At 38.3% G+C, this 487,793-nt stretch overlaps 66 protein-coding genes and 2 long non-coding RNA genes across 120 annotated transcripts; 39 read left to right on the top strand and 29 right to left on the bottom strand.

The window, feature by feature from the left end:
* Positions 1–1,428: 1,428 nt before the first annotated feature.
* Positions 1,429–2,457, top strand: LOC110851270. The gene is made up of 3 exons (XR_002548031.2): positions 1,429–1,584; positions 1,814–1,934; positions 2,024–2,457. It is a non-coding gene; the product is annotated as an uncharacterized LOC110851270 (long non-coding RNA).
* Positions 2,458–4,658: 2,201 nt separating this feature from the next.
* On the top strand, positions 4,659–11,254 carry LOC110850592 (transcription factor AP-4). 3 transcript variants are annotated; one of them, XM_022098018.2, is made up of 6 exons: positions 4,659–4,900; positions 6,383–6,666; positions 6,792–6,987; positions 7,089–7,308; positions 7,387–7,455; positions 7,570–11,254. In XM_022098018.2, exons 2-6 carry the CDS (start codon positions 6,535–6,537, stop codon positions 8,063–8,065), a joined length of 1,113 nt encoding a protein of 370 aa, XP_021953710.1. In that variant the 5' UTR covers positions 4,659–4,900; positions 6,383–6,534; the 3' UTR covers positions 8,066–11,254. The 3 variants fall into 3 exon arrangements, with proteins under 3 accessions (XP_021953710.1, XP_021953711.1, XP_021953712.1); XM_022098019.2 differs by lacking the exon at positions 4,659–4,900 and adding an exon at positions 5,357–5,635; XM_022098020.2 differs by lacking the exon at positions 4,659–4,900 and adding an exon at positions 5,724–6,183.
* A 53-nt stretch (positions 11,255–11,307) lies between these two features.
* LOC110850591 (circadian locomoter output cycles protein kaput) lies at positions 11,308–16,244 on the bottom strand. Of its 2 annotated transcripts, none has more exons than XM_035852834.1 (12): positions 16,112–16,244; positions 13,921–14,041; positions 13,648–13,850; positions 13,484–13,581; positions 13,317–13,406; positions 13,011–13,236; positions 12,725–12,940; positions 12,548–12,652; positions 12,329–12,476; positions 12,091–12,256; positions 11,729–12,029; positions 11,308–11,664 (listed from the first exon to the last, which is right to left on the bottom strand). In XM_035852834.1, the coding sequence occupies exons 2-12, from the start codon at positions 13,971–13,973 to the stop codon at positions 11,474–11,476; spliced, it is 1,797 nt and encodes a 598-aa protein (XP_035708727.1). In that variant the 5' UTR covers positions 13,974–14,041; positions 16,112–16,244; the 3' UTR covers positions 11,308–11,473. The 2 variants fall into 2 exon arrangements, with proteins under 2 accessions (XP_035708727.1, XP_021953709.1); XM_022098017.2 differs by lacking the exon at positions 16,112–16,244 and adding an exon at positions 15,001–15,605.
* A 67-nt stretch (positions 16,245–16,311) lies between these two features.
* Positions 16,312–18,388, top strand: LOC110851344 (ubiquitin-conjugating enzyme E2-22 kDa). 4 transcript variants are annotated; one of them, XM_035852836.1, is made up of 5 exons: positions 16,312–16,729; positions 17,017–17,067; positions 17,254–17,489; positions 17,587–17,750; positions 17,837–18,388. In XM_035852836.1, the coding sequence occupies exons 1-5, from the start codon at positions 16,685–16,687 to the stop codon at positions 17,971–17,973; spliced, it is 633 nt and encodes a 210-aa protein (XP_035708729.1). In that variant the 5' UTR covers positions 16,312–16,684; the 3' UTR covers positions 17,974–18,388. The 4 variants fall into 4 exon arrangements, with proteins under 4 accessions (XP_035708729.1, XP_035708728.1, XP_035708730.1 ...); XM_035852835.1 differs by having other exon boundaries at positions 16,312–16,747; XM_035852837.1 differs by lacking the exon at positions 17,017–17,067 and having other exon boundaries at positions 16,314–16,729.
* An 826-nt stretch (positions 18,389–19,214) lies between these two features.
* Positions 19,215–35,501, top strand: LOC110850649 (PHD finger protein rhinoceros). 4 transcript variants are annotated; one of them, XM_035852833.1, is made up of 20 exons: positions 19,215–19,378; positions 20,309–20,394; positions 20,479–20,699; positions 20,781–20,980; positions 21,084–21,142; positions 21,220–21,473; positions 21,570–21,687; positions 21,802–21,971; positions 22,062–22,235; positions 22,331–22,461; positions 22,568–22,688; positions 22,834–22,956; positions 23,096–23,182; positions 23,303–23,618; positions 23,816–25,096; positions 25,459–25,712; positions 26,248–30,265; positions 30,389–31,645; positions 31,746–32,935; positions 33,717–35,501. In XM_035852833.1, the coding sequence occupies exons 2-19, from the start codon at positions 20,349–20,351 to the stop codon at positions 32,201–32,203; spliced, it is 9,288 nt and encodes a 3,095-aa protein (XP_035708726.1). In that variant the 5' UTR covers positions 19,215–19,378; positions 20,309–20,348; the 3' UTR covers positions 32,204–32,935; positions 33,717–35,501. The 4 variants fall into 4 exon arrangements, with proteins under 4 accessions (XP_035708726.1, XP_035708725.1, XP_035708724.1 ...); XM_035852832.1 differs by having other exon boundaries at positions 31,746–32,992; XM_035852831.1 differs by having other exon boundaries at positions 31,746–32,992; positions 33,672–35,501.
* Positions 35,502–36,180: 679 nt separating this feature from the next.
* On the top strand, positions 36,181–39,706 carry LOC110851374 (palmitoyltransferase Hip14). Its single transcript, XM_022099121.2, has 8 exons — positions 36,181–37,086; positions 37,149–37,558; positions 37,638–37,935; positions 38,019–38,219; positions 38,318–38,479; positions 38,560–38,678; positions 38,735–38,993; positions 39,080–39,706. The coding sequence occupies exons 1-8, from the start codon at positions 36,925–36,927 to the stop codon at positions 39,356–39,358; spliced, it is 1,890 nt and encodes a 629-aa protein (XP_021954813.1). The 5' UTR covers positions 36,181–36,924; the 3' UTR covers positions 39,359–39,706.
* Positions 39,707–41,010: 1,304 nt separating this feature from the next.
* Positions 41,011–46,039, top strand: LOC110851215 (polycomb protein Sfmbt). The gene is made up of 12 exons (XM_022098903.2): positions 41,011–41,598; positions 41,726–41,861; positions 41,945–42,075; positions 42,161–42,391; positions 42,478–42,601; positions 42,701–42,835; positions 42,904–43,021; positions 43,094–43,215; positions 43,285–43,730; positions 43,817–44,145; positions 44,243–44,594; positions 44,718–46,039. The coding sequence occupies exons 2-12, from the start codon at positions 41,828–41,830 to the stop codon at positions 44,871–44,873; spliced, it is 2,178 nt and encodes a 725-aa protein (XP_021954595.1). The 5' UTR covers positions 41,011–41,598; positions 41,726–41,827; the 3' UTR covers positions 44,874–46,039.
* Positions 46,040–46,754: 715 nt separating this feature from the next.
* LOC110850945 (ras-related protein Rab-21) lies at positions 46,755–49,631 on the bottom strand. Of its 3 annotated transcripts, none has more exons than XM_022098557.2 (5): positions 49,487–49,631; positions 48,235–48,510; positions 47,360–47,527; positions 47,158–47,276; positions 46,755–47,078 (listed from the first exon to the last, which is right to left on the bottom strand). In XM_022098557.2, the coding sequence occupies exons 2-5, from the start codon at positions 48,436–48,438 to the stop codon at positions 46,871–46,873; spliced, it is 699 nt and encodes a 232-aa protein (XP_021954249.1). In that variant the 5' UTR covers positions 48,439–48,510; positions 49,487–49,631; the 3' UTR covers positions 46,755–46,870. The 3 variants fall into 3 exon arrangements, with proteins under 3 accessions (XP_021954249.1, XP_021954246.1, XP_021954247.1); XM_022098554.2 differs by lacking the exon at positions 49,487–49,631 and adding an exon at positions 48,987–49,364; XM_022098555.2 differs by lacking the exon at positions 49,487–49,631 and adding an exon at positions 48,629–48,775.
* A 2,383-nt stretch (positions 49,632–52,014) lies between these two features.
* On the top strand, positions 52,015–57,347 carry LOC110851214 (alpha-1,3-mannosyl-glycoprotein 4-beta-N-acetylglucosaminyltransferase B). 2 transcript variants are annotated; one of them, XM_022098902.2, is made up of 13 exons: positions 52,015–52,348; positions 53,617–53,954; positions 54,038–54,322; positions 54,402–54,582; positions 54,659–54,798; positions 54,867–54,916; positions 54,996–55,116; positions 55,289–55,419; positions 55,500–55,607; positions 55,679–55,872; positions 56,353–56,489; positions 56,562–56,677; positions 56,742–57,347. In XM_022098902.2, the coding sequence occupies exons 2-13, from the start codon at positions 53,870–53,872 to the stop codon at positions 56,760–56,762; spliced, it is 1,569 nt and encodes a 522-aa protein (XP_021954594.1). In that variant the 5' UTR covers positions 52,015–52,348; positions 53,617–53,869; the 3' UTR covers positions 56,763–57,347. The 2 variants fall into 2 exon arrangements, with proteins under 2 accessions (XP_021954594.1, XP_035708846.1); XM_035852953.1 differs by lacking the exon at positions 52,015–52,348 and adding an exon at positions 53,100–53,240.
* Positions 57,348–57,353: 6 nt separating this feature from the next.
* Positions 57,354–60,319, bottom strand: LOC110851212 (protein SPT2 homolog). Its single transcript, XM_022098899.2, has 5 exons — positions 59,606–60,319; positions 59,238–59,517; positions 57,976–59,142; positions 57,662–57,883; positions 57,354–57,574 (listed from the first exon to the last, which is right to left on the bottom strand). Exons 1-5 carry the CDS (start codon positions 59,678–59,680, stop codon positions 57,486–57,488), a joined length of 1,833 nt encoding a protein of 610 aa, XP_021954591.1. The 5' UTR covers positions 59,681–60,319; the 3' UTR covers positions 57,354–57,485.
* A 637-nt stretch (positions 60,320–60,956) lies between these two features.
* Positions 60,957–61,689, bottom strand: LOC118436037. The gene is made up of 2 exons (XR_004835148.1): positions 61,553–61,689; positions 60,957–61,164 (listed from the first exon to the last, which is right to left on the bottom strand). It is a non-coding gene; the product is annotated as an uncharacterized LOC118436037 (long non-coding RNA).
* On the top strand, positions 61,362–66,633 carry LOC110851211 (uncharacterized protein DDB_G0287625). Its single transcript, XM_022098898.2, has 6 exons — positions 61,362–63,311; positions 63,407–63,742; positions 63,840–65,716; positions 65,813–65,916; positions 65,986–66,114; positions 66,200–66,633. Exons 1-6 carry the CDS (start codon positions 61,831–61,833, stop codon positions 66,308–66,310), a joined length of 4,038 nt encoding a protein of 1,345 aa, XP_021954590.1. The 5' UTR covers positions 61,362–61,830; the 3' UTR covers positions 66,311–66,633.
* Positions 66,507–71,573, bottom strand: LOC110851057 (endoplasmic reticulum aminopeptidase 2). The gene is made up of 16 exons (XM_022098691.2): positions 71,108–71,573; positions 70,842–70,991; positions 70,577–70,762; positions 70,337–70,503; positions 70,114–70,253; positions 69,868–70,048; positions 69,575–69,800; positions 69,359–69,513; positions 69,043–69,291; positions 68,809–68,967; positions 68,501–68,732; positions 68,246–68,429; positions 67,953–68,174; positions 67,587–67,859; positions 67,282–67,504; positions 66,507–67,199 (listed from the first exon to the last, which is right to left on the bottom strand). The coding sequence occupies exons 1-16, from the start codon at positions 71,181–71,183 to the stop codon at positions 67,056–67,058; spliced, it is 2,967 nt and encodes a 988-aa protein (XP_021954383.2). The 5' UTR covers positions 71,184–71,573; the 3' UTR covers positions 66,507–67,055.
* Positions 71,574–72,412: 839 nt separating this feature from the next.
* Positions 72,413–87,448, bottom strand: LOC110851562 (F-actin-monooxygenase MICAL3). Of its 3 annotated transcripts, none has more exons than XM_022099405.2 (22): positions 86,958–87,448; positions 84,327–85,000; positions 84,136–84,237; positions 83,381–84,049; positions 83,017–83,274; positions 82,580–82,925; positions 82,250–82,500; positions 82,048–82,170; positions 81,887–81,974; positions 81,646–81,803; positions 81,249–81,470; positions 80,698–80,994; positions 80,386–80,607; positions 80,129–80,291; positions 79,857–80,032; positions 78,613–78,788; positions 78,454–78,527; positions 74,084–78,356; positions 73,895–74,007; positions 73,653–73,826; positions 73,469–73,577; positions 72,413–73,385 (listed from the first exon to the last, which is right to left on the bottom strand). In XM_022099405.2, the coding sequence occupies exons 2-22, from the start codon at positions 84,492–84,494 to the stop codon at positions 73,304–73,306; spliced, it is 8,244 nt and encodes a 2,747-aa protein (XP_021955097.1). In that variant the 5' UTR covers positions 84,495–85,000; positions 86,958–87,448; the 3' UTR covers positions 72,413–73,303. The 3 variants fall into 3 exon arrangements, with proteins under 3 accessions (XP_021955097.1, XP_021955098.1, XP_021955099.1); XM_022099406.2 differs by lacking the exon at positions 86,958–87,448 and adding an exon at positions 85,164–85,317; XM_022099407.2 differs by lacking the exon at positions 81,249–81,470.
* A 1,511-nt stretch (positions 87,449–88,959) lies between these two features.
* LOC110851244 (phenylalanine--tRNA ligase alpha subunit B) lies at positions 88,960–91,086 on the top strand. The gene is made up of 5 exons (XM_022098943.2): positions 88,960–89,285; positions 89,379–89,593; positions 89,667–89,945; positions 90,040–90,370; positions 90,452–91,086. Exons 1-5 carry the CDS (start codon positions 89,090–89,092, stop codon positions 90,928–90,930), a joined length of 1,500 nt encoding a protein of 499 aa, XP_021954635.1. The 5' UTR covers positions 88,960–89,089; the 3' UTR covers positions 90,931–91,086.
* Positions 91,087–91,536: 450 nt separating this feature from the next.
* LOC110850767 (5-hydroxyisourate hydrolase) lies at positions 91,537–94,488 on the top strand. 3 transcript variants are annotated; one of them, XM_035853025.1, is made up of 4 exons: positions 92,454–93,217; positions 93,316–93,782; positions 93,896–94,026; positions 94,173–94,488. In XM_035853025.1, the coding sequence occupies exons 2-4, from the start codon at positions 93,678–93,680 to the stop codon at positions 94,396–94,398; spliced, it is 462 nt and encodes a 153-aa protein (XP_035708918.1). In that variant the 5' UTR covers positions 92,454–93,217; positions 93,316–93,677; the 3' UTR covers positions 94,399–94,488. The 3 variants fall into 3 exon arrangements, with proteins under 3 accessions (XP_021954006.1, XP_035708918.1, XP_021954007.1); XM_022098314.2 differs by lacking the exons at positions 92,454–93,217; positions 93,316–93,782 and adding an exon at positions 91,537–91,811; XM_022098315.2 differs by having other exon boundaries at positions 92,454–93,782.
* On the bottom strand, positions 94,479–99,303 carry LOC110851056 (peroxidase). The gene is made up of 12 exons (XM_022098690.2): positions 98,810–99,303; positions 97,938–98,737; positions 97,294–97,367; positions 96,993–97,204; positions 96,811–96,933; positions 96,476–96,702; positions 96,174–96,407; positions 95,767–96,089; positions 95,541–95,697; positions 94,979–95,348; positions 94,785–94,893; positions 94,479–94,719 (listed from the first exon to the last, which is right to left on the bottom strand). The coding sequence occupies exons 1-12, from the start codon at positions 99,225–99,227 to the stop codon at positions 94,653–94,655; spliced, it is 3,114 nt and encodes a 1,037-aa protein (XP_021954382.1). The 5' UTR covers positions 99,228–99,303; the 3' UTR covers positions 94,479–94,652.
* Positions 99,304–99,633: 330 nt separating this feature from the next.
* LOC110850997 (ataxin-3) lies at positions 99,634–101,660 on the bottom strand. 3 transcript variants are annotated; one of them, XM_022098621.2, is made up of 6 exons: positions 101,519–101,660; positions 101,238–101,357; positions 100,968–101,132; positions 100,444–100,580; positions 100,219–100,373; positions 99,634–100,117 (listed from the first exon to the last, which is right to left on the bottom strand). In XM_022098621.2, exons 2-6 carry the CDS (start codon positions 101,307–101,309, stop codon positions 99,825–99,827), a joined length of 822 nt encoding a protein of 273 aa, XP_021954313.1. In that variant the 5' UTR covers positions 101,310–101,357; positions 101,519–101,660; the 3' UTR covers positions 99,634–99,824. The 3 variants fall into 3 exon arrangements, with proteins under 3 accessions (XP_021954313.1, XP_021954314.1, XP_035708784.1); XM_022098622.2 differs by having other exon boundaries at positions 101,458–101,600; XM_035852891.1 differs by lacking the exon at positions 101,519–101,660 and adding an exon at positions 101,422–101,440.
* Positions 101,648–105,523, top strand: LOC110850996 (WW domain-binding protein 4). 3 transcript variants are annotated; one of them, XM_022098619.2, is made up of 8 exons: positions 101,662–101,793; positions 101,893–102,046; positions 102,525–103,105; positions 103,297–103,517; positions 103,603–103,940; positions 104,013–104,147; positions 104,246–104,505; positions 104,600–105,523. In XM_022098619.2, the coding sequence occupies exons 5-8, from the start codon at positions 103,866–103,868 to the stop codon at positions 104,835–104,837; spliced, it is 708 nt and encodes a 235-aa protein (XP_021954311.1). In that variant the 5' UTR covers positions 101,662–101,793; positions 101,893–102,046; positions 102,525–103,105; positions 103,297–103,517; positions 103,603–103,865; the 3' UTR covers positions 104,838–105,523. The 3 variants fall into 3 exon arrangements, with proteins under 3 accessions (XP_021954310.1, XP_021954311.1, XP_021954312.1); XM_022098620.2 differs by lacking the exon at positions 102,525–103,105; XM_022098618.2 differs by lacking the exons at positions 104,013–104,147; positions 104,246–104,505; positions 104,600–105,523 and having other exon boundaries at positions 101,648–101,793; positions 103,603–103,851.
* Positions 105,524–111,468: 5,945 nt separating this feature from the next.
* Positions 111,469–126,280, top strand: LOC110851055 (excitatory amino acid transporter). Of its 2 annotated transcripts, none has more exons than XR_004835184.1 (12): positions 111,469–112,214; positions 122,047–122,204; positions 122,391–122,589; positions 122,716–122,923; positions 123,002–123,074; positions 123,221–123,456; positions 123,540–123,773; positions 123,872–124,066; positions 124,156–124,187; positions 124,269–124,371; positions 124,772–125,994; positions 126,083–126,280. XR_004835184.1 is itself a non-coding variant. In XM_035853212.1 (12 exons), exons 3-12 carry the CDS (start codon positions 122,130–122,132, stop codon positions 125,052–125,054), a joined length of 1,638 nt encoding a protein of 545 aa, XP_035709105.1. In that variant the 5' UTR covers positions 111,469–111,872; positions 112,166–112,214; positions 122,047–122,129; the 3' UTR covers positions 125,055–126,280. The 2 variants fall into 2 exon arrangements, 1 of the variants encoding a protein (XP_035709105.1); XM_035853212.1 differs by having other exon boundaries at positions 111,469–111,872; positions 112,166–112,214; positions 124,772–126,280.
* Positions 126,281–128,012: 1,732 nt separating this feature from the next.
* LOC110851123 (ras-like protein 2) lies at positions 128,013–134,178 on the bottom strand. The gene is made up of 4 exons (XM_022098763.2): positions 133,120–134,178; positions 130,808–130,895; positions 130,508–130,719; positions 128,013–130,396 (listed from the first exon to the last, which is right to left on the bottom strand). The coding sequence occupies exons 1-4, from the start codon at positions 133,210–133,212 to the stop codon at positions 130,205–130,207; spliced, it is 585 nt and encodes a 194-aa protein (XP_021954455.1). The 5' UTR covers positions 133,213–134,178; the 3' UTR covers positions 128,013–130,204.
* Positions 134,179–135,188: 1,010 nt separating this feature from the next.
* On the top strand, positions 135,189–149,930 carry LOC110851515 (mucin-12). 3 transcript variants are annotated; one of them, XM_035853032.1, is made up of 13 exons: positions 135,189–136,528; positions 138,526–138,623; positions 140,892–141,023; positions 141,307–141,342; positions 142,107–142,241; positions 142,370–142,486; positions 142,575–142,732; positions 142,850–143,944; positions 144,027–144,289; positions 144,612–144,790; positions 144,878–148,692; positions 148,771–148,894; positions 148,966–149,930. In XM_035853032.1, exons 1-13 carry the CDS (start codon positions 136,522–136,524, stop codon positions 149,296–149,298), a joined length of 6,492 nt encoding a protein of 2,163 aa, XP_035708925.1. In that variant the 5' UTR covers positions 135,189–136,521; the 3' UTR covers positions 149,299–149,930. The 3 variants fall into 3 exon arrangements, with proteins under 3 accessions (XP_035708925.1, XP_035708926.1, XP_021955015.1); XM_035853033.1 differs by lacking the exon at positions 141,307–141,342; XM_022099323.2 differs by lacking the exon at positions 138,526–138,623 and having other exon boundaries at positions 135,190–136,528.
* Positions 149,931–150,045: 115 nt separating this feature from the next.
* Positions 150,046–152,041, top strand: LOC110851054 (cAMP-dependent protein kinase catalytic subunit alpha). 2 transcript variants are annotated; one of them, XM_035853035.1, is made up of 3 exons: positions 150,046–150,320; positions 150,408–151,133; positions 151,196–152,041. In XM_035853035.1, the coding sequence occupies exons 2-3, from the start codon at positions 150,415–150,417 to the stop codon at positions 151,536–151,538; spliced, it is 1,062 nt and encodes a 353-aa protein (XP_035708928.1). In that variant the 5' UTR covers positions 150,046–150,320; positions 150,408–150,414; the 3' UTR covers positions 151,539–152,041. The 2 variants fall into 2 exon arrangements, with proteins under 2 accessions (XP_035708928.1, XP_021954380.1); XM_022098688.2 differs by having other exon boundaries at positions 150,046–151,133.
* LOC110851152 (sister chromatid cohesion protein PDS5 homolog A) lies at positions 151,777–158,664 on the bottom strand. 2 transcript variants are annotated; one of them, XM_022098809.2, is made up of 24 exons: positions 158,182–158,664; positions 157,899–158,083; positions 157,587–157,794; positions 157,428–157,487; positions 157,138–157,337; positions 156,937–157,042; positions 156,712–156,852; positions 156,325–156,623; positions 156,000–156,237; positions 155,794–155,907; positions 155,583–155,690; positions 155,366–155,507; positions 154,999–155,279; positions 154,814–154,921; positions 154,588–154,727; positions 154,366–154,489; positions 154,199–154,272; positions 153,810–154,068; positions 153,585–153,731; positions 153,363–153,502; positions 153,144–153,270; positions 153,020–153,055; positions 152,887–152,931; positions 151,777–152,773 (listed from the first exon to the last, which is right to left on the bottom strand). In XM_022098809.2, the coding sequence occupies exons 1-24, from the start codon at positions 158,518–158,520 to the stop codon at positions 152,078–152,080; spliced, it is 4,317 nt and encodes a 1,438-aa protein (XP_021954501.1). In that variant the 5' UTR covers positions 158,521–158,664; the 3' UTR covers positions 151,777–152,077. The 2 variants fall into 2 exon arrangements, with proteins under 2 accessions (XP_021954501.1, XP_021954503.1); XM_022098811.2 differs by having other exon boundaries at positions 153,020–153,052; positions 158,182–158,663.
* Positions 158,665–159,655: 991 nt separating this feature from the next.
* On the top strand, positions 159,656–163,807 carry LOC110851052 (angiotensin-converting enzyme). Its single transcript, XM_022098685.2, has 8 exons — positions 159,656–160,255; positions 160,755–160,935; positions 161,106–161,335; positions 161,427–161,612; positions 161,896–162,075; positions 162,254–162,501; positions 162,568–163,022; positions 163,097–163,807. The coding sequence occupies exons 1-8, from the start codon at positions 160,018–160,020 to the stop codon at positions 163,257–163,259; spliced, it is 1,881 nt and encodes a 626-aa protein (XP_021954377.2). The 5' UTR covers positions 159,656–160,017; the 3' UTR covers positions 163,260–163,807.
* On the bottom strand, positions 163,470–168,165 carry LOC110851419 (kinesin-like protein KIF18B). Its single transcript, XM_022099189.2, has 14 exons — positions 167,842–168,165; positions 167,479–167,711; positions 167,303–167,394; positions 167,053–167,212; positions 166,833–166,968; positions 166,539–166,754; positions 166,389–166,478; positions 166,232–166,307; positions 165,970–166,169; positions 165,715–165,891; positions 165,378–165,620; positions 165,117–165,311; positions 164,857–165,036; positions 163,470–164,749 (listed from the first exon to the last, which is right to left on the bottom strand). The coding sequence occupies exons 2-14, from the start codon at positions 167,697–167,699 to the stop codon at positions 164,372–164,374; spliced, it is 2,364 nt and encodes a 787-aa protein (XP_021954881.1). The 5' UTR covers positions 167,700–167,711; positions 167,842–168,165; the 3' UTR covers positions 163,470–164,371.
* Positions 168,166–168,332: 167 nt separating this feature from the next.
* Positions 168,333–171,905, top strand: LOC110850699 (histone-lysine N-methyltransferase SUV39H2). Of its 5 annotated transcripts, none has more exons than XM_022098214.2 (13): positions 168,333–168,616; positions 168,884–169,114; positions 169,183–169,380; positions 169,459–169,582; positions 169,662–169,989; positions 170,075–170,257; positions 170,359–170,509; positions 170,583–170,682; positions 170,748–170,783; positions 170,867–170,996; positions 171,076–171,304; positions 171,390–171,460; positions 171,571–171,905. In XM_022098214.2, the coding sequence occupies exons 2-13, from the start codon at positions 168,952–168,954 to the stop codon at positions 171,721–171,723; spliced, it is 1,866 nt and encodes a 621-aa protein (XP_021953906.1). In that variant the 5' UTR covers positions 168,333–168,616; positions 168,884–168,951; the 3' UTR covers positions 171,724–171,905. The 5 variants fall into 5 exon arrangements, with proteins under 5 accessions (XP_021953906.1, XP_021953909.1, XP_021953905.1 ...); XM_022098217.2 differs by having other exon boundaries at positions 168,880–169,114; positions 169,471–169,582; XM_022098213.2 differs by having other exon boundaries at positions 168,880–169,114.
* Positions 171,902–178,262, bottom strand: LOC110850697 (inhibitor of Bruton tyrosine kinase). Its single transcript, XM_022098211.2, has 15 exons — positions 177,978–178,262; positions 176,907–177,902; positions 176,701–176,826; positions 176,173–176,406; positions 175,863–176,066; positions 175,551–175,784; positions 175,297–175,436; positions 174,947–175,221; positions 174,761–174,880; positions 174,449–174,693; positions 173,856–174,365; positions 173,698–173,765; positions 173,370–173,615; positions 172,311–173,268; positions 171,902–172,234 (listed from the first exon to the last, which is right to left on the bottom strand). Exons 2-15 carry the CDS (start codon positions 177,120–177,122, stop codon positions 172,082–172,084), a joined length of 3,729 nt encoding a protein of 1,242 aa, XP_021953903.1. The 5' UTR covers positions 177,123–177,902; positions 177,978–178,262; the 3' UTR covers positions 171,902–172,081.
* Positions 178,263–185,466: 7,204 nt separating this feature from the next.
* LOC118436071 lies at positions 185,467–193,375 on the top strand. The gene is made up of 2 exons (XM_035853163.1): positions 185,467–186,193; positions 190,551–193,375. Exon 2 carries the CDS (start codon positions 190,567–190,569, stop codon positions 191,407–191,409), a length of 843 nt encoding a protein of 280 aa, XP_035709056.1. The 5' UTR covers positions 185,467–186,193; positions 190,551–190,566; the 3' UTR covers positions 191,410–193,375.
* Positions 193,376–193,939: 564 nt separating this feature from the next.
* On the top strand, positions 193,940–196,711 carry LOC110850717 (ubiquitin-conjugating enzyme E2-17 kDa). Its single transcript, XM_022098236.2, has 5 exons — positions 193,940–194,110; positions 195,003–195,083; positions 195,168–195,329; positions 195,397–195,439; positions 195,540–196,711. Exons 1-5 carry the CDS (start codon positions 194,067–194,069, stop codon positions 195,663–195,665), a joined length of 456 nt encoding a protein of 151 aa, XP_021953928.1. The 5' UTR covers positions 193,940–194,066; the 3' UTR covers positions 195,666–196,711.
* A 78-nt stretch (positions 196,712–196,789) lies between these two features.
* Positions 196,790–199,831, bottom strand: LOC110850716 (cytosolic non-specific dipeptidase). The gene is made up of 14 exons (XM_022098235.2): positions 199,671–199,831; positions 199,534–199,591; positions 199,419–199,461; positions 199,053–199,304; positions 198,915–198,979; positions 198,741–198,831; positions 198,592–198,672; positions 198,369–198,517; positions 198,097–198,295; positions 197,792–198,013; positions 197,688–197,717; positions 197,489–197,608; positions 197,058–197,159; positions 196,790–196,976 (listed from the first exon to the last, which is right to left on the bottom strand). The coding sequence occupies exons 2-14, from the start codon at positions 199,560–199,562 to the stop codon at positions 196,917–196,919; spliced, it is 1,443 nt and encodes a 480-aa protein (XP_021953927.1). The 5' UTR covers positions 199,563–199,591; positions 199,671–199,831; the 3' UTR covers positions 196,790–196,916.
* Positions 199,832–200,563: 732 nt separating this feature from the next.
* On the bottom strand, positions 200,564–205,651 carry LOC110850794 (staphylococcal nuclease domain-containing protein 1). The gene is made up of 14 exons (XM_022098358.2): positions 205,501–205,651; positions 205,151–205,291; positions 204,947–205,074; positions 204,560–204,857; positions 204,383–204,471; positions 204,170–204,251; positions 203,893–204,060; positions 202,795–203,819; positions 202,388–202,667; positions 202,217–202,304; positions 201,927–202,144; positions 201,775–201,855; positions 201,568–201,690; positions 200,564–201,493 (listed from the first exon to the last, which is right to left on the bottom strand). The coding sequence occupies exons 2-14, from the start codon at positions 205,214–205,216 to the stop codon at positions 201,377–201,379; spliced, it is 2,763 nt and encodes a 920-aa protein (XP_021954050.1). The 5' UTR covers positions 205,217–205,291; positions 205,501–205,651; the 3' UTR covers positions 200,564–201,376.
* A 9,844-nt stretch (positions 205,652–215,495) lies between these two features.
* Positions 215,496–220,828, top strand: LOC110851396 (serine-rich adhesin for platelets). The gene is made up of 3 exons (XM_022099157.2): positions 215,496–215,951; positions 216,027–219,521; positions 219,730–220,828. Exons 2-3 carry the CDS (start codon positions 216,107–216,109, stop codon positions 220,089–220,091), a joined length of 3,777 nt encoding a protein of 1,258 aa, XP_021954849.1. The 5' UTR covers positions 215,496–215,951; positions 216,027–216,106; the 3' UTR covers positions 220,092–220,828.
* A 7,366-nt stretch (positions 220,829–228,194) lies between these two features.
* On the top strand, positions 228,195–231,543 carry LOC110851306 (serine/arginine-rich splicing factor 3). 3 transcript variants are annotated; one of them, XM_022099031.2, is made up of 7 exons: positions 228,195–228,355; positions 228,454–228,657; positions 228,728–228,761; positions 228,851–228,897; positions 228,983–229,055; positions 230,746–230,877; positions 230,958–231,543. In XM_022099031.2, the coding sequence occupies exons 2-6, from the start codon at positions 228,483–228,485 to the stop codon at positions 230,858–230,860; spliced, it is 444 nt and encodes a 147-aa protein (XP_021954723.1). In that variant the 5' UTR covers positions 228,195–228,355; positions 228,454–228,482; the 3' UTR covers positions 230,861–230,877; positions 230,958–231,543. The 3 variants fall into 3 exon arrangements, with proteins under 3 accessions (XP_021954723.1, XP_035708855.1, XP_021954722.1); XM_022099030.2 differs by having other exon boundaries at positions 228,196–228,355; positions 230,746–230,897; XM_035852962.1 differs by lacking the exons at positions 230,746–230,877; positions 230,958–231,543 and adding an exon at positions 229,398–230,030.
* Positions 231,544–231,731: 188 nt separating this feature from the next.
* On the top strand, positions 231,732–242,548 carry LOC110851189 (probable ATP-dependent RNA helicase DHX35). The gene is made up of 12 exons (XM_022098858.2): positions 231,732–231,774; positions 231,843–231,970; positions 232,037–232,251; positions 238,965–239,147; positions 240,122–240,262; positions 240,447–240,618; positions 240,702–240,866; positions 240,943–241,089; positions 241,173–241,314; positions 241,392–241,984; positions 242,066–242,219; positions 242,300–242,548. The coding sequence occupies exons 2-12, from the start codon at positions 231,889–231,891 to the stop codon at positions 242,424–242,426; spliced, it is 2,121 nt and encodes a 706-aa protein (XP_021954550.1). The 5' UTR covers positions 231,732–231,774; positions 231,843–231,888; the 3' UTR covers positions 242,427–242,548.
* Positions 232,368–239,104, bottom strand: LOC110851188 (ceramide phosphoethanolamine synthase). Of its 2 annotated transcripts, none has more exons than XM_022098855.2 (2): positions 238,968–239,104; positions 232,368–234,327 (listed from the first exon to the last, which is right to left on the bottom strand). In XM_022098855.2, the coding sequence occupies exons 1-2, from the start codon at positions 239,009–239,011 to the stop codon at positions 233,013–233,015; spliced, it is 1,359 nt and encodes a 452-aa protein (XP_021954547.1). In that variant the 5' UTR covers positions 239,012–239,104; the 3' UTR covers positions 232,368–233,012. The 2 variants fall into 2 exon arrangements, with proteins under 2 accessions (XP_021954547.1, XP_021954548.1); XM_022098856.2 differs by lacking the exon at positions 238,968–239,104 and adding an exon at positions 234,556–235,416.
* Positions 242,549–242,806: 258 nt separating the features above from the next.
* On the top strand, positions 242,807–246,967 carry LOC110851049 (NFX1-type zinc finger-containing protein 1). Of its 2 annotated transcripts, XM_035853162.1 has the most exons (11): positions 242,807–243,028; positions 243,103–243,249; positions 243,342–243,520; positions 243,611–244,034; positions 244,133–244,483; positions 244,577–244,893; positions 244,988–245,102; positions 245,190–245,404; positions 245,475–245,841; positions 245,941–246,324; positions 246,407–246,967. In XM_035853162.1, exons 1-11 carry the CDS (start codon positions 242,936–242,938, stop codon positions 246,683–246,685), a joined length of 2,871 nt encoding a protein of 956 aa, XP_035709055.1. In that variant the 5' UTR covers positions 242,807–242,935; the 3' UTR covers positions 246,686–246,967. The 2 variants fall into 2 exon arrangements, with proteins under 2 accessions (XP_035709055.1, XP_021954371.2); XM_022098679.2 differs by lacking the exon at positions 242,807–243,028 and having other exon boundaries at positions 243,110–243,249; positions 243,655–244,034.
* Positions 246,968–247,095: 128 nt separating this feature from the next.
* On the top strand, positions 247,096–249,815 carry LOC110850869 (WD repeat-containing protein 46). The gene is made up of 8 exons (XM_022098464.2): positions 247,096–247,408; positions 247,506–247,760; positions 247,854–248,014; positions 248,086–248,311; positions 248,382–248,535; positions 248,609–248,750; positions 248,816–248,910; positions 248,998–249,815. Exons 1-8 carry the CDS (start codon positions 247,218–247,220, stop codon positions 249,295–249,297), a joined length of 1,524 nt encoding a protein of 507 aa, XP_021954156.1. The 5' UTR covers positions 247,096–247,217; the 3' UTR covers positions 249,298–249,815.
* A 201-nt stretch (positions 249,816–250,016) lies between these two features.
* LOC110851473 lies at positions 250,017–250,975 on the top strand. The gene is made up of 5 exons (XM_022099251.2): positions 250,017–250,215; positions 250,313–250,400; positions 250,473–250,555; positions 250,641–250,750; positions 250,828–250,975. Exons 1-5 carry the CDS (start codon positions 250,096–250,098, stop codon positions 250,898–250,900), a joined length of 474 nt encoding a protein of 157 aa, XP_021954943.1. The 5' UTR covers positions 250,017–250,095; the 3' UTR covers positions 250,901–250,975.
* LOC118436008 lies at positions 250,964–253,499 on the bottom strand. Of its 2 annotated transcripts, none has more exons than XM_035852729.1 (8): positions 253,300–253,499; positions 253,097–253,223; positions 252,773–252,891; positions 252,400–252,687; positions 252,148–252,321; positions 251,715–252,077; positions 251,360–251,632; positions 250,964–251,279 (listed from the first exon to the last, which is right to left on the bottom strand). In XM_035852729.1, exons 1-8 carry the CDS (start codon positions 253,328–253,330, stop codon positions 251,134–251,136), a joined length of 1,521 nt encoding a protein of 506 aa, XP_035708622.1. In that variant the 5' UTR covers positions 253,331–253,499; the 3' UTR covers positions 250,964–251,133. The 2 variants fall into 2 exon arrangements, with proteins under 2 accessions (XP_035708622.1, XP_035708623.1); XM_035852730.1 differs by lacking the exon at positions 250,964–251,279 and having other exon boundaries at positions 251,403–251,526; positions 251,598–251,632.
* A 139-nt stretch (positions 253,500–253,638) lies between these two features.
* Positions 253,639–260,474, bottom strand: LOC110851149. Its single transcript, XM_022098805.2, has 7 exons — positions 259,612–260,474; positions 259,137–259,365; positions 258,839–259,050; positions 257,811–258,609; positions 257,244–257,684; positions 257,067–257,147; positions 253,639–256,962 (listed from the first exon to the last, which is right to left on the bottom strand). The coding sequence occupies exons 2-7, from the start codon at positions 259,258–259,260 to the stop codon at positions 254,084–254,086; spliced, it is 4,536 nt and encodes a 1,511-aa protein (XP_021954497.1). The 5' UTR covers positions 259,261–259,365; positions 259,612–260,474; the 3' UTR covers positions 253,639–254,083.
* A 5,569-nt stretch (positions 260,475–266,043) lies between these two features.
* LOC110851047 (syntaxin-6) lies at positions 266,044–273,786 on the top strand. Its single transcript, XM_022098673.2, has 6 exons — positions 266,044–266,661; positions 267,654–267,897; positions 270,137–270,193; positions 271,507–271,631; positions 271,744–271,841; positions 272,081–273,786. The coding sequence occupies exons 1-6, from the start codon at positions 266,627–266,629 to the stop codon at positions 272,173–272,175; spliced, it is 654 nt and encodes a 217-aa protein (XP_021954365.1). The 5' UTR covers positions 266,044–266,626; the 3' UTR covers positions 272,176–273,786.
* Positions 273,787–277,592, bottom strand: LOC110850700 (selenocysteine-specific elongation factor). The gene is made up of 5 exons (XM_022098219.2): positions 277,066–277,592; positions 275,902–276,983; positions 275,273–275,764; positions 274,865–275,128; positions 273,787–274,768 (listed from the first exon to the last, which is right to left on the bottom strand). The coding sequence occupies exons 3-5, from the start codon at positions 275,699–275,701 to the stop codon at positions 273,842–273,844; spliced, it is 1,620 nt and encodes a 539-aa protein (XP_021953911.1). The 5' UTR covers positions 275,702–275,764; positions 275,902–276,983; positions 277,066–277,592; the 3' UTR covers positions 273,787–273,841.
* Positions 277,593–278,249: 657 nt separating this feature from the next.
* On the bottom strand, positions 278,250–279,359 carry LOC110851162 (putative carboxypeptidase RC0549). The gene has a single exon (XM_022098822.2). It carries the CDS (start codon positions 279,280–279,282, stop codon positions 278,332–278,334), a length of 951 nt encoding a protein of 316 aa, XP_021954514.1. The 5' UTR covers positions 279,283–279,359; the 3' UTR covers positions 278,250–278,331.
* A 4,125-nt stretch (positions 279,360–283,484) lies between these two features.
* LOC110850659 (WD repeat-containing protein 47) lies at positions 283,485–298,138 on the top strand. 2 transcript variants are annotated; one of them, XM_022098143.2, is made up of 6 exons: positions 283,485–284,250; positions 296,207–296,431; positions 296,502–296,793; positions 296,880–297,086; positions 297,263–297,383; positions 297,482–298,138. In XM_022098143.2, exons 1-6 carry the CDS (start codon positions 283,771–283,773, stop codon positions 297,663–297,665), a joined length of 1,509 nt encoding a protein of 502 aa, XP_021953835.1. In that variant the 5' UTR covers positions 283,485–283,770; the 3' UTR covers positions 297,666–298,138. The 2 variants fall into 2 exon arrangements, with proteins under 2 accessions (XP_021953835.1, XP_035709076.1); XM_035853183.1 differs by lacking the exon at positions 283,485–284,250 and adding an exon at positions 290,822–291,790.
* On the bottom strand, positions 298,097–300,442 carry LOC110850660. The gene is made up of 6 exons (XM_022098145.2): positions 300,302–300,442; positions 300,083–300,199; positions 299,120–300,004; positions 298,762–299,031; positions 298,630–298,686; positions 298,097–298,565 (listed from the first exon to the last, which is right to left on the bottom strand). Exons 3-6 carry the CDS (start codon positions 299,977–299,979, stop codon positions 298,322–298,324), a joined length of 1,431 nt encoding a protein of 476 aa, XP_021953837.1. The 5' UTR covers positions 299,980–300,004; positions 300,083–300,199; positions 300,302–300,442; the 3' UTR covers positions 298,097–298,321.
* Positions 300,443–300,464: 22 nt separating this feature from the next.
* Positions 300,465–303,225, top strand: LOC110850661 (galactosylgalactosylxylosylprotein 3-beta-glucuronosyltransferase I). 3 transcript variants are annotated; one of them, XM_022098146.2, is made up of 9 exons: positions 300,470–300,604; positions 300,826–300,889; positions 300,962–301,124; positions 301,197–301,294; positions 301,374–301,501; positions 301,577–301,736; positions 301,809–301,952; positions 302,014–302,310; positions 302,385–303,225. In XM_022098146.2, exons 3-9 carry the CDS (start codon positions 301,043–301,045, stop codon positions 302,484–302,486), a joined length of 1,011 nt encoding a protein of 336 aa, XP_021953838.1. In that variant the 5' UTR covers positions 300,470–300,604; positions 300,826–300,889; positions 300,962–301,042; the 3' UTR covers positions 302,487–303,225. The 3 variants fall into 3 exon arrangements, with proteins under 3 accessions (XP_021953839.1, XP_021953838.1, XP_035709077.1); XM_022098147.2 differs by lacking the exon at positions 300,826–300,889 and having other exon boundaries at positions 300,465–300,604; XM_035853184.1 differs by lacking the exon at positions 300,470–300,604 and having other exon boundaries at positions 300,639–300,889.
* Positions 303,226–303,502: 277 nt separating this feature from the next.
* LOC110850743 (probable phosphorylase b kinase regulatory subunit alpha) lies at positions 303,503–310,025 on the top strand. Of its 2 annotated transcripts, none has more exons than XM_022098281.2 (23): positions 303,503–303,912; positions 303,984–304,142; positions 304,245–304,544; positions 304,617–304,997; positions 305,067–305,219; positions 305,298–305,471; positions 305,563–305,640; positions 305,709–305,844; positions 305,925–306,034; positions 306,210–306,357; positions 307,066–307,138; positions 307,246–307,337; positions 307,402–307,605; positions 307,690–307,870; positions 307,947–308,083; positions 308,149–308,253; positions 308,328–308,608; positions 308,678–308,816; positions 308,892–308,959; positions 309,055–309,204; positions 309,281–309,334; positions 309,420–309,623; positions 309,697–310,025. In XM_022098281.2, exons 1-23 carry the CDS (start codon positions 303,775–303,777, stop codon positions 309,928–309,930), a joined length of 3,699 nt encoding a protein of 1,232 aa, XP_021953973.1. In that variant the 5' UTR covers positions 303,503–303,774; the 3' UTR covers positions 309,931–310,025. The 2 variants fall into 2 exon arrangements, with proteins under 2 accessions (XP_021953973.1, XP_021953972.1); XM_022098280.2 differs by lacking the exon at positions 306,210–306,357 and adding an exon at positions 306,556–306,706 and having other exon boundaries at positions 303,504–303,912.
* LOC110850744 (39S ribosomal protein L28, mitochondrial) lies at positions 310,021–311,530 on the bottom strand. The gene is made up of 5 exons (XM_022098282.2): positions 311,095–311,530; positions 310,752–311,010; positions 310,536–310,679; positions 310,305–310,465; positions 310,021–310,229 (listed from the first exon to the last, which is right to left on the bottom strand). Exons 1-5 carry the CDS (start codon positions 311,295–311,297, stop codon positions 310,172–310,174), a joined length of 825 nt encoding a protein of 274 aa, XP_021953974.1. The 5' UTR covers positions 311,298–311,530; the 3' UTR covers positions 310,021–310,171.
* A 19-nt stretch (positions 311,531–311,549) lies between these two features.
* LOC110851180 (beta-alanine-activating enzyme) lies at positions 311,550–316,923 on the top strand. Its single transcript, XM_022098846.2, has 9 exons — positions 311,550–311,729; positions 312,141–312,454; positions 312,552–313,042; positions 313,128–313,562; positions 313,661–314,740; positions 314,829–315,023; positions 315,119–315,282; positions 315,373–315,645; positions 315,724–316,923. The coding sequence occupies exons 2-9, from the start codon at positions 312,141–312,143 to the stop codon at positions 316,219–316,221; spliced, it is 3,450 nt and encodes a 1,149-aa protein (XP_021954538.1). The 5' UTR covers positions 311,550–311,729; the 3' UTR covers positions 316,222–316,923.
* A 632-nt stretch (positions 316,924–317,555) lies between these two features.
* Positions 317,556–338,741, top strand: LOC110850639 (probable phospholipid-transporting ATPase VD). Of its 5 annotated transcripts, none has more exons than XM_035852599.1 (27): positions 317,556–318,303; positions 326,421–327,334; positions 327,934–328,375; positions 330,263–330,467; positions 330,573–330,651; positions 330,737–330,813; positions 330,964–331,000; positions 331,095–331,360; positions 331,451–331,600; positions 331,689–331,802; positions 331,889–332,032; positions 332,247–332,312; positions 332,458–332,949; positions 333,012–333,090; positions 333,194–333,349; positions 333,434–333,516; positions 333,613–334,103; positions 334,202–334,559; positions 334,640–334,703; positions 334,813–334,872; positions 334,955–335,112; positions 335,191–335,266; positions 336,583–336,807; positions 337,420–337,448; positions 337,535–337,722; positions 337,811–337,945; positions 338,035–338,741. In XM_035852599.1, exons 2-27 carry the CDS (start codon positions 326,434–326,436, stop codon positions 338,129–338,131), a joined length of 5,172 nt encoding a protein of 1,723 aa, XP_035708492.1. In that variant the 5' UTR covers positions 317,556–318,303; positions 326,421–326,433; the 3' UTR covers positions 338,132–338,741. The 5 variants fall into 5 exon arrangements, with proteins under 5 accessions (XP_035708492.1, XP_021953805.2, XP_021953803.2 ...); XM_035852600.1 differs by lacking the exon at positions 317,556–318,303 and adding an exon at positions 319,921–320,479; XM_035852601.1 differs by lacking the exon at positions 317,556–318,303 and adding an exon at positions 326,324–326,342.
* A 6,489-nt stretch (positions 338,742–345,230) lies between these two features.
* On the top strand, positions 345,231–375,074 carry LOC118436112 (synaptotagmin-like protein 5). Its single transcript, XM_035853341.1, has 7 exons — positions 345,231–345,327; positions 364,315–366,806; positions 371,142–371,274; positions 371,949–372,158; positions 372,953–373,087; positions 373,258–373,377; positions 373,575–375,074. Exons 2-7 carry the CDS (start codon positions 364,819–364,821, stop codon positions 373,746–373,748), a joined length of 2,760 nt encoding a protein of 919 aa, XP_035709234.1. The 5' UTR covers positions 345,231–345,327; positions 364,315–364,818; the 3' UTR covers positions 373,749–375,074.
* A 546-nt stretch (positions 375,075–375,620) lies between these two features.
* On the top strand, positions 375,621–377,779 carry LOC110851103. Its single transcript, XM_022098740.2, has 5 exons — positions 375,621–375,918; positions 376,012–376,245; positions 376,330–376,373; positions 376,457–376,731; positions 376,813–377,779. Exons 1-5 carry the CDS (start codon positions 375,804–375,806, stop codon positions 377,690–377,692), a joined length of 1,548 nt encoding a protein of 515 aa, XP_021954432.1. The 5' UTR covers positions 375,621–375,803; the 3' UTR covers positions 377,693–377,779.
* Positions 377,780–377,786: 7 nt separating this feature from the next.
* LOC110851104 (dehydrogenase/reductase SDR family member on chromosome X) lies at positions 377,787–381,465 on the bottom strand. Of its 2 annotated transcripts, none has more exons than XM_035853338.1 (7): positions 381,325–381,465; positions 379,424–379,729; positions 379,219–379,326; positions 378,967–379,140; positions 378,678–378,885; positions 378,390–378,591; positions 377,787–378,309 (listed from the first exon to the last, which is right to left on the bottom strand). In XM_035853338.1, the coding sequence occupies exons 2-7, from the start codon at positions 379,578–379,580 to the stop codon at positions 378,088–378,090; spliced, it is 1,071 nt and encodes a 356-aa protein (XP_035709231.1). In that variant the 5' UTR covers positions 379,581–379,729; positions 381,325–381,465; the 3' UTR covers positions 377,787–378,087. The 2 variants fall into 2 exon arrangements, with proteins under 2 accessions (XP_035709231.1, XP_021954434.1); XM_022098742.2 differs by lacking the exon at positions 381,325–381,465 and adding an exon at positions 379,841–381,185.
* A 159-nt stretch (positions 381,466–381,624) lies between these two features.
* LOC110851379 (uncharacterized protein CG1161) lies at positions 381,625–383,917 on the top strand. 4 transcript variants are annotated; one of them, XM_022099131.2, is made up of 7 exons: positions 381,625–381,932; positions 382,024–382,264; positions 382,358–382,497; positions 382,584–382,704; positions 382,779–382,907; positions 382,979–383,197; positions 383,562–383,917. In XM_022099131.2, the coding sequence occupies exons 2-6, from the start codon at positions 382,175–382,177 to the stop codon at positions 383,177–383,179; spliced, it is 681 nt and encodes a 226-aa protein (XP_021954823.1). In that variant the 5' UTR covers positions 381,625–381,932; positions 382,024–382,174; the 3' UTR covers positions 383,180–383,197; positions 383,562–383,917. The 4 variants fall into 4 exon arrangements, with proteins under 4 accessions (XP_021954823.1, XP_021954822.1, XP_021954821.1 ...); XM_022099130.2 differs by having other exon boundaries at positions 383,571–383,662; XM_022099129.2 differs by lacking the exon at positions 383,562–383,917 and having other exon boundaries at positions 382,979–383,393.
* Positions 383,918–385,542: 1,625 nt separating this feature from the next.
* On the top strand, positions 385,543–389,117 carry LOC110851043 (carboxylesterase 5A). Its single transcript, XM_022098669.2, has 6 exons — positions 385,543–387,228; positions 387,316–387,511; positions 387,590–387,866; positions 387,937–388,101; positions 388,178–388,536; positions 388,600–389,117. The coding sequence occupies exons 1-6, from the start codon at positions 386,667–386,669 to the stop codon at positions 388,955–388,957; spliced, it is 1,917 nt and encodes a 638-aa protein (XP_021954361.1). The 5' UTR covers positions 385,543–386,666; the 3' UTR covers positions 388,958–389,117.
* A 54-nt stretch (positions 389,118–389,171) lies between these two features.
* LOC110851042 (elongation of very long chain fatty acids protein 4) lies at positions 389,172–392,241 on the bottom strand. Its single transcript, XM_022098668.2, has 6 exons — positions 391,671–392,241; positions 391,415–391,605; positions 391,263–391,340; positions 391,011–391,182; positions 390,808–390,929; positions 389,172–390,727 (listed from the first exon to the last, which is right to left on the bottom strand). Exons 1-6 carry the CDS (start codon positions 391,762–391,764, stop codon positions 390,152–390,154), a joined length of 1,233 nt encoding a protein of 410 aa, XP_021954360.1. The 5' UTR covers positions 391,765–392,241; the 3' UTR covers positions 389,172–390,151.
* Positions 392,242–392,658: 417 nt separating this feature from the next.
* LOC110851514 lies at positions 392,659–394,743 on the top strand. Its single transcript, XM_022099322.2, has 3 exons — positions 392,659–393,421; positions 393,714–394,154; positions 394,241–394,743. Exons 1-2 carry the CDS (start codon positions 393,177–393,179, stop codon positions 394,108–394,110), a joined length of 642 nt encoding a protein of 213 aa, XP_021955014.2. The 5' UTR covers positions 392,659–393,176; the 3' UTR covers positions 394,111–394,154; positions 394,241–394,743.
* A 407-nt stretch (positions 394,744–395,150) lies between these two features.
* On the top strand, positions 395,151–424,175 carry LOC110851164. Of its 2 annotated transcripts, XR_004835139.1 has the most exons (5): positions 395,151–396,200; positions 418,855–420,847; positions 420,978–421,089; positions 422,365–422,686; positions 422,854–424,175. XR_004835139.1 is itself a non-coding variant. In XM_035852925.1 (4 exons), exons 1-4 carry the CDS (start codon positions 395,670–395,672, stop codon positions 422,543–422,545), a joined length of 2,817 nt encoding a protein of 938 aa, XP_035708818.1. In that variant the 5' UTR covers positions 395,151–395,669; the 3' UTR covers positions 422,546–424,175. The 2 variants fall into 2 exon arrangements, 1 of the variants encoding a protein (XP_035708818.1); XM_035852925.1 differs by having other exon boundaries at positions 422,365–424,175.
* LOC118436030 lies at positions 402,502–406,347 on the bottom strand. The gene is made up of 5 exons (XM_035852926.1): positions 406,133–406,347; positions 403,068–403,128; positions 402,864–402,944; positions 402,744–402,776; positions 402,502–402,672 (listed from the first exon to the last, which is right to left on the bottom strand). Exons 1-5 carry the CDS (start codon positions 406,160–406,162, stop codon positions 402,572–402,574), a joined length of 306 nt encoding a protein of 101 aa, XP_035708819.1. The 5' UTR covers positions 406,163–406,347; the 3' UTR covers positions 402,502–402,571.
* A 103-nt stretch (positions 424,176–424,278) lies between the features above and the next one.
* LOC110851038 (E3 ubiquitin-protein ligase MYCBP2) lies at positions 424,279–458,212 on the bottom strand. The gene is made up of 59 exons (XM_022098664.2): positions 458,007–458,212; positions 457,624–457,828; positions 457,338–457,498; positions 457,177–457,252; positions 456,581–457,101; positions 456,365–456,500; positions 456,103–456,284; positions 455,630–456,016; positions 455,357–455,561; positions 454,935–455,273; positions 454,658–454,865; positions 454,431–454,585; positions 454,181–454,348; positions 453,902–454,107; positions 453,769–453,818; positions 453,533–453,696; positions 452,878–453,449; positions 452,573–452,799; positions 452,308–452,491; positions 452,065–452,233; positions 451,888–451,983; positions 451,540–451,808; positions 451,197–451,463; positions 450,917–451,123; positions 450,715–450,855; positions 450,463–450,641; positions 450,154–450,376; positions 449,907–450,082; positions 449,568–449,827; positions 449,272–449,478; positions 449,026–449,176; positions 433,668–433,788; positions 433,292–433,393; positions 432,964–433,224; positions 432,706–432,885; positions 432,156–432,619; positions 431,929–432,079; positions 431,737–431,866; positions 429,974–431,653; positions 429,813–429,891; positions 429,255–429,727; positions 428,949–429,169; positions 428,755–428,868; positions 428,467–428,681; positions 428,156–428,398; positions 427,990–428,080; positions 427,800–427,914; positions 427,383–427,720; positions 427,177–427,300; positions 426,941–427,101; positions 426,554–426,865; positions 426,255–426,467; positions 426,056–426,184; positions 425,720–425,974; positions 425,446–425,637; positions 425,252–425,359; positions 424,974–425,183; positions 424,630–424,897; positions 424,279–424,552 (listed from the first exon to the last, which is right to left on the bottom strand). The coding sequence occupies exons 2-59, from the start codon at positions 457,646–457,648 to the stop codon at positions 424,437–424,439; spliced, it is 13,377 nt and encodes a 4,458-aa protein (XP_021954356.2). The 5' UTR covers positions 457,649–457,828; positions 458,007–458,212; the 3' UTR covers positions 424,279–424,436.
* LOC110851037 lies at positions 438,177–448,883 on the top strand. Of its 3 annotated transcripts, none has more exons than XM_022098661.2 (4): positions 438,177–438,787; positions 441,435–442,501; positions 442,646–442,844; positions 446,020–448,883. In XM_022098661.2, the coding sequence occupies exons 2-4, from the start codon at positions 442,154–442,156 to the stop codon at positions 448,101–448,103; spliced, it is 2,631 nt and encodes an 876-aa protein (XP_021954353.1). In that variant the 5' UTR covers positions 438,177–438,787; positions 441,435–442,153; the 3' UTR covers positions 448,104–448,883. The 3 variants fall into 3 exon arrangements, with proteins under 3 accessions (XP_021954353.1, XP_021954354.1, XP_035708624.1); XM_022098662.2 differs by having other exon boundaries at positions 438,177–438,802; XM_035852731.1 differs by lacking the exon at positions 438,177–438,787 and adding an exon at positions 439,772–439,788.
* A 320-nt stretch (positions 458,213–458,532) lies between the features above and the next one.
* On the bottom strand, positions 458,533–459,698 carry LOC110851320. Its single transcript, XM_022099057.2, has 3 exons — positions 459,517–459,698; positions 459,037–459,203; positions 458,533–458,848 (listed from the first exon to the last, which is right to left on the bottom strand). Exons 1-3 carry the CDS (start codon positions 459,587–459,589, stop codon positions 458,786–458,788), a joined length of 303 nt encoding a protein of 100 aa, XP_021954749.1. The 5' UTR covers positions 459,590–459,698; the 3' UTR covers positions 458,533–458,785.
* Positions 459,699–461,117: 1,419 nt separating this feature from the next.
* LOC110851508 (branched-chain-amino-acid aminotransferase, cytosolic) lies at positions 461,118–466,874 on the top strand. 2 transcript variants are annotated; one of them, XM_022099313.2, is made up of 8 exons: positions 461,118–462,124; positions 463,799–463,928; positions 463,995–464,288; positions 464,358–464,588; positions 464,681–464,869; positions 464,939–465,053; positions 465,137–465,291; positions 465,362–466,874. In XM_022099313.2, exons 2-8 carry the CDS (start codon positions 463,872–463,874, stop codon positions 465,548–465,550), a joined length of 1,230 nt encoding a protein of 409 aa, XP_021955005.1. In that variant the 5' UTR covers positions 461,118–462,124; positions 463,799–463,871; the 3' UTR covers positions 465,551–466,874. The 2 variants fall into 2 exon arrangements, with proteins under 2 accessions (XP_021955005.1, XP_021955006.1); XM_022099314.2 differs by lacking the exon at positions 461,118–462,124 and adding an exon at positions 463,350–463,504.
* A 268-nt stretch (positions 466,875–467,142) lies between these two features.
* On the bottom strand, positions 467,143–475,191 carry LOC110851507 (cytoplasmic FMR1-interacting protein). Of its 2 annotated transcripts, XM_035852592.1 has the most exons (24): positions 474,948–475,191; positions 474,311–474,638; positions 473,843–474,204; positions 473,716–473,753; positions 473,351–473,643; positions 473,066–473,272; positions 472,589–472,998; positions 472,429–472,504; positions 472,303–472,357; positions 472,045–472,215; positions 471,884–471,966; positions 471,503–471,574; positions 470,712–470,785; positions 470,460–470,633; positions 470,154–470,382; positions 469,838–470,040; positions 469,687–469,756; positions 469,551–469,614; positions 469,214–469,288; positions 469,020–469,136; positions 468,739–468,942; positions 468,320–468,653; positions 468,096–468,243; positions 467,143–468,017 (listed from the first exon to the last, which is right to left on the bottom strand). In XM_035852592.1, the coding sequence occupies exons 2-24, from the start codon at positions 474,518–474,520 to the stop codon at positions 467,733–467,735; spliced, it is 3,954 nt and encodes a 1,317-aa protein (XP_035708485.1). In that variant the 5' UTR covers positions 474,521–474,638; positions 474,948–475,191; the 3' UTR covers positions 467,143–467,732. The 2 variants fall into 2 exon arrangements, with proteins under 2 accessions (XP_035708485.1, XP_021955004.1); XM_022099312.2 differs by lacking the exon at positions 471,503–471,574 and having other exon boundaries at positions 474,948–475,190.
* A 196-nt stretch (positions 475,192–475,387) lies between these two features.
* LOC110850858 (protein tumorous imaginal discs, mitochondrial) lies at positions 475,388–477,958 on the bottom strand. Of its 2 annotated transcripts, none has more exons than XM_022098447.2 (6): positions 477,419–477,958; positions 477,071–477,331; positions 476,688–476,988; positions 476,408–476,601; positions 476,097–476,304; positions 475,388–475,632 (listed from the first exon to the last, which is right to left on the bottom strand). In XM_022098447.2, the coding sequence occupies exons 1-6, from the start codon at positions 477,818–477,820 to the stop codon at positions 475,451–475,453; spliced, it is 1,548 nt and encodes a 515-aa protein (XP_021954139.1). In that variant the 5' UTR covers positions 477,821–477,958; the 3' UTR covers positions 475,388–475,450. The 2 variants fall into 2 exon arrangements, with proteins under 2 accessions (XP_021954139.1, XP_021954140.1); XM_022098448.2 differs by having other exon boundaries at positions 475,402–475,928.
* A 540-nt stretch (positions 477,959–478,498) lies between these two features.
* On the top strand, positions 478,499–481,678 carry LOC110851144 (protein lin-7 homolog C). Its single transcript, XM_022098797.2, has 5 exons — positions 478,499–478,920; positions 479,328–479,409; positions 479,959–480,103; positions 480,227–480,400; positions 480,481–481,678. Exons 1-5 carry the CDS (start codon positions 478,896–478,898, stop codon positions 480,631–480,633), a joined length of 579 nt encoding a protein of 192 aa, XP_021954489.1. The 5' UTR covers positions 478,499–478,895; the 3' UTR covers positions 480,634–481,678.
* On the bottom strand, positions 481,670–485,893 carry LOC110851143 (major facilitator superfamily domain-containing protein 8). Its single transcript, XM_022098796.2, has 12 exons — positions 485,677–485,893; positions 485,454–485,607; positions 484,855–485,098; positions 484,453–484,548; positions 484,095–484,112; positions 483,207–483,292; positions 482,977–483,115; positions 482,758–482,860; positions 482,657–482,679; positions 482,379–482,575; positions 482,007–482,273; positions 481,670–481,937 (listed from the first exon to the last, which is right to left on the bottom strand). Exons 1-12 carry the CDS (start codon positions 485,712–485,714, stop codon positions 481,743–481,745), a joined length of 1,560 nt encoding a protein of 519 aa, XP_021954488.1. The 5' UTR covers positions 485,715–485,893; the 3' UTR covers positions 481,670–481,742.
* Between the last annotated feature and the right edge of the window lie 1,900 nt (positions 485,894–487,793).

Genomic DNA, 487,793 nt, shown 5'->3' with positions numbered 1-487,793 from the left:
ATAATCGCATTTCTCAACCCACGCGAATTCTCAGCTCATGTTTTCTCACTGTATGTGTGGGGATAATCTTGTTCATTGTGTCTCCAATGCCACCCTGCCTGCCTGCCTGCCTGCTTTCCTCTGTTTCACTTTCTCCGAGTAATAACACGCATCATCAAAGCAGGAGGAAGATGAAGAAAAAAATACTCCTTGTGTTATAGTTTGGGTTCATCTTTCGCTAGAAATACGGCCTACGTGATCACCTATACGGGAATATAGCGTGCGAACGTACCTACCAAATATAATGTGCGAGATGGTTACGAAACTCGAATCTTTGGTCATAATTTCATTGCCAAGAAGGATCAAATCCTTCCAGTTCATTTAACTCCGTGACAGGATGCCTGTCACGGAAAAATCTTGAAACTAATCTTGAAAAAATTCAGAACCACTTTCACCTCACCTTCACCTACGTAATTAATACGCTTTCCATATGTATGCAAAATATTCGTGACAGCTAGATATAGTTGTCTTGCTGCATTTCATTTGAAATATCAGGATAATGCAAGTCATGTAGGGATTAAATGTAGGGATTAAATGACATTAAGAAATTCACAGAACCACCGAAGCCATAGGTTTACGTCTAAAATTAAATATCTATATCATTTTAGTAACAACGTCTTGTTCAATGTCCTTCTAAAATATAATCTGCTCAACAATTCACGTCGTCATCAAATTTTTGATTGGCTATAAAAAGTTAAGGGGTAAAGCAATTAAAATTCAACGAATAACAAATCGGATTCGATAGAGATAGTGATGAAGACATGAACAGGCTAAATTGTAAATTCCAATTTGCAACGTATGGAGGCCGGATGTCGTATCTGCATTTCGTTTTCTTTCAACCAGGTTAGCAGTCAAACAGTAATATAAAAACCTTGTTCATTAGAAACGCACAAAGGTCAAAGTCAAGTCATCTGCAATCTGGCATACCTGCCAACAATTCATTCTCATATTACACAATTTTTCTACTTCTTGAGTTCGGATTGACGACGTGCCAGTAAATATTCGTCTCGAATTACTCACACGAGTGAGATATTCACATCCAGCCATTGAATTGAGCCACTCAGACCAACTTTACAGGTTTCGCTTTGATGAGAAGAGGGGTGAAAGTGAAAGGATTAGACTTGGGATTATGCTCCTTACTCTTGCATAATGCACCAGAATAGATCAGAATAAAAACGCTAATATGGCCATTCAGCAAGTCGAGGTGTCAAAAACCTCTCAGATTCCGAGCTCATTGTCAGAAGAGAGGTGAAAGTTGGTACAGAGATTTTATGGAGAAAGTTATAAATGTGGGTGTATGAAATGTAATTGTCCCACCAGCACCACCTACCTAGCCGTTCGTGAGATAAGTAGTTATCGCTGTGGGGATGTAGATGTCGGGGGTGGGTTTCCATGACGGGGACGGAGTTGAGCTGGAGCTATTTGTTTCTCCACGCTTCGCTGTGAAACCGGCACGGATGGAAAAAACTCTTCACAATCCTCCTCCTGTCAATATTTCAACTTTTAATCAGACTTCAAACTTCTTCAAATCAGCTGTTTACGAAGGTAAGGTCTTATCAGGATAAAGAAGGTATTGTTGAATAGTGGTACAACTTGTAGTCTAGGTACTTGAATGGTACCATAAAATTGGTGATAGATTAGTTATTGTACCAACCAGGTGGTTTTTCGTTAATTTTGGATTCGTAAAAAAGATAAAGTATTAATAAAATTAGTTTCAGTTTTAAATTAGAGTGTAAATTAGAGAAATATTGACATCTTTTATAATATTTTATAGATTACTTGGAAAGGAGAGGACTAACTTCATCTGCAAAATTATTGTAACATCTACACGGTTCTCTAATACTTCGTTGACTTGATTATCTTTTCACTCTATTTCTATTTGTTTTGTCAAAATGGTAAGTTCATTAATTAAAAAGATTAAAATCTCATTGATTAATAATCAATGATTATTAGTTTTAATTTTCGTTATTTATATTTAATTCAGGCTGATGTTGAATCCATGCCGAGATATGTTTCTCCAGTCCATCCGGCCATCTTTCCTCACCTGACCATGATTTTGCTCGGGATCGGCGTCTTTTTCACGGCCTGGTTTTTTGTGTACGAGGTGACCGCAACAAAGAAGACGAGGGCCGTGATGAAAGAGCTCGTCATTTCTATCGTCGCCGCTACCTTTATGAGCTTTGGACTCCTCTTTCTCTTGTTATGGGTGGGAATTTATGTTTAGAAGATTTACTAGTAAACTCCAAGTATTGCTGACAGTTTGACGACGACCAAGGCGTCAAAATGTTAACAAATCACATATACCAAATTTACTATGATTAAGCTATAAAAGTTACAAGTCTGTTATCAACGTGCTGTTTGAAATTTAATTTTTTAATTTGGTGAAATAATAAAAGGGAATGATTCTAATTAGTATAATTGCAGATAGTGAATTTAACTTGATTCATGGTATAAAATTTTGCAATCTTGTATAAATAATTTTAGCAAAAAATATTACATGTCCAGCTCTGGTATACACACTTCAGATACATCTCCATTAAAATGCATTTCTTAAGATCTCCAGCTGGATGAGGATTAAGGTTTGGTTATAATTTTAATACAAATTCTCCTGTCAATTATAAGCAGCATCATATTAGATACCCCGTCAGTTCCGAGGTATACCACCAACATCAATAGTAATCTATCATAATCCGCATGTCATAATTGATGCACATTGGCTTTGTTGTTGTTAAACCTGTTACGAGTCTTAATTGACTTAGAGTTTACATTACAAATCCAAAAAGATTGGATCATGTGAAGTGTATCAATATTTATATTCCATCCCATCGACTTGTTGTGGATGCCTGAATTGAATGAACTCGTATTTCAAGGTCATGGAAAACCGCTTTTCAACACAACCAGCTATTAACAACTAAAATCAAGTATAACCAGGAGCCAGCAGTCTATATCCATCTATATGCACATGCATGCATAAGCAGTAACGCCAGTAACTGATGGCAACAAATAATTATTTAAACCTTGTCTGGCTGGCGTCGTTGTTTACTAGGATTACTACAAAACCAAAACTTGCAGAATCTCAACGTCCATGATTGCACTATTTTGAGTGTACATGCACCTATATCAATTTCTGCCTCATTTTTTATCGCCTGTGGGAGGGACGCCGGCTTTCCTTGCCGTCCATCCCTATAATTATTATTTATTTATCAATCTAATATTGTTATCACTATGTTGTATGAAACTACAAGCTTTTATCTTCACAATACAGTGAGATTTCTTCATGGAGTAAGAACATAGTAAAAACCACGACGTCTAAATGTATTATGGTGTAGAATACAAGTTTGCATGTAAATGAAACAGCTGCTAAGGCCAGCTCAGCTTTTGTTTTGTTTACCAACTTTACTACGACGCACATTGCTTGTTGCCAACTAAAAAGTGTGTCCTCTTATCCAGCCAATAGACACTGAACATGCAACAAATGTATACCCAAGTCATAGTACAGAGGGATATTTTACACTACGAGTCTATTATTATTTACTCAGTTGAATAAAATACCATCACCATTCACCACACACCATTTATTTTACCATGGATCACAGAAAGAACAAACTAAAACTGCATACAACAACATGATAAGAAAATACGCCACACACCACATAAGCATTATGCAAGCCAAGTGGTGGAGAAAGCTTATCATCATCAATGTTTGGCAATGCAAACACAAAGTTGTGGAAAAACAGCTTGCTTGCTAACCGCGTACACCGGTGTTTTATGATTTGGCCGGAAAATCATATTGGTAATATATTCCAATTAAAAATTTTGTTTTATCTAGAAATCGTCAGCCTACCAGAGCAAAAACAAAATCCAGCCAGACAGACAAAGATATAAAAACCATCCATGTGTAGCTTCCTATTAAAATTACGAGTAATAATAATAAGGGTCCCTGGAGGACGCTCTTGGTTATAAAGCTCCAAGGTTTCGATGCCACAGGGTTCATTATTTCCATTGTCCTTGAAGTGGGAGAGACAAGGTCATCCGCTCTCACGGCGCTTGTACCACTCTTGTTGCGGTTGGCTTTCGTAATGATGCCAGTATAGAAATTCCATTCCTTTACATCCAGGAGCCAAGGAAGAAGTGGTAGGTTTGCTAGGTAGGTGATGCGATGCCGAAGAAAGCGACCCTTGGCGGCGATGGGCGAACAATTGCGACGGAGGTGGTGATGATGGCGGAGAACGAGGCATGCGGCTAAGATACTAAAGGTGGTGGTGGCGATATATGTTGTAGTACTGCTAGTACTATTATACTACAACTGCTGCTTTTGATGGTGCATGCATGTTCTTCATATGCTTGGCTTGAAAACGCAACCTACATCGGAGTCAGTGCAGTCTTTGTGGAGTTGGACTTGTCTTGTTTGCAGCTGGGAAAATTCCCAAAAAGAATGCTATTAATGTTACCCATTACTTACCCATTAATATGCTGATCTTCTACATCATCCGTGTAACCTAATAATTACCAAGTTTTGGATAATTGTTACGTAACATTATTGTAAATTGACGCTGGGTGTGAAGTACCCAATTTTTTTAGACGCCCGGACGATCGCATCAGTTGTTTCATTCATCCAGCCAGCCTGCGAGCCTGCTGGCTGCTCTTCTCTCGTTTTTGTCTCCTCCACCACCATCAAGCGAGGAGCATAGAGCAGCCGACCCACCACCATCACCACCAGTCGTAGAGTGTATACTTCTCAGTTGGCCGCTTCACCATTCGTTCCCCTCCGCTTTTGCAGTGCTGTGACCGCATTTTTAGTGACAAACAGTGGTCATCAAGTTCAAAAAACGCATCGCAATCGAAACTCAAAGTTCTGAAGGTAAGAATTTGCCAAAACTGAGTCTTTTCTCCGTTTTTTGGAGGCACAGAAGGACCACACCGTGCCGCCACAGCACTGCTTCAGTATCCACATATGGTGTGGGGACAGGCGTGCTCGGCAGGGGGAGTGGATTTGATTTGCATTGAGGGGGAGGAAGTGGCTGTTGACCTGCTGTTGGCTGGGGGCTGGTGGGTGGTGGTAGTTTGGCGGAAGAAATCCGGGTCAGCTGGGCGTCCATGTCTATTTGTGCCTCCATACTACACCATATGAGCAAGCGGCTGATGCTGATCCACCACCACCACCACCACCACCAACAGCAGCGAGCGATGCATTGTAGCATCATCATCATCGGCTGGTATTCTAGATAGACCACCATCACCACCACCGCACTTTCTCTCCACCATTCTATTTGATTCTACTTACTACTTTTACGTCGGCTCCTCTTGGTGTGTCTTCTTCTGCTGGCTGGTGGTAGTAGTCGGTCTCTCTTTTTGCTAAGGTGACTCGTTGGTTGGTTGCTCACTGCTGTGTGTGTTCCGGGCCAAGCTCCTTATTATTTTTCTGCGCCGCCACATTTGTTATCGTTTTTGGAGGAGGGGGAGGAGACGGGTCGAATTGGGGGGTACGTGGTCACTGTGGTGACGACCTTTTTTCGGTGGTTGTATCATCTCCACCCACGAAATCGGTGGTGGAAGAGGCAGGCGAAATAACAGCTGGCTTCTTGTTGGGATATAGGTACGTAGGTATTTATATAGGTTGAGTGTGGTGGTGGTTTTATGTGTGTGGTTAAAATGAGAGATGCCAAGCCGGCGAGGCAAGTTGGTTGTTGGCTGCTGTTTGGTCGACCCAGCTGAGGCGAAAATGGGAGCATCGTAATAATAGTAGATTCAAGTAATCTTGGTTTGGTGGGTTGGAAATATTTGAAAAAAAAGTTTTGTGAAAGTGCTTAAGAGTAACGTGGCGAGTGTGATGGCAGGTCAATAATAGGCATCGACGAGTTGTTAGTGACACATAAAATAAAATTCGTCGTCTCCTCTACTAGTAATTTCAAGTTTGGGAAGAAGGCAATACGTGTGTATTATGTAGATGGGTTTCAAATTGAACAGATTGTAGATACGATTACTAGACGACATAGTTTAATCAAAATCGAATGATCTTATGACATATGGAGGTTTGATAATTGATTAAATATTAATAAGGTCTTTCAACACATTGCTTTGTGTGAAATTATAAATTATTGGGAGAAAGAGAGATCTTATCGGTTTTCTGGATTTAAGAACCAGGTGAAAAGGCAACTCAGAGAACTCATTTACTCATTCATCACTTCTTATTTCTTTTAGAAATTCATTAAATATCAAGAACAACACCTTGCGTTGATAAAATTTTCCATACCTAGAACAAAACATTGGGCATAGCATTGCCATTGATTCAATGAACAATATTAAGTACTCGTTCAAGTCTAAATTATTGTTTGAATTTTAGGACTCTTCCCAATTCTTAAATAAGTGACGACGACGTCCCTGCCTGAGTGCAGGGAGTTCAGGGGGTTTTATACCGGACGGAGTTTTTGGTCCTTGTGGACTTAATTTGCTAAAATTGAGGGCCTAGACGACCCACTGGGGGACGGCGAGGGTATGGAGCACGAGAAGCGGATGCGGCGAGAAATCGCCAATTCGAATGAAAGACGCCGCATGCAAAGTATAAACGCCGGCTTTGCAGGACTACGAAATCTCTTACCGAACCATGAAGGTGAAAAATTGAGCAAGGTACGTACATATTCATTTATCCATTCATACATACTGGTCACCCTTGATTTATTTAATTTATTAAAATAATAAAAATATGCAATAATTTACTTGAAATTAATTACGGATGATTTGTTTTAATTTAGGCGGCAATTTTACAACAAACGTCAGACTATATATTTCAGTTATTACAAGAAAAAAATAAAGTGGTGAGTTATAATAATCAGCTGAAACGAGCCGTGAATCAGAACGGAGGTGATGCAACGGTTGGAACTTATTCATCCCCTCAGTCCCCTGCAGTTGATGTACCAAGTGTAACGAAAAGACGGAAGACCATTGATGGTGAGCTATTACGTACTTGCTCGACTTGAAATTAATGAGTATCTCATCTTTGTATGTTAAATTTACACTAAACTGTATTTGTCTTTATATTTATTATCTAGGCGCACTAGAGTCTGCTGATGAAGGGATTGGGAGTATGTCTCCTGAACATAGTGTAACCAGCGACGAAGCACGGGCCGAAATGCTAGAGCTACGTCGGGAAACGTTAGAGTTACGCCACGCTCTAGAAAGAGAAAGAAGACACCGCATAGGATTGGAAGAACATATTGCTATCCTACAACAGCAACTGAATGCTTACTCGAGAAAGTTCGACAATGAGAGGTTTGCATCCAGACTTAATAATCTTTTTCATATTCTCAGTATTTGGCCAGTTAATAAAAATGTTAACTAATATTTCAGGATGCAATCATCAGAAGAGGTTGAATCTCTTCAAGGGACCAACCGGAACGCATACAAAGAGACAGCAAGGTGTGTACATACTATATTTGAATATGAAAATTTTCTTGTTATTAAAGCACTTAATAACTTATACGCAACATTATTTTTTAAATGATGATTTTTTTATTATTGCTATTTTTCCAGATGTTATACCATTAGAAATAATTTGGAGACTATAGTTGAAGCTATTCGACATCTGGAAGGAGATCATTTGTTTTCGGATGACCGCATAAATTTCACTCGTTCGTCCTCTCCTCCTTCTGCTTCTCCACGCGGAATGGACATTTCCATGTCGGCATCTGCATCGCCAAATTGTTCTCAAACCACAGTTGAGGTCCCCCTTGCGTTGACTGCTACGCTATCAACATCTTGTCAGGCCTCACCTATGGCGACTGCATATAGTGGTTCTTCTGGAGTGGCTCCAGGGACGATAAGTACGCCTACAGCTATAATAATGAAACAACAACACGTAGTTACACCTCCTGTTTCTCGTATTGTTGAAGTTGAGGATCAGCCAATAAATCTCGAGTTTAGGCCTGGTCTTTCACGTAGCCCATCACCATTCAATAACCAAACATCACCTTCAAGTTGTCAGCAACAACAACTCCGGCCCGGAGTAATTGTTGTGAAGCATTCATAAGTTTATACTATCTTAACAGCAGAGGCTGTTGAGTGTTCACGGTGACTTATTCTGTTATGTATTCTCTCTTTACTAATTACATATGCTTTCGTTATTGACTATATCGCGGTATTTGGTTAGACTTAGATTATAATCACTGCGTCAACATTTTATATTGCGTCTCTTTCTGACAGAGAATTCGGCGTACATATAGTAAGGTATGTAATAGTATGTAGTAGTGATACATATTGTGAGCATAGTAGATAGATACACACCCACCCAGTTTCAGTTCGATGATTAATTTTTGTATTTCCTAAACAAGAATTAGCAGTTACCCAACCAAAATAATTGGTTTCTTTTAAATAGATCGTTTCGTAACTTCGATTTGTTACAGCCACGCGTGGGTTTGAAAAACCCTGCAAACGCGCGAAGGAGTTTGCCGGGACTAGAGGGGGCCAGGACCTTTTCCATAAGGCCCGTGTTAAAATTTCAGGGATTTTGTCCCCCCGTTTGCCCCCCGGGATGAAACCAGACATCGCACCCACGCGTGAGCCACGTTTGTCGTTCTTTTGCAAAAAGACATGGAGTTACATATATGAAGTTGCTTTAAAACATCGTCGGTTCCTGTAGAGCTTAATAAATGATTGAGAGTTATGTTAATTAACCACCATGACGACCTGTAGCAAATGGAAAGCTTTAATGACCTGGATTGTGCTAATACAATCATTTTCGTACAGAATTTCTAATTCCCGAATGAAATCATCATATAGGATATTTTTTAGAGTTTCAATAATGAAGTTTGCAGCTACCATTTACGTATAACTAACTACTAAATTAGACATTTGCTGAACTGAGAAACTGACTTTGAACACTTTGGAGCTACAAATAGTAATATATGATTAATTACTTCTTATTCTCTGGCTGTTCCCAACCGAGCGAGTTACAAGTAAGAAATAGAAAGGCAAATTATTCTGTGACGATGAATACTACTTGCCTCTTTCTTTACGGTCATGTTAATAATGCTCTATTATGGTTTGAGCAGAAATTCTATTTTACTTTCACTTTGGTTAATTCATGGCCCTAGTCAATTTCCGTTACATAATCTTGTCCTATGAATTAGCACATCCATTTTTCATTTCTTACAAAAAAATGTAACAAAATTTATCTTTTCAACACTCCTGAAACTTTAAATCACACCGCAATATGTAACCTTATTTATGTACCTCTCTCGTGTTGGAGTGTTAAAAAGTTTCATATAATTTTGCGTGTAGGTTAAAAATTCTCTCTGATCCTGAACCCTTGAAATAATTTTGTTTATTATTTTTCAAAACATTTGAAAGAAACCCATTTTATTATTTCAAAATATTTTCAACTACTATTAACGCCATATAGCTATAAAAAAATAATAATCTATAAAAATGACAGAATTGGAGACTAGCTCAGAAATAGCCCTTTTCAAGTGACGCTTGAGGAGATAGATCTGATTTAACTACAAGTAAAGCCAGTTAATTATGTGTGGCTGCATTTATTATTTTGAAACAATCCATGTATTACGTTATATTCATTGTGTATAATTACATAATAGACACATAGATATATACATACATATATATTTACTATAATATGGTCTCTTTTCACAGCTTTCGTTGAAGTGAAATTTAATCACCTTGATTACTCTGCACCCCAAAATATTGGTTAGAATTAGCGGAAATGTTGTTTGGCGTGGAGTTATATTTCTTGTAGCCTGATGATGTTGATGATATGTCTTCCGTAAATAACATTGTTTGAATATCTAATTCCAAAAGCCACTGCCATATATAGACGACGCCGAATATCTACCGGTTCAAGTTACTTCCACCATCTAAAAAATAAGTATTAAATGCACTAAAACAAATGTAACTGCGGAAAGTGAATGTATGCAGCCACTGCAAACATATGATATGATGTCTTATCTATCTTGACGAAACGGATAAGTACACAGCATTGATTCCCTCAATCAAAATACAGAAACATTAATAATTAAATAGGATCAAGGCGGTATAGTATGATGATAGTATCGTTCAAAAAATGTTGTGAAAGTCGTTAAGATGATGCCTTTAAACCTCTATGCTGTAAAAACTGGACTGGAAACCTATGTAATAATAATATGTATTTAAAATCCCGTTCAGTTCCTTATTATGTGGTGGAACTGAAATTGATACAAGTAGCATTAATGGCATAGCGCTTGTTGGGTTGGCGAATAATAGTAATAATATTATTGGAACGAGTCGTCTAGATCTGGCCACACCCAGACCACACCCCAAATCTGTTTCTTTTTATGTACGTAAAGTGCGTGGATTTTTGAGGATGAGAGAAGCAGTACCTGTTCGACAGGAAATCTGAGGACTGATGAATTTTTACTTATTATGAGAAACTTATATTTATTTAATTTAAGGTTACATATATAATTTAGGTATCATGCCTCCTCATTCCTTATACGTTGAACCTGATTTATTGAAAAGTTGGAAAAGCCAAACCTACCTACCAAAAAATCCTTATACTTTGATGGTTTAATCATCTTTTTAACCCTGATTATTTCTTATGACAGCAAAATATATCATTTTTTGTCTTAAATAATAACACTGTTTGCTGTCAGGTCATGCAATTCGTACAATTTGTAAGAAAAATGTTTTCACATCACGATTTTATTATTCTTGATTTTTTTTCAGGGTAGTTGACAAGAATGGCGTAATTTAATAATATTCGTATGAATTTTATTATTAACCAATTTAGAAGTCTCTGCAAAATTCGGTATGATTCATATAATCTGCTGTTACTGCTGCTGAGTTTCAAATGTTAAAAAATATGATGCAAAAATGTTGTTAATTTAAAAATTCAGTAATAATCATATAGCAATGTCACACATAGACTCCTTAATAATTATCAGTTGAGTAGTTTTTAAATATGTAACTGAAAAAATGTTGAGCTAAGGAAAATATCATGGTTTTTGTTTCTTCGTATTATGACATTGTAGAAAAACAACACGTGTTTTGTGTTATCTGGTTTGCAAATATGACGAAACAAGTTAAGTATGATAAATGACGGGAAAGTATCATAAATATACCAATTACTGTTAAAAAACTGACCTTATTCATCCTCTGTCAGTTTCTTCTGTTTATGCATACTTACCCAGTAAGAGTTTAATAAATTTCCTATACAAATGACACAAATCTTGTGCAAGTGATATTTTTTGTTATTAAGTAATGACAATTTATTTACTCGTTGGTATCACAATAAGACTGAAAATTTCGAAATATACACAAATATGGGAATCATGAAAATTGTTTGAATCTAGCTCACATTTTCGGACGGCTATGTATGTAAATATACATGCACATATACTTGACCGGACTTAAATAACCAAGTGTATTTGCATATGTATGCATACATCTACGACAAACGTGTCACCACAGGCGGCTCGTCGTCACGGGTGGCGTCTGTCTGTTGGGAAGGGACACGGTCAGGAAGAAAGCCACACTGCGCAATAAGCAGTTCGGAAACGTGGCGTAGCTCGTCTTGTTGTTGTATGATTTGTCGCTGCAACTGTTCACGTTTCATGAGGAGCTGCTTCTGGAGATTATCTGTAAAATATAACTGACCTGTAATTTCACATAAATTTTATGAAGGAAGCATACTGAAATTTACCCGAATGCATAACTTTTTCTGAAACTTTCACCTCGTCATGAAAATGAGTATGAAGAACATGTCCAGGAGGAGCATGTCTTGGAATTGAAGTTTGTATAAACTTATCTTTGTTTGGGACATCATCGAGCGTGGTGAATGAAGAAACGGGAAAAAATTCCATCGGTTGGATGATTTGAGGATTATAATGTGACATTTGTGAGAGAGCTTTTTTTGGCATTGTTTCAGAACTCGTTAGTTTTACTATAACTGATGCTGGGGACTCTTGACGAGAACTTATTTGTACCCCAGCTTTCGATTGGTGCTGTCGGAAATAAATTTAAATTCGGTTATTAAATTCTTGTCTCTTTGTAGGAATATCTTACACTGGTATTCGATTTCTTAGGTTTCATCATGGGTTGTAATGCAGCAGGAAGGGACCTTTTGGTTTCTAATTTTTGACGCTTGCTAGGAAGCGGTGAAGAGTCGCCCAACTGGGGAGCTGACGAAAATGCATTGTCTCCACGAATATGTTTCATCACATCGGAATAACTGAAAAAATTAAGTATTTTTTATATGCAAGATGCTCTAAAAAATTCTATATGCTTAAGAATATCGCTCTACCTGCCAACCCGATGAGTGCATTCAATAAACTCTGGTTTACAGTTCCACTGATGATACGTTACATAATACTTTGTTTGTAACCAGATCCATTGTTGTCCTTTCGTCAGAAAACGGTAGAAACAAGAGATCCCGTCTCCTTTTTGCATTACTATCATAAAAGTTATACATAAGCTCTTCATTTAGATAAAAGTTTCGTTTCAATTTATCCTAAGCACATACACTGTTCATGACACAGGGCAACTTTCTCCACATCGTCAGCATGATAATAGTCGTACCCTGAAGTGCCTAACACTTCGAATGGTAAGTAACCAATTGACACTTCCGCTATAGATCATTGTAGAAAATCATTAAGCAAGAAGTTATTTAGTTAGTTTGTGTTACTAAATTCTTGGTCACCTCTGGGGTCCAAAAAGAGAAATTTCCACTCTAAAGAATGCTTTGAAGAAAACTCGTGATTTTCCGTGTCCACCACGACGGACATTTCTCGCACCAGGTTTGCATTAAGTAATCTCCCAGTGGCGACGAATATGTAGTTGGCACTATGGATTGAGTCATTGGATTCGGAAAACTCCTCCCCCTCATTTTTCTCAGAAGTCATGTCAGCATTCACGCCTTCAAGCCAGTAGTCATATTTAATTAAGGGTTAAGAGCAACCAAATTTCTAGAGATAAAAACTACTCACAATCTGCCAAAGTCCACCTTTTAAAGTAACCCATAAGTTTGACTAATTGACACTTATGATTTTCCTCCATGGATCCAAAGTCCCCAACACGAAAGTTTACGGTCAATGAAACACCCCCGTTATTTCGTGTTTTGTCATCGACGTTCCTACTGGAGAGGACATTTAGCAATTTTGCCTTCTCCTCGTCGCACACGTACTCGTATATTGAGCAGTTGACAAGGTCACTCTGTTAATAGCAATGCATTTGACCGTTTTGGGTATCATGTGCACCAAATGCAAGTGTGTATTTAGAATTGAATCACTCACGCTCAAGTATCCAAGTAGTGAAGTGACACTTTCCGACAAATATAATATCTTCCCATTGCTTGATAGGATAATGATAAACCCGTCCAAAGCCTGCGCGTTCAAAACATTGGTCATTTAATATATTTGTACAAGCTGTATAATTTCACTTGTCGGGCGTATTTACATACTTCCATCATGAGATGCGAAAATTCTTCGCTGGATAAAAAGGATGGTTTCCAATTCTCTTGCGTCTCCTCAACTTGAGACTGAGATTGGGCAGAACGTTCTATATATTTTAGAATAGAACGCAAATTATAACCAAATGATGACATTTGCATGCTGAATTCCATACCATTGTGAGTTTTGAGAAAGTTGATCGTAGCTATTAGAACGGTGGACTTGTCCAGTTTTCTCGTAGAGTTTGAAACCATGAAACACAGCTCGTTTACTAAGACGTTGAACTGATCCCTTCGCCTTTTTTCGGATAAATTCCTAGACTTTCTTTTCGTGTCGTCTCTCTCTTCGTCAATTTCTTCATCAATTGGATCCGTGTCTCTAATTGTAAGATTATTGTTTTTCATATTATCTTGAAAGTCATGTAAATAAACTGGAAATTTGAACTTACATAGAATTATGAGATGCTGTGGATTCGGAGTTTTTTGTGCTTGAATAACTCATGATGGTAAAGAATTTCAAGGCTTATAAGTGTTGTTACTAATCAGCTCTGTCGATTCAGTCGGCCAGATCTATGTACAAAATATGAATATGAAAAAATGTCGTCTTTGTGATGTGATGCATGTTGCACCTTAAGCACGGCAATAACTAATCTATATGATCTATGGTGTAATGACACTCAACAAATTATGGAATCCTGGCCTCTATAAAGTGTAGGTTGTAGAATACTGGAGATATTAAAAATATTAAAAATCTTGGGAATGAAAATGATATAGAATAGACTAGGGTGAAAGTCATCGATTCGGGATTGCTTAATAAGGAAAACAGAAGAACATAAACAACGTTTTACCAGAATATTATTTGCAGTCCAATTTTTTCCTGTTAAGTGCAATTCATTCATCTATTTTCTACTTCATACTTGCTTTGAGTGCATACTGTATATAAGCATGTAGTCCTTCTGTGCTTCATGCATTAATTTCACCGCATAGAGACATTAATGAGAAGAAATTAGATGTAAACTGATCAGTTAAATGTTTATAGCCAATAATGTGCAACCTGCTTTGACATGAATTAATGGAATTCGCTAGCAAAGACAAAGAGTAATGAAAGTGTTGAAATTAATTTTTAGTGCAACAGGTTCCAACTTTCAGAGCATGCCGCAAAAGACATCAATAAAGAATTAAGCAAATCTTACGCCAAAATTTATGGTACCCAAAGTATCACAAAAAATAACTCGTAAAAATACAATTATAAAAATAAAAATAGAACCAGGACACATATTGAGCAAAAATTAATTAAAATTAGGAAACATCTAGGTTCTCCAAGATTTAAATTGCTACATGAAATGCTAACTTATACTCCTTGTTCATTTATTCAATCCTATACACTTTACCAATCAATCAATCGCATTATTTAAAAAATCAAATAACTACGTATGTGTGCCAAATAATCCAACAATATCTATTTCTATAGTTCAACAACTAGATACACCAGTCCTAAAATGGATAAAATAAATTTCAGTATAACCAACCCAATGCGACAATTAGTTGTCTCCTTAAATGTTTTTGTTTTGGCGAATTATAAAATTATGGAATGTATATAACATCCAAAGTAGGCAGAAATTTTGCACGCCATTTCTGAAAATATTTAGATCCAACTCTCCAGCCAGGTATGTAACTACTGTGGTCCCAAGAATCACACAAACTTTCTCCGACTTTCTCCTTTCTGTTTCGGAGTCTCAACACAACCTCCTCTCATCAAAATGCCACCAATAATGTGGACTCCTTTCTCTCAACTATGAATCATTCCGGGGAGCTTACACCAGACGGCGAGATTGGAGTGGGAGAAAACCCTCCCACTTTCTCCAGAGAGAGATTGGATGGATCACCTCTAATAACCAGGGAGAAAGTCGTGCCGAGATTGAAAGGTAGGAGAAATGGAGGACAAATCCGCTCGTCAATAACTAAAGCACTTTCTCTCTTTGTATCCATGTCCATCTAAGACTTGCATTACTTTCAAAAATTAGACGAGTCTTCTGTTTTCATGAAAATTGATACACTTTTTCCCTTTATTACTGATTTATTTCATGTTTCGTAAAAATACATCAATGTGACGCAAGCCAAAGGGAAGTAAGCAGACGAAGAAACAGACATGAGACAAATGAGAGACGTGAGACAAATGAACAAATCCGCACTCTCGGGTTGCTCAACTTGTTCGGATAAAGATAGACCGAATTATATATATTTAATTTACAAGATCAACTAGAATGTGTCTCAGGTTTCGTAACTCTGCTTGCTTGACAAATACGTAATCTGAGCAAGGAAGACAAAAAGATCTTTTGATTCACGCATTTTGAACTCCAACTCGGTGCAGAAGACGGAGAACCCGTGCAGTAAAAAATATAATATTGGCTTATCATAATGATAATGATAATGCAGTAAATAATGCAACAAATCTAATTGAAAACAAATCTAATAATAATTGTCTCATTTTCTACATACGGCGTAATATTAGTTGTCTCATACAACAAAGCTGTCACTCATCCAGTGACCTTTTGTTCCACACAAACGTCACAGGTTTCCTTTTCTAATGTTGTCTTATTAATCTGTCGGGCTGCAAGATTGGTGGTGAAGGTTAGTTACCCGGTGTTATCATCCTCTCGACGAGTGAGATAGGGTTTTTGGACCAGTTTTCGAGACCCGGTCAGTGGCATGAGCGAAATCATAGAGCACGAACAGAAAATGAACCTCAAATCTTCTATCAAATGCCACCACCACTACGATCCCACCACCACCACCATCGTGAACTGCACTTTCCTCGTCCTCACTCTTTCAGTCTCATCTGTTCTCTCCTCTCATCCTCGTTCTCTCCACTGAGACGAAGATTTTCAGAATTTCTCAAAGTCCTCCTCCTTCTCTTCACAATTCCAAGGTTTCCGACCTTTTCGGAGGGAGGAAGTACCAAAATTGTTGAACATTTCCGAACCCAGGGAGTCCAGTCTAGTGGCCACGACTACGGTGCTGGACTGACGACCTTTTTCCACCTTTCCACCTTCCTCATTGTCTTTCATTCATCAGCCACCTAAGAAATATTATTGTTGGGCAGAGTTCAGAGAAATTGAAGTTCTCCGTACTGCAGTTCAAATCAGTTAGCTCTCTTTCCAAAGTGTCGACGAACATTCTTTTTTGAGAAATCAGACAGATTTTCAAAGGAGGATGTCGAATATCGCGTCGCAAAGGATCAAACGCGAGTTCAAGGAGGTCGTCAAGAGCGAGGAGGTAAGAAGGGGGTGGAAGTAGGGCAGAAAATATATTGTTTTGCTTTGGGAGTTTTTGCCATTTGTAATTTAGTTTGGGGCTTATATTTGATAAGGGGTGGTAGTATGTTTTGAAGAGTACGCCTCTCCTGACTTTTCCTGGAGAGGAGGTCATTTAGCTGGGTGGCCCGCTTTCACCACCCCCTTCCTAGACTCAAATGCGCATTATTTTACGATTTATCATGGAATAGCAATCCGTATGGAATGATGGATACCCAGTTTTATTTCCAGGGGTCTGGTCCCGAGGGAAGAAAAGACCCAAAAGAGGTGCACTTGGCACTAGTAAGACACTGAGCAGGGAAGAGGCATTGGTGGTGGTGGAGTGCCGGCAGCGGTGGTCGTAGATTAACATGGGTCAGATCGTCTAGTGGCTAGTCGTGTATATATACAAGATCGCTCATATATGACGATTTATGAACTATGCACAATTACAAGTTGAGCTTAATTCATCATTTTACATTTATTCAGGTTGCGAAATGTGCGATTCGTATTGATTTGGTGAATGACAGTTGGTCCGAGTTGCGAGGTCAGATTGCAGGACCGCCTGATACGCCCTATGAAGGGGGAAATTTCGAGTTGGAGATTGTGGTGCCGGAAACGTATCCATTCAATCCACCAAAGGTTCGATTTTTGACGCGAATTTGGCACCCCAACATTTCATCGGTCACAGGAGCAATTTGCCTTGATATTCTGAAAGATCAGTGGTAAGAAATATAGTAACGTATCAAGAATACAATTATTTTTAAGTTGACGACTTTGACTTTTGTTAATTTTTTTTAACTTGTAATATTGTCTCGTCAGGGCGGCTGCAATGACCTTACGTACTGTACTCCTTTCACTGCAAGCACTCTTGGCTGCAGCTGAACCTGATGACCCACAAGACGCTGTGGTTGCTCGACAATTTAAGGATCACCCAGCTGTATTTAAAATGACGGCTCAACACTGGTCAGCGATCTATGCTGGAGGTTAGTTAAATTCGCTACTTATACACGATATTCATTGACCAATAAAGTAACAACTAATAATTGCCATGTACACTTTATATTTCTAGGTCCTAACAGGAAGCCAGAGTATGAATCACGAGCTCGTCGTCTCGTTGACATGGGAGTAGAAACGAACACTGCGTACAGCGTCTTGTCGGCTCAAAATTGGGATCTTGAACGGGCTACTGAGTCAATTTTTGGATAGGCCCAGCAGAAATCTTAGCGCTATGTAACTTAATTTAAACTAATAACGAGAGCAGCAGCAACAACGGAATCGATTTCGCGAAACTTCGATTTTCAAAACAAAAAAAAATTATCAAAATACTTTTACATTACTAAAAACCGTCATTGGTGGCACGATTCAGTTTGAACATTAGTATTATGCCGTCATAATATTTTCTCTCGGAAAAAAATTCTTGTTTCTTTTTACAAAACTATTTATATTATGGATGGTCTCATTTGAAAAAAAGATATGGTATGGCAGGGCATTCGATATGCTACTTATTGTTAAGTATACTCGTGCGTGATGGAAAAAATAGATTGTGAAACAAATCATATATTATATACATAAAAATAAAAGAAATGTTACTACCCAGTTGTAGTAGTGTGGTGCTCCGTAATATTTTTAATTTATTTTATTTAAAAAAACTGAATCTGCATTGTAACATTACTTTCCATCATAAACCATAATATACCCAAGACCTAAGTAAATAATCCAATGTTCCTTCCAGGAGTGGGTGGTCTAACCCTGTTCAGGGCTGTGATTACAAAAAATATAACTTATACTTTATGAATGTTGTCACCCACATCCCACATCCGTCAGTATATAGTAGTGTCCTTTTACAGTGATGCAATAAAAAGTTCAAGTTCATAATACAAATACAATTATTGCATTCCAATCCAACGATACGGATTACATGCAATCTCGCAAAATACAACAAGCCACCATATTATTCGGAAATGGACATGATTTTAAAAGCAGTGGGTGCGGTTATCAACATTCATCGGATGAATTTCATCCCAAACACGTGCATTACCACCACCACCACCCAAACAACAACCCCACACACACCCATAAAGTCATCTATATATTATTTCGACACGCCGATTTGATCTCAGTCTGGGAGTGAGAAATCCTCTCCGTTGAGGACACATTCCTTCCGGGCATTTCTCCTTCTTCGGATCGGGTTGCTTCGACCTCAACCACCGACGTCACTTCACCAATGCCCACAACAATGCATGAGTCCTATATACAAAACTCGCCACTATGCTCCTGTCCTGCTCCTATAGGGCTAATGTAGTAGTAAAAAAATACCGTCTATAGTACTGGTCGGTCGGTCGGTGATGCATTTCTCTCTCTCGTGTGATGTGATTCCTGTTAATTTGGCATCATCCTTCCCTCTCAACGGCCCTCTTTACTGGATCGAACCACTCGACGACTTTCCCTCCTGGCCACAGATGGCGCTATCTTTGTTGTGTTGTAAGGATATACTTCTTTAAAATGTCGCTTAACTAAAGAACTCCAAAATGTAGCATTTCCCAAGTATTAATCCCAATTTGTTAAGGAACAGAGGATCCTTGACGAAGCACTATTAATGGACCAGTGACTGGTAAGTAGTTGGGGGCCTTAAAGGTTCCAAAATTCCTACAAATCGTTCCTCAAGCACGGAGAAATTGGGCAGTGTAATCCCTTCATATATAAAAGTTCCCTCTCTCACTCTCTCTAATACACTACAACGACTACCAAATTGGAAGGGCAGCCCCCCGTTAAAACCCCCCTGTCCACACGGGGTTATCGTCAAGAGGCCAAGGACGAGGTCGAGGAGGTCTTGTTGATCATTTCACGGTTTGGGACAACCTCTAAAGTGACAATTTAACAGATTTTAACCAAGGTGAAGGTGCTGCCCTCTGTAAATATTTCCTCTTTAAAGGTGCCAAAATATTGGGAAAAACAAGGAAATTAAAGTGTTGAGAGGGGTGCGACGTGAATTTTAGGCATCGAGAGGTGATGGGGTCGGCTAAGGAGTGAGTGGGGGGAAGGGGGGGCAGTGATAGTGGGTGAAAATCCATATTCCGCAGTTGCAAAAAAACGACGAGTATAATGTTGTGGGAATATAGTGTGTATAGTAGAATGGAATTTTGCAATTCTGAGGAAATATTGTTTATTTTAATGCATGTGACATGATGTGACGCAGTAATGAGATTGATATAAATTTCTAACTAAATACGTGGATGATAAAAATTACGTTTTGTGTAACTAAATACTACAGTTTACTAAACTAGATTTTGGATATTGAGAGAGAGAGAGAGAGAAAGATATTATATATATGTAATTCGACCAAATTGCACATGTGAACGTGCACATTTTTAGTTAAAGAAAAGTGAATATCAGTGATTGTTGATTAATCGATTAATTTGCTCAATTTCTTTTCTATGTTACACATGCTGTGTGTGTCATTGTGCATTTTTGGAGAGAAGAATTATCAATTGTTGGAAAAATGAAGAATTTGTTTCAAGTGTTATTATTATATTCTGTGTAGATGCTTACATGGCGGATGCTGTGAACTAATAAATGCCAGCATGTCACAGCGAACTAAAAAGTCTGGCAAAGTCGAGGATAGCAACGGTATGCATATTTTTTTTGAAATTGTACTTACTTCGCTGTGATAAATGTCTTTCTTAATGTTTGATTTATAATTTTAATCTATAGCCGCAGTTGGGAAACGTCGCCGTCGACGTCCCAGCGGCTCAGATGGAGGAGGAGCAGGAGGAGGTGGCGGTGGAGTGGGAGGGGAGGAGGATGCAGGGTCTAATTCTGGTGGAAATGGACCTTTTCCATCCTCCCTTGGAGGAATGTGGACCCCACGACATCTCAACGACCTCAAAGTTTCCTCAATTTACAATCGCAACTCCGCCGAAGCTCCTGCTGAAGTAAATAAATTTATTTACGTGAACAATATTATTATTCATGTTGAATTAGCACTAATGTTTTACTTTTGTTTGCGTGTGTAGTTGTACAGAAAAGATTTAATCAGCGCAATGAAGCTTGCTGACAGTGAGCCCCTTACCCCTGAAGAATATTGGTTAATTACCGACCCTTGGAAGCAGGAATGGGAAAAGGGAGTCCAAGTCCCCGTAAATCCCGAGTCCCTTCCTGAACCCGAAGTCGTAGTCATTTCGCCAGTGAACGAAAGAAGTCACGACTTCAGGCTGTGAGTATATTATTTAATATATACCATTGTTGTTATTTCGGGATGATTGACTATCATTGTTTAATATTAATTGTGGGTTCTCTGAATTATTTTTTGTTTACAGACCGAAAAAGAAATACATTCGTGTGACGCATGATGATTTCTTTAACCCCGATTACCATCGTAAGTAAACTTTTTTTTTATTGGAACCAATTTATCGAGTAAAGAAGTAAGAACATATACCGTTTGTGATTTTTTAGAATTAGTGTCAACGGCGGCTAGAGCGGAAAAGGTTTGCAGCTATGACTTGGATGATATTGATGCGTCCTGGTTAAGTTGCGCAAATTCCGATCGAGGAATGCAAAGCTTGCCTGTAATCTCGGAGTTCTTGATGGAACAAGTTATCGAGGAATTGGAGTTGCAGTGTTGGGAGCAAGTACAAACGATACTCAAAAGTCAGGAAGGACTAGGAATAGAATATGATGAAAATGTCATTTGTGATGTTTGTCGATCGGTAAGGAATTAATTAATTAATATTAAATTGATGAGATTGCCGTCGTATGTCGTACAACCTACGTGAAAAACTATAAATCAAAAATCATTATTCCAGCCCGAGTCTGAAGAAGGGAATGAGATGGTGTTTTGCGATTCATGCAACATCTGCGTTCATCAGGCTTGCTACGGTATCACAACTATCCCATCCGGATCCTGGCTGTGTCGAACGTGCAGTACGTATATATATTATAACCATATTGTCGCGTTTGTTAATTCTTTTACAACTTGATAGTTATTTTCAATGAATCAGTTTCATTTTTATTAATTTTATTTTTGTAATTTTACAGCACTCAGTATTCGTCCTCCTTGCGTTTTATGTCCCAACATGGGTGGCGCCATGAAGGCAACTAGGTCTGGTCAAAAATGGGCCCATGTGGCTTGCGCTATATGGATTCCAGAAGTTAGTATAGGTTCTGTCGAGAAAATGGAACCAATTACTAAAATATCAGCGATCCCTGTGAGAATATTTGATATTTCACTTTGTTTATTTATTTATTTATTTAAATGTATTTTATATATGGCTTTGTTTTACATTTTGTTTTTACAGCAAAGCCGTTGGTCTCTAATCTGTGTTATATGCAAGGACAAAGCTGGAGCTTGTATCCAGTGTTCTGTAAAGACATGCAAAACAGCGTATCATGTGACCTGTGCATTCAAGAATGGGTTAGAAATGAAACCCATAATTGTTGACGAAAATGCAGAAGACGGAATCAAATTAAGGGTATGCTACCACAATAGCATATCAACTTGTGTTAGTTGTGTACACTATTTTGTATATATGTTTGAAGTAATGTGTTGTTTTAAAATTATGCACAGAGCTACTGCCAAAAGCACAGTGTGAACCCAAAGAAAGACAAATCTCCTCAATCTGGCTCTGAAGAAGATTTAGAGAAGAAAAAGTTGAAGGCGATGACAGCCGAGGAACGAAATCAAGCTCGTGCCGAAAAGTAATATTATTGAAATCAAATCTACCACATATGTTTAATATAATCATTTCTTATGTAATCGTGATTAATTATTAATTCTGTTTGTTGCTCATATTTTTATCTATAGATTGCAATTGATCGAATCCGAGTTTTACAAATACGTCAGATTAAAGGATGTTGCACAAAATCTAGCTGTCGACATGGACATTGTTATGCTTGTCTTTAATTTCTGGAAGTTGAAACGCAAGGTGAGCTGAACATTCCTTTGAATTATAGTGTTATTATTATATGTTATTTATTTCTATTGTTGATTATTTGTTAATTTGATTGGCCTCTATCGAGTTTGCATTGTTCGTTCCAATTGTTTATACTTTTGTGGAATTTTTTTTACAGTCATTGAACAACCGGCCATTGGTACCACCCCGACCTGAAACAACACAGCTTTTAACTCAACAACAGGAACAAGATTTAGAGCAAATGAAAATGTTTGTTCAGTTACGCCAAGATCTGGAACGGGTAAGCAAACCTTTGCTCTGTTGCTACATAAAAAGTCATAAATGAAATCGACAAATTATCGATTCAAATTTCAATGGATGAATGAACCTTGGATTATTGTCAATAATAGTAGTAACAATAATAAATGTTTTGTGAATAGGTTCGCAATTTGTGCTACATGGTCAGCAGAAGGGAGAAACTCTCAAGAACATATTTTCGCCTCCGGGAACAGACTTTTCAAAAACAGGTTACTAATGAATTTTATAAAATATTTCCAATAACTGTTATTTAGCTCTATAGTGATACAAGTGATATATTTGACTTTTGAGAGTTTGGATACTGAGTTCGTGTATTCTTGTAATTGCAGGTTGCAATTCTTGGAGAAAAATCTATCGATTCGCTTAACCCAGAAGAAAAAAGTGCAATAGTAGCAGCAAATCGTGGAACATCAATATATGATCAGATATATTCGTCGTTCGAAAGTACCAATAATAATACACTGAAGGATTACGACACATTAGTCAGTTTAATAGCCGGTGAAGATAAAAAGGAAAAACTTGTGAATGGTGTGATAAAACCTAAAAAGTCCTCAGGCGGTGGACTTGGCAATATGATTAATAGTGCAAGTAGTAATCCCTTCAAAAAGCAATTTGTTAACGGTGCACGGAGGAAGAATCTCATTGGTAAGTATATTTTATAAATCTACACAAAAATGTATAGTTGAAAGTATAGTATGTGCAGTATCAATTCAATTCAATTTGTTAGTTGTCAATTTTTACCCATTCTTCACTTTTTAACAATTTTCATGGTCTTCGCTCTACCACATGGGCATAAGTTTCACTACAGTGTGGTCAATAACATTTTTTTCTAACTTTTACAGGTGAGTGCTCCAGTTTGAGTGAAAGTGAAGCCAGTGTTAGTGATGCCACGGTTAACAACGCCCTAAAGAAGAAATTGGGTAACAGCAGTACGGGTCGCAAGCCCCTGTCTTACTTATTCGACTCGGACTCGAGTGCTGATGAGGTCGCTCTAGCAGGCAAAGCTGGCACTACAACCAAGGATAATAAGAAACAAACCAAAGGGAAATCTCCCAATAATCCGCGTGGTCGTGGTCAGAAAGCGACAAAGAAATCCTCAACTTCAGATTCCGATGATCTAGAACTCCCTGTGCAAAAGGTTGTTGGCAATAATAACTTGAGCAAATCCGAGGGTCCCATCTACTCGGACAGTGACTCTGATGGATCTCTCAAAAAGCGTCCTGGATCTCCTGTGGCGACAAAAGCCGCAGTTAAAGAATTTACCAGGAAAAGCAATAAGAAAGAGTTGGGTGCTAAATCTTCTCTTGCCCAACAGAAGAAGACAGTTACCCCCAAACAAGGTAAACAAGGCCCCAAAGGTGGTAGGAAAAAGAAGGGTGCCGAGCAACAGCTCATCGTGCCACAACGAGAGGCAGCTAAAAAGGCAACGGAGAGCATTCGGACCGTAAAATCACGAAAGGATGGTCTTGTAGGAGACAACGCGTCCGGCCAGGACGGCTCTGTTGCCTCACCCGCAACATTCAACGACCGAGAAAGCGAGTCTTTTGAAAAGACGGCAATGGAAAAGTTCAAAGACATTGCTGCTGCCTCGGTTCAAGACAAAATCAAGAAAAGAAATGACAAATCTAAACCAACAGTAGCTGAGAATAGACGAGGAGCTAACAAGAAATCTGTTAAATCCGAAAGCGTCGGGGGCAACAAGGACGCTGAATCTACTATTCATGGACATTATGACGAGCTGCGGGATCAATACGAATTTGATGGTAGCAATGATTCAAAGAATGTGCCAAATTTTGTTCCCCAAAGACAAGCGGCGAAGAAGGCTGCCGAGCATATACGGAGTGGGCTCAGCAATATCGTTGCTGCTCGTCTTATCATTGAGGATGAAATGGAAGCCACGCGCAGGAAGGGCAAAGGAGATAGGACCACTCAGCCAAACAAAACTTCCTTGGACAGCAGCTCTCCTGGGCCACCACCGACAGGAACGACTGGAGGCAAGAAACAACCCAACAGGTCCAGGGGAAAGTCTCCATTTATTGATAAAGCTGTCGAAAACTCCTCTCTCCAGACTGGAGATTCTTCTTCTTCTAAACAAAGATCAAGAAAGCGAGTTCTCTCTAAAGGTATCACAACCAATTTCTACCAAAATATAACATACATTAACTGCGATCTTGGCATTATTATTTTTATGATTCCTGTGGATATGTAGTTGCTCATAATTGAATTTGGGTATTTTTTTTATTTTTTCCTATACCAAAAATTAGGTGGTACGTGCTTGCTTCTAATTCATTTCAGTCGAGAAGTAACCTGTGTACTGTTATGATGATGATAATGAATTTCCGAAAAGGGACTTGGCGTTTTGTATATCGTATCATCTCATGATCATAGCCAAATGCTAAAACAGGAGGACCTTCTTAGTTCTTTTACAGTCAGAAAGTTGAGAGTTGATGCAAATTTTAACTGTATTTATTGCTCTTTTTTGCAGAAGATAAGGGCACAGTCAAAACAGGACGGAAGGAGGCAGCAGCCGTAGCGACGAACAGCACGACTGCTGAAGTTTCCGCTTCCGATAGACACAGTGACTGGCCCTTTCTTATCAGGGGGACGGAGTCACAGTGTCGTCGAAGCAGGGAACGAAGCAGCTCATCCAGCTCGTCAAGTTCAAGCGGTTCATCAAGTTCATCGGGGTCCTCTTCCTCCAGCCGCTCCTCAACCTCGTCCTCACCTGCGATTACACAGGTAGTAATAGGAGTTTCATTCTTGTCCATATTTTTTAATTAAATAAATAATTCGCATCATGTGTATTTGATAATATATAAAACAAAAATGGATTTATTTAATAGTTAAACGACTCTGTTAATTTTTGGTGGAGGTGACATGATTTGATTTTTAGATTTGGCTTCCATTTTCTCTCAAAATTCTATTCTCGATTTTCATAAAACTTTTTGTGCTCTTATGCCAGTTTTGACTTTAATTTATCGATTGAACCAAAAATTGCTTTATGCATTCTGCTAGCAATGTTAGTGACCTCCTTATTTTATCGTGACCATCAGCGTTTGTCACCAGTTTTATAGTAAATTAGATAAGTAAGAGTAAAAAGTAGAAGCGAGAGAAAAACCCGAAAGGAAAATGAGAGGATAGGTAAGGAGAAAAGGTGGACGACTGTCATGAGTTTCTGCGCAGCAGGAGGTTCAGTTCTTGAAAGATTTTATTGGCATACATTTATTATCGATACAACTGTACCAATTCTCATTCTGTAAATTGTTAATTTCAGCCGACACCTGCGTCTGCGTCCCCCGATTCCATTACTACGACCCCCAGAAAGACATCACCCCCAATTAACACCAAACCGCTTTCCATCACCCCTTCTTCCACCATCACCACCACGTCTAGGTGTCCAAGTAAGAAGCTTAAAACTTCCGATCGGAGCCCAGACGGTGGATCCCGCAATGAGGTTGCTACGGGAAAGAAACCTGCCCCCAAAAGTCGTGGACCCGCAAAGGTTCGATCAGGGGGAGGTACAGTTGGCAATGCACACCAGAATTCGACAAAGCACGATGCACCAGCGAGTAGCACACGCTCAGATGATGATCCCCTCCGCGTCCGGCGGACAAAGACCAGTTCCCGTGGAAGCAGTAGTTCCAGTGATCGTGGTAGTCCCTCGCCACAACCATCGAGGAGTGCCAGAGTCACCCAGAAGAACAATAAACCTGCGCAAGCGAAAGGGAAACGAGGAAAGGGAGAATCATCAGCAGGGGGTAGAGAAAAGGACAAAAATTGCATTCCTCCGGCGACCCCAACAACACCATCAAAGTCGAATGCAAAGTCTAATCAAGCGAGAGCTGCGGCCAAGACCTTAAGTGGTCTGACGGCTACTTCTTCCTCCGCCTCCAAGGCGGCTGCCAACAAGGCTACTGCTTCTTCTATTAGCGTGAGCGGCACTCTAGAATTATCTTCCGACTCTGAAGAGGAATCATCAAAACCAACAACATTATCTCCTGACAAGAATAATTCTCACTCTCAACAAATTCCACTTTCCTCATCCAGCACGGACTCGAGAAATCTTAGAGCCACTGCAAGAGCAAAGAAGAAGAGTGGAGTCAGTAATCTGTCCGACTCTGACTCTGAACTTGCAGACGAGAAGGAAAACTCTTGCCGAGCTACAGTCGTTCCACCAAGCGTTAATGAATCTCCATCAACCAACACAAGAAATCGTACTCCCAAACAACAAGGGATTCCATCATCTGCTGGTTCCATACTTTCCCCACTTACACCCTCGTCTGAAAATAAGGAAAAGGATTCAAAATCCTCTGACGTGGAACCAGATGTTAAACGTGCTCGATTCGACTCTGGAGCAAGTGTTGGTGAAAATTCTACCACGATCACCGCTACTGGTGGCCATGCTAATAATAATCAGGTTCCAGTAGGTCCCAATTCGGGTTCACAATTATTTTCTGCCGCCGCCACAGCTGGAAGTCTCCTCTCAGCCAAATCTCTCTTTTCTCCACGAGCCGGTCACGAAAATGATCTCGTTGATTTTGACTCGGAATTATATGATCTTGCTCGAAGTGTGTCTGCCGACTATTCTCAAGTGGATGAAGAGGGTGGTGCGGCAGCTTCCTCGCTCCCATTCTTTGCCCAGTCCTTCCTCTCCCGTGAACAAACCGTGGAAGACTCTCCACAGGCGACTCTGAACCTGGTAGAAAAATTACGACTCCAACACGCCAGAAAGTCAGGGTATCCTCGGTCATCCATTGACGGATCAGACTTGAGTTTGTCAGAGGATCCACCAAAATCTCCCACTTCCAAACCCGGTAGCTCACTAGCCGACCCTTCTTCCACCTCGGTTCACGAGGATGAGAAAATTTGTGATGTTTCGAACCAAGAGAACCATCCTGAAATTAGTCCTGACCGAGACAAATTGATAGAAGGGGACGAGCGGTGGGTGCCACCGAGCAGTCGATCATCGTTAGATCACCATCATCATCATTATCCAGAACATCAACAACAAATATCTTCTTCCTCTCATTCTCCAGAGGGGAGGTCACGTCATCATCCCATCAAACCGCCACCTCCTCACATTGTCTCGGCAGAATTAGTTGATAATCGGTACAAATTGAGGCGAAGTGAAGATAATATTGCAAACTCCGACCAACAACAATATTCAGCATCCTCGTCATCTCGGCACCATTTACATCATGAAGATTTAGCTGCCGTTGTTCGTCAGCCTCTCTCGGAGCAAAAATCTTTAAGTGGTGATGCTCACAACAAACTTGGGGATTTGTCCGTGTCGCTGGCATCTCCGACAATGAGTCCGATGGCCTCACCTGTTGGAATGAAGCCGCAACAACATCCTGGTGGGGTTCTCTTCCCTCAACAAGTCTCCTCCTCTGCAGGATTTCCGACGACTACAGGTTCAGCAGCAGCAGGTCCCCACTCCTTGTCTAACTCTTCTTTCATGTATCCTCTCTCATCTACCGGTGCTTCAAGTGTGGCCGCCCACCAGCAAAATGTGGCTGTTCCTACTATTGACCCAAATAATCCTAGATCCTCCTCCTTTTTCCATCACCAAGCTCCTAATAATCAGCAACACCCACAAATATCATCATCTAGTCTTTCTCCAGGTTATCCCAGACAAAATTTTCCTGGTGCTCATCATATCATTCATGGAAAACAGCAACAACAACAGAGTGCAAATAAGGAATCTATTTCTTCCCCCACGACATCACCTCCTGTACCTCTAAACAACCAGAGAACTACAACTCCTACTTCTTCTTCCACTTCCACACCCTTCCTCGATGAGGATTCCATTGCTTCCGTGACCTCTGCAATGCCTCCACTAGCAAAACCCTCAATCGCCTCACCATCCATGATTCTTGCAGCCAACAATGTCAAAAATATTACACCACCTCCACCCCCACAGTCAACCGTGGCTCAGATCATTGAAAATGTGGTCAACAACCATGCCAATAACAATAGTACTTTGGCTGCCCACGAGTTGTTAAACGTCATGTTGGGGCTTAATGCCATTTCTTCCTGTTCTTCAAATAATCATATGATTCCAACTTCTGAAACATTCAAACCATCACCGTCCCTACTTGCAGCGGAAATTGTCCGCAACGAAATTGCTGAATCTGAAATGATGACGAGGAGAAAATCTTCTGTGCAGCCGGTGACCACTCCTCCAAACACATTTGCACCCGAAACGGCGGTTGAAGTCAACATGAAACCTGACGTATCTGCGGGAAAAAGTCCGCGTGGTCGTGGTAGACGAGCAACCACGCCTCGCAGAGGGTCCGCCAAGAATGAGAAAATCCTCACAAACTGTGAGACAAACGGTGTCAAACCAAAAGGACGGAACGAGAGGAAGGCAGCAACGACTGCAAATAACAATACTTCACCACAACCTCGAACAAAAGCACCCGCCGCCAGTCGAGGGAGAGGTCGTGGGAAGGGGAGAGGGAAAGGAATGGTCGCCACGAGGAAGGATCTCGCCGGAACGGTATATGATATTGACTTTGATGAGTTTGAAGAGAATGTGGATGAGAAAATGGACCTCAGAATGTTGAGAGAGCGAAGAAAATCGAGTGATTTGCACACGGATAGTAACAGAACCTGCAGATCGGAACACTCTCGAAGTCCTTCCGGTGAAAGTAGGTTGGGATCTTTGGAAATGACATCTCCAAAGTACAGAGACTTGGATTCTAATCAGCGACCTTTGTCAAATCTCAAAATTATGCACCAGTCCCAAGTCGTCATTGCAAATGAGAATACAGTTCCTATCCTTCAACCACATTCAACCCTTCCAGGGCCAGTGGATATGAGGACGTACAACATACCTGGTGGCGCTGGTGGTGGAAGTCTATTGGAAATTTCAGCAGAAAATCGAAACGAAAAGACGGACCATCCTCGTATTTCTATCTACTCGAGTGGAATGGACTCGAAAGGTTCTCTAATTAATGAAATTGACGATCTGGACGACACCCTTGACGCTTTCACCTCATCCTCATCAGCCCCAACGAAAGAGCAACCAATTTACCTAACTCTTGCCAAAGGCACACCTATACCTGCGCAACAACAACAATTTCCAAACTTTGGAATTATTGACCCTGCTCACATCCGGCGACAAGGTAGCGGTGGCGACAGCTTGACGGATGCTCATCATCAGCCGTCTATGCTGTTAGCAAGCAGAGAGTTGAACCAGCACTCAGGTGCGGAGTCGGAGTTGAGAAGCACAACCGACTTTTCCAGAAACCAACTCAAAGTCAAAATTAAGGGTCCATTCCTTGACGGTAAGTTCCAATAAGTTGCGTTGAAAGTTTAATATAGTAGGCTTGTGAGACAAAGTAATTTAATAAAAAAAACTTAACTAAAAGTGTGAAATTAATGAATTAATGAACCTTGGATTTTTTTAGCCAACTACGGATCACATTCCATGGGGGATTCTGGTGGTATTCCACACTATCAGAACTCTATGCACCATCCTGTCGGCCCCTCACAAATTGTTGTTCCTGCATCCAACACATCCAACTTACGAAGGATGCGGAAGAAAGAGTTGCTCCGGCAGTATTGGAATCAGGACATGAACATGGATGGTGGACCAAGTCATGATGCAGAAATGTCTCACAGTTCCATGGTGCATCGATCCATTATAACGATACCCAAAGCCGTGGCATCAATGGCTATAATTCCAACAAAGGATGACTATCGGGAAAGTCTGCCGAATGAGGATTTGAAAGACTTGCTTGCCACAAATCTAACCGGGCTACCCAACAACTATCCTGGCAAAGGGGGCACGACGGAGAAGAGGAAGCGTAATCGGGGCATTCGTGAAATGGCTGCCCTGGGTATTATAACCTGTGATACTCCGATTAGAGAAAGGCGTCGCGATCGACCAGACAACAACACATCAAACTTTTCCTCTGAAATGGGCAAGAAGCGTGCCAAGGCGAATAAGAAACCCATTCGAAGTACCTTCATCCCACCCACGCTCGTAGATTCGGACCACTCCAACAATGACAAGAAGGGAGGTAACAGTTCCAAAATTCCGGGTGGTTCATCATCTTCGTCAGCCTCCCTTTCGCAGAACACTACTTCTGCTGTGGTTACTGCAGTTAATCACCCCACCCCCAAACTGAAGATCAAGTTTGGAGACGTGTCCAGAGGTCCGACCGGTGCTTCCTCTACCTCTCTAATTTCAAACCATGCTCTAAGCGACTCTTCGGACAAAGAGGCTCCCAACAAGAAGGCAAAGGGCCGACCTCCTAAAAAACGTGGCATTTCTGACCTAACTCCCGCAGCCCCGCCCACGATGGAAGATTTGAAACGAGAGAGCATGAAATTCCGTGAGATGGTCATGCAAGACTTTGCAGTGGAAGAGAGAAAAGAAATCCTCCAACTTCATGGTACCAGAAGGCACAAGAAACACAAACGTAAAGGAGGGGCTGCGAGCAGTGAAACAGACGATGGTTCCAAACAACAAACTGCCTCCGAAGTGAAAGTGATTGCAGATGGGTCGACCAAACTCATCCTGCGCTTCGGCAAGTGTCGGGCAAATGTGGTGGGAGGGAATGGAGGAGATGTAACAAAATCTCGAGATGCGGACGAAATTTCAGAGAAAGATAACATGGAGGACGTGTGTGAAGGTGAAAATGATTCGGGTTTCACGGGGAGTAAGTACATTTTTTCTCAAAATGAACAAGGCCAAGTGCCATCAATTCACACTTCTTTTCGCTGGATTTTGACTGACGCAAAATATCATCTTTTTTACAGGTAGTGAAGGGAGTAGTGGGAGCATCATTGAGCTACCTTCCGGTGCTAGTAAAGAGAGATTATCCGCAGCAGCGGATGCAACTTCAATGTGTACCCCATTAGTTAAAATTGAGCCTCATACTTCTTCCAGTCTGAGTGTTCTTACTACTTCTACTACTACGACTACGACTTCTGATGCCAGTTTTGTTCCTCCTACAACTGCATTAACGACAGCAACATTGCTACCTGAAATACTAGGCCGCCCCAACAGCTTTTCTGAACTTTCCAAAGAATTACCACCTGATGTAAAACCTTTACCCGAGAGCTGTAGTTTCCAATCAGACAAAATTATGCCTATCCGCCTCAAACTGAGCAGGTGCTTTGAAGGGTATGCATTAAAAAATAAGCAGGAAAATTGCAACCCCGTTGACACTCCACCAGCCCCTGCAAAACAGTCTGATAGCTGTGAAGTTCGGTGACCATTTGCTGACAACCCCCCTTCCCCTGTCTTCTCGAAATCATTGCTATCTGTTACCTTAAAGGCTGCCCTCGTGTTTAATGATCTTCCCATATACAATTAACTGACCTCAACGTCCACTACTACACCTATTACTTAAGTTCTTCGTCACTTGGGTTTTTCATGCAACAAACAAATCTTGCAAACCTAAAGGATTTTCTTCTCATTTAATTTACTAGAAATCTGCTCTTCATCTCCAGTTACTGACTCTCATCGTTACGTCGTCAAACAAGCATGCCATCAGTTTGATACAAAATATCGCTAAATTAGTAGGGGATATAATAATGTGTAATGAAAATAGAGTACAAATTCCAGCACTTTACACATACTATGATTATACTATATCGTACTATCCAAGTCAAATAGCAATGTTTACGATTAACTGTGTAAACGAACAATTTTCTTTGCTGTGAATTCTGAATGTGAATTGATTTCCATTCAAAAGTTCTACCTCCTTGCTTCCTTTACGGAAATTTGTCATTTTTTCGTACTATATGTATGACTATAACTATGATTGACAGTACTTAGTTTTGTTTAGCACTATTTCTTGCCGGTAAGACGCAACCAAATTTCAGAATGAATGACTATAAGAATTTATATTCTTCACGTTTTGTTCACACGGTGCGGCAAATGAGCTTAACTTTCCTATGAAGGCCAATGCACCACTACATAGACGATCAGACCATTTTAATTAGTCAACATCACTCACTGCAGCTACTACTACACTGCACTAACAAGGGAACATACCGAGGTGTCCAACGAGTTAAGGGTCGACACCTATACCAAAATGACCACAATACATGACTTATTAAACAAACTGAAGGAATTTCCGTGTAAAATTCACTTTTCGTCAAGTTGTGACGATATTTGTGACGAGCGCAGAGCCATCGGGTTGCCAGCCGGAGAGGTCGGCCGCTGAACGATCAGGTCGACCACAGAGAAGCGTCGTCGTCTTCACGTCGTCTTCAGAGATTTTGAATTCTTTCAAATTTTGAAAACATCTTGAAATTTTGAAAAAAAATTTGAGAAAATTTTGAAAATTTGAGAAAATTTTGAAATTTTGAGAAAATTTTGAAAATTTGAGAAAATTTTAAAAATTTGAGAAAATTTTGAAATTTTGAAGAAATTTTTGAAATTTTGAAGAAATTTTTTCAAAATTTCAAGTGGTTTTCAAAATTTGATAGAATTTGAAATCTCTGAAGACGACGACGCTTCTTTATGTTTGACCTGATCGTTCAGCGGCCGATCTCTCCCACTGGCAACCCGATGGTCAAGCGCTCGTCACAAATATCGTCACAACGTGACGAAAAGTGAATTTTACACGGAAATTCCTTCAGTTTGTTTAATAAGTCATGCATTGTGGTGATTTTGGTATAGGTGTCGACCCTTAACTCGTTGGACACCTCGGTATGTTTCCTTGTAAGTTGCAGTCCTTTGAATATAAAATATCATTTTAAAATTTAATTATGACTCAGAAGAAGATAGTTTCATGTTAAGGATGTCGAACTATGTATTATTGAGTGGGCATGAAAGAATGTTTTACACAACACCTCTTACGAATCTGGCTACTGACAAATAATTGTATGATGCACTACATATTTCTCTATACTACATTTAGATTAGTTCTCTGTCTTTGGTCTCGCGTCTCCAGCTTGAACAATTTCCAACTGATTACTAACTACTGGGCAAGTTTACCATGTACTACTTACTACGTACAAATGAAGACGAGAACTTTTGTTGAAAAACTGATTTTTTCTGATGAAGTCACTGCAACATGCACGTGTCGCCACACACACAGCACGAAGACCCCCATTTGCTCCCACCTACAAGAAAAAGAAAACCCCATGCACTTTTACTACAAAGTAACGTACTTCATACTAAAGTGTTAAGTGATGCAACGCTATTGATTGTTAAAATAATATATTATGCGGTTTCTCATACGTGTCAAATAAGAAATACGTTTAGCGTTCTCACCTACTTGGACTAATTACAACTAATTGCTTGTATGATCTTCTTCTACGTGTAAGGTAAAAACAAGCAGTTTCTCCTCGTGAAATAAAATATTACTTGCTGGCAGCAAGTAGGTAGGTAGGTAGGCAGACAATTAAATAATGCAGGACAGCGCATAATACTAGGATTATTATACTTCAATTCTGGAACAAGTGGACACTACCAACTATTAAATGAAATGAACAATTGAAATTAAGAGAATGAATTACGATAGTATTTGCAATGTGTTTTAATTTCCACAATTTATAATTTTAATTATTTTGACGTTTATTATTATATTGATTCAAACCTTAAATCTAATTATGGCTAAATGTCTAAAATATTATATTCCACGTACGTAACCACGTATTTTTGAGTTTTAATTTTTGTGATATACCGTTATAGTTGTAAGTTTTTACATGTAAATATCACCGATATTGCGTTGTGTTTACCAAACCTTGTAAAAAATTAGACTTGACATGTAATACATAGGTTTTAAACTTTGACCTTTTACAAAGATATTATTAAAAATCGTGAAATCGAACAAGATATAGAGTAGTAAGTATTTAACAGTAACGTAAGTGAGTACATAATTATCGTGCATTTTCATGGATATACAACACTTAAGTCTTCAAAAATAATGGTACATACACACTTCATCATTCTAGGCGCACGATAATTAATTAATTTTAGATGTACGTCTACAACATAATAATAGTGCATAAACTTTTGATTTTTATTATTAAGATGTATAACATTAAGTGTAGTTTGATTGCTGTAAATATACATTATTACAACACACACCGATGAATATTGAATATGGGAGAATACGAATGTACGAAGTTGTAGGGACAAGAGAAATAAAGAAATTATCCATTATCCATGCATTATTATCATGTGATGATGATGATATATTAATGATATCAGCCATACTTATGTACTATCATAATAAAAGCTTGAGAATGAACGATTCCAAGCTGATAAGTGGTAGGGAGAAGGGAATCAGGAATTAAGGAGGAATAAAATGATAAGGGAATAGTAGATGATGCGTTCAGAAATTAGCATAATAAAATATTACTACTATTATTATTATTTGGAATGGCTTCAATATATATATGAACAAGATCGAAACGTGTATTCATCGCTAGATCGTTATTTGCATAATACTAATTATTTAACTACAATATTATGATTATTACTGTTATTATTATGACCCAATAGTTTCAATTAATAAATGTATAGACGACTCGTCAATAAACATGCAAACTTCAGCAGATTGATCCCAATTATTTCACCCATGTCGCTGTCACTACATACTTACGTCATGTAACGATTTCCGATACAGCATCATAATATAATATGAAAGGGCAAATTTTCCTTTGCATGCTAATTGTTATTGTGCGCAGATAATAAATCCTATCCATTTCACCTCAGTTTCTACAAAATGTCAGTTTCCTTCCAATCAATGTGATAGAGATATCTGAATTTCTCGTATTTCATACAGTTATCCATATCGCAAGTCTTATGAAACCCAAGCTTATACAATATATGCATAGGGAAAGTTTTGCATCAAAATATATAGGCTTTCCTGGCAAACAATTCTTATTTGAAAGTAAGTTAATACAAACTTTGAAAAGCAATGAAACAATTTAACAAAATATGAACACTATTGCGTGAATTGATGATGAGAGATGAGACGGTTGACGGTGAGTGAGATGAGACGAGGAAAATGAGACAGGCCAAATAAGTTGATGCTTCTACTCTACTATTCTCATCAAACTTGATCAAACCCAGGATGTGTTCCCCACAAGACTTTATTTTCATGTCCTCCATAACAGCCAAAAATTATCATTCTTATGAATCACTAGCACACATCTATTACTCACTACTACTTGCATGAATCATCAACCCGATCAGAGGGTGGATTCTGTATTGCAAGGTAAAATTTGTCACTGTTAGAAAAAAAAACTTGGAAAGGCTAATCTTTGGCCCAAGCACTAGAATCCAACGTCTGATAGGAACAGATCATTATCAACATTATTACCGCAGCAATATTACCACTATTACCGCATTAGCAACTTACTAATAGCGGATCGATACCTGTCTCAGGAGTGGAAAGTCATACTAATAACTGTCGGTGGCGGACGGGTTGAATCTCTGGATAGAAAATCCATGAAGTTGTTAGTTCATAGTTGAGTGAGTCTTATCGATATCCGCCCTCACAAGTCACAACTCGAAAACCACTTATCCTCTCACAATGTTGATAAGCCAAACAACTCTGTGATATGAACCTTCCTCTCACTTCGGCACTTCGACAACTCCAGCAACTTTCTTCCGTTTCACATCACAAAGATTTACTTTCCCCATAGACGACTCAACTTAATACACAAACACAAAACATTTTTTTTTCAACAACAATCGTAAGTAATAAGTAGTCAACCCGTCACATAGTCATTAGTAGTCATCGTCGTCGTCAGAGAGAAAGAGAGGAAATGACGGCTCCAGAGAGATAAGGAAAGATTAAGCAAACATAACCAATCAAATCAATCAAGCCAAGGCTTGCTTTCCACTTCTCATACTTTGCTTTTAGAAATTACTGAATGTACTAGTGACGAGCATTTACTAGATAGGAAAAATTCAGAAACAACATTTAGTCAACAGATAACACACAAAAATAAAACTCATCATATCATCATGACGAAGCTTGTCGAGTCCATGGACCGGGGTGATGTCGCTGGGAGTGATTTGAGCTCATCTGAATTTCTTTCGCCACAAAAAGCCGCTCTGGGACCAAACAACAATGGTCGAGGTGACTCCTCGGGCGTTCCAGAGTATGACATTGTGAAAGCGACTCAGGTAAGTAATAATCAAAAGTATTTTGATCGTAGGTTGAGGATTTTTTTACTGATTTTTCATAGTATGGAATTTACGCCCGTTGTGAACAATTACTGAACGAGGGGTTCGATGTGAACCAAAGGGACGCCGAGAATATCACCCTCCTTCACTGGGCAGCGATCAATTGTCGGATGGAAATCGTCAAGCTGTACATTCAACGGGGAGCAATTGTTGATTCCATTGGAGGAGAGTTAAATTCGTCCCCGCTTCACTGGGCGACGAGGCAGGGTCATCTGAACGTCGTGGTATATCTCATGCTCCACGGGGCCGACCCAACGCTACGGGATGGAGAAGGTTGTTCTGCTATTCATCTCGCATCACAATTTGGCTACACGTCCATTGTAGCTTACCTCCTAGCGAAGGGAATCAGTCCTGATATGCAGGATAGGAGTGGAATGACACCCATCATGTGGGCGGCATGTCGCACCCATTGGTACACAATTAATAATAATAAAATATTGGTATAACATTCTTGGAATTAGGGATAAACTAAACCTTGCTTTATATAATAGTGCGGATCCAGCCAGACTAATCTTAACTTTTGGTGCTAGCACCTCTATCCAAGACAGAATAAAGCAAAATACTGCGTTACACTGGGCCATCCAATCAAAAAATTCAACCGTATTTCTTCTCTTAGTTAATTCTAATGCTAGCCTAGATATTCCAAACGATACGGGAGAAACAGCTTTTAATATGCTCAAGCAGATGAAGCAATATGACTGGATATCGAAACGAGCTGTAGATAATGTCCTAAATAAAGCTGAGCGTAATGGGAAACGTAGTTGGTTCCATGACTATCACAAAGATGAGGTATATTTTTTATTGATACCATTTCATGCAATTTCAATTGGCATACGACTTTAAATATCATGTTGAACAAAATGAAATTATAGGATTTGAAGACCTGGGTTACCAGATCCTTACCATTCGTCGTGATTTACGCCTTAGGATTGATATTTTCTGCTAGTATTGAATTAGGGTGGAAGTTACTACTACTTTTCGCTGTATACTTAACATTCCGAGGAGTGGGAAAGGTTGTATGCGACGACAAATTTATGTCGATATTTCCTATTAGCGTTTATCTTGCAACAAAGGTACGTTATTTACTTTTCTCATACAAGTTATAATCTATAAAAATTAAAAAATACTATATGTGCAATATCTGAATTACAAATGTAATTTCTATTGCCAGTTTTGGATGTATGTCGTCTGGTTTTTCTATATTGCTCCGGAAATTCCTCTCTACGCAACAGTCGGCTTTGTCAGTTTGTCCACCCTTTTGTGGTATAATTTTTTAAGAGCCTGGCGAGGAGATCCTGGAGTAATCAAAATGTCTGCAGAAGAGCGTCATAAGGTAAATTATTAAATTTTAAATTGTTAATTGATAATATGACATACCAATTAATTATTGTTGTCGTCGCACTATACTTGCAGACCATTATTTCCTTGGCCGAGGAAGATGGATTTGATCCTAAACATTTTTGCACTACTTGTCTCGTTCGCAAGCCTCTGCGGTCCAAACACTGTTCAATTTGCAATAGATGCGTTGCTCGGTACGTCTTAAGATATATTTTTTTAAATTGTTATTTCATGTAACATATATTATCAGGTTTGATCATCATTGTCCATGGCTTTCTAATTGTGTGGGTTGGAAGAATCACAAATATTTTATCGGCTACCTACTTTCTCTCGTGATTATGTGCATTGCTTGCGTCGTTGGTTCCTTTATGTTGTGGAATAAAGTTCTCGGTGTGGACTGGACATTCATTGACGTAATGAGGTATCAACCTTGGGTCAACTTTATGATGGCACAAGCAGTGGTGCACGGAGGGTGGGTTCTAGTCCTCTTAATTTGTCAATTGTATCAGGTAAAAAAACTATATTAGGAGAGGAGAGGTGTTGTATATGATTTTCATCGGAATTGATCTTAATTCGCTGATTCATTGGCATTTAGATCCTGTGGCTCGGTCTGACAACAAATGAAAGGCTCAATTGGACTCGCTATTCATATTTTGGAGCAGGAAAAGGGAATCGAAATCATGGCCACAATCCTAAACTCTTTCATCGAGGAGTTGTACAAAATTTTGCAGATTTCTTTGAGATTGGCTTCATGCATCCAAAGAGAATAGATTGGATGAGAGCCTGGGTGCCACAACAAATGGATGAAGATGAACAATACTCAGACCGAGAACCATTTTTAAGAGATCATAGAGATAATTACCAGTATGTTTAGAGAATTTTGTCCTTGATACTACTACTACCACTGCTACTACTACTTCTTGTACAGCAACTACTGTATGCAGATATTTTCTAGTCCAATTTTGACACAAGAGATTTTATAACTTCCTATATTCCTTTATTTTTTTAGTCGTTTAAGAATAAGTTTAATATTACGTCGCCTTGTAATTTGACTTTGAACAAACTTGATTTATAATTTTCATTTCACGGTTTGTAATAAGTGTCTTATGTTCTCTGTACGCCGAATGATTATTCCTCAATCACTGCTGCTGCACTTATACTATGTAACCAACACTAATCACAAATGAGTACGTGAGATTAAATGTTTACACCTTTGCCATTATATTTGCATATTCTGTATTCTTAATTCAACCAAGAATAACAAAATTTACTCACCTCGTTTATCATACACAAATTTCAAAACACGCATATTCCCATTTCGTATTAAATCTAGATTATATAAAGATTATATCTTTTCATGGACAACGCGTGCACTTTCTTCATTGATTTACGATATGCTCAGCAACATTCTCAATATGGAAGTTAATTTGAGCCGGACTTTCACTGGCCGGATAAATCTTTGTTCGCGAAACAAAGAGCATTGATATGCATAATAAATAGGCGTTTTGCAAGGCCGAACTTTTAAAATTCTCATTCGATTTTATCATGTAAAGAGCGATTGTCAGTTATTCTTTTCATTCATATTGGAATATTTGTACATATGGTTATAAAATGTTGCATGCAAATTGTTGTACGACAAAAAGCCAATACAACATTCCGCATAAATTTTCCTTGCACGTTCACCAAGTGTGTTCCACGGCCATGGAGTATCTATAAATAATCCCGAGCACCTCGTCGTAATAAAGTAAGTGTGAAAGTATGGCAGTGAAAGTGCTCGTTAAAATATCATGGATCGATTACAAAATGATTTTATGCACAGAAGAATGACAACAACAGTACATGAGCCATAAGCTTTCCAACCATCATTGTTATGCTTTTACTTTTCTGTAAAGATAAAATTTTGTGACATATTTACATGGGCAAATTTATTTCTTTTGAGCGTTCATTTTGAGACAAATGAAAATTTTCATTAAACTTTGCTTAGTAAAATGATGGGAATAAAGGTTTCATTTTCGTTTCCTTCATTCATTCGGTTCATGGGGATAAATCTTTAATGCGATAAAGTGCTTAAATTGTGATGATAAGTCCCCACTAGGTCCTTGGGACCGTGCATAAAAGATGAAAATGGCGATAAGAATGACTACCAGAGGAAGATGATGATCAGATAAGATAATGAATCAAGCATTTGGCATTCATTCATTGCTGCATATGCTCAGCATTGATTTAGCCTCCACAAATGCGACAATTTTATGCTTGCATACATATTATGTGACATTTATAAATCCAAACCCATTCATCTCACTTCTGACGAGTACACTTAAAAGTTGCAATCACGGAGAAAGAACAAGTTGTGACTCACAACTTATGAGTCCGAGTCAAAGGTCATCAAAGTGATCCTTTCCGGATGGAAACGTGTAACATGGCGGCGTCGGAGTGAGTGGCTGGATACCGTTTTCCACCATCTTGCTCGAGTGGGTGAGAGTGAAGTGAGTACTAAATGCGACTACTCATCATTGCAGTTAGTGGTTTTAGTTGGGGAGAAGAAGGCACCAGCAGCAGGAGAAGGACCAACCAAGATAGTCCCAGACATTGGAAAAAGAAAGCAAGGAAGTAAAAACTAAAAGTGTTTCTATCTCCTCATGGGGGACCCTTCAGTCTTCTCGTACTTTTTTAGTCCCCTCTCATCATACCTAAAAGGCTGAGTAAAGGCGTACTCTAAGTAAAAACAGGACACGTAAACATTTGTTGAGATTGAGACAGATTTGTTTAGTGAGAGTACATATTTTGTGGACTTGGTTCGTAGTCTCCAGCAGCCAATTGGTTGTCCACAACCACCACCATGACTGCCGCACTTCTTCCAAATCTCCCAAACCAACCTCAAGCACAAGCTCTCTGCTCGCTCTCACTCCTCACGGATTCAAAAACTCCTTGTTGTGGAGGAAAATAGTTGCAGGACAGCTAATTTGCGAAGAGTAATTAGTTGGTATTCGACCCATCGGGAGATACTCCTTCTTGCCTCGGCTGTCATCACTTTTTTCGCAAAGAAGATAAAAGTTTGTTTCGTGCCGACCCACACAGACAGCTAGGACACGGTCGTCATCTCATCGGGGAAGTGTAAGTTGTCAACTTTGACCTTATTAAAAGGCCTAGTTAAAAAGTGTAGAATGTGGAAAACAGGAGTTCGGTGGTGAGGGTAGCATAAAAGTTATCGAGGTTTCAATGTGGTTTAATTTTAATTTAGAAATACTTTCATCGTCTCATCCGTCGGCGTCGTGGGTGTAATGCTATTGTACTCTCGATCATTGGAGAAAGTACTTTTTGACGGGAAAGTATTATAATCGAGATGTCTGCAAATAACAATTCAACGCCAAAGCAAGGTATTTATTTTATTTTTTGTGGTCGAAAATTAATTTTTAGTAAGAATATTTTTACTAATTTGATTTACATTTTAACTTTTTAGCGGTGTGTTGCTTCCACTGTGCAAAGCCGCTCTCCATTTCATCATTGTGTCAGGCTGGGACGAAAAGATTCTGTTCTCAAGAATGCTTAATGCTATCACTTAATGCAACCTCTTCATCCGGACAATCCAAGGTACAATTAAGATATGGCAAGCAATCTGCTTTTGGTTAATTGGCAGAGTTGTCGTAACTGAATTACATGTCAAATTTATTTTTAGCCGTCTACAAATGTGAAGCGACCTGCCACTTCGCCTCTCGTAAATGACCAGGATGGCGAATCTTCCCTATCCTCCATGGATGATGGTGCCCAGGCGTCCTCCAGCAATCACGTTGACACATACAAACCTCCCAAGAAGAAGAAGAAGAAGGGCGAAGAGGATGTGTATGACTGGACAGAGTTCCTTGGAAATCCTGGGCTCATTGCAGCCAGCGTAGTCCAAGTGAAACATGTATGAGATTTGTTATTATGTTGCTCATTTAAAATTGAATAAGTTATCACTAAGTTATCTACATTACTTGCGTGTACTTTCTCTAGACTCCATTGTCAAGGATGTGGGAAAATATTTCTGAAGGAATGAAGTTGGAGGTGGAAAATAAGGACGTGGATTGTAGGATTAGTGAAACTGCATTCTGGGTTGCGAGTGTAATACAGATTCAAGGTAAATAATAATACTATTACAAAATTTATCAGGTACAAAATACGGCCTCTTTGAAATGTTTTGTTGCATAAGTTAATTATAATATTATCATGATTGTAGGATACTATGTCCTTCTAAGATACGAAGGATTTGGGAACGATGGATCGGGAGATTTCTGGATTCATCTGTGTTCCGAAAGCATTCATAATGTTGGTTGGTGCGCAAATAAAGGGAAGCCACTGATTCCTCCTAAATGTAAGAATTTCCGCAGAGTTTGATTATTTGATTTTAAATTTTAAATACTCGGATTTTAAATTTATTAGCTATCGCAAAAAAGTTTACTGACTGGCGGAGTTTTTTGGTCCATCGTTTGACTGGAGCGAGAACACTGCCTGCCCATTTCTCTTCAAAGCTGGAAAGCGGATTAAAATCTGTGCAAAAGTTCGATTAACATTATGTATTTTAGTTGGCCGATGGTAGTATAGTGTGCTTAATTAATGCCAATAATTACAGAGTTGGGGACATGTTGGAGGTAGTAGACAAAAATAAAATAAGTCAGCTGAGTCTGGCGACAGTGACTCATGTGGTTGGTCGGCGGCTGCACGTGCAGTACTGGGATAATGGAGAAGGCGGAGGTACGTGACGATTAATAGTTGAGGTTTGAGATTTAAAATAAAGCCATCGTAAAATCACTGTGTTTGTAGGTTTTTGGTGTCACGAAGAGTCTCGACTAATTCATCCTTGCGGATGGGCCAAAACAATAGGCCATTTAATATCATGTCCTCCAACCTATAATCCTGATCCTCTGCCCACAACTCCATATGATGCAGACTTTGAGAATATGAATTTAAAAGCGGGTATGAAATTAGAGGCTATCGATCCGCTGAATTTATCAGCTATTTGCGCCGCAACTATTAAGAAAGTACTTCGACGAGGATACGTCATGGTCCGAATTGACTGCTACGACGATGATAGTTCCGGATTAGATTGGTTTTGCTATCACATTAGCTCGAACTCTGTATTTCCTTGTGGATTTTCGCGTACAAATGGAGTTGTTTTGACCCCACCAAATGGGTATGATAAAGCTACATTCGACTGGGACGAATATTTTAAACAAAATGACTGCACTGCTGCTCCAATTAAGCCAAAGGTAATAATTATTTGGTCCATATTTTTTTTATATTAGTCCCACTTATGCTGTGCCATGTTATTAATATATGCTTCTCTTTCCAACAGGAAAAGGTGTTACCACATGGTTTCAAAGAAGGAATGAAGATTGAGGCAGCTGACCTTATGGACCCTCGACTAATTTGTGTCGCTACAATTGGAAAGGTTGTGGGAAGATTATTGAAAATTCACTTTGACGGATGGGAAGATGAGTATGACCAATGGATGGATGCACGGTCTCCAGATATATATCCTATTGGCTGGTGCGACCTAGTAAAGTATCATTTGGAACCACCTAGACCCCCCATACACGTCCCAAAACAACAAAAAAAGACCAAGAAAGGCAAGAAAAAGAACACAGGCAAGGGTGGTGCGAAGCAGGTGCCTCCTGTTGCTAAGTGAGTACTTTATATTTGACTGAACTTAATAAAATAATTGCTTGTTTGAAAAGTTACAAACAATTAAATTACATTTTTCTTTTCAAACGCTCTAAAGGCCTAAAGTGGACACTAATACGAAAGTGGTAAACTCTTCCAATTCGTCGAGCACGCCAAAGATGTCGGCTCCAAGTACTGTTACCAGCAGCACATTCGCGTCTAAGCAAATACCTACGTCGAGTGCAGTAAAGCCAGAAGTGAAACCGAAAGCAGCCAACAATAATACAGGGACAACGTACAACGGAAACACTGAGAAAAAAGTTATCAATTCTTATGAAAAAGAAGTAGCAGTGATCGAAAAGCCCGGTTCAACGGAACCTTCGGATCCACAGGGTTGGAGTATTTTTGACGTTGCACAATTTCTGACTGCTCACGACTGTGCAGCATATTGTGAATACTTCACCAAAAATGTGAGAATGCAATTTGCAATAATGGAACTTTACAAAATCTGCAAAGCTGCACTATCCTACATTGCTTAATCGAATGAGAAAGCCCTCAAATGTGAAATACTTTTAATTATGCTTATTTTGCAGAATGTGGACGGGCCTAAACTGATGACCCTCACCAAGGATAACTTGATTGCCCTAACAGGCAAGGTTGGGCCATCCGTAAAAATTTACGAGTTAATTAGCCAGTTGAAGCGATCAACATCTGCAGCAAAAGCACGCAGCTCAGCCTTACAAAAATGAAGCATAACGTCGTGTCCTAGCTGTTCTGTGTCCAATGCATTGCGGCCTTCTTCTTTCATCATCCTAGTTATAGAGAAATATACAGAATATCACTAAAAATCTGAAAACGAGCACACGGGAGGGCGTAAAATATTTCTTTCCAGAGTAATTTACTTGTAACGAGTCTTGTTATGCTGTGGGAATAATGCTGTTTTAATAATTAATTTTATATAATGAACGATCCTGTAATACAATTAAAATTATTAGTGTTATTATTTTTTATTAGTAATATTATTTAAAAAAACGTATGAAATCATGCTCTTCAAGTTTTGTTGCATCTGTATGAGTACATGTAGGCTAGATTTTATAATACATAGTCAGTTCTTCTATTGATCACATGAAAGTTACCATTAGTAAAGAACCACCAGCGTTATGAACTGTGCGATAATTACAGAGATATCGGGACTGAGTAATTCAACAACTATTAAGTAATTAGATAAATGAACTAAGAAGTCCTCACCCAATAAAAACACAGAATCATTGTATACTCCACTTTCCATGCATTTTATAAGTAAACCGCGTTCTGATTTTGATTTATATTTATTTCTGATTTGTTATATATCCATATATATATCCATGTATGCATATACGTATAGATTGACTGAGTTTGTATCCTTTGTAAGACTTTGAACGTGTATTTGAACGCTTTTTAGGTTGTATGATAAATGTACCAAATCCATAATTTTTAATAACAATAATTTGTTATGGTTAAATTGACGAAGCAATGTCGGGCAAGATGAATCAAACCCATTCATCTCATCCCATTCCGTTGTAGTGCTATTAGATTATTTACTGTCTCGTACCAAGGATAACTCGATACCTCGGTGAATACTATTGATATGCATTTTGCTATATACCTGCATAGATATACCTGTATCAAAAACAGCCTGACCGAACTAGTTAAATAATTAAGTACGCCGATTGAAATGCTGTTTATGTGTCTATGTGTGCGAGTACAAATATGTGAATATAGTACTAATGTACTATGCAGCGTCTCCTTTATATGACGGTCATAATAGGTTGACCATAGTGTGAATTGTATACATGCACTATGTATTACTACCTACTCTTCCTATTAATTAAAAAAAAGTAAATATCAATAAACACTATATTACCTGAGATTTGGACCGAGTAGTAGAATAGAAAGTGTACATTCTTTTCATTGACCATTCTATTGCGTGTGAGGTGAAATTGCATAATTTTTTTGCATAACACCTTTCTCGTATAATGCCATTTTGCATACTTCCCAATTATGTAAATAGAAAGTTCACATGATGCTATTTAGTATAATTCGTAAATTGGGAAGGAATTAGCAAGAGGAAGCACTGTTATGCCTACATATGTATGAACCAAGTTGTTTCTCAAATGTCATTCTGTATTAGATGACCCTGAAACTAACCCATAATCGGCTATACTTCACGTATCGCAACACTAAGGGAACACATGGATGGAACACTAAGGGATAGGATAAGATAATAGCAATAAGAGCAAAGCAATAAGATAGATTTAAAAAATTAGCTTAATGCTAAATATGATAAAACAACTATTTCGGATCAGGAAAATCCAAAAAGTACCAAAATCGGGTACTGTCCAATAGACAAGGTCTCCTTCTTAGACGAGCGAGAAGAAAAGGCTACCGGAGAAACAAAATTATTTAGGAAATTTTATCATCCCTAAATGCTTACAAATCATAAAAACACTATGGGTATTCTGTTGGCACACTGGTCTTTGCATGCATAATTATGACCAATCGTTAGTTTTAAGTGGTAGTTATGCAATAAATTTTATGCCATAAGGGTATTATGCAAAAGTGTTTTATGCAATTTCACATGGAACCTTGTATTGCGAGTGGATAAGGTAGTCGGTTTTATTGACAACTAAAATTAACAGTTTGTGACGAGGCGCTTATAATACTTAAATAGGTACATATATAAATAGTTATTAGTTTATTTATTAGTTTATCCACAACAACCTTTGCTGGTAGGTCGTGGCGAGGGGGGTTGTTCTTGCTCGACTACGACCACATTCCTCCGACCTGTTTGTTTCCTCTCAGTTCCCAAACTTGAAGTTATCATTTGTTCAGTTAAATGCAGGAATAGCTCTTCAATATTATGGTTTAATTTGGCTGAGGTGTAGAAATGCGTTGCGCCAACCATAGCTGCGTATCTGCAAAATGGGACCAAATCACAATGACAAAATTACCCAAATGACCAACAAGATTTATGTGTAGGCTTTATAGTATTACGATTCTGCTTCTTCTGTGCTCACTGTCCTTTCTCTCTCCAGGTCTGATTTATTTCCAGCTATACAAAGGCAAATTTCGTTCCCCAGCATTTTCTTGAGCTCTTTCACCCAAATCTTCACCTGCATTGGCAAGAACCATTAACAAATATACATACACATCACTTATTTCCAGAAATTGCCGAAATATGAACATGGTGAAATACTTTTTCAAACGAATCCTTATCTGTAATATCATAAACTAGAATTGCTCCATTGGAATGGCGATAATAAATTGGTCCCAAGGCGTGAAATTTCTCCTGACCGGCAGTGTCCCAAATTGCCTGGGTCACGCGATTTCCAGAAACGTTTATCTTCTTTTGAAGGAAAGACGCCTGCAAAAGATGGTATCCAAAAATTGCATTATTCTAAAGAGAGGTTTGTGTACTATCAACTAACGGATCTCGATGCCCTTTGGATATGTTATAGTGTCCCATGAATTAACTAGAACTCCCAAATGGTTTGACGCCATGGCCACACTTGCGCCCGCTACACCCACTCAAACTTGCCGAAAAGACGGAGAAAGTAGCGCTTTCACTCATTCAAATCCACGCCAAAAATCCAATTTTGCTCGGATTTTGAAATTCCGTGTACCATTATACTCCCAGATAGTTGTTTTCTTATATCCAACACCAAACTAAACTTTGAAATTTTTAGTATTTGTAAGATTTAAAATTCTGAATGAGCATCGTTGTAGTAATAAACAACGCGAATTATACCTGCGTAATAATCACCAAAAAAGTTGAATTTGATATTGGATATAATAAAACAACTGTGGCGAAAGAAATTTCAAAATCCGACTAAAATTGGATTTTTGGCGTGGATTTGAGTGAGTGAAAGCTGGAGTGAAAGCGGTTTTTGGGCACCTTTGAGTGGGTGTAGCGGGCCCAAATGTGGCCATGGCATCAAACCACTTGGGGGTTCTTGTTCATCCATGGGACACTATAACATATCCAAAAGGCATCGAGATCCGTGAGTTGATAGTACACAAGACAATGTCCTCCTAAGATAAGCATTGGTCACGTGGTGTGCTTCAATTCACCTGAACAGTGGAAATGTGCCTCTCGTTGAATTTGTCTTCAACGTATCTGAGGACGAGGGAAGTTTTGCCGACGCAGCCCTCGCCGAGCAGGACGACTTTGAAGCTGAAGGACCGAGTTTGCTGTTGCTGCTGACCACCACCGGAGGCATCGTCCCCCTCGAAGGCACCACTCCTCTCGTCCCCACCTCCTCCCGCAGAATCCATGGTTATTCAATCACAGCCAGGAAAAGAGATCAAGTTGAACCAACTACTCCTTTGTTGGCGTAAATGCGAAACCTACAATGCGAGAACAATAGAATTATGTAAGATCAATCTCCAGGAGAAAGTAGTTTCGTGCGTAATGACAAATATATTTAAGTTTCTCAGAAAGAATGGTCTAAATTAAAATATTTACTCTAAATCGAGAAATTTTTGTTGCCGTAAATTTCTATCTATGCAGCTAGAAAGTAGTGAGACTCCAAAATTAAAGCATTTTTACAATTGGCTATTATTATTGTCACTACACGCTGAGTGGTAATTATTTCATTGCTTTAATAGGTAAATAAAAATACAGTAGTAGTGCCCGTAGTGAGTGAGTAATTTTAGCAGCACAGTTTTGCTCAGTAATTGTAAATAATTCTGTCTGGAAAATTATTGACGAATCGCTTAATAAATCTGACGTACTGACATGACGATGAATATTGAACTGAACAAATCGATACTACGTTACGAGGGCAGTTTTAGCTTTTTGCAATTTATTTGCGCATACATACCTGAGCGAGTTAATAATATGCGAACAGTAGTGAAAGTGGTATTATAATCCTACGATGCACATTGGTTTGTTAAAAACCAATGTGTGTACGTGTGGGTGTTAATATATGTCCAAATGTTGGACTAGTCCAACAAAAAGTGGTCTCTGAGTCATTCAATTTTTCACTGGGAAGAATAATAATGTCACGAAATTCACACTATTCAGATAACACCAACGTTATCTCAAATGTTGATTATTATTACTTAATAAGGCAAGTGTTTAGTACAATCGTGTGCGTGGGAGTCACACACAATTGCTTTCTCCAAACAAACTACGACTTTGACTAGAAAGAATGAGGATGAGAATAATAAGGCAACTTTTGAGCCAAATTCTTCATAATCGGCTGCAGTTGTTGTTTTGCTGAGGTGAAGATGAGATGAGATATGAACGAGTTTTTTTTTATCTAATAACACGTCTCACATGGATCTATTTAGAACATGGATGTGAATGAATGAATTATACCTGAATGAGACTGGTTATGTTCGGTTAGAATGAATGAATTGATAATTTTTGCACAGTGCAAATTTCACTCAAGCTTATCCTTAGCTGATGGTGAATTAGCCAAATTGCATGGGTTTCTTTCCATCCAGAATGACGAGGGAGGAATAAGCAGGGTGATAATAGATAAATCGTAAAACTTATATCGTCATGACCTTGTCTCCTATGTCAGCAGCAGATCATTACTGAAGATTCCGGATGAGTTACACAGTTCTCGCTTCATAATTCTTTTGTACCCTCGAATGCAACTGGATAGCAGATAGGCTTTTTTATGATCATTTTATTACTACTTCCAATCTCCCGTTCTTATAAAGACAATCGTCTGAGTCTTTTATGTAACTTGTTAATGTGCGTTCTGGTGGGATATGTAAATGGTAAAATTGGAGATGTGGGACTGAAATTTATACACCCTAATATACATTTGACTCCTATAAATGACGGTATTGGAATTTTAGAAGTGCGTAATAAATTGTCACTAATAATGTAACTTAGTGCTAAAGAGACATTACATAATATTTTCATGGTTATCTTCGTCGGGTAGTGACTAACATCCTGCGAATAAAACAACATAAAAGTCTAGCCCTTACAATTTATCGGTTAGCACTTAAGAATTTGTTGTTCTTCAGCTGTCTATGCTTGAGTCATAATGAGACAAATTGTCATAGACATGTTCAAATAATGAGAGAGAATCATTCGATAAATTGGAAATTGTATTAGTGTATTGCTCTACTCATGATAACATTCATTTATTGACAGAAATATATAAAATGCATTAGTAATATTATATTTTGTGTCAAATTTAAATCAGCATTCTCCAATTCAACGTCAGCACTATCGTCAACCTATAATCTAGAAGAATGAAATAGAATATTCATAGAAATCAGAAACGTTTCGTGTCATTGAACATGGAAAGAATGTGAATTTTATCTTTTAGCAGGACGGACCTGAAATGCGTGGATGAATGGAACCCGGTATTTATTGTGAATGACAATGAAATCCTTTCAGACTTGCATGCATGCATAAAATGTATATACATATGTTATATTAAATCCGTAGAATGTAGACCATTTTGTTTTATATTATGTCAACTCAGTAATTATTTATTGCCTTGAAATTAAGTATGTAAACTCAGTCATCCGAAAAATTAAGCATAAAAAATAATAATTTAATGTCAAAAGTTCCCAATTTAGATTTGCAAAAATACTACTTGTTAGCTAATTTCATGCACTTCATATATTCCAGGACGACAAGGACGTCGCATGTCCCAATTCATTATGCCACAATATACACATACATCTATACATAGTCATCAAATGAATTAATTAGCTTCGAGTCGTAAAACATAAAATTCGCACAGTTTTCTGCATATATGCTGCACACAACCTGCGGATACATTATTTATAATTTATAAACGTGCCCTGTCCTCGTCCTCCTACTTATAACTAAATACTACTACTCTGCATAAGTTAAATGCATAGGACAAACTTGTAGGTATTAAAACTGTGTCCAGAATAAAACCACATGCACAAATACGGACTCAAAAACGTGATACTTACAAGGGAACCTTAAGTACTGTCACATCTCGATTTCCTTTCGGATGGTCTTAATAGATAGGTAATTTAGTGTAACGAAAACTTTGTCATAGAACATGGGGTGTAAAATCACGCTTTTGGGAAAAATTTGGAGAAAGTTGCACCAAAACGTGTAATTTTTCCAATGCTTTCACCATATAGGACGTCCTATATATATATAGCATATATAGGCCTATTGGTGTATTCCATAATTATGGAGGGACCCCATAGGGTCCCTCCAAAATGAATTTTTTTCCATTTTCCAAAAAGATTAAAATCTCGAACTTGAACTAGGTATGGAAAAGTTATTTAGCTGAATATGTTAAAGGCTGGCGATACAAATTTCCAATTTTTTTGCAACTTGCAAACATAAATATAGCCAACAATTTTGAAAAATATGTAACATATATATGTAAGTAGATTATCATTGACACATTGACATTATATCTTTTTTCATTGTGAGTTTCAATGTTTGAAAATTTTCGCAAATTTTGTTGCAATAACAGAACAATTTATTTTTTGAAAACTTTCTTTCAATGCTTAAATAAAAGACGTTTAAATTTTGTGGAAATTTCAAAAAAACGTCGAAATTCAAATTTAGAAAATTTTGCAGATTTTCACAATTTGAAAAAATTGGCAAATGTTTGAATCGTTTTTTGCATATTGGTGATCAGCATGAAATTACGGACAGGTCTATAATTTATACTCTTCATTTCATAATTCCGAAAGCTGTTATATATGGTGAAAGCATTGGAAAAATTACACGTTTTAGTGTAACTTTCTCCAAATATCTCGCAAAAACGTAATTTTACACCCCATGTTCTATGACAAAGTTTTAGTTACACTAAATTATCTATCTATTAAGACCATCCGAAAGGAAATCGAGATGTGACAGTACTTAAGGTTCCCTTGTTAATACTTACTCCTTGCTGCTACAGCTGTAATAATTATAAAGCAAGAGCTATAAAATAACTAATAAGTATGACCACAAAATCTGACCTCCATTATCTAACCCACCGTTCCCACATTATTATTTTACTGCACGCAACACAATACGTACATGCATATTATGTACATAAGCACAACATTGTCGTTATATTCTCTTATCTCCGTCTGCCAACATTCATTCCCAAATAACAAAATCACTTCTGTATTAAACCCACGTCGAAGAAATATTTCGGGCGACATTCCATCAGTTAATCATCAATTGTCAAACTCATCTCATCTCAAGACTCCAACAACTTCACATGAAAAAGTAAGAGATACAGATTTCGTGTGTACTTTTGGCTGCTTCTTGTGCTCATGATTTCTATTAGTTAACACTCAACTGCTTCTATTTTAGACGATTCGTCAATGCATATCTTTCTCAGTCAGTTAAGAATTGCATGATTCATTATAATAAGTTTCATCGTGTTATTAGTTCATTCATTGAATATTTTTTATTACATCCTCTTCTAAGGAAAAGTTGTTTATGAGAAGAAATCTCTCAGAAACTCCTTTCATTTCACTTCCTTCGTCTTAATATCCCGTCACGATTTGTCTATACGAAATACGGAGCAATGAATCCTCATCGTAAGAGCTAAGTAAGCAAGAGGGTAGAAGTAGGAGTTGTATAATAAGTTGCAAATCTGTACTCCTTGAAGCAGATGTGCATGCTATAATTTTAATACCAGAGAGATAAGCGAGCTACATATACGTGTAATAATGGTACTTATTTCTAGGTGTAACTACGAGGGATTTGCAGTGTTCATTCATTATCGACGAGACCAGAAAGAGATTTATTAACACTTAACAACCTGACCGGAATATGTGGTGGAGATGGTGGTGGTGAAAACTCGAGATTGGATAAGAACATACCTCACCTAATAAATTTAATGGTCACATGCACGGCCAAAAAGTGATAATCTGTTATTCCGAGTGTCTTCGTGTTAATTTAGTTTGTGGTCTGGTCAGTAACGATCGAGTGGTCATCATTTTAGACCATTGCTTAAAGAATATAAAGTCTTGCACATAGTAACATCCGTCTTCTCAATTTTCCTTCCGATCGAAATTATTATTATTATTTCACTACGCACCGCAAAAGTATTTTACTTGGGAACATTGGACAAACACTTTCATTTTAGTCGGATATGTACACGTATTCTGAGGTAATTGAATAATTGATTGGGTTGATGGAATAATTGATTCTCGTTACGAGTGAGTTCCTTATTTGAACGATTTATAAGCTTTCACTCCGAGTAGATAAAAGACATGAAAGGGGTGGAATTACACAAAAGCAATAATAATCTAATTCTGATGATATGTGTAAGTACAACTAAAGTGGGGCAATTTAGATAGGAAAGATTCGCTGTATGTACAAATGTGTGTATAGAACCAACTCTACGATGACAGTTTAACTGAATGAGCTCTTAATGACTCGCACTTTGTTCTTGATAAGAAATATTATTTTGAAGTTTGCTAAATAAATATGCAATGCGACAATTTGACTCATGTATCGGATTTTGTTTCATTGATTGATTGCAGATGTGTTAATAATAGTAGACTGCCGATGGTCATAATCATGCACAATTCACTTCACGGCGCTACTCCTACGCCGACAGTATGTTGAGAAGGATATCAAGGGACAAGGACGTCAACACGTCAAAAGACTGCTGGACAACGACTGTTTTTTGTCCATGTATTATCATCCAGATTTTAAGTTTGTTGAAGAAAATCACCGTTACGGTCAATAGGAGTAGAAAATCTTTGACTTACCCTATGCACCTCTCAGCACAGAATGCAATTCAACGTTCGACTTGGTATCCTTGCAGTGATACTTTTATCCGCCCTCTTCATTCACCTATTCTGGCCAGCTAGTGAAGGTATGTATGCAAAAACGTCAAGTAGTGTGCCCTTCAAAGTCAAAGTTGGAAATTGAAAAAAAAACCTTATTGAATTTTTTCAGAAGAAGACGCCGAGACGAAACTTCTTCGGCACTTGGTGTCACTAGAAACGGACATCCAGCAGTATGAATCCATTTTGTCTTCAGTTAAGAAGGAGATTTTTATGTTAAAGGAAACCGGTGGTGACCAACATGGTCCATCTGCGTCCAGTCAGAGTCAAGGACTGGCTAAAATTTTCAATATGCGACGAATCAAAACGCACAATATTTACGATCCACTTCCACACCTTATGGATTACGAAGAGGCACTCATTCCAGCCTTGACCTTGGGAAAGGACAGGGAAGGAGGTCAGTTAGTTTAGTTAATGGTAAAATAAATTGTAAATCGTGTAATCAATAAGCCGATATTGGATTTTATAATGTTTAGTGTCCGTGGTGCTTGGTATTCCTACCGTGAAACGACCCACCCAGTCCTACCTGTTACCAACTCTTCAAAATTTGTTGAGCTCAATGAGCCCTGAAGAGAAAAACGATACCTTAATTATAATTTTTATTGCCGAGTTTGATGTTTCCTTCGTTGAGAGCACGGTCAACTCCATAATACGACAGTAAGCAGGAATATGTGCATATGCGTATAAGGTTTTCATGGTACATACATACCTTAATAATTTCATACTCCAACAGATTCAAAGATGATGTGGATTCTGGTCTCGTAGAAATAATTGCACCCTCTGCTAGTTTTTATCCTGATCTTAAGTCAATCAAAAGTACCTTGGGGGATTCGGATGAGAGGACGCGTTGGCGTACCAAGCAGAACTTGGACTGTAATATTTTTACTAAATTTTCTTAATCACTTTTATGACGTTGGAATTAACGAATTTCCATTTTGTAGACGCGTATTTAATGATGTATGCTAAAAACCGAGGAAAGTATTATGTTCAGGTAACACTGAATTGCTTTATTTTCTACGAAGTATTGTGTTCAATTAAATGTTATGTACATCATTTTGGTAAATGTTCAGCTGGAAGATGATGTTCTCAGTCGGCGTGGATTTATCACCACAATGAAAGATTTTGCCCTCAAGACTACGGTGAAAACGAGTGACTGGTTCATGCTCGATTTTTGCCAACTTGGATTCATTGGTAAATTAAACAATTATTCATTCATCGTTGTTTAAAAAATATTATTCATTCATTAAACGTATAATTGATCAAAATATAAATAATGTTAATGTCAACAATCAACACGGCGCACAAATGAGGTGCACGTAGTATTTTCTTTGTTCATTCATTGCTTTTATTGCCCATCTTGTAGGAAAGCTGTTTAGAGGTTCCGACCTGTGGAAATTAGTTGAATTTATACTTTTGTTCTTCAAAGATAAGCCTGGAGATTGGCTTTTGTCGCACTTTTTCAGCGTAAAGTACTGCAAACTTGACTATAATCACGTAAGGAAATATTAACTTTTAACTTTATTGAGCCAGCCTATTAGTTGATGACAATATGATAAATTTTTAATAAAATGCAGAAACGTTGCCTTCGAGAACTAGAACGACATTGGATCCATTTCAAGCCTTCTTTGTTCCAACACATTGGAATGATCTCTTCTCTTAATGGAAAAGTACAGAAATTAAAGGTTGGTATTTACGTATTTACAAACCTATAGATTTAAATGCACATGTTCTCAATGAAACATTCTCGAAATAGGATCGTCAATTTGGAAAGTTGGAACTTTTCACGAGACATGCAAATCCAACGGCTCGAGTAGAAACTAGTATTAAGCATTACGGGAGATTTTCTTTAGAGAAAGCGTACAAAGGAATGAATTTTTTCTGGGGATTGGCACCTCAAGCTGGTGACACGATCAAATTTATTTTTCCGTCACCACTTTGTCTGAAAAGGTAAGAAATGCCGATGTACATTAATTTTCATGATCATTTACATACATTCGCAAAAATGTTATCATTACTATTTTAACGTGGCATTGTATCACGTGTTTTTTGTTTGAATTGTTGTGTCTCAACTTTCCCTTCCTCTATGTATTCAAATGGCGATTTTGAAAAATGTTCACCGCCTTTCGTTTTTAACAATATGAAGATATTAATGCACCTAAAAATCGGTAATTTTTAGGCTTACATAGTTAGGAGATAAAAATTTTGATTTTTTTCTTCAATGAGGAAATATTTAAATTTTATTGATTATTTTTCATCTATTTTATATTTATCTTCTTGTTGAAGAAAAAATTTTTCAAAATCGCCATTTGAATACATGGAGGAAGGGAAAGTTGAGACACAACAATTCAAACAAAAAACCCCGCATCAGCCAGCATGCTATTCCGCCTTAAGCCACATATTCATATGCTTTCTCTCGTGTAACAATAGTTATAGGTTTGTGAGTGGAAATGCAGAGCATCCCTCGGATAAGTTACACAATGCAACGTTTGAAGTTCGAACAGTCTCCACTGCTGCACACGAACAAAAAAATTATGTCAAGTCAGAGGACGGATTTATTACTTTGGGTAATTTTTTTGAAAGATAATTGATTCGAGAGGTTTGACCTATTTAATAAACTTTGGAACTATTTTGTGCAGGTGACTTTGATGAGTTTGGAGTGTTGGATGGTCAGATAGAGCCTGAAATGTGTCCGATCTCCGCCGTCCGAATTACTTTACAAAACTCAAGTGACTTTTGGGTGATTCTCAGCGAGGTTGGTACTACAAATTTGTGTGCCTCTGCTATGACCACACTAATGTGACCTTATTTGTTTGTAGATATTTCTCGAAACGTCGTAACTACATACTGCATAAACAACGAGTGAAGCTTAACGAAATGCCAATATGTGATTATGCAACAGCGTCAATCAAACGCGAAAATTTATCGAACATTAAATGGTGCAAAACGTACTTGTGGATTTTATAGTTTTTTTCATTGATATAGAAAACCGATTCTAGTGTTGTTTATACTTAAAAAATATACAATATCCATACACTGGTTGAAAATATGAACTGAAATTATATTGACTTTAATTTTTGTAGGACATTTTTTGGTAACTTTCTCCGCACTCTGACAATGAATCAAATGAATGTGAAATTAGTAACAAAGAGTAGTGAAAGCTATATGTTTGTTATGCTCTCATGCAAAGCTACTTATATGAGGATCGATATATAAGACTTACAACTGAAATTGAACCACTAGTATTATTCCGACATTCCTTTTTTGTTGTAGTGGAAAAAGTATCTAATTTAATAGTTTGCTCTTCTAGTTTTTTAATAATTTAATAATACCACCGACAACTTAACTTTATGAGATGAGATGAGCTTTAAAAGTCTGTGAAATCAAACGCATAATACATAATAATAAATTATATAAATACGTCACTCCTGTGGTTTGGTTGTATATATTAATTTTTTTATTCTACTCGTATGAATATTGAGAGCGTTACATATTATGCGACGAGCGATTTGTCATAATTGTATTATTGCGATTGACAAGGACACATGTGCAAAATTAAATTTTTACTTTAGTTTTCTCTTTTTCAAAAACGCAGCTTTTCTCTTCTTTTCTTCTTCTTCCATCCTCATATCCTCCAAATCTTCGAGAACCCCTGTAAAAATCGATTAAGTATGAATTATCTATTGAAGGATCAATTACGATACCAAGTAATAATTGTTGACATCTCCAATTATCTTACCTAATCTTAAAGTACGTGCTTCTTCACGCATCTGTTGCTCCACACTGGACTCCATGCATTCATCATCACTTTCTTCATTTACATACTTTCTCTTATTGTAGCCAAACATTTGCCCAATCATGCTGCTAATATCTTCGGCTGGAACGTCAGAATCATCGATGAAATCATCCATCTCGGAATCATAATCCTCCTCCTCGTCGTCACTATCAATGACCTGCCTTCCTGCGAAACATTAAAACACGTACCCATTAATAAAATTACAAAATGATCAGTGAAATTAAATACACAATTAAATTAAATTTCTTGTTATCTACCTCGATGTGGTTTATCTTTTTTCTGAGAAGGTGGCATTTCTTGACGATAGCGGGGTGCTGACCTGTCCATATCCACAGGAGGTCGAGATCTAGGAGGAACCCTGTCTGGTGGTCTTTTAGAGAATGATGTGTTGGAAGGAGGAAGCATTTTGCCGTTGGGAGGAGGCTTGTGACGAACTTCCTCCTCAGCATATCGCTGTTTGGAATTATTCGAGAAATCTGAATGTTTCTTCGCGAGTAGGGGAGAAGAGGCATTACTTTTGCTGGAATATCCGTTTGGTTTGGCAGTTTTATTAGATGAGGAGTAAGAACTTGGGCCGTTTTCTTTTGAAAAGGATGACGTCGATGATGGTAATGAGGGTTTCTTAAAACCGTCTGATTGACCAGAAGGCTGAGAGGTAATGGTTGAGCTTAAAGTATTAGGTTTACGCTTGTTACGTTCTAAAGGCGGTTTATCCTTGGTATTTTTTACACCCGAGTTAGAGTATGAGGGTGGAGATGATTGCTGAGAAGACGACTTATTATTATTATTAATTTCACGTTTTGAACTATCGGCAACGATAGGGGTAGATTCTTGACTTTTGGAAGGTTTTTCTGCTGTAACTTTCGTAAATTTAGGAATGGCCTTCATTTTTGTAGACGACGACGACGACGATGCCTCTACCCCTTTCACAGGCACACTCTTGGCTGAGGTATCTTTTGGGAGACCAATACCGTTCCCTGCAAATATTTCCTGTACCCGATGTTTCAGCTTTTCTTCTTCAAGATATGCTTTTTTCTGTCGAGATGTCATGGGACGCCCAAATTCAAACCCATCCACTGGGTCCTTAGCTAGCTTCTTGAGAACAACAGGTTCTTTTGACTTTTCTTTCGCCAGGCGCATTAAATCTTCAAATGTGGGAGGGGGCGGAGCTGCAGCTTTCTTTGATTTAGCTTTTCCCTTTGCCGAACTATTTTCGAGATCAGTTGGAATATGACTGCCATTTAATTTAGACTCCTTCCCTGACGACGATGGCTTCTTCACTTGCTGAACTTTTTCAAATTTACTATAGCTAGGAGGGGCCTTCTTCGCATCGCTTTGGTATTTCTCCATCATCTTTTTATACATTTCGTTCGCGTATGTGGAAGTATAGCCGTAGTCGTCCTCATCGGGTTGGGTTTCTCCGGCTGAGACACAAATAAAATTAGTTTTTTAAATGATAAAAAATAACCACCCCAATCAAAGAAGTTCAAATTTTCAAGTCAACAGCTAACTTATGTACCTTGTTCATTACAGGCCTGACTTAGACAATCTTTAGCCTCAGCGAGGACCCCTTTATCCGCCGATTTGGTCATGTTAATCATTCTCTTGACACGATTCGTCGCTTTGCGATCTTGATTTCTTAGCTCTATCAGTGCTTTCTTTTTGATATCGGCCTCCTGCTTCTTGCGACGCTCCTCCTCCTCCTTCTTGGCTAAAAACTTTTGAACCCCGACTTTCAATTTGGCTTGCTTCGGATCCATCTTTTTCTCCTTGTTAAGCTGAGCTTTACGCTGTTCCAACTAAAGGATTATGAATCATGATTTGTAAATATTCACTATTCAAGAACATGATAATAATTACGTAAGAAAAAATTGTAGTGATCATTACCTCTCTCTGCTTGCTTTGAGAATTGGCTGCAGCAATGGACATCAAGTCCCTATACGAACCCACACTCCCAGACATGACGATGACCCTGACTCCTATCTTATATTGATCTTTTCGTTTCAATTACTAAACGTAGCTGCAGTTTAACTAAATAAACTACTGCAACTTATCACAGACTATATTCGGATTAGAAGTTTACCCGACCAAATAAATGCACAATTGGTCTCAACTAAAACTACGAGATAAAAACAGAATATATGCACCACAAGGTTAATTTTACAAATGTACAAACCCGTAACCTAATTCCCAACCTACTTCATTCCTGCCAAAGTTGAGTCTTAAATAACTAATTAAAATTTTGTAAATTATGACGATATTTTTTTTATAATTGCATTCACTACGATGCAAGTTGAAAAACTATATATATTTAATATTTATATAATGTGGCAAAAATATTAATTTCTAATTTCTATTCAGTTCTGTTCTTTCAAAATTTCGTATGTTCTCTTTTTGTGTGCTGACTGCACATGCGACTGCGAGTGAAAAACGTCTGTCGTGTTCCCTTTCCAATTTGGTTCTAACCCGTAAAGTAGTCAACACGGGACAGATAAGGTGTTATCCCCAAAGGATGAATATTATTATTGTGCAGTTACAGATTAATGTTATGCTAATGGATGATGCTAATATTATGGTGAGTGAAGTGAGTAGGAATTTTGTGAAGAAACCAACTAACCAACTTTCCCCTCTGACAGAGGCAACTTCACGCGAACATCTTGGTGGTTGCGTTCGTCCGACCACTGCTGTTTACATAGAATTGTATGAAATCATCAAACGTTATTTTATTCATTCATTCCTTGTAATTGCAAATTACAAAATAACTATTGTAATCGGTACTAAATATTCTCCATAGTGGACTAAAACCCTTGAAATGACAAGAAATATGTAAAACGTAAACATTTCACATTTCCGAAACGTTGCCAGGAATGTGATAAAGTCCTCGCCGGTATTATTGGTATATGCAAAAGGGTCAAGTAAATTTCTGTAAATATGAATTATACGGATAGCTTGATTAATCGGAAGTATGCGTGGGTTGTTGTCGGTTAAAAAAATGTTAAGATTAGAAGAGCCTTGAATTTAGGGGCCTGCACAAGAAAAGGTTTTATAAATTGGTTTTAAAAAAGAACATAAAATATTTTTTTATCTTTGTAGTTAATGGCACCAACTAAATGGAATGGTGAGATAATCGTGTCAAGTTATCATCTTCAGTTTTGCTTCAAGAACTACATTTTCTGGAATTATGGGGGAATTGTTAAGGTGCCTGGTATGCGAATTGTACATGTTAATCTCAACTTGATTGTCTGATTAATGCCAATGCATTTTTTATTTCAGAAAAGTATTGTATTGTGTTACTTATCATACAGGAGTGTCAAATTTCATTAGATCAGCAATTCCTTACTGATGTCATCATCACCATTGAAGTGAGGATGAGAACTATCATCAATCAACATACCGTCGTTTATTCTTCAACAGCTAGCCATTTCCAGCAGCATTTCAAAGGAGAACTGCAAATTAGGAGTTAACATTTTGAAAAGAAAATCATCTCCGACTTTGATAACCGAAGTGTGAAGTGGATGAAGGGTAATATCCAAAATACGCCGGAGAAACAAATGGGATGCTAAACATGGGTATTTACACCAGAGGGAGTGTATATGAGCAACTTTTGGTTGAAAAAAAGGAGAGACATCATCCTACTCACAGCTTTGGACGACGACTCTACGATCTATACACCAACGCTGTAACGAGTACTTTTAAACACACAAAAGTGTAATAGTAAGAAGGTCTTTTCAGGTGAGAGAACTCAACTACAGCTCACAATAATAGTACCATCATCATCACTACAACTATTACTAGATTGATTACTAGTAAAATCCAAATACTTCGTTTACTTACCTATGGTAACAATCTGACAGAGTTGTTAGAGAACAGTTTGGTGGTGTTGATCGGCATCTGCCATTTGGTAACTTACCATCATGGACTTTCCTGCACCATAAATTCAATTTGACTCCGAGGAAGCTGGTCGGCTCCCTACTTCTGGTGAAATGATGTGGACCCAGGGAAGAAACAATACAAGATAAATCGACATAGCGTTCTGCAACAAGTTTTTGTGATAAAAGTGACTCCTGTTGAGTGAGTGAGTGCATCGTCATCATCATCATATCGAAATTACTATGGACTTCACCTTCCAAATTGGGGGAGGGAGGTCGTCCTCCACTCCTGGAAAAAATAAGGGAACCCCCACCGGTTGTGATGGCATAGGAGGAGGCAATAATTCAGCCGCGGCGGCGGCGGCGGTGACGACGGCGGAAGAATATGACCCATCCCAACCGCTAGATTCTAGCGATGAGGAGGACTCTGTCCCCCAGAGGAGCCTCAACTTTGAAAAGAGTATTAATATTAACACGCGGCATCCACCACAACTACCAACACCTTTGGCTGCTACTAAAGATGTGGATAATCGTCATCCCCTTCCATCCCGACTACCAACAGCGCAGCCCCTTCCTCCTCCTCCCTCCTCTTCTTCCCGTAATAGTGGGACTAATAATGAGCCTGATATTGACCTAAGCTCCATACCCATGCCAAGTGATGAGTATCGGCGCCCCACGATCCAATTTTCAATACCCACGAGACACCGACTCATGTCCATCAGCACCAGCACCCTGATTAAGAGACAAAAGGGGGTTATGAGAAAACAGGACAAGAGTGGGGGAGGCCTCAATTATAATTCTGAAGTGTCAAAAGCATTCCACAAAGGAGACGGTCATGACTCTAGCGGTGATGCTAACGATCCAAATGATGATGATCAACCTAAGGTGTCACTCGTTCATGAAATATTTGGCTCTGATGATGAGGATGGTCCGCAAGAAGACGAGACTAGCAACCCTGCTGACGTAACGTCAGAAAGAGATGCCGTCAATAAGTTTGGTCACGAAGACACCATGATCATTGTTCCTCCTCCTGCTACTTGTTCTGAGATAACTCTGGAGGAGAATAAATGGAAAACTGTAGCAGAAACGGTGGAAAATCCGCTAAATGTGAACATCCCTAAATCCACGGCCCCATCATCGAACGACGATGACGACATCAGAAACGCAGTGACACCGCCATGGAACGAGGATGAGAACATGATAACAATTAAACCAGTCTCGGAGCTGTTGGAAGCTCCCGGAAATGAGAGTAGTTCACCCGAGGTTATTCAACCCGAAGAACCCGAAGAAGAAGAACAACATCTCACTGAATGCCTGGAAGATTCCTTGGGAAAGGAGAACAAGGAGATCATTCTGGAATGCGTGTCAGATTCGGATGACGACTTTGAAGTTACCTTTGTTGGAATTGGAAGAGCTAATTTGGCAGATTTGCGGCAGGGACGACTCGCGAGAAGGAATCATCGGCCAAAAAAGTCAACGTCTCCGTCTCCCTGTAATGGGTTTGAGGAAGGAGAGATAGTGGAGCTCGATAAGAGAAGGAAAAGAGAAAAGAAGAAGAAAAAATCTAAAAAGAGAAAGCGCTCCAAAGACTCGAGAGTCAGTTCTTCTAAAATGAATTCGGACAGATCGGCAGAGGATTCGGATAGAAAATCCTTCTCTGAAAGTGATAACAAAGAAGTCTCTTGGAGGAAACCAAAGCTCACTAACAAGACCAGAAATTATAGGTCACCTTATCCACAAAATGTTGAATTTGCTTGTGCAATTTTATGATTTTTGTTTGTTTAATTGACCTGAATATTTTATTTGTCCCTTCTTTCAGAAACGGAAAACGAGAATCTGAAGAGAAAGCTGACGCTGACCGAGGAGACCGTACCTTAAAGCGAGATGAGCCATCGCGAAGGAGGAGCAGAAGCCGATCTCTGAACAGATATTCATCCTCGTTTCATTCATCTTCAATGAAATCGAAATCATCTCGTCGGCGAAGCTCCATTTCTAATTCAAGACATCGATCCAGAAGTAAAAGTGGGTCGAGAAGTCCTATATCCAGACGAATCAATAATAGATCACGACGGCCCAAACGTACTAGAAGGGATGGCTCCTATCGCAGTCGAAGTAATGGTTCTAATCACTCGTCACCTTCTCACTCACGTTCCAGGTAAGATTTTATTCTACCTAATTTTGTGCTTATCAATCTTATACCTTTAAGTAGTACCACCATAGAATTTTAAAAATTTCATCAATGTTTTTTTTAGGTCGCTTTCGAAGAGGAGACCTAAACATCGCCATTCTCCTTCTCCCACGAAACGTCATCGTAATCGGTCAATCAGCGTGAGCTCGGTCCGGCCAGCGGAAAGTCCCAGACCCCGCAAAAGAAATCGCAGCGTGGAAGGTAACAAGCATGACAAATCTTCCGCAAAACTTTCTCCACCAGCGACCTCCCATGGCAGTAGGAAACTTTCAAAGTCAGACCCACCTCCTGTGGAGGAGACTAAAAAGAAAGTGAAGAAAGACAAAGTTGTCACAGAAGAGGTGACGGATAAAGAGAAGAAGAAAAAGAGAAAAAGACGAGAAAAATCCATTTCTCCAGTGAAAGCAATAGTGGCGGACGGTGACAGTATTGTTGTAAGTCTCAGCTTCCAGAAAGCAAAAGAAGAGCCACCAAAATCCTCAAAATCATCCTCTTCAACTTCTTCTGTAGCTCACAGTAATACTAATAATGCTAATAATAATAATCGTTCTAGTGAAACTGAAACACGTGGTGGTGGTAGTAGTGGCAGCAATAATACTAATAACACAGATACCTGCGACGAGATAGAAGCACCAATTGCAAACTATAAAGCAACACCAAGAAAAGGGACCATATTAATTAATTTAGACGCCTCTCCGAGTCGAGGAGAGAAGGACTTGAAATCTCCAGATGGTTCAAAATCAGAAGAAAATAAGTCTGATCGCGACCAGTCTAGTAAAAAGTCTCAGGAAGACAAGAAGAATGGTCAAGATCGACTCGAATCGGATTCTGAAACTATAAACTGTGTGGACCGACTCGATTTTGTTTCTTCTAGTCATGAAAATTCGGTGGATAATAATACTCACAGCAGCAGTGTGTCCTTGTTTTCAGTATCCACTCCCAAAAAATCATCAGAGTCGCCTTCTGACAAGGCTACCGCAAGTGCAAGTGCTTCCAGAAGTCCGTATAAATTCGGCGAGTTCTTTGTTTCTTCCACTGAATCCAAATCTATAAGTCCTGTCGTGGAGCCTAGCAGCCCTAAAAGTAATAAAGGAACTAGCGAACTTCCGGAATCTTCTTCCCTATCTCAAAAGTCAGCATCTCGGAACTCTCCTTTTCAAAGTTTCCGTTCTGTCACTCTTGCAAATGATACCGAGAGACTCGAGAAAGCGGCGGCGGCTAATAAATCTCCCTCTCCAGAAATCCTATCCTCTTCCACACCCCTTCGACAACCTTCCTCCACCCCGTCTTCCTCCACGTCTGCTACTATAAAACCTATGATTGGCAACATCCCTGGACTGTTTCCGTCAGGATTTTCATCCTCAGGCTTGATCTCCACGCCATCCGTCATTATCCCTGCACCTCCCAAAATTGTCCCCAACTCTACCCCCACAAGTCTGATCAACAACTTGGTGAGTGTTGCCAGTGCCTTGTACGCCCCCCTGTTGGCTGCCAAACAGCCCAATGCAGGGCCCAACATCAACTCTGGTTCTTCGAGACACAATCAATCCAACAACAATAGTATAAACCTTTCCTCGGTGAAACATGGTCGTCCAAACAACGGGATGGGTGGGGAGGGTGACTCTCCTTTCTCGCCAAATAGCAGTGATGGGGACGATTTGTTTGAGCCCCCAAGCCAAGGGGAAGGAAATCATGGCAAGGACCAAGGCATGTCAAATAACAAAAAGAACCCGGATCAATCTCATCGGTCGTCTGGCAATATTGGGGGAAACGCTGGCAATTCCGCAAAATACGATGGAGGGATGGACAAGCGGTCATTGTTTGACACATTATTCACTCCTTCTGGAGGCCAAAAGTCGTCTATCACAGTGTCTTCTAAATTGCATGGAGGAAAGATGAAAAAAGTTCCCCGTGATAATAAGCGATCGAAGCATAAAAGATGTAAGTCACACTATAATCATAAGAATGATACATATATACGTACTTTTATTATGCAATTTTCAAAATGTATGTACATGTTCCCCTCGTAATTTCCAGCATCCAAGCGCACAGAAGCAGATAAAAATGGGGAAATGGAAATGAATTCTCGATTAAACGAGGAAGTTCCAAATTCTGCCGTAGCTTTAAAAATTAACGAAAAGGTAAATATATGAATGTTATATTTGCTATTTTACTATGCAATTAATTAATGTTTATGCTTTTGTTTACAGTATCTCAAGAAATTAAACCGACAAGAAAGGGTAGTGGAAGAAGTCAAATTATCACTTAAGCCGCACTATGTTAAGAAACACATTACCAAGGAGGAATACAAAGATATTTTACGAAAGGCTGTGCCAAAAGTAAGCAATACATCACTTTATTGTACTATAAAGTGAACATGGTTGATGGTGTTTGTTGAAATGCAATATTTTTGTTTGCCACTAGATATGTCACAATAAGTCGGGAGAGATCAACCCTAACAAAATTAAAGAACTGGTAGAAGCCTATGTGAAAAAGTATAGAAAAACCCGTAAAGTAGATAGTAAAGCTGCATAATAAGCATAGGAATAATATAATTATATAATGACGTGGTCGTAAACCCTTATAATGAAATGACTCCATAGTTTCTGTTATATTATTATAGTGTTGTGAAAGAAACGAGACAATTTGGTCAATCGCAATCGTCCAAACCATTCTACTCCGCAAAATGAGGACTTAAAATTATGTTTTAATAAATGAATAGAACACAGAGTATTATTAAATAGGATATAATATTTTCGCTTGATGTAAACTCCTCAAACAAACTATTCTTACAACAATATGACCACGCAATAATAAACGTGAAAATGAGGAAATGCCACAATAATGGTGTACATCAGAAGTTAAAACACTTACTTGTTATTACTTGATATCGCGTTAAGAAATATATAGAGGAGTATAATTCGTTGTTTTTATGGTATACTTTCCACCTTGCAGAAACATTATTATCGTTTGATACATATATTTTGGACTAGATTATCATGTCTAGATTTGTCTAGAGTCTCTACACACAGAGAATTTGGCCCGTTTATAAATAGTTTTATAATTTTGAATTTTTGAAAGAGGGGCAGCTATGTCCTTTTGGATATGAATTTTAACAGTAGACGAGAAAATAATTTTTGAGTATAGGGTACAGCACAATTATACAATACATCTCACTGAATCGCCACAGGTCACATTCACAACGATCATTAGCATCCCAAATCAAAATCAATTTTCACACCATTGTCACGTCATATAAATACTTATTTAGTTTGGCAGCTTAACGCACATGGACTTGAAGCCACTTTTCAATGTCGTCTTCATTATTCTGTATCCAATGCATGTTGAGTCTAATTGTCTCCAAGCTCTGGTTCAGAGCACGAGTGCCGGATCCGACGTCCTTGTCGCTGAAGAAATCCGTCACCTTTAGAGGACGAAGTACATTATTGAAATAAATCAGTTTTTTGTATATACTTCTAAAGAGGAAAAATCACGCAAAAACCAACCTCTCTGTAATCAAACTCATTTGAAAAATGTCCCACGACTGCCGTAATTAAACTTCCCATTGTAAACGACCCTTCGCCAAACATGCTCTGGAAGGTGAACCAGTGTGCTCGGAGATGTCGCCAAGCCAGTAATCTTCCTGATGGATTGGCTGCAACGACGCCAAGGACGGTACGAACGTCCTGGGGTCGGACGACTTCTCGGTCAAGACATGCTTCTAGATATCTAATTTCAAAGGATCAGTATAATGCATACACTAATTGATCTGCCGGAATAAATAAAAGGTAAGTGACTCATTTGAACGTACTGTTGTAAAAGCCATGGATCCGCAGCCGATCCCATTGCTTTGAGTAAGATTTTCTTCTCGCTGGGAACCCGAGAAGAGTTATACTTGGACCAGCAATAGTCCCAACCAGTTACACCCCCATATTTTACCCCAGCAGAGTATACGACTTCTCGCAAATTGGGCGGAACTCGGACCCCTTTTTTCATCCAGTTGTCAAATCTTGCCATTGCTTCCTTTTCCGCATCCTTGTTTTCACAATGAATTGTTGTGGAGAGAACTTCACCTCGCAACAGTCTACATCGAAAAGGTATGGAATTATTAGTAAGGTGGAAGCTTTTTAAATCAGAGTAACACTAGAGAATTTTGTAATGTGTAAATAAGTAGTACTTGAATAGGTGAGTTCCAGAATCTGCCCATCCGACCTTCTTGTAAATTGGTTCCGTTAGTTTTTGTACGTATTGAATCAGAGGTCGGTGTGCCTTTCTCTCGTACAAAACTTTGCTCCAAGATCGGAAATGCTCTAGAGCTGTGGCCCATGGAACGTACTCTGTCTCTTTGATCAAATACTGGGACAATTCTAATGGAATATTTGCATCAACAAGTCCAGCCCTATGCACATGGTTCAATGAAATCGTGTCAATTATGCCACCATAAAAACTGGAAATGAATAATCTACATACTTGCAAAGGGTGAAAGCGTCGTCAATCAAACTCGCCCTGTCAGTTGGACTCAGAATGAATGGGTTTGTAAGCAATACTTTGACGAGGGAATCCCACAATTGTCCTTCATACTGAACTCGATAAAATCCAGTTTGATTAACATTGAATTTAATCCATTCTGCTCGGAAGGGCATGTTGAACTCGTCTGAAATTAATTAAAGTTCATCCGAGATTCAGATTACTGAATTAGTAGAACATGTTAAACAAATTTCTCACAGTCCGTCCTGTTCATCCAGACGAGTTGCATGCTTCTGGGCTTAAGATCGGTGACATAGGTGAGTGGAATGTACCACTTGTACCCAAACTGATTTTCTACGTGTTCTAGCTCTGTTTCGTTATCATATGCATTCAACAAGAATCGAGTTTGTGACGCCCGGATGGAATTATTCTCAATGTGGACGCGAATTAGAGGGTATCCCATTTGTAGGGTCCAAGTATCCATAATTGTCTAATTATATTTGAGATACACGGAATTCAAGTTCATCTACCTGCATTGATATAATTTCATAGGTTTAATTACATACCTTGACCTTCATTGAATCGTTTGCACTGCTGCTCAAAGCTGTCCATAAATCATCCGTGTCCGCATTGTCGAACTTATGCTCGTTCAAATAGTCCATCAACCCATGACGCATATTGCTCTGACCAAGAACAGACTCGAGCATGTAAAGGATCGCAGCTCCCTATTTTTGTCAAGTATTTATGCAACACAGATTCATCAGTAATAGATTCAGAAATACTTCAAAAAGTATTCTCACCTTGTTGAATGATATCGTGTCGAAAATGGCTTCTATTTCCCGAGGATCACGGACATCCACGGAGATGGGGTGACTGCTCGCAAGAGCGTCGAGTGCCAAAGCTGTCTGCGTCTTTTCCAAAACAAATTGTTCCATCATTTTCCAATCTGGCTGGATATGATCCACTCCCACGTACTCCACAAAACTGGCAAACCCTTCATTCAACCAAAGGTCATTCCACCACCGCATCGTCACAAGGTTTCCGAACCACTGAAATATTAATTTCGTCCAATCATGTCATATATTTGAATAATATACGATTTATGATAATGTGTACCTGATGTGCTAATTCATGGGCCACGACAACCGCTACCCATTGATGAGCAGCCGAACTGCTCTCATTTTTATCGTATAAAATTGAAGTTTCTCGGTACGTGATTAAGCCCCAGTTTTCCATCGCACCCGCACCAAAGTCGGGAATGGCAATTAAATCTGTCGGGACACAAATCTATTAACAATCGAGACAGAAAATGACGCTTATGAAAATACTCGCCTTGTTTTGGTAATGGATAAGCTACGCTGAAAAACTCGTCGTAATAGTCCATGAGTTGGACGGCAGTTTGAAGGGCAAATTGTGCTTGATTAAGAAGACCGTGTGGCGTATGGATGGATACTTCAACTTTTTTGCTCGTTTTGTTACTAATGCTCTCGTAGTCGCAGATGACAAATGCGACAAGATAAGTGCTCATCTCGACGGATTCTTCAAACTCGTCCCTCCACTAATTAAAATCAATTATTTCTGATTAACAAATAGACCTCAAAATCAAATCACTTTCGGCGTCTCACCAGTTCCATGTTATATCCGTAGTAAACTGTCTCAATCTTCTTGATGGGCATGTTGAACAACGATTTGTGAAATTGGTTACGAATAATGATCATTTTGAAGGCTGCTTTAAATTGTGGTTCATCAAAACAGGGGAAGGCAGACCGGGCGTAAGTTGGTTCAAAATGAGTGGTTGCTAAATATCTGCACGTGAAAGTATAATCTCTTATGAAAATTATGCCAAATTTTCTTTTTAATATGACGCTGACCTCCTTTCTCCCTGAGAATTTACATAACTACTGAGGTAGAATCCTTCCAGCTCCGTGCTAATGTTTGTGTGAAAACGGATTCCTAGTGAATAGTTCTTTCCAGGGATAAGAGCACTTTCGTCCTTCATTTCCAACGAAATCTGGAAGCGTGAGATATTAAGTTGTAGATAAAATTCAACTGTGTCCATTGATATCCTTTACACGTAAATGGGATATTATATACCATTTGAAATGGGCGATACTCCAGCAACTGAGAAATATTGAGAGGTTCTACACGATGACCGTCCTCGACCTCTTCCTTCACCCACTTGTCGATGATGGTGATGTTCCGACTGTGCAGAACAATCAGGCTCGTCTCCACCAACACCTCGAAACGTATCACCACCCATCCTGAAGAATAGCCAAGTAAAATTTTGTTTAGCTGTGACATTCCTTATAAGACATAGAGCGAAGTGGTACAAACCTGTAACATCTAAAGTGGTCAAGTTTGGGTGGATGGAGATTGTGTAGTGCGTTGGTTTGATGTCTGTGGGTAACCTGGGTTTCGTCCATGGAAAGAGTTCTCCAGACTCGGAAATAAAATCATGTTCGTCCGAACCTTCATCCGGATTTAGTGAAGGGTCCGATGGCCCAGTTAAGAAAGAACATCCTGAATGCAGTTAAACCATTAATGCTTTGCTTTCAATAATTTCCCAACCACATTTCCCCCTCCAATTTTAAGAACGTACCACTGAGAGGAGTCGCAAAGGCAATGATGACGGCGACAAAGAAAAGCGCAAAAAAGACGAGGAGAGCCACACCCACCGCCCGTTTTTGTGAGCACACGGCAATCCGATCCTGCTCGTAAAGAGTTCGTTTGTTTGCATTGGTTGATTCCCCTGCAAAAATAGGATTCAAAACGACACATGCAGATGAAACCATACACATATGTCAATATGCAATTGTATATTTATGTGCACAATAAGCATGAATTAGTTTAATTAGCTCTTCTTACCCGTGAGGAAAGCAACTTCATCAACGTCATGCTCGTTCATCCTAACGCTCATTCTTCTCGGCTTGATGGGTGACATTTAACGACGCCTGCACTTCTCATTTCTCCGTTAACCCAAAGCACTCCACGTTCTAAATAAATCTAGACTAGTACATATATATGTATTTAACATGCAAATGGGACACGATTTCTTATCCGTCCATTGTTTAATCCCTTAAACTCAAACTTGGTTAAATTATAACATTTTGAGTTTGATCCTGAATTTCACTGCAGAAATGAGCACAATAATATAAAATTGTTAATTTTTCATGAAAGGTCTCGATTTTTTATTTTTAAATACTTTTCAATAATACGGGTTGAAATCTATGTTGCTATTTTTTCAAAATCGTAAATTTGAGAATAAATTTTGTTCCGGATCTACTTCAGTGTTTACTCCGTCCGTAAACTGGAGAACTGATGTGATCTGTAGGGATCTGCCCGATTCTTTTTTATCGATCTGCATAGTAACGGGTAATCGTAGTAGAAGTGGTGGTGATAGCAGCTCAGTCCTTCGCTCGCATTATTACCCGCATTACTCACTTTCTCCGGCACTTTCTACGCTCAGGAAACATGATGGGCTTCTTGGACTCTAACGCAAGGGATGGGTTTAGATAGGAATTGTTCATAAGTTGAGTTTCATATTTTATATGACATTTGCATACATCTGCTGCTTGGGATTAGCAACAAGAAGATGAATCTGTGGAAAGTAGAGTTACTAATTTTTTTAGTGTGCTAATGGAATCGTCATGTAAGTCTGTCTGTGAAACGCTAGCGGACGGACCACTAAACTGATTTTGACAAACTCAAATATATAAAATACGTATCTCGACGAGACAGTTCGAAGGGAATGACCGGTTATATATCGAGGGGTTTTTCAGGACAATGCCGGAGTAGGGTTAAATGAAGCCCTTGTAGGTTTTTATACCTAAAAATGAATGCATTAAAATTAGAGAGATTGAGATGTATGCAATACTTCAGAAGTAATTGACAATATATTTATTTGAACTTTTTTGTTAAATTAAAAAGAATCTCATCATCAGCTACAAAATTGTTATTAAATGAAAATGAATAATTATTGTGTTAAATTTAAATGCATACCAATAATAATAATTATTATAATAATAAATATTAAATAATATGGCTAAAAGGTTTAGACGGATCAGTCAAGTTAAGTGACAACGCGCATATATTTCAGCGAGTCTCCCTGCACATTTATTGCTAATCTCAAAAAAACAAAGCTAATTATGAAGAACTGGTATTTCTTAATTATTTTTCTGTTTTTAAGCACAATTATTTGCGAGCGAGTTAAAGCGGAAGTGCATGGATCTGAATGTAATAGTTTCACTAGGCAAAAAAGTATCGATGAATTAATGAACTGAACTCGGTGGTGATTCTTTTTCACAATTTTATAATTTTAGTTCTATTTCAAAATCGGCTATGCATTAGTTCCGTTTGAACTATATTTTATATTGCGAATTTTATAAATTATCAAAACAAGGCACGCAATATTTTCCTTCAAATGCATATCATCGTGTTAAGACTGTTGTATACTCTTATCCATTACATGTGGATTTTACGATCAAAATGCAAACGGCAGCACTAAATATTAATGAAAATTGCGTTGTCTTATTGTCAGGCAGTTACTGCATATGCATGCAATGTACAAAAGCACAACTAATATTCTGTACACTATGTTGATTTACAAGAAAAACGTTTCATAATTTATAATCTACATATTTGAAAAAAATACTCCGGCGTAGTAGTAATAGTAATAAATAGCATTATCTATCAGATGCTCTGAGCTTGAATCTAAGCTGATGAGCAGAGGTACATTGTCCGGTAACTGCGATTCTCTTTGTTGTCTGTTCCTACTTTTTTTTACCACGTTGTGCATATTATTAGTATCATATTAAACTTATCACACCTTTATTTTTTTAAGTTTAACAACGCATTTTACTCCACAGATGCGGAATAAATAAATAAATAGTTTCATATTAAGTATAATTAATTAATTAAACCCAAAGCGGGAAATGCAAGTTTTTCTTTTCGATTCGACTTCATGTAAGATTAATTTACGATAAATTTTCAGATGTGACGGTGATACCTCGTCTCTGGGATTCAATTTTTAAAAGATTTGCGTTTGTGGTCTCACAATACAGTTCATACATCGGATTCCAACCTTGAATTTCCAGGAGAAATTGAAAATGCCGGATTTAAAGTTGTTACGTCTTCGGATGTATATCTATAAAGAGGAAAATAACCAGCAATCGTAAGAACTTGTCTGAATTTTGTAATCTGATCTAACATGTGTTAATTATTACTAACCGTTCCATATCAGAATGTATGGTGTCCAAAAGGCGAACGTGCTGGTCTTTCAGCCTACGTAGCTCATACATGATGTCATTCTCTCGCTGTGTATCATTCGGAGATTTGTCTGCATATATTAAAATACAATAATTAAAGTAAAATAATTAACTGCCAGTGAACTCAAGCAAAACTATCCACGTACCTGGGATGGATAATGAGACTTCTAACTGTTCCTCTAGCTGCTCTCTCCGAACCTCCAATTCCAGTTCTTGAGCTCTTACCAAGAGCTCCTTTTCGAAACGAGCCAGCTTGGTCTTGTCCCTGACAAGGGCAAACCATTCGTCCATGATTTCATCATCACTTCGGCCATTTTCATCTAAAAACAATAAAATATTTTAGGCAATTTTTTAAAACATATTAATAATTCACCACAGAAAAACTCACCAACTTCCTCTCCCCTTAATTTCTTTTCCATTATTACTCCTGCAGCCTCCAAAGACCTCTGATCCGTTTCGATGGATTCTAATTGGAGCTGAATTTCTTCAATTTCTCGAGCTCTAAGAAACCATCAAAACCATACAGTTAGACAAAAAACATATTTTGAGTAGTATACATAAATTAAGCGAAATATACCTGGTCATTGCTCTCTTGGAACGATCTGTCTCCTTTGCAGAAGATAAATTGGCCCGTCGTGACGACCCCGGAGCCATTATGGACAAATTTGACAAATTTCCTGCGCACTCGTCAACGTCTTTTTCGTCGTCCTGTTGTTTTTCTGCCTTGTATATGTTATTGGTAGGGCTGGAGGACAAGCGTTGAATTTGCAAATCTGGTTGAGAAAGATATGTTGTGAAATCAGTCTTTGATCTGCCCTCTGCAGACTGTCCCGATAAAGCAAGGGGCGAAACAACCACGGACTCCTTCGATTTGGACGAGTTTTTCTTGTCCTTATTCTGCAGCAGTTTTGGAGTTAGTTTAAAAAGAGAAAACTTGTCTTTCGTTGGAGACATGATGCTTGACGATGACGTTGACGTGGTTAAAGAAGTGTTGGGAGGAGATTTATCGTTGGTCGAAGTATTATTTTGGGTGGTGCGACTTGTGAAAAAGTCTGACACGGTTTGGATCAAGCTCCGTCGACGGTCCCGATCTTTTCCCTTTCTTCCTTTATTCATTCTCATGACAACGTCGTTACTCCTGCCACTCCCACTAATGTCGGGCACACTGGTTCTTCTGCTGCTTTCCGATAATGGGGAAGCATCAACCAAGGTATCGGAGCTGAAAGCCTTAGCCTTGTTGGATGATGACTTACTACTGGCATCAGAATTGTCTATAGAATGACGAGAATTTGGATGAACGTGGCTCTTTGAAGCGTTGAAATTTGGCAATGTCACTGGCGAGTGAGTCTTGCCATCAAAATCCGTCAAGGTATTTGACCTGGGCCTGATTTCGTTCCTGCCCCACCCTTGGGGCACCAAGGAAAAATCTTGGTCAGGAAGTTGGGTATGTTGGAACCTCATGGTCATCACGGAGGAGGGATGACTGCCCGTATGACCGTATCCTGAATCAGAGTAATCTTTGGAGGAGTCGGAGTAAACGCTTCGTGACTTTTCTGCCGTTCGTTGGCTTCCTAGCTGATCTTTTGATCGTAGTTTGAGGTGGAGACTAAGAAAGTCATCGCCGGGATCATTTGATGACTGAATCTGCTCCTCTCCTGGTCCATACGAAGACACGAGGAATGGATTGATTTTCGAAGATTGGCCCCCTCCTGCTCCTCCCACTAGGTTTGAAGGATGCTCATACCTTGGAGCACTTGTTTGATACATAGCTGCAGATGATGACTTGTTTTGTGTGGTGTTTGGCAGAATACCATTACTCTCATCGTCGTGGTGGACGGCAGTGTGGTTGTTTTTTGGTAAAAGATTAATGAGATTAGGCATTGATCTGCAAAAGAGAGGGTTTTGAGTTGTATAACTAGTTTCGTTGTTTTTTGAGGAATTAATTGATGGATAAGGCATGTCTGCAGGGATGGCGTGAGTCGGCGTGGGTGGCTCAGTTTTAGCCTGTGGTTGTTGTTGCTGGGAATTAGTTACAACATCAAATTTGGGTCGATTTCGAAATCTAGGTGAGGATGTAAATACTGGCTCATATGCAGAGTGAACTGCTTGAGTGGTCAACAATGCTTTTGCTGATTGAGATCCAGAAGAGTCGTCAGAATTGGAGTTGCTATTTGATTCTGCCATCGGCTTGTGAGGAATGTCATGACCGCTTGAGATGTCTGTTGAAGAGTTGTTATGATGGTGGTGAAGATTAGGTTTTGCGGTTCCTCTGGACGTGGATTCATTATTATCACAGTCTTCTGACGTTGTATTGTCGTCGTGATACTGTGATGTATCCGAACTTATGCGTGAGTCCGCTTCTTCATCACCCGATTTCTCTAGATTAAGTGAAGTTCCAGACGAGGAGCCTTTCGAATTCTTGCGAATGGTTTTGTCCGGACTTCGCTTAATTCTGCCTAGCACCATGGACCGAATCAGATCATTCTGTTTTACTCGTTCTTGACGGATCTCGTGTAGTTTTCTTGTCGTAGAAGGGGAGCCAGAAGAACGGTTGCTGTCGTCCGTTGATCCGGGAAGACTGGATAGGTCTTGTCCACCCTCTAAACTTGGAACTCCACTGTCCTCGTCAAACTGCACGGATGAGAATGCTACAATTACCTCGGGTTCAGAACCGAGGGGTTTTGTGGACGGGGTTGAATATGTCGAGTATAGATCTTTGTTTCTTAAATTAGTCGACACTCCTCGTGCTTTCCTATAGTCCAACGAATCTCGTGCACCAGAAAATGGAACAACTCTTTCCAATGAGGGAAGTTTATCCGTTGTGGTCGGCATGTGTTTCGAAGAGAAAATATCGTTATAAAATTTTACTTCCGAGATATTGTTTCGATTCTTTAAACAATTATTTAAACTGTCGGATAGCTCTGCGTCAGAAGTGGAATGATCTTGAGGATCTCTGGTGGACGTGGATGACCTCTCATCATCCTCGGAAGGTGAGGTAATGGGTGGACTTTGACTTTTTGGATGACACGTGGGCGCAAAAGTGTCCAGTGGAGGGGCAGAAATAGTGTTTTGTTGTATTTTCATCGCCCCTACTGGAGGAGGATTAATATCACGTATGCCAAACCCTATTTCATTGATGTCACGAAAATCGTCTGGACTGCTGCCACCATCAATGTCAACGAAATCTAATCCTTCAAGTTCAAAATTTGTTTTCGTGCGGGGAGAATCTTCTAGTTTTCCCACGGTTTGTCGTTGTTGGTGAATATCTTGCTTACATTTTTTGGTTAAGCTTCTTCTTCCTGTTAGTCGCTTCTTTGCCGAAGCAGCACGTTCTGCAGCAACGCTTTCATCTTTAACGTAGTCTGACATTTCCGTTTCCAAAAAAATTCCCGAATTTAAGGATGAATCCGATGAACTATGACCAGTGGGCGATTTATCCAAATGATCTTTCGTCCCAATTGGTGGAGGATCCATCGGTTTTGTCACGCCAAACTCGTCCTCAATTTCAACTCTGGGAGGCTCATGAACTACTCTGTGAGGAAGATCATCTTCATCCAAGTCGTCCAGGTCAGAGTAGGGTTCAGACCCAACTTCTGTATCACTTCCACTTCCCACTTCTTCATGCTCATTCCCAGGATCCGGAACATTTCTAGAAATCAGGTAGTCATTTGCATCTATCACCGTTTTGTTGGACCCTGTCTCGGAAGTGCTAAAAGACGGAGTATCTGAGGTCATAATTCCCGAAATTTCTTCCGCCATTAATTTATTATTTGAAACTTCGGACGAGGTGGTCATAACACTATTCGCGTCACATTTGCTAACTATGGATTCTGGAATTAAATCTTGTTTCTCTAGATCGTTCTTGCAATCCTGTGAATTACCACTGTGAAGCGAACTGATGATTAAGTTCGTCGTATCCTTCAGGGTTTTCTCTGTATCTCCAGTAGTTGGTTCATTTGGGCTGATTGGTTGGATGACGGTATTTCCATTATTTTGTTGCAGCGTTGCTACAAGATTTACGTCGGCAGCCGATGCCAATTTTTCGACAGCTTCAGATTGATTCAGATTCACTGATTGGCCAGAAACTAAATTTCGATTTAAAGGGATTGGTACAATCCCAGCCGCAGTGGTTTTGTTCTTCAACTTATCAGCACCGTCTAAAAAAGCTTGCATCGTAGCAGAAGGTTTAGAAGCAGGTTGGAGCAATTTCTGCTGCTCCGAGATCATGTCCAAAACACTTCGAAATTGGTTCTGTTGCTGAGGGTCGGCCTTTTTGGGGTTCGTCCCAACCGGCGGAATGCTACTCCCTTGGAGATATTTCTTTTTCAACTCTAGAGAAACTTTAGAAGCGAGTCGTTCAGGATTTGGTTCCCATTTTTTGGGTACACCAGTCACAACTGGAAGCTGTCTCTCGGGCCCTCCTTTCTTTACCAGTTCAACATTGTTATCGTAATACAAATCTCTGAATTTCTGAGTATGATGAGATCCCTTCTCTCGGTGTTCAGAGGGCTTTGGTTCTTTTGGGTGAACATGTTTCGCGTGGTTTATTAATCCAGTATCTACAAGTTTAGTGACCAACTGTTCTGGAGCATCTACTACGATTGTAGGAATACTTCCTGGTACACTATTTGGGGGATCTTCTGCAAATTCCGAGTCTGTTTCTATTTCCGTAGTACTACCACCACATTCCTCTTCTTCGTCCTCTTCATCTTCATCATATTCGTCGTCATCTTCCTCTTCTTCCTCTTCATTGTCAGACTCGTCACCAACTTCCCCGTTGTCATCTTCTGAAGCCACTTCTGTATCCGAGTCTGAACTTTCAGTTTCAGTCGGCTTGACTGGAACGGCACCTAATTATAAATATCATTTGGTATAACAATAATCATTGTTGTAAAAAATAATTATTGATCGTAATCGCGAGTTGCGGTTAAAGGTGGATGCATTTACCTTCTTTCTCTGCATCTGCCAGAGCAATATTCGGAGCATCATTGTTGCCCTCAGGAGTAACTTCTTCATCATCACTGCATTCAAAAATTACAAATCAAGCATTAAAATACATCCCATAATTTCGTCGTAGCATAGCATAGTTTAATTGCGTCCTAGCACCTTAAATCCGAAGCTTCATCAGACGTATTATCAGCGTTGGAAAGTCCAAAGTTTCTATCCGTCCATTCATCCTCGTCCATTTCATTAAGAAGTTCTTCCTCTGAAGCGAAGTCAACAGAGTTTTCAAACTCGACTCTCTCAGGAGTTGTACCCCTCTCATCCATTTCCGATAAAATCTTTGAAAACAATAAAATGTCAATACTTACACGATCTATTAAAATAATCATAAAAATGTATATTATTTTATAAATTCTCTAATAAGTAATTGGACTAGTAATGAAAGTAAGAAACAATAGGCACAGGTAATACGGGGTGTTTAAAACAGTAAAGTGTATTTAGGTGCAGATAGATAAGCATATACTACTAGACGAGAACACGGAAGGAAATATCGGAAATAAGTAACTCACCTAATAAGATAAGACCTAGCAGAAGCTTACAAACTACTACTGGATTCGTCAAACTAAAGAGAGAATCGGATTTGCAAGATGGGTGTGCAAAAGTTATAAATGTGTGTAGCATGACGTCTTTTAACAGGATTTTTGTAGTAGTAGTAATCATAATAATATATGTATTCTATTTTGCAGCACGCATAACAAATAAGTAAGAGAAAGATAATAGTAATATATAAAAAAACGTGATGAAATATGTCGTTACGACAAATTATAAACAGAAAGAGGACAACGGAAGGTTGCAAAGCATATAGTGAAGGCGAATGCATCTGGAGATATCGTAGCAGGAATGGGACCCAAAAGCTGCGTTCTTTATAGATGCTTGTAGAAGTTCCTGCAACCAAGACGTTTATCGGTAGTGCAGATTTGCAAAAGGAGCACTCTTTCGAGTGAATGAATAATATTTGTATGGAAAAAAGTGATGAATTATAAAATAAAACAAAGTTTGAAGAATAACAAGTTCCAGGCAAAAGTAAGGTCAATAATCAATCAATATCATTTTTTTCAGTCAATTCAGGCCATATCTACATAACTATAAAGGCAATTAAGGCACTACAAATCTGGTAACTGCAGCTTGAGAGAAAGTGAGAGAGTGAGAGAGACAGAGAGAGCTGCTCAGAGGCCAACAATAAGATTGTCTAACACGAAATCAGTCACTTCGGGAGGATTCACCAACAGAGAAATTACAAAAAATAAGAGGGTGAAGAGAACAAAGAAAATTGTTTCCACGCAGAAGTCATCATCAAGTGGATGAATTTTACAAAAGGGAAGCAGGCCACCGGAGTGGTGACTGACCTGCTGACTAGAAGGTCGATTTCCAAGCAAGTTGTGCACTTCTCCCCCATATTTATTGACATCTTCGACTCGACCGTTGTCAAACTTCTTCCAGCCGCACATTCGGATGGTTGTGTAATGTGGAGAGCAGTAGAATCTTTCGCCATAGCGTCCTTCCCGATCGAATACGTAATTTCCTATAGAACAAAATGCACACACAACAGAGTTGTATATATCGTTCCGAATAATCTTGATAATATTTATAGTGTGTAAATTGTCAAATAATTTGATACCAATGCGAAGAGACATATTGCAATATTCACAGCGAAAGCAATTTCTATGGAAAAATTTCCCTTCCGCTGTCATCCTCTCGACCACGTAGACTCGTTCTTTGCAAAAGTGACACAAGTCGACTCTTCCCTTTTTCGGCAACTCGAACGCCTGCCGAGTAGAAGCCTGAGAAATACATAGAGAGTTTATTTTTTCATTTACTTATTTAATTCACACCCCTACAGCCATACATGATATCAATTTATTATTGATGACTTACGGATTGCTTTGGTTGAGACGTTTCCCCCATGTTTGGCCTTTCCAGTTTATGGATGAGTTGTTCAGCCATGGCAGAGACTTTATTGCACCCTCGCTGTCCAATATCAAGAGCGTTCCCGTGTTTCAATTTGTTGCCAAGTTTTTTGAAAGTTTCGTCAAGAACTTGTTCAGGTTGTTGACTAGAAGTAGTTGCACCGTCCATCTTACGCTTCATTGCGTCTCGCTGTAACAATAAAAATTGCATAAGTACATATGTTTAACTTGCATAAGTATACGATAGCCTTGCATATGCTATCTTTAATTTCTAAAATACCTTGTCGTCATAGGCTTCTCGGGACCATCTTGGGACTTTATTTTCTCGATCTTTTTTGCTCGTTGAAACTGACTTGATTTCAGCCATTTTCTTTTCAATTAGTTGTACGTTCCAATCACTCTTTTCAATTTTACCAATTGCACGAATTAAGTCTTTGGGTTTCTGCTTTTCAATTGTTGTTCGGCCCTTAAATTTTGCTTCCAAGTCTTTCGCTAAGCCTGGAACCAGTTTTTCGCTGTCCGACTGGGTTTTGCTTTGGGTTAAACTTTTGCCGAAAACAGTTTTCGATTCTCGACCCTGTAATTAAAATAACGCAAATTAGTGAGGCACTAAAATAAGCATATCCACAAGGATTAAATTGTAAGTCAACTTTACACATAAATCACTCGGAGATTATTTCAAACCCGTTATTCATGCCACTCATTCTTTAAAATATGTTAGAATCAATTTTTTTAAGTAATAGACCTTCTTAAAACACATAAATCCTTGTTACTCAACGAAACAGCAGTTAGAAACATATCTGCAGAAAACTTAAAATTCTCAGCTCTCACTATTAATTTCTGCTCGAGAAATTTTTTCCGTTCTTCAAAGTCCGGGACAGTTTGACGATACAAATGTAACGTCACATCACGAAATTCAGTCTCTTCTTCCTCTTCTTCGTCTATGGAATCTGAGCTTTTATTCAGCTGCAGAAGTCTCATGCTCTTCATGAAACGCTCAACATCGAAGAGACGGTCCTGCAGTTTGCGACTTTCTTTCGAAACTATCTTGGCCTAAGTAATTGCACATATGTATATGCACAACATACATACATGATGAACAAATTTGATCTCACGTGCTGGCATATTTGAAATAGTACGTAAGTGTAAAAACATATTGAAACTATCGTAGTTTATTTGTGTTGTAGTTCTGTTAACTAATCAACCTTTCCTAGACTTGTTGGCTTACCGATAATGTGTGATTAGCACCAGGTCGGATCTCTCCAGAGCTCCCGGTAGTAATTCGAGCAGCGGCCCTTTCATCACTTCTACGCTTTTTGTGCTTCCGATATGGTTCACTACTATCACCGCCAGAGGAAAGCCTCCCTTTCCGCACAATTGTTTTATCTAGAAAAATTTTGTAAATAATGTTGGCTAACTTGCTCTAGTTGATCTTAAAGATTCGTCATTAATAGGTAAAACAAGCTTACGAGGAAAGTGGTGCTTTGCTGTCATAGCTATTCGAAGTAAATGGTCCGTATTGTGGTGTACATTTTCTTCCAATTCGTCACCACTCTCCTAAAAAAGTATAATTATGATTATGAACGTCATAATTTCAATCCCACTAACCAGCCCAGCAACAAGTACTTACCGATTTAAAATATTTTGTCTGTGGGATTTCTCCACGGAAAATTTCGTATATTTGAGACAGATAAGTAACAAGTGTTAAAAACTCGGATGAACCGAATTGCACAGAATCGTATCCGCTCATCGCCTATAAATATTGCAAAAGTGTTATACAAATATATGTATGACTAGTTCAAATAATATTTGCTAGTTCCAACATATCTTACATGTGGCAAACCGTATTCCTGATGCAAAATATCAAATGCTAATTGATTTCTAAATGCAGCCGTAGTGAGTGGATCCACATTTTCTTCGGATGGTAGTGGGAATTCGATGAGGTCAGGACGGAAGCGATGAATTACTGCACAAAGTACATCTCCTTGAACGAAGGCCTCTCGAACGTCAATAACTTCCAGATTGTAGCACACAACCTGCTCTCGCATCCAGCTTAGTAAAGAATCAATAGCGATCACGGAATCTATAAAATATGAAATTTACAAATGGGTAATATATTCGTTACTCTAATCTGCCAGTACAATTTAAATCAGTAAGTGTACCTCTTCTGCGTTTCTTGGGAGTCTTATCATCAAGTGCCGAATCAACTGTACCATCCGGAACGTCAGGTATCTTTTCATCAGCTTCGTATAATGATTTGACTTGAAATGGCATAACTAGTCGAAGATTCAAGTTTGGATATCTGGTGTGCGGATCTATCGTATAAGCCATGTGTTCTTTGTGTAAATTTTCCGGTGTGGTTTGTCCCAAAAGACGGTATATTGATTCCCTTTCCGCAACAACTTCTAACACAGACTTTACATCACTCGTCCAACTCCGAATCATCCAACACGCATCGAAAGAACTTAGGAAGCCTCGGGCACAACCACTGCCTGTCGGCCAGAAGGGCTAAATTACAGTAATATGGATGAGTAAGGGCATATTTACATTTAATAATATATAACTAATAAGTGTAGCTCCTGGAAAGTATTGAGATTACCTCGAGCAAACTATCACCAACAAGTGTCATCAACAGTTTATGCCCCTTCTTTTGCACCACGCGGCACGCATTTTCTGCAGCATACATTGCAGTAAAATCAAACATTCCGACATCCGGCTGTCCATAGTGGTTGACGGCAAACTCAATATCAGGTAGTTGGTATTCGGTGGCGAACGTGGCGGCTTCTAAGGCATACACCATGAGTGCATCGGTACTTATATTCTCATGGGATAAAAGTTTTGCAGTATCCGCATAGTCCTAATGACAGAAAAGAAAGAAACAACCAAAAATTACTTCCCAAACTCATCATCCATCTATTAAAGTATAGTGGAGAGTATGTAGAAGGATATTCCATTTTTCTTACATGCAGAAGAACACCCTTGTTGAGAAGACTCTGCTTCTTCGCAGTCATGACGAAATAATGCGTCTCATCCTTGTAGTATACAATATTCTCCAGGTCGATTCCAGTAGCTTCACACAAGTCTTGAAAGAACTTTTGATTAAAAATGTAACTAACACCACTAATTTCCTTCACCCGGGCTTCAGCCTCAGTATGCTTATTAATAAAGTTTGCAGTAATAGCAATGGCAAGTTTGGCTCGGAGTGCTTTTCTTTTAAATCCATCCAACGTGTTTCTGCGCCCATCTGCTCCGATAAGAACATCAAACGTGTAATGGGACACTGGATGATCGGAGGGCGAAATGTAAGCTCTCCAGCCTTCATGTTCAGTGGGTTCACGAAGCCCTTCGAACCCAACCCCTTCATGCACTTCGACCCCGAGGAGTAGAGCAACTTTGAGAAGAATGCATTGAATTTGACGAATGCTAATGTGATCGATTGAGCCTGCACAAAACTTGCCGTAGAACTTTTTTGCACCGAGAGCTTTCAAATCCGTTATTACGAAGGGCCACAGATGAAGCACATTATTTCTAGAAAATCGATCCCTCTTCTCTACCAGCACTACTTTTGCACCTAATAGTTGAGCTTCGATTGCAGCACGGAGTCCACAAGGACCAGCTCCGATAATGAGAACCTGAGAATACATGAATAAATTTCATTAGTATCTTGAATAGGATTCCAACAAATGAGGAATCCTATCGAAATTATTTAGTAGCTTGCCCGTGTTCCATAACAAGCTTTCCCTCTCCCATAGCACTTTTGAGCTGCCCGTTTTTCGAATTTTGACCACAACCCTTGAGCTCTCCAAGAACAAAGTTTAGCCTGAAACAAAAAAAATACATATATCACCAGTTAAGAATGTACATACAGTAGTGAGTAAATGAATGAATGAATTGTGTAGTATCACTTACTCGAAGTCTCGGATAGAAATCAGGAAAATGAGTTGGTTTCGTTCTCGTAACGGAACATAACTGCCGATACAGGTTCAAAATCCCCCTGAGTGTATTTGCACTACAAAACTTGTCAAATATATCTGACGCTAAGGCGGACTCTGGGGAAACCGTTCTTCGTGAGTCCATTTTGAATTCTTCTTTGTCTTACACGCTACTTCCTCGCTTTATTGTCTACCGTAAGTATATCTCCATTTCTCTTCTTCAGTCGGAGGAAATAATGAGAAATTTTGCATAGCTTAAATAATTTCATGAGCAAGAGACAGACACTAAGCTTTTATCTGTCTATTCTTCATCTGCAGCCTTTGAGAATGGATCGTTGTCGTCGTCGTTCGTCAACTTCAACTTCAATTAGCGTGAATATCATCATGTTCATGTTCATGATAACAAAAAACTGTTTAACTGTAGAGTAGCGAAATGTTCAGCAGATTCCAGATGGATGAGTAGTAGTCATCATCATTATCATATCCATTTCATAGCTTATCTTCTCGGGTAAACACTGGTCACTGTGACTCTTGCTGTTATCCTATCTCTGACTTATTGACAATTTAATTCCTCCCAAAGTTGGTTATCCTAACATACGTTGTTGAGATATATACTTCCGTCAACTCTTCCTCGCACGTTTCTGTTTGTACCTGAAGATAAATAAAAACAAAAAAGTTATCTTTTGTGTATATTTATGGAAAAAGGTTTCGAATGAATAATAATATTTAATATTCCATATGTCCATACAATCCTTCTCAACAATAAACAAGCGTAGGTATAATTCTCATACGCATTTATTTCCATGCTACTCACCCTTCCCAGGAACTAAATGCGATTTTAGATCTCGTTTTCTATTTGAATGACCCAATTAATGAACCAACAGCGTAAAGAATGAACATAAAAACGAACGTTCCATATCCACCAGTCAATCACTGGATTGACTCTCAACCAAACTCTGAGGATGGTGACACTTGTAAAATGAAGTAATCTCTTCTAAGAGTTCCTGCCTGGTATGTGAAATAATTGGAGAATTGCCAATTACGTGGGCAATTTTTCCAACTTGAGGGAATGACGTAGCTTTCCAAAGTATAAACTTACCAAACTAAAAGTAGAAGAGTGTAAAAAAGAATTTGACATGTTAAACCGTAAAATGATGATTGATATGCATGTGGATAAAATTATACAAGTTAGTGAGGTCAATATCGTCTTAAAATAAACGGATTTATACCGTCCCCACAGGACACAGGAGTAGACTCTAGAAAGCCTTGTGATATCTCACTTTAGTAGGTAAATGTTAACATTTGACATTTCCTGCATATCCAATGCCAACAGGAGAGAGATCATTTTATTACTTTTGGCTCCGAGGTTTGATATCTTATTATTATCTCTCTCTCTCATTGTCCACTAACATGCATAAGAAGGCAAACCAAAATCCAGACACTTCCAGCAGGTCGATGTACATATGTAATATGACCACACGGCTAAATGTTTATTACAAAAAAAGAGAAAGAAATATGACCGCTTCTTGGCTGAATTGGACAGAAAACTCGGATGCATAAAATAATGCATACGACGTACTCAGCCAATGCAGATATGTATATAACGTCGTACTAGATAACCGCACATTTAAACAGAAGGAGGAAAACAGGTTCATTTCTCTCTCATTCTATTTTCGTCCGTATGTCTCTTGATCATTTGTGCAGTTAAGCCCTTAATTGGACTCGGCTCTTTAAAAAAAAGTATGAATCGCATCGCACAATATGTAGCAAATTTGCAAAATACTAGAAAGAACATTAAAAGAACAATACACAAAACATAATATAGTTTTGTGAACCGCACATACATAACTACTTAGGTTCAGAGAACGATGCTGTTATTGTTCTTCTCCTTGGCTTATTCTGCTAATGAACATTGCACAGTTAAATTTCAAATTGCAGAGTCAAAATAACATTATTTTGACTGTGCAATTTGGCTTCGCATACTGCATTTCATTATATGTTATGCAACTACTCCGTACTGATTACTTTACTGCTGAGTGGTGACAATGATCTTTTCGTTCTTAATGGTCCGCAGTATTTTTTTAGAGGTAGCTGAACCATTCTCCCCCAGCCTGGCTGCAGTAATGGCCAAAAACACAAAAATACTATTCACAATAACACTGGAAAAGTACAATGACATTTGACATTTAAACGCGCAATCAAACTCAACACAAACGTTAATTGTCTCCAACGTAGACAGCAGGACGATGGATTTTTAAATGTCCATCAATTACTACTTAATTAACAATATGTATTCAACACAAATGCCAAATTGATGTTGCCAATTTTCAATTTTTTTTACCACACTAATTGAACTCACGCACTCTCCACACAATAACATTCGCGCACGTTTGATTGACAGTTAGAAATTTGCCGACATAATTAACCACCACGGCCCAAAACCTTATCAATTTCTTCACCTTAAACTCAACCTATTATTTCACAAACTGAAAACAGTCTTTGAAACATTAACTTTAACCAATTCAAATCAGGATGGTGCTTATAAAAAAGCACAGCAATATTTTGAATTTGCACCTCCCTCTTTTCAAAAACACGTTAAAAAACTTACACAATTCTTTCTCCTTACGACGACTACGTGAATAACCACCCCTTCGATGAAACCACCCCCAGTGGGGTCACTTTTATTAATTTTTTAAACTAGGAATATAGACTCAATCGGTGGTGTGGTGGTGGTGGTTTCTGCTGCTGATGATCTGATACTAGGGTGTATTTTGCTTATGTCTCGTCTTCCTTCGGCCTCTGAGAGCTGACTTTTATGTTCAATTCACTACTTTCCACTTTCTCATCTCGCCCAACACCTTTTTGCTGGTTGGAAATAAGACTCATCATCAATCCCTTAAATTTTATCTCCTCTTTTCTTCTGTTACGACAAGTTCTGTTATTATTATTATGCCCACACCACCAACCACACACACCCGTTTATGCTGCTCTTGTTGAGGATGATGTGATGATGAGCCTCATTTGCATCCACTTCTTCTCCAACTTAAATTCCCTTTATCTCTCGTGCAGTGGAAATGACGAGATGATGAGATGAGTGTGTTCATCATTCCTACAGAAGAGCTGATTGCAGTAAGTGGTATCATCATATCAAAGGATCTCACAAGCCAGCTACCAGCCAGCAGTGTGTGCTGTGTCGATTAATCGTCGCTCCACTCTGACCAACTAATAACTAGGCGTAGATGATGATGAAGAAGAATCAAGAAGATGAGGAGGATGACGGGTCACTGAATTCCAATCACAAAACAACAACTATTATGCATGCATATCAAGAATGGCAAGTATTTCGAAAATCAAATCAAGTGTGTGGTGGTATGACAAGTTGTATGTTTTTTCAAGATGCCAAAACTGTACTTTGGCAAGGTATAGGTTGATTTGATTTGATTTCCGGTGTGTTTCTTTGGGGGGCGGAAAAAACATAATGATTTCGGAGAAGGAAAGATTAAGATCGAGTAATCATTTTCATGTAGAAATGATGAAAAATGTGTGGGTGGGGTACAGGTTCTGTTTTATTGCGGTTTTTTTCTCTATACTATAAGCAAACCTTCCAAAGAGTGTGTATTATTTATAACGGCAGATTGCCAACATGGTTTAAATAAGGGTATGACAAGTGTTGATTTTTACGAGATGTCAACCGTCATCGTGGATAAAATCAAGTGGACGGAACTAAATGCACCTAGTAAAGACGGCTTGGAATCATAATCACTCAAGTCTTGATTGAAGATTGAATAGACTTGTGTGCGGCGTTGTAAAAATCATATGCCATTCTTGATGCAAATATATAAATAAACATTAACTGACTACGAGTGTGTACGTCGTATTCCTAATTTTTCAAACACTTTTGACACAAGGAGAGGTAGACTTAGCAGAAAAAAAAGTTGATGGTGTTTTTGAGGTTGAGAATAATGCGGTATGAAATGAAAACCACGACATCGGCACCGAAGAAACTACATTCATTTCATGAGAATGGATTCGAAATTGTTTGTGGACAGCCAGGTGTGGCTGGGCGGTGCAATTATTGTATTCTTTTATTCCCATGAAATATTTGCTAAAGAAGAAGAAGATGAAGAAGCAGTAGTAATAATAATATGCACCACATAATAAACATGTAAGTACCTTAAATTAGGACCCATACACTGTGGTGGTGTACGATCAGCTTGTAATTGGCTAATCTGAAAGGATAATAATTTTCAAAAGTGGGCCTCACCATTAGAATGGCTTCACTCAACTGAATCCAGGGTGTTGACGACTGCCGTTTCTTTGTAATCCTACTTGTGTCGTCCTTGGGAATTAGTCGCAAATTATTGCCGTGCTGTGTACCATTATCAGGGTGAAATCGGGATTGATATCATCAAAACCTTGATAAAATAATTATTCGAATTTTTCGCACCAATACCACAAATCATACTTTTCATACAATATTGCAGGGACAAAATGACCATATGAAATTATTTCTTCCTCCAAGTTTCATAATTTCATGAAAAATCGTATGAAACTGATATTTTTTACAATGAACTATGCGTCTCCTTTTGGCCAAGGAAACAGGAGCGGATTTTTTGAGGCCGGTGGAATGAGAGACAGGTGGAAGTTTTTTCGCGTGTAGCAATCTGGTCACATTTTTGCATCGTTTTTTTCTTCATAACGGTCCACGACCATCACCGTGTCGACTAAATACTACTCGCGATGGCTGCCAACCCCCTCATCGATAAGGTGTTGGAGTATCTGAGCCACACGGAGACGGTGGACACCCTTCAGTTGGCGACAGAGTGGGAGGAGGACCACCAACGGATCGTGGGGGCTGTGAAAAGTATTCAGAGTTCGGGTGATATCATTGAAGTGGAGCAACGTTCCGAAGTTAGAACAGAGCTAACTTTAGAAGGTATATACGTAGTATAGTTAATAAATTGGATTCTGATTAAATTGTCGATATTTACTAAATATTTAATTTGAAACATTTATGTTGTATCAATAGGGCGAGAATTTGTCTCCAAGGGGAGTCATGAGGCCATCCTATTTGCGGCCGTGCCTTCAGGGGGAGAGGGAATCTTGTTGCCCGACTTGATGAAGATCACAGGACCCAATGGAAAGATAGGGATGAGCAAAGCAATGCAAGCTGGGTGGATCAAGTCGGTCAAGGAAGGGAATTCCAACAGAGTGGTTAGATTGAAAGAGTCGATTGAAGATAAGGTGAAGAGTGATTTGGCCCTTAAGTCACATATCAGTTTGGTATTCTGATTTAATCAATTTAATTTATATATAGGTCCAAGAAACTCTAAGGAATGTAGCTGCAGGGACGACTGAGTTGGACAAGGCGACAATGGCAGAGTACAAAAAGAGGAAGCTGCTGGTTCAAAACACTGTCGTGTTCATGGTACTTCGAAAAGCGAGGGGATTTACAACGGTAATTGAGAAGCCTGAAACGGACCTCACTCCAGAAATGATTGCGAGCGGAGACTGGAAAACTAAGAATTTTAAAGCGTATAACTTTGATGCACTTGGGACACCAATTCCTGCTGGGCATCTGCATCCTTTGATGAAGGTACATTGAGAAACAACAAACTCGCATAATTTGTGACTAGTTTGTTTGGTAATTAATATATATATATATATTAATTAATTGATTATTCCTTTAGGTGCGTTCCGAATTTCGATCAGTCCTATTTGAAATGGGATTCAGTGAAATGCCAACCAATCGATTTGTTGAGAGTTCATTCTGGAATTTCGATGCGTTGTTCGTCCCCCAAAAACATCCAGCTCGTGATGCTCAGGATACATTCTTTGTCTCGCAACCTTCAACATGCAACTCTATTCCGGAAGATTACATGAATAGGGTAAAAGCCGCTCATGAGGGTGGAAGCTATGGTTCTTCAGGGTATGGATCAAATTGGAAGAAAGAAGAGGCATTAAAGAATGTGATGAGAACTCACACAACTGCCGTCAGTGCGAGAATGTTATACGAAATTGGTAATTAGAATCAATGATTTTTTTCTGCATCCCATAATTATCATTTTTTTAAATGAAAATTCTGTATTTTTTTCATTTTAGGTCAGAAGAAAGAGTTTGTGCCCACAAAGTTGTTCTCCATTGACCGAGTTTTTAGAAATGAGACCCTGGATGCGACACATTTAGCTGAATTTCATCAAGTGGAAGGAGTCGTGGCCGATAAAGGGATCAATCTAGGTCATCTGATTGGAATAATGAAAGAATTTTTCTCTCGTCTCGGAATAAAGAAGTTGCGTTTCAAACCAGCCTACAATCCATACACGGAACCTTCCATGGAAGTTTTTGCTTATCACGAGGGGCTCAAAAAGTGGGTGGAAGTAGGAAATTCTGGAATGTTCCGACCCGAAATGTTGTTACCAATGGGTCTCCCCGAAGATGTCAGAGTGATTGCTTGGGGGTTATCTCTCGAACGTCCAACTATGATTCGATATGGATATGATAACATTAGGGACTTAGTAGGACCAAAGGTGGATTTGGGGATGGTTTACAAAAGTCCAATTTGTCGACTTGATAAACAGTAAGTGTGTGTAAATTATCTAATTTTGGTGTTATAAAATTCCTTTGTTGCTGTCTGTTCACTATTTTCTACATAAACTATCCTCAAGTTTGCAGTGATTTAATAACTGATGTATTAACTAAAAGTTTTAATAAAAAAACGCATTGTTTTGTTGTACCTATCAGTTGTTGTTTGGAGTTATTTGATTTGCTTAACAATATTTTCCTACTTGCGTGAATTTTTCCATAATTCTTTTAATCATGCGCCATAATTAATTTACATATGTATATGGGCATTTCAATTTCCACTTGATTGCATAGCGTTGCATATGTACATTGCATCTGCTAATTAATCTGCATGGAAAAATGCCATCTGTACATACGTACATAACTGTGTCAAATCCTTGACCTTATCCTAAATACATTGGGGAAACTCCATGATTCAAGAAACACCACTTAAGATGATTGATAATGCACATGTACATTTACCTTGTATACAAGTTTTCTCGTCATCATCACGCTATACATAACATCTCCATATGTACATTACGTTGTGTACTAATCAACTAAGCTAACATTAACCATGTGAATCGCAGAAATCAGTAAAGTTGTTTCCAATGCTAGCTTGAGAGATGATCACTTTGGTTGAATTTACGTTGTCAGTTGTCACTTTCTTGATCACCAAGACTAAATACACAGGCTTTGTGGACACTCGTTCGGCTGTAGCTGTAATATCCAGAAGGACGAGAAGAGCGACGCATCGACAGAAGAAGAAGAAGCCAGCTTGATGAGTGCAAAGGCTCAAGTGCGCAACAGTGATAAAGCAAAAACGAGACTGCAAGTCATCGCGAATCATCTCGCCCTTCAGAATAACAAACATTCCGAGAAGTCCGAGGAAAAACAGCAAGTATGGCATTTTCAATTTTTACCATTTTTTTCACCGAGCTTACAAATAGAATTAAATTTAACTGGCAATGGTATCAAGTTTGTGACGTGTTTGGGGAATGAGTATTGAGGAATGTCGGAGGTATTTTATTTATAAGAACTCAATGGGTGTACACTTTTTTGAGCTAACAAACTCATAAATTATGTCAGAGGCACTACTATTGAATTCATTATTCATTGAGCACCTGTGCTATTATGTGCAATTTGCTAATGACAATAATCAATACATAAAAAGCACATACACTTTTTTATTGACTTGTTACGTCACCTCTTTTGGTCTATGTCAATCCTACTGTCAAATTACCCTTTTGAGTGAGATTTTTTGTTGCTGTTTACGAGCAGTTTAAGTTTAATGATTATATTATTATATGATAGGGTCGGGGTGCATATTTAAATTTGCTAATTTGGTTAGAAGTTTGGATCTTAAAATTGTTATGTATTTCTTCTGGATGATGCGATATACTTATCGTCGTTGAAGCTGCCAAAGGAGCCAAATCCATTTTGTGTCAATTGACATAAAATGGATTTGGCTCTTTTGGCAGCTTCAACGACGTTATATGATGTAAGATGTTGTTGTGTTGAACGATTGTTAGTGGGAACCCTGCATGAGTTCCCCATGGTTTCCATTCCACTAAAACCAATGTACATCCTGAACCCCCACCGGTCAATCAATTCTTCATCAATCATTTTGCTAACACAATACTCTCCCCAAAATAAGCGTGCCATTGACATGCGCCAAACTTTAAGTCAGTCGGACATGGCTATCAACGGATAGACGACAGAGCTTTTTAATAGTCGTAAAAAACTATTTAAAGTAATTTGTGGCGAGTGATAATTTTTTGTTTATTTGACCTTTCACCAATTAGTCTTGTGAACATCAAGTTTCAGTGAGTATGCAAATTGTTCATTTACATATGAGCATATGCATTTCTGCATGTGAGAAGCTCGTAAAAAAATACTACGGTTAAGGTCATCATTATTTCACTGGCATACAAAATACATATTTCAATAAAATGAATACAAAAATGCAACTTGACTGGATGACATAAAATATGCACAAATAATTAGAATTCGATTTCGCATAGGCAGACCGATATACTTATTATGTCCGTAGCTGCGTGCATATATACTTGGCTGAAATTTCGGAAAAGTCATACACAGAGTAAATCAAATTGGAAATTGGACGTAACGAGAGTGTAAATTGTTGAATGGACGTTGGCATTGAGAGGACGAAACGGCCAACAACAAATTATGGACATCCTCCTGCTTAGGCTTGAAAGTTTCAAGTTGAAACTCTTTGACAGCATCATCCATCCAGTGGCAGCAGAAAGGCTGACACGACATTTCCCATCATGCAGAAATCATGAGGTATGCAAATTTCTTGAGAATAGCATTTCAGCCAGTGTGTGGCCTTTTTATGGTGTTTATTTTTGCTGACGCTTTGATTCATTGCAAACTCTCGACAGCCCATTGCCACTTGCTGACAATTCCATGTTAATCGCCTCACAGAATTGCGAACTAACGAGACCTTGTAGTTCTCATTCTGAGGAGTGACGGAAGTATTGCTCTTTCCTCTGGTTTATTACGACTTCAGTGACTCAAGTAAATCATTCTTCGTAATTTTAACTGAGTTTTAAATCCCGAAATGCAAATTTAAACCGTTACGTAAATTGTTTTTTTTAAATTTAATGAACCTTATAACATTCCGGTAAAGTGAAAGTTGTATAAGAGGTCATTAACTCGACCAGTGAAAACAAGTTAGTGGAAAACAAAAACAAAAATAAACGGCCTCAAAATTGGGGAGCTAACTTGGAAAAGGTTTTGCATCATGTTTGCCCCAACGCTAACGTTGGTTAGTGTTTTAGTCCTTCTTTGCGTCAGTCTTGGGCATCTCGCATCCGTAACAGAGCCTGAAACGGATCAACTAAATAAAGTACATATTTATAACATTCTCACTCAAAATACTCGGAAACTTTCATTGTTTGTTCCGTGAAATTTGTGTTAACGGAAATGATGTTTAAGATAAATTGGTTTTCCTCTTGCTAGGAAAACATGGACAATGCGAATCCACTCACCTCCCATATTTTGGACACGTCCAGAGGACGCCCTGCAGCCGGAGTTCTCGTGAAGTTGTTCAAAAGGGGGGCGGACGGGAACTGGGTTTTTATTACGGAGCAGTAAGATTTTAATATTCACAATTCCACAACTTTTGCATGAAGCTTTTGTAGCTAAAAAATGTTAAATTTATCGAAAATCGTAGGAAAATAGCAAGCAATATGAAATTGTTTTGTTGTTGTGCTGACCAATTAACATTATTTTTTAGATCGACCAACAACGATGGACGAATTGGAAACCTAATATCTGGAGCTCAATTTACTCCAGCCATTTACAAGTTGAACTTTGACACAAAATCATATTTTACGAGCAAAGGAGAGAAGACATTTTATCCCTTTATCGACGTTATTTTCGAAATTGAGAAGCCTGAAGAGCACTATCACGTCCCTATTTTGCTTAATGCGTACGGTTTCTCGACATATCGTGGGAGTTAAATCGCTCCTTTAAAAATTATTTGCTCAGAACGAGAAAAAAATGTCAGTTGTTGAAATAAAACATCGAAATGCGTTTGTAATCTTTTTAAACCTGTGCTTCTTTTATTTTTCTATAAAAAATGCAAACATTCGGTCAATCTGCCTAGAGTGAGTGAGTGTTAAATAAAAAGTATTGTTTTAGTACAACAATAGATAAGTAAGTATAAAAGTGGTACTATTGCATAAAATTAATGTTACTACTACGTATGAATATACTAATCTCGCCATGCTCGAAGGTTCAGTCGTGGAATTGCAGGGCTTCCACAGGGAAGCATTGGATTGCTACATATATAGATTTTAATGAATTAAAAGTTAAGGTTATCTCAATGATATAAATGATAACTCACTATCGTCCATTAGGCAGATGGAACGCCAAAGGTTGTATGGATCGAATTTCATCCGTGTTATCACACAAAATCCGGCTCATACTGGTACTTCGAATCTCATGAAGTTGACCTATGCAAATTCAGTTTAATTGAAATCCAGTCATGCTTTACTTCCACAAAGTATTGTATCGTTGTTAATGATGGTTAACTATTACCTTTCGAGAATGAGCTGAATTGTCCACCATTATCATAAAAGTATTGATCTCCACGCTTCGAACGGACAAACTGGTCCCCAATAATGCAGGCGAACGTGGGACCAACAACTGCACCCGGAAGTGGTGTCTCGTGAAGTCCGCCCACGAAGAGGTCAATATCATCCACATTTCCGTAGATTCTTTCCAATTGTGGAATTTTCCGTGGATGGATGATCGGGGAAAGGTCGTCAAAATCTCTGGCTTTTCCAAGTCGACACAAATCTCTATACTCGTTATAACTTGGGAGTCCGTGGTCTCTTCCGCGTTGAATGTTCAATGCGGGGAGATCCATTCCTGGAGAGTTGGCCGTTTCAAAGAGGTGATCTCGTAGCTGAAAAGTATTCTTTTATTAGTGATAGTTCTAACTTACACATATGTATATGCATTAATATTAACATAACCGCTGGGCGTTTAGCTTTTTCGAAATAAATGTATGTAAAATGATTTCATGGAAAGAACAATAAAATAAATAATACATACTTAATATTAACACACTTAATATTATGACGATATGTAAATATACCTCAGTCGTGACAAAGTTATCAAATCGCTGTATCGGTTGAGTAAGAAGACCTTCCGTAAGAAAGTCTAGCACTCCAGGTTCCGGAAGAATGCTGGGATTGTTGAGAAAATCTCGAAGGACGAGTCTCCCGACATTTCCTCCTCCATTGGCCTGCAAGCTAAAAAGTATTGCATTGCAAAATTACATATGTAAATTAACTTTACTTCAATAAAACGCCATCTCTCACTTTAAAGTGCCCTGAACCAGTGAATGTCCCATTCGAAATGCGGCCGTGGTGAATGCGTTTGAAACTCTGGAATCCACGCCACTGTCATATCCCTTGTAGTATCCGTCGTACAGCGGAAGTATTCCAAACGTTTCCATGTAATTTCTCCCAATTATGAGAGGTAACCATTCATTGTACAAAATGTGCTGGTATTCCGCAATTACGATTCGCCTCGTCTCTTGATACAGGGTTTCGTCTTCCCAGTGTGGATTTACCTTCCCAAGCTCAAACGAAATGCGGTTATGTTCACGCAGAAAGATTGTTTGCACGGATGTCAAAGCGATCTGTCAATCAGTTTATATTTTTTAAATCTATTGCCCCGTTTCTGAGTAATATTTTCAATTTCTTGAAATAATTAAGTAGCTCACATTTTCATTAACTCGTTTGTCTCCGGCAATATAACAGTGACCATTTCCTTGAGCTGCCTGGGCGCAGTCTTTCTCCTCTTCTTGTCCACTCTCAGGTAAAAATTCCCGACCTCCGCTTCCACCATCCTGCGAAATTCGGAGACGACCTCCAGAAAATTCTCGAAGAGATTCAGCTGCTTCGAAAGTTGATCCGTAAATCTGGGACGCATCCAACCAGTGAGTTACTTGATTTAACTAGAAAATGCACAACGCAAATTTAAATTAAATAATACACTTGGGACAATAAATATGCAGATACGAACTTGATCCGCATGACCAAAGCTGCAATCTAAACGAGGAGCAGTCATGGACCTCACAAAATTCATGCAAGGCAGGCCTCTGTTGTTAAAATCGTTGGGAGGAATGTCAATGGGGAAACATGCCGGATGGGTCACGTCCGCCTGCATCGAACTACAACACTGAATCCCCGACATATCTGGAAACCTAATTATTGGAACATGACTGAGATCATGGTCTATAAATTGGCCAACTACAAGATCAAAAAACAAATAAAAGGACATCAAGATGTGGTCAAATCTATTGGTGGGATAGAGCATTATTAAGTAGTCGTTAGTATGACGTTTCAAATTTGACTCACATTGCATGAGCATGTGAGAGTATCGCAAGTCGGGAAGATTTGCATCCGGTATGATATTTAGCGTTATGAATCTTGCACTGGGTAGAGCTGTCCCATCTTTTCTGACCCGTGGCGCCCAGATTCCTTTGACCCCATTTACACTTATGAATCAATTACATTCTAAAATTAGTTAAGTTACTAACCATCTGCATAATCGGGTGGTAGCAGTCTGATCAGCGTGGAAGAACTTTGCCCCAATTTTGGAGACTTTGGATTGTTGCATGACCCATCGGCCGTTCTGTACTTGGAAACTCGGTCGCATTTTGGCTTGGTGGGACAAGTCTTCTCCAACACAGTCCCACCAAAGTCATACCCCTGCAAACCGATCCCAGCTTCAGCGTTTGTTAAAAAATATCTGAAAATTCCCGAGTCATTATCATCTCATTCCATTTCGAGACATTGATTAGATAAATGTTGCTAATTCTGACTTTTTTTTGCACTTACGAGTCTTGAATGTAACTGGTGGCTTTTAACGCGAAAAAATTTTCTCGAGCCGCATGAAGCATGGCTTGCGTTGTCTGAAACAAAATACTCATCACTTTCTGGTACTAATACATACAATAAACTACGACAATATGTAATACATGTAAAGTATGAAGCTCATTCTTGATCCGTCATTCAAAAAAACTTTTATAATCAGGCAGCAGCCGCACCTGGTTTAGCAAAATCAGCGTGTCATTTTCCTAATCAACCAAAACCAGAACGATTTCTCCTGTTTTATTATTATCATTCATTACATAGTTTGTCGCGTCTTTGCTAATGACGCATCTTGAAGTGCATACACTCAGTTCGTAGTACGTACCTATTAACCTTGAAACGTGTTTCCTTTGAGATAAACAATAAAACTACCCAAAAATATTTCATTAGCTTCATGAAATGACTACAAGTGTGGGCTCTTTGAAGTCGAAAGTCCATTTTTACGTTTTGCAGCTAATGACTTGTGACTGAGCGTTCGAGAATTTTAAACTGCGAAATACTTTGGCACGAATTCTTGTAAAAGAGGATGACAAAATCATGCATCGATGACATGGACATGCATCGGATGGTTGTTGATTAATTAACAAGTGAGTAAAGAAGAGACCAATAACCTGGAAAAACAGCAAATGTCCATGAGCTGCCGTTCCCTTTTCGACAATAATGTTCAGCTCGAGCAACTGGTTTTCAATGGAGCGATACCTCGCTTGGTACTCGTACCCCTTGGCGGCGGCTGTTTGGAGCGAGCTGTGGCTGATGTCGGGAACTGGGACTGTGTCAGTGGGGTAAGGGCTGAAGTGACGCCCAGCGTTGGGAGAGGTCAAGGGATAGCTTCCGTCGCAACACATCCCCTTTTCCTGCTTCCTCGGCTGGAAACAACAACGCTCCTTCGAACCCAAGTAGTCACTAGAGTAGGAGGCACAGTGGACAAAGATGTGACACTTTTCCACAACCTCGCAAAGCACGATGGTGATGGCATCTTCGGAAATGTCGATTTCAGGTATGACACCGCCGCCGCCGGAACCTCCATCCCCTCCTCCAGGTCTGTGTCCACCTCCCCCGCCTCCTACCCCTGGCCTAACCCCACCCCCTGCTCCTGGCCTAATTCCACCCCCTGCACCCGGTCTAATTCCACCCCCTGCGCCTGGTCTAATTCCACCACCTGGTTTGATTCCGATTCCACCACCCCCACCGCCTCCACCGCCCCCACTCGGTTTGTGCCCACCACTGCCCGGCTTGATTCCACCTTCACCACCGCCCCCAGGTAGGACATGATTGGGGACATAGCTTGAACCGTAGTTTGGCTTTTTTGGAGGAGAATGTCCACCGCCGCTACCTCCAACTGGATTATAACTTATTGGCCCACCTCCTCCATATTTGTTGACGGAAGGGTTGTAATGATGGTTTGGGGTTCCTGCAAAAAAAACATTCAATAATTCAAAAACTGTGCACATAATTAAGGCATGAAACAGGTTATCAACAGTACCTTTCTTATGGCCGTAACCCCAACCACCACCACCACTGTCACCCCCACCGTACGATCCCTCATATGAAAATGACCCACCTCCATCGTACTCCCCCCAAGAACCGCCCCCACCACCGCCATATCGTTTACGATAATTTCGACTTCCACTGTCGAAATTAATCTGCTGTTGAAACATGCCGGTCGTTGGATTGGTGACGGTGCCATTGTCAAAGACTTGCACCTCGTCACTTTTATGAACATGGGGTTGAGTTAGGAGGCTGGTCGTGGGGGGCAATTTCTGATAAATATTTTTATTTTCTATTGAAATGTTGAAATGGTCACTCTCCAGACTACTCGTTTTATGGACACACTCGCTACTTAACACCATCGCCGCAAGGGTTATGCGAAAAGTAGAACTGGCCAATTTTACAATTGTCATTTTAAGACTTAGAGAACAAGACTTTGAGAAATCAAAGAACTTTTAAACGGAAAGCCAGCATCTTTCTTGGGCAGGAGCAGATAACCAACTAAAATCGCATGATCATTCACAACCAATTAAGTATATGGGCATTGTTCCTTCCATGATGGGACTTCCATGATTTTCAGTACTGTGCATGTCTGTCGTAGAAGTAGAATCAACGAACCGTCACGTTTTTCTCTACGGTTGATTGGCTCCAATGTCGTTGCGACTTTATGTTTAATAAGCAATACTTTGAACTCCAGCCAGCATAGAACAGCTAGAGACAGTTATTCCTCCTCCTCCTCAGCAGCATGTCAAGTGTATGCGTAATTCAAGAATCAACCCCAAAAAATGAAATGAAAGTGTGAATAACTGCGCAAAGAGATTAATGGATTGAGCTCCTGTTATTTTTATTGTCCGAATAAAGATTTTACATTACCCTTCATATTACGGAATATACTGAAAGTTTGTATACAAAAACGGTAAACAAAATAGTCTTTACGGAAATAGTCTTGCTATATAGACATAAACCTTTTATAAGGCATTGGATGGTTTAGTTTGTGACTCGAGTAGTTTTTATTTGATAGAAGAATTAGGAGAATCACCGGATGATGCAGCTGCAGAAGATTTATTGAAGCGTTGAAGAAATTGTTCCCTCTGTTTGCGAATGTCTTCTGTAGAATTTTTTGGTTCTGCTGGCCCACCTCCCGGAAGTTCGAGCACCTCAGAGCGTGTAGAGCCAAGTCGATGTCCAGGAGTTTCCATCAATTCATCAATATACTTCCCATCTTGGTCTCGGCGTAAGGACTTGAATGCACTCTCAGCGTCACATTCTGGTAATTCACCAAACACCGTGAAAATTATGTAGCCTGAAAGTAGCATAAAGTTAGTAAATCTTGGTTATGTTTTGTTTTATTCTAATAACTCTTGAACAAAATTGAAGGATGATGTTTGTCATTAATGTGCATACCTTCTGCTTGCATAGTTTGAAGATAAATGGCGAGATAAGTGTCAGTCAATAATTCAGGTCGTTTTAGCATGGAGTTAACATTGACCCATTGCGGACCAAGGCGTCGAATGGCCAGCCAATGATCATCCATGTGACAAATAAAGAGCCGTTCCTGCCTGGAAAGATAATTAATTTAGTTATTAGTCCTTGGAAGCGAATTTGTGTATATTGTTTTATTATATTCACGTCGGATCTTTTCTCGCACAAACTGCACGCACATCATCAGATTTCCAGTTGATCATGTCCAAGTTAACATTCTTCAAGGCTTGTGTCAAAACTTGAATGCTGAAATAACCAGAGTCATCATAGTTTGAGGACGGTTTCTGCAAGTTAATAAAAATATTACATATTACTTAACGCTTTCCCTCAAGGAAGGTGCTACCCTCTTATAACAGGAATATGCTAAATGCTGTAGTAAAAGGCGATTTATTTTATTTTTTTGCAAAATGATGTTTGTGTACTGCGTGGGATAAATACTCCCCATAACCTTCTGTATTTTCTAAGTAATTGGTGTACACAAACATCATTTTGAATCTAAACATTAAAAAGGCGCACTTTGGCCTCAAAAAACCTTGCCTCTCCTTATCAAAAATTACGTTGCTGGTCCTCCGTCACTTACTGCAGGAGTGGAAGGAGAAAAAGGGCAGCGGCCTCCAAATCTTAAAACATACCTTGACAAGTACTCTTAAACAAAATTCCACTTTACTTACACGCATAAATTCCTGGTATTCCTTGGTTTTTGTTCCAAATTCTGCCATTCGTTTCCGCTCTTCTTCATCCAACGTTTGAGCAATAGTGGACAAATCGACGGCGTCAAACATTTGAGATTGCAATGCATTATTGAGACAATGTTGTCCGCACAGACGGCCTTCTTGCTATTATTAAACACGACAATAGTTAAATTACATGTTTCGACTAATTGTGAAATTATCAGGCACTATAATAATTTTATATAATTAAAAACAAAAGGAGTTTCGTACCTTTTCAAAAAATATTTTGTCAATCGCCTTATCCAAATTGGACTTCTGCTTTCTTCCCAGAGATTGACTCATTTTTCTGCTCTAGAAGGCACCTGGTTTCACTGGTTCTTAACTCCTCTCCTGTTTCAAAAAATTTAGACAAACGACAAATTGTAAGTATTTAATTTGTATTGCAATACTTAACTTGTCAAATCTATCAATAGCTAGTCGTATAATTTACTTCGGTTCAAAAGGCAGCAAGTTTAATGACTTAAATTGTGTTAATTAACCAATTTCCTTACTCTGTACTCGAATTTTGATGTCAATGTTCCTCCGAAAAGGACAAATTGACCAGAAAGTGGTCAAAAAAGCAGCAGAATGTACTAGACTGAAGAGGCCGATTGAATAAAAATGTGGATTTTTGAAAAGGGTGGACAAGTGAGACACGGGAACCACCGCCAACCTCTTCAGTCGGGTTTTTCTTACTTTCTGCTGCCGAACGACGACCACCTCGCCTCCGACTGGTGTCCTTTTTCCTAGGACCCCACCCACAGAAATCGTCCCCACTCCGGACAAGGTATCTCTTGGTCTCCATCTGATTGTTTTCCACTAAAATTAGTATGTCAGATTTGGTTTGAGTTGGATTAGTTGATTTAATGCGACGATTTTTTTTCAGGTTCTCCCGAAAAATTAACGTCTTTCAAAAAACTCAATTATTTTGTAAAGGTACAAACTCAATCGAAAGTATACATTCCTTTCTGCCCTCCTCTTGCGTGCTGACCGTCTTTCTGGCCTTGTAATAACCGGAACGATTTGTTTTTTGGCAACAGGTAAATGCATAAATAATGAATAATATATAACCTAGAAGTTTAAATTTATTGATTAGTAGAAGGTTTTGTTAGAGCTAATTTCATTCATGAATAGTTATTAGTTGTAAAATGAGAGAATTGTTTGTGGTAAACTTAAGATAACTTAGCGTTGTGTTTGTGTTGATAACTTCAAATGACTAGTATGATTAGTTAATATTTAGCATAATGTATTTAGCCGTAGTAATGACAAACTGATTTTGCATTTGGGTGTTATCTGCTGAATTTTGAAACGTTTAAAGAGTGTGTATGTACTGGGAGGAGTGTCCTGTTGATATTTCTTTATAACTGTTGAATGTACTATAGTTGTCTACCTGTTGTGTTTTCCTGCATTTCATTTTATTATTTGCGTTATCGTCCTTTCGTTGTTAACTTGAGCGTAACCGTTGCAACCATTTTTTGCTACCGTGAACTCTATGTGTGTCCTATATTTTCTGTGCAGAGTAACCTACTCGTCCGGAAAATATTGGGGTATTTTTACCCCCCACTCAATGAATAACGGAAAGAATAGTCTGGCCAGAAATCGATGGAGTTTACTGCAAGCAGCAATTATAAAGAAACGCATTCCGGAACCTAAAGACAATCCAGCATCGAAACGAATTTTTGAAAAATTCTCTGGTATCATCGACTGGACAGCGGATAGGGACACTGGGAAAATCTCGGTGGAAGTTAAGGTCGACAAAAACGACAATAATAGAATTGCAACATATCAAGCTTCCAACAAATTATCATCTTCCACAACAACGACCATAAACAATAGCAACAATATCAACACCAACTCTTCCTCCAAGCAAACCTCTCTCTTTTTACTAACCGTTTTTCGAAACAGTCAGTGCAGCACTTTAGATATCGGAGATCTTCGTGGGTATGATAAAACTGGGCGGATCTGCATTTGGCCAGCAGAACAAGTTTTAGCTTATTGGTGCTTGAAGAACTCGAATCGATTCGAAGGAAAAGTTGTGATTGAAATTGGAGGCGGATTTCATTGCTTGGCAGGGGTGGCTATTGCTAAATACATTCAAGGTATCATTTCTTGTCTTTCGAGTTTCTTTCTTCCTTCGTACGTCGATTATGCTTTTTGTCGAACAGGCTTAACAGCACTCCACTCCCAGTTACATTTTAAATAGTGTATCAGTTTATTACTGAAATAAGTGCTACTTGATAATTTAATTGACAATTATCAGTACTAACATATTTTGTATATTCATGTACAGCTAAAGAAGTCGTTTTGACGGACGGAGATCCTAGCAACGTTGAACAAATTTGGAAGGGTGTTCGCCACAACGTATTCACAACCAAGTTAGTGTCGGCGAATCTTTTGAATTGGGACGGATACGTGCCATCAAATTTAGACGGACGATTCGACCAGGTCATTGCAGCAGACGTTGTGTATGATTCTGGAATATTCGATTCACTCATTAAGACAGTTTCAAAGGTATCCAACGTACTAAAGTATAATACTTAATTACTTTCACTTGAGGAAATGACGAACCTATATAACTATATATTTTCTATTCTAGTTGTTGAAGGTTGGAGGAGAATTTATTCTGTTTAATCCAACTCGAGTTGAAAAGCTTGTTGATCTAATTGAAACAGCGAGGCGGAGTAGGTTGTTTCAGGATATACAAGTTTCGGAAGATTTTGACAATCATTTGACATCAGTCGTTGAAGTGCTGAAGAAGTCAGACTCCAGTTTCAACAGGGATTGGCACTATCCCTATCAAGTTATATTTTACAAGTAAAGAATACGAGATTAATTTAATTAATCTCAGCCTGCTCAACAATGGCAGACTATTGGAAGAGTATCGATAAAAAGTACTGCGATGTGTGTAAGTGTTGGCTCACCGACAACAAATCGGTAAGTATGATAACTTTGCGAATTGGTTGCCTAAAATAATCATGAACTAAATATTCTTATTATGAATTATAGAGCATAGCATTCCATGAAAATGGGAATCGACACAAAATGAACATCCAAAATCGCCTACGGGAGATTCAAAAAAAGAACAAAAATGAAATGAAAGTAGAGAAAAAGTTTGCAAAAGATATGAAAAAATTAGAGAAGGTGATAATTTACAGTTACTAATTTTTGTTATTATTACCAACTAAATTAATGTGAAATGTTTGGAAATCAATTATATATATGAATCCTTTCACTGACAGGCTGCGCTTGCTGCATCCCAAAAAGATATGGAAGATAATCCGGACATTTCAATGAAAATTCAAACATATGTCAACATGATGAAAGAAAGTGAGGACCCAGAACCAGAGGAAGGTCCCTCCACATCAAAGAAATCTCTTGAACCTACAATTTTACATCGCAGCGAAAAACAACAAAAGGCTGACGACGCTGCACTTGCCGATATGAATAAAATTGCAAAGGGCTACCATCGACTGGGGGGCTGGGAAGCAAGGAAACCTGGGTAATCCATAATAGCTATGAAATACATATTTCAATTTAAGCAATCATACTTTATACATATATACTAACGTTATGTGTGCTGACTTATTTTACAGTGCAATTGGCAATAATTTTCTCGAACTTCCAACAAAAAGTACAGCTTCTCCTGGTGCTTCACTTCATAAAACTGCAAAGCGTCAGGAAGAACAGCCAGTCAAATTTGGAGAGAAGACGGCAGGATCTCTTGAATCTTCGTCGTCACTTGTAAAATCTGAACCTGTCTCTGAGGTAGCTTTTAAGAAACGTAAACTCAACAAAGGCAGCGCTCGTCGACGAGATAATGAAGACGATTAACTTATAGTCGAATTCGATTGTAAAATTTACTCGAGGATAAGACCAACAATGTATACTATATATATTTACATATACGTTCATTAATGTATGAAATCTAAATTCTGTGTTAAAATCAAAATTTGAGAGTTTAAAAATTATTGTCTTCGAAGTTTCTTTCTATTACCTGTTTGTACTGTAAAGTTGGATTAATTGGTTTATTCTGCAATTGTATAGTTATAAGATGTAATTTTAACGGTAATTAAATTAAATAGCAGGAAACAAAGTTACCTGGCAGAGAGATTACTCATAACAGCGTCGTTAGAATAGAAGTTTAGATATTGACAATTACTTATTACAAAACTTTGTGACCAATCACTCACATCAACTCTTCTGCTAACCAAATCTCAATAGATCTTGTAGTACATATTTTTGTATAACACTTATCTCGTGTCGTTACGAGCAATGCAACGTTAGGGTTTATAGCAGTTTGTCCTGTTTGAGATTTCGGCTCAATGTTTTACTCGTATAGTATAAAGTTCACTAGACACTAGAAAATGTTTTACGAGATGGGAAAAATTTTAAAACTGTTGTGTGACAAATGTTTGGTTAAGTTCAAATCTACCAAATGCAAGTCAGGGTGCCACTGCAGTAGTTGTTCAGATTAAAAGACGTTAAAAATAAATAATAAATCATTTACAAATGGCAAACAACTAGTATGAAATATTTTATTCAAAAAATTTTGTTTCGGACATTTATTTTGAAAATATACATATTATCTCAGTCTGAAATTGTTTGCAAAATTATGAGATTTATGTATTACATGTCCTGTTGATTGAATCATGCACATCGATTAACTCGAAAACACAAAGTAAAATACAGTTTCCTACGTTTAGCAGGTAGTAGTTGACATCTGATGATGTCAGATAAATATTGATAAATAAATATATGTCTACATGTTATCAGTCAGTGCATAGTTCCCCTTCTCTTTTGGCGTTGAAATTAGCTTTCGCCCCGTGTTGTGCCACCAGTTCCTTCCTTCCGTTTTTCTCAGTCAGCCATCACTCTCTCTGCCAAGCGATGTCATTTACCCATTTCTCTCTCCTGGCCATTTGCAAATTACAACGCATCGTCCCGTAAAATCCGTTAGCGTGATGTGATGTGACCAGTAAAAGTGGAATCTAGCCCCAATACATGCATAATTGGCAGCCCGTGCTCATTATTCCATGTTGTGCGTAGCCAAACGGCAGAGTTTAGGATAATTTATTATGAAAAAGTGAGCTTTGATATGACGAGAGTGAAGCATTATTATGTCGAAAAGATTTTCATAATAATGGTCCCCGTCTCGATTTCCAGGAATCCATCATCTCGTAAAATCTCCGCTGTAATAATGTCTTATCAAAGAGAATATTAACTATTTTTTTGTTAGCGCATATTCCTGTAATATTCCAAGGATTTTTTTATCAAATCCAAGCAAAACATGGAACACTAATTGTGAAGGTTTCACAAAATGTTTCTAAGAAGGATATTAAATTTCCACGTTTGCATGTAGTTTGATCTCTAACAAGGCTATTAACTAAATGTCTCAATTTTTCAGAGGATGAAAAATGTATGCAAGACTCGGAAAAAGGGAGGAAGGGGGTTGAATGCTTTTATCCTGGAAATAATTTAATCCCCAATTATGAGTGGGATATGCTGGGACCAAGATTTCTTGGACGAATGAGACCAGGCTTTCTCTCTCCCATCTATACCTACGTATTAGTCATGGGTAGTTAGTTGCACACTTGTGGCTCTCCGTTTTTAGCAGCAGAGGAGGGTGTGAGAAAGTTGGGAATGTATGTACGAGGAAGCGAAATACAAGAAGCTTATTGTTAGCGGAATTACTTCGTTGCTGCCGAGTTTTTGGTGGAGTGAAAGTAAGTTGTTAGACGGGGGAAGAAGAAGAAGAAGAAGAGTACATAATGCCGTCAAGTCAAGTAATAAGTATATTGGAAGACATCATCATTGCCACTATGTACCAACTACTTTTTTGAGCCTTAAGCAGCTCGTCGTCGTCGTCCTCGACTGACAAGGAATCAGAGAACAAGTTTCTGTGAAGGGGTAAACATACCTCCCAATAAGTCTACCTACGACGTACGTATGTATGTACTTGTGAACTGTTCAACACTCAAATATCGATTACGGACTCTTGGCATCGAGACGTCCATCCGATGATATGTGGCTCTCAAGAGTGGGCTGATGCTTTAGCCCATGATTTAGATACGACGATCGAGTGAAGAATTTTTTTCGGTGTAACTCATTTTTAGGAAAGTGCATGTTCATGAACAAGTAGCAGAATATATAGGTCCGAGTAAAAAAACTAGTACCTACGTAGCAGTCTCACATTGTTACTTACTTATACAAAAGGCATGAAAATACTGGGGGAAATTCTGTTCTTAATAAACTAACGTAAATTGCATGATTGGGACTTCTTGAAAGAGTGGATGTGATTTTTGCCAAAGTCTCCATCCATCCATCCATCTTACCTTGGTTATCTTGCCAGCATCTTATCTCATGTATAGAAATATCTTACCTGGAAAGAAGTATAAGGGCGCACGGGAAGTAAAAGTCATCATGAATCATATCAGCATCCTAGCTGCCAACCAAGTGCTTCGTCTCATCCACTCCACTCGACAGTTTCTCGATAAAACAAGTTTCAGACGAAGGACCAAAATTTGAACTTGTTTAATTGTGCTATATGTACTTGTTTGCCAAACCGATTCTGATTCCTTCAACCTTGAGCGATACGATGATACGATGCTTCCCAGAATGAGAATTTCAAGCCTACCGAGAACTTTCTTCATCTCATCCCCAAGCTCGATTCAATTGCCTTTTATCATATTCACAAAAGGTTGGCAGCTATGGTAAGCAAGCAAGGAAAGCAATTGAACTTGTAGCTGCGTATTATTCATTGAATCTCAGGCAGTTCCACGAATTCGTCAAGGCTTTGCCTACCACGATCATCAAGCAAATATGTAACGCTGTGCGAATTTACTTTCTTCGAGTTTAGACCAATAAATGCCTAAAATTATGGAACCTTATCCGCTTCCACCGTATTCACGAATTCGTCTATAAATCTACTTATTTATATTTCACAATCCTGTTGAGTAAGCCGCATTGTTGATTTCATTTTCGGGAGCGTTTGATGTTGTTTGCTGACAGGATTTAAACAAAATTTGCGAAATATTATATCCCGCAGACTTATTTGAGATGTGGTCAGGCGGATGAAGGATAACTCGACCCTTTTTAATGGACAGACAGGCATGAAATGTTTGACAGAAAAGGGAACACGACCGACTGATTACGTTAATTCATCCATCTCATCCACCACTTTTAATGTAGGTGGATATACATGGTTATTAGTTTTAGTACTCGATGAAATAGCTCGTGCATAATAATTTTAATTCCTCTCTAGGTTGGACATTTACTACAAAGAATCACACATTTACAGCAGAATGTCAATTAAAATATTTTAAAAATCAATCATCTCTTGTCAGATTTATTAAATATCTTTTGTTTTTCTATAATATAATAACTTATCGTTAGATTGGTAAAAAATATTGATTGTGAAATGGCGAATTAGGGTTCAAAGTTCAAACTGTTACACTGGAAGTAATAAACAACATCATGGCGTCCACCGTTGCAGCAGTCACCTCGGCGATTTCGAGTGCGTGTCCTCAAGAATAGATTGTTTTTCAAGACTTTTTACTGCTAAACTTTATGCGTGGTAGATCTTTCCAGACGTTATTGGACTACTTAAGTTGGTTGTACTTTATGAAGGACCGATCAAATTACAGATCTTATACCTACTTGAAGCAAATAACACAAATTTTCGTCCTGTCCTTAATCATGTATTATCTTACCAGCAAGAAGAAAGACCTTGTTGAGAACAATGAAGCAATAATAATAGTTATATTATTAACTGTTTATTTGATCCCATTTCTATATAGGACAAAGTTCCTGGATAAACGCGATATTTTTTCCATTTCTCCCAAATAAGTTGCTTTTGTATTGTTGAGAAGAAACTAAATTATAAGTACAAAGAAATCACGTCCAAATTGTTTTTCCATGTTTCCTGCTTGTCAAAGTGAGGAAGTAAATTGCTGGGTCTCACGTAGACGATAGAATCTCTGTCGGTTTCCTATATATTCACAAAAGGGAAATGAATAATATATTATTTTCACGTCCACAATATTCTCCAGCATCATAATAATACCGCCGAGATGCATTGCTTATGATAAAAGGCAAAATTTGATTATTTGGTTTGGATTCCTTTTAAAAGTTGGGAGAAAGTCCCAGGATTCTGTTTTCATTGAAAAAATGCTACACAGACTGGTGATTAAGAGAGGTCTATGTTTTCACATACTTATTTCCTATATATGAAAAAGATTTGGTTGTCGATAAGGAAAATTCGGAAATATCACATCATTTTGCTCCATACAAGAGTAACTACCACGTCACCTTTTCAATTCTTCATTGTGCATTTGGCAGTTTTGTGATTTCATCTTGTAAAATAATTTTATATATTTCCAGCCCACGCTTCATCAAATCAGTTTCAGACTCTTTTGCAAATTTTTAATAACAATTTCCCCCTTCCTCCTTCTTAAATAGTTAGTTCCTTGTCTACCAGAAAGGAAAAGTGCATGAAAGTAACAAATCTGCTGAGTAAGTGAAAAACAGATCAGAGAAACTCAAAGGGAAAGTGGAGCATTTTTGTCAAACAGTATTCCAAAACTTATGAAGATTACTTCTTCCCGATATGCGAACCTTCTACGACGAGTTTCTCATTCATTTTCTGTATTACACAAGCCCATACTGTTGAGAGATATGGTTTCCTTCATCCCCTATTTCTTGCTGCTGGTGCTGCGGTGTCCACTTTCTCAGAATCTGGTTAATTTGCTTTCCTTGATCTACTTTGAACCTGTTTACCTGGAAGAAATCAAAAGGAGAGAAGAGTAAGTAAACCATTAATGGAATATTCACGAATAACATTCTGCTTAAGTCTTCTGTTGTGGAGTAACTTCTTGTCGGAAAGTTGCTTTAAAGTTTCCATTGAGCGAGTACAAGCATTTACCCGTTTTATAATGACCACCTTTAACGTCACCTCATTTCCTTCCACGTGTCGCGACAATGACGATAATCACCAAAAATAACCCAATTACAACGGCATAGGTTTCTCCCAAATTTGTACGTATGTGGTGAGCTGATTGTGGTTTTTTAACCTCACTCATTCACTCATCTTATTAGATTTGGCACCCCAAGGACGGAAAAGTATGGGCTATACACACATAAAACTAATTTTGTAAAAGTGGGCTTACTCTTGGAATGAGCTGCGTATATCAACAAAACGATTACTTTTTTAGTGTACCGAATTACTTGGAATTGGCCCTTGTCCTTACTTACGCCCACCCACCACTACAGAAGTAAATGAGTTGATAGCAACAGGAAAAAAGCTGCTTTCCTCCTCTCTTGTTAACCAGGAGCATCTTTTATCCTTCCTTCTCAATTGTGCTCCATTCCACTGGACGAAAATAGCAGTGGGGAAATAACTGGATTCTTGGACGTTTGATTCGGAAAAGATGAAGTCGCAAACAAGAGGCGAATGCGATTCAGCCATCAGCAGCCCCACTCGACGTGCTCTTCATCAAGGAAAGCATTGTGTGTTTTCCATGCCGTTTTCTTCGAGCACCACCACATCAACCAAGCAAGAAGTAAGTTGCTCTCTCATCATCTCAAATCTCAACAGACAACCAACCACCACGAGTCCAACTCCCTGAGGAGAAAGGAGAAGAAAACTCTCGTCGTCGTCTTTTGTGAATCTTTGAGATTGGAAACCCAACGACGAGAGGAGGACGACTCGTTCTTCGTCTTCTTCTTCTCAAATCGGGTCTTGATTTTGATGGTTGATTAACTCTGAAAACTCGGAGGGGAGCAAGTTCACTCCACCAACTATTATTTCAAACAATGCAACAGCACCACATCATCGGAAGAAGACCCATTGACACCTATTACTCTTAAACGACTCGAACAGTTTGAAAGTGCAAATATTCACACCGCGCAATTCTGAAGGACATCGCGTCAGACGGGTCGTCGTCGTTTTCAAATACTTTTGAATGTATTTAATTATTTTCCCAGTCAATTCTACTTCGCTTCCCACTAATTTCAGATGCTGGTGTTAATCAGTCAAATTATTGGCAACACCGTGTTCATTGCACTAGCAGAAAAAAATGTTGAGATATTAGACCTGAAGTATGGCAAACGCAATTTGCACTCTTTCCAACATAATGAATCAGAATGGAAGGGAAAATAAAATAAAAGGCTTTTTCGCTCAGTATCCATTGTGGCAAAACTTCGCTTCACTTTTGTCCTGGAAAAATTGATCTGAAATGGCGAATAAGTGAAATTCCAGCCACTAAAACTATGTATGCGGTTGAGGAATCTTTAATGGAGACTTTTTGAAAGCTTTGCGCCTCATGCATTATTGAGTATTGTAAACAAATAAAATAATAAAAAGCATAAAAAGCCTGTATCCACAGTTCGTAGGCATAATTACGACTTGACGAGTCGAATACCTGTGGGACGACCTATTTCCTCGCACTGTGTGGAGCGTGAAGATTGATATGAGTGAAAGTGGCGTGAATTTGAGCGAGGTGTGATCTCCTGGGCATGGTTTGCTGGTTGGTTGGCTGAGCAAAGGGAGTAAAAGTGATGGTCGAGGGAAAGTCGGCCTGCTTTCACCACCCAAAAAGCTGAGATTTGGAGGTTGGATGGAGTTGCTCAGCTCAAAGCTCAGCAGGAACAGTGCCCTTCTCCACCATCACCATTTTCCTCCTCGCAACCTATGTAGCCTGACGACGAGGAGGAAGACGGACCATTAACCATCTCGGCGACGACGACGACGTTGCAGCTCCAGCTTCTTCTTCAGCGTCTCAATTAACCAGAGTGGAATCTCTTCGTCGTCCCCTCGGAGGCAACCACATCACCCTCGTCGTCTCCCCATCCACCAACTGAACATCCCTCGTAGGCCAACTTTACTTACTTTGTTTCTCAACTTTCTCTCATTTTCCAACAACAATGTTAACTTATTTTGAACGACCCAATCAATCAAATCGTCTAAATTGAGTAAAATTTTAGTAGTCAAAGTACCTGAACTTTAAACAGTCTTTATTTTAAATTTGATACCCCTTTCTTGTCAACTATTGAGCAATTGTCCAAATTATCAATAAGCAAGATCCTCCAGAAGCTTTGTATTACTCACAACTGCGGGTCGTATTTTTTTGTATGAACAAAGAGAAAGTTGAGACTTTCACCAGTTACCACATCAGAACAAGAAGACTCATCGTCGTTCCCTCGAAAGCAACGGTAAGAAGTAATCTTGTTTTCATTGTTGCTTTGCACTTTGGCATTTTCAGGTTATCCTTAATATTCATTCGGCGAGGCATTGAGACTATGTTTACAAAGCACTAATTTGACTCGGAAAATTCGCTATTATTATGTTGCCAATTTTATGCGGAAGAGAAAGAGAACAATGTGACAATGCACACACATTGTCACAATGTATTTCTGGGAATTGAGGGCATTATGTATGTAGAAGGTGACATTATAGTAGTTACTCTGCATACATTAACGTACTATTACGATTTATATGAGTTCATTACATATATTGAAAGTCACTGTTTACATCTTTTTCAATTCTGATACCCAGTGATTCCCAACTCATTTATGCATGGAACAAATATGCTCGTGAACATGAAAGAGTCTCACATCATCCAATTATCATTGTGCCATGACTGTGGATTTATGACTATTACACGTACTACGAGACCCTTACCATGACCTTGTAATCCTTCCAGATGAGTAATAACACGATGATGATATGTCTAGTTACGTACCACAAAATTGTTTCCAAATTTGTTCCCAAAACTATTAATTTGAACATGGCTTTTAAATTACCACTTTCGTTTAGAATGTGATAAAAAGGTATCGTTTTTACCCCGAGCGAGGGCTCATTAGCGTTGCTGAAACCTGATTTTTTTCTCAAACCTCTCAACTCATCACAATATAAATGCTCAAGTGGAACAAAGAGTTATACACTTTCCGTCCCCTAGCGACTTTCAACCTTTTTTAATCAGATTGAAGTATCTGGAACAACGCCTAATGAGTTTTCTCACCCAGGAAATGGGTATGAGTAGACTTACTTTACCAACATCTCACCCATTTCATGTCAAGTACTTGGAACTGTTCATCTCCAGCCTGGGAGAGAGAACGTGGTGAAAGGTAAACTAAAGCAGGCGTGCAAATTCCCAATACACTCTGAGAAACATTATTAAAGTGGGAATGAAGAGGAGTAGATGTGTAGCTGGGGCTGAAAGCGATGGTTGTTTAACAAGTAATCTGGATAATAGACACGATGATGATGACTATGGCGACGACATGGCAAGTTGGTCGGAATCTGTACAAGTTTGAAGGTGAGTGGGCATCCGAATAATTGGCCTCTGTTTCATTAGCCAATTGATACAAAATTTGATTTTTTAAACTAGCAATTAAGTTCACAGGGAGCGATCGAGTTTAAAAGTTGCAATAAGAAGTAAGGTGTATAGATGCTTTGGTTGGAAGAAATCCTTCCTCGCGTGACAGTGAAAGATGATCTTTTTGTCGCTTTCCCCTTCAATTCCGGCTCCATTTCCTGTCCTTTGAAACGTCGTGAATTTGATCTTCCGCACATAACACCGCTATTACATTACGGCACATTTGCTTATTCATTTTCACTAATCTCAGACAACTCAAATTTGTGTTAGCTTAACTGAGCAGCAGCGAAGAAAGCGAGTCTGCCTAATATGCAAAGAAACACACTTTTGAGCTGAGACATTTTTGTAAAAATTCGGACCCGAACTTTCTTTTTCTCTTTTATGGAATGTGAATGAGATGCTTTATAAATCTTTGAATCTTATGCGGTACGTTGTATTCCTGCTTCATCGGCGTACTGGGAAAATTATTGGTCACGAATATGAGGCCACAATTTTATTTTGTTCAAATCCGATATAAATCCATATACATATGTAGATGTGTAGTATATATTATGCAGCAGAAATTTTTAGGTGAATTTTCCATTGGTTAATGGAGTTTGCAGCCACTTCACGCAAAATTATGATTTTCCTCTAAAATCCAACTTGATATTTTCGCCAGTATTCATACATAATTGAATTTATTATTGAGGAGGCTGTTACACTGGGTTGTTGCACTATCAGCAGAATTTGCTTACACAACTTAGTTTCCTGCATCCGTCTGGTAATGCATGTGGATATACGTATGAAAAGTCATATACATACTCATTATACCCCTAAATGCATAATTATTCGCCATTAAAAAACCGCCACCATGACTGGAAAATCGTTGTATGTATGCTACTCGAATAATGATGGGAGTTTCAGAACACGCAGTTTGATAATTCATGAGGCGTCAGAGAAACTTTTGTCACGAAGAAACGCTTAATTGTCACTGTGTAATCCATATACTCTACTGATTCATTTCTCATCTCATAATTATGGATTCTCACATAATTTGCTCAAAATCTTGGGGTGATAGAGTAGCCTTGTAAATTCTGGTAGGAAATTAACTTAGGATTATTGATCACATCAGGCAGGTCTTATTAGCAGCAGTTATACACCAATTAAGCTAAGTAAGAACACGATGTCTAAATAAACGTCCAACTCGTAGTATTTTTTGTCACTTTGTCCATGACACTAGCGTATTAAGCAGTAAAATAGGATTTTTCTACTATTTTTCAGCATTTGCATATGTGCTGTCCAAAAGCAACGCGTTCAGGGTAATGTGATACTACGTTAAAACCTGTACTGTACACCCTTACCGAGTAGGTTAGAAGATTATTAGTTTTAAAAATCTCGATCCAAGCCAAAATTTGAGAAACTTTGAGGGCAAGTTTAATACGTATTTGGCCTTCACTAAGGAATCAAGTCAACAATGAGCACGTGCAGTTTTGAGACTCGAAAGGATTGTGATAGTAAAAAAATGAGACAAATCTACTTCTCTTCATACATTTTTCTCTGTTCGTACAACACAATTTGTTTGCTACATCAAAGCATAAAACATGTATACATGTAGAAGAAAAGAAGAAAAAACGTGCAGTAAATTCTGACTTTCACTTTGCTCTCTAATTGCGAATATGCGTCTAGTCGTTGGATATCTGTCTCGTAAAAGCGTCCTGGTCTCTCTTGATATGGAGTAAATCCCCTCAAATGTGAAACAAATGAGGGTATGAAAATCAACGAAATAATGAGACAGATTAAAATAAGAGGCTCAAATGAAACTGAACAGAGCAAAACACACACATTTCATTAACACGAACGGGTATCATCTCTCACAGGCAGACGAACGAGGGTAACAATGCCGTTTGAAAATTGCTACTCTAAAAACAATCACCTTTAGTTGTACATGAAGTGGCAGTGGGAGCATCACATTTCAAGAAAAAGAAAGTGCATGCTAGTAAAATGGGCATTGTTGAAGAGGACATTTGGACGAAATGGTGTTTCGTGTGGGGCGAAGAAGCGATATAATCAACAGCCGTGGAAGAAGCAAACAGGTGCTTTCCATTCCAAATATTAGAGGCAGACCAACTTTTGGGAAATGTTTGAAATGTCGTCCGCCGTGATCGGAGATGCTTTCGTGTTGACGACTAAGACTAGTTTTCAGCACAATTCTTCTCATGATCCGGTTTTAGTTCGGCTGGTTGAACAAAGTCCCTAGAGACCGAAATCCTTCACTAACTCACTTCAAAGCCAATGTTGCAAGTAAACTGGAAACTCTCCGCGGAATTTGCTTTGTTCAGCTTTCACCTCAGAAAAAGATTTGCCGTACTTTATGCGGATCAGAGCAGGTAAACTCGAATCGATGTGTACATATTTATTATTATGCATAAATGAAGCGTTGAAATGTAGATGAAAAATGGTATGGGTAGTGTCCCTACCAGCCGTCTAGTACCAGGTTTTAAGCCAATTTGGCGTCTCGTACGGCTTTCACAAATACAAATGGTTAATAGGCTTTCTATTTGTGCATATTCTCAAAGATTTATTCCGGGACAATACACCACTCGTTCCACTCAACATACGAAATGTGAACATTAAATTTCCCTTACTTTCACCTGAATAGCATGGATCTCATTTAAGCTAGACAACCTTCAAGGGGATTAGTTTTAAAATGTGTTGCAAATATTTTAAATCGTATAAACTGATGCTGACGTGATTCCGATCAGCGTAATTCTACCACTCATTCCAGAATTGTGATAAGTAATTCAAATCCCTTTACGGTAAATGTTTCGCATCTAATGGCACCCCATTTACTTGGAGAAATTGGTCCGTTGGGGAAATTGAGACTGGCCGAACCCGAGTTGCACGTAGAAGTTTCCATGCTTTTCCGGTCGACTTTCTTGACTTTCTCTTCTTCTGTACACAAAGGTATTCCACACGACTTGCTCCATGTGCAGATAAGCATGTACAGACCACACAAAGATTTTTGTGATTGCAAAAATGCACTGTTCTTCCTCTCCGATTCAGCAAACAATGGAGGAAGAAGGGAAACATTGATGTGTTTTCTGGTAGATTACGAAATAAATTTGTTTTCTTTGTTAGTCAGAGATTTTCCTGGTCTCATTCTGACCGAACCTTACAAGCCAACTCTACAGACAAATAAACCCGTCACCAAGATTGACAAACTTACATGATTATAGAAATACCGTCAGCCTGAACTGTTTTAAGTTTCATTTGGGTTTGGTTTAAACTGGATTTGCTAAAATTCCTTTCATGTTGATTTAAATTGAATTCGAAATTGATTTACAACAAAGCTGGGAACGATATGTAATGTTAGGTCTGCAGTGTAACGAGACATCAAGGAAATGGAAAGGACACTTGTAGTTTACTAAATTTTGTTAGCGACACTAGTTTCCTTGTGACAACGACAAGAACAGAAAACTCTTTGATGAACAAGAAACATTAATCTGTTTAGTAAACATGCATGCTATGCAGACATACTGCACAAACACACACCTTTAGTTACGCAGGCCTGATGTCTGACATGTTTATGTAAATCGTAAAATAATTGGGATAACTTGATCCTTGTGTCGCCTATACACAATAAATGTATTTCGTTATTTACCTTATTTGTTGTAATGAGCAACAAGAATACGGAGAATTAGTTTGCTGGCAAACTAATTCTCCTTTTTCCTGTCACAATTTTGGCTATTCGGCACAAGCATTATTAATTCGATTTATGCAATTTTGTATCAAACCTGTTTAATCGATATTGTTACGTGAATTCCATTATGTGTCTGTTTGGCTTCATTATCCACATAGCAACTTCCTGTCCTCGGGTAGGAATACACATATGAGCAGGATGTCGATGTGCCAATTTGTATATCACCACCAGGTTTCTTCCATATTTCAATGCCTCCAGCGTCAAGGAGTCTTCATATATTATACGTATCGTGGGGAAATTGAGATTAGATTTCCAACTTGCGTTGACTGATCCAAATCTGATTGCAGTGAGGATGCACACAATGCGACGACCATTCTCATACCTGATCGACTTTGCCTTTGTACGAATGTATGTCGTCTTGGCAAAGGTTTCGATGTGCATGGTCTCGCTATGTGTACAAATTCGCCAAGACCTACATACAGCAGAAAGCAGTGTGGCAAAACGTGGCTGGATGTGTTTCAGCCTGTCGTGGCTGTTATTAAGTGTCCCAATTCATGAAAAGGGAAAAAGGAGGACAGAGAATAAGCCAAGCTTTCCATAAATTTCTGTGAGGACGCGACGGGCGGAGAGAGAGCGACGGTATCTTTGCGGCTGAGTTCACCCGAATCTTCGTCATAATGAACTGCCGCCACATCCTCCCCTTCTCCCCCCACTTATCTCCCCCGCCGGTCAATTCTTTCCTGGCCATTTCTCCCGTACGACGACAAGGACGATTATGACATTTCCTCCTCTTCCTATATTGTTCGGATGTTCGTAATGGGTCCCTTCCCTCTGGAGAGGAATACGCTGAAGGGTTAATATATTTATGTATAGGGTGCATTTCGATCATTTTGTGTTGTGTGCAAGATTGACGAATTGGGAGGAAGCGTTCGCAACAATCATACATGCGGAATTTCCAATGAGAATGTTTTCTAAGTATGGTCGGGTCTCGTAAAACTGTAGAAATCAGGAAACTGCGTATCTTATTAGCGATATATCGTACGATTTATCGTAAGAAATAGGATTAAGGATAGTAATTACGATGCGTTTCTGAGATGCGTGATCTGAGGACTTTTTTTAGTATGAAGATTTTGCGAGTAAAATTGCAGACCACGTGATATGAGATATATATGAACCGATTTGCTTAGAAACTGTATCGACACGATGTAATAAGTAATTTCCACCTTTGACCCTTTTGACTTTGATCTTCTGAATCTTACGGAGGAGGTTGGTTGCAGATACAGACATGTGGCGAACTGATTGAATCTCAGGACATTTACTTAAATATCGACAGTCAGTTTGTTCTTTAAGAGTTTTCAATATTCAATCTCAAACTTTCTCTTTTGAAAAATAAGTTGAAATTCTCTTTGTTAGATAAAATTCGCGTCTAAACTAAATTGCAGCATTTTAATTTGCCGTGTTGCATTGGTAAAGTTGCTCACAAGAAGAAGCACTACTGATCCCGAGACGGGCACATTGTTTGACTCAACGAGATAAAGAAACTTCTTTTCACTCTTTTGTGTTTTGATAGACTAGAAAAAAACTCAGTACAAAGATTTTGATTATGTAGTTAAATAGTTGGTTACGAAAGACTTTTGTACTTTGTTTGTTAGACCATTTTTTATTATTTTTCTCGTTATGGTGTCTTTAATTTTCTGCTGTCGCGTTTTCCTCAGACGACAAGTTTGTTTGCGACTTGTTGAAGAAGCGATATAATTAATTATTTCCTGGTCCTAGCTCATTTCGTTTCAATAATTGGTGTTCAACTGTTGAAAAGTAATAAATAATTTTTAAAGTTAATATCGTAGAAAAAATTAGTTACAAAGATACAATCATATTTTTCATATGAAAACCGTCTGCGTTCTAATAATTCACGGCGCTTAAGATTATTTGTATGAAAGTTATCAAAAAATAAGCAAAAAACTCGAACATACAGGGTATAGACTTATATAAACGTTTTACCATAATTTTACATGAGATTTTTCACATTTTCGATATTTCTTCGTTTTGCAAATAGGTACATTTTCAACTTGAATTCCATTGACATACTTATCAAGCATGCTATATGCACGACAAAAGTGCTACATCATTTGCAGCCTCAATTTGAGAATGATCATGTACACAAAATGGCCAGAATTGAATCGTCAGAGTGGAAATGGAGCTGAGGAATAAAAAAGTCTTTCAATTTTTTATTAAATAAACGTCCACGTACTCTTCCTGTTGAAGGCTCGAGAAGGACGAAATACTGAGCGCAACTGACTGTGCATGAGATTCGATTTAATTTTTGTTCATTGGCAGTAAAAAAAAAAGAGACATCCAAGGTGAATAAAATATGCCAGGCAGAAAAGCACGTTGGTTGACAGGCTCCGCCAGCCAGGCTAGAATTATATCACTTTTGCTATACTTTCTCCCAGTTGCCTAACCATGCATAAACCTGTCAATAATCTCTGCCTCGGTGGGTGCTCAAAATCTGCTTTCATCCCAGACTTGTAAATTTCCTACTTGTAAATACATATATTCCAGATCAGCTTTAATTACGAGATACCTGATTTCCTCACACTTTGACCCAAAGCCCTGTAGCTATTTATTTGATGCAGAGACGACACAATATTAATTCTCTTCTCTAATTAACTTCTCGAAAAGCGTCAACTGGAGAACACGTAAAAGACCCAGCGAGGGATTACTTATTTGCTGTTGAAACATTGAAGTAATTTTGTTGGACTGTGATAGCAGGAAATGTAATAAACATTTTATTTTGTACGCAGCAGTTGAGAGGAATGAACATTTAGGAAATGGTTTATTTCGCCGAGTACAAAAATAAGTACATAATTTGAATTCTTAATTATGAATAAAGTAAATATGTATTCTACAAAATGATGACTTTTGAAAACTCGGGTTTATTATCACTTTGCAAATATTTGGTTACAAATTGCAATAATTTCAATTTGTTTTTCTCTATTATCCTGCTGAGAATGTGTGCAGGCAAGAAATCTGACAGTCACATTTATACAATTTTGGCTCAAGTTTGATACAGAAGAAAATGGTCACCTTCTAGAAGCTAATTTCCTTTTTTCTCGTCTCTAATGTCGTCTTGCTTCAGAAACCCGATCTTTCTGTCCTCGCTCGCTTCAAGTAGAAGGACAGACGACGAGATAAATAATGAATTATTATTACATTTGTGGTCCATGTTGTGAGTGAGCGAACAAAAGAACAATATCCGCTTGATGTAGAAGCTGACTTTCTTTAAAAACATGTTTTTTTCCGTGAGCCTCCCCCTCCATATGCTTATGTATTTCTAATATTATGATGGAAAAGTATGAAAAATTTTTTCAAGGCCTTTTGCAACATGAGCAGATAACTCTTTTGATTTGTTAACTACGAATTTCTTTGAAGTTTCCATAAGCTATACATACGTAAGCAGAGTAAATTTTACTCAAATACTCATTATTTCCTCAGACGAACTTTCGCTTTCGGCGGATGTACGTAGAAGTAAGTAATCCCAGTTTTTTTTCATAAAATTAGAATTAAATACCTTATCCGTATACATACACTGACTGGACTGGGTAGAAGATGAATGAAATCGTGTATAACTGCTCTACCTTGAAGGGATGAAATGAAATTGAGTAAACTCCACAAACTTGCATATTTCTAATATTGCAATTGTATTTTCACGGGCTGGATAAATACGGCGAGTTTCAATGCAAACTGATGAAATGAACGACATGGAAGAGAGAGATTGACTTTGTACCGGATTGAACGTGAAGAACATGTTACACATACAGCAGCACCACGGTCGGAGTTTTGTCAAGGGGTAAAAGCCTGCAGAAGCTAACCTCGATTTTGCGTGAAAGTTGGTAGATTCATGTTTACTCAGCAAACAACTCTTTTAGCTCATGTTGGTTGCGGCCAAAGTGCAATATCTTTTCCAACTCAACTTTTGAAATGAGATGATGATGCGAGTCGACGGGCACAATTTGGCCATAGAAGAAATGTATGATGAACATCATCATACTCTCGTACAGACAGTTTTTTCAGCTGAGGGTTATATCACTCTGGGGGAAGTAACTTGTGACCACAATCCATCTTGTGTACACACGGCTGAAAATTGCTTTACAAGGACGTGTCATATTATACATTTTAATATACTTGGCCCAGGCTTAAAGAAAATAGACAACACTGGGTTGCTTAAAAAATTCAGGTTAAAAAGCCAGGAAATATTGGCAGGATGTTGTAAAACATTTTTGATCTATCAGGGTGTATGACTTTCTCCACTCGGAGTAACATATTATTTACATAAAGAACTCTATTTAGAGGAAAACTAATAACTTTTGTGATGATGAAGAGATTTGATAGTCTTTCATGTACATTGGAGTTCATCTACATAAATATCTGGGAAGCTTGAGATAATCTCTGATATATATGTTTTACAAGTCAAATACGTGTGTGTACCTTGCTTGACGGCATTCCACTACACGGATAAATCCTTCATTTACTTTGCACGCTTTATGTGGAATGAAAGCGACATAGTACATCGTACAGTAATGAATCATCATGTGCCTGTATCATTACTTACTAATATTCTATGCAGGCATAATACCCATGGCAAAAGTTGTGTATTTAGAATGTCAATGATTCCAGTATGTACTTGTTACTGAATGGCAGATACTTAATGCCGACCTATCATCTATTGGGACAAAATCCAAAAGTTTAAGAACTTGCCAAGAAATAAAGTAACAATACATTTTCTCTGGTAGGATCAGATTCAAAAGTTGTATTGTAATCTTCGTTAGAAATTCCACATTCGCAAAACATTGAGAAATAAAACTTGTCAAGTGTGAAGAAAGCATTGTTTCCATACTTGCACCAACTTTCTCCTCAACTCAACTTATCCGTTGTACTGATCGCATTGATAAGACCATTCCTCACGTGTTTAAATCGTTGATTACAGAAATGGGGGGATAGATCTCCACGGAGGGAAAAGTCTGGATGAACCACTTTTAGAAGTTGGGAGTCCAACTTAAAATTGCACAAATGTCTCAACCTCCTGAGACTTTGGAGCAGCTTCAGTACATCCGGTACACGACGAGACCACAACCATGCTCCGCGGTAAGTGAGACCACGAATTTTCAACTAAATATCATTGTCCATACATAACTTTAAGATGACATATTGAAAATATGAATGCAAAACTATGCATTGTTTTGCGCGAAAGTTTAAAGTTCCAACTTTCTCCAAATGTACGCACATGACTGTCAATTGGCCATAAATATTTACGATATTTGTCCCGATTAGACGTTAGGATGGATAAAGTCCAACCGTCTCCTGGTGTGCACAATTCTGGGGGTGATCATGGGCTTCGTTACGGGATGTTCGGGCCGAATCTTTTCACCCACCAAGACCTTTATCGAGCTCGTGATCTTCCCAGGAGAAATGTTGATGAGGATGCTAAAAATGTTGATCCTGCCTCTCATCATTTCCTCCTTGGTGACAGGTAAAGTCGACAGGATTTCGCAGTGTCTCTAACCAAATGCATTAAGCTTGACATGAAAAATCTATATTCAGCATGAAAATATTATGTGGCAGTGATGATAATGGTATTTTGTGTCGAATACAAAAGGAATGTCACAGCTGGATGCGAAGTCGTCAGGTCGGATGGGCAGTCGGGCTTTGGTGTATTACATCGTCACCACGGTCCTGGCAGCCATTGTTGGAATTGTTGTCGTCGTAAGTATCCATCCGGGCAACACGTCCATTAAGCAAACTAGGTTGTCGGAGACTTCGGCCATCCCTGTTTCAACGGTGGATGCACTTCTGGACATCGTCAGGTTAAGATCTCTATTGTTATTTATTTGTGAATCTCACCTTCCCCCATTAAGTTAACATGCCGAGTAATTCGTTCTTAGAAACACGTTTCCTGAAAATCTGGTGCAAGCTTGTTTCCAACAAGTGGCGACGGTCTACAAAGAAAAACCGATGGTGAGTCGCTTTTTACTACCCACTTTCCATTAAAAACTCCATTTGCATTGCATCATATGCACTGACAGCTTAAAACCTCAACCAACCTCGTGTTACGTGCCAACTTTTTATGTATTCTGTTGCGTAAAAACATGCATTAATTACAGCAACCACTGCATTTGACTGGAAACATTTCGGCAAATTTTACCGACGATGTTGTCCCCGTCGTTGAGTACGAGAAGAAGTTTGTCATGAAGGAGGGAACGAATGTGATGGGGATTATTGTCTTCTGTCTCGGATTTGGATTACTGCTGGGAGAGCTCGGCCAAGAGGGAAAAGTCATGACGGACTTTTTCAGCATTTTGAACGACGTTGTAATGAGAATGGTTGAGCTCATTATGTGGTGAGTGTTCACGTATGCGGCGTTGATGATGGCACGCCAAACTTCAAACTTGGGTCAATTACTCACCAACTTGTGTAAAATAGGTATTCTCCCATCGGAATTATGTCACTCATTGCTGGGAGAATTATGCAGATTGGAGACCTGAGCACCACCATGAGTCAACTTGGAATGTACATGATCACTGTCATTGTTGGTTTGGCGTTCCATGCGTTGATCACTTTGCCAACCATCTACTTCACTGTGACTCGCAAGAATCCATGGACCTTCTTTAAAGGCATGTTACAAGCTTGGATCACGGCTTTGGGAACTGCGAGCAGGTGAGAGTCAGTGAGGGAAAGATGAGATTCTGATGGTTAGAAATTGCGACTGAGTCAGCTCTTACAATAAAAAAACATGGTTTAAAAACTATATGTAGCTCAGCGACCTTGCCCATCACATTTCGCTGCTTGGAGGAAAACAACCACATTGATAAACGTGTCACAAGGTTCGTCATCCCGGTCGGTGCGACGGTGAACATGGATGGAACGGCATTGTACGAGGCTGTTGCTGCCATTTTCATTGCTCAGATGAACGGAGTCCAACTTGATCTCGGAGATATCATCACAGTCAGGTTCGTTAATTTGGGTTGCTTTACATTTCGTAAACAAGTTAACGTGTAACATATGGGATGAGACGTGCAAATTATTTCGCATAATGCAGCTTGACAGCAACATTGGCATCCATTGGGGCAGGTGAGACTTTTCGAGCGAGCAATAATTTGATGGTAGATAATAAAGTAAGAAGTTTATGGAGTAATAACTTTCGCTTTTTAGCTTCAATTCCGAGTGCTGCATTGATCACCATGCTCTTGGTCCTCTCGGCATTGAACTTACCGACGGAAGATGTTCCACTCTTGTTTACCGTGGATTGGTTACTGTGAGTGTTCTCTATAATTACAGACATAATGTGGAAATGCCGATTTTATGCATATGCCCAATTAAGCAATTGTACGTAGTAAAGGGAAATTAGCCTACTCCACTCAACGTCGTGTAGCTTTTGATGATGAATCAATCTTTAGATGAATTAAGTGAAACATAATTCCCTCGCTTTACAATTACAGCAATATTTTGAATGGAACATTAACTAAAGTCACAAATCTCAAGTGGTACACCTTTTTAAATATACATAACTTTTATCAACCAATATCGGGGTTGAAATGAGACCACATTATCCATATAATTCCCCTATGATGGATCATGCATTTGAATTACCTACACAAAATGCTTCTTGATTTATACTAATTTGATTCGCAATTTCTAATTTATTACGTATTCAGTGACCGATTGCGAACTTCCATCAATGTTTTGGGTGACGCATACGGAGCAGGAATCGTGTATCACCTCAGCAAGGATGAACTTGACCGCATGGATTCTGAACGCCGGTTGTCTACCATCTCATACCGGTCCCCCGACCCGGCTATTCCTTTGGACACCATTCTCAGCCAACGGCGACGGTCATCTATCCACAAGTTGGAAACTCGCAGTGTCATCTTGCCACCAATTGTCATTCCTGATCGTACCCGAAATGGTAATCTGAGCGGTTCTGAGACCCAAATCTAAACAAAACTTGCATAACGAAAACGATCAAATAGACGAAATTTTGGTTGTGTCTGCGTTTTTAAACAACCAACGCAGTCCAACCAACTGCAGGGTTTGTCGTCTCTCATAAGATCAATAACATGAAAACAACAACACTGCTCCTTTGAGTTGATTGATTTCTATTGAACGTATTTATGAGTTTGTGGACTTGAATTTTTAGCCTGCACAAGAGGGCTTTTTTATTATGATTTACACATTATTGGATTCACTCTGAGATGGATTTACTATGAGATCAAATTGATCTTGCGTCGCATATGGGGCGCAAAGAAACTTTGGAAAGTCAACACCATCGCTTGACCATGTCGTATCATTTATCTTGCGTTCTTTGGGCTTGTACTACGACGAGTCTTGTCAAAATATTTCGAAGAATGGTCAAATATGGGCACACAACTAAATATTTAGTATCTCGATGTTGTTGCTATGTACGTATTTATGTACTACATATGGAAAGAGAACATATTCTGCAACTTGTACATATTGAAAAAATCACATAATAATGTGATGTGGATTAGTATATCGTAGTAGCATCATAGTAGTTGTAGTCGTAGTAAGTAGTTGTAGTTACATTGACAATTTGTAGACCTGTAGATGTTAACAAGGTAATGATTGATTTTCTGTAGGTGGATGTTACTTTTTGCCCCTATTGTAGGATACATCGTAAGCCCTGTGTAGTTAGTACGTACATTTGTAGCTGATTTACAATTAGTAATTTACAAATCATATTCGTCATGAGATATTTCAATATTGTTCACAAAGTAGCAGTAACTTTGAGGATTGAGAAACAATATTATCAATAATACAGCAAAGACTAGCATTTATGAAATATAAATGAATAGAAACTGTATTACCTGAACAGGGTGCTTCAGTGCTTGACTGCATGTTAAGCCAGCGTCGTAAGTAGGTAATGAAAAGCGTGTAGATAAATGTACATACATAAGCGTATACAAAAAATATATTAATTTCAGGTAAAATACTTGATCTTATCATAGGTGTAACAAACATTACGAAATTTTACCCAGGAAAAATCACTCATTCCTTAATTGAAGAATAACAAGATAAGGCTAGACGTAGGAAATTATATTTAGCAAATAATAAGTATAAAACTGATGATAGTCAAATATATGTATTACTTACAAGGGACACTCACGACCTGTCGTTTGACTCCAGGGTACCCACTATGTTTTTTAGAATCTACTAGGACCCCAGATGAAGGATCCATTCATATTTCCGTGTAAAACTCATATTTGGCGCCATGGCGTGGCGCCAAATTCGCCAAATTTGATGGTTTTTCATTTTAAAACCGCCGTAACTTTTGAAATCCTGGACGGATTTTCAAAATTTTTGGCAAAAATCATGACAAGGAGTTCGAGTTTCGTATTCTATGAAATTTTTTCCAAAATTATCGCTTTTAACTTTTCGCAAAATTTCGAAATTTCGGGTTCGTCGAAAAAATGCTAAAAATATCTCAAAAATTAAAATTTTTTTATTTTTATTTGTTTCTCTAAAATTTCGACTTTTCTGATCATTTTAAGCATAAAATTTTAAAAATCCGACATAAACTGCAAAAGTTATGGGGGTTTGAAATTGGTCGAAAATGCAAATTTTTAAGTTTGGCGCCACGCCATGGCGCCAAATATGAGTTTTACACGGAAATATGAATGGATCCTTTATCTGGGGTCCTAGTAGATTCTAAAAAATATAGTGGGTACCCTGGACTCAAACGACAGGTCGTGAGTGTCCCTTGTTAGTATCACATAAGTATTAGCGGCACAGTAGCGTATAATTTAATTATTATATTTCTCAAGATTTGAAATCGGTAAGATTATTTTCTCGACTTTCCGAGCTGAACACGACAATATGCACTTGCACTCAATTATAAGAAAATTATGTCCGAGTGACAATATTACTTGTAATTGGAACATTGTATTAAATGTAATTTAGCCTAGATGAAATTATATATAGCACAAATTAGTAAAATTGTATTAAATCTTAATCCGTGTTCTATATAAAAACGTATTGCTTACAAAAATTATATATGTATGATGTAGCAGATGAATCTGGTGATATGGAAAAATATGGTGCGAAATTGTATGTCATGAAAAAATATATATGAAATGGAACTTGATGTCAAAAAATTATATATTAACGTTAATTAATAGTGAATTTATCAATTTAAGGGAAATTTGAAAATATGTGTGTATTATCAGTGTATATTTCCTATTTTGTTTCTTATCGTTAGATACGTAAATAATATATTTGGGCAGCATTAACAAGATCGGGTGTGCCATCTGTAGTTTGCGTCACCTTATGTTGATATTTTTAAATCGTATAACAACTAAAAAATTGAAATTTCATAAAAAAATTCTGTATGTCGTGCGTGTATTCTTAATGTCATATCTTATACAAAGTACATCCTATATCAAAAACCATATTAAAAAATATTAGTTTTGACTTGAAATTTTGAAGACCATTGGCTCTCCACCCATCCGATTAAAAGAAAAAATAAACCTGAAATTCTAATTGCCAACACAATTTATAATGTGATTCTAACCTCAACAATTAATTTGACAATAATTGTCGACGATAATATATGAAGAAAAATATTCAGTATCATCAAAATGATCCAAATTCTACATGATATGGGTTGAAAAAAATGTATTTGACAATTAAATTTACAAATTTGAAACAAAACCTCGAAAAACTATCAAAATTCAATCGACCCAAAATAAAATTATGAAACAAAAAACTAAAAACGTAGTTGAACTTTAGTATATTTTAGTTCATCACATCTCAATGTATAAAATGTAAAATGTTGTAACGTGGCGAATAAATTTTGATGTGTAGATTAGTAAAAAAAACATGAGTGTATATGCATTTTATTACTCCTTTCATCATAATAATTCCTTTGAAAAACCATGATCAGAAATTTATTAGAAGTTTTTATTATGTCAAACGAATTAAATTTTATAAAAATATGGACCCAGTCTAACAGTTACAACAACATAGGGTGAAAATTAATACATTGGCAGTTTTGTAGCATTAATATGCACAGTATAGTGATTATCCAAAAATTAACTGGAATAATTCATCTCTAACGCCTTGGCATCATTTCAAGGTAAATATTGTATATTATTATTATTAATTATTATTATTATTATAGTCTAAATATATATCCAACATATTAAAATGTCAAACAAGAGTAGGACACTTATTCGAGTTTTTTTTATACAACGACCAGCTTTTTTGGTAATAAGTGATTAGCTTGTTAAAACTTTGCCGTTTTCAGCGGACTAAAAAAAAGTCCTAAAATTGATTAATAAAAAAAGCAAAAACAATCCATGAATATCAATTATATTGCCGACTTGCATTATTAAAACGTATATACGAAGTATTTAGTACGACTCTGAATAAAATTGCAACAATGCAAATTAAAATGGTGAGTAACAATAGTGATGATTGGTCAATATATGTAAACAACAAGATTTAAAACAAGAGAGATTGTCTCAGTTACTAAATATAATAAATGTATGTGTATAGTTTGGTTGGATTGAACAATGAGTAGTAGTGCATGTTTTTAGTTTGTTTGAAATATTATAAAATTTGGTCACAATTATTTCCACGATCATTTGTTGATTGTCATCAACGACATCGTGTCATCGTTATCATGTAACTTATATAAAACAAGAAGTAATGGTAATAGGAAAGGCATCGTAAGCAATAAGTGACACATTACATATTATACATATTTAGTAGTAGTATTTAGTAGTACCTCTGATTTTGTACAGTGGATTGTGATGTATGAACAGTAGTGCGGATTGGAAAACACAACCTATTAGAGTGACAGCAAATAATTGATGACATTATCAATCATAATGCATTTAAGAATAATAAGTAATAGCAATAAGAACAAGGAATAATAATCCGATCCACGACATTGAAATGCGAAAAATTTAGCAATATTTTTTTTCATAGAAGAGTTGTTGCAGAACACGGGATTCATTTCTAACGTTATAATAAGTAATATGTATAAGAAGGCACTTTTGGTGGGTTCCGGGTTCCGATTTTGAAATTTACGAGTGATCGAGGGAGGAGTTTTTTTTGTAATAATTATTTACGTAGGAAGCACACCAAGGGAAGCGCTGATTTACTATTTAACGATACAATGCAAAATTTGGTATACATTGCGATTGTTTGGTAAGCGTACTAAATTGTTAGCGACTTACTCACTACTAGAATAATAATTGTATCGGTTTTCATTCATCGAATCCTTATGAATAATTATTTCTCTCTCACCACGGTTTAGACCTTGTGTAAAATACTAGTAGTTTTTAGTAGTAAATATTTAGGTATGTACTTGAATAGTACGTCCTCGTTGTCAGTAAACTTCTTTGAGGCAACGTTGTTGACAGATGGTTCTTTTCCTATAATTTAGTATATTTAGTACCATCCATTAATATTATTATTATTATTTCTTCTTCTTCTTCTTAGCATTATTATAGCATCAGTAATTGTTATAAGTGTGTTGGGTCAGTTGAGTGCATTTCTTGGTGCGACTGAAGGTCTAATACAATGGCTGACTTGAAGAATATCTGTCATATTGGCAAAACATGATCGTCTTTGTTGTGTTACGTACATTACCCGCACGCATATTATTGAAATTGGATATGTCGATTTTACACAGTTTCCTTCCCTTTCATCCTTCCTTCCTCTACTATAAAACGGAACAAGAACATGCTCATTTCATTATATAGATATATGCTGCCATTGAATGGAAAAAGTTGTGAATAATATTAATGAGAATCATTCGTATGTGGAAGATATACAATATTAATAATTGCACTGTGTTGCACTCGCTACCAGCTTGTGTGTAAAATAATTAAACTTCAATATATAGTAGTTAAAGTGGATAATAATTATGGACATTGTCCGAAATGACTCAAGACTTGTGTTCTGCTCATTACAAAATAATACGGTTAGCGCATAAATCTATGTATGTAGTACCACAACTCCTCTTGCAAAAAAAGTTACCGTAATGATCAAATATGACGCAGTGAAGTAATTTTGTAAGGATTTTCTGACAGGGTTGGACAATTAATTAATTATTTCCCCTTTTAAAACAGGATACATTTTTTATTCTTCTTTCGTTGTTGCTTCAGCAGGGGACGCTCCATTTGTTGAAATTGTCGGATAATTTGCACCAAAGTGTAAAATGCCTGGTCCACATTCATACGCAGTTTTGCGCTGCATTCGATCAGAGGAACGCGTAATTGACGAGCAAGGTTTTGTGCTTCTTCTCGGCTCACCTGTAAAACACAATTGCAAATTGGGTCAAAATTATGTTTTTCCAATTTTCGTTTAGATAGTGACACCGAAATTTTGGACATGTTTAAAAATAATTGTAATATGCTACTCACCGCTCGTTGCATTTCTAAGTCGGCCTTATTTGCAACGATAAGCATCGGGAATTCGTCCCTGTCTTTGACTCTCAGAATTTGTCGATGAAACTTTGATATTTCTTCGAAAGAAGAGCGTTCTGTGACGGAGAAGACGAGGAGAAAGCCTTCTCCAGACCGCATGTATTGTTCTCGCATCGCACTGAACTCTTCCTGCCCAGCAGTGTCCAGTACTATGGAAAACATCAAAATGGTAAATCAAATCGTGTCATTTCATTAAAATCACGTGGAAATATGAACCACAGAAGAGAAAGCACTCACTGTCCAGCTTAGCGGGTATATCGTCTATAACACATTGTTTCGTATAAGAGTCTTCAATCGTGGGGTCATAATCTTGGACAAAGTAGCTCTGAAAAATAATGACAAAAGAATTTATAAAAGCCGGATGCAGTTTTTTTAATAAAAATTAAGTGAGTATGAAGCAAATAACAATTTATCAAATAGTTTTATGAAATCGCATAATTTTTACAACATTTGGAGCAAATTCTACACTGTGCAGCGTGAGAAAAGTGCATTTTATGCACTAGTGAAAGCGTAGAGAATTGAATTACAGTTTGAATTGGAAGTAATTAATCTCATTCCCACTTTCCGAATGACGACAAGACACCTTGTCCGTCTGTCTACACGACTTTTGTCAACAAGTCAAGCTCCTGATATCAAATTAGACGAAATACATGAAATGTTTGCGTATGCTTGCAAATGTAATTTTCTGCATCATTATGATGCCTGTGCCATGCCTAGCAGTGGAAATAACTCAATTGCTTCAAGTCAGTGGTCCACAATTATTTGTATCATCATCGCAATAATGGATTTATTACAAGTTGGCATGCAGGCGGACGAAAGCAAAATCGCGATGTGGTTTTTATTATTAGTCCAAATGCTATTGCCATTACCATGAAATGAGAAACCTTGATGGAATGATTGTACTATTGTTTTAGTTCCTTCAGTTTCTTGGCTCTGATTTCATGTTTACATAGTTTCCAGCCTTAGATTGGCACTGTTCATTCCAACAAACAAGACAAATGGTGTCTACATCTAAGCAAGTAAGCTTTGACTGAGCCGTTCTCTGATCTGTAATCTTCTCGCAGGAAAAGAGGGAATTGGACATAACGAACAAACAAATTACGGCAATCCCATTTTCTACTCGGTCCGACCGACTGTGTGGAAAACCCGTAAGCAAAACTTTGCAACAATAGTGTAGTCCCAGCATAATAAGGCAATTCTCATATATGTCTTAATCCTGGAAATTGTCAATTTCAATTCACCCAGCATTGTGTACACACATGCATATTTACGTAAACACAAGTCATGGCGAGTAACAAACAACAGTTCACTATATACTTTGTTTCCACGCCATTAATGCCACGTCCATCCGGTGACTCATTTATGTATTAGTAATACTCTTTTGTCACATGGACGGATGAAACAAAGCTACAAAACGTCGACGACTAAACGGAATAATAAGAATAAATTGACATTGTAGAAAATGTCGCAATACTCTGAGCAATGAGATGCTACTGTCTGCTAGAAAGTGAAAAAAAATGTCCATCCCTTTACAAGAAGAAGAAGAAGCATTATTTTATTTTGTAAAAGTCTACTTGGTCTGCAAGCTCCTTTTTCCACGCAAACCTACGCACCCATAAAGAGAGACGAAGACGACGGTCTAGAAATGAGGGCAATGTCTTAAGAGGGCGTGCAACCTAAACTTGCACATGTTCACAGCACGACGACGACGACGTCGACGAAGGATTTTTATCTCCCTCTCCAAATCTTATTAGGCTGTCTTTCTTCTTATGCTGTCTCTGGTTTTTGGGTTGCCTATCTATCTATCGTACACTAACTTGCTGGACTTTTCTGCTGGAGTCAACTTCTGGAGAAATCGAATAAAAACGTCCCTTTTTAGGATTCGCCGAGACGATGAAATAGTGGTTATTAACGCAGATGGAATTTGGGTGGCGTGGAGAAGCAAGAATCATCAGTCGCCACTGCTACTGGGACATTTATTGATCAAATTTATACGAAAAATACGACATTTTTGCTGTTTTTGTGACTTGGACAAATTGCTATGCAGCAATTGCAGCATTTAGATATTTAAATATGCATTTATGACGATATGTATAGGAAAGTATTCAAAACTAGAGCTTCATTTGCTTAGCTGGAAGGACACAGGTAATCTTTTTTTGCAAATGGACTATATGCACATGCCACAGGGTCGTTCCTTCCTTTGTAGTTTCACAACGCTATAAAATGAAAATCCAGAAAAGGAATTATGGCATAGAAAACAAACTAATTTTATCACCGGCCGTGCGTTGTCGGAATGTCGCATAATTACTACTTATGCACTAAGAACACGCTTTCTGCCGGTATAAAACATACCGCGTGCCTAATTACCTCGTGTGGAATTGCTATCTCACTAATTTGCTCCTATTTATGTCGTGTATGCATAGCACGGCTTTCACTAACACACACAATGTCTAGCACAGTGTGTGCGTAGTTAAATATTATTAATGTCCATGTTTATGTACAGACAATGGAACAATATACGTATTTGGTATACAAAGTTAGACATTTACCTGAATGAACTGGATTGTGATGGCACTTTTTCCCACCCCTCCAGCCCCCACGACCACGATCTTGTGGTTATTCTGAAGTTGTCTGCTAGACATTTCTTTATCCGTCTGATTAACTACAATTAGTCTCTTTGCCACCCTTCTTAACAAGACATTCAACGATACAATAGTCCCAAAATCTTGCAACTTTAGTAAAATAAAATACTCCTTCTTCTTCGCCGGTTTGATTGAACACACTTTCTCTCGAACTTTCTCCTTCTTCTCGTCCCCACCAATTATTTCTTCACTGCTTTCTCATTAATCTCGACTAATAAATAATTTCCCGTACAGTGATGCCACTCTCTTTTTCTTTCTTCTTTCTTAATTAAAGTAGAAGCCACAATCTGGTCCAATACGAATTTGCTATATATACTTTATCTCTTCTTCTTCTTAATAAGTGGCTAAATAAAACCCACACCACCAGGGTCGTAATAACTTTATTTCTCTTTTTTCCGTGACGATGATGTCCATCCACCAGACGACTGAAGAAGAAGAAGGTGTCGTGATGACGATGTTGTTGGTGGGTTTCGCAGTGACTGATGCTATATAATAATTAGAAGAATCTCTTGTTCTTGGTCTTCTTCTAACGAGATGAATTTCTTGAGCGGTGGATGAGATGAGGGAGCTCGAGATGAATGTGGAGAGAAGAAGAAGAGACACCCACACCACTCTCACTAGCTCGCCAGCTCTGATTTCAGCCAACTAATAGTAAACCCGTAAGGAGAAGGTTGAAATGTGAATGATGATCTCGTTGTTCTGAACTCACGGAGGAATCCTAATGCTAATTGCCAAAAAGTCGAGCTAAACAAAAGTAAACGAAAAGAACGCGTGTCCAAGAAAAGAGAGGAGAGAATCCTCTATGCAGTTTGGGTTAGTTTTAGCTCTCTTGTAAAGTTTAGTTAAGTAAGATGAAGTACATACAAATATCTACAAAGTTTGTAGTACAAAAACCCTCGTCTCTTCTCTGCAGCTCGACACACACACACACTTGATGTTGTATTACAACTAAAAAAAAGTCTCCGTCTCATTCGTGTGTCTCGGTTGGAGGAGGATGGAACAAGTTGTTCAGTCTCACTTTGAACGTGAGGAAAGTAAATAGTATTAAACACTGTATGGATGAACGTGTGTATGTTACGTATACGCTAGAAAAGATAGGAATGGATGGATAATAATGGTCAGAATTATTCAGAATGAGACACGCACACAACACATATAAAAGTATACATGCACAAAGAGATGATGGTACATCCATACATCTTTGAGACACGATTTTGTACCTGGTTTACGCTAAAATTGGCAAGTCTCACATTTCCCGGGGGGAAAAAGGTGGAGAAAGTTGGCGAGAAAGCGTTACATTTTCCTTCCTCTTTTAATTTCTGGGGACGTTATTAATGGAACCTCCATCCTAGCTAGGTTCGGAATTGAATGTGGATCTGTTCCAAAGGGGGCGACCGCTTTGAGACGACCCAGGAGCACGGCAAACCTTTCTGAAATCATTTACGCTATGCATTGTGAGATGCATGAAGAACTCGCGTAAAGAGAGCAACGCAAAACTCTAAAACGCAACGCAAGAGCGGTATGTAGCTCTTTACAGGGTTCGCGATTGATTGCAAAAAAGCTAAATTTCAGGAAAATTACATTTCTGAAAATCATGAAAATGATGAAATTTCATAATGACCCCTGGGGGAACCTGGGGTATGCTAAGTTTTTCCTTTCTTTTTGTTCGGAAATTTCGCCCAAATATTTGTTTTCTACTCGGTGAAAGGTAGCAACCCAGCAGCCTGGTAACACGTTCTTCTTAAACATTCACTGCAGCTGTATATACGTCGATTCCATTCTCATTCTGTGATATTACGTACGTTCGTTGGTAGGTTGGCCTTGTTTCCCACCACGCTGGCAACTTTACACTGCGAGATCGAAAATGGTGGAGGGACGACGACGACGACTCATTCCTCGCTATCTCCAAACGCTTGGGCCTCTCGTCCTTTTAGTAAAAAGGTTCGTCGTTGTTGTTACTACACAGTACCAACCAGGTTTTTGGGCTACTACTACTCTTCTTGATGATATTATTATTGTGTAGGAAAGGAGAAGAGCTTTTTCATACTTTATAGCACTACGCTCTCAGTTGGTATAAGCAAGCCAAGTAATTTAACGACGGCCGAACCTCTCTCTCTCTGAGAGGATCTCCACCAGCGTATTCCAACAACCACCACGACTCAACTAAAACGCACTAATTGTCTTTAAACTGTGGGGATTTATTTGCGAATACAATTTTACCTCGGTTCCATAGATCTGGAGAGGATCCACCTTTAAAGGGACAGTGGTTTAAATTCGCTGCGAAATTCTGCCACGGAATAAGTACAAAAGCACATTTCTCTGGGCGAAAGCTCCCTCCAAGTGCTCCGATCGCAAAATAGGAGGGAACCACACGGACCGACCGAACGATTGGATTGTGAGATCCGATAACGATAATAAAAAAATAACACATTCCGAAATATTAAGAACAACAACAATTTAAACGAGAATGAGCATGGGTTTTTCCAAGACAGAGATATTATTAGCAGCAAAATTAACTTTACAAGTTCATCTTCAGGGCGGGTAATAATAAACAAAAAAACAATTGCCCTTCCCTCCTTTGCCGAGTAATAGGAATGGATAGTTATATAAAACATTAATAGAAATTAAATACCAGGATGACACCAAGGTCGCAACGTCACTTTAAAGTGTGAGACACAACTTTTGTTTGATAAATAATTAAAATGATGATGATGATGAATCCAGCAAGTTGAAATTGCATTCAAGGAACATTTCCCATAAAAGAACAATGTGTTCCACTGTGAGTATTTTAGGGTTGAATAATAAATAATAATCAATAAGAAGCCAATATTTATATATATAGTGTTTTCTGGGTTTTAATAACGAAACAAATATAAACGACAGTGCAAACTGATATCGGTGAAATTATATTGTTGAGAGTCACAAGTTCGCCATGTGGTGCCTTAATTTCTGAGATAGAAATTAAGCCAATATCACTTGTGGAGGATTATTACTGTTGAAATACTTGATCCATCCTATTAAATTAATATTTTCCCTGTGTGAGACTTATGTAAAGCGAACCAGGGATAAAGTGTTGTTGACTTTTTGTTAGTTTCCATTATTATTTACTTATTCCTGTTATGTTTGTTGTGATATTTAGTAGTTAATTTATTAGTTTACTTACTTAATATCGTCATCCATAAAGAAATAAATTGCTAGTTTCTGTTTCCTGGAAGTGAAAGCAACACGACTTTCTCTCTCTCTCGACGGGGTACGCGGATTGTCAGTCACTAAGAAAAATTGAAGCTTACTTTCATCGCTAACCAGGCGATGGACGGTAAGTAATTTAATTTCAGTTTAAAACAAAAACTTAATTTAATTCAATAAAAACATACTTTACTCACTGCTATTCGATATTCTTAAAAAAATATCTGCTTCTGCTTTAATATTTTCTGCATCTTGTTGTCTTTTGTATCATTAATTTTCCAGGCTTGCATGGATTCTTTCCTCACTTGCATGACATTAAAGAAACTGAAAGCATGTTTGTATAAGTAAATAAGCTTAAAACTAGCACTTAACTTACTACGAAAAAAGGATTAGTGGAAACTCAACCTTTTGTGAATTTCCAATCTTTGGAGTCATCATCATCATAACCCTCACGCTACGTTCATATTTTATCGCTCATACACACAACTAATATTATTATGCATCCTTCAAATTGTGTCACTTGGACTAATTTTTTTTATCTTATCTGTCTCCACTTCATTTTCATTTCATTTCATAGTTTATCGAGAAAAGCGTTCATACAACATCATCAGAATCGGTCATTTAAACTTTGATCATCATTTGCATTTTGATTTTTGTGACGGCTGATGATGATTAAATTGACATTCCACCGGATGGAGGGAACTTGATGATACTGATATCATTCAATTCAGGTTTTGTTGCAATGCAAATTTTTGTTGAATCGTAACGGGATGGAATCTAATATATGTATCTCCCGTTTCGATTTATATTTTTGCCTTTGTAATCATTTACTGGTTCGGTGTATTTTTACTGTTTTTTGAAGTTTTATCCCAATTTTTATTTAAATCTACCAGGAAGACATTTGAGTTTTGAGGAAGCTACATTAGAATTGAAGCGATTTCTAAACCGTAATAGACATTTGACTTTGATAAGTCTTGATTAAATCGGTTCACTTAAAAAACTAATTTATTTATTTAATTTTAGAACTCGAGCATAAATTAACACCTTTAATGTGGCAATTGATAAGTTATGTATGTTGTTAGAACAATACGATATTATAGCTTTATCCCTGATTACATGCAAATTGGCGTAGTGGTAGATAGATACTGTGGCAAATATACATACATAAATACAAGCATGTGCATTTACTGTTAATAATTTTGATATATGTATATGCAGCCGTAGCAGTGGTTAAATTTTATTTCGTATTTTTTAAATGTTCAGGCCAAAAGTACTTATTATATATTCGCTATTTGCTTGGTCAACAGTGTATGATCAAACATGGTGATCAATTCAATTCGCATCATTATTTTCATTTCAAGTTGCAAATTGCAATTTGCAATAATACATAACTATCAGTTTCTTGTTATATTTTTGGTGCAAAAAATTATTCTTAAATATTTCCACCACTTACTGTTACCACATTTAAATTTAAAAATTGTTGTTGATCAATATTTATTGCTAGCCTACCAACGCATCAAGCTTTGTCTGAGTTCAAATCATCTACGTACCAAAATTTATAATTTTCTCCCCAATTCTTTAATTTTTATGGATATATAGAACCCGTGAGAATAGCGTTCTTTTATTTTTGGGCATTTTTTTGGTAGCTGGATGATGGAATGCCAATGCCACTGGGGAGATTGTACGCTTGATCGTTGCTTTATCGTATCCCGACCTGATTTGTTTTTGACACGTTAAAAATTGTTAATATCTTGTTGTATAGCTCGTACATACACAGGTATTCCTTCTTAAGTTGATGTTGTTATTGACCAAATTTTATTTGGCGCATCGTTCCGCAGCAGAGGTACAATTATATTTTAGTTGTTTGAGTCCTTGAACGTAAAATTTTTTTGATTGTCGTCGTCGTCAGCAGCAGCAGCCGCAGTTATGTTTGAATAATATAGTTGAGTTAACGTCAGCAAAAAACCGAGTGGGGAGCGAGAGCGTTAGCAAACTATAAAATGCTCACAAACCTTTGATTGAATTTTACAGATGAGATTCAGAGCTGGATTTATTCCTAAATTTCCCATAAAATCTACAACAATTAGGAATTTAAATTCCTAATTAATAATCTGTTTTTCTTTAAAGGTGCTGGTCGTGTCGCATTTTCTTGGGAGATACCATGCATTGCGCACTTTTGTTCCTTGTTTCGTTTATATTTCGATCTTATAGATTTTGACATTGAGGTAAGAAAGTCCTTTCAAATTCGCCTTGTTTGTCTTCAATCAAGTCAAAAAATCTTGGGATCACGTCAGCATCAAAGACAGACATGAGTTTTTAGGAAAAAAAAGCTCGCATAAGATACCGAGGGCAAGTTCGCAATAGCAAAAAAAGGAAGAAAGGAGGATGAGAGTGCTGTGAATTGAAGGGTTATAAATAAGGAGAGAAAGGGAGAGATCACATTTACGGTTAGCAAAAGATATAGTAGTGACATATTTACGACCGTTTTTTAGTCGTAGCTTATTCTCATATATTTATCTATATATCTTGCAAACAATGGAGGTGGAGGAGGAGGAGAGTAAAGTAAAATAAAAGACAAAGGCATTCAGAGTCGAATTATATCCCAAACATTTGCACCCGTATTCCATTCAGGATTTTCATACACAATTAATTGTGATGTGTATTATATTATACAAAAAGTATCAAACAACAATACACAAAACAATATCCTACATACAAAGCAAAATTGTCGGATCGATATTTGTCCGGGCGTGTATTTTAGTCGATGTACATACATCCGCCCGTCTTCTTCCAGTTCTGCTGTATGGAAACTTTATTAAACTTATGTAATGAGGAGAGGACGGAATTAAAAACACTCATTGCGTAGACTTACTTGTGTATCGGGAGGGAAGGATGCGACATGTATTTTCATGTAAAACAAAAGAAATTAATTTTCAAAGAGGATTAAATCATGCAGAAAGGACAAATATTCAGCATTTTCACTCACTACTACTACTCTCTTTGTAGTTCAGTCAGTGGTGAGAATATTAGAATACGTGTGTATTTGTAGTCTCTAAATGGATCGTGTTCCATCTATTAGTATGAATAATTTAATAACAGCGAAACACAATGTCAGGAAAAACTAGAAATCCAGGGAAAATCAGGACAAGACTCAAATATGGGGGGAAGTGATACAAGTCGAGAGAGAAAGCACTTAATTACTTCCGAGCAGATTAAAATCTAATTTCTTATTTAAGTTATTAAATCCATAAAAGTTTTTCCTCTTAATTAGTTCCTCCTTTGTGCAAATAACAATTGAGAGGTGGTAGAGGCAGTGGTGGTGGTGGTGGTAGTGGTTTTATGAAAAGTAAAGCATTAGTTTACAGGCAGTAATAGTGGCGGAGACGACGACGTAAATCATATCTCTCTCAGACCTCTTCTTCTTCTTCGCCTACGACGAGGAGTCCACTTTTTCTTCCAGCTCGACTATTTTGCAATTTTGTGCTGTTAAACATGCAAAAGATTTGGCACTCTGCAGCCTCCTCCTCTGCGGGCGAACACACAGAGAGAGCGAGAGAGGCGAGGCGAATAATAAGGCGAAAGCATGCCAACGGCTTCTCTCCTCTCTCCGGTTATTCCTATAATTAGTTCAGAGTCACTACCACTACACGACGACCAAGAGAAGCACGTGCACGAACAAACTCATCTTTCTTTTTCCGCAGTCTTGTTCTGTTCATCTACGACGACTGGGAAGCTTAACTTCCGTTCAGCACGAACCTCTCTCTCTCTTTCCTCCTGTCAACCACTCTTTCCGCAATTCCTTCAGATAATATTGCGTGCCTACACACCACTCATTCAAACAACCGCAAAGATAGGCAACTTTTATGTACTTTTCGGTTGGACCTGCCAACCACTCCTCCTCCTCCTACTACATATTTTGAAGATGAATAAGATACCGAGTGGTAGGAAGAAGAGGTATCGCATTATGCAAAATGGAATGGCCAGGGCTCATGTTACCACCAACCCAGATTACTCCAGGGACTAATTAGAAGGTGTAAAGCTATAGTTGGATTGTTTTCTTGTTGTTGCCAAATAATACACACTTTCAAAGCGTGGGTCTACCTTAGGGGTATAATTAGTAGCGAAATCAATGAGCCTCTTCAGGCATTCGCACAACTTTACCACAAGAAGTTTTGCAACTGGGAAAGGATTCTGTTACGATGAGGGCACATAAGTCTTGTAGGAATAATTGGAACTTCTGTTCTAGGAGTTTTGGTTTCATCTTCTCTATAAAAATCAATCTTTTGAGAATGATACGTAGTAAATATTCCGTAAAAGAGTATGATTGCGAATCCCATGGAGAGAAAAAAAAGTTTGGCAACATTATTTTGGGTGGTGGATTTTATAGATTTGTATGGTCTGACGATCCGAATATTTGTGATGTAGTAAAAAAAACAAGAGTCCCACTTGGTGTGAGTAATTGATGAAAGGGTGTGAAATTTATGCACATGTAGGAGTTGGAAGAAGCCTTGCTCACGGATAGTGTAGAGGAAGTGGCAAGTTCGTTGCTGCAAGACTTGATAGTTCAACTTCTCAAGGGTTGCTTCAATTCCAAGCACGATGAAATCACAACATCCAACTATCAGGTAAATTATGTCTGATAAATTATATATTTAGTTGATATCTGAATATGCGTTTGAAATGAAGCCAGCCTTGGTTTTTTATGAGAATGGAGACTCATTAAAGGATGATGAGTTCCATTATCCGATCCATTTTTATCAAGTATTATTGCTAATGGACGATGTATGTAGTTGGTTATGGGAGAATTGGCAAGAGTATAAGTTGTCCGAATCTCGGTGTTCATTCCGTTGTCTGAAACGGAGGAGTAGTGGGCATTGGCTGCATTACGACGTTGTATTATTATTTCAGATGTACCTACGGAGACTCTTTCGCAAAAAATGCGAGGTAAGAGGATACCATCACCTAACATATACGATTCCTTCTTCCTTGGTTTGCCAATTTTTTATGATGTGATGATGATGATGATGAAATTATTCGTCATGAAATTTACCACAAATTATTTTTGAGTATCATAGTGTGTCAACCTACACGAAAATATAATGCAATATAAACAGGCCACGACGAGAAGCATGTTTATGTGTATCATATCTTGATGCATTCTTCTTGAGGTGGAAGGGAAGGAGATTTTTTATGATTGGATTTAATTAAACTTTTACTACACGTAGTGCTGATAGAAAGCAAAATTATATGCCGCACTTATTCTCACTTCTTCTGCCTAGATCTCATTCTCTATTACTGTGCTTTCACTTTTTTTTATTGATTATGTTGTAAATACCTAAATATACGATGGGATCATGAAATGTATTCTGCTGTCAACACGCAATAAGTCTCAAACAATAAGGGCAAACATTATTATTTTTGTTCGATTGTTTGTTGCAAGGGGCGATTTTTATAAAGTGCGTGGCTACTGGAATAAATGTTTACTAAAAAAATGAAATGACCTTGTAAATATTGGTTTGTACTCGTTTTGTTTGTTTTTATGATTAACAATTAATTAATACGGACCTCATTATCTGAAACTGAACTGAGTTAAAGATACGCGTAAAGAAACAACAAATTATTATTTTTTGAGCCTTTTTTTTGAGGGAATGAGAGTTGAGACGAAAATTAAATATGTTGTAAATCATGTCTATCACGCTGATTTACAGGAGGGCTCAACCAAGGACAATCCTTTTGAAACCGATGCAGCATTCCACTCTCTCCCCGTGAGCATAAAAGTAAAAATTTTGTACGACTTATGCGATTTCCGTTTGGACAATGAGGATGTACCTTTAAAATTGGAGGTAAGTTCAGCATGAAAGAATTTAACAGATTCATCGGAGGTCTCATTTTCCTTTGCACTAATTTATGATATTATCAGTCATGCCATAACTTCAGCAGAGATATTACATAGCATTTTCTTGTATTTCAGTCCTTGGAGTCCGATAGCTTACGCGTAGAACCCTTGGGTCGAGACAGTGGGGGAAGCACATACTGGTATTTTTACGGGACCCGGCTTTATAGGGAGGACTACGGGAGCGACAAATCGGTAATTTAGCAGTTCGACTCAATAATTCGATATGAGCGTGTTATTGAGCATTTAATGATTACATGTGTATTCATGTGAAACGACACAGGCAGCCGGACGAAAACGAGGGAGAAAGGAGCTCCACTGGGAAAAATCTTTGAGCAAATGGCAGGTCGTTTGCTACACTGAAGAAGATTGGCAAGTGTTAACACGCAAATTTAAAAACTGCAAATCTATCCACGAAAAGAATCTCCACCGCACTCTCAGGTATTAATAATAGTAATGCAGTTTTAACACTTTTGATACTGCATAACTGTGCTAATGGCTATGTAAAAAAAACTCACATTTAATAAATACCTAATTAACGATTATTCCTTCCTTTAGCTCTGACTTTCTCCCTGAACTTCCACGCCTATTTGCCGAAAAGGAGAGACTGCAACGGAAGCGGATGCTAGAGCAGCAACTCCGTCGCAGTGGAAGATCCGTGTTATCAGAACCAAACCAACACCATCATCACCAGCAGCAGCGAGAAGATATGCCCGTCCAACAATCTCACAAAAAAACTAAACACGCTTCTAGCGAGGGTGGTGGTGAGGAAGGGAGAGAAAGTGTTAGCGAATCGGGCGACATGGAAGAAGATGAGCTACGGCGACAAAGGGAAGAGCAGGAGAAAGCAGACCGGCTTCTGGCTGAGGAGATTGAGAGGGAAGAAAGGAAGGCACGACTTCACCTCCGAGAAAGAAGGGGTGGCGGAGTCCCACCCTCTCAACCAGTGTCATCCGTACCCACGAGGATATCAAATAATGACAAGTCCTCCTCCTCAAGATCTGGCAGTAGTTCTAATAGGAAGAAAAATATTCGAGGTAGTAGAAGTAGTTCAGCCACGAGTAAGTCTCCCAGCAAATCCCCGGCAAAGTCCACTCTTACCAAAAATGGAAGCAAAAAGAAGACGTCTCCTGAATCCAAGAGGACGACCAATAACTCTTTATCCACTATTCAAAGTGCAGTTTTGTCCAAAGGTGCTAAAAAATACAACAAGGAAGATGATGATAGTGACGATGGCAGAGGGGATGAAAGATCAGATGTGGAGGAGGATGACGATGACGACAACCCACGAGATCCGTCCAGTGATCGGGAAGAACCAGCAGAGGATGAGAAAGGAGATGAAGGGTCCACCTCTCGCTCCTCATCTCCAGCACCTGTTAAAAAATCGACCAAAAAGGTTTCCACGAAAGCGAAACAGAAAAGTAGTTCAACGGACAAGGAGAAACGGTCCAAGTCCAAAGACAAGCTGAAAGACAAGGACAGAAAAAAGAGAAAAATGAAGAAGGAAAAATCAAAGGATAAAGATAGGGATCGACAAAAGCAGGCGAGCAAGAGCAAACCCACCACTGAAAAGGCTTTATTCGATACTAATCACGCACCACCAATTCATTCCATGCTGGGAATGTCCAAAGCCAAAGTTAAAAGCAGTGTACTGTAAGTCCACCATTCCTCAGTTAATTTGTTCCCAATTTTGTAATACGATTGAAATCACTAAATCTCATTTATTTATTTTTAGGTTTTCACAAAGTGAAGAAGACGTTCAAATCGGGATGCATAAAGTGGTTGAATCAATAAAGAACCACGGAGACGCTTGGCCTTTTATGAATCCAGTTGATGAAGATTACGCTCCAAACTACTACAAAGCAATCTCTTCACCAATGGACCTTCAAACGATGGAGGACAAACTTGACAATCAAGAGTACGTCTCACTCGAAGAATTTATCGCAGACTTTCAGAGAATTGTGGACAACTGTATAAAATATAATGGACCTTCTAGCGGTACGGATCACTATTACCTAGTCCTATTATAGTCTGGATTTTAAAATATGGACTATTTTTCAAACTGCCAATTTCCCTTCTTAGCAAAAATTTTGCAAGAAACAGAAGAAGGGGTTTATACCTATAACGTGTATATTTCATAATTTAATTTCTTGGCTTTGAATTTTATAAAATCCAAGACTTGCTTACGAGCGTCCATTTTCAACTAAATACTCTTGGATGAATTTTTTAAATCGTAGTCCGTATTTGAAAATCCCGATCATAATTACTTAATGCAGCTAATTCCAATAATTTGTATTTATTTTTATCATCCATTTTCCAGAGTACACCGAAATGGCGGAAACATTACAGGATGCGTTTCATAAATCTGTCCAGCGATACATTGCCCCCGACGAATCTGACGATGAAGAAATCAGCATTGAATACAGCAACATGGGTTCAGAAAAGAAACGACCTCGAACTCACTCTACAAATAATAAAAAGGACGAGAAGTCTAGTGAGGTAGAAATTATTACAATTTTTTAATGTAGAAAGTAGATTTACTGAGATATCTTGCAACTTTTTAAAATTTCCTATTGATTACTTCAGCACAAGAAAGAAAATCAATCTTCAACCGATAAAAAACAGTCATCATCCAAATCTAAGCAGTCCAAATCATCGTCCTCAGAAAAGAAGAACAAAGTTGACAAAAAGTCCAAGAAACATAAACTAATGCGACATCACAGTCGAGATTCGGAAGCAATTGAAAATCTCGACACTGCCACGGCTGAGACCTTGAAGGATATTGACAAGTGGTTGGTGGAAACTCCTAAACCGACCGAGTACGTCAGTTCTGGAGCTGCTGCATTTGATAACCTCCGAAATCGAATTCTCGAAGATGACAATGATCGTGATAAACATTCTCCTCCCAAAAACTCCAGTCCTACTAATATAATCGGTCATAAACGGAAACTGGAGGAAAACTCTCCTACTGCTACGTCTCGGCCTCAACCGTTTGTTAAAAGCAAAGAAGCCAAGCGACGAGATTATAATGATGAAAAGGACGAAGACTTCACACCACCCAAGAAAATGCCAAAAAAATCAGATAAACCGAGTCCCAAGGACAAGTCAAAATCAGAAAAATCCAAACAGAAAAAGTCCATGACCACAACGGGAAATGTCAAATTAAAGAAAAATTCGGATAAGCAGAAGCATCATTCGTCATCGTCCAAAACGGGCAAGGATAAGCGATCATCCCAACATCACCACTCAAGCAAACATCAACGTCACAGTAGTGGTAGTGGTAGCAGCTCCAAGCAGCGTGACTCTACTTCTCCTCCTCCAGTTCGACCACCATATTCCAAGTCAAACGGTCCCAACAATAAAGTCAAGAAGAGGACTGACTCCATTATAAAAGATGACTATTCCTCCACCACCACTAGTCCTGGTGACAACAACAGTGTCACAGAGTCAAAACCATCGTTGAAACATTCAAAAAGTTTTGAAGATAAGAAACACAAATCCCCAGTTAAACGAACCAATAGCCTTTTCACAACTTTGAAGGGTCCCGGATCCATCAAGAAGTTGCAACCATTGAACAAGGGGAACAAGTTGAACTCGGTCGAGTCAAAATTCAACAAGATAGCCGGACAGTCTGACATTTTTGGAGGTAAAGGAACACCTTCGGGAGGTGGCGAAGTTAACTCTGAGAAGCTAGTTCGAGGAGATAATAATTCAGTGGGCGAGAAACCAGAGAAAAAGAAATGCCTTCTCCTCAACGATGCCCCCACTGACCGAAAGGGTGGACCTAAACTCAGCTTGGGCACCGTCCTCTCCACAGATGCCATTAAACTTGGAGGGTTTAAGAAGAATGAGTACGAAGACGACGAGGACGCGACTCCTCCCTCACAATATTCTACGTCTACCAGTGGAGCAGGGAAAGTAGAGTCGTCCAACAATGAAACAGCAGCAGCAACAACAGCAACAGGATCATCAGAGGTACCTGTCAAGGTGGAAGGGTCTAAAGCCAGTCCTCAAGGGTCATCTAAAGAGGAGGAGGACAAGGAAGAGAATGATGACGAGGAGGAAGAAACGGACAGGAAATTGGAGCCAAGCAAAGGGTTTAAGCCGGAAAAATGCATGCCAAACTTGTCAGCTTGGATAAAAGCGTTTGGTGGTCCAACGAAACCTGTTCCTGGATGTGTTGCCACTGCCCCAGTAAGCAACTCTCCTCACGGTAGAAAACCAGATAATGATCCCAAGAGCTTTAAGGTTATGGGGAGAGGTGTGGGCGAGTCAAACAACTCTTCGTCTTTTTCAAACAACGATTCTTACAAGAATGCTGGTCACCACAAGCATTCTCCAGTGCCTAAAGGTGTCAGAAAGCAGCAACAGCAACAACATGTGCTCCATCCTGAACAACCTCCTCACTGGAACTCAAACTCCTCAACTCACGCTCAACAGCAGCAACAACAACAACAGCATAAACCACCCGGTGAACCCCATCCTACAGTGCTGAATGAGCCGCAGCGTGAGCTATCCTCCTCATCAAACAAGACCCACAATAATCAACAACACAAGAAACATCATCGCCATCGTAAGATGAGTACGAGCAGTCTGTCCTCCCAAAGCGAGAGTGGCTCACCCCACCCCTTCAGCAATCAAGACGGACCAGGAGTTAATCCTCCTCGATGGGTTGACGAGCACTGGGCCCATTCGCAGTCTCAGTCCCCTTCCGCCTCGTCCCAAGTGAGTTCTCAGTCACCTGCAAACTCTCCCTTCTCCCCCGCCATCAATAGTCCGCCCCACACTCCACAAACTCCCCCCAGACCCGTGGGACCTGTCCGAGTTGGATTTTATCAGGATATCACATCCCAGCACTCTAGTCCCGAGAAGATCAATGAACCACATTCCAACTCCAACTCTAACGTAGCCTCTCCCTCCACTCCACCCACCCCGACGAACAATCATAGTACAAATGCCAGTCGAGGAGGAGGAGGAGGACGAGAAATGTCTTCGACTGGCAGTTCCAACAAAAATATTGGTGGTGGATTTGGACCCTACAATGCTCCCCAAATATATACTCCTCGCTATGCAGCCAGCACACCCTCTCCCAATGTGGGTCCAGGCTCCAATATGCAGTCACCATCCCCTGGAGGGATGACCAGTGTGGAGTCACCACCTGCTGGCCCCAACTCCCCACATTCACCCAACGTCCCAGAGTATCGACCACCCTCATACAGCCAGTCGTCAAATTCTCAGCATACTACTTCAGTTCTCAACATTTCTGCAACAACTATTCGCCCAGGTCCAAGTGTGGTTGTTCCGGCGCACTCTTCATCAGCAGCCCATCACAGGACGAGCTCTCTAATTCATCATGGAGGAAGTCACTCTCCTGCTCCTTCCATCCCTCCGTACCCACCTCCCACGAATCACTATGGCCATCCTTCCTCGGTCGGACAGCCCCACCCGGAAGCTGCCCACAGCACCCCTGCAATATCTCAAGCCCATCAGCCCGTAATGGCTCACATGAATCAAGTTCAAGCCCATTCACAAATGAGCCATCAACAGCATTACGAGCGATATCCGCCGCATAATTACCATCACCAGATGAACTCTCCATCTAGCATGCCTCCGTCGTCACTGCCCTCGTCGGCATCCAGTTACACCCAAAATTTGACGGCCGCTCATTCTCATTCTCAACGACCTAGTACAGCTCAACCTTCTCCGTACCCCTCAAATCCGTATGCGTCCAACCCTCGAAACATTAACATTCCTCCAAACGTGTACACCAATCCGATGAGTGCGGACTCAGCAATGAGCAGATTTTACAAATCGAGTGTGAGCAGTGGGGAACTCAGTCTTACTTCATCTGGTGGAGGACATTCATCATCTGCGGATCAACACACTACTTCCACTTCCAATAACTCATCATCGTCATCATCGTCCAGCTCACGGGGTCGAAATAGTCGTTCGAATGCAGCAGCAGCAGCCGCAGCTAATGAGCAGCAACAGCAAGAGATCCAAAGGAGGGAAACTGCTGCAAACTTGGAGGGAAAACTGGGTCATAGTGAACTGAATGGATTTGTCCAGTGGCCACATAATCTTGCCTCACTATCGCAAATCGTGAACAGCATCCCCAATCCGATGAATGCTGTCGGGATGGCGAATGCGTATCGTCAATACCAAGATCAACAAGCGATGGCAGAAAGTATGAGCAAGTATCAAAGAGCGGCTGACCCAAGCGGGTACAGTTCTGCAAGTGGCGTCTCCGGTGGAACCAAGACTGGGAATCCTCTCAACCCTCCAGCAGCTCATTCTCAACCGGCGGACAAACTGCCGTCCGACATCGACACTCCTGTCGTCACGAGTGTGACCAATAGTCGAAGACAAGGCTCTAAGGCAGAGTCCAAATCTTCATCCAGGTACATAAACCAGATATAAATACGTATTAGTTTTCTGATAAATCATGCCAGTAAATCAAAATTTCTTATATTTCTTAGATCTCAATCAAACTCCAAGAGCAGTGGTCAGGCGATGGTTGCTGCAAGTGCATTCAACTTTTCTTCCCTTTCCCCCGCAGATCTTGCCCTCTATCCTTCCAAGGACGAAGGATCACTCTATTCGGTAAATTACTAGCATTAGTACAATGAGGTACAACAGGGAAGCTGTGCTAGCTAACATGTTTCTTTTTACAGGCAAGTCCACCAAGTCTCGCACATCGTCCAGACCTGTACCCCTCGTCCACCTCATCTTTCCACACCTCATTCTCGCCCTCATCCCGCAGCACCGCCGGGGGTGTGCCCGCCCCGTCCATCTCTCCATATCAAATCCCCCCTTTCATAGGATCTCACCCATCCCCCTATCAATCTCAAAGCTCACAACCCTTCGCACACAGCCAACCACCCCGAGGACTTGTCGACCCGTACCAACAGTTCTTTCAGAGTTCTCCGCATGTAATGGGCTTATTGCCACCGACCGGTTATCCTTATCCGCATGGGCTTGGTTTCAACAGACCTGGATGGATCTAATAAAAAGGGTGCACAAAAATATATTTCGTTCAAATTTAATGACGACAACCACTTTTTGGTACTACTAACTAACCGTAGACTACATATTAAGTACTACCCTAAGTAACCGTAAGTCAGCAGGGGAACATGAATAATCTGTAATCTAGGATACTTTAAGCAATCAATCATTATATTAATTTCACGTACACACCGACACACACAATAATATTCAGTGGCAGCTTGACTTATTTAAAGCCGTTGAGTTTAATAAGACATTATCATCATCATTATCACTACTACTAATGTATACTTCCATTTTCACATTGTTCATGGAACTCGTAACTTTGACAAACAAACAACTGCATACTAAAGCTTTGATTATTATTAGTTTTTACCAGATAATAGGGGTATTCATTACGAAGTCGCATGTTCGCATCCCAACATAATTTCAAAAAAATTGCAAACTAAATACTAGCCTTAGAATGCGCAAGTTCGCCGATGAATTTTTTTGCGAACTTGCGAACTTCGTTTTTCTTGCTAACAATGCGAACTCGTCGTGAATACCCTTAATAATAATTCATGTTGTTCAAGAAAAACTGTCAGACAAAATCATGACGAGTAATTTCAATAAAATATGCAAGTAATTATTTCAACACCAAGTTGTATCACTTAATTATGTGCACAATTCATTTGATTTACTTCAAGTTTCATCGCCGACAGAGCAAAGATGGTGATGATTAATTTACTGCTAATGGTTTGTATGGTTTCACAAAAGTACAGCGATTCTTTGTCACTATGGATCATAATTTTTTGATTTTTATTACGAGTTGTCATGGGAACGTCATATGAGCATCTGCTGCTGACCTGAACTCAAATTCACACACAATTACGGCTCACTTCCAATTCGACAACAGTCAAGACATGACGTTTTAAAATAATTGCTAATTATTAAAATTTTACCATTTTCCAACCAGTAACTTTTATACAATTAAAAAGGACAACGAATCCTTGAACATCAGGTTATCAGTAAGTATTAATATCAGGTAAGTAAATAGCCATCTCATAATTATTTATACTTTTTAATTTGAACTTCTCCACGACCGAGTTTTCTAATTAAACGTTGCACCCAGATTCACAATGGGCAACACAAACTCTAAAGAAAGGATTGATTACACGTCTAATGACGAGGTGAAACGGTGGTTCAAACAGGCTCGCGTCGAGTTCAATGAGCGATGGGATAATCCAGCTTCTACACTCTCAAGTTTCGATAGATTCGACTACCTGAAAACTTTGGGGATCGGAGGATTCTGTTTCGTGATGCTCGCCAAGCGAAAGTCCACCGAGGAATTATTCGCCGTTAAAGTCATGGAAAAGGCAAAATTGTTTAGGTCTCATGCCATTGAACACACCATGGACGAGAAGAGGATTTTGGCCTGTGTGCGTTTCCCTTTCGTCATCAAGTTGACGTACCATTACAAGGACATGAAGAATCTTTATATGGCAATGGACTTTGTTCAAGGGGGTGACTTGTGGCTTCACCTCCGGAAGCGTGTTCGGTATTCGGAACCCCAGGCCAGGTTTTATGCTGGTCAGATTATCATGGCAGTCGCGTATCTGCACCAGATGGATATCATCCACAGGGATTTGAAGCCAGAGAATGTCATGATTTCGAGCGACGGATACCTGAAATTGTCTGACTTCGGCTTTGCTAAACGCGTCCAGGGTAGAACGTATACTTTGTGCGGTACCACAGACTACTTTGCACCGGAAGTCATCCTGGGCAAAGGATACGGCAAGGCCGTAGATTGGTGGGCAGTTGGGGTTCTAATATTTGAAATGACTGTCGGATATCCACCGTATGTTACAAATTATGTAGCAATGATCCCTTTTCATAATGATACTTAATTATTATTTACAGCTTCTCATCAAACTTGCCGATCAAGACGTGCGAAAAGATTGTCAGTGGAAAAATTAAATATCCGGCCACTCTTTCCTCTGATTTGAAGAATCTGATGCACAACTTAATCCAAGTCGACCTAAGCAAACGCTATGGAAATTTGAAAAATGGGATTTACGACATTAGATCTCATCCATGGTTCGCAACTCTGAACTGGATTGATTTGTTTAATAAGACTGTGGAAGCTCCGTACATCCCAAAGTTGAACGGAGCTGATGACACGAGTAGCTTTGATATCTTCATCGAGGAACCCATCGACGTGGGGACGTATGATGAATATCCCAAACAATTTGCTGACTTTTAACTATTGAAATATTGGAAAATTGTGATTATTATTAATGCCATCAAGGCCCATGTGTATAAATTTGTGTAAGCTTTTTAAATTATTCTGTGACGACATGGTTCAAAACTTATGCAAAATCAACAGTGAATTATGAAAAACGATTCTAGTAAAGGTGAAAATTTTATACAACGAATTGATTGATTTTGTTTTGTGTTTAATCATCATGCAAAAAAATACGTTTCAGATAAGTCGAAATTAGTCAAACTGTTGAAAATCATTTATTTATTGAGACTTAAATTGGATTAGACCAATATTTTGAGGGCACACAGAGTTTACGTTATATGAGAAATACAAAACGAGGAGTTGTCATTCTTTCTGAAATAATATTCTATTTTTAAAGTCCGGCATTTATGAATAATAGTTGATGTCAACTCGATATAGTCGTAGTAATGGTGGTAGTAGTAGAAAATTAACATAAATAAAGAAGAATAATGTAGGAAAAACTTTTTGTATAATGTTATATACACACAGATTAAACGACATGTGATGTATAACATTATTTATTTCTTAGCTAGCCTAGCTGATTTTCGTGGCGGAGTCGCGTCTGTCTCGGTGGTTGTGGTAGACTTTGAAGGAATTTCGCTAGAGTTGGCACGTTTGCTTGTATATTTTGTTGTTGGTGGTGGTGAAGCTAACGGCGTACTGACGGTGGGTGTTGCAGACTTTGTTGATGACGCATCGCTCTTTGGTGAAGCATTTGTACTGCCACCAACGGTCACGGCTTTTATGATCCGTCTACTTCGGGCGGTGGTGGTGGCAGCTGTCTCATTTTGATGATTTAAACTGTCATCGCTGTCAGGGATTGGGCTTGCACTTGCTACAGATAAGTTTCCTCGTTTTGTCACTGGTTTTAATTTTTCTGCCTTGGGTTTTGGGGAGGAGGATTCGCTATCGGCATCCGTGACATCAGGTTCCTTCGTACTTGTTCTACTACTACCCGTTGATTTCCCGTAACTATTACGTGAATCTGTGTCACTATCATTTCCACGTCCATTGGATTCCTTCTTAGGAGCAGTGGTAAGAGTGGTGCGGTTGTTTTTCATTCCGTCCAATTTTTCATCCACTGAAACAAGTTTCAGGGTGGACAATGATGCACTTGAACTTGATTTAGTTTCACTTTGGGCTTGTAACGAATTTGCTCCACTGGTGGCCTGACTTTCGTCATGTTCCTCATCATCCTCGTCACTTTCACCGTTCTAAAGTTTGAAAAGGATAATAAATCTTGCATTATTTTTTTTTAAAAATAATACTTGAACAGCATAAGAATCCAGATACATTGTTAACGATGTGAACAAAAATATATTCTTACCTTGATGCCAGGAATCTGTAAGCGAGTTTCACTAGCGTCATTCGGCTGAAAATCGAATATATAAAAATTGAGTATTAGTGACACGGTATCACGAAGTATCGAATTAGCTTATGTTATTGTTAAATGTATTTACCTGAGCATCGATGGAAACGTTGCCGTGTTCATCCTGCTTGAGTCAAGAAAAAGAATTTTACAGATTAGACTCTGTCGTCACATAATTAAGCTTTTTATAGTATATTCAACAATATGAAACTTACGACAAGGACAGCGTCTCGTTTTAATCTTTTGATAGGTTTCTTAGTTGAATTGTCCCAAGCAACAGATACAGTTACGCCAGCCTTTTTGGGGGCTGAATACTGCATGTCAGTAGGAAGGTATGTTCTCCTATTGTTTCAATTAGCATTTATTCACAATTCATGTATGTAAAGTGCAGACGACGAATAATTAAAAATAATCTGTATAAATGTACTACTTACGTATTTTGATAGAATGGATCGTCGTTACGTTTAAAATACATCGGAGGAATTCTTGGTTCCGAAGGATAGTCTTTCATCTCAAAACTAGTGGACCTCTGGAGAATTAGTCCCAGAGCAATATCGCAGCAGGCATACATTTTCTGTGAGATTACAACATTTATCTTCAGCAATTAAATAGATAACCCACACACGTAAAACTTAGTAAAGACAACTTTTTCTTACACAAAGAATTTCTTCGTTCTCTGGCTCTAGGGCATCTTTATGATTCTTCATCCTTTCAACCAACGTCTTGTAAAACCCAAACGAATAATTGTCATTCCTAACAATTAAAGGCTCCAGGATGAACCACAAGCACTCCTTAATCTCAGCCTGTATCACAAAATATTAAAACATCAATTAAACTAACCCTCAATAAAAAAGGTACTTGCATAGAAAGAATGTTCTTACCAATTCCTTGTGATCAGTATATGATGAAAATTTAGGGTTATGCGTTAACACAGGGACGGAAAACACAAGCATGTAATCAGGCATTATGTGAGGAAGCTGCTCTGCAGCTCGGTCAGATGCGGTCATCATTAGACTTTTTATGTACTCTCGTCGCTTCTCAATGTCTGTCATCATATACGATCGCACCATGGCCTTCTGTCTCTTATCTGTTTCGTAACCAGCAAGTGAGTAGTATCCCATAAAGTCAAGTGGCAAACACCTGCACAATTATGAAATTATGTAATTAGTTTCTATCCAAGTTTCTAATGATTGTAATTTCTTTATAAACTTATTTCAAACGTGACCAACAGTATAGCCAACAATAAAGGATAATATCATTAAATACTTACTTGTGTGGAATTCCACGAGAAAGACCTCGATGTAGTTTGTGTGCGAAACGATCCCGAACTTCTAGCACTTCGTCCTGTTTATTATCATAAAATTATGAAATTATGTATATGCTTGTAACTGGATAAGCGCTTGATTTACTCAAAATATAATTTATAAAAAAACTTACATTCATCAATTTGGCAAGAGAGCAAAATTGTGCTGCACTAAATTGATCACCGACTCCCTTTTGTTCGCAGATTTTGAGCATACAACACCCAGCCGTCAACCGAAGCCAGGCTTTTTCCGCATTACTGCAACAACAAATCAACCATATCGATCATATAAAATTATTTCTAAACGAACTTGCATTCCATTAATTAAACTCTAATTCGATTGTTTGATCCCATACCTGAATGGAACATTCAACACACTGATGAACCCACCCCCAGTTTCAACGAATGCAGCAAGCATTTTGAACGTCTTAAGGGCCGCTTTCATATCGCTTTTCAATCCCATTAACCATCTCACAGTTGTTTTCAGTCCGGCAATCTACCAAAGATAACAAATTCACAATTAATAAACTATTTACGCGGCTAAAAAGAAAATAAATTGCAATAATTTATTTATTTGCTTACCATGCATCGGGTAATCTCAGGTAGATCTTCCTCATCACACCAGCTCTCAGAATTTTTTAATTTGTCATCGTCAGTTCGACGTGGGGCGACCAGTAGCTCTTTTACAATCTGAAATTTAATGAAAATATTAAAACCAATGAGTTCATCAAAGCTTCACTCCCATCAATTGGTAAAAATGTACGAACCTTGGTGGAGATTATGGATTTCATGTCGTACTTGAATTCTTCTGGCATGAGTAGAGCAATATGTCCTAATGCAATAATAGCTGTTCGATAATTGTTATTGTCTGGATCCAAGTTTGCCCTGAGGGCTTCAACCACTTGACCAAAAATGTGGTTCCGAGCAGATTCGTTCATATTGATGTGGAGACAGCGAACAGCGTGTTTCCCATGTCTTGCACCTCCAGTCACAAGCATCGTTTGGCATTGCGGAACAAGAGTTCCCATTACATTTTGGTAAAATTGACCTAATAATTATAAAAATACATTTTTAAACAAGTTCCCAAATTATTTTATTTTAAAATGTTCAAAAGTCGTAAAAAGCTATACATACCCATTGGTTTTGATTTTCCAATACTAGTCAAAGCGGCCAACACTTTGGGTTGACCAACATCTCCAACAAATTCGAGGAGTTGAACCATCATGTTTAAGATCTCGGCGTCACAAAAGTGAAGGGGGAAAGCATACGATAAAATCTATACAAAACAAAATACAACACATAAAGAGTACATACCAAATCAAATTAAAGAAGGACTCAGGTCTTAACTTACGCAAACCAGGTTTAGTCCACGATCTATCGCAGTATGTTTATCCAATCCAACACCAGTCAGAACTTCTTTCTTTCCAGCAACGATTTCGTGCATGATGTTCATTAATTTCTATTATTGAGTAAGCAATTAAAAATTATTATACTTTGATCCCCATCAGAGTATATTTACATCTAGTTCACTAAAGATGAGGTTAAGTATTTGTTTTACATACCGAAATCGAATCTTTATCAATAATGACAGACGACGTCCTTTCAAGAAGCAATTTAATTGTATTGTAATACAAATTGGTCATTACTGGAGCTCCAAGTTTTTTAAGAACAAAATTCTGCAAGTAATCAAATAACATGATTGCAACTAATGATTACATAATTAATCTTTACCTGTCAACACTAGTCAAAACAAGTATCATTTACATACCGTGTGTTCAGTTCCCGTTTTACAATCTGTCGCAGGGTTGACAATTGTTTCCATTGTTCGAAACAGGTTCTTGTCATTTTTCAGATCTGTACTGAATTTGCATAGAAATTCAGAAGCCTTTACAGGGTCAGGGAGAAACTTCGTTAATTGAGATATGCGAATATTCAGCTGCCGGTCGTAGTCAACTTTAGACTCGTTGCGTATGCTATTAAGAAGTTCTTGAACGTGTCGACGAACTCTGTTAATATCAAGTTGTTTAAAGTTGAGTAGGAGTTGTGAGTATTGTTACAATGTTAATAACCAAGTATAAAACAAAAGGACTTACAATAACAAATTCTTTTGAACTTCGACAAATGCCTTGGATGCATTTGTGTCAATGGTACCGTAGAGGTACATTAATTTCATCATTCTGTCATATGGTTCCAGTTGGAACGGAACCAAGCAGGTATTCATCAGTCGTTCCACCAGGATCCTATCGTCCAAAGACTGCATGTAATAGACATGCAAAATCTTATCTTTGATCCAGTTAACTGCTCGCTTCGTTGCTTCAGGAACATATTCCGCATTCAGATGTTTCTTATAAATTAAGGCCAACCCTTGGACAGCCTCTCGGCGAATTTTAAACTATAAGTAAGAAATTAATTTTCAACTCATAAGTAAATATCAATAATGTCACTTTAAAAAATACCAAGCAGCCAATCAAAATAAATACCTTTTTGTCCAAAGTTCTTTCTTTCACATAATTTAGGAGATCTTCACTTTCGGATACAATATTGAAATCCAAACGAGCAGTTGCCACAATAGCTTTGACAACCTCAAATCGAACATTCTCCTCAGAGTCGTGCTGCCGCAACTAGAAACCATATCATTACAGATTATTATTATGCAATTCATAGTATGCAGTAGAAAATCATTTAACATTTTACTCGTTTAATACCTTGAGAGCTTCAACAATGTCTGATCGGACCTCTACATGGTTCAACAAGAAATGCATAGAATATTGCACACACTTGATCCGAATATTGACGCTGACATCATTGAATCTAAAAGTTATTATAAACCCAGATTTATAAAATGCATAGCTCAGCGAAGACTGTACTTGCACAGAATTAAATATTTACTGTTTAGGAATACTTACCTTCCAATAAAGGCTTGCCAAAGAGGCGTGTGATGAATTGCTAGCGTGGACTCCTTTTCTGAAAACATTCTTGCCAACAGCGAAACAGATCCCAGTCTCTCAGCCTCATCTGTGCTTTTCAACTTGTACTCTAACTGCGGAATGACCGAGAGCAAGATGCTCGGGCAGATGTGATTCAACTCGTAAATTAAATCGTAGACCTACAAAACAAACAGTTAACAATTAGCTATTCAAGATCACAATCAGCTTGCACATAAAAGTATTATGAAGGATAGTCAGTATCAAGTTACCTTGTAGGCTATAAACAAATTTACTTCATCCTTTCCACAAATAAGGACTTGGTTAAAAAACTAAAACAAGAGGAGTATTTATTATTTAGCATAAACCATAATAACACATAACATTCCCTAATGATGACATAAAAAATAAAATAATAATTTGTATCTCACGTTTTGAATGTAAGGCTCGAGTGTCTCTGAACATTTGATGATGAGCTCTTTAGCGAGGTTGTACGCATTTTTCTTTGATGTTTTTACAGGCTCCACGATATTACTTAATATTATATTTAGTAATTCGTTGGAGACGGAATCGCACTCTGACACCAAAGGGCACAAAACATCCAGCATGAAAGACTTCACCTTGCCCGAGTGTTCGTCACTGTAAACAAATAATTTTAAAACATGTAGAATTATCTTACACAGCTCGACCATCATCAAATTACACAATAATCACTGTAACCTGAATAAAAACAAATGACTCACTTTACAATGGAAAATATCAGTTCAAACAAGCTGCAAAATATTTCTTGAGCATCATCCAGTTCAAAACACATGTTAAATGATTTGACGTAAGCTAAGTTTTCCAACAAGTAAAAATATCGCTTAAAAGCAGCATCTTTAGGGTCTTTCAATCCTTCCAATTGAGAGATAAGGAATTTGAAGATAGTCTGAAACAAGGAATACAAAAAGCACGCATTAGCACATTTTCCACATTATTAACACAATCGTCCTTTCGAACATGTTATGTACGCCTTTCCCCTCTTACCTTAACTTGTTCAGTCTCCTTGTAAGGAGCTTCAGGTGCATAGATTCGCAGAATATCTGCAATACAACAGGCCACCAAGAGTCGGACGTCTTTACTCGCATGATGTAAAAATCCATCCTCCGCCAAGTGCAGGCAAACTGGAACATACTCGTCGTAAGCATTTTCCTCTTGTCCCATACTTTGAAATGCTGAGGCCAAGCTTTTGAGCCGCCGAATTAATTCGTCGGCGTGCATGTCCTCTTGAACATCCTTGCACCCTGAGGGATACAAGATGGACTCGGTCGAAGTGGACAAGATGTGCTTCTGCTGTCGAGTCGTACGACCACTCGACGACGACATGATGTCTAAGATGTCAATTAACTCTGTATATTTACTCCTTAATTGTTGTCACTGTATATTATTGCATTTTTGACAACACCGATTCAGTATTTATTTATCCTAGAATTTACTACTGGTAACTCCTGTTGGCTGTTGTGGTGAAACAACGTTGGGAGGGAGAAATCAAGTCTGAGCAAAGTCGGAGTCAGAGCATCCCGCCAGAGGGAGCCACCACCAACCACTCACTTTCATCCTCGCTCCTTGTCTCAATCGTCCAACAAAACCAACGAATATGACTGAGGAAATGAATAAAATCAAATATTTTGAAAAAGTGCCCATTACAAAAAAAATATTATTTTACAAAAAGTACTTTTGTTGTTGAGGATGGATTTGATGTATCTAAATAGGTGACAGGTGAAGTACGTGTCAACCAATTCGGGCGAATTGGTTGACACGTACGAGATACGAGTCCCATATGCCTGGCTGTGAAATAAGTGGGTGTATTTGTAGTATCAAGGAATAAAATAGATGAGATTGAGTCGAATGTAGGATGGATTCGGATAAAAGCTTCTTCATTTTATGGCCCATCACACGTAGGTAAAGTCACACATGTGGATCATCACTCCTCATCAATACACTTTCACCCTAATGAAAATGAAACATCTTTTCTCTAGCTGTCTCATCTCACCCTATTCTAAGTGTTCTGACTGATTGTTATTCTTGTAGTAACGAAAGTATCACTTGTGATTAAAAGTGAAATCAAATCAAGGGCGAAAGTATGCATTTTGTGCAACATTTTGAATTATGAGGGTCCTTTTTTATACTTTGACTGATGTATGTACATATGTGAGACTATGTTTTGAGATATAGGTTCCAATGACAATTGATTTCCCCTTTCTCCAGATAAAAAAGTATAACAAATGTAGAATTACAGAAGCATCTGTTCGTATATAGTAAAGCCAAGCCAGCATTTCTTAAATTGGTCCCCCGGACGGCATTATATTACCAAAATTACCATATGCGTCACTATTCTGAGATTGGAAGAAATGTCACGGCTGATACTGCTGGAGAATTATTTTCTTTTCGAAACAGCAGCAGCAGAATTGGTGGCCCAAGAAGGAAGAAGTTGGTGGCTTCATTAGTTAGGCAGTGACCGTCGTAGTGGAGACTGTTCGGTCGGATTAGTCGCCTTTACTTTCACTTTGCACTTCATTTGCTTGAGTGTCAACCCGTGTCGTCTCATTCCTCTCGCGATCCTCAACCCGACAACCAAAGCTTATTTTAGCACCACGCACCCCCACTGTTATCCTGTCGTCGTTGGGATTCTCACTCTTTGCAGATAAGTCTGTCTCAATATTGTCTCAATTAGTGCTACTGCTGTTCCTCTTCAAGTCTCAAATTTCCCCAATCTCAATCAGTTTTCTTGCTAATAACCTCATATTAGTGAAGTTTACCTTATACACAGTTAATGCTCAAGTTCACGTATAAATCGACTGATTAAAGCGAAATTAATGAACCATGGGAGAAAAGATGAGGGTTGGCAAAAAGAGTCCGAACGACTTATTTTGCACCTTAAGAATTCCATTTTTGTCAGTTTTGGCAATTCTTTTTGTCACTGGAAGCATCTCTGCATCGAGGATTCCGACCGACGTTGACCACCTTCTTGGAAAGTTTAACGACGAGCTGCGACTTTACCGACATTATGGAGCTGAACTGGCTTGGGATATGAGCATTAATATGACTCATGAGGTTTTGGGTATGCAATATATTTAATTTAGTTTATAGAAATCAATTGTTAAATAAGCTCGAATTCCATTTAAGTTTGCTTTTAGTGAGGTGTTTGTGATTGAAATAGATAAATCTAGTCTTATATGTCTCCTTGCACATGTCAAGTTAGATAGTTGTAATTTTTTGCTGCACTGACTCTCAAAACTAATGTCTCTTTTAGAAGATCAAACATCGTTACTAATAGTAAGCAATTTACTGCCCTTAACACATTCTTACAAATCACATTATTCATCAACTATAAAAGAGGTTGATCTATAATTCCAGTTTAAAACTGTTCTAATCTTTCCCCTCTCACCTCGGATCGGTGAATTCGAAAAGTTATGATCATTATGAATTGAGACTCAAAATGCCCCTCTCCATCCTTAAAATATTACTATTACAACCAACAAGTCAACGTTTACCAACTATATGAATATCTATTCAGGTGCATTATTTGTGTTTCATGTTCTGTAACAATTTTATATCAGATAAAAATGAGCAATTTACTATTCAACGCAACATCTGGACAAATGAATGGTGCTCTCAACTGATGAATCTGTACCGTTCCGATGTCGCCAGTTCAGAAAACCCATTGGAATGGACACTTGAACATCTTCGACAACTCTACCTGGTTTGCAGAGGTCCTCGCTTCACCTCGTATCAATTGAGGTAATGTACATTCATGAATATCCAAAGTTAACCTACATAAATGTACGTAGAAACGTACTCAAGTGAAAGTTCACACTTTCCATTCCGCTGATTAGAATGATACGACATCAGAAATGTATGAAGTGATAATGGCCACTTTTAATGCTTATCCACATATTTACTGGTTGCAGTAACGTTCTCGAAATTTTGAGCACAATGCAGAAGCTTTACAATAAAGAGGTCTGCATTAATGGGAAGTGCATGAGAATGGAGCCGGATCTCAACCGCATAATGGAATCGTCAAGGGATGAGAAAATGTTGAACAAAGTTTGGTCTCGATGGCATGGACAGATTGGGACGGAAGTGAAACCCTTGTACGTGTCCCTCGTTCACATGCTGAATCAGGGGGCGAGACAGGCAGGTGAGTCAAATTTTATGGCATCTGAACGAACCTGTTGTCCAATTCCTATTTGTTGCAAGTATCGTTTTCCCATGGCTGTTGTCTTTTGAAGGTCACTCAGATATAGGCGAATGTTGGCGAGAAGAGACTGAAATACCACATTTGAAAATGGTTGCGAGCAAACTGTACTCGGAAGTGAAACACTTGTACGAAATGCTTCACACCTTCGTCCGTTTCAAACTGGAACAATTTTACAAAATGGACTTTAATGGTGGACCCATACCTTCCCATTTGCTTGGTAAGTTATGCATACCGTACAAAATTCGAAGTATTTCGTCTCGACATAAATACTCGGCATACTCCAGGGACGCTGATTCCTCTTCATAAAGCATGGTTATTTTCATGTTATTGGATGTCTAGTCTATCTACGTATGAGCCTCCGTCATTCTTCGTTAATTTGATTTTATACATTATTTAAAAGTTAGCAAGCTTGAAATTGTATCAAAGTATTTAAATAGACTTCGCACAATAATTTACAAAATAACTACAAAACTAATCATGACAAATGAATCTGCCAATAGGAAACATGTACGCTCAAAATTGGCAAAGTTTGATTGACATCGTGTGGGAAGATGATGATGAGAAAAGTAATGAGAAAATGAGCAAGGAGGAAACCAATCCCCTGGTGAAAGCAATCCTTCCAAAAAATGCAACTGTGCTCGACATGGTGAAAGCAGCAGAGGATTTTTTCGTCTCAATGGGTAAACAGTTTGGCATAAACTTATTTACATAAAAACATATTTTTAAAAAGTTCAAAAAGTTTGGTCTAAAGTTTAATTAACTAATTACACACAAACAACTACAACTCAGCTTCCGCATTTAATGCAATTAATTATATGCACGTATGCCAAACCGAGTTTGTCATTTCATATTGTACAGGATTGCCAAAAATTCCTCCCTCATTTTGGAAAAACTCGTATTTCGAGGATCCCAAACCAACGGACGGAGAACAACCTAATGCTCGAAATTGCCACGGTTCGGCAGCCAACATGTTTGGTCTGCATGGTCCAGATTACAGGATGATGATGTGCGCCGAGGTGAAAGATGAGGATTTGGTCACATTTCAGCACGAAATTGGTCATATTGTGTACTTCATGGCATATTCAAACTTACCAACCATTTTTCAGGTACCAAATACTGTCCTATATTCATTTACACGTTGCATGCAGATACTAAAGTTTACTATTTTTAAGGACGGGGCAAATTCAGCATTCCAAGAGTCCGTTGGGGATTCCGTGACTTACGATCTCAAACCGACCTTCACATCGGAAAATAGCAAAATAAAGTCTTTGCTGAAAACAGGGCTGGCAAAATTGCCCCAAGTTGGATATGGCCTCGTGATGGACCTGTGGCGTTGGAACGTGTTTGAGAATGAGGACGCTGTGTCGCTGTGGAACCAAAACTGGTGGGACTTGCACCACGAATATCTCGGTGTAACAAAACCAGCAGGCTACAAGATCAGGGAAGACAATGTGATGGATGCGGCTGGGAAATTTCATATTATTGACAACATTCCATACATTCGATATTTCTTGGGCTCCTTTCTACAAGTCCAGTTTTATGAGGCGATGTGTACGGCTGCTGGATGGAAAAATGACATGCATGCTTGTCAGATACGGGGGTCGAAGGATGCGGGTCAACTATTGTGGTAAGTACTTAATACAAATTAAAATTAATAATTATCCCCAGTTCCATGCAGTAATTAATTACTAATAATTCCAGGAGAATGATGGGACGAGGGACGAGTAATCACTGGTCCACAACTTTGGAGGAGATGACCGGGTCGAAAGATATTGAGTCGGGAGCATTGCTAAGATATTTCAAGCCTCTTCAGCGCTGGCTGGAATCTCGAATTCGTCGACACGGTCTTTCTTTGGGCTGGTAGAAGTATGTATGCATGTACAAACGTGTACATATACTCTCATGCAAAAAGATACTCTGCAAAATTATTGCAAAATTATTACAAGACTTCAGAAAAGGTCACGATTATATTTTTGTGAATACTTTACAAATTTGTGGATGCTTTAAATTTGTGTTTCCAATTGATTAGAAGTAGAGAAAATTTCCATTCAGATCAGTGTATGTACTTTCATTGTTAATTATGTATTTTTTTATTAATCTCAGTAATGTGCTTGGTATTATTTAACTTAATTTATGTTGCGAGCTGTCTTACTAATTAAAAAAGTAATGCCGAAATAAGCAAAATAAGCATTGGCGTCGTGAAGAATTTCAGTTTAACTGGTTTATTATTAAGTAAGTATTATTAACTGGTTATTGTCGTATCAACTTGAAAATTTACATGGTGGTGAAAGGAAGAGCCTGTTTATGGAAACAATAAACCAGTTAAACTGAAATTCTCTGCTACTCCTATATTTACCCTGCTTATTGTATGCATAATCAACGTCATTGGTAAAAAAGGATGTATTACAAAATTATAATGTTAGGAATATTAACTAGAAAAGTTAATTAATATTATAATTTATCAAAGACGATCGCAAATTGTAAAAAGTATAGTAAAAACGCTAGAAAATGCACAGTATGAACACGGAACAACAAGGAAGAACGACCGGGTTAAGGATTAAATAAGAGTATCGGCTCAGTTTCATTAACATCTATGCACAAAATTGGTATACTTTTCCAATACAATTAATTTTATGACATTATTTCGAAACTTCAAGAGCAACAAGCAATTAATATTTCTCGGAATAAAAGTATTCTATTTAAATTTAACAATTGGATACTTAGGCGAAATACTTTGATTTTTTGGTAGACTTAACTTATAGTTAAGTATTCCCTATATAAAAATTGCACTTCATTTATATGTATGGTAAGATTGTAAAAGTTGTTGAAGTAACATAATTAAATATTTTGATCCCATTGCAATCTTGCTTGTAAAAAAATATTAATTCCAATGTTATTGTAAACGTGCAATAATTTCTAATGTAAACTTATGTTAAAAACCTTTTGGCTTGCTCTTTGAGTTTGAATCGCGTATTTTCATTCACCAAATTCCATGTCATGTGTAGACAACGTAATAGTCTCGTCAAGCCTAGTTCGCGTATCGTGTTGCGGTGTTGGATATCGCGTTCCGGTATTGGGTGTTGGATACATCAGCCTCGTTTCATTTAAACTCGTTCCTTGCTGTGATGATTTTATTAATGGATTTAATGCTTGCATTGTTATATGCGGTGGCATCATTGGGGCGTCCACCGAGATGTCCTCTGCAATAGCACTGCGTTTGAAAAAGATACCGTCTTCCAGTGCACTATCTGAGAGAATCATCTCTAGTGAACCCACTGACGATATTGGCATGTTCTCGTTGTTGTCCGATGTAGACCAATGGACAGTAGTTCCACACAAACTAGCGACAAATTTCTGAAAACATTGATACATACACAACATTACGTAAGTAACAATCGCATAGATGATATGATGATACGAAGCTAGAGTTAAATTGCCAAATCAGTTATTTTTATACTTACCTCGTAATCAGTATCCATTTTCTTTGTATTAGCCTTGTAATGTTTGCACATTAAATAGTGACAACTCATCATTTTTACAGCTTCAGCGAGTAAGGCTTCAGATTTCTTACATTCCTCGACTAAGTAGTTGGTTACTGATTTTCGAGTGTGACTCAGGGTAAAATACTTTTCACATTTCATCTAATTCATTAAATATTTTGTAAGCAATTTAATACGTTTCTTAATAAATCATTTTTTTCTTACTAATACAAAATAATTACCTTGGTATTTTGATATTCAAAATACTCTGGCGCAGTGAGAGGAACGGTACCGACCGTGTTTTCATACTCGATGCGAAACTGGTTAATTTGGTCGTTTATCTGAGAATTAACCATTTTTGATTGATCCCTTTTTGCCTCTGCTTGCTCAAGTTGCTGAGTAAAAGCCTCCACTTGTTTTTCCATCTTGCTAATATTCTGCACAAGGATCACATAAATTAGACCAGAAACTCACACAAAACGAAAACAGTATCAGCAACTTACACTGCCAGACTTGAGGTTTTGTATAGTTTGAATCCTACGTTCCTTAGTTTTAATTTTACTAAGGGTCACATAGTGGGTGGTGCTTGCAGCCGAAAGAGTTTTCATTACTTCAGTGCGTCTTGCAGCCAGCTCATTGATCGTCTGAACGACATTGGTCGGAATCGCCGTTTCCATATTAGAGGATGTTACAGACGTGACCGCAGGAACTGGGGCGATGATTGGAATTATAGGTTGAGGTGGGTTCTATGCATACATGATATTATTAGTAGGACCATTTTCATTTTGTATAAACTATTTGGTATTATAAAATTCTATAATAATGCGGTATTAGGCTTACCTTAATCTCTACAGTCTCGATATGTGATTCAGGAATTGGTTCACCTTTGCAGTAACACTTCTTGGATTTATATTCACTTAATTCTTTCTCCAGGATTTCTATCTTGTGGCTCATTTCATCAACCACTTTGGTGTATTGGGTCAGACAAGCAGACACTGACATTGTGTTTTTCTTCAACTATTAATAACAAGTTCAATTACTAAATTAATAACTACTGCCAGTAGATTTACGAAAAATTCTTAACATGTGCATTACCACAAATTTAATTCTTTTCGCCCTATCGGCATATTTGAGCGTGTTGTATGAGTCATCGTATGACAAGCTGGAAGGGGATATATTAGCAATCATAACTGTTTTACAGTTTCCTCCAAGTGAATCTTTTAGAATTCTTGTTAACTTGGAATCCCGGTATGGGATATGTTTCTTCCCATCGGAAAGGGCGTTTATGCAATTGCCTAAGCATAGAGAAAGATTAGCTACAACCATTTGGACCAAATGGCCAATTTTAGAAATGTACCAAGTGCGAGTAAAGACTTGTTAATTGAGGCCCCTTCTCGAAATCGTTGACCTTGGAAGCCAGTCGCAGTTCCTTTCTGCATAAAAATATCATTTTTGTAGTATTAATAAAATCTTGATACGTAAAGACGAGTAAAGAGACTTTGTCCTCGTCTTACTTCTGATCCAGCCAAGTCGACCATAACCAACTTTGCTGACTTGTATTTATTAGTCAATTCTGTGAATCTGCTCCTCAGCTTAATGAACACCTGAAATTTAAGTGCATAGTATAAAACATACAATTTCAACCTTGAATTTTGCGGATTTACCTGAAAAACTGCATGCGACCGAGAAGACTCCGCATTAAGGTCAGTGGGGTGTTGACTACGAACACTATTTCCTTGTGCAAGCAGGTTAAGCAGTGCTGTGGAGTCTTGAGGTTTGTGCACTGTTAAGTTAGCCACAACCACCCCATTTGTATCCTCTCTGAGTTGCAAATCTCCGGATGTTGTTTGAAGTAAATCCCGAACAGTCTCGTTATAAACCTAGAATAATATTATTCATGAATTCATTATATTGTACTTTCTACCTATTTTTATTATTTCAACATTTCATTTGCGTACCTCTAAATATGAAACCGTGACCTCTGTCTCATACTCGTCTACCATTTCCTCGAGTCGTCGATATAATTCCATCACGGTCTGGAAGGTTAATCCAGGGTTCACGAGTGACCCAATCATTGTATGAGTCTTTCCAGATCTAAAATAAATAAAACAAACGTAAAATTAGAGTGTTGTATGATTAAAGACATACTTTAGTTTTGCCGATTAACCAATCCCTTACCCAGTTGGACCATATGCAAATACGGAACAGTTAAATCCGCTCAACAGAGTGTCCAGCATGGGATTGATTACATCCCGAAAAATCTCCTCGTTGGTGGACTGTGGGCCGTACACATTGTCAAACGCAAATTTGATATTCTTATTTCTTTTCCCTTGTTGGTCTTTTAAAAAACAACATGCAAATTTCACATCAAACGATTTAAATCAATAATTTAATTAAGTACTAATACCAACTACAAAATATAACTTACAACTCTGTTTAACTCCCTTGTAGTAAAAGTCCGGATTATCATCAGGGGGGTCAAATAAAACCATGTTTGAATCAACAGCATGAACAATCGTTCTAAATTGAAAGAGTACTTCAATTAATATGCAATCGTTCAAAGCATTATAAAATGTGCGTTTTTTTATTGTTCATCAAACTTACTTCGCCTTGAGACAAGATTCTCTCGAGTTTTCTGGTCTGACTCTGATCACGACCTTCATATTTCCACGCTGCGTATTGGCCGAGTCCACGGAGGAGAGAGCCTTTGTCGCCTTGTTAAGTGCGAAGGATGTAAACCCCGTCTTCCCCAGGCCATGGCGGTGTAGGGTCGTCCGGTAAACGGGCATCGGCCGTTTCGGAGGAGACACTTTCTTCTTTCCCATTGCAAAGTCTATCTATTAACAAGAATAATAAACTATTAGCAATCACGGAAGTAAATACCACCTAAAATTACGGTGGATATGTGGAATTCGCAACAAGTGGTCTGAAGAAAGTCCCCACTTCTCTCAATCATCTTCCACTCACCTGTAGAATCTGTCAATCTTTCCAAGTACTACTGTTCTCCAGAACAAGAACAGGGACAAGGGAGAACGAAACAGGAACACTTCAAAATCAGGAAAAATGGCCAGTGTGTAGACTTGACTGGAGGAAAACAAAACTCAGGCAACGACTCATTGTTGCTGGTGGTGGTGGTTCTTTCTCCGAGTGAGCCGTTGGTTTTGTGGGCGGAGTTGCGGTTCTCGAAGCTGGCGGCGGTTGGTAGCAAGGATTCGATTGGCTTTCTCCGCTCATGTGGTCGCAATGGTCGATTCACTCCAAACCACCAGTTACATGAGCCGAATATGGATTAAATAACAATTGAAATGGTAATGTATCAAATAAATTAAGGTTAATTTATGTTTCCCAATTTTTATTCGACTCTTCTTACCTTCAGTAATTTTTAGAGGAGAGAGAATCAGTTTTCTCGATGGGGTAGAGAAATACGTCATTGGTGTGAACCGACCGTGGGAAGCAGCCACGATCCCGCTCAACTGGCCAAGAAGAACCTACTTCGCTTTTTTTCGGATTTTTGAGTCTGTCATAAAATTTTTGATTCGGTTTATAAAAAAAATTACTCATAGATTCAATTGAGCCGGAGTGGTTATCGATGTGACGACTGGATTTGGGGTGGACGGTGGAAATTACCTAGTTTGTAAATTGATTGCAAAGTGTTAAACTTGATAAGGGAAGAATAGGTGGTGGGTTTCTCACAGCAGAAAGAAACCTAACCTCCTCTTTTCCAGGACGAGTGATTTATACGGTGAGTATGTTCAAATTTTATCTAAATTCTAGAAAAATTATTCATTTGTAGTGAAAAACAAGCTTAACGAACAGCTTATTATGTTGGTCAGTACAAACATTTACATTGTATATCGTTGTTGAATATGCATTTGGACATTTGGGGATATTAGGAGTCATAATTTGGTCCTTGATTTCCCTGAATGCAAATTGTATTATGCAATGCAAAGATTTGGATTTATGGCTAAACGCATTTTCAACAACGAATATTTTTACTATGGGTAGGTAGGGTACACCCACGACGAAGGTGATTAGTTAGTTTGACATTTGGTTGTTGCAATTGGAAGAAGAACGAAGATGAATAATAACAACATATCAGGGAGACGAGATGGGCGTGACGCAGTTTGCTCTAACTGCCCTGTAAATTCCAACCCGGATGTCCGGCAGTCTCCTAGACGTAGACCTCTCTCACCGGATGAGAATCAGTCTGGTCACCAGCCAAGTCAATCATCATTGAGTGGTGAGCATAGTAAAATTGCTTTTGGGTGGGGTTGTTGTCATTTTTATAAGTTTGTACTTATGATACAGGTGGAGGGACAAGAGTCCTAGGAGATAGCAACACCACCTTTCAAGGGATTAAATGTATCTTGCCGATGCCCTGGTTCGACACGCTCAACGCGTATAATAAGGATCCGGATGCGGGAAACCCTATTCAACAATCTGAAAGAAGGCCAATTGCAGAAGAGGAATGTATATCAAGTGATGACGAAGTTGACTCTGATTCAGGTAGAGAGATAAATCGAAACATTCTAGAATTTGTTTTCCCACTGCCTTGGGTCGATACACTTAAATCATATAATGAAGATCCTGATGTAGCAAGGCCAATTCCACAAGAAGACATGCTAAGTTTTAACAACAAAGACGACACTGAGGAAATCAGCCACAGTGACTCGTCGGATAGCCCTCAAAACTCGTCTGAGCAGGAAGAGTATGTATCAATAACAAAAAATTCGTAGTCAATCTGAGTTGAGAGATTTTACAAGATGAGTTACGATCAATTATTACAGGACCGGATCACGAACCTCGTCCCCAATTCCAGAAGGGGAATACGAAGTGGAAGACATTGCGGATTTCGTGGACGGTCTATACGAAGTCAAATGGAAAGGCTATTCTGTTGAGGACAACACCTGGGAGCCCGTCACCAGCTTGCATGGATGCAATGATAAGCTTTTCGAATTTTACCTAAAAAGAAAGCGCGAACGGGAGTCTGCTAACTCACAGAAAGGGCGCAAAAAACTTAAACTAGAAGTGCCGCCAGACCCAAGGACGCTTGAAGTGATTCTTCAGGAATATTTTGACAAGAATGACTCCCACCCATCCGATGAAGACGTTCTTGTATGTTTTAATTGTTATTTTATTATACGATTACGAACAAATAGGTTTGGTGTCGAAATAAGACCTCTTTCGTAATTCATTGCAGAGTAAACATCAGCTTATTGAAAAAGGTGGTTGGAAGAAACGGTGGAGCGAAGAGAAGATGCGAAAATTCGTTGAGCAGGCCATGAACGGGAAACTGACTGAAACTCAAACTGAGGAGCTCCTATACCAAGCAACATTTTTCCTTGCTCAAATAGCAAGTCAAAAGATGCAAGCCGCGTTGAAGGTAAGTAGTGAGATAGATTATCAAAACACGACTTATTTTTTATTAACCATTATTTCTATGTATACAAAATGTTTATTAAAAATCCATCTTTAACAAAATAGGAGTGGACATCTATGGTTAATGGCATTTCCAAAGGATGTCCTATTATCTCTATTGAAAATAAAATCGATCTCGCCCATCCTCCAACAGACTTCACCTATATAAATAGTTATATAGCTGCCGAGGGCATTGAAATCCCACAAGACCCTCCTAGTATGCTAAACCTTTATTAAGTACTTTTTAATTTGGGGCTATGCATTGTAATTCATAATGTTTTTTTTTATAGCCGGGTGCTCTTGTGATAGTGACTGCCGGGGTTGTCCATCAACTTGTTGCCCGAAAATGGCAGGAGAATACCAAAAGGGTGGATATTACAAAAAAGGATTGTACGTAAAATTAAATCTCTATGCAATTCTTACATAAATGTTTGATAATTCGACGTGTTTTGCAGGGTAAAAGCTCCACTTGGCACTCCCATATACGAGTGGTAGGTTTGTTTAAGCTTTATTCGACTCTTCTTTGATTCTGCTATTCCAATTAAGTTTGTTACAATTTTGAATTTTTGAACAGCAATAACCGATGTACTTGCACGTCCAAATGCAGAAATCGCGTTGTCCAAGATGGTGTCAGCCCACTTCGTGGCAAAAAACTGTGCGTTTTTAAAACGCCAAATTGTGGATGGGGAGTGCGGACAGAGAAGGTAAGGAAAATACTTGTCTGTTTTTTTATTTTGTTGAGGTAGTTTGATCAATTAAGTTAAAATAATTTATACCATATAGCGTATTAGGAAAGGAGCATACGTCTGTCTTTATGCAGGCGAAGTAATCACCGACGAGATGGCAAACACCAGAGGCAAGACTTACGACCAAGAGGGGTCAACATACCTGTTCGATTTGGATTTTAACGAGACGGATTTAGACAACTGTCCGTACGTTATCGATGCGAAGATGTATGGGAATATATCCCATTTTTTCAACCACAGTTGTGACCCAAACTTATGTGTTTATGGTATGATGTTAAATATTCTTTGTAAATATTTTTTATTTCATCTCTCCTTCACCATGTACCTTATACACTATTCTTAAAAATTTAGGCGTTTGGTGCAACTGTTTGGACCCTAATCTCCCTATGTTGGCTTTATTCGCATGCAAGGATATCCCCGAGGTAAGAAAATAACTAGTCTTAAGATTTTTAATTTCATTAAAAGTTTCGACGTTTTATTAATTATATTATTGATTAAAATATTATTAAATTGCCTGTATAATCTTTTCCAGGGAACGGAGCTTACGTTCAATTACAAGAGCTCCCAACAAGCTACGAAAAAGGCAGAAAATCGAGATGATTTGGATGCAGGAAGCAGTTTACCGCTAATTAAGCAAACACTATGTCATTGTGGTAGCGACAACTGTCGAATTTACTTGTTTTAGCATTTTGTGTATACCACAGCGTTTTTTTTATATGCGTTAAACACTTAACCATTATTTATGAATACAGAGGTTGTTTTAAGGGGTTGTTAGGTATAGGGATACTTGCGATATGTATCTATTACGTCACCAAACCGAAATAACGAACATACCTATTATAAAATAAAGACATTGATGAAAGTTTATTTTAAGTTTCTGATCTCATGTTTATTTAATTCTTTTACATTGTTGTGCTTGTATTTTGCCAATGCTGATATTGCTGCTTGGAATAATTGACAATTCCTTGTTATAAATCTTCACGAAAAAATTATTATCTTTCAGGTGTATCATGGCTTGATATGCATGCAGCTGAGCTAACTAATTAACTATTACGATTAAAGGGCGAATGTTGAACCCAGGTGGGTGGAGCAAAGTTGGTAGAACATACTCTTTCTACCGAAATAATTTCAATTCCTTCCTCGACATCTGCACTGTGGTATCTGGCAGTTAGTTGATTGATGGCTTGATCTTCAATCTGCAGGTATGGGTAGAAGCGTACATAATTTAATAAAACAAACTCAAAACTAAAAATTTAATAATCGTAAACCCACCTGCATTAAATGCAATGCTTTCGTAGTGGCCCGTTCCCAATTTTGCTTCTTTTCCATTTCATCTTGCACAATCTCTTTAAATTCAACTTTTTTGCGAGTATCCTCAACTTTCCAAGGATTCTGAGGATCCCTGCTTGGCGGGTTTAGTGCTTCGGTGACCAACAAATTTGGATTAGAGGGCTGCTCAGAATTAGACACATTATTCAAATCTACACTTTTCCATTTGGTTTTCCTCTTTGCACCTCCTCCAGACTTATGGTTAAGGTTTGTTTGCTCAAGGGACGGACAACTCTTTCTTCCATTTGATGAAATTTCCAAAGAAATTGGGGACAGTGGGGCTTTCTGAAGAACAGTATCAGGTACACCGTTGGCTGATTTTTTTGGATAATTCACTATTTGCTTTGGTAGTGGCGACCAGACGTCAGACGACTTAGTGTCCAAGCTTGGAAACTCTGTGGGATTCAGCTTTTGACTATTCTTTAGAGTTTCTTGCGCTTCAGCTATCTTAAGGGTCAACATGGTTTGACTAGGATTCGGAAATTTAAGTTTTCGATGTAGTGGAAAAACTTGGACCTTATCGTCTTCCTTTGAGTGATGACAGGAGCTTGGTGATGCTAATTCTGAGGTAGTGGATGAGATGTTCAAATCTTGACTCAAATTTAGTAAATTTCCAGAGGTATTTAAATCAGTGGGATGCTCGCTTTCAGATGTTCGGGAACGTATTCGGGCTTTGTTTTTGCTAGATTTTATTTGAGGTCGCCGAACTTCGTCGTCATATTGCAATGCTTCAATTTCATTGGCTAGCTCTGGAGAAATATGAGCCATTGCTTGCTCAAAGTCAAGTTCGCTTGGAGCAGAGGATGGTCGTGTTATCCTTCTCGACGTCATTGATGGATGAACTTGTCGATAGTATACGGAAACATCCTTAACCAGGTCGAGAGGCAGTGGGTCCAATAGTCTACAAAAGTGACGGTAAATATTTGTAAATCTATTCGAGTATCACAATTGTGTATATAATTCCTCATTGAAAGAGCTGTATAAAGTATAAAAAGTACTAACCGTGTCTCCAAAACCAGAGGTAAATTCACAGCAATGAATTGCATGCAAGTTTCTTTAAGTTGCAAAGCATTACACCTGTCTGCCAAGTAAAGCATTGACGTAATATTTTTCAGGGACAAGATTTCTGCTAGCGCAGATTCCACCAGCGATCTCAAACGGTTCAGAAACAAGTTGTCACTCATGGCCAGGATTTCTGATAAAGCATCAAAGTCGTTTGGTGGAAGATTTGAAATGGTGTCTTCGTATCTTTTCACAAAAAATATACATGAAGGAATATTTATATGTACCAAAAATAAAAAAAGGATATTTGAGTTCGATTTTTACTCACATGTACTCCAGAAAAATTTCAACGCACTGCCCTGAGAACTGCATTTGAATCGGCTTTTGAGAAGAATGCTGTATAAATAGATAATACATGAATCAATTTACATCTTTAATATTGAAAACACTTAATATTGCTGATGCTATGTATGTTATTCAGCTTACTTCGAGCCATACGTTGGCAAACAGCATGGAGTAAAAATATTCTGATCTAGCCACAAGGACGCATTGATGGGCTGTGAAAACCTTCAAATCTTGACTTTGTAACGTAATATCGCACAAGTTTTCATGAACATTACGAATAAATCTTCTTGATGGGATTTCAAACGGACATTCAGAAGGTTTAAGGTTGACTACGTTCTCTATTATTGTAAATTTTCGGAGAACTTTGCACAAGTTTTCTAACTCTAAACGTCGAGCTGCTTCAATTGTAGATTTCATTACATCTAAAACACGAAAGTTTGCAAGTTTTTTCCCCATGGTTAATAAATCACATGTGTGAGAATATATAAATTGCAAAATTTGTCCAAAAACTTGATCATCCAAATCTTCTAAAGTTATGACTTTTGCTTCATTATCGACTTTGCGTTTTAACCTTGACACAATCATGCTATGTAGCTTTGGACAACCTGACGCTATAATAAACAAATGTGCTGCAAACCGTCGACTGCCAACCTAAAAAAAAATTTAATATATAAATCTGAACAAACTTTATCTTTGTCATTTATTAGTTTTATTATACATGAATGTACTTTTACCTTCAATATTACATCATGCAGGCCATCCTCTTCGCTCGCTTCATCTAAAACTTTCAGCATGTCCAAATGAAGGTGTGATGTGGAAATCATGGGTAGAGATGTCAATTGGGTTTTTGGCGATGACTGAATAATTGAAAAATTCTTCCCTTGTTCGTCACTGGTGATAAATAAAGCAGAGTACACATTCTTGATTTTCTGAATTTTCACATGTTCCAAAAATGACACTACAGATGATGGATCTTTGCCTATGTAAAAACATACAGCTTAATCTAGGTTTTCAACATAAGACATCAGCATTTAAATAACAATCACCTTTTTGAGGTCTCCGGCTACCCGTTGAGATTTGAAAGTCGGTAGTTTGCTGCGAATCTCGCTGACGTTGCCAACATGGTAAAGCGACATAGGATGGGTCGCTGAGAGGTTTCCACACACCTGCAATTACAATAGTTGGCTTATTTCTTCAGTGGAGTTGATAATAAATTTGGCTATTGGTATTACTTTTATAAGCTTCCCCGCAAGTAGTAATAAACACAAGACATGACTGGCTTAAACTAAAATCTGCAATGTCCAGAAAATTGTTGAATATCACTCGGCTAAATGTCCCAATCCCACACGATTGTCCAGTAACTTTAGCCCTCCATACAATTATTCGCCCCGTAGAGGTTAATAACAACACAACCAAATGTTCGTCATTATTTAATTTTGTCGACTTGTCAAAATGGGTATCACATAATGAACCACCAACAACTTGAAGTTTTACCACATCGAATTGTCTACAACAACAAAATTAGTTATGTATTAATTTATCGTCATGTCTGCAGAGTATTACTAGAAAATTTGACAATTACTTGGCATTAATTTTAATAACGTCAAATTTATGCAGGACATAAATTATGCCGGTACTGGCCCTCGCAACTGTGGCACAAGCAGATGCTGCAAAATGAGTAAATTTTGTGTCTCCTTCAGCATCCCAGGATATTTGGCTTATCTACAAATATTTAATATTACATAATAATAATAATTCTAAGATATTAGCACAAATCAGCATTTTCCATTTTAATTACATGAGTCAAGGAATGAAATCAATACTTATCGCATTTACCAATTTTGGTTCATATACAACAGGTCCTTTTTCTTGAGAGTGGCCTAACTGGCCACGGTTAAGTCCGCATGTGAATAATTTATGAGATGTGTAAAACACAGAGTGATAACGAGCACCAATTATTCCTTCAATACAAACTTTTCCTGGGAATTCGACCGTCTTTGGAACCAACAATTGCTTGATGGCTTCTTTCTGACCAGATATCCCAAATTCGTTGGATCCGCAAGAAAGTACCTAAATTTTTATTATTGTAAATTATTTTAGTTAGTTGCTCACATAGAAGTAGACAAAAATTGTATATAGTTAACGAACCCTGCCGTTCTCCATCAAAAATAGTGTATGGTCTTGTCCAACTGCAATCGAAATGCACTTAGCACTGGATCGAATTTGTAATTGTTCTACGTGAAGGACCGGCTTGTCATATCCGTTTCCAAGTATGCCTAGTCTTCCAGATCCACAAACAAATATTTCGCCCATTTGAGACAAAAAGACAGAATGATAGGTGGACATTGCAGCCTGAAAATAGGTCCAGCAAATAAAATTGATTTAAATTTATACGTTAAGCCATTCATGATACTCTACAAAAATTCGTTAAAAAATTATAGTTATATTCAGTTGATACCTTCATAATTTGAGTATTATGCTTTCGGAACACCTCCAATTGTTCTGGAACCAGTCGCTCCTGTTTATTAACGTTGCCTAACGTGTAATTATCATTCGTTCCCCACACAAGAAGTTCAGTCGGATCAGACTCAATTTTAGCATGAAATCCCCTTTGGAAATCCTTAATCTCCTTGTTACAAAGCTCAAATGCTGTCATTCCTTCATTGTCTTTCTGATGGATATCTGAACCAAACTGAACAAAAGTATTATTAGAAAATATTATCCCGGCCCAAAACTAGGATCGATATTATGCAATACAAAGCAAAAACTAAAGAAACCAATGCCATTCATGGCCTGCTGTTTATGTTGGCGAAACAGAACGTGATTTTTTAAATCTTTATAATTTTATGCCTGATGAAGAAACGGTGAGGAATTGAAAGCTTGCAAATTTTAAATAAAACCAATCCCCGAAACTAGCAGAAATGTCTTATTATAAAAACTACTGTTAATTTGCATACATTGCAAGCACAATTTAATGTACACGTACTTTAATCAAACTTCTAGCAGTGTGAATATTCCCATAATAGATGCTTCGATGTAGTGCAGTGTGACCTGATATTTTGTCCTTTTTATCAAGATTTGCACCAGCTCGTTTGATGAGCCATTCTAGAGCCTGTAACAGGTAACAGAAATTTACTGTTAAAAAATATTCCTCCCAATAAGCACATTCAGTTGTCAACTTATTTTCTCTACCTCAATGTTTCCGGTTGATGCAACCAGGTGTAACGCAGTTCGGCCAAATTCATCCTGAACTTGAGCATAGTTGGCACACTGCTTAATCCAGAGGGGAACGGCGTCTATTCCTCCTGATACGGATGCAATCCCGCAGATTTCTCGTCCATGTTGAATACTGTAACAATTGTCCAGACATTCCGGCTCATCGGAACTAGAACCCGCCTGCCCTGCCATTTTCGGAATTACTTTTCTCTATCCCTGTCCCCAATTACAAATGGTTACAAGAGGGGAGCACAATTTTTGAAACATAAATGACAAAAAAAATATATGTTGTTAATTAAATTATCATGATACTTAACGCTAAGTAAATATGTCACATATGTAAGTAATACATACATAATAAAGTAATTAGAATAACCCTGCTTCAAAAAATACAATTTGCTAATAATAACACATTTCCTATACAACTTAACTAACTACTTAACTTCGTATACAGACTTTTGAAATTTTAATTGTGTTTCCGCGTCCAAGGTCGTGATCAAGGCGAAGGGAATCTAACTAACCTAACCTAGTGCGCCATGGCGAAGAGATAACCACAACTAGAACGCCTTGCAGTACCACTTGTTGAGAGCGGAGGAGGAGGACTGACCAACAAATTTTGAAATGTTTGATACATTCATGGTAAAAGTGGAGAAAAGCTGATTGGTCGCCATTTTATAAATATCTGTTAAAATACAATGATTTCTACTAAAATTCACAACCTATAGCTTCACATGTACAATTCAATTGTAATATATGTATAAGTGGCTTATTTTCTAGGTTATTATCTTTACGATGAATACAATTGCTGAAAGGATTTATAACCTGATTCAAAATGAATGATAGATTATTCTCTTTTCCAATTACAACTGTATATATTCTAGTAAATCAGGAATTAAATTTAAATTTACAACTGTATCCACTCAATATCGATTACAGTTGCTTCACAGTTGCTTCAGTGATGTCTTCGTGTACCTTGTGAAGAACAAGACAAACTTTACTGATGCAATTCTAAAGCGAAATATATTTTCAATTCAATTCATCACTCACTTTTTTTGTCTCGTCTTGCAGAAAACTTATGATTGTTCAAAAACCACGGATGATGAGACACAATTATTAAATAATATTACGGCTACACTTCTTTGTACTGCTTCTGACTTGACTCGTCTTTGGTTTAAAAATGAGAATTTAGGATTTATATTGGTAAACTTGTATACAATTTGAGAGAATTATTTTATTTTGTGAGTGAAAGTATTCGTTTAGATTGTGATGGATTTGAATAATGACGTAATTTTAGAGCACGTCACCCCGTCTCATTCCACATCATCCAGTCGGACTCGGACAACTTGTATGATACAACTTGTATCGAATTGACTTTTTTCTATGAAGTTGTCATCATTATTGGGATGTCCAGTAACTCTTTACGTGCACATTTTAATGACAGAAACATAGGGATAAATAATAACGGGAAACTGATAATTTTATTCATGCAGAATCAGGATCTGCTGGAGAAAGTGGGTTCATACCTCACTGGTTGTCCATTCTCAACATTTTTTGTAATATCGAAGTGTATGAAAGAACTCCCGTATCTTAAAAGGAGAAATTAGCATTCTATCGATGTAGATGGGAAAATGTAACGCATTACATAAATAAATACATATGTAAATGATGCTGGATACACACAGTGTGACGATCAAATAAACGATTAGCATAATTCTAGGAAGTCGACGGCAAGATGATAATTTAATTGTCATATCACTTACGTATGTGGACAAAAGGTAATTTGAGTATAATTAAAAAATAAACATGAGACATGGCCTCGCGTTGAGACACTCTGAGACATGAGACACTCTGTTGGATTTTCGGAACACGTACATAATTAAGTCGAATTAAAGTTTTCTCCGAAACTACGTACTATTACCCTATATTACAAAATTGGAGTTATTTCGACCCTCCTCTTTTGACACAAAACCCCGAAGCTAGATATCTTATGGGAGAAAGCACCAACACACATCTGCACAGAATACGTATGTAATTACATGCTTGCGGTATTTCACTCGTGAGATATACGGCTCGTTCTGGTTATGGGAAAGGCAAAGAATAACAACTCATCTTATTCAACTGAATGCCTAATTTGACTCTGGAATCAGGATAAAATCATGCAAGCGTAATGACGACTCTTCAATAATTGTATTGTTGCATGCTTCTCAAACAACAAAGAATTAGAATTAGACCGTGTTAGATACGCCAAGAATAGTATGGACGAAGTCTTATTTCCACATTTTCGTAATGACGTCGACATTATTGCTTGTTCGCATTCTTTATAAATTGCATTTGCATGATGAACAGACCGGAAAAAGTATGTGTGTATTGTTTTCAAAATCATTTTTAGAAAGATAATTTTGAGAAATAAGTAAATTGAGTAAGTATAAGTTCATAAATGCATAAAGTTAAGGCAAGTAGTAAATATTTTTAAAGATCAAGGTTGTGTACTAGTGAAAGTCGAAAGTCTCTGTTTTCTTATGGCCAGCAAAACGAAATCAAATGAAATTTTTATAACTTTTAGATCTTCATCATAGCTAATTATCCACTAATGGTCCAAGTCTTCGTCCCTTAGGTTGGGAATGAACGAATCTTTTTTCGACCAACTGGCATCAATGCTTTGCAACGGTTTTCAGCATAGCGTGTGAATATTCTCGTTGGGTGCTGTTCAAATCCTCTAATCCTAAGATTTGTGGGTAGGTTAGGTAATTCCTGAATTAACAACTTTTCCACCGACCAGCCCTGACTTTCGACGAACTTTGGAACGCTTTAAATGGCGAGTGGAAAAAACGATGCAGGTTTGTGGCTAAGATAAGAACAAGGGCTATCATATCGAGCAAGTACCGCATCAAAAATACATCTAGGTGAGAAAAGTTCTAAAACATTTTTACGACGTGTGGAGGCACCCTCCGTATATTAGTAATTTACCGCTGGTTTAAGATATTACAGATTTTCCCTTTCATTAGAGGTGGCACCCAACTTTCACTCACTTTCTCTTTGATCCATTGTATGTGATGTAGTTTCTGCTGCTGTACTTATTTCCACTCTTTCTCCTACATGGCTGACTATAATCAAGATTGGTGCAAAATCTTGTTGAGCCTGCAATTCCTTCAAATTTGGCAGAAACGCAACAACTGAAACAATGTGGAACAATAAAAATGTATTTTTCTATTGTCCCATTCAAAAAGAATGCTTGGGATTACATACAAAGTCGGAACATCTACTCAGCGTGTGGGATGATAGCGAATTGTTTTTCTTATTCGGGAAACAATGCAGATTAAGGAAATACATTGAGAGAAAATAAATCCAATGAGCAGGACGTAAAAACACTGACGTCAGGAAAGAGAGGAAGTCGAGTCATGTTGAAAGATTCATAATCCTCTGTGCCGTTGAATTATGATTTCTTCAAAGCCAAAGTACAGCCGTAAAGTGACAACCCCCACGTACATAAGACATACTATGCAATGACATGTATGCACATACCACTAATGCGTGTCGTTGGTGTTTGGAAACTTGTCCACATAATAAACACTATCATCAATTTCATCAGAATTTAGAAGTTCAGCACCAAAAAATCATACCAAAGTTTGAACAACTTTCTCCCCTGGTCAATTATAAATCCAAGGTTTGTTGTATTCAAAAAGTTGAGAAATTTAGTCCAAACCAAGGTTTTCCAATGTATAACTAGAGATCGAAACCAAATGAGAGTGAGGACATTTCGACACAATATTATTATAACATCAGACATATGTATGTATAAATTGTAGACGTCTAAACCAAACCCTCAAGTTTCGTCTTTCGACAAAACCAATCGGCATTGAATTTCTGTAATCCTGGCACCGTTTCCATTGACACGGACGGAGATACTATTGCTCTCTGAATGTTATTATGTGGGCATTGTGGGCTACTTCAAATTGCAAAGCATTCACACGAAGAAAATGCTTTATTTCATTTCAGCTTCACTCGAATTGTTCAAAGTTCGTGTTGCAAAGGAAATGTTGAGTAATTCTTTAGCAGAAGCCTAAGTCACTCGTTAACAAATGACCATGACCAATGACCCAAGGAGCTTCCCACAACAGTTTTCATAAAGAGTGATGTGATTAAAACTGGATATTTCTGCTAGAAACGGACAATATCAATCTGCAGTGGTTAAATCCTTAATAATCCGAATAATTTGGGGGATTGTGAAGAACATTGACTTTGCTTTGTTTGATTCCCTTCATATTCCTCTCGTCTCGCCAAAAATTCAGCAATGTACAATAATGTTCATATGTATATGGTAGCGTTATTCTTCTGTAATGGGATTGATTTCGGATGGAGCAACCGGGGCAATGTGACAAGTATAAAAGTTTTGCTGAGTAAATTGAGGAGAAAATTGTTGTACAACTAACAAATCCTTCTCCAACTTTCTCCATAGTTTCAACTCACCCACTTTGGAGGAGAGAATCCCTAAAATCTGTCAAAACAAAACTGTCTCAACTAACCTTACATCATAGCAGGGAAGGAGTTGTATGTATGTATCTCCGTCGTCGTCCTCGTCGTCAGTCAGTTCTGGAGAATTTTTATGATCTCAAATTGTTTTTACATGTAGGCAAACCTGGATCAAAGGAGCAACACCGAGCGTGGATTTTATGTTTACTTTACGTCCACCTCAAAAACAAAGGGGTCTTGACAGTTGACGGTGGAAACGTAATTATTGTCGACTGCCGACCGTCTCTTACAGTTGTGTTTACAAATTTCTGAAAATTGTAAAAACGAGACATCGATTTTCGACAGGTTTGATGACATCAAATATCACTGAAAATATATGCATGACTTAGTAATCAGTCACTTCTATGTCAGACAACTTAAATCGTGTCAGCCTTTCACTGCACGATTTGTATTATTTCTTTCAGTTTTGCTTTGTAAATTCATGTCAGTCAGGAGTATTTCCCCCAAAAGTAACTTATTCATTGGAATAATAGAGCCTGTAGATTTTATCTTGTGGGAATTGATCAACTTTCTGCATCCCAAATCAGCAAATGATTCTTGTATTCGCTATTTTGAGGTGGTTTGGATGAATGCGGAGTCGAATAAAAAAACAAGGCACATATTATTTGCCCTTGGGACGGTCTGGCAATACTTTGTATACTTATTATTCTCACACGTTTTGCATGATTCATGCATGTGTAGGTATTTGGTTTGATGAGCAATGTTGTCCAAATTTCTTCTCAGTCCGCCAATTTCTATTATTAGCAGTGATTTGTGTTATTGATTGTACTATTGATCTCCTAGATAAAGATCTTGTCCACCCACTGTTGTTACTTGCACAAGAGAGATTTACATTTGAATGTAGTCAAATCTTACTTTATAATGAAGCCCACTTATTTAGTCCATTGAAAAAAATTGAATCAAACGTAACTTTTTCTCGGACCGATAACAAAAAACATGTTACGTACGTACAAACATGTATGTTATTCTGTGTAAAGAAAGGAGAAGGATCATTTTCAATTTGGACGTATTTTTTCAGCATGGTTGATTTCTCTTGTTCAATTGTTTCAGGATGTGCAAACATGGACAACACATTTCCTAGAACTGAATTCATACGTAGGTAGGTTCTTTTCATACTGCGTACATATGTCCAGTTAGGAGAGATGATGTGTATCACAAATATTGATGTAGATGTAATTTATGCACCTTTATTACATACATATCTTGATGGAGGAAGCATTTTGGCAAACAGGTGAATTTTAACAACTAATCTCTCCATCAGTCAATACAACTATTTCAGTCTTCCCCCTTAAATTTTGCTAATTCTGAGCATGTACCACACAACGCACATCCTCTGAATAAATCATCAAGACCAGAAGAATATTGAATTTCGGGTAATGTATTAACTTGTTAAACTAATGATGTACATATCTATGTGCGCACTTGGAAAGCTCGTGTGCAATGTCCAATTTACTCTTAAACAGTACTTATTGGGAGATTCCGGCATCTCATCGTTAGTGTAATGCCTTGATGACACAAGGATTATTAAAATTATGGTTACGTGCAAAGCATATTTACTTGAATCAATGTGATGATGCATTTCGTCCCTTTCTTTCAACAAGTTTAACCTTCCAGCCTCCCCCGGAAAAGTAGGGCGACTTTAAATTGACACAAGCAAGTAAAGTTTAAATTTAAGCTCATTTACGAGTTATGCAAAATTATTCAGACCAATTAGCTTTGAGTTCTATTTATTTCTTGATAATATTCTTTGGTTAACGAAAGCCCATCATGTCGAATTCGTATTCAATTTAAAGCATGATTCACTCAAACTTTCCACTTCAAAAGTCCACCTGTTATTCTGAAATGTGTTATTGATAAAAAACATTCGATTTCGAATATGTAGGAGAGAGGAACTGTTTTCGTTTAGGTTTCTAACTTTTCCCGAACCTGAGCCCTTCCCACGTCGAATTACACGTTCAGGTCGACAATTCTGGTGACCATGAACCAGGAAGTAATCATGCCATTCATGCTCCCTCTCGATGTCTAAATATTTCTCACTTTTTTTCTACTACGCATGAGATTCTTTAATTTTATTTTATTTCCGTTTTGTCTTCAACTATCTGAGAGAAAGTTGACCCTAACTTTTTCACAACTTTCACATGATTCACAATGCAAAGTTGGTAATTGAATGAAATATGTGTCTTGGAGTCGGCCATTTTTGTCTAGGGAGATATTTTTTGTGTTGAGGTTCCACCTATACATTTGTCGTATTAGAACTAAAGTAACACAAATTTACGATAATAGTGCAACGGTTACACAGCCCAAGGTGTGAAAAAGTTGTAACCCTGCAGCCATGGAAGAACATTATAACGAAAGTACTGAATGGAACTTGAAACACGAGAAAGTTGTAAAAAACTGAGATTTTTTAACATAAAAATTCATTCGTCAGCCAAAACACGGTCTTCAAGATTATAGAAACCATAAATAGGCACCTTCGACGCGTGGACGACGAAATATTTAGCCTTCTCAGAACATGCAAAATCTAAATCTAATTAGTCATCCCGTGTCAATATACTACGCATAAAAGAGACCTTTTCACCTACGTGTAAGCTCATTATCTCCAGTTCGTTCATGTGCATGGTTAGTTAAGCTGGAATTTGAAATCAATAAATGCTCAGTCTCTCCTCCCCTTTCAACACAGATTTGCAATAAGGAAAACGATGACTTGAAAAACTGGGCTTAAGTTATACAAGAGCTCGTTATAAAAGTAAGACATGTGTCTCTATTTTAATAAATACCTGGAAATGGTTATATATAAAACATTACTTGATTCACTCCATCTCCAAAAGTTCATTACCTTGATTACAATCCCGTTAATTAAAGTTTGAGTTAGGGAACAGTCTGGGCATCCTAGTGAGCGAGTTGACTTTTTCTCCTCGCCACTTACCAGTAATGTAAATGATTTTTGTCACTAAGACTTCTAATTTGCAGCTAATACAAAATGGATTGATTTCGTTTTGGTGGCAATAAATTCCCAAGTTTGTGCTTTACAATTGCCATGTTGCATAAATTCCATAATAAATCTCGGTGAAAAGTATTGGACTGAAACATGATATGAGTCTATGTTTCAGTTCAATACTTTTCTCTGAGATTTATTATGGAATTTATGCAACATGGCAATTGTAAAGCACAAACTTGGGAATTTATTGCCACCAAAACGAAATCAATCCATTTTGTATTAGCTGCAAATTAGAAGTTTTAGTCGAAATTTTTCTCCTTTTCTGGTTCGCGATGCCCCGTTTGGAGAGTGGGAACGGTCACTCTCAAAACCCAAAGCAACTTTTTACATGCAACTGCCTGCATTGTTTACATGAAAATCAGCTGCTCTCTTCGCCCCGCCCCCCCTCATTAGCAAAAAATCTCTCGGCACACAAGGAGACGCAACCGTCGTCTCTGTCTTTTAGTTATGAGATTTTTTCAACGTATATGCATTCTTAATCATCCTCATACCTCCTCCAACTTTCGTGTATCTAAATGCGAATCAAGTCTGGGAGTTAAATTAAGATCGCAATGAGGAGGAAGGATCAACAATTAAAAATAAAAATCAGCTTCCCCCACAGTTCTTCCCTCACTTGTTTTGACTTTTCTAATCTAAGATGAAGGCTACCGGCTTTGTCAGATAAGTTGTCATCGTAAAAATTGAGCCTGCCCTCTCGACACATGAACTTTGTGATCTTAATACAAATGTAAAAGCGTGTTTTCCATGCTCCTGGTATGTGCTCCTTGTATTTCTGCATATGCAAGTGTACAAAGAACGACTTTCTCTTTGGGGGAAAGTGCGACAAACATGCACCATTCTCCGGAAGAGAGCTTCCTCTCGTCTCACTTTCCATCTCAAGCAAAAAGTGGCTAGGAGAAAAATGTGAAAGCAATGGAAGCAACCACTGCCAACTAACTGCCCACCACCCGGTCGAAGGGATGGAGGATGCCATGGTCGACACAATGTCGTCAAAGATTTCGGGCTGGGTGGGATAATTTAGAACTTTGGGATGTTGGTGGTGAGTGAGTGGGCGCGTGTGAGACCATAAAAGAGGTGAGCAACAGGCCATTTCCTCCAGATCGCCGTCGTCAAAGACCAACCAACCTCCACCACCCCGAGACCGTAAGAGAACACAAAGCATAAACCAAGCACATACATTTTTTATCTTTCAATATTTCAATCTAAAAAATATATAATTACGTTTCACTCTCAGAAAGAGTAAGATAATTTGCAAGTCAAGTGTCAAATCAAGCCGTTAATTGTTGATTTGTAGTATTGTGGCAAAAGTATTCATTTCCAACAAAGCAATTCAGACATATCAGAATCGCCCCCAAAATCACATTGGCATATGCACTCCTGGTAAATTTTAGTTTACATAGGATCAGATTTCGAGATACAAGAGTAATCTTATACATAAATTGAAAAAATAACAAAATACACACACAGAGAAATCTTCGTCATTCCTCTCAATCCATTGCATAACCGAAATCTCGATACAAATTTTAAATTCGAAACAAATCTCCGTGTCTGAGCACTACGGAGAAATAAAGAGGTTTTCGAATTAATAATACCTAAATTCTATTTTCGCCTAAATCACAATTTCTCCTTCTGAAAATAATCAAGTGTCAAAAGCCCAACATTTATCCTCTCACTTTTCTTCCCTCTGTATAACAATATCTGGAGCAAAAATCGATCCCTTTCTCAACAGAACAAGGTATGATTTCTAATTCTGATTAATTATTACTTTCATACAGTCTTGTGCTACGCTTTCAATTATTAAATTCGCTTAAGACTGTGCAATAAACGACATGTTGACTTTGATTATAAAATATATATGCATATCAAAGAGGACCATATTTTCTTATGAGGTATTCCCCTTTCACGTATACCAAAAAAAGTGCCCATAGCATATTTTGTACAAAAAACGTAGTGAGTCAAAATCTCCATCCCACGCAACTTACCCTTTCCCATCAGAGTGATAAACATTCATTCATTCATTTAAAACCCACCCACGCAGGGTGCAGGCAGAGAAAGTGGTGGTGGATGGAATCCCTTCATCAATTGCATCCTGGTCTTTGCCCCAACCAAACTTGTGATGTGTGACAATTTCATGTTTAGTGTGACAACCGACACTCGCTGCCTGCACGATTAATTGTATCCGTAGGATACATATAAACTTGCAACATACTTTTTTAAACAAGTGCTGCAGAAACTTGAGACACGCATATTCGACATAGTAGCTTGGGGCCAAATGCTGCGTTAATACAAAGTCAAATCTTAATGAAACTCATGAAAAGAATTAAGATTTCTAATTCACAGTTTGTTTGAGACTAATGTGACTTCACTTTCACTCAATCATGGCGAGAATTGTACAAATTTCATTGTAAACTTTATGACATTCGAGTATAGTGATTAACTTTGGGAGTAACTTGGAAAATATTTCACATTCATCCTCCAGGTTTTACGAGTCCTTGGAGAAAGTGCGACACTTACTCAAAGTTGGGTATAGACTCGCCCCATTGTACACGTAATATGCAAAAAGATCCAGAACATTGCTTGATTAACATGAGTTCTCGTACTTGGTGTGACTTGTTTAAAGCACTTGTTTAGCATATGGGCAAGGACGGGAGTTGGTTGGGTTAGACAATCTCGACGGACAGGAAGGATTTCCTAATCTAAATGATGCATACGTTCTGTTCCCCGTTTATTGTTTCACTTATCTCATATAAGCCTAGTTCAGCGAATAATTTGCATAAGTAGGCCTGCTTCCTGTTGCATAATTCAAGTGCCTTCTTACAATGTTATTGAATATCATGCCAATTAACCAGCAAAATGCTTTTTCATGTCATTTAAACTAAACTACGTATTTATTCCATCCAACGTTTTTAACTTGAAAATGAGAAAATTAGTGGTATTTGTTTTCATGAATTGTAATATTAGTTTGGTTAGTATAACTTTCTCCCTGGTCAAACAACGTGTAGGATGACGAGGAGGGTAGGTCTATCAGCCAACAATAATGCGATGAGCTTATACGTTTGCCATCTTCTTCTTGTGTGTTTAAATTGTTATGTAGATTATTATTTTGCTTGATATTTGTAGTTGAAGTCCAAAAATATGTAAGTGACGCCTTTTTGCCTACTTCTCATGCGAAACTTTACTGTTAGATAATTTGCTTTGGGCACGTTCTCCTTGAACTTTGCTTTCTTATTGTTAGTGGGAAAGGTGAGGAGGATTGAATTGTCGTGTGTAAACAAAAAGATGAAATATTGAAATTGAAGTGTTCTTCTGTTTGCATGATGTTTATTACATCATTTTTGATCGATTTAAACATCACCTCTGGCCATTGGGCTATTTTTGAGATGGGATTGGCATTTGGCCATCCCACTCCTTTGACCATTTAAAAACAGGTGGAAATGTGAGCTGACGGAAGAACATGAAAAATTAAGACACCAATTCTCATTCATGCTGACAAATGTGATTTAATTATTTTGTCCCTTGAGCGACACCGACTCTGTTCTAGCTGAATTCACGTTTTTTCAAGTATGAAGTTGATGCTAAATTTAAAATTTGCGTCATCCTGGATAAAAGGTTTTCGTCACTTTGATACATACATAACAATGATTACATCACACTGCTGAAATCGTAAAAATGTATGACCTGGTGCTAGAACAGGAGAGCATAAGTACATATTTAATATAGTGCCAATACCTGGACGTTTAGGATAAAAGCCTATTTTCTTTGTCTTAAAATTAGCATACGATAACAGCCTTTTTCATAGGCGTGAAATTCTTTTGAGAAGGTGGAAGATATGTACTTACCACAATATGATAACATCATGCCGAGTTTCTCAACTCCTCTGAACTGATGGAAAAGTAGATAAGAATCGCAAGAACGCCTTGTTCTCATATCGTCACGAGCATTGCCTCATCAATTCTAACACTACATATTTGAGATTCAATTCCATTTTACAGTTTTCAAACCGTGTTGAATATGTGTCCTTCTATTTGTCCTCTGTTTCGATAAAGTATTGGATCCTTGTGAACATATGTAGAACAGTAGTTTCACAAAAAAATATCGGTCCGTCATCAAACGATGATATTAAACTTGATAGAGATCCATCTACATAGTGGGGTCATAAGTTCTAGTGAATGCATTTCCGGTAATAAATCCCAAAGTATTAGAGCTATCTGTTCGAAATTTTTATGGATTAAGAAGCTATTAATATTGTTTAGAAATCATAACTTCTTTGTCAAGATTTCGTCCACGGGCAATTAGACAAGACATAACTCGTGACGGCCACAGGTTGATCGTGGTACGCGCCAATTTTCGTGCCAAAAGTATTTCAGACTTTTCACCGTTGGCAAAAAATGTAATAGAAAAAAAGGCCAGATATTTGTTGTACAGAAGTCTGACATCCGTTTAAGTATGCGGAAGTCAATACGAAGTCATCACCGTGGTGTGCATGGGAGCAAGTTGGCTGGAGAAATGAAATCTCTGTTTTTTATCGCAAAGGGTACAAGTTGAAGCCAAGAATTATTTTCAGAGTGTCCTAGAGACAAACGTTAATAACCTGAACCCTGGACCCTCCGAAAATCGCCATTGGACCTTTCAACAAGACTCTGCTCATGCGCAAGGTGCAAAATTGTCCAAAACTGGCTTCAGACGAATTTTCATGACTTTTTTTCATCCGTAGAACGGTGCTCTGTATCTGCAGACCTTAATCCCCTAAATTATGACTGGTGGTCAAAATTATAGGTACAAGTATGCTCTAAATTTCACCCAAGTGTGGAAGGGCTGAGGTCGCACTTACTGAAGATCTGGCGCTTTTCCCAGGAAATCCGTGCGTGCCGCGATCGAGCAGTTTTCGCCACGACTTATGTCTTGTGTACAAGCCCGTGGAGGAAATTGTGAAAACGAAGTTATGATTTCTAAACAAGATTAATACCTTGTTCATCCACAAAAATTTCTATCAGATAGCTCTAATACTTTGGGCTTTATCACCGGAAATGCATTCACGGGAACATATGGTCGGACTATGTAGTCTTACATACGTACAGACAAGTAGTATATTTTTCCTGCTGTGAGTGAAATTCGATTTCTGCCCCAACTAAGAAAAGTTGTACACATTAGAACGTTTCATTCAAGGTTGTGTCATATGCACCGCAAATTTGAGTGTCGAACCTATAAAAACCACTTTGCAGACTCATCACTGCGATCAAAGGGAGGACAGACAAACGAGGGTTAAAAAGCAGGTTTGACGTGTGTTTTTGTTGGAAACAGATCTACGGTGAGACGGGATTGCATGTACGATGTATGTTCTATGAGAGAGGAACTTGGCACGCAGGAAAGTTGAGGGGTGGTGAAAGTGAAAGCAGAGCAGGAAGCCGAGTAATAAGAGTTTCTCAGGATTAAAAGATGACGACCATAACTGCACCGGGTTTCTGGTCTATGAATGCATTAGGAAACACGTACTTGTAATTAAAATTGTGATTTGTGTCCTCACTGATCCCACCGCAGTTTCTAATGCGAAGCCGCACCTAAAAAACTAGGCTTAAACTAATTTGCATGATTCACTTGCTTAAGCATTACTTTCTGATTTCATTTTTGATAGAGGCAATATGCACGGACTAAATACGAGACACTGTGGTTAAGAAGAAGATGAGTAGTTGGTGATTAGTCAGTGTAGACATCAAGACAAGTAATTGAGGGAGTAAAAATATAATACAAGTCTGGTGACACATGTCGGCTTGCATCACTAGTTTTTAGGTTGTATACAGTGCTGAGCTGTTTTACATTGTTGTCTGCACTTAACTATAACTAACCAAACCTCCTCATCTGACTATACAACTTGAGTATTGATATTACCAAAATTTATCAAATAAATGCACCAAATCGAACAGTATACATATGTAGATACACACAATCAGGGCTGCAGCTTGTAGCGTGGGTTGTGGTGAAAGTGCATGATTCTGTAATGATGAATCCTTGTTGCGATCTCAGAACGGAAGGAAAAGCATAATGGTTCTTACACAACCCATTTTGATCAATCAATCAATCTGTTCTCATTTCAGAGAGTAAGTTGAGACGATGATGAAGGGGAACGACAGCATCGGTATCGCAGTCTCCTTCCTGTCCCTGCTTCATGCCTTGATGGTACCCTTGGTCTTGGGTGCAGCAATTGGGAGTGGGCCCCCTCACCACCAGCAACATGTCGCCGTCGTAGACCACCAGACTCAAGTCCAACCCAGTTCTGTGGTGGAGGAGATGCGAATGGGGGTGGCTGTCGACCAAGTTGGTGGCGGCGCTCCTTTCCTGCATCATCCTACAACGCTGGGTGTTCGTCATGTCCGCTCCGTGGACCATCTGCAGCAGCAGCCGAACGAGGAGTCCCCAGAAGACATGAACACCAACAACAACATCATTCAATCAAATTCGGAGAGCGAAGAAGATGAGCCCGAAGCGGTCCATAAAGCCCAAAAGTCATTCGTCTCCACTCCTGACATCCCGTTTCCAGTTTCCCAGCAGCATAGATTCCGTATGCAAACTGCTCCTCGAGGACCTGCACTACACAAATGGCTGTTCCGTGGGATTGGTCAGTCCCCGTTTCCTCGAGGATTGAGACGAGATAGTCATTTTATTCGGTTTGGACGGAATTCAAACATGGATTTTGATAGCTTCAATTTGGCCACGGCCAACAATAATGGCAACAAGAAGAACAATTTCATTCGATTAGGTCGTGAAAATCCGAGACGGAACAACTTTATTCGACTCGGGAGGAGCGGTCTTTGGGCGAATAATGAAAGGTTTGGGTCAAAAATCGGATACTTTCCAGATTATTACTCACAGCTCTTTGGGGGAAATCCAAACATTTGGGACTTTGCTGCACAGCAACCAATTCCCTTCGACCCCAGTGATGTTTTGCAAGGCTGAGCATTTCTCCACCACCACCACCGCCGCTGACGTTATCTTAAACCACTGAAGGAACACCCACCGTAAACTCACCAACCCTTCATTTCCTTCCTTTTCCTTCCCTACGGCACCAGAAATATCTATCAAAATATATGTACATCAAGCAAAAAAACACATGCGTACCTAGTACCTATCTATCTATTTACCTCTGTCAATTGTATAATACCACACTTATTTATGTCTATATAAAGCCTATATTCCGGAACATGATAGGATTTTTAATTTTATTATTATGCAGTTAAAATAATCTAGTTGACATATAATGTTCTTATCTATAGTGCTGAACACTCCATCCTTCACTTGTCTCACCTTGCCTCATCACACTACACATATTTATCATAGGAAGAACTTGCTTTCGTACAATTCAGAGTTAGAAAAAGTTCGTAAAACAGAGACAGTTTTAAATCCTGAAGTGGTCAATATCAATTTTTCACCACAAATAGCATTTTGCACCGCTAACTTTTTCAACAATTGCTTGACTCCACATACCAAATAAGTAATTTGTTTCATACACGTAGCATGCATGCAATCATTTTAATTAAGGTTTTAAAAAGCACTTTAAACATAAGCAAGAAGTTACTTCTTCCCTCAAATTATGTAAGTTGGAATAAAATACAGCTAAATAATTATCCTGAATACGTTACTAGTATATGTTGTACACGGCATGACTGATTTGCATGGCTGTGTATGTCGTATAATGTATGTGAACCATCAAAAACCCAATTACTTTATTTAAAACTTTGTTTATTCAACTGCTATTTAAGCCCAATACTAGAGGAAACGAGATGGCCTTTTTGCAGGGATGTGGCTGGCATTCACCTACAAAATATCCATCGAATTAGAAAATTACTTATGTATGTATGTATGAAACTCTTCTGTATTTTACTGTTGAAACTGTTGTTGTACGGTTAATTGTATAATGTATTCTTCCAGTGTCCATGAAACAAACGAACATGAACTAACTATGTCAACTACATGTATGTACATACATGCAATATGTCGTATCGTGTAATAATAGTGATCACTGTGTATCTATATGTGTACACCACTTTCTCAATCAAATGAACTAAAACTCTCATGTTTTTTATTCATGGATAATGGATCGGATCTCGTCAACTTTCATGTCGTTACTTCTTCTAGAGAACAGAACAGAACATAGAACACAAGCGGATGAATAGAGAGAAAATTGCTTACTTATTGGGTTCCTTTTTCCATCGTGTGATTTTATTATTCAGAGAAACAGATATTAAATGTTGTAATACTGTCAAGTCAAAATGAGATTTAGTCATATTAATAACATTGAATATGAACATTTCAATATAGTAATTAGAAAACACTCGGAAGAGTTAAGTCTTAAAAATACGGCATTAGCTTACAACTTGAAAAAATGTTATTCTCTGTAGTATAATTGATTATTGGTAAAATTAAAATAATTGTGAAAAATGTAAAGCTAGTAATTTATTTGTTGAGGTGTTAAGTTTCGGTAGTCATTGTGTAAAACTGTAGTGATTAGAAGATATATAAACATGATTAATTAATTAAATTGTTAACTGACATCATATAAAAAATATCCTATATCATAGAAAAAACTAAAAGTTGCATCGCTTGTTTATTGGGATGTCATTATGATGCATATGAATAATAAGCATAGTTAGTAGTGAATAAAACTATCTGAAATATGGTAGTATTATATAGTTGATTATATTCTTTTGAGTTTTTGTCTACAATTCTTTAATTGTATTGAGTAAAAATATTAATTTACTTCAATCTTCAATTACTTATTTGTCAGCAAAATTTGCAATCTGAAACTTGTAAAAATATAAAAATGGAAATCAGAAAAATGTATTAACATACAAGGAATCTATTAGCTAAAAATTTTTCAGTTTAACAAATTTTGTGATTGGAATAAAATGTAATTTTCCTATTATCATTAAATAATCATTAATTCCCTCATTATTCAATTTATAATTTGAATAAAGTAGAGAAAGCATTCTCCTTGGATTACGTCATGAAACATTATTATGAACTTGGTTGCAGAAAGCTAAACTTTAATGACTAAACTTGTCAAAATGCATATGCATATTTTAACAATTTGATTAACTCTGTGCTACATACATTTTTAGCAGGGCTTAATTATGAATTGTCATGTCCAGATAGATAGATGTCTGTATTGGGATGGTTTATCCGATCGACTTGAAATTTTGTACACATTTAGACTGCAGAAAATGAAGATTGTCTGAAGAAGCTGAAATTTTGAAGGCTGAATAACCCATACATGGAGAAAGTCATACACAATAAATTTTTAGTCAAGAGAAACTGACAATCGTTTTCGAAAATAATAAATGGCAAGATCATGACTGGGCTAAATCAAGCCTATACGTTGCAAACGTTGCAATTATATTTCTGAAACGTATAGTTTTGCGAATTGTCATGGCAACGCGTCTCCTTGCGAGAAGAATTTCTCTGTTCACCTCGCACCGAATGTGGGAACCTCTCATTCGTCTTCTCATCTGCAATCTGTGATCATCGCTGCCTAGCTCGCTGCCTCGCATAAAATTAAAATTAATTCGATACGTTTATTATTTCGCTAAATTAATAACTACTCGCTGCACGAAAACATGTCGACACCTGCTCGTCGTCGTTTGATGCGTGATTTCAAAAGGTAACTGACTATTTAGTTGAATTTTTGAATTATATACATTCAGTGAGCAGCCAGCATTACTTGACCTAGTTCATGGGACAGGTCATTGGTGAAGACTGACAATCAAATGTGGGTCATCTACCCATGGTCTGAACCCAGACTCCTCGGGGTCTTCATTTACGCCATAGTTAAACTTAACAATGGTGCAAATAAGGAAGTGTTAGACCATGGCCAGTTGACCCACATTTTTATGTATGGTGAAAAGTGATGTAATTTTTTAGCTATGTATTTGAATGTATGTCCTTGACTTTAATTTTTCTCTCCTCCAAGTTGTTGGAGGAGTCGAATTTGTTTTATAATCAGAAATGTCCTTGATATTCATCGTATTGAAGTTCAAGTTTCTATATTTGTTGATTAAGTAGTGACATTAGCACTAACTAAAATGGTCACTCATTAGTGACGATGGGGAAACATATATCCTGTATAGGCGAACAATGAATTGAAACGTTGTTAGTATTTTTAATGGTGTTGTTCTTATCTTTGCTTATTTGTTTTCGGTTTTACGTATATGAAATCAAGTTACGGATGCATAGATCATGTATATTAGCGCGGATGTGATAAATATATTAAATTGTTTTGATTGAAATTAATGTTGAAAGAAGAAAGGTTCAAAAATAAGAAATACTATGAAACGATAAGTTAAGTACAGTACAATAAAATTACGGATTGTCATTCCACGGTTAGTATTGTCGCACAGTTCCTCGTGCCAATTTTTATAACCTATTAGCGATTCCGTATTAATTTCGTCAAAGTTCTCTTCGTTCTCTTAACATTTAAAATTATGCGAACTATCCACTATTATACTGTTATATCCATATGTTCTAAGTTAAGTGTCATGCTATTTGTAATTTAGACTGCAAGATGACCCACCATCGGGAGTCTCTGGTGCGCCTTCGGAAAACAACATTATGGTTTGGAATGCCATTATTTTCGGGTATGATGACGTGCTCCTAGATTTCAGAGTACCATGCAAATGATCAAAGCATTATGGTTTAGATTATGTTTTTTGTTCATATAGACCTCATGACACTCCATTTGAGGACGGAACTTTCAAGCTGACTGTTGAATTTACCGAAGAATACCCAAACAAGCCGCCTTCCGTGCGATTTCAATCCAAAATGTTTCATCCTAACGTTTACGCAGATGGTGGAATCTGTTTGGACATTTTACAAAATCGATGGTATTTATTCATTGATATCCCCAAACTCTAGGCTATAATATAAACATGAACTTTATCAATAAATTAGGTCTCCAACCTATGATGTTAGTGCGATTCTGACATCAATCCAGGTGAAGAAGCTGATATTATATTGCCAATTTATTATGTTTGTGAATTTGCATGGGACTGAAATCTTGACCTACTAATTTTGTATCATCGTTTTTGTGACAGTCACTTCTGAGCGATCCAAATCCAAATTCTCCGGCTAACAGCATGGCTGCCCAATTGTACAAGGAGAATCGTCGCGAGTACGAGAAGCGAGTGAAAGCATGCGTTGAACAGTCCTGGATAGATTAACGATATCTGAACTTTAATCTCATCACATCACCAATCAGTATCTCTGACTTTCCGTGAACGATTTTAGCATACCAAACCTCAATGATCGAAATTAATTGTCGTTATATAATTTGTCTAAACAAAAGCGAAGGTGCGTATACATAGCAGCTCTCAGTCCTGTGTTCTCTAAATCAAATGTTATGTTCTTGTATTTTATTAGTACTGAAGGGTCAGAACTGATTTGTAATAAATAAAATTGTAACAGTCACTGTATAGTAAAAACCTCCGCATTACATTGCAATTAAAAACATTTGTATAGATATATATATATAGTTTCATGACTCCTCTGCTAAAAATGACGTATTTCTCGTGCCTAATTGAAAATATTGTTAATAATTTCATTTGCTTTATATTATATATGCTCAAAGCTTTTTCAATAGTTCATGCCGGTATTATTATAGGATTTAGTTTTTGAAAGAGTGTAGTTTATAGATAGAACTCGCATGAGTTAGTATATGGCCTACTAATAGTGGATAGTTCGCATAGTTGTGGATGTTAAGAGAACGTTGTCTGCATGTCAGCGTGAAACAAGGAACAGTGCAACAATATTAACCCTATGCAATCCGTTGACACCGAGCAACGACGATCCGTTATTGTACTGTACTTAATTTATCGTTTTATAGTATTACTTATTTTTGAACATTTCTTCTTTTTCTCATTAATCTATATTCTGTCGTCTGTACAACTAGTTTTAGAAAATCTTTCAAAGGGTAGAGTTAGAAACAACAAATCTTTCCTCCAAGTCAGTGCAACCATTGCAGTTGATTTGTTTAAAACAATAAGTCCGAAATATACTGTGTTAATTTGAAACTGGGAATTACCTACTAGAAAATTGTTATGCACCAAAAAATAACAAACGTGCTGTAAATATAAGTCAAGATGTGAGTCGTGTTGCAGACGTCCCCTGCTCTACGGGATCGGTATCGCCTATTCATAATATTTCGAATCGAATGTAGAGCTCGTTTAATAAATAATAATATCGGATCGAATAAACGGTTTAAACATAATCTATTTTTCGTGCAGTTGTTCTTTTCGTTTTTAGACAAATAAGACACCTCAATTATGAGGTGTTTCTAAACACATCATTTTCTTATTGTTCCAATTTTTTATTATCACGTGAATAAAAATTTTTTCAGTTTATTTGTGATAAATAATGGTAGTTGCATTGCTCTTAGATTACGTGAAGTCATGGTTCTAGTTCTTGTTTTTCCATTACAAGTCTTTCTTGTCGAGCAAGGAGACTTCATGAAGATAGGCAGCAAACACCTTTGTCTGTAAGTGAAAATGAACATTCAACGTATATGAACAAATGCTCTGCAAGTTCAAACAATCATTAATATTAGTGGGACTTACTCCAAGAATGTAATTTCGCTTGCTAATTTTTTCATTTTGCGAATGCGCCCCGTCGTCAGATTGTCCCATGGGCAAAAGGAGCACGTTTCGACCAGTCAACTCCTAAGAAGGTTGGAATCGATTAGTGAATTACTGAACAAATAAATTCTAGCAAACAGAAAAGTAGCGGTGAAGCTACGACTATAGTTTTCCAAACATTCGACATCGGTATCATAAATATAATATGTAACTTTAAAAGTTCGATGACCTAAATGGGCAATTAATTCGTATGATATTATTTTTCTTCATATCTGCTCTCGATATCCGAAAACAAAACTTCAAAATATTGTATCGCTCAGAAGGAGTAGTGTAAACGGATAAAATCTTTGCATAAAGCAGCTACCTTTACTTATTATAGAATACCCATCAATCTAATTTGTGCTAACAATCACCTGGAATGTCAAGGTAATTGGAATCGATCCCCCTTCTCGTGTGTACTGGGGTTTCACTTTGTAGATCAATTCAGTGGCTTTAGCAGCAGCCTGGTAGTTTGGATGATTGTATTTTGCCATCTGAATAGAATATCAATGATCCCTTAGTATTTGCATAAATAAGTTTGTCAGGAAGAGATAACTTCTGATTCTGACTTACCCATGGTTTTCCCAAATGACCTGGTAGCACCTTAAAATGTCATTAGAATAAAACATTTTAGATATTAGATTACTATTAGATTGTTTCAAAGTATTCATACTTACAGTCATCTTGTTATTTGATCCACGCTCAGTCCATTTGTCATTCAAGTATTTGTTGATAAGTTTTTCAATTTCAACGGGATCCTGATTTGGAACCAGTCGAACAGAAAACTTTCCTATGACCTTGCGTGGGATAACAGTTTTGGACCCTGGGTCTGCAAAAGCACCCTCGATGCCATGGATGGACAGGGATGGATACCGCCAACGGTTCATCAGAGTGGCTTCCTTAGGGTGGAAAATAAAAATAAGTTATGTGTATTTGCATAGCTGCATAAGCATAGCTGTAAAAAAAATTGGCTGCATAATACCTTATTCCCAGGACATCTCAAACTACGTACACCAGCGTCCGATTTAAATTCGTTAGGGCAAAAGTCAACTTCTTGATACAACTTTTTTTCGTCCTCGTCCAAAGGAGCAACGCTATCCATAATACCAGGAATAAGGATTTGTCCCTTCTGATCAATAAGTTGGTTAAGCATCCAAATTAAGTCGGGCATCGCTTCTTCGCTGTAAATTCAGACAATGAGTTTATAATGCGTTGATTCTATCTGGTCGAAAAAAAATTGTAATAATCACTAACACAGCTCCACCAAACACTCCACTGTGAAGATCCTTGGTGCCACATTCAATTTCGACATGCATGTAGCAAAGGCCACGTAGACCATAGGTTAAGCAAGGCTTCTCAGTTCCTAACCAATAGTTATCAGAGATTGTGACCAAGTCCACACCCTAGTACCCAAAATTACTCATATTAGTATACCACTGATTTAATGTAGTGCTATCCAGCTAGAAATTACGCCTACCTTGAGGAAACCATTCTTCTCCTTCTCCAATAACTCTTCCAGACCTTCCGATCCACACTCTTCCATGCTTTCAAGAACCATCTACACAAAATGCAAACTTATTTATAAGCTTGCACAATCCAGTAGTTTTATCATCTTTCCAAACTAACCTTAATGTTCACAGGAACAGGAAGTCCATTTTTCTGGTAAGCCTCAATTGCATGCAACCATCCCAAAACAGGGCCCTTATCATCCGTAGATCTGTACCAAAGCAGAATAGTTATTGAAATTAACTACAACTTCGTCAGATTGATAAAGTATAAAAACCATGATAATGTACGTACCCTCGCCCATACAGATTTGGACCGTCTTCCGTCAACGTAAATGGTTCATAGCTCCAGCCATCGCTCTGAGATCAAAATATACATTAATTAGTCTTCTTGATTTCAAATTAGCACTCCTTGATGGCACTCCAAACTGACCATTTTTGCTGGTTGAACGTCCAAATGTCCATAAATCATGAGGGTCTTCTTGGCCGGATCGTTTCCAAGTGTGGCGAAAATGACCGGGGGGAGTGGAATTGAAGAGCCGTCCTCCATCTTTTGCATCCCAACGTCTCGAATCTCGTGGGTGAAGTTGAGCACCTTCAGCTTGCTCACCGCATATTCCACCATCCGCATGCACTCAGGTCTCGAGTCCTTCCAGGCCGAGACGTTCGCAATCTCCACGGCCCCCTTCAAATTCAATTACAAGTACGTAAAACACGTGATGATTTATCATAGGATAGTTGCATAATCCATTTGATCTATTATCTCATACTTATTTATGGATTTTTTGTTAAAATGTACCTTCAAATTGGCGATGAACGTCTTTTCATTGGCATCAATGTACCTGCAGTAACAAAATGTCACCATTGCTTTTACTTATCTAGAATGATTTCAAATTTCATATTGTTCTACTCACCCTAAAACTTTTGCCAAATCTCCAGACATCTTGATTTGTTTATTTAGCTTGAATTTCTCTGCAAACAACGGAAGCAATAGTTTGTATTGTTTTATACAAAAAGGGTTGAAAACTAGTTTTGCAATTCTTGGACTTACCAGTTAATGAGGAACTGAAATGTGGGCGGATTGTCGAATTGTTTGTGCAAGAAGAATGTGATGACGATGGAGGAATTTAGATATGACAAGTTTAGAACCAGCCGGTACGTGGAAGAACCTGTTGCCTCGACTCAATCCCAAATTCGACTGAATCTGGTGAACAAAGTTGTGATGTGAGATTCATACCCGTTTCAGTCCTTTTCGTTCATTATGATTGAGAATCTAAATTTGAGATATATTAGTGAACAAACTACATAGTCAAATAACAAATTGATGGTCAAACACCTCTTGATTCAAGTTGTTGTTAGTTTGCTTTGTAGTTATCTCCTGGTTCAGTTTAGACATGGATGGATCTCTCTGAGTTCCACTGAAATCGTGTTATCATTACATTACACTTACTTGAAAAGTGCATGCAGCTGTGAACAATGATACGAAGACGTGTCCATTAATTTTAAATGTATGTTCGATTATTGGTCAAACATTTACATCAGATAAAGGATTGAATATACTGCAGTCTGCAGAGTGTAATAAATAAGTGTGGCGACGAATGATGAATGGAAAGTTTTCATGAAATTGTTAAACCACGTTTTGTTAATAGATAAATTGCATTCCCTTATTCGTCCATCTTTGTCGATGTTTGAGTGGTTTTATGAATTGCATATCCCTTCGCATTTTTGATCATTGAATGATATATATAAAGTTCTACAAAATTTTTTATTCGGATGTGCCCAAGTCAAGTCTAATTAATTGAGGGGTGTCCAACTGCAATCGAATTTGACAAGTTTTGTTGGGTGGGTCTCTTATCATGTAGAGTAAATTAAATGCTTGTTACATAATAAGTTTTATAATGCTTGTTTCAATTGCATGACCAAAAGTTGAAAGTTGGGCAAATATTGTGTTCTTATTTGTATGTTTTTAATTACCAGTCTGTCATCAATAAATAAGTGTATGGGTTTCATACATGACAATTATGCACATAATTATACACCTAATATATTATATCAATTACTCACGATCAGACTCTTATCTGATTTATATTTATTGGAAATTAGTATATGATACGAATCATCACCAGCGCGTTTATCAAAGTCATTATTATTTATGAACAAAAAATATGAGTATATGATGATAGTACTCGTTCAAAAGAATTACATTTCGATATCAATTTACTCATATAGATAGCAAGGTCAATCAATTTACTAAATGTAGATTATACAGTAGGTTATGTTTTTTTGTGAACTTTATTACTCTAAAAACTCAGCACCGCTTAAATGCCGTAGAGAAGTACCTTTAACTGTATAGTAAATATTGCATATTAAAAATTTTTGTAACATATAAAAATTGGATTTTCCTTTCGAGAGGAAATTACAATAATAACAACATTTACGGCATCTAGTTACAGTTACTTGGAAAAAGGTAGTTAGGCACACGTGAGTCTTAGGCATCTTTCAGATATAGTTTTTTTAATTAACCTTGTACAATTGGAAGTCAATTTTTCTACCTGCCCTGTCGCACAGAACTTTTAGAGCTCGTATAATCATATTACAACTAAACATATATATGAACAAAACCTTAGGAAAAATTGACGACTCATAATCAAATAAGGTATGAAGGATGAGGCAGTTACATAATAATGAACTAGAAATAAACTTAAGTAACAATATGATGGATCTGGACGTTGTATAGTAAAACCTAACAGAAGCCTCTTAGTTACGATTGGACATTCCAAACTCGCGAGCATCGTCCTCAGTGATATCACCGTACTGCCAAATATTCAGATGTTTCATCTTGGCCTCACTTTCTGCAGTCTTGAAGTCTTTTACCTAGACAAATACAAATTAATTAATCAACTAACTAATCAATTATTATTACAGGATTCAAAAAATTAGAAACTTACAAGCTTCTGAAGGCGGCGCTCTTTTCTGTTTTCAACCATAAGAAGTCCTTCCTTTACCAAGTTTTGTGCTATATCGGCCTTTGACTCTTCCACCGCCAAAGAGACATATTCAATTCCTCCATTCTATTGACACAATAGATTTACAATGCAACAAATGGTGATAAAAATTGCTCATAATTTATTAGAGAGTTTGTTTATAAAACGTACCCTATACTCGATATTCAACAAAAGGTTCCCTTCTTGCGTATCGTGTTTGAGCGCATAAATTGCCTCTTGAGCATAATCAGGCTATAAATTCACAATTTAATTTAAAAATCAGATTAGTCACAAAAAATAAACCAAAGTCCAGCTAAACTTACATCAGACGGCAAAGATACAAATCCCAATGTATACTCTTTGGCAAAACCCTGATCAGAAGCTCCTGGCACGCTTGGGAGTACAGCGCACCTTGATGATTTGATTACTTCTCTGTTGCCATAATCAATATACAACACGTGAACCTGATCTTTCTCGACCTTTTCTATCTTGGCCCGATACCATTCGTTATCAGCACTGAAGCGTGCAACACAAAGGTCACCTGTATTAAAAATATTATTCTTATATTTTCAATTAATATTAAATGGACATAAACTAATTAATCTGACTTTACCTTTCTTTGGAGTGTAGGCACCAGTTAGTGGTGGTTTCTCTGCCAATTCTCTTCGGATATCACTAGTCAAAGCCTCCAACTTAGCACCCTAAAAGTATTTATAAAATTACATTAATTAATTAAACATGAAAATACTATCTCAACGACCCCGACGTTAAAATAAAAACTTACATGATCAGTGAATTGCACAAAAATATGCAATTCATTTGTTACTTCAGTGACGATGACTTTTTTGGGCTCGTATTTTCTCTCGGCCTTATCATCTTCTGGTTTTACGTCATCCTTGGTATCCTCATAATTCATCCAAATTTTTTCTCGCCTAGCTTTTGCATTATCTTCTGCAATCTGTAGGGGCCGGAAGTATGGAGTTTTTTCTGCAGAGAAGTGCACCGACGCTAGTCCTTCGTCTACCAGAGCTACGCTAAGATTCTTTCCTTCAATGAATATAAACCTGGTGAAATAAATAAATATTAATAGAAATCTCTAACAGAGCCTGATATCAAAGAGAGAAGAGAGAGGTCAGAGTTTGTATTCAAAACAAAGTGGATTGCAATAATTATAGATGAGATAACTCTTACCCAATAAAATTTCCAGCCTTATCAATAGAGTCTACTTCAATTTCAACTTCCCGTTGATGGCACACGTCCTTTGTAAAAGCCAACGCTTCATCGCCAAATGGCTCGGCCTCCATTGATGCGCTACCACCGGGAACAGTCCGACCCGCCCTCGGACAACTAATGCCAGCCAGAAGCAGTGTAATCAGTCGAGCCTCACGTGGGACATAAACACGCAACCTCGAACCAGAAGCAACGTACTCAACAACGGCTGGAAGTTTTCCAGCCCGTTGAAAGTAAGGGAGGAATTGCTTGGCTTTGGCAGCATCACCCGTGATATCAATTACGTGGTGCGTTGGAGTGTCTTTGCCGTGAAGTCCTTTAAGCGCCTTTTGAGCTTTGGCCTCAGCTGCCAATAGGGTGTCATAATCACTGGCTCTTTGGTCATCATCTTGGCGATACCGAATAACGGTGGCAAGACCTTTGGTTAGAAGGGCCTCTCCTATGTTCACTCCATCACTTTTGACAGTGCAGCCGATTTTTTCTGGAAAGTTATTCGACGTTGGCTGGATATAGTCGACAGATACTTGAACCTTTTTCCCAATCAACTTCTTTCGCATGTATTCACGAGCTTCGTACATGAAAGGGATATCATAGAGGGGGCGGAATCCTTTTGGACGGGCTTCCTTTGGAGCTGGTGCTTCTTTTGTCTGGCCTTCAGCAAGTTTTTCTTGAATTGTCTCTTGCCTTGGAGGACGAATGCTTGCCAAAAATACCTTTTTCAAAGTGCCGTCTTGAAGCTTAACAACTAAAGCGTCGGCATTGATACACTCGACAACAGTGCCAACAAAATCTTTGTCTTTTGGTTTAAGACTGTCCAAACCCGACGCTTGATTTGCTTGGTAGTCTTTCCATAGTCTTAATTTCTTTTCCTTCGCTACCTTTTCAGCCGTTCTCAATGGCTCAGCCCCTCCAGAAACGAAACCCATTGACCAATCGATGCAACGAGCAAATCCATCACGTAATAGAAGCTCGGCAATGTTGCCGTTCTATTAATAATATATATCATTAAAATTGCATTACTAGTAAATTTGCACTTATACGTTCAAATCAATTACTTACCGGGTGAATTACGGACCCTACAAAGCTTTGGTTATTAACGGACTCCAAGGCTACTTCTACGTCGGACTGGAGAAGACGAATTTCAGTAAAAAACTTGGCCTCTTCAGCAAACGCTTCCGTTGTTGAAGGATCTGGCTTTCCTTCAGAATCGACTTTGAAACCAGGGCACTACAAAGTCACAATAATGAATACTTATTTACTTTTATTTAAAGTCTATACATAGGATAATGCTTAGTAAAATATTTTTCAGTAAAACTTCAAGTTTTAATTAAGTTACCCTTATGCCAGAAATCATCACGGTAACGTAATGGAATGATGGGAGTAAGAGAACGCGAATCGTTGATCCATCACGAACATGTCTATATTAGAAAATTATTATTGAACTATGAGAAAATGAAAAATAAAGAAAAATCACTTTCACATTGACACAATATGGGTGATAGCATTGGCCAGACTCTTGCCTTTTCATGCCTTGTCATGTCTTACTTACTCAACAACGGCTTGCACAGGCTTTCTGCCAAATTTTTCTAGCAGACTTCTTGGATTTTCTAGTGACCAAGTAATGTTACGAACATGGCTCTAAAGAACAATTAATCAACTAATTAGTTTTAATTTATCTACATTTGTTAATTATTAATACTCATATTAATTCAATAACTATATTAACCTCTGGTGGATCAGGGCCCCATTTTCCCTTTCCAGCAGATTTGGCTGCCTCTTCGAGTTCTACAAGTGCAGAAACATCACTTTTCCCCTCCTTCCTAACAGTCGCCAATCCTGCCGAAATGATAGCCTCGGTTATGTTCTCCGCCGTATGGGCATCTCGACCAAGCAAGACTACTCCATACTCTCGCCCAGACGCAGGGACCTTGTAATCAATAGCAAACCAGACTTCTTTTCCAACCAACTTCTTCCTCATAAATTCACGAGCCTCCCAAGCCCAGGGTTCATCCTTTGAATCCTCACTAACCAATTAAATATTTAACCAATTTAAATCATTCTTTAAAAAACTCTAAATTCTACATCATATTAAATAAATTTGATTCAGCCATACATCTTCACATTGCCTCCTGGCCGACGAGCAAGTCTGGGTGCTGATATAGAAGACAAGTTAAGTTGCCTCTCTGGAGGTGGACCTCTTTTCGGGACTCCGCGAATGATGATTGAATCACCGGAAAGAACCTGAAGAGAGAGAAAAAAAGTTTATTTACATAATTACACTACCTTTAATAAAAATCCCATATCTCCTCTAACTTACCTGTTTAACAAATCCTTTCAAGTACTGCGGAACGGCAGGGATTATGGGTTGTGGTTGTACACTCATTGTGAAGTGATGGTGAGCGAGTGGAACAGACGATGAGAACAGACAGTGAGGAAGCCTTCAAAATTCAGCAAAAATCTGAACAAACGGAAAAAAGTTAATTAGTCACACTTTTTCTCAATAATATTCCTCCCCTCTTCTCCTCGTACTAATTAAGTGACATGTGGCGGTTGACCGGCGAGTGGCTACTTTTCTCTCTTTTTTCCACCACTTCCGCCTCCCTCCACTTTAGACGAGGAGGACCAAGACCAGGCAATTGTTGGGTGTGGGGGGTGTAGTTCTCTTACCTGTGTGAAGGGACCCTGAAGTGACCATATGTAGAGGTTGGCGAGAGAGATGGAGAGAGAGAACAAATGTGCGTGCCGACGAAGCAGGTTAGCGAATGACAGCAGCAGCAGCAGAGAGAGAGAGAGAGAAAAGACCAACATGCTTTCAATTGGGGTGAGTTGGATTCATGTTGGAAGAAAAAAATAGCTTCCTTCTCTCGAGAGATGTCCTTCTGCGGCCCAAAAGCGATAACTCACCAGCTCGAAATGTGAGACGAAATGGAACGAAGGAGAGGCCTTGCACATTAATTATTCAGTGTTAAATGGGGTGTAATTACTAAGTAATTTTCAGTATTTTGAGGTTATAGTGTAATTAAATGATGATATAACAAAGATGTAGGTAATTGCCTGCTAACGTAACTCAGTGATTAGTATAATTTGTAATATGGTGGAAGTAAAGGGAATTTAATTAAAGTCGATGAAAACCACGTTGATAACGCAGTTTTGTGAGGGAATGAATACAACATGGTTTCACTTTGCATTACGTTGAGGCCAATTATTGTATTGCATAAACTAAAAGTTGAGGCGGAACTGGTGTAAGGTTTGTGACAGGATTTACGTACTTGACTAAAATGTCTTTTGGCATGATGTTCTTGAGATCTGAAAAGTGGGGTGGACCGTGGACCCCCCTTTTATGAGACTGTTATCTCGATCAGTTGCTCAAAAAGCAAAGCATTATATGAATTATTGACCTGGATAGAGGCCTGTGATAGTGTGGAGACTGTTGAACTATTTTGAATTGCATAATTAATTACATTTAAGGAAATTATGAGGTGACCAGTATGGTTTAAAAACTGTTTACATTATATGAAAAATATTATCACATTGACATTTACTGGCTGGAAAAGGGTGTATTCCCCTGAACCTCCTTTAAATAGATACCCTAAACTACCAGCCTGATAAATATGAGACGAATTGAAAATAAACTTTACACACTGGTCAGTAGTAAATAAATTAAGATGTCTTTTTTATTAACCACCACAACCCAACTATTAGTCACTTCAAGACTTGAAGAAAGTAAGCACTCTCATCTGCATTGCGTTTATTGTGTTTTGGTGGCACGAATTGATATAAAAATGCAATAACATTTTATAATATCTGCTTTATTAAGGAATTCAAAGTAAGATTAGATTAGATTAAAGTCATTGAATTTTGTACGAGGTGTCTCCTCAGGGAAATGAAGACTACTCTTTTCAAGTAGTTAGTTAGTTGTGAAGCCTTGTTTTTCTTGGAACATTTGGCTATAATAACGATTGTAATATTGGAAGTCGAAGGGGCAATAAAGATAACAATTCTCAAGTCGAACCCGTTTTTTTGTTCCCAATTGCAGACTGAATAGACTTTCTTCACCTCGCCGTCGTCTCACCTTGTTGCCTTATTCATCTCTATTTTTCCATCCTCTTTCGATTACAGAGAAGAAAGAATGCAACGTATGCCAAACAGTCGGACGTGGTGGGGTTGAGGATGAGGTGGAAGAATCACAAATGAAATGAATGAACGAATGACAATGATTTCAAAGATGTTCCAGTTTATTTACACAAGAATGTTTGCTCATTGTTTATAAAATGTATGCATTCGTTCGACATCTTTTGTGATGTGTAAACGAATCTGTCTCGTGCTAGTATTTACGTTCGTCGATTCTCTGCATACTTCCAGGCGTCGTGCAAGACATTATTATTGACTAAATGAAGATGTATTTATTGTTTGGAAAAATTGTAATCAACTGAATTAAAAGATTCTAATGCTAAATGGACACTAATAAATGTGTATCAAGTAACAAATTAATGGATGATGTGAATCAGGTGAAAGAAGGGAATATCCAGATCGATTATATGATTCTAATATAAGACATGACTGTCAGACATGTCTCTGTCTAACGCGGTTGGACATCTTACACAAAAATATATCGCATATTGCAAGTAAAAATTTCTATGTGCTAAGCACCACACGAAAAAGTACCTAATTGTCACAAATAAATGCACCGACGACCAAACAACCCCAACTTTTATAAATCAGCGATCACGTTACATTTAGTCCCACCACAGACACTGACGATATCAGATTTACTTGTATGCAAAGGAATTAAATTGTTATGTTAACCTTTTCATTTTATTATGTCTTACTATAGAATCTTTTGAGGTTTGCATGTTAAATGAATGACCTGACCGCGGGTTATGTGCATTTATGGGTGATATTCTGAAGAGCGTGTGAGCGGAGCATATTTTACAATTATTTCGTCTCCATCTTTGGGTATTGTTGATTTAATTTGTAATTGAATTGGATATGCGTGTCTCATAAGTGGGTATTAGCCAAATAAATTTGTTACTTGTCCCATCCGACTCTTACATATATCTGCAATTCCTTAGGAAAACTTCAACTCCAGTTCCACCAAATTATCCACACCTGTCAAACTGTCACCAACCTTGATGGATTCGCCTGATGCCAATCAAAAACGAATGTTGTCCGTCCATCCCAATTCTCCACACGTTTAAATATTTCTCAAAAACCTTCTCAAAGTTTTTCACTGCTGACTGGAACAGTTAAATGATAAAGGTCGATGATGGTAATCGTTACTTGAAACCTTATTTAAGTCAAACCAAACGACCATTAGAAAAACTAAACGTAGACTAAACACAGAATTGTGACCATTCAAAATTAAGGGAATACCCGTGTGTAAAATGAACGCGTTATAAAAATATGACTTTGAGTAAATACGCATAAACATATATTATGACGGTTCATGTAAAGATCCAATTTCAATCGTTTTTGGATTTCATTCCAAGAGAGTCAAATAAAATTTAAAATGAGACATAAAACCCATAAAAATATTCAAATTGTATACAAAAACACCAAATAAGATCCATCCAAGAAATCTCTGCATGCGATCATGAAGTATTTATTACACCGATGGACATATTAAATATTATTATGCGGGCCGACGGAAAGTCAGACTTAATAATTTACAGCAGAATGAAGACGAGCTTAAATATGTTCACATATAACTTTTTTTAGCTCCTATTAATTTTTGAGCCTTTTAAGACGAATTTCTGATATATGTAAAACAGCTAAAGTTGTGTCCTAATGAAACTATACTTTTCTATTAAGGTTAAATGAAACAAGACAAAAAACACACAATGTTTCCCAACGAGAAACAAGTCTTTTTTTTCATTTACAGTTTACAAGAAAATGTACAAATTGTCCAAGCAAATCTCAAAGTGTTGCCTGTTTGAGAAATGACGACGATCACATAATACGCATAGGGACACACTTACGTACTCGTTGTTTTGTTGTTCAATCCGTGCATAAATATGTAAAATTTGTGCTGTTGGGATGAGATCGATCCTTAAAAAGGAGAACGAAAACAAGGGATGTGTTATTGGAAGAAAGTTTTATCTAAATGAATCTACTACCTGTGCCTAATTCTAATAGTGCTTGATCCCTGTTCTCAAGTACAAAGCAGACCCACACCCATGTTATTAGCTACACGATAATTTATTTTACGAACGGCATCGTGGTCGTCGTCGTCGTTGACTGTATCGTTTTCTCATTATCTCGAAACTGGACTTATCAAGTACATCTCACCTCTCTGCACCTATTAGCGTCGACCCACAGTCAACCCATCATCTCCAATCTCGTCCATATCTCATTTCCTCCCTGACGAATTGATTACTCGCCACTGGCTGAATGTCATTATTATTATTGTTGTTATTGTTGTTGCTATTATTCAATTCTTTGCCATTTACTTGCATATGAAGCGCATAGTGTGTTATCACTTAAGCGAATGTTGAATTTTAAAGGCCGTATAGGTATCTCTTAACACGAGGCATTAGAACCAGAGAAAATAGGCTTGCTAAGGGTTTTACCCCAAGAATTATTACTGCCATTTTGCAGATATGTATGTGCATTATATGCATATGTTGTAGGATATGGTCGAATAAGAAGGATCATGTGCGTGCAAAAGGGCAACAAGAAAACACTTGCCGTTCGACTTGTCTCGCATCTTAATAAGTTAATCATTTTGAGATTTAATTCTGGCAATGTCAATTAGTAAATGTTCTTTGCAGGCTTCTTTGCATTCTGCGAATAGGCCTTAACTGTAATAATGGCAATTGTGTGGAACGACTTCAACACTTTGGACATGTTCAGTTGGGACAATTTGCAAAGTGTATTGCGACAAATTGATTTGCTTACGAGTCTCATTATGCTTATGGATTTTATTCGAATTGATTTATTTCTATTTGGGTCAGCAAGCTTATATAAAGCTTATCAAACTTTAATTCTGTTTACATGTTAAACTGTTGCTAGCTTTGAACTGCTTAAATTAAGGTTTCCTGAGGAGAATTTTTTGTTTTTTAAAGACATGTATTTTTTCAGATTTATTTAATAAAAGTCGCTTGAATCCCACTCAAATGCAAAATCGAGATTTGATTATTCAAATGTACAACTCAACGCTAAGTTTGGATGGAATTAATGATGATGAACATTATATATGTATTTGGTTGCGGTTTTTTGCATGCATATGAACTCGAATAAAATAAAGTGGATTTGAGATTGGAGAGCGAGAGGAAAAGCCCCATTGAGAAGAACTGCTTAACAATAATAATAATGTGAATGGACCCTCCTCAGTGGCCAGATAAGTAATTTCCTTTTATATCCATATTATTATGAATTTGAAGACCAAGACCGTGTTGTGAATCTTATTACAGAGTTACAGACGGTGGTAAAAAGGGTTCCTCCCTTTCCTCACTAGCTTTTTGAAACCCAGTCGTCGTTGTGAAGTACAATAAATATCGTATGCACATATGTACATGCCAAATGGAGCGAGAAGACAGCGAGACGACGACGACGACGACATGGCAAATAATAATATCTATTGATGAGATGAACACCATAAACATAAATTTTACAAACTCGGACTTCCAACCGTCACCAATGATAAAATCCAATGGAAATTTAATAAACTTGGGCACAGTGTGCTCCTTCTTCTTAATCCTCTGATTTTGATTTGATTATCGACAATGGCCAATAAAGAAGGAACCAATGGAATTCTGGGGCCCACGCAAAATTTAAAACTACTCGTTAACTTATGCTAAACACTATCTCAATTTTTATCAAACAGCTACAGCTCTCAACTTCAAAACTGGGGAAACACCTTTTTGGTGAAAGTGAGGATGGCAAAATATTTAGGGATGGACAACAACCACGGAACCAATTTGACTCTAAAATGATGCAGAAAAACGTGAAATGACACAAGTAAGTCAAAAACTTATTGGTGCAAAGAGTTGCTAAAAATATATACAGGATTATTCCCCTATCCGACTTACACACGTATTTCGCCACTTGTCAAGTCGCCCATGAGAACTTTACCAATGAGGAAAAGTTGGTCCAGTTTATCACAAACTTCGCCACCCAATCCAATCCATCCTTTAACAACCTGAGAATTTGATGCTCAGAATAATAAAATAAACTCTGGCCATATTTGTAACATTTTCATGCAAATTCATTTACAAGGTATGTATTCATGAGCTTGGTGTGTTGGTAGCCGTAATGGCATAAGTTATTTATTGAGTTAGGCTTTCATATCCACTTTGATTGACTGCTACGTTTTAGTTTGTATGTATGTACATATGTTGCAATAATGTATGTAATAATGGTCTTCTAATTTAGCATTATGCATATCGAATAAATAAATTCACGGACTAGTGCTAGTAGTCAGTCACTTAAATAAGTAGCCCATTTAGTAGCTCACCAATCAATCAATTGAAAAGTTGATAGTCATTTAGGTCACTATTTAGAAGGGATAACATAACAATTCATCATTTTCACATGCAACAGAGGCGAATTATAATTAGTAGTCCTTCCTCGTAGTAGTCCTACACTAGTCACTAAAAGCCATACTAGTTCTTCTACATAAATAAAATAATACTAATACGAACAGTGCGAAACCTAAACTGCCAACTTTAATTTACGTTTTGCATTTTGGTTGCTTGATTATCTAAAAACTGTTAACCATCTTGCTTGCAATTTTTGCAAATCCTTCACAGATATGAAATATAACAAATGCAATACATACTTCCTCCAAGTTGTGCCACACTAATCTCCTAAAATGCAAAGACAACAAAAAAGTTTTCGGTTGGATAGGGATCGCCATAATTAAATCAAAACTCTTCACGTACATGCCTTTGTTGTGATTGATACATAATTTTGTAACTGTTTATTGTAATTCAACACTGTACGTTCACACGGAAAGTATAGAACTGACAATAATTCCCAACACAATATACATTTTTTTCTCTTATTTTATTACAAAAATAAATAATAGCAACACATTAGTGTCGTTTTAGGCAAGTCCCACAACATATTTTTCTGTTTGTGGTGGGAGGGATAAGTGTTCCGCAGTAAATAATGTTCTTCATTTTGATTGTCAACAGTTAAGGAAGAAGGCACTTCCATCCTTACATCACATATTCATCCATTCTTACATACACACTTCTTTAACTGGGGTGTTAATTGATTGGCACTTGAAGCCAACTTGTTGTTAGTTAAAATTGCATGAGTGCAAGCACACCACGCAGTACGCACAAACGGAATGATTGCGAGATGAAATTTCATACAAAGTAAAAGATACGCCGGATTGGAAAGTTGTCAACCCATCTCCATGAAACAACTTTTTTGAATTAACAATAAAAACATGGGACACAAAATACCAAAAACGTAGTTAAAAGTATATTTCAATATCCCAAAAAGCAGCAAAGTGTGCTGTTATACAACAATTGATTGGTCTCCTACTCACTCGTCGTCGTCGTCATTTCTTCTTACATATTCGTATTCGACCAGTCATTGGGACAATGGCAATAATAGCCCACTCACTCGCATAACTTCTCTCTCTTGAAAAGTGAAGCATGCTTGTGTTATGTTGTCAAAATCTGTCATTACTCGAGTACAAATAATTAAAAGTTGACCAAACCAAATTCAAGTCAAACTACGTACCACACAAGTTTATCCAAATAAAGATGAAAATTTTAATTGGAGTTTTGTCATCGTCCTCGTCGTCGTTGCCAATCTACCAGTTTTTTTTACTTTTAAAAGAAACAAACTCGACGAATCGGAAAAAATGTGAAATTGCATTTCATCTTTTAAACTGCTTACGATACACTTATTAGAGATCAATAAATGGGCAAAAGGAAGGAATAATTCGGTTCAAAAAGTTGTACATATGCTCGAAGGAGTAATATTATCAATATGTGTCGCCCACGCATGGCATCGCAATTCCAAAAAACTTTTACTCACATTTGGCAATAAATTGTACGTTGTCGGCCGATAAAGACAATCCCAGAGCAAACGGAACGATGATGATGATGATGACGATACGGATAGATTTACTAAAGTCGAAAGCATATGCGGATCCTCGGAGTTAGTGAGTTAATGATTAAGCCAGTGGTGCAATAGCAGTTTGCATTTTGGATCACGTTCTTCTTCTGAGAAATCTTATTCCGCTGGCTTCGTTTCCTTATGTAATACGTACACAAAAGAGAAGTAGGCGAGTAGTAGTAAGTAAGTAGTAAAAGTAGTAAACGTCTACTTACTACCATTTTTACAGAACTCTCCTCTTCTGGCTTCCCTAAAAATACATGTGTACGCAGAAGGTGAGAAAACTGGAAAGGAAGACGAGAATAGAACAATGTGTGTGAGAAGAAGGTTTACGTTGCATAATGGATGACAAAACATTATGGATTTGGTTGGAAAATGGAGGAGCCGGTTGCGAATATTATAACTAAAGTAGTTTCTTAATATTTCATTAAGATTAACTCCATGCGCGATTTATCCATGTTTGCAAAACCATTATGTTAATTGCTTAAAATTGATAAGTAATAATTAACTTTTCCTAGTTTAATTATTTTGAATTTTATAAATTTTTTACTCCACTCATCACATCGGCAATTACAAAGACAAGTAACGCACATCTCATTTTTTTCTCGACAACCTACCCAGATTGAGATATGCTTAATTCTACGTCAATCTCAATCCGCATAAAGCAACGTCTTCTGTCGTATCAAAAGGATCGACAAGGAAATTAGTGAATTTTATATGGTTTGACATAAAATGTTTCACATTTCATCCAGTTTCCTTCTCCTTTGAAGAAACGGCTCTGCGAAGGAATTAAGGCATATGCAATTATAGAGACAAACAATGCAAGGCGTACGCACCTCGATGCTCTTCCGATGATATGACTTTATAGCCTCGAGGTTATGGTTTAGTTTACATGACTCAATAATACTGCCAAGTGACTTACCATAATTTGATGGGTGGTGGAGAGAAGAAAATCATGTTTTAATTTTTTTTCGTCATGTCATCGAAACATCCATGTATATAAATGTTACAGGGCAAAAGCACTAATTATCCGTGTAGGTAAATACAAAATGGGTTTGTTATAGTTGTTTCAACACTTGCTGTATTTTCCCTAAAACCCAAATCGCTCCAAATTTCCTTAAAAGGAGTTCACCCTGTTCTACATGGACGACGACGAAGCTATGTGATCCTCGGGCGGGCATGAATGGGAAAGAACTAAAGAAGAAGAAGACGACGACGAATATTGCGTTCACGAAGCCAAAATTTTAGCCACACTTATTCCAAACTCTTTTACCGCACATCCGCATGGTCGCATTTTATTCTGCGCTTATAGAAGCTTATAGCTCGGTTTCAGCGTCACAATTTTGGCCAACCGAAAAAGCATGTTTCAAAGTGGATGCCAATTTCCAGCAGTGACTCCCCTGCAACCTGTCTTCCATTTATACTCTTCTGCTTCCGAATGACACTTGGGCTCCATACATCAAGCTGTGTGCCTAAAATAGGGATTTTGAGACTTGTTGAACCTCGGCTTCTTTCACAGCATGCAAATGTATGCATGTATGCGATGAAAATGCATCAAAAATTGCTGACTAACTTAGATTTAACGACCATCTAAATTGGACAATATTAAATACTAACTTGATACAGATCATCATTCCATCATTGGAATCATGCGATATTTAACTTCCGATAAAGTATCAACTTTTGGCCGGAATTAAAAGATGCGTGCAGCACAAGTCTTGGCTCCAACGCTGTACTTGAGGCGGATCAAAGAATGTGAATGTGGGCTTAAACGCTAACTTTGTACATATAAACCAGAAGATGAATATTGGCTGAAAAAGTTCTACTACTTGTACTGCGAGTAAAGAAAAGCTGCAAGTCCTTCCTACATACATAGCCAACTGAAAGGTGATACAATCTGAAAGAAAAATTCTGCAATCTTCTTCCACCACCAATCCAAAATAGACCCAGTTCGGTTTTCCGGCAGTGCTATGCACAAGTTTATAACGTCTCTTGCCTTATTTGGCGTGCAAATGATGCCATTTTGAATTTCTCACAATTTCTCTCTCGCTCAAAAATTATGTATGTGCATTGGAAATTGAAACATTGAACTTGTACGTGCAATTCTAGTTTGCACTAAATCTTCCTATAAATAGAGTAAGGACTTGTTGTTCCTCGCATGCTGTTCACACAAAGGTTATTATTAATTGCACATGCATATTTCCGTCAGGGACGGCGTATTCTTCTAGGAAAGCAAGCCTTTTTTCAGACCACTGCTGTCTCTGCAAGATTATAGGAAGTGAGTGGGGTGTCTCTCAAAGCTAAAAAAGACATAGTTCGTTAATGGCCATGACTGGAAGAAGAGTTGGAGTTGACATTAGAGGCGATGGGTGAAGAAAAGCTTGTGCGAAAAATTTGGCCATCCACTTTCGCCTCCAAGCTCTCTCCTCCCCCTAAAATGAGCTGGTTTGCCTCCTCCGTTGGATCATTTCTTTTCCAAGTCTGACTTTTGCAGACCAAAGTATACAGCTAAATAAAGACTAAAGAGACGGATATATTCTTTGCACATTCTCGTACTCGACGTGCTCCTACGGTTTAAATTCGCTCTTCATCGCCCAGCGAATTTTGCTCGTTTGGATGTCGTAGCCAAAACTGAACGCTTTCCTGTTGTAGCGTTCACCAAAGAAGATTCTCCGTCGTCGTCTCTTCTTCGTGTTGTTCACTATTATTTCTATATTCTGCTTATTTTCCGTTTTCACCTCTCTTCTCTTCTCCTTGCAGTAGGTACACACGGATTTGTTTTCCTTTCGTTGTACGTAAATTATTCCGTCTCTTCTTGTTCGTCTTCACTTTCTTTCTCGGCCATCAACTTGTTGCTCTTGCACTTGTGAAAATACTTGTAAATAATTCTGTCGACTGCTAAACCATAGCTTGAAACTTTTATAGCCGTTTTGATTCATAAAACTTGTTTATTTAGAGCAACTATGTAATCTTTAGTTTCGCTCATTACTCGATTTATCTAACGCCTACTGGATATTTTAATCTTCTCATTTGTTCGTTTGGTAAGAGGTTTGGTAATTTTTTTTCTATGAGGAATAAGTAAAATTTATAGTAATTTTAAAAAATAATTATTAAAGTCCTCTCCTCTCCTCTACGTTTCTTGTATTTTCAATAATCATGACGTCGTTCCAAGTTGATGAAGGCTGATCAATGAGGAATGGACAGAACCTTGAATCCTGTTAAGAAGAAAAAGCCAAGGGCCAAATTTGGCAGGAGAAAACAACGAAAACGGAAATTACTACATCGAGGCAGGAAGCCTGACTTTGTCCCATTGTTGGAACGAGGAGAAGAAGAAGAAGACGTGGATTCCTCCCAACAACAACAACGAGATCACCTCCACCAAGAAAACCAAGAAAGACTTGATGTGCACAATAATGGTGGTGATGATTCTTCTTCAACTACGACTTCGCGTCCACTAAAACCATCATCATCGTCATCAACATCGATGCTTGAAACTGTAGTGACCAGTAGATCTAAACGACTCCGTGCAGCAACATCAACACAAATCGCTTACACCGACAGAAAAACCCGCAGCACGTCCTCCTCATCTTCAAGTCAGATTACAAATCTGTTATTGTCCAACATTTTGGAAACATTTGGTGAGGAATCTTTTTCCGCAACGACAACAACAACCCCAGCGGATGAAAGGATTGTAATAAAGATTGGAGAGAACGCTTCCGAGATTCCAAGCATTCCAATAAGAAAAGTTCACTCGAATGGAGAAAGTCGTAAAGAGGGAAACGAGGACGACGGATACGACGACGAGACCAGCCAAGACCCCGCTTTTCTTCCGGAGACGAACGGTTGTGACGACACTTTTGAGAATGAGAACAGTATTGGTGACAACTTAGTGGTTGTCGCGAGGACTGACGACGAAAGTGGTGGTGGTGGTAATGGAACTCGAAGTGGAGATGTTATCGTAGAGAATAATAATAAATCCATGAAAAGTGAACTAAAGGAAGACGAGGAGGAGACTGACGAAGCCAGTATTATCCAGCCGTCAGTTGATCAAGGGGAGAAAGGTAAAGAGAAAATTACTGGACTGGACGTTAGAAATAAGCACGGGCCAGAGCACGTGTCACGGAAAAGAGTGACGAAAAACAACCAAAGCGAGTCCGGATTCAGGGTAAATACGGGAATTGTGTTGCAACAAAATGTTCCACATTCGGGTGGTCCACTTCTCGGGAAGGGTAGTGAATTTACCTCAAGTAGTGGCCAACATTTGCAAAAGTTTCCACCCCCCACTAAACTCGTGCATGGGGGCAGTGGAGGTGGTGGTGGTGGTAAAAAGTTAAAGTTGACCGACGACCGGAAACTTACCACCCTTGCTCCAATGTTGCTCATGAATAATTTGCCTTACATGGGCGAACTCACTTTCGACACTCGGCCGCGACGAGGGCGCAAACCCAAAAAGGCGGACATTTGTCACCTCATTTCCAAAAATTATGGAATTCATTTCCCCAACTCGTACACCAACACGCCGTACACGGGGCCCCCAGAGGTCGTTGCGACAACCTTGTCTGCTCAGAAGGGGGGTAGTCTCATGGGGAAAAGTGTTGGGTTACCTTCCAAATCAACAAGTGGCAAGCATTCCTTCAAGAAAAGTAAGGGATCGTCAGGAGTATCATCTTGCCCCCAAACTTGGAATATCGTCCCTTCCACACCACCAGCACTACTTCCACTCACTCCAACTGCTGGAAGTACTGCGTCTCGTCATAAATCTCGTCTTGCCTCGCCCTCCTCCTCCTCATTTTTAACCAGACCTCCTTCCTCGTCCAGCAAAAGCTCTGGGAATAAAAGTGGAAATACGAATGGAAAGTGTTTCGAATCTCAAAATAGCAATGCTGCACGATCGTCATATTACGGAACTCTTGGTGCTTTTGAAGAACCTCTAAATTTATGTGTTCGTGATGCAAGCAGCAGTTCTTTGAAAAGTTTTCAGTTGCAGAACCAATTTAATTTAAATTCTTTAAGTAGTAAAAACTGTTCGGAAATGATGAACCTCAAGTTACCTCTGCTAGCGTCCAACTTGTTTAGTGACTTTCAGCTAAAACCAGTATCCTGCTCTCCTGATAAAGGAACTCATGAAATTGTATCCTCCAGGAAAGGCAGCAAAGGGGTGGAAGTTGGCTCAAAAAAGTTCAAGAGCAATAATTCTAACGCGACGACAAACAGTTTTGTGAACATTGATGGTGGTATTGGTGGTGAAAATAATAATGCAATTCGTGATTCCGGTCTAGTCAATCAGCTTAACTTTCAATTGAATCTTGCCAAATGTGCTCAACTCTCTTCTTCGGAACCATCTTCGTCGTCTCCATTTCGAAATAAATCCTCTCGTGGAGACTCGTTTGGGTTTATCCTCCCAAATAATTCTGGGATTCCGCAAGTGCAGACGACAAAGTGTGGGAGTAAGAAGACACGCCGAATACGTGGAGGAGGATCGTCGTCGTCACACTTGGGTCTCAATAAACAGCAACAAATGGGTGGCGATGCCCCAATGACAGCAGAACCACCCTCAAGTGCGGGAGGTTCTCTATTTGGCCAGACGGATTCGGGGTCAAGTTCAGGCGCTCAAGTGTCGATATGCAAGTTCAAATTCACCGGAGGAGCGAAACCTTCCCTTCAAGAGAAGAAAATGTTGTCGGTCGACTCTGGAGGTAATTTCAGATTTTACACAGACAAGGATAAAGTCGGAGGATCGTCTACAGTCAAGTCAGCCAAGGCTCAAAGCATACTCTCGTCCTCCTCTACTTCCGGAGATGGAGAAAGTCGGACGGAGCGAGAAACAAATCAAGGATGTCACTACGCATATTCAGCTTTGCCAAAAAGTGCGAAATCCATGTCGGTGTGCATGCCTGTGAGACCATCTTCTCTAAAACCTTCATCCACGTCTCAACAAGTGGTCGTCGAATCATCGTCTGCAGGGTCTTCTTCGAAAATACCCTCCTCAACAGCAACCCATGGAATCTCGTCGTCCTCATCTTCTGCTGGCTTCAGTATTCAGCAACAACAACAGGGTAGCGGCATTACTCCTTCAGTTCAAGACCTAAACAACCTCCTGGATATTCATGGACGACTCGCATTTCCATCCTCGTCTTCCTCAATGTCTCAATTTCCCATCGGGGGAGAGGATGGCTATTCGAGTTCGCAATCTTCTGAATCTGGTGGTGGTGGTGGGGTACCAAGTGGGAGTCATGCCTCTCTCAATGGTGGGGGTGCCGCCACACCTTTCGAGCTAGATGCGTACAAGACGAGCCGGAAGTTGTTGCGTCTCAAGAGGAAACGGAGAACGAGGAAGAGTTTGATGAGAGAAAAGCTAGAGAAGACTTTCAAAGAGAAGGGCTTCCTCATCCAGACGCAACAACTCGAGTCTGCCGAAGGGGCCACGTACTGCAAGTTCCGACAGCTTCGGAAGTTTACACGATACTTGTTCCGCAGTTGGAGAGACTATTTACCCGACAACGTGAAGGATATTAATAACAGCAACAATTGTGGTAGTGGTGGTGGCCAGGTCCAAGATTCGTCTGGTGGTGCAAGTGGGTCTGTCAACCCGACTGCTACAACTACTTCAGGTAGCGTATTATTATTACTTAATGTGGATTTAACAAGTCTTAATTAATTTCCCGATATGGCACATCAACTTGATTCAACTACTGCATGTACACACAAGACTTTTTACCAGTGCATTTTATGTTCCTTCATTCATTTCTTGCGTAATGTTTTCTTGAGCTTTCACACATCTGTATTTAGGATTTTACTTTACTCGTTCTTATTCAACAGGAGAAGCTGAAGAGGACGGACCGGAAGATACAAGGATTGTTGACGCCGACGTGGATCTCAGCACCACTACGACCAACTCCCAACTCCACCCGTCCTCAGTTTTCTCTGACGACGATTGTGACGAGGACGAGGAGGACGAAGATGACGATGAAATGATGACAAACGAGCTGGTGCCCGAAGTGACACTTATCACACAGCCATCATCTCCCGCAACAATCCCGGATGACAACAATACCTCGTTTGACGATGGGAGTGACGACGAGGTGGACGTGGAGCAGATTGACGACAGGGTAGGAAGAGACTTTAGCAGTGACGACAATAACAACAACAATTCTCCTCCGACGTCTCCCTCTCATTCATAAAAGTACATTTAAGTATAATAGCGAAATATGCACGAGAAAAAGAACAATTTTGTCGCCATGTTATATATTTATGGATAAATAATGAGAATAATTTACCCAAAGATATCATCAAACCAACAATGACAATTGACAGCTCATAAATCACGCCCTTCTTGTGCCTCCGTGCGCGGTATCTTCCGTCATCATATTCATAATGACTGATCCCCTCGCAAGAGTTATCCAACAAAACGACATTTTATCCTCGGTATCATCCGTCGAAATCAGACATTCAAATAATGCAAATAGTACTTCATTTCATATTTCTTTCATGTGACAATGTTGTCGTCAATAGTTCATGGAGAGAGACCTAAGCAGCATCCGCATATCTGCCTCCCTCACTCTCAGAATCATTTATCTTGATTGGGCGAAGTGTAATTGGTACGAGGGAAAAAAATCATTTATACTCACACAGCGTGTTAAAATGAGCAATGAATCGTGTGACCAAACAACCAACGAATCGATACTTTACTCCTATTGTTGTGTTTGACAAGTCGATTTAAAACTCAAGTCAGTAAGTCACCCTGCCCCATGGGTTATTATATTATCAAATAAGTATAATAATAATAGTAGTGTTTAGTTAATAGTGAGTGCGTGCGTGGTGTATATTATTATTATCATCGTTAATCCTATTAAACAACAACAGCAAAAAGAGGACAAATAAAATATGAGACTTAACCCTTACAATTTTTCTGCCAATATTTACTGTACTTGATTTCATCATTACTTATCATCATACCGAAAAGAGCGACTATTATTTTATATGCAGAATTGGCAAAAGGATGACATATTGTTGCGTTGCATTCACACTTCTAAAGAAGGATCGCGACATAGGAGAAGGTCACCAAGTGTGTGTGTGTCTTGTCACGATATAATTGTCGGAGATAACGTGAATGCATATAATTAAAAAGTGATCCTGTGTGAGTTATGGATGGGAGTGGAGTCAAGTGAATATGTATTCTATTCTCTCAAAAGGATCACTTTTCAATCCTCTTTCTTCAATTATTTTTATTTTTATTATGAGTCTCAACATGCACGCTCGGAGAGATCTTCTTTTCCTCGCAGAAACATTAGGAAAGAAGAAGAATGACCACGACGAAGTTTTACGCCTAGATATTTGGTTGGTTATATGTAGAGAAGAGGATGGGATGTGTTATGCTTAGGTGGCTCAGTTCCTGTGGTCCTTGTGTGGGCCGAAAGAATCAATTAATCATAACCCAGTTGCTTACATTTCATTTTATATTTATTTCTCGTTAAGATTTTTGGTAAAATGTAATTGGATTCTTTGGGTGGGTATGGAATAAGTTTTTAAATTGGAAGCTGTTGTGCCAGCAGAAAATAGCAGCAGCAACAACGGCAGCTATTTTGAATATCATTTCTTTTCTTTCCACCGACAAGACCAGAGACCTGTCATGATCTAAATCACTAATTCACGTTGCAGCTCAGCTCATGCATACCACTTGGATTTATTTACATCCTTATTCCCTTTTGTAGGTTTTGCCTTCCGAGGACTTGGTTTACTAATGCTGATTCAATAAAACTTGGCTGAGCTTGTACAAGCTGGGCTTGGTCGTCATGTTCGACACAGCGTGGGGAAAGTGAGACAGATTTGGGAGAATATTCCTCATAAGGTGTCGGAAACAGGAGAGGATTTCGTGGTGCAATATGCATGTAAATGGATTGGATGGGAATAATGAGAGCTTTCATTTCACAAGATTCAAAGTTCTTGTAGAATCTGACTTGGGTGGTGGTGGGATAAGTGTGTATGTGTGTGGGACAGAATATTTAGGAGGAGGATTGAGACTGCGATGGAAGCAGTATTGACCAGCCTCGAGATTTATTCAGAGAGCTGTTGTAATTAACTGGAGGGAGAGATGAGACATTAGACAGGGCAGATTTGGCATTTAATGGGAATTAGGAAAGGGTGGGATAAGGACATTCATTGAGAAGGGAGAGAGATAAGTTTTAGTTTAGTCAAGATTTTTGTCCTTTGAAGGTAACAGCTCGTAGCCTGAATTGGTCAAAAGAAAACTCCACCCTTTACTTGACTGCTTACCTGGTCGTCGCTTGTGTGGTGGACGTAGTTGTTTTGTTGGGTGAAACCAAACCGGCCGTCCACATCAGCACAAAAGAAAATTGGAATTTGACTGTGCTCCACCTTTAAAACATACATATTTCTCAATATATCCCTTAAATAGGCATATATGTAACCCACTCGCTATTTTGAACGCAATTTACATTCACAATCCTTTCTTCAATCACCTTATCTCATTTGGCAGTTTAACTCAATGTGCAGTTTACGACCACAATTTAGCCATCACCTACCTCCGAGACGATGGAGTGCTCTCTCATCGCATTTATTTACATGCACCACACACACCCGCAAAAACTTTTATTCCTCTTAAATCTGCACAGCCCAATTTCAGCCCTTTTTTCAAAACTCATCATCAACTCCTCAACTTCTACTTTTGGTGGACAGCAGTTGCACAAAATGACATGATGTTGACTTTTTCTGTAGCATCGTTTCAACGGGTTTGACTGCATATGTACCATTGATCAATAACTCCATCCTTGTCATGAAGGAGGATAAAGCAGTATATTTCTATTTTATGCAGACTTTTGTCGATCGATCAATTAGTGCGTATTGGTCTCTCCTCGTAGATATCATTTTGCATCTTCACGTATGTACATTTGTATGTAGGAGCGTACATACGAGGAAATATGGAGCATACCACTTTGGAGATAAAAAGCAAACGTGCCTCTAATAATAATTAAATCAAGATTTATGGTATATGCAACAACCCAACGATGAGTGGACGAAATTTGATACCTTTCCTTATCTCATTAAATCTCTGGCGCTAATCCGATGATCTCATTCCCATTCGCCAAGAAACCTGGTCCAGAACAAGTCCGTAGAAAAGTTTTACATATCGGATGCAGTTAAGAGTAAGTGTGTAAATACATATTTATAATGGGCATGCATTTAATGCCTCTCCAAAAAAATGGGAAGTACCCTCCCAATATTTCAGAAGTACCCTCCATTGAACCCTACCTCCTAATGTTATTTTTGAATTAGGATTTTGGTGGCAAACTACCTCTTAAAATAATAGACGTATACCGTAAAACCTCTATTTATAGCCCTATTCTAATTATAGCCGGTCTCCAAATATAGCCGGGTCTAGAGACCAAAATTTCAAAATTTTAGCCGGGTCTCTAATTATAGCCGGGTCCCTAATTATGGCCTGTCTTGTCCGCTGTGTCCCGGTTCATAGCCCATTCAAGAAAAATGTTGCACATTATGTTAATCAACGAATAAGTTAACCTACTAATTTTTACCTATTAATTCCAAGTTAATAATGGATATAGTCATTACAGAAAATTTAAAAAACCGGCTAAACCTCGTTTAAAGATGTGGATTTAAAGTGAATGGGTTACTAATAGCATATCTTGATAAATAAAAAAAAACTAAAATTGAGTCAGCATGATCTTGTAGCATCTAAAATTTTGGGCCTAACAAAATTTAGCCGGGTCTCTAATTATAGCCGGTCTCTAATTATAGCCGGTCTCTAATTGTAGCCGGTCTCTAATTGTAGCCGGGTCCGTGACAATCAGTTTTGGATTTTAGCCCCGGCCATAAATAGAGTATTTACGGTATATAACTTATAATGCTGGAATTTTATATAAAAAGAGTATCATTTATTAAAGGGAGAACGAGTTCGAAGATGGACACTGTTGGTAATGTCCTTCAAGGTCAAAAGGTCACAAAATATCATTTAAAGGTCAAAATGTAGATATATCAACTGAATAGGAAATTTAACCCCGATTTCAATGGTGACCTCCATTATGACCTCAGAGGTCACGAAAGGTCGCTTGAAGGTTACAAAAAGGTCGTCAACTTTTAAATATGATACATACCTATATCAATTTGCACTGAAATTTAACCCCGAATACAATGGGGACCTCTATGACTTCAAAGGTTACACAGGGTTAAATTTGACACCTCAGACGTGTCAATTTTCGAAAATAGTATGATATTCACTTTGACATGTGACACTGCTTTCATCCCTTGGTTACATTCGTTGTAACGGTTTGTTCACAATTAAAGTTAACGCTTCCATAAAACATACATTTTTAAAAACGACATGGCAATCAAGGCTTTTATGGACTTAAAAGGTCCTCCACCCATGCTTCCTCTTTGGTACAGTTTTGGCTTCAGGGCAACATACATAAATAAATTGTTTTTAATTTTCCCAAGGACGTCTTTACAAATAAAAAACCCCACTGGTCAAGGGGAAGGACTTCTTAATACTGTAAGAAAGTTTTACCGAATAATAGAAAATATCTAACAAAGATAACCTTCCCCACCCCGGAGGTTGGGTACAATACGCCGATCAATTGGGACAAAAATTTAGGAGCGGTCAGCGGACTCGGTACGTGACTCAGGCTAAATTTAAATAGTAGGCACTGTAGGTTTTCTACATTTTGTGTTACTGGGCCTAATTCGTCATCAGCAAAATTTAATTTTCTAGTAATGTTAGCGATTTTTTAATAGTAACAAAGCAGAAGATGAGAATAGACTGTCAAACTTGGAGTCAGAACTGAAGCTTTCCAGATTATTGAGTCAAAAATGTAATAAGACCAATCACTGATAGGAAATTTACATAGAATTACGATACGTAAAATGAGAGGCTCTTTCCATTTAACAGGAGGGAAAATTTTGAGCATTAAGAGGTTGCTTTCCACTTAGGTAACTTCTTAAATATTTGCAGGGTGATTCCCATTGTTTTGGAGAGACATTAAATTAGTTCCTTTATAATGTGAAGAGAAGAAGAAAAGCCTTTCGTGCATATCGCTTCATTTTATTATCGAACTGTGTCCAATTAGTAAATTCAATGTAAAATTAGTAGCTGCTGCGTATAGAAAATGTGTTTGAAAACCAGTAAATGAAAACCAGTATTGATCTCAACCATGCTATCGGAAGATATTTATTTAGTACATATCTTCACGCTGGACATATTGCGTTTTAATACGAGTAGTATAGTTGCTTGGACTCCAATCTTATGTACTTTGGTGCTTATTGTCACTTGTGAGTGAGGATGTTACGAGCGATATGTATGCAAATATTTCACCATTAAATTTGGCAGCCTACAATAAATCCAAAACAAGCAATAAACTGTATGCAGTACGATAATTAAACGGCGACAAGATGTTTGATCTGTCTGCAATTTAAACTCCATAATCGATACCACATGTAATATATTATTCGCAATGTCGTGAAAAATTACTAGTGACATATTTAGGGCACAAAAATAATACGATATGCAGTTTCTTAAGAAAAGGGTAGAAAAATGCGTAAATCATAGAGACACAAATATAAACTGATATGTATATTGTGCACCAAAAAGTATTTTTAGATTTGCATTGATATTTATCGCATCCTTATCAGATTTATATATCTGTAGGTTCATGCTGCTAGATTAGGTCAATTTGATATGCGGAAGATCTACACGGGCATTACTTGCAATTTTTTCGCAATAAACTTTTTAACTGTTGTACTGAGGAGAGGATTGCAAATCAAACATGAGTATTAAATTGATAATAACTTTGAGTGGGTGGGAATATGTAACTTATTGATGTAGCATCATCCACAAGTACAATAATACGATTTCTTAAGTTACCAAGTTGCGATAAATTTTAGTTGCATGACATCCATGATTATTACACGAACAGTGAATGATGGTTTAAAACCAGCCGAAACGGGAAGTTGGTGAAATGAATCAGTGACAAATATTTCTTGCACACTAATCCTAAGAATCGTAAGCAGGTAAAAAATTGAACAAAGAGAAAAATTTTTGCAAATGCAACATGAGATTTATTATTGTAACAAAAATTGATAAAAGCGTAAAATTCGTAGAAAGTAATATGATACTAAAAATAAAAGAATCAATCGCATATGGAGTCCATATTATAGACTCGATTTTTGTAAACTACAAAATTCATCGTCCTCGGAATACTTTTAAATAAATTGGCAAAGTGTCTCATTTTTAATTTACAATCTGCTGTATAAGAAGAAACGATTAAATTATTAGTATATGGTGCAATTCTCGAATTGATGTGTTTATCTATACCCATTTTTAATTCCTACGTTCATATTGAGTTATTGAGTTATTGAATTGAATTTCTAAGCACTAAACAAGACGTTACAAATCAATTTGAATAAGGCATATTTGAATGGCACATGTCCTCGTAGGTATTGCACACAACTCTCATAGGAAGAAACCTATTTATGGGTTATCCAAAACATGCAAAAGTCTCATGTTATCTCATGTTAGGCATGTAAGTATTCTTCGTAAGGACTGTTTTTATATTTTATCATTGCAATCCCATGTATCGCTATCGCCTCGACTGCATACGTAAATATGCATGTGAAGCGGCCTAGTTGTTCCTAATTGTATTTTATTGCTCCAACTTGCAAGAGAATTGATTCCCTGTAAAGACAAGCAAATTCAACTAATCTTGAGCCAAACAAGCGCAAACCACGCTTTTCTTGTTGAGGAATCTTAAGAAGAGCAGTACTTTAAGCGTGTATGGTGGTGGTCATTGGTTTGAACAATAATAAATTAAGAATTAAATGAACCATTTGCTGAGTCCTTTGTCATAATTCTCCTTGTGAGTGGTTGATATGAGAGAATGGGTTGGGGTGAAAACTGAGAAGGCATTAAATTAATTGCCAATATAAAATTAAATAGGCGGTATTCACCATTGCAAATGCACATGTATGTAAAAAGGATGCATTCATGAGCAACATATAAATTCAAAACCAAACCACTCTACACACAAATTGTACATTTACTCGTAATGAAGCAACAAATTACTTTTGACCATGAAATGAATCTCTTTAGAATTTGTATTCAAATCTTGTCTCACAAAGAGATCTCGCCATCTTTGCCAAATCTAGCCATTTGTTAATTTGTCTTGTTTGATTTTTTGAAAACCGCACCTATTTTTGGTTCTTGGTTAGACATTTTAAATTAAAATTTGGATAATGACCCCTCCTCCTCCTATAATTTCGTCCTATGCGCATGCAGAGAAGAAACAATCTGAATGTTAGAAATCAATCCAAGCCGTGCGTCCGACAGAAGAGATTCATTAATCATCAATCCATATTCCATCTATATTCTTGGCTTATTTTCAATTTCGGCAAAATAAGGAAAACAAATTAGTGGAATAAGCTCAAGTTGAAGAAGAAACCAGTAGCAATAAATTGTGAAATGTCGAAAATATTGACAGCTTGGCATTTTCTGATCAACTTTTGAAATTCATGTAAACCCAATTGGGGTTTCTTCTTATTTATTATGTACGTACATACATAAATACATACATACAAGATTCCTAGAACTAATTATAAGTCAGTCTTGAAACGATCAAGAGTGCATTTTTTGGAGTAAATTTATTGGATCAATCTTACTGAAGATGTTTTCGTTCTATTCTAACCGGAATATATATATTGAACGATATGTAAATTTCTGAATTGTGTCTTAATTCGAACATAATACAAAATTATCAGTTTCGATAATTTCTACTTCTTGTATTTTTCCACTCAGCCTTCGGACTAGTATTTATGACGTGTTGGGCTGCGATTAGAGTTGAAAGATGAGATAATACGGTGACTGGTGACTAACAAGAACAACAACATCTAAAATATGCATTCCTTCTCATATTTACTAAATAAATGAATACTTAATAAATATTATTTGTTGACAGTAAAGTCATCTCTTTACAGCAAGAAGTATAGTTTTCTTTCATAAGATACAAACATTCGCTATCAATCAACATGAGAAATTATTTTCAACAGTTTGAGACAATCAATTTCTTCATTATTCAGTATATACTTCCTTAACGCTGCTGGAAAATTTCTCTTCTTTTCATACCATTAAATAATAAATACTCGGCTTAATTGCTCCAAATTTACGTAAAAAAGTATGCACAAATTCATGAGAGGAGAAAGTTGAGACAAAAAGGAATGTTGGGAGAAAGTTGGGACGGGGGAAAGTGAGACTCGGTGGTGAGTGACGAGTCTGTGCTGTCTCTCTCTGGTGGTGGATGAGGACGACGCCACTCAGGTTTTTGACTCTCCGCCCTGTAGCACTCGCAGCTTCGCTCTCTCTCAGTCTCTCTCCAGCCAGCTAAACAACGGGCACCTCAAAAACAATTTATTTCTAATTTTGGTAAGGTTTCGAAATTGTAGGCATATTCCCCCAATCTTCCCAGCAACTTGTCACGTGTGTGAAGTTGAATAATCCAATGTTTTGTTTTGTTATTGCAGGAATAAACGGACTTACGATTGCAGGAGAAATGTCTCGTCATCGCGACTGGGACTTATCTTGCAAGGTCTACGTTGGGAACTTGGGGAACAGTGCGTCCAAGAACGAACTGGAAAGTTCCTTTGGCAAGTATGGACCTCTGAAGAACGTTTGGGTGGCACGAAATCCACCAGGATTTGCGTTCATTGAGTTTGAAGATCCTCGAGGTGGGTCATATTTTTAAAGAGTTTTTAAAAAAAGGAATTGTATGATGATATGTTTGATATAACGATGCAGATGCTGAGGATGCAGTCCGTCATCTTGATGGGACGTAAGTTGTAGTACAATATTTAAAATTAAGATAAATTAGGATAATATACGAGTTTTTGGTTGTGAGCTGTAGTTTTTGTATTGTTATAGTCGCCTGTGTGGGGTAAGGATTCGTGCTGAAATGTCAACTGGGCGCAGTGAGTACACATTTGTTTGTTAAGATTCTAATGATGATTGTTAGTTAGACAAAGTATAGTTTAATTGTGTTACTTTGTTAAATAGATCCTTCCGGTCGTGGGCGAGGATCTGCTCCACCAAGGCGAGGTGGTGATCGTGGTTATGGTGGCGGAAGAAGGTTTGTAGTTTGTTTTACTATTCATCGTGGGGATATCGGTTCCTATTCAGCAGTCATTATTAGTAGAATTAGAAGAACGGCTAAAAAGAGAATGCAGAGGGTATTATCAGTTATGGTATGGTTCCATATGAAATACCTTTGATGATAAGCAAGGCGAATTGATTAGTATTCAGAAGTTTTCAAAAATCAACTTCTAAGAGCAAAGGTTTGTTTACAACGAGAACGCAGCAGATTGATTAGTAGATATTCTTTGATTTGTGAGAAAATTGTTAAGAGTGCGTGCGTACTATTATCAATTTCAATTATAATAATGTCTGACCCCACTTTTCGCACTTGAATTAGATTAAGCGTTAACTTCGCAACAACTTTAATCTTCCACACCTTGAAAACCATCCAACACATCCTACGTTCAGTCTGCCTGAGTACGACACGACCCTTTCTTCCACATTTCAAGTGTCTACTGGTTACTTGAATGAAAGACTCTTCCTCTGCATTCGCGGTGGGAGTATTAAGGGTCCTGAGACAGCAGCAAGTCACACCCTGGTGAAGCTTTCATCGCTTCTTCGACGGGGACTTACTACTACTGACTCATTCGACGGCCTTCCGTCTTCTTTTGCAATTGCAAACGGGTAGAAACAGACAACCAACGCTACGACAAAACTACACACCCCCTCTCTCAGAGGCAAATGGCACAGCAACTGATCACAGTAGTTACTTCTCTGGCTGGCTGGGAATGACATCAACGATTGATTGACCTCCTATTATCGGGCCTACTTGAGATATGACACCCCTCTCACCTACCCACCTACCAATCCATCTATCCACCCCTTCCTGTGGGTTCTTTAAACAGCCAGCCGATTATCTAGCTACTACCTACACGCACACCATCACCAACTTCAGTTGTATACCGTAGGAGAGAGAGAGAGAAAGAGAGAGATATTAGGAGCCGCTTTGTGTCTACCCCCACCCATCACACCCACATCATCATCATCATCTCAGCATTTCAAAGGTTCCGTCATTTGGGTAGTTTCACATATGTTCTGTCTTTAATTTCATTATATTTTCTATTGATTAGTTTTATTCTACAGGCGCTTTATGTTGTCTTTATCCAACCTCGCTCTCACTTATCCACCCGCCCACCACGTACTCCATCCTCCTCGTTTATCTTTGATTTTTTTCTCGCCAACTCCGAAAAAGAAATTTTCACCATCAGCATCATCAGGGATGATCCTTGCTACTTAACACCTCAATATCGTCCCTCATCAGTCGCTCAGCATGATATCTCCGATCTCATGTAATCCGACGCCGTTTGTAAAATGATGTAACCTTCATCATTCGTTCATCCCCATCGCGGCATCCACAGCGGTGTAATTCAACCATCCATCCATCGTTTCGACCACTTTCTTTTAAAACATCACAATCAGTCAAACTCCACTCCCCAACCCACCACTTCCGCACTCGACTATTCGTCTACCTCCTCAGTAATGTAAACTACTACTAATTCCAATCGAATAGTAATATTTAAACTTTATTTCAAAAAGTGTGCTCGCGCAAAAGAAAGTAAAAATTTTGCCCTTTTAACTAAAAGCGAGTTTTCTCTAATTCAATTATTATTACTCTCGTTGTCTTTGATTAGGCGAGTAAAGTGTTACCTTTAATTAGCAATAATCTTTGGTTCTCTTGTCTTCAGCCGATCTAGGTCGCCAGCAGCAAGGCGTCGCTTTTCGAGGAGCCGAAGTCGCTCACATTCCAGATCACGATCCCGTGGTCGCCGCTCTCGCTCGGATTCTCGGGAACGTCGTTAAAAACCCCGTCTCTTCCGGTATGATGGTTTATTATCAGGTAATAAAACGTATAATATTTTCAAGTTGTTAAAATTACTGATGTCTGTTTCCATTTTAGATTCAAATCTGAGTTACTTGAAAAAAAGGAACTAAATTCATCGTCATCAAATACAAGAATTACATCATTACTTTTCTTTTCAAAATGAATTCAAGCCCTCCTCTAGACCTAGATATGCTTATACATACTTACTGACCAAATTCAAAATTATCTAAATCTATCTGGACATCCATTTTCCTCGTCTTTATGTACTGTATGTATGTACTAGTACTGTCCACTCATCTCTACTGTTACGTACTAGATGATTAACTTAGCATTAGTCTTAATTGTTAATCAATGTTAATGTTAATCTTATTATTTTATTTAAGCAATACCTCTTAGAAACATTCAATAATTTGGTGGTAATAAATATCCTGTAGTAATTTTCAAGTATTTTACGGGAAACAGTTGGGCTTTGTAATTACTATTGTTAAAGTTTACTTTGTATTATTACATTATGTAGATCCTGTCATGGTTTATTATTATTCCCTAACCAACCAATGCTTGTAATTCAAGTTTACAAAATATTCTTCTATTTTCCGTCTCGAGATGTGGGAATTTATATCGTACGACTGTAATAAAATGTTCTATTGTTTTTGAAAGTAAGGATAATGTGCAATCTACTTCACAATCTTTCTTCTCACTCATGTCATGAATGAAGATGATGATTTCATCCCTTATCCTAATAATCATGATGACTTGATACCTTGTTCGCATGCACTTATCAATGTAATAATAATAATTACGATTCGTTGCATTTTCATAGTCAAACATCACTGTCTCAGGCATAAAAATTTGGTGCGGCGGGAGCGGGAGCTAATGTTTTTCGTTCTGATCGGTAAATAAATTCGGATAGAGTTTGTTAAAGATTTAACTGGCTTTCTTTTAACTATAAAATTTGACTAGGTTTGGTTTCAAAGTGCCAATTTTAATTTACCATAAGGCCTTCCCTATGGCTTATCACAGCAACTCGTCAAATAGATCTGGGGGAAGTGGGGGAGGAAAACCAAGGCTAAACTTTTTAAAACCAGCCGGTAAATATTACATTACATATTATGTTTTTGTCAAGAATTAATGTTTGTATCGTTTCGTTACTGCAGATGATGCCTCCTGGGAGGAAGATAAGCCCGATATTGACCCAAACAATGGGACGACCTTCATATTCAACCCTTTTCTGTCCTTATCGCTGGACCAGCAGAAGAAAAAGTTGCCCATTTATCAAAATAAGGATCACATTCTGTACCTTTTGCAACAATACCAGACCCTCGTCCTCGTGGGAGAAACAGGCTGTGGGAAAAGCACACAAGTTCCGCAGGTAATATGTCGTTAATATGATGTGTAATTAAGGTGATTGTATCCCATGAATTGCAGTATATCATATTTTGGATGGTAGACTTGATGCACGAAGTAGTATAAAATTGGGTAAACTCATCAATATCATAACCTATTTTTATTCATAATTACATTCATAAATATATAATGGAATTTGTAAAAAGCATCAAGAAGAGTATAATTACACCAAATCAAAGAAGAATTTCGTTGCTTATTGCGATCACGTCGTTTGATTATCTTCACTGCTAAAATGATTGGAATTCCCTTGATTATCACTGTTTTTCACACGTTATTTATAAATTTTAACTGATAGGAGGGAGCTATAGTAAAATACTTTGCAGGCAGTACTTTTAGCCTGGAAGGAATTTAAAGTCATAAATGATATACATATATAGAGTAAGTAAATAACAATTATAGTAACATGCTATATATGTCATTTGTGTAATAATATAGTCATTTGAGTTATATAAACATATCACGGGACAGATTAGACAGATCTAAAGCAGATCATCATCACATATTTTGATTATCCAATAAATAGAGTAGAAACAAGTACAGTACAACAATATGTGATGTTATGTTAATGAACATTGTGTCTCCCGGCTATACAATAATTAATTACTGAGTCAGACAGGTCGAGTAGTACAGTTTGAGTTGACGTATGTTTTTTTTGTCTAAAACATATTAAGTTCAATAGTTTTACATTTGTCAAATTTTGGCCTGCTTGAATACAACATAGAAGAGCTAAAACAGAGATCGAGCATATCGTAGGTGTGCCTCTGTGAGCATCGATATTGCAATTACCACAAGAAATCCTCGAATTCTAAATGCATACAAAAATTCTCCAGTCCTGTCAAAGAATATGGCAATGAGGAGGATTTCCACCCACGTGTGAGGATTCACATATCTCCAAGCCAGTATTACCATCCACATGATGGGCGACGTGACGAGGTTGCCTTTCATTTGGGTCTCATGAGAAGAAAAGTTGGATGCATTTGTCTCCAAGAGCTTCGTGTAGTTGGGGATGAACCGATTCCAAGCGATGGAGCCAAGCAAGGCTTGAAATCCGTAATTAATTGATAAAAATCCGTACCGATGGACGGATCGAATGATTTGTCGGGATAAGTAGCTAGCTGATAATTTCTTTTGTCTCTTTTGTCTTTTCTTCTTGGAGACATGGGTTGACGACACGGCACCATTCCTTGGCGACACAATGAGGGGAATGGCCGTATAGGAGAATAAGCTACGTCTACGGACAGGGTGCCTCTGGAGATAAAAGTAACACGCGAGGTATAAAAATATTCCACCCACACCGTCGCAAATTCCGTCCACCCAGTATCCCAAACTCTCTGACGACTTGTACTCCTTGACTTGATCCATCGAAATCCCATCAGGAGGAGGGTAGTAAATGTTATTGTCTGTTCCACCAATTGAGGAGTAGGTTTGATTCATAATCATCAGATTTGCCGACGCTAGAGCTACCGTTTTTCTCCGCTCTCTGGCAATAACGCCATCCACAGCGTCCAGAAAGTTTCGAAATTGAAAGAGCAACACCCCAATCCTTCTCACGCAGAGGGAGTCATTTGATATCAGCCTGCTCGCCATCAGTGCCACAAAGACATGGAAGAAAGAGATCATATTGGGTGTAATGAAGAGGTACGAATTTCCCAAATCCGCCCATAGAACAAAGAGGGAGGAGAGGGTGTTGTGCACGTAAAAATCGGGTGGGTCCAACATGAGGTTCTTGACATTGATGGTGCAGAAGGGGGAGCTGTAGCAGGGGTGGTCCGACGAGTTGAGGGAAAGGGGAAGGGTCGACCCGTCCAGGACGGAAGTGACAAAGTAGCATAGGTAAAGATCGAAGAGGGCAAAGGTCGAGATGACGATGACAATCACGAGTGGAAAGATTCTCGTGTGGTGAAGCCAAATGTCGTGGAGTAGATTTCCTATATCGACAAGCTTGCCTTGGGATGATATTCTTTTTCTCCAGCTCTCCATTTCTTCGTCTGCGTCGGGTGATGAAGGTGATGACTGAAGAATCGGGTCATCCAAGATTGTTCTAAATTGAATAGAAAAAAGACATGAAAAAAAATCATGGAAAAGGGTCTCTCGCTATTCTCTGCCAGCTCGTGAATAGGGGATGATTATGCACTGTATAATCTAGTCTTCTCATACTTATAACAGCAAACTAGGCATGCACATTGTCAGCTGGCTTTTGATCTAATCCATGCATAATAACAAGGGTAGGAATAATTTTTTAAAAATGAAGAAATATTTATATACTTACAGTCTTGTCGTCTCAATATGTAATTCTATCATTTCACATGGTCCGATTTAACTGTATTTTCGTTACTATCTCATTCCATTCCAATCCTACTGATAATTTTGATTCCGGAAATTATTGACCACGAGCGGCCACCGGGACTCGTTTTGATTTAAGAAACCATGCAGAACTACAAAAACTACTGCTGTTGCTGTAAATCCTTACTTCTCCATTGGGACGCCTTGGTAAAAAAAAATATTCCACTCACTCTCCCACCGACTGACCCACGTATCTACTTGTTACGTGCGTGTGTGGTTATTCTTTTCCCCTCTAATTTTAACTATGGTTATTATTAACACATGAAAGATGTTAATAAATGTGCACACTACTACATATGAAAAGCAATGAAAAGAGTTGCTTCCTCTGGCTCTAGCTAAACAAGTCTAGCTAGAATCCAGACAATCCGTGCTGGCTCCATGCATGTAGAATGGAATGGAATGATGAGAGAACATGAGACACAAAACCCAGTTTTTTATACCAAGAGTCAAGTGAAGTCAGTTTGGTCAATGGTGGTGGATAAGTATTTATGTGATGTGCTTTTATGTAATAGATACATACGTACTTACGACGAGTCGTCTTTACCGTTTTGGACTGGGAAAGAGGGGTAAAATGAGACCCGGAAAGACCAACCCTCCTTCCCCCTCTTATTCCCAAAGGTGGACCCCCTCGGGGGGTTGGGTTCTTAAATATGAACCATGTCTGACGTATGACGAATTCACAATATGCAAAAACGCTAATATATGTATGTCTGCGACAAGATATTGATTGGTTTCATGCGGCGATGGAAATAGCGTGTGTAGTCGAAGGGAATCCATTATTTATCAATACCATATTATTACTTTCGTTGTCCTTTCGTCGCTAAGGACTGCCCAGTTGACCAATTCTATGGGTATCTTTTATCTATTTACGATTTTTATATTTTTACCTTTTTAGACAATCGTCAGTACACGATTGAATGGTTGAATGTTCTGGATGAATAGTACCTCTCGAATAGAAATGGTAATAATAGTGAAATGCCTGCTCCGACCTGCGTCTCTGATTCATGCAGAATAATCGGTGTTGAATACTAATGGTGGTTTCGTTTCTTGGCAGAGTATAAAGTAGGTACATAATTCTTGGAAGCTGCAATTTCCTATGTTATGATTATTATTTCCATTTGATAAACAATCAAAATTCAAAGGAAAAATGAGTACCAAACTCGGTCGAGTTTATACAAGTAATAAAAACAGAGCTATGAAATCAAACCAATGGGTCTGATTCAATCGGAATGTCATGAGAAAATAAATAACGGACAGAATACAAAATAATAATGACGCTAATAAAACCAAACTGGGAGTCTTATTACACCGTTTCATTCGTCTTTGAGATTTGCATATCGCGAAAGTGTATGTGCATTCGCAATAATATAGTAAAAATAATTTGATTCGAGGGCTGATGATCGGTCTAGATATTAAACCATTCATAATGTACTTTTGACCTGAACATGATCATGATCATCTTGTGCAGGTGCAGGAGAGGATTATGTATTAAATCGACTGGGTGAAATAGGATGAGCAAACTACACAACGGTTTTACAGGCCCATCGAGATAATATTTACAGCAGTCGCCAGCTGCAAAAGCTTTTCCTGTGTTAACAAAAAAATTTGTAATTGTCAATTGTCTGTTTTGTCCTCTCAATTTGTGTGAAATGTTGTGAAAGATGTGTTACATATCTGGAGCTAGGGATTGCAATCCCGGACAATTTTTTAAATCCCGGGAATCGGGAATCCCGGTTTAAGCCGTACTAAATCCCGGGAAATCCCGGGATTTTTTCCCGAAATTCAAAAATTACCTCATAGCTTGAAATTAGTTAAATTTAGGTATACAAAAAGGTACATAACTTTAAAAAGTACAGAATACAAGCATATTTATAATATTTACTTATGCACATACATACTTATGGTTTTTCGAGAACCGTGCATCAATAAGTATTATTATTACATACGGCCTTCTCAAAATCAAGGTAGTGCAAATTAGCAATTATATGGTGGTGTGTCAGCTTGTAAATGTAAAATTTCGGTGCAATGTGATAGTCTAATTTTCCGCCCTTTGTCTTAGCTTCACCACCTGCCCCCCTCAGATCTTGATGTGCTTTGGATATGTGGTAGTGTCCCATGAGTGTACTAAAACCCTGAAGTGGTTTGACTCCATGGCCACATGTGCGCCCGCCACACCCACTCAAAAGGATAAAAACCACAAAAGTTACCAACTTCAAAAATTCACCAAAAATCCAATTTTGTTCAGATTTTGATAAAATTTACATTTTTGTGATCCCAGATACTTGTTTGATCATATCCAGTAGCAATCTCAACTTTTTTGAAATTTTCGAGCTGATGAATTATTCGAAAAAATATCTACTGGATATGATCATACAAGTATCTGGGATCACAAAAATGTACATTTTATGAAAATCCGAGCAAAATTGTATTTTTGGTGACAGTTGAAGTACGTGAAAACAGGGCTTTTTTCGTGTTTTTTACACCTTTGAGTGGGTGTGGTGGGCGCAAATGTGGCCATGGAGTCAAACCACTTCAGGGTTTTAGTACACTCATGGGACCCTACCACATATCCAAAGGGCATCGAGATCTGTGAAGGGCAGGTGGTGATGCTCCCCTCTTTAGAGAGGTGATAAGAAAAATTTTGAAAATTTCACTCCAGAAAACTTCCATAATAATTAATCAACGATTTGCTAGCATTTTAACCTGACCTGAAATGCATAAATTTACGTTTATTATTTGGGTACTATTATGAAAAAACTACAATTGGACAATTCAAAAATTTTATGTTCAAATATATGAACTACCTCGTTCATTCAGCCTTAGATTGATCGAGTAAAATTCGAAATTATATATTTCTAACATGTTAGCTTTTTTGAGCATAACTGATTTCAGATTCTATAATTATACCGAGGGTAAGGTTTATTTCTTCCTTCAAATTTAAATCTGACATCGAAATTAAAAAATTTTAGGTTTCATTTTGTATTGCAAATTTTACTTGCGAACGATAAGATTTAGATATACATATGCTGCGACATGTAAAGAAATGTGGCTTCCCATTTTGTTTAAAGCTTTAATCTTGGAGTTGAGATTGAATTTTGACAGGTTATGCTCATCGAAACTTTTTCTTACCAATAATATAACCGAAAATTATGTAAAACCGCCACTAAAAGTCAAATATAAGGAATTTTCAATCCTGAATGACAAATTGAAAAATCCCGAAATCATTGAAAAATCCCGCAATCCCGGGATTTCAATTCTTAAAATCCCGGGATTTCGGGATCCCGTTTCCCGGGAATTCCCGGGAATAAAATCCCGGGACTGGAACCCCTATCTGGAGCAGGTTCATGCAGTTTACGCACGCCTTTTGTTGATTCCATGTAACACCTCTTACGTACGAAAACTTATGCATAATAAATAATACATGATACGGGTTTTTGAGGTCCCACTAAATACTTAATACCTCAATAATTTTTCACTATCTGCAATATACATACATACAAATTTGTAGATAGTCATGAACAAACGTATGCTGCAGAGGACTAAAGGCGACGATTTGATAGGAAATGTGAACTTTTCACATTTTGCGCATTCCCAATAATGGCTATGCTACTAACGTGGACAACTGTGCGAACACGTGCAAAAACTTATAAATATCATTCTGCAATCTTTCTGAATACTCAATTTGGACTCCTTGTAACCCATTCCTTTGCATTATGGATGGAATATTAGAGGGAAGTTGGCAATTTGACATTAGAACCGGATGGATTCTCACTTTCTTGTGTCATGCAAATGTCAATATTAATGTAATATTCAAATTACAAGGTTGGATGCGGGGATTGCTGCTTGATTGCGGATTGATTTCTTGAGCTGAATATTATGTTACCATTATTACCGTCATTTCATAATGATTCCTAAGTATACATTACTAATATAAAATATAAGGTTTCCTATCCTAACTTATCCGTGATTAATGGAGATGGAAATTTATATTTGATTCAAACTAAGTATGTACATAGAAAGGTCATATTAAATAGTTAATGAAACTGGAAATGGAACAATCCTATCTGATCATAGGAAATTAGGAATAACATTTGCCTAATTCCAGTCAGCATTCAAGGTGAAAATTGGTGCTTTTAACTGCCTACATATGCGCTCAAGTATGCATAACATGTAGATACACAAATTACATATTTTGACAAAAACAAAATGAGAAATGGAACAGTTGGCGTCATGCATGCATTGCCTTAAAATGTTTCTGATTTCCTTTTATATTGATGAACATATTTTATTCTACTATTGTATGAATAACTTGATGTATTTATTACCAAAATCCAGTACCTGTTGGAAGCTGGGTGGGGGATGGGCGAGAAGATGATAGGCATTACTCAGCCTCGCCGCGTGGCTGCGACTTCCCTCGCTTCCCGTGTCGCGGATGAGATGGGGGCCGTGCTTGGCGACGAAGTCGGATATGCGATCAGATTCGACGAGAAATTCAACCCCAAAACGACCAAAGTGAAGGTAATTTATAAAATTATGTATGTATCTTAATAAAATGTACGAAGGATCCAGGTTTATATAACGCTACTTCTACTGACAAGTTGTTTGAGGTAAAATACCGGGAATTTTTAGAAATTACTAGCATGATAGATCCGTAGTCAACACAGCACTAGTTTTTTCATCTTTCCACTTGTACACTAAAAACGACACATTATTTTGTCACGTCAAATCCTGGTTAACAGAGAATGAACGAGAAAGAGAACGCCTTTTCTCTTTTTCACCTGGATGAAGAGTGTAAAGCGTAATAAAACGCTTATCTCTCGCTGCATGATGATACCCATGAACTGTTAAATATTGTCGTTTCCATCATCTGCAGCCGGCTGAAGGTAGTTGAAGGTGGTGACAGTTTTAAATTTTATGACTGGATATAATAAAATGCATTAAAGATTGATGATTGAGACCATAATTTCAAGGTAGTTGGGAACGATTGTTATTAAATGCGTAAATTTTGAACGAGTCGGAGCAGAAAATTGGGTTGTGTTCACCTTTGTGTGCTGTACTTACTTATTTGAAATATTTTTCATATACAGATCGATAAAATTCATTCATGTGGATGAATAAATATCGATATAAATTGTAACATGCAAAATATTTTGGACGGTTTCGAGATAGAGTTCAACAGACAAGAAGTATTAAATCATGTGTGTGTGCAGAAATGACAGGAATGACAATTCACATTTTGTAAGACATGACTTTACAATTTGTTATGCAATACTTGGCATTACTAAACATAAAGGCAAATACAAAGTGTCTTGAGCAAACAAAATCACGGATCTTTGTTCGCTTACGTAGAATGAGATGCATGAAGTATGCATGCATACACATAAATCGGGTCAACCATACGTATAAATGAACATGGAGAATTTCCACATTACAACATTATTATGCGATAAGATCATTTTTTACGTGTGGCTTTTTTTATTCGAATTTCGTAGTATTTGACGGAAGGGCTTTTAATCCGGGAGATGATGAGCGATCCTCTGCTTCGACAATATTCAGTCATCATGCTGGACGAGGTTCATGAAAGAACTGTCAATAGTGACATCCTGATGGGACTCCTTCGTAAAATATTAAAGGTGAGTGAGTACAAGTGTTTGCTCGCTTTGTTTTTTATTGTTATTACAACTTATGATATTGGTTGCATGATAAAGTTGATGGATTGTGCATGCATGCAATGTGATTGAAATGAATTTTAGCAATGTGTATAGTATATTTTCATTTGATGTTACATAATTCGCAATTGTTAATATGAATTTCCAGGCCAGAAAGGATTTAAAACTCATTGTGTCATCGGCTACAGTTGATGCAGAGGAATTAAAACTCTTTTTCGAGTTGAAAAGCAAAAAGTCCAAAGATCGTAAAACTAAGGAAACTTCCGTTATATTGAGTGTCAGTGGACGAACTTATCCTATTGAAATATGCTTCAGTATTGGTAAATAAAAATTTTTATAATATATGTATAGCTGGTAATTATTTGTATAGAAATATTTGTTAATATCATTGCATTATATGCAGATCCGGTACCTGATTATGTCAAAGAATCTGTAAATACTGTTGTGAAAATTCATGAACGTGAGGACAGGGGTGATATACTAGTCTTTCTCACTGGCCAAGATGAAGTCGACACTGCAGTTAGTCTTTTAATGCAACACAGTACTACCATGAAAGAACGTGGGGGATGTACGTATTAATTTCATTAGTGATGTAACACCCCGTTTAATAATAATTTAATAATTTGCAATTATTATTTTTACAGTAGAAATGACCGTTTTGCCAATGTATGGGTCTTTACCTGCTCGTGATCAACTCAAGGTTTTCCAGTATCCACCAAAAGGACATCGGAAAGTGGTTGTATGCACGAACATTGCGGAAACATCGATAACAATTTCCGGTATCGTTTATGGTAAGCCAATGAACTGAAATACTCTGCTATTTTTTCGATAACAGTCAGTATGCATTAACTTTTCATCATAATCTATTTTGCAGTGGTGGACTGCGGATTTGTAAAAATGAGATGGTTCAACCCCGAAAGTTTTACTGACTCTCTCGTAGTCGTTCCAACTTCCAAAGCATCTGCTGAACAACGAGCAGGTCGAGCAGGAAGAACAAAACCGGGAAAAGTTTATAGGTACACATAAATCTGACTGTAATTGATTTTTAATTGAAATGGGCAATAATTATTTGAGTGGTTTTTGTTTGCTCTAGGCTGTACCCAGAGCACGAGTATGAAAAACTTCCTACTGCAACTTGCCCTGAGATTCAGAGGAATGATTTAGCACAGACTGTACTTCAATTAAAAGCATTAGGGATTGATAACATTGTTAGATTCAACTTTCCATCACCACCACCTGCAAAAAACCTTATTTGTGCCGTTGAGTTATTATATGCCTTGGGAGCATTAGATTCTCGAGGAAATCTCACTTCCCCTTTGGGAGAGCAAATGTCAGAGTTTCCGTTGCCTCCCACATTTTCAAAAATGCTGTTAACCTCAGGCGAATATGGTTGTGCCGAAGAGATTACGACAATTGCTGCCTTACTCCAAGTTGAAACCGTTTTCCAAGCTCCGTGGGGTCAAAATGCAATGAAAGCTAGGATGACAAAGCGGAAGTTTGAAGTGGCCGAAGGTGATCTCTTGACCCTGTTAAACGTCTACACTGCATACATGGAAGCTGGAAAGACAAAACATTTTTGCTCACAAAACTTTTTACACTACAAAAGACTACGACGAGCGGAAGAAATAAAAAAACAAATGCTCAAAATGCTACATCGCTTCAAAGTACCTATCGAATCTTGTAAAGGTAGTAAACAAACTCTTTATACCATTTGAAATCACTGAAACTCAATTTGATAACTAACCGAACGATTCATTTTCATTTTAGGAATAATTGAACCAATCATTAAATGCATTTGTGCTGGGTTTTTTCCTAATGCTGTCTACCTCCATCATTCCGGCTATCATAGAACGGTTCGTGGGGATTTGCCCGTATTTGTCCACCCGACTTCTTTATTGTATACCCTTCCCCAACCCCAGTGGTACGTGGTATTGAGATTTAATTTGCCCTGGAAGTATCCATTGAATATGCTGCTATATAACTTTTTGTTTTTAAATTCAGGTTATTGTTCACTGAAATTATTCACACTACGCATATCTACATGAGAGACCTCACCGTTGTTCAACCCCAATGGCTGGAAGAACTGGCACCTCATTTTTACAAAAAGACAACCGAAGTTGGGCATTAGTTTGCATGTCTGATACTACGAAATGTTTAGACATGATTCCAGTCGCTAATAGATTTTTATTTATTGTTGAATTCTATTTTGATGAATTTTAATAAATTTTTAATAACAAATATAATAACATATGGCTACTATTGAATACAGTAATTATGTAAATCATCACATACCACTCTTCCTCAGTTCACACTAGCTTATAAATAGTCTCATCTCACCTCGTGTAAAAGTCTCGTATCTGAGGTACGTCTTACTGATATGTGTACATGTACTAATAAGCTGGTGCTGTACTCAACTCGGAATGCAAAGCTCTATGTAAATATGTAGATAAAGCTGAGGAAAAGGTGATAAATTAAGCTTGGCGTGGTTGCTTTTGGTCCTTCAGTCTCATTTTCCGCACACTTGAGTTCCTGCTTCCAAACTCGACGGACTGAGTCTCGCCCTTTGCCCTTGCGATCTGCTGAGCATGACCTCGTTTGTTGTAGAATAATTGCAGGCTACAAATTTACTTCGCCACGATGGGGGACATTAAGAAATTCAAAGGCAAGAGAAAAATTCCTGGATTTAACGGAAACTTATTGTTTTATGCACACGGAAAGGAATGTCTCATGGTAAGGAAAAGTTTTTCAAAACAATTTTAAAGTGCAAATTTAATATTTTGTATTTTGAACTTTTAATTTCACAGCAAATTTCCGAAAAACTCAGTGTGGTTGACACATTTGGGTGTGACATGGTCGCTGGGGTCTGTCGTCACTTGCTTCTCAATAATTTTCCCGTGCACCAGATTCAAGTCATGTGCAACAAATTGGAGAGAATTAAACAAATGAGTTCGGTAAGTATGAAATATGCATCAAGGTTTTACAACCTTTTGATAAGGTTTAATTTCTCGGCTATAATAAGAATGTATTTTGTTCTCTTAATTAGCGTTTTCAATGTCAAGGGTCGAAACCATTCCAAGCGATCAAGCTCCTCTACACTGAGGATGACAACATCGACACTGCCCCATCAAGATGTGTCACAATTTTGGATTTGGTCTCCTTGGGCAGCAAAGACGAGCAGAAGAACTTTATTTGCAGCATATCTAAAGCTATTGCAAAATCACGGTCAGTTTTCCATGTACATGTTTAATTCGCTTAAATTTGCTTTAAGTAGAACTCAATTAATTAATGTTAACATTCTATTTTGTGGGTTAGAAATGGTGTGATAATAATTGCGTCCTTTATGCTAATTTTGAAAGCTAATGACGAAGAGTGGGTGACCCTTATAAATAAGATGTACAAGTCGGGTTACATCAAGCCCTTCTTATCAGTCCGGTGTGACACCCATAATAAAGTTTGTCGGGACATCACTACTGCCGAGGAGTTGAGTCTAGCTTCCCCAAGAGGTGGATGTTTGGAAATCTGTCGTTGGAGAGGATGTGGTCACGAGTGTGGATCAGTCTGCCACCCAGTCAACACGGATCACTGCAGCAACGGGGATTATCTATGCAGGGAAACGTGTCAATTAATCTGCTGCAACGGTCATCATTGTATTTTACCCTGTTATCACGATTGCGTGTGCGAATGGGGATGTATATTTTTACGAAATTGTGGACATCCTTTGGAAGATAAAGATACGGTGAGTTGTTCAAGTCTCCCTGTACCTGTACCTCTAAATTAAAAACATTATTATTTAAATTAAGGAATATCCGAACAAACTAATAATGAATCCTATAGGTTTGTTACCAACCTTGTCAAACTCCTCTCAAATGTGGTCACCCCTGCAGTAAAATTTGTTCCGAATGCGACAAATCCCACGAGGATGTCGAATGCAAGAAACGCTGCGATAAAACGTGTCCGCGTGGTCATCCATGTGTTCCACACCGCTGCGATAAGGACAAAGGATGTCCCCCATGCCGTATTGTGACACAATTGAAACTGGAATGTCGCCATATGTTGACCATCACCTGCAGCGACCCTGATTTTGATGAAGAGAATTATGTCTGTCACCTCCAATGTGAGAGGACCTATGCTTTTTGTGGGCACCGTTGCGTAAAAAGATGTTACGAAGAATGTGGCCCGTGTGAGGTAATTTTAGGTTTAAAACTATTCTCATATAAGCATAAATTAATTACTAAAGTGTTCAAACTAATGCAATCCCTCTTTATTAAATATTTTCAGACGATTTCATTAAGACCCCATCCAAAATGTGGACACCCTACACCGTCCCAATGTCACGTTCCAATTTTGGATCCATGTATATATCCTGTCCAAGCAAAAAATCCATCTTTTTGTGGACACGAAATTTTGGTCCCATGCTATTTGTCAGATAAACTGTCAAGCGCGGACATTTCAGTCTACTGTAGAGCAGACTGCGTCAAGGGAGTCACCAATGTCTGTGGTCATGATTGCAAAGGATCGTGCATGAGGTGTTATCAAGGTCGGTTCCATATACGATGCACGGAGCCATGTGAGAAGTCCTTGATTTGCCGTCACTTGTAAGTGAATCGTAATTAATTATCACTCGTCGTACAGAAATACATAATAATTAAAGGCGAGTATATTAAAATATTTTTAACATTTCTGACTCAGGTGCAAGATTCCATGTTCAGCTATATGTCCCCCATGCACGGAGAAGTGTGTGAATACTTGTGAGCATTATTCATGCCCATATGAATGTGGGGTTCCGTGTGAATATGTCTGTCCAGCAAGTTGAAATTACAAATACTTTTTAGTAACAGTAATAGTTAGTCATACTAATGAATGTTGTTCTTTTTGAATGTTTGTTTTTCAGGAACCATGCACATATTCTTGCGAACATCTATCTTGCAGCAAAATTTGCGGAGAAACGTGTGACCGCGAAGGATGTCGTGAACCATGCCCAAAGCTTTTGCCTTGTCAACATCCTTGCGTCGGGTTTTGCGGCGAAACTTGTCCCGACGGTTGCAGAATTTGTACTCCAGATAAATTGATTGACTTTTTGGAGCTATCTGGCGAAGAAACGAGATTGTATATGCCCATTTTTATATTGTATTTTATAAATTGTTTCGATAGTCTTAATTGCTCTATGAATATACAGCTACGTACGAATCCCACCGTGTGGACATGCCATCGAAGAATCCAACCTCACAGAATGGCTTAGCACGAAGAACACCGAGATTAAATTAAAATTTTGTCCAATCTGCCTGGTCCCTATTCATCCTACTTTGAAACGATTCTCATTGCAAATTCAGGAATGCTGGAAAGATGTTCAACAAGTAAAATCTGCAATCCGAGGTGACGAAAATGAGATCAAGAAACGACTTGAACAAATTGAGGGCGACGTAATCAAAATCCTTGAGTCTGGGTCCTACGTCCCAAAATTTCCAAAGCTTGGCAACCACATTCTGACTGAATTAAGAAAACCGATGAAAACAACTAACAAGTCTCGGGTTACCTTTGACTCGGTAAGAAATTTAACAATTTCGTTAATACTATCTCAATCTCGGAATAATTTCCACATACAACTCATAACATTTTTATTGCCTTCTTGGGATATATTGTAGATGTCCCTGGGCAAAGTCCAGTGCATCGAGTGGGTCTTTAAGGAATGGAAACGAGTCGAGGAAAGTCTCCCCCTGTACGAGAATTTATGGATACCCGAATATTTCAACAAGTTTAAAGCTGAACATACCAGACTTTTTGATTTTACAATGCGTCGGATTTGGCCTCTTCACGTCAATGAGGTCGAAGCGATAAGGTTGGAGTTTACTCGTGTCTCGGACATTCAACGCCTCTATGAGCGGATCTCACTCGAGATGGAAGACCACATTCTGAAATTAGGAAAAAGTGTCGAGGGGCAGAAAAAGTTTCGAGAAGCTGAGGCTGCACTCTATCTTCGTCAGCCATACACTGAAGAAGCACAGATTGAATTTGACAGGAAATTTAAGGTTCTTAATTAGTTTAATTGACGTGTGCACCACTGAAGTGCTAGAATTTAATGAAGAAAATATTTTCTCAATTTTTCACCAGGTATTCAGCAGAATTCAAAACTACACTCTACAATTGACGGATCGGGAACGACAAGAAATCGTGGATGCGTTTGGGACACGTGCTGGGCGCTGGTTTAAATGCCCAAATGGACATGTTTTTGTCGTCACGGAATGCGGGGGTCCAACAGAACGTGGATTATGTAACGAGTGCGGGGCACCAATCGGTGGGGAGGATCATCAACTGATTGAAGAAAATCAACTCGCCACAGAAATGGATGGGGCGCAAGCTCCGATTTGGACCACGGCTTTGCAGCGCTGAAACTATACGAAATATTTTCATATTCTCATCCATGTTTTTCAACTGCGTATAAATTATGCATTTTTGTTAATATAATGCAATTGGATATATACTTTTATATACTTTTCGTTGCCTTTTTCATGAATTATTTTTATATGTTTTCTAAACATCATGGACCATGATTCGTGGTCACATTTCGATTTAAGTTTTTAATCGAGCTATTTAGAATTTTTGTTATTGCTTTTTGGACTTGAATGAACTATATGAACTACATGAAGCAATAAACCAAAAATTAATTAATTACTGACGATTATCATCACTTCATGATTGCCATGAAAAACTGGAAATAAACCATGCATCGCTTCGTCATAAACTCATCTATTTAACGCAGGCATCGAGTTTGCAGAGCGAGAATAAACCGCGTTTCTTCGTGAGTGCTTACTGCCCACGAGACAAAATAATCTCCACGTTCTGCTGCATTTCTATTCTAACTTTTAAATATTTGTCTAGTTAATTAACTAATTGTTTACTACTGACTAGTGCATTAGCTAAAATGTCAGTTCCAGAAGATCCGTTGGTTGTTTCCACGGCTGTCGGTAAGCACAGCCGTGGGAAAGGTCTCTCGTCCAACTTGGATGTCAAGATGGGAATTCGGAAGACGAAGATTCTTAGGAAAGAGGCGAAAATTGTATCCGGGGTAGAACGTGCGGCACGGTCGGAAATTCTTCTAGTTGAGGACTCTGGGTACACATAATTAGAAATCATGTTGCTTAATTTATTTCATTTTTTGGGACTGTTATTAATTTAGAAAGTAAGATTCTATTAAAATTTTGTATTTCAGTGGGATTGAAGTGGACGAAGGGGAACACACTCTGCAGCTTAAGCAGTTTGACATCACCAAAAAGATTGATATTGCATCTGCCACGAAAGGATTTCACCTATCGTTGGACGAGTTTGGACCTTACAAGCTACGATACACAAATAATGGACGGTATCTCGTGCTGGGTGGCAGAAAAGGTCATATTGCCGCGTTTGACTGGGTTACAAAGAATTTGATGTGTGAAATTGGCGTGAGGGAAAGTGTCCACGATGTGGTGTAAGAAATAATTAAATTATTGTTATTATTATGGTGGTTTACTTTGGTTTAGGTAGAAAGAAATTAATGAAAAGAATGTTTGTGTAATTGTAGGTGGCTGCATAATGAGAATATGTTTGCTGCAGCCCAAAAGGAATGGACTTATATTTACGACAATCAGGGTATAGAAATTCACTGTTTAAAAAGTATGGATAGGGTTATCAATCTCGACTTTCTACCATATCACTTCCTACTTGTCGGGGGACATCAGTCTGGTGAGTGCTTCGTCAAAGTTTTTGAGTTCCAGGTAGGTCTTAAAGTACTATATTTTTCAACTTTATTATAGGTTACCTAAGTTGGGTAGACGTCTCGATTGGAAAGATTGTATCCCAATTTAATGCTCGCAGTGGACCTGTAGCTATAATGACTACCAACCCCGCAAATGCTGTAGTTCACTGTGGTCACACAAATGGAACAGTTTCCCTGTGGGCTCCTACCGTCCGAAAATCTTTGGCGTCTATTTTGTGCCATGGTTGTCCTCTATCCGCTGTAGCGGTTGATAACGTCGGACGGTATTATTAATTACAAATGTTAATTATCAATTATTTACAAAATTTGCATTCATTACTTCAAATGTATCAGACTTATGGCAACAAGTGGACGAGATGGATCTATGCGTATTTGGGACTTAAGAAATTCATACACACCCCTTCTCTCAGTCAAAGTAGGCATATCGTCATTATTACAGTTTAGTCAGCGAGGACTTTTAGCTATGGCTACTTCCACTGATGCAATGGTAACCTTAACCCATAGATTGTTACAAAACTTTTTATAGTGCAACTGATGATTGATTATATATTTTTCATTAGATATTTTCAGAAGTCAGTCATAAAACCAAGCCATACTTAAAGCATGTTGCCAATAGCCAGATCAGTTCTATGCAGTTTTGCCCTTTTGAGGATGTGTTAGGGGTTGGAACGAATCGTGGCTTTGACTCTGTAATTGTGCCAGGTACGTGAACATAGATATTCTATTCTAGGCATGATTCCAATCTCTAAATATTTACTTAATTTTAGGTGCTGGTGAACCTAACTTTGACGCACTTGAAAGAAATCCATATCAATCCAAAGGCCAACGCTGTGAAGCAGAAATCAAAGGACTTCTTGAAAAGGTATGTCATACGAAACAAAACTGAGCTAGTTATAAACTATTTATAAGAACGTTTCATATTTATCGACTTAATTAACTAATTGTTTAGATTCAACCTGAACTCATTACGCTTGACAACAACATTTTGGGTGAAGTTGATACACACGCAGTTAGCAGTAGTTTGGACAAGAAACCGAATTACGTGAAGAAGAAAGACATTCAATTAGCTCATCGGAAGAAGAGGAAAAATGCAAAACTCCCAAAAATCAAGGAAGGCTTGCGAACAGAGCTCAATCTTAAACTGGCAAAGAGTGAACATCAGACTAAGAAACGCGAAGAGCAGTCAAAGAAAACTATTCAAATGTCCGATGACGACCCACTATCTCGATTTGCCAAGAAATCCAAGTAAAGTTGATGCGCAACGTTATTTTACAAATACTGTTTTAATTAGAATTATACGAAATTTAGTAATTGATCGTTTGTTTTACTATTATATTGTTATTTTAGAATCTTCATAATTATGCTTTGTATATAATAATAATAACGGACCGCTGTATATTTTTCTATTTTCGTTATTATTTTCACAACATTGCAAGTAATGAAGGTCATCATTTAAGACAAACCGAATAATTGGAACTTCTTGTTAATTAAATATAAAGTATTGTTATACTAATACATGCACAAAATCATTATACAAATGTTGACATCTTCAATTCCTTTACACGCTACATGTCAATCAGTGAAGCGATAAGCCCACAATAGTGGTGTGGTGGATGGCTGGATGAATAACTACATAAATTAGTAATGATAAACTCAAATGTGATAATGGGGTTAGTTTTTTCCTGTTGCATAATATGCAATGAACCACTTACAATTTGGAACGCAAGCCTTTTGTCTTAAATATGATAATGAATTTATATCATTCAACAATGTCATTGATCCACAATTAATTTCCATAAACAGTGCGTTTCGCACCAATGCGTACTAAATGATAATAATATTATTATGACTTAACTTCACGCATCTTCATTTCGTCACGTGTAATGCCATGTAAGCTAAATTGATGACGCACCAGTATAGTCTGACCAATTAAATTCCCATTATGAGTCCCATATATAAATGAGCTTGATAAAGGAAATCTACAGTAATTGGATACTCTTTGCTGACATAGACGAACGGACTCTTATTCTTCTACAAATCCATCAACATGAACGCGGTTTGGGGTTACCTTTGCATTCTGGGAATGGTCATGGGGAGCATTACTGCGGCACAAGAGACTTTGGTGAACCGGGCAGTGTACACTTTCCAGAATAAGGGCGATTTCGGGGTAAATTTCTTTAATCAAGTTTTATAAAAAAAATACTACGGTGAAAGTTTTACGAGAACTTAAATTTTAAACGATACTACTTTGTTTTTTCATACAGTTTCTAACTTCGATAGGAAAAGCCAAGTTTGCCGATTCGGATCGATGGAGGGATAGTCCAACGCAAAAATGGCGAGTGGTCAAGGGATGTAAGTAGTCAGATATGAGATTAATTATTTGCACTTAAAATTGGAAACCCATTGATATCCCTTGCTTTTCAGATTTGGGGTCATCATACATGCTGAAGCCTACTTCGGATGAGAACATTTCGGTATTTGTCGACGGAAATATGGTTGGAGTGGAGGTATGTAATACTAATGGAGAAATATATACAATTTTTGCATGATTTTATTCTGAGTCGTTGACTACTTTGATTATTTTTCGGGTAGCACTCCGGATTTGCTTTGTCCAGCTCTCAATATTGGACAGTATGGCAGGCTGACCAAGGATTTTATATCATCCGTAACTCCCAAACGGACGAGTGCCTAGAATCTCCAGGGTATGATTCGAAAGAATGATTTGAAACATTCCCCAAAACTTTTTCGTTATGCTTAATCATTTCTATTCGAATTTTAGGTTAGGGAAACGAGTAATCACCTCCAGGTGCAGAAATATCCGAGAGCAACAATGGGCAATGCATCGTCGCTAAATAATCCCGATTAGTTGATTGATGCTAAATATGATATCTTAAATAAAGAAATTACAATCGTCATTATTATGCTGACATATTATTATTCCTGATCAGTGGTGGCCAAACTAGGCGTTACAATTAGCGCATTATTAATATTAGTTTACTAATTTACTGACAAGCATAATTTCCACTAAATGTATACATACATACACAATATATGTGTATTTATTAGCATCAAAACGTATAATTAGTTAGTAGTAGAACTGATGCGATCCTGGAGTGTGACGATACTTACTTGACAAATACCAGTAGTCTCTTCGACCCATCCTGTCAGTAGGATATGCCCAACGGTAAAGCCAATACATGGGTTGAATTAATCTCATGTATCTTCTCTCACCTGTGGAAACCAATCATTATAAACGTCAGCCGTACTTCAAATATTTTATACCGTTTAAAGAGGAAGAAACCCAATGTTACCTTTCATAGCGCGGTAAGCGACCTGATTGATGATGAGCCGTGCCCTAGTTTTCCAGTCGAAGCGTTTCTGAATTCTGATTATCATGGGTGGAATGAAGAAAAGGTACATGATCACAAAGCTGGTCCAAAATAACAAATTCCCTCCAGTGCCCATTTCAGCGTCAAAACTGCAGTGAGCGTTAAAAGAGTGCGTCAATCGGTGAATGGTACGAATTGCTAAGCCAGAATTGTTACAGACTTTGTATTGCAACGCGTCCCATGCCATATCCTCAGCTAGGTTCAGATATAATAAACACATGGGTAAATGCGATACAGTTTAAAACATGGACGACCATTTTTCTATATAAGAACTTACCCACACCCCTGTACCTGATCCGTTTCATCATTGTTCTCAATGCCCACAGAACTGATATTTTTGTAAATATTGAGTTAACTGGTCGCCGATAGCTCATATTCTCAAGCTGCATGAAAGTCATCCTTTCGTGGAGTAAAAGTTCCGAGTGGACATCGAGATGTTCTTCAAAGTGCTCATGTTCCGTTGGATCATTTACCCAAGTCGTCCAGAAACCATACCTCCAACTTGGGTCGTGTCGGTACTCCCATTTGTAAACGTGCCAACAGTAGACGCCAACCAGACAAGGAAAGAGGTACATGCTCGGCCATCGGATGCGATAATGGCAACTGATTATGGTTGCCAAACACATCCAGATGCACATATCTGTAGAAACTCTATTAATTGAGGCTCCAATAGAAACAAGCACTATGCATAGGTACAAATGAATAAATACCGCTTAAATTCGATCCATACATGATTCTTTTCATCAATAAATCTGCAAGTGGAGTCTGCTCAATAATTATAATTTGATGCTGATCAGCCGCAGAGGACTCGACCATTCTTGCCATGTTGGTCACATTCTTGGCCCAATTAGAACAATAGAATTTGCGCCGAGATTCAGTTGTCGCTTAAATTGAGTACATCATCACAATTTTATCATAATTTTTTCATCTATCGCAATACGTAATAAAATGTATTTGTTTACCTTTGGGATTAATACGAACTACAGAATATAACAAATGAGAAGTTGGGTGTTGAAATCGAGAATCGTAAATAAGATGGTATGGTTTGGCCAAATGATCTAAAGATTTTGGCCCCCACTTCCGGAGCCCTTTGTTCTCCTTGCGGTAAAAGCTGTAGGAATACCGTGCGTAATTTGGAATAGTCCATGCCGTACCGTAAAACTTTCCACGGCTGTGAAAAATATATTCCTGGTCGAAACGTTGAAAGTACATGAGTTTATCTTTGAAGTATTTTGGAATCTTTTTATAGCCTAAAAACAAAGCATCATAAATTATCTATTCACAACAGAAATCTTAGTATTTTTAATTTGAACTACTCGAAAGCAATTGTTATACCCGAGGTTTTGAGTTTCTTAAGATCTCCTGACATCAACCAAGTCCAATGTCTGTAGGGATTTTGCAGGAGAGATTCATATGTGGGGAGCCCATTATACGTAGGAAGCCATTTGAATCGCCTGACAGATAAGCAACGATATACTTAAGGAAGTTACAGTACAGCACAGTAAGCAAGTAAAATTTAACTTTTATACAAAAATCCATCCCATCGTTTTCTGTTTGAAATCTTGTAAATTTCGAAAAACTTTGAAAATTATGCTAATATGTATAATTCGCGAGCTATGTGAGTAAAGGTTGTCGCCCATAGTTTGCCATGTTACATACCCTTTGGGAGGAGGAGGGTCGATGAGAGGCATGTAATCCGGGACCCTGTCCCCATTGGGTAGAAAGGTGGGGAGTTTCCAAGGGTAGACATGGTAAGGCCACTCAGGCTGCGGCCAGGATGGATCGGCTGGAAGATACGGTCAGAAAATAACTGGTAAATGGGGTAAATGTCAAATTGTAAGAATAGTTTATTATTTACTAACGCCTGTAACGAGGAATTTGAACGAGTGCCATCTTGACGTGTAGTTATTATGTTTTCTAATTGAATCACTAATTTATTAAAGTTATTGTAATTATTATGCTGCCCAGTCCAGGTCTGCCTTTTTTGTCGTACTGAATAAGAATAACACCTGACACCTCAAATCCTTTTTAGGTTGCCATGGAAATTTGCAGTTTCATAAAACCATTTTAGTTTACAAAGAAGAAATTGAACATGTTTTTCATGGAGACGATAAATGTAGTGTTAAATTTTGTGCAATGCAGTTTGACTAAATCCGAGTAGTAGGTAGAATAATGAGTATATCAATTATTTTATATTAAGTAAAGTTCCAAGCCGAAAATTATTTTCTGTTTTTATTCATAATTTAAAATGTTATAATTCAAGGCAAATTCTGGGAACCAAATTATATAAATTGTACATAGTAAACAAATACGTAAGGAAGAAACAAGAATTTTAAAAATGATTAACTTAACTAGAATAATTCATAAACAATGATATCCATTTTCTAAAGAGATTCTATAGTTTGAGAGGAATGGAAAGTATATTTTAAGGAAGACAATTTTCTATTAATAATAATGATACTGAATCCTCATATTAATCTTCTCGATGGTATAAAATTGTAATATAATTTTATAAAAACGTGTAAAAAATACTTCAATGTATGCCGATAAAATCTCGTGTTGAATTGATTTCATAAAGAAAGGTGAAGAGAATTACTTAAAATTAATCAGTACTACAATTATTTGTATCTGGATTAGTAAAAATAATTAGCAAAAATGAGTATCAAATAGATCTTTCGATATAAAGAGCCTATTGCACTTGTTGCAACTGTATTTGGCTACAGGAATTGGCGGAGGAGGCGCCGTGAAACGTCGTCGTTGTGGCTGCTGTTGGAACGTTGAAGTTATCGGAGGAGAATTTCGCATCCGAATCGCCATCACAGAAGTCCCTCCGACTTGAGTTATCATGGGGTATTGTTGTCGTTGTTGATATCCAGTAGGACCAGTAGCATACAAAATACTAGGAGCATTACGATTGACTGAGGCCGCCTGGGGCTGCTGCTGAAACGTTGCAGTTATTGGAGGCGAATTTCTCACAGAAAATTGCTGCTGCTGTTGCTGATACACAGTTATTGGAGGTGCATTTCGCGCAGGAGTTGGCATGCTTATATTAGTTCCTCCAAATTGTATCATAACGTGTTCTTGTTGTTGTTGAATTTGTAAACGAGGTTGCATTTGAGAAACAGAAGGACCACCGGTAAATAAAATACTAGAATTATTGCGATTGACTGGAGCCGACAGGGGCTGCTGCTGCTGTTGCTGCTGAAACGTTGCAGTTATTGGATGCGAATTTCGCGCAGGAATTGGCATGTTGACATGAACCCCTCCGGCTTGACTTATCATAGGGCGTTGTTGTTGTTGTGTCTGGGCACCACTGGCAAACAACATACTACGATTGACTAAGGCCACTTGTTGCTGTTGCACGTTATTGGGAAATTGAATATTTACATTTTGCGGAGGGTTAGTCTGACGGTTAGATGAACTATATAAGTTAATCAGCTCATCCGAAACCGGCATCGTGTGAACCGTTCCAGGGTACGGAGTTTCTGATACACCCCTGGGTATGATTCTGAGGTGTTGTCCGTCCACAACAACTTCCCCGATATCACTTCGAACATTTGCCACTTCTTTCACACTTTTAGAGATTCGGGTGTCCAAGTTTGGACAAGTGACATCATCCGAACAAACTGGCGGCGTAATTTTCTCCTGGGACACCGTTGCCGATTTTTTGGCAGTCAAAACTTCAACTGATGGAGGTGGGGGCACAGAGTCGCATTCCAATTCGTTACGATTATTAGCACTGCTGTTGTTGCAAAGTTCTGTTGCGAAGTGTTGGTCACTGTTTCCAGGAACTTGTTGCAGATCAATTTCAGTCCCTTGTTGGAGATTGTCTTCGGGTTCTTGTGGGGAATCATTTCCTGGTCCGTGCTGGAGATTGTCTTCGGGTCCTTGTGGGGAATCATTTCCTGGTCCGTGCTGGAGATTGTCTTCGGGTCCTTGTGGGGAATCATTTCCTGGTCCGTGCTGGAGATTGTCTGCAGTCCCCTGTTGTAAGTTGTCTTCAGATCTTTGTCTGTCATTATTCTGTGAATTGCCGGTTTCGTGAAGAACGTTACCTTCAACCGAGACTGTACTGTCGGTTTCGTGAAGAACGTCACCTTCGACCGAGACTATATTTTCGGTTTCCTGAAGAACGTCACCTTCGACCGAGACTATATTTTCGGTTTCCTGAAGAATGTCACCTTCGACCGAGACTATATTTTCGGTTTCCTGAAGAACGTCACCTTCGACCGAGACTATATTTTCGGTTTCCTGAAGAACGTCACCTTCGACCGAGACTATATTTTCGGTTTCCTGAAGAACGTCACCTTCGACCGAGACTATATTATTGTCGGTTTCCTGAAGAACGACCCCTTCGACCGAGGCTGCATTGTTGGTTTCTTGAAGAACCTCACCTTCGACGGAGGCTATATTATTGTCGGTTTCCTGAAGAACGACCCTTTCCACCGAGACTGTATTGTCTGTTTCTTGAAGAACGTCACCTTCGACCGAGACTGCATTGTTGGTTTCAAAGACCTCCTCGTCATCATCATCAGAATAGCTACTTCTTCCCTTAAAGTGGGTATACACATGCTGATTGAGTTCAGCGAAGGTTAATGATGCCTTGCATACAGGGCAAGTTACACAGTTGACACGTCCAGTATTCGAGCTATGCAATTTTCGGAGATGATGCTCCATAGGATGACTTGGTTCAAACTCTGTGCAACAGATCCAACATTTGCTCAATTTCCGTTTCTTTAAACACTTCAGTGATTTTTCAATATCAGAATGGACGTCTCCACAGCTACAGTTTCTAAATTTCTCAAAAATGGCTTTGGCATTCAGTACAGTTTTCTGGTTCTGCATATCCATGCAACGGTGAAGATGTAAAGCGACGGGATTAACCACCTTCTTAGCCTCAGCCGCATCTTTTTCTGCTTGTTCAGCCTGCAATTTGATAAGTTTCCGCATTTCCGATTGAATTATATATTCCTCTTGCTCCTTTCTGTATTGCCGAATGCGTTCCGCATTCATTTCTGGGGTGTCATCCGGAAACAAGTCAGGAATTTCGGTCTTCGGGGTAACAAGTCTCCGAACGTAATTGTATCCCGGGACGCGTTGAATGTCTGGGGTACGCTTATTACGTATTTCGTTAATTACCTCTTTGACTAGTTCATCAGAAAACCTTTGCATCACAACTTTTGACTTCCCAATCGCAAACTTCTGACCATTTTTTGTCAAGATTTGTGTGTTCTTTTCTTGTCCATTTGTTGTCATGGACGGTGAGATCGGTGTCGTTTTTGCTCGTTTTTCTAGTGGTTCTTCTAGGTCAGAATTGCTCTTTAGTTTGTGCTTGCCAATGCCTGATGCTGACATGGCATCTGTTATTGATTTATTATCGCTGATACAATACTGAACATGTTTTACTAATTCGTAATGAGTGATAGGTCCAAATATGTTGAAACAATTCAAGCATTGCCTGTCTGCAAAGTTATACATATGTTTCAAATGCTTTCCGCATTCCGAAGTTGAGTGGCGTGCTAGGTCTGAAAGTATAATATATAATACTTGAAATACAAGTAAAATAATGGAGATACATTTATGAGTACACAAATCAGGAGTAAATCCATAAAAAATAGTGGGGTCATACCTTCCTCAGTATCAAATGCCGTCTTACAAAAGTAACATTTTGTATCTTTCGACGAAACATTGCTCTCAACGTCATCTGAATCTGTAGTACATACAAATAAACCAGTTAAATAAAACAGACCTTTCCAAATCAATACAGCCCAACAACAAAACTTGGGGTAAAAAATATTTCTCTTACCGTCACGATTACCCCCATTACCACTTTCATCACTTTCCACATTTACTACAGATTCGGCAGGTTCCGGAAGATAATGTTCCACTTTCTTTCGTGCTCGCTTAGGATATCGTGCACCATTATGGTCATCTTCATTTCCGCTCAGATGCCTGGGATTCAACTTGAGTCGATCCACAAGAGAGAGAGTAGGCGGATCGTGGTTCAAATCAATTTCATCTGCATGATTTGATGCACTAGCTGACATGTCTTCTTTGTGAGCTCTCGAACGCAAATTCCGTTCGGCGTAGGCCAACTTTTCTTCAAGATCGTCCTCATCTGAACCTTGTTCGGAGAATACCGAAGGCGAAGACGATGAGACAATTGGACCCATTTCGCTTGGTTCGTACTCAGAATCATGCTCGTATGGAACCTTAGATCGGGGGGGTTGGTCCATTACTCCTAAAACTGTAAGTGACAAAAGACAAAAACATGTATGTACATGTGAAATAATAAACTAGGCTTCACCTTGATCTAGTCCCCTTTAGTCCTAAACTGAAGAAAAAAATTACAAATTATCCTTAAATTACGTACCAGCAGATGTGGATGCAGTTGGCTTATCTGATCCTGCAGTTATCTTTGGTGGTGCCTTCTTTGAAGATCGAGTCCTTCGAATTGTTGCATTCAACGTCGTACGGGGTGGCCCAAGGACCTTCTTAACTCGAGGTTCCGGTTGTCGAGTAGTTAAGGACCCCGGAACATTTTTGGATGACCCTTGCGTAACAGAAGTGCCAGCAACAACACCAGCAGAAGTAGAACGAGTTGATCTTGGAGTATTTTCAATAGAATTGGACTGCCTACTTATTGGCTTGTTAGGCGTAGTTGCTGGGGATGGAGTGACCGAGTAGTTAGATTTATTTCTGGTCTTCCTTCCCACACTGGGTGACTTAGAAAGGCTTATAGATGATGAACTATTAGATTTGGGCGGAGCTTTACTTTCGCGACTGGTTACGCTCGAGCTGGTCTTGGATGTTGTTTCTTTTACCCATTTTCCCGTTCGTTTCTTACGTTCCCCTGACCTTGACGGTGTATCATCTTCATTAGCACCAGACTCTTCCGATTCAGAAGAATCGCTACTGGATCCTCCGTCTATAGTTACTTGAAGCAGTTTGCATTTTTTTTCCTGTAAAAGTGTGGGAGAGTACGGCTCCACATTTGATGTAGCCGACTTGTCCACTTGGAAAAATTCTAGTATGTCAAGCACAGCTTTACGACGTGAAGATGAAAAAGAAACAAATCCTGTATAAAAGAAACTCATTGCCACTCTAAGGTCCTCAATGCTGCAGTCACTTAAGTATATTGATATGGGGTTTTTGCAACCGGGAACGCCAATCTAAATATAAATACAGTTCTAATTAATACCTATATGCAAATATACAGTAAACTACACCAAGTGCGTTTTAATTTTTGTAATTATTAATAAATTGTAAATAAAACATGGATTTGATATCGTTTACTAAAAGTTTTGCCCCCGAGTGGTTACTATGTGTATATTGCATTAAGGTCATGATTGAGCACTCAAAAGTAGAACTTCTTATTTAAAGTCATTCTAAAATACTTACAGCCTCAATATTCTCGTCGATTAGGCTTCTCAAGAGTGGGGACATGAGCGAAACAAATACCCGATGGCAGGGGATCGAACCCTCGTCGCAGAGTATGAACATATCGCATTCTGCATTCTTTGCTCTAGCCTTCTGGTTCTTGAATATGTAGTCCCGCGCATCGTACTTTCCCTTTATCTGACACATCTTCTTCTTCTCGGGATTAGGAAGGTCTTTAAAACACAAAAAATTCATTAATATTAATTCAAAATGCTTGTAAATCAAAATATACAATTATTTTATTTAAAAAATGAAATACTTCTCAAAATTGGATGCACAAATCCCCTCAAGGCCGCATCAATTTCAGGTTTCGACTTATTTAAAATAGCTTGAAGACGTTTTGGACCGAGGAGAATCCCCTTTTCCACGTCCGGAAGGTTCATCCTGAGTTTTTTTGTATCCTGAGGATATTCTCAATGGCACAGTTCAGTATCTTAGTCCCCCAATGTAACCTTTGACCAAACTGGACCACCTCCCATTCGAGTTAACTAAAAACAAAAAATAATAACCGTAAAATAATGTGCAGTAATGAACAATTCCAATGAACTCAGCAGCTCTCCTCTCTCGGCTCTCTCTCTCTCTCTCTCTCGCTCTCTACCTCTACCTCTACCTCTACCTCTCTACTCCTTTCCCATTTTCTCTCTTCTTCTAGGTGTCAAACTTCACTTACTTTTTTAAAATTAGTAAGTGTAATTTTCAAAATATCGACGACAGGACTTATTTTTTTAACTTACCCAAATAATGTGAGCGATGAGTTCTTATTTCTCGAGTGGGCTGATATTTGATAAGAGATCTTTTCCAAAATTTGATTTCCAGCAGAGTGAACGAACTCGTTGCGAGCACGAGCAGAGTGGAGCGTAGAGTGAGAGAGAGGCGACTGGTGTGATGCCAACCTGCAACTTTTTTGTCTCGTGGGCAAGAAGAAATCGAACCGAGGCCGCCCAAGAAAATCAAAAAAGTCAACTTTATGACTTTCTCGCTTTCTCTCTTGAAAATGTATTTCTCAAAATAATCTCAAAATAATCCTATCTTATTCAAAGTTCGAAATCTTTAATCTTTACTTGCAAATCTAGAGTTAAATTTAATCTGGAGCAATTTTGCTGCATAGATAGAGGCTGAAAGAGATGTATACAATTTTATCCTGCTTGTTTTTTGCTTGTTCATGCAAAAATATTCTTCAAAATCAAGGTTAAAGATAAGTGGCTTATTTGCCCAATTTAATTTGTGATAATAATATGCAAGTCGCACTTTATGTGATATGAATGAATGAATGAATGATGATGGTTTGTGAAGCTTCTTTAAAACATGAATTGAAACAGTTTTGAAATTGATTGAAAATTTCAATCAATTTCAAAACTCTGGTTTCACTTTGAAATCACAGGCACTGTATTAAATATTGTAGTTGAGAAGGAATGTAGTTAGTTGGTATGCTTGGAAAAATCAGGTTGGAAATGAAGAAAGGGTAGGCATTCACAAAAGTTGGAGGTGGATGTGTATGCACATTAATTTCTTTGGTATGTACTTAACTTATTGTGTTTTCAAGTATTATAGTTCTTTGTTATTTGTTTTGGACATAGAATAATGACACATGGAACAAAGCAATGTTCTAACCAATAACTATAAACTTTGGAATTCAAAATCATAAAATATAAATATAAATAGGTACGTGAGTCACGCTCAGTTAATGCACTTCACTATCCGTCAGGATCAAATTACACTGGCGAGACGATGAATCATCAGTGATAAGTGAAAAATGTATCGGATAGAAGAGAAATATTTACTTACTTAAATATTTACTGCTTTTGTTGGTTCTGTTGGTGCATGCTGTAATGATATGTGTATTCATTAAGTTGATTAGATTGCTGCATGTGTATGGACAATATTATACGTCAATATATATTGCATATGCATATGTACTTGTAATACACAGTATTCCAAGTTGGTTTCTTTGATAATATAATAATTAGGGTGCTGGATAACCGTTGTATGACCTAATTTTTAAGATTTTAACAGCACAATATGTACCCAACCGTTGCACCCTGTTGATTCAGAAGTCAAAAGAGGTTGTAATCAACGTTTCGTCATAATTCTGAGCTGACTGCTCGTAATTGTTTCCGACATTGGGTAAAATCAATAAAGTTGACCATACCGTACTAAATCTATTTTTGATAGAATTTATATTGCAGTAAGTCAACATGCTAAATTAGAGTTGCCAATATCAAATCGTAGTTTCAATCAAGATAAATTTGTCGCATTTTTTCACATTTGCTAAACTATAACAACTTACTCCTAAAGGAATCGTTTATAGCATTTGTAGAATTTTTACAATTGTATTTAAATTTTCCGATAATGAAAATTGTTCATCGAAAGTTTGACATGAATTGGTTTTGAAGTAATCCACTTTAATACTTCTTTTCTTCGGACTTCTTGAGGTAAAAATCAGAGACGTGTAGATATAAAATGAATGCCTGGGGTGGGAATTCCTCTCCGTGAAATAAATAAGAATCTAACCAATGGGCCGCAAAAGCACCAAGTCTTCGACATTAAATAAGAGGCATTTCATCGCATCGCCATGATTCCAGCATTTATTTTACTTATTCATGCCCTTCCTTCTGCACAAACTACCGCTTTTTCATACGGTCGAGAAAGTCGTAAGTAAAAACGAATGGAATTACTGACTGAATAAGGCTTCATTGCCGACATTCTTTTCTCCCGTCTTACATTTACCTCATGAAGGAGGTTGTTAATGTATTACATGACCAGCCAGCAACTCACACACACTTACACAATGAAATGCAATACAATATAAGTTGGGTGGTAAAACCACAGAAAAATCTATTTTTTCAGTAGTACAGCCTTCAATTTTTGTAGAAAGCAGAGTATTAAGGAGAGAAAAAGAATTAAACAAGATGTAATACCCTTTGCTTAGATTAAATATTTTTACTGAAAAAATAGGGGCAACCGTTGCTCATTTGTTTCACAGTGGTATTCAATATTGCCCATTATTTTCAAGAAGTGGACATGTACAGAGCAAGTTAATTAATACAAATATGTACATACTCTTGTTTTATTTACCATACGATCCTCGACGTCATCACTCTCATTACTAATAGCATTGCAGTGGTGACGTCGAGGGTCGTATGGTAAATAAATGGACTGTAATTCTTAGGCAAAGGAAACGTGACAAACTAAACATTCTGAGTTTAAATAGCAAGCTATGATCTGCAAATTTATATGGAAGTTATGGAACTTGCACAACCTAATTGTTGCCCCTATTTTTTCAGTAAAAATATTTAATTTAAGCAAAGGGTATTACATCTTGTTTAATTCTTTTTCTCTCCTTAATACTCTGCTTTCTACAAAAATTGAAGGCTGTACTACTGAAAAAATAGATTTTTCTGTGGTTTTACCACCCAACTTATTTGATGCTTTTCACCTTAACATTAACATACACATATTTTGGTTACACCTCCCTAATGTTACAACCTCCATAAAGCACTTGCCCCAACCTCCCAAGTTCTAGGAAAACAATTTAATTGTACTATTTTTCATCATTATAATCAATGTATTCATGTCTTAATTTGTCCCCAAACCACTCCCGACTAGGCAAAAACATTAATCTTGCTATTATTCATCAATTTCAACAATAATCTCAATTTACCCCAAACCACACCCCATAATTGTCATAGGGGGTGTGGTCGTGACTCATTATTAATTTATAATACCACATGCTGAAAGCAGAATAGAAAAATTTTCACTGCTTCTTAAATTATTTTGATTTTACTGTGTTGGGTATAACCACTCCCCCTGAGGTCAAGGGGCGTGGGCGGACAAATTCTTCGCATTAATTTGCTGAAGTTACTTCTAAAACATAAAACTTGGATATTTTGGTTTGACTCCCACTCATCTGGGGCATTTAGGGACTGGTATACCCGTCAAAAATTATTCAGTGAAAATTTCAAAAAATTACTATTACAATTCCGCCACGGTCATATTTATAAGTTGATGGCCACGTTGCACTCCTCATACATCTAAGGAATAGAAATCCGTGGTGATCGGCGATAGATTGAGGAATTAAAAATTGTGAATTTTCAATTTTGTGGCCTCCAGGAGGCCTTAATTCGAAAGGGTCTAAATGTAAATGTTGTAGACAAATTACTGCCGGATGTGATTGTAATTTACTTCAAGTCTCCATCATGCACCCAATTCATTCAGGATAGCATTTTGTGATTTTTTAGTCAAAAATACGTTTTAGTGGATATGCCAAAAACTATTGGAAATTTTTGAAAACGGTACGCGTGCCCTATATCTATATTTGTAAGCTGGTTCGAATGCTTTTTACCGCATCCCCCTAGCTCATAAGGTCGAACCACACGGTCAAAAACCATTAACATTGAAGTTTCGTGAACGCATACTATATATTTCTCATATAGCGCTAAATGTCTCATGTTGCCTCGACATTTGGGCTAAATGGAAAAAATAGAAAAAATAGGTGAAAGATCAAGCATGTTCTAAGCACAGCATTCTCTCGTACCCAGATTGTGAAAGTTATTTATGCACACATACATACGCCTCCGGTACAAGACCAACCCAGTTTCAACCGACTAAAAGTCTACATAATCTACCAATTGCGGTAGATAATCTTTCACGAGTGAGTCAAAATGTAGGTTAGGTAGGCATCATAAAATAAAATATAGAGCTTTTTTTTTATCCCTTATCGAAATCACCGTGTATGTAGCGTAGTTTTCTTCTGTATTTACTACCACATGGTTTTTTATACCATGTCTGTTAAAAAAATCTTGAAATACTGTTCCTCTCCATCATCCTTCAGCACTCTCCAGGCTCAAAAAAAAGAAGCCCAGCTCGAACCTTTATTGTACATATATTTTAAAGGAAGCAATAAGCAGATTAACTCCCGTCGTGCATCTACAGAAGATTACTGACTGACTCACAGTCTCTGACGGAGGTAAAGTCATGAATTTAAGAAAACGGAGGGGACGACTGTTCCAGATTTTGGGACTTTCTTTCTCCATGCATATGTGAAAGGACGATGATGTGTCGGACGGTTCCCTCTCAATCCTCGGTTCTCTCTCCAGTGGATGGTTTTGTGGAAGCTTTAGGAGTTTGAGTGGTGTAATTGCATTTATTCGGGGCTGCTGTGGTACATACATACGCAGCTCAACGGAGAAAGGTTTCGCTTTCCAACAAGCAGCAGCGTCTTCTTTCCTCCCCAATTCTGCTCCTTGGTCTCCTTCTAACTTTTCGGCTTATTTCAATCTCCTCGCCTTTTGGCGTGTCCAAACATGTTGTCACCCATGCAGAATTTGTGATTATTTATTCTCTACTTGCTCCTCATTTGTACAAATGCGGATTATGCCAAAACTAATTTTGAAGGACGTGAATTATAAATTACTTGCGAGAGAGGAGAAAGCAAACAGACTTTTCTCACACACACAACTTTCGTGGATGGCAAAGACAACAAAGCAAAGTTAATGAAATGTTTAAACGGGTAAATTGAATTGAACACGCTGAGAAGAAGTAAACTTTTCGAATTGTGTCAACGCGGATGTAGTAAAGAAAAGCTGATGCTGTACTCAGAAAGAGGAACAAATAACGCCTGGGACAAACAAAAAAACTCTTCTGCCTTAAAAAAACATACTCGTCGTGTGACGAGAAGTACTTATTTCATGGAAATGTGAAGATGCTAGACGGAATAATGGACAATAATAATGTTTTAACTGGGGCCATAAGTTGTAATTCTGCTGTACTTGTATGTAAATGGAGGGAAGATAACAATATATGCACATGCCAAGAATATGGATGACGGCTAAAGAAGGGATGAAGATGAGTGTAGGACGCAGACAAGATTTACTTCCACATGAACAACAGATAAAATATACAAGCAGCAGAAATCTCTTGACTTTTTGAGAGTATAATGTGTACCTACTTATTCCGAGTAGTTCAAAGCAAGCAAGCGTGATGGAGGAATAATTTCTGGCAAAACTTGACTCGTACAACGAAACAACTTTCTCATTTATTGAATATACACAAATCATGTCTCAAACAAATACATTCATCTTTGCATCATGCACCCCTCTGAATCTTGAAATAAATGGGATCCGACCGAACGCAGCTAGAATGTGAAGAAAGTGGTCTAAAATTCTTCCATAAGAGAAACTTTCTTACTCTCTCCCTCTCCACTTTTCCTATCCGTTATTATTCCATCCATTTCTATATCGAATTATACCACGCTAAACTGTTCGATGCTGCCCGTGTTGCCTTTTATTGTGCAGGAGGGCAAGAGATGGAAATAGGAAATAGCTCACAAAATCCCCCCTCAGCTTTCTCCAACTGATGCATGAAGCCATCTGTAACACAGCAAGTTTTCCATGCCCAACATGCTCCCAGACATTGGTTGATTCCTCTTGTTCTTTCGCAACGTCCACGAAATGTATGTTCCTGCTCTCGCACCATTATTCGTCGTCTCGCACAGTGGTTCCAACCAGCCCTCCCAAGTACGTTTGACCATGGGAGAGGACGTGTACACATAGAGGATGCAAAATTCATGCAATATAATCAAACGTTACTGTGCAATTTAAGGAGTTGCCAAATAGCTAAATTACTTGCATTTGAGCTACATTAATGAAAGTGGAGAAAGTTGGAGAATAATAAAATAGATTTGTAGCATTATAATCTCTCGGCACACAAACTCTCCAGAGTCTGAGGTCGTAGTAGTAGCCTTTGTATGTGTGTGTTTGTAGTAGCCGTGGTGGTTGGTTGGTTGGTAGTAACTACTTATGAAGTAGCTGCTTGCTGGTGGGTTTACGGAGAAAGAAGCAGGATATTCCCAGAAACTGCTTTTACTTGGCTGCTGCTCGGTGTTGTTTGATGCATCACCCTTTTAGCCAAGCGAGTAGTCCATTGCGCCATTGACGATGTGACCACTTTCCCTCCCGTTCCTTCCACTCCCAACTTTCCTTGGTGGAGAAGGTGGATTGGATTGTCGGAATAGGTGTGGGATCCTCTGCACCACTTCCTTCCCTACGAATGTATGCACCTACTTTGTACTACCAGGAGGGCTACGAGCTATGTATGGTTGGGTTTGGGGAGAGAAAGTGAAATTCTTCTTCGTCCTTTCCTTCCTTCGTCTGGTGAAATCGTGTTTCCAAGTCTCAGTTCTCAATTAGATTCCTCCAAGTGCATAACCAACCCAACCAGTCCGAAAATTCCAATCCACTACTCACTGACTGCCCTTCGACCACCGGATTGGATCAGTCTTCGTCAAAAGAAAAAAAAATCAGTTACTTTCACCATTTTATTTTATACGTGTACGGTTCGTGGTAGTCTCTGCAGAAAATACTCATCGATTATACATCCAGACCTGGGGATACATAGTGGCTGAAAAATTGGAAAATTGATTAAAATTCGTCTGGCACGTTTGTATGTGTTGACTTTTTGTAATGACTTCAACCCGTGTTATTGTCACTTCCTAGTTAAATTGGTGGCTCACCTTTGGGTCGATTTTAATGTAGATATCGACAATAGGTGAATTTTATTATGTGAGGCTTCCTGTCATAGGCTTCGTGTTGAATTTGTCATCAATTTATTTCGTCAAGTTCACGACTGTAAGGTAGAAATCAATTTGAAAGCAATAATGGATTGATGCAACTGGATAATTAATCACGAGGCACATTCCTCTCGAATTTTTTCACACTTCCTTCAACAAGACCGTCATCGAGTGCTTCAAGAATGTCGTTGGATGATCCTTTCATCGTTGTCAAAGAGTAAATTTGACTTTTTATTACTGTATTTATTCACTATTTAATAACTTAATTGGTCAGGTTGTGAAGAAAGTATGTGGATAATTGTATAGTGCATGTAGTTCATAACAACTCTATAATTATGTAATTTTTCTCAAAATTCAAATGCAATTTATGATATTTAAGTATGATTTTGCTTGCATACAGAGAAAACATATATGTTCTATTTTCAAGCATTTCACTACAACCAATCAAAGGTTACGGCCATCGTGTATTTTTTCATAAACACGAGATTGCTTTTAATACCGAATTTAATCATTTTGTAAGAAATACATGAGACCGACGCATCAAACTACCGATATGTGTATTACTATTACTACTGTGTTGAGTTTAATACATGCCTCCCACCAGTCGTCGTATCCTGTTTAATCGAAAGTAAAATGGCATAAAGATGTCAAGAGGGAAAAAACATATTTGATTAGAATTTATGTTTCTGACATTCCCAATTGGTTACTAATACGATAGTTCCTGCAGGATGACTGACATGTATCCAATTAATGTTGTCTTTAACAGCTAGGCATATCTGTATTTGTGATACGTACTTAAGTATTTATGTATGTATAACCGAGAGGTTCCGTTGTCTTGTAGCTCTGCATATTTCTCCAGTTCCACGAAAGCTGCAGGTCTGTTCTGAGCAGAGAGACGTTTTAAGATTCTGACAGGAAAATCGTTTTGGTCCAAATTGTATTACTTATAAAGCTCCAAATATATGCAGGCATCTCTGAATCTGACGCGCAAATGGGGATTCTCGTACATATATACGTTAAGCATAAAATGGAGAATGGCTTTATAGTCTTTCGTCGAGTGACGTACATGCGAGCTTGAATTTCACTCACGAAACTCAGCACCACAATACGTCCATTATTACTATTATGTCGACGACGACGTGCATGCATTCAATTTGACTGAGGCATATGCCATCGTTTTAACTGACTGACGTCTCTAATTACTTGCAGTGAAGTTTGCAAAGCGCTGGGTCGCACACGGGAGCTGTTTCAACACTGGAGTGAAAACTGTCAAGGGTCGAACGAGGTGTCGGAATGGGTCGCTTCGCAGCTGCGGAACGGTCTCCGAAGTTTGGAGTGGGACCTCGACGACCTCGAGGCCACACTCGCCATCGCCAAAAGACAAGGACTTCGAGACAACAAGGAAATCTCATCGAGACTCAATTTCATCATTAAAACTCGTCAAGAGATTCAGGTTTGTGATGCTGCTAAGCTCTTGTCACATGCACGTTGCCCCAACCAGACGCAAGCAATTAGTGAGAGAGACACTTTACTGAGAGAGTAGTCTCACGTTTGACAAAGCGATCAATTTCATACACTTTCCTTCTTCATAAGACCCGAATGCATGCAAAGTTGCATGTGTAACAGCTTGTCTAATAACGTGGACATCTATACGTTTCAATTTCCTTTCTGCTTTATTTCAATTTGGCAAGTTGTGCCAAATTTGTCTACGTTCGTTTTAAGTAAACTTTTCCCATTATTTTTGCTTTCTACTCAAATTGAGAGTTACATAATATGTATGTAATCCCCTCCACTCGCACATATTTACTTCTCCGCATTCAATATGTATATACCACCCGAAATCAGAGCTACATATATATTTCTATCCACCGCCTCAAGTAAGATTTGTGAGCGGCCGGTCTTTTATTACATTACTGCGCCATGTATCTTGTATCCTACAGAGATTGAAATACTGTCAAATGTCGACCGTTGTTCTCTGTCGGTGCTCGAAGCATTAACTGGGCAAATAATTTCCCACAGGAAATATATAACTCTGCAGAAAGGTGAACATAGGTGTTCAATGACACGATAAAATAAAGTGAAAACAATTCCCAACAACTCTTACAGTAGACGCTTCTCACTCCATCCACATAAACTCAAGCACGTTGTAAGTACTGCACAACATTATGTTCCTTGTAAGTGATGATACGAGCCAGAGAGAGAGAGAGAGCACCTCGTAATCAATGGACTTCCGGGAAGAGCTAATATTTATTTAAGAAAAAATACTCCATAAAAATGCTTGGTTGAACCATTAGAAAGTGTTCCAAAACTGCTGGTGTATGTACACACACGAACAAAAGTTTGTTGCAAAACTCTGTCGTGTCATGAGGGATGACAGAGTGGTATAAAGTGTAACTAATATTACCGGTGGCAGCAGCTTTCTCTTGTGCCAACAAGGAGAAAAACTTTATATAATAATTTTATATATAGCAAAGAAAAACCTATGGCGTCAAGATAAATCTCTGACGACGTACACAATCTGATGTAATGTTTTGCTCACATTCAATCTATTTATTAGCGTCATCTTTTTAATGTTGGGTGATGCCGTGATATTTCCGTAGCCTATTTTAGCTTTTTGTGCCATTAGATTTCAAGAAAAGCGAATTTCAACTAAACCTCTCCTCGTGTAGGGGAACGTGCGCATATCAAAAAGTGAATTTCGCTACGCGATTCTAACGTGGTATCATTAGTTTTGCCAATTTTCTAAAAAATATGATACGCCTCCCTTCGAACATGAACTTTTAGTGAGCATCGCTCAAGGCCTAAGCTTTCTCCACCCTTTAGCCCAGTTCCACCAGAGAAAGAGCAAAGAGCACATATATATTAACGATATTGTTGTACATTCACATGTATCAGCGCAACCGTCAATGAAACAGCATTACTGGTATTGCAAATGGGGTAAATATGTTATTCGCGTGTCGTGGTCTTTTTCTATGTTTGTTGGTCATCAGATACAATACATGTGTCCTTGTTAATCATGATTATAGACACAGAGACATGAAGAGAAAGGCAGTCATCCAGAAAATAAAGGCGGGTCCTACAGCACTGATTACTATTGGCTTTGATCATCATCATACCATTATTCATATCTCGGAGAAAGTATTTAGATTAATAACGAAACGACGGAGGAGAAAGCAGAAAGGCAGCGTCGTCTCGTGAATCATCTCATTTCCAGTAATATTCATGATCTATGGTGAACAAGAACAAGTCCGTGGTTCGCATTACACTCACTCACTCATTGTCCTCATCAGGACCATATTCCATCCCATTGATGCTGCCGGAATGAGCTTGTCTTTCTCTGAAAGGATTCAAATTAAGATTAACAGCACCTTTGATGCTCATCCCGAGAATTAGGTAGCGTCTTTTTTCTCCCTCGTTTGGCTCTTGCTTTCCTACGTGATATCATTTTTATGTTGTTTTATTGTGCTTTTTCTGCATACTCTCAGAGAAAGCTTTCTTTTCATGAATATTGCACGAGTTTATGTTTGGTATTTGGTTATATATTTCTCGAAATGTCGTCCGTAATGGTGGCAATTCTCTCTTGAATTGGACAACTTTTTCCCCTTTTTACGGGCACATACATATACCTACAGAGATGAGGAGATGATTTTAATTATGCAAATAGCATTTAAATGCTCCCTTTTTGATTACAGAATATTAAGGACGAGCTCAATTTAAAGAGGGAAGACTGGGACACCTCAGCTCGGCAGGTGAGTTCATTACGTATTATACGATCGTCGGAATAGGAGTAAGTAATGTCAGAGAGTTTTATTCGAAACGAAATAAAAGGAATATGAACAGTTGGTTGGGGGATTCGTAAAACTTTTCTCTTTAGAAACACACACATGCGGGTTCAATATCTTATTGCTGTGAGTCACACATAGACAGACTTTATTTTATTCCGGCAATATGCGCACAAAGTGGATTAATAAAAGTCTATTTAACATCTGCAATCCTACATGTGACGAGGGCTAAGTATATATTTGAATGGGAACCACAATAACAGTCTGGAGTGGATAAATTCATGATTGGTAGCAGGGACCTCATATGCGGCATGTGCAATGCATAATACATAAGCCGACAACTAATTGATTCCTTTAATGCGTAGTAAGTAAGTGAGGTACCAAATGTTCCAAGTTTATCCAGGAGCAACAGATCTTACACGATTACGATAAGATCCTCCCACTCTTTTTCCCAACTTTGGATTTATTATTCCGCTCGATTAAGCACGAGTCGGTTGTCAAATAAACGTTTGTGGTAATAGTGATTGACAAACCAATACAAAAAATTGGGCATTCAGTACTGTGTGGGATATATATTTGTGTGGACGCATGTCAGTCCCGAGTTCATTGATTTGGAGGAGAAAGCAGTAAGTTGAAGGACGATAGATAGATAATCGGCCAAGGAAGAAGTCATCACAATTAAGTGAATGAGAAGGTTATGTACTCAGCTCGATTGAATTTGCCATTAGCACATTGGTTTGAACTAATTATATACCTCTCTTTCTCATCCTTTGTTATTGTGTGGTTTCTGACATTCAAGTTGAACCTCAAGTCAACCAGCAAATGCAATTAATTTAGATTATTATGATAACGCAAGAAGAACATTGTGGTGATGTTTAGCCAGGCACCAGACAAACATAAAGCTCAACAACCAACAAACCCAGCTTAATGTCGTAACAGGTTTAATAGTTGCCAAGTTCTTCTCTGAGGACTCGTATGCGGTTGGTTTTGGTGTTACAATTATAGTTTGTCAAACTGCACTACGATTCGCACGGGAATCTAGGGTCCAAGACTGAACTGAACGTACATGTACATACACAATGTGGAGCAGTTTATCTTTAGCACTCCTGAAGCTCTTACACCACCACTTGGAAAATAATTGAAGAGGGTTTGGCCTCTGTAGTGCTTAAGACCTCGTGCGGTAGGATAAGAGCGTGCTGAATAATACATGTTTGAGAGGGTGGCTGGGGAGTGAAGTAATTGGTGCTAAAATGGTGGCTTTTCAATTTCAATTGATCCAGCCGGAGAGCCCGAGGTGTGGGAACAAGAAGGCCAAGTACACCAAACTGGAGAATGAAAGTCCGGAGAAAGTCGTCGTCGTCTCATCTTCTAATACTCTCTGCGTCGAGTGTGATGAAAATGCTTTGTGAGTCGTGGAATTCATCTGCTTTTTTTAAACATAATGTGCAAATGCAAACTGGAATGCCATGTGTGTTTTCTCACTTACTCATTTCTCTCTCTTGGTCTTGTTCCGCTAGAATGTTGGAAGACTTTGGGCAAGAGGTTGATCTAATCGGGACAGAAGATGGAAGTAATCGTTCCTTTCTCTGGACTAGACTAAAATACGTACCTATTGGTAAGTCCACAAAAAAACATACGTGTGGTGTACAGATGAATGCAGATTTTGGCCAACACAGCGAAAAGGGCATGCCAACCATGAGAAACGGAGATAAAAAAACTAGGCAATTATGTAATTTATCCCTTTGCCTCCGCCCTTTCACCGTTCAGGGAAAGAAAGATGCTTACACTGACCCACCCACTCACCCAACGACCTGCCAACAAATGAAAAAAAACTCTTATATTTTTGTGCTCCAGGGAGGAAAACTTGGATAATCCTTGCCGTGCTGGTACTCGCCTTCATCTGCTCTTTTACAAGTCTCGTGGTCGTGTTTGTGTACAACAGGCGATGAAGAGAAAGGAGAAAGCATTCAGCAGCAGAAGCCTATATACAAATGGAATTGGAACGACGCATGCATGCAACGCAATATTATTATTATTAAGCCAACGACGCAATCAACAAATCTATTCGCAGAGAGGAAATTATATCTCATCCCAAATCAAGTAAAACAAAAAAAATCATTGCAGAGGAGAAAAAAAGTAGGCTAATTTTGGTGGCTGGAAAAAAATAAGATGGGAAAAATGATTGAATGGGTTAGTGAAAAAAAACGAAACGAAAGGAAAATTATAAAAGTGGAGGAGGAAACCATCATATTTTTTAAGATGCTTACTTCTTGTCATAGTCAGTGTTATCCAGCCTTGTTGACCAGTATATATATGTATGCATACAACAATTTCGACGTTCTCATCATCATCAGATAAATACGTACCATCCATGATAATCCCAAAACAATTGATAACTTAACTACGTATATAAATAATCTGCTTTAATTAACCATAAAATGCGTATTAAGTAAATACTTATGTATGTATAACCCAGACCCTGGCGAGGTTGACTTCCCCCCAACACAAAATTCTAGTAGATTAAATTAAGAGGAAAAAAATTTCGAATTTCAATATGTACCCGTTCCAAGTGAAAATTGTATCCGTCTTTGATGAACAAATTTAGTCGAGAGTGTTGTCAATTAATTTTGTGTAGAGAGAGTAAAATAATCGAGGTTGAAGGAAAGGTAACTGTCAAAAGTGAAGGTTTATGGGGAGAAGAAGGAAAAGAAGAAGAAGAAGTACCTGCAGTGCGTTGGTCGGCTTTCTTAATCAATTACGATCCGTTTCATTCAGGGGACTATCATCTAGCATGTGTGGGAAAGCAAAGGGAGGAGGATACAGTTTGATATTGATTTAGTGGACAGAGAAGAGTGTGCTATATATATTGTATGCAGAAGTGATGAGGGAAAATAAATAGCTATGTAGCTTCTTGATAGATTATGTACTCTGTCTTCTTCTGCTGCCATGAGGAAAAGAGGTGTCAGGCTCATTGTAAGCTACACACATGATAATGATATGCAAAATCAAGGAAAAGGGGAAAACCAGGGATTGTCAGCAGAATGAAGGCCACGTTATTAACCTGAGAAAGGAGCATTAATATAGAGAGAAAGATATGCAAGCAAAGGCGAACAAGTAAAATGAGAATACAAATTAAAATGCAACTATGTATGTATATGCGAATTATATGGTCTATGATATACAAGTCCAGGATAAGAGATATATTGGCGAGTATAATTTAGAAGGAAGGATTCAGCTTACCAACCAACACGCCAAGCAAATTCTGCTGATACTAATTTTAAGCCAAGAGGAGAATTAATCAAATCCAGCTACTATCTATAAGTTAACTTTGACCTGGCCGTTCCTCTCATCGTGATACTTGCCACATATGGATGTCACCCATGTTGACGATGATGCTGATGACTTTCACCCCCAAGTCTATCCTTTTATATAACAGGTTTTCACCTACTCTACTACTAGCGCCAGGTTATGGTTACCATAAATTTATATTTGTACTTATTGTTTCTTCAAATAGAAATTCTTTTTTGTCTAATAAAAAGCTATTTTTAATAACACAGAAATTTTGATTTGTTATTATTATATTTGTATTGAGCGTACCGGGTATTGATTAATTAATTATTGACAGAGCTTTTGACCTGATTCGGTCCGAATTTTGAACTTGTACTCTTTGAAAGTGATATCGACAATGCACACATGGTTTTTCAGGTAATGGATCTGTTCTTCAGTGAGGGGGCGGTCAACCCCGATTCGCACCTTATTCGTCTGGCCAAATCTACCTTGAATCCTGCCACTCACGAGACTATCCTCAATTTCCTCAGACTTTTCTCCGTGAACAAACACTTTCATACCGATGAGATGATCAACGTTGGAATTCTTTTGACAAAATCCACGAACAATGATGGAATCCTCGGAAGAAACACGGTCCACAATACCAGATTTTTTCTTGTAGTAGAATATTTTCAAAGTGGGCAAGTACGTCTTCTTGACGTCTTTGTCTTGACTGGTTTCAATGACTTGTCCTTGGAAGGCTAGTCTGCACGCTACGGTTTCATCTGGCTGTTGCAAATTTGACGCAATGATCAAAGTGTTTGGGAGAATGAAAACTGGTTTGTCAAAGACAAGTAGGGCGAAATAAATTCGGGATGCATCATCTTCGTCAACGTACTCTAACACGTTTTCAACTAAATACTCCTTAGATCGACTAAATATTGCATCATCATTGCGAAGTTTTGCTGTCGGATCAGGGCTGAAAAATTGAACTTGGGCGGTGACTGTGGAATATCCGATAGAGACATGAAATCGTTTTCCGGAGGGGACTTGTTCTTTGAAGAACGGGATTTTGTTAACTTTCACAATTGCTGCTCTGCTCGCGGAAGGGAGGAGTCCAGGGGCTGTAATAAGTCCCCGTTCCATACTTTTTGCGTCAAGGCCTGGAATTCCTAAGGCAACTCGATCACCGGCTTTTGCATAGTCGACAGGTTGTCGGAAAACTTGCATGGTCTTTACTTTCTTTGTAGTTTGAAGTTTCGGGAATTCAACAGTCTATTAATTGGACAAAGGAAGATACAATAATTTTATTATATGCAGCAAATCAAAGTTTTTTTTATAAATAAAACACAACCAAGATAAACAACTTACATCATTCAACTTAACTTGGCCTGTGATGATTGTTCCAGTACATATAGCTCCTGATCCTCGCATACTGAAACAGTGGTCAATCGCCATGACAAATGAACTTGCAGTATCCCGCACAAGTGTCATTTTGTTGAGATGCTGAAGAATTTCATCCTTGAGCTTGTCTGTTCCAATTTCAGCATCTGTTGTTGAGGTCAAGACCATCGGTGCGGAACCAAATCTTGTCTTTTTCAACGACCTTCTCAGCAAGCTGCAGAATTTCTCCATCTGATAAAATATTAAAATGACATATTTACTTATTATTATCTAATTATTAAGGTACGAAATCCCCTTATGCATCTGCTTTGGTTGACCGTCCGTTCTGTGGCGCTCTAACTAACGAGATAATACAATCAGTAAAAAAACTCTCACCTTTTCCGGACGAATCGGTGGCGGAATAAGGTCCACCTTATTCAAGGCAATGATAAGATTACATGTCGTAATATTCGCCAAAATCAAGCATTCCCAAGTCTGGGGCTGCATCCCTTTCGTTACGTCGACCACGAGCACCATCAAGTCCATGATTCGAACTCCACCCAGCACGGTTCTGATGAGGGAGGCGTGACCTGGACAATCCACCAAAGTCACGTTGTACTTGTTGTCCAAGGGGAATGCGGAAAAACCGAGGTCAAGAGTAATCCCTCTGGCCTTGGACTGCGGATTCGAGTCAAAGGCCGCCGTGGAGGCTGTAGTGCTCAAGGCCATGCACAAACTGGTCTTCCCACAGTCGACATGACCCAACATGCCAACATTGACGCAAATCTGGTCCGACCTCGTGATCAACTCACGACAAGGAATCATTATCAATTATTGTAAATTGGAACAAAGACCGGTCAAGTAAAAGACGATGAAGAATGCACGTTTCTGTAAATAATTAAAGTACAAATGAACCACACAGTTTTAAAACTGATAATTTTATCTCCTAAAATATAATACGTCTACTAACTAAAATACTGATCAAGGTCGAATTCAACGTTACTTTTGTCAACTCACTCACTCACCAGTACATAATATTATGATTATCAATCCATAAGTGAATATTCCCGCTGATAGTGATGCTACCAACTATTTTACATATCTTGGGAAATTTATTTCAAATTTTAATAGAAATTTTAATTTTGTGTGTATTTAAAATAAATAAAGAAGAGCGAATTGAGAGAGAAGAATGCACATGGGAGAGAAAGAAAATATGAAACCCAGCTGAAGATTGCATAGTCACTCGCAATAACAAGCAATAACAACCAACCCATTTGTTCATGGACATGCAAAAAAATAGCGTCTCCGATGGCTGAAAAGCATTTAGGTGTTTAGCAGAATTTATTTAATGAAAAGTTCTATAAAGACTAAAGACTAAAAACTATTCAAACTATAAAATCGTGTAAAAAGACATCTTGCTAAAAAATTAGTCAAAATAATACAACGGTATTCAAATATGTAGGTATGTATACCAGGTTCCAAAAACATTTAAATAAAATCATGTCATACAGCAAGATAAAAATCGACTAAACTAAACAAAAATACTCAACTCTGTGTAAATTCTGCAAACACTAAAGGTACTTTAACAAAATATATGGGGAAGAGTCATAAATATATTATCTCAATTTGTGGAAACTGCTCGTTAGTATAAAAATCAGTCGCTTCGCGTCATAATTGTTAATTCTGACGAAATTTGAGTTTGAACATAATTGCGGACAGTAATATAGGGACTAGCAAAGTGTACGTCCAAGTAAGTCGGATTGGCCTACGATTGTTCCTCCTGGGAGTGCGATTACGGGGAGCAGCAGCATCCGGCGATGTCTGAGGCGATGAAACCAGTCCATGTCGTGGTGGCGAAGTGATGGGGGTCAATGTTTCCGAAGTTGCAGACGTGGTTTCTCCAACGGTGGAAACAACCTGCTGAGTTTCACCTGGAACGGAACAACTTCCATCGAGCAGGATGTCGTCGGGCAAAACTGGGGATTTCATGCTTGATGACGACGAAGCTGTTCCTGATACCAACTTATCGCTTCGCTTTTGACCAACTGTTTTTCCTGCTTGTTCCTGAAGCCAGTGGATGAATGCTTCCGCGTCCTTGTCCTCCGCTCTGCAAAAGAATAATACATAAATAAGATTGGGAAAGGGTTTCATATGGCGTGGAGCGGTATAATTATTGAAGGAGTACTCACCGGTCGAAAATTGAATTAGGCTTCTTTTTTCGAACAAATTCAGGACATTTATTCTTTATATTTGTAGGATCTTTATCGGCACTTTTGATTTCCTGAATTGCATTGGGACAAGGTGTTAATCGGAACTGTGTCTTCGGTCCTACTTGTACTACAGGTTTCAGCAAAGGTTCTGCTTTCTCCACACGTTTTTGTTTCTCCACAGGCTTTGGTTTCACCACATGCTTTGAACTCTTCACAGGCTTTGGTTTCTCCACAAGGTTTGAATTTTCAATCCTAGGAAGATACGCTTCTGGTGGAATGTTTTTCAGCTTTTTAATTATGACAGGGGCACCAAACAACTTGTAGATTTCTTCCTTAGTCAAGCACCTCTTTGGGCGAACATTTGGCCTGCCTAAAATGAGTCGAGGTTTTGGCTTGCTGATGTCTTCCGAAAACGCCGGAGTGGACTGAATCATTGTGTTTGGCATCCTGTGGATATCGTACTGCCAAGCCAAACTTCGACCGATTACTGAACTGACCAAAGCCCAGAAGTTCACAATGCATTTACGTGCAAGGATAATGACAAAGATTTGGAGAGTATTAGAATTTTAATGCAAAGGAGATTTTGCAAATACGTATCTACAAATCTACAAATCTCTTTGTAGTAGTCAACTCGCGAAGAGAGTGACAATATGTACAATTTTCATTCAGTTTATGTTGCTTGTGGCTGGAGAGCAATGAACGAATTAGATTATCAATGCCAGCACTACTACTAAATATGTGCATAGTGATCACAATTATGCACTAAATAAGTGAACTCACAATGGAGGTCTCCCAACGTATGCTCACAGATTTGTACCAAACTAGCGTCAATCGATCACAAATATAATTAGTATGAAATTTGCAGATGGAACTATCTGCCAATGCGCATGTTTGGCGGAGATATTTGCATAAAAAGAGGAGAAAACGCACCCCCAGGGCGGGCAAATTATTCATTTTCCAATTTGCTACCCATTTTTCCCGCTTTGAATGCAAATATCTCCGCCAAACCTGCGCATTGGCAGATAGTTCCATTTGCAAATTTCATACTAATTATATTTCTGATCGATTGATGCTAGTTTGGTCCAAATCTGTGAGCATACGTTGGGAGACCTCCATTGTCAGTAAATTCCCCAAGAATGCATAAAGGCATTTGTACTAATAGGTATAGAATTTTGAATTACTGTATTTCAATGCTTTCAGTATTTATATATGTAAATATGTAAGATGTAAATATTTCACACAGTATTATTTCTGTGGCAAATTGTTCACACAAAGTCGATAAGTTTGAGCGTCAGGGTCAACCAGAGTAATAGTTGCGTCCGTGTTGAGAGGAAGAGGAAAGTTGACCCTTCCATGACCAATCCCCGTCAATCTAAAAACCGGACAGGTCACCGTCTCATCACCTGCGAATCGTTGAAGCACCAAAGTCATCAAACTTTCGCTGTCTGGATCTGTAAAATCTCCAAAAACGACGGCTGCAGCACTGTCGAATACGCCAGCTTGCTTCATATGGTCCAAACTTCTCTCAATACTGTAAGCTGCCTCTCCAGTATCCTCGAGAAATAAGAATTTCCCAGTCGCGTTCACCTCCCAACTTGTACCAATGCTGGTCTCGACAAGGGTCAAGTTTCCTCCCACAACTTGAGTATTGACTGGTGACAACGGACCCCTTGTATCTAGCCGTGTCATGACTGGTTCACAAATCAGAGTGGTCAGATTAAAGAGTAAAGATCGCAAAGCCACGACAGATTCGCCGGCAGGGTCGTAAAATCCGTTCGCGATTGATTCTAACATTGGTCCATGCATCGTGGGCCAGTTGTACTTGTAATGGAGGTACATATGAAGCACCGTGATGTCACTGTATCCAATCAGAACCTTTGGCGAAGGGGGCGTCGGCGGAAGTTGGCTTTCCAAATACTTTATGAGTCGGATGCATCCCGATCCGCCACGAATGCACCAGATCGCTTTGCACTCGTCATTTGTCAAGGCAGAGATTAGATCGGCAGCTCTGAAATCGTCCGTGTTGGAGTAGAAGGGCTCGTCAGGGTTGTAAATATCTGGTGAAATATCAGCGACGAGACCTAAGGATTCCACGTAGGCTTTGATAACGGGAAGGTTAGCAGCAGACCCTTTCCCTGCACTCGCCACAATTCTCACCAAGTCCCCTTCGGCTAGTTTTATGCTGTTGCTTGCCATGTTTTATGATGACACAATGACTATATTTGTCTTTTTTGTGTGACTGGCTGGCTGGATGAAGTCTAGCCAAATCAATCACGGGCACGGCTTTATATACATTTCCATTAACACATTACTTTATTATATCTGCTAACAAAGCAAATAATATAATGCTATAAATAGAGTGTCAACTATTATTTTAACGCTGAAACTTGACCCCTGCACGGCGACATGGTTTCAATTCAGAAAAAAACAATTAACAAATTGGAGCATTTGGTTATACCACGATGAAAATGGGTGAATGGTTTGCACAACTACGATGTAAAATTTATTATGAAGGCAAGAATGTCATAATGATAGTCAAGGTTTATGTGAGCCCATGATTTTCAGAGTGAAATTGTTACAATAGTTCATTGAAATGCAAATATGGTGCATTGCATAATTATTATTTCTTGTTTGCATATGACTTCAAATTCGCATAGCGTAAAATGCATGTACATAAATGCGATAAAATCATTTCCTTTAAAATCAAATTTGGGTACAACAATTATCTGTATTTATGTATTTCTAATGATGTTTATAATCATAAACGTTCTTCTGGGTACTTCTGGAGAATAATGCCTGGACTTTGACTCTTGAATAATAATTTCTCACCCACGCCAGCCACACGAGGAATGGTTCATGCTCTGTGAAATGTGTACTTCTTTTCAATTCTTGTTTTGTAAATGCAAAATGCTGAGTTGGAGAATACAGTGTCATCATCATCATCATGATGGATGGGAGATGGAATGGGCGTTTCACGTCAGCATAATTATATCAATTTTGACATTTTATGTGGCAGGCTAAGAAAGACTTGTATGGTCAACTGTTGTTTGGCGTGGGGGAAGAAAATGTGAGAAAATGGGTGGGATGTTCTCCATGAAAATTTAATGTCAAATATAAAAACATGCACTTTTTCGCACAATGTCAAATTATGTTGTAGTTGTGACAGTGTACTTGAGTACAGTACATAAATTTAGCAGACTGCGATGTGATCTACCCCAGTTTATTGTAATGTTGGTGTTGCACAAATGCTTACTCTGGACAGAAATATAACATCAATTACGACATAAACATGACCATTTAGTAGTTTATGTATTAATACATAGGAGTGGAAACCTGTTTCTCAATTTGAATGCTGCTATCATGAAATTATAATTCCAGCAAGTACATTACGTAAGCCTATGTATATTGCATATCAACCATAAATTTGAAAGAAATCTGATAAGAGATTAACTACGTACGTCGGCAGATTTACGTTATTCAGACAACTTACTCAGCCACACCATGATAAATTGGCACATTCCTAGATTTCAGATTCTGTCCGACGAATGACGATGTTATGCAAGTTGGGGGATGCAAAAATAATTGAGACGACGCAAATGTGACAAAAAGACGTGAAGAAGTATACGTAACATTGGACACGTAGGAAGAAATACGACACCATTTATAAGCTCGTCATCAAGGATGAGTCGTATATATTTCACCTTTGACATGTGTCGTCTCCTAAATGACATTGGTCATATATTATTTCAGTAGACGACGGGTGACATTTTCTGTGAGAACTAATAAGTATTTACGTATGTACATAACTAAATCTGTGTGTGGCGACTGATAATTAATTACTGCTTGTTCTTGGTGTCTGCGTCTATTTACTAATGATGCAGGAATTTCGATGCGTATCGTATCCTTTATATGCTCAATAGGATACAAATAAATACGTAGTGATAATTTTGTATCGTGGTATGAAGCACATACGAATGTAGGGTATTTGGCGACCAATAAACAAATTAGCATCCGTTCTTGGAGAGGAAAACCTGCTTAACAATTCCACTTGCCATAATTGGGGTGTTGATGTTGCCACACAAAAATTGTAACACTTCCCCACTTATAAGTAATTACCGTATACGTACTTATCCACCCAAATCTTCTAGAGGCTAAGAACAAGGCTAAACTCGTGAAAATAGTGCGTAAATTTAAAGTCGTTTTCCTAAAAGTACAAACAACTTTTTTATGCATGAATACATTTAAAAACAAACCATTAAGAACCACATGTCCGTTTTTACTAAATATGAAACATCACACGAATGGAGTATACATAAATAAGCAAAAAAAAACTTAAATGGAGTTGTCAAAATGTTTACGCTATATTTATCAGAAGGAAATTTATTTTAAGTTATAACAAATTAAAATAAATACAATTTCGAGATTGATTTACACACGCATTTTCACCTCACCATCGCCAACTTGACCATTTCTGGAGAATTTTTCTTGATGACCTAGATTGATATTTGAAATAATCATACAAGTTCATTTTAACTACTGCAATAAATTAGTGCTGTTCTCTTGAAATGTCGATGAATAAAATTATCTTCAATTCAACGCCTTTCCATTAATCATGGCAAATCACATATCGGACCTCCTCGTTACCATTCCCTCGGGCACCTTGTTCCTTCGCCCACTCGACGAAGCAACACACACATTTAGCATAGATTTAAATGAAGAAGCCAACCAATTAGACTTCATGGGTCGCGAAATTACAACAAGTAAAATGGAAATGAGGGCGGTTCACGGATTCTTATAAATGCGGCTTTTACTACCTCGTCAACCTGACACTGCCACACACACGATCGGCAATAATTTGTCATTCGCGAAATGCCAGACTAGTTTGGATGTAAATAAGTATTCACCTTGATGAGATGTTATCTTCTCGGCAATAAAACTTCATTTCACGTGGTCCAACCAAATAGGATGCAACTATTTACTATTTACTCTACACATCATTTGTATGAGTCCCATTAGGCTTCGTTCGTGGTCTAATAATACGATGATATTATTAGTCTTGGTCATTATTTGGGCTCGTTTGCATATAAGCTATGTGGGGAATAAGGTGGGATGTGCACGGTAGCAAATAATGCGAAATTGAGATCTCTCAAATTAATTTGTACTGTAGACATATTTATAAAAGGCCAAAGTCTATATGTACGTAGAATGTATTTAATTTTCCGATCATGCTGTTTATGTTGGTCTGAATTTGGAAAGTGGATTAGTTTGAAGAGTGATGTGTAATGCAAGAATGTGACAAGTTATGCGATTATCTAACGCGTCATCTCCCTCCGAGCGTAATCGGTCATACATACATATGTACTTGTGATAAGTAATAAATTCGTAATTATAATAATGATTGCCTTGTTTGTTTCTTTAATCCATTTAATTTAAGACTTGAAAATATGAAGTTGATTTTGGACTTTTGTTTTTCGTTTGACGCAATCATTTCTTCATGGCAAGTCATTTTAATGTGTGTATCAGGACGAAGTTAGGTATGAAAATTGAACTGATATGCATTTATTGTTAGTCTCGTGGTGATACAAATTTGCCTGTGCTAATAATTTCTCGTTATTCAATTTGATCGATTTTGCATTTCTCGTTTTATACAAAGTTCTATATTGCAGAATTATATTGTAAAGTTGATCAAATATGTAAATTCGTACTGCCAAACAATTTCTTAGAAATGAGGAATCCTAAACTTGAAGTAACCAATAATTATGGAATAGCATAATGGGACTTAATCACATTATTATAGTTTTAACGCAACATAAATTAAAATGTTACCAATTTTTGGCGATCTCAAGCGGCGGCAGACGACGACGACGTCATCAGGTTGACGTCTCAAGTTTGCATCACCCTTGAATCTTTTCACGCATAATCTTCTTCACATTACAATTAGTACGTTTCTCAAGTTGGAACACATTTCTTCTCATATTTTGCCCCCCGCTCGCCTACATAATGCATGACGCTTCTTAATATCTCCAAAAGTGCGACACATTCAGGACTTCAAGTGATACCACCAATAATCACAGAGACGTAAAAAATATAATGCGCTAAAGATCAGGTTTATTATTATTATTACAACAAAAAGCATTAAATTGGTTATTCAGCACAAAGTCTTGTGAAGGTTGGCTGTGTAAAAGATTACGACATCGCCCATGAGGCCATTTATTTGAAGTCGAAGTCATATAAGGATTTCTGAGATGATGGTCAGAAGCTTTTGTCATACAATATGCACTATCTGATGGACCAACTCTTCTCCATTGTTGTTGTTGAGGTGCTATAGTCATAATCTATGTATGATGCAGTAGATATGCGTAAGTACACGTACGTATGTAGGCAGGATGAGTTACATGTTCCACTAATCCGCAGCAACTCCAAGGAACAACTCCAAGTGGTAACCTCTTCGAGATTCCGTCCAATTAATTAGTTGTCGCACACCTTTTCCAAGTGAAACATCTTTGAATAACATTGTTAATAATAATTTCACAGCCAGAGAAACTTATTCAGCCAAGTCGCAGTATTTTCGAGGTTTTAAAGCAGATAAACCAAAATTTAAATATTTCCTTATTGCATACATCATCCATCGCCGAGTGGTTGTCTCATTTCCTCTCTTAAATTCTGAAATCCTCACCTAAAAAAATGGCCACGGACGCTGAAAAATTGTCGAAATTGTTCAAGAATGTGCACATTTCCCAGAGTCGGAGGGGAAGCGACGCTGGGGTCAACAAAGCCTTTTACGTGGCTCCCCACCACAGTGACATCATGGCTCACTCGGGAGGTTCGGCCGTGTCGGGACGGGTGTCCCCTTCCTCCTGTCAGTTGCATGTTCCTCCCGGCGTCAATCAGGAGAGGAGGGGTTCCACCGGGAATATTTTGTGGCGAAAGGGTTCCGCCCCTCATGCCCACGCCCATGCTCACCATCTGCAACACGTCCTCAATGTGGAACATGCCCAAAGACGGGGTTCAACTCCGGGGGACTTTCTCGTCCCTCCGAATCGAAAGGATTCCAGAAAGTTTTCTCAAGACTCGATCGACATGAATGAGCCGTTTAGCAAGGAGCGGGCCGGAAGTGTGAGCCCGACTAATTGGACATCCCGAGAAGCCATCATTGAAGAAGAGGTTAGACAATTAATTCACTTTTTCACTTAATGATGCAGCTCATAAATATGACTTTTTATCATGCACATTGCAGTTAATTAGCTAATTTTTTACTAGTACATCCATAAATCTAACCCTAGTTGAGATTATACTGCGGTGTTCGGAATATGACGCCTGAGAAGGTTTTAGGGTTTCCTCGGCGTTCTTTGTTATGAAGCTATGAAAAGAATGTTGACTCCAAAACAAACAAAACTTTTGACTGCTCTGACATCAGAGAAGGGATTTGGATTTGTGTTTGATGAGTGATAAATTCATCATGCATGATAATTTACTTACCCGCAATTCACAAGTGACATAAAATAATAATAATGTAAGATATTCCAAAATCGTGTTCCACTCCACTTGAACGAGTCAAGCCTAAAATTAAATATGATAGATGTACCCACCGCGATTATTTATGTTATGACATCTGTTTTAATTTGGTAACTTAATAATATGCACCAGAGAATAGTGTGCAAGAGGCATACTTGTGCATAATTTATCTAATCTCTCGTGTCATGTCGGTTGTTTCATCAAAAGCATTACGATTCATACAAGTATTCATATTTTTTAACAATGTGCCAATTCCATGTTTGCCGTCCGTCCATCCATCCATGAATAAAGTGCATGGTCCGCAGTCACAGACAGATCGGGAACGGGCAAAATACAAGTTTTCTTCAATAGAAGTTACAAATTATTTCCAGTTTGTGTCAAAAGTATTAAAAAAGTAATCTCAATTATGAACCGTACAATTAGCAATAATAACTGCAGTGTGTGCAAGGGGTCAGTAAAACCACAAGTAAAACGAAGGGATCGCATTGGATCTACCAATTCTAGCAATTCCAGTCAATCAAAACAGGAATCCCAATTAGAACAAATTATTAATAATAAGGTACGAAAACCATTATTTGTTTTACTTTCACTTTATTTCAGCCTCTTTGAGCAAGTACTTACAACAAAGTCTCAATTCCACCTCTTTTAGATCTATTTACTTACACTGCGATTGTTGTAGGTAGCAACTTGCAACCCACAACTACTCGATGACACAGCATTTTGATCATTTTGATTAAATCAATCATCACAAATATCCATGTTTAAGAGGTTGTCGAGGGTTTCTTTGTCGCTCACCATCGGGCTGCTTGTAGGCGTTATATACACATTTCTAATTGAACCAAACTAGACTCTGTGTGTGTATGTACAATGGGAAGAATGACAACAATCATAGAATAATGACACATCAGTATTAATCCAAGCAACAATTCATCAATTAAGGCAATTTTACGTCAGCGACTCGTACTATTTCAAAATTAGTCAAGTTTGTAAATATTATTGCAAAAAGGTTTCGCCATGATGATTCGAGGATTATCCCATGAAAATCGGATTGTGTTACCAAAATCTCTTCTGGTTTTTAATAAGCGGACGACGTAAGCAAAAAAAGTTGACCAGCATGCCCTTAAAAGTCCATGTCGGCGAAGAACATAGTATTTACTCCCCTTTTCCCGTGGGCAGATAAACTGCAATTCCTCTAAGCAAACGTCGACGGATCATAGAGCGGAATACCTCAACAACAGCAAAAAATAATTATTCTGCCGTTCACATTAGAATATACCAGTTTAGTTGTTGATGATTCATAGCTCATGACAAAAATGGACTTTTATGGTAACATTCACAGGTTTTCCCTAGCTGGTCGCGTCCAAAAATACGTTACATGAATGATTTATACCCGATTTTCCACCTTTTTTCTTTCCCATCTGATGATATGATCGTTGACAAAGGTGGGCTTGAGGTTGCAATGATCCTGTTTTCGTACATTGTTATTACAATATTTATCTCTGCAGTTAAATTTATGCATAAGGAGTAAATAATTCTTTACGATAAAGAAATGGAACGCTTGTTGTGACAACTTATGCATCCTTTTTACGAGTTGTTTAGGCGAGGGCAATCTAAAATTATGCATAATTTATCTTCTTCATCTTCGTCGTCTTGTATGAATGTCAGCGTAAACGTGCACGGTTAAATTTTGCAAATTTGAGAAATGAACATGGTGTCAAGTCGAAAGTCGGAATGGCATCGTGAACTTTGGGATAATAGTAATAATAGAAAATACATACACATACATTCTCCCCATGTACGGCAAACAAATTGTAACTGTGTTCCATTGAAGGAACAATAATAATCTGATCGTCGTCGTCGCAGGTTTAATACATATTTTCATTTCTTGGTCGAGGAGGAGAGACGGGAAACCATTTGTTCACACCAGCAGGGGGCAGACACATGAGATCCATTCCTCCAACTTGGCATCAATCAGATAAAAAATGGATGAAACCATACTTCTTTCTTTCTTGGTTACGTGATCCATTATTTGGCTTTCGTAAAGCAATCCTTTAACGAATGAGACATTCTCTGTATGGACAATAAATACTACATCTTCGTCAGTCAGGCTATTTTTAGTGCTAATCAATTACCAATTTCCAGACGTTTTTCTTTTAGTCCTGCATTCTTTCAACATTACATATTTACCAAACGGCTTGCAACTAAAGACACAAATTAAAATCAAGGTGTTGATTTTTGGAAAGCTCTCGAGATTTGCCCTCTTATTGAAAGTTTTAACATCTCTGATGATTTCGACAGCGAGAAAATTGTTAAAACAAAAGACATGCTCCACTCGCCACTCAGTCAGCAGACAAAATCACAACGAGTAGTCCCAATAGCGTTTTATCGTTCTAAATAGTGCTAAATAGTGTGACAGTTGTTTATACTTAATAAACAGGGACAGCAGCAACCATGAAATTGTGAATGCCAATGAAGTGTCAAATGAAAGTTCTTTTGATTTTTCAAGCCAAAGTACTTAGAAGATGAACAATTCTTCTGCAGTGTGTGTGTACCATGTTCTTTATGCTTTTGGGTAATAACGCCCACGTACATATGCAGCACTAGAATATAAAGAATTGCTAGCTATTTTCACTGCTAGGTCAATAGTCAATTACAAGAATATACTTTGTTAAAGCAGGTTAATTGAACTGGGCTGTGTGACATGTTTCCTTTAATTTAACCAACGTTTATAATTGGGGAACGTGCAAAATCGAGGAGTATCTGTTTTAAACTGATCCCATGAAGTCATTTAAATTTCTTCAATTAAAGTAGAAATTTGTGTTGATAAGTCAGGATCGAATAGTAAAAAAAATGTTATAGGACAGAATAGGACTTGAGGTACGTACATAGATATGCACATACAGATATGAATGACATGGTGCAAAAAGTCTCAAGAGCTAACTATTAGATTCACAGTGCTGCACATATGAGTGTTTTTTTGGGGTACGAATAGTGTCAAAAATGCATTCAGTTTCGACTTGTAGAACAACAGCACTTTCGATTTAAACTGTAAAAAGCCATTCAGTTTACAGCTTCTTCATAGAAAGAAATTACATAATGAAGCAATCGATCAATTCCATTACTCTCGATACAGTAAAAGCCATGTCTTTTTCATTAAATTTAAACCCCATCGCCTCCAACAATTGAACTGCACCCGTGAAATTGACAGAACGGTATTTAATTGACATTTACCCATAACAAGTCGATAATACATAAATTTCAAAATTTGCGAGCTTGGTCATTAAAAGAAGCATGAAAAAATTTGCGCATTTCCAATGCATTAGATCTTTTTTTCATTTCGCTAAGAAGCAATTTAGAGAAGTTCTCACGTTAAATTAGCCATCTATGAAAGTTACGGAAGATGCCAATTTCACCCTTTCGTGAGAATCGGTTCCAATACTTTTTTTTGACTGACTGACAGACAAAGTCTTTGTTTTCTTTATGCAGGTGAATAAGAAACGATGATTATGTGGTTGATTTCAAATTTAAATTGACTGACTGGCCATGCATACTCGAATATGGATGAGATTAAGATTATTATTGTCGACCAAATTACGTTGTCGAAACATCCAACAGAAATTTGGAGCTTATAATTAATTTTGTGGATAGTCTATGAATTTTGAATTTTGATTGTGTGTACTTTTATTCTTTACAATACTGGTGAGTAAAGCGCACTTAATTTGCAATAATACTTATACTTCCATCCTTAAAGTATGAGATGCAGTTCCTCATAAATAAACATACGCAATAAAATACCGCTTACATTCGTGACAACCCTCAAGGAAACCACGTTCGATTTTAACTTTTCATTTCTTTTTGTCACTGTTATTTAAATTGAATCCATAATTCCTGTGAATGGGTGATGATGTTGTGGTCGTAGTGAAATTAAAATATGAGATAAACCCCTCAATAGGTGACCATTACCGTATTCATGCAGCATTGTAAATAATAACACAACTCTGCACTTTCTTAGATGACGACTCTCCAAATTTCCTCAGCTGCCACTTCACAATTTGGTCATCAATCAGTCCAACCACGCATCGCTTTCTCACCGTCGTGGGTTACACGCACTGTCAAAATAAATATGAAATGAAATGTGGCGAGTTTTTAACCACCGACAAACTAATCAATGGAAGATGAGCATACATATTCAGGAAAAAAAAACTTTAATGAAAAATAATTTGTAACCGGCAGCTCAATCAATCTTTTCGAGTGGTACATTTCATCATTAAGTTCTTCAATGAAACGGAAGAAACGTAGGTTTTCCTCTCAAGTGAAATGTCAGGCAGGTGGATTCCGTCGCTTTTATGCATAAAATAAGTACTAATTGTCTCGCCCTATTTGTCTAATTGAGACCTACCCTGAATTTTGAAAACTATAAACGTTTGACAGAGTGGGCTCGTCTCTTCAAAATCTATGTAACTTTGAACATGTAAAAAGTGTCAAGAGTAGCGGTTGAGAGTTTAAGAGTCGAGGTCCATGTCACACAGTAATTCCATCACGCCAAAAGTTCTGAACAGTAAGCACAGCAAGAGAGTCATTGTGTACGCACAGTATTAAGTATGACGACGCTGACACAAGAAATTCGTAGATTCTTGAGATTTTTGTAATGCAATTTGAAAGGGAAGAATTTTGCCGAAATGTGAGACTTGCAGCAACAATAGAATAATTTTAAACACTTTCTTGGACGTTGTTAATATCTGTCAAGCCATAATGAAAAGGATGCATTTATCAGTATGCAATGTTATACATATTTTCTGGTAGTTATGAATTTTGTACAAAAATTATTGTGAGACCGCACTGATGACCAAGAGAAGCAAGAAATCATAGCAGTTATCGAATCATTCTGTCCTCGTAGTGCGGTGAACTTGTGAAATGAATGAAATTATCAAGTGATGAGCACCACATACTTACATACTTGAGCTTTCCCATGAATGCATCATCGTGAAATCTGAAAACGAATTGTAAGCCCAAAGTTGGATGGAATAGCACGGGAAGGAACTTATGAATTGTTGGGGTTTTCTGGTTTACCAAACTTTCGATTTGTGTCAAGTAAGCTGAAAGTCAAATATTTAATTCGACCTCGTCCCATCCTTCTGAAGTTAAAGTTCGTGTAATCAATGCATAAATAATTTGCCAGATTAGCGGATTATTAACCTAATTCATTTAACATATTGGATGACAGAGGGTGGGTTGTTGTGCAAGACAACAACCGAAAAAAATCAGGTAATATCAAACAGTAAATTTATAATCGTCAGTAAAAGAGTAAATCAGGATTTAAAAAATATTCCTGTGACAGATCTTCATTTCCTTCCTTCACGATTAGGATACACTTTCTTTACCCCATCCACAAGCCCCACAAGCACAATAAGGAAAGCTAATAAACCATTTTTATGTCCTCAATTAGTTGGCATTGATAAAACCGCTGCTGATTCTCGTAGGTTTTGGTTGCAGCTGTCAATTGTTGATTTCTGGCAGATAACATATGTCGTGGGTTAGTTTTTGTCTTGCAGGCTTTCGAATTATTCTCGGACGGCAGCTACACATGTACATAAAAAAATGAGATATGACATTTCTTAATTGCATTGAAATAAAGGTGGCTTATTGCCACTTATTGGCACTTGTGTGTGCATATACTAGCGTGAAATTGGGCGCATTTATTAACGCAATGAACATATTTTTAACACGCAACAAACTGTGACTGCATGAAAAATACTATCTTTCGTTAATTCAAATTCCGGTAAAATTGCTCAAGTTCCGAATCCGAAGAGCGTGCTGTCTGTAAACGTGCTGGAAGAAGAAGTATGTAAAGTGGCAGAAACACAGTTTAAGGGTTCGCATGTTAAATTCACAACAATTAAATGGCCATCTCGGTGGCATGAAGCAACCGCTAATATTCTTTACATGTATGTAGATGGGTAATTATTTCCTAATTACGGTAGTTTATTGTGGCTCAACGCATCGCCTGCTGCCTCCTCGGTAGCCCACCTCGTGCCATGCCGCAGTAAATCTGCAAATGCAATTACATATTTCGGGAGCTTGCCTCCTTCTCCTTATTCTTAAATTCTCTGTCCCCTGAAGCAGAAATAAGTCAATTTACTTTTGCAGAGAACCTCTCCTCTTCACAGCCTTGGTTGGACGTGGTGGTTAAAAAATGCGTGAGATTGCAGGAAGGAATGGATATAGGATTCAGTTGTGATTTGAAACTGGGGAGTCATCCTTGCATTCTCATCGCCTCCAACGAAACTAAACTTATTCTTTGTGACACACATTCTCTCTCCTCGTAAGTGCAGGAGCAATATCAGCCAAAGAAATTCGGCGTGTGACCACATTTTGTCTCAGTTTCTCACATTGCCAATTTCAGTGAAATTCATCCCCTAAATATTCTACTTGTCATGAAATTGTCCGGTTCATAAGAGTTAAGTGTGTATATTTACCCTTAGGTTACGCCCTGTAGCCCAGATACTATTCCTTGTAAATGTATAACTTACTATGTGTGGAGGCCGCTAGTTTTTTAATATCTGGGAAAAAATCCTTAGCTTTCAAGAACTATGTAGTAAAAGTAACAAGGCACGACGGCAAGTAAAAAAATAATAACAATAATTTGACAGTTCATTAAAATAAGGCTAAAATGATGACACGAAAGCCTACATTTACACATGGGAACAAGCATCACGGGGGTCGTGGCGTCGGTGCCAAGGTTCCCGCAGTGCTTTGGTCACACATGGGACCGTCCACTCTGCTCCTCGCCCCCACAAGTCAGGCACACCCACACCACCTCCAACTGCCCATGGGGGCTCGGAAAATAGTGAATCCGGTGACAGTGAACGCTCTCAAGTCGTTGGGGGCACGGTGCTCGGGAGGCAACTCGTACCCAGGGTGCACTCTGGGAACGAGTTGTTGTTCTTGTTGCTACTGTTGTTGCGAGGCGGACAAACCTCCCCCTCCAAATCACTTTCGATTAAATAATAACAACCATAAAAATGCAAATAATCAGAGAAACTCGAGATTGAGTACGTGTAGTGAGAAACCGAGGAGACGACGGTCCAGGTCGAGATCGAGGGATAAGTTATCGTCGCATCATCCAAATGGGGCGGTTGTTGCGACTCCGTTTAGGAGATATTCCATGGATGTTAGGAACCTGATTGACGTATGTTAATTATTACTTGGCATTATTTATATTAATTGTGTTGGCTATTATAAGGTATGAAATGTAGAAATCGAATAAAAATGCATAAATCTTGGGTAAACTATGTAGGTTCACGAGTGTAAATAAGTATTTATTTCCAAATAACAGGAAATAATTTGCACTAGGTTTAACAAGGATCTCAAAAAATACAAAGCTAGTTGTAAATATTTTCTAAAAGAAAAACAAACCATAATTTGTCTTAGAATTCCGAACCAGCAAAAAAATGGTGATGGCGAAGCAGGAATAGTTAATCAAAACGAAAGAAAAATTATTTTTGTTTTTGTCCAAGTTCACGATTCTCCTTTTAATGAACTTTCTCATAAATCAAGAAGGGGAGCAGAGACAGAGGAGGAGACTAGACTGGGATTTTAAAATGTGCAAAATTTGCGAGAATTATTAGAGGGTGGCAAAAGCAGTAAAAAGATCTTTTGAATATTTTGACAAGTCAAATTAAATGATAAATTCTGCTGTCATCATCATATCGTTAGAAAATGAATGTTATTATTCATCTTGGAGGAGAAAACTGAAACAGAGGATAACAATGAAAACGGGTTTGTTATACTTCAAATTTTTTTCATTGTCACATCTTCAAATGCATTTTAGTTAGAATGCTCTCTTTTTATGGTAATGTCAACGCCTATTTTTTTATGTTTGTCATTTTTCCACTCTTGGCAATTTCGATTTTAAGTAGTGGCACGTATTGTTCATGGATTGGCGACATGATATTCTTCCACTTTCGTTGGTTGTATTGGGACACATGTACTTTATGACGGTTTAATCAGTTACGTGTAATCGGACAGTTCGACATTTGTCACAAATAATGACAAGCAATTAAACAATATGTCAATTGGTTAGTATTACTTGCTCGACAGAAAAGTAAACTACATACCTACGTCAACTACAATTCTTGGAGGTCGAGTGAGATAAACTTTGAAAGCAAAGCCCCTGAGTTTAGGTGATATCGTGATTTTATGTGTTGATGGCATATGCAGGTCTAAAATATTTTATTGTTTATTTACTGATAATTAATAATAATTATCATATTCACTCAGATATTAACCAAGGGCAATAAAACAGTTCCATTTTATCGTGTGTGTTGAAAATATGTAGAGCTTTTATTTTGAGACTGTAGTAAATATAATTCTGGTCATTAGAAAAGTTACATATTTTTCTGATGTAGGAGTAACTGATACATTTACATTTACCTGTATCAAGTTCCCCAGTACTGACCTAAACTTGTTTATTAACAGTTTACTACTAGTATCGCCTCTTGGAACATATTTAATTTGCAAATTGACACCAACTTAATTAATAATATTACATTTGTACGTGACTTATCATTCTCAGTGGATTTATGACGATCACATCATACAAAAAATGTGTTCATATGCTTCCTGTAATTTTAATGGACTACCAGACACCACGAGATCATGTACTATTTATTTGTTAATAATCTCCAGTCCAATCTCGAATTGGATTTGGCATGGACTAATTTTTACTTTCTGCTACCTTGAGAAAGACAATAAAAGCGATCTGATACGCATCTATCCATAATTAACAAATCTAGTCAACAAAGTAAGTACACATAGTGAATGAATATGTAGGTGAGTACTGGTTTGACACTTAAAATCATGTTAAACCATCGAAAAGATGGAGCAGCACATCGTTAAAAAATTCATTACCATTATCATCACAGGTAAACTCACTGGTTCACAGCAATGTACCACGTACCGTGTCATCTCGCAATTATTCAGCTCGAACCAAAAAAGGAAATGCAAAACAAAATGTAAAACTGTTGCTCCAAATAATGGATTGCCATTGCCAATAACTCAATATTTTTAACATTGCCAACTTTATGGCTTGAATCAGGCGTCCAGTGTGTGTGTCTCATCTCATCTACATAATATATTTCCTTAATGACTCCTCACGTCAGTCGATATGGGTCTGTACACACGGTCATAAATTTGAAATTAGTAATTGCAATTGTGAATGTCAATTTTTTCTATATCAATGAACGCACAAGATGCTAATGCATAGAAACATTGGCATCCGATGAGTGAGACGTGCATAAAGATACACAACATATGCCAAGTTGACTCTTATTTCTTATCTGAACTGAGATTATTATGGGTCATTAAATTCTGAAAATGGATTGTGGAATGCAATTATGTTCAACTAGGCTGAGGCTTCAATTATACTTTTGATCCGGACCACTTTTGGTGACTCTTTGTGCATAGTTTTTTGTTATTTATTGATTGATCCTCATTATGTCTCACTTCTCTGATTGCAATACAAATGAATGCGATTCAATTAGCTGTTCCTAAAGTAAATTTATTTACAATCACTTCTGGAAGTGATTTTGCCTTGTCACACTGCAACTATGTAGGCAGGCATAATGACGGAAATAGAATTAGACAATAATGAGCACGCTGCTTGTCAAGTTCGATGCAGAAAATTATAGCAAGCAGTAGCCGTTTGTAAATTACGATTGTGATCTCTATATTTGCATAGGAACAATTATTCTTGGTATGTAGGCAGGTAGGCATATTCTGCGAATTAGTACTTCAAGATGCATGAATGGCTGCAATCAAAACCGATATTATTAACACACTCTGTAAGAAAAGAACACAGATCACTCAAATTGACCGTCATTTGTGTATTGCAAAACTAAAATCAAAAATGAATCCTGTCCTACCTACTCAAACGTGAGTTTGACAATGGCAAAGTGCGAAACTGCTCGATTTATCTTGAACGGCACATCCGTCTCATATGTGTCATTACATGGCTGTCATCCGTGACAAAATTATACCACAAGCGTTTTAAAATCTACTAAAGTGTTTTGTTTTTGTTGATTTGATTTCGTATTCAAATAAACTTTGAGAGAACATGAGCGGCAGTGGAGAGGAAATGAATTTGTTCATGTTGAAAGTTGCTAATAGGAATTGACAGTAGTGCTAATGGTGCAAATTGCATTTTTTTGCAATGCAACACGGCGTTTCGAAAAGTTCGCATACAAAATTTGTCAAACAAGAACTCGCGTCAACCGTAGTAAATAATGATGACATGACGTATCAAAATCTCATTTCAGCTCGGAAAGGAAATTAAAGTTCTCTAAATGCGATGTACTAATTGCTTTTAAATGCTCATAATGTTGTGAGTGCAATTACATATAATCGTTCAAGACACATCCGAGGGTATTTTTTTCTATGGTGTAAACAACACGGCCAATTTCTTTGCCAAATAATGCATAATGGAAAAACCCTGTCTAAAATATTGACGGTCTTGCAGATTAAGATTATTTATTATGACAAACTTTAGCACAGGATTCGATTACAATTGGATGCGCAGAAAATAATCGAAATAAGTAATCCTTTCTTTGCTGCAATGTATTTACATTCGTTATCGTTGAAATCTTCTGTCATTCATGGTTTAACTTATTCTATTCTAATGCAATCTTAAACTTTTCAACAATAACGTGAAATTTCATAAATTGTGGCATTTCTCAAAAGTTATGGATATTTAATCCGCAATAAAAATTACGCTATTCGAATTTTGTCATAGAATAGATAATGCATTCATTCATGCGCCATTCGTTTTCGATTTGTCGGGGAATAGCCCTGCTACACGACCAAAATATCACTTTGGCTTACCGTCACGTCGGTTGTTTGTGAAACAAAGGGCAGCGACAGAATCGCACATTTTAACACTGAATGCAGATATTTACAAATTGAAAATCAATCCGAGGTTTGCATTGGTTTTTTTGATGCACGCTCTAGTAATTTGTTTGCAAATTGTGTGTTTTTTTCAAAAGCCATTGGAAAATAGTCCAATGAATGCGGGTTTGGATTTTTCACTAAAGCGTGTTACTTTTTTTACCAGCTTACTCATCCCATCTCTTTCAATGATCTGTTTCCTTTTTTGAGGAATTAACCAAGCGACCAACTGACTGATACATTATCTAATTGTTCCCTGATATTGAGCTACAAATTCTAATGAAGTGTCTGCTGAGATAAACCATTTTTTACCAGATCGGAGGAACAATGCATGTACTAGTTTTTGAGGAAGCACTTTGCATTTATGCACTACTATGGGAGGCATTAAGGTGCAAATTTGCATGTGGAGCAGGGTGACATAAATGCTTTCTTTTAGTCGATTCTATACGGATTTGTTTTAAAGTTAAAGAGATTATAAGTTCGAAAGGTGCCAAGTGACAATGTAACGTTGCTGCTATTCCACTTTGTGTACAACAGCACCGTTGGAGGGATTTGATCCCAACCGTATATATTTTACATGTTAGCTAGTAAACCAAGTTATTGTAAAAAGGTGACAACTTTTATTTCCCAGTACTTACGCAATATTTGTGATTCTTTCTTTCAGAATGAAGGAAGCCAACTTAATAAACCGAAATTTGTTCCGGTCACTACGCTGGAGGATGTGCAAGCTATCCGATGTGCTGAATTTCATCCGAGAGGATTTTTGTACGCTGTTGGATCCAATTCTAAATCGCTGAGAATTTGTGCATATCCAGATACGAAGAGGCTTTCGAAAGATTCAAACCCCGTTCAGCCCAACGTCCTATTCAAGAGGAATAAACATCACAGGGTACGAGCTTAAATTGTACATCAAGTTTTTATGAATACAGGATGTGTTCATTGAGCTGTTAACATTTTAGGGTTCCATTTATTGTCTCGGATGGTCTCCGGATGGCAACCTTTTGGCCACGGGGAGTAATGACAAAACGGTTAAATTGACCAGATTTGATGACCTCAATCGTACCGAGCAGTTCAACCATTCTCAAGAAGTGGAGCTGAGCATGCACGACGGCACTGTTCGAGACATTTGCTTTATTGAAGATTTGAGCAATAAATCATCCCTGCTCGTCAGTGGAGGTGCTGGAGATTGCAAGGTCTATGTGACGGATTGCGCGACCGGGACACCGTTTCAATCCATGTCGGGTCACTCAGGTAGGTGATTTTAGTGACGGCAGGGTTTAGGGGAACTGTAATTTTTGGAACACAAGTTAATATTAAAAACAAAATTTCTCTATTAGCACCAATTCTATCCCTGTACAACTGGGGAGGAGCAATGTTTGCTAGTGCATCTCAGGACAAAACTATCCGTTTGTGGGACTTGCGAAGCAGAGGGTGTGTGAGCATGATATCGCCATTGACGAGCGCCACCTCCGCCACGGCGAAATCTCCAGTGGGGTCGGTGTGTGTCGATCCTACGGGCAGACTACTAATTTCTGGACATGAAGGTACAAGTAGAAAAATAAATTGGAAAATGGTTTTTAAAAAGTCTATTTTTATATTAATTGCAATATATTGTAATTATCTGCCCCTTGTGTACCGCTGATAGTAGTTTTCCATGTTCAAATAATATTTCTTTTGTGAGGATTATAATTGAAACTCGTGTTTTTTTCTGGACATGAAGATTCAGCCATCACGTTTTACGATATTCGTGGCAGTCGACAGATTCAGGTCATCCGACCACACAATGGAGACGTGCGATCGGTTCGATTTTCTCCGCATGCATACTATCTGCTATCAGGAGGGTAAGTAAAATGCCAAATTTTGAGTTAGCATTAGTATGTAGTGAACTATGACGTAATTTAACTTACAATTAATAAAATTCTTTCAATCATTGTTTCAGGTATGATCATCGACTCATGCTCACAGATTTGCAAGGTGACCTCTCTCTCAACCTCACCTCTGTGCCTGTGGCATCTCACGATGACAAAGTAATTTGTGGACGGTGGCACCCAACAGATTTCAGCTTTCTTTCTACGAGTGCAGATAAAACGGCAACTTTATGGGCTCTTCCTGCTTCAGATTGATTTTATAATCCGACCAACAGCAGAACGAAATGAAATCTCTAATCATACAAAATTTAAATACCCCCTCAATCTTCACTATGTAACATTTAACATGATAACTTTTATGAATGCGCCATACATATACCTACATAATGTCAATAATAATCAACCTGCACAACTAATACCTATGTGGATGTATGTATGTCAAGAACTAAATAATTAAGTTTTTCCCATTTAGTGACTTAATTTTTTGTGTATTCTTGTGAAACCTGCTTCAAATTCTTGTATTCTAAATAAAACTTTTACACTATGTTATGTCACTACATATACCAATTTGGATGAAATTCGATCCTTTTGTGGAGGAGAAAGTTTCAAATGTGGAAAACACAAACGAATTATTAAGCTTATTGTGACAATTAATAACGATTTTAGAAGGTGATTTAAAACTGGTATTTAGAACAATCAGTCTTAATAAAGATTTATTTCACATGAAATAATTAATTATGTAAAAATTTCAACGAAGCTCATACTTGAATATATGATACAATGTGTAAGCGAAGAGATGGGTTAAATGTAACGAAACGAAGAATTTGGCATTCAAGAGATCATAATTTTACATATCACAGTAAATAACAAATTTGGGATTATCACGGATTAAAAAAATACTAGGTTCAGACTTATTTAACATTAGTGAACAAGTTCGGTAAGTTGTCACGGAATATTTCCATGGAGAGTGAGTCGCCGTTAGATGCTTCAACAAATAACCGAGCCTTTTCGCCATGTTGAATTAAGACGTCTCTCTTCGACAAGATGAGTTCTTGATTTTCGTTTCCCAGTTCAAAAGTCTTGTATACTAAGCCAGTTAAAGGGTCACGAATTTCTGCTGCCACAAGGATACCAAGGGACGTAGTCACCCGATTTCTGCCAATTGTATAGGATTTGGTATTATACTGTGAATTCTAAATTTAAGAATATGTACACTTACTTTGAGAATGTTAGGCTCTCTTTGTGTTCCGATTCTGCGTTATTATGGGCAAACCATCTATAGTATATATGAAAAACTGCATTATTAAATGATATTGACCATGAAGTATGTTGATATGAATTTAGAAATTACCTATGGTAAAACAAAATGATTGCACTAGAGTGCGTCAGAGTGATGTCACTTTTTTTTCTTATGTTAATCTTTCGGGAATCTCGTCGCCCTACCGACATGTTGGAACAACCAAAACAGTTTATCTTTAATTGGGTGACCGGTGAAAAAAACTGTCGAAATTTCAGGAAGTCTTTTCCCATAAGCCCTGCTTCAGAATGACCTAGGTCAAAAATATGGCCTAGCTCATGAGCCAGGGCGCCCAACGTCGCGCAAAGTAACCCTCCTCTCGTGCTGTAATATAAAATATTTGCATCGAATTAGTGCAATCTTTACTTGATAGCTAATTGGGAAAGTATAATAAGCCATTCTTCATACATACCGGGGTTCCGATAAACCCAATCCCAGTCCTGTCTCCAAAAGTTGCGCATCATCAAGAAGTAATGGGTCGTAAATAGAATCGAGTAGTGATGAAGAGGTTTTGGGCCATACTTCAAATGTATCAAAGCCAAGCAAGGCAAGGCCGCCTCCACCACAGGCAAGCTTATCAGGAGATTGGCCTTGGGTCTGCAGATTCAACTTGCAATGGGCTGTGGTGAATGCCACAAACTTGTGACGCGGACTCCATAGCTCTCTCGAACTTTTGATTTGACACGCAAGCTGTTCCCACAGTTGCTCCGCCGACATTTCGTTAGTTGTTTTTATTTGCAACTCAGAATGCAATATCTCCACTCGTTTCAGCTTGAAAGATTTTTTATGCAACCCGTGTTCGTACAGTTTTTCCTCAAAGAACGTTTGCATTACTTTCATTATAAGTTCTATCTTTTGAGTGATGTCCCTGATCACATTATCTGGTCGATTATCATCTCGACAAAGCATCAGAAGTGGGACAACGCTGTAGCTATCGTCATGGTTGACCATCTGCAAAGGTTCGTACGTTAACGACATCGCTTTCCAACAGATATTGTTTCTCCCGACAAATTTGATTTCATTCATTCCAGGAGATAGACGAGTTGCAAAAATAAATGCTGTATTTTCAGCTTTAAATGGAATTGTTTCCGTCGAATTGTGAATAATTCTTAGATCTTGGGCCCAATTATTCTTATTAGAGTTTGATTCGACAGTATCGTCTTCTTCCCCCTCTTCCTCTTGAGCCACGACTCCTTTAACGACGACGAGATCGTTGCGGAAAATGCTTTCCTCGGCAGCATAATTTAGAAATGAGATCTTGGGAGTATTCATCTTACTAACACTAGGTGACAGATATCTGACCAATTGAAATAAATCAAATTTGTAAACTCGCTCAAGATTTTGATTAAACTGGTGACCTGAGTTGATAACTTACTTTACTTTATAACTCGACAAATTGGATGACTGGATCTGATAACTATTTTTTCATCCTCGCTCGGTCTTGCCGTGTTGAGATTCAGTATCAATTCCGACTTCTAGTTACTGCTTCCTCCTGTTAAAATGGTTTATTGAACCAATCAATTAAAATCAACATACAATCAGAACAATTCTCACCATATAAATACAACGGAAATATAATATCAATTAAAAATACCTAAGATAAGACGATGATCGTGAACAACACCTGACTCAAAAGTGAAAAGTACAAAATGGAACAAAAAGTGTGAGTGAACTCTTATTCCCACTTTTCCGTTTTCGAGAATCACACTTTATGCCAAAACTAAACCGGTCTCAGAGAGTTAGTGCTTTACAATCTACAACAACACAAAATAATTAAAAAACCACACAGGGAAGCACAAAATCAGTGACATCATCCGCACAAAGCACTAACTCTCAATGCTAAACAACAAAGCAATTTGGATTTGCAGTTTGGAATGTTTGGATGGATCTCAGGCAGGTAATAAAAAAATCAGCGGATTTTTGCTGATGCGATTCCTGATTGCTAATCCACTCTCTCTGTCTGACTTTACATTGTGTGATGTGATGTGGATTATGCCACTGACTAATCCACTCACTTGAGACGGCTCAACATTGTTAACAAATTGATACTACATTTACACGTTAGCTTAGTCGTTAAAATAATTCGGAAAAGAGCAGTGATTCTTTATGATTTTGTAGTAAAGTAAATGTCCCAGAGTGTTAAAGTTCGAAAATTGTATAAAATCGTGGGGAGGGAGTGGAAGTAAGTGTGATGTGAAGTAGAAATTGAAAACCATCGTAGGAATTGGTTTAATGTTTAAAGTTTTTTTCATAGATTTCCGAACGTAGTGGGGAAAGATTGGGTGGATGAATTCTTCGACATTTGTTGAAGTTGGAACGTGCCACGACGGAAGAGATGCAAGAAACCATGACCTTAAAAAATAAACGCATCATCATCTACATTGTGATACTTATTTTCTTATTGTGGGGAATTAAAGGTAAGCTTGGAATGATTGGTATATTTCTTGTGCAGCGGCATTACATTAAACAGCGTGATATTCTGCACACAGGAATTTGGTGGAGCGGTACTAGTGATGCTAAATCAGTTAGTCTTATCTCCGAAACTACGCTTCGTCAAGAGAATCTCATATCGTCACTTAAAACTGAGGTGATAAGAGAGAGGTTAATTATTATTTACGTTAATTGCAGGATAAAGTGTTACAACGGGTTTTAATTTGTTTACTTAGGTGGCTAGACTACAACTTCAGTTGACAAAATGTCCCCATGGAGGACAAGACGATGTTTCAAATCTTCCAATTATTTATGCAATAACGCCAACTCATAAACGACCAGTGCAAAAAGCAGAGTTGACGAGGCAAGTGCATAGCTTTAATATAATGATAAATCAAGTAAACTTTGGCTAATTAATAATGATTCTAATTTACTTTAGACTCTCGCACACTTTAATGTTAGTGCCAAACTTGCGCTGGATAATTGTAGAAGATTCCGAGACGAAAACCGACGTAGTTGCAAAATTATTGGCAAAAAGTGGAATGCAGTTCATTCATCTTAATGCAGCGACGCCTAAAGAGTGGAAACTTCGTGCCAAAGTAGAATAATTTTTTGTTTTCAATAATTTTGTGAATGGTTTGTGTCAAATATTAAGCTATCGATTATAATAGGAACCACGATGGAACAAACCTAGAGGTGTTATTCAAAGAAATGCTGCCTTGCAATGGATACGTGATAATGTCGATCCTGGTACTGACGGTGTCATATATTTTGTTGACGACGACAATTCTTACTCTTTGGAAGTATTTGACGAGGTACGTTCTCATTACGTTAACAATGATGTTATTACTAACTATGCTGTTTAAAAATTGGTAGATGAGAAATGTTAAAGGTGTCGGCGTTTGGCCCGTCGGACTTGTTGGAGGATTGTTAGTTGAACGTCCGAAAGTTAACATGTTAGGAAAGGTTGAAGGATGGTTGACAGTTTGGAGTCCCCAACGTCCATTTGCAATTGATATGGCCGGATTTGCAGTTAATTTAAAAAGATTCTTTCAACAATCGGATTGGAAATTTGCATACGAAGTGGAAAAGGGATACCAGGAAAGTATATTTTTGCAACATTTTGTCAATTCCTTGGACGAGCTAGAAGTTAAGGCAGAAAATTGCACAAAGGTACAACAATAAATCTACAAATGAATATGTACTCATATTTTGTAGATATTTAAATATATTTTAACCTAAATCAGGTATATGTATGGCACACAAGAACAGAGGCTGTGAATTTAAATCAGGAAGATGTGTTAAGGAAAAAAGGAAAGCCACCTTCTAACGTTGGAATTGAAGTCTAGTCCCATGCGTGCGTGTGTCCAGGAAAACAGCCGAATTTTAGTTCTCAAATTATGTCACAGTAGACTTTTCATGGATGTTGATTGATTAGTTAAAATTTTGACGACAGTTTGGAAACAACGACAACGACTTGACGGTTCAACCTCATGCATATTTAGGAATATGTACATATTCATAGTAAACTGACAAGTAATTCACTGCAATAATTACGCACAAAACAAATATCTCTAAGCTTCCAAGAATAGTATGAGTGAGTATATTTCAATACCAGTGACCATTTTGTGATACAAAATTACTTAATTTTTTAAAATATTTTAAAATTAATATTTATTTCGTGTCATATTTGTGTTACATTTATCGTATGATTTTATCCTAAGTTCCTTTACCACCTTTCTGTATTGATCCTACTGTCTTTTTTAATATGCACTGTGTTTGAAAATTTCGAAAATTTTGTTGTTATGTGGGGGCATTTAAAATGCATGTACATTATTAGCAACCAAATTTTCTAAATATTCAAAAACAGTGCATATTTAAAAAATAGCAGACAGTATATATATATACGTAATGAAAATATTTCATGTTTCCGTCCAATCAATTGCCAGGCACTATTGCTAACCAATTCAGCAATATCCTAATAACTAAATAGGGGTAATATTTAAGTTTAAATTGTGAACAATAATTTTACGACGTGCCATAGACATTCATAAATTGCAATAAAGTAACATCGCATATTATCCTTAACAACTTTACTCCTTCACGGATAAGCTCTGTTACTATGCACATTCATTGCTGGCCAGGATGTGAGTAAAGCAAGCCTTTTAATTAAAAATAAATGCATTTTCTTGCTTAATCTCCACACATACCTAGCCAGCAGAAGATCAACAACAGTTTTAAGTCGAAGGACATATTTACCCTCATTCATGATGCAAAGAAAAAAAGATGTACTACTTGTATTTGCATATACAAGAAATATAAGCGTTGTATATAAGCGTTGTCTCAATAGTCAGTCTGGCTGGATCTGTGTTACATACATTTTATACGGTTGGCCCGAGTTTGGCTTTCTTACGTGAAGCCACGATGTATACTCGTGCAAGGAAAAGTAGGTTTATACATGTCCAAAAGAAGTCTTTGATTGTAGACTTAAACATGCAATTATTTATTAGTAGTGCCTTCCACAACTTGGTCTAGTTAGTTACTCGTTCGCCAGATATTGATCAATGTTGTTGAGCAATTTTATAATCAATAGTTAATCCTGGAAGTTATTTAGTGCACAAACACATCATATTTAAAATGCTTTCACCCTCTGATCTAACGGAAAAAACGGTAGGAACTAAATTTACAGAAGTCAGAATGCGTAGCAGAACCAATTCCGGAGTCCGACTCGACTATTACCATCGACTCTTGTACCGCACAATACTCTGTTACCAGGTAAAATGCGAAATTCCATGAAATTGGATTTATTCAACTGTTTGTCATTCTAATGTGTGACCGAATTTTAGGACCCCGTAACAGGTCTATTACCTGCAAGTCCGACAAATAAGCATGCATGGATCAGAGATAATGTTTATAGTATCATGTCCGTCTGGGCATTATCAATGGCCTACAAAAAGAATGCAGATATGGACGAAGATCGTGCCAAGACATATGAATTAGAACAAGTAAGTCTAATGCGTCTTCTGCGAGGAATGTGTCTGAAGTCTTTTTATAACACGTACATATATGTATGCATATAATATATATGCTGATTAATACAATTTCAGAGCTGTGTTAAATTGATGCGTGGACTTCTCATGTCAATGATGCGTCAAAAAGACAAACTAGAAAAGTTCAAGACATCGCAATCTCCACTGGATGCAGTTCATGCAAAATATAGTTCGGAAACTGGCCAGGCCGTCGTGGGAGATGGGGAGTGGGGACACTTGCAAATTGATGCCGTATCACTTTATCTCCTCACTCTGGCGCAAATGACAGCTTCTGGATTGCAAGTGGTCTTCACCTTGGACGAAGTCGCGTTCATTCAGAATCTCGTCTTTTATATTGAATCTGCATACTGTGTTCCGGTATGTAGGGGAAAGTAATTAGAATAGTGCAGTTTTTAATTAGGCAATTAATTATGATTAATTTTATGGCAGGATTATGGAATTTGGGAACGAGGGGACAAAAGTAATCATGGACTTCCGGAATTGAACGCGAGTTCGATTGGAATGGCGAAAGCAGCTTTGGAGGCGATGAATGAATTGGATTTGTTTGGGGCGAGGGGTGGACCAGCGTCTGTGATTCATGTTCTCGCCGACGAGGCCCAAAAGTGTCAAGCTGTTCTCCAGTCCATGCTCCCCCGAGAATCAAATTCGAAAGAGGTTGATGGAGGGCTTTTATCCATCATCGGTTTCCCAGCATTTGCAGTTGACGATCCAGATTTAATCAAATTGACGAGGAAGACGATACTTTCCAAACTTCAGGGTCATTATGGATACAAAAGATTTCTTCGAGATGGCTATAAAACACCGAAAGAGGTAAAAACTGTGATCACAGCAATTTGGTTAATGGATAATGAAAACAAAATAAATAATCTTTTATGGTAGGACCCAACAAGATTATACTATGAGCCATGGGAGCTACGAATGTTTGAAAATATTGAGTGTGAGTGGCCACTGTTTTTCTGTTACATGATCATTGACGCCTGTTTTAGGAATGATACGGAGGGAGTTATTGCAATTAGTGACGCGTTAGACGAGGTAATTGATCTACTGTAATCCAAATTTCTAAAATATTTCGAATCACAATCTTCAAATTAAATCTTTTGTGTCTCACAGGTACTAATAAAAACTGAAGATGGACTTCGCCTAGTTCCCGAATTATATACAGTTCCTGCTGCTACAGTTAGTGAGGAATATAAAAATCCTGGCAGCCAAATTAGAGAACCAGTTGGACGGATTCCCTTTATGTGGGCACAAAGTCTATTCATAATTGGAAGACTTCTACAAGAAGTGGGTATATGAGTTGAAATGTTGATATATATTCTTCTACAATTTGTTACATAATATTTTATCATCGAATTAATTGTTTTGTTACAAAAAGGGCTTTCTTGCCCCTGGAGAATTAGATCCTCTTAATCGACGTCTAGGCTCAGAGAAAAAGCCAGATGTAGTTGTACAGGTTAGTATTTTCATTGGAAAAGATAAACGATTAATTCTAGCTAATCAAACATTTAAATCTGTTTAAAGGTCGTCATTTTAGCCGAAGATGAGGCTATTCAAACTAAATTGAAGCAATTTGACATAAATGTTCAGACGATTGCGGAAGTGACCCCAATAGAAGTACAGCCTGCACGCGTTTTAAGTCACCTTTATGCTTATTTAGGTAAAAACTTAAAACTACGTACTTTTTCCAATTTTAAATATATGTAAATGCGATTTCTAATAATTTTGTCATTTTTTTAGGCAGGAACAAAAAACTGGAACTATCTGGCAGACAGTCTCGCGATGTTGGAATTTTATGTACGAGCAAGTTGTACTCCCTGCAAGACAAAATATTTGCTTTCACTCCTCAGGTATGAACATTACATTTTAAAGTGTGCCATATATCTGTAATTGATGCATTTTGAACTACTCATTGTCTGTCTCGCTAAACTTCTGTTATTTGTCTCATTAAGTTTGCTTTTTCACAATATATGTACATTTCATTTGTAGTTTACGTAAATCTAAAATTCTTTAATTTATATTTAGTTGATGGATCAACAGCGATTTTACATTGCGTCCGATTATGAACTTATGATTGACAACTTTAAAAACGAGCTGAATTTTTTGAAATCTGCCTGGCAGAACGTGTTAGGCCGTCCTTTGGTTGTTTTTACTTTCAGACATGTTCATCTAGGTTCGACTCTCATTTATTTTTTGGAATGAGTTGCTTTTTTATTAGTCTTAGTTTGAATTGAATTGTTATTATTTTGCTAATTAATTTGAATGGCTTGTTCTAATAGCTTTTCCGTAAATATGTACACGAGAAAATGAGTTAATAATTTTACATGAAACTGTCAATCAATCAACCAAATTGCTTGTTTTTCGAGTGCAGAGATTTGACTTCGAAGCGAATTACATGATGTTTGATTCCGAAGTATTGGCTCACAATTTCAAAAATGACTTGGCTTTTCTTGCTAACAATTGGACTGGGCAAATTGGACGGCCAACGGTCATTCTCATGTTTAACTCTTCTCTCCTGGGAGGTAATTCTGCAGACTTATCAACTCTTGGTGGAGTAGGAACCAAACTAGAAATCCAACTTATCAACTGAAACCATAACTTTGCTTAAAACTCAAAATAGCAATGAAGTAGAACAAAAAAGAACATCTCAAAATGATGACATGCATTGTTCCTAACGTCAAAATCAAATTGAAACATAATGTTTGAGATATTCGCAAAGGGACTTTTGCTTGTAATCTGTAATTAATATTTGCAAATTGAATCACTACATGTATCACTCACTAATACATTAAGGGTTTAAAATTAGCACGACTAATAAATTAGTGCAAAACAAGCCGAGCTTAAAATTTTTACCATGACTTAAATTTTTCAAATTTTGCAGAGGACGGGAAAGTTCCAATGTCAATTGTTACAACCATCAAAAAACTAAGGAGTGGTTACACAGTAGGCACTCGGTATGCATGCACAAATATTTTATACTCTAAGCTATTCCTATGCAAAACTACATAATGAAAATTAATGAGACTTCTGACCGATTGTGATCATTTGATTGGATTTGCAGGGTTACCTTAGGCTACCTTCAAGATTTCTTGAGCACTTCATGCATTACGAATCTCAGTTTTCTAGGAAGTATTGAAGAAGGAATACCTGAAAGTACATAAGTTGGACAACATGTTGCAAAGGGGGCACTAATTCCTAAAATGTTTTACTTTTCCAGAGCTACATCCTAGCATTCAGGAATACTTGGAGGAACAGCTTCAGAGGGCATTCACACTCAAGCCAAAACTATCATCAGCTCCGAGGCTAAAAATTCAAGGGGCGGCTGCTTCCACACAGAAAACCAGGCAAAGGAAGAAGGATACTCAGGGACGAAGACTCTCTCTAAAAGGGACCATCAAGCGAACGAGGTCAATCTATAGAGGTGCGATTAATTAAGTTGAACCCAGATCAAATTACCTTCAAACAAACTTTTGGAGTAAATGGTTATTTCTACTAATTCATAAAGATACTTTCGATGAGGACCAATCATCAACCTGGAAGGAGCAGCGTCGTATCACACCACCGATTTTTGTGGGACAACCAATCATTGTAACTCCGAGCACTTCAAGAGATCATTCCCCCCCAGATGATGTCACAGAGGAGAAAGCTCCTAGACCCACTTGGTCGGTGCTAGGCACCAGACACAGGTAGAAGTTCATGATCATTTCAATATTCATTTATGGATCTTGAAATAAATCACAATTATAATTTAATTTTCTGAAGGACTCAATCTGATTCTCAATTTGAAAACACTGAAATGGAAGAATTATTGTCCATGCTTCGAGAAACGGAAAGTCTGGAGGAACAAGGCGATATTATTCACTATTTGGTCTTTTCTCATGGCTTGGATTTCGTGACAGGTGCAATAAGTTATTAATTCATAGTGAACATATGCTTGAATTTCACATTAATGAATAATTAACAGGAAGGGACGAAAACAATGTGGAAGTGACGGTTAAAGACTTGCTTAAGGGCTTGTACGATAAAGCATGTCAACAGAAACTTTGGGGGCTTGTTCGACACTCAGCAGGTCAGTTGGCGCAATTAATTAATTCATTAATTATGTTAATCATGAACTAATTGCTTGAACCTTGTGCATCACAGGAATCCTCGGGAAACGGGTGGAAGACTTGGCAAAAGCAGTGACAGATTTGCTAGTGAGGCAGAAACAGGTCACTGTCGGAATGCCACCACACTTAGAAAAGACCATCACGGGTCCCCTCCCAGAAGTGGAGCTGCGTCAAATAATTCACCAGGTGTACGGGGATGACGAAAGTACTGCTATGCTGACTCAAGAGCTGGTCGTTTACTTGGCCATGTTCATCAGAACAGAGCCCCAATTGTTTCAAGAAATGTTGAGATTGAGGATTGGACTCATAATTCAAGTATAGAAACACGAATATTAAAGTCATCCCTGGTTGTTACAACATTTTATCTGATGATTGTTCATATAGGTAATGGCCTCAGAGTTAGCAAGGATGCTGAAATGCCCTGGGGATGAAGCCACAGATTGTCTCCTCAACCTGTCCCCCTTTGAAATGAAGAATCTTCTCTATCACATCATGAGTGGAAAAGAGTTTGCCGTCAGCATATGTAAGTTTCGAACCTTTTGTCTGAATTCTTGAGATTGATATACATAAATTAATGAGTACGGAATTGCGGACGTAGCTGCGAAAAGTGGACACACTCTTAGCCATCATTCTGTGATTAGTACCAAGTCTACCAAAGTCAGTAAAGTAAGTTTAGTAATTGTATGTAAATACTAGTTATTTATTTTGATAAATGTAATGCAAACAAAAGTAAAATGAAATGATTTGTATATTCAAAAAAGGGGAATATCGACAGCCTATTTTATCGAGACGCTGAACAATCCGATGCTGAAAAACAGCAAGGTCAATGGCTTAGGCGACGAAGATTAGATGGAGCCTTAAACCGCGTCCCTCGTGGATTTTATCCTAGAGTTTGGGCAGTTTTAGAAAGGGTAAAAGTCTAATACCGTAAAATCGAAATAGAAATTCACTCAAATCATGGAATATCAAATATGCATTTTTACGCAGTGTCAAGGGCTCAACATCAAGGGCATGACATTACTCAATAATCTAACGCAAGAGGTAATAGTTAAATACAATGGAAGGTCCTAGGTCGCTAATTCATGCCAAGAAATGTACAATTGATTCCTGATTTATTAATTTGTAGATGACTTCTGGAGAACTCAAGTTTGCCTTAAGAGTTGAAACGGTTTTAAATACTATTCCACAACCGGAATATCGCCAACTAGTTGTAGAGGCTTTGATGGTTCTGACCCTCGTTGTAGAACATAACTTGGTGACGTACTTGGGAGAGACGATATTTGTTGAACATATCGTTCATACAGCCAACAAGATATTTCTTCAAGATCAGGTAGCATAGTTTACTCTTTAACGTTATGATTCTATGTCTTGCAGCTGCTAATTTTCTTGAAACTTCTTAACAGATCAAGATCAACGGAGATGCTACTCTGTGTTGTGCCAAAGATTTATGCCATATTGAAGCCCCACATGGTCCAAATAGTGCCTTGGTCTGTGGGGGCGCTGCCAACGTTTGTCAACATTTTTACGACAGTGCTCCTTCCGGCTGTTATGGGACCATGACCTATCTGGTGAGGTCTGTTGCCCAGACTCTAAACTGCTTACCAAAGGATGGACAAATAGATTGCAGTATCACTTAAAATTACCTTCCATATAAACCTTTTGATATAGTCAGAGATATGCGCATTATAAGAAAACGTAATAATAATAAATTCCACGTTGCCGTGTTATTGAATTAAACTCTTTTCTTTTATGCATATTATAAAACGTTCGACCATTAATTAATTTCCTTAAATCATAGTGAATTATACGCTCAATTAAAGATCTATATACTAGTGACTCAATTCATGTCATTCTGCTAGAAATATATAAATATTTACTTTATGGGGCTTGAGCCGGCTTTGTAAAAGGGTTCATCTTCTTCACCCATGATACGGATCTATGTAAAAAAAAATGAAAAATATTGAACTTCAACTCGGTAATTCTATTTGAATATAAAAAATAAACAAATTACTCTGTAGGGGGTTCATCAAAGTCTTTGTTAATCAATGACTGATAATATTTTCTTCTGATTTCATGTTTTAAAGCCACTGGTTGACTTTGCTCTTTTAACAGCATTCTATATTTTAACTGAGCTTCCTGCACAGAATATCCATACCATTCGACATCGTCTCTCTAGAATTATTAACATTTTTACCATGACATATAACAAGGGATTTTATAATGAAATAGAAAAATGACTCACTGGGATGAGGCAGTCCTTATATTTTTCAACCAGATTTGTCTGTTTTTCCAAATTATTAACTAGGAAATCTTTATCCAAGATTGAAAATAGCAGTTTCCTTTTCAACTTTAACGCCAGCAAACTTTTGAGGTCATAAGCCGGGGTCTATGAATCAAATTAAATATAAATTTTAGATTTATTTATCACATTATGCAATCCAAATGATTTATAACTCACATTTAGCAAATAACTATCCAGACCACTGTGTTGGTCGATAAGTTCTAAAGCCCTTTCAGTAACAACGATAGACAAATACTTGTCAAGAATTTCACTGTAGACTACAGTTTTATAGAAATTTGGAACCCAAAATCTGGGGACGGGACATCTGTACTTTCCCTTTTTAACCAGTCCTTCAATTACCCCCTCTCCACCCCACAGCCCTTCGTGCATCTGGTCCGGATAAAGGACAGGGATGGGTACATTTTGAAATCGTTTCCTGCACATAAACAAACTCTTTAATCCTGGAATTATGAAATAACTAGTGAAATACTCTCAGTTCTTATGTATTTAGATAACTTACACTTCCCCCGTTTCCGGATTTCGTACCCATTCCGAATCCACAGGTTTCCAATGGACGGGGGTCTCCTTATCCTCACTCCCCATCCATTCGCGATAAAACTTTTGATAAGGGACCGGCAAGACGGAGACAATCCAGACATTATGAGTATTCTTCAACCTTCGTAGACGATTATATGGCAACAAACTCCGAACACCGGCGGACATATTTTTATTATTTCGAAAATAGCTGTTCCAATATTACACGGAGAATTTCTATTTTTTTTCAAAAATTTAACCAAACCAAAAAAAAATGATTAAGTCTCAAATTTTTATCTCCCGGTGGACAGCACGAGGGATTCTTTGAGAAAAGGGTGGCACTGCCACCGCCAGAATTCCTCCTCCTCGTGCTCCTCGTGGCCACGCGTCTCCTCTCCTCGCTCACTTCATTCCACTTCACTTCGTGCGTGGTGTGAGTCGCATTTCTAGAATCTCGGAAACTTTTTTGGATCTTCAAATTTTTAACTTTTTAACTTTTTTGACTCTAAAACTAATTCAAAGTTTTGAAAATTATCTACTTTAAACTTTACGACGAGTAATAGTTTGCAACTTTTCAACTTAATAGTAGAATAGACTATAAGATTCAGGAAAAGTAGAGAGGTAAGTGTGAAGTAACTTGCGTATCATATATCAGTAATATAACATCACTGCACATTGACGAGTTGGGAATTTAGTAAAGATTTTATAATACAATTTTGATTTAAATATGTTGGCATGTGATAAGATACGAGATGGATATCGTTATCTAAACTATATAAAGCAGGCGAGTGTATCGCTGCTGGCTGGCTGGGTCGGTGGCTTAGTTGAGAAGTTAGCCTCCCCTTTTCTCTCTCCACTCTGCAGAGAGAACAGGAGAGGCTAACTTCACTAATGTTGGGGCAACGGGCTTATCGACGGGCTTATTTTGCACGTCGATTGACGGGCTTCTACACTAGTCTTATATATATTAATAAAAAATAAGGCTAAAAGAATGAATTGCCAAGTACTAATTCACCTTTGATGTACTTTTAGATGGCCTCAAGCAGAGTTGACTTGGATGCTGTGCAGAGAGAGACCGAAAGTATCTATAAACAATTGCTCTCCCGAATTGAGAAAACGAAGCCCCAATTCAAGAAGTTGTTGCATCTTTATTTTGAACACGAATTGGATGCCAATAAAATTTGCGTCATTTACGATTTTGGAGGACCAAGCAGATCATTTACATATGCTGAAGTAGATAAATTAGCTTCAAGAGTTAAATCCAGTCTTTTTGCTGCCACCGACCTGAGAGGATTTATTGGCGTTCTTCATCACAAGAACCAATTCTTCCCAAGCATACAACTAGGGTATGTTTAAGCTTACTTATTTAACTGGAAGTACTCTCATTTATACAGGAAAGTATGGTAACGATATAAAATAATTGTGTGGCTTCTTTTTGAATAGGATTTTAAGAACTGGTTGTGCTGTTCTAAATCTTGGATCCGACCAAGACTGGACGACTCGAGCAGAAAGGGGACGGTCATTGCTCGGAATGAAGTTTGTACTCGTCGGAGGAGCATTATTCAGTCAGTTTCACCAGTGGTTTCAAGTAAACGCAGTGAGAACCACCCTCATAAGATTTGGGAATGAGAAGTTACCCCCTCGAGAAGAGGCGTCTTTTAAATTGTTGTACCTTGTGGAACTCTTCCCAAGAGATGGAGTCTTTTATGATGACAGGTTTCTGCAGCCATTTAGATTTGCATATGCAGTTGAAACGTCGGGCAGTACTGGTGACAAGAAATTCGTTCTCGTACCCCACAAATGCATTACACCCAATATACATGACCTAATATCGCGCGTGTGGAAACTCAATTCGAACGACGTTCTCTGGGGATCGTCGCCAAGCACATTTGACCCAAGTGTGTGCGATTTATTTTGCGCACTGGGTTCAGGAGGTAAGGCTATTTTTAATAAACTTTAGATACTGTTATTTTGTTTATACTTTTGTACTAGCGCTTTACGATGGTTTTTCTTTAATAGGCACTATTGTGTACACGGCAGACGATATTAGGCATGATGGAAATTTACTAGGACGAGTATTTATGAAACACAAAGTTTCTGTAATCCAAACTACGCCATCAACTCTGCGTAAAATTTCAGCCGGACTTAATGAAGTTCATTTCTTCGAGCATCAGATCTCGACACTGGCTGTATTAGCACTTGGTGGTGAAAAGTGCTTGTCCAAATCCGAATTGCGTGGATTACTTTCTCTGGAAATGTTCAATTCATTAAGAACATTGGTAAATCTTTATGGTTTAACTGAAATGTCTTGCTGGGCCTCTTTCGGTGTGATCAACCCATACAACAACGAACCTGTCTGCTCTGGAGAAGGCATGCTGGAGACGGAGATTAGGACCGACATGTTCACAGGTCCTACTGCTCGGGAAGTGCCGGGCTATTCCCAAGTTGTTATAAGTACGTTTATTTGCATTACCTACATTTCAATGTACAAATGCAACTACATTCGTATCATATAAATTTTTATTCACTTCTGAATATGTTCCTTGTTACAGAGTCGTCGACCCGAATATGTACTGTGATCGATCAGGACGGGTATATTATTCAGGAAGATCCAAAAATTGCTTCCTCTAATGCCGTTATCAAGATGGGCAATTTGGAAATCTCCACAGAGGACTTGGCAATTCTGCATGACTCATTTCATTTGGGTGTTGAAGTTGTCGGCCGGCTAGACACCATCGTCAAACGCTCGGGAATGAAGATTCCACTCTGTCTGATTGAGGACATGGCTATGGCCACTGGACACCTCAACTTTGCCCAGGGTGTCGAGCACAATGGGAAAATTTATCTTATTGTCATCCCGAAGAAGCAGGAGTCGTCGATTCTTGGCCTTGGAGCAGAAATTAGAGCCTCGTTCTTTCCAAGTTTGAAACTAGATATCCATCCAGAGTTTTATCCTAACTGTGTGGTTGCAGTTCATACAATTCCCCTAACCACGAATGGGAAGTTGGACGTGAGAGAAATAGTGGAAGTTGCTAGTATTCAGAATTACAGATGGCCAGGAGTGTATAACATCGATGAGGATACTGTCACCCATGTTCTTCATCCCCTCTGGCTAATAGCAACAGAAAGGCCTGCAAACGTACATTTAGCAAATATTGCAAAAGAAAATTTTTATCAAGCTGGTGGGACATCAGTTCTCGGAATGTGGTTACTGGAAGCTTTCTTTAACTGTCTGGGCCTATATGGCTCGCCTTTATTCGGAACTTTACAGGACACTATTTTCAAAAAGTTGTCCGTCACCACGTTCGCTGGTATATGCCACTACTTGACAAAGGAGGTCGAAAAACAGCCTAAAACAGCCCAAGTTGCAATTGTTTCTGCCGAAATGGTCACTAGCCACACGATGAATACAACAGCAATTGATATTGCCCAAGATTATTGGGATTTTCCCTGGGGACCTGGACCCGACGAAGTTGACTATGATAGCGTGTTTGACGCGATCGAACAAGCACGTTTAAATGACCCTTCCGCTCCTAGCAATTTCGTCATTACCCACCCTGTCAAAGTCGTCAGAGTTTTCGAATATAACATGAATGTTTGCATTGATGCAACAGCCGTGATGTCTACTTCAGGTGACGCTTTGATTTTCTTCTGAGTTATATATACTTGTTCCTTTTAAGTTCAATGACAAAATAATATATATTTTTTGTTATTTCACAGGCATTGCCGAAGATGTTGCATTTGTGGGCTCGCATTCTGGGTCTATTATTGCTGTGGATACTCAGGAATTGAGGAGGTTAGTTCGACTCGGTGAACGATGTCCATCGACTTTGGCAGTTGCCTGGACTTGCTACATCCCCGGTCGAGTGGAGACAGAAGCCATCATTTCTAATGAAGGTTCTTATGCTTATCTAGGTATGTACTAGTGTAATACTTGTGTCCCATATGAAATAGATTCACTAATTATTATATACGGACTAATTTTTAAAAATCTGTTCAATTTTTTCAAGGATGTTGTAATGGGAATGTCTTAAAAATTGCCATCGTTGATGGAAAGGTTGAGGCATCTTATATATGTACTGGTTCGATTAGATCCAAAGTTGCTTTGAATGCTGACTGCTCCAAACTTGTCGTGATGGATTGCGATAATATCATATCCTGCCTCGACACTATGGTGAGTTTTATTGTAGCTAAATATTTTTTGAAAGTTTTTGTGGTTAGATTGATTAGGGTAATAACAAAATATTTCAATCCTTTATTGTAGAACTTGAGGACTATATGGACTAAGCGGATTGGGGCTAGATCTTCATCATTTCCTCCCGTAATTGAGGAGAATACTGTCCTAGTTACTACAGCTATAGGCGGGGTGACTGCACATTCCATCTCATTGGGGGGGCATCAAAAATGGCCCTCTTTGCGAGAAAAAGAGAACGGAGCGACTACGTCTCCTGCGATCTGGAAGACGGCCCGTGGAACATTAGCAGTCTATGGATTGCCTGATGGTCTTGAAGTTAGAGGATGTCACAATGGAGAACTAGTATGAACAAACACTTAAATATGTATATCACTTTGTTAAATGAGAAAGCAAATGTTGAATTATTATTTTTTGCGGTAGTTAAAACAAGTGCAAGATTGTAATGCAACGTACACTTGGTTCGAACCTGTTGTACACAACTGCCAGGTCTCGAATTTTTCGGAAGTGATTCTGACAGATACTAAGGGTCAGGTGATGCGAGTTTCATTTATGGACGGGAACATCGTCGTGCGACGGCAGAAGCTCAAAAATCCGTTGATCGGCCCTACCGTACTATGCACCAGCAATGATAATGTCGACCCTACAGACGAAAACAAAGTCTCCACCAAATCGGAAAGTGGGGCGACAGCTAATCCTGCACAAAAGTGCTACTTACTTTCTCGGCCCAGTGACTCCAACACATTTATGCTGTATGGATTAAATACTACTAGTTATGAAGCCCAAGAGGAGGTACTGTACCCGGTCCGCAGTGACGAGAAAAATTTCTCAAAGTCTGTGTGTTATAAGGACATGCTTATCTTTGGTGGTCGGGATGATAAGCTGCATGTGATCTTTTGCAAATCTGCAAGACAGTCTTAGATTCGGTAACGTTATTTGCCATCTACTACAGGAGAAATTATACGCTTTATATATTAGTCATACTGTGATGAAAAAATTTATACGGGTTTTGGAATATACTGCATGGTATTTTTCAGCTTTGTATAATAGAAACTATTTTGTATATAATATCATGTAATGGTGCAAACTAATAGGTCGAGTATAAATAAAACTGTATAGTTTTTAGAAATCGAGTCCTCAAAACCGTTTAAAAACTCATTTTAATAGTATTATGTAAGGGTGCAAAATAGTAGCACGTTTTTTTTGTAGAATTGTTACCAATTTTGACAAGATTTTTGTACCTGTGTTCGATCGAATCTCATTATTACATTTGTTATTTATTCATACAACGAAATGAGGGGGGTCAAGGGGGTCGACGGACCCCTTGAATATCGAAATTATAACATGGGGCTTATGAACAAGCACTAGATATAATACGATTTTAGGGGTCTCCAGACCCCCTGGCCCACCCATGACATTTCGATGTATGTATTTATTCATAAGTTATTATTCAGTAAAAAAAAGTATTTTTCATAGTTTTATAATTTTCTACCTTTACTTCACAGCAAAACAAAAATATTTTATCTATACTCCAATTTGTATACTAGTAAATTAGTGTGTTGTTAGATATTAAAAATTGCATATTGTTTCAGTAAATAACAATCCGCACAATTAGCAACCTTACTAATTCGGTGTATGTGCTGTTTTCATTTTCATCCTCATGAAAGGTGTTGGTATTTAGATTCTTACCAGTTGTTACGACATGTGCATTTAAAACAAGGTTAAAAGGTACACCAACCAACCAACAATATTTTATGTTTGTTGGACAATTATTGAAACATATAGGTACATGTAAAAAGAAGGAGATGTAAGTATGTCAGATTCTTGTGTAACAGGATTTGTGCTGTGTTGTTAATACACGCAGCCACAGGTGCAATGAAGTAGCGAATGTGAGTGAATAATATCTGTAAATCTTCTAAAACTACCAAAATTAAAATTTTGATATTTTTGACCTTCTATTACGGTCAAAAAGTAGTAGCATATCAAAATAACGAATTCCGTATGCAAAATTCTCCCTACATGATCTTTCATCTTTTTGTCATTCACGGCACTGTACCCACAGGCGCGTGACATTTTGACCTAGGAGGTCAGCTGACGAACTCATTCTTACTTAAAAATTAGATGTCGATATTCGAAAACACAGCTCAAGAAAGGTTGACACGTTGGATAGTTACATACGGACGGACAAATTGATCACAATAAGTAGCTTCAGTCAGAGTTCTTCTACAGCACAGAGGAAGCAGAGGAGGAACACGTAAAGTTGATCTCGTGATTTTCCCTCTTCGCTCACAATTCAAAAGATCGGGCAGGAGAAAGCACTTCACTTTTTTGTGAACAGTGCCACACGTCGAAGAACAGAACGTTATCTTATCAAGATAAAGCTCATCTGCTCTCTACCACGGTGAGATTTCAGTATTTTAAGTGTAGTGTTGTCGGCTGAACAGGGAGTTAAATTAATCTAAATTAACTAGCGGATGGGCTATCGTAGCTAATAATAGTCTATCTGTTTTGTTCTCGTGTTGTGCGTAGGTTCTTCTTTTAAAACTTGATTTCGAACGAAACTCTTAGTGTTTATCTTGATTTCTAAAAGACTGATTAAGTGAAAGACAAAAGCTTTTTTAAATTTTGTGAGAAACATATGATTGACTATCATTTCAAACGGGGACATTTATACATATTTGTTGTAACGTTATGCATACTGTGGAGATTATCAAATGACTGTTTGAGATTACAAAGCAGTGTTCATTTTTCTTGACAAGGTATACAAAGGAGATTATTAAGCTTATCAAAAAAACTTCAACTAATTCTGAAAGCCGTCTTCCAAAAGTTCAAAATGATGTTAAAACGAGATTAATTCCAAGTATAAAACTCCGAAATAAATTTCCAAGATCAGGAAATTGCAACAGCCCTTGTCGGTCATTTCACTAGGATGAGTCATCGAGGGGCATAAGTAGTGTAGCGACTTGCACCACCACATTAATGTTGGATGTCAAACTTATTAAGGTGAGCTTACATTTTGTACATTTAACTAAATTTAAGAAAAATATTGCATCAACTACATCATCGCATCGTGGTAAACCAAGATTGACTATTTATTAGGCAATAATAGTTAATGTTCATAACTCTGTTGAGCAGATTTTGAATTATATTGTTTTGAATGTCTTGGAATATGGGAGAAGGAATGAAAAAACAAAAATTGTTTGTAAGGTGACCGCAGACAAGACATTTTCTTTTGTGTGCATCATACATATGTAGATACATATTTGTATGCGGTGAATTAATGGGTTTACGTGGATTTCATTTCATAGTGGGGTGCTGGTTTGGATGGTGTGTTTGGAATATAAAATGTACAGATATTCTAGAATCACGAAAGACAAGCGGATTTGCTAAATTTGGATGCCTTTATGAGAAGTAGAAATACCAGGTTTAGACAGATTGGTTTTAATGTTGCTGGGTATCAGGCATTAAGCGAGTAACCTAAATATGTAACTTCTTGCGAATAACGGTGTTAAAATATTAACGCTGTTGAGCTGAGGACCCAAGCCAACAACGTTATTTAGCAATGAACGAACTGGTAATCAAACCGGCTTTTATGGTCGTCAGCATATTGGTTTTAATGGCTTGTACTGTACCACTCCAACGACGGAGATGATGCTACATACTTTATGCAATTTCGTCAACCAGGTGCTCCGATTTTGTTTCGTGAGATGTAAAACTGACTTATCAAGACAAAGAAGTAAATTAGACTTGATCATTATGAACAAATTGCGCAACTGATCCTTCTGTTCAACTGCTACCGTCTTAATAGGCATATTTCGGCGTTAAAATGACTGCTGGAATATAAAAGGTGTGCCAAACTTATAATTATCCGACTCTTTTTTTCTTTGCTGTTGAACCCTCTTTTTTTCACCATCCTAAGCCAAAACTTAATTTCTCGAGGCAATGTACTTTTTGTATAAAAAGTGCTGCTGCTTCCATTTCGCAATAATAATTATGCATTCGATGCCAAGAACAAGTCTGCTCTGTATCCGTTCCAGAAAATTGCACGGTGTATTGATACGTTGAAGGGTGAAGTGATTGATGTGATATTTAATGACGATTACATCATTTGATTAGCATTGACTTAGCACCATTTCAGCAACCTTATTATATAATAGTGACAATGGGATTGCCTTTGGTATTTACGTGGGCGTGGAATTAGCGACAGTGTTTTCGCCATTGTATGTAATAATGGAAATATATCACATTGGTCGCATGCATTATGTATGCACTGCATTCCCTGAATTCACCTCATGACTGAATAGAATAGAGAACGGCACGAAAGAGTCAAATCTGTAGCCTTATTTGTCTCAACTAAATCAAAATCGCAATACAAACAGCAGAATGACTTGAATTCAATGTAACAACCGCAACAAGGAACTGTTGCTCCATTGCAAAAAGTGAATGTTGGCGACTGGCGAATATGAACGGTTAGAGAACATCTACGATATCTAGGTAGTAGGAGGTTTGTTTCTTTATTTTGCTTGAGTAGGTTTGGCTTTGGGGATGGTGTCAGTTAGTTTGGGAGAAGTGAAGTGTGGCTGATTATCAGGCCTTCTTTTCTTCTTCGGCAGTCAGTCAAGAGTCAACCGTGGCATGGTTATTATGTGTTACGACGTCGTGTAATATCATAGGTCTCTCTGTGCCAATAGCAACTCGATTACCATTTAACTAGTCATTTCTATTGTCTGCACTTCCGTCCGTCCATCCAAGTAAACCGTTTCTCTACATTTAAGAAAAATAAGTAAAGTTCTCTTCGTCGAGTTCATGTCAATTATCGCCAAGTCAATAAGGTTACTAGAAAGTGGGTTCATCCATCAATAAGAAAAATAGACTGGTTAATGTGAGCTTAAATTTGGCATGAAATATTATATTAGCTGAGGTAACTTGAGTGAGCGTGCATGTCCATCGGCGGTCATCGGACAATTGCAAAATTGGCTGGAGACTGGGTTAACAGATGGAAGATAATTGGAAATGTCTTGATGGACTGGACGACGGTGTGATGTTAAGTGATTAACCTGGTTGATAACTGACTGACTTCCTTGTTAAGTGAGAGTGCAGTACTAACGAGGGAAACATGTGACATGACAACCGACTGGAGTTTATTTTGTCATTTGGATGATCCATTATGTAATAAAAGGTAAAAGTGATTACAGATTGAATTGTACAGCTTTTTTAGAAATATGATTATCCTCATAAATGTATCTCGATTCTCTAAAGAGCTGCCTACATGCTTTAATGATTGTTGGTTAGTTAACACATAAGTAGTATTTGACACCATAAAACCATTTACAGTTTCAGACTCACCTTGAAAAGTGAGTGTGTCATTAACTCGGAAAAACTCTTCAAATATTTGGTCCCTGTGGTTGGTTGAGTGTTATGTGGAAGTGAGGTGTTGTTCTGTACGGACGACGGACGACTGAAAATCCTTGAGTTTCTCAAGTGACGTTGTTAAACCATATTCAACAGCCAAAACCTCTCGTCTCACCTTGCTTTCAGAAGACACATAATATAAAATAAACGTCCTCCTTGGATATTGCGATAATTATGAAAAACATGACATTTCTTGACATTGTATTATTCTCTCCATAATTGTGCTTTTTAAATTGATTTGCTCTGGCAATGCTATAATCCAACACGAGTAGCTAAATACGTTTATAATGAGTTTACTTGCTTTGTGAAATCACGTTTCCGGCCAGCATACTTCTTAACACTAGTCGTACTGAGGAATCCACAATCGAAGAAGGTATTATGATTTGTTATTCTTTTGTATTGATGAAAAAGACTAATAGAATATGGAATGGTTTACCTTATTTCGTCATATATAGAGGAGCATGAGTGTTGAGTGCTTTCAGAGAGATTATGATGACGACAATTCATCGGGAAATTGGCTTTTACCATTTTGTAGCTATGCTTCCGACCTTTGAATTATTCACAGCAAATGTAATAATAACCACCATTTTGGGATATTAATTAGTTCCTAGTTGGATGGTTGATACAATTATTCGTTTCCCTTTTTCAACTACTCTCCTTCTCGCATGAGCAGTTTTACCCGTGCATCCCAAAATTGAGTGTTCTTTACTCATTCATATTCACCGTCTCATCATTAATTTGCAGAAAAGTTGATACAATTCGCGTAGACTTGACTTACTTTGAGGTTGAATATATATCGTGATGATATATATCCTGATGAACGAAATTATGTATGTATAACCAAGCTACGTAATAAAGGACCTTATTTGATATTTCAGATCCTACAAACTTTATAGCATGCTGTGATGTGATGGACAAGTACAAGTTTAATTAACGTTTATTTAATTTCTACCTGTCCCTTTCTCCATTTTCGTGGAAATGTCTTTAAGAATTCATTGACGTTTAATGTCAAAGGGCCAGCAGGGTTCAATCAGTCAATATTCCACCTCGATCCTTCCTGAAATTCAGTTTTTTATCGATTCCATTGCATCATCCATCCAATTCCATTATATCATTTGTCAAATGGTATAATAGCATTTACGACGGGCATGTGATTTACGAGGTGGTGTAAGTGCTATTTACCGTGCCTTGTGCCTTTCACCTCATTTTTTTACCGGTCTGTCCCACATCAGTTTTAAGATGAGTCGCATGTATCGAATCGAATATTTTCTCCTTGCAATAATAACGCTCCATGGGAGATAAATAGACAAATAGACACACTCGGAACAGAGGAGCAGTAGAACAACTTTTAATTGTTCCTCCGTTTGTGTGACACCGTTAAAGAATAAACTATGGAACTGCTCTGTCGAGGTACAATAAACAAACGTGTCGAGGTGGAACAGCCAATTTTATGTTCCAATCATAATTATTATGCTTCTCCAGACGACTGTTTCTCTTTATTTCATGAGTGAAGGGTAAAAACTGGATTCCTGGAATTTCTCGGTCGAAACTAGATAACCTAAAAACGAAGTAGTTTTATATACACACATGCAAAACACTTGGATCAATATAGTGGAAATTATTAGCATGGAAAACTATGCAGAACTACACCTATTGCTAAGTTTGTAATTTTAACGCGTGTTCATTATACGCCCATGACATGCTTCCTCGAAATTTGTGCTGTTTATTTACGTTTTATCATCATAATAATTGAATACAATAAAATTGCTGCTATTGATAGAAATGGACATATTTATATAAAACATTGCATGTCCTTATATAAGAATGTCCATCCCCGAAAAAAATAAAGCCAGCTTTTGTTGTTTTATTCCGGGCAACTTTGCCGTGATTTTTTTTCTAGTAGTAGTAAATGATTGTCCCTGATACAGTCAGTACCACTTTGCAGCGCACGTTTACGTTTAGAAGTAATAAGGACAAACTCTAGTACGACACACGTCATTGCCGTTGCTAGGAAAAATCTAGGATATTAAATGTGAAACCCAAGCTCTGCTACGACTAAAGCATGACGACGGCTCAAAATCACCTTCTAATCGAGAGCAATAACCATGTGAAATGGGGGCGAATTCAATTCCCTTCATTTGTCAAACTTACTCTGTGTGTCTAGCTCTCTGTGTATATAGCTCTGCTCTGCTCAATGCAAACAATGGCTGACCTTCAATTTTAACATTTCAAATTGAGTTACAATTTATTAATGTTACATCTCAACTCCCTGTCAAGACTCACGAATGAACATTTATGAATAACCCAGTTTTGTCTGCACTGTGCCAGTACATATGGCGAGCTGGATGCTCATAGAATGGATTCTTTTTCATGCCAAAATGCCAATTCGAAAGAAAAGAATAGTGCTCATGCCATGCTTTCTTTTTTATAAAAGTACATACATATATTTGACCTCAACGTTATGTTAAAGGTTTAGCCGCTGTTTAGAATTGTTGAGAGCTGAGCATTATATTTGTCGACATTGAGGTTTTTCCCTTTCAACAGCATCTTAACAATCTTTTCTACTCGATTGTTTATACTCAACGGCTAGTTGTGTTAGGTACATATATAAATAAGCAAAATAATTCTCTCAATAAAAAATTACAACATTTACTTACTGCTGCACAGAAGGACAAATTGTGATGGAATTATACTCTGCAGAGAAACAACAACGTCGGCAGATTTGCATATTCTAAATCAGAACGTTGAAACATTCATCAGAGTTCAGTGGTATGGATGTCGATGAATAAAAATGATTTCATGGAATAAAATGTAACACAGATTTACTTATCCTGCTCGTTTCATGAAATAGGATTATGATTCATTCATGAAACAGTATCGTTCTGTTTTTATTATTTATTTATCAGAGTTCCATGAATACATATGTGATTGACTTTGATGATGGTATTGATGGTATTAGTAACATTTTTGGAAAAGCGAGAGTTGTTTTCCTTTGAGGGTGTGTGATGTGATGTGATATGATGTATTTAACATGCATACATTAGTCTATCATGAATTTGTTGAATATACGTTCATGGAAAATGACGAAACAATTATTGGTCGTTGGGTTGGTTCATAATTGAATTTGTCTGTCAAAAGAATTTTAAAATGTTAATAAACAAAAAAGTGGATTGAGTTTATAACGCTGCATGGAATGGAATTTATATAGCTGATGAAATTTAACAAGTGAGCTCTCTCTCTCTATTTGCTTATCTACTTACGTGTCCAATTTTTGACGCTATTAGTGTGAATTAGTGAATTGATATTGCCAGCAATTTTTTATCCATGATGACGGACATAGTCCGAGCTAACGAAGCCCAACCTTTGGGAACAATTATACTATGACTCTTCAAGAACAGAACAGAACGAGTAGTTGCAATTTGCATGTAGGTCCTATTTAGTGGAGTGCAGGTGGTAGTTTTTTAAGTATATTTAAATATTTGCTCAAATAATTCAATTAAATGGACTTGAGTTTTTATATACATAACACGTCCATTTTTATCAATTGATTTTTCTGCAATTATCAATTATTATTGTCGAGTGCCAAGAAATTTTTGTGTGCACACGTGGTCGGACTTGTTTTTGCATACTTATTCACATATCTCCATCCAGTCAGTAAGTGTCTAGTTTACAAGTTTGTATCATTCATGTTCTTCGAACCATGAAAAATTTCCTCGAATGAATAAAATCGGTATATTCCAGAGAAGAGTTGAAACATTGACTTGTCTGACATATTATCTTTTATTTACTTGTTCAATTTTGAAGGCCCAAACTGTTGGTTGTGTACACGAATTATGTATTAGCTAGCTGGATATTGCTGACGTGCTGTTTCTTGTGAGTTACTACATAGTTGATAATATTTTGCACATCATCTCGACATTGCACACACTAGGCAAACCATACACTTGAAAACTGACGTGGGCATACATGTATGTACAAGAGTGGCTGACAAATAAGTCAGTAAAGCTATCTCACAACTCACTTACCAAGAGAGAAGACAAGATTATTACCAAGTTTCATTGAATATGCAGTTCCATGCAGAAAATGCTTTTAACAACGTATCATTTCGAGATTTGGATTAGAGCAGCGAGCTCATTGCGAACCTTTTCGTCCATAAAATTGTCAAGTTGGTTCGTTGTTATCACATTAATAGCTTCTGATTGCTTTACTTTAGTTGAATAGAATACCGAATCAAGGTTTATGTCATATTATTAAATATGTGTAATAAAAAATGAAAATGCTGCTGTCAAAGACAACCTTATAATAGTTAGCCCATTATCATCATCACAGTAGCGCGTGTGTGTGTGTGGGAGTCATTCCATTTGAATGTGTTCATACAGAAGCAGTAGATAAATAAGAAGGAAATATTTATGATACTTGAATTATTTGACTAATCAAATAATTACAATACAAATTACAATTACAATTACAATACATTGTCTCGTTTGTCATTTGCTACACGGGAGGAAATCAATCCATCACTTATAAAAATAAGCAGTTAAAAGTATTTTATATCCTTTTCTTTGATCCTGTAAATTAATGATCCATTTAGGGTGGAGAAGATGAATGGATATTGTTGATATGATAGCTGTTAGTTGACGTTGTTTAGTAATAAATGAGGAAACATTTAAGTCAATTTGCATTTAGTTTGTCCTTGCTGTACTTGACGTATGTAAATTGACGTAAAAATATTTAAATTGCATTGAACAGCTAATAAAGTGATCATCCTGTAACATTTGTTGAAATTTAGTCTTCTGACTACTATTCTATACTCAAGTACATGGGTGGCACTCGTAGTGCAAGTGGGTAATTATTTTCAATAAATCTGGAAACAATATTTACTTCTAAAGTTACAAGTGCAATTATTATAGTTTCAAATTAATTGCAAAGTCCAGTAAGGCAAAAAATATATATTTCTAAACTAGCAAATCATATCGAGTGAATGAGTACACAATAGTTACAATAGATTTCATTATTAATGCAGATATTTAGTTTGCATGGAAGTTGCTCTATTTTGACACGTTGCACACAGATTTTATGCGGTTAAACTACTGCATATTGTCGGTTATTGATACTTCACTGACTTAAAAAGCGTATTTTTGCACGTAGATTTTTATATCATTTAATTATTTGAATCAGGGTTTACCCCCTGCTTCATGTCATATTTTTATGATTGACGAGGAGATGAAATTGAGAGATGTATATGCATACACTGATTGGTATCATATAAAAAAAGTAAAAACCATTTCTCATCGTCATGTGGTGTAGCTGAAAGGTAATAAAAATAATGTGATGGTGATGGTTTTTGGCTAATAAGTGTTTAAGTTGGCGGAGATAATATTAGCAATATTGGCATTGCATCGTAGCTAGTCAGTCAGGACAGTCAGGAGTGGATGAAGAATGGGCAGGGTGCAGATGAGGCATCAGGGAATAGGCAAGATTGTATTTTGTGGTAGAGTGTAAGTAAACAGAGTAATCTAATCGGATGTATTGAGGTTTAGTAATTTGCGCTGCCAATGGTAAAGCTCATAATACAAAACCTTTCACTGCCTGCCTGACTGAAGGCCAGGATTACGATGATGATGATGATGGTGATGATAGAAAACTTTGCGTGTTTCCCATTTAAATGTAAATGGTTATGTTATCTCTCGTTTTTCTTTTTACTGCAGATGAGTATTGAGGATGTCCACAACAAAGGATCACTCAGCAGCAGTCGAACAGTGCACAACAACAACGTATGTGTTCCCACCACCCCAAGATTTACCTCTCTCCGATATCGACGCAGAGCTTCAGGTGTCCACCAGGCTTCCCGTGACAGCTGTGGCCGGAATGCCCGGATCTTCGTCTCAGAGGAAAATGTCGGGGTCTGGCGGCTCAGTCACAGTGGGCAGTGGGGCTTCGCCAACGAGACACTCAACAACCACTGGCGGTGTCGGTCGAGCCGTCTCACCGCCTCTTCGACCCAGAAAAGCATCCCTCCTCAAAACCTCATCCGTGGGACTGGGCACTTCTACCTTTGGGACGGAGGGCGAAAAACACAGAACACAAAGTGGTGTAGGTGGTGGCCAGGATTACAGTGCTACCACTACTACACCGTCAACGGCGAGCAGTCTCTCAAACATTAAGGACGCGTCGTGTAGTGGTCATCGTGTGGGGCAAGTCTCAATAGTTCCCAATACGACCACTACGACGAAAAGCGTGGGAGGAGTTGTAATAAATAGTAGTGCTGGAACCAGTTGTGGTGGAACTGTGGGTGTGGGGACAGGAGTGCAACCGAAAATCAGGCCGAAATCTGCTTTGAAAGGCCATATTCGCAGTGCTAGTCATGGAGGTGTAATTCAACCCGGCAGGGGGTTTGACATGGCAACGGGTGATGCCGTCGTCACAAAGGCATCCGTTTTAAACAAGGGTCATACCCGTGCTGCTTCACATGGTCAAATTGCCGAAGATCCTCCTCAAGGGCTCAAGTCACACAACAGAGCTCCTTCCAAGACAGACTTCATTTTGCCACCCGGACACAAAGAAAGACTGAACTCCACAACGATGCCAAAAGAAATGCATTGGAGGGGGCATTCTAGGAACGGTAAGGTTACGTTAGGTGATAAGGTCGTGATAAGTTTGGCAGTTGAATACTATTTACACGAGGAAGGTAGAAAAATGAAACACAAAAGTATGCAGAAACCGGATAAACACAAACAAATATTCTGCTTTTAGTCCAAAATCAAATTAGCAAATATTCACTTGTCCCTGCCTTATCATTTGATAAGTACGCCACCAATTGTCAGAATAAAGGTTACATTATTTATAATATTATATTGTTCATGACACAAAGCAAGGGAAACTGGTGGACGTTACGTGCATGCGTGGGGGGTGTCGATAGTGAGACAATGTTTCAGTGATTGTCACATTTGAACATTTCAGAGATATGTAATATTACGTTATGCAGAGACAAAAACAGGCACAACTTTACAATGGGATTGACATTCCCAATCCGAGAAATCTAGAGACCCATTTTTGTTTATTAAAACAGAAATCAGAGGACGCTATGGAATGTAGAAATTTTAATATATGTATGTATGTAGAACCGACTCGTGTAAATCGTATAATATAACCACCTCCAAACCACTTCCTATTTTAGGATTATTTACGTACAAGTCTAATTTTCAATTAATAAATTACCAGCATCGAGGTCAGAGTCCATCTACACTTTGAGACAGCAGAAAATCCCCATGATGAACAAAATATTATTCTGGAAGCGGACTGAGGTTGAGAACCCCAGAGTCAGAATTGTCGTACCGAATCACACTGTTCCCGACACTCTGCCAGACGGGGTTCATCCCAATGGAAATTATCCAAATAATCGAATTAGAACGACAAAATATACAATCATATCCTTTCTTCCAAAAAATCTTTTTGAACAGTTTCATCGTTTCGCAAACCTATATTTTATATCAATCGTTCTTCTTAATTGGATTCCATCCATCAGTGCATTTGGGAAAGAAATCGCAATGTTACCTGTGATGTTTGTATTGGGCGTGACAGCCATTAAGGACTTATTTGAAGATAGAAGACGCTATAATAGTGATAAGAGGATCAACAACTCTACATGTCGAGTCTGGCACAGGTAAAGAATTTTTTGTAAAAAACTTATTCAATATGATTAAGGAAATTAATATGGAACCAATTCAACATTTCTATCAATCCCTACAACTTGTGCCTTATCCTTAATATGCCATATGCAATTCAATCATCATTGCATTTTTGCGAATCAAGTAATGAATAACTCTGCTCTCAGTAATCTGTAGAATTCGGGAAGTCTTGCTTAATAAGCAGAGGGAAATGTGTCAAGGTGAAAGTTGCGATTCACTTTTGTGAGTTCATTCTTCTAGAGAAAAGTTATACTTTCACTCCTCTCGCTAATTAAAATTTGTGCATCGCTGCCCTGATAGTTTAATCCGTTTTCGTTTTTAATCAGCAAAAAATTTGGTAACTTGTAAGACTAACTTAAATAATTGGGTGGGTGCGCTCATTCTCCACTTAATTTTCATTGAAAATTGTTCGCCAAATAGTTTATTTAATTAGCTAATTAAATAAATTGTATAACTTGTTTCATTACATTGACGCATTGAAATGCGACGTACGTACTACATATGTCACGTCCACGTTTTTTATTGCACATTGTCAGCAGCACTTGACCCTGCATCGTCACTCACATGTTATGTTATCATACGATAAATGTGTTTGCTTAATTCGTGGATTCATGGTTGTAATAAAAATTGAGTTGGGGTACAAAACCTTATCACTTCGAGCAGGATGTCGGATTTCCAAGTTTTCAAAGCCAAGCAAAGCCACCTACCTACAAAAATCTACGCCACATAAATTAGGATGCATATATAAAATATATACACACACTTATATATACGCGTTGAGTGTAGACCATTATCATCGCCAATTTTTAAGCTTGAGTTAGGAGGAGACTCAAATTATCGCAAATATGTCAGGTTTGCACATCGTTTGGAAGAATTGGTCAACCAGTTCAGTGTTACCTGCATGAATTACACTCCACAAACATCATGAATATTTAAGGTTTATCTTAGCCCCTGCTGATACTCGTCGTTCAGACAGTTATGCAAGTTGGAGAAGAATAAAGAAAGGGCAGCATTGTCAATGTCGTTTATGCGTTCACAACTAGCTTACAACTTGGAAATACGGTCGCCACGTTTGGCGGTGGTCTGGTGTACGTACATGTGTATTATTGTGCATATGCTGTTTTGTGATGAACTTCAGTCAGTTTAGCTTTTTGTGCGGTTTGGTTAGTATGAAAAGGCGGAATTTTCGGGACAATGGAAATGGAAAATTTGGTGCTATCGAATTTGTAATCTACTACTAAATACTTGTGTGCACATGAATTTTGCATAGCTTTCATCGACACGTAGCCACCGCTTTCTTTTGCCTCTCAATACGGTGACAATAAAATGGCAAGGGTTCTTCTGGAATGTTTATTACCTTTGTGGGCTGACATTGATTTTCACAGAGTGTGCTATATAATGTTCTCGCAGTCAGCTCGTGTTGATGTTATTTTTTATACGTTTTATATATTTACAAGGATTGTTGTGCTTAATGCGAGAACGTAATGGATATGTTGTTGAGTTGGTTGTAAGACGAGTTGTAAATATTAAAACAAGAATATAAAGAGATAAATGACATTGACATGCATAGCATAACAATGACACTCACGGACTCCACACTGAGTGAGCGCACTCAAACTGACACACGCTCACTCTCTTCCTTTCTTTCCATACATATTCTGGAGATGGAAAATTCCTTTTATTAAACTAAACACGCATATTTATGTGTGCATATTATAAGGTGTCATTTTTGGTGACAGCCAACCATCACAAGTTAATTTATTAAATTGGATTAATATATAATTCGATAGTCTGTTAAATTGATATCACTTTCCTTCCACTTTCGAGGCTGACTGATAGCTAAAACTTTCTCCTCCTTCCAGGCATGAAAACCGGTGGGAGAGTGTCAAATGGAAAGATATTCGAGTTGGAGATGTAGTCCACCTCAGCTGTAACGAGGTTATCCCTGCGGATATTTTAGTCCTGAAAACAAGCGACCCGAACGGATTGTGCTACATTGAGACTATGAATTTGGACGGTGAAAGCAACCTGAAGCCACGGGAGGTTGTTCGAGGTTTCACTAATAAAGTGAGTCCTGGTGATGGATGGCGATAACAATAATGATGCCATTTTACTGCCAGCAGTATCAAATGTTTTTAATGACTACATTTCTGCCCTACTTCCCAATTTCAGCATGCTGCTTTTGATGTCAACAAATTCAACAGCAAAGTCGAAGTTGGGCTTCCGACGACTAAAATCTATCATTTCAATGGTAAGTATTTTCCCTTTTGATGCTGTATGGAATGAAAAATTATGAAAAAATCCGAAGAAATGAACGATCATTTTTAAAATTTTAGGTAAAATGATCCATCCAGATACACAGCAAGTGCCCGTTACTAAAGAAAACCTTCTCCTTCGAGATTGCTGTCTTAAGGTGGGTAACCCATATCTTATACAAACGTATTAATACAAGATCTGTAGTTTATATCCGTTGTTTATTTTCATAAGTTACAATTTAATAATCAGTTTTTATCAGAGGGATAATTTGCTCCTCTATTTGACAAGATTTTTTTTACATTAATAGAATACAGACTATGTTGAAGGACTTGTTGTATATGCTGGTAAGTTTATTTACTTTCTCCCTATCCATTTGCCTCAATAATTTTTACGGTATTTTTACTTATTTACATATACAATTTACTCTTTACTTGTTAGGGCGCGACACTAAAGCCATGTTGAACAATGGGGGTCCTCGTCATAAAAGGACTGGATTGGAAAAACTCATGAATTTAGAAGTCGTTTGGTGCGTTGTGATCTTGGCAGTGCTTTGTATTGTTGGTGCCACTGGTTCAGCCCTCTGGCTGTCTACCTTTGATGAACTCGGGGTGCCTTTCATAATTGAAACCGAAGATACAAAGGAACCGGGGGTCGTTTGGACCAAGATTTTTACAAATTTTCTGACATTCATTATCATTCTACAGGTGTGTCAAACATATATATTTACTATTTATTAGCCCTTAGTTCAAGTGAATGTAGGTTCTCATATACATTTTTCTCATTGTATGTGACAGGTCATGATACCATTGTCACTGTACGTGACTATTGAGCTAACCAAGTTAATGCAAATTTATCACATTCAAAACGATATTGAGTTATTTGATCCGGAAACAAATAAACGGATAGAATGTCGAGCTATGAATATTCCAGAAGATTTGGGACAGGTTGGTTATTAAACTAGAAAGCTATGATAACAAGAAATATAAGTTTATAGGGAATGTAAATGAAATAATTGATTTATTTATTTTACAGATTCAGTATATATTTTCGGACAAAACTGGTACTTTAACGGAAAATAAAATGATATTCCGAAGGTGCGCTATTGGAGCCATTGACTATAATCATACCGAAATGCCGGATGAATCTGTAAGTTATTATGACACAATTATAGTGTAATTTTATTGGATTAAGTACTTCTATTCTCTAAAACACATAAATTTTTATTATCCCAGTCGTTTCGGGACAGACCAAATCTATTCCCGTCTCTGAAAGTGAACCCAACATTATACGAGTTGTTTGGGCAATGGAATATTCAGATTTCAGTCGAGTCTGGAAATTTGCAAGAAGGATACTCGGAGAAAGCAGAGAAAATCCGAGTAAGTACGGTTTAATATAACAATTAAAAAGGAGTTTTAAATGAAGTTAAAAGTGCAAGTAGTATATATAGTAGACAGCGTAAACAAAAGCTGGGTTTCCGAGCTTTAGAGTCATACCCAATCATTTTCAAGTTTACAAGAGTTGTATTAATCGTTTTAACAATTTTATGTTGGAGGTCATTGCCGATTTACTAAATTTTTCCAATGTTTTCAGGAGTTCTTTCTCATACTTGCTATTTGCAACACAGTAGTTGTCGCAAAGCATCCCCACGTTGACAAAGTAAGTACTTGTTTTACTCTTCTATGTTAACGGATTCCGCATTAAACTATTGTAACAGGATGTTAATATCGAAAACCATTACTATACCCTCGACAGTTTTGTATTATGGCCCCATTTAAAAAATCATATCGTTTATATAAACTAGATGAACGATCATGGAGATGTTGAGGAACCGGATGGAGAAGTTGCTGCTCACAGATTATCTGTAATTCGGGAATCCATGGATTCGTCTTTAGCTGGCTCCATCAACAATACTTCCTTTACTTCTCAATCATTTACTGACTTCCAATCGTCGAATCCTGAAAGTCGTCAGGACTCGCTTCGAAGCGATTCTTTGCAAACAAATATATGTACAAACGATTTAGTGATTCCAAACCAAGTACAAGGTGTTAGGCGACCTAGTAGACATTTGATGCTCAAGCCAGACACTAGACCACTTTCTCCCATTTCCTCATCCAATGAAACTACTCCAACCGAGTCACCAGCTCAAAGACCTCGATTTTTAACGTTTCAAAATGTTTTATCCAAAAAGTTGAGCAAAACTCTACTCCTAAATAACTCATCTGCCGCACCCACTAATACGCCTTCCCCGATGGAGCCAAAACCAATATTCGAAGCTGAAAGTCCAGATGAACTGGTAAATGGCAATTTGTTCTTATTTAATGTTAATGGCGAATTTTAATCTAAAATTGTTTGTAGGCACTCGTTGAAGCTGCGTATTTATACAACTGTCGGTTAATTAAACGATCTCCACAATCTCTTACTGTGATGATGCCAGGTATTTTATTTATATAAAACATTCACGAATCGCATCTCATCTCATTATGTTGTCCATTATATTGGAATTCACTAACGTGCCGTGTGTATTTCTGACGGAATAGGTGATGGGCCGGTGAAATATGAAATATTACACACATTCCCTTTTGACTCTGTGAGGAAGCGAATGTCATTAGTTGTACGGCATCCTCAAACAAATCAAATTATCATGTACTGCAAAGGGGCTGACACTGCTATATTTTCTAAACTTAAGCGAATTGGTAGGGAATATTAAATATCATTTTTGATTCACCATCTACTTATGCACACATGTTTGTAATATTAATTTATAATTAATCTTGTAGATGTTATACAGACAGAGTTGGCTAATCGAACGCAAACTCAGATTGACAATTATGCTCGTGAAGGTCTTCGCACATTAGTCATGGTATGTCTTCTTACGCTATTTCGTCGATTTTTACAAATCTGTTTTAGGGAAAATTACTTAAATGTTTTACTTACTTCGTGTTATCTTAAATTATAGGCCAAACGAGTCCTTAGTGAAAATGAGTACAGAGATTGGCTAATTAAATTTCATCAGGCTGAACTGGATCTTAATCACAGGGACGAACTTTTATCTGAAGCTTATAGTGCAATGGAAAACAACATGGAGTTGGTTGGAGCAACTGGAATAGAAGACAGACTTCAGGATAGGGTGCCAGAAACTATTGAAGCGTTGAGAAATGCCGGAATCGTCGTATGGGTTTTAACTGGCGACAAGCAAGAAACGGCAGTGAATATTGCATACTCGTGTAAACTCTTTACCTCCAACATGGATATTGTCATACTCAATTCAAGAAGTAAGGACCAAGCAGAAAGCTCTATTTTATTTTATCTCAATGAAATCGAGAAAATAAGAACTGGAGAGAATGCTTCTTCGGAAGCAAGTAACTCGGTACATCGTCGTCCCTCAGAATTGTGCTCTCCTTTGACAAATAAAGAGCGTGCATTAGTTGTAGATGGGAAAACACTCACGTAAGTACTCGTTATACCAACATTGATTTTTTAACCCTTGCAAATTAAGTTTTTATAATATTTTTGTAAATTAATTATTTCTTGTATTATTTGTACAGATATATTTTAGACCATAAAACTCAACTCATTACCAAATTTTTAAGTTTAACGAAGCATTGTTCATCGGTACTTTGTTGTCGCGCGACTCCTCTACAGAAAGCGTTCATAGTTACCAGCGTGAAAGAACAGCTAGGGATGAGGACACTTGCCATTGGAGACGGAGCCAATGACGTGTCGATGATTCAGAGAGCCGACGTAGGAATTGGCATATCGGGAAAGGAAGGGATGCAAGCCGTTATGGCGTCTGATTTCGCTATTTCAAAGTTTAAGTATTTGGAACGCCTTTTACTCGTACATGGTCACTGGTGCTATGACCGGCTAGCAAGAATGATATTGTATTTTTTCTACAAAAATGCCGTAAGCCTTACACGTCCTTCCATTATTACATTTTTTACGGAAGTTAAAATGACAAGAGTTGATTTATTTTGATCCTATAGGCGTTCGTGTTTGTGATTTTTTGGTATCAATTACTGAATGGTTGGTCCGGTTCTGTGATGATAGGTAAGATTTATTTGTTAGATTTATTTCACAATTACTTGATACATAAATAAGCAAAAATGGATGAAATAATAATAACAACCTGTATTTATTTATTCAAATCAAATTGTAGATCAAATGTACCTGATGGTGTTTAATTTATTTTTTACTGCCCTGCCCCCAATGGCAATTGGTAAGCAATTTTAGTGTAAAGTGGAATGCAGTTTTGTTTTATATGAAAATAATTGAGTTCTAATCATTCTCTATGATATTAGGCATATACGATCAAGACTGTCCTGCAGACCTTTTACTTGCTTGTCCCAAATTATATGGACAAGGAAGACTCCAGAAAGTTCATCAGGCTCATTCATTTTGGCTAAATATGCTGGACTCATTATATCAGAGCGTTGTAATTTTCTTCATGTCATATGGGGTAAGTCGAGCTTGACGGGATCTTTATCTTGATAAATTTCCAGTAAAATGTAATCTAAATACAATGTTTAAATCGTAGGCTTACAGCGGCTCAGATGTTGGTATGTTTGAATTTGGGACAACTATTGTGGTATCCTGCATGTTTACCATGTTGGGTTAGTTCACATTTTTATTACAATAATCTCCTTCTCTCTTGAATATTGCACCGTACAAAAAATATGTATAAAACTGGTGATATACAATTAATTATCAATCGTTAGGACCAAGGTTGATTCCAACCCCATAGAATTTTTTCATAAACAAGTTGACTTTGATCATCGTCTCATTATCGAAGAACTTGCAGTTAGTAGATTTATTCAAACAGATTGGATGGCTTTGATTCTTCTTTACTTGTCCTGCTGGGTACTTGTAGGGAGGGTCTTTTGACACGAAACTCTGGCGAAGTTTGAGCAGATGGGCAAACATGTTGCACACGTGGAGGTGAGCCTCATTCTTCTCTAAATCGGCGAGGGGACAAGATCCGAGGGGGATTAGCTCCCAAGGCAGTGATCCTGACTTGTTGGAATATTGGGTCACTGTGTCATTGGTGTTGGTGGGTAAGTGTAGGTTGTATCCTGAGATCGTCTTTCCAAAGTAGTTGATGTGTGGATTTGAGACGACATAGAGAGCACCGACTTCATCTTTTGTGACCATCGACGCCAGCCCTTCATAACCTTGTCGTTTTATTCCAAATGGGTAAGAAATGGATGCCCTTTCCGCCTCATCATCAATCACACTCGAAACTGACAAATTCACCCCCCATTTATCCATCTCTTCAATCACCTCCTTCTCAGCCCCATTCGGCAAGTTGACCATCTTGTTCAGATATCGAATTTGGATGGTTGTGTTGGGCTCAATCAACTTTCTCATCAACGTAACAGACTAGATTAAGAAATTGAGGACAATTAGCAATTATCATTCATTATTATTATTACAAATTGCAATACTAAATACTTGCCTGCCAGGCAGAGAATACTTTAGTCGCCTCCTCTTCTGTTTCAAAGTCACATAGCATCCTGACTTCTTTTCGGGTGGGGGTGGGACAATGGTTCGTTTCCTGTGCAGCAACATATTCTGGCCAAGGATTGTTGGGACTACGTGATATCTGGTTCTTCAAGCACGTTACTGCTCGTTCCCTTTTCATGGTCTCACTTTCATACACAAAAAGCGCCATAACATGAAATATCACGATCTCATCTTTGTTGCTATTATCGGTGTATTCTGCTATCACAAATCTACTCTTCGGCCCCTTGTCGTTTGAGCAGCGTGGTTCAGCTTCGGAAGCAAGCGTCCCTTGGTAAGAGAAGCATTCTAAATTTAAAAAATTACATGAATTAGCACTTGTATGTACTATTATTATTAGTACTACTCGTTGTCGTACCAGGAGTGATACAAATGTTGAAATCTCTGGTTCTTTTGTCATCTCCCACAGAAACAACTAGAGAAGAGTGTGACCATGAACCTCCAGCCACCTTCCACTTTAGAGTCATATTCGTCTCCTCGATTGGAACTCCACCCGGTTGTGCTTTAATGAAATTAAGGGATCGTTCCCGTTCTTGCTGGGTCAATGGCTTCTCCACTTTTGCAACGATACCTTCTGGAGTGGAAGGAGTGCAAAAAAAGGGGTCGGAATTGATTTCTTCCTCAACCACTTGTGGTCTGGCCAGCTCATAAAACTTTTTCTTTATTTTTTCTACTCCTTGATCTATAAAAAAGATGAAAAATATCATCAGTAACATGTAGTAATTTTAGTATTTAAAAAATATGATCACCTTGCTTGACCGTCTTCTTCTGTGTAGTCTTTAGCACTTGACCGGGTGCACACCATTCTGCGTGAGTTGTTCTTAATTGAACACACTGCCGGTTAATAAGGTAGCGGTGCTCAATCGTCGACACTTCCTTCTCAACGGGCAGCATTGTCCAAACTTTGACATCTTCAACTTTCCTCTGTTTTTGAGGTGGCTCAACAGCAGAAGAGGAAGACGAACCGGCAGTAGGAGAAACTATAATAAGTGAAAGTTAGCAAAAAAATACAATTAAACATAAGAGGTTTAGTGTTTACCTGTATTCTCGTCACCCACCGACTTCTTATCCTTTGGGGGAATACTTTTCTTGGGTGCCATAACGAGAGAGGATGAGAAGAATTTGGTGAATATAAGTAAAATAACTGGGAGGAAGAGGGGAATGATGAGGTCTAGTCGTATATCCCATCCGATTTGAATTATTTAACACAGTGGGGAACCCTGATATTTTTCCTTATATTTTTTAGTTCACATGGCCATAGAAGCAAAGTCTTGGGTACGTCATTTTGCTAACATTTTAATGCATAGTTATTGACTGTAGCAAGTATTGTACCATATGAATTACTGTGCTTATTGTTTCAGACGATAATTCACGTTTTGTCCATTGTGGCGTCTATTTTGGTTTTTTATGGATTTGCGTTCATTTATAATACGGTTTGCATCAACTGTTTGGGGTTCGAGAATCCATTTTGGGTTATCCATGAGCTAATTACATCACCAGTACACTGGTTAATTGTTACCGTCACCACGGTTCTCGCAGTGCTACCAAGGTTCGTTTCATCTCCTATTTTATTAACTTTTTCAGAAAAAACAACGATTTGTTACAACTGCCTTAAAACACTAATTAAAAACTCTTAGGTTAATCGTGCGATGCTTAGAAAACTCATTATTTCCATCGGATGTTTCACAAGCTTTGCTTGCGGCTAAGCAAGCAAGTACACAAAATGAAGAATACTTTGTGTCTCGATCCTCCTCGTCATCATCAATTATCAAGTAATACATCAAATTAAATACTTGCTTATTAACTTGGGTCGCATGCATAGAATAAATAATTACATAACATACAATATTTGTATTTGCAGAAACCGCATGTCTTGGTTTTGCTTCCGCAAAAGACGGAGTGGAGTCTCAGAGGCCCGAAACACAGCGATCCCTTCCGTCTCAGCAGTGTCCTCATGACATCAGCCTTCAGTTAATTCGACGACTCATAGAGTAATCTCCATGTTTTCTGTTTCATATTTCTGTTAGTAGACCATGAAGCTATTTTTATTGATAACACAAAGATAACTAACCATGTGTGCTGAATTGAATTTTATTATTATCCGTGATAATCACTCACACAATGAAAGATTTGTACTCCTCGTCAGGTAAAACAATCAAGCAGAAGATATTGTATATGTAATCTGTAGCATTCCAACATTTATTATGTAATAGTATTAGTAGGGACACACTCAGGTAGATACATAATGTATGTACGACGAGATATATGATACGGTCTTTCAACATTTGTCTATTGTTTACTACTTACGCCACCGCCACATTTGCATGTAGAATTCCATGATTGTGAATCGCCTTTTATATTTTTACTTAACGCGATTGTCGGACCATTTGCTATTGGTCTCCAATTCCGAGTTGGTACTCCTATGTGTAATACATCTAAAAAAAAGAATCCATATATACATAAACGTGTACAACTATTGCAAAACTGACATTTTAAATTATTTTAAACGAAAGTTAGAAAAACTTAAAAAAATCAGCTTTATTGACAAAATAAAATTTCTGTCAATTATCTGATTGTGTTTGTCTCGTTTCAATTTTTTCACATATTACTTCATACCTTGTAAGTCTGACCGATATTTTGGACTGTGGTTACATTTTTGCTGTGACCATTTTATAACGTACAACGTTGAATGTGTGAGATCACATTTTCTCCAAAACTGCACAGTAAATATTTAAGATGATTTCTGAAACCATGTTTGCTTGTGAAACAAGTTGTATTGACAAATCCTTGCGGAAATTGGACCATTTCCATCCTTCCCTGGGCAATTTGAAAACAATTTGAAAAAGTAAAACAATCCCAAATTTTTTCCAAATACTGGCTTTTTGGCTAAACTAATAATGTCAGAAATTGTTAAAGAATAATAGCCGCCTCCTCTGACACAACCACACAAAAGATATTTCATTCAGTACTAGATGAAGTCCTAGATGATGATTATGTCGTGCTCATATTGCAAAAAATTGATAAAGTTGAGAAAGGAAATATGAAACTTTTTTGAGGTTTTTCCACGACACCAACACAATACTTTGTCATTGCTTTCATTAAATACACACATCTCGAGAATGAAAAGAAACCTTTTTTCGGCACTGCGAAGGAGTTAGAGCGTTCCCTCCTTCATATTGCGTATCCTCTCTGATAACAAAGTTGTCCTCCATAATGCACGTCCTCCGTCCGCCGAAAAAATAAATTCGCTCCGACGTTGTTTGTCCCCTCCAGAGAACGATTTATGCTCTCCAAAGGACGGGATAAGGAGGACACATACTTTTTGTTGGACTCCGAATGCTACGAATGTGCACAGTTACATTTCGTCAACTGCTCAATTCGATACTCTCTTCAATTTTTCCATCCCTTCTCTCTCGCATTATGGAGCAGATCAGAGGGAAATCTAAGAGGAGAGACTTTCTTCATCGACAAGATTAATGTTTCAGTCCATGTACGTACGCATGGAGTCATTATTGTTTCTCCACTGCCACTTTCACCACCTAGGACCCCACCAAAGGTAGAGATGAGATGAGAACCAAGATTATTGGCCCAATAAGGACGCAACGCACCATCATCTTGAGAGTAGTAAATTCATACCCCGACTAAATAAAAAAAATAAGGATTTCCTGTTATAGATTGCTTTGAAAAGGGAGAGAATTGACCATTATCGCCAATGCACAGGCCCCGTGGCGTGGCATGATCATGATCATGATTGTAGGATTTAAGGATAAAGACCAAAAACAATGTGTAGCAGCAAAGTTCAAAAACAACAAGGATCTCTCCAAACAAATCTCGAAGGCAACCACGCATTTCCGTTCGTTGAATGATGATTTTGCGACAAATTCTTTTGATGAGGGTGAGGAGAGAACTGTGATTTCGTTGCTTTCACCAAAATATAGGTTCTCTCTCTCCTCTTCCTTCTGCACCTTTTGTAGTCGCGTAGTAGTAATAATGCTAAGCCCCAGTTCGAGATTCTTCAATCTCGTGATCTATATTTTATAAGGATTGTGAAGAGGAAAGGATCCTCGTGGAAGTGAAAGTAGTGAAAGTTCTCGATCCGGATTGGGAAGTGCTTCTCCTCGATGATTCCTTACTGGAATGCCATTGAAGCATTTGTGGAACGACTCTCAGCTCGCCATTTCCTCCTCTTCGCCGTCATCGTCTTTTCCAATAATATAATATGTAACTCTCCTCAGCTACACTACTTGAAGGGGGATCAACAACCATGCAAAACTAGGACATCCTCTTCTTCCTTACACTTTTGCGAGGCGTGAGGGTCACGGGAAAATGAGGCGCAATTATTCCCAGAAGTTGTCCGTCGGAAAGCAAGTACCAACCACAATCAGGTTTTGTTCAGTGAAGAACACAATTTTAGATATGCTCTTAACAATGCTTTGATATCCCAGAAATTTATATGTAGCTCCACAAGATCGCTTTTTTTATTGCAAGTTGTAATCCAAATTTTGAATCCCTCATAAAAATCACACCGTTAAAAAATTATTGCACACGATAATAATACGATCGTATATCCTTCATCCCTCATTTAAATGCATTGAGCTAAATGTCAAAGCGACGGGATGTCGTAAAACTTTGATCCCCTTGGTTTTAGAGTGAATTAAATTTCTAAAATGCACATTCACCTAAATTCAGAATTGCAAGAAGGGCAGTCCAGCAGTACATCACAACACTATTTTATCACCACATTGGGTCATCCCTTATTCAACCTTCTTTGGTAAACAAGTGTTTATGGGAAGATTCTGAACACGTTTCAGCTTTACTCACTTCTTCTGAGCGAGACGCTGGCTCTCATAAGTTGCAGTGACTTGCAGTACCACCTCCGTCCGTGGGTTAGTGTTTGTTGAATGTGGGCCATGTTTATATCCTCAACTTTCACTCGAGGATGATCATGATGCCAAGTTGGAGAACGACCGGTCTTGGAGTAAAAGTTGTCTTGTCTTTCGTGAATGAAGGGCATGAGAGTATCGCACTACGGACTGTGCAGTCGTGTTGTGTGTTATTCATGGGAATGGATTTATCCAGTATCCTCCTCATCCATCCAGCCCTATCGTGTTCTTCTTCGGAAGGGAGATGTGGCTGAATTACAAATGTGCAGAAACATAAAGAGAATTGAACGGAGGAGATGAACATATACGTAATCGTCTACATGTGGCAATAGCCAGAATGTCAATACATATTTAGTTTTGCACTTTTACACATAGTTTCTTGTATTCTTTTGCGAAAATCAAATTGTGAAAGCACCTCAACCACTGCAGATCAAGTTTTCCATATTTATTTCTCACATTATTCTCACGTCTTGTTCACTTGTCCTCATTGTATTGTTATTTTTCTCCCTTTGTGGATGAAATTTGCATGTCAAGTGAACCTGTCTGGCATATTCATGTATAAATTATTCTGTGCGAAATTGACTTTTGATATCACCTTGTTTTTACGGGATAAAGTTTCTACAAAATAGAAAAGAAACGAATATGTTCAACATTGTGGACAATAAAATAAAAATGTTTTTTGGGGAGGGATTTCATCCTGCGGTTCCTCATCTAACAATGCGATGGTGTGAAGTGTAACCCTCCGATTTGGCTGAAATTTTAAAATTAGGTGGTCCAAGCCAATACAACTAACGTTTCTTCAGGCAGTTTGTGCGATGGTGAGAGTTACTCAAAATATTTGAGGTCAAAGTTCAAAAAACGGCCAATTTTTTTCAGGCGGAATGAGAAAACTCCACTTCCATTCTCTTCCCCTCGCTTTGATTTGCACTCCGAAAAGTAATTAATTTCAACAATTTTAAATTTAATTTTTTATAGAAAAATATTAATTATTCATTGCACATGTGACAATCTGATTATTTTCATAAAAGTCCACAGAACAATACGATAAATTGCACCAGCTGAATTTGATGAATATGGGATTGCCACAATTCAGGTCGCAACTAATATTTTTTTGAGGATTTTGATTTCGAAAATTGTCCCTGAAGATGATACAAGTGTGTATTGAAAGCTAGGAATAAATATATCTGCATTTTTAAAACAACCATGTCGTCCGATAAATCCAATACAAATATTTTTTTCTCCAAAACAAACTTCGCTTACATTTTTAAACTCGGGCTTTTCGGTATCACCCCATAATCCGCTCGAGTACCAACAATATCGAATCATTGGAACAAACACAGGAGCACTTAAAATATTAGTATATAATTGGATATTAGAATAACCAACGCTTTCGAAATGGAAAGCAAGTTCGTTTTTCCATGTTTATTTGCCGTTGGCGAATTTATAATATAAATTAACTTTTATGAAAAATAAGAAGAGATATCTAGAAATAAGTAAAAATCTCACTTATTTAGCTATGAATTAAATTAAGTATGTATGCATAATGCGTATTAATTGCTTTTTAAGCTATAATTAATAATGTTTATTTTTTATTATTTTGAATCAAAGCTTGTGCTTGTGCATGAAGGCGTATGCGTGAGCGAGACACCTGCTGCAGAGCAGATTAACCAAACGAACTAAAATCCCTTGCTCAATGCATAAGCAGAAGCAACAAAGCACCACAGATTTTCCACTTTTATCAAGATACCTATTCTGCAAAATATCGGTATAATCAAATTTCCTTGCTTCCATTGTTGCCGAATACGTATGCGGATCTCCATTTTCCTCAAAGTGCAGGGTCAGCATGAAGCACAGCTTGTGGATAAGGCAATTTGAATATGACGACAAGTGGCCGTCTGGGATTAATTTGAGCTGTAAATGGTATTACAGAAAGAAATTTAGTGTACTCATTTAGTGTGCCCGAGTCTGGAGAATATGAGTATGGATCGTTTTCTGAAACGCGGATGAAAACCTGGAACCTTCCTTCTCCTCATTTTCCCTCATGCAGACTCCATGCAACAATACCCACCGTACGTACACAAACCAACTCAATACACTTTGTTGGAAATTATACCGAGTCATTTCATCCCACTCTCTCGAATGTCCGGATCGTGGAAGACTGCAAATTTCCACCAGTCCTGCACCGATACTATGACACACCGTAATGTACTGCTCCAAAACACCTACGACCGACCACCACTACTGGATTCTTTGGTTTGGTGCATAGTGCATAATAATGTGGACCAAATATCCATTAAAATGCCATGTACCCTTCTTCTTCTTCTTCTGCCTTCCATCTGCTAGCTGCTGCTTCTTCTGTTTACTGCCTGCCTTCCATAAGGGAAAGCTTTCTCTCTCTCTCCTCTCCAGTTGGATGAATGGTTTCGTTTATTGCTCTCACGACAACCTACAACCCCAATCCATTCCGGTCCTGGTGGTGGAAGCAGTCTTCTTCTTCCTCCAAGAAGAAGAAGAAGAAGCATTCATCAATCTCATCGAAATCATCCTGCCTCCAGAGATCGAAATCTAGGTCCTCAAACCAACCTTAGCATCATCCCTCCCGTCCTCGTCGTCGTCCTCGTCGTCGTCTGCGAGTCTAATTCGCCCAATCGGTGAGGTGACAAAAGCTGTTAAAATTTTGTGGGTGAATGTCAACTCTGATAGTTTTATGAGGGATGAGTTGTGCATTTGCGAGATCGATTCTAATCAAATCTCGCCCTTTTACAGGGAGGAATGGGAGAGCACTTCTTGTTTCATGTTCGAAGAGTGAGATCAGATCGTGCCGTAGACGAAGAAGGACACACTTGGCTGCCCCATCACGACGACATTGTGCACGCTTCAGTCAGTCGGACGGAGAGAGTGAGGAGGGTTGAAGAATGAAAGAGAGAGAGAGGGAAAGCAGAGAAAGAGCGTGAGTAGTTTTTGGTTGTAGTTGTAAATACGCAGGCATTTGGGAAGGCAGAGACTGGGAGAAGAAGGATTTCAGGCTTTGCTCGAAACCAACTGACTCCAGTCTTTAATCCTCCTCCTCAAGTAGAGCAAGGCATAGTCGGGTTGCTCCCGAAAAAATTTAATAAAACCACATAAAACCAAGCCATATCACTACATATTATTGGTTGCTAGAGATAGCTGAGCGAATTACAGAGTCGAGATCTTTAGCCAACGAGATACACATGACGACTACCGTCATCATCATCAATATCAAAGTTCCCCTCATTTTCTTTATGCTTGTATAAATCCTTGAGAAAGTTGAAAGAAAGTTGGCCAATTTTATGTATAAAGGACAAAAAAATATATACAAAATAGCAGCCTCCGCGTGAATAAAAAGACTTATCCGTACGTTAGTGAGAAGGTTATATAATAATAATAATAATACGATCTCAGTTTCTCAGTGTGTACTTTTTACCATCCCATAAATATCTACAAGTCAGAGAGAGAGAGAGGATGGCATTATCCCGACTTTCCCTTCCTCTTCCCAGCAGCCGGGCCCCCTTTTCTAAATAAAGTCGAAATACATGCACCGAACCACCCGCACCGAGGAATCAGTGTGGCCTCCAACTTGTAATCAGTAAGAAACGAATTTATATATGCAGACAATTATTAGCTCCCCTTTCCACCCCGGCAGCCATATGGCATTTTGTTCATCACAGAGTGATTGAGCAGCGGTGGTGACTATTTACTACAAACTACGTATAATATAAACACTTTCGGTGAGAGAAAGCTGATCGGTAGTCCTCCGGTAAACGAAACGACCGAGAAAAAAAACGGTTTGTTACTGTAACTGCGACTGGAGACGTGTCACGGCGTAAATGCCACTTTGTATGATTAAATTGTGATATTCTAGTCAAGTCTGGCATTTTTGGTGTTCCGCTTCGCTTGGAGAAAGTCGGTATGAACAGCACATCTGAATGTAGGGAATGCAACGACAGTTTAAATGATTTGGATGACTCCACTTTAAATTTGAATTCCAGGCTGAAGGATGAGTTTGACATGAGCTGAAGACACATATGCGACTGGAGCACACGATACTTTTCAATTCTGAGAAGAGACCTTTTACATTTGCAAGATCAAAGTGAGACTGTTCAACAACAAGGTTTGACAAGAAGGCTGAGATTTAATATCAATTGTACACCATTCGTTGCCACGTCGAGGCGTCCACCAGGAGGAAAAAAGTACCAAAGGTGAAATTGCACTTTGAGATTGATCTCCATCCTATCCGTTGGGGACATCTGGTAAGACTACAAAAACTCTTCTGCTTTGTATTATAACGGGGATCTTATTGCATTTATTGCCGCACTCCCCCCAAGAAACTAGCAGCTTTCACTTCACATGCTGCCTTAGACGGGAAACTTAGTTTCATGAAACTAAATAAGGACTAAAAAAAATTATACACAATTGCACCTCTCGTGCTCTCAGTCGTAATCGATTTTTAACGAAAACATGACCAGGGCTCAGCCATGGTGTGTGTTGTATGTATTTAGCTCCAATATTTTTAAGCTGCAGCCAGCAATAGTAAACACACAAACACACTCAGGCTCAGGGGGAAGGAAGGAGGAAAGAAAGAATGTGTGTATATATTTAGATACAGGCACACATTCTACAATATTTGATGTTGTGAGTCATGCCGACGGCTTACGGTGTACTTGAGACTAAATTTTTCATGGCTTTCACCAGACACACGTAAAACTGCACCGACAACCGAACCCAAGTCGAAAAAGTCACGTTCCCATCACCTTTTTCCCTCTCATTGGACTCCGATTACGAAATTATTTCAAATATGGTTTATTTATGCGATGACGGGTACGCATTGCAGCGTGACACAGTTGCATTTATTGAGATTTATGTATGCAAGATAACTAGGGGCGAGGGACCTTGGTTGTTATGAAATGATTGTGCCAATGCCATTCGTCGGATGTATATTTGCTCGTTGAAGCACCTCAAATCTGGGAATAAAATTAGTATCAAACTTAATTTAATTATCCAGTTTGTATTAATTTAGTCTGCTTCGTTATCCAGTTAGTGTCGCAAAAACAGGGTTGGGAGCGTTTTTACCTGCATATTAACTATTGCATACATAGGTATGAATGTGTGCCCGAGTGAATTTACAATTACTACACCAACCAGATCGACCCTTTACCTCCTCGGTGCTCTACATCCCTCCCTGTTGTTGACTAGATGACACCAATCAGAAGCAGTAATTTGGTATAATTAAGAATTCTGTTTGCACTACATGTTGACATTTTGTCTCCTCTTCTGCATACACCGTTCGTTGTTTGCACATGGAAATAATCAGGCCGACTTTGGATGCATATGTAAACAGGGATAGTTTACTAAAGTAACAGCAGCAGCAGCGTAACGATGTCGAACACGGTTGTTGATGGTTGGTGGTCTGGTGCAGGAGGCTGAAATTACAAACAACATTTTCACTCGTCATCAATTATTCTCTTTTCAATTTCATTTAAAAGGCTGCTTGCTGCCTGGTGGTGCTGGTTTCGGTAGGTCGAGTTACGTTCATGCACACACATAATGTACGAATGTACGCTCACAATCCTAACTTAGTTACTGTTAAACACCGTTAATTAATGACATCTTCTCGCGTTACTTGCTTCTTTGATTCGTGTTTTCCAAGTTGAAATTAATCCTGAGCAGGCTTACGAAAGCAGCTTATTACGCTGTATTATTGGAATCAAGGCTTCTTATTCAAACGACGATTCGACTATTTATTTTAATAATACTAAAGTCATTTGAATTCAGATTAGTCGGAATTTTGGGCTTGATAAGCTCACTGGGGCGTCTCTGGATGGGAAGGATGGGACACATTCTTTTCCTGCGTACCTATCCATGCTTGTAATTAGTAAGCACTCGTTAATTCACAATACTCTGGGGGATTATGCAACAAGGGCAACACTTAAATATGTACTTTCTAAACACGTCATGAAATTTCATGCAGCAATCGGGCCGAAATGTTTGAGTAAATTAAAACCAAGGTCTGTTACGTAACAGGAAAAAGTAGAGTGGGTGGCTGGCCGATTGGGAAGAAAATTGAAATTCTATGTTTGAGAAGTGAAAGTGTATGTTACGTGAGAGAAAGTAAGCAGGAGAACAAGACAAATAAATAGCTAGAGATGCCGTGAAGCTCTCCTCTCCATTACAAACGTGGTGGTGGTTCAAAGAAAGCCCAGCACATAGATATGTACATATCACAAGCAAGAGTAAATGTCAGGCAGGTTTACTTTCTTTACGCATGAAAGAAAAACACTGAATTTTTGCAAGTTTTTGTCCTCCTTGTGTAAACCTATGTACGAACAAGGGGAGAGGAGGGACACACGTAAAATCCAAGTTTATTGAGTGTTGCACGGTGTAAAAAGTGGCATTTTCCGAGTGTAATTGGGGAATTGCTCCTTGCAATCCCCCAACTTTAGAAACTAATTCTAAAACAAAAGTTTTCCAAGCTGGAGGCTTTTTCTCCGCTGTGACAGCAAATAAACGAAGGGTTTACATGGATGGAAAAACTAAAAACGTGCTCTAATCTCATTATCAAATAATGCATAGGAATAGTAAGTGATGACACAGAGAGAGAGAGAACTTCCTTTAGTTCCGCTGTTCTTGTTGTGCTATGAATTTTTGATGAAACCAACTTTGTGCGGATTTTGTAAAATACTGCAAAGTAGGACTTTTGAATTTAATGAAAAGCCGTCAACAAAGGGTATTAATTGAACAATTTTGTTTTGCATAATGTTCCGTCAAAGTTTTTCGTGTCTCTCTCTCTGACTTTCAATATAAAATAAATTCATTGCATATTAAAAAGTAAATAGTAATGAGATCCCGTCAAAATTTGTGATGAGTCCAAAAAGGGAAAAACCCTATGATTCTCTTCCCCAACTTAATTATTTGTTCGCTTATCCGCAGAAAATTCTAAAACTTTTCGTACTGCTGCGCTGCCAACTTTATTCAACAACTTCTTGGTAAAGAAATAATTAACCAGAGTTGACAAAGGCTAATTAAGGCAATTAAGTACGAATCACGTCGCATGTCCGTCCAACTTTGGACTGTGGTTTGACACCATGATCCACAATTCCACATCCTCATTCTACTCGCTTTAAGTAGGAGTAGGAGAAACCCAAGATGAAGATTGTGCAAATAATGTCCAATTATCTTGACTTTCCAAGAATCATTTCCCAACTTCCAATCATTATAAATTCCGCATCGTATAATATTTTACTAACCTTCGCCAGATTTGGTTTTATTCATCAGTAAGTCTTCCAGAATTTGATTGTCTCTGTTTGAGTTTCCAACTTTGATGTCGTTTTTCCCTCTTCTCTCGCGTACATAATGTGTGCGCCCTGATCATCAAAAGTTGACTTATACCTTGACATTATTTCTATGTACCAGCAGCAGAGTAATTTTCGAGTCAAAAGTAAATCCTTGGCCATCAAAATATTGCAGTTACGTATGTAGAAATGGGGCTAGCGTTCCCTCAGCGAGGATGAAAATGACAGCTCATTCAGTTTTAAGCATGTTTTTCCATCTGCATTACTATAACTATTTTATGACAGTAAGCGCCCCACACTGTTGGCTTCCTTGTTGCTATTTCTTCTTTTGCTCATTCGTTAGTAAATCTATAAGTAATGATATGACAAAATGTCGCTTAGGCGAAATATCCTCTTCTTCTTCTTCATCTTCATCTTGTCGTTACTTTGGGGAGGAGGGCCGCACTGCATCATGGGAATCTGTGAACTTTCTCCTCCGAGCGAGGAGTAAGTTGCTTTCATTTGATGTAAGTGAACAAGATAATATTTATTCAAGACATTCACAAACGAGGCTATTTGCAAAAGAGAGTGATTCCAGTAAATAAGCAAAATGGATAAAATAAGAAGCCAGCATAAGTTTGGATTCATCAGTGCAAAACTAATAACGGAGGAGAGATACTGGTCATTCAATTCGAAGATGAACAGATTGAACTTCTTGTGCATACGTATGTACATCCTCCTCCTTCGTGTGTAAGTAAACCTATGTACGAGAAACAGGAATAAATATTGCTCGACGATTGGGCGATGAATGAATGAGTTCCCTTAATCCCAGTTGCAAATTCATGTTTTGACTTTGCCTCATGAGTGAATAAGTTTTGGTGAAATTCCCACGAGAAATCAAGTCGCTTTTATTTGCAGCTTTCACCACGGAGGATGAGAGAGAAAGGTTCATCCAAAGAGGAGGTTGTTGGTTCAACAAGCAACCATCTGTTATTTACTTGGCCATTGTCACGCTCCATTTTAGGAGATGATTTCGTGTTCACTGCGTACACTATTTACCAGCACATTACTTGATGTGATTTCACTTTGTCGTCCGTCATGATGATGGCCTTGCAGCGGCCTCAATGTAAATAGAAAAAGGGGAAAAAATCTCGATCTCTGTGGTCGATCTCAATTGTACGCCAAATTTGTGTGACATGCAATTCAAAACCATATAAGCCAAGTCTCCTTATACTGCTGAGATTGCTGTCAAATTATTTGCAAACAGGGAAAAAAATGTGTGAGCATATTAATGCTGACATACAAAGATGTGTACATATGTACATTCGTGTAAGTTGTTTAGGTTGGAACAAGAGAACGGAAATATGTGTCAGAAGCAGTGGAGAAGGAAATATTTTCTACAACGACGCCATTCCAACACTTATCAAGGAGAAAATCTCGCAATGATGGCAGGATGAGATAAATGTGTCGCATGCAGCATGTACTACGTATGCACATAAATAATCAGTGTATGTGTAGTTATGGAGGAAATGACTTTCCATCGGGAACTTATTTATGTAAAGATGTTCTAAATGGCGAATGGGGTGGATTGTATTATTATTTTTTTATCTCGATGATGAACTGCAAGGGCACTCTTCTGAATAAGCGAACTTTTGATGTTTGGTGATGTATGGCATATGTATATTCAGCAAATGGCAAACCCTTTGTCTCCTCGGCCCTTTCTCTGCCGACAAACAATAGTCTAATCTACCATCTGGACTGACTCTTCTAGTAGCTGCCTTTTTCTCTCCATCTCGTCGTCGTCGTCCAATTCAACGGTTTTTGTGGCTGACTGACTTTCTCTGTCCCATTGTGTCGTCTCTGCCGGCGTCAAAATCTTCTTTAAATGTACATAACATCCTTATTTTGAAAACAGAATAAACCCCGCAGATCGTGTTTCTCTGTAAATCGTATTAGCCACACGACGGAGAAGGAGGAGAGGAAACAGATAACCGGATATTTTGCCTGAGTGAAGCGAGGTTTATTCACGCCATGAAAATTTATATTAATGTACAAGTATGCAAGCGTGGGCTTCGAGAGGGTTTCGAATTTTGAGGAAAAAGGAAAGCATTTTGTATATGAGTTTATAATAAATTTACATGATATGAACAAAGATGAACTTGTTTGACGCTCCTGTTACGAATGCATTGCATTGTGTCGCTTCTCGTCGTGTTATGTTGTTGTCAATTGTCCTGCCATTTCTCTCTCACACTCCTCCGGGAGACATGACAGAGGGATTGCTGGAGAATTTTTGTGTGTCTGAGGGGAAAACCTAATTTCCTATTTCACAAGTCCGCCCCTCCATTTTCGAAGATAAATTTGACCTCGCTAAAGGCACAATGTTGATAAGAGCGTTGCGAAGTGACACGTGTTTCGACACACAATGCACACAAGTTTTTTAGCTCTTCTCCCCTTCCTCTCTCTGTCTCCGTCTTGAATTGGTTTTACTTTTTGGAGCAGAAATTTCACACAATTATTTTCTTAGAAAACAGGACTTGAGGCAGGATAATAATAAACCTGGGTCGACGTCAACCCTTTGTCTTAAGTTATGGTAAATATCCGCCAAAGCAATTCCTGCATGGTGACATATTCGCTGTTTACTGGAAAAACTTGAGTGTGATTAGTGCCTGCCGTAGGACAGACGGAAGGGAAGAGGGAGGGAAGTAGAAATGGACGAGATGAGGATCAAAGAGTCGAGAAAAACTCCATCAGAAAATGATCTTGAAAACTGTGTGGGCAGAGAATCCAACTTTTCTACCACTTTTTCCTCCTTTCTATGTCGTATAGTGGAGAGGAAATTAGAGTGAGCGAAACCAATACTACGACCACAGAGCAAGGTCAATATCTATTTGTCGCTCTCTCGGATCTGCGACGCGAGTCATGTTGTTTTCTGCCCACGGGCAAAACTCTGTCGAAAAATGTGGAGAGATGCATGACATCAGATCCGACCATGGAATGAAGTTGTCACTTGGAAGTTAATTGCCTTCTGATTTCATTAATTTCCCACCATCGGATGCACCCATTCTCAAAAAGCATAGTTCCGATCCATTCGCCGGCATAATGTGAGTGGGCAAGTGACACTTCATTGACTTGACTTTCACTCTGTGTAATGCTTAGGGTTGTCAATATGTCATGTCATGTCGTAAGTGTCAATGTCATGTCATAAATGTCCGTAAATGCCGGTAAATGTCATAGTGGCGAAATATATGACATTTATGACATATATGACGGACAAATTGGACATTTATGACATATATGACAAATAATGTAAATAAATCGCCAGACTGCTTTTGAATGTAATCTGTTGACTATAGACAGCAATTCGCTTTTCTCCTGATCCGTAGACAACAGATTGTTGTCCACAATAATATTTCTCCGGTATATCTTAAATTTAATAAATTCATTCAAGAGATAGGGAGATATTTATTTACATAAATTACATATGCACTAATTTTACTAATTGTAAGTTGAGGTAAAAAGCTATGGAGAAACAGAGCCAACCGAATATTACTCTGAAAATATTGACATGCTGCTTCATCCCTGAATTTAGTTACAATTTTCAATCCCGTCATTAAAATTCTCTTGATTTGGAGTTTGAATTTAAATTTTCGTCTCAACTTTCCCTTTCTCCGTTTATTCCAATTACGATTTTGCAACTTGGTCATCTCCGTTCGTTTTTTACAAAATTAAGATTTATTGCATCTGAGTCAATAACTTTTTGGTTTTCACAGTATGAGTTTATAATTTTGATTTTTTCTTCAACTTTACATGAGAAATAACATTGGTAAAATATAGCAACTACTTAAAAGTTAAATATTTCTCATGAAGAAAAATCGATATTCTAATCTCCTAATTTTATAAACCTAAAAATTATCGACTTTTAGAAGCAATAAAATCTTAATTTTATTGGCACGGAGTTAACCAGGTTTCAAAATTGCAATTTGAAGACATGGAAGAAGAGAAAATTGAGACAAATTCGAATTCAAAGCCCGATTAATAAGCGTTAAGCTCGTCGATGGGATATTTGACTTCGTCAATATCAATCATCTCTACACGCTTATCATTTGTTCTTCTATGACTTTATTTTTTTTATTTTTATTTTTGTATGTCGCACGAAGCAAGCCAATATTGTCGCCAAACTCTACTTATTAGAATAACTACCCAAGTAGAAGAATCACATTGTGACAATGTGAAATGTCACATGTTGGATCACAGTGAATGACGGCCGCTTTTTGCAAGTTAATATAATGTTACAAACGTAACGTTGCTCAAATGTGATTTTGGCGTGCATATCACGTTTGTGTCACGTTTATATTGCAAAATATAACACTTCTTGCACATGCCAATAATGTGAAATACATGTTGCTAGATTTCATTAAATTTATGCACAAATTTATTAATTTGGTCAGTTAAGTGTAAAATATATTACAATGCATATACATACACTAATTATTCATTAGTAAACATAATTACAAGTGGAGAATGAAATTATATAAAATTATGCCACTGATTTTTCTAATTCAAACAAATAACAATTGATTTACATACTTTTAAGACAACAAAGTGGTAAATATAAGTATTCATTGGAGGAATCGGGCAATGGCAATAATACGGCTTTATGATATAGCTCAGATTTAGCAATCCGTTTCGAGTTATGCGACAAATTTCGAACCTTAAATATAAACAAACTCGAGCTCTTGCAGGGACTGGTAAAATAATCAGATTTCGAGTTAAAAATTTGAATCCCCACGTTCTGCGCGTCGCTGTACATCTCGGTTACAATACAGATTTCGCCAGATGATAAAATGAACCCCCTATCTTTCGGCTTTGCAGAAATACGCAATTCCCTTACATGAAAATCCATTGTTAACAAATCACACTGCTCTGCCTCATAAATTCTGCGAATTACTTGTGCTAATTCATGATTTTTACCTCTAACAAGTTTTTTTAAGGATTGCATGTAATTTTCAAATTCAAAAGCATTTATTTTTCCTAGAGGCCCATGTTTTTTAGCATCGTCGGCTAGATGGATTAACGAGTGTACGTTATATACCAAAAACTCGGGTGTATATAATTCGCTAATTTTTTTGGACAAATGCACACAATAATTTTCCTGCATAATCGTACCAATCATAACTTTCGGACAACAGAGTTCTAATAGCAATCGATAACTGCAAAAAATGCTCGTACTTTTCTTGCGGTAAAATTCCCTTTAAGACTACTGGTCCCAAATACAATAAAAATGTCCTATATTCTGTTGCTTTCCAATATTCTAGCTCGCATAATGATCTTGGTTTGCGATTAAATTCAGAAGGTATGAAATTCTTACATGCTAGTAGGCGTTCAGAAATCTGTGCAATATTCTGCCTCCCAATTCTCAGAGGAATCGGTCCGTTCTTCCAGCAGGATATCAATTTTCGGGTGACACCCAAACAAACCAGATGCATATAATCCAGAACAAAACAACTAACCATTCCTATGCCTAATTCGGACAAGCATGAACTTCTGACTTGATGATTAGGATAAAGTTGTTTCCTAAAATCTTCATCATTTCGTAATGGGGCATCCAATCTGTCAAATATTACCCTGCCAAGCCATTTGCCTTTTTGAGTGCACCGATCACAGCCATTGTACGCATTAAATGTCACACAGTTTTTGATAAAATTTCTGGCGGGGGCGTCAGCAATGAAACATTTAACAGAAATCGTTCGAGTTAGACCATTAATTTCAATACCAGTTTCATACAAAGTTTTCAATTCAACCACTAACTGACCAACTAATTGATCAGAGTTTCCCGGCTTGCAGAATGCACTATAATATAATCCAACGAGAAAGGGTTTGCCATTATTAAAACTGTCCGTACTTGCTAAAATTGGCCAAAATTGCTTCTTGCTAGAACGACTAATGGGCAAACCATCAATACCTATTTTTATCTCTATATTCTCAAATTTATCGATAAAATTTCTACCACGGCTTAATCTTTGCAGCTGTCGTTCTAGTCCAAAATGATAATACTCGCCACCGTCAATAATATCAATGTCGTAATTTACGGGGGTCTTCATTAAAGTTTTATACGATTTGGGAAGATTAATTTTTGGGGTATGGAATGCTAACAATTGCAGTAAATCATCTACAGCTACTCCATTGATTTGATGTTTAACTACCCAACTTACTAAGTCTGATTTAAAATCTCGAGGTGTGTCTTCCTCTAAGTCACTGTCGTATTCGCTGGAACTATAAATAACTTCTCGATCTAAATCATGACGCGTGTCCCCCTGTGGACTATAATTTGCATACTCATTATCAGTTCTCGTATTAGTAGAACTATCGCCTAATAAATTGCCCGATTCCTCTACCTCACTGACAATTATTTCGTCTAACGTTTCTACCTCGCACAACAGAGTTTCAAAATTTCTTTGACTAATTCTACGTGTGTTTCTATTTGAGGACATTTTGCATGTGTTGAATAGTACAAATGGTGACTTAAATAGTTGATTCCTGAGACACTTTCTTTGGCCTGGAGTAACGGAAGAAGTTCATAATTATTTCCCGTATCGCCACATCAGTCTTTTCAGTTTCGACAGGGATCCGCTTATTCTTTTTGGTTGCACCTTCAGACATAAGAAATGGATTATATTTTCCCTTAGATAGTTCAACGAGTAGAATTTTACAAGCAATTTACGAACCTGTGATGCATTTAACAATTTGTGTATATATATTAAATGGCTTTTTGTTCTTTCCCTGACCAGTATAGCTCAATTGTATAGCAAGATCCTCACTGATAATTCTCTTCAAAATAGTCTTCACAGTTTCATCCAGCGATTTGCCCCCTATACCGACGAGATAGCGCACCTTTAATTCAAATAAAAGTATTTAGCGAACTTAATAGAATGTTTTGAATGAATGGTGGTGTAGCTTTACAAATAGTTTTCGCTCGTCCTCTGCCGCCAATTGAATGTCCAGTTGCTCAAGAGAATTCTCACTTTCCAGCGGAAACGACGGTAATGTGGAGAAATCATCGCCTTCTTCTTCATCCGTTCTCAATTCAACTCCTTGGCCGGCCCTGCTAAGAGTTTGGAGAATACTTTCCAATTTGTTCAAAATTGTTTTTTGTGAAGTTTTGATAGCGGACAACTCTTTAAGCACCACTCGTTGGAAACCTATTTAAAATTATTACACCTAAGAATTTGTATTTATTTATCAGATATTTATGCTGTATTCAGTGTATTCCATAAGTATATCACCTTGTGGCTGAGAAGTTGAATGCGTCGGTGTAGTTGGAGCTGGCTGTGAACTGCTTTGCAAATTATCAAAATTTGAGAGAGGGTCACCGTCGACGTAGAAATTCACGTTGGACTCAGCAACACTTAAATTAAGCTGCCCGTCTTCTGAGGCGAGGGCATTTAAGTAAATAAGATGAGGTGTTGCATGATTTCCTATGGTATTTCCCAAGTTTGGCTGACCTAAATCAAATTAATTAGAATTAAACTAGGTTTTGCACAGAATGCCTTCACTAATTGCTTATTTGGAATTTACTTTCATTACTTCCAGTTGACACGACTGCGTTTTGAGCAGGGTGTGCCTGCGCACCCACAGATGAGCTTTCACCTTGCATAATAAGTATCAAGTTATAGTTACATGTTATCAATACTTCATATTAATTTATTTTCAAGACATACATAATTTTTACATACCCAATCGAAACGAGGTGGTCGGAACTGACGTGACGACAGACGACGAATTGATCCTCTTTCCTCTAACTGGAGATTGATCGTTATCGGACGAATCAGGGCTTAATTCTCGTCTCCTTGATATGTTTCTTTTGGCTGACGGGTTTATCTCCAAGTCCGATGTATTTTCGGCTAGTGCCGCTGCTTGTTGAGCAGCTTCAAATGTTTCTAAAATTTAATTTTTTAAATTTAATTAAAAGTATTATTATTTAAAATTCATGGCTGAATTAGAAAAATTCATTGCTGAATTAGAAAAATTCATTGCTGAATTAGAAAAATTTAACCTTACTAAATGATCCCAAAATTCTGCACTTGCACTTTCCCCAACTCGGATCAGGTTGTTCTTGTGCTCGTCGTATTTTTGTTAAATTTGACGACTGACAACGACTCGGCCAGTAACACTGAGAAGAAGAGATAAGCCAGTTGTGGGGAATGACATCCACCGTTTTTGGTTTATCGTCAGGAAATTCTACTACTAGAAAATTCATTGTGGAACAAGACGAAAATTGCAACGTCACAGTTCACTAAATGAGCGAGGTTGAAAGAGCCAGGAAGGCGGTAGAACCTGCCGCCACGATGTGTTGATACAATGTGCATTGCACATCGTATCAACTTTCTACACACGTTATATTTGTGTAACCCAAATGGACGCTAAGTATGTTTCACTAACGTTGAATGAAAACGATAAATTCTCTTTAATGTTAGTTCAACGTGATTTTAACAAAGCAGCTCACATGTGATTATGGTTGACCAAATTCACATGTCCCTAACGTTACAACTATAGATTTTTTTACTTTCTACCGATACTCACTTCAATCCAACAATCGCGGTGTTGAAATGACATTGTTACAACATGCCTCTTCTACTTGGGTAACTATTAATAATTTCAATATGAGCGAAAGCGCACAATTTGTCAAACTTCAGGTCTTTGAAAGAAAATATTTGAACATAAAGAAATAATTTCGAGTTGATTCGTATGATAAAAACGGTTGGGTAGAAAGAAAGGCAGCAAATATTTCTGCTATCGTGGTTTCACCTATGCTTCTATAGGGCAGTTTTTTGTAAATGTCATAAATGTCCAAAATGTCCATGCCAATGTGTCATGACATGTCATGACATTTGACAAATTGACACGTTGACAAATATTGACATTGACACGCTTTTTTAAATGTCAGACATTTGTGACATTTATGACATTTATGACATGTCGACATGTCATGACAAATGACATATTAACAACCCTAGTAATGCTCCAACATTATCAGATCAATTTTCTTCTTTCCTGCATTTCGCAGATGAGCGAACTCCAGGTTTGTAGTAAGAGCAACCAATTAAGTCGGTTGGATGGTGAATAATATGGCCACGACGCGTAATCGAGGCATGAATGTGCTGGCCTGCGTGAAGGTGAACTTTCAAATTATTTATTCCCCTGTTCAATATTGAGCTGGTGAACTGCGTCATTAAAGTATAACAACAGATAAAGTTAATCCGATTGCATTCCAAAGGATCCACGAATTCTTTATTGTGCCAAGTCTACCAACAATCTGCCTGAAAAAGATTGGTAAATATTCCGCCAGTTTCTATTCAAGAGTCCATTACGATTGAGCTTATTCGCAATACAGTTAATTTATTCCCCTCTTTTGTCACGCTTCTCCACGCGCTGCAAACCACGTTACGGCTCCTGTGTGTCCATTGCCGATGGGGATGGGATAAATTATTGCATTGAAAAGACGCTAGCCGCAGCGGTTGTCTTTATTTGTATTCACCCGAATTTCCTGCTACATTGAATTTGTTGCTAGTTAATTCCCTTGTACCCTTGGTGGGGCATGCTTTCTCCTTTAATTGCCTCTATTACGAGAGAGCAGCTTAATGAGATCAGAAAATCACAAGGCTACTCACACATACGATGTTTAATGCTCGTGGCAAGATTGCTTCATTTGCCGTGAAGTCTAAACATATCCTTTATCATTCATCTCCTCATCCTCAGTCAGTCAGATTGTAATGCAATGAAGCAATAACCCAACCGATAGGATGGAGGAGGGGGAAATTGAAAATCTAAAAAGGATGAAATTTGCAGAAGACTCGTACATAAAACGTAGGAAGCAATAAAAATGAAATTACGTAAAGTATAAATTGAGTTTCTTCCAAGTGTAGTCAAACGGTGGTGGTGAGGCATAAATGGAAATGAGAAAGGACATCATTACCATCAAAACTACTACCGTTATGTGTACTTAAGCAAGTCGTGCTAGAATGCGCAGCTGTGATTTACTTTATTTGCTGAATTTATAGATTCACTTTCATTTGGGATGTAATTTCACCAAATGTACCACGCATCAGTGGGATTTGCATTTACTCCGGGTGGCTTTGTTGTACCCAGCACCACTAATTTTGATTGATGAGTAGGTGGTGACAGGGCGGTTTTCATCGGAGCACTTTCTTTATCATCATCGCGTTGAATAATCCATCCATTTCAAACTCGACTCGGCGAAATAAGTTGATGATTGCGAGTTCAATGATGTGTGGAATTAACTCCGGTAGCAATCAAATGTAGAGTTGTTCGTCGTCGCACCAGCGCCATTTTTATGTACAAGCTAGAAAATTGGTAGTCAAACTTGGTCGAGCTGGTTTCTCCCAAGTTTCAAAGAAATTAGATGAGCAAACATTATCCCGGTACCTTTGGGATTTGGCAACAGGTTGTATTTATACTGTGGAATTTCGTAACAGACGATGTAGAACTGGGGGAATTAATGCCTTTAATTACCTGTTGACATAACTTGAACAGAAGTTTTAATTAAAAATTAGTGCTACTATTTATTGGGGTGTATGTATTTTCTTCTTCTATTTCTTAATACGTATCTGATAACAAGGCCAAAGATCAGAATTTCATGATATCAATCTTTCGACGCCATTTTGAGCCTTGGCTTGAAATTCATTCACTTTTCGTCTTATGGTAATAAAAGGGCGACCCGATCATCACGGAGCCGTTCTCAGCGGTCGGAGTGAGTGGCACAATACACCGCAAGTGGAACAATGTAAAGTAAAAAGGATGAAGATGTAAGCGGAATCAGGTTATGGAAATTGAGATTGCGAAACGTTAAGTCACACCTTTCTCCTCGAAACTCTTTTCGGCTTTAATGCTTACAAGAATAACAGACTTGTGTGTAACCACTTTGGTTAAGATCTGAACGATCTGAAGGCAGGCTGTCTACCACAACCGATCTCCAGGTCTCAACTCGCGTATCGTTCAGTATTTGCAAATATAGTCCTTGGTTTCGTCTCTTAAACCAGGGATCCGTGGTTTTGATAGCCTTTTGACGTGGCTTAAATCGAAATGCCACAGATTAAATTCGTCACCTGAGGGAAATTTCGCACCGCAGACAAACAGGATGAATTCAAAGGGTGTGCACATATGTAGGTACGTACATGCGCTTCAGTGTTACGAAGTGTGTGATATTGTGCTCATGGTGAAGAGCTAATCAGCAAGAAAAAATTGAATTTCGTGCGATTCTTTATATTGAAGAGTTCAAAATTCATAGGGAAATTGTTACAGGATGTATTCTGCCGAGTCCTGCATTATTCTGTTTTTTCTTACGCAAAGTTCAGCATTTTTAGGGGGAAGATAAAAAAGAGAAAGTCCGAGGTCCAAAGAAGTATAAAACTGAAGCAGCAAAACAGAATTGAATCCGATTTTTTCGTTGGTCATCACTAGTTAGTCCTTGATCCCTCCTTACCCATGATCATCAGCCGTGACCAGGATCATTAATTATTAACTATCGACTGCGTAGGAGGAAATTAAGTTCGAAAACGATATCCTAATCCGCAAGAAAACCCCGTAATCAAAAGAGATCCTTATTGATATCGACAGAAACCTTGATATTGCCAATTCAATTTTTCAGAATTGAACTATTATTGATTCACTATTAATTAGGAATTGACATACATAAGTTAATGAAAGAAATGGAATATAAATTCACGTGTTAACGAACTAAATAAAATCCCACAAACCGCAGGCAATGACGGCCATTTTCACCATTGAGCTATGCGTGGAAGTCAGGAGAAACTAATGGTATGCCGTTGTAGGAATGTGAGTGAAAACAAGATCCTTTTACTACAAGGCCATCTTCTACCCCATTTCCAGTGTGAAGGCAGCAACCCATTTTTCATAAATTAGATTCTTTATCAGCAATTTCATTAGTTGGATGGTGTCTGCAGAGCACTTTGCAAATTGAAGTGTTCTCATGTTTCCTGTAGCATTTCGGGGAAAGAAAAAATGCAAAAAGCAAATGAAACGAGCAGTTATTCACTCCAATTGTCTCCGTTTTCACAACTGATTCCTTAACTACAACGCTAATGTTAGTGTTTCTCGTGTTGATGTTAATGCAAGCCATAAAAATGACTCGCAGATGTTGCGAAAGGCAGAATAATTTAGAAACTTTCACCATGCACCGTTCGAAAACATGGCGTAACTGATATTAATTGTGGCTTTGGGTTCTTAAACCCCACGAATTGCGGTGTGTTGAGTGAAAAATGTGAATAAGTGGTTTACTCGTATTTTAAGAACGTCTCCTGAAGCAGCAGTAAGCTCATTTTGCACAATAATTAGTTACCTCCCGCTAGAGAAATATTTTCTGACTAGTACAAACTTACAAAGAAAAAAATTGGATATATGTGCATCACATAATTCTACATTATGTACACCGACTTATCCTTAGATACGTAACACCAGGGCCAGATTACTTGCACATGAAACATAGGATTTTCAAGGTTGGATTTCAAATCTCATCATCTTCTCCATGTTTTTCATTAAGAGTACAAAATCTAATTTTGCTTCGTGAATGGGAAGACGAGAGGAGATTATAATTATATATGTCAAACATTCCTCTCGTTTTTTTCCGCGTCATAATTCATATTTCTTCAGGGACGAGAGAGTTGAAGTGATGTGTGGGCGATAGCGTTACGTCGGCTGTAAATTAACTAATATTTCGAGGCTTCTTTAACCAAGGTCAAGCAGACGTTAAAATTTAACATGCTCAAATCACTGGATGACAACCATTCACAAAGAGTAAAAGTTTCGTCTTCTTCTTGGTGAATTTTCTTCCAACAAATCTTTCCCAGAGATAGGCAGCAAATTGTCGAGTATGAATGAAAACTGTGGTGCTCAGCACTTGCATATCTTTCACCGCACATCGTACTTCTCATACAATTCGACATAATATATGGCGCCCTCCCGCCGAGCATTCTCTGTCAGGGCATCATTCTCTTATCGTTCGTACGTTCATCAAGCGAGCTAAAACCTCGGCAGAGGAGTCAAGTGACTTCTTTGACATGAAAAGTTTAATTTGGATTGAACTGACACTGGCTACTCCGGTACGGCTTGGGTGGTGGCAGGATGGATGGAATTGACATTCCTCTCACCATCTTTTCCCATTATTTATGCTGAGCTCTGGCCTGAAAAGGAAGATAAAATTGTGGTCATGAATCCCACTTCCAACAACTTCCAATAATCCTTCCCCTCTTGAGTATGGATGGATCACGATCAAGCTTTTACTTTCTGTGGGTGCACCACGTAGATATAAAAATTCAAACACTGAGTAAAATAAAAAAAAGTGCTGTAATTTATCAAAATATTCTCGCGAGGATTGTGAATTTCTAAATGGATGCAAATGATGTGGATGGGTGGGAAGGACGAATATGTGACACGATTCGATATGAAATATGCATGAATTGATGGCTCTGTCAGTTATATTGTCTTCCAGACAGCGGGTTAGAATCGCATAACTTTACGTTGTGATCTTGGGATAAGGTGATCTTTATTTCAGTATTGATCCCAAAGTTCAAGACGACTTTCTCTTGAATTAGCTATGTGTCTGCTGGTGTTATGTCTGTGTTGGATGGAGTTGGATGTATGTGTGTGTATGCATATGTAAAATAAATTTATTTATGTGTGCAAAAATGGTGGTTGGGTGCAGTTTTATGTGGTGAAATGCTCATGAAATGAATGGTGGTGTTGGTTGTGTGGAAAATGTGAGTTTAAGTGTCCTTGTGCCTTGTCAATGATACGAGATTCGTGTGTTACTTACCTGTTAATGATATGTGTGTTAATGGTGGGATTATGTATGCAAATGCAAATTACCTCTGCACGAGATGCATTTATTTATAAGGGAGAGAACATTACTGGATAATTCATTAATTTGCTGTGTCGTGAATGAGTGGCGAGGTGAATGACGTGTGTTTATGGATGATTCATTCCTCAGAATGGGAATAATCCAGTCAGTGGTGACACTTTGTGGGGTGTTCGGGATCATCGGCTTACTTTTCGTCCTCTTCTGTTACCGTTTTCCTGGATGGACTACCAATTATTTGTTTGGATCAACCAAGGAGGAAAAGATGGTCCTAACTAAACCCGGCACCTACAATGGATGCATGGTTAGACTACTTCAAACCCTTCACTTGTTTGTACATAGCATTTGATGTGTAAAACTAACCACTTGGGTTGGAGCATTAGCATAACATTTTTACTTTCGCCATGGTTTATTGTCATGTTAAAACAAGATAACATTATATTTTGCTTGATTAAACTATGCAGATGGTAAAGATTAGTCTCACGACGCACATTTTTTAACGATCACATCGGAAGAACGACTGGTAGGAAATATACATACATATTTTACCTGTTTCCCCCAATGAGTGATGAAAAGAGATGAAAAATGCAGCAATTAATCACGTCATCAAAGCTACTTTTTGTTGTTCATATGTTATGCAAACTATGGGCGTTGCTTTCCCTAGCCATACTTTCACTGCCATTACTTTCCCATCGAGGCATAACTCATTCATTCATTCATTCATTCATTCATTCATGTGTTGCTTCATTCTACTCAACAAAACGTGAGGTCGTCATTCATTCAGTGCTGATTTTTCTTATGCTTTTATGTTTCAGATATTTATTACGAGAGACAATAAGATATCGTCTTGAATAGGATAACAAAACAAAAAATGCGTCCAGTTTCATATAAATGAGTTCCAATGCATAATGTAATTTGCTTCAGGAGCCTTGGTTGGACGTCCCTCGGGTTGAATGGGTGAATTGTGTGTGAGTGAGATGATGTCTGCCATGAATATTTTAACCACGTCAAGACACGCTCCCGGCCCTGTAATGAAGTTGCTCACTCAATGAAATGGATAGGTCGGACTTTCTAATTTTCTCTCCGGCCCACCTCACGGGACCAGTTCTCATTAGTTTATTTCGTTGTCTTGAACTTCTTGTTGCGAGCAGTTCAAAGAGTGAGTGAGACTATTATGTGATGAGGTCTCGGTGGAGGGTCGATGAGGTGAGGTGCTCCAAAATTCATTGTCCGGCCTATCTTGATATTGCCACATACTGGAAAATGTCAAAGGGAATTTTGCAAAAACAACACTGGGTGTACGACATGGTTACTATAATTATTATGGATGATCAGGCAGCCATAAACATACTGTCACAATGTACATATATGCGATACTACTCGCATACCAGGGAGTGTTAGAACAAGGGAAAACTAATATGTGCACTTAAACACGGACCATATTATAATGCGAGGGCCTGCCTGAAACTCGAATTACATAAAGAAATGATCATTCATTCCGAAAGCTTGGCGGAGGTAATAGGAGCATGTCATGCAAACTTGTGCTTCCAAGAGAGAGAATGAAATGCTGTGGTTTGTTGGTTCGGAATTGAGTGGAATGCAATTTTATGGCTATGAATTCGCACTTTGCTAATGTCACCTCTCCCTTTGCATGGAATGCATGGCATGCACTGCACTGCGCATGGTGTAATAATTCTCAATTGATTGACCTCGTTGTCGTTGAAGTAGTAGTCGTTCGTTCGTATGTATAACTGTTTCAAATTATTTATACGGATTATCATTAAGTAATGCTGCATGCACGTACACGAGCGAAAGTAATGCTGTTGGTTGCGCCATTTTCTTATTAAGACACCCCACAAGGAAAACGCAGCGTTATACACTTACCTGAATATGTAGTACGAATGTATTATGTAGCTAGTGGTAATCATTATCATTACGTAGAGTGAGCATTTTTTCGACTTGGTGCGTAGTTCAAACTCTATTTTTAAGCTGTAATTTGAGATAAAATAACATTTCTGCTTGAAAAACATGCCCCAATTGAGGTTTAAATTGAAAATATTGTTAATTTCAAATTGTAGATTCCGTCGTCAGACTCCTCCGAGTTTGCCCTCTCCGGGAGAGGAAGTTTTCGTCACTTTGACAAGACCGACTACGACTATACCCTTCTTCGTCAAGCGAGCAGTTCTTCCCTCACTCGAGCAGCAGGAGGTAGTGGAAGCGGTAGTATTCCACCTCAACCTCTTCGACCTGCTCCCACTCCGCCGTTTGTGGGTGGACCAGGCCAAATTTCCTTCGACGACTCAGTATTCACCACTGCCCCCAATTCGCCCCATTCGGCCATCACCATTCCGATCTACGGAAACGGATCTTCTGCCTCCTCCACCCCACACGCCGGTGGTGGTGGAGGTGGTGGGGGTAGCAGTCAACCATCCTCCAGTTCCTCCTCCTTTTCCAACAACAACCCGTTCCTCCCCCTCATCCAAGCATCTACTCAATTCTTGGCGCAAAAGTTGCATTCCTTCCAGCAGCAACAACCTTTCCAAAATTCTGGTGGTAACAATGGCACTGGAAGCAGCAGCAGAATGGGGAATGGTGGGATTCAACGCCAATTTGGTGATAACGGCCGTTTGCACTCTACGTCACACAGCGTGGACAGCGTTGAATCAACAGTTTCTTCCTCTTTTCGAACCCCGCCAGTCCCAGCACCAGCCAACACTGCTCGGAAGGGGTTGAGCATGGGAGAAATTTTGTTCTCATCACCACCAGCTCATTCACTTCCACTGAATGACGGCGCCCCACCACAGCAGGAAGAAATTGAACCAGCATCACGACGGTCGTCGCAGCTCATGAAAGCAGCCACCGTTTCTGCTGGTGGTGGAGGAATTGAGGAGAAAATAATTGACAGGGTTGATAACTCGTTCGGACGGAGGAAAGACAGCGGACACACTTTCCCCGTTAATGTTGATTCCGTGGAGAGTGACAACGACAGGAGGAGGTCCGTGTCCAGAGAGTTGAATGAGGAAGAGCAGCAGAAAACGACCTCCTCATATCAAAGCCACAACAACACCACCACTACTTTCTCCAATACTCCTGGTGCAGGTTTGGAATTGAGAAGAGGCAGCAACAGTCATGCTGTTCCTGTCACCTCCTCGAGTACAAAGATATCCACCAGCAACAACAACACAACAACTATTACCAGTAATTCCGCTAATGTTTTGGAACCGACCGTGGCCAACTGCAAACCTGAGATCACATCGCTGCATCACAGCACTGGAACCAGCCCGACACGAATTCGAGACCGACAGAGAAAAATGGAACTTACGCTTCAGCATATTCAGAACAATGCGGAGGACAGGATGAATCCAAGCAAGAAGCTGCACCACAACCTCGACTCACATTACCCCGTGTCGAAACCATACATTCCCAAGATATTGGACCCCAACGGGAGTGACCGGTACCGATCCCCCCACCACCGCTCTCCCGTCCCCCCACTCAGAGAGGCTGATGAGTTGGCTCTGCTTAACGAACCATCACCACCACCACCTCCTCCACATGGGGCAGACACGTTCTCCTTCCTTGAAGAGTCAACCAAAAAGAAAACGATGGAGCAGCAGCAGCAGCCGCAGCCGTATCACATAAAAAATTTCCGAGCTCCCGTCCTCAACCTGTGCGATGAAATAACATGCAACAAATGGATTTTGGAGACAATGAGGGAGGAGATCAGGCTAGAAAACGAGCGGATGGAAGACGCCACTAAAAGTTTGATGATGGACGAGGACTTTTCCACTCTAGGATGTGGCGAGAGACGGAAAGGGAGTAATGGGGTTGGAGAAAAAACAGGAGAAAGTCGTCAAACTTCTTCTTCTGGCACAGGTCTCGCTGGCAAAAGCAGCTACAACTACCAGTCCTCCAAAACCACAACCAAAAGTCACGAGTTGGATAAGTTAAACAATGCTGAGACTGAGACGTCAAGTTCTTCTAGCAGCAGCAAAGTAGGAGAAGTGGAGAGTAAAGATAACACGAAAATCTCCCATGCAAATTCTACCAGTGGATCTTCCGCACAAGACCTGCCGGGTTCACATGAAGGAAAAACAAACTTCATTCCCACTGAAATCAATCCCACCGGAGTTGTGTCAGATGGGTCGATGGAAATGCATAGCAGAAATCCACAGGGCGGTGGAGAAAGAGGCTTCTCTTCAAGTAATGGAATAACGTGTGGAGGCAGTAATGGAGGCGGTGGTGGAGGATCAGCAATACCACCAGCGACGCTTGTTAACAGACCAATTTTGGGGGAGAGAGCTCACAGCTACAGCAGTCCGGGCAGTGGACAACAACTTCCTCTGATGTCCGGTCCCCCGTTTCGGAACACGCGATCCTTCTCCTTGAGGCAACAGTCCTCCACGGACAGTGTGGGGTCCGAGGATCTGATGGGAAGCCCGGACGGGAGCCTTCCATCTCTGCAGAGGGCCATGTCCTGTGACTCGGTATCTTCAGATACATCAATGACGATGAGCGATTTCGACCCCCCTCATCCCACCGGCTATCTCTGCGTTGGTCTCGAGTATGACTGGTGAGCAAAACGGTCTCATGCTTATTATTTCTAGAATATTTCATCCAAAAAGTCGTCCCTTGTTCATAATAGACGGACACATGAAGCTTAATTTAGAATAATAATGAGTTGAGCGATGATGATGATGTCCAATTGTTCAGACTTCGCCTACGTTTGATCTTTCGGGGGTGAAGGTATACATTACATGCTTACATGTGTACACACTGGGTATTCATGCACATGTGATTTCACTACCTTCCTGACGACGACTGACTAAATACAACGGGAATAACGGCACACTGGAGGAATACGAAGAAGAAAAGTTGGTTACGGGGAAATGTTAAGACGGCAAATTAGAAAATAGAATGAAGGAAACCTTCCTTGTAGGAAATTATGGTGGTTGGTGATGCCGTGTTCTTCTTGGGAACTGGCTTCTGCAAAGCTAAGTATCGCATATCACTACCCTGGGTTCAAAGCTGGTAGAGTTGTAATTTGATTTTCAACCCTTTTATCTCTCGAGCTCAGTGAAACACATGAGAAATGAATCGCTTCGTTGAGCTGAAACTTCAATATTTCACGGAAAATGTGGGCACCAACCAACAAACGCCAACGCCAAAATATGAACAACAACCTTGAAGAAAACAATTACTCTCACCGTTCTCAAAACTTTGCCGTCAAAATCCTTTGAATATTCAGCTCGTGGGCACACACCGTATGCAAAATCCGGTATCACACAAGACTTACATATGTACAGACTTGTGAAATTTTGCATTTCTTCTCCCAAAATTCCTTCACTTGGTATCAAAGGTACTTTAAGGCAGTGACTAATCCACATAATATACGTATATTAAGTGATAGGGAAGTCTTCTCCTTGTTATGCACACTTAATGTATCTTCACATCTAGGACAAAGGAATCAGTAGGTATTATTCTTATTACGGGAAGAATATAACCACTCAGAAAATAAATCAGCAGCAGATCCCACTCGAATTGTTGCAACCTCTTTTGCAAAGGAGACCAAGAGCTCCTTTCTGTGTGAGACCTCAATCCAAATTAATTGAATCTAGAGCTCAACAGTATGCCAAAAATAAGTACAAATTGTTCTTGACAGCTTTGTAATTCAACCATCAATGCTAAATTGTTAATTAGTTTGCTTAATACGTTCCCACCACAAAGTTTGTCTCTTTTTCCCTCTCATTTACGAATACATCCATCAAAACCCAAGCGGAGAGAAAGTCCCACCAAGCACCACGAGTGAAATATTGTTTGATTAGATTTTATTGCCTTCTCGCTCCAATTCATTATGTAGGAAGGCACAAAAAAATAAAATGTGTACGGCAAGAAGAAATGTATATACTTATGTTGGCAAAGTAAGAGGCGCCATCATCTCGAACTATATATTACAAGTGGTTCTTCATCAATTTCCAAATGCCCAGCTCGCCGACTTGACTTTCACTACGAGTTACGTACGTACGAGTACGAACCAAGAAATAAATAACATTTGCTCTAATGGTGTGGATATGATGGTGTGGATGTGATACTGCCGAGATCTATGCTGGCATATGCTTACCCAGTAACTGGGTTGGACAGCTTGGATAAATTGACTTGACTCATTGTTTACCATTTCACTCTCGCCGTACTTTCTCCATCTGTTCATGGCTGGTGTGCATTTCTCAACACGACTCTGATTTTGCTACGCTCGTAAAATATTTTCACAGAGATTCGTCCAGAAAAGTAGGAAGAAATCGCTTCTTGAAGAAGCCTTCGTCTTGTTCCTGTTTCTGATTTAGGGGAAATTTATTAAGAGGGGGTGAGCTGCGTAGTTTGTAATGCAAGAACTTTCTTAATATGCAGATCGCGCTTTTTAAAGAACGGATCGCAAAAAAGAGTTCTTGTTTTTATTTTTTCCTACAATTTATAACTTCGAAGCCCTCCCGAGGTGCATGCATGGACGAGTCATAGGCTCTGCTGTTTGCTGTATTCGTCATCATACGTTCGTGTAACCGGACGAGCTCAACAGCTCAATCCATCAAATGAATCACACTCGAGTGTTGCTGCCATTTTCAAGTTGAATTGATAACCTTTGCGGACGTTTAAGTTTATCTGGTTTGCAGTGCGGCACATTATTGAAATTTGAATCGATTCAAAAAGAGTGCTTTCAAAATTCATGAATAATACAATAGTTCAAGTCACTCGTGCTGTTCCTCTGATGTCGGAGCTCATGCACGAGGGAAGGAAATGCAATACGAGATGAAAGCCAAGTTTATATCTCTGCATACATATATCGGCTCCATCCGGACTGCTGCTGCTGTAAAACCAGACGCACAAAAAACTAAACTGCTTTTCCTCTCTTTTCATGGCAGACTTGTGTCCAATGCGACTTTTCGAGAGAAGATGTGTAGAAACAGAATAAGAATGGACAGCACTTTATGAGAGAGAAAGAAAGAGAAAATCTTATATTTTCTCCTTCTTTTTACATGCACGGATTTAAAAATCATACAAAATTCAAAAGTGTGTGGGTGTGTAGATCTATTGACCGAAATATCGTAAATGCACCCTGGTCAAATTACATATTCCACCAAATACTATACAAAGTCCACCTCAAAAGACGCATATATAACACTATCGTTCATTCAAGTCTCTCCTATTTTCTTTCCATATTCCATGATGTTCACTCCTGAGTGAACCCCATTCATCATCACATCCACTACTTCTGGCTTGGGCAAGCACTGTAAAATCCAGCGCATACCACCACTCACTCACTACGGACGGAAAAGGAGAGAAAGTGATGGAGGAGAAAGTAGAAGAAAGTGAAAGAAGCGCACACAATACATTTGGCTCTATTCATGCATTGTGCTTTTTTAAACAACACGTGTGCAGGCAGATCAGGAGCAAAGCAACAGAAGGGCTTAACTCTTCGCTCCCTGATTCATTCTTCTTCTTCTTCTTCTGCATACTCTTGAGGGTCCCCAGGCTATCGTGTCTTTGGCTTCAAGTCTTCCACTACTTGCAGCAAGTTTGAAGTTGAAAAAAGTTTAGTAAAATATTTGTGGTCGATTGACACCGGTGTGGCTCAAGCCTGACGCGTAGTCCTGGGACGCTCATTTTTACATAAATATTTAGTCCTGCTACCGGGTTGAGAAAAGCACTTGGTGAAATCTTTAGGGACCAAAGTTCTACAAAAGTAAATACTCGACCCCTTCATACGTTGCCCATTCATACATAATGCACACAATAATTGTAGTATATTTAGCATAACAGCGACCTTTATGCTCCCATTTGACAATGGATTATTAGGTACATGACACATGAACGAGCGTGTATAATGCCAAGGAAATGATCTTTTTGAAGAATTGTGCATCGATGAAGGACATAAATTATAATTTTAGCCCTACATCTCTCACGTAAGTTTGATGAATGGTAAATCAAATCATCGAATAATTCTCTCTCCTCTCCTTTGCTTGGAGAGTGAAAAGGAAGATTGCGAGAGAATCCTTTCAACAGGATGATGATGACGGTCGACTGGCCAAATCATATCTTTTTTTCCTTCAATGAAAGAATAGTAATGTTCCTTCATCATTCAAATACGGGTTCAGTCAGGCATTCCTAATAATAAGTAGTCGTCAGTCCGTCCATCCGTCGTCGGTTCATTTTTTTTCATATAAATACATACACTCTGACAGTCAAAAGGTTTCTTCGGTGAATTCGTTTGAGCAAGATGGCAGAGAAAATTCATCCTAGAAAAATTTCGCTCCCCTTTTCCACCAGAACAATTAGACCTGATAATAATTGGACATCTGTCCTCCTTGACAACTTGGTAACTCGGCTACGAAACATCAAGGAAGCCGTACAATTAACAGTCTTCATTTTGCTCCGAACAAGGCGATGAAGCTAATGAATGAACGGATATACATACAAATGCGAATATAGCGTACCACTTTTGCCAGGAAGAATCCCGAGCGTAACAGGTTCTCTCAATTTACGTCATTAGTTTCTTCTGGGAAAAGAGTGAAAGCGTGTTGGACGATAAGCAGCGAGTCTTTAGGACTTTTGTTGTGAGAAAAGATTTTCTTGGACTTTGGCCTTCTCGCACTACACGACGTGGCAGGGGCGATTAAGCAGAGTTTATTTATTGGCTCGAGTCAAGATGTGGAGATTGCATGCCGTGAGTGAAAGTTACCCGTTGCTCTCTCCTCAGAAGAGCACACGAGTAACGTATTAAGACCGGTAGAAAAACACCAGTTCCCCAGGGGCAATAGAGGAGAAAGTCCAATAATATCCACATTCCCACGGAAGAGTTGCGTTATTTGAGTAAATCACTAAGGGCATTACTTATGATTGCGTTTCTCTGTTTCAGTGAGACGGCGGATTTGCTGGTGAATGTGATGGAGGCGAAGGAGTTGGTTGGACCGGATCCCAATTCGCTGGCCTTTGATACTTATGTTCGTGTCTACCTCTTACCTGATAAAACACATAACATGCAGACTCGAGTAAGTATGAGGGAGAGACTTTACCAACAATTATATCGTCGTATCGTGTGATCAATAAAAGTCGTACTCGTACATATATCACTTTGTTGACTGCACTGCTTGACCCTACCGACTCAGTAAGAAATAACTAAGAAATAACATCACATACATTCCTCTATCCCACATACGCAATGTTTCCAACTCAAAATGGGTGTGAAATTGGACAGAGCAACAGTCAGTTCGAGCATGAATTTATATGCAACATCGTCAAAAAAGTATTTATGCAGGATGTCGAAAATTATTCCAACTTGAAATATTACTCTCAAGCAGTCGTATTTTCCCTAAAGAATAGATTTTTTCTCGTTTTTGGTTGCACACATAACTGCTGTTAAAGTCAGTAGTCAATATGCAAAGATTCTTTCGAGAGATTGAGGTTGAGAAAGCTTAAAACCATGTTTGACATGATCTAGTGCAGAGGAATTTCTTTTTCTTTTAACCAAATTGCTCAATTTCGCCACGTACTGCATTTCACATGCAAACAACCACATATGCCCAAAGTATTGTTGTCTGAGTCGGATAAAGAAAGGGTTGAGTACAATAGTGGCCAACCAACAGTACTAAAAGTACGTACGTACGTAAGTGGTCATGTTGATATGCCAAAGACGATGACAATGACGATAATGGTATTACTACAGGTCTACAGAAAATCTCTGAATCCCGTTTACCGAGAAAAGTTCATGTTTGGCGTGGAGACGATGGAGCTTCCCCTCCGAACGCTAGTTTTTTACCTGTTTGCCACGGATAAATTCTCCAACACTTTGGTGGGGGAGACTGAAGTCAAACTGGGAGATTTGGATATTTATCAGCCGATTACGACATGGCTGCAACTCACCGACACTGGCCAGGTAAGTAAACACGGCTACACCAAGCAGAACGTATATATTACCGCAATCTCATTGAATTCGTCGTCGTCTCACTTGTCGTTTCGCTGTGCCCGTGAATGGCACTCGGTTAATTTCTCCAGAGACTAAATAAGTGAGTGGGCGAGCGAACTATCCTGTTGCATCCAATCAAAGCGTTAATTTATTAGCATATGATGATCTGCCAACTCGGCCGTGCAGATAATAATGTGGATGTCGAAATACGTAACCAAACCCACCCCACCTCCAGCCCTCGATTCCAATCTGAGAAACATACCCACACATTCAAATCAATTACTTATGTATTCCGCGTCCAACCATAAACTCCAATCAGTTCTTCAATTTATATTTCATTTCACTGGAATTGCACAAGGAACAAGGACTGCTGCGTATGTATGCTGAATGGGTTCCAATGCCTGTTCCCAGTCGAATTGAAGGATGATAAATCATGAGAGATTTGCTGCCTTCGCAATTTTAGATTTTGATCACAAGCTACTTGGATTACATGATGATGCAATGTTGAGACTTGATGCTTATTCCTCCAGATAAGACGACCAGATATACTTAAACTGGTCGGTTTATGGTTGGATGCATACATAAATGTGGGACTGATTACGTATGTGCATGACTATACGTGTGCTTATTTATGATCCCCATCAATTTCTGATATATTAGAGCTATTTACAAAATGACTTGTTGAAACTTTATGATGAGGAATTTTGTGGATAATAAATCATCCATTTTTTATCTTAAAAATATGTTTCTTGTGTATTTCTTAGCGGGGCGGAGAATCTGGCGAAATCATGTTTTCTCTCGCCTACTTGCCGACTGCAGAAAGGTTGACGGTGGTGATAGTGAAAGCCCGAAATTTGAAGTTTCCCCATGACAGGGAGACAGGCGACCCATTTGTGAAGGTAAAAAGACACACATTATTTGGCTTCATTAACAACAAGGATGACAAAAGGTCCATTGTCATATCACTTTTTTCCCTCTCCGCCTCCTTCTCCTTGTCTATAAAAAGACACCTCGAAAACTAAATCATGTTGGATAATGAAAAAATGTTCCGTGTCATTATCATTTCAAGGTCTACCTGCTCCAGAAGGGGAAGAAAGTCAGCAAAAAGAAAAGTTCGACAAAGCGAGGAGAAAAAAATCCAATTTTTAATGAAGCCATGATCTTCAGCGTTCCTGCTCATGCATTGCAGGTACAAAAAAAATGAAATCGCTCACTTTATTCAAAAAACTATTCGAGTATTTGTATTCCAAGAAAGGCACAAAGAAAGAAAGTATTTTGTAAAAAGAATCGTTTGTGAATGAAATGAAGCAATTGATTCGCTCCTTCTCTTTCATGAGTTCTTCAAATTTGCATACATTTTCCTTTGTGTGTTCTCCACCTGTTTAGACAATCCAACTTCGAATCACTGTAGCAGACACGAGGGAAGCCGATGGCAGGGCGAATTCCATGGGTCACATCATCGTGGGCTCGTCCGCCTCAGGGTCAGCTCTGAACCATTGGAATACCATGTTGGCATCTCTCCGGAAGCCAGTCGCCATGTGGCATCCTCTTCGGAAATGAATGAATTATGTATGAAATTAAGGTTATGTATCGTGCAGGATGCAAAAAAGGTGAACATTTTCTTCGGAAATGACCAAGTAAGCATTCCCATTGAGAACAACAAGATTGCAAATGTTATAATAGAATATCATCATCATAATTTTAGGTGTAATTGCGAGTACAATCGTAATATAAGGTACTAAATATACATACTTAATATGCTACCTGTGTATGATATGATGTATCCCCGACAATAAATTTGGTCGGCTCTATACACCATTCAATGCTTAGAAATGTAGATGATTAGCAGAAATATTAGCAGTTTAGTAATAGCAATAGTGGTAATATTCTATGTGTGTAATGTCCAAATTGTAACCAATTTATGAATGTATGTACCCGCTAACAGGTGCACATGCATTCCAGTATTTTGAAAATCGGTCTGCAACATTTATGTAAATATGCGCTATAATTCCTCACTTTAAGGGAACACTATTCTGACGAATTTGAAACTATAATTTTGTAGTGACTGTTGATTAAGTAGATATTTACAGATTGGAGAGGGTAATGTCTGCCTTATTTGACCGTACTGTACAGGGAACTGTAAGCTGATAATATGGACTGGCGAGAGAGCTGATTCGAATTTGACGAAATTATTCATAAGAATTACTCATGCTTTTCATTTCTTTCATTTCCGGTGCACTATATCCAAATCCAAAAAACTATATTTGAAAGGGACCAGAGAAAAAATTTATTAAAAAAGTACAATCTTATTTTTCATTGAACTTTAATACATGCGGAATAACGAATCCAACATTCGTCTAACAATCTTAATTTATTATTGTACTTTTATAATGTAAAAAGTCGTTGTGTGGAAGTAAATGGTCGTACAGACATTATTATCATGTAAAATCGCGTCGAAATTATGTAATCAATATGAACAGCTACTTATATGCTATGTCTACTACGTAGATATTATGTACATACATATATTTTAAGGATTTTCAGGAGTATTAACTTACACTTTGAAGTAGTATTAGAATTAGAAGTCTGGGCGACTTTTAGAAAGCTGGCAACAAGCATATAGTGGCTAAAAACATATATAAAATATACATAGAAATAGGACTAGAAACGAATTTTTCGCCCTTTGATGTAATATTCAACTGTTTCGATTCTTGTCGTTGAGTCATTTACGTATGTATCAAATCAACCTGTAGAAATTCTATATCGCCGTTATTTATATGGATTGTTATCGTTATCACATATTTATTTAACTAAGATTTCATGTACATGTACATACATTGATGTGAACCCTTAAATGAACAGAAATAAACACGTTTTAAAATGCAATCCCTGCTGCAAAACTGATATTTGCATTACAATATATGGCACGAATGAGCAACTGCATTGCATATAATGCTAAAAAGGGATTGCCCTGCGCCCATTTTATGCTAGAGACGGCCCAAGAATGGTTTTCTATTCAAGTATTTCATACATTACACACGTACATTCCGATTCGAGAGAATTCTCTTGCACATGATGTTGACAAATTAGTTGAGCATTAACATTAAGTCAGGTTATGCATAGCTTAAATCTACATTATAAGTTTTTTAAATCAAACATTGTTACAGAGTTGTTGCATTATTTTGAAAGGAAAATGACGATACTACTGAAATGTAGTCGGACATAGGCATGCCTCAACATCCTCACCAACGAAAAATAAATTTTTAGGGGAAGGTCAACTCAAAACGACGCCCCAAATTTCGCCACCTCAAACATAACCTTCATTATTCTAAAAAACGAGTTATGCTTTCGATTTCTCTTCAAAACCGGCTTTTGAAACTATGTCTCATGCGTCGTCATGATCGTGCCTTGCTTAATTCGTTCGTCTGCCAGTGTACTATTCACCCACAAACGTTGCCGTTTATGTAGTACTTGCTAAAGGAGCAAGGCCAAAAAATTATTGTGAATTGGTGTCCTGTTTTCCACTGCTTGTTCCCAGTGAAAGCACATTATAAAATTTGACCAGGCTGCAGTGCTTGGTTCACCCGTTCCGAAAGAGAAAGTGTTGAGGAGCACATGGGAACAAAAATGAGACAGTTCGGCTGCTGCATAATTTGTGTAGTGGTGGTTTCCGTGTTGAGTTTGGCGTTGGGGATGGAAGCTGATTTGTACTTAAATAAGGACAAATTTGGTAAGCCTCTTATCTTCTTTAATTTCTATTGTTCGCATGTTTCTACATGTGTATAACTCTGTCTTTTTTGCAAATTATTTACATAATATCCAGGTGAATTTTTTAAACTGGAAATAAGCGAGAAGGGTTGTACAAATGTGCCGTTAAACTGGGAGAACCAGGCAGTTTCGGTGGACACTCATGGCAGTTGCATCAAATTTTATGACCTCCCCTACTGTCGAGGCAAATTCGTAGCTCTTCAGCCATACCATGGAACATTTCAGGATAATTTGGAAGCTTTGAGCTTCAACAAAATCATCAGCTCTGCCAGTCCGTGTGGACCTAAAGGTTTTTCATAGAGTTATTTACCGACACTAAAATTCGTCTCATTTTAACAAACAAATGTGTAAAAAAAATGATATTTTCATACAGTGCCCACTGGAAGGTATTACATTCAAAATGGAGCTGATGGGTCTGTGAGTTGAACAATATCTGACTTTTTCTTGATTGAGTCAATCATTTCTATATCAAATTGCACATGAAATAATAAAAACTGCAGGTTCTCACTGTCGAAACGAAGAACAACACGCCCGTCGTGAAAGCCCATGCCTTCAAACCATTCATTTCTAAAGGTCAACAATTTCAACTTGAAAAGGTGTCTCTCGCCGATTACGAAATCATTCCCCGAGTGCATCAAAAACTTAACCCTTTGACGTTTGATATGAGCATTTCCACCAGCGCACATTCCGTTCGCCGAGTTTGGAAAATTGAAAGCGTCTACCGGGGCAGATATCTAATCAAGAATGAATGGAACAATAGATGCCTGTACAAGTCGTAAGTGACCATACATTCATGTGCACGGGGTTAAGACGGACAACAAAATTTACACCCATGAATTCTTTATGAATCTATTAGAGACTCTGGGAAAGTGGAGGAACATGAGTGCGTGTCCTGGTCACCAAATCAGGAGTGGATTTTCCGAAGCATCAAAGTCAAGCCGTACTTCCCAAGCAAGGATGAGTTGAAAAAGAAACCTCTTCGACCTGACGATACCTTGGCATTTGAGCCACAAGATGATGCATTTTCTGCAATTCCGTACCAGCCTAATCATGCCAACTTCCAATTCCCAGGACGTATTCCGGGATATCCGATTCCACCACTTCCTCCAGCAGGGAAAAAACAAAAAGTTGGAAAACATCCGGTCCAAATTCAACGTCCCGGTCCTATGGTTATCAATCCGGGAGAACCATTCCCTCCCGTGTTTCCATTCCCCATTCTTCCGAAGGTCACCCCTATAACTGCGAATACGAAGAAGACTGATGCCAAACCTCCAGTACCACAGATTCGGCACCCAGGACCTCTACCCTTCCCGGTGGAACCTCTCATTTTAGATCCAAACAAGCCAACGGTTTCTCCTCTGGATACTTTCAATGCTTTTGCCAATCCACAATTCCAGAATCCTGCCAACTCAACAGCAGCAAAGGATGAAGAAAGCTCGGATGAAGATGGACAAAGTGACGAAGGAGGCCAAGGACCACAAATTGAGGACGACGAAAGTCAGGAAGATGGGAGTCGGGAAAATGCACCTCAGCAGGATACCGACGATGTCGAATCTGACGAGGAGGACGAAGAGGAAGAGGAGGAGGAGGAGGAAGAGGAGGATCATGACTACTCGTATTTACTTACTGAACCCCCAGCACTTCGAAATAAGAGGAATAAAAAGCAAGAAGAGCTGTCTGGAGTCAAATATTCGGACTTCAGGCTTTTCTTTAAAAGAACGAACAACTACAGCTAAATTATTCTCATAATTTATATACACAAAGTTTTACATATATGCACATGCTTGTTAAATTATAATAATAAATTATGGTCGTCAGGATAATAATGTCTCGTGATACAAATTATTTATTAAAGTCATAACATAAAAAAATCGTTTATAAAGTAACAACTTTTGGAATATTTAAAAATATTTGCATTCCAAATTTGCATATGTATAAGTACGAGTGCTTGAGAGAGTAAACTTATCGCTATTTACTATTATTATTTATTATTATTATCATTATTATTAGTAGAGAAAGTGTATATTGCAAAATACGCAGGTACCCGCAAAACAAAGATATGTATGTGAACCACTCTCATTTTCCTTTGCAGCTTGAGAAAGTTATTTGCTTCGTGTCCTATTGCATTACATCACGTCATCGTAACAATTTCAATCGTGTCGTTGTGAACGAACGATTTAAGACCAACCAAGGTTTGTGAAGCACTCCATAGCTTTTGTTGTACGGAGGGATCACGAGCTTTAGGATTTGGGACTGTTTTCCTGCAATTCATAAAAAATTCTCCCCCATCATTTTCCCCAACTTCTGGAGATGTTGCAACAAACACGATGCCATCGGCCCCTTGCTCAGCATTCTAGAAGATAGATGAATATATGAGTATATAAATGCTACATATTTGATTTTGTAAACAGTATTAAGTATTAGTTTGAAGACCTTAAACATTTTTTTGACGATACAGCCTATGGGTTGCAAGTACCACAAATTGCTGTACAGCTCAGTATAAATGACTCCAGGGTGGACAGAATACACTCGGACAGGTTTTCCATCGGCCTTCAAACGGGCATTGAGGTCTTTAGATGAAACAACTTGCATCAACTTGGTGGACATGTAGGCCATATATTTGTCGTAATGTTTGCTATAAAATATCAGAAACACATATATATATCGTTTCTTCTCACAAATAGACATTTTCTAAAGGTCACTAAAAGATAAAAATATTACTCCATGTTAAGATCATCAAAGTTAATCTTTCCTCCGAAATTAGCAACCGATGACACGTTGATTACTCGACTCACACGGTATGGACTTCCACCATTCACTAATAGTGGCATTAGGAGGTTGGTTAGTAGGAAATGGCTCAAGTAGTTCGTTTGAAAGTGTGACTCGAACCCATCTACCGTTGTTATTTTTGGGACGAACATAATCCCAGCTATTTAATCATAACGCAAAAAATTGCATTAATAAAAAAACTGCCCATATATGGGTATGTAAAAACTCGTTAAATAAATACCATTGTTAATGAGGATATTGATCGGAATATTTCTGTCCAACAAGTTTTGAGAGAATTGTCGGACAGACTCGAAAGAGTTCAAATCCAATAGCAGAACCTCTGCACTTCCACTTTGAATCCCTTCCTTTCTTAGTTTGTCAATCAATTTTACACCAGCAGCCTCCTTTCTACAACCTGAATGTAGAAAAAATATTTAAATATTTAAAGCTCTTAATGATATTATTGATTTCCTGTAAAATGTTGTGTTATTACCTATGATAACGTGCATGTCAAGGATCATCAACTGTTTTACGACTTCTGCTCCAATGCCTCTCGAACCACCAGTGATGACAGCAGTATCTCCAGCTCGCTTTGGCATCACTACATAAAATATGAGGGGATGAGTCATTTGAGTCATGTGAGTATTACATTTAATTTCACAAAAAATATCCGTTAAAAGAAAATGCTTGTATGTCACCTTGTAAATTCAACTTCCGATGCCTCGTCAACGTCTCGACGATGTTATATTTAACTCCAATCATGTTAACGGCCATGCAATTGGAAAATTGGGTAAGACTCCCCGCAATTCCTCCCCCACCACCACCACCTCCGGAAGTAGTTAGAGGTCGATCCATCCTTCTGCTGGACGATGTAGGAAAATATCTTGGTTTCAAAATATAATAGTAAACAATTCCAGGTGCAAAGTCTCACACCAATTCGTCCGCACAAAATAAAATTAGAGGTGCAAAGTTCGACGCCAATTTTGTTGATTCGTTGGTACTATCTGCAGGTACAAAATAAAATTAGCAAATCCAACAAGAATCCAACCAACAATGATCCATGCAACCTAAGCGTGACCACAACTTCAGCTAGTTTTTAGTGCTGTTTGTTGTACCTTTTTCCTGGCGTGGTCTGGACAAGTCAGACTCAGGTTGGCTTCTGGAACATGCAAACTTTGACCACAACCTCTGAACCAAACTAAAACTGGTTCCACGTTCCACAAGTGTAAGAAAGGAAGAGTTGTTTTTGAGTTTTTTTTATTACACCTTGCTCTTGCTCACTCAATTTTATTTGCAATTGTGGTGGTCAAATTGCTAATATTTTCGTAATCCCATTGCAGTTCTGCTATACTAATGACTAATATACGAAAAGAAGTGACTAATAATTTGAGGGTCGGTCTGTTTGTAGCTCCAGCCAAAAGTGTTTGTATTCATGCAACTAGGAGTACCTTTAATAGCACCATACGGAACTTGCCTGAGGCACATTTATCTCATTCTTTACCTTCATTTCTTAAGAAATGGACGAGTGACAAGCAAGATTCACACGTACACTATTTACTACAGAATACGGTCAACGGTGTGGGTTCTCATTATGTATACCAAGATTGTAAAATGATAGTAGAAATAGTAGAATGCTCAATTAAGAGGATGTTTTTCATGGAATTCACACAATGTTTGTCGGTCCTCCCTTTCGTGCCATGTGTGCAGAACGTATGGGCTCTATTTCTGCAAATGATGACTTACTGGGAATTTCGAGCACCAGCGTGATTTTTCTAATTTTCACAACTTATATACAAAAAATGCATATCTAACTTCCTCAAGGATACTGATGCATGCAAGTAAATATGTATGTACCCCATCTTTCTAGCTGTTCGATCTACATATATATGCTCATATTTAGACATTATTTATTTACACATGTACCTCTCAATATGCATTGAAGACTAATGTCATTCATAATTTTATTTTTTAGGCCAATTACTAAAACCAAAATAAGTTCAAGCGTAATCTAGAAAAGGGGCGGAGAGTGTGCTTGTAAACTGCAGCAAATATAATTGCATAAACAACGTGTGTAATGTCGTGATATCATGAACTCCAATGATTAGAGTTCAATCACAAGCTAAAGAGTGTCATGTCGTGATGGGACATTTAATTATGAAATCTAGGTCACCACAATACACACAAAATATCATGCAATACAAGGGCCAAATACTCCAAATATTACACACAGTTAGTTATTTTGTCAATAAGTCTACTATGCATACTTCCGTGTTGTTAAAAATGCAATTCATATGTTTTACCGCACCATATGCGTAAATTATGGTTTCCTTAATATTGGTCTTCGACTGGAATCAATGCCCCAAGTACAAAATGCACAGCATAATTGAGTTAATTGAAACATATTTCTGTTAATGTATACCTTACAACTTGCATAAACAAGTTTTTTGGGAAATTTATCTTAACTTCTGTCTATCAATCTTTACAAACAACACTTGTAAACATATTTTATGGGAACCCCAAGAATCTTGGGCCAAGATGCACAATACATGATGAAAAAAATTGGAATTTCCTGATTTGCAATAATACAATAAATTCTTACTTGATGTCCCTTTTAATACCGTCACGAGCCCGTGATTCCTTGTAGAAATTTAATCAGTCCTTCTTCCACCCGGGAGCGCACATTGAAAATAACTTATCAACAAGTTATCAACTATATAGCTTGATCAATAATTTGCATGTTCAACATGCAAATGCAAATTAGTATGCGAACAAAGACAACAAAACTGAACCGTGCGCCGTGTCAACTCGATGTCTGGCAAAATCTCAATTAAATCGCAGGCTTAACGCCCCTCTTCTCCATTCGCCTCATTTCGTCGCATATTATTATTTTTCTCGTGACTTTTGCACTGTTGACGTGCTGGTGACTCTGTGGTCTGGTTTTTGCTAAATTAACTGCTCCTCGTTAAGTCGTCATCCTCTAAATACGCCAAAATGCCACCCACAACCAGGATTATTGTTATTACGCCAAAAGTTTTAAGTCCATTTTAATTTTGAACCGCTAACAGGAAAGTTTCCGCTGTTGTAATGGGAAACACCAATTCATTACATTAACCAACCTGTGAAACAGGAAAGGTTGCAAAAATTAAGTATATATTATTACTGTAAAATACATTTTAGTGTCGTAATACTTAATCGTGTTTTGATAAGGTAAGTTATTAATATTTCTTAATTAATGAAGAATTGAAATTGATGGTAAGTCAGTGTAGTAAATAATTCAGTAATGTTCTTTCAATTTTAGGCGAATTGTATAAAGTTGGACCATCAAAATCTCTGAAGTACCCGGTTAGGATTAGGAAATCTCATTTATCTTGGCAGCCCAGGAATAACTATTTCAAAACCAAAGAAGGAACCAAGGAACGGGATTTAAACTTGAAAATAGATCAAGAAAAATGATTGAATACGATTTAAGTAGTCATATGACCGTGTCGAAATGGGCAGTTTCTGCAGCTGTGATTCTCCTGCTTGTACATTCTTCTGAGGTAAAGTAAACCAATAATCTTTCCATGTATGCATGTAGCTGTAATGAAAAGTGGTAATAATACTGTTATGCTTTAAAAACTATGATTATGCAGGGCCAATATGATAACACACGGTGCAAGTGCATCTGCCCTGACCCTGAAGTAGTCAATTATAACGGGACGAGCCCAAATTCGTCAGGCAGCTCTACTAATAGAACTCTCTATATCAGCAACAGCGTCCCTGCAAATTTATGGTGAGGCGGATCATCATCGTTATAATTTTGATTGTGTGAATTTTTCCTGTGCTATATGAATTTTTAACGATATTTCATTTTGACAGCACCTGCGACGATGTTGTTCTCCCAGTTGTGGAGACATTTGCAAACATTAAAGGAAAAACTAGAGAGTTTTGTCCAAGATGTGACTGCGTGTACGAGAGCAGAAATTTAGAAATCATCAAGGTTTGCCAGTTTCACAAATTTAATTAAAAGATGGTTATTTGTTTGAAATTAACCTGTTTAATCTGGACTTGCAGGTGGTAGTTATCATCGTTATCTGGGTCGTGTCTCTGCTCATGATTTATATGTTGTTTCTCATGTGTTTGGATCCCCTGCTGAATAAGCGGATTAAAAACACAGCATACCAGGAGCACACGAATGAAGACGTAAGCCTGTACAGATGGTTTTTTTAATTGTCCGATGCCAGTAGCGAACAATAAAGGTTTAATGATCACAGGATGAATCAGTTGGAGGAGGCAGAACCTCTCATCCAATGCGAGTGACGGGTGGTGGATCTGTGACCTCAACAACTGTGGCGACCAGTTTAGGCCCTTCGTCAAGCGTTTTGAACCGTGTTGGCCATCAACAGAGCAAATGGAAGAGACAGGTCCAGGAACAGCGGAAAAATATATACGACAGACACACTATGTTGAATTAATATATCCATTCAACTATGGTACGGATGGATTTTGATAAATATTTTTGTTTTGTTTTTCGCTTAAATTATTCACCATATTAATATCATGATCCATGCGTGAATGTTTAATAACGTATATAAATTACTTGTTATAATTCTTTTCGAAATTAAATAAGCAATCATGCTGCATGCTAGCTCAATCCCAAAATAATACTCCCTTGTTTCGTTTCCTGTATATTGTTTTTATTAATTATTTGCATTCTGTTTTATCATTTTTAACTAATTAAAAAAAATTACGTCTGCCACCTCATTTACGTCATTATCGCCTCGTCAGCATGATATTTTGAAAGTCATTTTTTTAGTATGAAAATTAAATGTATGTCGCATTTTCTTGACCATTTAGTCTTTACAGGATCCGTGATCGTCGTCTGATGTCAGATTCTACAACTCTGAATGAAGGAAGGTCTTCATGTACGTGTAAATGATGAATTTGAGAAGAAAACTCATGCAACATATTTTAAGATCCGGTCTATATGGATGAACATGCATATTAACTACTGTTAATTATTTGGCTTGGCATATTTGACACTCAATGTACGTACTTACACAATTTGTCAATCGACTGTTGGTTGGTATTTTCATTCCTTGTTCTCAGAAAATTGACTGAACTCTTTAGAACAAAATTACGTTTACATTTCTGAACTGTTTTGACTTTTGGGATTATTTATTGTGAATAAATTTAGTAGAAAATGTAGAGTATTCCTTTATTGCGAAAAATCTTGCTTTAAATTCATACATATCTACATACGTCACGTAGAGTGGTGCATGGAAATGTCCCTTAAAACTCAGGATCAGCGAAGGTTTTATTGTTCAAATCTTTTATCTCTAACATTTGACTCCTCATCTCAATTACCACTTGATTGAACTATCTTCATAATGAATACTTTTTTATAGTTTTGAGGATAGCACATGAATATGTAGATTTCTACACGTTATAAAACCTTTGTTTAAAATTTGTCTCTAATTCCCCTGATACGAATATTGATACCATTTTTCAGAACTGATGGCGAGGACTTTGATCAAAGTATAAAGCCACTCGTACATAAATGCATGTTCACCGAGGGCACGCGTACTTTCCATCGGAATACCAAAGTCTTGTAAGATAAGAATAATAGTCTTCTCATTTGAACTAATTTGCATAATCCGTAAACTTTCTGTAAAATTGCATAATGACATTATTGGGTCTAGTTTTTGTCTCCATCTGACTACCTTTGATCGCATAGTAGTTGATTATTTATGGTGTTTCCTTAGCTCATCAATTGCTTTTTTAAGGGCATCAAGTCTACTTTTGCCAAGTCAAGTTTTGCATATTCATGTTCAATGCCAAATCAATGAGTCTACTCAACTGCATAGTTTTTGTCACAAAAATTTGCTTAATAACTACCACATCGCACCATGCTTGAACATATCAAGATCCATGTTCTACCAAATTTTCTTAAAGTACATGTATTTAGGCCATTGTCAATTTTAATCGCTACAAGTTGAAGTACCGATTACTTAGGACAACTATTTCTTGATAGTGTGAGAAACATGAGTTATTTTGGTTCGCATGTTATTTGCACGTGATGGTAGCTGCAATAAAACATTCAGTTCTGTGAATTTGATACTTTCTCCGATTTCCAGCTCGTCTCCAATATTACACAAATGTCATGACGTGAGCAAAAACTGAAATATGATCCATTTTATGATGAAATTGATATGAACTGAACCGTGAGAAACCATTGTCCTTTCCGTCAGACATAGGTACGTTCCTCATTCCTACGATATTTACATAATGTAACTACCTAATTATATTTTTTCTTATTGACAATGACATTTGTAAGCATATCAGCATTTGCATAAGGAATCGAACAATGACTCCATTTTTACCAAGTGATCCAGTGACACGATGCGAATTGTTTATTCGTCTTCGACCAATGGCACCAAGTAAAAGTTGAGCTAAAATTTTAGCACCCTTTGTCGGTGTGCAAATTGGACATTGCCACATTACATATTTTATATTAACAGACTCTATCATAAACAAGAATGGTTATTAAAAAAGGAATTCATAAACATCATGTGAACTTATTGAGGTCTTAGAACTGAAACCCGGTACAAAATGTTGGTCTAGACACTATAAGTGTCCTTGTAAATTTCAGTCAATTCATGCATGCGCATCTTCAGCACATTTATGAAAAATATGAAAGACATTGAATGAATGCTGGAATATTCCCAAATTTGATGGTCATGACGGTTAGCCAAACGACGAAAGTTGATTCTCAAGGAAGATCTATGAAAAAATGCTTAAATTACATGTGCGAGAATATGACAAATGAGATCACGTATGACATCTCAATCAATGTCATTCAACTGGTTGTTTCTTTCAATAACGAGCTCATAACAAGCTTTGAACTGCATGTCTTCTATGCCAATTTAGATTGATTGGTTGATTTCGCATGCCTCAAATCTTCCGACACTTTAATGTGAAAGGTATTTATTTGTGTATCATAAAATAGAAGGAAGACACTTTATCACATAATTAATTGGTCTAGGAACTGACTCTGTATATATAACTATTTAATTCGAAGAGCACAACAAAAACCAAGTTTTGCATAGGATAACACAAACATATTCCAGATTTTAACACATGATTATGCTTTTGAAACGTTTATGTCCACTCACTTGCGAACGAACTGAATGTAACCCATCAAAAATGAAAGATCGTATTAAGAACAAGAAATATATTATTTTAAAAAAACTACCAAGATAGATTTGTGTAGTGATTTTTTGACTACGAGTTTACGTATGGGAGACATTGAGACTCTAATATTGTACCTGGATGCAACAATTGAGTGTATATATTGTTACGAGTACAAATGAAATTATCAGCAATACAGAGCAGTATGTTATGCAGATGCGGATAGGTTCCAATACAACAATCAAATCATAAGCGATGAACTTGGCTGATAAATTGACGACGGTATCAGGGTCACCGACAATTATCGATGAAACAGGCTTTTTTGATCAACATTACCAGTGTTCATTCTACCAAAAGTGATTAATGCAATAGTACATAATTCCAAATTAGCAGCTATAATACCTCAAAAATATAATTGAATTGGTGTCAGCAATACTTAATGAACTCATCACAAACACAGCGTGGATTGACAGACTGCTCTCCACCCCAAGCGAGGATGACTCGGTCCAGCCACTTGCATAAATTTGCAACATGCCTATTTGCCCATTAGTTCATTAGCTCATTTCGGGTTGCGAATTGAGATCAGTCCAGTGAGAAAAGTGCTACTGGGTCCAATCTAGCTTAGTGACGGTTTAGCAACCGGAGGGGGACAAGCTACCTGTTCTCGAGGACCTGACGCTCTAAATTAACCGTGCCCGATAGACAGCCACGCATCCAAATCTCACTTGGCGTTCTCTCCTGTTTAGGATCTCAGAGCAGATTTGCTGCATCATGTTCAAAATCAATCAAAACAAGTGTTACTTTTTCATCATCATCTTCCACTTACTCCTGGCGACCGAAAAATCCTGGTGCGAATGTCAAGCCGAACGTGAGGGCGTCCTAGTGTCCACCTCGGCAGGGAAAGTGCTGGGATTTCCGATTGCAACGCGATGGGGGAAAGTCGTCCAGTTCTTTGGGATCCCATACTCAGAAATCCCCACTGAGAAGAGAAGATTTCTCCCTTCGGTGCCCCTCCTTGGTCAAGATTCCTCAGTTAACAGAGCCAGCGACCCCACCACCCATCACAATACGAGATCTCCACCAGCATGCATTCAACCCGTTCACAACCCCGAATTTTCCCACCCCTCAATTCCGCAGGGTGGTGTGCAAGTATCGGAGGACTGCTTAAGGATGAATATTTACCAACCATTTGACGTTTCGCCCAAGGAAAAGCTCCCAATCATGATGTTTGTTCCTGGGAATGGCTATTCCTTTGCGGACATGGTTCAATACAATGGTTCCGCTTTGGCAGCAGTGGGCAGGATCATCTTTGTAACTATCAACTATCGCGTTGGTAAGTAGATTTCGAATATTTGAACGAGTTTCATGGAAATTCTTTAGAAATAATACAGCGAAAATGCTTGGCTTTGGGAATTCTTAGGAGTCTTTGGGTTTGCAAGCATGGGAAATAGTACCCTTCCAGGAAATGCAGGGCTGAGTGATATCGCCAGTGCCTTACAGTTCATAATTCACAATGCCAAGGTGTTTAATGGAGATCCAAACCGTGTCACGGTGGGTGGAAGGTTTAGTGGAGCTATGGCCATCACAACTTTGATAGCATCACCATTATTTTACCGGTAGGTTTGGTCAGAATCATTTATTATGCATGCGTTAGCAGTAATGAAATTACGAATATTTATTCGAATCTGCTGCAGAAACGGTAACTTGACTCAACCTCTGGCCAAACGCGTAATCATTCACGGAGGAGCAGCAACGTCCGAGTACACCGTCGAGAACAACCCTTCCGAACTTTTCTCCCAGTTTGTAGCCGAAACTGAGTGTGTCAGGAATGGCAGCAACGAATCACTCGCCTGTCTGCAAGAATTGGACGTTGAAAAACTGCAAGAAGCTGGTGAAAAGTTTATTGGAGAGTGGAAACCGGCCATTGACGGAGTTACAGTGCTCAGAAATCCTCTTACGTCAATCGAGTTTGTAAGAAAATTGCACATTAATCTCAATTTTCCAGTCGCTGTCTCATCAGTTTTTAATTTCTGCGTGACAGGGATATTTCTCAAGTGACATCTCTTTCCTCGTGGGCGATAATTTGGACAGTGGTTCAATTTGCTATGATGCACTGAAATATATGAAGTCTCCCGTTTTGAACAACTTTGACAGAGATTCCTTGACAGAATCTCAGTTTGGCTATTTGGCTAACAACAACATAAAAGTAATTATTATCCTACATTTAATTCCACATATACTTAAATATGAAAATTCGTTCTGGTACATGTTCGCTTCTGTAGGAATTTTACAAAATTGACGACCCTCGCCTGATAACTCTTACTGCGCATGAATATTATTTCCGTCAAGAAATTCAGGCTCGAAAATCCTGGCGTGATGCTTTCCTCCGATTTTGTGGGGTTCTGTATGTTAGAAATCCTGTCGAATCATTTGCAAGATATGCCTCAAGACTTAATTCCGTCATTTATCGGTACGAGTTTGCATATCGCCCTTCCACTTCGATTCATCCACCATATTTTGAGGGAGCCTTGGGAGATGAAATCATCACCTTGTTCCCCACCAATTCTACCACATTTGACGAACTGGATCTCAAAATCACAAAAGATCTCTTGCAAGCATGGACAAACTTTGTTAAGACCGGGTATGCGTTACATATTCCAAAAAATAAAATTACAATTCCATAAAAAAATCCATGCAATCTTAGAAATCCCTCCTCCTGGACAACCTGGCATAAATTTAACGAAATCAACAAAACGTTGACTGGCATTACTGGGAACAGACTTGAACTGTCGACCACCAACAATCTGGATGCAGACGTTGACTTCTGGCATCAAGTGTTCCTCCCACTTCAGAAAATTCTCTCTGCTCCTCAAACTCGACGGGAAGCTGTACCCGTGACGGCAATGGCTCCTGTTCGACCACGTCCAGCCGAACGTGAGGGACGACTTAGCGTGCTGCACATAAGTTTGACCATAATTGGCCTTACATTGCTTATAACGACATTCCTCTACGTATTTCTGATCAGGGAGCGTGGACGAGGGCACAAGTGGTACAATTGGTAAACTTGTTAAATGATACATGTAGTGGAGTATCAATACCTAAATATTTATGAATTCGAAGTTCTTACTTATCTATGCTAAATTGCCTTCCAATAAAGTTTTTTAGTTCTGTATGCATTTATCTATGTTTAAATAAATTTGATAGTTCGTTCTTACTTTTACATACGCAGGAGACTTATGAATTTATTTTTTTTATCGTAATAATTCATCCACCATATTTGAGCTGTGGGTATTGCTTGTGTTTATTATTCATTCAGACTACTACTAAATACGTACAACATCTCAACTCTTCAACACATACAATTATCATACAAGTGTGCGCAGATTGTAGTATTAAACTCTTGAAAGACCCAACATTAACGAGTCAGCAGATTACGAAATGAAAAACTCTTTTAGAAAATAAAGTCTTGCTATCATTTTCTACACATTTTACTTGTAGGACAAGCACAAATTACCTACAAGAATTTCGAACAGTGTACATACTTGAACGAACGCAAGGTCTCATAGTGGCTTTTCCAATGCCTTCCTATAACTATTCCTACAATTCAATAATGCTGATTTGTATTGAAATCACATAAAAGTTGAAAATTACTTTTACAACTGTGTGTATGTTGGTTGTATAATTAATGTATAGCCAAAAGTTAATCCGGATAGTACACCCGTAGACCTATAGATTTGTAATTTTTTTTGTATTACCTTGCAATTTTTATAGTTTCTTATTTTATGTTTCTCTTTATGAGTTGGGTAGCAAATAAGGAATTGATAAAGTTTACGGTACAACAACAACTACTAACCATAAGTAAACCCCGTGTACAAAAAATGGTCGTTGATGTATCTCTTGGTTGTCTAATTTCCTCCGTCTAGCACAGACATTACATTTTTAGTACTGTTAGGAAAACAAATCAGGTGCTTGTTACATAACTTAGTTACATAAAATTAGTTACATAGTTAAATATAAAATCAGTACTGGTTTTACCACTACAAAATTAAGGTATGTATCTGGGTAAAGAAATCTCATTTTTTCATGAATGTCAATATTACCGTATTTTAGCTTAACACTAATGCTAGGAAATATGTAAGAAGCATCACTTGTAACTAATAAAACTGGTCAAAAAATATGAGTTATGGTTGTTGGCAGTACATCTATAATTAGGGCTACACAATAGTCCATGCCCTAAATTCATCTCTCCTCTAATCCTAAGAAGAGGACTGCACTGCACTGGAAGTGAAAAGCTTCCTTACAAACTTGTCGTCTTTCTCGTCGCGAACTACTTTTCCTTCCAGGAGGCCGTCTTTCTCAGAGTCGGAAGACTCATCAGAGGAAATTATAATGTCAGATTCGTCCAAATTATCCCACTGCACAATGTCAAAGTCTCCATTGCTTCCCATGATTTCCTCATTTTCTGTAGTGGTGGAAAATGTAAGTGTTTGAGTTAACTCTTCATTTTGTGCAAGTTCGACATCATCATCTCGATCAATCCCATCCTCATAGCCGCAATCTTGATCTTCATCGTCGGAAAATGCAGAATTTTGAATTTGATGATTTTTCTCCCATAATTCGTTCCTCCCATTTTCTTCCAACTCATCTATTCTTTTAGGAACACTTGGATTTTCTCCCTTTTTAGGCTTCCAGTACGTCTGAACGTAAAAATGAACAAAGAGAACGAGGAAGGAAATCATGTAGAGGAGCAACCATGTCAGAATCCATCGAGGGTAACCACAAGCTTTTCTTAATGCTGTGCTACAGTGCACAATCGTGGCCAAAAACTGAACCTGAAAACAATAGTAACCCCAGTTATTTAATTTGATGACATGCGCATACTAGAATTTGTAGGTGCATTATAATCACTTACAATTTGCAAGATTGTTACAAATTTCTTGTAATTTCGGAATGTCTTTACCCTAAGAACCATCATTTCATAGTAAAAATACATGAACACATGTATCCAACTGTTGACCATTGCAATGACAGCAGCTAAAACACAAGAAAGAATTTTAGTTTGGAACGATAATGAGTAGATATGTACATATGTACAAACTACTGTTCAAGACATACATGAGCCACCAGGAACGAATTTCACCCCGATCCAAGTGGCCACTACGATGGTGGAATGGTGGTACAAGTGGAGAAAGGTTAGCTGATTTCCTTTCTTTTTTAGGACCAAGAACAGGGTGTCAATCAATTCAATGATTTTAGAGCAATGAAAAATCCAAAGGAGAGACGAAATCTGAAATTTGAATATGCATGAAGATGAGAACATGCAATAATTCATAAAAAAGGTACAAAATGCATGTATGCATTTATTACGGCGTTCTCGTTCGTATCAACAACTCCGACTTTCTGACAGCTCAATTGATATCCACCTTTTGAGATATGCCATGTTAACTGGAATAATGAAATTTAATTTTTAAGATTTCACATCAAAGTTTTGTAACTAAATCCAATAAATCTCATTCTACCGATATTCCCAACCACAGGTTAAGAGTGAGCACAAAGCTGTTGTAGACCACGAGCACTTTATTGACTTCTGGGACTTTCATGTACCGCATACAGCAAGGCCCGAAAAATACCACGATGAATAAATATACAAGCACGATGGCTACAGGAATATCCGGAGAGCTCATCATCGGCCAGTACGCTGTGCGATTATCTGCGAAACAATATAAATTCTTTAGAAAATGATGCATACATCTCCACACCGAAATAATTTCTCACCAGCTTCAGGAATCACTTGATGGTAAAAGTCTGCAAAGTACTTTAGAACCGGAATGGCAGACAAGACTTGGATGAATACAGGATCAGACGACATCTTTGTGTCTGAATGTAGCAGAGTAACCACCAATAAATGATTGACTATTCAGTAATTGCTATCCCGGAAGACGAAAGGCCTTTACTGGTAAATCTAATTGTAAGGTTGTCGAAGTAGCATTACTGGTGCACACATATCGTTGCACATTATACTTCTAATACGACTCGTGAAATGATTTATCTGGCCCGTCGTGAGTTATGTATCTCACCAGGAAGAAGACAAGAGATTATTGTACATATATGTATCAACCAAAAGTGAAAGCAGGTTGGAATAGATTAGCACAAAAACTGGAAATGGCAGTGATCAACGTCATTCCTTCTTCAAGTCCTCCAAAGCCAACCAGGAAAGTTCTCCTCGACCACTTATTTAAGGCAACTGAAGCAAAGGTTAATATAAAAAGTGACTTTGGAAGACGAGATGAGAATGGTTAGCAGTGACAGTTGTAAGGCGCTGGTCGTATATATCCCACTACAGTTGCAGTGGTGGGTGGCTGCTGTTGGTAGGAGCTAATAGCTTTTCTCCGTGATTTCACTCCTTTCTCTCCCCATCCGAACTTTCCCTCCCATCAGAAACTTCGATTTTTTCTCGGATCGGACTCCAAAACTAACACGACACGAGCTACACGTACCCCACCAGCCAACAACCTCTCTCTTTCACTCCCTCCCTTTCTCCAGCCCTACCTGCTGCACTTTGAAATAATTAGGAAAGTGAGAGAGTGGCGGAGACAGAGGTGAAATGCATGCACCCATTTTCTCTCTCTGTATGTATGAAGTGCACCGAGAGAAAGTTTTGAGGACGACGATAAGTACATAAGTTTGACGGAAATGTAGCATCCAGTAGTCGCCCACGCAGAGTAGATATTCCATCCATGCAATCAGCAGAGGACACACCTGTCGTTGTTCTCCGAGTGAAGAAAGCTTGTCGCCCGTATAAAAATGCAATCCATTCTTCACTCCTATTAGGTCCCTTCATCATGATCACGATGTTTATCTCCATTAAATGTGTCATTTTATTTATAAATAATAATAAATATAAGTATTTATATACAAGCGTTCAGGTGGGACATGATTGAGAAAACAATCATGAATATATATATATATATAAGTAAATGCATTTATCCAAGTAGGTTCGAAAATATTTTGAAAATTGGTATGGATAAATATTAGATGCGAGAGTAGACATTGAAAAATTTTCAATCCAAGTTTCACGTCTAGAATGATCTCCAATCGTCTAGACAAGAATGATGAGGTCGTCATGGCAGCAGAAGGTTGGCTGGACTGAAAAAGGCAGTTGTGGTGGCATTCAATCACAGTCAGCCGGGACGACAGGCCGAAAAGTCTATCAAATTTTAGTCCATTTTATAATTATACTCATTAATTATTTGAAAGTAAAATTCAAAGTGCCGCACTACAATGACGGACCGTGGTCTCCTACTCTCATTGGTGTCGACGAGGTCATCAGGATATTCCCTCGCAGTGAGAAGTTCTTCCGGGTATTCTGGATCAACTCGAACGGCTGTAAGGTCTTCATCATACTCTGCTCCCACGGCAGTCCGATCTTCATCGTCCTCGTCCTCCTCATCGTTTGACAGCAGCAAAGAAAAAAATCGACCAATCAGTGACGATAAGTTAAGTGAGGAGTCCCTGGATTCGGAAAGGTATGTATGATGAGTCAATTTATGTGCAAGAATCTTCGAAAAAGAGAAAACGTGTCCTAAATTTGACAAATGTCACACTTTCTAAATTTACTTCGCGTTTTCTCCTCTGCGGATGCAAATATCTCTGCCAAATGTGCCCATTCTGAGATGATATCTTTCGTAAATTGCATAATAATTAAATCTGTCAAAGATCGACACTAGTTTAGTCAAAATCTATGAGTATACGCTGAGAGACCTCCATTCCATTGTCACTATATTTTATATTTTATAAATGTTTTTATATTAATTAAAGTGAAGACAAGAAGTCCATGGAGTCTGAATCGCTCCGGTGTTTGAGTCGAGGATCCCTTTCTTGTTTGAGTCAACGATCCCTTCCATCTTCGAGCCAGGACTCTCTGGACGGTCCGATGTCTCCCACCGTCAGTAAAACCATGATCCGAGCCGCGATCGACAAGGTGGCGGCGAGACGATTGACGGAAAAAGGCGTCCCCCGGGCTTGCTATACGCCCAAATGGATTTCAAACAAAAAGGATTATAATACGCAAGATAAAAAGGGCCACATGGCGTTATGGGGGTCACCCTGCAAACCCAAGACGAAAGACCGAATGGAGTTCCAGCGGGAGGAGTATTTGCGAGAGCAGACGAAGTACGAAAAGTCGGAGGATTTTCCTTATGGATCTATTATTTGAACCATGGCAACCCAAAGTTGTCCAGCATAGATTCAATTTCGGATGTGAGAATTAAATATTTTATTTAACTTTTAAACATATTTAAACTTTTAACATTTAACTTTTAAACTAATTGTATTTAAACCTACAGACATGACCGAACCCGAACAACGCTACCTGTTCCCCTACATGTTTGAAAAGGACGCTCCCCCACCGCCCGATCCGCTCAAGGACCCCACCCTCAAACCCGAGCTGAAATGGTTTATCAATAAAATGAACCAGATGAGCCACCTCGACTACGAACTTTGGATTCGGGAGATTCGCGACAAGAACGCCAAGTGCAAGGAGTGGCTGGAAAAGGGCGGCCGTGGCGTCGTCGCCGACCTGCTGGCGACGGACAAGGACGTGCGCCTCCACCCGGAAAAGAACATGAAGAACAAGCCACCTCCTCCCCTAGCCTACATTCGGCGTCGGTTCAAGAACTGGATCAAGCACGTGCCCATTGTGCCGAATTATTAATATTCTTAAATTAATGCATGCTATATACTAATACTGGTACATATCTACTGAATAATATCTATGTTAATATCAAATCTGATCCATATCTTATGAAAATTATGATAAATAAAGTGCACCAAATAATTTCATGCCATACGTATGTTTGTCTTCATGTTACTACAGTTGTAAGATTACCTGCACAACGAACATATAGAATATAATGATATGGTACACACCCTAATTTAGAATCCGAATAGATCTCCAATAATCATTTTGTACACGTTCCATGTCATGCCATGCAATAATAATAACTCGCTCACTTGATTGCGGACAGGTAGCTGAGGCCGTTTCAATTTCGTTTATGTACGTAGTTAGTTTGCATGGTTTGCCCAAAAGGCATATCAGCAGCAGCAGCAAAGGAACTTGACAAATCCACCTGTTGTGTGATAGTTACTTGCTCGTGGTGATCATGAGATGTTGAAGCAGATGCATTACGTAACGATACTCGCATGCATGAAACCCAATGCCGAGTCGTAAGTATTAGTCAGTTGGTGGATCGCCTTCCAACATTACAGACGCCACAAAAACACACCTGCAGATTGGTACAAAATATCCCTCGTGAAAATTTCATCCAACACCAACGGAGCATTTCAGTCAGGGAATGAGTCAGTGACAAACCATTTTTTGCCGAAATAAGAGAACAGAGAACAATATTTCTATTTATTCATTTGTCTATAAGCATGCATTATATTTATACGAAGATCAGTGTTTCCATACACGGTAGCCATTTCCGATATGAGACACGCTATTGCCCGAAATTCTTCCTCGAGTGAAAAATACTGTGCAAAATTCGTCAGAAAAGTGAGACTAGTTGGAGAATAACCAATTTTCATACCATCATGACGACAGAGCATGACAAGCGTGGGTAGCTTGATCATGGGAGATCACCAACACATCCTGGAAAACCTCATTCTGGTCATCACTTCCAAACCTGAGAGTAAGGAAATGTCTCCACGTTTGTCAGACTAGATTGATACGTACCTACACAAGTTGACTTCCGAGTTGGATTATCCCCTCACAAAATGGCTCAACATTCGCACTCCGTGTACGGAAATGTGTACCCGTTTCAGTATCAGAAAAACAGGTCCAGTCATCACAACATTTTCTGCCAGGCAAACAACATCAAAGCGAATAAACCCATGAATAATGAGCTTATGAGCAAAAAGAGTTTTTTTAAGAGTAGTGAAATCCTCCATCGTTCAGGACGCGTTCCTTTTTCGGACCGAAATGGGAAATTGCACAGATCCAACCCACACATCCATTTTACCGGAGGAGGAGGAGAACTCAAGTTGTCGGAGACAAATTCGGGTGGGGGTGGATTATTCTCGTCAAAACCAAGTTACCCATCTCCCCCCAAAACTCCGAGCAAGTGGAAGACTGAGATATCCAACGCGGCGAATTACTTCCCCAGGAAGTGGTGTGATTTTGTCTTTAGACGAAATTCTGACAACAAATTATATCGCAGTGAATCATTTCGCTTTATTCAGAAGACAAATTCGCTCCTTCCACCACTCTCGGCAGGATTGGACAAGTATCGGAGCAAAAAATTGCAGGTTCGTGTACTTTGGGAAATCCATTATTACATACACATTTTTGCAAGTGGTAGCCAAACTACTACATTTAGTGCACCATTCATCCATGCATGCAGAAAAAAGAACCGAGTGCTGTATTGTTAATGCATACCAGTAAATCTTAATTTGTCAACAAGTACCTTGTAACAATGAGGGCCTACTGTTAAAAATATTGGGTTGACGCATACCGATTGTTTCATTTTAAACAGGGGATTGATTACTTGTGAGCATGACGAAAGCCAATCAACTTTTGGGGCTTTTTCATGTAAATTTAGGTATGACGAAGAGCATCAAATTTACAAGTAGTTTTTTTTCTCTTTGTTCCATTCTGAAGTTCAGATTTTTCAAAAATTTGTGCAAACTGAATCTTTTCCGGTTGAAATGGGACAGCACAAAGATTATTTATTCTCTGAAAAACAATTTACTCAGGAGCAGAGCCTTACACATATTATGCGGACGCTATTGTGCATATATTGTAAAGCCACCACTATTAAGCACCCATTAATCTATGATAGATTCCAATCATGAGATTGGCTTTCGGCAATCCGCATTGTGTTTAGAGACGAGAGCCGTTGTAAAATTATTGAACAAAGCTCATTCCTTCTTCTCTTCCCTCGTCTCATGTCATGTCATTATTGAATCACAACTTTGGAACTCGGCTAAATTGCAAATTTCAACACTGTATTGACCAATGATGCTGCATATTATTATTGACTTGCCCATATAGTATGTTGCATATCGTCGTACTAATTCATAAAAGACCTAAGTGCAGTCGATGCTTTATTCAGAAAAGACCTAAGTGCAGTCGATGTTCAATTCAGAAAAGACCTAAGTGCACAGAAAAAAAGTAAAAAAAGACTTATGTGCAAGTATGTATTTACTTATGGCTAAATCTTGCCAAAATGATTTTTCCTATATATCGCGCGATTTAGCCATAAGTAAATACATACTTGCACATAGGTCTTTTTTCACTTTTTTTCTGTGCACTTAGGTCTTTTCTGAATTGAGCATCGACTGCACTTCGGTCGTTTCTGAATTAAACACCGACTGCACTTAGGTCTTTTCTGAATTTAGCATCGACTGCACTTAGGTCTTTTATGAATTAGTACGACGATATTCAGCCCTGCTCGGTCTTACACGTGGAAAACGTGTACATAGATGCGTATCAATATCTCGTATTTAACTTCCCAAATTATTAGAATTAACTATAACTCACTCAAACAGTCATGAGAGAAACCACACGCAGACACTTTTCTTCTCTGCAGATGGAAATTGTGCAAATAGAGATTTTATTTACACCGACGACCCTTGCGAAATATGCCGGAATATTATGATACGTAATGTATGGTCCTTGCTGTCAAACTTGAGCTCTTCTGCCTAATTTTTAATTAAGCGTCTCATCATGATCGTCGTCGTCAGCGAAATCTAGTAATTTATGGCCATATACAATGTATCCTCTTTACCACTACTATCGCATCTTCTCATTATTATTACTATTATTATTATTATTATTAACGAGCATCTCTCTGTACTGCACGGTAGCAATATGAAGTGATTACTGTGCAGTGGAGATACATAAACGCAGTAAAAAGAGTAGCCGTGTAGCTTCCTCATCCATTCATTCGTAAACTCATTCATGTCAAGACTTCTTGAATTTCGACACTTTATTAAAGCAGCTCCTCCATTATGTGATTAATTCACGCGTCATCTAATCAAACTTGTACCGATTTGTAATATGTGGCTGCACATTTATTCACATTTCTTGCTCAAATTACCAGAAATGTAATGCAATATGAAGCGCAGATAATATGTTTTCCTCTCAAATTGGCGAGTCAGAGGAAGACTCTTAAATTATTTAATTACGAGTTATTGCTCATTGCGAAGTTCACTGTATGCAAAAACTAGTCGTCTCCTCTGCCATTGGATATGGGACAGCGCAGGCAGTTGTTTCGTTGGGAAGATGTCATTAGTTAGAGCAAATATTTTATTCAAGCAATTAGTTTTCAGTAGCCACAAAACATGCATCATTTTTTTGCAAATAAATAACATTTATAAAGTGGCAAAACATATTTAGCAAGTATGTACTGATACTTTTATCACGAGTAGAAACACACAAAGATAATACGAACCATGAAATGAAATGAAATATGAAACAGCTCAAAATGGGAAGATAGAAATGTTTAAAAGTGAAGGAGACACCATTATAACTGAATATGGCGTTTTATAACGTGTGCATAATTGCGGAATGAAATTTATTGAATAATTAGCGAAATAAAATATCCCACTCGTAAAGTACCTACTCAAAATCGACCTTGGGGCTGCCAAAATTAAATGCACATACTTTTACCACCACCACAAACAAAACAAACATGATCCAACAATAATTATTAAAGGATACACACAATACAGTAGTATTGACCGTCCCTCAGCGCTTTGTGAACAAATCGTCACTTATTACTGACGTTCCATCCACCACGTATGTGCCCTCCGTCACTGGTCTCCTCCGTCCACTATTCATTCAACACATAATCATAATGACAATAATGGCAACAATAAAGCACTGACCGTGCTGAAGGCAGTATAACTTATTATGCAAAACCAAATAAGCTCAAATATAATATAACTTGGATATAATTTCGGTATAACTTTTGGCAAAGTTAATGATGTGTCACACCAAAAAGCCAGGAGCTATGCTGAACATCACGTTCTTCAATCGCTTGCCTGTCTTGCAGAGGGATTTTGATCCATCATCGGCAAAGAGAAAGAATTGATGGACGACGGTGTCGGTCTAGGCAAATAGAATTTATTAATGTAAACATATCACAATCATTAAATCATACCTTTTATAATTGCTCATTTAGACGATGTAATTTGCAAAATGAATAGATAACAAATGCAAACCTAATACAAATACGTACGTACGTATATCCTCCTACTTCTCATTAAACGCTTATGAATTGGTTTCTGCGAACACATACTTTGTGCATCTATTGCACAAGGCCGGTTGCTGTGTGTGTGTAAATTTGAAAATTAGGATGCATTTTATAATTTGTAAATGCAGCCGCCGTCGTCGTCTATGCGATACTCAAGGTGATATCCTCGTCGAATTGGTAGTGATTATGATGACGATGATGACAATAATAATGGCTCATCGTATGTAAGGACTAATAGAAAACTCGGCCTACGCACCCCATCAAGATATAATTACTCTCATGCGGTGCAGCAATTGCTTGCGAATCTGCCACGTTTAAGGAGAATACATAAGAACACATTTCCCAACAGTGAGCGTCCATGTTCTTCGAATTGATCGAATTGATCGGAAATATTGCAGATAGCCAATCTTCGTGGGACATTCATTGAATGAAACTCATTATTTCCAAGTGGCCGGAATCACGTAGTTTTCCTTGACAAAGGGATGATTCAAGATTAAAAAAGTAATTCTCAAACTGGAATTGAAGTAAATTAAGTGTTTTTGGATTAAGAGGGATTTGCTTGATCTTCTGGCTAATGGCGAAATTGTTGTCCGCCCACGCACAGAGCAGAGAGCAAAGAACAAGTCTTCATAACAAATCAAATCTTGCTACTTCCATTTTCCACGTGGACCATTCCAAGTTTTTTTCATATAAATCATGAAGAAATCTCATATTTGCATTTAACTTTGAACATGATGTTAAGAAAATTTTTTTGTGTAATGTGTTGTTCACATGCATATGCGGTCATTTAAAAAAATGCACAAGTACCGTAGTACACAGCTAATATGCGCGAGTTAATAACTTGTAAATATTCTCATTGCCGTTGAACATAAGCCAACATGTGGACATTTGTACTTGTAATTGAGTCTGATTTGGTCGTTAACCCGAATCCAGAATTAATTGATGCTGTACTTATAGAAAGAAGGCCGAGCTTCTTTTAAACAATCAATCATCGCTGCTTAGGAAAACACAATATTGCATTTGCTTGTACGATGTACGGTCCTCTCATTTGAATAAAATAGTAGTACTACTAAGTATTTGATTCAATATCATCGTTTCGTCGTCGTCGTCATTATCATCATCGTCATCATGGCTGAATCTCAGAAAATGCCTTATAAGAAGTAATGCAATTTTTATGTGCGTACATTTTCGACTCGTTGTAAATTGGTTTATGTTATTAAGCACTCAATAATCAATCAAAGGTCCATTTGATTTCACAAGTGAATGATCTTTTAAGGCAATCAAAAATTTTGGAATTTTATTTTCGTGAGTTGTACCATTTATTACTCAATTTGTTATAATTATCCTATCCGACGATGGTCTGTTCAGTAATATTCTTGTGTAAAGTGAAACAGCGTTATAGGCTTAGGAGTACAAATAAGTAATTGCTAATTTTATCCTAATTTTCTTTCCAACGAGGTTATTCAATTTCACAAATTGACAAATTGTTACCTACTGAATTGAAAAGTTGCATTGAAATTGAAACAATTTAAATTAAAGTAATCTATTTACTTGTTCAGATTATTATTATAATTGCCATGCAATATTTGTAACTGATGAGCAACAACTAATGTCAAACAATTTGATGAAAATGCGATTATCCAAGAACTTGTATAAACATTGAGAAGCTGAAAGATATTGATTTTTGAGATTGTAATCGACCATTTCCTTGAAAGGTTGAGAATATTTATGTTGGAATGAGATATAAATTGAAAATGTCAGAAAAACCAGTCAGTTTCAATCATCTTCCACATCACTTGGTTTGACTATATTAGATTTATCACTCGCTTGAAAGTTATGTACAAGAAAGAACAGTTAATTTGTGTTCTAAATCGTGTCCAACAGTTTTTGCCCAATCTATTAATATGCACATTAAAAAAGTAACTTTTATGTCAGACTTCTATTTTTAATTGTGTGGATTGGATTTGATACCAGAGACCACGAACGAACATATATTGCTCATTCTTCTCTCCACTTGCTCACATTCTAAAAAATGACTCGGTTAATTAGTGACGTGCACGCAATGGAACCACATTTCTTAGATAATTGCACACTTTGTTGAAAGTATTGATTGCGGAGATTGCTCATAAGTATTTCTACGAGTGATGACGAGAAATAAAAAATCACGAATTTGCAATGATCAAAATCATCAATAGCAACTTGATGAGTGTACATTTAACTCATATCTATGAAGGTACTGACAGAAAAAGTTGATTGATCTATCACTTATTTTTTTTACGTATGGGAGGCAAAACTAAACTAACCGTTGGTTGGAACTAGATACTTGATTCAAGAACTCGCGTTTACATAATTTTTGGTTCAATGAATCGTAATGAATGACGCCTTGTTTCCTTCATTTTCATGTCTTATCAGCCAATTCCTTTCACATGATGCCCCCGTTCTGCTCAATTTTGCTCCAAGCTATAGGTATCAATTTTTTGCCCGTTGTGATTATTTTTTTATTCAACTTTCTGGACTAAGGTGATCGTCGTAAATACAATTTGAACATTGGCACAAGTGGCTGTTGGCTACAAATGATAATTAATTTTCCATACATACAGACATGCATCGCTCACTTCGACATTCAATTCCACACTTCCGATTCAGTGGATATCAAGAATACCCTGTTAATTTAATATAAAAGTCACTCATTAATTATTAAATATTTGTTTACCTTGCAGTGAAAGTTATTCTTCATTGACGGTGCTTTTTTCTTGAACCTTTCATTAATTCCTGCTGTGCATTATGCGAAACTGTACATAAACTCGCGCACTCGAAAAGTTTGTGTATAAATTCATCATGAAAGTCTTATTAGGAAATTATCCTTGATTGTTCAGGTACTGTGAGTAAATTGTGAAGGCGTGATTCACAAAGAAATGATTTTAGTCGGTAATTATTTCCCATTGTTAAACTCCCAGCTTGAGACTGGTTGTGAAGGACGTTGACGCTGGTTGACATGTCCACCTATTCAGCTATCGATGTCAAGTGCTTCACAAGAGATCACGCCAATAAATACACAATCAGGGAGTCACCTACCACTGCCTATGGTTCCTTCCCTTTCATCCCAGTGTTGTTACTAGGAGGAGGACTATTATTATTGCGTTGCTGTTATTATTGCATTTTCTGTGAAAGTATGTCTTTCGCTCACGTGTAAAGTTTTACAAATCTTATTACTCACAAACCATCGCATAATTTCCATGTAGTTGTGAGATCTATGATTTTTACAAAATATTCAAGCATAGCCAATATTCATTAAACACTATCAAACTGCATGTGAATATTTATTTATTCCAACAAATTATTGAATCTATGAGAAAAAATTTTAATTATGAAAGTCTTTGTCATATGTATGATCATAATCAATGAAAGGAGTGATCCAGATTAGTTGTCCAGTTGTGGTGGGAGTATATATGTCCCGGGCCGGGCATTATTCACCAGACGTTGTAGTCCAGCCACCATCCTGTTTAGATCCGACACAATTTCTAAACATTAAAAATTAACCATAATTACAGGCCTTGTGAATATTATGGAATATCTGGTTCGTTTGTGTTACCTTGGGTGGCTTCGGCTGTTACTGCAGGGTCCTCTATGAAATACAACAAAATAATGTGTTAACTTGCTTCAGAAGTTAAATATTTAATTATTCAATTCATTATTCATAACGCAAGATTACCTTTAATTAGATTTGCTTCAATCCGGCGAATATCAGTCGTCGCTGAGTCTATAGCCCAAATCAATAAGTTCACAGTTGATCCTGAAAAATTAATCACAAAGGTGAATTTGAAGTTCAAAAGATCTCTTAATCATATACGGACATGTTTCGGTTTATTGCATGCTTAGAATATGTTGTGGAAAACACAATTTTGTGTGTGCTTACCGTGGCTTTTCCGTGCATCCGATATGGCTGCCTGCATCTTGAGATGGAATAGGGGACAGTTCTGTTTTAGCAAAATTAAATATAACCTTGTAGTTCTGAGTATTAAATGATACTGCTGGAGGAGAAATCAATTGTAAGGTACGACAAAAAATAAACAAGTTGGACATTTTTTCGGGAATATTTAGTTTGGCGTCAGGATCAAATTTTTCATTTCATTTATTATTTATTATTATAGAATGCAAGTAAATAGCTTCATTTTTTCTCTTAGACATTTCTGGAGATTTGGTTCGGTTTTGAAGATATAGCCTACCGAACGACGAAAAAGATGAGTGATAGTCACATGATAGTCAAAAATTTCGGTTCTTGGCCTATAAAAGTGATCGGTAGTAGTTTTTTTAAACTTTACCTCATTTATTCACCTATTATTGCCTTCTAAATAAAATAAGAAAAAGTTGTGTGTATCACAAATCCGTGATGTACAGCCCATAACATACGTATCTCCCATGCGGTGAGGCGATACTTCTAATTTTAAAGTATTGGTTGGTAGCAATTATAACCCATATTCATGACTTGAGACTGAAATAATTTCATATATGTATTTCCCATGAAAAAAAAGTAATTGCCCCACGAACGAAATTAAACAGTCCCCCCAATGATATTTCACTGCGAATGAATAGATGTGTCAAGTTGGGGCTGACAAATGTCAAACAGGTTTTAAATTACATTAAGTCACTGTAGAAAAAGAAATATCCTTTTAAATTGCAAACCATGAATGAATTTGTATACTTGCGACGTTCATTTGTCATTATTCAACGCAGCCTTTTGTAAAACTTTTCTAGCCGTGTGCGTAAGTTGTGTGATGTGATGAAGCAATTTAAATATATATGCTGAGCAGCATACACTATTTACTTTTGAATTCAAATTAATGCCCATTCATCAAGTCGGTTTAGTAACGCTCTTGAGAGTGGCTGAAGTACGTATGTGTATGAATAAACATGCTTATGCACAAGTTCAAACCGTTGTTGAAACCAAAATTTATGCGATTTGAGAAAGTTGGGTTATTGCCTCGGCATAATGTGATTGTGCCGTACCGTACATTCCGTATTTATAGTTTCGTATCTATTTTCCCGTCCCCACTTCATAATTTGAATAGCAAAAATATTGTGATTTTTAAATTCAGAAGAGCACATGAATATGTACATACGTAGTTGAAGACCAAAGTTGAATTGAGCAGAAATTATTGACAGAATAAAGTAAAAGTATTACGAGCTGAAATAACAAAAGTAACGATGATGCACAATGTGGTTAGATTATTGTCATGAGATTCCACCTTCACCAAACTTTAAAAGGATGTTCAAAGCATAAAAATTAAGTCTTGCCACTCGTAATTTGAAATGCAATTGTGTTCCTACAGTGAAACATCTTCTCGAGTTTAGTTTTTAGTCGGTCGGTGTGTGATCGAGCCGAGCTCGTACACGTATTAGTTTGTTCAAGCGATGGGAATTAAGGATAGCTCTGGATGGAGAATTTTGAACTGTTGCAATGAAACGAGTTGCCCAAAAAGGCCAAATAATCTCTGACGGAATATGGACACCTGCTCTCCAGCTTGTAAATATATTTTGTTTGCAGATAAAAGCAAACTCTCTCTGACACACTTTCACACGGGAGACGACCAGGTAACCTAACCACGAGCAGAAGCTTGAAACAATTCAGTCGATGTTGAAGACGAGCGACCCAGTCCGTCGTCATTATGCTGATTCGATGTCATTCTTACTTTCTGAAGCAGCGTGAATGTTATTAGAAAAGCAGAGTTTGCAAAGCTTTACGGAATTAGTGGGACTAACCAAACCACTCCGCGTACATGTGTTGGTAGCTTGTGCAAAAATATACTTCAAGTTCTTTAAATGCATGCCACTTCATTCCCAAGTGATGCGAAATAAATGTTGTAACAACATATGTCATTTGCACACAAAGCAATTCGAATCATTGAGTTCAAACAGTACAAATAAACATATTTGTCAACGAAAGACCAAAATCCATGCTGACAAAGTTTTTAGCAAAATTAGTCATTGGATTGTTAGAGGTGCCATAATTTTGTCTGACTAGAGATAACAAAAATGTTGCTCAATTCCTTCATTGAGGAGACAGACTGATCAAAAGGAAAGGAATTAACGCAATTCCAATTGTCCATCGCCTATGGCATACGAAACAAGTGTACATACTTTGTAGGTAGGTATGTAAGTACATGTATAAACTTCGTCAACGTCGGAAAGACTCAACGAGATGGAAGAGATGTGGTCGCCAAAAATGGTGATTTATCAACTTGTTACAACGCAACATTTCCTAACCCCTCGTTACACACATGGCAAATAATGGATAAATAATCTCATTTCAATCACTACGTCCAAACACTGCATTTTAGTTAATCCAATCCAATTTAACCCGCATTCAAGTCAGATGCGACATAATATGTACCTGCTCACTCGCCATAAAAGTCAACGCTATGTGAGATCAAGTCGAGCCAAAATATTTCTCTGCGTTTTAATTATTGTGATTTACAAGTTTGAGAATTTGACAAATGAAACTAATTTTTTTTTCCACGTGATGAACCTGATCCAAGATCTTTGCTTCTCAAAAAAATAATTGAGATGATCCTTGGCCGCACTAAAATTGGGATGGGAGAGCAGAGCGACATGTAGCGTGTGGACATTCTGCTGGCCTTATTACGAAATATAATTTAAACTAATGAATCTCAGCTTTAGGCAAAACTGTGTATGCATCTGGAACACAATGAGTAAGATGGTACTAGTTAATACTAATATTCAAAAATTAAAGGCACGCAGGGTTATGGTGAAATCGACCCAGCCGTGATTTTTTTCGGATCTTTTTAATCCCACATATTTAGTTATTTTATCGTATCCGACGTCAATTTCAATTTTTGCAAATTTTTTGAGCATTTTAGAAATTTCCTCGGTAAGAAAAATTTCAAAAAAGTTGAGATTATTATTGATATTATAAAACAACTATCAAACACCACAAAAATCCTAAAATTAATGAAGACTCACCTCATTTTCTCCTGATGCTGGATATCCCATTGTAATGCTGATGAATTTGGATAGTGCAAATTCTAAATTTAATTTAGTTCGACGTCTTGGCTAGATAATTTTCAAGGTTATCAGTATGAAGTATAAGGGTATTACCAACAAGAATGCAGTGAAGTAGATGCCTCTGAATACTTTGAGGATGAGCTTACTGAAGATACATTCTTGGTTTTAGGAAATATTTTTAGTAAGTGTACCTAGAAAATGGTCATTTTGTGGTCATATAAGGTAGGTGCTGGTGCTATAGCTAAATGAGCAAGCAATATGTAGTATGTAAGTCCTTTTCCTCCTATGACGTAACCCTAATAGGAATTAGGATATACCCGGTTTTTGGAAAAAGTACCCTTTCTAAATATTCTGAACCAAAATGCGACAATTCCCTATAATGGAGCTGACCAAGTTTTAGTCAACCCAGCTAAAACATAAGTTACAACCCGAGCCGATTCAGTTGTGGTTTGGGTCGTATAAAATAAATCTCGCTGGGAAACTTATCATCGGAAGACCGAATTATTCGGTATGTATGTAATACAATATCAGTAAATGGTTAAATGGCAAAGCTATGGAATGCAATACAAAAGGCAGGAGGGGAGTGTTGACGTGAGAAGCCACAGCCTAATATGCACATTCCATTTATTAAGTAGCTCACGCGATGTCAATAATATTACAACCATAATAATTCATGTAACGCAATTTGGTCGAAATACCAAGATGAAATCTATCGCTGAGACAAAACAAGATTATCATTATTATTAGTATTATTATTAGCCTCATAAATATTTCTCCTCGAAATCTGTTTCCCTTTCTGCAATTCATAGTACAAAAGCGGACATACGAATTGTATCGTCATCTCTCGTACCTAATCCAACAAGAAGAATTTGTATACTCTTGTCGGTCGGCTATTTAGTTGGGATTGATACCCTTACAAATTGCGATCAGCCGTCCGTCAGTTCGTGGTTGTAGCGGTGTATCACATATATTTATAGTATTGGTTTTCTATCCCAATTAAAAGTAATTTAGGGGTTTGTCATTTGGGATGGTCAGCAAAAAAAAAAGAATTGCACGAGTGAAGTTTCGCACCAACCCATCCAAATGAGATGAATGAGTTTGCCTGCCTCCCTTCTTTACAATGTTGGATAAGATAATAATTAAAGTGCAATCCTGCACCCCACCTTTTATTATGCATTAATTTATTGTTTGTGTTTCAACGAGTTGCTTTTATCTATGTTTCATTTTCTTCCTTTCTTGCGACCACACGAAATTTTTGTCTGTTTCTTTTCAAATGTTTCACAATCTCAAATTCCCAACCTGTCTTCTCTCTGATGGAGGTATACGTACGTACTCGCTCCATTAGTCATAGTCATCTTTATTCGGCTGAGATGGTGTAGCCAAGTGAGCCATTGTGCATTGCAGATAACAAATTGTTTATCTATGTAGAACTGCGACCAGTGATTTCATGTTAACATCAATGTTTAGAGATTAGGAGATTAAGTGGAATTTCAAAATCCAAGACTAAATACGTATCTATTGGCACAATATTGCCAAGATATTGCATTCATTCCCACGACATAAATTATCCAGCGAACCAAATAAATTGTAATTTTTTCTAAAATAAATAGTCACGACATTCGTTTAGGCGGCGAACAATGAGGACAAGCCAAGCAAAATGTGGTTTATTTTATTACTCGCTTTATTAATTAGTTACTCAATCCAATCAACGATTATGGTGCACTTGTTACAGGCCGGTCATACAGGTACTTTAAGAATCAAATAATCTAGAGAAATTCAATTATGATTGTGTGATAATTAAACTCATAATTCGCAATTAATGGAATACTTGTTCGATGATGTATAGAAATTCTGACAGGTAATTTTTCACGACATATTAGGAAATAGCATACATTTTAAGGTTGTCAGTTTTATCGTTCTTTTCCTCTTGATCATCTTACCACTAATTTGTTGTTCAAGACCTTTCTATTAAATACATTAAAATTTGAGTAACAAAGGCCTCCGCACATTTGTAATATGTCTTGTAGATCATGTGACAATCCTTTTGCTGACATGTTATTGCGCTGGAGTACATATTTAGTTATGTGTCGTGCCCATAAAATGAAATAATGTCAGCGTCGTACAATGTATATTTGCCAAAGTAAAAAAAACGGCTTTAAACTTGCACGAAATGAAACCTGATGCGTAAATATCTCATACGTTGGAATTACTTTAATTTCCTCATCGTATCAATTACCCTGACATTTCAAAGGATTGAAGGTTCATAAAGAAATAAAAGCTGCTCAATTAGCCCATTTTTGGAATCATCTCCTAATTTATTCAACAAATACAGAATACAAATTTGTCGTTCCTCATGGGATGATTCAGATTACAAATGTACATATTTACTCGCAAGTTTGTAGTTGTGCAAACTCCAGCCAAAACATCATTTCAATTTCCGATCTTTACAGCTTTATTGGCTTTGCGTGGTGATATCTTCCTTCAAATTTATTATAATCTCATCAGTTGCATCACTCTTCTTAGGTATTTAGCTGTCAAAGCTGTACACACGAGTTCGTAAATATTTAAATACTCGGTGACCATAAACTTTTCACATGCATACATAAGTTGTCATATGCACATCAAATACAACAACACTTTATTAACTTCACATCCACTTTTGACATGACTGTGTCGTTCCGCCTCAAACGACCATAATCACAGCACTTATGAGATATTTAGTGTCATACATACGTAAGGTTGTACTACGTCTAAACATTTGGACACAAATGAACCACAAATCCCTCGAAGATAGGTTCGCATCATGTCATCAAATAATTTCACACACCTTTGTATTTGGGCAATTGCTGTCTTTCTTTTGCAGGTCAGATATTAATTCACATTTTTGCAATGATTCTCTCTCTCTCTCTCTCTCAATTTCGATTAGTCGTGTTTCTCTTAAGGTAGCACATGATGATGACGATGATGATGGAGGTCATTGCTTATTATTATTATTATTAAATTGTGTATGCTTTTGTTCATAATTTCGTCGTCCTAGCCAGACAGACAACAGCCACCCTGTTGTTGACACCCACATCGTCCAACAGACAATGACTTGTAATGATTCGTTTCACGCCAAAAAAAAGAGGTGTTGGTGTCATTCGCTCTTTCAATTGTGGGTTCTCTCATCTCATATAGAGTGAAGCCTGTGAGAAGATATGTACACGAGAAATATGTACAATGCAATTTTGTGTGCATACTTACTACGAGCTACGTTTTTATAATTGGGCACCCATGACTCTTCTTGGTTGTAATTTTTTTCGACCCATAATTAGCAATTTCACGCCGTTTGATTTCTAAAATTGAAATTCAATAATATTATAGTATTTGTGTAATTGGTCTCTTTGCAAACTATAATTAAGACTTAATTCATTCAGCTTTTGAACGAAAGACATTGCAATACGTATTTACAAATTAGAAATCTTTGGCAGAGAGAGAAAAGAATGTTGAACCATGCTGAACGAATTGTGGTCATGTAACCGCATAATTAATTTGCATTCGGTCGTGTACTGTCCAAAATCCGGGTCGCAAGCCACATCCTCGCTGACAAGTGGGAACAATTTAATGTTATTGTCATTACAGTTGTGTTTCTTTTGTGCATAAAAGTTGGGTGACAATTCGGAATACTACACGGTATAAATATGGATAGCATTTGTTCTTAAAATGTCAAGTGGACACTATTGTCCACGATTGAATGATTGACACCCCTGAACAGGGAGTTTCGGTCCATCGTGCCAAAAACGGTGAGTTGTGGGGCTATAAGCTTCCTCGATTGATTGGTCGCATGCATACGTAATCTGTAATAACTCTCTCAACGTGGTGTACGTAAGAATTTTCCGCACGCAGAGCCTAGCCATCCGAAGAGATGAAGAGTTGACTTTTTAGTACATGGCACATAAATCTTTATGCTGTTTAACATTCAGACTGTAAATTAGCCATTGTTTACTCCACGTTGAATGGGGTTCGAACTATGTAGGAAGTGTCAACACAACAGTTGTGAACGACATGTCCGAATTGTACATTGTTTAAAATGTCATTGTAAAAATGCTACGATTTTTTGGCAGCGAGCCGTAGCACGGATTGGATTGGGGTTGAAAGATTATTGATTGATTTACAAATGCTGTCTCCTTAATTAATACGTGTTACGAGGTTTTATGATCTGTCGTTATTTTAATCTCGCAAATTAATGGGGTAGAATTTCTTTTATGTCGTTCTTATTGGATTAAAATGTTAATGCATCATTATTTCACGTCTGAAAAGACGTAAAGTTTCCACTTATTTTGCCATCGAAAGGAAGGCCGTCAAGTTTTTAGATCACGGAGTGATACTCGAGACAATATTTCTTCTCTAACAAGTCACAATGTTTTAGTCAAGACTCGTCTGCTCGTGAGGTGGATTTATAATTAGATGAGCACAGTAAATCATTCCCACCAAATTTCGCCAACAAGTCCATTATTCGCTCGCATTTATACGCCAAGTGGCGGAAACGTGACATGAAGTGCAAAATATTTTATTATTACTACAATGCAGACGACAGGCGAGAAACGCCTTGGTTGGGCATTATTTTTCAAGTACGACCACTGAACGTCTTTTGTTTCTGATAAATAACTGCTGAATGAAACATTATCCTAGATTTTATTATGTGGTCAGCTATAATTGATTTCATTCTAAAGTGTATAATTCGTCGCAGTTTCTGACACGTTGAGAAGAAGAACTTTGTCAAAATAATTCAAAATATGTTGTTTGGCCATACATGTGAACATTTTTTGGATCCAATGTCTCAATATTTTCCGGAAATACTGCATGACAAGTTTTGGTGATTCGCATGTTTGCCGCAAGTATCTCTCTCCTTCTGACAGACTGACAGTTTAGCTTCGCTTCTCGTGACAGTTGTTAGAAACGAACCACGATTTAAGTACTTATGCGCATTAATAACATCACATTATGCCATGAACATTATGCCTAAAAAAAGTTGATACGCCATGACATGAAGTGACCCAAATATTGCCATTCAGCATCTAACTGAACTAGATAATTGATAACTGACATTCACGGAATACTTACAAATACATATGCGTAATGCACTACTCATCGAATGACGCGCATATGTAAATACGAATACATATGTCATATGTGCATACGTTGCTCAGAGCTCGTGCTCATTTTCCAGAGCGAATTTCATTGCCATGCTGTGTGCTTTGTGTAGCGTGTCTGATTATGTTATTTGGATTGTGAATTGGATCATAACATCAATCCCAAACTTCCTGTTGCGTGGTCTGGTGGTACATATCACAAACAAGGAGAGAACTGCATAACGTGTATAATACATCCATCCATCCATCCATGGTTGGGAAAGTTGGGGAAAAGTGGTAGAGAGAAAAAGAGAGAGAAATCCCCTTCGCCTAGCTCGGCGTCATTTAGTCATCAGAAAAGATTGCTCATCTATCTCGCCAAATCCGGGGGTGAACTTCTGCATCTAACAAATGATTTCCTTCACACAGAAGAAGAACGAGGAAAATGGGTGACTCATTTATATTTCAGTCCCTTTCCTAATATTTTGAACAGGCTGCTCATCCATCCATCCATCCATCCTCCTGCCGCTTCACTGCACCCTACTTCAGACGCAAACCGTTTAATTCGACTTTGATCTCTAACCCAATCCGGGGAAAAAAGTGGTCTGAAAAATGTAAAAGAATAATTCTAATGGATTTACACAAATGCGGTTTAAGTGCCTGTAATAATAAAAGCCTCATTATTATGCAAACTCACGGGGACAAGTGAATATTCACCCAACATATCGTGAAATAATGCTTTCTTGAATTATGAATGACTAGAACACATTGGACCTGATTTACGACTACAGTTAGTTTTTCTTCTCCTTGTTGTTGTAAACGAACCACCAACCACGAGCCTACTGTTGTTGTCATTTGCACGACGCCGAGTCCCAGTCTTAAATCAACACTCGACTACAGTTTGTCGTATAACAGCAGATTTTTGGGTATAATCCTTTTGTAAAAATTTGGAAGAGAAAGTCTCCCCGTTGTCCCTATTTCATTATTTATGGAAACAGTTGGCATACATACATTTGAAAATGCCATCAGAGAGTTCCAACCCTCGGAGGAAAGTTGGTGATTCTTTTCGGCCGAAAACGCATTAGTGCACCCATTAAGAAGTTTACAGTGACAACTTCCATGCCCCCAAAATTTATGTCTCGCTACTTTCTTCACAGAATGAACTTGAATTCGGATCAAAAGTTTTAACTGGAGTGGACACAAAACCATTGTGACCTCGCACAATTAGAATAAAGTGGGTGGACTTTAGATCCGTATAAGATCTAAATCATTACAAATTCGATGCGAATGCAAAGGGGCGGAATAAGGATCAAGGAAATTTGGTATGGATTGGTAAATGGAATTCTTATGAGAAAATATGGCCTGCTTTCCAAACTTTGATCTTGAAAGAGTCTTAAAAACTTGGCGATGGCGTCATATATACAATCCGCCAAAGCAATTCGTCTCATGTTTAAATTTTGCACATTTGCTCACTCCCATACATAATATTGTCAACCTTGGTATGAAAATCTCCATTTCGATATTTGTTCCCTTCTCTCTGGAAGAGTATGTAATAAGGTGTACGTAGGTGTGAGAAAGCGCTCTTTGTACTCGGCCAAATGCGTCACTTCGACTCAACTTTTCTGGCAGTAGGGCGCATAATGGAAGGAAGTGGTACAAGCGGTTGAAGGCACAAATAATTGCTGGAGAAAAGTATGTACGAAGGAACGATGGATCTCGGTCTCTCTCTTTTGCTCTCAAGAATGGCGTGGCATACATGGAAACGTATACGGAGAAGTACGTACCATGTGGATAAAGGTCTAATGCTCAAGCATTTCAAAGATTCGATTATGACTTTGGCAGCCGTCATTGATTTTTCCAAGGTTTGCTGCAGTGACAATACATAACATAATATAGGCATCCTTATGTGCATGTGGTTATGAATTCCCTGTCAATAGTCGAGTCACTATTACATGCACATACTGATACTACTTCCTCCTCCTCCTCGTCGAAAGTGCGGTGTGGCGTTACATATCCATACGAGAAAAAAGACATTACATGCGGCAGAACATGCATGAAGTGAGGTTGGAACATATTACGTATACTGGTGCTAAGTGGGAACATCCTTTTCTTCTTCTGGGAGAAGGGAACGGAAGGGAAAGTGCTCAACCGAACCAAACCAACCAACTCAAGGCTGCTGCTGACTCACTCTCTCGATAAATAAATCTGCCGGCTCTTCTACCCACGAGCGAAACCAGTATGTATGTATGTGGTCCAATAAGTCTCATCTCGTTTTCCAGACGAATAAAGTAGAGCTCAGACTCAGGAGGAGGGTCTGTCGAGTTGATAATGTCAGATCTTGATGCCCTTTCGATGTGTGGTTGGTAGTAGGCTGGGAGAAAATCAAAAGTGTCAAGCGGTTTGATGCTGTGGCCTCATTTGCGCCCTGATATAAAAATTTCGGAAGCTTTCAATTCATGTGTTTTCTGAGCAGGGGTCACTTAAAAACTACAAAAATTCAGAAAAGTCGAGATAGATATGGGGTATGATAATTTACTGTCATCACGATTATGCAAAAATTGTTCAAATCTGAGCAGAATTGAATTTTTGAAGGTTTAAGTGAGATAAGTTTACTATTAGGCGTCCCTTCAAAGGGGTGTGGCGGGCACAAGTGAGGCCATGGCGTCAAAACCGCTTGATTTTCTCACAGGGTATTACACAACATATCCAAAGGGCATCAAGATCTGACATTATCAACTTGGCAGACTCTCCTCCAGAGGCATGACACGAACTACTCGGCCCGCATGATGATGATGATGATGATTTTGATTCCGCAACCGATAATAACAGGGTGGTCACATAAATAGCTACCTTTCTCTAGCCATTTGCAAGTTTTTTTTACCTCTCTCATTTTATAATGTTATGGAAGAACACGACGATCAGAAGATGTTTACTCTTAATCTTCCCCATCTGCTCTCATCCTTTAGAAAAGAGAAAAGTAAGTTAATTTATCCATTTAGAATTCCTGGCACACAATCTTGTCGTCAGCCCTTTCTCTTGTTTGAGCAAGCAGAGTCCATGAAAGGCCCCTTTTCGATCCGAAGATAAAACAATTTCATCAAAACGTTCATTTCATGGTGAAATAATTTTGGAGAGTATGAGCAAAGTTCTTGGATCCGCCAAGATATGCAAGAGCAGCCGAGCCATGAGTGAAAGAAACCTTGAAACGGATGCAGGACCGGAATAAGAATGTAATAAAAGTGAACAAAAGAAAAGGTTACGAGAGTATTTTGTTCTTAAGAAGAAGAACAGAGGAGGAAGAGGAATTTGATGCAGAAACTATGCAGTCTCCGTAACAGCGGTGCAGCCGTGTCGACGAAAGGGCAAGGATGGCGGATAAAATCCTCTTATTCGTGTATGTATGATGATGGCCTTCGAGATTTATTTAAAGACTTTCACTGCAATCATTACGGTGACATGGAGTTTGCCGAGCACAAGGTTTATCAGGTATTGCATTTACAAGCCACCAACCCCGAGAACGGCTTTCTGTTCTGCTATCCTTATTCTCTGCCTCATTCAATTGGATGCACATACACTCTCGGATTTTAACCATTATGTCAGCCGAAACGATGAGCAGGTTGACAGGGAAAGAAATCTGGCTCAAGATTTATTCTTCATTGGTTGAATCGAATTGGTTAATTTGGACTCTGCTGGTGATCCCGTTTCTCTTCTTGGAATACCGATACGGACGGAGAGAGAGCGATACGTTCTTTTTCTCTCCAGATTGGAGGTGGTCACAATCAAATTACCCAGATCGAATTACTGACATCATCGGAAGGTTGGTTGGTTGGCTGGTTGATTGCTGTACAGGATAAATCCTCCAACTTTTCCCATTCATTTGTTTCCCTGTCTGACTTCCCGTGCTGCTGCTGCAGTGGTTTTCATCATTCATTGCGGAAATGTTGAAATCCTTCTAATTTACTCTCCACGATCCTGTTATGCATCGAGTACGTACTTACATCGCACACGCCGGAGCTTAGGATTAGCCGATCTGGTGATGTATGTACGTAGCCATGCATGGGGGTTTGCTGCGGCTAAAGGGATGGCAGATAGATATATGTATTTGTACGTACGTAATGAGTGCTGTTCCTGATTATCATTACAATCCATGGACGAAGAAGCTTTCTTCCTTTGTGTGTCTCCTCCTTCGACCTCCAGAACTCGAGTTAACAATGAAGTGAAATCAGACAAAAGGGATTGAGCAACCAACTTCTCCTTTTGCTCAAGAAGATTGGAGTGAAGTGGAAAATTAGGAAACCGAATTTGTTGAAGGTTATCTAAACAACGTGTAGGAGGGAGATGATCCGAGGTGGATTAATGCTTCATGTAGCATAATTATTGACTTGACATATGAAAACTGTTTACATAAAGTGAGCTATCTCATTTCTGAGCAGAAAACCATCCTCCACACAGGGATGGGTATATACGTTACATAAAGAAGTGGTCGTTCGTGGTGCAATTTACTTTTGAAATTGGCAAGTCTCTCATCTGTAAGTAAGTACGTCGATATTGAGCAATTTCATCAGCAAGTCTCATCTTCCTCTGCTTTGAAGCTGCTACCCGTTGGGTGGACGTCCCTTGGAGACAATGGTTGGCTCTCTTCTGTGTCTGCATGCATACATACGAAGGAAGGAAGGACGGGTCTGAAAAACGGGGGTTCGGGATTTCTCTAGCTTTCTCGGTCTCCTCGTCGGTCGGTGGTGGTTGGTGTGGAACGAAGTAAATAGTGAGCGAACTCTTAGTCTATGAACAGCAGCAACAGCACCAACGGCAACTTGCTTGTTTCTCCAGTTCCGTTATATTTCTAATCGCTCGCTCACATTTCATCCCTTCGCATTTCATTTGCAAATTGACTTTTTTAAGTGATAACATTATTTTGTTCCTCGCCAGAAAAAAAACGAGCAATTTTTCAATCCTTCACTATTTACCACTGTTCACTTTTTACGGCTTTTGACGGACGGACACCAGTCGCAACTACTTATTCGTGATATTTGTTAAAATAATAATAGTTCAATCAATCGCTTCACAGTGCCCACTTTGGCTTTACGCTGCAATAATAAATCTTTGTTGCGATTGCTTATACACACTGAGAAGGACGGCCATACACGGCATGTGGTGTTGCATAATTGTTGCTACGAGAGGTGGGTGACTCGTCCAAAAATCTACCTGCATGAGAACATGAACAAATATTGATACAGTATTTTGACTATAAAGGAGTAAATAATAATTCTTCTGAAAGTGCAAATTTTACTCCTCAATTAACCCACTCTTTGCACTCCAACCCCTCCTGCACTGCCATCACGGTAATAATAATTGTACCACAATTGTAATTAATATATGCATGCTTTAATTAATTGAGCTGTTGTTGGTCAAATATTAATAAATGCGAGATGTAAGTAATTACAAGGACGAGAAAAAAAAACAGAAGTTGATTAGATTACATTGCATAATAACACATCAGCAAAATAATAACCTTCGTAATGTAATTAAACATTAATGATCATCATAAACAATTTTATTCGTAGAAACATTATCCGTCATCTGAGAAGGGTTGCAGTTATTAAAAAATTTAGACATTTTGAAACGATCGTCGTCTCGGGTCATTTTTTTCACGACCAGGGTTAAGTAAACATTAATCCCTACGGACGTTAGACACGAGAAGGAGGCGACAGACGAAAAAAAACTTTTAGTTTTAGTTTGGTTAAGTCATGACGAGGAATTGCTCATTTGTCTCGTGTCACATGTGTCAGCCAGTTAAAATAAATGGGAACTTCTTTATTGGTCAGCTCGTATAAGTTAGATATTCGTCTAGAGCAGGCTAAAATCCCACTCTCTCGTGTTCTTGTTCGCGTGTGTGTGTGGTATTGTCGTTTCGTGATTGAGTTCAATTGACATGAATGATAATGTAAAAGTACAGTCGTCATGTCACGCATGCAACGAAACAAATACCTGATTCTCACACACACTTCTTTGTTCCACCACCTCCACCAATTTGACACTGGCCACCAGGCTGGCTTTATCGGTACCTAACACCAGATCCATTCCCATGATCATCTTTTTTTTCTCCAGAGTAAGTAATTCGCTGCTACCACTTCCGTTCTTTTAGTGAAAATCCTTCGGGAATGCGAACGGGTTACCTTTCTCGAGGGATTTTCTCGTAAGTAAGACAAAAAGTTTTGCGTTTATTACGTGGAGAATGTGAAATTGATATGCATTTCATTCGGATTGTTTTGGTACTTTGTGTTACATGGGCTTTTATGTGAATTGGGTTTCAATTGGGAACGAGTGAGCGAACCTCTCTAGCGGATTAAGGTGTCCGGGCAATAAAGTCCCTTTGTAAATAGAGACACACAGATTTATAGCTGTTTACCAAGTCTCTACTACTATAAAGTCGTATGCTCTTTCGGCGAGGAAAGTATTCCAGACGACGGAAGGAAATTGAGTTATCAATCATACGCTTAGAAAATAGCTATGATGGCGAAATCAAACGCGATCTATTTGTAAGGAGGAAATATTCGTGGACATTTTTACCTGTGTTTTTTTAGAGGCAAAAAATTTCGAGCTGTAAAGTTGGGGACTAAATATTACACGGAATGCTGTGCAATTTCCAGTAAAATGCAATTTATGCACAGTCCAATTATCGCCCTTGATAATTTTACAGCTGCATAAACGCAAAGTGCAATTTGTGCTTAAAAGGCGAACATTATATTCTCAAGTTCACTTAACTGTAGTGATTTTACGAGAAAAAGTTTTTCACGTTTATTTTATATCTTTTGCATTAGCTTGGTAAAGATCACGAAGGTGTGCGTACAAATATGGACAGTTGAATGAAACAATGTGCATAATAAATGTGGATGGAGCCCATTTTGGGGATATTGAAATCAACTGGACATAGTTTAATTAAAAGATGGTCCGCCTATCGCACTATCGTCTCATTTGCTCCTACTTTACTTTCCGTGAGACGAAACCAAACGCCATTTGCTCATGCAGATTGGTGAGGAGATGAAATAAGAGATATTAGGAACTTAGCCTTCGATCTTAGAATAACGCTTTAATTTTATTCATTTCCATTTCCTATGGCTGGTGATTATGGTGGTGGTTCATTGTTCATCTCATCGCGATTAGTCTATGTGGCATTTTTTGTAGTATACTTAATAATGAACTTTTTACAATGCAAGAATTGTACCACGGCATATACGAATCCATCAATTTCTCATGATTAATGCAATGATTTGCGTTTTCAATAAATTCACATTTTTATTGAGGAAGCAAGCATCAATGACTCGTCGTATCATTTGCAGAATCGATACATGTAACACTGCAGACGAGGTGTGGAGCGTGGGTAGTTGGTGAATGCAGTATTTGCAATCTCGCCGCTGCATAATACTAATTAGTCTGAATCCATCCTCGCATGCATCAAAATGGGCAACTCCGAGAGACTACATTCCATCTTTGGCAACAGACTTCTTGGAGATTTTGTCTCAACTCGTCTTGAACATTGAATAATAATAACAATCGCATTGTTTGCAGGTGAACGTGAGCGAAGACTACGTGGAGCCATTGGATCACGTTATCGGAGAAACTTCTTCCCCATCACAAGAGAGGGGTGGTAACAGTAAGTCAACGTCCTTCAAGGCAGGGTTGGCTTCATCATCATCGCCGGATATTAATGAGGATTCAGTCGACGGTGATAATGACGACGATGCTGCGTACAACGAAATAATTGAAAATTACAATGCCCCGTATTATTACTCTGACACAATAAAACAGGAGCCCACGTATTGCTCACCTTGCTCGACATGGAATAATCAACACAGTAAAAGCTGTGTGAATCTTGTCACTTCTTCTTCTGTTGATAACCACACCCAGCAGAGCAATTCGCCCCATCCTCATCCATCCAATTCCACGACGACTTTGTCTTCCCAAACGGAGTACAAAAGTACCAGTCCCCACTGCCATCATCATAGCGTGGTCGTGGTCGGAGAAAGTTCCCCCCACCCACCATCGACCCACCACCACCACGAGCTACCAATACCCAGTTGTTCAGGAGGAGGTGGGGCATATATGGCTCGTAAGCGATATGAAACAGCTTTTCTGCCATCCAGCTCACACCACCCTTCACAATCCTCATCCCCCGATGTAGACTACCTGCTGCTGGGCATAGAATCCTCTTGCTCCTTTGTCGACGGTCCTCGGAAGGATCATGACCACGTGCACCTGGAGGGTACCAGCACCGGCAGTAATGGGGAACTTCGAAAAGAATCAGGCTGGAGCAGCAGCAGGGTCGAAGTGGAGCCATCTCTTTCTCGATTAGAATCAGATCCATCCATGTCGTATCGTCAACAAAATAGTAACAGTCACAGTCAACAAAGCCATTGTTCAGTACCGCAGCATCATATAAGTGGATCTACTACGACAAACAGTAGTCCTTTATCTGATAAGAAGCCAAAGCCAAATATGCCACTTTCCGAGCCCTTGCCACAAAAGAAATATGCCAACAACAATAATAATAGTAATGGTAGTTCTTCCTGCTCTTCCTCTAGTCCGTCGACATCTGCGTCCCTCTCTTCCTGCCGACCGTCTGACAAGCGGTTACTGCTTACAATGCTAAAGGACAACTCTGTGAGTTCTCTAGAATCTATTGACTCCACGAAAAGTGAGGACTTACACTCTTTCTCGCGTCATTTCGGAGGTCATAACCGGGGTGGTGGTGGAGGGAGCCATAATTGTGGTGGGGCTTTTGGCCGGGGAGGAGGAAACTGTAAGTTATTGTCTCCAATTTCGGATAAAAGTCCTTTGGAGTCCATTTCTGCTCAGCATCAAACTTCATCTTCGGGTGGTGTGGGTAGTGCTGTGAGTGAACATCAGTCACATCATCAAAGCCACCATCTCGAAAAACCTTGGCCAGGTCATCACCATCATCATCATCACCACCATCACAATCAGATAATCAACACGGCCGAGCTGACAAATGTTCCCTGGGACATGCCTAAAATTCGCAGAAGACTGGCTCTCCTGGCAGACTCTGGCATTTCTTTAGATTGTTCGGGAAATACGCAAAGTGAAAGTGGGCAATTTTCTTCGTCCGACAATGAACGGAGGAGCTTTGATGACTCAAACTTTCAGTATACGTCAAGAACACATATCCGTGGAAGCTCAGACTTAAGAGTGACCGGTGATTCTTCAATGGAGAAATCTAGTGGCGGCGGCGACAGTGGGCGATGCAGCCGAGTGCATAATCTTCAGCTTAACTTAACCGATAACGGGATGATGCAGGACGAGTATTACGAGGACCCCAGACTCAACGTGACAGAGCTAGTCCCTACAAAACTCAAGCTACCTTGGATGACAAATGTCACCTCCGTGCAAGTCCATGAAGTGGAAGAACAACCTCCCCAACCTCCACCAAAGCCAGATAGGTGTCGAATGAGGTTGGACTTTGGCAATGCACGGAACAACACTCCTTCCAACCGATATGAGATTGACCCCAGTATCGAGCTAGAAGGACAAGAATGGTTCCACGGTAAGGCATTTTCTTAACGTAACAGCATCAAATATTAGTAGCAATATAATATTTAGCATGATAGCGTAGCAAAATTTCCTCGCTGTGAGTTGCCTATTTGATTCAATTTAAGATATTTTTTCCATAACAGGAGCCATTACTCGTTGCGAGGCCGAGGCAATTCTCAAAGCTACAAAGGAAGGCTCCTTTCTCGTCAGAAACTGTGAAAGTTCCTCCTTCAACCGATATTCGCTCTCTCTCAAGTAAGTACATATTCGCTTCTGCAAAACTTTTCATATTTATCTCTGGGTCCAAATCTGCTAGAATAACGTAAAAGTGTCGAGGTAGTGGTGGGTTCGGCAAGAACCTAATCCGCTAAATCCGGTCCTCTAAATCTTATATATGTACATACGCAGTAGTCCATTCGGGATTTAGATTGAGTTTATGATTTACCAGGCAAAACATACATAACTGCGCCAGAGTAATTCTCTTATACAAACACACAACTCCAATTTCCTTCTTAATTAACTAGATTTTGGCTAAAGAAACATTTTGCAAAAATGTTTCTCAAGAATTTTTTTAACTTTTCATGTGGCTTTCAGCAGATTGGACTAGTTAATTCTTTATCCAAGCAGTTGATTGAACTCGAAATAAATTTTGTGAACCTCTCCTCTTCGAAAGTCTTGAACAAAGTTTAACTTTTTCATGTCATGAAAGCGCAATATATATCCCGACACGCAAACATGGTCTTCTTCCTCTCTTCACCAGTTTCGTGGCGAGTTGTTATATTTCCCAGTGGCCGGTTTGTCAGTAACTTTTCCCCGTGTGTCGTCCTGGCATCATTAAAAGAGTGTTCTTCTCCTAGCTCTTTCTTTTCCTCTCTCGTGCAGCCCCACAATTTATGGAAGTGAGAGTTTGGAGCATCTAAATCAAGTTGTCAATTCAGAAAAATGTTGCTTCATACCCAACCAGACACCTGCATGCAATTGCAAATCTTTTCTTCCTCCTCTCGTTCACTCGTTTAGTCATGGGCGTTGAGTATCGTCACCTCTTCCCTATTTGAGAGGGACAAATTTTGATTGCATGAAATGTACCCATGCGAAAATTAACCCCATTAAATTACTTCACAACACTTCATCTCTCACCATATCGAGGCAGTTTTCCATTTAAATCTAGACTTATTGTGACCATTAGAGATAGTTTGCACTGTATAATTTCACACTTTCAAGATTTTGGCACTCTCCCAGAAACATTACTCAATAATTTGGTGCAATTAAGCGATACAAGTTCAATGATGCAGAGCAATCAGAAACACACCCTCTTGCTCATAATCCTCTCAAAAGATCTTGCAATTTGACGCATCTGCATAATAATAACTAACGGATGATTAGTTAGTAATTTTTCATCACCACCACCACCTAATCACCCATCTCCTTATCCATCCCTATGGGCGTTATCTTGGCACATATTTTTTGAAAAATATATATGTGCCATGTATCCAAATCCTGTACTTAACGTGGCATTGTTTTAAATTTCAGAAGTGCGAGGGGCTACATCCACGTCCGAATAGAGCCAAACTCTTTGGGCAGCTTTAGTCTGGGGGAGCAGGATTTCCCATCGGTCCCCCATTTGGTGCTACATTTCATGTACCATCGACTCCCCATTAAGGGAGCCGAACATGTGAAATTAATGTATCCAGTCATCACTCAACTCTTATGAACAGCCAATTCGAAATTCATTATTCGGATGACTTTGAACCGAATTAGTATATTATTTCCTAAGTCGTCGTCGTCGTCGTCGTTGACAGTTGCAGGAGTACGTCTTCCCGTCTTGACTTTTTATTATTGAGCACAGTTTTTTGTACGTCATTTTATATATCTTGGTTTTTTATTTTATTTTACTCGAAACGCCTTCTCACAAAACTTTCTTTACATAATTTTATATATTTACAAGTTTCCAAGTTTGAAAAATCGCTTGATTTAAACTTTATATTTATGTAACGATGTGTGTATATTACGATTTATCAGCTGAACCAAGGATGCGACAATATGATGCAGACGCGAGATGACGATGATGGTGACAGAGTTCTGTAACCAAGAAAGAGGGAACTTTTCAGATAACTTTTGCTATATGGGCTTTTTTGAGATTAAGAGAAACTTTTTGGAGTGAAAGAAGAGGGGTATATAAATGTGTCGAGATAATCTCATTGTCCATCTTTAATTAGAAAAGTTATAATGAAATTAAAAATTAATAAGTATAATCGAATTTAAGCTGTATTAGATAAACCACTAACTAAAACATGCCAATCTGATGAGATTCCGCCATATATCTACATATACGTTTAAGAACTGACTCCTGAACTCAGTTATCTTATTGCACAATCAAAAGTAATGTGTAGTTGTACCTTAGATAAAAAAACACTAGAATAGGAAGAGTGTCTGTTCAACTATTTAACAAAATCATTGTCGACTATTTTACGAATAGTGCATATAATTTAAAATATTGATGATAAGAGAAGGTTATCAGAGGATTACAGTAAGTTGACCAGAGAGAGAGAGAGGAATCGTATTCGGGGTATTAGTATAATTGATGTCAAAAATTTAGAGCAGTAATAACTTTAACCGAAAACGAGATATTATTAGTTTAACAAATAGCGACAATTCTGAAAGAAGAAATAAAAATCCGACAGAAACGATGAAATTTTGTGATGAAATAATTTTTGAAACTGCATAGTCGTCATTTTCTCTTATGTATGTCATACGCATGAAAGAGGAAAATGACTGCTGGATTTTTTATGAATAGATTTTCAGGACGAAAACGGGGTAAAAGTTTGTCTTTTCGTTGGAAAAATATATTAATTAATATGTGTCCATCCATTCCGTGTGGGAGTATTAGAGAAATTTCCTCATTTTTAAATGGGATGATCAGTAGATTTGATGAAATGTGATGTTTTATTTTAATATAAATTGATAACTTAACTATGAATTACATTATAAAATTAAGCATTTATGTAACAACAGTTAATAAGACGTTCAATACAAAGTTGTTGGATCCATATAGATCTTGAACCTGTATTAATAACCCACACTCATCGTTATACGTATAATGATACATAGAGAACTTATTAGCCCATATTCAATATGTATGTATGTACGAGAAAGGAGGAGGTGGAAAGACGGATTCGATTGTTATTATAACACAAGTCATATCATCTTTTGGAAACGGAACTACGTACGTACGTAAACGCAAATTCTTGAAGAATGCAATGTTTGGAAATGATCTCTGTTGTACTTGAATGCAAGATTTGATAGTTGATAATAAACCGTGCAAGTACTAGTGCAAAATTTAATTCGTTAATGTGCCATTTCTTGACGAAATTTCATACGACATCTTCAAATGCCCCGGAAATGAGTACAAGTAATTTCTGCATATATACATATTTGGAATGAGTATAACAATCATTTATTGCATTTTTTCATGGATATTTTCAACAAATAATAATATGGCATTTTATTTTAAATATAAAACAATTTTAAAAACTTATATTTTGATCGCGCATTACGATGAAAAGGTTTGTGTAACATTTACATGGAAATAGTTCCGAACATATTTAAAACGTGTGAGCATTTCGACAAATTCCACACCCGAGGGCAAACTCTTCCCCTGTTCCGGGATGTGAAACATGTAGAGGACATTCTTCACCTTCGGTCTGTCGTGCTCGTGGTCCTGCATTACGCAAACATTGGGATACATTATAAATACATTATAGCGTTAATATTTATTATTCGCTTTATAAGAATTACCCGCTGGACATTGTGGTAATTGATGTTTGGGGATTGCCGTAATCCTTTGAAAGTCGTCGTGGCATCCGTTGCAGAAATGTGTGGTTCCAAAGCAGAAGAAAACAGCTACGGAGCAGCAATAACGACATTTGTACTCTAAATAGTCCGTCCCATGTTTTGGACAGAGTTGAGCCTGAGACACGTCACTGCAGGCCCCACACAAAAGTTCGGTTGGATCAAAGTCCAACTGCAGGTCGACATCACAACGAGCTTCTCCTCCAAAGTAGGGCTAAATTTATTTTAAATTATTATCATGTAAGGTGAGTCGACCCGTGTTAATTTAAGAGGTCAAACTCGTATCTTACTTTTTTGCACTTGAAGCACACGTAGTACGCATATCGTTCCATGGAGAATCCAGCCGGGTCTTGGTAATATCTTCCACCAGGTGAAGCAATTTCGTCCGCTTGGTTCAATCCTTCGTATTCCAGTCGCATCAAAGCCTTTCGCCGGACATCTTCAAATAATTCTCGGATCGGTTGTAGGACATCGTTCAAAAGCTCGTGGAACATTTGAAGCTGCGCAAATAGTAGTAAATGTAGTAGGATTACTACGTATTGTTTGCAATTTTATTTATTTAACTCACCTTGCAAATAGGACAGAATGAAAATGAGAACGCAATTCGTGGCCCAGCCCAACGATTCTCAAGGATTGATCTGCAGCATTGGTAATGGAAAACGTGCCCACAGGACAGCTAGAACATTTCAGAGCAAATTATAAGAGACTTTTAAGCCCTGAATAAACACAGAATTTATTCTCATGCACAAACAAAAGCTTTACTTGTATCGCGGGTGCAAAGGAGAGAGCGTCCGTAAAACAAATCATGCACATGTCATCCCCGTCTTGTTTCAAAATTGTGCCCAATTTGTCGGAGCATCCTTGCAAACAGGGAAGACATTTAACCTCATTTCGCACTCCTCCGCAAAGATGTGTGCATTCCAAAATTCTATCACAGGCAATTTTCGCGTATTCCTGTCAACACAAAATGTCACGTTGGATTATTCAAGTATTTAATTTTAAAAAAGCACAGATTTGGAAGGAGCTTTTCTTTCACCTGACATTCGACATCGCCGCAAACATTCCCCAAAGCTAAGGGTCCAGTATTACCAACTTTATTACAAAAACGGCATCTGCCCGTAGTCGCAATCGTGGTGCCGGAATCAGACATAGTCTTTGGGATTCCATTTCGGAATTCGACTAATGCTTTCAGAGTTGACGAGTCGACCAGAGCCATCAACCAAAATAGTTTGATACGACCACAACCCTCGTGTAGATCCACCTTTATCGACTCTTCTTCCTCCTTGCAAACCTACCATCGCAAAAATTTGGTTACTTCTGCTTTAAACGAACAACATAAAGCAGTTAAAATTATGTATGTACGCTGTGATACCTTTCTGACATGCGTCCAGGTCTTCTTTGGAAGGTGAAGAATACGGTCGCATTCGGTACACAGGTCACCGCAATCGTTACACTGGAGTACGGCCAGAGTTTCCCCGTCGTCGTGATTTATGCATTTTGTCTGAAATAATTTATTTGATATTGGAAATTCTGTGCCAAACAAGTGATTGAATTATTATTGTTATTATTACTCGGCCACTATTTCCATTCATGAAGACCGGGGAAGATAAGAGCTTTGAGTGGTCAGGATGCAGGGTGCTGAGGGCAGCCAGTGATATCCAAAAGCGAGGTGAGTTGAGACATTCTGACGCCCTCCTGCATTTTTCATCCACCCGAGTCAAGTATAGAACTGCGTCGGCAATTGCAGTTTTCGCCACGGAAGCCCACAACGATGAAAATGACTCCTAAATAATTTGCATAAATTGTTAATTCTGCTACTTCAAAGGTTGATAATTAAGCGGATCCATTTTTTTAAGTATGATACACATACATCTGAAATGTCCTTTATAAAGGTCACGACAGAACTCGCCAGCTGCAAGTCCCCATCACCACGGAAAAACCAGTAGTGCGGAGGGAGTTCTTCCGCGATTAGGATGTCCGTGATGCTAATGTTTTTCGCTGACCGGTTTCCATCTTGTGATCCACGAACTTTCACCTGCAACGCTTTCAAAATACACCCGAAGAACATGTCCAAAACTCCCAATTTTGTTTTCATGGAAGACCCGTCATTTCCACCGCTCACAATGGCGAGAAAATTTTCGGGTTTAATTTCCGGGAGGATCTTTTTTATTACAGCGAGGACCTTAAATTATGAGAAGGAGAGGATAATTTAACATTAGTTACTCTACCAAAAAATACTAAATGTTAGCTGTAATACCTGTCTTTGTATCCGAGGAGTCCCTGAATGGAACAATTGCATCAGATCTTGAATCAAATTGCTTTGATGAGAAAGATACGAACGCCCAAGTTTATGGTCAGCCAATGCCAGCACCAAGGTCAACATTTCAAAGCAGTATCGATCTGTAATCCTTGGTTTTTCTGGAAATTATTTAAATTTGTAAATTTAATTCTTCGGGTAAAAACTATTAAATATTTAAAAGTTAGATAACTAACCTGCATTAATAAATCTTATATTTTCGTTGGTTGCCTCCAACACGGACCCCGTCAACTGGGATTCCATGTCTTCCTTAATTTTGACGGATTCTCGGTGAATTGTTGAAACAATGTGTGAGCAGACCTGAAAAGGAACGTACGCATATAAAGTAACTCACTAGTGACGGATAATTATCAAAAATACCACAAAAATAAGTAATTCATACTTGTTTCTGAAGATGCGTAAGTTTATTTCGACTGAAAAGTATGCCCACGACATGTTCCTGCAAATCGTTTCCATCCACATCGCTTTCTCCACGTCTCATTCCGTACAAAAATTTCCCAAAAACTTCCGACGACAATAAACGAAATATACGAAGCGTCTCATTTTCGCACTTTCTTTGGGCGACCATTGGTGTCAATTCGTTCAGTTTGTCGCTCGGTTTCTCTGAAGGTCCAGGATGATTTGGATCTCTGTTAAGGATCCCGAGAATTTTCAGTTGTCTAATTCGCAGCGTATTATCAGGACCTTTCATCTCTATTTTGATCACTTTGACACCCTCCTCTGAAATTTTTGGAAAATGCACAAAGTTTTAAATCTGCATATCGCTGTTGCAAATTAATTAATTAATTCAAAGTCATACGCGTCACTGAAAACCAACTCCATCCACAATGCTTAGAATCTAGTTCCACTTGTCCAATTTTTAAACATTCATCTGGATGAAGACCAGCCTTCACAACAACTGATGCTACTTTGTACTGCAACAGGGATAAAAATTGTTGGTTAAAAATTTAATGGCTTAATTATCACACATTTAATGCGCTACACCCAACCTGAGTATCTCTTCCGTTGTCAACATGGATTGCAACAACATTGATGACAGACTCACAAGTGGACACAATAGTAATATTTTTAGTCCGGTTTCTGCACACAAAATAAATTATTTAGAGTTAGAATATTTAATACAAATTGACCCAAAATTGAAAATTGCTACATTACCGATCCTCGTCCCCAGATTCCCAGAAGGTTTCAGTTGAATCGTCAATCAAGCTGGAACACAAGGCTATTCTGCTCGACACCTTTACTTCCATGGCGTGGGTCAAGTCATGCAGGCACGTGGTCACTTGGACGCTTTGTTGAGTTTCCGAGCTATCCATGTGAAACATTGTGCTGCTCTTTGACCAATCACTTTCTCCGTCGAATTGCGACATGATTTTACTCAAGTTTCGAAATATTTTGCTCCTATAAAACAAAACGTGAAAAAAGTTTTCTAAACACGTTGTTCTTTATCAAATGTGACTACTACTTACCGATGCAAAAATCGATGGTCTTTTCTGGAAAAGCAGACACCCCAGCATTTCACTGCCATTTCAAGCAACGGTGACCCAGCTGGAAGAAATGGCATGATATCTGCAATGGTTTGCATCAAGTAGTAAAATGAATCCGACAACACTGGGAAAATTGAGGATGGCGATTCGACGAGAGGGTGAAGTCTCATTTGCCACCACCCATTGTCCAGACCCACCTGCGATTAATTTCATTTTTTTTACTCACAACTCCAAGAAATAAAGTGCTAGAAATTATTTTCCCCAACTTACTACGCCAATATTGCTCATTTCTTCTCCCTTGAACTCCAATGAGGACGCGTACCACCACAAAATGTCATGAAGTGCCATGGGTTGGCTCACATTTCTCAAAAGCCACGCCAGCATCTGATCAGACATGATTACGCGTTATGAATATAAGTTTAATTAATTAAAAATTGTGTAAAATGAGGCAGTCGCATATGTACCTGCATCCCATAAGACCTGCAGGTATTTTTTCTAATTGCTTGAAACAGAAATAACTTCAGACCATTGAGATCATGACGCTCTGTTACAAATGCCAACACATTGTTACACATCTTTCTGATAGCTTGTGTTTCTGGCAATTGGGCGCCGGAGATGGAAACTTTAAGTAATTTTTGAAGTGGTGCAGACGGATAGTTGAGTAACGTGTATCCTAAATTGTCATCTACAAATAAATAAAGCACATTGTGTGAAATAATGGTCACTGGTGTTTATCCATAATTAAATCTTAATCGATAATACTGAATTACCAGATATTTGATCTCCGTTACTAGTTTTTCGCCTCTTATTCGTAAACGGATCCCATTCATTGTCCGCAAAGCTGGTGGACGCGGCAAGTATTGACCGTTTTTCTTTCAGGATAACCACATCTGCAAAGTCTCTCATCGCAACTGGGGATTTTATTTCAAAAAATGAGTCGTCTTCATCCATAACTTGACTTTCAGAAATTCCTAGTGCTTTGAAGCAGCTAAACCCCGTTTTTTGCACAACAGTTGTATCCGTATGAACTTGAATAGGAACTTCAGGAACTCCGTTGGTCATTTGCAGTAAAAACAGAGCATTGTGAAGCAATGAGCTGTACGAGTATTGTCGTGAATCCTGAGATGCATATTTGTGCTTTGGGTCATTTGCGGATGACTTCGACGCATGAGATCGCTTTTTAATTTTAAGTTGCCGTTCTGAGCAGTTTTCGCAAAGAGAAGTTAATCCGAAGTGGGCTTTCCTGTACAAAAAAAATACGATTAAATATTTCCACGTCTTCAACTATGCTACGGTATTTAATCATTTAATTTATTAGGAAGACTAACTTTGTTTTAGCCTTCGTCTTAAATCCAGCCAAACATAATTCGCATCTTAACATATCATCCTTAAATTCCGTGTCGTCATCTAGATTACAATTTGATTATGAAATACGTAAGTATTCATTTTGATACATACAACTTATGAGATGACTTGAGATACTACTCACCAATTAAGAATGTACGCCCACTAACTTGGAGATAGGATCGATCTGACCGAAGTTTTAGACTTCCGTAATGATGACTGCACTTTTTGCTGCCGGACTCCTTTCCAGATGCTATTTTGTGTTCCAAAGGGGTCGAAGTAACCCTTTCATGAACAATGAAATCGACGCAACTGGACTTTACGTACTTCCAAATTTCCCCCAGTGCAATCATTGCGAATGGAAGTTGTTCATTGGAATCTGAAAGACCTTTATTTTCAACAGGTTCTGGAATCACAGGCTTTTCAGGAGTGATTGTGGGATTTTGGTTGTTTATAATGTTGGGTTCCGAGACCACGGGAGAAGAGTCGAGCGGGGCCAACTTGATGTTGGGGTTATCACGAAGATATCGAGATGGAGTGGTGACCTCTAAAGAGTGACGCCAACATTTACTCTTGGCCGGAGATCCGTGCTTCTTCCTCATTACGACAGCAGTAGTAACCTCCAGCGACTTGTTGTCTAAATTGGCGTCCTGTTGACGATCACTACCACCACCACCACCAGCACTTTCTTCATTTTCCTCGTCACCTTTTCCAACGACAGTCACCCCTTCATCGACCTCACTCGAAGAAACTTCGACCCCCTCAGCATCACTCCTCCCGCCGTCGGTTTCTTTCGTGATAAATCTCAAGTACGAGGCAGACGCCATTGCGTCGTGAATAATCTCACTGTGGGACAAAATAGCTCCAAAGACGGCTCTCAGACTGTGCGCTTGTCCTGGTCCGATGGCCACCTTGTGGGACACATCCACCATGGGAGTACTGCCAAATGAAGTATTTGACTCAAATGCTCGTGGTGGGGATCGAAGTCGTTCTCTGTCTCTGTACGATGTTCGTGACCTCGTTGTTCCGCGTTTCTTTCTCTCCGGTTTGGGCGAAGGTTTTACTCCTTTGTCGCCCCCAGCGGGTTGAAATCCCGATGGAGGAGCGGCGTTTGGTGTGGATCCGATGTTAAAGTGACCCGTAGTGCCGAAGGGGGACATTTGTTCTTCTGGAGAAGTTTGAGTCGCAGAGGATGCAACTGTTGGTGGAAGTGGTGGAGGAGGCACGACGGTTGGTTGCTGTTTTCCTTTGTCACCCCCACCAAATACGCCAATTCTCTCTTTCACCAGCGACTTTGAGACTTCCATCACGTTCGAGGCCTGCTGCTTCATACCGGACGAGGACGACGTGGAAGAATTCTGTCGACTTTCAGTCCCAATCTGAAGCCATTTCTGAAGAGCTCCAAGCGGTGTGGATGATTTACGCTGGACAGGTTTTGGAGGAGGTTCTGCAACCGTGGTTTCGCTACCTCTTCGACTTCCTGCACGCCCACCACCCGTGGTAGATTTCTGGGATGAAGTCATCGAAACGGAGGTGGACGATGGGGAAGAAACCATGGGTGTTGAGGCACAAGTTACTGGAGCAGAGTCGGTTTCTTTCAGTGGTTGAGTTATCGGTGCTGATTTGATCAACTCGTTAATTTTGTCCTTATCACCCCCGTTGAGAGATGTTGGAGGCAGTTGTGGGACGGCGTGCTGAAAGTCAATGTTCATCGGGACATCGGTTGGCCCAGTGAAAGCGGCTGGTGGGGAAACGTTTTGAAAAATGTTTTGTGGGTATTGGGAAGCGATGGAGAAATCGTAACCTTTTTCATTTACAGACGAGTCTGAAAGTAGAAGTAGTTTGAAATATGTAAGTAAAGTATGAGTAAATGCCTTCATGTAATTTTGTACAAGGTCTAGTAAGTACCCAAATGTCGTAGATATGTAACATCGCCATGTCCCACTGCGAGAGACCAAGCTTCACCTTCTGAAGTGAAGCAAAATTTCCTCTGACTCGAAGAATCCAGTTTTACCCACAATCCCTCATTGTTGAAACACTAAGAAAAGATCCAAATGTGAAAAATTCGACAAAGTAATTTCGAAAGTTTAAAATTTTTACCTCATCAATGACCGTAAATTTTGAACCCATGACCAAAATTCCAACTGGAGGTGAGCGAAGACAAGGCCTGCTACGTATATTATGACCAGAGACTCCACATTTGACGACTTGATAGATTCCTGGGCTTCCATTAAGTCTGAGTATTTTTGAACTGCAATGCAGCCCATTAATTATTTGTTTATAGAATGTAATTACATTTTCATGTCATTGAAAATATATTTAAATACCTTTCTACATATGGCATATTCTGGTCGTTTAGTCTCCGCAAACTGACGAGATTCTTCTCATTGAACCGATTGTTGGACAGACGTTTGGGGGCTTCGATGGGGAAAAGGAGCGTCCTTCCCACGTGCTGATTGTACTGCAAACACCAACCTTCCACCCGGAAGTTCCTCGACTGTGGCTGAGTCCCTTCGCAATAGGCGTAAAGCGAGGACTCGTCCAGTTTCACCCAAATTCCGTCGTCATTGTGAATCTCCTGGGTGAACTCGATCACTCCGTTGACCGGAATGACCCCAATCTGCTCGCTTTGAAGGGACGTATGCGCACGAATCCTTAATCCGGCAGAGTTGGTGGTCTTGAATTTTCTCTTTTTGAGAAACTGCTGCCCCGGAACTTCTGCAGTTCCTTCAGCAGACTTTCTACTTGAAAAGGTCTTTTCCGAACTTTCCTCCACTTTTACTACGCACGTCTAGGAGGTAACATAACAATTCATTGAATAAAGTAATGATAACTTAGGTTTCATCTTAATAAATATGTAGTTGTTAGTTAGAATACTTCAGAAATGGAGTAGCCATCAACCGTGACAGCAATTTGATAGGGACCTGTGCAAGATGGAGTCCAGGTGGCGGTATAATTTCCACTGTTACTTTGCCTCACCAACATGGACTCTGAAGATCTGAACCTCTGAAATGGTGACAACACTCTGAGCTCTTCAAACGACACGTTTTCATAGTCCTAGATCCGAAGAAAATGTATATTAAGCTATATATCATCCATTTTGTTGAACATATTTACACCGATCACTTGATCTACCTTCATCATTGTAATGGAATGATATCGCATCTTATCCTTCACAGTGACCTGGTACGGAACCACCAAAGTTCCAATCAAGTTCTCCAAACCGGACGGGTTCTGGGAAAAGTATCCTTTCGGGTATGAAAAGCTGACACGATGAGAACCACTAGTTGGAAATTTCGACGCGTCTAAAATCGGGCTGTGGTCCGAATTGTTTGGGCTCCCATCAATATTTCCAGCTTCATTTGAGGACAGCAATGGAACTGCTTTCACTTCCACCTAAATAATTACATGTAAAATTTCTTAATAAATATTATCTGCATTCCAAATTTCTTTGCCTATTTACCTGTAAATGATGAGCTACAACAAGTTCAAAGTATTGGTCCCTGGTCACGATCGTAAAGCTAGTTTGCACTCCTCGCTTGATACTTTCTTGTGGAACGCTAATCTGTACAGACAAAGCAGAACCAAATCGCATCATTTTCGAAAGTATGTACATACGCACACACATATCATCTCTGTCTCGCTACGAACTGTTTACGGTGGTTAGTTAAGTAAAGTATAAGTAATCGATTGCGTAAAGTGTGTAGTGGTATCAAATTATTTTCTAATCGCGGCATGGTGCACAGTGCACTTAGGATTAGACAGCAAGACATAAGACAACAGTGAGGTTAAGCTCTTGCATAAATTTCCATTGTTTTCATTTTATTTAAAACACGTACCTCGCATTTCTTGGGGTCGATGAATGATTCCGGTTGCAACCAATTGGCGAGCCTTTCTCCGCTCGTATTGGGCGTTCGAGCAACAAAATTGGCCACAAACTCACGTTCCTTCGACTTCTCTCTGTACATTCAAACGACAAAAGAAACACACGTGATATGGTTATTGACTCCAAATTCATTTAAAAAAATCATCCCATAAATAATATCGTGGTTAAAGCATGAAAATACAAAATATGCATAAAAACACAATCTCTGTATATTAATTGCATTTCGTACAGAGCTTGCAAAATTTATTGTATAATTTGTTCTTGTAGCCATTTTATTTTAATAAGCTCGATTAAACGCTTGTCAATCCTGATTTCAATTTCACTCGCAAAACTTTGCCATGTGATGCGAACCATGTTATGGCATAACACACATGTGATGCCACCGACGATATCTAACGCTAGGAGCCCGAGCATTGTACTTAATTCCTCAACAACATAAGATGCACATGTGCATATTATTACATATCCATCACCGACCGTCATGAAAAAATATGTCCGTCCAAGATATTTAGTATCATGTTTTTTTCTTTGATCGTTCCAATGTTTTTGTTAATTTTTGTGATGCAACGCAACGCAATTTAAAATTTGTGCAACCACATCGCTGAACAGAAAGATGAGTGAGTGAACCTTGAAGAGTATCATTTGTTGCAACCGACGAGCTCAATGGAGGAATATATACCTTGCTATCGTCAAGACAGTAAAACTATGCGGACTGTTTACTATATGTTTTATATGTGTAATAAATGCACATATAAAAAATGTCTACCGTGCTGTGGTCTAATCATGAAAGTGAAGAAGTTGTGGTTTTCTCGCTTTAATCTTTCGCTTTGTCCTTTAGTTTGCTTAAATTGAAATGAAATTGGTGCAGGGTCTTTGGCTGGGCATCAGAGTTTCCACGTTTTTCATTCAAGTCTGGTCTGGTCACCATCGCTTCGCTGTTGTAATTGGGCGTGTAGCATGACTAAGAGTTCACACTGACCAGGTACCCTCTACCTCCACGACACATATGAATGAAACTGACACCACCAGCGACGACATTATTTTTATAGTTTGTGTAATATAAACCTCAAGTTGGTGGCTTTCTGGTTTCTGGTTTATGACGATAACGCTATTGGTGGTTTAGATTGGGAGTGGATCATTGCCAGGCATGAGTGCAGAATGCGAGATGGAGGAAAATCAATATTCTCTATAAAAATCCAGAATGAACGTGACATCTCGATGGGTCTAGTTTTCATCCAATTTTGTAATTGGGTCGAAAACCTCTAGAAACCAAGCTCTAAAAAAGGAATTGTCCACACTCTGGTCTTTGTCTCATCTCATTACACTGCAGTTTGGATTCATCCGACTGCTCATCTCATCCCAGTATTCTGACCAGTTTTGTCTCTATAGTCATTTAATTCACCTACAAAGAGCACACATGGCTTTGTTGCTGGGATCATCATTTGTATTTGTATTGGTTATCCGTATCGTGTATGTTTATACGTTAATCATCCACTGCAAAATGAGCATTTGTGTTCAGATCCAGTTTTTACCCTCATCGTATCTCACTGACTCTGACATATTAACTCACTGAGATTTGAACAAGGCCCAGTCAAGTCAGGAGTTTGCAGCAGCAGGTTTTGCTTTATGTCGTTGCTTGGTCAGTCTCTCTCGCTGATGAGCAAGAAATTATGCTGCTGCTGCTGCTGCTGGTCTAGAAATTTAAGCCGAGTGAAATAAAGAATAAGCTATTTAATAACTGGTGGAAATCCAGACCACAAGAAGCGAGACGATGATGACGAGTCATTGCCTACTTGTTGACTAACCCAGGGCAATTAAATTCAAAGATTCATTTTTTTTCATTCGATGCTGGTCCGGGAGAACATAGGCTAACATCTAAACCTACGTTATCATTATAAACATGCATAATTCCAAGTGATCCTGGATCACATGAACTGATCAAGAGTTTCATATGTGTAAAACTGATTTGTATATGCAACAGGTTTTTTTATGTAATTGCTTCATTTGAGGTACGGCAAATATATTTATATTGTTGCAAAGTAGTAAAATAATCATTTAATGTAACTGATTTCCGCATATATTGCAGATAAATAGCTGCCAAAGTGCTATATTTTCCCAACTGACAGTGCCGGCATTGTGGTATAATTGCATTTTATGACTAAATGAGTTTAGGACAACAGGGAAATCATTAGATGCACAGATGTCAAAAATTCATAAGGACTTGAAGCATTTTGCACATATGAAAAGCAGCTTGAGACAAACCAAAACTATGTAAAGGAGAATTGTTTATGTACTCGTCAAGTTTTTACATCCTATGCATGCACATCAATATATACGCATATTCGTTCTGTCTCTCTGGAAGGAAATGCATCCATATTGGGGTCCTTTACTGACAAGTTGATGAAGCTCTCTTTACGTACACTTGGCTGCGTCGTTCTTTTGCTTGTAACCGAAGCAAGTGAGAAAAATGAGTAAAACCAAAAAATACCCAGAATCGACTTCTTCTTGTAGAAATGTGAACTCATTTTGGACGCCGCCAGTCAGTACTCGAGAACGACTTTTCTTTCGTTTACATCCATCCCGATCCGACCGACCGACCGACCCCTCGCCATTAAAAGGTTACGTTCGGACACTTCTTTCTTTGTCCATACATGTTGAATAGCCACATAAGAAGCTTCAGTTAATTGGGCATGCCAGTCTCGATCTCCCGGGTATATTATCATGTATACATGGACATACATACGTATGTGCCGCATTTGTGCCCAAAAAACTCCCAATACGAAATGTAAATGACTTGAGCAACGCAAAAGACCTCTCGTCATCATGAGGACAAGTGTATAATACGCACGTAAAAGGACCAACTGACTGACACAAAAGAGCCAGGAAATTTGAGACCCTTACCGAAACAGAAGACGATCCCCTATATACGCACAATTTATGTTGAATACGCACACTGAAAATTTGGACAAAAGCTCGCTCTCGAAATGCCAAACCTCTCTCTCTTTCCCATGCACTTTGTTCATTGCATAACGAATTTAGTGAATCATACGGTTTCTCTGATCCCAAAAAGAAAACGTAAACTGGAAAAAAATATTGGAAACCAAAACACTATTTTGAACGGAACATGTAGCAAGTGAATAATAAACGTCTGTTCGCATGTGGAACTTTTCACGGCTGTGTATTTACTTTGAGATCAGAAGAGGAAAAAAATTTCTAGAGATTATAAATCAGGGTTCATTTGTACTGCAGGGAGTTCTTGAGCCCTTCGTAAATATGAACTTGTTTCTCATTTCGTGTTGTTTGATTAGATCGTAGAATCCTCATCCCTTAAGAATTTTATTTTATTTCATCTCTCTCACCACCAACTATCTATCCATCCACCCTCATTATTGATCTATGTGGAGAACAGGTGCGTATGTAGCAAAGCCAGTTTCCTGATTCCTGTCCGGCTGTGTAATGTCACTCCACACGCACACGTAATAGTGGAAGTTTTACAAGCCATGCACTTTTTCAGGAGAGAAATTGTGTTGTTTTAGCAGGATAAATAAATACTTGTGTAATAATGAGAGCTAAGTCTTGGTGCGTATGCATACACATGTAAAATCTCACCATCACCTTTTCCAAACCTGATGAGAAAGTTTTCCCGTAAACGTTTCGAACAAAGAGAGAAGGTGAAAAGTAGCCGAGATGAAAGGTGAGCAAGGAAGGGAGGGTGCAATATAAGGGACCTTGAACGTGGGGGAGGGAGTGGAAACTCATGAATGAGAAAATTCACCCTCGTTCCATCCTCTGCCTGCGTACCAAATGGAAACATGGATAGAACTTCCAATTGCATTACACGCAACGACATATAAGCAACGCAACCCTAGTCGGAGATTGCACATTATTAGAGCAGTTGAATATCTTTGATACCACTCGGACAGGGAAAACGCATCATCTCAAAACTTGGGTTGCGAGGGGTTAAAGCAGATTTTGTTCTGTCGTTCGTTCGTTCGCCAGCTTATCGAAACGTTTCAACCGGCCAATGACAGTGGTACAATTGGACATGGTAAGACTTGTTCATTTGTGGGTATATTAAGCTCAAGAGTAAAATCCATCCCTTAAGAAGAAGAAGAATAGGAATCTAAAAAAAAGTACGCTCAAGTCGAGAAAACCCTTGTGTAGCTAACTGTGCTTAGATTTACTGATGACAACTGATTGGTGTAGTAGTAGTTGCTTCGCCTGAGAAAACGGTTTGTTGGTGGGTTGTTATGTAGGGATTTCTTTCTGCCATTCGTACTTCGATTGCCTGGGACTTTGGGAGACGACGACGACGAGGGTTGAAGTTGAAGTTGATACTCTGTTCGTACCATAAGAGTTCTTCTGTACGAGAACTTGCATGCAACGCAACGTGAAGGGGATACATACATGAATACAACATCTCTCTCTCTCTTTCCAACATTCATCCATCCTGTTCAATTTCATAACAAAAAACGAGGTTTTCAACTTGTCGTTGAGCAGTAGAAAAGTAGATGCTGAGTCGAGTTAATAGCAGTAGTTGGTGGGGAATTGTCAGTAGTGGAGTATTATTATTTAAGTCTCTCAAGAAGTAATAAGTGCGGTTGTTAGATACATATCCTCGTGTTGTGAAGAGCTTTTGCGTTACGTCGTGCCAATCAAAGTTTTAGCAAACAGCATTTTATGCAGAAGCAGCGGCAGCAATAATACTGCTCATCGTCGTCACTAGTAAATATTTTATTTCTGAAATAAAACAAGAGGAGCAGGGTGTGTTTCAACAAAAATTTAGTCGTGGTTAGAGTTGCCAGCTAAAAATTTTGAATTTTTTCACTTGTGTCGGACACGAAATACTAAAATGTGAACGTACTTAAATTCACTACTACTGGTGGATCTCACCCTCCATCCTTTATTAAGAATGGAACGAGGGAGAGTGGTAAATAGAGACTTATTGATATCAGGGGTCCAGATCCGTCGCTTACTTATTTGTGGATTCACCATCACCATCACCAATGCCAGCAATAATAACCAAATGAATAAATTGGATGATTATCCCTGAACCGAACAATCAATAAAGGAGTAAGTAACCAAGTCGTAAGTATTATTAAGTATATGGTTGGTTGTTGAGTCATAAAATTTCTTCGGGCTTCATGTATCATTCCAAATTTAGATAGTAGAGGAGAAATTTCCACCATTCCTCCAGTTACCGTATAACATTAACATAACCCCGCTTGCTTACAGTACTCACAAAACCTTCTTATTTGTCTTTGCCTCGAATATTAATAAACAACGTTCCATAAAAAATAGCTGATAAACCGCATTTCACAACAGTAAATATTTAAGTGAGATTATTTGTGGTGACAAGAAATTAGTGATTATTGCTCGTTATGGAATAAATGATCGCAGGATATTTTCGCGCGAAAATCACGTGCCCACTTGATTACATTGGGAGCGGGGTGAAATTCAATTTAAACCTGCGATCATTTATTCCTTACTGTCCAATAGTCAGGACTCATTTTGTGGTGCTAATGACATATTATACAGTCAGTGGCGACTTGTTATCATAAACAAAAGACTAATAAATTCGTATAACGAGTCAAAATTTAAGTACATAATGAAAAACAATGAAAGATAAAGACGAAACGGGATCGCGTAGTAAATAAATAGGAAGAAGGAAGCCAAAAAGTATTCACCGATAAGCACATCATCATCCTCCACGTTCATTTCTCCAATGCTTTAAACGAGTCACTAATTCACGGATTATGTATTGTTCTTTTGTGGCAGTAAAAAAAACATAAAGTGTCCAGCATTAGTTGAGCAGTCCATCATTCATCATCATCCATCCTGTGCGTTGTTATTGTACACAGTTTCACTTTTATGTCGTGACATTCTCAAATTTCATATAAAAAAGTTATGGCCGTTGCTGGTGACAAATACTTATTACACATCCATTCTTCTAAATACTTACTTGACTTGTAAAAAGTCGGGTTTGGCTTGAAATTACTCGTCATGTTAAGAATTTACAATTAATTTTGGGGAAAGAATCAATGGGAGGATGCACATCATGTATTTATCTGAGAGTAAGGAATACATAAATTTTATTTATTAGTCGTCGCAGCAAAATACTGCGTGGTTGGATACTAGTTCTTGTTGTGACTTTCCAGCTCACTTGTGATTCGACAATGAGGTGTTGTTGCATGAATAAAACTATTTCGTGGAATAAACTGGTGTAAGTCATTCTCAAAATCACAGTCTCGCCTTGTTTTTCTATTCCATTTTATACATACTTGTCGGAGAAGATGCAAAGATTCTGCAGGCATATTTACAAACGGATGTGTAAGTATCGTGCTGGAAATTACGCTAAAAAATATACATGCAACAACACATTTTTTAGTCCTTGTCGTCGCATACCAACTTAAATTCACAAACTGACCGATAGACCTTCAACACCACTCGGCTAATGCTAAAGGACACGAATGGGTTGGTTTGAAACAGCGAGCAATTTAAAAAAGTAGATAATCGTTTGTGAAATTGAGTCAAATTTGTTGGCAGGAAAGGTAGAAAATTTAGGGTTGTTATCAAAACTGAACAATGGTAAAGGAGAGAGAGAAGAGAAAATCGGGTAACCAATTGCTATTTAAATTTCGCCTTTGAAACAGAAGGCAGCTGAATTTCTAAAAAAATTGTCAAACATGCCGAAAAGGTAAACAATAGAGTAGCAGCAATAATAGTAGACAGCAACCAGTGCAGTGTCAAAAGTCGTGAGATGCACGTTTAATCCAATTGGTTGCTCATCAATCCAAATTGCTGAGAAAAAATTCTTGACTGCAAAATGCGATTTTCCTGCGTGGAAATATGCAGAGTTTGCGTTTAAAAAAATGGACGCGCACGACATTAGTCTCGTCAAGTTTCGAGTTGTACCAAGTTTAAGTCTAAACATGAGCCCATTCAGAAAACAATTTGAGATGAGATGCTCAAAAGTTAGTGGGAATGAAGATTGCTCTTATCATTGCTGACAATTTGATACGCTCTGAACAGAACAAATACTTGCTCAAGTTCAGTTGTTATGTTTAACTGACATTTTTTTCTGGGTGAACTTCCTCTCTATCCATCCATCCTACGTGGAACGCTCATTTATTCTGGGCCAACAAGTCGTTTCGTTCCATGTAAAAAATTTAAGGTTTCCATAAATATTCAGATGTTTGTTGATGTTCTCTCTCTAGAAAACAATTACAGTTTTGTGTATAATAATCCTGGTACTTGGATTGATTTTATCGCAGGATTTTCTAACTTGGAGACATTCTGTTCAACAGCCACACAAAATGGTCATACATTTAGTACAATTAAAACCAGATTGTATTTGGGCTTAACATGTAATAGGATGATAAGAGGAGGAATACGATTGTATTCATGAAAGAAGGACCGGATTGAATATTTATAATTCATTCATATCATATGACCAATGGTACCCAGACTTGCACCTCAAGTAAAAATGTTCAAGTAGATAAATAGGTAAAATTCCTTAATGGAATAACGCAACATAAAGCAAAGCACGTTATCCACAGGAGACTCATTATTATCTCATATCAGTTAAACTTCCTTCAAATTACTTGCTGGATGCATCCGTTCTGATATCTGGTGCTCTGATATTCTCTCAGCAGTCATACTCACGTTATTGTCCTCATGAATCTCCTTAATGTAATCTAAATTTCACCATTTCTTCCAGGTTTCTAATCGATTTTCGAGTGTGAAGGAGCCTGTCTGTCAGTTACACATGATGCCTAAAGGAAATGGATGTAACCATTTTTGACTGGAATTGCTCTCTCTGCATTTTTCAAGAAAATTGGCAGCTTGCCAACCCCTCCAGTTGGACGAAGGAGGCAACCACTCCAGGAAACGGAGTCACCATTCAGCAGTAGAGTCGTCTCAGTAGTCAGTCTCATCGTGCATGGTGGCAGTGGTGTCAAACGCCACTTGTAATTGTCTTAATCAGCGCATGAATAGGAAAACATGAGCACTCGGTTTGCAATTCAACTCCTGTTGACGCCAAGTAATGGTATTTACAGTGTATCGTGTCTGTTCCCTAGTAGTAGTAGTCAAGGCAAGAAGAAAAAACGTTTCCGTGGAGTGTTGAAAGATACCCGAACAACGAGTATCGAACTATTATTGCTAGTTCCAGAGGAGGAGGAGGAGGAGGAGAATATTGTGCTTTAAACTATCGTCATTGTCGTGTCTTTAAAAAAGTGCTGCCTTAGCTTGGTATTGCATATTAATGACTAATCAGAGGTGGTGCGAGAAAGTTCCTCGTTCACCTACCCACTGCTACCTACACCCTCAGTGAACAATATGGAAGACAGCTAGTGAACTGTAGACATTCTTTGGAGAAGAAGAAGAAGAGAACAGTAATTAAGTGAAATCGCCTGCATACACGTTTTTCATACGATAATGAGAAGAAGACTCCTCTGGTTCGAAATGCTGCCCCAAAATTTGGGTACCTTCGCGATGACGAGTTGCTACACAGCATTCCTCCTGATTGTTCTCGGACCCAGTGTTTTACTCCGAGTGGGAGGTTCAGTCGTCAAGTTTGAAAATAGTGTGGCCTTGGACTACGTAAGTCTTTCTGGAAGTCAGGCCCGTCTTGTGGGAGGAGACAGCGAAAATGAGGCAAATGCGACCAACTGGGTCGTCGGGGGTGTCACCGAGTGCTCCAAGTTGCCAGCAGGATGCTCATGTTTGAATAATCGGGCGTCTAAACTATCTTCAGTTATTTGCACATGTCGTGATCCGAATGAGGTAAGAGCAAAAGAACGAATATTCTAACCAAGTAATTACGATTCTTGAGGCAAATATGGTCCAAATATGGGCATTTGTTTGAGGAATTTTATTACCCGATATGCAAGATGAGTTCTGAATTTTGATGTTTTTTTTTGCATACAGGTTGTGAATCTCAACGAGGCTGGATTCCTGAGGAGGCAGTTTGAGTCATTGACTTGGGAAATTAAAGGATGTTCCAAGGTTGTCGTGAAACAAAACTTTCTCTCCGCAATTTTCAACAGTGGGAACAAGTTGAAGCTGTATCTCAAGTTTAGTGACGTGCCTAATCTCGTAATCCACGAAGCTGCTTTCACCGTGACAGGTATGAGACATGAGAAAATCTGGATAGGCAATCAACAGTTGGTTGGGTTTTTTTTGTACATGTCAACCAAATCGTGCACTGCGCCAAGAAATTGTTTATCATCGTTAACTTTTTGAGTCTCTCAATTTTACGCGTAAATAATAATGTCGACTCATATTCACATCAGCACATTCTGCTCTTTTGAAATGCTTAACGATCTCATTCCAAAAAATCTCTAATGGTTAAGTTAAGCAACGAACCGAGATAAAATATAATGCTGATGAAATGAAACTGCATCTTTTACACTGGGAACAGTAGTGAACTAATTGCATGCGACCCATCTCTTCCCATCACTTCACATCTCTCTCTCTTCTTGAGGAAATTGCGATGAAACGAGCAGTGTAATTTGTCGGTGAATGGCGTTGACAGGAAAGTAATGTGCGCACATTCGCCATCATTTTTATTGTGGGGGATGGGGATGCTTGTTCCATCATTCGTCTGTCTGTGCGTGCATGCATACATATTCAAGTTTTAAGACTTGAAGGATAAAATGTGGATACGTATGTACGAGAGAAATCTGACTACTGGGCTAGCGCCTCATCCTTAAAAGTGTTGGATTTTTGCTACTAGGAAATATGGAGAATGCGATAAAAATGAAAAGTTCGTGATCAAGATGTGGCCCTGGCTGTTCTTCCATTACAGCGAGGAGCTAGCTGGTGTAATTGATGAATTCCACGCTTCCACTACTTACTTGCATATGCTATGAAGCTGATATTTATTTAGTCGTGAGTGATGATAGTGATTGAGGATGAAGCCAGCCAGCCAGCGCAGAGAAACTCCTTTCTTGCACCCAAGGACACATGCAATTGTTTAATTAAGAGAACACAAATAACGTTCAGTTTAGATCCAATAAGTTTGGTTTCTTCTTCGAGCAATGTTTGCTAAGCGAATGCAGTGCAGCTAATGGTGAAGGAATGGATGGGTGTCTTCTTAGCTTAATGGTCGTGGTGATATGATTCTCAAATATTTGGGGCATTCTTTAATCCCTTACGATTTGTTATTTCAAACCATAAACTCATAAATCCTGTCCGCAAAAAGCGTAAAAGAGAATGAAACCAGTGCAAGAGACGACGAGAGTGTGAGAATTAGATCCATCCATGGATGGATGGGATCTGTTTTTGGAGAAATGTGTGTCTGAGCTAAGTAGGAAGTCTCGTACTTAAACTTAAATTAGAAGTCATTCAGATTTTTAGATAGGACTCATCTGTTATGTTTGAGAAAAACGATTGTTTGTGGTGGCTGGATGGAGGCATGTGAGATAGCATCGACCACCACTACTTCCTGCCTCTTCGCATACTCGTCGTAAATAAATATATTGCTCATGCATGCTCCAATTTCTTAGTTTACTCCGCATTGTTATTATAAATAACACTTATTAGGAATTGTGTCCCACAGAGTTGCATAACAGCGAAGAGAGGTATTCGTCATTATGGATGTGCACTCGTTCTTCAAAACTCTGTCCACGTTCAGCAACGTGTAGAAATTTGACTTAAAACTTATACATACATCCATATATTCCATCTCTATCAACTATTTGGAATACTTTCCTGTACATACATATGTAGGAAATCATGAGACTATTGAATTTCTCATAGCCAAAAATCCCATCAATGCTGGATGGGCATAAAACCACAGAAAAATAAACCAAGAATGAGGATCAACAAACATCACGACGGCTTAAAAACTCTATACTTTTCACAAACTTTGAGATCTAATAATTGAAAATATGTATGCTCTGCTCTACCAGACGAACATTATTCTTGTGGGAACCAAGAACAAAGTTCAGTTGGAGCTGTCTTATACCAAATTTTATTACGAAAACTGTACTACCATCAGCCAACCATATCCCACACAAAATCGGACCGCACAGCAGCCGAGATGGATAAAATTTATAACTCTTTCACATTTGTTTAGCATTAGGAGGCGGAACATAAGGTGCACATGAATATGAATATTTCTGCGTTGTTTGGATGGACGATAGCGAGAAAAATTTTATTGCTCATTGATGCCATTTTGTTTTCAATTTCAAGCCTGGCTGACTTGATATTTCACGCCGCTCTTGGTTCCACACCGAGTCAAATTTAATAACTCAACATTACTTATTATTATTATCGTTTTTTCCAACTGGTTATGATGCATGGTGGTTGTCCAGAAAATAAAAGCGGCGCATTTGCATATTTGGGAATAGAACATAAAACTAATTTCATTCCCTCATCACATCATCCCGTTTTACGACAAGTTTCAACTATTTCACTCAATTTGGTTTGGATGCATCGAAATGGAGAGATAAGTGTAAGAAGGCAGTGAAATTGGTGTGGGTGGGACACTCCCACAAGTTACTGCTCCAATGGAGATAACAACGGAATAAAACATGATAGAAAATTTTAATGAGTTAAAAATCATGCCACGTAGAAAAATATGTAGTTTTTGTAACCGACACTCGCTATCGCTATCCGTCGGTGGGTCGGTAGGTGTAATAGGCTGACAGCAGCGTTGGGAGGTTTATTATTTGGAAATCATGAATGACATTAAGTACGCGTTTATTGCAGTTTGTAGCGGTGGTGGTTTGTGGTGTGGTGTGGTGGCGATTTATAATAGCGATCTAGTTGCACTACATGCTAGTTGAGCTGTGTTTGCTGTACATACAAAGTAAAATAATGGAAATTAACTTTCCATTGCGAACGGAAGTGGAAATCTCACAAGAGAATCAGACAGAGGATGAGAAAAACTGTAGCAGTTTTAAATATTTCACATTTTCTAAAAGATAAAAATATTTTGACAATTCTAATCATGGTTCATTTCGACTTGTTTCGAACAGGCGCACACACACACTCACACACACGTGCGATACACGTACACACATCTGTTTTTATTATCTATCTCATGAAACGCTTGGTTGTGGTTTAAGATAAATTTCCTTTTTTCAAATTCCTCAGAGCAGAACTTGTAAAGCCTGATCCTGATTGATCGATAGTGCTCAACATAAAAGAGCTGTTTGTGCTAATTTACTCCTTAGTTTATGCAAGATGCACGATTGATGGGTTGAGAACAAAATGAAAAATGAGGAAAGTCTCATGATAATAAAAATGGGGCCATTGATGATTTAATTTGTTCTATTTCCTGTGTCATTTTACAGACTCGGGCAGCTTTTCACACGAGACCACAGTGGAATTCAACAATTGTGACATTGCCACAGTTCCGCCCAAAGCATTTCCGTCGTATCTCAGCCTATTGAAGTTCGACAACTGCAGAATAGGAACGCTATCGTCTCGATTTATCCAATCTCTCAAAATTGATATCATTTCCATCGTGGGCTCCACCATTCTTGACGTGCAGCCGGATGCCTTCTATCAACGTGCGATGATTAACTCTCTCCTTGCTCATAACTCGACTTTCAAACAGATCCAGAGAGATGCAGTGGCGTCAGGTATTCAACACTTGAACTGGACTGGCTGCACGATTGGCAGCGTCGAAGAGCATGGAATCAGCGGTCTCATTGCGAACGTTTATCTGGAGCAATGTACCTTATCAAATATCAAGTCACAAGGATTTTATGTTAAGACATGGAGCGTTATGAATTTTGTGAATAATAGTTTTAACAAAGTGAGCCATCGGGGTATTGATTTGACCCAATTGGGCACGAATGGTGGGGAGACGTCGGCTTATCTCGTGGGCAACTCTTGGGGAGAAGTGACCAAGGACTTTGTCGTGACCGGGATGGGAGAACTGCCTTTCGTCACTGTAAAAAATAACACTTTCCTCCAAGCCTGCACTTGTGGATCTACATTTGTGTCCGTACTTTCCCTCAATGAGTCAAAATCCTGGTTCCTCGACGAACTCCTAGAGTCCAGCCAATGTCCCCTGGAGGAGAAAGACAAGGGTTGCTTCATCTCTGAAAATGGGACCATGGATGGCTACGTGTCCTACAGTGAACTCCATATTCTGTGCTCCTCTGATATGTACATGTGCACAAGTGATGTGAATGAAATGCACGTAAATCCGAAACTGCCAAACCGTCTGCAACTCTTGGCCTTTTTTATTGGAGCCTTTGTGCTTTTTATGGTCGTCTCCCTCCTGTTAACCCTGATGGTTTATATGATACGGAAACAACGCCCTAGGAAGCAGGATAACGGTGGCGATCTTGCAAATGACATTCCACGCAAAGAATTTGTCAGATCTTTGAACCCTGACGGACCGTACGGACCACCTGTCCCACCAAACAGTAAGATGACCAAGACTCCTTCAATGCCTAGCCGAATCGCCCTCTTGGAGGATGTCGAAATGGAGGACAAGGGCGTTCAAACTCTCCCCACAGAGCTAAGTGCTGATATTATTGAAGGTCTGAGAGAAAAATTGTCTAAACCAGACTCCTTCTGGGACGCAAAGGAGACAATCGACCATTTATACGACTTGATCCATGTTCGCGACCAAGTCCCCATTTCTAGTCCTCCCGACGTAACCTGCAACGATAACAGGGGTGGTAGTGACGGGTTGGAACCCAGCGTTCGAAATACAAATACCGCATCAACCGACTCCCTCAAACCACTCGTCACACCGAGACGAAACATAAAAGTCCAACAGCCAGTCCCAGTCGACCGATCTTCTCAACGTCGCTCCATGTCCACTTTTGCTCAACTAACGCCTTCTCCAACCAAGACTGTCGGTGTGGGTCCAAGCAACTCTAATTCCCATATTTACTCAGAGCTGAGTGCGGTGCAGAGAGAAAGACGCAACTTGGCAGCGACATCGCCCACAACGTCGTCGCCACCACCCCTGCCAACCTCGTCTCCTCCAAGGTTGTGCGACTATACGGATCCTCGCGACTTTCAGACACATATTTACGCCGAACTAATGTGCGCTGCAGCAAGGAATCCAGACCTTTCTCCTTACAGTGCGAGACAACAGCTCAGCACCAACAGCAGCGACAACAATCCCGTTATTTTTGGAGATAATTACGAAAGCCAGGCTCACCCCACAACTTCATCTGTGATACTCAACAACTCGCCTCAACACACCAATAATCTGAACGGCTTGAATTTTGAGGACGATAACAGCTCTTGTTCCGTCACCACTACCACCGGACCCTCATGTCATTCACCATCCCGTGGTCCAAATAACCTCCCCCCTGACTCCAGTAACGTCGCTGGGAATAGTTCACAAAATAAGCGACCACTGCCTTCCATTCCTCCCAAACCTGTTTCTTCTACTTCCCAGAAGTAATAAAGTATTTAACAAGGATCGGATCGAGATCAACTTGCCTCACCACTTTTATTGCTACTACTTGTCGTTATAAAATATTATTGTGCTTTGTCGTGCTTATTCTAAGTTGCCTGTTTAATTCCTAATTTGGTCGCAAAAACTTTGTCACATGATAACCAGCCAGCACACAGACTTACTTATGTATTTTTAAGAGTTTATATCGTGAGTGACCCAGCCAGCCAAAAAATTAAATGCTATCTTCTTCGCATATCACAATCAAATAAATTAGTTTTCTGATTAAGACTATTTAACGACTCACTTCTGTACTTTTCGTCATGACATGAGCTTCACATTTGTAACATGTCTCAACCGTTGTTATTGTTCCAACACGTCCCCTTGTAGCCTATACCTCAAATAAGCAATGAATTTTTGCGAGTACTGATTTAAACTGGGACTCGTGGTGGATTGATATACATTATTATATAAAAATATCATTTTATGAATTGTCCTCTCGTACGTCATTAAATCTACGCTTTACGGATTATAGAATAGTTTATGTAATGCCAAAACCATTCGTTTCAGATAATCGTGTCGTTCTGATTACGTTTTTCAGCGCTTCCAAAAAAATTTGCACTGTATGATTCACGAGAAATGTATATGTACCGTTTAACGTTATTATCTATGTACGTAATAGTATATGAACTATTTTGTATGGAAATATATTAGTCAGGTAATAAATTATAGTACGTATCCAAGTGTCAGACAAAATAAATAAAACAATTTTAATGGAGTAAAAAATAATAATGATTGAGTAAAACCTCTTTGCGATTAATCATCCGGACGAGCACCAAGAAAAAATAAAACTGCATACAAAGAAATCAAATGAAATGAAATAAAACTGCGGAAATATAGGGAGCATTGAAGTATAAGGTGGTGGTCTTACCTTAGTGGAACAATTCCATCCAGGGCTTCGTGCACGTCTGGGAAATATTCAAGCCCGATCCCTTTCGAAAACAATTGCTGGTGTTTGGCACATACTTCCATCATCTTTTCATCCGATGGCAAAGTCTCCAAAGATGCTTCGACTTCTTCGGCTAGAAAAAAAATTAGTTTTTGAGTAATTGTGCATACGTAATATGTAGAAAATATGTATCATATTTGGAGTGCGTGTATTTTCGCATGTACTTACTTGAAACTGGGGGCAGCACAATGTCCTTCTTCACCAATTCGAATGCACAGAGTCCTCCTAGAAATGTGAGTTCCATCTCCAGTCGTTGCAGGCCTTCGTAATGATTCACTTCGAAACCACAGACGAGACATCGGAATCCAAAGTACTGATCTTTCTCTGCTCGAGTGTAATCTGACGCGGTTTCCAGTGAGAATAGAACTTCATTTCCTGGAATCAATTTCATGAGAGTTATTTACATCTTATGTTATTATTACCATCATATTGCAGTCACATGTAAAATATTAGTTAATATTAACCTGGTAGAATGACAGCTTTCTTAGGCCAGTTCTCCTTTCTCGAGTACTTGTCCAGAATTGCGATATAGTTGCTGTAAGAATCTTGCTCTTCTGCGGATCCGGCTTCTGGAGAATTTGACGACTTGTTGTCTTTGGTTTGTGGATCTGGGGCGACAGCACCTCTGGGAATGTAGAGCCTGACGCTATCCTCTATTTGGGCTGTACAGCACCTTGGGTCAAACTCAATCGCCATTATTTGCACATTTGGAGGGAATTTGACTCTGAAATGAGGTGACATAAATTAGCTGATTTAGTTAAGAAAAGTACTTGCATTTAATAATTCAACAAATTTTCCATTACTTGTAATGTGTAACCACTGCAGGTTTGTAGGGATGCTCACTTTCAACCCACGCAAAATGAATAGAATCGCTTAAATTATTTTCAATCTTATTATCGTCCTCTACCAGGAGGCGGTTATTTAGATCGGATACAGTCGGCATGATTCTTGTAATTTGTCCGAGCAAGTCGACACAACTCTGAAAAATAAGAGTAGATTAAAGATTACAAAATCTGTATGTTAAATTAAGATACGAAAGAATCAACTTACTCTCAAATTTGACACTGCTAACCGAGGAAGATGCGCCATGATTGATGGCATCAGAGTGGTCACAAGGCAAGACTTTGATAATTCGTTCATATCGGAAGAAGCTTTTACGAATAATTTTTTAGCACTATCGAAAATTGATTTGGACATTTTCTGAGCACATTTCCGTGCTTGCATCTCACTAATGGCTTTAGCTTTCAAACGAGACTCGGAGTCATCTGGGTTTCTAGTTTATCCAAACAAAAATAAGTTTATTATCGCATCTTTCCAATAAATGCATATTCCTGTAAATGATCCAGGTTTTTTAGTTACCGAAAATACAAAATGTGTGGGATTTGTCCTCGGATTTGGTTAGTTCCATTGAAACTTAACGAACAAGAACTGAAAGTGAAAACAGTTCCATCCGAGCAACGAAGTACAGTGATTCCGCCATCTCCGTTACAAGTGCGTGCCCCATGATTTTTCAGTCTTATTGCATATTTAACGCCAACCTGGAAGACAAAAAAGTGTTTGCCAGATTCATAAAATACATCACTCTAGACTGAGAAAACGCTTTGTTATTACCTTGATATGAACTGGATGAGGAAATTTAATTTCCATGATATCGCCAAAACTATCATCAGACTCAAAACTGCCTCTCGCAGATTCAATTGTCGTCCACTTTGCATTTTGCTGTTCACAACTTTCCGCATTATCTTCATCCACCTGCATAATCTTATTTACATTAGTGGAATAATTTACTTAGTAAATCCAGCAAATGTTATACCTCTTGCAAAATGTCCAGCTCATACTCATAATTTCCAGTACCGGAATAAATACAGGAACCAAACACAATTACTCCGGCCTGATCGGTTACAAAACACACAGCGTCTGGCGACCCATTCCCAGTATTCCATGTTTTACTTTGGTTTGTGCGTGTAAATCGGGACGGTGTTACCAAAACGAGTTGTCCAATAATGCTCTCCAGTTCGGCCTGTGAGTAATTTATGCATGCAATTATTGAATTAAACTTAGAGGATTAATTAACTAGTTAATTAATTAATTACATAAGTCCCGGATGCATGAGAAACAAGTTCCTCCATCAAGCGTGCCAAAAGAATCGACGAGTTATGAACAAGTGACTTCGTGGCTGGCTCAACGTTTCCACTGTCTCGATTGATCACTTCCAACACGTTTTCAAGGACCTCCCAGAAGGTCCATTCTGACCTAGAGAAACCTTCAACATCATTCCGTGCCGCCATTTGACTGATCAATATTTGGTTTTTGGACGGGAGTGGTTTATTCGGAGAGTCGTCATTGAGGACGAACGACCTCTGCAAAATATATCATAAATTTTCATCCAAGTACGTAATTCTTGTCACTAAAAATTACATTAGTTGCCAAACTTACACTAGAGTTTTCAAAGTGGTGACGTGATATGCTATTCAAAATTGGAAAGACGCCCAACAAATAACCTCTACAGTGACAAAGAGCTTCCAAAATGGCGCTGAGCATCCTTGCATATTTTTGTGGCTCATCGAAATACAGGTTCATAAAGTTGGAAAGACACTCCCACTTTAGGACAGATGTGGGATAAAAAATTTGAAAGCAGTTGACAAATGTTTTGCTTGTCTGTTTCATAATATTTTCAATCGTGTGAGCTATTGGACCTCGAGGTTCTGCGTTAAATAAAATCAGTAGTTTGAACATTTATGCATGTTTTTTTCGTTTTAGGTACGAATAAGTAATAATAAGTACCAATTTTGCAGGACATCATGGCTTGTATCGTAGTTCTAACTTCCCCAACTGCCTCGGCCATGCAGGAACTTTCCGTTTGGCTTAAACGACTAAAACCTGTGGTGCGAATTAAAAACTTGTCTGATATAGTTTCACATATTTTAAGAATTTAATGGGTACAAGAACGATGTATATAACCTTTAACAGGATATGCTTGATTGATGCTAAACTCAATTATACGTAAACCACAGCTAGTGACAAATTCCATAAGCTCAGCTTTGAAAATATCGACGTCTTCGGAAGCGCAGAGCAGTTGCATTTCCTCCCAGCACCATGTTATCAGACTCATAAGCGTTTGTATGCTCGTCTGTGAAATGAGGAACAGTTATGTTAAGCAGGACATATAAAGCACAAATGCACTCAATTTGATATGCCACGAACATGAGAAAACATGGATATGAAGTCGTTCGTCAGAAGGTATATGGGCTCCATTTGTGGTTTTGGCTTGGTCCCAAACGTATTTTGATCAGAGGTCATCAAGCGGTACAGAATTTGGGGTATTTGTCCAGCGTTCATATCAGTCCCGTTGTTTGACTTTTTTGAAGACTTGAAGTGAAATGTGATCCTTGCATGGAAAACAATAATAATATTAGCGTTACACGGGAAACAAAAGACAGTATTTGTTATTTCTAATTAGAGTACATACAGGTCTTCTGTTACGACGAGACTCTGACCACTAGACCCACAATCGCTGGAGGGTCCAGTAATGTGCGCCCAGGCAACGTACCACCGTCCCCCTTGGAGAGGTATGGGATCTTCAAACATCATCCGAAATTTCTGGCGTGGGCCGCATTCATACGGAACTTCCTCAGTTTCTGCCAACAGCTCCCCGTCACCCTCGTTCTCACTTCCTTCGGGGCCAATGTCGAAAATCTGAGGATTTCCAGTTTCAAGAATTGCATATACAAATGTACAATTATTAATTAGATTCTGTTAAATTTAGAGTTTTACCTTAATTTTAGCACAGTACTCTCCACGTCCCCCAAACAGTCCGAACCCTCCAATCACAATGTCCGAGTCACACGAAAATCTAACAGCTTCAACGCTGTGCCCAGAATATCCCCAGCCGCCACCATGACTTTCGAACCGGCACACGGCAGAGTAGTCATCCCTGCTGTAAAGTTTCGATAAAACGGCAACCACCGCCTGCTCATCATGATTTACAGACATTCCTTGAATATTCGCTGCAATTAAACTGTCCAAACAAGCCAACAAATTCGCCCCAGCTTGCCACCGTTCAAGTTTAGCACAAGGAGAGACTGGGATTGCGTAGGGTGGTTTGGTAAGCCAAGTGTTGGATTCGATTTCTGGATTTCTGACTGCGGTTGCGATAACGTTGTAGCATTTCATAAAATGAGTTCTCCATTCATACGTCCACAGAAAATCATAAACGGGGTCCAACGTTGCGGCACTTGTAGCCAAACCAAGGTTCTTTTCGCCCTCAAAGTATGAGCAACATCCGTCCTTCCTGTTGATCATGATTACGGATGCCGACTTTGCACAAGCAACCGGGGGAATGATTACTGGTTCGGAAACAATTATATTTTTTTAATGTGTAACAACAACTAAAAATATGACGAAATATTTTATATGCATATTTTCTCACAGATTGCAGAAGCATTAGCTGTAACTGTTGACTTTTGTAGCATTTTTGGGCTAATTAAGCTGACTTCTAACTTGATAAATGTGGCATCACCAGAAGCATTGATCCAAGTCGCTCTTCGTCCACATTTTGAACCAACGTTTGGTATAGCAACCATTTTGGAAAACCTGGAAAGAGTACATTAATTATTTATGGGTGCCTTTAAAACAATAAATTTGCTTAATTAAATGGAGCCAAACCAAAATGGATCAGTCTTATTTTCATCAGGTTGGCGAGCCAACTGCCCTTTCTGAAAAGTTAATTCCAACAGGAGGCATTCTTAGATGTCTGGTAAATAAATATGCATTACAGCGTCCTTTAATTGATTAATACCGTGTGAGATCCACAGGTAAACACAACTCCGCTAGAGTCCAAGGCAACAGTGTGATAGCTACCAGCAGCAATTTGTTTAATTTTTGTATCAGGATCTGGGAAACGTATTTTGGATGGAGTATGTCGAGGCGATAAGTCGCCCAAACCCAACTGCCCAAAGGAATTGCTTCCACAGACAAAAACTGATCCGTTCGAGTCCAAAATCACTAAAGGATCCAAATCACAAAATCATGTTCATTATGTAAATCAATATAAATAGTTGTGCTTTTAAATTTTTACCAGAATGATGCAAACCAGAAGCCACTTGAATGACTTGGTAAGCAGTTGGAAGATTTAGCCGACTTGGTGGAAAGGAAGTCATGGAATTTTCCTTTCCACGAGTTTTCGTTGTCTTTGACGATGGTTTTGAGCGTTTCTCTTGATGATCATCCAACGGAACAATTCGCTCTGTTAAGAAAAACCAATAAAAAGTAACCAATACACATATAATCGTGCTGAGCTAATAAATCAGCACATAAGCAATCATCACCTTCTTCCACTTGCAACAAGTCACCACCAACAGGATCCAAGACTCGTTGCGCATCAATGACGACGTAATCTTGATCGTCAATGCCTTCACGTGCACACACCCTACACGATCCACACTCTGCACACCCAGCGTCGCCAACGCCACATCCGCACTCCCTGCAAAAATTAGTATGAAATCGTTACGCATTTAAGTGACTGAGCTTGCATGAAAAATTGACGTTCACTCACTGTCCTGGATTCCGATCTGGTCTTAGGGCAGATATGCAAGCACTCCCGTAGCCGGTGCACTCTCTGCAAATTGTACAAATCATGCACTGCTCATGTTTCCAGCGATGTGACCCTGTCGGGCAAATTCCTTCCTGTTCTGGAGGACCAATTGCTGCTGCAGACGCTTCCTCCCATTCTCCATCGTCATCCTCCAACACATCCGCACAACCTGGAGTATAACATTTTTGGTGAGTAAAAAAGTAGTCGACTAATGATATGAGCAATGGTCTATACTTACCGTATGAGACAGGAAATTTACCATCCTTTTGCGGGGACCAGGTCCTCCCACACTGACCTCGATTGTTAATCCCCATGGTGTACACCTTACCATCCCCACTAAGAATTATACTGTGTGCTTTTCCCATAACAATTTGCGATACGAAGACTCCCCTCAAGGCTATCAAGCACCCTGTGGTTGGGTCACAATGAGCCGTGTCCTTCCCAAACATGTAAACGTCTCCAATTCGTGTCACAAAGGCGGAGGTTCCATTGTTACAAGCCACAGATGTTACGTCATACCCTTCCATTCTAATTACTTTTTTCGGCTTGGAGGCTTTGGCAACACGTCGTGGTTTAGCTGAAAATCGAAATTGCGTATTACCACATTAAGTAATGGTTACTTTAAAGTACGATTTTGAACAATAATTCTGATATGTGTACCTTGATCACCGTCCTCTCCTCGTTTCGGAGTTCCAACGAAATATGCAGTTCCATCTTCTGCTAAGAGCAAGGCGTGAATTCCTTCATGACCAACGGCACATTGGATGAATCGTGGGCACTTTGTCAGACTAAGTTCCAACCATTTGGAACATTTAGTGATTCCAGATTTCTGTCCTAAACTTGCCCCTTTCCCGCAGTACAATATCTGCAATTATTTATTCAGCATTTAAATCTCGTCATTAAATGGTTTTTATTTATTGCCCCATGAATTACCCTTCCATGTTGTGTTCGTAGTAAAGCGAAATCTTTTCCTGCACAAATGGTGACAACATCTTCATCAATGCCAGTCACAATCGACCGTGGAGTGGACTCGTTGTCCCACGGGCATGGGCCGGAAACTTCCAACGACTTTTTCACAAGTCTAAGGTTAAGGTCTATAAACGTATCCCAAGTAACATTTGCAGTCTCCATCCAAACAGTCCGTGCCACGAAACCGTCATCTTTCGAAGGAACAATGGCACCCACATGCAGTCCATCGGAGAACATGGTCACGCTCCCATCCTCCAAAGTCTTGATGACTTCCTTAACTTCGAATGTGTTTTCGTTCAACACTTTAAGGTGAGAATCTCCGCTATTTACTATTCGGTAAAATAGTTTCCCCTGAAAGAAAACGACATTTTGAGTCAATTTAATGAGATTTCAAAGATTCGACCCTTGGCTTTTTTCTTGTATTATTTTCCACTCACACTTGCCCATCCGAGCCAAATTTTTTCAGACAGATGAAAATTCGGATCAGAAACGTAAATCCGTCCTTTGATCGTTCCAAAGCAACCGGATCCAATTTTGTAAATTCCTCTTGAGCAATGAAGAAATAGATAGCGACCATCTGTAGCTAAACTTTTAGCACTGAACACACTTCCTGGTGGATCTGTAAATCAAGGTCGTGATATTGTAAGACAAGTTTATGAAAACTTCTTTTTTTTTTGAAAAAGTTCCTTCACCACGAACCTGGAGGGTAATTTACAGGAAAGGAATCAACGCAAGAGTTGATGGGAATTCCGTGAGATAACCATTGTGGAAGGATAGGTCTGCCCACTAAAATCGCGTGAGTACTTCGTTGTAACGACTTTAAAATGTCTGGATTCTGTTGGACAAATAAGTTTTTTTTAAACATTCAAATTAAAAATATTTATTTAATGGAAAAATATTTAAATCTCGACCTACATCAAATTTTTGCGTTGCGAGTTTCTCAGGGCACATGAAAAGTGAGGAAATTGCTTCCAACATGAGCTTGGATTCGCCCCTGGCAATTGCCAAGCTGATCAGACAAGCCGTCGCGAGAGAGGTCATTTGTTCCGCGGTGGAAATTTTGGTCTGTGCTCTGCTGGAGTTTGGAACGTCAACCTCAATCTCCTTGGAGAGACTTAACAATATGGCGAAGAGGGAATCAATCACAGGAATCGGTTCTTTTCGCAGACTTTGAGGATATTGTCCTCCCAAAATGTGGAGCAACGCTTCCAACGCTTTAATGCAGAGACTGGAATGTTTCGTTTGACTCTCTTTCACCAATTGGAACACCGTCTCGAGACCAATGCCGACCACTTTCGGGAGGGAAATTGGGGATGGAATCCTCTCATTGGAACTGTTGTCATTCTCATTGTCTCGTTCTTCCGCTGCGACCAACCATTTTTTGGATTCTTCGGCAAAACTCACTTCCAAAACGAGTTGGCGGATGTTGGCGAAGGCTAAAAGGGCAAAGGTATTCAATGTCAAGTATGTCAAAAATTCGGGCTATGTAAAATAATCAATATGTATCCTACCGGAGAAAGGAGAACAATTCCCAAGAATTTCAATCCTCGGAACTTCCAATGGCAGCCCAGCCGTGGACGAGTAAAGCTATTGTGTGGAAACATTTTTGTTAGAAATAATTACTGAGAAACATCAAGTCATAATATTCATAATATTTAGTAACGCGACTCACCAACAACGATTTTGTTCTTTGACGTGACTTTGGACGATGGACTTTGTCCTTCCGTTGCACCTGCTTTCTCTCATGTTTCTTTAGATGGAATTTTTGATAAAGCGAGTGGAAATACGCAGCCAATTGAACTGCGTCGGTCTCCTCTGCAGCTCCCTTCATTTCTGCAAATTAAAGTACGTCTTTATTAATACACTCAAGTTTTGCTTAAGTATGTGCTTCAACATTGCAAATAATTTTGGAAACATAAAGTGTTTTTAATTTAAATAAACTAGGATTTTTTAAATACCGACAATATTTTGCAGGGTATGCATTGCAGTGCAGCAAAAAGGGAATCACTTCACTTCAGCGAAATAATTATTCCATGAAACTTGGTGTGTGCATTTGATGGTGATGCCTCGAGCACCATCCTTGCGTGCGTGTGGTGGTGGTGATGTGTGTCGAATTATTCAAATGGATAACGTATATTTTTGTACTTTCGGTTCTACCTGAACCTGAAAAATATAGTGCAAATTTAATAATTTTTTCAAATAGCCCCTCGATACGGTTTCAAATTGTAATAAACATAGCGCAAATTAGTCTTTAAAGCGGAGAAAGTGATATTAAGAAATAACATATTGATTGAAATTGAATAATTTTTTAAAAAATATTGCTTGTTTTTCTGGTGGTTACCTTTACCTCTCCTTATTTCTGGTCTACTTCACCATGATGAATCGAGTAAACTTAGACCTCCGACTTTCTCCTGAGCAAAAGCCCTTTTTGATAACGCAGTTTTATTTTCTCCGCTAAAAATCTATTCATCTGTAAAAGATTCTGAAAGTTCCCTCGTGCATAAATCCCGACAACTCACTTGAAGGGTTTTTAGTCCAGCAGTACCGAGTTACCTACCGAAAATGCCCGGATCAAGTCCCGGGTTCTACTGGATACTACCTTCCGTCTGGAATATGAACTCCACAATACGGGCATGAATGCAAGCGTAACGGATGAAATGTAACCAGATTACAATGTAATGTGATCCGGCAAAATGGTTAATATGTCAATAATTTAGTGAGAAATTTATCCGCCTTCATTATTTTTCATGGAATCTGAAAAACATACATACTTCTATGTGCATATGCATCGTAATGAGTTCAATTTATGGACGAAATTGGTAATTTAATTCATTTTAGTGATATAAAATAACCGGGTTGACGACAAATATTTTTTGATTTCTTATTTATTTGTGTACTTATTTCAATCAAATGTACAAGGTGTAGTTACATTTCATCTGCAATCTGCTTTCACTCGATGATAATGATGACACTTGAATTTGACGCATTTGATGTAAATATCTGACTGATTGGTTTTGCTATAAGTTATCCACGCTACGTGACGTACTACAATGATAACATGAAGATGGGCAGGAAATAAACTATTTAGACTTCTTTGCGAAATAGACAGCTAGTTACTCTTTACATATCGTCAGGTAGTTTTGGGATGGTAGAGTTAAGAACAATAAGTCCTGATGCCTTCATCTGTAATTAGAAGAACACACAATTTTGTTAGTTTTACAGTTGGAGACTTTAGTTCATAATTTTTTAATGGAGTGATTTGAAATTTAACACGTTCTATTTATTCGAATTGTGGGTAAAATTTGAAAATTTTTGGGATAAATCACCCCTTAAAAAATATTTCCTCGTACAATCTGAGAATTGAAACTTACCGTGAACAGTGTAAAAGCAAAGAAAGAAACGCCGACGATAAGGTGGAGGTTATTCTTTTTCTGTTGAGCGTCATACGCGGCCTGCCATGACCCTGTTGGGACCGGCAGCTCGTTCATCGTTGGCTCATACCAGTTCGCTGGGGGTTTGTAGTGCGAACTGTTCCTGGCTGAAAACACGGACGCACAAAATTATATTTATTAGGACCACAATTAACTAACAAGATTTATGAGTATCTTGGCACGTAGACCCAATTGATGTTCTTTACTTATAGGCCGATTTTACAACAAAATAGATTCTCTTAAACCCCATTGCGACTCTAATATTTGACTAATTGGCCGAATTAAGTGTTAAAAGCCGAATTAATGCTAAAATAAATGCCGCATTTCATCTCAAACTTATTTTTAGGATTGCCAAATTTATATTAAAGGCAAGGGTTTTTTCAAACTTTTTAATACAGAATAGAAAAATGTAGGACTCACCGATGGAGTTGATTTTCACTCCCTGTTTGGGTGCGAGAACTGCCTTCGCAAGACTGAAAACTTGTCGGTTCATTTTTTAAAGTTTTTATAGCTCAAATTTTGAAAAAGACAAAGTTTTGGCAAAATTAGGAAAGGAAGGACGAGAAAGACCAAGTCTGCCTGTTTAGCTTATTGGGATTTTACATGTGTAAAGAGATCTCCCGTGATGGAGAAGTACACTCTTTCACAAAATTTTCAGCCGAACCCTCGCCTCCTCATCGTTAGAAGACATGGCGAGTTAACACGGTTAAATTGCATGATACTACTGGTTCCACAGTTAATGTGAGTGTCGACTTAAATCAAAATTAAATCGGTAGAATTCGCGAGGATATGCTGTTTAAGTTGGCGCAGACCGGTACTAAATTGGCTGCAGTTTAGGGAAACAATTGAGAAGGCCCAGGAAATAATTTTTTCTACTGGAGAGCATTTGGAGTATTTTGCACATAATATGCACACAATATGCACGTAATATGTAGTAGATACATATGAAAAAGAGAAATTATAGAGGAAAATATTAAACGCAATTTCATATTCATATAACAATTTACAAATCATGAGATTATCATCACTCATAAATCAGCTTACATACAAAATTTAAAATAATTTTGCACAAATTGCAATGCCAGATAAAAAAAATGCAAATTATGTACATACAAACAAACACCTCATCAAATGCATAATAATCTTTTGAAGGGATTTTATAGCTTATCAATGAGATAGTTATGCATGCATCTGATCGCACATTTAATGAAATAATCCCCATACATCTCGTATTACTACTACAATTTTAATGCGTACAACTTTTCTAAATCTAAGCGTGATTATCTGTCTACGTTGTTTATCATTGCTACGTGCAGACAGGAAAAGTGCAGATTTTGAGTTGGCGTCATGTTGCATATTTAAACAACACTGACTGAAATTTATTGGCTTTTCCCAACGAGACTTTTCCCTTGTATGTAACTACATCAGATCAAGTTGTATATAAGTTGAGCATGGTCAGGTAGCATAGTGTAGCATAACGTATTTCATGGTCAGGTATTCACTTCATTCATCACATCCCTGAGATTGCTTGTTATGTCATCCCGATGTCAATAAAGGCTTGGGTGAAGGTTACTTTTTGCCGTCGCACATTCACCCTGTCGCCATATGACCAGTTATCATAATAGCGTTGCTGGCATGTTATGATTGAGAAAAAGAGGAGTGTCATGAGTTCGTAAAATCCTAAAATAACTTGAAAGCATAGTCGCAGTTAGATGTTCTTCTAGCTCTCCGTTACAGTTTACTTTAGTAGTTTAGCTAAAATATTGACGTCACAGAACACACCTGCAAATTTAACCAACGCGATCTCGCCATTGGACTGAGGAGGTTCACACCACGATTTTGAACCAATCTTTCTCCTCCGTGGATGGAATATGCGCCAAATCTTTGCAGAATAGTGTATCCATCCAGCAAGACATGCAACGTTGTTGTTCATGCATATACCTCTCCCAACCCACGAGTAAAATGTGTACGTATCGGATCACAATCACAATAAGAGAGAGAATTGTGCCAACTTTTATCCAAAGTCGTTCGTGCTGCCAGACACACATGTACTAGAACCACTAGAAATTTGCAAGGTCTCGTATCCACATCTACACACACGTTGGTCCGGCTAAATATATTACAACAATTTGCCAGCTCTTATAAATATTAGCACAAGACACGAGGGAGGAGATATACATATAGGAAGAAGCTTTGTTCCATTACAAGATTGTATTTGCGCCTCAAAAAGTTAGCTATCTGACTGGAGGAACTGCTGCTGCTTATACAAGTTTTACTACTACGCTTGTACTTGCACCTCTATTTCTTGCCTGGCAATAATAATCTCTCTGAAAATGTATCGGACTCATGCATTCTAAATCTCATCATATTTATTCTAATGCAATAATGGATCCGTCACCGTATTAAACTTCACCTTACTTAATTCATCCTCACAACTTGACGCGATCGTTCGATCCTCTTGGCTGTAATACGAACGCCACCAATTCACTACATATTGCAGCAGGGTTAAGTATCCACATATAATAATTTATAACCTATGCAATTGCTGGATTGGATTGCTTGATGGTCTATCTGCATACTAGTGCGATTCCAAGTTTTATCGAGTATTGCGACTCTCTTGCAACTCGGTTCTGTTATAACCGTGTGGAAAATCTAACCTAAGCAGTTAAACCGAAACTTGGTATTGGAGTTTTTGATCTCTGCGTGTGTAACACAGTCGTCTCACGAGCACGACGGACTAAGCTCATCTTGAGTGAACTGCTCCAAAGCCCATTCATTAAAGAAAATTGATTCAGGAAAGACGAGTATTTCTTTGCCAAAGTTGAAGCAAATTTCGATTGTGACTTGTGCCATTACATATTTTAAATAATTTGCAATTCGTAACCTGCCAAAGTATTTGTAGTACCACCAATTTATTTGTGTTCACACGTTAACAAATTGAGCGTCAATTACTCCTAACTCTGCCGCACTTGTCTACAACTTCACTGCGGCTGCTGTGATTGTATACTCTTCATCATCACCAAGTCAGGTAATTGAAACTTATTTTACGTTGAGGTGCTAATTGGAGTAAAATGCGGCTTAATCCATGTACCAACACAAACAGTGTCATTAAAATACATGGCAAATAAACTTGAACGAGTTGCTCAAGTCATTCATTGATTACACATGTACAACTTCACCATATTGATCTTGACCTACGGCATGCGTACCTTTATCCTCATGTATTTTTCATACGCAAACGGTCTTAATCCCAGTGTGACTCATCGTGATAAATGTTTTTACGTGGTACACACAAAACTGGAGACAATATCCTGTACAGAATGTGCAACATAATCATGTATAAATTGTACACATGTAAAATATTGCCTGCGTATCAGTTTTTTTTTTCATGCTGACCAAATCTGCCGAAACAGCATCACGCGACTACATATACGTTTCTTTCTCGGGTGATAACCTCACCCATGTCCCTAATTGTTTCATCTCGAGATTAGTATTATCGCCGCATGCTCAGAAATTAATGTCCGTTCGCTATTATTAGAATAATCAGATCACGTTTGGCCTTTTCATCAGATAATTGTAATGCACGTATGCTTGTCATACATACGACTGGAGAGAGTGTCAGATGAACTATTTTAACCTTTTCATGGGGCGAGCCTTGAGATTAAGGTGGCATTTTAATCATTACATGATGCAACATATGTACATACCACAGAACTATACTATTCTATCAACATATGTACATACGAACGTACGTGGTGAGCACGTTGTATGGCGATCGCAACTCCTACCAAAACTGAACCACACTAGAAAAAAGAGAGTGAAGGCGAAGGTCATTTAGCCGTCGTCGTCTGACATAATCTAACTGCTTACAAGTTACTTCATGTATGTATGAAGCAGCAGACAAAACCATACTGCCAACCTCTTTTGCTGACATTAGTGGCTCCTCGATAATGAATTTCGCTCGCCATGCTGATGATAAGTCATTAAAAGTGACACTAAATTCCTCATTCTTGGTTGGCATTAACATAAAGATGATGATGATGTAAGTTGACCCTTTATTTCCTTCAACTTTCGATGAGACATGCCAAGATTGGCAGACTGAATGAGTGCCCAAACCAGTAAGACCGTGTTGAGTACTCGCATATCTTCACAAGGAAATGCGACGCTAACCCATTTCATTTCAAGTGAGAATAATATATGAAAAAGAATTAAACGGGTGAAAATGGTTTAGAGTTACAGTTTGCTCGGGTGAATAGTTATCATTCATAAAAGTTGACTTGGTAAAAGCAGGCAAAATTAAAGTGGGCAGAATTGTTGCCTTTTACTCGGGCAATAAATAAGGATCAATAGCACGGCACAGCGGTGGGTTGAAGGGGGTACATTTTGTCCCAACGTCGTACGATTCCTAGTAAGTATTTAAGGAAAAATAATACGTATTTGTTGATACTTAACAATAATGTTCAATGAACTGAAAGAACCTTTCTTGGAAATATTGCCGGTTGTTGTGTGTATGAAAAAGCAATTAAATTTTAGTTATAAGTGTGCGGCTTGTTTATGGGATGAGGTTAAAGCGAGAGGATGTTAAAAATAAGTGCATGGGTTGAGAAAGAGTAATGGTACATTGGACATAGTCCAGTTATGTATCTTGAGACTTGTCACTCGTGTTGATGAATCTTAAACCTTATGAATTCTTGTGTTTCAGAGGCTCAAGCTTTCTTGTGTATACGGCTGCAAATTTTACAAGAAAAAGTGTTCCTCCCCCGATATCTCGTTTTATGGCTGGATACTCAATTTCTTTCTGTAAAACATTCCACAATGGATTGTTCCATCAAGTAAGAGTTTGCTTTTGACTTTGTTTATCCAGAATACTTATCTAATGATTTTAAACAACCGTTTAGATTCGAAAAAGCTTGGTCGGAGTTGCCAATTTGGCACACACATCATCTCATGACTACTCCACAGCCGTGTCTGATGGAACTTTTAAGGCAAGTGATCTCCAGGTCAAGTTAGCCAAACCGGATCAACTCCAGAAAAAACCGGATGTGGGCAACTTAATTTTTGGCAAATGTTTCACGGATCATATGTTCACGGCCGAATGGGAGAAACCGACGGGATGGGGTCCACCCAAGATTTCCCCTCTGGAACCGCTCAGAATTCATCCTGCAGCAAAAGTCTTGCATTATGCGATTGAAGTAAGTATGTCGTGTTTCAAGAAAATATTCATAAACTTGAGACAAAAATTAATTATAATTTTCTTGCAGTTGTTTGAAGGAATGAAAGCTTATCGAGGCAGTGATGGGAAAATTCGACTGTTCCGACCCGACTTGAATATGATTCGACTTTTGCAAGGTGCAAGGCGTTCAATGTTGCCGTCGTTTGACCCACTCGAATTTGTGGAGTGCATGAAGCGTCTCATTAAAATTGAGGAGGAGTGGATTCCCCATTCCGAGACTTCCAGTCTGTACATACGGCCCACGTTTATTGGGACAGATGTGAGTGTCATACACGATTTTGAATGAATCGTGTATTATAAAATTATTTTTATTTAAAACATTAAATTGGCTCTTAATTATTCTAATTACAGCCTTCATTGGGGGTCGCTCTATCCAATCATGCTATGCTGTTCGTCATTCTATGTCCGGTCGGACCATACTTTGCAACCGGGTTCAAACCGGTGTCTTTGTTTGCGGATCCTTCCTACGTCCGAGCATGGCCGGGTGGTTGTGGAGACACCAAATTGGGTGCTAACTACGCCCCGACAGTTTTTGTTCAGGTGAGAAGGTTCTTATCAAGAAAATTTGAATATACATAATTTTTCAAATGTTGCCTAAATAATTTCCAGAAAACTGCTGAGGCTGCAGGATTGCAACAGGTACTGTGGTTGTACGGAGAAGACAACCAATTGACAGAGGTTGGAACCATGAATATTTTCGTATTCATGAAAAACGAGAAAGGAGGTGGGTCATCGATTGATAGATATAAATTGATAATTGAGGACTATAATCAATATTAAATTGGGTCCATCAATTTATTTTCGTAGAGAGAGAGCTGATTACTCCACCGCTCAACGGATTGATTTTGCCCGGCGTTACCAGACAAAGTATTTTGGACTTGGCGAGAGAATGGAAAGACTTCAAAGTCACTGAACGAACAATCACAATGAAAGAAGTGATCCAAGCGCAGAAAGAAAAGCGGGTGAGTTCTATTCACCATACGACCATTGATTTTAATGAATGTGACCTTTATGACCTTGTATGAATTACAGTTGTTGGAGGTGTTTGGTGCTGGAACTGCCTGCATTGTGTGTCCAGTCAGCGCAATTTCATTTCAAGGCACAAAGTACGACATCCCCACGTCCGAACAGGAGAGTCCAGTGTACCAAAAGTTTCTCAAGCAATTGTCAGACATATACTATGGTCATATAAGTCACCCGTGGGGGGTTCTAGTCGATTAGGTTACCCGAACAATAATTATTATTTTTAGTAAATCTTCGCACTCCAAGATTAATTCCCAAATTGTAAATAGGGCGTAAAATTCGTATACCGTCCCCCACTAAAGGCGAAATCGTTCCACCACTATAGCGTTTTACAGGTTATTAGTACATACATATGTAAAGTAGGCAACTAAAAGATCTGATAATCATCACTAAGAAAAGTCATATTTTTAGAGATTTAAAAATCAGGACAGTCAAACCACAATTCTTCCCCTCACTCGATTTTTTGTAAAGTGTTCTTAATTAATTGTGTAATTAGGACAAAAATCGTGGTGGCACGAAAAATTACAAAAAACATAGCGTATTCTCCTAATATTGCGTATAGACTTTTATTAGTCTTCCTCATCATATTACAGATTGATTTTATACAATGTAGGAAAAAAAATCATTTTAAATTTTCAATGAAGCGAATATTTTATTTTTTTAGATGACCAGCAGTTACTTAATTGCAAAATAGTTTTGCTAAAACTTACTCGTCTTTACTTAAAACATTGCTATATTATTAACATAGTTCAGTGTTGTAAAATTACAATGCGAAAAATATGAGCCAGAAAACTTGTCCAGAGTTACCGACACATGACATTTCCATTTCGTATTGGCCACAATTGATGATAATTGAATATATTAAGAATATGGTTTCGACACTAGTTTTAAGTATAGAAGAAGGGCAGCAAGAATTCATTTATGAATTTCTCGTCAATGCCACCCAAGAATCCAGCATAATAAAAATGGAGGAGAGAATTCGATTCTTCTTGAGCCAGTGTACAGCAAAAATATGAATTTGCTGTGGTAAAAAGATTGATTTAATTTATTTTTCTCATCCTCTCCTGTACATACATAGCGAGACGTCCACAACTATTTGATCTAGATTTTAGTTAGAGTTGTGTTCGTACAAAATGGGGAAAAGATGAGCTTATATAGTCAAACGACATTATTTTAAATCCTGAACATCTTCTTGTACTTAATTTTTGACTTGGTTTCAATTCAATTCAAGGATAAATTGGAACTGTAAAAAAGTAATGTAACGTTTATAGATATTATTTAAAATATTCAAATTAACAAAAACACAAGTTTTTCGGGATCTCTCTCGCTACACTAAAAACTCTGTTAAAATTCTTATATAGTGAATCTCGAATATTTAGTTATTATTTATAAATCAGTATTAAATTCAAAATTGTTTGATTCGAGAGTATACAAATATAAATTTGTTTTAACCTTAATTTATCATTTTGTAGCATATAATTGCCAAATATATATCATTCAGACTCTGTATTTTTGATGGAAATTATGAAACGATGCTGAAAATTACAATAATTATGCAACCTACACAATAATAATTTTGGTGAACAAATATCATGTGCCAGCCAACTAACCAACAATATTAATTACGTACGTTGAGTGTCACAAACTGTGATTCTAGTAGTAAAAGTATGGTTAAAATTACGTAAAGTTGCTGTACTTACCCTACTAATATCTACCAAAATTATATAACAAAAAGAATTAAGTGTTACGTAAGCATTTTGATCATAGATTTCATTTCAAGACATTTATTGTAAAGTGATAGAAGTTTTAACTTTATTTTGCTAAATACAAAGAAATACAAATTGCAGTTTTGTGATATAAAAATGTTCATAATGGGACATACATAAGTTACTACATTTGCATGTACAATTAAGCCATGATTTAAATGTTTTTTTTAGGTTTAAATATGCATGGCATAACTATACTAAACTACTCCTATTAAAGTTGCAGGACATGCTTCATTATTATTAAAACTATGCATGGTTAATTGCATAAAAATTTGAGCCACATTTTCAACGCTTGTATATTTCAATCAGGTTTAAACCTTTCTTTCTGTCAATTCTTTTTATCAATTGTTTTAAATTCATAACATAACCAATAATAATACCTTAGAATTGGCTAAAGTAAAGCAATATGGCATTAATTGAAGTATATATAATTTGCTAACTACATCCTAAAACAATTTTTAGTCTTACCTACTAATGAAAAGAATCCTACATACGTTTCATATGAATGGTATAAAAGTTACTTTTGAAAACACACTAAATAAATATTATACTGGAAGCAAATATTGTTCGTACCGGAGGAAAAGAGATGGTAGAAGGAAGGGAAATCATTCAATTTAATACTGTGGGCTTGGAATGGGTCCTCCTGCAACAATATTTCTCATCTCGGACCTCTGGTACTGTGAATGATTTCGATCTAGGGTCATGGTCCCTTGATTTGGACCCATCGCTCCAGCTGCTTCAGCAACAGACTTGTGAATGGGAGGCTGGAAGCACCGGACATGTTCCACGGGCATGTCGCCATCAGTACAACTGGCTTTCAGGTATTTGTTGAGAACTGCGAAAATCTGGGAATTTAATACTTGGAATCGGCGGATTCGGTCAACCATTCTTTTCAGGTGCTGAAAGAAATGACAGTAAATTCATTCCACATGTTGTTGTAATCTTAAAAATAATGAGGGTTAAATGTTTATACTTACGATTCCTTTGACCACTTCATCCCTTCCGTCAGCTCGTTGTACTCTGAGTATATGATAACAAAAGTCCAAAGCCTCAAATCTTCGTTGTTGTCCCAGTAAAACGACCATTGCACAACCGGCCCAGTGAAGCCCTTCCCCATACAGTTGCCTATAACATAATTATATGATTAGAAATTTTACTATTTAAAAAAATTATAACTCTTTCATGGAATAGATTTACTTACTCTACGGTAAACTCATGTTCACCAACAGGAATGCAATATACAAACTGAAGAGCTGACCACAGTCGATGAAATTCGGTGCATTCTTCCACATTCATAACTCTGTTTGCTGGGGGAGGTCCAACCCAAATCGGGTCATTTAAAAACTCTCGTACCCGGTTTAGAATAACTTCAAATATTGACAATCCACAACATAGACGCTCTTTCGTTAACAAATCTCCATCGGCAGCGAGATTACGTTGCTTCTCTGTACCGTACTTCTCAATGTTTTCTATAATATGGAGTGCGGCATATTTTTGTTCAAGACGCTTTTGTTTATTTTCCAACTTTTCGTTCTCTGAAATTGTGTTAATCAATGGATTATGTTAATCTTAGCATTTCCAAAATTTAGTTTACATCGAATCGGAGCAAGTTTTAATAACCTTTGCAGAATGGACGTGGAAAGATGTTTTGAAATGGAGCAGCATGAAGAAGGTCGCAAACCTCTTCTTGGGACAAGCTTTGCTCAATTAAGAGACAAAACAGAAGAGCATTGCCAACTTCTCTGAAGTGCTGAAACAAATCCATTTTTGCATCGGGATATTGTACAATGTCATTTAAATTCTCTTGATAGAAGCCAAGAATTCCTGTTAAAACAAATATTAACATTTCGGCATTCAATTATTTTATGTGTTAACAATTATAGCTTGTTTTACTCAATTACCAGGTGATCCATAGTCATACAACGGCATTTTGCATATTTTAGGCATAGCATCCATCAGTGTTTTTGTAAACTGGTATATTCCTCCCGTGATTAAACTTTTGATAACTTTGAGCACTTCTATATCATCAGAAAAGGGGTTCGCAAAGTTATAAACACACACTATATTGGTGTTTGTGCTAAGCTCCAGTACATACCTTGCATAACAACAGCAATTCCTTGATAACCCAACAGGCGCACAATTGCTCGGAAATGCGGAGCACCAACGAAACCTGTGGAATGTAATGTAAGAGTTAAGCTTTTGTACGTAACGGATAGCTTACGAGTACTGGATATAAGTATACAAGACTAATTTTCATATTAATTGACAAACAAAAATCATGATATATCAGTTTGAATTCTCAAAAAATAACTACTATTTTATTAACCAATGTGAGTCTAGTAGTAAAAGTATGGTTAATATTATTTATGCACATTTACTTACATATACATATATGATTTTTTTAAATTCTATATACTGGTTCGACTAATTACCTGCATATTGGCTAAAAATGGTGTAGTATGCCATATTTAGTTGTTTTGAGCCCCATAAATAGTGCTGTAATTCAATACTTGCGATTAATTATGTTTGACATGCATAAGTTATAGAAACTTATGTGTATGTACATACATGAGCCATCTGAGGAGCTTTCTCTCGATGTGTTGGATCAGCGAAACTTAGCCCCAGTGCTCGAACAAAACTATTTTACAAAATACAAATATTAGAAAATCATAAACCAAATTTACTAAATAAAATCTAACATGATTTGATATAAAATTACCGTCCAGTTGCAGCATTGTAGCAGTAATTGGGTAGGAAGTCGTAATTGAGTTCACAAAATACATGCAAGGTAATTCTCCCATAAGGAGCTAGTATGTTATGGTTAGCCTCTCGTAACATCCATTCAAAGTCATCAAGTCCTGGTAGAGATTTCTTCAATAATTTGTGTGTTAGTCGATTCACACTCATGAGACTTTCCAACTCCTAAAATTAACCAAAATAAATGAAATTGAATGCTAGGTTTTGAGTTTTTAGACGAGGCTCTGCTCTATATCGCTACAAAAACACTCATAAATAAGATGCAAAAATGTACTTACAACAATGCCGGTTAGATCGCTCCCTTGGAATTTAGTGATTGCCATTTCCAAAGATTTCAACAGGTCGACGTTTATTCGTTGTGTGATTAACTTGTTCAAGTCGATTGATCTCCCCAAAAGTTGAACATGCCTTTGTTTCATCAATGTTTCGTATCTATTTGGTCGAGGATACTGAAAGTAAGTTTCTTGAATAGCACATTCTTCTCTGAAACGCTTGTCCAATAATATACTGCAAAGAGTATTTAAAATATTAGTACAACTACCTCATTGACAAATAAATAAATTTAAAAATGCTTATACATATACCTTGCAGCAAGCTGTTTATAATAAATAAAAATTTGTTCACTAAGTTTGTACACAAATTGATCAAAACACAAGTTGACTTCTGCTTCGACTTCGTCATATAGAAATTGCTTGCGAAACACGGATAGTGCATAGTGGGCACTGTCATTGTATAAATCCAGAGGATACAACACATATCTAGGAGAAGTTTAAAAAAATTGCATTAGTTAACTACACCCTTCAATAATGATACAACTAATCATATTGTAAACTTACTCCATCATTGATGGTTCTTTGGTTCTCAAAATGTGGTCGGTTAGAATCCATGGCATGGACATCTCAATCGGAAACTGCATACACAGAACAACATTGTAATCCTTTCATATCCATTAGTACATTTGGAAGTGTTAATAAAATAATGTGCTACTACTTCAATTGCAAAGTACAAAAGACTCACACTTTTCGAAACTATTTTAGTTCAATTTTGCTTAGTTTTCAAAAAATACGGTTATGAATCTACTGCTAATGTACGACAGAGAGATGTACCTATTGCAGGAAAGTTTAAAAATGCAGGATGTAGTAAATGGAAGAAACTGACAATTTTGATGTCAACTGTACACAAATCAGTTGAAACCAACTTAAAAAATCACCAATAAATTCAAATGATATTTGAAAAAATGATGTTTCAGAAAAATCAATCCACGAGAATCTGCAAAAGAAATCAAGAGTAATTTTCTTGCCAGCAAAAATCATGCTTATTAACAAACAAAAAATCAGTAACAATTACACTGACAACACAAAGAAAAACAAAGTGCACATGAATAAATAGGGGTCAATCAATATAAGTCAGTACATAGTGACAGACCAGTCAGTATAGACTACAATGTTAGTCATGCGGATTATGTATGTAAGTCCTGAAGAATATAGTTATTTCATAACCTACACTCGTATTACGTATTATAATTATTATTATAATTATTACTATCTATTGTGCAACGGTAGGACATGCATACATTGTTAGACGCATTCTAAAGTTACTATGTCTGAGTTTTGATTCCAATAAATACCTGAATCCTCTTCTCCATTGTTATTAGGTCAGAGACACACTCCTCGTTATGCTGATGCTGCACCTTGCATTTCTTTTCGAAAATAAATCACATTCGGCCATCACAAATTAAGAGTATTACATGCCAGGTTAATAATAAATTCCCTACGTAAGCTAACAAGTGTAGCTAAAAATACTCTCATTCAAATTATCAGGGCTTATATAAAATATTGTTGAAATGATTCACATCGTAATTCGCTGATTAACCGTCCCACAATTACATAAATAAATCACAGATCATTATGAGTTGAAATTAGCAATCATCAAGGACTGTACAACATTCTAATCTGCTCTGATGGGAACCAAGCTATTTCATAATTCGTAACTAATTTTGTACGCGTACCTGTATTCGTTTTCCCATCGTCATTTCTAAATAGAATTCCCTGTACCACAATTGTGAAAGGTCGCAGCATTGTTGAAGGTATTCTGGGGAGAAACATATAGTGCAAACTTAAACCATTGTTCATTTCATATGTTATGAAATTATGAGAATAAAGTTTTTACCACTAAAGTTTATCAAGTAATTCCAATAGAAACTAGTTTTGTGGAAGTTTTCAATCGCCAGCAAGTATTGGCCATCAATATCTTTCCTTAATGTTCGTTTTGCGCTAGATTTGTCTGCTATTAAAGACTCCAGCATAGTTCGGACCATGTATAGTTGTGTCGAAGATGGACCTATAATAGCAAGATTGATTTGTGAAACTTGTTGACTTGACTATTTGTCTTCAATATTTGTTTGAACTATATGCAACAAGAATTTACCAACGCATCGCTTAGCTATCTTAATGTCATAGCCGTTTTCTGGGTCTTTCTTTCCCTGCAAAATACAAATTTATAAACTGTAAAAAAACATCATCCAAAAAGGTAACTGATTGAACATAATTCAACCTTCATTGCAGGGTCTTCTTCAGGTTTATAACTTCGAATCCAGTCGGCACATGATTCACGAACGGATACCAGAATACTATAAGAAAGAACAACGATTCAAAACATATTTTAAGTTGGGCAATAATTTCTAATCGAAAAAGCAAACATAAAATAAGCTCACCTTCGAATTAAATCCTTCTTATTCTTCACAGCTTTACGTAATGGTTCTCTGAGTATACTTTGGACAAAGTTCTGCAGCTTTGAGTAGATACTCCGCCTTATTGCTTCAGAGAAGACGGTCTCCATTCTTGACATTAAAACTTGCAAACCCTTAATCATTGCAATTATTTCTATAAGGGCAAATTTCTCCTCTTCGGTATAGTTGTATCTGGTGGCCCTTTCATACTCCTCAGCATCAACCGGACACTCCTTATTCTGGTGTTGATCAGTAGGATGTAACAATTTCCAAGAATACAACTCGGACACAACGGTTGTCCATTCTGAAAGCAGTTGCAAGCCACGAATAGCCAGCTCTGCGATTTCGTCATTTTCAGCATCCGTTCGAGGAGTTTCTTTAAATGTAGTGGTAACCTAATAAGCCAACATTATATCATGTCATCCGTATTGAGACGATAAATAAGTAAGTGGTATGGCATACTTCGTTGCTATATCTTGCAAGTTCACTAATATATTTTATATGGTCATCTCGAATTTGAGGCAAATATCTGTTCAGGTCAGCCTGGACGCTTAATGTTCCTTGTGCAGTACACAGTGGCCATTTACTGGCATCAAACTGTTTGCTTCGTTTGACATAGTTGAATGGTGCAATTTGCATGTCTCCAAAAAGTGGTACAACTTCTAAGTTCTAAATTAATGAAACATCAGTCATGTAATTATAACTATTAATCACTGCTGCCAAAAATTTAAATAAAACTTTGGAAACCTTGAAAATTCTATCAATTTTGTCCAGTCTAATTTTCTTCTTCTGATCTAATTTGTAAATGTTGCATTGTTGAGTGTCGATGAGGTAGAGTGCAAACCCAATCACTTTCACCAGCATGTGCTTTTCACTTGGAGTTAAATACATTCTTGACTCAAACATTGTAACGCAAATGTTGACCACATCAGCAAGAAGGTCTTCGTAGTTTGTAATTTTCTCCAGTGTTTCCTTCAAGTTATCTCGGATTTTGTTCTGTGTGGCGAGGAACATTGACAGATTTTGGGATTCTTGAAGAGCTTGAGACATCAAAATATATATTTTTTAAGTCTGCCCGAAGTTCCTCAATCTTATAATTTTGCTTTACTCACCTTGAGAGTCCGACATGACTTTTAGGAATTGTGCCGCTCTGTGGATTAATATTTATTATTAATAAATTAGTGTTGATTATTCCAACGGTTGATTTTAATAAAATTATTATTAAATGTATTTATATACCGTCGATAAGTAGAATAATCATTCTTAACGCTGGACTTCATATTTTTCAACTCATCCAAAATGGCGAACATGTTGATAAACTTTCCTAACGTTAGAAGATACGCTTCTGAAACGAAATCCTTCCTTTTTTCAGTGTGGCATAATCTTTTCACTTCGGTACAAAATCGATCAATAGCTGTTCGTTGAAACCGCATAAAATTTAGCAGTTTATTCACTTCAGGTGCCAACACCTCGACAGTCTTTTCATAAATTTCGACACGATTCGGCTGTTCATTAGATTTTGGTTGGGGAATCGCTCTAGAACAGCATCTCCAAGTGTACAACATGACTGCATGCTCTGTCCCTTCCTCCAACAAATCGTTCTAAACACAATCAAATACATAAACACAGTTATAAAATTATAATTATAATTGTAATTTTACTATTCATTCTAAAATCCAAATGCACTTTAATAAACATAAATATTACCAATGCAGCATGAACCGTTGCTTCTTCAATATACTTTGCAATTCCCGTCACAAAGCCATTTCTATCTTCAAAATTGGTATCAAAATTTGCCTGGTAAACGATTGAGCAGGGTTGCGCCTCTATGCATGGTTGATGATCCGGCAAAGGGAGTTCATCCAGAACGTCAACGTTTGACAAAGCGTCCGGAAGGGACACTTTTTCGATACTCATCTTGTCTATTCCTGGTGACAGCGGCGGTGGTGGTGACGGTGGTGGTGGAAGCGTTGTTGTTTCTTCTTCAGGTTCGATGTCGTCACCTACTTCTGGCGTCGGCGTAGAAATTTCCTCACTATTAAAATCCGTTTGATCATCCATGATTAATATAATAATTATATATCCGGTCACAGATAAAGATACTCTACTTTCAAACTATAGTTCCCTTAAATATTGACCATGTCGCAGATTAAGAATAGCTACAGACTGAGAACGAAATCCTAGCTTGCTTTAGGTTTAACTTTACAAATATGACCCACAAACAAATAATCTATTAACGCTCGCCACAAGAACATTTACTAACTACTCATGATGTGCAGCTACGATGACTCAACGAGCAATTAATAAACAAATGGATTTAACATTGCTGAGATTGTTAACTCACCACTGCAGTCAGTCAGTCCAGTAAAAGAAGTCAACTGTAATGGGCGAGTGGTGGAATCCGTCGTCGGCTTCGGGGGAGAAGTCTCTGCCGAGCGAGTTGGATGTGTATCGAGTATCCGGCTAATTGGGGTGGCTCCTTAATTATTGGGATGATGACATCCAGTCGTAAAAAAATGAGTTGACATTGTCAACAAACAAACCGACTCGTCCGAACAGATACATGATCTTTTAGCTCACACAAACTTCAAGCTGTTCCGGTTCCGAGTTGAGGCGTGAATTCGGCCAGGTTTTAGATCTCTGTTTAACCGCAGATGAGCTTGGGTTGGACATTTCTCATGATTTTTACTCTTTTTACTGCACTTCACATGTGTTAAAGCTTTCATGATAAATAATGCAGGCAGGATGTAAAATTATGAATATTCAAATGATTTTTCCGGAAAATTTAAGTCCAGTTATAACATTTTATTAGTCATATTTTTATTTAGATAATGAATAATAATTACATCAATTCTTTGGCTTTTTTGGACGCTTCTTTTTCGCAGTGCAGTCCCACTCGATATGAATATTCTTTGTGGTTGCGATTTTTTTCCAGGTCGCTGACAGTTTGAGGGGTTCGTCATGAAGAGCAATGGCTTTATCGTGAATCTCCTTGATTTTTCTTTCTTTCCGCCATATGGCAATTTCCTCTGAAAGAATAAACCCCAAGACACGAGTGATTTAGATTACAGAAGAACAATTAATATTTAAACTAGTACTATTTCAACAAATAACGACTAGTAACACATGAGTAAAGTGGTCACATATGTATGATCTAAATTTGAAATTAGCTATAAAAAGATAACTTGTAAGACAGCATTTCATCATCTATTAAATAACACTTTTTTTATTTTCCCTAAAAATCCATTGCTCTTCTGACTATCCTTGGGTGGGGACACAATGGGACTGCTTTTTTTATCTGAAGTGTGCGTTGAAGTACCATCACCTTCAATAAATATAATCATTCCTTTCAGACTTGGTCATATGAAAACTAAAGGTGTTGTTACGAGGGGTATAAAAGGAGTTAATTACGAATTGAATTATTTTTAAGCGACTATTTGGGTCAATACTACTCAACGGACTATGAAGGAGAAGAAAGCAAACTTTCACCTACTTGCAGTTACTCCTGCCACTGTCCCCACAAACTCTTCGTCCAAGCTGGCAGCAAATGCGACTAGTACGTCCTTTTCAGTTTTTGATAATCCTGTCGGAACATGCACACGAAAATGGACATAATGGTCTCCATATCCAGATCCACCTGGAAGTTTTATTCCTCTTCCATTCAGCTTGAGAACCGTGTGTGACGAAGTTCCCGGTGCTATCTGCGTTAACCATTTTTATTAAATATACTCACAATCCACGAAAGATAATCATTAAGTAATTCGTAAAATAAATAACTTGATGTTACATGTTACTTCATGTTACCTCGATTATTATATTTTCATAAAGACCCTTAATAGTTGTTTCGCCACCTAAAATTGCTTGACTAATTGAGATAATGGCGTCCGTATGGATATCAACCGTATCTTTCCGAAAGTAATCAGACTTTGCGACTCGAAAGTTGACAGTGATTTCTTTCAGTCCCACATCCACTCGAATAGCATCGCCATCGTTGACACCTACACAAAAGATTTATTAACAAATTAATTACAGAATCGCAGAACTGTTTCATTGCCTTTAAATTAAAAGGACACTGAGGAAATACCTGCAGGAATCGGAACTGGAAATTTTTTTCTTAGCACCATCTTTCCTTCGCCTTCACATTCGCCGCAAGGGTGATGCATAACCTCTTTTGCACCGTTGCATTCGCTACAAGTGTTCCTCATTATGAAAGGCCCCTTGGAAATTGTTTCCATCCCAGTTCCATCACACGTAGCACAAGTTACAGGTTTTGTCCCAAGTTCGCACCGAGTCCCAGCACATTTTGGACAACGTTCGACGACATTGAAAATTGCCTCTTTGTGACCTCCCAACGCAGCTTCCTCAAATTGAAGGCCCATAACAATCTGCACATAAGACAAAATTAATTTAGTACAACTCAATTTTATCCACAATTTCAGAAATTACACTAATTCTAATTATGTTTACCTCCTCAGCAGCACCATATCCATAGAACGACCTAGCAAACTCTAGAGGCTGATCGAATGGATTATGTTCGTCCATTGCCTCGCCAAATATACGACGAAATAGTTCTTCAGGATCAACATTGGTATTATAATGCCACGTCTTTTTCCCAAAATTTGGATCCCCCTCAGCATTTCCCTTCGCATAGTACTCATTTCGCCGAATATCTTGCGAAGTTTGGCCCCATTCATCGTATTCTTTTCGTCTATTATCGTCACTCAGTACCTATTATTCAGAATTAGAAGTTAATTCAATATTCCATTATTAACAAACAACCCATCGTCTCACAGTTTCGTGCATCTTATTCCTCACCTCGTACGCTTCTGATACATCCAAGAACATTTTCTTTTCAGTGTCCCCCTTGCTAGTGTCGGGATGGTATTTTTTCGCCAAGAGATAATAGGCTTGTTTAATTTCTTTTACTGTGGCCTTTTTCCCCACCCCCAGCACCTCATAGTAGTTTTTTCCCTTTTGTCGTAATCCGCCCGAGGAATGAATCGCGGATCGCTGTTGCCAATCACGTACATATGATGACACGAGACCTCCAACACCTTTATCTTGTGTGTGGTTATAACTTTGAAGGTGCAAGTCCCGCTTTTCATAATGATCGTAACTTATCGCCACGAGAGGGAAAGTTCGCTTCAAAACGTTTATTGTAGAACTTATCACGAGGCCCTGGACCCTGATTAAGGCCACGGTTCGAGATGTCGCCATGACTAGAAGGTCACTCCAATTAACTACTTAAATTAACAATTAATTAACAAGATAAAATTAAACAACCAAGCAGAGAGTCCTATACGTGTAGTAGTCAGTCAGCAATGCAAAAAAGTGCAAAACCCAGAGCTGCCCGGTGAACACGACACGTGTCCAACTTTCTCAAAATCTTGGTTTCCTCCAGTGAAAGTCATTAAGCGAGATGAGATTTGGGTGTGACCCACTTTCTCCACGGCTAATTTACGAGAAATATGAATGCAGACAAAAAGTGAGGACACAGATTATTCACAAACAATTTGCATACATTTTCCAGCTAGATTTTCATCCAATTTTTACCGATTTCTCGCATTTTTTACCCATTTAACACAACCAACTCATATGAAGCCGTCCCTTTCATGCATGATCATCAGTCTCATCACAAGTATGGAATTTGATCCATGTGGACACATCACGTAGTTTTTGAGGCAGTTGTCAGCAGAATGGAAACGTGAATGAAAATGGGACCAAATTGCATGCAAAATGTTGTGGAGAAGAAGTTAAAAACCTCTACTTCCTTCCTGCACCAAAAACCAGCCGTGTTGTGCTGAATGAGAGGAATGCGGAGGCTTTATTAGACGAACGGATGGATGAAACACCCTTTTTCCTTTATATCCACAAAAGCACGATATATGTATGACCATTGGTGAAGCATAGTGATTCGTGCTTGGGCCTCCTTTTATAAGCAAACACTCGTCCGTGTAAGCAAAAGACGAGTTACACAGGCAGGTTTCTTCTTTCTATTACACAAAGTAAGTGGTAAAGCAGGGTGGATTTCACGAATAATATCACACTGACACTGCGGCACATACTTAATTGTTTTCTCAATGGAGTTTGCCAACGTGTCCCCGATTCAGGCTTAAATTGTCAAACTAGGATAATCGGAGGTGGAGAAAGTTTTTGGAAATAAGTGGCTATTTAACTACGCAGAGGGGGAAAATACGTCGTTATTTCTTCTTTACGGAAGAGAAAGTTTGCTTTGTTTTAACACAGCTATTATAGATACTACTGCCTGCTAAATTTAGTCAACTTAAGTACAATGGAACAACTATCATTGGCCAAAGGTAAGAAGATGATGTTATATTGGGAATGTTATGTACTTTTAGTAATTGTGAGATTATGAGGAGGATTCAATTTGACACGAAGACTTTGTGAGTAGTTAAGTAAAGAAATTTTGTGTAGGAGTCTCATTTCCGGCGTTAGAGGGGTACTACTTTTTGAGTTTTGTGTAGTTGCAAAGTCGATTTGTGGTTTTAACTAGTTTTAAGTGAGCAACGAAAATAAAATAAATATAATTAATAACAGTTTCGAGTAGATATGATATAACAGAACTGTTTAAAAGATGTGACGTGGAAATTATTAAAAATTTATAATATTCAAAATTCTTCAGCTACTCCAACTCATAATTTCGTTATACATGTATATATTTAAAACGTCTAATTGAATCTAATTTGTGTTTAATGCTTTACAGACGTAAAACGAGCTATCGAGTTACTTGAAATTCTTCAAAAAAGTGGTGAAGTTCCAGCCACGAAATTGGCAGCGTTACAAAAGTAAGAAAGTTGTAAAGTAGAAAAAAATCATAAATTAATCTCTCCTTAAGATTGAATCGGAAACTCAAATATTCGAATCCTTCCATCTCTCCAAGTATTTTTTGCTGAAAATGATAACTCCTTCCAGTACCAAATGACTAATTCTGAATTTAACTTTCACCGGAAGCTGGATCTGATTCTGAACAGATAATTATGATGCATAGTTTGTGTCACGATCTATGTAGCTTTCTCCTAATCTTTTTTACGGGACAACTTTAATTGTTCTCAAAGTTCTGATTTCTTGAATCGGGTGTCTTTTCATTGTCGTTATTGTTGATGGGTAACGAGTAATTTAATGTTAATTTAACTAGGAAACTTTGTAGTTGAAAGATACGAGAGATGTTGAGTGCGGAGAGAGTTTGTTGACTAAATGGTCATTATTATGCACACACATACGCTTGTATGTACATGTACTGGTGAAAGCGTAATTGAGCGATTACATTCATGGGATTCAAGAAGCGTAGCTGGTTAAACTTTTAATTCTAAATATTTAATTTTTGACAATTGCAGAGTGTTACAGAGCGATTTTTTCAATGCCGTGCGAGAAGTATACGAGCATGTCTACGAGACTGTCGACATCCAAGGGTCTCCAGACATTAGAGCCTCTGCAACGGCAAAGGCCACGGTCGCCGCCTTTGCTGCTTCTGAAGGACACGTAATAAATCCATATTATTTAATTAATAGTTCTCTATTTATTTATTATCTTCAGTATTTAGTAATAAATATCTGAAAAACATTATGCCATGCATTTCTAAATGATGCTTGTCTTACTTTCTAGGCACATCCAAGAGTTGTAGAGCTTCCAAAAACAGAAGAAGGGCTGGGATTTAACGTTATGGGTGGCAAGGAGCAAAATTCACCAATTTACATTTCCAGGATCATTCCTGGAGGTGTAGCCGATCGACATGGAGGTCTTAAACGAGGAGATCAACTCCTCTCCGTTAACGGAGTGGTGAGAGAAATTAATTAGAAAAAAGAGGATTTAATTTTCTAGGCTGATATTAAAAACTTACATTGTATTTTTATATTCAGTCCGTAGACGGTGAAAATCATGAGAAAGCTGTGGAGCTATTGAAAGCAGCACAAGGCTCAGTTAAACTAGTTGTTCGGTACACCCCAAAAGTGTTGGAAGAAATGGAGCTACGATTCGACAAGCAAAGAGCCCGTCGGCGTCAACAATATTAACTTTTTCGACTAAATTTTTACCAATAATTGCACAACGAGGTTTTGCATGCCTAATTCTTCAAATTTTTCATAAATGGCTGTAACAATGAAATCAAAAATAGCAGACGTATGACGACGATAAAAACCTTTTAAAAAATCCCAGATTTAGAAACTATTATACAAGACAGAACTTACTCATCGTCTAGTTTTTACTGAATTGTAGTGCTAGTTTCAAATCAAGTATATGTCGAAATTATTACAAGATGAGCGATTCATGGCCTCCTGACTTTCCTATTTTACTTAATTTCTGAATACTTATTAATCTCAACTGGCTTCCTACAAATTTTAAACTGGTCAGTATCATCTTTATTAAGACTTTTCACATGCAGTTTTACGTAAATAGATTTTTTTAGATGGATAGAATTCCGGTGGGTTTTTATAAGTTAGTTTTTATAGAAATGGTGTAGTGGCGTGGAGAATATGACGTCAACTCCACTCTAATGACCGTCACTAAGAATTTCAAAGTGCAGGACAGCTTTATTTATGCTCAGGCCCATATTTATGTAAATTGAGCCTAGCTTATTTATACAATACTACTTATACGTACAATAGTGACGTTACTGGCAGGATGCAATTTACACCGACAAACTAGTAAAATTGCAAATATTACACTATTAAACATGTATATTAAAACATTTCTGTTTCAATTAACTTTTCGTCTGCATCATTATTAATTGCACCTTGTATGTTCTGCTGTGAAAATCGACAAGTAATAATTCATTTGAGATCTGTTGATGGAATCGAGTCCACAACAAACAACCATTATCTACAATTTAAAATCCTCTCACTCTCTCTATGAAAAATGTCATGTTGAATAAATAGTTGTTACAAATTTATCCATTGCTATTCCATTATCATTCAGTGTATACTTAAATATTGTTGTCAGGTAAAAGAAGTGGCAGAACACTTCTAAAATGAAATATACTATATAAATAAATTATGTTCACTATATACCAAATCCAATCAATCATTGTTGTTAAATAAAATAATACATCGATTTCTTGTATTATGAAATTGTACGCTATTTTTATTTACTCAATTTCATAAAAATTTGAAAATCTTTTTAAACTCTAGGACTTTCGTTTTCCTAGGGGCACCAGCCTTTTATATATTAAAAGCAGTATCACCAACACCAAAACCATGAGACCTACGGCTGTTCCGGAAGTTGCAATGGTTCCATATTCAGTGTAAATGTAGGTCACAAAAATTGGTCCTACCACTCTGGCCAGGGAGCTGATCGATGTCAAGGCCCCCATCCATACGCCCTGAAACAAACCATCAGTTTTTTTGCCATAACTTATATTTAGGCCATTTTACTTGAAAACAAGTGAAACCTGTGGCCGTGGTCCCAACATTTTGGAAAATATGGTCTGACACAGCACCATGCAGCATGGGAATCCCAGAGTGCAAATGGCGTATCCTATCGCCACCGTGACGGGGGTGAGGGCTGGCAGTTCGAAACACCAAGTCTGGGCTTCTGGGCACCCATGTTGGACAACTTTCCAGTGAACGTCATCATTCGCATTACATTGTTCCTCGTTGAGCCCCACAAGTTCTGTCCCGTTCGAGTGAAGACATCCCAATCGTCTCATTGGGGCCACCTAAAAGTCATCAATTTTAAAATGGATCGCCATAAAAACATCGTATTATGGCCCTTAAGTGATTCAATTTTTCTACTAATGCGTATACATATCTTGTACATGTACCTCGCTTGAGTATGGGAAGAAAAATATTCTACCCAGCGTGTAAGGAACGACCCCAAAGCCGATGAGGAGAACCCGTTCATCAAAATATTTGGCACCAATGGGAATAAGAAAGAATAGAGAGGTGGAAACAATGGAGGAGATAATCATGGCAGTTCCAACGATGACGATCGTTCGTTCAGCACTCCATCCGAATTGGTCTGTGGATATTCAGAAAAAGTGGATATTTAGTTATTAGAATTAGTGGATATCTTGGGTGGTACTTTATTGATAACTCTTACCCATAGAGACTGGCGTCCCCAACCTTGATGAGTGCAAAAAAATAGTAAATCATTTACACATGTCACTACAATAAGCTGCTGTAGAACATTTTTTATCTTACGTTTCGAGCAGGACAAACTCGAAGAAGACGATAAAAAAGGTAAAAACAATGACCATGATTCCCAAGTAGTCTGGCTTGTGCGTGGCCACGTTCGAATTGGCCACTTGTACAAGAATAAAAAATTCATTGCGAGTAGTCATCATTGCAGATAAGCCGACTACTACCACGAGTGTAGATACACGGCCGTATAACAAGTTTTGATTTAAGAGCGAGCTTAACTGTTGTAAGTTACGGAAGTTTTGCCATCTCGTTCTGAAATTTTGGCCTTCCCTTGAGCCTCTCTAATAGCAATGTCGCTTTCATGAAAAAATTTCGGATGGAAAAATATCAAGTTTACTAGTCCCAAGGTGGTCGTCATCTACAATACCGATATAAAGATTGCATTGAATGGTCCAGATCGTATGGATAGTCGTCGTCTGGGCTGTAGATGTGATTAAAAAATTAATTACCCAGCCCACACCAGTGTACATGTTCACGGGCAGTCCCCCAATGAAGAAGCCCTCCTCCCCCAGTGGTTTCAGAGCCAGTTGACCAGCTACGTAATAAACATGCAGCGGGACGGGAGTCGTATAAGTACGGGGAATCCATTACTCTAACTTTTACGCACTTTGTCATAGCCCATGCAGCCATCAGAGAGAGAGAAAGGAAAAAGGAAATGGGAGAAGAAAACATAAAGTAACGACAATTAAAGCAAAGATTTGTCAAGTGGAGTAGTCGAGTCCTCCGGGATTCTGACTGGTACGAGGGGAAAGTTCTCAATCTCAGTTTGTGAGATGAGATCCGGATGCGGAACACGGGGTAGGGTTGAGATTGCGACAAAGGGAGGAAAACCGCAGCCACTCTCACCGATCTCTCACCATTGTCAAAATCACGTTTTTTTTTACTAGTAATCATACCATTTCACTCAACAACAGCCTGCCAAGCTTAAGAAGATTCCCGTCAAGGTTTGTTTCGATCAAAATTTTATTTTAATTTGAGTCGAGCAACCACATGTGCCCTAAGCCCTGGCAGTTTTCGAATCGAAATTAATTTTTTGAGAGGGGGACGCGAAGGAAGATGTGCTAAGATAAGTGGGGGAGCAAATGTCGTCGGAGAAGGATGTTCGACTCCATGAAATGAATCCGGAGTGTGGTTGAAAGTGATTTTGAGTTGGAGGGAGCGGACGGGCGACAAAGCAGGAGAAAGCCAAAGATTAAATTTATAGATTGAGTGAGTTGGTTGGAGATACAGGGGCAGCAGAGGAGAGATTTAGTGGACAGATTGGTGGAGAGAACATATTGTTGGATCAGTCACCACAGCCAAGCGGAACGAGTAAATATAAGAATGCGGTATTTTACCCGGTCCTAGAACAAATCCTAAAAAGTAAAAAAAATGCATGCAATATTTTTTGTTAAAATTCCATCAAGTTCATAAATGCAAACATGGCAAGAACAAGGAAACCACTCAGTCTTCGAGTATCATGAGTCGTGAAGGGGAAGATCTTATTCATCCATTTTACATGTATCACTCTCCGCATGTAAATTTTTGATTGATTCCCAACAAGTAAATATGTATTAATTTTTCGTATTTAGTACCATTGATTCTCTGAGTTAAATTTAGCAATGAATTAAAAAATATAACTACGTGTTTGCATTTTGGGAGTAAATATATCATCAAAGCAACCAAAGAAGACTTAACGTCAGAGGAAACGCTTACCCAACGCTTGGGACAGCGACAGATGAGAAATAGAAGCAGTTCGTTCTGCCACGAGTGTCCCCTGAGTCACAAACGTCCTGCAGGCCGTAATGCTGCCTGAAATAATATATAGCGTCACCAGGCTGAACAGCAACGACAACAACATCTTCATCTTAAGTAAGTGAGGGCAAATGGTGACAATTATCCAAACTTCAAATTACTGACTCTCTCTCTCTCTCTAGCTCCCACCAGGCAACAATTACCCAAAGTACCCTCCTCCCCGCTTTCGTACTAGGTAATCTACAACCTCCTCTCACAATTATTGACTATTCAGATAAATTTGAAAGTAGCTTTGTCCTCCGAAATAATGTTGCGTGGAGGAGAGAGAGAGCTGGAGGAAAGTGTTTTACTGCTGAAACCCACCTGAGCTAACCCCCACCAGGAATCGGGCGACGAGAATGAACCACTTTGAGCCATCCTGGTGCAAGGGTAGGACTGCGTACCAGCAGTTGGCGCAAATAAAGACGACTAGGCAAAATATCGAAGGTCCCCTTGTGGCCCCAAGTCTATTGCAGACCCATCCAATTAGTGGAGAGGAAATCAATTGGCCAAGTGGGTTTGCTGCTACCACCCATCCGAACCACTCTTTACTCGTGGTCGAGTCCAACTGCAAGAGACAACATGGGGTCATTTCCTCAAATTACCTTTCTCCAATTCCCTGCCACCCAATGACAATTATTAACATGGACAAAATTGAATCCTTTTCCACTACTACGGATATGTAGGGCAGGTTTATTTCGGCATGTGCCCTTTTACACGCATGCATAAAACTTTATGTACATATTCATACACATGCATGATGCATGTATTCTGCTTATCAAAGACCTCTCAATGTTTTTTTTTGCAAATTCAGGTACCGTTTAGAGAATATGTATTTTAAAACAAACAATCTTGTAGTTGCATTTCATAACGCTAAACGTGCAGACTTTCATGTTACGATTACATTTCAAAATTTAATCCACCTTTTGTAAGTAGGGCCACATCCCTGTAATCACGATTGACCCTGCCATCGCTTGAAGAAATGTGGTCAAGTACATGATCCACAAAGAGTACCGACGAGTCCTCTTTTCTGCACTTGTTTCCAAAGCCATCCCATTCAAACCTATGAGTGGATTCCTAAAATACATATTTATGTTTTGATTCTGGCTCAATTTTCATGTTTAATCAAGCAAATACACCAAATACCTGTTGTTATTCTCATTTTCCGCAACTTTTGTATCCATTGTGTATTATTTGTTGCAAAAATTTTGCAAATAAACTATTACTATGTAAAATATTTAACTAATTACGCACAAATGCTGGTCACATGCCCATATAATTAGGAAATCGGGCTTGTTTCCTTCTGCACTAATGGTCCTGGTCTCTAGTGTTTAAAAGTCGGAGATGAGATTAGTGTAAACATTTGCACTTTTCAGATGGATTAAGCGAAAAAGCTTCGAGATAAGTTGACCATCACCATACCATATCGCATGACTCTGCTGATTATATTTTTTATCCCAGCCAAATGAGTCCGTATGGATTAGTGTAAATAAATAGAACCTACAATAATAAAATCAACTGACTGACGGGTATTGATTGATTGAAAATTGTAGCAGCATTACAAAAGATACGCAAGATCCTAACAACGCGGATAATGGGACGGATTCAAATTATGAGTGATTATAAATATGTATGACATGCAGCTATTTTCCTTATTTACTTATGTAATTTGTAAAGTTTGGCATTCTTCAAGCACCCGAGAGCTCTGAACTTGCACTTGATCCGTTGATTGAGATTATACAAATTGTAGCATAGTTGTACATGGTTAATCCATGTCATAAATCAGAATAAATAAAAATTTGAAATTATGTCAGACAGTTTTTACTGTCTGAAAATTTTAAGTCAATATCACTCGCCCACGAAGCAAGCAAAACTATGGTTGCATTGTTCTCTTAGAATTTAATCAACCCACATTTATTTTTCATCATGGTCTCTCAATCGTCCGAAATTTGATACATATGATCCAAATTAAGAATAGAGCGTAATGTTTGCACATGAGAATAAATTTATTTGTCAAGCTTTTTTGTTCAGTTCGTTTGTAGATATTTTTTTGTTTTTACGAGTAAAAATCATGAAGGGAATGAGTTTACAAGTCGTACGATATAATGCAAATATGGATCAATGTGCCACGTCCGATCTCGCTTTTCCCTTTGCAACTGAGGTCAGATGAGACGATTGGTCATCCCATAACCATGGAACAAGATGCCCATAACGTACATATATGCATACAAGCTTATTCGTTAGTTCATTTTTAGTGTCGCAGGTTTTCCGATAATTATGATACTACTTGATGAATAAACCGTTGCAAACGAACATAAAGAAGTAGCGTCAGACTCTAAAAGTATGATTTCTTCAACCCATGAGTTATTTCAAAGTGCTTTGTTGTATTCCAATGAAAAATAGAAATGTAAATTATTCCAACAAAATTTTTAATTCTCGATTTTCCTCATCTTCAGCTTATTTTTTAAACTTGATTAAATTTGGTCCAAGTTGTATTTTCTAAAAAAATTGCCATTGACCCAACCTGAGAAAATTGGGTTGGAAATCCTACTAGCATCCAGGGGTAAGTATTGGTCTGGAACCTTTAGAAAGTGTTCTATTGTACAACTAATTGTTGCATTCTTAAATTACAACATAACCAACTAAGGTTAAAATTGAGTAAAATGCATCCAAATTGGGAAGCAGTCATACGTAAGCTCTATCCCCTTGTCTAAAGACAAATCTCCAAAATTTCGAGAAAGTTGGATCCCCCCGGAGTCAGATCAGACTTGTATAATTAGGAATTTGTAAGTCAAACATCTTCCTTTGGGAAGATGTCACCATTTAAGTTTGCATTATTCAGGGATTAGCAGTCTCTTGAGCCACACAAGACAAGACAACATTTGCTCTTCCATTCTGCTTGGCTGGCAGTTTGAGTCGGCTGGCTGGCCCAGACGACGACTGACTGGACCTAAATTTACTGTTGATTATCTAATATGAAGGTGTCAGGTGGAGAAATAAATGAGATGCTAGTCACACCGAGGAGAAATGAATCTAGCAATTGGCTACGGTAATAACATTACAAAATTTACATAACATTCCTCCACAAATGGCACTTCTTATTATATAATTTCACCGTAAATGTAATGCGCATAATAAACGTGGAGAAAGTTTAAAGGGCAACTTTCCGTATGGTCGGTCACGCATCTGCTCGAATAGTTTCTCCACATTTGGTCGTCTAAAAGCTCCATTTCCATTCATCGATGTCGATGAATCGATGATGA

This window comes from Folsomia candida, unplaced genomic scaffold (genome assembly GCF_002217175.1).
Source record: "Folsomia candida strain VU population unplaced genomic scaffold, ASM221717v1 Fcan01_Sc006, whole genome shotgun sequence".
NCBI lineage: Eukaryota > Metazoa > Arthropoda > Collembola > Entomobryomorpha > Isotomidae > Folsomia > Folsomia candida.
Note: the sequence above shows the minus strand (reverse complement) of the source record. Positions and strands in the feature narration are given on the sequence as shown.

Coding starts and splice junctions, on each gene's coding strand:
- LOC110850592 (XM_022098018.2), top strand. CDS start 6,535: ATGGAGCACGAGAAGCGGATGCGGCGAGAAATCGCCAATTCGAATGAA. Junction 6,988..7,088: donor AAGACGGAAGACCATTGATG/GTGAGCTATTAC, acceptor TTTATTATCTAG/GCGCACTAGAGTCTGCTGAT. Junction 7,456..7,569: donor GCATACAAAGAGACAGCAAG/GTGTGTACATAC, acceptor CTATTTTTCCAG/ATGTTATACCATTAGAAATA.
- LOC110850591 (XM_035852834.1), bottom strand. CDS start 13,973: ATGAGTTATTCAAGCACAAAAAACTCCGAATCCACAGCATCTCATAAT. Junction 13,237..13,316: donor CACTACTTGGATACTTGAGC/GTGAGTGATTCA, acceptor TGCTATTAACAG/AGTGACCTTGTCAACTGCTC. Junction 12,653..12,724: donor TCTCTTTTTGGACCCCAGAG/GTGACCAAGAAT, acceptor AATGATCTATAG/CGGAAGTGTCAATTGGTTAC.
- LOC110851344 (XM_035852835.1), top strand. CDS start 16,685: ATGTCGAATATCGCGTCGCAAAGGATCAAACGCGAGTTCAAGGAGGTC. Junction 16,748..17,016: donor AGGTCGTCAAGAGCGAGGAG/GTAAGAAGGGGG, acceptor TTTTATTTCCAG/GGGTCTGGTCCCGAGGGAAG. Junction 17,068..17,253: donor AAGAGGTGCACTTGGCACTA/GTAAGACACTGA, acceptor ACATTTATTCAG/GTTGCGAAATGTGCGATTCG.
- LOC110850649 (XM_035852833.1), top strand. CDS start 20,349: ATGTCACAGCGAACTAAAAAGTCTGGCAAAGTCGAGGATAGCAACG. Junction 22,462..22,567: donor AATCAAGCTCGTGCCGAAAA/GTAATATTATTG, acceptor TTTTATCTATAG/ATTGCAATTGATCGAATCCG. Junction 22,689..22,833: donor TCTGGAAGTTGAAACGCAAG/GTGAGCTGAACA, acceptor TTTTTTTTACAG/TCATTGAACAACCGGCCATT.
- LOC110851374 (XM_022099121.2), top strand. CDS start 36,925: ATGACGAAGCTTGTCGAGTCCATGGACCGGGGTGATGTCGCTGGGAGT. Junction 37,559..37,637: donor GCGGCATGTCGCACCCATTG/GTACACAATTAA, acceptor TTTATATAATAG/TGCGGATCCAGCCAGACTAA. Junction 38,994..39,079: donor TAATTTGTCAATTGTATCAG/GTAAAAAAACTA, acceptor ATTGGCATTTAG/ATCCTGTGGCTCGGTCTGAC.
- LOC110851215 (XM_022098903.2), top strand. CDS start 41,828: ATGTCTGCAAATAACAATTCAACGCCAAAGCAAG. Junction 41,862..41,944: donor CAATTCAACGCCAAAGCAAG/GTATTTATTTTA, acceptor TTAACTTTTTAG/CGGTGTGTTGCTTCCACTGT. Junction 43,216..43,284: donor GGATAATGGAGAAGGCGGAG/GTACGTGACGAT, acceptor CTGTGTTTGTAG/GTTTTTGGTGTCACGAAGAG.
- LOC110850945 (XM_022098557.2), bottom strand. CDS start 48,438: ATGGATTCTGCGGGAGGAGGTGGGGACGAGAGGAGTGGTGCCTTCGAG. Junction 47,528..48,234: donor GGCACATTTCCACTGTTCAG/GTGAATTGAAGC, acceptor CATCTTTTGCAG/GCGTCTTTCCTTCAAAAGAA. Junction 47,079..47,157: donor AGCACAGAAGAAGCAGAATC/GTAATACTATAA, acceptor CCCATTTTGCAG/ATACGCAGCTATGGTTGGCG.
- LOC110851214 (XM_022098902.2), top strand. CDS start 53,870: ATGCAATTCAACGTTCGACTTGGTATCCTTGCAGTGATACTTTTATCC. Junction 54,917..54,995: donor GAGGAAAGTATTATGTTCAG/GTAACACTGAAT, acceptor GTAAATGTTCAG/CTGGAAGATGATGTTCTCAG. Junction 55,873..56,352: donor TCACCACTTTGTCTGAAAAG/GTAAGAAATGCC, acceptor GTGTAACAATAG/TTATAGGTTTGTGAGTGGAA.
- LOC110851212 (XM_022098899.2), bottom strand. CDS start 59,680: ATGTCTGGGAGTGTGGGTTCGTATAGGGACTTGATGTCCATTGCTGCA. Junction 59,143..59,237: donor TCAGGCCTGTAATGAACAAG/GTACATAAGTTA, acceptor TTTGTGTCTCAG/CCGGAGAAACCCAACCCGAT. Junction 57,884..57,975: donor AAAAGATAAACCACATCGAG/GTAGATAACAAG, acceptor AATGTTTCGCAG/GAAGGCAGGTCATTGATAGT.
- LOC110851211 (XM_022098898.2), top strand. CDS start 61,831: ATGGACTTCACCTTCCAAATTGGGGGAGGGAGGTCGTCCTCCACTCCT. Junction 63,312..63,406: donor AACAAGACCAGAAATTATAG/GTCACCTTATCC, acceptor CCCTTCTTTCAG/AAACGGAAAACGAGAATCTG. Junction 66,115..66,199: donor TACGAAAGGCTGTGCCAAAA/GTAAGCAATACA, acceptor GTTTGCCACTAG/ATATGTCACAATAAGTCGGG.
- LOC110851057 (XM_022098691.2), bottom strand. CDS start 71,183: ATGTCACCCATCAAGCCGAGAAGAATGAGCGTTAGGATGAACGAGCAT. Junction 70,763..70,841: donor CTTTGCGACTCCTCTCAGTG/GTACGTTCTTAA, acceptor AACTGCATTCAG/GATGTTCTTTCTTAACTGGG. Junction 69,514..69,574: donor TTATCCATTACCAAAACAAG/GCGAGTATTTTC, acceptor GTGTCCCGACAG/ATTTAATTGCCATTCCCGAC.
- LOC110851562 (XM_022099405.2), bottom strand. CDS start 84,494: ATGGACTCACGAAGAACGGTTTCCCCAGAGTCCGCCTTAGCGTCAGAT. Junction 84,238..84,326: donor ATTTCTATCCGAGACTTCGA/GTAAGTGATACT, acceptor TTTTTGTTTCAG/GCTAAACTTTGTTCTTGGAG. Junction 73,386..73,468: donor ATACATTCTGATATGGAACG/GTTAGTAATAAT, acceptor TCCTCTTTATAG/ATATACATCCGAAGACGTAA.
- LOC110851244 (XM_022098943.2), top strand. CDS start 89,090: ATGGCTGCCAACCCCCTCATCGATAAGGTGTTGGAGTATCTGAGCCAC. Junction 89,286..89,378: donor AACAGAGCTAACTTTAGAAG/GTATATACGTAG, acceptor TTGTATCAATAG/GGCGAGAATTTGTCTCCAAG. Junction 90,371..90,451: donor GAGAATGTTATACGAAATTG/GTAATTAGAATC, acceptor TTTTCATTTTAG/GTCAGAAGAAAGAGTTTGTG.
- LOC110850767 (XM_022098314.2), top strand. CDS start 91,692: ATGAGTGCAAAGGCTCAAGTGCGCAACAGTGATAAAGCAAAAACGAGA. Junction 91,812..93,895: donor AGTCCGAGGAAAAACAGCAA/GTATGGCATTTT, acceptor TCCTCTTGCTAG/GAAAACATGGACAATGCGAA. Junction 94,027..94,172: donor TGGGTTTTTATTACGGAGCA/GTAAGATTTTAA, acceptor ATTATTTTTTAG/ATCGACCAACAACGATGGAC.
- LOC110851056 (XM_022098690.2), bottom strand. CDS start 99,227: ATGACAATTGTAAAATTGGCCAGTTCTACTTTTCGCATAACCCTTGCG. Junction 97,368..97,937: donor GACATTTGCTGTTTTTCCAG/GTTATTGGTCTC, acceptor ATTTTGTTTCAG/ACAACGCAAGCCATGCTTCA. Junction 95,349..95,540: donor ATAACTTTGTCACGACTGAG/GTATATTTACAT, acceptor AATACTTTTCAG/CTACGAGATCACCTCTTTGA.
- LOC110850997 (XM_022098621.2), bottom strand. CDS start 101,309: ATGAGTCAATCTCTGGGAAGAAAGCAGAAGTCCAATTTGGATAAGGCG. Junction 101,133..101,237: donor ACAAAATATTTTTTGAAAAG/GTACGAAACTCC, acceptor GTTTAATAATAG/CAAGAAGGCCGTCTGTGCGG. Junction 100,118..100,218: donor TCAAACTATGCAAGCAGAAG/GTATGCACATTA, acceptor TGCTACTTTCAG/GCTACATAATTTTCACGGTG.
- LOC110850996 (XM_022098618.2), top strand. CDS start 102,574: ATGAATAACGGAAAGAATAGTCTGGCCAGAAATCGATGGAGTTTACTG. Junction 103,106..103,296: donor TATTGCTAAATACATTCAAG/GTATCATTTCTT, acceptor ATTCATGTACAG/CTAAAGAAGTCGTTTTGACG. Junction 103,518..103,602: donor TCATTAAGACAGTTTCAAAG/GTATCCAACGTA, acceptor TTTCTATTCTAG/TTGTTGAAGGTTGGAGGAGA.
- LOC110851055 (XM_035853212.1), top strand. CDS start 122,130: ATGTCTCAACCTCCTGAGACTTTGGAGCAGCTTCAGTACATCCGGTAC. Junction 122,590..122,715: donor CATTTCCTCCTTGGTGACAG/GTAAAGTCGACA, acceptor CGAATACAAAAG/GAATGTCACAGCTGGATGCG. Junction 124,188..124,268: donor ATTGGCATCCATTGGGGCAG/GTGAGACTTTTC, acceptor TTCGCTTTTTAG/CTTCAATTCCGAGTGCTGCA.
- LOC110851123 (XM_022098763.2), bottom strand. CDS start 133,212: ATGTCTAGCAGACAACTTCAGAATAACCACAAGATCGTGGTCGTGGGG. Junction 130,720..130,807: donor TATACCCGCTAAGCTGGACA/GTGAGTGCTTTC, acceptor TGTTTTCCATAG/TACTGGACACTGCTGGGCAG. Junction 130,397..130,507: donor ACTTAGAAATGCAACGAGCG/GTGAGTAGCATA, acceptor TGTGTTTTACAG/GTGAGCCGAGAAGAAGCACA.
- LOC110851515 (XM_035853032.1), top strand. Junction 141,343..142,106: donor TCTTTCGCAAAAAATGCGAG/GTAAGAGGATAC, acceptor GCTGATTTACAG/GAGGGCTCAACCAAGGACAA. Junction 144,791..144,877: donor AGGACGAGAAGTCTAGTGAG/GTAGAAATTATT, acceptor TGATTACTTCAG/CACAAGAAAGAAAATCAATC.
- LOC110851054 (XM_035853035.1), top strand. CDS start 150,415: ATGGGCAACACAAACTCTAAAGAAAGGATTGATTACACGTCTAATGAC. Junction 151,134..151,195: donor ATGACTGTCGGATATCCACC/GTATGTTACAAA, acceptor TATTATTTACAG/CTTCTCATCAAACTTGCCGA.
- LOC110851152 (XM_022098809.2), bottom strand. CDS start 158,520: ATGTCGTCGTCGAGTGGTCGTACGACTCGACAGCAGAAGCACATCTTG. Junction 157,488..157,586: donor TCGAGCCTTACATTCAAAAC/GTGAGATACAAA, acceptor CTCTTGTTTTAG/TTTTTTAACCAAGTCCTTAT. Junction 155,508..155,582: donor GTGGACTAAACCTGGTTTGC/GTAAGTTAAGAC, acceptor TGTTTTGTATAG/ATTTTATCGTATGCTTTCCC.
- LOC110851052 (XM_022098685.2), top strand. CDS start 160,018: ATGGGAGAAAAGATGAGGGTTGGCAAAAAGAGTCCGAACGACTTATTT. Junction 160,936..161,105: donor TTCACCTCGTATCAATTGAG/GTAATGTACATT, acceptor TACTGGTTGCAG/TAACGTTCTCGAAATTTTGA. Junction 162,076..162,253: donor GGATTTTTTCGTCTCAATGG/GTAAACAGTTTG, acceptor CATATTGTACAG/GATTGCCAAAAATTCCTCCC.
- LOC110851419 (XM_022099189.2), bottom strand. CDS start 167,699: ATGGGAAAGAAGAAAGTGTCTCCTCCGAAACGGCCGATGCCCGTTTAC. Junction 166,479..166,538: donor GGTCGCATGCAGTTTTTCAG/GTAAATCCGCAA, acceptor CTTAAATTTCAG/GTGTTCATTAAGCTGAGGAG. Junction 166,308..166,388: donor TCGACTTGGCTGGATCAGAA/GTAAGACGAGGA, acceptor ATTTTTATGCAG/AAAGGAACTGCGACTGGCTT.
- LOC110850699 (XM_022098214.2), top strand. CDS start 168,952: ATGAATAATAACAACATATCAGGGAGACGAGATGGGCGTGACGCAGTT. Junction 169,115..169,182: donor AAGTCAATCATCATTGAGTG/GTGAGCATAGTA, acceptor CTTATGATACAG/GTGGAGGGACAAGAGTCCTA. Junction 170,683..170,747: donor GGATATTACAAAAAAGGATT/GTACGTAAAATT, acceptor CGTGTTTTGCAG/GGTAAAAGCTCCACTTGGCA.
- LOC110850697 (XM_022098211.2), bottom strand. CDS start 177,122: ATGGCAGGGCAGGCGGGTTCTAGTTCCGATGAGCCGGAATGTCTGGAC. Junction 175,785..175,862: donor TTTTGATGGAGAACGGCAGG/GTTCGTTAACTA, acceptor ATAAAAATTTAG/GTACTTTCTTGCGGATCCAA. Junction 175,222..175,296: donor GTTATTAAAATTAATGCCAA/GTAATTGTCAAA, acceptor TTGTTGTTGTAG/ACAATTCGATGTGGTAAAAC.
- LOC118436071 (XM_035853163.1), top strand. CDS start 190,567: ATGATGAAGGGGAACGACAGCATCGGTATCGCAGTCTCCTTCCTGTCC.
- LOC110850717 (XM_022098236.2), top strand. CDS start 194,067: ATGTCGACACCTGCTCGTCGTCGTTTGATGCGTGATTTCAAAAG. Junction 195,084..195,167: donor TGGAATGCCATTATTTTCGG/GTATGATGACGT, acceptor TTGTTCATATAG/ACCTCATGACACTCCATTTG. Junction 195,330..195,396: donor GACATTTTACAAAATCGATG/GTATTTATTCAT, acceptor TCAATAAATTAG/GTCTCCAACCTATGATGTTA.
- LOC110850716 (XM_022098235.2), bottom strand. CDS start 199,562: ATGTCTGGAGATTTGGCAAAAGTTTTAGG. Junction 199,305..199,418: donor CGTTCATCGCCAATTTGAAG/GTACATTTTAAC, acceptor TTGAATTTGAAG/GGGGCCGTGGAGATTGCGAA. Junction 196,977..197,057: donor AGCGAAATTACATTCTTGGA/GTAAGTCCCACT, acceptor TTTCACTTACAG/ACAAAGGTGTTTGCTGCCTA.
- LOC110850794 (XM_022098358.2), bottom strand. CDS start 205,216: ATGAGTGTACAACCACAACCCATAATCCCTGCCGTTCCGCAGTACTTG. Junction 204,061..204,169: donor TGATGATTTCTGGCATAAGG/GTAACTTAATTA, acceptor GTGACTTTGTAG/TGCCCTGGTTTCAAAGTCGA. Junction 203,820..203,892: donor TAGGGTCCGTAATTCACCCG/GTAAGTAATTGA, acceptor TATTATTAATAG/AACGGCAACATTGCCGAGCT.
- LOC110851396 (XM_022099157.2), top strand. CDS start 216,107: ATGGACAGAACCTTGAATCCTGTTAAGAAGAAAAAGCCAAGGGCCAAA. Junction 219,522..219,729: donor GACTGCTACAACTACTTCAG/GTAGCGTATTAT, acceptor CTTATTCAACAG/GAGAAGCTGAAGAGGACGGA.
- LOC110851306 (XM_035852962.1), top strand. CDS start 228,483: ATGTCTCGTCATCGCGACTGGGACTTATCTTGCAAGGTCTACGTTGGG. Junction 228,658..228,727: donor TGAGTTTGAAGATCCTCGAG/GTGGGTCATATT, acceptor ATAACGATGCAG/ATGCTGAGGATGCAGTCCGT. Junction 228,898..228,982: donor TGAAATGTCAACTGGGCGCA/GTGAGTACACAT, acceptor TTTGTTAAATAG/ATCCTTCCGGTCGTGGGCGA.
- LOC110851189 (XM_022098858.2), top strand. CDS start 231,889: ATGGCTTATCACAGCAACTCGTCAAATAGATCTGGGGGAAGTGGGGGA. Junction 239,148..240,121: donor CCAAAACGACCAAAGTGAAG/GTAATTTATAAA, acceptor CGAATTTCGTAG/TATTTGACGGAAGGGCTTTT. Junction 242,220..242,299: donor ACCCTTCCCCAACCCCAGTG/GTACGTGGTATT, acceptor TTTTAAATTCAG/GTTATTGTTCACTGAAATTA.
- LOC110851188 (XM_022098855.2), bottom strand. CDS start 239,011: ATGCCTATCATCTTCTCGCCCATCCCCCACCCAGCTTCCAACAG. Junction 234,328..238,967: donor CCCCACCCAGCTTCCAACAG/GTACTGGATTTT, acceptor TATTCAATTTAG/AACAATCTTGGATGACCCGA.
- LOC110851049 (XM_035853162.1), top strand. CDS start 242,936: ATGGGGGACATTAAGAAATTCAAAGGCAAGAGAAAAATTCCTGGATTT. Junction 244,035..244,132: donor CTTTGGAAGATAAAGATACG/GTGAGTTGTTCA, acceptor TGAATCCTATAG/GTTTGTTACCAACCTTGTCA. Junction 246,325..246,406: donor AATTTGACAGGAAATTTAAG/GTTCTTAATTAG, acceptor ATTTTTCACCAG/GTATTCAGCAGAATTCAAAA.
- LOC110850869 (XM_022098464.2), top strand. CDS start 247,218: ATGTCAGTTCCAGAAGATCCGTTGGTTGTTTCCACGGCTGTCGGTAAG. Junction 247,409..247,505: donor CTTCTAGTTGAGGACTCTGG/GTACACATAATT, acceptor TTTGTATTTCAG/TGGGATTGAAGTGGACGAAG. Junction 248,751..248,815: donor TGACTCTGTAATTGTGCCAG/GTACGTGAACAT, acceptor ACTTAATTTTAG/GTGCTGGTGAACCTAACTTT.
- LOC110851473 (XM_022099251.2), top strand. CDS start 250,096: ATGAACGCGGTTTGGGGTTACCTTTGCATTCTGGGAATGGTCATGGGG. Junction 250,216..250,312: donor AGAATAAGGGCGATTTCGGG/GTAAATTTCTTT, acceptor TTTTTCATACAG/TTTCTAACTTCGATAGGAAA. Junction 250,401..250,472: donor ATGGCGAGTGGTCAAGGGAT/GTAAGTAGTCAG, acceptor CTTGCTTTTCAG/ATTTGGGGTCATCATACATG.
- LOC118436008 (XM_035852729.1), bottom strand. CDS start 253,330: ATGGCACTCGTTCAAATTCCTCGTTACAGGC. Junction 252,322..252,399: donor AGTTCGTATTAATCCCAAAG/GTAAACAAATAC, acceptor ACTCAATTTAAG/CGACAACTGAATCTCGGCGC. Junction 251,633..251,714: donor GATCAGGTACAGGGGTGTGG/GTAAGTTCTTAT, acceptor ATCTGAACCTAG/CTGAGGATATGGCATGGGAC.
- LOC110851149 (XM_022098805.2), bottom strand. CDS start 259,260: ATGAACCTTCCGGACGTGGAAAAGGGGATTCTCCTCGGTCCAAAACGT. Junction 259,051..259,136: donor TGTGCATCCAATTTTGAGAA/GTATTTCATTTT, acceptor TGTGTTTTAAAG/ACCTTCCTAATCCCGAGAAG. Junction 256,963..257,066: donor GGCATTTGATACTGAGGAAG/GTATGACCCCAC, acceptor TTATACTTTCAG/ACCTAGCACGCCACTCAACT.
- LOC110851047 (XM_022098673.2), top strand. CDS start 266,627: ATGTCGTTGGATGATCCTTTCATCGTTGTCAAAGA. Junction 266,662..267,653: donor CCTTTCATCGTTGTCAAAGA/GTAAATTTGACT, acceptor AATTACTTGCAG/TGAAGTTTGCAAAGCGCTGG. Junction 270,194..271,506: donor GGGACACCTCAGCTCGGCAG/GTGAGTTCATTA, acceptor CAATTGATCCAG/CCGGAGAGCCCGAGGTGTGG.
- LOC110850700 (XM_022098219.2), bottom strand. CDS start 275,701: ATGATTCCTTGTCGTGAGTTGATCACGAGGTCGGACCAGATTTGCGTC. Junction 275,129..275,272: donor CACCGATTCGTCCGGAAAAG/GTGAGAGTTTTT, acceptor ATATTTTATCAG/ATGGAGAAATTCTGCAGCTT. Junction 274,769..274,864: donor GCCAAGTTAAGTTGAATGAT/GTAAGTTGTTTA, acceptor TCCAATTAATAG/ACTGTTGAATTCCCGAAACT.
- LOC110851162 (XM_022098822.2), bottom strand. CDS start 279,282: ATGGCAAGCAACAGCATAAAACTAGCCGAAGGGGACTTGGTGAGAATT.
- LOC110850659 (XM_035853183.1), top strand. CDS start 291,272: ATGATGACACGAAAGCCTACATTTACACATGGGAACAAGCATCACGGG. Junction 291,791..296,206: donor ATGTTAGGAACCTGATTGAC/GTATGTTAATTA, acceptor TCTTTCTTTCAG/AATGAAGGAAGCCAACTTAA. Junction 296,794..296,879: donor ATCCATGTCGGGTCACTCAG/GTAGGTGATTTT, acceptor TTTCTCTATTAG/CACCAATTCTATCCCTGTAC.
- LOC110850660 (XM_022098145.2), bottom strand. CDS start 299,979: ATGAATACTCCCAAGATCTCATTTCTAAATTATGCTGCCGAGGAAAGC. Junction 299,032..299,119: donor TTGGGTTTATCGGAACCCCG/GTATGTATGAAG, acceptor TTTATATTACAG/CACGAGAGGAGGGTTACTTT. Junction 298,687..298,761: donor ATCATTTTGTTTTACCATAG/GTAATTTCTAAA, acceptor TATATACTATAG/ATGGTTTGCCCATAATAACG.
- LOC110850661 (XM_022098147.2), top strand. CDS start 301,043: ATGCAAGAAACCATGACCTTAAAAAATAAACGCATCATCATCTACATT. Junction 301,953..302,013: donor CTTTGGAAGTATTTGACGAG/GTACGTTCTCAT, acceptor AAAAATTGGTAG/ATGAGAAATGTTAAAGGTGT. Junction 302,311..302,384: donor AGGCAGAAAATTGCACAAAG/GTACAACAATAA, acceptor AACCTAAATCAG/GTATATGTATGGCACACAAG.
- LOC110850743 (XM_022098280.2), top strand. CDS start 303,775: ATGCTTTCACCCTCTGATCTAACGGAAAAAACGGTAGGAACTAAATTT. Junction 305,641..305,708: donor AGCCAGATGTAGTTGTACAG/GTTAGTATTTTC, acceptor ATCTGTTTAAAG/GTCGTCATTTTAGCCGAAGA. Junction 307,338..307,401: donor TGAAGAAGGAATACCTGAAA/GTACATAAGTTG, acceptor TTACTTTTCCAG/AGCTACATCCTAGCATTCAG.
- LOC110850744 (XM_022098282.2), bottom strand. CDS start 311,297: ATGTCCGCCGGTGTTCGGAGTTTGTTGCCATATAATCGTCTACGAAGG. Junction 311,011..311,094: donor AATCCGGAAACGGGGGAAGT/GTAAGTTATCTA, acceptor GTTTATGTGCAG/GAAACGATTTCAAAATGTAC. Junction 310,230..310,304: donor TTTGATGAACCCCCTACAGA/GTAATTTGTTTA, acceptor TTTTTTACATAG/ATCCGTATCATGGGTGAAGA.
- LOC110851180 (XM_022098846.2), top strand. CDS start 312,141: ATGGCCTCAAGCAGAGTTGACTTGGATGCTGTGCAGAGAGAGACCGAA. Junction 312,455..312,551: donor TTCCCAAGCATACAACTAGG/GTATGTTTAAGC, acceptor CTTTTTGAATAG/GATTTTAAGAACTGGTTGTG. Junction 313,563..313,660: donor CTATTCCCAAGTTGTTATAA/GTACGTTTATTT, acceptor TCCTTGTTACAG/AGTCGTCGACCCGAATATGT.
- LOC110850639 (XM_035852599.1), top strand. CDS start 326,434: ATGTCCACAACAAAGGATCACTCAGCAGCAGTCGAACAGTGCACAACA. Junction 335,113..335,190: donor TTTTCTTCATGTCATATGGG/GTAAGTCGAGCT, acceptor TTTAAATCGTAG/GCTTACAGCGGCTCAGATGT. Junction 336,808..337,419: donor TTCTTCCTCAACCACTTGTG/GTCTGGCCAGCT, acceptor TATATTTTTTAG/TTCACATGGCCATAGAAGCA.
- LOC118436112 (XM_035853341.1), top strand. CDS start 364,819: ATGGGGAATGGTGGGATTCAACGCCAATTTGGTGATAACGGCCGTTTG. Junction 372,159..372,952: donor AACTCACCGACACTGGCCAG/GTAAGTAAACAC, acceptor TGTATTTCTTAG/CGGGGCGGAGAATCTGGCGA. Junction 373,088..373,257: donor CAGGCGACCCATTTGTGAAG/GTAAAAAGACAC, acceptor TATCATTTCAAG/GTCTACCTGCTCCAGAAGGG.
- LOC110851103 (XM_022098740.2), top strand. CDS start 375,804: ATGGGAACAAAAATGAGACAGTTCGGCTGCTGCATAATTTGTGTAGTG. Junction 376,374..376,456: donor AAAATGGAGCTGATGGGTCT/GTGAGTTGAACA, acceptor TAAAAACTGCAG/GTTCTCACTGTCGAAACGAA. Junction 376,732..376,812: donor AATAGATGCCTGTACAAGTC/GTAAGTGACCAT, acceptor TGAATCTATTAG/AGACTCTGGGAAAGTGGAGG.
- LOC110851104 (XM_035853338.1), bottom strand. CDS start 379,580: ATGGATCGACCTCTAACTACTTCCGGAGGTGGTGGTGGTGGGGGAGGA. Junction 379,327..379,423: donor TCGGAAGTTGAATTTACAAG/GTGACATACAAG, acceptor TATTTTATGTAG/TGATGCCAAAGCGAGCTGGA. Junction 378,886..378,966: donor CAATATCCTCATTAACAATG/GTATTTATTTAA, acceptor ATGATTAAATAG/CTGGGATTATGTTCGTCCCA.
- LOC110851379 (XM_022099131.2), top strand. CDS start 382,175: ATGATTGAATACGATTTAAGTAGTCATATGACCGTGTCGAAATGGGCA. Junction 382,498..382,583: donor AGCGTCCCTGCAAATTTATG/GTGAGGCGGATC, acceptor TCATTTTGACAG/CACCTGCGACGATGTTGTTC. Junction 382,908..382,978: donor AGGAGCACACGAATGAAGAC/GTAAGCCTGTAC, acceptor TAATGATCACAG/GATGAATCAGTTGGAGGAGG.
- LOC110851043 (XM_022098669.2), top strand. CDS start 386,667: ATGTTCAAAATCAATCAAAACAAGTGTTACTTTTTCATCATCATCTTC. Junction 387,229..387,315: donor AACTATCAACTATCGCGTTG/GTAAGTAGATTT, acceptor GGGAATTCTTAG/GAGTCTTTGGGTTTGCAAGC. Junction 388,102..388,177: donor TGGCTAACAACAACATAAAA/GTAATTATTATC, acceptor TCGCTTCTGTAG/GAATTTTACAAAATTGACGA.
- LOC110851042 (XM_022098668.2), bottom strand. CDS start 391,764: ATGTCGTCTGATCCTGTATTCATCCAAGTCTTGTCTGCCATTCCGGTT. Junction 391,606..391,670: donor TCAAGTGATTCCTGAAGCTG/GTGAGAAATTAT, acceptor ATTGTTTCGCAG/ATAATCGCACAGCGTACTGG. Junction 391,183..391,262: donor TTGATACGAACGAGAACGCC/GTAATAAATGCA, acceptor TTCAAATTTCAG/ATTTCGTCTCTCCTTTGGAT.
- LOC110851514 (XM_022099322.2), top strand. CDS start 393,177: ATGACGGACCGTGGTCTCCTACTCTCATTGGTGTCGACGAGGTCATCA. Junction 393,422..393,713: donor GAGTCCCTGGATTCGGAAAG/GTATGTATGATG, acceptor TATTAATTAAAG/TGAAGACAAGAAGTCCATGG.
- LOC110851164 (XM_035852925.1), top strand. CDS start 395,670: ATGGCTCAACATTCGCACTCCGTGTACGGAAATGTGTACCCGTTTCAG. Junction 396,201..418,854: donor ATCGGAGCAAAAAATTGCAG/GTTCGTGTACTT, acceptor CATTGTTTGCAG/GTGAACGTGAGCGAAGACTA. Junction 420,848..420,977: donor AGGACAAGAATGGTTCCACG/GTAAGGCATTTT, acceptor TTTCCATAACAG/GAGCCATTACTCGTTGCGAG.
- LOC118436030 (XM_035852926.1), bottom strand. CDS start 406,162: ATGGGATATCCAGCATCAGGAGAAAATGAG. Junction 402,945..403,067: donor GGATGCACGGAAAAGCCACG/GTAAGCACACAC, acceptor TTAATTTTTCAG/GATCAACTGTGAACTTATTG. Junction 402,777..402,863: donor TGAAGCAAATCTAATTAAAG/GTAATCTTGCGT, acceptor TGTATTTCATAG/AGGACCCTGCAGTAACAGCC.
- LOC110851037 (XM_022098661.2), top strand. CDS start 442,154: ATGAGAAGAAGACTCCTCTGGTTCGAAATGCTGCCCCAAAATTTGGGT. Junction 442,502..442,645: donor CATGTCGTGATCCGAATGAG/GTAAGAGCAAAA, acceptor TTTTGCATACAG/GTTGTGAATCTCAACGAGGC. Junction 442,845..446,019: donor AGCTGCTTTCACCGTGACAG/GTATGAGACATG, acceptor GTCATTTTACAG/ACTCGGGCAGCTTTTCACAC.
- LOC110851038 (XM_022098664.2), bottom strand. CDS start 457,648: ATGCATACCCTGCAAAATATTGTCG. Junction 454,866..454,934: donor TAAATTTCCTGTCTCATACG/GTAAGTATAGAC, acceptor GTTATACTCCAG/GTTGTGCGGATGTGTTGGAG. Junction 432,620..432,705: donor ATGGCTACTCCATTTCTGAA/GTATTCTAACTA, acceptor GTTACCTCCTAG/ACGTGCGTAGTAAAAGTGGA.
- LOC110851320 (XM_022099057.2), bottom strand. CDS start 459,589: ATGAACCGACAAGTTTTCAGTCTTGCGAAGGCAGTTCTCGCACCCAAA. Junction 459,204..459,516: donor AGTGAAAATCAACTCCATCG/GTGAGTCCTACA, acceptor CCGTGTTTTCAG/CCAGGAACAGTTCGCACTAC. Junction 458,849..459,036: donor TTGCTTTTACACTGTTCACG/GTAAGTTTCAAT, acceptor TTCTAATTACAG/ATGAAGGCATCAGGACTTAT.
- LOC110851508 (XM_022099313.2), top strand. CDS start 463,872: ATGGCTGGATACTCAATTTCTTTCTGTAAAACATTCCACAATGGATTG. Junction 463,929..463,994: donor ACAATGGATTGTTCCATCAA/GTAAGAGTTTGC, acceptor ACAACCGTTTAG/ATTCGAAAAAGCTTGGTCGG. Junction 465,292..465,361: donor AAGCGCAGAAAGAAAAGCGG/GTGAGTTCTATT, acceptor TATGAATTACAG/TTGTTGGAGGTGTTTGGTGC.
- LOC110851507 (XM_035852592.1), bottom strand. CDS start 474,520: ATGAGTATCGAAAAAGTGTCCCTTCCGGACGCTTTGTCAAACGTTGAC. Junction 472,216..472,302: donor GATAGCTAAGCGATGCGTTG/GTAAATTCTTGT, acceptor TTGCTATTATAG/GTCCATCTTCGACACAACTA. Junction 468,654..468,738: donor TCCACGTCCATTCTGCAAAG/GTTATTAAAACT, acceptor ACACAATTTCAG/AGAACGAAAAGTTGGAAAAT.
- LOC110850858 (XM_022098447.2), bottom strand. CDS start 477,820: ATGGCGACATCTCGAACCGTGGCCTTAATCAGGGTCCAGGGCCTCGTG. Junction 477,332..477,418: donor ATGTATCAGAAGCGTACGAG/GTGAGGAATAAG, acceptor TCTGAATAATAG/GTACTGAGTGACGATAATAG. Junction 476,602..476,687: donor TCCAGTTCCGATTCCTGCAG/GTATTTCCTCAG, acceptor TCTTTTGTGTAG/GTGTCAACGATGGCGATGCT.
- LOC110851144 (XM_022098797.2), top strand. CDS start 478,896: ATGGAACAACTATCATTGGCCAAAG. Junction 478,921..479,327: donor ACAACTATCATTGGCCAAAG/GTAAGAAGATGA, acceptor AATGCTTTACAG/ACGTAAAACGAGCTATCGAG. Junction 480,401..480,480: donor TCCTCTCCGTTAACGGAGTG/GTGAGAGAAATT, acceptor TTTTATATTCAG/TCCGTAGACGGTGAAAATCA.
- LOC110851143 (XM_022098796.2), bottom strand. CDS start 485,714: ATGGATACAAAAGTTGCGGAAAATGAGAATAACAACAG. Junction 484,549..484,854: donor CCTGGTGGGGGTTAGCTCAG/GTGGGTTTCAGC, acceptor ATATTATTTCAG/GCAGCATTACGGCCTGCAGG. Junction 482,680..482,757: donor GAGTTTGTCCTGCTCGAAAC/GTAAGATAAAAA, acceptor GCACTCATCAAG/GTTGGGGACGCCAGTCTCTA.